This window comes from Carcharhinus amblyrhynchos, chromosome 17, assembly GCF_965287045.1.
Source record: "Carcharhinus amblyrhynchos chromosome 17, sCarAmb.v2.hapA, whole genome shotgun sequence".
NCBI lineage: Eukaryota > Metazoa > Chordata > Chondrichthyes > Carcharhiniformes > Carcharhinidae > Carcharhinus > Carcharhinus amblyrhynchos.
Genome location: NC_137340.1, coordinates 27,168,752 through 27,710,379, shown reverse-complemented (window position 1 = coordinate 27,710,379; position 541,628 = coordinate 27,168,752). Strand labels below are relative to the sequence as shown.

The 541,628-nt window shown below is 42.1% G+C and overlaps 3 protein-coding genes across 13 annotated transcripts; 1 reads left to right on the top strand and 2 right to left on the bottom strand.

Moving 5' to 3' along the window:
* Nucleotides 1-9,937: 9,937 nt before the first annotated feature.
* hpdl (4-hydroxyphenylpyruvate dioxygenase-like) lies at nucleotides 9,938-25,428 on the bottom strand. The gene is made up of 5 exons (XM_080205666.1): nucleotides 24,823-25,428; nucleotides 22,098-22,264; nucleotides 19,983-20,134; nucleotides 16,497-16,630; nucleotides 9,938-14,830 (listed from the first exon to the last, which is right to left on the bottom strand). Exons 1-5 carry the CDS (start codon nucleotides 25,425-25,427, stop codon nucleotides 14,632-14,634), a joined length of 1,257 nt encoding a protein of 418 aa, XP_080061792.1. The 5' UTR covers nucleotide 25,428; the 3' UTR covers nucleotides 9,938-14,631.
* A 20,809-nt stretch (nucleotides 25,429-46,237) lies between these two features.
* LOC145354397 (ubiquitin thioesterase ZRANB1) lies at nucleotides 46,238-123,731 on the top strand. Of its 5 annotated transcripts, none has more exons than XM_080205665.1 (11): nucleotides 46,238-46,433; nucleotides 51,653-52,512; nucleotides 77,546-77,661; nucleotides 77,779-77,835; nucleotides 80,778-80,931; nucleotides 103,237-103,308; nucleotides 104,672-104,870; nucleotides 108,363-108,483; nucleotides 117,272-117,401; nucleotides 121,156-121,385; nucleotides 122,202-123,731. In XM_080205665.1, exons 2-11 carry the CDS (start codon nucleotides 51,696-51,698, stop codon nucleotides 122,418-122,420), a joined length of 2,115 nt encoding a protein of 704 aa, XP_080061791.1. In that variant the 5' UTR covers nucleotides 46,238-46,433; nucleotides 51,653-51,695; the 3' UTR covers nucleotides 122,421-123,731. The 5 variants fall into 5 exon arrangements, with proteins under 5 accessions (XP_080061791.1, XP_080061787.1, XP_080061786.1 ...); XM_080205661.1 differs by lacking the exon at nucleotides 77,779-77,835 and adding an exon at nucleotides 50,209-50,363 and having other exon boundaries at nucleotides 77,546-77,733; XM_080205660.1 differs by lacking the exon at nucleotides 77,779-77,835 and having other exon boundaries at nucleotides 77,546-77,733.
* A 20,440-nt stretch (nucleotides 123,732-144,171) lies between these two features.
* Nucleotides 144,172-460,407, bottom strand: ctbp2a (C-terminal binding protein 2a). 7 transcript variants are annotated; one of them, XM_080205655.1, is made up of 11 exons: nucleotides 459,959-460,407; nucleotides 323,718-323,886; nucleotides 314,731-314,808; nucleotides 211,689-211,843; nucleotides 203,990-204,134; nucleotides 186,121-186,327; nucleotides 170,450-170,664; nucleotides 162,219-162,349; nucleotides 154,090-154,217; nucleotides 153,280-153,397; nucleotides 144,172-146,065 (listed from the first exon to the last, which is right to left on the bottom strand). In XM_080205655.1, exons 2-11 carry the CDS (start codon nucleotides 323,773-323,775, stop codon nucleotides 145,885-145,887), a joined length of 1,416 nt encoding a protein of 471 aa, XP_080061781.1. In that variant the 5' UTR covers nucleotides 323,776-323,886; nucleotides 459,959-460,407; the 3' UTR covers nucleotides 144,172-145,884. The 7 variants fall into 7 exon arrangements, with proteins under 7 accessions (XP_080061781.1, XP_080061782.1, XP_080061783.1 ...); XM_080205656.1 differs by having other exon boundaries at nucleotides 460,121-460,407; XM_080205657.1 differs by lacking the exon at nucleotides 314,731-314,808.
* Between the last annotated feature and the right edge of the window lie 81,221 nt (nucleotides 460,408-541,628).

Below are 541,628 nucleotides of genomic sequence, written 5' to 3'. Positions count from 1 at the left end.
ACGTTAGCTAATGTGCGCAATCCTGTGCTCAGGAATTTCCCCCATGCATCTGTGTGTGCACGTGCACATGCGTCTATCTATAAAGAGAGAGACAGCGTAAAGCAAATCCATTTCAAAATAAAAGCTAACTCCCCAAACAGATTTTGTGAATCTGATACTGCAGTAAATTTCTAATCCAAATTTACCTAACTTTATTCAAAAGTTTTTTTTGAGGAAGGAGGTACTTGGTGTGGAAAATATATTTTGTTCCAACTGTCTGCAATCTGTTGTACAATACTAGTTTTATCCTTCATATCATTTTTCTTGGGTAACGAATTTGATTTGGGTGTGCATTGCAACTGAATGATTTGGTTTTATAAAGATTTCAATTTGACTGGCTAACTAACATGAAAGGAAAATGTACTTGTGGCTCACTGACTTTTCTTCGATGAATGCTACAATTTTCATACAATGATAACAGCACAAAATTTACATTTCCCATGTATGTAAATACCGCTCTTACCGTCAAATGATAGAATATGTGAGGCACAAGTTTGCACAAAAGTTGAGCCTCAAACTTACTACTGTTTGCTAAATTAAAATTCAAGTGGCATTTGTATGTGGTAATTCTAGAAAGCTTTTGCAGGTACATTTGAAATTGGTCAATATAAATTATGTCTTAATCAAAATTAATATAAGTGTAGCTGTTAAAGATAAACTGCTATCAGCAGTAACATGATAAACTGGAATAAAATTAACTTGAGCTTTAGTGTCACACTTCATTTCAGAAGAAAATAATTAACTTTTGAGGTCGTAAAAATGCATCTAGTTTCTTTGGTACTAAAATACTTAATTTCAGAATAAAAATAAACATTGCATAATCTAATCCATCCTGCATAAATATTTCTTCCACAATTTGTAAATTCAGAAACGGGACATATTTGTGGTTGCCAAAGTGTTACAGGGGCCATTATAGTGGAATTTTTGGAGTGCTGTCATGGATTGGTTAATATTCCCAGCTCGGAATATAGTGGAAGGGTGTAATGCTCTTACTGTACACACAAAGGAAAATACATCCCTTTACCAGCACTGTCATCTCTTGTCTCCTTACAAGCAGCAAATTTCAATGAAAGCTGACCATTAGTGGTTCCTTAATTTAGTTTTCAGTAAATTTATTGTCTGTAATTTCAGAAATTTTAACAGCTACTGTTGCTCTCAATATTGCATAGGACTTGGTTGAATTCCTATTGTTTTCACCAGTTTATACTGCCTGGGAGGGTGGTGGAGGCCAAAAATCTTACAACCTTTGAAAGGTATTTGGATGCACACTTGAAGCATCATAACATTCAAGAATATAGGACAAGTGCTGGAAAATGGGATTAGTGCAACTTTAGTGATAATCGTTAGTGCAGACTCAATGGGCCAAAGGGCTTTTCTGTGCTGCATGACTCTATGACCTTGTGTCATGGGGCCTTAAAATTTTAAATTCCTATATGGAGTTGTTTCTCTGCGCCGCCGCCGCCTCCTCCTCCTCCTCCTCCTCCTCCTCCTCCTCCCCCCCCCCCCCCCCCCCCCGCCCCCACCCCCGTAAAACTATTTAACCCTCTATAGCTTAGGAAGAAATGTCTTATGTGGACAATGACTAAAACACTCTGATCTTGACCTAAGCTGCAGAAACAAAATTAGATGATGAATATAATGATTACTGAGTGTGGGATTTATATACACTCTCTTCCATCTGTATTTGCTGAATTTTGAATCCATTAATACTGACAACAGATTTTTTGAAACAGCATAATGGCTGCTGTATTTTTTTTGAAAGTGGCACTGACTAATTGTGGTGTCAGCTGTTTCACAAAGCTTATTCTGTACTGAATATTGAAGCTACAATTGCAATAATGTTTTGTGGTATTCATAAATTGTGTCTGTAGTAAGAATGAAACCCAGTGAAGTTTTTGGTAATAAAATCAAAGGTGTTTCATGTCTAGGATCCATGTACCACTCACTGACCACTTTCTGCTGACGATAGACTTCCCAAGCGTTTCCTCACCAAATTGCACAAACCACTCTCAACAGAGCGAATGATAGATTTGGTCCTCAAGGAGGATCATTCTCTGAAATTTGGAATGTTCACATGCTAGCAGTTAATTTAAGCCCATAAAATTGTTCAGAGGGCGAAACTGTATACTTGAGTCATCATTTACTAGTTTTCCTAATGGCACAGCATCACAACATGGATGAAGACAGTGGTGGCATTATATCCTAGTGACAATCTCACCAGAGAGGGAAAGTTTTCGATGATGTGCTCGACATAGTTTTAAATACCAGTGTTGGTATTTAGTCAAATGTACTTAGATTCAGAATTAGGAAGTATTCACTGGCAGTTTAGAAAGTTGCAGTGAACAATCCTTAGCATTGCACTGTCTCTTGTATTCGGAGTCAGCAATTTAGTGCTAAATGGAAATGTGGAAAGTATGAAGATGCAGTAATTTTTTTTATAATATGCATATGCACAAAATATTGTATAGTCTGTAAAATAAGTGGCAAAGGAAACAGCTTAATGGATATTATCTTCCCTGCCCTTGGAAATTATTAAGCTATTGAAAATAAAAAAAAATGAAATGCCACTTAGCCAGTGATATTCTGTTTTTATCCTGAATGTTATCCCTATTTGCTGTCTTTTATGTTCTGTTTATACTGAATGATCTCTTGTCTGCCTTGGATTAGTATTTCACATTAAAATTGTAGTCCATTGTAAACTGCACCAGAATTTGCTGACGCTGCATCATCCAATCCAAAGGCTAATTGCAGTTTCACTGAATCTAATTTTTCTAAAATTTTATTACCATCTTTCAGAGAGTCTGTATGAATTGTGATTTTTCTTCTCCCCCATTGGAAAGGAAGAGATGATACTAACACAGGCTTGAGGTCAAAAATCTGAGCACAACTGATTTGGATGAGTAAATGCCATGTGAACATGCTATCGTTGTACACAGATCACCTCAAATATTTTTATTTAAGGCATGTAATTGCAAACATGGTTCTCTTCACTTGAACTAGTAATTTGCATGCAAAATTTATAACGTGTTGCTAACTGGACAGAAATACTCCAGAAGAGTGAAATAACAGTGACTTCAGTGGGTGATTTGGAAGTTGCAAAAAGTTTAGTTGAATAGATAAGTTTTGAGAAGGTACAACCTGGACAGCAGAATGTTCTACCATTGATAGAGATGAAACAGGATGAGGTAATGCAAAGATTTTGACATCTTTTGAAATCAGGTAAGGTTTGGTCTGTGAGGAAATGATGGTCGTTTGTAAATTGCTAGTACTCTTAAAGCAATACTGTTAAATCACTTTTGTGACATTCTGTTCTGGGCCGATATCACATCTGCCATAAGGGAAAGTCTCTGGGAGCTGATGCGTTCAACCTGAAATATTCAACTATGGAGGAGCTCAGCTGGTTAGGCAGTGCACTAGCCCACTACTGTTTATTCTGCAATTAGGGCATTGTTTTAATCTTGGGCACAATGCTTTAATGACCCATCTATCTATTGAAGTGAAATGTCCATCTGTGACAGCATAACTGTAGGGAGACTCCTCAACTCAGTTCGGAAGTACTGCTCTCTTGGGAGTATCCTTTCCAACAACACCAGGTTAGGTGATGAATTTGCCCATCATTGCACAAGTGGGAGAATTCTGCACACTACCCATAGCCTTTGAGGGGAATATGAAGTTTGTCACAACAAAAATCAAAGTCTAACAGGCAGTGGTTGTCATGTCACTTCTCATTGGTTATGAATCATGGACAACCCACTAATGCATCAACAGTAATGGTAGAGTGTGTCTATTGCTTGAAGATCTATCTGCAACATCAAGTGGCAGGAGAAAATGTCTAAAACTGAAGCTCTTGCCAGGTGCTGCATTGTTGGTGTCGAGTATGCTCAGAGCTCAATTTTTTCTCCTCACCTCAGTCCTAAAAGGTTTACCCCGTATCCTTAGACTACAACCAGCAAGAGCATCCATCCTGGCTAGCGCTGTTAGAATTTAAGGTTAAAAGGCACTGCCTACCATTTGGAAAATGATACATTAATTGCTATTCTTTATTTCCTGTTGTCCACCAGTTTTCTATCAATCTCAGTACACCACCCACAATCCCATGTGGTTTAATTGTGCATGCTAATCTCTCGTGGGATTTTGTCAAAAGTCCTCTGAAAGTTCAAATAAACCGCATTCGCTGGCCTGTTCTCTAGTTGGCTCTGCAACATATTGGTTTGGATACGTTTTACATGGTGTACACTTAACTTGACAGGACCTACTCATGCTCAGTTTATTCACATTCAAACTTTTGAAAGCCCTACACTTAGGGATATCTTGCTAGTATCCCCATAGAGCATGGAATTTCTCCAGGAATCAAGTAGACCTTTCCCCCTTTGTTTCAGGAAACTGAATGAATTTCTAAAGCCAGAAGTTCAAGTGAAAGATGATGGGGTGGCAGTACTGCTAAATGAGTGCTTCAATTTTTCACACAGGAGTGTGATGATGGGAATAAATTTGATATTGAAGAAAAATTATGCTGGTGAAACTATAAATGTGGAAGACGATGGGCCCCAATTGCATCTGACATAGAATTTTGAAGTAATAAAAGATGTTAGCTGTGATATTTTAAATTTTCTTGACTATAGAAATTATTTTGAGGACCTGGAGGATTTCTGTTTAGCATAAAAGGATAGATGCTGAGATGAACTGGGTTACTGAAGACGAGGTGACCTTAGAGGTGAACTTCCAGGTGTCAAGCTATCGGAGAAAATTAATGTTTAGAAAGATGTAGGTTCACCAAAAATGTCTCCTATCAATTTTTATAATAAAAGTAAATCTGAAAATTCCTCAAGGTAATATATGTTCTTATAACAGTGGATTTTGTGTATTTGTTTTTAAAGTGGTCTTGTTAAGAAGATGCTTGCGATGAAAGGGAACATGATGGCATGGATAAGAAAATTACTGAAAATTAGGAAACAGCTGTGGTTAACAAGACATTTAAGGAGATGTTTCATAACACATCAAAAGCACATCAGAAAATGAATAAGAAAAGGATGCATCATTGAAATTAAAGATCATATCAAATTGAAAGAAAACATGTACAACTCCACAAAGATTAATGACAGGTTAGTAGATTTGCTGGAATATTTTAAAGCAAAGAATAACTTAAATAAAGGAAGGAGAAAATAGAGTACTAGAAAAATGTAGCTAGAAATATTAAATAAAGTAACAATTTCTATTGGTTTTATAAAGGAAATGAGCAACTAAAATGAGTGCCAGTCCCCTGGGGCATTAATGAAAAAAGGAAAGGGCAGATGCATTGAACAGATATTTGTGCCCATCTTCACTGTTGAACACAAATAATATAATTGTAAATCAAGACATGAATGGGAGAGAGAAACTTAAAACAATTATAATCACCAGGAAAAGGGTTTGGAGGAAGTTAACTGAACTAAAGGCTGACAAGTCCTAATGGATTTCATCCCAGGCCCTTAAAATAAGTGGCTGCTGAGATAGTGGATGCATTGGTTTTATAATTTTCCAAAATCCCCTAGTTGCTGGATAGGTCCTATCAGATTGGAAATTGTGATTGTAACTCTATTCAAGAGGGTGTCAAAGTGGAAATATGTCAGTTACCCTAACATCTGTCACAAGGAAAATGTGAGAACCTGTTATTAAGGTACTTAGAAAATCTTAATGCAATCAGACAGAGTCAGTGGTTTTGTGAAAGGGGAAAAATACATTTCATTCATTTATTAGAGTTCTTTGAAGAGATAACAAGGGGGTAGTGTGGAATCTGTTGCTATCTTATCAAAGACATATAATCAGTGCTACATCAAAGGTTACCATATAAAATAAGAGCTTGAGGTGTCAGTGGTAATATTAGCATGATGGGGGATTGGTTAGTTAACAGGAAAGAGAGAGAAGAGATAGAGGGGTCATTTTTGGCCTTGAAAGATGTAACCAGTGGAGTTTCACAGGGATCAGTGCTGGGACCTCAACTACTTAAAATCTATATTAAGGAGTTGGATGAAAGGGCTGAATATATGGGTGCTAAATTTGCTAATGACACAAACGTAAGTAGGGGAGTAAATCATGAAGACACAAGGGGTCTGCAAAGGGATATAGATAGGTTAAGTTTTTTCCAGGAGGCCTCAATGGCATCCAGTTCCACCATTGTTCACCATTCCTGGGAGCAAATGTTTTCCTCACCAGAGAGAACCTCCTGCGGAGAGGCCATAAAGGCAAGTGAGCCCGGGTGATTGAGTGCCAGGCTCACTAAACACATGCAAATCAGAATTTCAATATATTTAAATAAATTGCTCAACCTGTCACACAGTTCCAGCTAGAGGCTTACCTCACTAGAAATACAGCTCATAAAATCACGAGAGCAGGGAAATCAGGTGTGATCCTGATTTCTTGGCTCTCACATGATTTTACTGGCTCTGTCTACCCATCAATGGTAAGGGCAAGCCAGTAAAATTACACATAGACTGTCTATATCTGTTCTCAAAGAATCTTGCAGACTGATCATGTCAGAGCTCAGGAATATCTTAGGAAAGCATGCAGCCCAATGCTACAATGGTATCCTCGGGGTTATTGATTCACATGGGCTTTGTAACCAGGTGGAAATGCTAATTAGCTAACACTTAGACTCCCAAATCAAAATTAAAGATATTTTGACGTATTGCCATTTATCAAACCCAACATTCCTGAAACATCCCTGTGAAAGTTGGAGATTAATTGTCAACCAAGTTATTATAAATACCCTTGCAGCCTTTTCCCACCAGAACAACCTATGTTTCCCCTTTTGCCTTTAATAGCAAAACCACCCAGGCTGTCAGCAGGATTCAGAGGTCCCATGACTCTCTTCATTACTACATTCTGCCTTAAACAAAATGTTCTAAATATAAGTTTATAAACTTTGTATTTGTGACACCTCACTGCAAAAGATGAAAAATCATCTCATAAGTCATGAGTTTTCAAAAACACTATCCAAAATTCTACACATTTGAGCAACCCACTTACTATACACAATACCTTTATCAATCTGTTCCTTTCGATCCCACTCAAGTACACAATCCACATCAACCCATCACCATTAATCACCCATAACAGGCTTTAAAGTATACTTCAAATGCTTCTTTAAAACTCTTTTGCTTGTATATAATGATTTGCTTCACTTTGTTAGACCATCACCCTGCACACTTTGCTGTCTGTGTGGTTTTCCATTAATTATCCTTGATTGAAAGATGGTGCAAATGGTTCAGTTTGGGTAACTGTCAAGAACCACACTTGCTTGCTGACAATTCCTGTGATTTTCAAATTCCATTAGGTTTAAGCTGTACATAAAAATGAATTCCAGTCACAAATCTTCTCGTGGCTTAGTATCTTTTTGTATTTCTTTAAAATCTGGACATTACATTGTCAACAGACTTTTAAATTCTTTTTGTGTGCCTTTTCTATCATTGTCAACCTATACCGCCACTTCAATGATTTGTGCACATATACCCCCAGGTCTTTCTGTTCCAGTAACATTGAGAATTCTAACCTTTATTTTGTATCACCTCTCCTTGTTGTTCTGACCAAAATGTATCACTTCATACTCTTCTGTATTAAATTTCATCTGCAATGTGTTTTCCACTAGCCTGTCCTCTTGACGTCTATCACTATTGTCCTCACAGTTCACAATAAAAGTTTTGTGTATCTGCAAAATTGTGCCCTGCACACCCATCTATCATGTGGCATTTTACTAAACACTTTCTGGAAGTTCACCGCATTGCCCTCATGAACCTGTTAGTTAATCAAAGAAAAACCTCAATCAAGTTAGTGAAATAAGATTAGCCTTTAACAAATCTGAACTGGCTTTCCTTTATTAATCCACATTTATCAAAATTATTAATTTTGTTCCACCTTATTTCTGATAGATTTCCCACTGCCAAGGTTAAACTAGAATTGATCTATAATTGCTGGATATATTCTTACCAACCCTCCTGAAAAAGGGTGTAATATTTGCAATTGTCCAATGTTTTGATACCACCCCCATATCCAAGGATTGGAAGTTACAACAAGTGCCTCCACAATTTCCATCCTTACTTCCCTCAGTATCCAAGATTGCCATCTACTCTATCCTGGCAACTTTTTAACTTTTAGGTACACTGAGCCTAATATCTAATTTTTGACCCATCCAGTATCATGAGTTTCTCTTTCATTATGACTTTGATAGCATCGTCTAGAAAACTTTTAGATTCCCATTTATGTTTACTGCCAGCCTTTTCTCATACTCACATGTTGCTTCTTATTTCCTTTTGCACTTACCCCTGAACTATCTTCAGCCTGGCTCCCACTTGATTTCCCTGACGTCTGTTATACGTACCTTTCTTTTGCTTTATTTTACTCTCTCACCATCACGGGCCCTGGTTTTGGTTGCACTACCTTTCCTCCTCATGGGAACATACCTGAACCATCCATCTGAAGGCTGCCCTTTGCTGCTTTACATTTTTCCTGGTTGGGCTGGAAACGTACTATTAAAATGAACACAATTCAGAGACTCTTCCACCATGCTGCCTTTCACATTACCAACCCAAACTATATTAGGATAATTAAATTTCCCTTAATTGCTATTTAGAGTTTTTTAATCTTTCTGAAAATGTGTTTATATCTTTCCCACTTTTTGGGGGGGCCTGTAGAATATACCCAATAATGCAATATAACTTCTATTGAACATTGGTCTCTTTACTTGAGAAAGGATATATTGGCATTGGAGTGGGTGCAGAGGAGATTCACATGGTTGATTCCAGAGTTGAGGGGGTTGGCTTATGAGGAGAGACTGAGTGAACGGGCACTATACTCATTGGAATTATGAATGAGGGGAGATCTTATAGAAACATATAGGATTATGAAGAGAATAGTTAAGATAGGAGGGGGGTTGTTTCCTCTAGCAAGTGAAATTAGAACTAGGGGGCATGGTCTCAAAATAAGGAGCAGATTTAGTACTGGGTTGAAGAGGTACTTCTTCACCCAAAAGATTGTGAATCTATGGAATTCCCTGCCCAGTGACGCAGTTGAGACTATCTTATTGAATGTTTTGAAGGCAAAGATAGATTTTTGAACAGTAATTAAGGGTTATGATGAGCAGGTGGGTTAAGTGGAGCTGTGTCCACAAAAAGATCAGTGTGAAGTTGTACGAATGAAGTGGTGGCATGATGGGAAAATTGGTTAAGTATTTGGTACAAAGTAAGGAAAGCTGATCAAGCTATTCCAAAATGCCAGACCCCTGTAAGACTTAAGGAAAACTGACTCTGCATAACCTAAGACATGAATAAGACCAGAGAAGGTCAAGACCTGATAAGGCTGACTCCACATAATGTAGGGCTATATGAGTATGACAAGATAAGGTCAGGGATGAAGGAGTCATTGACCTTCCTCTGTTCTATCAAAGAACAAGATAAAGGTATGACTAATGAGACAAAGAGTTCTAGGAAGGTTGAAAGTTTTTAAGGAAATTGTTTTTAGGAAGAGCACACATCTCCAAAAGAACAAGGTATTATTTATTCACATGAGAACAAAAAAGTAGGACCCAATGTCAGGATTAGTGTGTTCCTACAGAAAACTGAAGATCCTACCAAGTAAATAATACCACTGCTGTATTCTATTACTCAAATTACCATCATCCTATCTTATCTCCAGAGGTCCGATATGCACGTTTCGGCAAGAGGATTCTACAGTATTTTTACATAACATGATTGTCCAGGTGTTTGGGAGAACCATGCTTACTCACCTTCTGGTTGGAAAGATACACAAATCGAAATGAGTTTGGAAGACAAAATAAGTACCCAGTCACAGAAATCAGTATATCATAAATATAAATTGGCATTTTAGCATTGACAACGATTAGTAATTACACCTCAGTGAAAAGTAAGAGCAGCAATATGAATCCTTTATTTATTCACAATTATTGGTATTGCACATCAATTATTGACTAGTTTCCTAAAGAGAATATCTGAAATCACAATCCTCACTCAATTTTGTCTATAAGTGTTTTCTATTATATTGAATCAATTAATTTGAAATATTTTCTTGAACTGAATAAATTCATCAAATTCCAGGCAGCAGATGATTGATATACCTTTTATAAATTAGGAAAAAGTATAAAAATAAATAATTGTCAGCATTGACGTATTCATTTAAGGTGCCACCAGCTGATGGAACATGAAACACACAAAAGACTGTAATATGGCACAGTGAAACCCTGATTTTACGTGCCCCGATTTAGCGCGAATTCAGATATAATGCAATGAATCATTGGACCCTTTTGTTTGATCTTTCCGGGGAACTGAAAAGTTTTCGGTGAGTTAATTTCATGTTTTCTTGAACATGAAGGAAGTTTGCCACTTAGGTGTAGAGAATTGCTAGGAAAAGGGCCTAGGGCCAGTCTTTTCATCCCGCCAATCCATTGTGGAAGATGTGCGTGAGGCAGAGAAGTTGTCTGAATGCAGCAAAGAGCTACATCAGTGGCACACTGCTGACACCGAATGCCCAACGTATGAGCGTCTGATAGACGCCAAGATCGTCCATAAGCGTACCGGTTCTCAAGCCATAAGATGATAATGAAGAGCCTCCACCCCCTAAAGTGTCAGAAGCCATTGAACATCTCGAGGTAGCCTCCATTGGCTGGAGAACCAGAGGTGGACCACAAAAATCCTCCAACTCAGAAGCATTCTAGATTTCGCTCACAGCCAGCAAAATGCTATGTTCAAGCAAGGAATACGCAATCACTTTTTTAAGAAATAAACTGTTGTTTTGTTTATTAAAAAGCTTTACTAAAAATCAATTTGTTTTAATTTCTACTGTAACAACAATAATTTATTTGCCGAATTCTTTAATTAAAAGGTAATTTACTTGCCAGATGGTAAATGCACAAAAACGGGTCAAATAGGGGTGTTTTAGGATGTTAGGTCAACATTGGGCCAGTTTGAACACAGATTTTTTTGATCCCTGATTTAGCGCGACCCTGCTTTTTCACGATAACATTTTATGGACCCCAACCACAGCGTTATAACAGGGCCACACTATTTGGAACTATTCAGTTTCCCCGGAAACCATAGCAAACAAAGAAATGGTTAACATTCTCATGTTTCCGAGCTACCTCAAAGCAAACTATTACTCCAACATACTGCACGGTTATAACAGTAGCAAAATTTACAAGTTAACAATTTTGAACTTTTAAGCAGTAAATATACATAAAAAGCAAATTCTGTTGCTGTGTGTTACAAATATGTATTAAAGATTAAGGCAAAGGTCTTTTACCTAGATTCTCTATTATTGTGTTGCTCAGGTAGTGGCTTATGGTGATTTTCAAGTACAGGGAACTTTCAGAAATCATAGAAGCCCTACAGTTACAGGAGGCCACCATTTGGCCCATTGAGTCTGCACCAACAACAATTCCACCCAGGCCCTATCCCCATTACCCCACATATTTACCTGGCTAATCCCTCTAACTTATGCATCTCAGGACACTAAGGGACAATTTAGCATGGCCAATCAACCTAACCTTCACATCTTTGAAATCTGGGAAGAAACCCATGCCTCACAAACCTGGTGGAGTTTTTTGAGGAGGTGACGAAAACAGTTGACGAGGATACAGCCATGGATGTCATCTATATGGATTTTAGTAAAGCATTTGACAAAGTGCCTCATGGCAGGCTGGTGCAAAAGGTTAAATCTCATGGGATAAAAGGAGGTGGCTAGATGGGTAGAGAACTGGCTTGGCCACAGAAGACAGAGGGTAGTAGTGGAAGGGTCTTTTTCCAGCTGGAGGTCTGTGACCAGTGGTGTTCCACAGGACTCTGTACTGGGACATCTGCTATTTGTGATATATATCAATGATTTGGAAGGTGTAACCGGTGTGATCAGTAAGTTTGTGGATGACATGAAGATGGCTGGACTTGCAGATAGCAATGAATATTGTCAGAGAATACAGCAGGATATAGATAGGCTGGAAAATTGGGTGGAGTACAGCCTGCAATTTTCCTACTTAGTGGTTTGCTATACATGCATGTTTATTTTCTATTGTTAATCTTCTCTGAAGGTCAACATTTCTCTCAATTCTCCCTACCAAACTGAGTTAACCTCACATTTCCCCTCATTATCTTCCATTTGCCGCCACCTTGCCCTTTTACTTAACCCATCTATTGCCCTTCGTTAAAACAGATAGGTTTTGAATGAGTCAAAATCACCTCCAGTTAAATTTGGGCCTTTTGTATCCTCCTCACAGTTTACTTTCCCACCTCCCTTCATTGCCAGCAAATTTGGATACTTAACATTAGATCCTTCATCAAAGTCATTGATTAGCTCAAGTATATGTACAAGAACTGCCCACAAAATGGCTGCTTTTTGATTTCCTTTTCCAACAATTGTGAAATTGGAATTACACTGTAATAGAAATTGGACATACTTTTCCCAGGTTCTTGACAAGCCAGACAGTGGATGTAGGGTGTGATTAACAAAGCAAATTATCAAAAGGAGCGTACAGTACAAAAACAAGGGAGTTGCATTAAATCTGTATGCAACACCAGTCTGGCCCGAGCTGGAGTATTGCGTCTAGTTCTGGGTACATTTTAGGAGGGATGTAAATGCATTAAAGAATACCGAAAAGATTCACAGGACTTCATAGAAATATAGAATCCCTGCAGTGCAGGAGGCAGCAATTTGGCCCATCAAGCCTGCACAGACTCTCCAACAGAGCCTACCAAGGCCCTATCCCCATATATTTACCCCATTAATCCCTCTAACCTAATCATCCAAGGACACTGAGGGACAATTTAACATGGCCAATCCACCTAATCTGCACATCTTTGGACAGTGGGAGGAAACTGGAGCACCTGGAAAAAAAACTCCACAGTCACCCAAGGCTGGAATTGAACTCTGGTCCCTGATGTTGTGATGCTGCAGTGCTAACCACTGTGCCACGAAAGCATGAACAGAAAGTGGAAAGATTTGATAACGGTATGAGAATAGATAGGGAAAAACTTCTTGCATTGGTGGAAAGAGAAACATGCCGTCGAAGCTTTATCTTGCACAAAAAAATTTTCACAGGTTAGGATCTGAAATATACTGCTTTAGTGTGGTGGAGGGTCTAGTAAGGCTTTGAAAAGAGAGCTGGATCATTATCTGGATTGCAAAAAACTTCAGGGCTAATGGCAAAAGGCTGCATATTACCAGGCAAATTGCTTCTTCAGTGGGCCAGCGCAGATGTGGTGGGCTGAATGGCCTCCTTTTGTGCTGTAGCTTAACTATATTTTACATGTCTCTATCGGGCATGTTTTCAGTGGGTGCACCATGTAAAATAGGATGGGCCCCAATCCCACCATTTCCCTGCCCACCCCTGACTCAACTCCATATTATGGAAAATGGGCAGGCATCAAAATCAGCAGTCCACCTGTCATATTTAAACGATCCATCAAGGGTCAACTGGGGTAGCTAACATGTGAATTGGGCCTGATAATACCTGCAAACAGGTGTGGGCAGCCTAGCAGGGCTGGGAAGGCCATTCTTCTTAAAAAACCTGGGGGGTGGGAGTGGGAAGAGAAGGTGGTGAGAGGATGGACAACAACCCCCACTAATATAGTGCCCTCTTCTCCAAACAAGGCAGTGGCTTGGGCATCCAGCAGCAATCACATTGAAGCAATCCAGTAAATTAAAGGCAATTAAAACATTTTTTTAATTTAAGATTTCAGGTAGCAAAATAAATTATGATTGTTTTTGCTTCTGTCTTAATCCAAAATATAAACTAACTTGTAAAAAAAAAAGGCTTTTATAAAATGACTTAAAAAAAATCCCTGGAGAAATTCGACATTCCACAATTATACCATGAGTGTTTTACAGGGCCACTGAGGATGCTTAGCCGCATTTATGAAGTTAGTGCACTGTCAAGATCAAGTGCAACTTTTTCACAGGTTTAGCAAGACTAAAGGACTAATGGTGGAAATTCTTATGACTTCACTGTATTCCACTGGGAACTTCAACACAAAACCTGTTGGGAGAAGGGTAGAATCACTAACAGCAACCTCAGGATTTCCACAGTATTCTGTGCATGCACAGACTCCAGAAGTTGCTGTTTGTTTCAATGGAATAATGATCACGAACACTGACTGTTGCACCATTATTACTTCAAACTCCGGGCCACTGTATCTCACCGCACTGGGTTGGGGGCGGCGTAAATACAATGCCTGAAAATGTAACTCTGAGTATAGGATTTTCTGGCAGGAACCAGACAAATGCAAATAACTGAATAGCATGATTTAAAATCTGACTGGATCCAAGCTAAAAACCAGTTCAAATGATTCACACTTTAAAAACTGATTCCCCCAGTCACCCTGGTTCAAGCACTGGTGGAAGAGCAACTAGGGAACTCTTGCATTCTGCCAAGTTTAGAAAAAATACTTGAATCCAGCTAAGTATATTCACGTGGCCCAGGAAAACTTCACAATTTCGTCCTTAGTGGTTAAATACCTGTCAATAGTGCATTTATATTTTTCAGTGCAGGATAGCTAGAAGAAACCCAGGAACAGAAGACAGCAGGGGAGTCATTGGACAAGATGGCACACACAATCTTCAGCTATTCACATCATGAGTAAACCCATTCCTAGCTGATATTTTCTTCTTTTCCTTTTGGTCCATGCAAGCCTGGACAGATTTCCACAGTGCACGGATGTTTCCTGCTCCAAATCCTGAGGCATTCTTTCGTTCAATAAGTTCAAGGAAAAGTGTCTCTTCAGAAAAGATTGGCTTTGTGAACATTTGCATTAGATACCTAGAACAAAGCAAATGTTTTGGTTGTAAAGATACACTGAAAACTAAATTTAATTAAGTTTTTTATTATGGAACAAGATTTTCTATAAAACAAAGCAAACTAAATTTTGCTTCCCACAATGCAGAGCAGCATAGGTCTGGGTATGTAATCAGATAGAAAGTAGTACAGGAGCAACTTATGGAGGAAGCGCAGAGATTAGGGCTGCAATCATAAAACAAATACTAGGAATAAGCTCCAGATGTGGCCAGTTGCACTAATACTGTTGGTGCAGGCCTGATGAGCCAAATAGCCTCCTTCGGTGCTGTAGCAATTCTATGATTGGGCAGGAAAACTGAACTGCAGCTCAGGAACATCTACATGATCAAGTGAGTACCAAACATTGCGTGAGCTGGGATTTCAAACTTAGAAATAATTATACATTCATTTTAAAATTTAAATAAATCCTTAGATGGCAAAAATTAGCAACCCAAAAAAGGGGAAGCCACGCTGCCCTCAAAATGGTATCATATTTTATCAGTGTGACGTTCTTCTGAAGAGAATATTTTAGAAGTTGCATACTTACTTTAAGGTTAAAAAAACTTTAATACCCAACTTCTCCACAGTGAGGGAAAAAATATTATAGTACTGTAGCCAGTACCGAGCTACTTCTGAGTCACCCGTGGCTGTGCGATACTCGTGACTTGATTATAAATTAAGTTATAAATTATAAAATGAGAAAAGGCTGACAGTGTCAAAACACAACAGGATGAAAGTACACACTTTTTAATCAGATGGATCAGAAACTATCTGGTCTCTGCGCATCAATATAGTCCATTTCTATGAAGTTAACAAATGATAAATTGAACTCCCATCCCAGATCACAAGATAAAAGTGTAAAACTTTATATTTTTCAGACAAGTGGTGAAAGGACAACAGCTTGCAAATGTATTATGTGTCAATGTGTGAAATGTAGATTTTGTGCAACATGTTGTCAAAATTCCAACTTCTGCTATGACAATCACTTATATTTTGATAACATCTTTAACGTAATAACATGCATCAAGATGCTTCACCATTACAAACAAAAATCAAGTTGTTTAAGGAAATATTAGGTCAGATGATCAAAATATTTTGTTAAAGAAGTACATCTTAAGGAGCATCTTATATCAAGAGGGAAAGACAGACAGCAGGAGAGGTATAGGAAGGGAGCTCAAGAGATTAGGGTCAGGCAACTAAGTGTATGGTCATCAGTGATGGAGAAACAAAAGTAAGAGATGCACAAGAGACCAGGTTGGAGAACAGCAGAAATCTTGAAAGGTTTGACAGCTGGGTGAGGTTACACAAAGAGAGACAAGGCCAAGGATAGATTTAAAAGCAAGAATATGAATTTTTAACATAGTGGTACTGTCCACGTGAGGAACTAAGGGGGAGGTCAGTCTTTCAGGAAGGCATTGAGCAGAGGCCAAAGATGTTCTCATGCCATTCCTTCACCCTCCTGAGGTCAGCAGTCTTGAGTGCGTTTAGGAGGTTACTCACATTTGGTTTCTGGCCCGAGATAAAAATTAAAAAGCATTCTTTAAAAAAAAAGTTACCTTAAAAACTGCCTTCAATGCTTCTTGTAATTACACATACTTACTGTTCAATTGACTAGAATGTTTCCCACAACTTTGATTCACAGAAAACAAACCTTTTAGATGGTCCCTGACACTTGGTTTCTTCTTTACAATGCACATCATCTACCTCAGAATCCAGAAGTATGCCATAGTGTGAAAGCAACTCTGGGTCTTGTCCTGCTTTCATGATCTCCTGCCATTTCTCTCTCTGTGGAAAACAAAGGACGGAAAAATTGTGCTGAAAATAAAACAAATTTGGACTCACAAAGTATAGATATCAGAAAAATATAAAAATATTGAGAATGGGGCCAAAAAACAGTTTGCAATTAACTATTTGTGTGTTTAAAAGTGAGGTGGAAAAGGATGTTTTTCTTTGGGCATCAAGAAAACTAGTTTCTGACTTGAATGTTCTCAGAAGTTAGAAACTAACAATCTGCCCGAAATGTTCAGTATTTATAGCAACCACTGGTCACTTGTTCATTGCTAAGGAAACTGTAAAAATGATTAAGTACAACATTGTAAAGAAATCTAAAAAAGGACAGAAATAAATCCAATATTAGATCACAGGAACATTCGTATGACCCCATTATTTTATACTTGCCTTCGTTTGGGATACAGATATTTATGACCGATAGTGTTGCTGGTCAGTGGTTATGAATGTTATAGGTCTGTATAATCAGGAGCGTGAAGTGCCTCATATTTCATACCAGATTCCACCTATTGTAAAATAATTAATGTCCAGGCACTGCCTTATGTAACCATGTTCTCTGCCTGTATTTGATATTGGCAACATAATCAGTGAATCAGTATGAGTACACCAAATTACAGACAGTACACTTCACATATGCTTGTAGTTTGACTGTACTAAATGTTGCCACTCTAGATTGCAAAGGCAAATTTTCACCAGGATTTTATGGTCAACAGCAAAGGAACAACACTCACTGTTCATCATCCTAGCAGCTGCTCTCAAATGTTTTGAAAGCTTTTGAATAGAAATGTGCGCTATTTGGAGATCACTTTCAGCACTGTATCCTCTGTGGTGAGACACAGCAGGATAATTATCAGTGTGACTCTTCATCTAACCAGACTGAGGAATTCTCAGACACACAGCCCAAACTGAACTCTGTACCAAGTGAGCAGCTTTTGAGTCAATTAAAATCTTGCTGTCTAGTATAAATTTGGATATTTAACTCATTGTGAAATCATGTTTTGAAAAGGGAAAGAAAGAGGGAATTGAGGGACGAAAGGAAGAAAATTTTAAAGAAGTTTATTTAAATGATCAAAAATAAATAAATTGAAGGAATTTTTTTTTCTGGCGAATTTACTAGGAGGCTAGTGAATAAGTGGAGCAATGTCACTGTTGCTGCTGGCCAGAGTGATCACAGAGCTCTCTCTGGCTTCTTCTGGGTTAATATTGGAGAGTTTGCAGTATCTGCTAGTTTACTGCACATCTAGAACAGATGACTGATACAACGGCTGTTGGCAATACAACAATAGAGGTGCATGTTATGTTTAAGCTGGTGGTCCACAAACTAAGATGCAACAAATTCTTAATCACAGCAACCATGGGTTTCACTCAACTTTCTACTGCTTTGCCAAATTATGAGTAAATTATGATTAAATAATTATGAAATGAAACAAGCTTTTTAAAGTTAGGTTTTCATCCTTAATGTTTGCCGATATTGAAACTACAGAGGTATGGCAACCAAACTATACGCAGTTATGAAAAACCCACAGCTACATTTATGATCCAAGATGATACAAGAGTTGAAAGAAGTTGAGTACCCTTGCTTTTCATCCGATTGGTTATTCTTTATAAGCAACAAAATAATATTTACAATTTTAGCATTCATACAGGAATGACTGATACCAATAAGCATCCACTAACTAACTATAATAAACTATTCAGCAACATCCTAACATTTACCAGTTACTTTTAGGGGCAGTCTCTTCAACTCTATTTTTAATCAGTGTATTATTAAATGACTCACAAAACAATGTTTCCAATGTTAGTCATAAGCCAAACGTTGATTCTGAATTCAGGTCGGCTGATTGCTTTCTTGATTAGTGCCCAAAAAGACTAACAGGGAATGTGAAGATTTACGAGACTAATACCCAGAATGGAAGAGTTGTCTTATGAGGAAAGGTTTAGCAGGCTAGGCTTGTATCTGTGAGTTTAAAAGAGTAAGAGGCGACTCTATTGAAACCTACAAGGTAATGAAGGTTCTTGATAGGGTGGATATGGAGAGGATATTTCCTCTTTTGGGAGAATCTAGAACTAGGAGTCCCTGTTGCAAAATAAGGGGTTGCCTATTTAAAAGAGATAAGGAGAAATTATTTTCTCTCAACAGGTAGTGAATCTTAGGAACTCTCTTCCTTAAAAGGCATGGAAGCAGAGTCTTTGAATATTTTGAAGGTAGAGCTAGATAGATTCCTGACATACAACAGGTGAAAGATTATCAGGGGTAGGCGGAATGTGGAATTGAAGTTGCAAAATGATCCGCCATGATCTTAATGAATGGCAGAGTGGGTTTGAGATAGCGAGTGGCCAACTTCTGCTCTTAATTCGCACGTTCATAATACTCATATTTGCATGGAGTATTTTCTGTACTTTAACAATTTTGTTTCTTTTGGGAAAATACAAAGGTGAAAAACAGAGTGACTTTTTTGACTATGCATGTTTTACTTCTTTGGTTACTGCTCTTCTATGAAACTGGTGTGAAATATCAAGCTTCTGTATCTTCGAAACACTAGTAATATTGTATAGAGAGGAAACTGTTATTGCAGTTAGGTCGTCCTAATAGAATTACAGCATTATGCAGTCAGAAGGAAGAAAGCCTAAAGAACGTGTAGCTCCATCAGGGCACACCATGAGAAAAGGCAAGCACCATTTAACTACGACTGTGGATAGTGAATGGTGGGTATGGTGTATTGTGCCAGGCGATGCTCTCGGTAATCACCTGATGAAGTGAAACAATAGCTTATAACAATTGAACAAAAAACTAGATGCCTCGTGTCTGATAAATTCATGTTAGTATTTCAACCTTTGGTGATAGAGAGGCACAGTAAAGTTTTATACTGGACAGAGGCAAAGGTAATAAAGTATGTTTAGCTGCACTGTGTAAAGCACACCGTGCTAAAATGAAAGCATGTGGCTAAAACAGTTTAACGAAAGCTATATCACTGACTTGCCACTGATATCAGCTGACAATGCTGAACCAAAGTTCGATATTGAAAAAAATACTACTTCTATAAATGCAATGATCATACTTTTTTTTTAAGTAAATCATGGGTAATAGTGTGATCAGTTGGAAATACTTATTAAAAAGTTAATCTTTCTAGGCAGTTAGTACAAACCCTATTATTGCTTGACCATCCTATCAAGTCAATATGAAATCACAAATGTAATCTTGAACATTAAAGGAAAGGGTAATTAGCTACTTTAATGCCACTCAAAATTAATTTTAGGCAGGGCTATTTTTCATCATTGCTTTTTGATCTAATTGCAAGTTAATTCAATTCCTGAGAAGATCAGCAAAATTGTTGAACTAGTACTGTACCTCAGTGTAATACCCAGAAGGGGGGTAGAAAAACTGAACTCCAGCATCTGTAAGAGACTTGCAAGTCGAAACTATGTCAGTTGTGTACAATCCTACATGCTGAATCCCAGCTCCATGGTGCTGCTCCAAAAATGTGTCAATTTGGTTTTTACCTAAAAAGACAAAAACACAGTAAAAGAGATCAAATAACTTATTTTTCGGTTTCTTTCACAGATCTGCGCTGTAGCATAAAAAGGGATGGCTGTGAGCAGAGCTAAACTTGCACTAACTGTTAATCTTATAACTTTCCATTTAGAATTTTAATTCAACTAAAAAGATCAAGGAACACACAAACACAACAATTCACGGTCTTCGCTGGATGCACAGTTATTTAAGGCAGTATACACAGTGATAGGAATCTATCGTAGTTTGATACCACGTAAAAAGAGAAAGGCTTGGATTTTTATACACTATTTCACTCACACATATAGCCTAGTAAGTTGTATCCAATGATTTATGGTGATTAATAAGTCAAATTGTTTATTTAGAGTATTGTGGGAACACTGCAAATAATAATTGAGTGCAAAACCAAAAATATCACAATGAAGCTAAATCAGTGGTCTTGATTACAATTAGCTTAACCACGTAGTCAATTTTATCTTGCCTACTAAAATCCCAGGGCAGAGGAAGAAGAGGTCTAAGATGACCTAGATAGGTAGAAGGAACTGTATGCAGCAGTAACGGGAAGCATAACGGGCTTGTGATTTTGCAATGAGATCAAGCAATTGAGAATAGTGAGCATACAAAGGTCTGAGAAATGTGATAACATCACAAGGGGTAGTTATGGTCAGAGTATTGCTATCGGGCATGTCACACTGAGGCAAGGAGGAATTGAAGATTCATGCTGCGTTTGGACGCACTTGGGTTGAAATGGCTGGGCGTGGAAATCTATGGTCTCAGATTCCCTAGTGAGGGGTACTTCCACATATTTATCACAAGGATGGATGAGTGCAAATTGAAACAATAACGGTGTGAATTACGGGGAGAAGAAGAAAAGTGAACGATATGCATGCTCAGACTGGAAGTCTGTACCTAGCAACAGGAATTTTTTGATACATTCCCTCAGTAAAAAGCTGCAATTTCTTTATACTCCTAACCACTGTAATGATCTCTAATTTGAGAACTGTTTTGTATCTATTGAATACTACAGTATAGTGGTTACGGTAGCAATGCAGTAGTCATGAAATCAAATCCCATCACAGCAAGTTTTGAAAGCAAGTTCAGTTAATCAAACAACATCATAAAGATCATAAGACATAGGAGCAGAAGTAGGCCATTCAGCCCATTAAGTCTGCTCTGCCATTTAATGAGATTGTGACTGATCTGATAATCCTCAACTCTATTTTCTCGTCTTATCCCCATAACCCTCGATTCCCTTAAAGATTAAAAATCTATCTCAGCCTTGAACATACTCTGCAGTGAAGAATTCCAGACTCACTATCCTCAGAAGAAATTCCTCCTCTGATACCACAGCTCTGAGTGCTCTCCAGTTCCTATTCTTTTGTCCAGTCCCACGTTCTGCCCTGGTACTGAAGTCCTTCATGTAGAACCTTTTCAAAAGAGTACGGAAAATCCAACTGGACCAGTTTATAGGGTGTTCCTACATTACATCATCTTGAAGCAAAATGGATCTTTCTGACCTAAAGTCATGTTAATTTTTTAAAAACTGTTAACAGCAGCTTGCTCTCTCAAAATTATTTCCCTTACTCATGTTAGAATAATAGATCGGTGGTTCCTGAATTAAATTTGTGCACCTTTTTAAATATGGAGACTTGAGTTGAAAATCACATGGAATTTCACCGGTGTCCATTAGTGTCGATGCTCATATAGGGAAAGAAAAGTTAAATATCAATAAACTAAAACCAAAGTGATTGAATTATGTCCAGATGATTAATTTAGGGCATTCAATGATGAGATCGAAAATCAGCCTGGAAAGGAATTAGCATTGCAAGAAACATCTGAATTTTTCTTCACCTTCAAACGCAATGTTGGTGCACAACTTTTTAAAACAATAACCGCGAGTATGCAAGGCCTGTGAAGATTACACTGGTACCAATGCTGTAAGTGATACTGTACCTAGATTGGGTAAGGACTCAGCCAACACAAATTTGCAGTTTACTTTCTTATCTTCAATCGTAGGCATGGACATGGCAACCTCACTGCATTTCCAGTACTCCATAGCAGCCAAGCGCATTCCCTGGTTATTTCCTTCAACGATGTAACCATCATCTAGATCTTCACTTCTGAGAGTTGAAAAGATGTGACATCATCACATTTCAAATTATTCCAATCATAACGTTCTTGATACTTGAGAATTTTTTGATTGGCCAAGCTAAATTGCCCCTTAGTGTCAAGGGGTCAAGCTGGGTAAACACGTGAGGTTATGGGGTAAGGCCTGGTGGCATTGTGAGTGCAGAATCGATGGGCTGAATGGCGTTCTTCTGCACTGTTGGATAGCTATGATTCAAAGCTCCAAATAGCTCCACTGATTGTAAAATTACATTCTCTAACACATATAACTTATATAATATAAAATGCTTATCACACTTGGAAAGAAAATAAATAAAGACTAGGTAATGGAATGGACTTTAGAACACAATTAAAGACAGGCAAACAATTCCAACAAACTAAATCCAACAAAACAAACTAAGAAATTACTGAACAATGAGAATTACTGTTAAGGCCTCAGTTACAATTTGTGTAGCACACTGTACTTGTGGCAGAATAGTTTCTGTAATGGACTTCAGCTGCCAGTGCTACGGAACTGCCCCATTTACACTTGCAGACTAGATTCCAAAGCACCGGTTGTAACATTAAAATAACTATGTTGACAAGCTTTCAAAGCCATGACTATAACTGTTTGCTGGGCATTGCCCTTCTGCAAGGTGAAGAACATAGGTGGCCTGCAGGCTGGGGTGCCAATCAAGCAGGCAGCTTTGTGCTGGACCATGTTGAGCTTTTTGAGTGCTGTTAGAGCTTTACTCATCCCGACAAGAGGACAGCATTCCATCGCACTCTTGACTTGTGCATGGCAGATGGAGCACAGGCTTTGGAAAATCAGATGGTGAATTACTCACTGTAGGATTCCTAGGTTCTCCTTTCGCAGACTATGAAGACTTTAATCCTCCAAGCCTCTCTTGTCCCAACTTCCTTTTTTTAACCTGTTCTTGAAACCACAGTATTTATAGAGTGGAGGATTCAGCAATGGTAATGTCACTGAATGTTAAAGGGTGGAGGTCTTTCTTTTTGGAGATGGTCATTCCCTAGCACTTGTGTGGTGCGAACATTACCTGCCACTTCTCAATCCAAGCCTAGACATTATCCAGTTTTTTTTGCATTTGGTCACACATAGCTTCAGTATCTAATGAGTCACAAACGGTGCTGAACATTGTGCAAACATCCCCACTTCTGGCTTTGATGAAGCAGTGAAAGATGATTGGTCCCAGGACACCATTCTGAGGAATTCTTTAGTGATATAGTCTTAGCGATTTAATTCGTCAGGACCGTGGTCAGCACGGTCTACCGTGGTTAGCACTGCTGCCTCATAGCGCCAGGGACCCGGATTCGATTCCCGGCTTAGAACACTGTGTGGAGTTTGCACATTCCCCCCATATCTGTGTGCGTTTCCTCCGGGTGCTCTGGTTTCCTTCCACAGTCCAAAGATGTGCGGGTTCGGTGAATTGGCCATGCTAAATTGTCTCTTAGGGTCAGAGAGACTAGCCGGGTAAATGCAAGAGGTTATGGGGATAAGATTGTGGTCAGTGCAGGCTTGACTCCTTCTGCACTGTAGCATTCTATGATCCAGTTACAGTTTAAATGGAGCCAGTCCCAACAGAAAAGCTTCCACAGACCATGACCCAAGTCAGGAATCGAACTTAGGTCTTGGCACTGTGAGGTAGCAGTGCTAACCATTGTACCACCTACGAAATGTATGATTTCAGCTATGACTGTCGCAACATATTCTGCAGCCACTCCTTTCCTTATCTCCTATGTACTCTATGAACGGTATGTTTTGTCTGTATAACAAGAAACAATACTTTTCACTGTGTCCCAATAGGTGTGGTAATAATAAATTCAACTAAATCAACTCAACCAGTAAGACTGGCAGGGCTAAGAGCTCTTTGGATAGTGTGCTAGTTGGCTATATCAGGTTAAGTTATCTGTATTCGTTGCCCAGTACGTGAGAGGAGATTTCATAAAACAGAATCCTATAGTGCAGGAGGCCATTCGGCCCATTCAGTCTGCACCAGTCACAATCCCACCCAGGCCCTAAGCCTGTAACCCCCATGCATTTAACCTGCTAATCCCCCTATCAGGGGGACATGAAGGGGCAACGTAGCATGGCCAACGCACCTGACCAGCACATCTTTGGACTGTGGGAGGAAACCCAATAGACTTAATGGGGAGAACATACAAACTCCACACAGTCAGTGACCGAAGGTTGGGAACTGAACCTGGGTTCCTGGCACAATGAGGCAGCATTGCCTGTACCAGGCAGCACTGTACCATCTACCAACTGTAGGTGATTTCAGTCTCGTGATTTCAGCTATGACTGTAATACTATATTCTGCACCTTCTCCTTTCCTTCTCCCCTACGTACTCTATGAACAGTATTTTTGTCCGTAATGCAAGAAACAATACTTTTCACTACCTCCCAATCGGTGTGGTAATAATAACTTAAATCAATTCTGAACCAATAAGACTGGAGGGGCTAACAGCTCCTCACTGGATAGATTTGGCTATATGGGGCCAGGTTCTCTGTATGGTGAGGAGGTTTCCAACCGCTCCCGCTCTCACTTACCGGTTGATGAGGAAGCGTTGGAAGCCGAAACAGCGGCGGTACCAGTCCATGATGCCGGCGCTTTGCCGCCGGGGACACGCGTAGGTGATGTGATCGAAGTGAGTGATGGCCCCGGGCCCGCCGGCGGCTTCCTGCTCGGGCGGCGGCGGAGGCCCGAAACCTGGCAGGAATTCGCCGCGGTAGCCGCCCCGCTGGACCAGAGTGTGGGACACGTTGCCCACCACCGAGCGCACCACCGAGTAGCGGACCCAGCCCAGCTCATCCTCCACCGGCCGCGGCGGCACCAGCACCCGGCAGCCCAGCCGCTCCAGCAGCAGCGCCGCCCGCTCCACGTCCTTCACCTGGAAGGAGACGTTGCAGGCGCTGTCCACCCCCGGGCCCGGCACCACATCGTACAGCAGGCCCCCGGTCTCGGGATCGCCTCCCCGGCTCTCGTTCACCATGAAGACGGCAGAGCCCCTCCTCAGCACCAGCTGCCGGGCTCGCTCCGTCACCCGCTGGCCGTACAGCTGGAAGCGGAAGCGCTGCATGAGATCGCGGGCCAGACGCTCGCTGTCGCCCACGTGAAGGGCGATGTGGGTCAACCGCTGCACCGGGACCGCCATGGCGGATAGCGGGCATGGGAGAGAGGGCCGGTGCGGGGAAATGGGCGGGGAGAGGCGGAGGGGGCGGGGAAATGGGCGGGGAGAGGCGGAGGGGGCGGGGAAATGGGCGGGGAGAGGCGGAGGGGGCGGGGAAATGGGCGGGGAGAGGCGGGGGGGCGGGTTGGTTGGTTGAGGGGTCGTGGCGTGGGTGAGGACTGGGGCGCGAGGAGAAAAGGCGGAGGAATGGGCGGGGCGAACGGGAGAGCAAATGAGGCAGAGGGGGCGGAGCCTGGTGGAGAGGGGGCGTGGCTGACAGAAAAGGGGCGAGGCTTAGCAGGAGCCAGCTGGAAGTCATGTCGTACCCCCAGTTGTGAGGCGCTATGTTTGAAGGATATTAAAGAGGTAGGCGAGTTATATAGGCCGGTTAGCTTAACTTCTGTAATGCTTGAATCTATCATCAAGGAAGAAATAGTGAGACATCTGGATATAAATTGTCACAAGACATGAAAGGCAGGTCTAATTTGGTGGAATTCTTTGAGAACATTACATGTGCATTGGACAGTGGGGAACCTGTGGATGTGGTGTACCTGGATTTCCAGCAGGCATTTGACAAGGTGCCACCTCAAAGACTGCTACATAAGATAAAGAAGCACTGTAATGTGCTAGCATGTGTTATGGGTAATGTGTTAGCATGGATAGAGGATTGGTTAACTAACAGAAAACAAAAAGACTGGGGATAAATGGGTGTTTTTCTGGTTGGCGATCAGTGACTATTGGTGTGCCTCAGGGATCAGTGTTGGGACTGCAATTGTTTACGATTTACATAGATGATTTGGAGTTGGGGACCAAGTGTAGTGTGTCAAAATTCACAAATGACACTAAAGATGGGTGACAGAGCAAAATGTGCAGAGGACGCTGAAAGTCTGCAAAGGGATCTAGGTAGTCTAAGTGAGTGGGTGAGGGTCCAGAAGATGGAGTACAATGTTGGTAAATGTGAGGTCATCCATTTTGGTAGGAATAACAGTAAAATGGACTGTTATTTAAATGGTCAAAAATTGCAGCATGCTGCTGTGCAGAGGAACCTGGGTGTCCTTGTGCAAGAATCACAAGGAGTTGGTTTGCAGGTGCAGCAGGTAATTAAGGCAGCAAATGGAATTTTGTCCTTCATTGCTAGAGGGATGGAGTTTAAAAACAGTGAGGTTATGTTGCAGCTGTATAAGATGCTGGTGAGGCCACACGTGGAGTACTGTGTACAGTTTTGGCCTCTTTACTTGAGAAAGGATATACTGGCATTGGAGAGGGTGCAGAGGAGATTCACTAGGTTGATTCTGGAGTTGAGAGGGTTGGCTTATGAGGAGAGACTGAGTAGACTGGAGCTATACTCATTGGAATTCAGAAGAATGAGGGGAGATCTTATAAAAACATATAAGATTATGAAGGGAATGGATAAGGTAGAAATAGGGAAGTTGTTTCCACTGGTGGATGAAACTAGAACTAGGGGGCATGGCCTCAAAATAAGGGGGAGCAGATTTAGGACTGAATTGAGGAGGAACAACATCTTCACACGAAGGGTTGTGAATCTGGTATTTCCTGCCCAGTGAAACAGTTGAGGCCAACTCATTGAGTGCTTTTAAGGTAAGGATAGATAGTTTTTTGAACAGTAAGGGAATTAGGCGTTATGATGACTAGGCAGGTAAGTGGAGCTGAGTCCACAAAAAAGACCAACCATGGCCTTATTGAATGGCAAAGCAGACTCGAGGAGCCAGATGGCCTACTCCTACTCCTAGTTCTTATGTTCTTAAACCACAACAAAAGTGCTTCAAAGCAACATAATTATAATGAAATAATGAGCACCAATAAATGGTACCCATAAGCCTGTTTCAAGAAATTAGTTTTTGACAAAAGTTCTTACTGAGGAGAGGGAGTGAGAATTTTAAATTGGAATCTGCCATATTGGGGCCTAGGTAACTGCAGAGATTCAATCCCAGAATTATCTCAGTGCAGAAGGAACCTGCAGACCGAATGGTCAAACGAGAATGTGATGGCACAGCTACCTAAAGGTCGTGTGGAGTGGAACGCATAAAGCGGTTACACCAGGAACGTGGACTGTGCACATGTGATGTTTGTAGTTGTGAGTTTAGCAATAAACAACCATAGTTGAAAGTCACTGAGTAAAGGAACCCACAACTTCCTGAATGATGTCAGTAGCTGGCAGCCTGGCACAAGGACTTTGCTTCATTGACACTTTTGTGAAAGACAAATGAATCGCAGATAATTTTGAGAAGCTGCAGAAGGAGTGCCCTATTTACTGCATTGCTGCAGTCTCAGGCAAGTCAAAGAAGGTACAGGCTTTTACCTCGCAGGCCCAAAGGCCCTTGAAAAATTTGAGTCATTAGCCTTCCAGACAAAGGTGGAAAAGAACATCCTGAGATAATCCTGAAACAGTTTGAGAGCATTTGCCTCCTGGTTAAAAACCTAATCCTTCACAGACATGTATTCAGTATCACAAACCAGAAAGCAGATGAGTCAATATGATCCTACATGCAATCCCTGAAAATATTGGCAGAGAAACGTGTGTTCGGAACTCTCACTGAAGATTTGATCAGGGATCAAGTAGTTTGTGGAATATATAATGATTCAGTCCACAAGCAATTGCTGTGAGAAAAAAATTACAAGTACCCATCAACATCTGTGTGTTAAAATACAATATGAGAAACAAAGCCGTGATTTTAGGTGGAAATCAAGGTATTTACAGTATAGAGGATGTCCTGCTCCAATTCAGTGGCCAGCACCCACCAAACAGAACAATTTGTTTTGCACATGGCAAAAGATGCAACAAATGTGAGAAATGGAACCACTTTGCTAAATGCCGCAAATCTGAACCACAGTAGCCCTCCTCTGTCATCAGCAATACGATTGCGGCTCAATCCTCCAGAGGTAGGGACATCAGGAAGGTGAATGAATTGGAATTTAACCAAAACAGTAAAGCTACAGGGTCTCCCGTAATACTCTACTGTGATAGCATTGACAACGAGGAAAGAGTGAAATTTTCGAAATTAATACAAATGCATGACTTAAAGTCAAGATTGATATTGTAGTGAAGGACAATGTACTATCCAGCTAAAGGTTACGGGAATTAGACCTGAATGCAGTACCAGATTCCAGTACCTGGATACATCTCATCACTTATGGCAGACAGACTATCCACACTGAAGGTATAGCAACCGCCAACTGCACAGAGGAAAATTTTGAGTTCCATATAATTGGCCAGAATGTAAAGCTTCTGATAGGGCGTTGGATCAGCATTGCAGTTGGACTCAATTATCATCTCGTCAGGCTTTGATTCCTGAATTTGATGAGAGGACAGCATCTTTATTGTCATATGTCTTCCCTATGATTTGCCTGGTCTTTAGTGGGTAAGATTTTTCTGGGGACATCATCAGCCAAGAACACCCCCTTACCATGTTTGTAAATGACACTGAGATTGTAATGCTGTAGCTTTAGCATCTTGTGTTGCAGCCGTGCAGACCTAGTGTTAAGAAATCCGCTGATGTTAGACTCAAAACCCAGAAGAGTAAACAGTTCCTAACAATGATTTTTTTAAAAATTTGGTATAATATGAGGACAGATATGCAAACCACAGAGAGAAAGGTCCCGTCTTGTTGCAACCATTTCAATAAAAGATGGTTTAGGTAAAATAGACTACTAGCCACGGTACAAAACAAAGGTACACTTAACTATAATAATGGGAACACATACACAAACACACACATGCTATATTTTGGAATTAACTCTGTTCCCATCTATCTACTTCCCTGAGTTCTGAGAAACATCCCTTGCCCTAAAACAATCATCCCATACTGTATAACACTATGAACTAAATCCAGCAAATCATTACTGCCCTCAAATTATCTTTCCATTTCAGAAACCTTCTTCAGTTTAGCATAGTGTTTCTCAGGGTTTTTCAAATCAGCCTAGAATTCTGTGGTCTGGGCGAGTTCCACTTTCTAGCTGGTCTTGGAATGATTACAATTGTTTTCCAGTTGCCTCTCTTCTTTCTCCCTTCCACCTCTCCCATCGGTACAGATCTACGCAGTTACTGAGATACCATATTTCACTTTTGGTTTCCTCCTATCTAAACAACTTGCACATACGTGTGAACTGTATCTTTGTATTTCCACTTTTATCTCTTCTGCAGCTTTAACACCTGAGGTTCTATACTTCTAATGTTCCCCACTTCACTTAGGTACATATGTATTACCTTGCTTCTAAGCTAATTAACATATCAAACCTCTTCATACAACTGCGTTCTTATCAATTCATCTTTCATTTCATTCTTTAAACTTTATTTTATCCAAACTTCTTTTATTGTATCCCACTCTTAAATCTTTACTTTATTTCAGCTCTTGACAGGAGTGTGGAGATGAATTTTTAAGGTACTTACAAGTTGATAATCTATTTCAACAGTTGCAGGATGGCCAATTAAGAAGTCATGAAATTTCTGACTGGCGAAAGCTAATGCAAGAAACTCCGTTTCGATTTGTGCATAATGGGCCTCAGTGTCAATGAAGATACTTGAAACAAAGGCTATAGGTCTGCAGACTGTGCCAAGCCCATGCTGGGAGGAGCATGCTAATATAAGTACAGGTTCTTCAAAGCCACAGTACTGCAGCACTGATGGGGCTGTGAGTACCTTTTTGAGTCTGTGGAAGATTACTGTGTGATGCTCTTAACAGCACCATTTGACATCCTGGTGAAGAAGTTGACAACAAGGTCCAATGATCTCATTATAACACAGGGTGAACTTGTCATACTAAAAAAGCATTGTAAGGTGTGCTTGTCTGCTGGAATGGTCATCCATCCTATAGCCATTGTCTTGTCTGGATTGGGCTTTACGCTAGTGTCTGTGACACATAAATCACTGGGTTGACTCTGAATCTGCATTTTGCAGGGTTAAGCTTCAACTGTATGGTCCTCATTCTGTCATGGGCGAGACGAGGATGTGCACCATGTTCTTGCAGAGTACGATTCAACTCTGGGATGTCATCACAATGATCTTGCATGGTTGGCCTGCAAAGAATTGAGCCATGCATTGCTGGAAGACCCCGTTGCCGTAGGACATATGAAGAAAATGATATCTGCCTACCTGAGTCAGGAATGTAGTTAGCTTCAACGATTCCTTATCTAATGGGTTCTGCCGGAACCTGCATTTTGCATCAAGAATGCTGAACACCTTCAAATTTGGTATGTCTGCCATCACCAGTTCTACTATCTTCATAGGGCAATGAGGTCTAAGCAGCGCCTTGTTCGGGTCCCCTGGGGTCAATTGTATCCTGACCATCCCATCATTCTTTACTACAGCAACCATTGTTGAAACCCATTCTGTGACCTTGTCTGTAGGAATTATGACACCTGGTGATGTAAGCTGATGCAGCTCATTATTAACTTTCTGTTTCATGGCTCCTGGGACTATTCTCAGAGCACAGACTGTTGGTAGTACTGATGTGTCTAAGTGGGGAACAATAGAAGTACAGAACATCGGGTGTTAAAACTGCAGAAGAGATAAAAGTGGAGGCACAAAGATACAGATCGCACGTAAAAAGCAAAAATCTAAAGTCAGGTGTTTAGATAGGAGGAGACCAAAAGGGAAATATGGTTTCTCAATAACTGTGTAGATCTGTAAAGGCAGGAGAGGTGGAAAGGAGAAAGAAGAAAAGCAACTGGAAAACAGTTAGAATCATTGCCAGGACCAGCTAGAAAATAGAACTCCCCAGACCACAGAATTCCAGGCTGATCTGAAAAACCCAGAGAAACACTATGCTAAATTGAAGAAAGTCTCGTCTGGTATACAGCTGATAATTTACCAGTGATATCGCAGTTGAAAAGTTCTTTGTATACTGTCATCTCTGGGATTTGCTGTTGTAGAGCATACACTTCTGGAACAAGTTGAATGAACCCCAATATAATGTTTCCCAAAGGCTGGTAGTGGACTTAACTTCCAGTCAATTACATGAATCTGGAAACTGCCCTGTGTGCAGTGGAGAATGGCTACAAAGAACAAAGAAGAAAGAAAATTACAGCACAGGAACAGGTCCTCCAAGCCTGCACTGACCATGCTGCTTGACTTAACTAAAACTCCCTACCCTTCTGGGGATCATATCCCTCTATTCCCATCCTATTCATGTATTTGTCAAGATGCCCCTTAAAAGTCACTACCGTATCCGCTTCCACTACCTCCCCCGACAACAAGTTCCAGGCACCCACTACTCTCTGTGTAAAAAAAATCTGCCTCATACATCTTTAAACATTGCCTCATGCACCTTAAACTTGTGTTCCTTAGTAACTGACTCTTCCACCCTAGGAAATAGCTTCTGACTATCCACTCTGTCCATGACTCTCATAATGTTGTAGATGTCTATCAGATCACCCTTCAACCTCTGTTGTTCCAGTGAAAACAAACCAAGTTTCACCAACCTCTCTTTGTAGCTAATGCCCTCTATACCAGGCAACATCCTCATAAATCTTTGCTGTACCCTCTCCAAAGCCTCGACATCCTTTTGTTAGTGTGGTGACCAGAATTGAAAACTATATTCCAAATGCAGCCTAACTAAGGTTCCATAAAGCTGCAACATGACTTGCCAGTTTTTAAACTCAATGCCCTGGCCAATGAAGGCAAGCATGCCGCATGTGCCTTCTTGACTTTCTTCTCCACCTGCATTGCCACTTTCAGTGACCTGTGTATGCTTTCGGTGTGGAGGATTTGTCTGCCATAAACCACAAGGTGCACTTGGATGCTGGGGTCTGATGCTGCATATGAGTCTAGATCCTGTTACAGTTGGCTGGGTAATACATTTCACCTTGCTCCAGTGTTAACCTTTACCTTTAATCTTGCGTTACTGCCAATTATGTTGAGGGTGGGAAAGATATCACCCTTTTCTGTGGTAGTGTCAGCACTCTCGCTGTGGAGTATTGTTGGAGGATCTGTTGCTTCACAGCTTTGACTGTGCTCCAATTCATTCACCTTACTGACGTTCTTACCTGTTGAGAACCAACCCATTGTCACATTGCTGATAGCAGGGGAGGGCTACTGTGGCTTCAATCTGCAGCATGGCAAAGTGATTACATTTCCCATATTTGTTGCATCTTTTCCCATATACAAAGCAAGCTGTTTTGTTTGGAGGGTGCTGACCACTGTAGTTGGAGCAGTGTGTCCTCTGTACTGTGAATACTTCTATTTCCCATCTAAAATCTCATATTTTTTCTGATTGTTTAAAATACAGACATTAATGGCTGCTTGTAACGTCAGAGGCTGTCTCACAGCAGCTGCTTGCAGACAAAGTCACTATGAATTCCATAAACTATTTGATCCCTGAAAGTTCCAAACGCTTTATATTGTGATCTTTTCCCTCCATCTTAGACCCCTTTTAAAAAAATTCCATACATGTATAGTCCCTATGCAAATGCTCCTCTCCCACACCACACCATCTGTCTTTTGTTCTTAATGTTGCTACTGTACTTTATATTGCACCTCTCACAGCTACATTCTAATATCCAACACATTCTCCCTCTCCTCATTCTGACAAAGAGCCAAAAGGACTCAAAGCGTTTACTCTGCATCCTCTCCCTATAAATGCCGAAAGAAGTCTCACAACACCTGGTTAAAGTCCAACAGGTTTATTTGGTAGCAAAAGCCACTAGCTTTCGGAGCGCTGCCCCTTCGTCAGGTGAATGGGAGATCTATTCACAAACAGGGCAAATAAAGACACAAACTCAATTTACAGAATAATGGTTGGAATATGAATCTTTATAGGTAATCAAGTGTTAAAGGTTCAGACAGTGTGAGTGGAGAGAGCGTTAAGCACAGATTAAAGAGATTGTCTCCAGACAGGACAGTTTGTGAGATTTTGTAAGCCCAGGCAAGTTGTGAGGGTTACAGATAGACAGTTGTCTAATAGGAGGCAGAGAGTTGGTATCAATGGGTGCTATTCTGATTGGCGGTTGGTAACTAGTGGAGTGCCGCAGGGATCGGTGCTGGGGCCTCAGCTATTTACCATTTATATAGATGATCTGGAGGAGGGGGCTGAGTGTAGAGTGACGAAATTTGCTGATGACACGAAGATGAGTGGAAAAGCAAATTGTGCAGAGGGTGTGGAAAGTCTGCAGAGGGATCTAGATAGGCTAAGCGAGTGGGCGAGGACCTGGCAGATGGAGTACAATGTTAGCAAGTGTGAGGTTATCCACTTTGGCAGGAATAATAGTAGGAGGGATTACTATTTAAAGGGCGAAAAGCTGCAGCATGCTACGGTGCAGAGGGACCTGGGTGTCCTTGTGCATGAGTCGCAAAAACCCAGTCTGCAGGTGCAGCAGGTGATCAAGAAGGTGAATGGGATGCTGGCCTTTCTAGCGAGGGGGATAGAATATAAAAGCAGGGAGGTCTCTCCTGTACAGGGCACTGGTGAGGCCGCAGCTGGAGTACTGTGTGCAGTTTTGATCGCCGCACTTGCGCAAGGATATTTTGGCCTTGGAGGGAGTGCAGAGGAGGTTCACTAGGCTGATACCGGAGATGAGAGGGTTGGACTATGAAGAGAGACTAAATAGACTGGGTCTGTACTCGTTGGAGTTTAGAAGGATGAGGGGGGATCTTATAGAGACGTATAAGATAATGAAAGGGATGGATAGGGTAGAAGTAGAGAGATTCTTCTCGCTCAGAAAGGACAGCAGGGTTAGAGGGCACATCCTCAAGATAAGGAGGGGGGGTGAGTTTAGAACAGAGTTGAGGAGGAACTTCTTCACTCAAAGGGTGGTGAATCTCTGGAATTCTCTGCCCGTTGAAGTGGTGGAGGCTACCTCGCTAAACATATTTAAGACACGGGTTTTTAGGTTTTTGGTAGACAAGGGAATTAAGGGTTATGGGGAGAAAGCGGGAAAGTGGAACTGAGCCACTTCAGATCAGCCATGATCTTATTGAATGGTGGGGCAGGCTCGAAGGGCTAGATGGCCTACTCCTGCTCCTACTTCTGCTCCTACTAATGTTCTTATGTTCTTATGTGACATGAACCCAAAATCCTAGTTGAAGCCGATCTCATGTTGCGGAACTTGATTATCAATCTCTGCTCCTATAAATACTGCCAGACCTGCTGATTTTTTCCAGCATCCTCTGTTCTTGTTTCACATTCCAGTATACACGGTATTTTGCTTATTCTTACTTTTATATTCAATTCACCTTGTGATAGAGGATTGCATCCTATTGGCCTTCTTGATTACATGCTGCATCTGCATACTAACATATTGTGACTCATGCACTAGAACACCTAGATCCCTCTGCACCTTGGTGTTCCGTAGTCATTCTCCATTTAAATAATACTCTGCTGTTTTATTCTTCCCATCAAAGTAAACAGCTTCACGTTGTTCCACATTATACTCCAACTCTGACACCCTCATTTCCATCTTTGCTGCCCACATTCCCATTAAAACCATTACACCCTGACCATTTTTTTTGATATAACCCTCATCACTCTGAAGGACAAAGACTTGTACAGTTAAAGTGGGCAACCATTATAGTCATTCACCACCAGATCTGACTAAATCACATAAATCACTATCAGATCCTGCTGTCATCTGCAAAAACTACTTATTGTTCCATGATCATCTTGAAGTTCAAAGACAATACCCAGTTTATTTTCCCTACTGCATCTAGTCTTTTCAAAACCCTCTCCTTTATCTCCTTCATTTTTAACTTTCAAAAACAAATATGAGGAGTTCACGGATTTCTTTATCATCAAAATTGAGACCATCTGATCAGCTGCTTCTAACACTTAGCCCCTTTCCTGTCGTATCTTGAACCAAACATTTTCATTGGCTTTGCCCAATCTTAGTACTGAATTTCTACAATTCTCTAGTTTTTCTCTTATCAGCTTCATGCCCTCGCTTCGTGTCCATGAGACCCATTTCCTGCTCTCTTGCCACTATTCCCACTAAACTACTGATCTTCCAGCTTCCTCTCCTGGCTCCCATGTTGGTTGACATTTTCAACTATTTTCTGTCCTCAGCTTCTTGCCTGTCTGCCGTTAGTTCTGTCACCTAAAATAGAAGAATCTTTAACACTTCCTCCTTTGCAACAACCATCCCATTTCTAACTTCCTTTTCCTCTTCAAAGTCTTTGGTTTTGTAGTTACCGACCAAATTCAAGATGCAAATCTTTCCAATTGCATTTATGTTCCTGCCATAGTACTTAAATGGCTTTTATTAAAGTCATAAATTACATCCCATATGACTATGACAAAGGAAAGCTACCCCTCCCCATTTTTCTCAACCAGCCTGTAGACTTTGGAATAGTTGAGCACAACATCTTCCTCCACCTGCTCACCATTGCCTTTCAGCTGAGTGGGACTGTACTCAGCCGGTCTCATCCTTAACTATCCAATCATAGCCAGAGAATCAGCCCAATGACTTCTCATCCCGTTCCCTGACCTTAGCCCCCTCCTGTTCCTCTGTTACATATTGTCCATGGTAGCATCATCGAAAAACAACATGTAAGCTGATGACACCCAGTTTTACCTTACCACCACCACTCTTAACCCCCCCACAATCTCTCAGTCAAAAGACTGCTTGTGTAATATTTGACCTCAAGATGAGCTTTGTAAGACCAGCTATTTGCAACTCAGTAATATCTCTCAATTTTTGCCTCTGTCTCAGATCTTCTACTGCTGAAGTCTTCATCTGTGCCCTTGTTACCTCCAAACTTGATGTTCCGATGTCCCCATATTCTATCCATCATAAACTTTAAGCAATCCGAAACTCTGCTGTCATGTGTCCTAACTCATGTCAACTCCTATTTACTATCACCCCAGTGCTCATGGCCTGTATTGGCACCCAGTCAAACAATGTCTTCATTAAAAATTTCTCATCTTTGTTTTCAAATCCCTCGCGGGCCTCGCACTCTCTGTCTCTGTAGTCTCCTCCAGGTCTCAACTCTCTAAGGTTTGTTCACTTAGTTTCAGAACAGACAGCTGTATTTACCAATGAAAGAGTGTTGGGCCAGGGTTTTATGTGGTGATGGTGGTCCTGCTGTGGGACCTTCATGGATAGTTTCAGCTAGTATGGAAATGAACCTGAGCTGGTGACGTCACTCCACATCATGAACTGGCCAATGTTTAGATCAGTTCCTTCACAAAATTTATTCCACCAAATTTCCCAACAGTCCAAACTCACCCTCACAGTTGACATGCTATATTGCAGTGACCACGATCAACCATCTTTCTTCATCCTGTGCCTGCTCTGGAAACCACAACTCAATTTTAAGTTGGCCATGGCTTCTGCCTGTGTAAGGGTGGATGCCCTACAAGAGCTGCTGGGCAATCAAAGGGTGGCAAATCTCCAGACCCAGCAGTGCCATTGGGTCCGGTGACTACTACTGGAACTACAGCCAGTCCCAGATCAACAGTTGTGGAACAGACCGGAATTCGGCTAAGTAGGGTTGGGACTAATAAGGCAGATCCCGTTGAGTGTGGGAAAGGGGGGTGGGGTGGTGGGATGGTGGCAGGGGAGGGTGGGGGGGGGGGTGGTGGGTGGCATGGGTCACTCAGAAGCAGGCATGCTCTTTGCCACTTGGGGAGGGAGGGAGAGGCTCCATTGGCCCAAAGATGCCTGATTAGGAGGGACCTATCCTACCATCAAGGACACAAGGAGGCTGCCAGTTTTACTGGTTGGCCTCCACAAGTAGCAAAGTGCCCATCTGCCACTTAAAGGCCTCTGTTTACCTAAGGGTGGGTGGATGGCCCACCACATACCCTGCCATTAATCAAATACTAATTGAAGTGGGAAGTTGATAGGGAGTCATCCTCTCCATTCCACCTGATTGTATGCACTCCTGCCTCCCAGGGTTGGAGGGGAATCATAAAATTCCAGCTTGAAGAATGTGCAGTGGGATTGCAACTGTTTTTGGTCTAAATAGATAGTCATAATTATAGGTAAAGTCACCATAGTACCAGATGACCGTAGGCTGCTCTCCCCCTCAAAGGGGACTAGTGGTGATTTCACCTGAAGATCACCAAACCTCAGGCAAAAAACAAGTTTGAGAAGGTAGGACCTTCATGAATAACTTCAGCTAGTAGAGAAATTGAACCTGAGCTGTATGATGTCACTTTCACATCATGAACTAGCTGTCCAGCCAAGTGAGCTAATTCAATTATTGCATTAAGTCAGTCACAAAATCTATTCCGTCAAACTTCCCAACAGTCCAAACCCGCCTTCACAGTTGACATGCTATGTTGCAGTGATCACGATTAACCATCTTTCCTCATCCTTTCTGAACTGTCTGCAGCTTATGGCATGGTAGATCACATCATTCTTAAAGACTATCCTCCACTGTCCAGCTAGGTGAGACTGCATTTACATAGTTCCATTTTTATTTATTTAGTAATGGCCAGACAATCTCCGGCAATGCCCTCTCTTCCTGCTCCTGCACTGTTACCTCTGAAGTCTTGCAGGGATATATCCTCAGGCCCTTCATATTTCTCATCTACATAACATTGTGCAACATTGTGCAAACATCCACAGTGAGGTACCCATCTCTAGCTCACAGTCACCTCTCTTGATCCCTCTGCTGTCTCTGATTTGTTGTACTACTTATCCAACATTCAATACTAGATGAAGAGAAATTCCCTACAACTAAAAATTGGGAAGTCTGAACTATTTGTTTTCAGTCCCAATCACAAATTCTGTAGCCTATTCACAGCCCCCATCCCTCCAATTCCGCCCTTCTCTGAACCTCATTTGTTCATCTCTAATTCTTTCCTTCCATGTCTCAACTTCTCTTACTCGATTTCTGGGATAAGCTATCAACAAGTGTTTATTATAAGCTCACTAACTCCCACAGCTACCTCAACTACACTTCCTCACACCCTGCTTCCTGTATGGACTCTGTTCTGTTCTGATGATGCAACCTGCCGATACCACTTCCCTTTTCCTCAACAGAAGATTCTTCTTTCCACCCGACTTCCAACTGTTACTGTAAAGGTCCTTGACTGCATGCAACCCATTTCCTGCATTTCTGCTCTGGCCCCTTCCCAGAACCTAATGGGATTTAAATTGAATAAATATGGAATTAAAAAGCTAGTCTTGGTAACAGTGATACAAAACCATTGTCAATTGTCATAAGAACCCATCTAGTTCACTTAAGTTCTTTAGGAAAGGAAATCTGCCATCCTTACCTGGTCTGACCTACATGTGACTCCAAACCCACAACAATTTTGTTTACTCTTGATTGCCTTCTGAAATGGCCCAGCAAGCAGTTGTATCAAAACTGTTACAATGTCTGCAAAAAAGGAATGAAAACAGACTGATCATCTGGTATTAGCGTAGGCATCAGAAATGATAATAGTAAGTAAACTAAGTAAAGTTGTCTTTACCGACATCTAGGGGCTTGAGTCAAAAATGTGAGTACCATTTTATAGAGGAGTCCAGCAGCAGCCTGATGTATTCATATTCAGAAAATCATACCTTATAGACAAAGTTCCAGACACAACCATCACAATCCCAGGGCATGCCCTGTCTAGTGACAGGACAAACCCAGCAGAGGTAGTAGCATAGTGATACAAAGTCAGGAGAGAGCTTGCCCTAGGAGTTCTCAACATTGACTCTGGATCCCATGGAATCTTGTACCAAGCCAGACATGAGCAAGGAAACCTTCTGCTGATTATCACCTACTGCCCCCTTCAACTGATGAATTAGTAATTCTCCATGTAGAACACCACCTAAGGGCACAAAATATACTCTTGGAGGACTTAAATGTTCACTACCATGAATGGCTTGGCTGCAAAATTACTAAATAAACTAGCCGAGAGCTAAAAGACATGGCTATTAGACTGGGTCTGCAGCAGGAGCCTACAAGAGGGAATAAATTTGACCTTGTTCTCATCAATCTACCTGCCACAGATGCATCTGTCCATGAAAGAATTGGTAGGAGTGCCTCATCCTTGTGGAAACAAAGTCCAATCTTCACATTGATAATACCCTCTATCACACCACCAAGACAGGGGATCGACTCTCATTCAACGAACAGTGCAGGAGGGCTTGCCAGGAGCTGCACCAGACATACATAAAAATGAGGTGCCAGCCTAGTGAAGCTACAATGCAGGGCTGCTTTCAAGCCTAACAACGAAAGCAGCATGCAATACATTGAGTTAAGCGATCCGATGACGAATGGATCAGACCTAAGATCAGCAGTCCTGCCAAATCCAGATGTGAATGGCGGTGGATAGAACAACCAAGAGAAGATGGCAGCACCAATATTGAGGACCCCAGCACATCAGACTAAGGTAATTTGTAACAACCTTCAGCCGGAGATGACAAGTGAATGTTCCACTCTGGCCTCCTGCTGAGATCCCTAACATCAAAGATACCAGTCTTCAGCCAACTTGGTTCACTCCACATGACATCAAGAAACAACTGAAGATACAGGATATGGCACAGGCTACAGGCCATAATAATATTCCACAAATAGTACTGAAGACTTGTGTTCCAGAACTAACTGCACCCATGGTCAGCTACAACTCTTGCAACCACCCAGCAATGCTGAAAACTGCCCAGGTACTCCCTGTTCACCACAAACAGGACAAATCTAATCCAGCCAATTTCCACTCTAACAGTCTATTTTTGATCATCAGCAGTATGGATAATGTTGTCAACAGTGCTGTCAAGCAGCACTTGTTCAGTAATAACCTGCTTATTGATGCTCAGTTTTGGTGCCACTCAGCTCCTGACCTCTTTACAACCTTTGCCTAAAAATGGACAAAAGAATTGAACTCGAGATGAGGTGTCTTTAACATTAAGGTGAGGTATCCTTAACATAAAAGCATTTAATGTAGCATGGCATCAAGAAGCCCTAACAAAACTGGAGTCAATGGAAATCGGGGGAAACTCTCCACTCTTTGATGTCACACAAAGGAAGCTGGTTATAGTTTTAGAGATCAATCATCTCAGTTCCAGGACACCACTGCAGGAGTTCCTCAAGGTCGTGTCCTAGAACCAACCATCTACAGCTGCTTCATCAATGATCTCTCTCCATCACAGAGTCAGAAGTGGGGATGTTTGCTGAAGATTGCACAATTTTTAGTACCATTTACAACTCCTCAGATAATGAAGCAATCTGTATCCTTATGCAGCAAGACCTGAACAGCTTTCAGGCTTGGGCTGACAAGTGAAAGTAACATTTGTGCCACACTAGTGCTAGACAATGACCGTGTCCAACAAGAGAGAATCTAACCATTGCACTTTGACATTCAATGGCACTACCATCACTGAATTCCCCACTATCAACATCCTGGGGGTTACCATTGACAAGAAATTAAAATGGACTAGCCATATAAATACTTTGGCTACCAGAACAGGCCAAGGGCTGGGAATTTTGTGCTCACCCTTTGACTCCCTAAAGCATGTTCACCATTTACAGCACAGTGGTTAGCATTACTGCCTCACAGCTCCAGGGACCTGGGTGTGGTTCCTGGCTTGGGTCATTGTTTGTGTGGAGTTTGCATATTCTCCCCGTGTCTCCGTGGGTTTCCTCTGGATGCTCCGGTTTCCTCCCAGAGTCCAAAGATGTGCAGATTAGGTTGATTGGCCATGCTAAATTGACCCTTAATATCTCGGGATTTGTAGGTTGGAGGAGTTAGTAGGGTAAACGTGGGCTTGGGGATAGGGCCTGAGTGGGATTGTTTTTGGTGCAGACTTAATGGGCTGAATGGCCTCCTTCTGCACTATAGGATTCCGAGATTCTATGCATTACAAAGCAGAAGTCGGAGGTGTGATGGAAAACTCTCCATTGCTTGGATGAATACAGCTCCAGTTTGATGCTATCAGCGACAAAGCAACCTGCTTGATTAGAGTACAATCCACTACTTTCGATACCCTCTCCCTCTATCACCGATGCAGAGTGGCAACAGTGTCTACTATCTATCTACAAGTTGCTCTGTAAATGGTCACCAAAACTCCTTCAACAGCACCTTCCAAACCCACATCTTCTACCTAGAAGGACAGGGCAGCGGATGTATGGGAACAGCACCACCTGCAGATTCTCCTCAAGGCCATAGACCATCCTAACTTGAAAAATTATCACTGTTCCTTCATTGTCACTGGATCAAAATCCTGAAACCATCTCTGTAAGAACACTGTAGGTGTGACTACACCATGTGGATTGCAGCTCAAGAAGGCTGCACACCACTACTTACTGAAGGGCAATAGGGATGGACAATAAATGCTGGCTTAACCAGTGATACCTGCATCCTATGAAAGATTTTCAAAAATCACCCTCAACTCCTTGTCTCCCTTCCCCTGGCACCTTTAACCACAGAATTTGCATGTAATACTTGCCCTTTTACTATCTATCTCCACCCTGCTCTAGTCCCTGAATGTCCATTCCAAGTGAAACAGTGATTTGCATGTACTTTTTCCTATTTGGTATACTGTATTTGCTGCACACAGCATGTCTGCTCTATATTGGGGAGAGAAAATTCAGATGAGTTGAGTAGTTTCCATTCAGTCCACAAGCATGACCCTTCTGATGACCTGCTATTTTAATTCTCCCCCTTGTTCTCACACTGACATCTATCTTTGCCCTATTCAGTGTTCCAGTGAATTTGAAGACATGCTTAAGGAACAGCACCATATCTTTCCATTGTGCACTAAAACCTCTTGGACTCAACATGAGTTCTGACTGTAATCTCTGATTCCCATTATGTTTGCACATTTCAGTTTTAATCTTGTTTCTTTTGGTTTTACTTTTGGATGGCAGCTGTTTTTATTCTGTCATTCACACATCCTCTGGACCTATCTTTTGTTTCTTTATTTGTCCCAATACCACTCTCTGGCTCTGCCCTACTCACTCTTTTGTCATTTAACATTGCTTGTCTTCTGCCCTGCCACAGACCTTCCTTTTTGCTACTTTTCTATCCTCCTCCTTTCACTTGTACTTACACAGCAATTTTCAAGGCTGCTCGATGTCTCGGAGCACTTTTTGGCCAATGAAATATTTCTGTACTGTAATGAATGTTGTGACGTAGAAAATGTGGCAACTAATTTGTGCACACCAACAACAATGTGATAATGATCCTTTTTGTGACGTTGATGGATAGAGTGGTTCAGACATCAGGGATAACTCTTTTTTTGAAATAGTGCCAGGGGATATGACTGTTTGGGTTAACATCTCATCAAAAGTTGGCCTCCCCGATGATGCAGCACTCCCTCAGTACTGCACTGGAATGCCAGCTCTGATACAATATATCATCAATTCTTTTCAGTGGTTGATTTGAGATGCTTCTTCAAAAACTGTTTGGATCCTACACAACAGTAAAATCTAACTTACATTGATTGTGAACTTGTAGACTGGAATATCCTTACAATAAGTTTAAATTTTGTGTTAGTATTTTTCAATTTCAGATTAAACCATTTCTGCACAAAGGTACGGGCTAAAAAGTAAAGTTTATTTATTAGTCACAAGTAAGGCTTACATCAACACTGCAGTGAAGCCACTGCAAAATTCCCCTAGTTACCACACTCCAGCGCCTGTTTGGGTCAATGCAGCTAACGAGCACATCTTTCGGAATGTGGGAGAAAACCAGAGCACCTGGAGGAAACCCACACAGACACAGTGAGAACGTGCAAATTCCATACAGACAGTGATCCAAGCCAGGGATCAAACCCAGTTTCCTGGTGCTGTGAAACAGCAGTGCTAACCACTGTGCCACCCCAGTAAAGCAATAACTTTGCATTTTTGATTGCCTGATTAATGAGAAAAATGTCCCTTAGGAGCCAGGTAAGAAAAAAAAACAAAAGATAATAGTAATAAAAATAGCTGATGAGAATAGTTAGCAGAGATGATAGAAAGCTTAGCCAAATGATGACTTTGAGGAAGTTTTATTTTTAATTATCATGTGTTTGGAACAGCGTGTGATCAAATATCTAGGATCATCTCCAACCAGAGGGTGGCAATGCTGATGCTAAAGCTTAAACTGATTGCGTGTGCATTTCGTCAATGTTAGCTTAGCCTCCAATGTCAGATTCCAACTACATGTCAGCTGTGACTCAGCTGGTGGCATGTTAGCCTCTAAATCACAAGGTTCAAAGTCTGACGTAGTGTTTAAGCACAAAATCAAGGCTGACATTACAGTGCAGGACAGATGAACAGAGGGTCTTCAGGAAGCCTAGTGGAGGACATATCCCTATCTACATCAATGGTGATGTAGTGGAAATGGTTGAGGGCTTCAAGTTTCTCTGTCCAAATACATACAACCTGTCTTGGTCCCTCCACCCTGACACTATTGTTAAGGAAGCCCACCCATGCCTCTACTTTTTCAGGAGGCTAAGGAAATTTGGCATGTCCGCTATGACCTTCACCAATGTTGACAGATGCACCATAGAAAGCGTCCTTTCTGGATGTATCACAGTTTGGTATGGCTCCTGCTCTGATTGCAAGAAACTACAAAGGGTTGTGGATATGGCCCAATCCATCACGCAAAGCAGCCTCCCATTCATTGATTACGTCTACATTTCCCATTGCCTTGGAAAAGCAGCTAGCATTATCAAGGACCCCACACACCCTGACCGTACTCTCACCTTTCATCAGGAAAGGGTACAGGACTCTGGGGTCACGTACCAACTGACTGAAGAACAGCTTCTTTCCTGCTACCATCAGGCTTTTGAACTGACCTACTATATATTAAGCTAATCTTTCTGTATTGGGGGGCATGGTGACACAGCGGTTAGCATTGCTGCCTCACAACGCTAGATACCTGGGTTTGGTTCCCAACTTGGGTCACAGTCTGTGTAGAGTCTGCAAGTTCTCCCCATGTCTGCATGGGTTTTCTCTGGGTGCTCCAGTTTCCTCTCACAGTCTGAAAGATATGCTTGTTAGGTGCATTTCCATGCTAAGTTCTCCCTTGGTGTACCGAAACAGGTGCTAGAATACGGTGACTGAGGGATTTTCACAGTAACTTCATGACACTAGCCCACTTGTGACACTGATAAGTTAACCTTTGCTGTGACTGTAATACTATATTTTGCGCCCACTTCTTTCCTTCTCCCCTTTGTACTCTACGAATGGTGTGTTTTGTCTTTACAGCACACAAGAAACAATACTTCTCGCTGTATTCCAATACATGTGACAATAATAAATCAAAACAAATTAAGATCCACAGCAATGTTGTTGACTGTTAAATACCCTCTGAAATGCTACTCAGTTCAAGGGCAATTAGTAATGGACTTTAAATGCCGGCCCACTCAGTGATAATGTGGAAATGCCGACGTTGGACTGAGGTAAACACAATAAGAAATCTTACAACACCAGGTTAAAGTCCAACAGGTTTATTTGGTAGCAAAAGCTTTCAGAGTGCTGGCTGCCCCTTTGTCAGGTGATTGGGAGTTCTAATCACAAATAAGGCATATAAAGATACAAACTCAATTTTGCAGAATAATGATTGGAATGCAATTCTTTACAGCTAATCAAGTCTTACCTTTTATTGTCTACTTTTAAGACATGATTAGCTGTAAAGAATTGCATTCCAATCATTATTCTGTAAATTGAGTTTGTGTCTTTATACACCCTGTTTGTGATTAGAACTCCCAATCACCTGATGAAGGAGCAGCCAGTGCTCTGAAAGCTAGTGGCTTTTGCTACCAAATAAACCTGTTGGACTTTAACCTGGTGTTGTAAGACTTCTTACCCGGTCGGTGATAGCCAGATCTCATAATAAAAAAAAACACCAGGGCTAATGATCCTGCACCTGCTTTGGAATTGCATCCTATATTTTTGGGCGGCTCAGTAGCATAGTGGTTAGCACTGCTGCTTCACAGCTCCAGAGACCTGGGTTTGAATCCTGGCTTGGGCACTGTCTGTTTGGGTCGCCTGATTTCCTCCCACAGTCCAAAGATTTGTGGGTTAGGTTGATTGGCTATGCTAAAAATTGCCCTTCAGAGTCGTGAGATGGGTAGGTTAGAGGGATTAGCAAGTAAATAAGTAGGGGATATGCGTGTAGGGTCTGGGAGGGATTGTGGTCGGTGCAAATTCGATGGGCCTAATGGCCTCCTTCTGCGCTGTAGGATTTCTATTCTATTTTGTATTGCATCTCCACCTCCTACCTACCGAACTGGATCGCATGAATTACAAGCTGAGTGAGTTTTTTTTAAGGCGTATTAAAGTTTAATAGTATTGGAGCTTTTGAGCATTCCCCTGGTGACACGTGCGCTCTTCTGACACTCTGGGTCGGCTGAGCATGACTCCCTCGGCCCGAACCGTGTGACGTAACCACCGGCCAATCAGAGGGCAGGGGCGGGGAGGACTTCACGTGACTGCCTCCTCTCCTCCCCGCTCTCCCCTTTCTCGGCGACGCGCGTTGACGTCACAGCCTGGTGACTCGGGGTGACGTTGGTTCCACAACACCAAGGTCGGCGGCGGCGGCGGCGCTCGGAGTGGCGGCCAATCCGCGGAGCCGGCGCGAGGTGCGGTGTGACGTCGGCAAATATCCCAGCAAACTTTTGTTGTCCCTGCCGCCGCCGCCATTAGAGTCGAACGGAGGAGCCTGAGGGGGGAAAAAGAGAGAGAAAGGAAAAAAAATGTCTTAAAATTAAGAAAAAGGAGGCGGTTCGGGGAGGGAGGGGGGGTGGGAGGGGAGACGGGTGGAAACTGGAGGTCGTCGCCAGTCGGACGGGGGTGAGGTGCGGTGGGAGTGAGCAGGAGAGGGGAGGGGAGAAAGGAGGAGGAGGAGAGAGATTTTTAAAATTTGACCCGGCCACTATGTAAGGGGGAGCGGGGGGCAAGAGTGGCGGCGGGGAAGGGGGGCGGGTGGGAGGCAGGCAGGAGTCAGATCGGCGGTGAGGGCAGTGTGCGAGGGGAAGGAAAGAAGGTCTGTTTGGTGTGCTGCCCCTCTGGACACTAAAGTAAACATAATGAGCGAGCAGCCACGGCGGCGGCGGAGTGGAGGTGCAGCAGCCCCAGCGCCGCTGTGTGAGAGGCCGGTGCCCGAGATCTGGAATTAGGTAACTGCTGCTCGTTGGTAAACTAGAGAGAGAGAAAGTGAGGCAGGGGAAAAAAACAATCCTGCAGCTCCAAACCGCGCTCTTGATTTACCCAGCGCGACGTGACAGCAGTCTGACCGCAGCCCGGCTGGGATCTGCTTCAGGTCTGCTTCCAAGGGGTGATAAAGTTAGTGTTTTGTTTATATATGTGCACATTGGTTTCAGCTGCTTTGGAGGGAAGGAGATGGAGAGAGAGAGATGAAACTGTGTGCTGACCTGCTGTGCGGGATTAGCTTCAATCTAAACAAAGCCTAAAGGTCTTAATGGCAAGAGTTCTTCAAAAGTTTGTCGCCATCAGTCACTGTCGATGCACTTGTCAGGGGAAAGTTAGTCCTGGGATTGCAATTTTTTAGTTGCATGTGAAGGGGTGTTCAGGAAATTCTGGTTTTTATGTATCGCGGATTTTTCAGAAAAATGAACTGTGACGATGTTGTAGCAGACTCTGGATAATCATTCAAACTTAGTGGTTTAAAAAAAACAATGGATGTTGCGGTACAGAAATAAACATACCTAGCTTGGCCTGGCTTTTCCCATCTCAGGGGTTCTGCTTCCAATTGCATTTGCTCCACTTAATAATGCCACGTTTGTGGTGATTTTCTTACCTCGAATGAACAACTCGAGTGTTTGCAAACAGGCCACTGTACGAGCAAAGAATCACCATTCATTGCGCCCTTGTTACTGAAACCCATATTTTTTTACGATACAATTAGCGTGGCCGAATACAAGGAAAAGTGAAATGTACGATTTTGAAGCAATTTTGGCTCTTTTTGCACTGTGACTAACGTTCCAGTTTAGCATCAGTTCTGCAAACATTTTTAAATTGAGTCTTTCTCGATTTCAGTTTATTGCTGACTACTTTGTTTACAGTTGTAGTCTAGTGGGAGGCTTTTATCTAGAACCGGTGGGTCGTTAGACAAATTTACGATGTCTTTTGACGTTTGTTGAACCGTATTCTAGTAAACCCTCTTGGCGCCCTCGCCTCTCTCCCCAAATCCAGAGTTGCAGTTCAGTTGATCAAAATGTGCTGAAATCGAGAGTGGCAGCAGTCGGCTTTTAATTCCGATTATCTGATTTTGAGTCTAAGTTCTCAGTTTGCATATTAATACAATTTAATAGTAAAATGCAGTTCAGATGTGGACTGATTGTTTAATAGTAAATTAGACAGAACTTGTTGGTGTTCACTTCTATCTTTAGAAAACTTGATTTGACCTAGGGGCTGAGGTTGTGTAGCCAGAAGATGATGTAATTTTATTCTTGGACAAAGATTGTAAGTGCTGCTTTGCTTCCATTTTCATTAGCAGTGAATAAGATATATTCAGCTTCTTGGTGATAATGGTAGTTTCTTCATTCTGTTTTCTATTAGAGCTCCACTTGAATATCAGGCTGTGAAACTTGTATCCCCCTTGTAACATTCATTATTAAACTCTGTAGATTGTGTAATAGGAGATGTAATGTTTTGAGGTGAATTTCGGAACTACTGTTTGCTTTGAAAGATCTAGTGCTGGTTTCAGCTTCCAATTTAATCAAAACGTTTGTTTCAGATTTATATGCTGTAACCTAGGATTCCATGTAAAAGGGTTGATCTAGGATATTTCATCATGGATTGTGTATGTAGCATGTTCTGTGTGTAGTGATTGTGCTGGATTGAAATTTCCTTTATGGGATTGAGCTGTCTAGTCAAGGCAGACCCTAAATTGATTTTTAAACTTTTGTTGAGTTAGCTGAATAGTGATGCTACAATTGTTTTCCATAGCACTAGATCAGGGAGGGAGAAATGAATGGTTGGAATCCTGCTGATTAGTATTGTGACTCCCGTTGGAAATTGCATGAGTGTGAATGAGGATGAGAATGGCCTTTCTATCTACTGTTCCTGGTTCCAAAGTAATTATCCAACCCTTCCAATTGCTGTCATTCTCCCATTATTATTCTCTATTTTTCTCTGCACCTATTTTCTTCAATTTAAGACATTTTAAAGTTTCCTGAAAATGAGTCATGCAAGATGTTGTAATGTACATAGAAGGTTTTTGCGTATTAGTTTTGATCATCATGCAACTTTTGACATTTTAAAAACAAAGGGTATGTAACAATTTACAGATAGTATTTCAAAACTTGCTTTGGCCATTGAGTGAAACAATACTTAACATTGACCTGAAGGATCAACATGCAATGTTCAAACAAATCTTTGAGCTTTGATCTGTTTAAGGATTCTTTGCAATTAAATTTCTAACTGCCCTGTAAAAAGCACTTAAATCAAACACAAAGTAACAATTATCCTTCTGTTGGAGATACTTTTCACATGTTTACAACCTATGGTGGTGTAATTTTATAGAAATAGCTTTGGCTAATGTAGTGCAGAATTTTGAAATCTGTGGTTCTAAAGAAAAGTTACTCCATAACATTTTACATGTAACTTGAAATATGAAAGCATGTATCAATGGGAAAACATGTCAGTCAGCTTTTAGTTTTATTTTTGCTCACAAATACAAGTGCTATTTTCATATACATGTAGTGGATCTCTGTTTTCCACTGGTTATGCTGAATCTCTCAAATGATAAAACAGTGATCAACTCAAAAGTCAAATCTGCAAATATATGCCTTATACTACTTCATTTTTGAGGAATCTGGATGTATATAAAAATATCTTTTTAAAAGTTAGTTCCTTTGGATCGAACTGTGTTCTCAAGCAGATCCATTTTTATAGTTACCTGGAAAGTAATTGCTGGTGTAACCATTATTTTGGGGTTGTGTTTTACTTGTAGGCTAAGGGTGCTAAGTTATCTGCATTGGATATGATGTTTACTGTGGTTTCTGTAGACTGCAACATCACTAATGCATGTACAGTTGAAGAATTAGAAGACACTTAATCTTTAGAACGTAGTAAAAATGATCACAGTGCTGAAAAACAGACAGCATTTGTAAATATATTGGGAGCCCTCTGTACAGTGATGTGTTGTAGTGTAGAACTACAGTATGCTGGTCTCTTGTCCCCTCAGATTTTTGTTTCAATAGGATTTGTCCAGTGAAGTACTAATTCATTAAATTAGGAAGGCTTGTAATGTGGTCTTAACTGTAGTACGGTCTTGAGACGTGAATCCCGTGGACGTGTTATAGTAGGGTTCCAGTGTACAAAAGTAGCGCAATGTTTCCAGAAATGGAAACAGAAATTTTTAAATTCCAAAGGAGGATGTACAGCTGTAAAACTAGGCCACTGTTCCTGCATGATTCATTGAAAGATCAGCCTTGCAGTTTTATTTCTAAAATGCACAGCTGACTTCCACTGTCGTACTTCGAATTACCTGTGCTTAAGATCAAAATAAACGAAAAATACCTCAGACATTTGTGTTTGCAACCCAGGTATATGACTCTAATGCAGCTAAATTTTGAATTAAATTCCTTTTACAGATCATTGCAGGCCATAACTTATTACTGAAGCAGAGTTGTCGTTAACTTACAAAACAGAACTGGATAATTATTTCAAAAGGGAAGATTTTGCGTGGCTATGGGGAAAAGAGTAGGGAGGGGAATAATTGGCTGAATGACCTCCTGTGTTTGTATGATTTGATTATTCATTTGGTTTGCCCCTAGTGAACAAGCAGTCCATAAATTAGCACAAAAATTGACTCTGCTGTTAAGGTTAACCTTAGACCGATGGTCATTCTTGGAAATGTTGGGCATTCTTGGTTCTTAATTTTAATGGAAATTTTCCAGTGCTCTTTTTTTAATTGTTCATTCTCAGGATATGGGCGCCATTGGAAAGGCTGGCATCTTCCCATCCCTAGTTGTCTTGAAGGTGGGGTTGAACCACTTTCTTGAACCGAGAGATGTTCTAGGCCATTTCAGCGTCCAGTTAAGAGTTGGTATGGAGCTGGAATCACATGTAGGCCAGACCAGGTAAGGAGGGCAGGTTTCCTTCCTCCAAAGGACATGGTTAACCAGCGGGTTTTTAATGGCAAGCTTAATGGTCACTTTTTCTGGGGGCTGATACCAGATTTTGAAAACTGATTTCAAATTCTTAAAGCTGGCATGCTAATATAATCCAGATTATATGACCGTTTATTAAATTATAATATTTATGTAAATGGTAAAAAAGGATAAGTCGCAGCTCCCCTGAAAAATTAATACATATTTTCAATATCATCCAAACAGCTTTTTGTATGCAAGAGAATCTTGTTATAAACAAATTTAATGTGGGAGTAAGAATAGATGTCCTGCCTGATTCCGAACAAATAGATTTTATAATGGATTCTGGGTTGCTTTTCAGAGCTTGTGTTTGAAGAATGGAACATGCTGGGTTTAATTGGAGATAGCTTGTACCAGAGCACACACTAATTCTTAAAGTATGTCCCTGTAAATATCTCGTATAACGTAGCGGAGTATATGAATTTTTTGTGTGAGGACTGCACAAATGAGCAAATTTGCAAGTGATTTCCCCCCTGCAACCCAAACCCAAGTTCCTAGTTTGAGAAACCAAACGCATACTATGTTGTGGTCATATCGATTGTCTGGTACCAATTAAGTTAATACCTTGGGACGAAAATTAAATAATAGTTGCTTTGGCGCAATTGTCCAGAATTATAGCTATGGCATTGTCCTAATCCATGCAATAATAACAAAAGAAAATCCTTTCCTTAATTACGGTTAGCTTATTCCACACTAACATAAGCCGATTTAACCCCAATACTTTTGTAGTGTTGATTATTGCTAATCCTTAGTTTTTCAAGTTTTAATTAATTTTGGTTAGAAACGTCAAAAAGCTGTCTAGGTTTGAATGGTGTATCCAGAAGGTGTAAGTTTAATTCATCACATTTTCATTTAATTACTAATGGTTGAATTGTAAAAATTATGTAGTGGAAGAGGCTTCTTTTAAGGTAGCTCCACTACAATATAGACGCGGGCTAACTAGATTTGGTGGTTTATGTTCCATTTGATAACTTACTGATTTTAAATACAAATTTTATTATTGAATTGACTTATTTTGGCTTTGTGGGAAGTCTAGAGTATTCTGGACTTTAATAACATCCAGTATTCCCTGACTTAAAAAAAATCCTTCTTTCAAATGCATTTCTTATGGGACTATTACATAAAATAACAGTCATTTATAATGCTTGCATTTAATATGTTCTGCTAAAATGGGTTGCAGGAAAATTCCTGGATTTGATAAACTTGATTTTGTTTTGCAGACTCCAATCCAACATTGAAGACTGGTGCTGGGTGTGAGCAACGATGACTGAATATGGAATAAAGTGGGCTTGTGAATACTGCACATATGAAAACTGGCCCTCTGCAATTAAATGCACCATGTGTCGTGCACCAAGACCTAATGGCACTATAATTACAGAAGATCCAATTAGGGGCAGCTCGAGTGATTTGAATCAAGACTGGGATACCACAAGTATAGAGGGTAGCAGCAGCCCTCTGATTTGTCCAGACTCTAGTGCTAGACCAAGGGTTAAATCAACTTACAATTCAGAAAGTGCAAGCAAGTGGTCGTGCCACATGTGTACTTACCTGAATTGGCCAAGAGCAATAAGATGCACTCAATGTTTGTCCCAACGTCGGACTAGAAGTCCCACGGAGTCCCCCCAGTCATCTGGTTGTATTTCAAGACCAGTTCAGGCTTCTCAGGACCCATGTGAAGAATATAATGACAGAAACAGATTGAACACAAAAGCACTGCATTGGACATGCACAGCTTGCACATATGAGAACTGTCCCAAGTCTCGAAAATGTGTGGTCTGTGACTATCCTAGACCTAATAATTTGGAAGCAATTGAATTTGCAGAGCCAGAGGAAGCTTCATCATTGATAAATGAGCAGGACAGGGCTCGATGGAGGAGCAGTGGCAGTGGTGGCAATAGCCAAAGGAGATCCCCTCCCATACCTAAACGTGAATCTGCGATGAAAATGGACTTTCAGAGAATTGAGCTGGCACCTGGAGCTGTGGGCAGTAAAGAAGAACTGGAAGTGGATTTCAAAAGGCTTAAACAAATAAAGAACAGAATGAAAAGATCAGATTGGCTCTTTCTCAATGCTTGCGTTGGTAGGTCTTTATTAATTTAAATCTTTTGCTTAAAATCTAATTTTCTCAAAAATACAGTTGATATTCACTAAGTCACTATTATGTGCAGAATTCTTTGTGACATAATATTGGGGAAATGAGGATATGAAGATGCTGCATTTATTTAAAGTCTGTTTAAAGGGACTTGGATTATAAAAATTTTGTTGTATATCATTGCCTATTGTGTGCTTGATTTCGGCTATCCACCATGTCCATTTTGTATTTTATAACTTGTTAACGCAGCAGGTTGTTTGCAGTTGGAACATCTTTAGTACCAGTTTTCCAAGAAGTGAAGGGAAATATGTGAACTAGCTTGAATACAAAACTCAGATGGGAAGTGAAAAAAGAAATAAGTACAGCATAGAGTACGTGAAGGGATTAGCGGTTAATGAAGAAGTTTCCCTTGGGCATATAAATAGTAAAAGGATGGGAAAAGAAAGAACACAATCAATTAAGGACCAGAAAGCAGTTTGGCCTGGAGAGAGGGGTCAGTAAAAAGTAGCTGAGAGACTGTACGGCCTAAATATTAATACAGTATTTTATAGGCTATCTATACTTGAAAATTGGAGAGTTGCCAGGATCAGTTTGGATGCATCCAAGATACCAAGGGATGACAGTTGGCCATAATTTTTCAGTTGTCCTGCAATGCTAGGATGATGTGGAGATGCTGCTGTTGGACTGGGGTAAACACCAGGTTAAAGTTTAACAGGTTTATTTGGTGGCAAACGCCACTAGCTTTCGAGACTTCTTGCTATGCCAGGATGATGCCAGAAGGCTGAAGAATTGTAAATGTTACAACTTTGTTCAAAAAAGGATGCAAAGGTAAACCCATCATCTACTGGCTCATCAATTTAATCTTTACGGTGGGACAGCTTTTAGAGGTGGCTCAGTGGTTAGCACTGCTGCTTCACAGCACCAGGGACCTGGGTTCGATTCCTGGCTTGGGTCACTGTCTGTGTGGAGTTTGCACGTTCTCCCCATGTCTGTGGGTTTCCTCCAGGTGCTCTGGTTTCCTCCCACGTTGTGAAAGATGTGCTGGTTAGATGCATTGACCTGAACAGATGCCGGACTGTGACCAGTAGGGAAATTTCACAGTAACTTCATTGCAGTGTTAATGTAAGCCTTACTTGTGACTAATAAATAAACTTCATCTTCAAAAAAAATAATAGTTTTGTCCCAAATAAGGATTAATTAAAGACGGCCAACATGGATTTTAAGGACAAATTGTCTTTGTAACAAATTTAAGTTTTTTGACATGCGTTGAGGAGGGTAATTTTGTTGATATGGTACCTTTTAGATGACATTCCACCAAAGTTGAAACCGATGGAATGTAAGTGGCAGTGGCAGTATGGAATTGATTCAGTGAAAGGAAACATTGTGATGAATGATTATTTCTCAGACTGGAGGAACATAAAAGATGGGGTTCTGCGGGGATTGGTAATGCAACCACTGCTTTTCTTAATCTGTATTGATAACTTCGGTGGGTGCAGGGCACAATTTCAAAATTTGCATATGGCACAAAACTTTGAAGTACTATGAACTGAGGAAGATAGTGATAAACTTCAAACGGACAGAGGCTAATGGAATGACTGGACTCATGGCAAATAAATTTAGTGCAAGAAGTGTTTTGGTAGGAAGAATGAAGAGAGATGATCTAAAATGATAGAAAATCTAAATAGGATGCAGGGGCAGAGAGAGTGAGGGATATCAGCACAAATTGTTCAAAGTGGCAGGGCAGTTTGAGAGCGTGGTTAAAAATGCAGATGGAGATAATGAACGTTGTAAATAAAAGCATAAAGTACAAAAGCAAGGAAATTTGTTGAATCTTTACAAAACACTGGTTTGACCTCAGCTGGAGTACTGAGTCCTGTGTTTTCTGTGTTTTAAGCTTTTACGATTTGATCTAGCATTGTTTAAATGATCTTTATGAGGGATAATTCAGTTTTTTTTTAGTTTTTCTTATTTCAATTAAATGTGATTTGTGGAATAATGAAGGGTGGTTCTGTAGAAATTGCATTTCTAGGTTGTGTTGACAAAGGGAATTACTATTTACAATAATAGTCCAGGAACTTGCTAGAAATGGATCAATGCATAGAATTGTATTACATCCTTCTGCAGGTTAACAGTCTGTAAATTATTTATTTTTTTGCTTTTGATATCAGGTAGTAAGAATTTGAAGCCACAATTAAACTAGTGCACAAACCAAAATATTTGATTAATTTAAACTTTCTGCTGATGCATATCTCCGAGGCTGTAAATTTCAAGGTTTTTATGCTACGTATTATTCATTGGTTTACTATACCTCGTCACTCCCTCAATTAGATTGTGTCCCTCTAAATTCAAGTATGCTGTTACCCGCCAGTTTAGTGAATTTATTAAGTTTTGGAATTGAACAGCGAACACTTTGTCACCTGACAAAGGTTGCTGAATATTTCATGTGCTGGCCATGTGATCTCTGCAATTCTGGTGGATGGTAGGATGGAGGAGGTGAAAAGTAAATTCATTAATTCCTCACCTAATGAGGGGATTTACCTTGAACTTGTGTTGCTTGAAAATGATGAAAACAGCATTTGTTCTTGATGAGCAAATGTGACTGCAAGTTATTTGTCTTGAAAATATTTTGAAGTATACAAACATTGTCCAGACTTCAAGCTGAAGCCTTGAAATATAAACTTTACACAAATCAATAGGCAAATGTGGCAATATGTATTTTTAAGAATTCTATACATCTAGTATAATTTTTGATATCAGAAATTTCAATTATGGTGAAAAGTTGACAAATTCAGCTGAATCAACAAATGTGGTGACATGTTAACAGTTGAGAAAGGTTTAGGTAAGGAGCAATATTGTGCAAATGATAGACTTGCAGTCCAGTATCATAAGTTCCACTATAACAGATTACGAAATTGTATTCCAATAAATTTGGTAATCTTGTGGGTTGAATACGTCCCATTCAGAATCCAAATGATTCATTGATGCCCTTGAAAGAAGAGACCACCTCACCTCTACCTTTGTCTGACCTACACACTTTCTTTGTTGCACACAATATGATTGATGCCTGATGCCCTCTAAAATATTGGTCAATGATCCTTCTTTGTCCTTGATCTGTAACTTTGAGGCTGACCACATCATTCTTCCCTAATGCCACTCTTGTCAAGCTGGGTGGGATAGCACTCACTTGGCCCTGTTCTATTTCTCTAATTGTTGCCAGAGTGGCACTTACAATGGCTTCTCTTCCAACTTCTGCACTCGGCTGTCCCCTCAGCTCCTGTGCTTGACCACATCCTGTTTCTCATTCCACATGCCTTCCATGATAACCTCAAAGTACAATGTTAGTTTCCAAATGTACACTGGCAATACTCATGCTGTACTTCAGCACCATCTTTTTCGGTACCTCCACTGTTGCTAAATTGCAGATTGTTTTTCCAATATCTAATAATTTCTAATAGCCATCTGCTAACCATATCACTAAGACCTCTAACTGCCCAACTTCGTTACTGCCTTGGCTCATCTGCTGAAGTACTCATTTGTCTTTATTACATGATTGCTTGGCTATTCCTGTCCACTTCTGGCTGCACACTTTCGTTTCACGCTCTGTAAAGTCAGGCAGCAGAGTTTTGGATGACTTTGTCCTTGCGTGCACCGAGTCCCATTTGCCTGTGACCCTTCTGCTTACTGACCTATATTGGCTCTCAATCAAGCAGTGCCTCAACTTTAAAAATTCTCATATTTATTTTCAAATCCCAGCATGCTTTCTGGCTCCCTTACTGTAATTTCCTTCAGCTTCCTCTGATGTTTCTCCACTTACCTGACACATTCCTAACATTAATTGCACTATGATTGGTGATCATGTCCTGTGCTGTCTGGAGCAGATGGTCGAACTCCCTACTGAAACCCTTCTAACCTCTATCTCCTTTTCGCTTTATGATTGACTGCATTGACTAAACATTTGGTCATCGGGTCTCCTGTCATCCTCTGTAGTCAGTGTCAGCAATTATGCTTTATAATGCTTTTCTGAAGTACTTTGGGGTAGCATCAAAGTTAAAAGTTTATTGATTAGTCACAAGGCTTACATTAACATTAAAGGTGCTCTGTAAGTAATGTTTTTGTAAAAAGAGTTGGTACTTATGGCAACTTGCTTGCTATCTGGGACCTGCTAGGGACGGATGATGAATATTGCTTTACCACTCATGCCCACATCCAGAAAATGCAGAACATTTCACAACCATTTTCTCCAAGGCACACACCACTCTGACTTGGAATTATATCGTTGTTCCTTCACTGATGTGTCAAAAGCCCAGAACTCCCTTCCCTTCAGCATTGTGGGTGTGTCTGCACTAGACAGATTTCAGTGGTTTAACACCACCATCACCTCAAGGGCTATTTTTATATTAGCACAGCAGAATTAAAGTTTCCGGGTAGACAGTGCATAACACAATTTTTAAATAGCATTGATATATTTAAACATTCTGGATGCCTCAACTGGTTACTTGAGGAACGCTTTAGCAATGGAAAATGAGGGCAACTTTGCCAAATGGTTGAATAGTATTACAATTGGTCATTGTCTGAATTAAGAAGGGGAATCACTATCAAGCCACCCACCCATTCCCCTGTGTGTAGTTTGGGTACCAAAGACGGTACTAGGATCTGATGTCATTGTCATTGTCCTGAGGTTGCATGGCCTGCCAATACTTGCTAAGTAGGCTAGCAGGCAATAACTATTTGGGCAAGGTGGCTGACAGCATGAGGAAAGATTTGATGCTTTCAGGAAAGGGGGGCAAAAAAGATGAAGTCTAGCAAGACAGATCTTAATCCACTGTTTTCTGCAGTGAGAACCCTTGCCTGCTACATCCATATGTCTTGGAATAATTATTTCTCCTGCACCGTCCAGTGCTTCGATGTCTCGTGTTCAAGGTCAATTATCCAAAACTGCATTGAGATACAGAATTTCAAATATGATTCATCAAGGAGTTATTCTGGGTTAAAGTGATTTAATTTGCTTGTAATCTGATGCGCTCAAAATACATCACTAAATAATGGCAGCTTCACTTTGTACACATACATTGAGTGACTTAAATAATTGAACATCTAAATTTTCTCCACTTTCATCTTTGACAAAAAAAATATATTTTCTGTGTTGGTAAGCTTTACATTGCATTAAATGTGAATTTTTACATTTCCCATATTAAAAATGAAATCTGTGTTCTTCAGCAAATTTCTTATCATCCACATCATGCTCTTCTAGTCTAAGTATATTTGACAGCTTTTAAATTTAAAATCTCGTAAGGACAAAGGTTAACTTTTGAATTAGTTCCTGGGACATTGTTCTGTGGGTATTTACATCAAACATTATTATTTGGTCAGTGCTTAGATCTAGGAGTGCTGAGAATACCTGGCAATATTAAAAGGAAAGTGGTTTTGCATTATTTTGGGATGCTCATTGCTGGGGTTAGGCTGTAATGCATGGGCGCACAGTTTTAGTACACCTGAGTAATGCAAAAGTGAATGGGACCTAAAGATCTAGGCCCGATTAGACCATCTGGCATCACCCAGTGTATTTCTGTTCATCACTTCCCCTAACCTATCTGCAATCCAGCTTGTATCCTCTGGGACCCCATCATCACTCCTTTTCTTGTAGGCTATAGTTCTTTCTCATTCTTGCCATAAAATGTAAGAATTAACTTTTTGCCTAAAATGAATGGACAGCAGATTACAGATTAGGGGAGTAAAATTTGTGCTTCCGGGTCAGAATTAAGATTTTTGGCCTCATAGATGGTGAGAAGAAATGTTTTAAAATAACTTCTTAAGTGTGTTTAAGGCAGAATGTCTTTATGCATATTTATTTTTAAGAAACTATTGCTTCACCTTTCCTCTCCTTCCCCATTTCTGTTTTGTAATCATTCCTGTTTTAAATTGGCATTGCAGTCTCCAAGTTTCTGCCAAAACTATTTTTTTAACTTCCTCCTAAAGGTCTTAGTTTGACCTGCACGTCCATATTGGATGATAAGCCCAGAAATCCGAGGACATTAATGGACTGGAACAATATATTGCTGAATCTGTTAAAGTTTTCTTTAAAGTTAAGGTTTAAACTACGTCAATATTTGCATGTTCTCTTGTCCTTTCTTTCCTGTGTTCGCAAAATTTGTGCCTAACCCAACAAAAATTTGGTAAAATTGTATTTGTATTGTAAAACACAGTTTTCTAATCTGTGCATTCTAGAATTGCAGCACACGTTCATGGCAGCCCTTTCACATGTATAGTCTGTATTATTGGACAACCACAGTAAGAAGTTATGCTGCAGTGTCATTGACTGTTGGACCCCAGAGCATTAGTAGCCAATGTACATTAAGTGAATTCCACAACATTGGAGCACATTACAAAATAAATACATCAGCAGCCTTGTAATAATTTGCTGCAATTTAAGATTTCACTATTAATCAGCATACCTTCCTAATGGAAAGAAAAAGACTGTACAGGCCATCAATGGTGAACCATAGTGCTGTTGTGATTCTGAGATTGAACACCTGACCTGGAGTAATAATAATGATGCATGGTAAAGGGGAAATGTTCATTTTTTTTGTTACCTGAAGAATTTTTGTGCAAAGCAACCCTGGTAAATCTGTGGAAGCAGCAGTGACACTTCTGTTTTTCTTAATCATTTGCTGAAGCCAAGCCATTCAGCTAGGTGGGGCAACCTGAGCCTCTAAACCATTTTGGGTGAACAAACATTTAACTTCTTGAACAGCTCTAAACATTGTCACTGATTTTGTAAACAAAGTATTTTTAATACTTTTACTGTCAGACAAAATGTCCTGAACGTGCTGTCCCAAATGTTTGGAATTTTCTATTAAGATTCTTTCTTAATTATCTGGTCATGGCTCTGCTACTTAAAAAGTAAAGTTTATTTGTTAGTTACAAGTAGGCTTACGTTCACATAATAATGAGGTTACTATGAAAATCCCGTAATTGCCGTACTCTGGTGCCTGCTTGAGTACATTGAGGGAGAATTTAGCATGGCAAATGCACCTAACCTGCATATCTTTGGACTGTGGGAAGGAACTGGAGCACCTGGAGGAAACCCACATAAGGAGAATGCAAACTGCACACAAACAGTGATCCCAAGCTAGGAATCAAACCCAGGTCCCTGGTGCTGTGAGGCAGCTGTGCCACCATGCAATAAAAAGAGAAAATGCTCTTCAGAGCAATAACTTTTCAGTAACACTGGAGAAGTTAGAAATGTAGGTTTTAAGCAGGTGAAAAATGAGCAAAAGAGAAGATAGGAAATGTTAAATGACCAAAGAGTAAGTGGTGCAGTGCTGAAGAAGTGTGTTTATGGGACAAGAAGTAAAGAAAGAAAAGATGTCTGGAAGAGGTACGCATAGCAGAATAACGATCGGATGCTGTCTAAAATTAAAAATGAGAGAGGGACCAAGACAACAGAATTAAACAAAATGGGAGCACAGGTTATGGTCTGAATCTATTGAGTCTGATGGCTGTCAGATATCTCATTGAAATGAGATGCTGCTCTTTGAGATTCTATTGACTTTTAAGGTTACACTGCAGCTATTGAGGGCACAGATCAGCATTAGAGCAAGGTGGAAAATAAAAATGGCTGGCCACCAGAACCTCAGGCTGATGCTTGTGGGTTGTGTGTTCTGCAAAGGAGTTTCTGGGAGTCGGTGGCCAAGTGGTATTGTCACCTGTCTAATAATCTAGAGACCAAGATTTGAATCTCACCACAGATGGTGAAATTTGAATCCAAGAAAATATGGAATTAGAAGTCTAATGATGACCACGGAAACATTGTCATTTTTAAAAAAATTCCCGTCTGGTTCACTAATGCCCTTCAGAGAAAGGAATGTGTCATCCTTTCCTGATCAGACCTACATGTGACTCCAGATCCACAGCAATATGGTTGACTCTTAAAGCACCCTTTGAAATGGCCTAGCAAGCCACTTGGTTCAAAGGCAGTTAGGGATGGGCAGCAAATGCTGGCCCAGTCAGTGATGCCCACATGCTATGAATGAATAAAGAAAGTCATCCAATGTGTGTTGGATCTTTATGTGGAGAAAGACTTCATTGTGAGCAGCAAATGTAGCATTTAAATTGAAACCAGTGTTTGTAAATTGCTGTTTCACCTGAAAAGAGCATTTGGAGTTTTAAATGGTGAGGAGAGGGAAAGTCTGGTTTTCCATCTGCATGCATGGGAATGGACCAAGATGTTGAAAAGGGAAAGACCCCTTTGGAATAGGAGAGGGGGGAACTGGTTTAGTGATGGCATCAAGCTGGAAATGGTGGAGGATGGTGGGGTGGAACGTGAGGGCAAGAACCCTATTGTGCCCTCAGGAGAGAGCTGAAGGGGTGAGAGCAGAAATGCAGGAATTGGATGAGGCACAGTCAAAGGCCCTATCAGCCTGCAGTGGTAGGGACTGAGGGTACATCTTCAGTTGAGGACAAAGTAATATCAATCAGAAGCACTGATGTGGAAAAGTGTATAATCTTTGGCAGATATGACAGACTGAAGAACTGGGAGAATGGAATAGAGCCCTTGCAGGAAACTGAGGTGTAGTCAAGGAAGGTAACTGTGTGTCAGTGGGCTTATGATGAATACTTGTTGTTTGTTTCCATTTCTGGGGATAAGCTGAGAAATCAAGGAAGCAAATGGAAGAATCTGAGCTGAACCATGTGAAAATGGAGAAAGGGTGGAAATAGGAAGAAAATTTGACAGTTTCCAGTTCAGGGTGAAAGCAAGAGCACCAATACATTCATCAATGTACTGGAAAAAGATAATAAACCCGTTAGGGCTATTCTTTGCAACCCACAAAAAGATAGGCATAGCTAAGACCCATGGGTATTCTAGCAAAACTGTTTATTTGGGGAAAATGAGTTGAATAAAAGGAAAAGTTGCGCAATTTGATAATGCATTCAGCCAAGTGGAGGAGGGTGATGCTGATGGATGGATGGATGGAGTTTCCATTTAAGGAAGAAGTGGATAGTCCCAAAACCATCCTCATGGGAATGAGGGGTGGAAAGAGATTGGAACTTAGGTATCAGGATGTTGGTAGGGAAAACTGGACAATGGGAGAAAAATATTGAAATAGGGAGAAATCAGTTCAGTTGGTCAGGACAGCCTGAAATGGTAGGTCTACCATGACATCCTTACTTGTTGATCTTGAGAGGATCTTGGCAAAGAGGTGGAAGCAAGCTGTTGAGAATTTGAGGGGCTCAGGTTGGAAGCTGTGGAGGAAAGAGTTCCAGAAGTGATGAGGTCATTGGCAGTCCTGGATGGTATGACTTGATGTTTGCTGGTGTGGTCGTGTTCCAGGAGAAGGTAGAAGGGAGTTGGTGTTTAGTCCCTCTTAAGTAGAGGTTTAGTGTTTAGCAGATAATGGCAGCTACACGCTTGTCAGCAGTTTTTATATTATGGGAGAATGAGTGCAGCATGTTCTAAGGGAGACAGCTTTGAGTACCTGGTTTTTATTGTGCAGATTCCAAAACTTAAAGTTTTCAACTAAAAAAAATACTTTTTCCAAAGGTACAGATGGTCTCTTTGTAATTGCAAACTTTTGATCAGTTAATAGGCACTGTTTGCCATTACAGAATCCCAAATGCTATGTTAGATTTTATATCTTGTGCATTAATTCACTTCTGAAAGCATGGTCTTTCATTGGCACCAAATCCAGTGAACTGATAACAGGCTATATTTAAGATAGTAATCAGGGATTGATAAGGCAGTAATACTACAAAGTTCCGCAATGAAATATTTCGGCAATAAAATCTATTATCTGAAGGTTTATTACCTTGCCATGTAGGGAAAATCCTATTCTTTTCTGACAGCTATGCTGATTTGTAACAGGTTTCAGTGAGTCATTCTGTTTACTATAATGAAATATTGAGTAAACGATGAGCACTTCTGAAAAATGTATAACAACTGCCAAACTTTAATGATGCCAAGTTTAAAATTCATTTGTTAGATTTATAGGGCAATAATTGTTAAGACAGCTACCATATTTTGTTACTGTGCAGGTCAAGCATTCCCAGTAATGTACTATTTTTTCATTTCGATAGACTACAGTTGATGGGTACAATAAATTTAAGCTGTGTCCCCAAAATAGCATTTTAGATGAACAAAATTGAATTTTTTTAGTGATAGCTGAATTTCATAGTATCCACTTAGCGGATTTTGCTCTTGTGTATGTAGTCTTGGTTTTGTTTGTTCATTCTCGCTTCAGAATGTTCTGTTTTCAACAATCTTTTCATTAACATTAATGCAGCATGTGATTTGCCTGATTGCACAAAGGAGCTCTTCAGTCTAGATGCATCCATAATGAGTTGAATAAATTTGTATAGAATCCATTGTTAGTGGCATCTGTGGAGTACAGTGTGTCTCTACGAACAGTCTTATAACCATAGTATTTCTGATGCAAGATACTTAAGGCATGACTGAGTGCCTGTTTTAATTTCAAAATTAAAAAGCTGTCCCATACACTTAGGTAAGATAAGTTGGCAAGCACATTTTGTTGTTTGCTCCACTCTTTGATATTGCATTCATCTATGCTTGCTCTTATCTCAGAAACAGTACTCTTGTGCAAGTAAAACTGATGTTCTATGTTCAGCATTCCCTTACATGTGGCAGATTTCAAAATTACGTTCTTAACATGTGACACTTCTAAAATTTTTCAAGGAAAGTATGACATTTTTCCAAGGTTGTTTAGACAGTGCGTAGAGGAGAATACATTAAAGGACATGTGATTTTACTCTTATTGGGGACTATGTACTTTAGGATAATTTAATAAGTACAAGTTTACTGAAGCTCGAGGATAAATAAGGTCACTGCCCTTGGCTGACAGTAGGAGGGCTTTTTTGGTTTCTGATTGTCTTTGGGATTGTTGGAATTGCAGCATGCTAAGTAACTTGCTTTAGAATAAAAGTGATAATTGTAATGTTCTGTGTTAGCTTTCCACTGACTTGCGGAAGATGTGTATGTTGATGAGCAATGAAGATATAGTTGGTCATGAAGTAAGCAATTCAAGGACTCTGAAGTTGTGTTTTAGCAATTGACAAAACCAGAGTGGTAAAATAAAACTTCACTACAGTTCTTTGGATTGTGGTTTTGCATATGTGTAATGCCAATGAAAAATGGTCTGGATATTATATTTCATGTATTCAGGTTTGTTATTTTTATGCAAGTTGCTCGTGCACTGGATAACACCTTTTGCCTGCAATTGAAAGCAGAAATTTATTCCAAGATTATAAGCAGATGGTGGTTGAGTAGGGCCCCATGATTGTTGGCATACCATGGCAAACACACTTGGTCAACACACAAGTTCTTAGACCTGATCAGAGCTGGAACCATTTTCTTTGCAGGGTGATTTGCTAGTGATATTGAGGAAGATTTATGTTAACTTGACAGCGGTAGCAACCAGTAGGTAACATTGGAGGGAATTAGGAAAGACAGATTTCACTAGCATTGGAAAAAGGGTTTAGATGGCATTCGAGGAAGGGGGAATGTAATAATGCTTAAATTAAGGTTAATGTGCATGTATGTGACTGTGTGGAGTGTGATAAGTAAGGTGGATGAGCTGCAGGCACAAATAGCCACGTGCGATGATGATGATGTGATAATGGAGACCTGGCTCAAAGAAAGGTAGGATAAGTTGCTAAATATTCTCGGATTCAAGATATTCAGGATTGATGAGGAAGGAAAGAAGGGTGGAGGGATAGCAAGATTAAGGGGATTATTATAATGCTAGAGGGACCAAGGACAAAATTTTTTAGTTTGGGTGGGTGAGGGGATTGTTGGATCTGGCCTTTTGGAATGGGGTGGATCAAGTGTCAGTAGGGGAATATTTAGTGGACACTGATCATGGTATCAGAAGATTTAGGTTGGCCATGGGAAAGGACAGAGATACATTTGGAATTAGAGTAATTAATTGTGGAGGGCAGCTTCAGTGGGAGAGGGGATCTGGCCCAGGTAATGCAAGATTAGCAAGCAAAACTAAAATTGAACAATGAGCTGCCTTTTAAGAGGAGATTATTTGTGTACGGTCATCTTAGATTCCCAGAAGGCGAACAGGGAGGACGAACAAATCCAAGACTTGCTGGGTGATAGACTATAAAGAGGCAGAAAAGATTCTATTGGGAGAAGAGAAGTTAGGAAGGAATTTGATAGAAATGTTCAAAATCAAGGTTGCTGCTGCTACTGTCCTTCGCTGTTTTTCCTGAGCAGTTTGTTTCTTTGAACATTAAGTGCCTAATCCAGCTGTTCCGTGAGCTAGTCGTCTGTTATTCCCATAATATTGTGATTCCACATGGCTATCCTGCGCCAGCAGCTCGCCAACCTTATTTACCACATTCCGCACGTGCATGATAATAGATATTGGGTAAATAATACAATTAAAAACTGTGCTCAACATAGAAAGTTCTGGGGGGGAGAGGTGTAAAAACAAATAACAGAAGCAAAAAGAGAGTCAGAGAGGGTTGGCAGTTAACACAGGAAGAAATCACAAAGTCATCTTTAGATACAAATAATAAAGCCAATTAGGAATGAAGGAATTTATGAAAAGAAACAATGTTGTTGAGGTGCTAAATGATTACTTTGCATCTGTTTTAACAAAGGAAGATGGTGCCACAGTCAGGGTGAAAGAGAAGGTATTTGAGAAACTTGATGGGCAAAACACTGATCATGATATGAGATAGGGCAGCACTATGGCACAGTGGTTAGCACTGCTGCCTCGGTGCCAGGGACCCGGGTTTGATTCCTGGATTGGGTTACTGTGGAATCTGCATATTCTCCCTGTGTTTGTGTGGGTTTCCTCTGGGTGCTTTTGGTTTCCCCCCCACAGTCCAAAAATATGCAGGTTAGGTAGATTGGCCATGCTAAATTACCCCTTAGTGTCAGGGCACTAGTAGGGTAAATGCATGGAGTTATGGGGATAGGACCTGGGTCGGATTGTGGTCAGCGCAGACTCGATGGGCTGAATGGTCTCCTGCATTGTAGAGTTCTCTAATTCTATAAGCAGGCTGTGCTTAAAGCTGATAAGACATCAGGAATGGATGAGATGCATCCATAGATACTCAGGAAATAAAGGTAGGAATTGCGAAGAAACCGCCATAAATTCCCGATTATCTTATGGGGGTATTGCTGGAGACTTGCAAACACCATTCCCTTCAAGTAAAGGGTATAAAATAAGCCCAGCAACTTCAGCCCAGTTAATTTAACTGTAGTGGTAGGGAAGCCAGCACAGATTGTTAGGTGCAAGTTGTTTCTAATTAATTCAGTTGAATTTTTTGGGGATGGACAAAGTTCATTGGTTTACATGGCCTTCCGAAAATCATTTGATAATGTGTCACAAGTTTGTCAGCAAAGTTAGAGCACGCAAATTAAATGGAACTGCAGCAGCATTGCTGCAGAATTGGCTGAGTGACAGGAAACAGTCGTGAATAGTTTTCAGTTTGGAGGAAGGTGTATATAGTGGGGTTTGCCAGGCTCAGTGTTTGGATCTCTGCTTTTCTTGATAGATGTAGCTAAATAGCTGATACCTTAAACCTATGCCCTTAAATTTTAGTTAAGAGATGAGAGGTACACAAAAGTCCAGAGGGACATTTTTTTCAGTGATGAGTGTCTGGGACCAGCTGCAAGAAGTAGTAGTAGAGGCGGGTACAATTTTGTCTTTTAAAAAGCATTCAGACAGTTACATGGATAAGATTGGTATAGAGGGATATGGGCCAAACGTGAGCAATTGGGACTAGCTTAATGGTTTAAAAACTGGGTGGCATGGACAAGTTGGGCCCAAGGGCCTGTTTCTATGCTGTAAGCCTATATGACTCTATATTAATGACCTAGGTTTGGGAGTACAGGGCATACTTCAAAATTTGCGGATAACACAAAACTTAGTTTTATGAACTGTGAGGACAGTGTTAATCTTCAAAAGGACATATCTGGTGAAATGGGTGGACAAGGGTTAGATAAAATTTAATGCAGTGAAATGATTTATTTTGGTAGGAAGAGAAAGGTAATGTAAAATTGTGCATCATGTTGGATTTGGCTCTCCACATGCAGAGTTTGAAGATTTTATCAATTTTACAGTAAAGTTGTTATCTGCATGGTTCCACCAGTTTGCAGACTACTAAGGAGGCATGGACGATGTAATTATCAGAGTTCACTATATCTTGCAGAATATTGCCTCGGAAGGTGGGATCCATGTGAGACAGTGCAGCAGTGGACTAAAAACATGCCATGAATGCCCAGAAGCAATCATTGCTTCTGGGTATTCATAGAATGGATCCTGCAAAGAAGGCCAGTCACCCTGTCTTGCCTATGTTGTCTCTGCCAGAGCAAATCATCGATTTGCATTCTGCCACTTTTCCCATAGATGTGCAAATTTTTCTCTCCAGATAAAATTCCAATTCTCTTTTGAAAACCATTCAAAGTCACAGTAATTAGCACTGCTGCCTCACAGCACCAGGGACCCAGGTACAATTCCCAGCTTGGGTCACTGTCTGTGTGGAGTTTGCAAATTCTCCCTGTATCTGTGTGGATTTCCTCCGGGTGCTCCAACTTACTCCCACAGTCCAAAAATTTGCGGGTTAGATGGATTGGCCATGCTAAACTGCCCCTTAGTGTCAAGGGGGATTAGCTAGGGTAAATTCATGTTATGGGGATAGGGCCTGGGTGGGATTGTGGTCCATGCAGACTCAATGGGCCGAATGTCCACCTTCTGCACTGTATGATTCTGGTGATTAAACCTGCCTACGTCACAATTTCAAACAGTTTATTCCGGATCCTTGCCACTTGTATGTCAAAAAAAAGTTTTTCATGTCACCATTGCTTACATAAGAACATAAGGAATAGGAGCAGGAATAGGCCATCTAGCCCTTCGAGCCTGCGCCGCTGTTCAATAAGAGCATGGCTGATCTGAAGTGGATCAGTTCCACTTTCCTGCCTGCTCCCCATAACTCTTAGTTCCCTTGTTGATCAGAAGTCTATCTACCCATGACTTAAACATATTCGATGAGGTATTCTCCACCACTTCAGTGGGCAGAGAATTCCAGAGATTCACCACCCTCTGAGTGAAGAAGTTCCTCCCCAACTGTGTTCTAAGCTGCCACCCCTCTTATTTTGAGGCTGTGCCCTCTAGTTGCTTCCTTTGCCAATCACCTTAAATTGGTTCCAAAACCTTCCACCAATGGAAGCAGTTTCTCTTTATCTACTCTGTCCAGACCTTGACCACTTCCATCAGATCCCTTCTCAACCTTTTGTTCTTCAAGGAAAATAGCCTTAATCTCTCCAAACAAGTTCAGCACACCCTGGAATCACTCTCGTGAATTGCCTCAGCGCCTTCTCAAATGCTTTCGTAACATTCCTAAAGTGTGGTGCTCAAAAGTGGACGCACAAGCCCGGTTCAGGCCATTTAGTCAAGACTACTATAACTTTTTTGCCTTTGTACTATATGCCCCTATCAATAAAGCCTAAGATCTGTATGTTTTAACCTGCTCTAATCCTGACTTGACGTCTTTAGGTCTCTTTGCTCCTGTACTCCTTGTTAGAATCAGGAGTTGCTTCTCTAGTCCACTGCTACATGGTCTCTGATTCCACACGAGGTCACATTTTGCCAAAACTAGCAAATTCTGATAATATTCTGAATTAGCTGTCCTAATCTGTCCCCCGACAATGTTAGATGTTTTGTTTGCTAATTACTCTGGTGAGTTTCAGGGTTTCATATCCCCATGACTCCTTGGTAGTATTGCAAACTATGTAAATAACTTTACTGTAAAACTGATTAGTTCCAATGTAGGATTTAACATTTCTATATTTGTTCTTTTGTAATCAGTGTTTCAGTGAGCCAATTGTCCATGTTCTCTAATGTTTGCAGTGGATTCCTGTGATGATTACTTTGTTGATCTTTTATCTTGCTACCGCTAATCTAGAAAAATAGATGTTGTGGCAACTCTGTAAGGAGGTACTGTACTAAATGGTCTTAGCCCTGTTTGAAGAAACTGGCTTTTTGGAAATATGGAAAAATAAGTAAAGCCATGATGAACAAGTGAAAATTAACTCTTCCAGTCGTAAACTTTTTATGTAAATTCTGATACAAGAATTTAATCTTGTAGGTTTTCAGTGGGCAGTGAAATAGAAGGCCAGAACTTGCATCATCAACTTTGCAGTTTACTGAGAGGCCGCAAGATTGAATATGATCAAACCAATGTATTATAGATCTGAAGCATTGTTGTGACAACTTTGCCAAAGGCATACACTATAATGGCACTGGAAGCCTAGTTACAATGAATAGCATTGCATGAAAGGGGAAAAAAGATTATAATTTGGTAAATAGCTGAGAGATTTGTGCCCAGTTGCAGCTAAACTTTGCTCCATTAAAGATGGTACCTTTGATATGGCAAAGGGCAAGCGTACAAGCTCTTAAAACATTACCCTACAGGAAAAACACTAAACTTGTCCAACTGTGCAACATAAACCAATGAACCCGAGGAGTGAAGGCACAGAAATAGTAGAACACCTTCAATGGAGATGGTAAAGTTCAGTTTCCCAATTGTGTTTCCTCTATTGAGGTAGAACTTGGAGGCTGGCTTCACCCAATCACTGGAGCAGTCTAAATTCGCCAGCCTCGTTCTTCTCCATGTTCACCTGCCTACCCACAAAGATTGAAAATGAACTTTGCCATCCTGCCTGTTACTTTTCTCCCTTGCTGCAGTAAAATGGGATTGAGCTCAATTCTTTTTCCTTTCCATCCAGGCAGAAATTCAATGCTTCTTAACACCCATTGTAAAGTTTGCAGGCTGAACCTACCCCTTCTGTTGTGGGCCAAGTTTTGGAAAGAATTATAAGGGATAGGATTTATAATCATCATAATAAATTGATTAGGGATAGTCAGCACGGTTTTGTGAAGGGTCGGTCGTGCCTCACAAACCTTAGAGTTTTTTGAAAAGGTGACCAAAGAGGTGGCTAAGGGTAAGGCAGTTGACATGGTGTATATGGATTTTAGCAAAGCGTTTGATAAGGTTCCCCATGGTAGGCTACTGCAGAAAATGCCGATGCATGGGATTGAGGGTGATTTAACAGTTTGGATCAGGAATTGGCTAGCTGATAGAAGACAGAGGGTGGTGGTTGGTGGGAAATATTCAACCTGGAGTTCAGTTACAAGTGGTGTACCTCGAGGATCTGTTTTGGGGCCACTGCTGTTTGTCATTTTTATAAATGACCTAGATGAGGGTGTAGAAGGATGATTAGTAAATTTGCTGACGACACCAAAGTCGGAGGAGTTGTAAACAGTGAGGATGGATGTTACGGTTTGCAGAGGGACATAGATAAGCTGCAGAGCTGGGCCGAGAGGTGGCAAATGGAGTTTAATATGGAAAAGTGTGAGGTGATTCACTTTGCTAAGAGTGACAGGAGTACAGAATATAGGGCTAATGGAAGTACTCTTAGTAGTGCTGACGAGCATAGAGATCTTGGGGTACGTGTGCGTAGCTTCCTGAAAGTTGGCACCCAGGTTGATAAGGTTGTTAAGGCGGCGTATGGTGTGTTAGCTTTTATTGGTAGAGGGATTGAATTTCGGAGCCGTGAGGTCATGTTACAACTGTACAAAACTCTGGTGCGGCTGCACTTGGAGTATTGCGTACAGTTCTGGTCGCCGCATTATAAGAAAGATGTGGAGGCATTGGAAAGGGTGCAGACGAGGTTTACCAGGATGTTGCTTGGTATGGTGGGAAGGTCTTGTGAGGAAAGGCTGAGCGACTTGAAGTTATTTTCATTAGAGAGAAGAAGGTTATGAGGTGACCTAATTGAGAAATAAAAGATGATCAAAGGATTGGATAGGGTGGACAGTGAGAGCCTTTTTCCTTGGATGGTGATGGCTAACACGAGGGGACATAGCTTTAAATTAAGGGGTGGTAGTTATAGAACGGATGTCAGACGTAGGTTCTTTACTCAGAGGGTAGTAAGGGCGTGGAATGCCCTGCCGGCAGCAGTTATGGACTTACCAACTTTAAGGGTGTTCAAATGGTCAGTGGACAGGCATATGGATAACATTGGAATAGTTTAGGTTAGAGGGTCATTAGATTGGTTCCACTGGTCGGCGCAACATCGAGGGCCAAAGGGCCTGTACTGCGCTGTTATGTTCTATGTTCAATGCCACAATCCCCTGCTGAGACTTCTTATTTGAATGAAAAAAATGAAGCAAATTTTTCATGTTCCTCATTTCCCTCTTCCATTCCCCGTTGTCTCTCCCAGTACAGCGTCTGCTAGAGTTAAAAGCTGTTGCTCTAATAGAACACGGAAAACTGTTTTGTACAAGTATTTATTTTATTTTGAGAGAAAACAGGTACAATTCAAAGTGATTAATGTTACTGACTTTGTCTGCCACTGCATTTTACCCCCTCCAAAAAAGGCTATGCTTTAAAATAATTAATTCTTTGTTTTAGTTGATTACCTAAAATTAGCGCAAAACATTATTGCATGTTTATAACATCACTTAAATAATCAGTGAGTATCATATGTTCTATATGCTTTTCATCATACTGAGAATGCAAGCTAGAAATGTAATTGTTGAGAGCAATTCTTTGACGCTGTTAAAACTTACATTAGGTGAACTGGTCTCAAACACCATGTATGTTAGGAATTCTTATCTGTGGGACGAATAAATAATTTCATACGTCACATCATGGCATAGTCCATTAAAGATAAATTTAGGATGAAGGTACAGATGTATCTGCTTTATTTGTATATAATGTGTGTGTATATGTGTATACTATATTTGTGAAATTTGCAATAAGTGTCACTTCTTAAAAAAAACTTTTAATTGTTTCTGTTAAGTGTAATGTCAGATGAACTGTTTATTATTAGGTGGTGGACGTATTGGTGATAGAAATAGCTGGAGTAGAGTGATATCTGGCATAATGCATTGGCCAGGCAGTATTTAGATGGTTATGTGGAACGTCTCTGATAGGGATGGGAACAAGAGACTGGCATTGGCAGCCATTTGCAATCTTTAAAAAAAACTTTGTGTGGCATGAAATCTAAGTGCCATAAATTATAGGATGTTTGAAATTACTTGCCTTCACCATTGTTAATTATAGTTATGACTTGAAATTGACATTGATGTGTTAAATTGCTTTTAGCTTTCCAGAAGGAAGACTAGTTCAGGTGAAGCTTTTTAAAAAAAATTGCAAGGTGACTTTAGCTGTTGCCAAAGGAGCAGAACAAGAGATCCACATGCAATTTACATTGCTTACAATCCAGAATTTTTTTGGAAAGTTGGATGAGGTTTTAATTGTGTGTATTTTATGAAAATCAGAAATCCTGTCTCTTGTGATAAATGCTTGTGGTACAGCTGAAGTTCATTTGCCAATATACTAAGTTCACGAGTGCTTGTACAAGGGCATTCAGTGGATTTGAAGTTTGAACTGATTCCTGTGCATTGAATCCTTTCAAGTGCAAATATTCAGTTTGTGTACATACTATCCCATTTTATGTACCTTTTTAATTTTATGGAGCAAAGCATTTTTTGCCTTGGTACAGTTTGTTTTGGAAAATTGCCATTTTGGGCAAAAATGACTACAGTTATATACTGCTACTTTCAAAATGAGAGAATTCGTTTTCCGGAAGCTTTGCAACAGATGGCTTGAGACAATTAAGCCATTTGAACTACAGAATAATTAAATTTCTGAATGTGGTTAAGCTGTAATGAGTACAAGTTTTCAAAGAAGGATGGTGGAGTAGTTCTGTTTTTCTGTGATATCTGAGAAATAGAGGAGGTGTGTTCATAGATACCAGATAGCTCCCAGTGTGCTACTCTTGACTAAAATATGTTTCAAATGGAGCAAAGATAATTAATTTTAGGGGCTCGTTGCAGATTTCCAGGTTTATGAAATGCTAAGTACAAATAATTGGCAAATTAATGGGATAGGTTAACCAACATAATGAGAACAGAGGAATTAATAGACCCTTTGTTAGAGGGCATACAGCTGAAGGGTTAGCTCATTTGTACTCAGGTGCTAATTGGCCTGTTAAGTGTTTCCAGTATTTTCCATTTTTGTTCCTTACAGAAAAATAGTGGCACGGTGATTAGCAACTGCTGCCTCACAGCGCCAGGGGCCTGGGTTCAATCCCTAGGTTGGGACACTGTGCAGAGTCTGCACGTTTTCCCCATGTCTGCATGAGTTTCCTCCGGGTTCTCTGGTTTCCTCCCACTGTCTCAAAAGCATGCTGGTTAGGTGCATTGGCCGTTCTAAATTCTCCCTCGGTTGGAGTGTCTCATTAGGGGAATTAAGTGCCTACTTGTGGCACTAATAAATAAACTTCTAAACTTGGTGTTTGATTTTAATAGCCCAGCCAGAGTGTCAGCAAACTGAGACGTGCTTTTTTTAAAATTCATCCTTCAATTCTTGCACCAAATCCCTTGTGTATTGTGCTTAACTAGTAGGCTTTCTACTTTGCTGTTTATGAGAATATTATCATGCAGACAATTTCCAACTTTACTTCCAATAATTAGTCTGTTATAATGTATTTAGGTGCTGTCTTTGTCACATTCGCCTCATTGACTGGGTCCTCCCTGATGTTCAATTCCCTCACTGATTGTAATGCTTCACAACTCCTTCATTCACTCTCTCTACTCTGGGCTCATACAATCTTTTGCTAGAACTTAGAACATTACAGTGCAGCACAGGCCCTTCGTCCCTCGATGGTTCCACTGGTCGGCGCAACAATCTTATGACCCTCTAACCTATCCATATGCCTATCCACTGACCATTTGAACGCCCTTAAAGTTGGCTGCAGGCAGGGCATTCCATGCCCTTACTACCCTCTGAGTAAAGAACCTACCTCTGACATCCATCCTATAATTACCACACCTTAATTTAAAGCTGTGTCCCCTCGTGTTAGCCGTTACCATCCGAGGAAAAAGGCTCTCACTATCCACCCTATCTAACCCTCTGATCATCTTGTATGTCTCAATTAGATCACCTCTTAACCACCTTCTTTCTAATGAAAACAACCTCAAGTCCCTCGGCCTTTCCTCATAAGGCCTTCCCACCATACCAGGCAGCACCCTGGTAAACCTCGTCTGCACCCTTTCCAATGCCTCCACATCCTCCTTATAATGCGGCGACCAGAACTGTACGCAATACTCCAAGTGCAGCTGCACCAGAGTTTTGTACAGTTGCAACATGACCTCACGGCTCCGAAATTCAATCCCTCTACCAATAAAAGCTAACACACTGTATGCCTTCTTAACAACCTTATCAACCTGGGTGCCAACTTTCAGGGATCTATGCACATGTACACCGAGATCTCTCTGCTTGTCGTCACTATCAAGAGTCCTTCCATTAGCCCTATATTCTGTACTCCTGTTAGTCTTACCAGGAGTGAGAGTACTTTGTCCTTTAGCTCGCCTAGAAGAACATCTTTAGAATTTTTTATTGAAGTTTTTAAAGTTCTGTTTGGGTTCTACAATGAGTCCTGGATATTTGGAAATAAGAGAACACTGGAAATACTCATGTAACTGGGTAACATTAGAGATGTAATGTGTTTTTAAGCATGCACTGACAGGAAAAGAACAAACAGGTGGGTCTGTGATGGGTGGAGGTAGGACAGATCAGATGATGCAAGGCAAAAGAAGATAGTAATGGGGCAGATAAAGTGTAAAGGATGTGTTAATTTTGATCATTTGATGGTCATGATACTCAGGTGGCATGATGTGTTTTTCAGGTTATCAGGGTTCCTTATTACCAATAGTGTGCACCTATGTGTTGTAACTTCTGACTACACTGAACCATGAAGATCAAATACATTATGTTGACCAACTCTGGGTCTAAAACACTGAGTATTCAGAACTAAATTTGCTTGATTGAACCTTGCGTTAAAACAACACCTGAACTTGCCTATTTTTCTTATTTTTTTTCATTGAGTTAAGGTATTTTTTTCTGACCTGGGGGTCTGTAGCATTTGTCTTTATGTCGCAGATGTCCGTGAAGAGCACAGGTTGTATTCAGTTTCTTGCTATGTGTTATGTTTGTTAATGAGGAAATTATGTTTCTCATATTTATATTGTTTCCAGTTTTTGTGTGTGAATCTTGTAGTTTTGCACTCTTTCTTGGCCCTAGTATCTATTTGTTCTGGCATCTGGTTCTAGTATGGCTGAATTACTCTGTTTATGGCCACCTTTTGTTTATCTTGCAGTCTGTGATCAGCGTAGCCTGGGATCTGTCGTTTCACTCCCCCTTTTTTGTCTTCCTTTCTTTGACATTCTTGGCAACCCATTGTATGCTGTGCGAGCCTCAGGATCTATCTCTACTTAGTCAATCAGTGACCTAGCTGGAACAATTACTGTTAATTATTAATTATTTCCCTTTCCCATAAGTGTTTTTCAGTTTAAAACTTGAAAAGATCCCATGAAGTTTCAACAAAAGGCATCTCATAAATGCTTATCAAATATCTTTTGAAAAACGTTTGTCAAATTTCCAATTTTTGGAAATTTAATCAAGAGGGTAAATTTAGATTCATTAAAATGAGGAATGAGTGATTGTTTTGTTAAGAACCCTGCAGATGTTACCTGAGAGAGTCTCAAAACCTCACTTGTTAACTTGAAGCACTGGTTCTTAGTGGTGTATGTTTATTTGGAATAATGTGAAGAATGCTGTACAACCCAGTGAAGAACCAATCCAGTCATGGTGTAAACAATTAATTTGGAATCACCTCTTGTAATTCTTTCAGTCTCTTTTGAACTAAACACATCTGTCTCTTTTCCTTTCTGTCTCCTCTTCATTCAACTTGCTAAAGATAGTATAAAATAACCTGATCTCAATTGTCCCATCCTATGCTCGCAACTCCTCCCTTTTGTGTCTTACTTTGAGCCTGTGATCTTGCCAGTACACAATCAGGAAAACCCTGAGATTGTCTGTTTGCAATTTCTCTGTAGCTGGATTTTCTATTGGCTGTTTAATCACAGTAGGCATTGCTGCAATCTGTGATCCTGCTATATCATTCCCTGGAATTAACTGAATCCCTGGAATGGATAATGTTTCTACCATTCCTACAACCACTTCTCCCATCTTCAAGCTACTCAAGTTCATTTTTATCAAAGGAATTTTTCTTGTTCCACCACAAATGCTGCTGACCAGAACCTCTTTCTTCAATATGTCTTCTGGACAACAAATATATCTATCCCACAACATTAGGGATTGACCATGCCTGTGTCTCAAAGTTTTGATGCTTTCCCCCATCCTTGTCTGTCCACGTTGAAATACTTTGGCGCACGTTCATAAACACAGCTATGCCCTTGTATCATTTGTGCACATATTTTCATTCCTATTGTTTGCATTTTTTCCTGTGTATAAATCCCACCTGCTTGCCCTGTTCTCCAAACTCTGATTTCATAGTTTCCTTAAGATTTATAACTCCAACCGTCTTTCTGTTTAATGTCCAGCATACTGACTTGATGTGGCTCAGTTTATTACAATGAAACTTTCCTCATATCTCTTATTCCCTCAGCACTATCTTTTTTATTTTGAGGTGAGGTCTCCTTGGAACGTTCAACCATTTCTTCTCTTGCTTGAGAGTTGTTTCCCATACCTTCCCATTTTCTATCTTTCTCAGATTTAAGAGCGTTAAAACAAAGTCTTTGACCAATGAACTAAATCATCAGCAAGCTCCACTGCGTGCCTTGCAGTTTTATCTTTGTTACTCCACAGGAGTCCTTATCATTGTAGGTAATGAGTCTTTAAATTCCTCCAACAATTACTTCTCTAAGGCCTTTATGGGTTTCTATTATTTTTAATGTTCTCACCCACCTATCAAAATCACCTTGCTTAACTCTTTCAAGTTCAATACAAGTCTGTCCAGACTGTTTTCTTGTATCTTGAAACTTTTGCCTGTAAGCCTCCAATGCTAACACTTGAGCGCTCAGTATAGCTCCCTTCACTGTCTCCTATTATGCAGACCTTTCCTCTGATAAAGATGTATATTTTTTTATATATAGACAGAATAACGAATGCATCCTGCATGTTTCAGCTAAACAAAATAAGTGATCGCCATTTGCTGGCTCATTCCTCAGGGCAATACCACGACCAATCAGAGTCTAGCTGCCTAGTTTAAATTTTAAAGTTCTATAGTGCCAAACAATTATTTGTAAGATTTTTGTTTGCGATCAGAATATGTCACTTTCAGGCTTAATGTGGAATTGAATAGTGTTATGGTCACTATTTCCAGTGAATCTTTTACTACGACATTGCTAATTAATTCTGCTTCATTACACAGTATTAAATCTAATAGCTTTTATTCATAGTTTGTTCCACTTGCATGCTGATCTGTCATGAAAAAATTCTTCAAGCTCATGCTCTAGACAATTTTTGCCAAGTCTATATGAAGATTCAAGTTTCTTAAAATTACATAACCTTTGTTACAGGTTTCAGTCATTTTTTGTTTAATGCTCTGTCCAGTGACATAACTACAGTTAGGTGGCCTATAAGCTCTTGCTTTTCCAAATTTCCACCCGTACTGATTCTATTTCACGATCTTCAAAGGCCAGATCCTTTCTTTGTAATATCCTTATGTCACTCTTTATTTAAAGGGCTACCCCCCTCCTCTGCAATTATGTCTTACTGAAATATTGTGTACCCTAATGGATTACCTTGGTTTGTTTTGTCTCACTTTTATGCTATGAAATATAAAAATCCTAATCTAACAGTTGTTCTTAAAGGCTACTGGCAGGACTTTGAAAGTAAGCTGTCATAATTGAAACTGGAGTACAGATTTTGTTTGAATATTAAGTAATCAAAGCTGCACTGTACCCATCCATGGCCTTTAATAAATATTAATATGCTTGGCGATTTCCTCTAATTTTGTGATGGTTTAAGTTACATTTTTGAGTGACTTTCTAGTCTACAGTACTCACTCAGTTATGCCCTGAGTTCTAAGTCCTCTGGTTATATGTAAGTTGTTGTTCTACATAACAATGTTGAAATGGATAACTTGAATTGAACATGCTTTTGTGTCCTGCAGGAGTGGTAGAAGGGGATCTGGCTGCAGTAGAAGCTTACAAGTCATCTGGAAGTGACATTGCTCGGCAACTTGTATCAGATGAAGTGCGCTTGTTGAATCGTCCTTCAGCTTTTGATGTAGGTTACACCCTAGTACACCTTGCTATCCGTTTTCAGAGACAGGACATGTTGGCAATTTTGTTGACAGAGGTGAGTTAGCCTAATAGTTCTATTATTTTTTTTATTTCTGTTTAGGAAAACTACGGGTTGATGTCAAATGAGTCCTTGCAGTTTGAGATTAAACCTAATATAGTAAGTACAAAAGAGATTTTTGTAATTCAAAAATAGCGAGGGTACTAGTCAAAATCCTAAGTGGCTGTCTCTATTTAAAACGTTTCACTACACTCAAAATATATATAATATATAGTGCTGTAATGGTAAATGTCACTGGACTAGTAATCCAGAGATGCAGACTAAGGTCCTCAGTTCATGTCCCACACAGCAGCTGATGGGATGTAAATTTAATTAACAAATTTGAAGTTAAAAGCTGGTTTTAGTTATGGTGCTATGAAATGATTTGAATCATTTGAGCTATTCCTCAAAAACACAATCTGGTTCATTAATGCCCTTTAGGGGAGAAAATCTGCTGTCCTCAGATGTTCTAGTCTACAAGTAACTCCAGAACCATTGCACTCTGGTTGACTCCTTAGCACCCTCTGAAAGGACCTAGCAAGTTACTCCTTTGTACATAACCGCTACAGAAAAGTCAAAAAGGAATAAAGCTGAACTGATGACATGCCATTGACTTAGGCGCTGGAAGGTACAACAGCACATCCCATTCTGTCAACTCTGCAATCCTCCTTGTTAAGATCTGTGTGCTTGTGTCAAAATTAGGTGAGCTGTCCCACAGACTAGTCAAACAATAATCTGACGTAGCCATTATCATGGGATCATAGCCAATATCCCAAACATAATTATCACCATCCCTGGATGTGTCCTGTTGCACCTGCAAAGCAGATTCACTAGGTGACGTCACAGTATATATAGTCAGGAAGGACTTGACCTGGAAGCCCTCAACATTGACTCTGCACCCCATGAAATCACAAGGCATCAAGTCAAATGTGGGAAGGAAACCTCCTGATTGCCACCTATGTCCTCCTGCAGCTGATGAATCTGTACTCCTCAATGTTGAACGCCACTTGGGAAAAAACAGGGTGGGAATGATGCACCCTGGGTTAGGGACTTCAATGTCCATCATCAAAAATGGCTTGGTAGCACCTTTGCTGACTGACTTGACCAAGTCCTGAAGGACGTACCTGCCAGTGGCAGGGGGTGAAGGAACCAAAATACCTTGTTCTCATTAGTCTACCTATTGGAGTTATATCTGTCCAGTAACAGTATAGTAAGACTGACTACTGCAGAATCCTTGTGAAGATAAAGTTCCATCTTTACACTGGGTATGCCCTCCATGTTGTATGATACTGCGCTGCAAAATTAGATTCAAAACAGGTCTAGCAGTTCAAAACTGAACACTCATACCTGTCGCAGAATTTTATTCAACTACAATCTGTAACCTCATGGTCTGGCATATTCCTCATTCTACTATTCTCATCAAGCCAAGGATGCCAGATCACAGATGCCACTCGAGCGAATTTGACTCACTCCATGTGACATCAAGAAATGGATGAAGGCAGTGGATAATGGAAAGACTTGTGGGCTATGACAACATCCTTTTAACAGTTATGAAGACTTGTGCTAAAGAACTAGTTGCCCCAATAACAAAGCTGTTCCAGTCCACTGGCATCTACCCACGAATATGGAAAATTGCCCATTTATGTCCTAGCCACAAAAAAAAAGGACAAATTCTGGTCAAATACTGCCTCATCAACTGTCTCTCCCCTAGTTGGAAATCTCCCTATCATAGTAGATGATGGTTGTGGTTGTTGGAGGCCAATCATTTCAGTTCCAGGACATTGCTGCAGAAGTTCCGTAGGGTGGTGTACTAGGCGCAACCACCATCAGCTCCTTCATCATTGATCTTCCCACAATTTAAAAGGCCTGTTGTGAAATTGTTCACTATGCAACACACTAGTTGTAATGCAAATATTAAAGGAGCCCATGTCCATATGCAACAAAATATGGACAACGTTCAGGCAATGACCATTTCTAAGAAGAAAGAACCTATCTATCTGTTTGATATTCAATGCCATTCATTTCCTTCACTGAATTTTCCACCATCAACATCCTGGGGATTACCATTTACCAGAAACTGAATTGAAACAACCTATAGATACTGCAGCTACCGGAGTAAGTCAGAGGCTGGTCGCTCTCCCTCTTGACTCCCCAAAGCCAGTCCACCATCTATAAGGCGTGAGGAGTGTGATGGAGTCCTCTCCAGATTAGTGCTGGTCCAATAGCACTGAATAAGTTCAACACCGTTCAGGACAAAGCAACCCACTTGATTGGTGCCCCGAAACAGCCACTCCCTCTACCGTTGGTACAGTGGTGATGGTGTCTACCATCTACAAAATGCACTGCAGTAACGTTGCAAGCTTCCTTTGATGCACCTTCCAAACCTGCAACCTTTGCTACCTGGAAGAATAAGGGCAGCAGACGAATGGGCACACCACCAACTGCAAGTACCCCTTCAAGCCACATGCCATCCTGACTTGTAACTAGAATTGTTGTTCCTTTACTGTTGCTGGGTTCAAAATCCACAAACTCCTTCCCTAACAGCATTATTGGTGTACTGTCACCAAATAGACCGCAGTCATTTTAAGAAGACAGCTCAACATCTTCTCAAGGGGATGGGTAACAAATTTGGCCTTGCTAGAATATTTTTTTAAATGGGGCTCAGCCAGGGATCTTAATTATGACCAGATTGTATTAGCGCCAACAAGCCCAAAGCATATTTCATTTTACTCTAACAAAGGAAAATCATTTTACTGACCTTTTGAATTTTATTTTCATTGTTTTCCCTTATATGTACCTCTGGAGTGTTTTCATACCAAGATAATGCAGTTGTCTTTATTCTGCATTCAAAGTATTCCTAAAAGGAGCACACCCAGCAATGAAGGTGTAATGTTTTTACTTCCAAAAATGTTAAATATGTCCTCTGTTTAAACTACAAATGTGATTGAAAAAAAGGAAATGTTATTGGAAATTCTTGGATGTATGTATCATTACATTCAGCTTCAATTCTTAGAAATATTCTGTGAATATATTGTACCGTTATTCTGTTTTTTTCACTGTAGGTGTCTCAACAAGCTGCCAAGTGTATACCTGCGATGGTATGCCCAGAGCTTACTGAACAGATACGTCGTGAGATAGCTGCTTCCCTCCATCAACGTAAGGGAGACTTTGCCTGTTACTTCCTCACTGATTTAGTGACATTCACATTACCTGCAGGTACTGTAACTGAAATATGTGGATTTTGATATTGTCATTTTTTAATAAAAAGGAAATTAGAATTGGAGTATGGATGTTTGATGTGCAAAGCATTTATTTGAGCAAATGATTGGCTTTAGATAAGAGGTAAAATGTAATATTTATCATCAGCATTGTCATATAACAGTTTGTTAATGTGGGTAGGAGAATTTATTCCAAATAGGGGTGAGAGTTATCTGGTCAGCTGTTTTTCTTGTCAGCAATTAACATGCTGCAGGAGGAAACTAAGCAAATTTTTTTGTTTTCCTTATTAAATCAACAACATTATGGTACCGTTTTATGTAAAGAACCTCGCAAGAGACAAATTGGGCAGAATAGATCCAAACTGTGGGAGAGATATTAAGAGTGACCTAAAGCTTGGCCAGAGTTGGATTTTGAAAAGGGTCTTTGGAGGACATGGGGAAAGTGGAAGGGTTTACACACTCCAGTTGGTGACAACACTGTTAAAACAGGAATAATTGTTAGAACTACAGAGCAGCATAAATCCATTACATTGAGAGCATTTTCATTGTTCTGTCAGCAGCTGCAAGTACCCCCATAACTGTGATAATTGTTGCACTAACATATTTATATAATATAATGATCCATGCAAGTAAACCAGGCCTTTGAATAAAATATTAAACCTAGGTTCCAGCTACCCCCTTGGGTGGATATCAGAGATGCCATGGCACTATTTTGAAGAACATCTGGCTAGTCCCCCCCAGTGTACTAGCCAATATTTATCCAACATTGGGAAACAGATTAAGTGGTAATTAGCTCATTGCTATTTGTGTGACCTTGCTGTGCACAAAAGGGCTGCCATGTTTACTGTTCTCCTACAATGTCTTCAATTTACCTTGGGGATTGAGACTCTGCCAGATTTTGGATGTTCCTAGATTTTGAATTGAGCAGTTTGAGCTATGGCAATTTAATGGGGTTAAGGGTCACTTGGACCTCCTGGGTAGAGTGGTGCGCAAAACAGTGAAACTCGTAGCTAATCTGGAGCCATATTGCACTAATGCAGTTCCTAGATGAATTTCCAGATGAGTCCTTTCTTAATTTACTCCGTTAAAATTGATGCATGGAACATTATAAAAATATCTTGGTTTTTGAACAGCTTTAGTTTTTAGACAGCTGGATTTGAGCTTTTGAAGTACTTGGAATATTCTTCAGTAATGGAAAGCACTATATGAATGCTCCAATAAGTGTCAATAAAAACCAAAGGTACAACGCTGTCAAGATTCAATCAATGTCAGGCGCAACTTGATCATTTGCAACTTGGTTGTTGCATTATGTTGCTGGTTGAGTTTGGCTGTGTTTGCTTTTGTAGGAACACAACTTCAAACCAAACATTATTGTAGACAGCCCCTTGAAGTGTTTTTGTGATAAATGCTATTGACTATGGATTTTTTTATTCACAATACACATTGGTAGAATGTTTTAAGCTCCTGTGATGACTTGGTGAATTTATTCAGTTAATAACAGCCATACAGAAATGTCTGATTTCCAGTTTTTGAATGAGCTAATCTGAGCTGGAGTGGCTGTCAGTTGTAGATTCAGCACATACAGGATGCATAAAGAAAATTTGCCTTGTATTCTTGCTGTGGTACTCTAGTGCTCTCTTTTTTTCTTCCCCTTTCACTATAATCATACATGTTTGGGTGAGATGGAATCTGCCTGTACTGTGAAGAATTTTCATAATAGGGCAACAGAGAATGAAAGAAACCCATGAACTGTAACAAATGGAGAATGCTGGAAAAACGCAGCAGGTCTGGCAGCATCTATATGGGAGAGAAAACAGTCAACATTTCAAGTTTATTTGGCTCTTCTTCAGCAAAGGAAAGGAAAATCTGTTAGATACTAGACCATAGCTGGAAATGATTGCAACAGAAGTTGAGCAAGCTTAAGGGCTATGGGACAAGAGAGCGGAAAGGAGTGTTTTTGCAAACATGTATGGGGTTTAAAAATAGGGGTTAAGGTGGAGGAGTAAGGTCATGGTCTAAAGTTGTTGAACTTGATGTTGAATCTCGAGGGCTGTAACATGCCAATTGGGAGATGAGATACTCCTTTCCAACTTGTCCTGACCTTAACTAGAGCATTGCAACAGGCCAAGGATGAACATTTGGATGAGGTAATGAGTTAAAATGAAGCAACAGAAAAGTTGAGGCCATACTTGTGGATTGAGTGAATGTGTTCCCAGAATGGTCACCTAGTCTGCATTTAGTCTCCCCACTGTCAGGAGACTGCATTGAGCGCAATGAAAACAGTAAATCAACTTGAAGGAGGTGCAAGTGTAACACTCCTTAACCTGGACGGAGTTTTGGGGCCTTGAGTGGTGAGGGGGTGGGAGAGGTGAGCTAAAGGTATTACGCATTCTCCGATTACGAAGGATGGGGAGCTGGGTGTGATGGAAGGGAGGACTGGGGTGTCATGAAGGGAGCAGCTCCTGTGGGGTGATTGGAGGGGGTTGGTTTTGAGGGAGTAGATGTGCTTCGTGATGGCATTGTGCTGGAGTTAGTAGAAATGATGTGGAGATGTTGATGTTGGACTGGGGTAAACACAGTGAGAAGTCTCACAACGCCAGGTTCAAGTCCAGCAGGTTTATTTGGCATCAAAAGCCACTAACTTTCGGAGCACTGCCTTTCGTCAGATAAGTGGGAGTTCTGTTCATAAACAGGGCATATAAAGACACAAACTCGAATTACAAAATAATGATTAGAATGCGAGTCTTGAGATAATCAAATTTTAAAGGTACAGACGGTGTGAATGGAGAGAGCGTTAAGCACAGGCTAGAGATGTGTATTGTCTCCAGACAGAACAGTCAGTGAGATTTTGCAAGTCCAGACACGTCGTGGGGGTTACAGTTTGTGTGAGATGAACCCAGGATCCCAGTTGAGACTGCCGTCATGTATGTAGAACTTGGCTGTTAGCCTTTGCTCAGCAACTCTGCACTGTCGCGTGTCATGAAGGCCACCTTGGAGAACACTTCCCCGAAGATCGGAGGCCGAATACCCGTGACCGCTGAAGTGTATCCCAACAGGAAGAGAACACTCTTGCCTAGTGATTGTTGAGTGGTGTTCATTCATCCATTGTTGTAGTGTTTGCATGGTCTTCCCAATATACCATGCCTCAGGACATCTTTCCTGCAACATATCAGGTAGACAACGTTGGCTGAGTTGCACGAGTATGTACTGTGTATCTGGTGGGTAATGTTGTCACATGAGATGATGGCATCCGTGTTGATGATCTGGCATGTCTTGCAGAGGTTGCTGTGGCAGGGTTCTGTGGTGTTGTGGTCACTGTTCTCCTGAAGGCTGGGTAGTTTGCTGCGGACAGTGGTCTGATTGAAGTTGTACGGTTGTTTGAAGGCAAGAAGTGGGGATGGCCTTGGTGAGATGTTTGTCTTCATTAATGACATGTTGAAGGCTCCAGAGAAGATGCCATAGCTTCTCCGCTCCAGGGAAGTACTGGATGACAAAGGGAAATCTGTCCACCGTGTCCTGTGTTTGTCTTCTGAGAAAGTTGGAGCAGTTTTTCGCTGTGGCGAACTGTAGTTTGATGAGTCGAGTGCCATATGCATCTTTCAGCGTCTGGAAGTGTCTGTTGTGATCCTCCTCATCTGAGCAGATCCTGTGTATATGGAGGGCTTGTCCGTAGGGAGCAGCTTCTTTAGCGTGTTCAGGGTGGAAGCTGGAGAAGTGGAGCATCGTGAGGTTATCTGTGGGCTTGCAGTACAGTGAAATGCTGAGGTGACTGTCCTTAATGGTGATGCATGCATCCAAGAATAACTGATTCTGGAGAGTAGTCTGTGGTGAGTCTGGTGGAATGAAATTCAGTCGGGATCTTGGGTTCGTGTCACACCATCTGTAACCCCCATGACTTGCCTGGCCTTACAAAATCTCACTCACTCACTGTCCTGTTTGGAGACAATACACATCTCTTTAACCTGTGCTTATCGTTCTCTCCACTCACGTTGTCTGTATCTTTTAAGATTTGATTATCTCTAAAGACTTGCATCCCAATCATTATTTTGTAAATTGAGTTTGTGTCTTTATGTGCCCTGTTTGTGAACGGAACTCCCACTCACCTGACGAAGGGACAGCACTCTGAAAGCAAGTGGCTTTTGCTACCAAATAAGTCTGGACTTTAACCTGGCGTTGTGAGACTTCTTGCTGTGTTCGTAGAAATGACAATGGTATTTTGAGCTTGCAGGCTGGTGGGGTGGAAAAGTAAGAACAAGAGGGACATATCGTGGTTCTGGGAGGGAGGGTAAGGGGTGAGGGCAGAGCTGCCAGAAATGGGTAGAACCCGGTTGAGTACACCATGTCTGCAACGAGCAGCATCTGCCAGATGCACTCAATCATCTGTCTAGGCCCACAATACCTATTCACCTCATGAAGGGCAAAGCAATAGATTCATAAGAACGCCACCTGTAACATTCCCTCCAAGTCACACAGCATTCTGACTTGAAAATATATCATTGCACCATGATTTGGACCCAACAGTAATGGAGTTCCCTACCTAATAGAACTTTTAAGGCAGTAGTTCAAGAAGGGTTTTACTAGCACCTTCTCGGGCTTTGTCTGTGATGCATATGGGAAGAGAATCTGCATAATGATGACCTACCCAACTCCATCATCTTGTAAAGTTTGTTTCACTTCTCTATTCCCTCACGGCTGAATTCTGCCTATAATGGAATTGGGTGAATTCAGACTATAACTAGCTGCTTTAACATGCAAATGATTGAGATTTATATTTGTAACCAATTTTTAAAGAAGTTATCAAACAGAGATTAGGATCTAGTCAGTTTTAATGAAAATGAAGGTTTTGCCATTGGGATTGCTGTCTTGTAAAAATCGGTTGTTTTGTTTTCATTGTGCTCAATGCAACAATTGTCTTTTTTTGAGATATTGGCTTTGAATGTTTATTAATTCATTCACAAAGGATTGGAATTGATATTCTGGCTATTACTCCAAAATTAATTCTGCTGAACTAAGATATAATAATGAAACTTGAGGTTAGATATCCTGATAAACTTAAATGAATCCTCAGTCATCTATTTCTTTCTGTATTTACATATTTGCATACATTTTTGGTCTTTGACTTATTATACAAGTACAATTATACTGAGCTGAGTAATTATACTGGGCCTCGCAGCCTTTCTTTAAATAGGTCATGAAATTAATGGGATCACACAGCAGTGGTTATATAAAATGGTGTTTGAGGCTTGAATTTAGAGCTGTTTGCATAAGCGTATTGAAGCTTTCATCGGCCCTAACGTTACTTGCATCACATTGATGTTTGCATAGATTTCCTTAAGTTAACTGTATATGTATAGTATATATACATATATAGGTGGCTTAAAAATTCAGTTGCATAGCGAATAGGCAAAACAGCCTATTAGAGAATCTCTGTTGGAGTAAGAATTAAGGATTTTTCACCCTCCCCGAGAACAAACAGTATCGAAATTCACTTCTAAGATGTGTATTCTTTCAGTATCTGGTCTTTTGTCCGTTTGGTCTAGCTGTGAAAGCATAAATTTAAATTTGTCTTCCTATAAAATGAAAATAGGATTAATGTTGTTAGAGCTAGGTCAGTGATGTTGAATGGATAAATGAAGAAATTAATGCACAAACCTGACACAAGTAAGTAATATCCATTTCCCTGCAGTGAATAGTATAAATGCACTTAAAAATGGAAGTTATTTAATATAGCACTCAAAGTATTGAATTACTGAAATTTATAGTTACCTTTCAGAACGTATAATGTACAATATAAAATAAATACTGCATGTCAAATAGAATTTTGCCTAGAGACCATTTAGCCCACTGTCTGAGACTTGACCCTTCTACATTTTTAATTGGAAACAATTGAATTGGGAATCCAGCAATTAAGCTTTTGTACTATTGTGGGACTTTAGGTACAGCATTCCAGTAACCTCCCAAATGAGGGAGGACCTGCAGATAAAAGCCAGCAACAAACATTTTAACATTTAAAATGCTCCCTTACAAAACTGATCTATTTATTATGATAGTTACAGTGACTAGACCTGGCTGTTGTATTAGCCCTTAATCTGTTTGATTGAATTAACAAAGATTAGCATTCATACTGTAACAACTAGGGTCAACAGATTGACCGATCCATTGTTGAGGATGAACTAATTCTCACTTAAAGAAGCATGGGTACTAAGAGACAACCAGCTCCGATTTATTATGGTAAATCGTGTCTAACTGACCTGGTTGAGCTCTTTGTTACAGAGCAGTAAATGTATAGATATTCTGTATTGTACCATATAACAGACTTGTTCAAAAAATAGCACATAGTATTAGAGATGGTGGAAGCTTGGAAATATAATTGGCTAGCAGGCAGTGAATATTGGTGAACTGACTTTTTAATTCGAAGTGTGGAATTGAGTCCCATGGACTGGTATTTTCTTGCATGTTAAGTACCTAAACGTGGATGTATGCATAAAAATTGAAATTTGTGAAGGATAGTGTTCAGAAGAGCATGCATGGGGAGGAGATGGCCTGGTGCTATTACCACTCTTCTATTAATCCAGAAGCTCAGCTAATGTTCTGGGACCTGGGTTTAAATCCCACTATGGCAGGTGGTGGAATTTGAAATCAGTAAGAACAGTGTGGAGTTAAGTCTTCTGATGACCATGAAACATTGTCGATTATCAGAAATACACAACAAATCAGCCATGATCTTATTGAATGGCGGGGTGGGCTAGATGGCCTGCTCCTGCTCCTATTTCTTATGTTCTTAAATACCCACCTGGTTCACAAATGCCCTTTTAGGGAAGGAAATCTGCTGTCGTTGTTTGGCCTATACTTGACTCCAGAGCGATGGCAACTAGGGATGGGCAATAAATGTTGGCCAGTCAGCGACATCTTTGTCCCACAAATAAATAAAAAAAGCAAATATAATTTAATGCAGGTAAGTGCAAAGTAATCCGTTTTGGATGGCATAATATGGATATGGTGATGCTATTTTTAGGAGCACAGAAGCAGACGAACCTAAGGGCTGCATATTTGCAGACCTTTGAATTTGGCAGGACAGTTGATAAAGGAAGTTAAGGAAAGCAAATGGAATGTTTGGCTTTATAAATAGGGGCATTAAATACAAAACAAGTCATGTTGAACCTTTGGAAAGCACTGAATAGGTCTTGGTTAGAGTAGAAGGATGTCACTGCATTGGAGAGGGTGCAATCTAAAGGTTAATGGAATATGATGGTATTGGGTGGGAAAGGTTTGATTAGCTTCCACCTCTGAGGTGGGGGAAAGGTTATATGAGAAACCAACATGCAAGTTCAGCAAAAATGTATTTGCAGCCCTGCATCTCACTTCATGGTGATCTTGTTGCAAAGGTAGGAGTTGCCATGATATTGTATTTAAATCCTGTCTCATACGTGACCTTGTTGTTGAGGTGAAGGAGGAAATTAAGGAAAGAGTAAATGTACAGCCAACCTACAAAAGGGCGCAGATCAATAAATTCAAATTACAAGACAAAGAAGGGCCATCCACTCCTGTAGTAGATTTAGTGGATGTACCATCTGAGGTTTTGTAGCTTTGCTCTTCAGTTTATTCTTGTAATCCACTTTTGTTATAAGTTAAAGAATGGACTACTAATGAAGCAAAGTTTTCACTTCAGCAAATGCACTACATGACAAATGATTATACGTTAGCAGTAAGCACAAATTAGCAGAAATGTTTACCATGGCAAGTGCAGTGGAATGATCTGTAGAAGTTGATGCTTGAGTGGCTTTTATAGCATATAGCTGTCCACAGGTTGTTTCTGGTGCAACCTTGGGTTTAATCCATTGCCTGGGTACAGAAGTATTTATGTTGGTGGATTGATAATCCAGAGCATCCAGACTAATGACCTAGAAATTAATTCAAACCCCACAATAACAGTTCGGGAATTTAAAATCAGGAAGAAAAGGCTAGCACGAGTAAGAGTGACCATGTAACTAATGGATTGACATAGATACCCAACTGCTTCACTGATTTTTTTTTAAGGGAAGAAAGAAGGCTATCCTTGCTTCGTCTGGTTTATGTGCGACTCCGGACCCACATCAATGTGGCTGACTCTTAACTGCCCTATGAAATGCCCGAGCAAACCACTTTGTTGTGTTGAAGAAGGTGGCTCATCATCAGCTTCTCATGGGCAATTAGGGATGAGTAATAAATTTGGCCTTGCCAAAGACATCAACATCCTATGAATGAATAAAAAAAAACCCAGTGTATGCTTATGAATCAATGCCAGATTGTTGTGATGAAGACCTCATTCAGTAACTGTCAGTTTTAAATGACTCGTGTGTTAGCAGGAACTGGGTCAAAGCTACTAGGTGTGAGGCCACAACCCAAAAGTGCTCCTAATATGGTACTAAATTGGCAATCTCAATCAGAGGTCCAAAGGGTAGCTGGTATGAGAAGGGAGAAAATGAGACTCTAGGTTTTATTCTGCAGAAGAGCTGTCTTAATCTTGGATAAACACTGGATGAAAAAAAACTAAAGGTCTTTTTTCCACTGCATGCATCCCTGTATATTTTGCAGAGAAATGAGGTGAAGCATAGAGGAGTACTTGAAATGCATTTTCCTGATGTACATTAGTTCTAAATGGGGAGAATGAAGGGTTTAAAATTGTTGAATTTTTTCTTGAGCTATCTGGGGTGATATCACACTAATTTGCCTGTCCCGTGACACATTTTGGAGTCGCACACTGCTACTGAGTATCGAGAGTAAAGCATTTTCTTATTTCAGTATTGAACCAAGTTCTGAATGTCATGTGTCAGGCGCAGTTTTAAGATCTTTTAAATAAAATGAGGTACTGGTCATTTTAATCCTACCAATGGGTTACAACTTAATTTAGCAGATACAGAGAGTACAATGGGCCAGATTAAATAAGAATATTAATCATCAAAATTACAATTAATAAATTCACAAGATATAGGAACAGTATTCGCATTGCTCAGTGATATGTGGTTCTTACTGACATATCTCTTTAAATTTCTGCACAAAGCTATTTATATCATCTTGGATGTTAGTGGAAATATTAATGAATGCCATTGTTCCCATCACTGGCAGCTTTATTTTGCCATTTAATAGGGCAAGACATATGTAAGTGGCATCGTTATGATGCAACCTTTGTTTACTAAATGGAATATGGAAGTAAACCAATCTTCGTCAACATTTGTTTTTAGTTTTAATCTCTAGATAAACAACTAAAAAAGTGTAGGTGACATGGTGTTCGCCTCCAGTCTCAAATGTAATGCTGACTTCATGCTGTTTTTGCTGACTATAGCTGAGTTGCTGTGTAAATGGAGCACTGTTTCTTTATGGAGCAATAGCTGTTACATTAAGGCATTAAATCAATTTTTAAAAATACTAGCATATAAGTTTTAACACAAATTTTACAGCAGCTGTTGTGTTTAAACTAGTTGCTGAAATAGTAAATACAAATCCTGAAAATGGGCACACATTAAAAACGGTGAAATATTATGCTGCTTTTGAAATTGTCCCTTTAGAAAAATGTTTGTCAAGATTTTTTCCCTTGTGTGTGGAAATTCAAATGTAGAAATGATCAGTAACTAGAGATTTTGATTAAAATGCTTGGGAAATTTAGTGTTTGTTCTCCATTCCAGGTCTGTCATATGAGAAGAGGCTGTAACAGTTAGGATTGTATTCATTGCAATTTAGAAAAATGAGGGGGGGGATCTCATAGAAACTTGTAACATTCTAACAGGGTGGATTCAGAAAGAGTGTTTCTGATGGTGGGGAATCCAGAATTAAAGGTCATAGTTTGAGGATAAGGGATAAACCTTTTAGAACCAAGGTGAGGAGAAATTTCTTCAACCAGAGGACGATTGTGTGCAATTCACTATCGCAGAAAGTCGTTCAGGCCAAAACATCATGTGATTTCAAGAAGAAATCAGATAATAGCTCTCAGCCAACAAAACCAAGGGATACGGTGGAGGGAAGGGAGAATCAGGATATTGAATTCGATGATCAACCATTATCATGATAAATGGTGGAGCAGGCTTGAAGAGCTGAATCGCCTACCCCTGCTTTTAGTTTCTGTTTCTATTCGAACGTTTCAATGTAATAAGTAGTGACTGAAGGATAATTTTTGGCGTCTGTCATGGCCACCGAAGACAGCAATAAAGCATTTTCTCCATATAGGATAATATCCTAAAGCATTTTGTAAGACTGCAATAAGACTAAAATTGACAAATTGCTGAACCAAATAAGGAGATATTGGGGTAGATGACTAAAATCTTGTCAAGGTGATAACGGTTTTTAAAATGGTTTATTGAAAAGAATGTTTAAGTAGAAAATTTTAGTTTTGGGTATAGATGACTGAAGGAACCATAGCCAATGTGGGAGTGGTGCTGCACAGTTGGAGGGACTCTAGGATTCTTGGCAGAGCTTAAAAATAGAGATCGAGGTAATGAATGTGAGGATAATTTTAAATTTGAGGCATTGGTCTGGGAGTCAGTATAGATTAAACATTGGTGATGGGTAATAGACTGGGTATGAGTGTCAGTATAGAGGTTAGAAAGATAGGTGGTCGGCATGTTATAGCAATTGATTCTGGAAGCAACGGAAAGCATGGTTGAGGACTTCGGCAATAGATGAACTAAGATAAAAGATGGGTTTTAAAAAATAAGATTGAAGGAAATTGTGCCATCAAAATCTGGAGTTGTTTTGGTTTTCCTTGCTAAACAATATTTCTGTGCAACAGGTGAAACGTGTATGCATGGAAAATAATAAATGGACATTATGTGAATTATGAATTGCCAGGAACATGGAAAGGAGGTGCTAAAATTTATACCAGGAAAACAGTAACTAAGTATAAATAAAAAGAAATCAATTAAGTCACTACTTTAAAATGAATAAATATAAAGGGATCTAAACTGTTCGTAAAGAATAGAATGCAAAGGGTACTAAAAGTTAATAAACAAGACTAATTGTTAATCGAGTTAAGCTTGAGCCATCTACCAAGTATGATTAAATCTTGCAGTTCTATTGTAGTTAGAATTTAATCATTAACAAAGAAATTAAAACTAGAACACAATGCAGTATATATCCAGATGGTACATGCAAGCTTGTGGGCAGTAGGTTCTGGCCCTGATGGCCACGCCTGTAGGAAATATCTCTGGCTTGGAGTTCTTGGATGGAATTTTCCCTGCCCCTCGTGGGACCAGAAAAGTAGTGGGAAGTAATATTGGGAGGGCTCGCTGATGCATTTCTGAAGTTTTCCAGTGGTGGCATATGAAGTGGGAAGAGAGCAGGCAAATTAAATAGATAAAGCCCCAGTTTAGGGGCGATTTTATAGCACTAGCATTCTACCAGAAATGAAGTGGCCTCCCGCTGTTTTGTCAATAATGTTTTGAGTCTGGTGTAAAAGTCTTGGATGTGAATTATTATCATGTTATCCTTACAGCTATAACTGGAAGTTGGAATTTCTTTTGTTTTTATAAGCTATTGGCCTCTACGGGGGTCATAACAATAGTGCAAATCTATGATGCTAGGTGAGAAATAAAGATCAGGAAAAGAAGGCAAAAGATAGTAAGGGCTGCAGAAAGGAATGTGAAAAGAAACTTGAGGGAGTAACGTAGTTTTTAGAATTTTTATTAAAGAAAAGTAGTTGAGAGTAATGTGGAACCTCTAAAGCTGATGCAAGTAATTCAGATGAAAATAAGGAAATGGCAGGCTTGTCAAACAAATACTTTGTCAGCCTTCACAGTAGTTAATGTACCTAATATTCCAGGAAAACAAATGAATCAGCTGCTAGAATTCACTGAAGTTCACATAAGCAAGTGAACAGTATTAGGAGCAAAGACAGTAAGGAATCAATTCTCAAGGACTTGATGGTTACCATCTCAAAGCTTCAAAAGGCGTAGGTGAGGAAATTGCAGATGCCTTAGCTATAATTTTCAAAGCCTCATCGAGAATCCTTTTTAGATTGAAGAACTTGCAAATGTCCTGTCATTATTTTAAAAAGAAGTGAAACTATGAAATTGTAAACCTGTTAGTGGGGAGTTGCTGGATTCAGGGTAGGCCCAACCATCTTCAGCTGCTTCATCAATGACTTTCCCTCTATCATAAGGTCAGAAGGATGTTTGCTGATGATTGCACAATGTTCAGTGTCAATCGTGACTCCTCAGATATTGAAGCAGTCCATGTTCAAATGCAACAAGATCTGACCAATATTCAGGCTTGGGCTGACAAGTGGCAAGTAACATTTGTGCCACACAAATGCCAGGCAATAAGAGACACTTTAACTTCCGCTCCATGACATTCAATGGTGTTACCATCACTGAATCCCCCCCACTGCCAACATCTTTGGGGTTACAATTGACCAGAAACTCAACTGGACTCGCCACATTGGCCTGCTCTTGTAGTCACTGTGTTAGAGGTTTGGAGTACTGTGGCAAGTAACTCCCCTCCTGACTCCCCAAAGCCTGTCCACCATCTACAAGGCACAAGTCAGGATTGTGATGGAATATTCCTCACTTGCCTGGATGGGTGCATTTCCAATGATACTGAAGAACCTTGACGCCATCCTGGACAAAACAACCTGCTTGATTTGCACCACATCTACAAACATCTACTCCTCCCACCATCAGTGCTCAGTATTAGCAGTGTGTACTATCTACAAGATGCACTGCAGCAATTCATCAAAGGTCCTTAGGCAGCACCTTCCAAACGCACAACCACTTCCATCTAGAAGGACAAGGGCAGCAGAGATGTGAGAACACCACCACCTGCAAGTTCCCCTCCAAGCCATTCACTGTCTTGACTTGAAAATATATTGCCATTCCTTTGCAGTCACTGGGTCAAAGTCCTGGAATTCCCTCCTTACTGGCATTGTGGGTCAACCCACAGCACGTGGACTGCAGCAATTCAAGAAAGCGGCTCACCGTCACCTTCTCGAGAGCAACTAGGGATGGGCAATGAATGCTGGCCAGTCAGCGATGCCCATGTCCCATGAATGAATGAAAAAAAAACCTGAGCACTTGGAGAAATTTGAGCTGGTCAGGGAAAGCCCACATGGATTTATAAATGGTATGTCATGCCTAATGAGCCTAGGTGAGTTTTTCAAGGAAATAACTGTAGCAGCAAACTCAGAAATGCTAAGTGCCCACGTATATAGTTTTACATGGGGAGACTTTTGATAAGGTTTGTCATAGATTAGACGATAATTAAAGCTCGTGAATTGATGGTAAACCATTTACTTGGTTAGAGTTGATATCATGGATATGTATGCGAATTGGAAGTTAATGACTAATATACCACAAAATGCTGTACAGTGATGCCAACTATTCAATATTGACAACTTCTATGATGATGGAGAACCATTCATCCAATGCTGCTGCTGATGCAGATATTGGTCGTACAGCAAGTGGTGTAGACCACAACATAAAATTACATAGTGATAAATAAAGTGAAAAGAAAGATTAAATATTTAAATTGTGAAAACTTAAACAGTTGAGATCTAAAATTGTGGTCCTGTTTACATATGCATCCCTAAAATATGATGGGTACTAAAGATTATCAAGTTCTTGAAATCATTACCTTTTTAACAGGAGGGCCTTAGAATGTAAAGCAAAGAAGTTTTCTTGCATTAAGGCCTGAGACTACATCTGGAGTACTGTGTGCATATCTGGATAGTGCACCTTAGGATATATTAGCCTTGGAAGGAGTGCAGTGCAAATTCACCAAATGTTGCCAGAGCTCCAAGGGTTAAATTGAGCGAGTACACAAACTAGGTTTGTATTCCCTGGAACATGGAAGGTTTTGGGTGATTTCATTGAAGTTTTAAGAGTTTTGAAAGGAATTGATGGGGTAGATGTAGAGAAACCTTTTTTGCTGGTCGGGAAAGTCCAGTACAAGAGACGTGACTTGAAAATCAGACAGATTGCTTAGGAGAGAAGTTAAGAAACACCTGATGCAAGGGTGGTAAAATTATTGAAATTGTCCTCTCTCAAAAAACCAGTGGTTGCTAGCTCAATTAATTTTAAATCTGAGGTTGGATTTTTTAAAGAAGATTCAATGCCCTATTCTTATTCCAGTATTCTTGTGCTTGTTTTTCTGGGGAAGTTGATCTCAGATGTGATAAATAAATCTAGCGGTATATCTAATGTTCCTGTTGGTACGCCCTTCCATTAGGAGTATAGTTCTTCAGTGACATCTCTTTTGACATCTGGTCTGTTTCACAAATGACCTTCCTGTGAACCATGCCATAATCCAGAGATGCGCAGCAAAAGAACATTTGGCTGAATTTATAACTTTTGTTAGCTGTTTTCACCAGTTAGTGTGGGAATTGCAAATTCAACATCTATATATAAAAAGGATTTAACCATTTCTGTTAAGTAATTGATGATCCAAACAAGGTTTCTTGTGAGTCGTACATTGGATTTCTGTCTGAAACACAGTTGTTGTTTTCCAAAAGCATAGTTATCGACTGAACATCTGAATACCAGTTGCAAGCTCCATGGGATTCAAAATTATTATTAGGACTTTCAATTTCTAAAATATAACTCTTTGTAACAAAACCGTAGGTTACAGTTGAAGTAGTGTTATATCTACTACTGATTTTATTCCCTGACTGAACTTCCTAGGAGAAACTGCATATTTTGTCTGAAGTCATTACATATATTTTAATACATTTTAAGCTTTTAATAAACACTTTTAAAATTGCACTTGCATTTCTGATTCTTAACTTGTTTCTAAATGCAATGTGTAAACAGAAGATTATATAAATAGAGATTAGGCTCTCATCATAGTAATTTTATTATTCAGTTTACTGTCGTTAGATTAACAACCTTGAGCACATGAATCCTATGAAAAAGCATTATGGAATATTTTGAGCAGATAAGGCCAAGCTGTTGGGTTGCAACGCTGCCCTGATGAGGTCAAATTTCACTTCTTTGCTATCCAACTGGATCATTCAAAAATGACTTGTGAATCATGTCTGAAAATTGGGCTGCTGGCTTAAACTTTAGTGTTACACAAATGTAAAAATTAGGAACATGTGTAGGCCACTCGAGCTCCGCCATTCGATAAGATCATGGCTGATCTGATTGTAACCTCAGCCCCACATTCCAGCCTGCCCCCGATTAACCTTTCGCCCCTTTTTAATAAAAATTCTATGTAGCTCTGCCTTAAAATATTCAGACTCTGCTTCTGCTGCCTGTTGAGGAAGAGAACTTGTGATTCTTCCCTATGCAAGAAGTAAGTTCTCAATCTGTCTTAAATGAGCAACCCCTTATTTTTAAACCGTGATGCTGCATCTACGCTGTCAATAACCCTTCAGGATTTAAAAAGTTTTGATCAAGTTGCCTCTTCGAAATTCAACTGATACAAGCCTAACCTGTCCAACCTTTCCTCGAGGCAATCCACCCATTCCTGGTATTAATCTAGTAAATCTTTGAACTGCAACTAACCCACTTGCATCTTTCCATAAATAAGGGGAGCAATACCGTACAGGGAACACCAGATGTGTCTGTCAATGTCCTGTACAACTGAAGCACAACCTTCCTACTTTTGTTATCAATTCTCTCTCAATCTCTGTAACATTTTATTAGCTTTTCTCATTGTCTGTATTATAAACTGCAGGCAGTTAGGACCTCCATGCTTGATTTACAGCAAAAGTGCAATATCATTACCTAGTGGTTTTTAAAATAGGACCTTATCAGCTCAGGCTTAGCTGCCTGTTTAAATTTAATGAACATCTGATTATTGTTGTACTCTCTCCAAGATGGCAATGCTAGCTATGTTCAGCTCAGCTGAAAAGCATTCATTTTAAAGCAGTCTTAGTAATATCATCTGAAATCAGAATACTTGTGGCATAGAAGGAGGCTGTTTGGTTCATCATGTCCTGCTCGAGCAACTTGGCTAATTCCAACCCCTGCCCTTTCTTCAAGCCTGGCAAATGTTCTTTCTTCAGGTGTTTATCCAACTTCTTGTATCTGTCTCCACCACACTCAGTACATTCCAGATCCTAACCTCATGTCGTTGTTGGTTCATTTGCCAGTCAACATCATCGGATTCTTGACTTTTATGCCAATTGGGGCAATTTCTCTGTCTAAATCGCTCAGGATTTTGAACACTTATCAAATCTCTTAACTTTCTTGAAGGAGAACAACCCCAGCTTCTGCAATCTATTCAAGCAACTGAAGTTTCTCAACCCTAGAACTACTCTTGTAAATCTTAGCTGCACCCTGTCTAAAGCAGAGTTCCCAAATGTTTGGGTAAGTTTGCGAGCTCCAAGACCATTGTGGTGTTTGTGGAGCAAAGGTTCTGTCAGGAAATTCTTGAGACCAGTTCCAAACCCCCTTTACACAACTACCGATTATTTCTTCCCCCCCAGCTCACAGTTCACTTGGAGGGGGATGAATGAACTCTGTATAGGCAGCCTCATTGTCTGCCTTGAGTGTGTCCGATTTTTTTTTTTTTCCCCCATCCAGCTCTGAATCCCACTTATTTGAGAACTTGAGTATTGGTGTAATATCATGCTCCCGGGCAAAAAGGGATTCTGCTTGAAAACTGATTATTACCAGCCTAATTCATTGTGGTTGCTGAAATCATCATTTTCAAATCATTAGGAACATTTCATGTTTCCCAGATCACTTGCTCTTGATTTATGCTGCCATGTTTTCCAGAGATTTAAATTATTACTTTCCTTTTTGCTAGTTTGGGTCACTTCAGAAGAGTCAGTTTATAGAATCTGCGTTTCATTAGCCCCAGTGAGTAAGATGGCATTTTGACATTTCCACAAAATGGTTTCAGATTTCAGAAGTTTTTCATGTATATAATTTGGATCTTAAATATTGTAGATTATTCATCTGCTGTTTGTTTTTACCTTCTTGACTAACTTGCCCTCTTGCACTCTCCAACCCACAATATTTGCCACTGCCCCCTAAAGATTTTCACTTGGGTCACACTGGGAAGAGTATTGGAAAGCACTGTTTTAAAGCTTCAGACCCTTCCTAAAAGTGCCGTGCCCAGACAAAATACTCCAGGTGAAGCCAGACTAAATTTTTATGAAAATTAATTTACATGTGTTTAATTTAATGTATCCAGATCATTAATTTCTGAAGTTAATACAGTACTTATAAATTCCCAGCTTTTCACTTAATCAGCATTCAGATAACGGATCCTTTCATAAAGGATTCTGCAATTATTCTGTCTTCTGTGCTGTATACTTAACGAAATGTTGATTTTCTTATCATGGTTCAGTTGGTAAAAGTAAGCTAAAGTTGTATCATTCAATCTAAAAATTGTGGCAAGCTAATATTAGTCCTGAAGTCAATGGGTGAGGCAAGCAGAATATCTATTTGGCCACCCCATCAGAAACTCGATGCACATGCACTGTGCATTGCAAATGGCCTACGAAGGATAAATATTTGTCCTTTCTGGAACTATCTCTCGATATGTCTCTCAAAAAGAGGTTAAACTTGGGGGCCATGACTTCTGATGGCGTGGCAACTGAGTTGGGTTGCCATTTTGCTCAAAAGTACTTAATTGAGCCAGCAAGCACTGCTTTTTGTGGGAGGACAATTCATTGATTCTACCACCCTGGAAAGCCAGACAATCCCATCTTGCCTGTTCTTCTGACTTGGGTCGGGCGAGATCTGTGCAGTGCATTCCCAGGCCTATCATCGAGGGCTGTAGAATCGTAGGTACATAAACCATGGCACCAGCTGCCATGAACCAGCCAAGTTTGAAGGCCCAGCTAAGTTTAAACATGTTTAAAATGGTAAGTGGGTAGAGTTAGTTTTGTGGGGTTGGAAATACGCCAGCAGTCGGGAATTGGGCCTGGGGGGAGGGTGGAGTTTGCTTGGATTGTTGGGTGGTTTGGGAAGGTCTGTACAATAGTTAGCCAGAAGATGCAAGTGGTTTTAATTCCTCTATTTTTTTTCTAGCTAATTATTGATGTGACACAGCCAACCACCCAAAGTTTGCAATTTAAATCAGGTTTTGGATGCCTCCCAATGCAGGGCAGTTACCTGTCAGCAGTTTTAGCTTCCCAAGCAATTGCCATATAATCCTTTATTGGGAACCTCTGGAGTTTGGAATTCTGGCCCTAGATAGATAATTCAATAGATTATGTGCAGTAGTTGATGTGACAGGTACTGGTTTAAAACAACTTCATTAACATGCTAAAATGATACGCATTTATATGGTGTTTTTCATGACCACTGGACAAACGAAGAACTTTTGAAATGTAGTTGCTGTTGTATTATAGGAAATGCATCAGCCAGTTTGCCCACAGTAGATTCTCTCAGAATCACAGAATATTACAGTGCAGAAGAGACCCTTCAGCCCATTGAGTCAACACCGAAGATAAAAGGTGCTGACCTGCCCACCTAATCCCACTTGCTAGCACTTGGCCCATGGTCTTGAATGTTGTGGCGTGCCACTGCATCCCGCTTCCAACACTGTCCCAGGCAGTGCATTCCAGACTGTCACACTTTCTAGGTAAAGTTTTTCCTCAAATTCCCCCCAAAACACCCCACTTCTCACTTTTTTAATTTGTCCCCTTGTAACTAACTCTTCAACTAGGGGTAACAGCTGCTCCCTTTCCAGTTTGTCCATGCCCCTCAATCTTGAGCACCTCAATCACGTTGCCCCTCAGTCTTCTCTCCTCCAGGGAAAACAACCCAAGCCTATCCAACCTCTTTTTATAGCTTCATAAATTGGCTTAGCAGTAGGAGACAGAGGGTGATGACAGGCAGCATCCTGGTGAATCTCCTCTGCACCCTTTCCAGTGCAACCACATCCTTCCTGTAATGTGGCGACCAGAACTACACACAGTACTCCAGCTGTGGCCTTACCGAAGTTCTATACAACTCCATGATCTTTCTGCTTTTGTAATTTATACTCTGATTTATAAAGGTGAGTGTGCTGTCCGCCTTTTTCACCACTCTATTAACCTGCCTTTCCACCTTCAGAAATCTATGAACAAACATGCCAAGATCTCTTTGTTCTTCAGAACTTCCCATTGTATGTTTCCTTGTCAAATTACTCCTTTCAAATTCCATCTGTCATTTATCTGTCCATTTGACCATTTGTTTATAACATCCTGTAACCCAAGACACTCAATCTCACTGTTAATCACCTGACCAATCTTTGTCATCAGCAGGCTTACTGATCTTATCCCAGCGTAGTTATCTAAGTCATTTATATAAATGACAAACGATAGCGGGTTCAGCACGGATCCCTGTAGTATGCCACTGGTCACTGAAGCAACCATCTGTCATCACCCTCAATCTCCTACTGCTAAGCCAATTATGAATCCATCTTATCAGATCACCTTGTTTCCCATATGCATTTGCCGCCTTAAGTCTCCCATGTGGGACTTTGTCACTTTGCTGAAATCCATTTAAACTACATTAACCACACTACTCTAATTCACACACTTGATTACATGCTCAAAATATTCAATCAAATTTGTTAAGCATGACCTCCATCTGACAAAACCATGTTGACTATCCCTGATCAAATCTTGCCTCTCCAAATGGAGTTAGATTCTCTCCTTCAGAATTTTCTCCAGTAGTTTCCCAACCGCAGCTGTCCGTAGGTCCTTGGCGTGTTCTCTACACCCTTAAATAGTAGGACCACATTAGTTGTTCTCCAGTCCTCTGGCACCACCCCGGTGGCCAGAGAAGAATTAAAAATTTCGATCAGAGCTGCTGCAATTTCCCCCCTCAACTCCCACAACAGCTTGGGACACACCTTGAGATTTGTCCATTTGAAACCACCAATAACCTGTCACTCCCTATCACAATTTACCCTGGAACCTCAGTCTCTCTCCCATGTTCCATAACTACCTCCTCATTCTTGTGGGTGAAGATATTCGTTTAACACCCTACCAATCTCCTCTGCCTCCGCCCATAGATTTCCTCTTGGTCCTTAATGGGCTCTACTTCCCCTATTTACCCTCTTCCCATCTGTCTCTTTGGATTTTCCCTATTTTTACCAACCAAAGCTTTCTCCTATCCTCTCTTTGCTGTCTTAATTGATTTCTTAAACTCCATCCTGCACTTGCTGTACTCCACTACTGCCTCCACAGACTTACTCCCCTTATACTTGTTGAAAGCTTTCTTTTCCTTCTCATTGTATCCTGAATGTCTCTGGTCATCCATGGTTTCTGGGTTTGTTACACCTTCCTATTGCTCTTGAGGAAACATGTTGGGCCTGTACTCTTCCCATTTCATCATTGAACACCCCCTTGTTGCTCTTCTGTAGATTTCCCCACAAGTAACTCATTCCAGTCTACTTGGCCAGATCCTGCCTGCCTTTTTAAAATCTACTGTCCCCCACCTACCCAATCTAAAACATTTTTCAGCAACTTATCAGTTTCTTTGTCCATAACAAATTTGAATTGAACCATGCTGTGGTCGCTACCACCAAAATGCTCCCCCACCAACACATCAACCACCTGTCTTGCTTCATTCCCCAGATTTGGTCCAGCACTGTGCCATCCCTCTACATATTGGCCTAAAAAGTTTTTTCCTGTATACATTTTACATTATATACACTATACACCACTTCTGATTTGTATTAATAAATTTCCATGGCCATAGAAGACAGAGGGTAGTGGTGGAAGGGTGTTCCACAGGAATCAGTGCTGGGACCTCTGCTGTTTGTAATATATATAAATGATTTGGGAGAAAATATAGCTGGTCTGATTAGCAAGTTTGCGGATGATACTAAGCTTGTTGAGTTGTGGATAGTGATGAAGATTGTCAGAGAATACATCAGGATGTAGATAGGCTGGAAAATTGGGCAGAGAACTGGCAGATGAAATTTAATCCAGACAGATGCAAGGTGATGCATTTTGGTAGATGCAATTCAGGTGGGAGTTACAAAATAAGTAGCAGAACCATCAGGAGCATAGAGATCTGGGAGTACAGGTCCACGGATCCTTGAAATTGGTTGCACAGGTGGAAGAGGAGGTGAAGAAAGCACACGGCATGCTTGCCTTCATCCGACGGGGCTTTGAGTATAAAAGTTGGCAAATTATGTTACAGCTCTATAAAACGTTGTTTAGGCCACATTTGGAATACTATGTCCAATCATGGTCACCACGCTACCAGAAGGATGTGGAGGTCTTGGAACAAAGAACAGCACAGCACAGGAAACGGGCCCTACAAGCCCGCACCACCCATTTTAACACTGAGTGCCTTATTCAAGTCTTTCGTTGATCGACGTTTTTGTCTACCTCTAGTGGACTCCATGGTAAAGGGGGTGCAAATTTAAGGAATTATGTGTGCCAGATTAAGGGAGATCCAATTTGGGGACAATTTATTGACACCAATCAGCCTAAAAAGCACGTTTTTGGGATGTGGGAGGAAACCAGAGCACCTGGAGAAAACCCACGCAAGCACGGGGAGAACATGTAAACTCCCACAGACATTGATCCAAGGTGGAGATCAGACCTGGGTCCCTGTAACTGCACAGCAGACAGTGATAGTCACTGAGCTGTCGTGTTGCCCGTCAATTGGTCCAGTTTAAGTGTACACTAACGGATGTGAAGCACTAGGCAACTCTCGAAGCAATATCCAAGAGCAACCCTCGCATGACCCACCGTGTGTATGCCCCTTGTTGGCAAGCAACACGGACTGAACTGCCTGGAGAGAGTACAGAAAAGGTTTACCAGGGTGATGCCCTGGGTATGGAGAATATTAGCTATGAGAAGAGATTAAATATAATGGCATTGTTCTCCCTGGAAAGGTGGAGGCTGAGGGGGTGACCTGATAAAAGTTTATACTACTGAGAAGTATAGATGGGGTGAACAGTTGGAAACTTTTTCCCAGGACAGAAATGACAATTACAAGGGGACACAAAGTCAAGGGGTGAAAGGTTCAATGAAGATGTGTGGGGAAGTTTTTTTTACATGAGGGTTGGTGGGGGGCCTGGAATGCACTGCCATGTGACGTGGTCGAGGCAGTTATGTTAGCCACATTTAAGACTTATCTTGATAGGCATATCAACAAATGTGGAATAGAGAGATGTAAGCGGTTGGCCTAGAGAGGTAGATGTAATTGGTGCAAGCCTGGAGGGCCAAAGGGCTTGTTCCTATGCTGTATTGTTCTCTAGCAATTAATGAGGAATGTACTTTAAGTATTTGACGCGATCTAATGATCATATATATCTGAAATATCAATTCCTTTCTGAATGGGTGGTGAATTTTTGGACTAGGCAGAGTTGGTGAATGAGTGGATTCCATGGTTAGATTGTATGATGCAGTCTGGCTTTTTGTCTCTTGCAGATGTTGAGGACCTGCCACCATCAGTGCAGGAAAAATTGTTTGATGAGGTGCTTGATCGAGATGTACAGAAAGGTAAGCAGCTTATTATGCTTTTTCAATTTTAATTGAATAATAACTTTTCTGATATTAGATGTTATAAATTGTACTGAGCATCTATATATTTTTGCAGTTGAATTGATTTCAGGGCAATATTATTAAAACCTAACAGATGCTACAAGGAAGTGATCTGGGATGGGAGATGGTTCTTTTATCTGTTCCATCAGAGTTCAAATAAAGGGCAGGCAAATAAATAGTCTGTGACTTGAGATTCCTACATGAAATTAATTTGCTAAGTCCCAAATTACAGTTCAAAACAACTTCTAATTTGGCACAAAATCAGTGATATCCTCACCATTGTTATGACTGATAATGATAATGTTGATGCAGCGGGGGAACACTTTTGACAACTCTGCGTTTTGAAGTTTTTAATGGAGCCGCTGGGTTAAAAATGTTTTCCTATCCCCCAGCAAAATCATCTTGCTGAGCTGAAATATTTGCACAAAATTGGTACTGTAGTAAAAGTAAACTACTTGGTTTTTTTCCCCTCCTTTCGTGATATTCTGGGATGGGGGTGATCTCCACATCAAGCATCAAACTGAAGGGAATAAGAAGAAAATTTCTGTTCTATAATTGCCCATAATTGAGGACAGGTTACGAAAATGTGGTTGGTATTCCCTTCTTTTAACACCTTGACCAATCGAAGTGTTAAAAGAAGGGGTTCACGTCATTTTGGAGGTAAACTAGGCCTAGCAAACTTAGTGGGCAAATTTACAGGGCATCTCCAATTTAATCAATGTATCTGGATAGTTAAAAGCAGTTGCTGGTCTCGATCCTATAGCATGAGTGTTATTGACAGTGCATTCTTGCTAATGGGCTTAAGATCATTTTTTTAAAAATTTCCTTCCACGGATAGGGTAGTGAAAAGCTTTTCAAACAAGCCCACCCAAACCCCCCCCCCCCCCCCCCCAAAACCTCTGGCTCACCCCTGTAAAGCTCTGAAGTAAGTTCCTAATCAGATCTGGGAGTTAAGCCAGGTTAATAACATTGACTCAATTGAATTACCTGTTCCATAAGATGTGCAAAAACAATTCATTGTTTCCTATCTCAGTTCCTGTTTGATAATTGTGTGACTTCTACGTGCTGCAGTCTAATTTCCTGTATGATTGGGAACAGACTCTGGAATTTTATAGGTGTGAGCCCACGGTCTCAGAAGATTGAGTATCAGCAGATCGCTTTGTCTAATCAAAGCCATACTTTCGGTATAAAGAGCTGCAGACGTTTGGAACTGCTTTCTTAGATAAATGAACTTAATTTTAGAAGTGTCTTTCTTGTGAAACAAACTTTTCAATAACTTTACATAAGGTTATTGTAATTCTTAACTCCTTTGCTTTTGTAGAATTAGAGGAAGAATCTCCCATTATAAATTGGTCCTTGGAGCTAGGAAGCCGCCTGGATAGTCGACTTTATGCTCTCTGGAACCGCACAGCAGGTGACTGCCTGCTAGACTCGGTGCTACAAGCAACATGGGGTATTTATGACAAAGACTCTGTTCTGCGTAAAGCTCTTCATGACAGCTTGCACGACTGCTCACATTGGTAGGAACTTGCTTTAATTTTCCTCCAAAGAAACTGTAAACCCATTTAGCCTGCAAAATTGTATGCTGCATAATTGTAATTTAACCACAAAAGCAAGTAATAGTTTGAAAGTCAGATATTTCAATCAATTGTTGATCTGCGTGTATATATAATATTGTATTTCTTGGTAGTTATATGCTATCTGAATAAAAAACTACAATTTGGGGCTGTGGGTGGAGGAAGGAAACAGGAGTGCAGTGAAATGACCCAGTGCGATTGTTTTGCTGTTTTCTTTGTGGTACCATTATTGTAGTACCCAAAACTGAATATATAGAACTCCATTCATGTCCATTAAGGAAGGAAACCTTACCTGCTCTAATCTACATACGATTCGAGATCCACAGCAAAGTGGGTTGACTCTTGAGTCTCAAGTGCCCTCTGAAATGGCTACTCAGTCGTATCACACTGCTACAAAGTTGATAAGGAATAAAACTGGTCAGATTACCTGGCATCAACGTAGGCACTGGAAACAACAACGGCAAACCCAACCCTGTCAACCCTCTTTACTAATCTAGGTGCTGGGGCCAAAATTGGGAGAGTTGCCTCTCGGGCTAGTTGAGCAACAGTTTGACATAGTCATACTCATGGAATCCTACCTTACGGATAGTGTTTCAGACGTCACCACCACCACCCTTGAGGATCTCTTGTCCCACCACGTGACAGATCCACCTGAGGTGGTAAGGCAGTGGTACATTTGGGAGGCAGTTAGCCTGGGAATCCTCAACATCAACTCTGGACACAATGAAGTCTCATGGCGCCTGGTGAAACATGAGCAAGGCAACATATGTATTCCACCCTCCCACTATCATCTCCACCAATAACCCTATCCCCAGCCAGGCACTCAGCACTACTCCATGTTAAACACCACTTAAGAGGAAGAAAGGGTGCAGAATTTACTCTGGGTGGGGGGGACATCAAAGTCCATTACCAAGTGGTTTGGTAGCATCACTGCTGACTGAGTATTAAGGACATAGCTGGCGGACTGAACCTGCAGCAGATGGTGAAGTAACCAAGAGGAAGGAAAAACATTTTCACCCTCATCTGCCAGCTGCACCTGTCCATAACCGTATCGGAGAGTGTGACCACTGCACATTCCTTGTGGAGACGTAGTCCCATTGTCTTGTTGAGGATATCCTCCATTGTGTTGTGTGACACTCCCATAGTGAATACTTGTAGCATTATAAATTCAGTGCTACCTAAATCAGTAAAATTTTTCAAATCCATGTGCTGGACTAACAGTTTAAACAGTGTGCTTAAAAAATGAAAAGATTCAAATAAATTTGATTGTTTTCAGTAGTAGTTCTTCTGCCTTTGAGCCAGAACGTTGGGTTGAATCCACCAGAATCTGAGCCCATTGTCCAAATTTATACTTGAGCACCGCACTAAGGGCAGATCTGTCATTTGGATGAGATATTAAACTGGGGTTCCACTTGCCTATTCTGATGGATGCTAAAAATCATGTTTTTTTTATAGTACAATGACTCTGTGTTGTGGCTAGCATTTCTTCCTGAAGCATTTGCACCAGAACTGATTAGCTGCTGCTTCTTTACGTTTGTGGAATATTGTGTGCAAATTGATGCAGATATTGAATCTGTAGGTGTCCATGTGCAGCAAGATCTGCACAGCATTCTGGCTTGGGGTGATAAGTGGCAAATAACATTTTTGCACAAATGCCAGGTAATGACCATCTCCAACAAGAGTGAATCCAATCATCACCCCTTGATATTCAGTGGCATTACCATTGATGAATTCCCTCACCATCAACATCTGGTAGGTTGCCATTGACAGAAACTGAACTGGACTTGTATGAATATTGTGGCTATAAGAACTGGGAATTCTGTGACTTAATTCCCCATCTGCTCCTTGAAAGTTTGTGCATGTTCCCCAAGGCACAAGTCAGGAATGTAATTGTGTACTTCATTTGTCTGGATGAGTTCAACCCCACCAACACTAAGAAGCTTAACATCATCCAGTGCAAAGTAGTTTACCAAGATCAGCCCCCTTTCTACCATCTTAGATATTTGCTCCCTCCGTCATCGATGCACAGTGGCAACGATGTGTACCATGTGCAAGATGCACTTCAGCAATTCACCAAGTCTCCTTTGACATTACTTTCCAAAGCTGCAATGTCTACCACCTAGAAGGACAAAGACATAGATGCATGGGAACACCATCACCTGCAAGTTCCTCTTCATTTTGCACACCATTGTGATTTGGAAGTATAATTACAAATCCTTCATTATCAAAAGATCAAAATCCCAGAACTCCCTTACTAGCAGCCTTGTGTACGTGTACCAGATGGGCTATAGTTCTATAGATATTCTATTAATGAGTATTTGTTTGACTGTTTATGCAGGTTGTAAGTTAACTGAAAAGGGACCATATTGCATGCATGAAAAAAAGTATTAATGTTTTGCCATGAAAGAGGTTTGATGTTGGTAGTTCATGATAAAAGAAGAGTTTATTGATTGCAAATGCAGATTTCCAATGTTATATTCTATTGTGAGAATGTTGTAACTCCTCCTTTAACTTAACTATTAGACACTGGTTTTAAGATTGACATGGATGGTGAAGGACAATGGTCTAATTAGCACACAAAGCTAATGCTTTTGGATTTCTCCTCAAAGTCCCTCCAGATGATTGCCATATGAAAGTTTCCACTTAATACATTTTAAAATCTTCTCTCATATAATACATTCTGTTACTAGTTCACATTTCAAAATCCTGTAGGTGTTTTCCAAAGGCCTGTTTGACTAGAGCTTCTGTCTTACTTTCAGCAGCAAGTCCGTGCTGGTATTTCAGATTAACACTTTCAGGTTTTCACAATTCCGATATCCAGTCAACAAGCAAGACATTTCAAACTTTAGGGTTATTTTTAGAATACTTTTTCTCTAGCTTCCTCACTAATTGATTTTTTTCTCAGTTTTGTCTGGAGACCCTGAACAGAACTCTTTTTTTTTGTTTCCAAGTTTCTTTCTTGTTTCATCATCTTAACTTGTTTGTTTTAGATCTGTAGTACTGGTTGTCTGAAACATTACTCCATTGTAGGGTTTCTCTTGCAGCAAAGCTAAAAGAGCTAGTTCCTCTTTAACTTCCCCACCAGAGCTGAGATTGTTATTTACTGCCTCATTGTCTATCTTCAACTGCCTCTAGCTTTCAGCTGAAACTAAAAGAATAAAGAAAGCCGTTGCCCCCCCTTTCAGAGCTCCGTTACTTGCTAATTAACTATCTTTCTTGATATTGTTGCTCTCTTGTTGCATGGAAACTAATCCCCACACAGACATCCACTTTTGTTCAGCGTGAAATCTAGCCTAAACTCTCTTCTGGGCACAAACATTAGGTTAAACCTACCTAAAACTATACCTTATTTTTAATGTTTATCGTTACAAATATAAATCCCCTAAAACTGGCTTTGGTTTCCTAACAGTGTTAAATCCTCTTTTTCCTCATTAGGTTTTATACACGCTGGAAAGAATGGGAATCTTGGTACTCTCAGAGTTTTGGGTTACATTTCTCACTGCGAGAGGAACAGTGGCAGGAGGATTGGGCATTCATTCTATCCCTTGCAAGTCAGGTAAATAGTTACTTTTTTCTTCCACAAAGATCTTGGAAGTTAGATTTATTTTTGATTGTGTAATTTTGCACTCAATCACTGTCTAAGTTTTTTGAATGGATACTGAATAAAGTAGAGCTCCATGCTTCAACTTAAAATGAGAAGGTCTTTTGGAGCTGCAAGTTTAGAAAACACTCATTTTAATCCTGTCCAGTTGTGAATTATCAAGGGGATGGCTTTTGTAATCTGACTGGAATAGTAAAAATTGATTTTATGCATTTTTTGAATAGAATAGTTATTATAGAACAGAATAACTTTGCAGTGTCTAGGTAAACCTGCACTTATAATTTGTTTTGCCATAAGTGGGTATTTGAGTACTAATGCATTCACTTTGGTAATGATTTTGGGATTGTTCTGCCTCTGTCATAAAACCATGATTTTATGAAGAAGTTGGACATGTTAAGTTTTAACAAGCAGCATGGAACTTATCTTGACAAGCTGGACTCTAGATGTCAGGTCACCTTGTGTTTTCTGTGCGAACACTGCGTTTGAGTCATGTCTGGGCATGTCTCTGCGAAGCCATTTAAATGTGAATTACCTTGCCAGGTGCTGATGATTATCCCTCTTCTATTTCTATTAAAGTGACTCAGAAAAACAATACCCGATAGACTTGCTGATATCCTAGGGTTGGAAATGGAACTAAAGATATTGAAGGCAGTTCATAGCTGGAATGCTGAAGGAGATTTCAAACATTCCCCAAAATGTGTGACAATCAAACTCTATGTGGACAATGGGGACATCAATACCATGGCTACATGGCTGAAATTAGCTTATAGTAAAAAAAAATTATTAATTTGTAAGAGCAGGACAGGCAGCCTAGAGTACAAAGTTTACAGAAGGAAGACATCTCATCCAGGAAAAGAACTGTCAATAAATTCACTCACTGGCTGAGAAATGGGGCAGTTCTTTATCTGTGGGTTACACCTTTACCACAGGAGCTCAACTACAACATCAATGGGTAAACCTAGAAACCTGCCTATTTTGTCTTTTATTAAAATCCATAGGACTCAAGGACTTAAACCATTTCTTCTCTAAAAATCCACCTTGTCCAGTCAGCCGAGAGGTGGAAAAGGGGGTAAATTCTCTTGCATCTCTCATTTGTCCATAAGTATCACCTGTATCTAGGTATTTCTGTGAATTGAGAACAGGAGACATGACTGTAATTTAGAAACCATGAACCCAATGATAGGACAGTTTATACAAATCATAGCCTTCAAAACTGTATATATTGTATATAGTATGGGCTTACCAAGTATTATGTTGATCTTTTCCTACACCCTAGCTATGACTGTAACACTAGATTCTGCACTCTTTGTGTATGATATGCTTTGTATAGCGTGCAAGAAGCAATACTTTTCACTGTATACTAATACATGTGACAATAAGAAATCAAATCAAAATATATATTTAACTATATTTTAAAAAAAGTGGAAGGGCACTATTATTTGGACACTTGGATTTTTTTTGAAGGAAGTCATAAGTTCACCTTGAACTGGGGGCAAGCTTGCCTTTGTTCCAAGAAATTGCCCGACCTGTATTGTACTTGAAGGACTGAGCTGTGTACTTGTTTGTGCTGTAATCACTTTAATTGGTGGGGAACAAACTGGCAAAGGCTAGTGAAATACTAGAAATTACATGAAAGAGGCAGGCTTTATGTTTCAGACCTGTTATTGAAGTCAGTGATTTGGGGAATAAGCAGAAAAGCAAGGCTGCCCTAACACGTCCTCTCCCTGCCTTTCCTGAAATTTGTGTGTGGTTATCAACCTGCAGCCAAACAATCCTCATCTGAGTGTAATTTGTCTGTATTTGGAAATCTGAAAGACAGATAGGAAGAATTGGCCCAGCTCTGAATTTCCTTCCATGCCAAGGCTGTGTTGTAAGAACCTCCAGGCATCTACGAGGCCATTCAGCATGACGTCTTCACATGATGGTGCTCTAGATTGACAGAATCGAAACCCTGCAAACTTTATCCTCCTCGTAAAGCCTGTTTCCCAAACCCCATCTCTTGCAGAGACCTATCTGTCTGTTCTCTTTGTGTATGTGTGCTTTCAAGCCCACACATTGGGGTATTTTTAAAAAATGATAATTATACTTTGAGTACAGTTATTTTGTTATAAGTCAATCATTGAGTTTATTGAAAGAAGCCCGTTAAATTCTGGTCTACAAGCAGCACAGGTAAATGATGTTAATGAGTGAATTAAACTTTTGAACAAATGATGTGACGTGCAGAGTAGTGGACTACATAAACTGCACACTCCCCCCATCCCAGCCATAACACATTGTTTTCATAAACTGCTTAGAACGTTGGCTGATGATTCATAGCATCCTGTATGTAAGGAATGAACAGTGCTATAGGTAGCAGAGGATTACAGTTCATCCAAGGACATTATGAAAACTGTACCGACTCTGAACAACTCTCCAAACAATGGAGCAGTGTTTTATATATTGTAGTTGGCATTTTTGCTGAATGTTATCTCAACATTTTTCAAATTGCTCTTTAATAACATGATTGTTTTAATTCAAAAATCAAAATCTGTGATAAAGTTTACTTTGGGTAAATGAATCATATCAATATATGTTCAATTATTTGCATTTGAAAATAGACTTTCAACATAGATGAAAATTCTGTCAATAGTTTAGGAATTTCAAGTTATAGTGGAAAATAATTTTGTTCTTAAATATTGGAAATTTCTTTTCAAGGCATTCAGTCAACTTTTATTGGTGTTTAGGTTGCTGTGTTTTCTAGTAACTTTGTGGTTTTCAGAGTTTCCAAAAAGGTGCAGTGATTTGTTAATTAAATTGGTTGTGGTATGAAATGGCCCATTTGGACTCAACTTTCACACTAAGTTGATGAATTTTTTAACAATTATTTTACTCTTTTAAAAACCTGATAAATGTGTTTATAATTTAGGCTATAGGCGTTTAGGTTTGTGCCTAGTTTTATGTGTAAGGCACTGAAAACACAAATACAGCCATGGCAATAGGCATGTAATTAACTTTTGGCTTAATATGAAATATCACAAACTGATGAGGTTCAACTTGTACTACAAACAGCTGCTTTTATTTCACTTTATGTTCTGAGGTTTAAGTTGATGACTGAGGCTTTTGGAGCGGACTATGATCCTAGCCGAGATATCCAAGTTGTTAGTAGGATCTGATTAGGGATCAATAATTTTGCTTAAAGTAGATAAGATCAGATTTAAGATACTTCAGTGAAGAAAGCTACAAGGTTCCGCAGGTTTTGAACAAACAAAAATAAACGTTATCCATCTTTGACTCTAATCTGTATGGTTAATATGTGGCTCATGTGAATTAAGCAAACTGGTGGAATTTACCACCTTGTACAGTAAATGATAGATGTGACCAAAACACATTCCACGGATTTCTCAACAATACGCGAGACGTTAGTAACACCGAGTCAACCAGGCGCTCAGAAATTTCATCTTTCTCACGAGAGTTTCCAATCTTAGCCTTTGAAGATCTCGCTGTGGAATTCGCTCTAACTCTGGATTCAACTACAGCCCACCTCGTGGGGTTTCAATGTTATCTCCGTTTCCCTAGATTCCTGAGTTTACTCTCCAGCGCCAACATACAAGCACAATTTCAGCTCTTCAGCCATGCCAAACAATCCCCCTGCTCCTATAGGGGCATCTGTGCCCCAACAGCTTTTCTCAATTACCAAGGCTTCTCATGAAGCCTCTAAATAAAATCTCCCTCCAGCCCTTTCTCTAATTTAGAGCCTACTTCTCTACTTCTCTCTTAACTGTGACGTGTTTCATTCCATCTTTCTCTTACTTTGGATTAGTTTTGGGAACACTTTCTGTCCCATCTTGGGCCCTCTGCCTGTCCCATGTCTTGTCCACTGCCTGGGACACTGTGGCATTCTGCACCTGGTTACAGGACCCAGATTTTTTGCAGTCGTCTTTTCTGTGCAGGCAGGTCTTTTCTGGGCCCAAGGAACATAAAGATGCTGAACTGCACATGTATGGCTTGCTCTTGGCTCCTGTATGCGCAGAAAGTTTGAATTCTGTCACACATTGAAGTTTCAGAGCTTGACACCGAGGTAAGTTGTGTTTTGTAATGAGCGGGGGTGGTGTCATAGTAATGTCACTAGCCTATAATCCAGAGGAAGCAGCTGGAAGCTAAAATTCAATTCATTAGTGAAAAAGCTAGTCAATAGTTGACTACGAAAAATAGAAAACCCACCTGGTTCACTACTGCCCTTTAGGGAAGGAAAATGCTGTTCCTGCACATAACTGTATTACCACTGCAATGTGGTTGACTCTTAATTCACCTCCGAAATGAACTAGCAAACATGGGCTTTTGGATGTGCAGCAAATACTGGCCTTCTCAACGGCACGCACACCCAAGGAAAGGATTATAAAACAGATTAAACATTTTTCTGATTAATGCTTAATATTGCTTCACAGACATCCATATAAGGAGGGAGACTGTAGAATGACTTGAAAACGATGAGAATTTTTATATTAATATTTTTCTGATTAATGCTTCAGCAACCTGACCTAGCAATCAGTTACCAAAATTTGGAGTATTCACTTAGAATATAGACAGAAATATCCAATGAACTGTACTGTAATGCTATTCTCCATAATGGAACTAAGCATTAAACAAAGAAGGATTCTTAATGATTGAACTGTGACTTAACGGGGTAGTTTTAGTATCAATGGATCAGTTGATACTTGAACCGGTTTCCAACCTGCTCAATATCTTCAAACTTTGTGGACATTAACCTTGTGGGCTTTTTCTGTAGGACTTAATAAACTTTCACAACCTAAATAAGAACCCTTTTTTGGTTCTATTGCTCTTTTCCTTTTGCTGTATTGGTATTGGGAATTTTGTATACTTCACCTATTCAAGTAGGAGAAAGATTAATTAACTAAACCTTCATGCTAACTTTTTATTTTTGTTGAGTTCTTTTCATTGCATTGTTCTGGCCATGAAATCAGTACCATAAATTGCTGCATTTTTTCCAGGCTTCAGAAGTGGACTTGTAAGCCAATATCTATATTCGGCATTCTCAAGCTGTTCATTATGCTGTCCTGAATGGCTATTCCCTCTTTTCAATAGCTATTGCTCTGTCTTCACTAATCCTCCTGAGCCAATCATTCCTGCCATACCTCATTCCTCAAACTCCTAGCCTTGTTCCCCTAATCAGAGAGATGGTGGTGGAATGGTAATGTTAGTGGACTAGCAATCCAGAAGCTCAGGCTTAATGCTGTGGGCATGTGGATTATGGCAGCAGCTGCAAATTAAATTCAATTAATAAAATCTGGCATATAAAGCTAGTCTTCCTAATGGTGAAACTTTCATTGTTGGGAGTCATTGTAGGTCAGCCAGAACAGGGGTTATAGGGCACCAGAACTTGATGTGAGTTAAGACGCAGGCAGCAGAATATTGGGTGACCTCCAGTTTGGAGAGTAGAATGAGAGAAACCGTCTAAGTGCATTTGAATAGTGATGTCTTGAGGTAGTGAACGTATAAGTAAGAGTTTCAGCTCTGTTTTATTGATGGATGAATATGAGATTAGATGCTCACTTTGCGGTTTTGACACCAAGTTTGCAAACGGATCATTTGCTGGGAGAGGAATGGTGTTAGTAGCTAGGGGATAGAATTAGAAAAGGAGACTGTGAACAATGGTCTCGATCTCTTCAACATTTTCATTGAATAAATAGAAATTTCTTTCAATCTTGGGTACTGATTTTGCAATAATGGGGGGCTAGCAAGAGGTGATGGTGAGAGAACTGGGTGTTGTCCGTGTACTTGTGAAAACTAGTATTGTCAGGGACAGCGTATGGTTGTGAAATGGGAGAGCACCAAGGATAGGCCTTCAAGGGATACCAGAGGTAATGGTGCAGGAGCAGGAAGAAAAGCCATTGCAAGTGATTCTCTGGCTGCAGTTAGGTAAGAAGCCAGATCATTCCCACCAAACAGGGAGGTGTTGGAAGAGGATGCTAACTGCGTTAAAGGCTGCAGTCAGGCTGAGAAAGGTGGGGGAAAGTTTACCAAAAATGAAAGTTGGATTAAGAGGAGGGAGAAATGGTACAAAGACCAATTCAAAAATTAATTTTTAAAAAATCTCCAATTAATAGCTGAAGGATGTGATTCACATTTGCAGTAGTTAATTTTCGGTGATCATCAGGTTGCCTAGCAATTATTAATAATCATGTAATTAGAGTGCTTGAAATGATAAAGCATTGTGGTGAGTTTAGTCCTTATCTACTATGCAGGTACAGAAATTTCATGCCATTCACTGGTGAAGCAGATGACCAGGCGTGTTTGCAAATCATTACTTAAGTTGTTATAGAATTTGCTCACAAAAACATTGGGTGTCATTAGCATTGCTGTTATGTTAGCAGCAAGTTGTGCTAATAAAGGTCATGCTGCATTTAGGCCAAAGATTATGGAAGATATGATGAGGGATAATTTGTAGTTCCAAGGCACAATTAAGATTTTGTGTAGAATCTAATGGAAACACTGAGGTGAATACAAGATAATCTAATTGAGTGAATATTATTTTAACAAATGATCTGAAAATAAAATTGTGATGACTTTGTACAGTGTTAATTTGAAGGGGCAGATTTGTTTTTATTTTATTTATTCATAAATAGCCTCTTGAAGGACATCCCCAGGATGTCAAGGGTGCCAGGCAAAAGGCAGGGAATTATAGGCCGGTTAGTTTAACGTCTGTTGTGGGTAAAATGTTAGAATCCGTCATCAAGGAGGAAATAGCGAGGCATCTTGAGGGGAATTGCTTGATAGAGCAGACGCAGCATGGTTTCGTTAAGGGAAAGTCGTGTCTGACAAATTTGTTGGAGTTCTATGAGGATGTGTCTAGGGCAGTGGATAGAGAAGAGCTGGTGGATGTGGTCTGTCTTGATTTTCAGAAGGCATTTGACAAGGTACCTCACAAGAGGTTATTGCAGAAGGTAAGGGGGCATGGAGTTGGGGGTAGGGTGTTAGTGTGGATAGAGGATTGGTTGTCAAATAGGAGACAGAGTGGGGGTTAATGGGTGCTATTCAGATTGGCGGTTGGTGACTAGTGGAGTGCCCCAGGGGTCGGTGCTGGGGCCTCAGCTATTTACCATTTATGTAGATGATCTGGAGGAGGGAACTGAGTGTATGGTGTCGAAATTTGCTGATGACACCAAGATTGGTGGAACGGCAAATTGCGAGGAGGGTGTGGAGAGTCTGCAGAAGGATCTAGATAGGCTGGGCGAATGGGCCAGGAAATGGCAAATGGAGTTTAATGTTGGCAAGTGCGAGGTGGTCCACTTTGGCAGGAATAACGGTAGGAAGGACTATTACTTACGGGGCGAAAAACTGCAGCAGGCGATGGTGCAGAGGGCCCTCGGGGTCCTTGTGCATGAGTCGCAAAAACCCAGCCTGCAGGTGCAGCAGGTGGTCAGGAAGGCTAATGGGATGCTGGCCTTCATAGCGAGGGGGATTGAATATAAAAGTAGGGAGGTCTTGCTGCAGCTGTATAGGGCATTGGTGAGGCCGCAGCTGGAGTACTGTGTGCAGTTTTGGTCGCCGTACTTACGCAAGGATATTTTGGCCTTGGAGGGAGTGCATAGGAGGTTTACTAGGCTGATACCGGAGTTGAGGGGGTTGAGCTATGAGGAGAGGCTGAATAAACTAGGCTTGTACTCGTTAGAGTTTCGAAGAATGAGGGGAGATCTCATTGAGACGTATAAGATGATGAATGGGATGGATAGGATAGAGGTGGAGAGGCTCTTCCCGCTCAGAAAGGACAGTAGGACTAGGGGGCACAGCCTCAAGATAAAGGGGGGGCGGTTTAGAACGGAGTTGAGGAGGAACTTCTTCACTCAAAGGGTGGTGAATCTCTGGAATTCTCTGCCCGTTGAAGTGGTGGAGGCTGCCTCGCTAAATATTTTTAAGACGCGGGTTGATGGGTTTTTGATAAGCGAGGGGATTAAGGGTTATGGGGAGAGGGCGGGAATGTGGAACTGAGACACGACAGATCAGCCATGATCTTATTGAATGGCGAGGCAGGCTCGAAGGGCTGGATGGCCTACTCCTCCTCTTATGTTCTTGTGTCTCAGTTGATGCATGGTAATGTGCTTGCTTTACTCACTGACAGACTATAGGAATTTAATATGAATTGTCTTCTATAACTTGCGATGAATAGGTCAGAATGATTCTGACGTTTCATCACCTGGCTGAGTGTCATGTTAAACCACAAATAGTTAAGGGTATCTTGTGCAAGAGGCATCCATTAAGCACAGATAATTCATGACTTAATATTGGTTAGGATCCCAGCAACTGCCATCTGATTTCCAAACAAGACTGTTTATTTTGTGATCTTTCTCCCACCCCAAGTATCTATGTAATACTTCAATATTATTTTAAATAGTTGAAATGAAATCTGGCCTGTTGCCATGTGTTGCTGTCAGTGAAAGGTTTTTCAGTTCAAAACAGGTGTTGATGACAGCTTGGACATTTTGTGCAATTGAAACATGATGACGTGGTCACTAAGGATTAAATGTGTGACATAATCATCACAAAAATAATCCTCAATAGATTACCAAGAAGAAGTGTTTGCTGATAGTGTAAATTTATATTTAGTGTATGTTTGTTGCAGGAGCGCGTTAGATCTATATTTTAATTTAAAGTGGGTATATTGGAAACTATATGCCTTGTCCATCTATTTCAAAAGATAAACCAATTTTTATTTTAAGACAAATTGCATCATGTTGACTTATTTCAGCCTGGAGCCAGTCTAGAGCAGACCCACATCTTTGTTCTAGCTCACATTCTTCGCCGACCAATTATAGTCTATGGAGTGAAGTACTACAAGAGTTTTCGTGGTGAGACTCTAGGGTACACACGATTTCAAGGTAAGGAATTTAAAAATATCAGTCAAGTTGTACAAAACTATTCGGAGAACTGCTTTAAGCATTGTCGTCTTAACTTTAAGTAGAGCAGCTTAGACTGTGTGCTTCAATCCCTAGAGTGGAGTTTGAATTCGTCACCTTCTGATTCAAATTAAATTGAGAGAGACTGATGAAATAATGGTAGATGATTCTTGAGGCTGCAGAAGTAGTAGAGTGGGTCACTACTTAATTTCCCATTCCCATCCACCCACGTGCATAGTATCTGGAAAATTGGCATAACTTGCAGTTAAGTTTTTAAATGGATGGGATTAACTGAAATTTCTGGATTACTAACTGTCTCTTAACAAATGTGGTTTGTGCTGACCTGATGCTAGAGTTTTCAGTGGAAGGTGAGGTTAATGATAGACACAATAATAAATAGGCTTTTATAGTTAAATATCAGCTTCATGATGGAAGATATTAAGTCAGACATTTTTTCAATATTGCAGAGAATATTTTAACTAAATGTCTCGATTGGTAAGAGATAGTTTGGTACTTGAGAGATAAGCTACATTGAACAAATAATATTTGACAGAATTGCTGCAGGCAAAATGTTGGTTTATATGGAATAATGATTTAAGATTAGGACCACTCTGCTAGTATATATTGAATCAAAGCTATGGCAATAGGTTTTAAATTGCCCTGTATAACTGACCAGTCCAAATTCTTGGATTGTCAATTGTTAGTTGGATTCAGAAAAGGATAAAAAGGAGAACTGGGTACAGAGTAATAGGAGAACTGGGTGCAGTGTAACAGTTCTGTTGCAGAACAGTTGATTTACACAGCTTTCCTCTAAAGTAAAACCAATCAGTCTCCATCCCTGGCAATATTATTGTTGCCAACAATTGTGTTTGAGTCCTGAAAAAGCTCCAAATTTAGGGTAACATTAAAATGCTGAGGATGGCAGTACAGGCTCTGCGGCCAAGCTCTTGTTCAGATAGTGACTTGAGGCTACTTTTTGAGAATTAAGCAGTTTCGGCAGTACCTCAACATATAATTTCCCATTATTCACATCCTTCGCTAACTTATAAAGCGAGACAATTCACAGCTCCATAGTAATTTCCAAAGAATATCGTAGATTCGTTTTTAATAAAAGCACAATTATTGTACAAAGTTGACTTAATTAAGTGTTTCTTTGTAATATTGGATAATCTGAATCTTTATTAAAGAATGACAATAAAATCAGACTACTGTAATAGGTTACATTTATATTTAGTGGGGGGGGCAGGGGGAATATGCTGAAGCCTCAATCTACATCAATGATTTAGATGAAGGGAACGAATGTTGTGTGGTAGCTAAATTTGCTAATGAAACCAAGATTGGTCAGAAAGAAAGTTTTTTAAGAGCTGGAGGGTCTGCAACGGAATATAGAGATTGAGTGGGCTAGCATTTGACAGTGGTGATAAGTTGCAGATCTCAGTGGCACAGAGATCTGAGTGTCCTGATACGTGACTCAGAAGTTAGCATACAAGTAAGCAAGTGATTGTAAATGTTGGCATTTATTGCAAGAAGAATGGAATGTAAAAGGAAGGTTGAACAGTTTGAGACTCTTTGAGTTTAGAAGAGTGAGAGGCTATCTTATTGAAACATTCCGAGTGCTCTTGACAAGGTAACAGGGTAGATACTGGAAGGATGTTTCCTCATGAGCATAGGAGCATAAGAAATAGGAGCAGGAGTAGGCCACCTAGCCCTTCGAGCCTGCCCTGCCATTCAATAAGATCATGGTTGATCTGAAGTGGATCAGTTCCACTTTCCTGCTTTCTCCCCAAAACCCTCAATTCCCTTGTCTGTCAAAAACCTATCTACCCGTGACTTAAATATATTTAGTGAGGTAGCCTCCACCACTTCAACAGGCAGAGAATCCCAGAGATTCACCACCCTTTGAGTGAAGAAGTTCCTCCTCTACTCTGTTCTAAATTGCGCCCCCCCCCCCCCCATCTTGAGGCTGTGCCCTCTAGTCCTGCTGTCCTTTCTGAGTGGGAAGATCTATAAGATCCCCCCCTCATCCTTCTAAACTCCAACGAGTACAGACCCAGTCTATTCAGTCTGTCTTCATAGTCTAACCCCCTCATCTCTGATATCAGCCTAGTGAACCTCCTCTGCACTCCCTCCAAGGCCAAAATATCCTTGTGCAAGTGTGGCGACCAAAACTACACACATACTCCAGCTGTGGCCTCACTAGTGCCCTGTTCAGTTGCAGCAAGACCTCCCTGCTTTTATATTCTATCTCCCTCACTATAAAGGCCAGCATCCCATTCGCCTGCTTGATCACCTGCAGACTGGGTTTTTGCAACTCATGCACAAGGACCCCTAGGTCCCTCTGCACCGTAGCATGCTGCAGCTTTTCTCCCTTTTAAATAGTAATCCCTCCTGCTGTTATTTCTGCCAAAGTGGATAACCTCACACTTGCTAACATTGTACTCCATCTGCCAGGTCCTCGCCCACTCGCCCAGCCTATCCCGATCCCTCTGCAGACTTTCCACACCCTCTGCACAATTTGCTCTTCCATTCATCTTTGTGTCATCAGCAAATTTCGTTACGCTACACTCAGCCCCCTCCTCCAGATCATCTATATAAATGGTAAATAGCTGAGGCCCCAGCACCAATCCCTGTGGCACTCCACTAGTCACCAACCGCCAATCAGAATAGCACCCATTGATGCCATTGATGAGAGAGACTAAAAGTTGGGGACGCAGTTTATGAATAAAATGAGATTATTTGTTGAGTGTTGTATGTGGAACTCTGCCCCAGAGATAATTGAATTTATTCAAGGCATCGTTAGGCAGATTTTTGACAAATGAGGGGGTCAAGGGCAATTGGGGGAGCGGGGAGGTGGCAGGCAAGTAAAATCGAGACCACAAACAGATCAACCATGATCTTATTGAATGGCAAAGCAGGCTTGAAGAGCCAAATGGCCTACTCTTATGTTTCCTTCCTCTGCAACTTTTGTACACTTGGATAATTGCTTTGTCTAATGCTTAATTCACGTATAGATCAATATCTGTTACTTTTACTACACAATCAGCAGATGTACATGCAGTTGTTCCATTAATCAAAGTTTTTGAAATGTGTGGTTGGTAGTTTGGATACTATTAATCTCTGTATTAATTCTGTGGAACAAAGATTTCAAGAAAGTTGCTTGTCCAGCATAGAGCTGAACATTTGTCAAACATATAGGTTAGCTCTGAGAACAGATGGGTGCAACTAAATAGGGAAAATTTGCTGAAACTTTGGTTTATTTATCCTGATTATAATCATCTAGTTATACTTGCATCCTTCCCTTCCAGCGCCTCCCTGCCTGTTAAGAATTTGACCTTGTGTCGAGAGAAATGTTTCAGCTATGTAAGTAGGAGTGTTAAAGAGCAGTTAGGCACTTTGCAAAGATGTGTGGGAGATGTTTGGAAATTGAAAATGTTAATTTATTATTCACAAGTTATTTCAAAATGTGTATATTGTGAGAAAGGCAATGATGCACATTTTGATGGAAATATGAAAAGATGACGTACCCTAAAATTCTCCAGGAGATGAGCAAAGGTTTTAGAAGTTGTATAAATACGTGGTTGTAATGAAGAGTAGCAAATGTAATTAGTGATCAAAAAAAGGAGTATGTATGAATGGCATTATAGACAGTTAACCCTATATTTATGATGGGCCTGATTAGATTACTGTTGATATTAAATTTAAGTTCATCTACAAATATGACTCTCATCCTCCACAGGTGTGTACTTGCCTTTGCTATGGGAGCAGAGTTTCTGTTGGAAAAGCCCTATAGCTCTGGGGTATACTAGGGGCCATTTCTCTGCACTGGTCGCTATGGAAAATGTTGGCTATGACAATCGAGGTGCTGGCGCCAACCTAAATACAGATGATGATGTCAACATTACCTTCTTGCCACTGGTGGACAGTGAGAGGAAGCTATTGCACATACACTTCCTTTCGGCTCATGAGGTACATGTAGGTTTAGTGGTGGTTTTAGCATTCCATTGTGCACTACATTCCATTTTTCTTTCAATTTTTGCTAACCCAAATTTAAAATGCTTTAAATAATCCTGAAATTTTAACTCCAGTTTATGCAATTGTTCACTTGTGTTCTGTTACTTTGAGTTGTAAGTATCATAACTGTGTATGGGATTCAGAGAATGTTGATGAATGATCATAAGCTGAAGGTGATTTTAAAATGAGTGACCTCGACAATGTAGGCATAAAATGCATTTAAAATGCATAAACTTTGATGCTGAGAAATGCCAAGTAATTTCTATCTTTCAGGAACAACTTGAATGCAGTGTTAATATACAAGGTTAAATTAAGTCACTGGTTTGCATTGACTGTTTTATTTGAACTTTAATTTTAGTCTTTTATAGCATAACCTATTCCACTTGTATCTTTTATCAATTTTAAATATTTTGGCAACCCTGTTGACTCTATTTTGAAAATAGGAACAACATTTTCATCTCCAAATGAGACATAACTAAAAGTGGGACAAAGATTTTTTTTAAAATCTATTTGAACTATAAAGATTGACCTGGCATTACCAGAACATGATTTTGGCATATGGATAAGTTGCTGTGAAAGAAACCAATTAGTTTGTTTTTGTTTAATATTAGAAGTTTATAAAATTGAGTGAACAGTCAGTAGATATTAAACCTCAAGTTGTTGTATGCGCTATTTTCATGCATTAGATTTAAATTGAGTGATTCACAGCATCATTGACGACTCTTAAGTTATAAATTGATTTAAATAGCTGAACATTTATTTTTTTCACAGATTGGTAACGAGGACCAGCAGGAGAAGCTACTGAGAGAATGGCTTGACTGTTGTGTCACTGAGGGTGGAGTTCTGGTTGCACAGCAAAGGAGCTCTCGTCGGCGCAACCATCCATTGGTTACACAAATGGTGGAGAAATGGTTGGATCGGTATCGGCAGATACGACCATGCACTTCTCTTTCAGATGGTGAAGAAGATGAGGAGGAGGATGATGAATGATGCTAGGTATCTGATGGAGTCATGGGCATTACTTTGCTAAGAAGCCTGCAGATTGGACTCTTCTGGTTTGTCGTGCATCATGGAAAGTTTGGATACCAAATAGAAGTCACGTTTTGAGGTCTGATCTTTGGCAACAAAAAAGGCTGATGTGTTTTGCCATATTGAAATCAGAACTGGCGTGGTTGGACAACAATAAACTATGAATACTAAATTTACTTTAATGTTAAGAGAAAAGCTTTTTTCCCCCCGCCCCCAAATTGTACATCCTTAGCTATAAATGTACTGCATGTGGTTGTGTAAGAACTTGTGTAACAGGGAAAGAACTATACCAGCATCTAAAAATAATTGAATTTATATCAGTTTCCTAGCAAGGGCACTTAAAAGATCTCCTCATTTTAGATTCCGGTTCGTTCCTTTTAGATTTATTTTATTATAGCCATTAACAGTCTTTAGTCAATGTTTTCAAGATACTTGTGCATGTGTTCTTTTGAGAGAGAATTTATGCCAAATTATGTTGCTGAGGGATTGGTGACACATTTGTGCACTAGGGTTTGAAGAGTAAGGGGTGTCATGGTTGGTACAAACCATCATGAGAACAAGTGCATGAGTATTTTCTAAAACGTATTAGAATTGAATACTGTAATGAAGTAAAATCTCTAAGGAACAAAATAGAGATGTTGGGTTGTGTTTGGAAAGTGTTCACCAAAGTATTGTCTTTGTTTCTGATTTTTTTAAAAAAGAAACTGTTACTCTATATAGTATGGAGTAGGCAAATTATTGTTTTCGAGTTTGCAGAGGTCATACACATTCTCCTCTCTTCACTAATGTTAACGACTACAAATCTAGTTTAGACCCTGAACTCTGGCAGCAATTCTATTCTGATAAGCCTATTTATTTAAAGTGACCTGGAGACATGAGGTACTTTTTTCCCCATAAAATTAAGTTCAGAACCAATTGTGTGGATTTTGTTGATTGTTTACTCAACCCCGATGAAGAATTTCATGTTGCACAAATACATACTCTTGCTGTGAAAATGTTGCTGAATGTGCTGTTGACTTTTTTTTGTCTATGCAAATGCTGTGCACCACTGCTAAGCCAAAGGTTTCCACTTAACAAGGTTATTATATTGCAGTTGCATGTGTCTCACTGAAATTTTATAATTCTATTCAGTACACTTTTGAACTTTACAAGAAATACTTTCTCTTGGTAACATTCAAGGCATCTTATGCAAATTGAGTTTTCTATGTAATCCCTAATGTTCAGTACTTGTCACGTCAGCAGCCAGACAAATTAAACTACATTGATGTGAAATATTTAGATGAGTTATTTCATGAAGGAAATTACAATTTTCTGTTTCAGAAGCTATAATTGGAAATATGAGCAAAACATGCATTAGGCACAAAGTAATTCCAAAATTGGGAGTGTGATTTTTAAAGAACTGTTTTATGAGAGTTGTTCAAGGTGCCATCTTGGCTTTGAGTTTAAATTCCTCATTTGGCTTTAAGGTATTAATGCATTATGTAACTCTGAGTTGAGATACACCATGCATTTTTCTCAGGCATGCACTTGACCTCCCTGTTTAATTGTAATGCGTTAAATTCGCTCACATTAAGACCTGTGTACACCTGCAATATCTTCAGGTGATGCATCCATATAAAATTTTAAGCGCAAGACTGGCAAGGATAACTCGATAGTGAATGCAATGTGAGGGAAATGCCATTTAAAGGTATTATTTTATAATTTAAGTACTTTCATTTTTAATATGAAATATAATGTGCATTGGGAAATCACTGAATATTAAAGAAATTCACCTGAATTAGCTTGGGCCGCAAGTGGAATATTTCCATTAATACTCAGTACATGTGGTAAAGGAATACACCCATTTTCAGTATCTGTTCTGTTGTGGAAGAACGAGGCTACAGAAGGCCTCTAGAAATGACCGTTATTTTCAGTGGCTATTTCATCTCATTTGGGCAGGGAATTTATCTGCATATTTATAATTCTGCTTGTGTTATTTATCCTTCAATGAAAAAGGAAATGACCAGCCAGCATGTAAGTGTTGCAAGTGCTGCTGATTTAATTATGCTATCACTCTGCCCTCTCTGCTCAGGAGGTCAGGAAGGAAATGGGAACGTTTAATTGGAAAGTAGGACTTCCAAATTTAACCTCCTCTCTTTAGATAGAAATTACATCTCAAATATGTTGATTAAAGTGATGTGTTCGGGTTTGAGGAGAAAACTACGGTCAGCAATTCACAAAGTAGAACATTGGAATATTAATGAAGCACCAGTGTCAAGTAGTGTCATTGAAGTTGTCTTGACATTCGTTGGATGTGGATATGTAACTAAGGCTGCAGTTTTGTTTTTCTTTGTATCTAAAATTGGGTAAGCTGATCTTGATACTTTTGTTGGGAATTTTATGCACTAAACCCATTATAATGGAAGGACATCAGACATAAGTAAATCTGAGCTATTGAAAGGGGAGATCAGAGCTATCGAATATACTGAGCATCTCTTTGGATCTTGATGGTTGTCTGGCTACATTTGAAAACATTAATATTATAGTTCAAATGTCAAAATAAACAATTTAAAGTTCCAAATAAGATGCTGGTTAAAGTGAAATGTCACCAAATTGAAGCTGAATTTGTAAAGTGGATAATGAATTGTCTAAAAATTAATTTAATGATACATGAATTAGCCTTGAAAATGAGTACATATAACACACAAATGGACAATTTCCTGCCTGTAAGTCTTTTCTGTTGAGGAATATGGTTCAAAAATACATATAGAACTCTTGCAACAAGGAGAGATGCTGTGTGTTAATGTGCAAGAATACATACTGGTGCATTAAAATAGCCAAATGCAAACAATAGAGGGTAAGTTTTAAATATGATGAGCAAAAAATGATTTGATGCAGCAATTGATGAGAGGAAGAATTTGTTTAAGTTGAAATTTAAGTACGTATGTATTTTCTAGCAAGTGATGCTGATAATAAGGGAAATGACATAGAATTTAATATAGTTTTAGTTGGATGGAATAGCTGAAGAGATTCTGTGAAGAGAGATAAATTTGAGGTATGAAACCACTATATTATAATCTCCATCTGGTTCTAGACCAATTATTTGTGTGACTTTTGGGGAAATTTGAATTTGGTTTCTTTTGAGATTTTTAGGGAACAAATTGAGGTGCAAGGAAAAAATAAATGAGTGAGAAGCTAGGAAAGGAAGCAAAATTTACAACGGTCCTAAATATTAAATATTCGTAGAACCTCTACAGTGCAGAAGGGTGCCATTCAGCCCATCAAGTCTGCACTGACGCTCTCTGACAGTGTATTATCCAGGCCCTATCCTGTAACCACACACACTTACCATGGCTAATCCATCTAATTTTTACATCTTGGTATGCTAAGGGACTATATAGCATGGCAGTTCACCTAACCTGCACATCTTTGGACTGTGGGAAGAAACTGGAGACCTGGTGGAAACCCATACAGAGGAAAATGCAGATGCAAGACAGTCACCCAAGGTTGAAATTGAGCCCAAGTCCTTGGCGCTGAGAAGCAGCCGTGCTAACCACTGTGCCATCATGCCGTCCTGGTCAATCTCCCATTTTAGTTTGTTTTTATTTTTTTAACTTGTTTCTCACTTAATGAAAATATATTTAAAAGTCAAAAGGAAAATGCAAATTTAAATTTTAAAAACTGAAAGCTCTTGAAATGCACTTTGGAATGATCTGTAAGCTGTTAAGTTGGTTCACTTTGTTACAAATTCAGATCCACTGAGTTACTATATAGTTTAGAAAAACACTTCCTCTTTTTGTCATTATTTTCCCTATCCTACCATTTTTTTGGCAAAGAGGATTTGTAACTTGTATTTGGGTGCATGCTGTTATAGTGTGGTGCTATTTGAAATCACCTCTTAAGCTAGGCATTTGTACTGCAGGGGGTAGGGAAGAATTGGTGGTAACCTGTTCCCTGACATTACCAGCGGTTTGCTGCTAACACTGACATAATCATATTAAAATAAAATGGTGTAATGTTACTATTTCAAGACTTCTCTGTACCTCATTTAGGTGTATTTTTATCTGCCTATTTGCTGTTGGTTAACAAATGTTTGCTTGTAAACATTTCTAGAGCAAAATGCATGCCATACATTTGACAGTTTCTCAAATGTCAACCAGAGTTAGGTCAAACAGTTGATGTGAATGAATGGAAGAAAACTGTTTGTATCCTGACTGAACTAGCATTTCAAAACCCTTACGTTGGGCCTTGCAGATGGTGAGATGCAAATTTTCCTAGTGATAGCCATCTTTCGATCGCTAATAAACTGAGTAGAAAACATGGTGTAATTCAGTACAGATAGAAGTAGACCGAAAGGCGTCTTGGGGCCCTACAGGAGTTGCACAGTAGGGAAGAACCTTTATTTAACTATATCAACTCCTTTTACATCTGAAAATTCATACTTGCCTTTATTGTATTGCTAAGTAATTTTTTTACATTGGAAAAGCAATCTGAAGAGTAGATTGGAATGTGAATGAAATACATCAGACTGGCAAACAAGTCATTAACAATCTGCAGTTTGAAAGGTGAAAACATTTTGTGAGCAACGCTTGTATGAACTCCAGTGCCTGCATTTGATTACAGTTGCACTGAATGCAATCTCAAATATTTACATTCATTCCTGACTTATACAAGTTGAGCTCATAATAGGTTTTCATCTCCAGGCACCCCTCCTTGTAAAACTTGTTTGAAAGGTACGGTATAAACTCCAGCCACGACACTTCATAAATTAGTAATGCTGTTACATAACTTTTTACATGCACTGTCTGTATGCTAATCAGCAAGCAAGTTTTTCCAGTGAGAAGGGATAGTTTCCTCTTAGCACCAAATTGTAATTTCCACATGATACTGTTCTCCAACTTGGATTATTTCTGTGAATGATGTTTTGTAATGGCTATTGTGCCATAATCTTGCTTCATAAATTCACATGCTGATAACTGCACACTGCTGAGAAGCCATCCTAGACTGAAGGGATATGTTGGCTTAATTAAGTTTAAATACTTAAGCTGTCTGTCACTGACACTGTGCAAGAGCATCCCACCCAGGCCTCCCCTCTGCCCTATCCTTGTGACCCTGTGCATTTACCGTAGCTAATCCACCTACCAACATTCCTTTGGACTAATAACTGGAATCAAAGGATTCTCTTATGAGCGAGGTTAGATTTGTGTCCATTGAAATTAGATCAGACCTGATTGAAGTACATTCTTGAGGAGTCTTGAAGTTGATGTTGAGAGGATATTTTCTCTTGTGCAAGGATTTAGAACTCTGGGTCACTTTTAAAAATAATAATTGCTAAGACAGAAAAGCGGAGAATTTTTTTCCATGTATAATCCATCAGCAGCGGAAGCAGAATGCTGGAATATTTTTAAGGCAGAGATTGGTAGACCCTTAAGCAAGGTGGTGATTCATTAGCGGAGATAGGTGGGAATATGATGTTCGGGTTATCAGATCAGCCTTGATCTTATTAAATGGGAGAGCAGGCTCAAGGATGGAGTGGCCTTTTCCTAATTCATGTGTTTATGATCCTATATATTCCTCCTTTGGGCCTTTGTCTTTCTCTTAATGACTGCTCTGACTTCTCTTATTTCCATCTTTTTTCAGATCTATATTACAATCCTTTTCCATCTCAAGGCATCTCTTGTTTTTCTTGGCTTTGCATTCTTTGTCACACTGAAGGCATAGGTTAGCCGGATGTTGTTCAAAGTCAGTTTTTGCAACCTTCAGCTGAATGAAATCACTAATCCTAAAAGATTGTTTTAGTTCTAGTTATCACCTCGGGGACTTTTGTATCTGAATGCATTTGATTGAATGTTTTGAAAAGTTGTTTTTGTCATCATACCTACCTTTTTTGTTTTTCTCCTCTTCCATCAGGCATCATGTTAAAACATTCCAAGATCTTTTCCTAGTGAAGGGAAAGTTTGTAAAGATGGCCAAAGAGTTTTCTGAAGCAGATCTTGTGGGGGATGATTACATTGGCTGTTGGAAGTTAATGAACTTGATAAAAAGAGACTTTGGGCGTGAACTTGCTGTTCACGCCACGCTGTGGCTGCAGTGAAATTGGAGAATTTGACGCCCAGTCAAATCTCCGTTCACTGCAGCAGATTGGGAAAGTGGATGTTGAGAATTCTGCCTCCCTTAAAGGCTGTTGATTCTGAGCCATTTGAAATTTAATGCACTTTCTTGGGTTGGTATGTGTCCTGAGTGGATATGGGGAGTAGGTGAATATGTGGAATGGAGGTACTGATTGGTTAATATCCAAGAATGGTGGGCTTGAAGGCTGTTGGCTTCCACATTATCAAAAAGAAGCAACTTTTTAATACTTCCAAGATGTCATTGCATAGCTAAGGTGGCTGCAGTGATATTTTTAAACCATATTTGCCTTCATGCAGTCACTTTGTTTCATTACTACCATCTCTAAGCTATAAATTCCATGCATAAAAGTTTCCCAGGGTACTGAGCTGCTCCTGTCTTGCAATAACTTGCTGGAAGTCCGTAGAGATTGTGGGTTAGAAACTAGTTTGTCCTGATATTTAGACCTGGGGGGGTGGGGTTACAACTTGTGATATTCCCGTATCTGTTTATATCAAGGTGAGCAAGGGTCATGTATCCACGTCAGGAATGATTCTGCACATCCAATATTGATCTCTGCTGGTGAGCTTTGTACATTCAAAGAGACCCCAACAGCATTTGTCAACCGCCTGGCACAGATCACTGTAGGCAAGTGCAGGCTGCGTTAAATGTGACAGGATGTTGAATATGTCCATAAATGGGCTTTGTAAGATGACATTTGAAGTATCATTTTGGCTTGTGAAACTGGTGTCCTATGATTTTCACTAATAGTACACAAACTTACTTTGCTACACTCTACTGCTGTGTTTGATCAAAATGTTCTAAAATGTTTCCTCAGTGTTCTTGATAAAATTCAACAAAATTAATTGTCAAACTAAATGTCACTGGCATCTTCTCAGCTTAGTGTTTGCTGCAGATTTCTGCAGCAGTAATCTAGAAATGTTTGGATTTCCTTGTACATAGTTTGCATTATTTCTACAATGTAGCTTTCTCAGCAACAAATTGCAACTCGATTCCAACGCTTCTTACTGACATGACCTGTTTGTATTAAACAAATATCCCCAGAATTTGTTGGAGTGGCCCACTCAGGGCAAGCAACATGTGGGATTATTTCCGCTTCATTCTTTACCACAATTAATTTAGTATGAAAGTTGCTGAAAGTTTGAATTGTTAACGAAGCAACAACTTCAGAGGGACAATCTAGGGAGAGCCTTGGTAAATGACACATAGAAACTACAATTGAAGGAGAAAGGAATAGGGCAAACCAAATGTGTTGGATATAGAGAGAGAAATACAGTAGGAAGAGATTGCATTAAAAGAAACATCCGATGCTGAGATGTTAAATGTGAGCTAATTTGAGCCAAATAACCCAGCAAATTGTAGCAGTTCACTACTGAAACTGTTCCCCGCTCATATTTTAGCATCTATATCAGCCTGGGCCATGAACTCGCCCATTATTTTCCCGGCATACTGAGTCACGGTGACTTAAATCCAACTCACTTTATGTATTTTGATATTTTACCATTAAAAGATTCTGTAGTTTTGTTGTTTTCCTGCAGTGAGTGGTTAAGTTCTGGAATGCACAGTCCCTGTGGTGAGGATAAGTTAAGAAGCATTGGAAAGCAAGGTAGACTTATCTGAAGTGGAAGAAAGTGCAGTTTGAGGAGAAGATGAGACAATAGTGATTAGTTCGTTTGGAAGAGTCAGCGGAGACACAATGGGCCAAATGGCCTCCTGTACATCAATTCAGTTCACTGGGATCCATAGCCCTGAGTTTAATGTCATTGATTCTCAATGTGAGGTTTTAGATTACTGCTTAGAAGGTAAATATCTGAATTTGTTCATGTCCTTAACGAGAAATAGAAATTGTTGCTTATTCCTGTTAACTTTCACTTCAGCTTCTTAAATTGTGACTGAGTGCAGTTTGGGCAACTTACGCACCAGGCTGTTCTTTTGACCCAAACACTTTGGGCCACTCTTCAGTCTTCCAATATCTTCATTTCCTTAACTCATAGACAGCACCTTCCAAACTCACGACCACTTCCATCTAGAAGGACCAGGGCAACAGATACATAGGAACACCAGCACCTGCAAGTTCCCCATCAAATCACTCACCTCCTGACTTGGAAATATATCGCTGCTCCTTTGCAGTCGCTGGGTCAAAATCCTGGAATTCCCTTCCTAATGGCATTGTGGGTCAGTCCAAAGTAGCGATTCAAGAAGGTGGCTCACTATCACCTCAGGGGCAACCAGGGATGGGCAATAAATGCTGGCCAGCCAGTGACGCCCATGTCCCACAAATTAATAAAAATCATCTCCTATTGTCTTAATCATCTATATGAACTGCATTGTTTTTCCCATGTTGGGATTCAATTTGTGCCTGCTGTTTATAAATAGTTTTATGCAGTACAATCAGCATCAGGATATTTGTGAGGTGAAGCAGAGCAAATTTTTAAAATGTTGTCTTTTGCTGTACTAATGATTTATACTTGGTTGCTACAGTATTGTGCAACAGTGAAGGGGAATAGAGGGGAAAGGTTGGGGAAAAATTGTTCAGTACATGCAACAAGTAAAGAGAACCAGTTGAAATGTTAGAAGGTATATGACCTTACAGCTTATTAACACACTGGAGCTGAGTGGGGATTTGGCCATTGGCCAAGTTGTATGGAAATGGGCCAACCAACCAGTTGATCCTGACTGGCACCCAATTTAGAAACATGCTTGAGTGTCTTGTTAATATTTCAGGGTTTGTTTGCTTGATGTTGACTTGTAGTGGTCTAGCTTTAGGGTTTTAACTCTGGAAGTGGATTAAACCAAGCTCTTACCAATTATTGTTTTTTAAAGTTGCCACTTACAAAACTGCAATGCTGAATAAAATGAACTTAGTCTTGCTATTTTTAGATAGTTTTGGAAATCGGTTTGTTTTTGTAAGTCACATACTTCATGGCACACTGCCGGCACACTTGTATTCTGGAAGCCTGCCTCTTTGCTAAACTGCAGGAAAAGAGTATACTGGAAATTGAACTTCTGGTTCGTAAAGATTTTTCAATGAAGGGATTTTCTCTCGGCAGGTGATCTTCAGATTAAACTCCGTATAGTCATTTTGCCATGTCAGCTCTCATCATCTCAGCTGATTTCCATGATGCAACATCAGGTGCTGATCACATGCTGGATTTTGAAAACTTGGCATGAGACATCAGCTGTCCCTATTTAGACGATATGCCAAGAGTTTAAAGAAAAATATGCAATTTTAAGGAGATTTAGGAGAATCTGAAATTCGGGACCAATTTTGAATACTCCTTGCATGGCTATAAAAGTCTCAAACTGGTGTTGCTAACTGTATCAGCCATTGTCATCAGCAGTTGAGCTGGCTTCATTTTGTTTTTGATAAGAGAGGGGATTAAGGGTTATGGGGAGAGGGCGGGAAAGTGGAACTGAGCCACGACAGATCAGCCATGATCTTATTGAATGGCGGGGCAGGCTCGAAGGGCTAGATGGCCTACTCCTGCTCCTATTTCTTATGTTCTTATGTAAAGGCCCTAGGTGAAGCCCAGATTGCATGCTGTTGGAGACAATGGGCTGCTTAATGTAGAAATGGAGTCTAGTGACAGAAATTACTCTTTTTAGCGCAGAACTGGCAAGAGCTTCCCCCTTCCACTGTTCAGCTCCATGAGTAATACAACCAGAAGGGACCCACCAAAAATAAATGTTGAATTACTTTTGAGTTCCACAGAAATAACCTTGATATCGGCCATACTGGACCCTTGGCTATTACATCACCCTGATCTGCTCTTCAAGCCTTAATCTGACTGCATCAGTACATATCTGGCCCCCCTGCATCGATTAACTGATGGGGGCTCTGCATTTTCCACCAGGGCATCATTTAAAAGTCAATCTGTTTCAAAGTTTCTTGGAAAACAAGATAAAACAAGTAACATTACCTCAATAATGAAGCAATAGTTCCATATACACTAATCGCTAATCAAAAAGATGTCTTTCTTAACATTTTAGCTTAACATATTTTATTTACTTTTTAATGAAGGTTTCTTTATGCTTGAAAACTTGTACTGGAATTGATAGCAATACCTAACATTTAGTAATTTGTGTTTGAAGGATTTTATTTGTGTGGGAACAGTAAATTTTATGGCATTTTGAAAGTGTTGTAGCAAACCTTCAAAAGCACATCACAATAATTGGTCTTAACTAGATTATTTTTCTCGACAATATATAGCCAGGTCCGATGGCTTTACTCATTTGTATATCAGTCAAGACTAGCTAATTTTTAGTCACAGTTGTGTTCCTTCAATCAAAAGAGAAAATGCTGGAAACTCTTAGCAGGTCTGACAGCATCTGCAAGGAGAGAAAAGAGCTGATGTTTCAAGTTCAGATATCCTTTGTCATCTGTGTTCTTCTAATGTTCTTGCAATAAATATACTACCAATGTCTGTTTTTGTTTACATTCTATTGTGAAGCTGTAGGTATACAAGAACAGTGTTAGAATAATGTTAATGGCATATAGGTGGAGCAAATAGTTTCAGGGCTATATCTGTGTAGTGAGTCATTGGCTCTGACTCCTCCCAAGTGTTTAAGAGTCGAGCTAGAACTCGTTCAAACACCCTTTATTCTTATTCTTACAGGTTACACCCTGGACACAAAAGTCTGCATTTAATGTTCTGCCTTATCTCTGAGTGACCAATTTACCCTTGTAATGAATCATGCACTGTTGTCAGGAATTTTCAATCAAATGATTATTTAATCTTTAAGTTCAATGAATCATTGAAACATTAGACAATTCTGTGACAGTGGTAAAATGTAGGGAGTGATAAATGTGGTTTATTGCTCATCTAGTTGGATAAAAGACTTCATGTAATTGTCATTACAATTTCTGAGTAAGAGATTTTGGAAGTGACAAGTGAATCTCTCCATATTTTAGGAAGTGCTATTGTCTAAAGATAATATGCCACGATTCAAGTAAGTAAAAATTGGTCTTAAAACCATCATTAGTAAGCTGCACTTTATAGATCTCCTACCTAAAAGCTGTTAGGACGAAAGTTGCAATAAATTTTTAGATTGTATATTAAATTTTAATGAAATGCTGACACCTAGTGGAAGAACTGTTCATAAATTGTAAGAGCAATTTAATTCATGTTACAAAAATATCTAAAATTTCACACTACAATTATCATCTCTGGTATTTACTCCCCATGTTTGGGTAATCTTCTGAAAGACTGAATTTACTTCATGGCCTTGCTGAGAAAGCAACAATTACATTAGAAGTAGGAGCCCTTTTTGAACCTGTTCCTCTACTTTCCAATGTACACAGCCTCCCCAACCCCCATCCCTCCCCATTGATTCTCTTTCTATCATCTACCTCGAATGAACTCAATAACTCAGTCTCCAGTGCCTTCTGCAGGAGAAAGCTCCAGACTGATGAGCCTCTATGCTGATGCAAATCTTTTCCTGTCTTAAAAGCTGACCTTGTAATTTTAAATTGTCCTCTAGTCTGGAATCCCCCACAAATGGAAACATCTGGAATGCATCTTATCACCTTTTTAATTCTTCCAAAAACCAATGGGAACAGGCCCATCTGTTTGGCCTTCATAACTCCTTCATCCTAGGAATGAGTCAGGTGAACCTTCTCTGTACTAATGCAATTGGACTTTTTTTCAAATAAAGATCAAAATTACACACAATTCCAGATACAGGTTGATTGCTGACCTATACCCTTGCAGCAAAATCTGCCTGTTTATATCTTCTATTCCACTTGAAATAAATGCTAGTATCATGTTGTTTGCTGTATTTTTATCAGTATGAGGATCTTGTACTGTGTTAATATGATCCTGAGTACGTGTCATTCACAGTGATGTAAGAGAACACTTGACCTAAACCTAGGTGTCAGTTTAGTGGTGGATAGAGCTGCCCATAGAAGCATGCATGGTGGACAGTTCCTGGCTTGGACTGTTACATACCCATGATTATAGTTTTTAATAGTTAAATACTAATATCTGATATGATGAATACCTTAATGGCAGCAAATTGAACTCAAGCAGACACTGGAAAAGAAAATTAAAATCCTGGAAAACTGAAGGAAATACCAAAGGTGCTGTACTGAAGAAAAATTCAATTGAAAGTACAAAAGGGAATTGACAGAGAAAAGCTCCAAGGAAAGGCTTGGAAGTTGAGGCAGAAATTCCTCATAGCAGCTCCCTTTAAATGCTATGGAATGCTGGCTTCGCTACCTGGCATGTACAGAGTTAGACGATATGAGCTAAACAATATAATTTACTGGGTAAAACAAGTCCTGAAGGAAGTTAAACACTGCAGTGGTCTGAAATTGCCATTTAAGTTGTAGCTTGAGAAATCTGGGCCTGTGGTGGTTGAGAAATTGAGAAAAATAAAATAAAAATTAATCATGTCGGAGTGGGCAGCTTTAAGACCTCATAAAAAGCTGGAATTCTTCCATGACCCCATAGCACTGCACTCAAGCAAAAAGATGACTCAAGAAACCATTCTTGAAAAAAATGTGAACATTGAGCTCATGAATGCCATGTCTGCCAAAACTGGTAAGCATGGCAAAACTGCATTTTTTTGCATTTGTGCATTTTTAAAAACCATTTAAAAAATTCACATTTTTACCCATGGATCAGAAATCCACTCTTGAAATCAATTTAGAGATATACAAGACCCAGATCAATCTGAAAGTTGGGGACAAAGTTATGCATGGTGCCACAGTGATTGGCACTGCTGCCTCAGCTCCACAGACCCAGGTTCAATTCCAGTCTTGGGTCACTGTGTGGAGTTTGTACATTCCTCCTCTGTCTGCATGGGTTTCCTCCGCGTGCTCAGGTTTCCGCCCACAATCCAAAGATGTGTAGGGTAGGTGGATTGGCCATGCTAAATTGTCCCTTAGTGTCCAAAATGTGTGGATTAGGAGATTAGCCATGGTCAATGTCGAGAAGAATCTGGTGAGATACTCTGTCAGAAAGTCGGTGAAAATTCGATGGGCTGAAAGGCCTCCTCTGCACTGTAGAGATTCTGTGGCTTTGGAGAAAGAATGCTGAAGGCTGTGATTACAGTGATCTGACATCTGAACAGACTGGGGTGGGGTGGGTAGATTAGTTGTAGAAGTGATAGACAATGCACTCAGTTGTGCTTCAAGTGAAGGGAGATCTAACACTTCAGAAAGCCATCCAGATTGTCAGGTAATCTGAAATCTGTTAGCAGCACGGGCCCACATTAAAGGGAGAAAAGAAACCATGTTTCACTAGTGTCCAGTTAGTGAAACAGCACAGGAACAGGGACACAGCAGGCCAAGGAAAGCAATACCCTCACCAACCAATTGACTGACCATTCCAGCGTTGTAGAGCAAAGTGCATCCATAGATGTGATCAATATTCAGAATTTCATTCCAATGCTTGTCATGTAACTGGGTAGGACACTTGGGAAGCTGTGTTAAACCAAAGCATGAAAAAGCACAAAATCCCAAGTGGATTAATGAGAATAAGAGAACACATCAAGAAGACACACACAACAGTGCTGCTTAGGTGAGGTCAAAAGTCCTGGGTTTTTGTTATGGAATGTAGACATCTTTGTTAATGGTAAACTGGACATGGCACCAGTGTTATGGTCCTAGCTGACAAAGAACTGTGACTAAAAACTTCTGGCTATGAAGAAGAAACCACTTTATGGGTCCCAGTTATAGGCATGATTCCAGAACCATTAAAGCATGATAGCAAACAAACCTGAGAACTGTTAAATGTCTTTTTCTGTCTGTAACTCTCTTTTTCTCTGCTGAACAAAGACGCCGCGTATCCCCGAATCTCCTCAAAAACAGCAGATGTCAAGACGACCACTGTTGTATAACTGCAAGTCCCTAAGAGCTCCAACAAGAAAAATTCTCTCGACTGCAACTTCAGAACTGTCTTCTATTTTTGCAGGATAGGATTCTCCACTTTTGATGCAGATGTCTGATAACCTTCATTGATCAGACAAGCTAATCATTCAGACGGTTACCCTGACACCTTGATGGAAATCAAGAGCGGAACCCCCAACAAAAGCGTCACTTCCAGCTCTGATGCTAGTTGGAGAGTGAAACAGAGAACAGACAGTGCAATCCCAATCCACTATGACAATCCTACAAGCAGTACTGGAACTGAGTAGCAGCCATCCATTGACAGCCCATCACACAAAGGTAAACTCACTAACAAGTTGCACCTCTGAACACAAGAGCCATCTCCCAATATTGTACGCAGTGAAGGTGCACTAAATTTGTTCCTGGGGTGAGAGGGTTGTCCTATGGTGAGAGGCTGAGTAAATTGGATCTATTTACCTTGCAGTTTAGAACAAGCACAGGGGCACAGTGGTGAGCACTACTGTCTCACAGTGCCAGGGAATTGGGTTCAATTCCAGCCTGAGATCACTGTCTGCATGAAATTTGCATGTTCTCCCTGTGGCTGCTTGGGTTTCCTCTGCATGCTCTGATTTCATCCCTCTCTCCAAAGATGTGTGGATTAGGTATGGTAAATGTGCAGGGGAGGCTGGAGGGAAGTGTCTAGGTGGGATGTTCTTCCAGTCAGTCCAGATTTGATGGGCTGAATGGCCACCTCCTGCACTGTAGAGATTCTATGGTTCTAATAGGATGTGATCTCACTGAGACCTTCCAAATTATGAAGTGGCTGAGAGATTGAATCCGTTGATCCAGGAATCTAAACAGCAGGGAAACAATTTCAAGGGGTGATTATTTAAAGTTTGTTTATTAGTCATAAACAAGGCTTACATTAACACTGCAATGAAGTTACTGTGAAATTCCCCTAGTCACCACAGTCTGGTGCCTGTTCAGGTCAATGCATCCTTACCAGCACATCTTTCAGAATGTGGGAGCAAACCGGAGCACCTGGAGGAAACCCATGCAGACATGGGGAGAATGTGTTAACGCTACACAGACGGTGACGCAAGCTGGAAATCGAACCTGCGTCCCAGGCACTGTGAAGAAGCAGTGCTCACTACTGTGCTATCCCAACTTAGGAGAAATGACTTCACTGAGATTTGAATATTTTTAACCCTGGGATAGAGAGTTTTTTTTTGAGTCTCAGGGAATTGAGGGATTATGGAGAACAGGTAGGAAAGGATTTGCAATCCAAGCTCATCTATGATAATGCTGAATGGTGGAGCAGGTGCAATGGGCCACATGGTCTCCTCCTACCGTTTGTGTTCTATCTAAATCTTACGTCATCTTCACACCTTACTTGCCTATCTTCACATCATCAGCAACTTTAACAGCTATACATTTGGTCCCTTCATCCAGGGTCATTAAATCATTGAATTCCCTGCAGTGCTGAAAGAGGCCATGCAGCCCATCAAGTCTGCACTGACCATAATCCCACCCAGGCCCTAACCCTGTAACCCCATTATTTACCCTGCTAGGCTGCCTGACATTTAAGGGGCAATTTAACATGGCCAATCCACCTAACCCCCACTTCTTTGGTCCAAGGAAGGCCTCTGGAGGAAACCCTTGCAAACTCCACAAAGTGACCCAGGAATTGAAGCCAGGGCCCTGGCACTGTGAGGCAGCAATGCTAACCACTGTGCCACCCCAAATTTAGATTATAAATGCTGCATCAACACTGATCCCTGTGATATTCACTAGTTGCAGCTTGCCAACCAGAAAATTACCCATTTATCTCTACTCTCTGCTTCCTGTCATCATGGATAAAGGATGGGTTAGCTAATATGTCACCCTCTACACAACAACTCTTGACGTGGCACCTTATCAAACATCATGCTTGCTACTTCCTCCAATAATTGCTTGAATATTCATTCCCTTTCACAAAATCATGTAGACCCTAATTAACCTGAAGTTTTCTAATATAACCGCCTTAGTAATGGATTCATGGAATTTTCTGATGGCAGATGTTAAGCTAACTGGCCTATAGTTTCCTATTTTTCCAATCTGCTGGGACCCTCCCAGAATCTAATGAATTTTAGATTATTATACCTCTACTATCTCTGGAGCCATGTGATATTTTAAGACCCTAGGATGGAGGCCATAAATTCTTAGGGACTTGACAGCCTTTAGGGCTAATAGTTTTCCCAGGACCCTTTCCTTAGGCATAGTGATTGTTTTTAAGTTCCTCTGTCTCTTTCATTGTGTGACTTCCAAATAGCTTTTTGAAGTCTTTTATAATGAAACCAGACACACACAATACCTGTTCAATGTTACTGTTAGTTCCTTGCTTTCCATTATTAATTCCTTAGTCTCAGCATCTTTGTGGGAGGGACATTCACTTTAGTTACTCTGGCATCTTTGTGGGAGGGACATTCACTTTAGTTACTCTGTCCCCTTTTAAATATATAGAAACTCTTACTATTCTGTTTGTATCTTTCTAGCAAGCTTTCTCTCGTATTTGGTCTTTATTTGCTCGTTCTTAAAATCTGTCAGATCTACTACCTACCATAACCTTCATGGAATCATATTGTGTTTTTTTTCTTCAATTTGATACTATCCTCAATTTCCATGATGTATCCTTTTCAACGAGTCTTTCAGCAAGATTGATCCTGGAGAGTTATTAAATAGCTCCTGAAGTCTTCCATTACATCTCCACTGTTCAACCTTTCAGCTTAGTTGCTCTCTGTATTTAGCCAGCTGTCTTGATATTGTTATGATTACCTTCATTTTGGTTTAAAACACTAGACTTTAATCCTCATGTAGATAGGGTGAGTCAGAATGGTAAACATGGGCCAAAGTCATCCAGGATCATTGCAATGGTTTCCTTACACATCCATTTCTTTCTGTCCTACACTGTGATTACTGATGGGGTGGGGGTGGTTAAACTACTACACAAGTGACCTCTTATCTTTCTTATATGTACCTGGTACTCTGCAAATAAGGCCAAGTTTTGTTATTTCACTAGCAGTTGGGCACCTCATGACACAGCAAGAGGACACTAGCTCCTGATGACTATCATAATACTTAAACCTGCTGAGTCTGTGGCTGGGTTTTCTCCCCCCAGCCAGTGGCAGGATCCCCCCTGCCCGTAGTGAGCCATTGCCGCCAATGGGATATTTTAGTCCTACCAAAATCTATTGGCTTTTGCATAGCTCGATTGCCCTGCTGCCACGGATCAACTTTGGCGAGACTGTCAGGAAGATCCCACTCTCAGTCAAGGGGCATCAAGCATTGAGCTATAGCAAGAGATACAAGATTAGTGAAAATGAACGGTCTATGTAAACAAATTGGAAATGGAAGAGAGGACATTTTGGCCGATGATGATTGGGTGCTTTCTACTCGCGCAGAGGGTAGCAGGAGATACCAGAGCTTCTAAAATAAAAACCACACTCGTGCTTGGTGCATTTCAGCCAAATCTATGTTCACTACAGCAGGCCCAGAGAATCCCACTGGTGTGAACGGCCGGCGTATTCCAGCCAAGGTGTTTGAAGGTAGGACTGAGAGCCAGGATCGAGATATGGTGGTAAAGGCCACATTTTCCACATAGTGACTTAAGCAGGCAAATGAAAAGTATAGCCCAGCAGGGGCAGGTCATCAGCATGCATGAACCAAGTTTCAATCATTGACAATAATGTTGCGGAAGGCAAGAAAATGCCTTCCTAAGAAAGCAGATATTCTGTAGAAAACAGAGGGGCAGTTCTTGTTGATCCAGTGGCAGTATGTGAGGGAGCAATTGCAGGTAGAGTAACCTGACCTGAAGGAGGGTGGGGAGATTAAGCCTCGAGTGAGTAGAAGATGGAATAGGGTTTGCTGATTATAAAGAACGTAACAGAAGTAGGCCATTCAGCCCATTGCACCTCCACCACCATTCAATACAATCATGGCTGTACAGACATTTCAATGCTTTTTACACCTAATAGCCCCATAACCTTTTACGTTATTGTTAATCAGAAATCTATTAGTCTCTGCTTTAAACATACTCAATGACTAAGCTTCCCTCAGCCCTATGGGGTAGAAAATTCCAAAGATTCATAAACCTCTGTGTTAAGAAATTTCTCTTTCTCGCAATCCTAAGTGGCATCCCCCTTATTTTGAAATTGTGCACCTGGTTCTAGACACCTCACCTGCATCGAGTCCGGCAGTATCTGTAAGAAGAGCTAATGTTTTGAGTCCAGATAACCCTTTGTCAAAAGTGTTCAAAAAGCTCAAAGAAGAGCTAACATTTTGAGTCCCTTTGACAAAGGGTCATTTGGACTCAATACATCAGCTCTTTTCTCGCCTGACAGATGCTGCCAGACCTGCTGAGATTTCCCAGCATTTTCTCTTCTGGTTTCAGATTTCAGCATCTGTAGTAATTTGCTTTTATGAACAAAGCCACCCAGGTCGTAGAGGTTTACAGCATGGAAAAAGAGGCCCTTCAGCCCAACTTGTTCATGCTGTCCATTTTTAAATCCCTAAGCTAGTCCCATTTGGCCCATATCCCTCTATATCCATCTTACCCATGTAACTGTATAAATGCTTTTTAAAAACACAAAATTGTACCCGCCTCTATCTCTGGCAGCTTGTTCCAGACACCACCCTCTGTGAAAAAATTGCCCTTCTGGACTTTTTTGTAACTCTCCCCTCTCACTTTAACCCTATGCCTTTTAGTATTAGACTCCCCTACCTTTGGGAAAAGATATTGACCATCTAGCAGATTTATGCCCTCATTATTTTATAGACCTCTCTAATATCACCCCTCAGCCTTCTACATTTCAGAGAAAAAAGTCCCAATATATCCAGCCTCTCCTTATAACTCAAGCCATCAAGTCCCAGTAGCATCCTAGTAAATCTCTTTTGCACTCTTTTTAGCTTAATAATATCCTTTCTCCAATAGGGTGACCAGAACTGTATGTAGTGTTCCAAGTGTGGCCTTACCAATGTCTTGTACAGCTTCAACAAAATGTCCCAACTCCTGTAGTCAATGTTCTGAGCAATGAAACCAAGCATGCTGAATGACTTCTTCACCACTATCTACCCGTGACTCCATTTTCAAGGAGCTATGAAGTTGTACTCCTAGATCTCTTTGTTCTGTAACTCTCCCCAATGCCCTACCATTAACTGACTAAATCCTGCCCTGGTTCAATCTACCAAAATGCATCACCTTGCATTTATCTAATTTAAACTCCATCTGCCATTCGTCAGCTCACTGACCCAATTGATCAAGATCCCATTACAATCCAAGGTAACCTTCTTCGCTGTCCACTATGCCACCAATCTTGGTGTCATCTGCAAACTTACTAACCATGCCCTCTATATTGTCATCCAAATCATTACTATAAATGACAACTAACAGTAGACCCAGTACCGATCCCTGAGGCACACCATTAGTCAGAGGTCTCCAGTTCGAAAAACAACCCTCTACAACGATCCTCTGGCTTCTGTCATCAAGCCAATTTTATATTTGTTTAGTTACCTCACCCTGGATCCTGTGAGATTTAACCTTATGCACCAACCTAACATGCAGTACCTTGTCAAAGGCTTTGCTAAAGTCCATGTAGACATCATCATCTGCAGTGGCCTCTAACTACTTGGTTACCCATTCAAAAACCTCATTCAACTTTGTGAGACACGATTTTCCACTCATAAAGCCATGCTGACTGTCCCTATGTATAGCTACACTTTCTAATTTCTTACTGTTTAGGAAATACTCTATACATCTGTTCCTTCTACCAAATTGGATTACCTCACATTTTTTCACATTATATTGCACCTGTCATGTTCTTACCCAGTCACTAAGTTTGTCCCAATCCTCCTGTATTCGCTTTACCTCTTCCTCGTAATACACATTCCCACCTATCATCCCCGAACTTAGAAACTTTACATTTTGTCCCACACCCAAATCATTGAAATATATTGCAAACAGCTGGGCTCTAATGCTGATCACCATGGTATCCCACTAACCACAACCTACCGACGCGAGAATGACCCGTTTATTCTACTGTCAGGTTAACCAATTCACAGTAATATGTTCCCTCCTATACCAGGTGCTTTTATTTTGCTAACTGATCTCCGGTGGGGGACTTTTTCAAAAGTCTAAATGTATCATAGAAGCCTAGAAGCCTTACAGTTCAAAAAGAGGCTCTTCAGCCCCATTGAGTCTAAACTGACTCTCCTCAACAGTATCCCACCCATGCCCTCCCTCCATCCTATCTCCATAACCCTGTGCATTTACATTGGCCAATCCACCCAACCTACACATCTTTGGACTGTAGGAGGAAACCCATGCAGACACAGGGAGAATGCAAATTCCACATAGACAGTCACCCAAAGCCAGAATCGATCCCAGGTCCCTGGCACTGAGGGACCGTTGCTAATCACCGTGCTACCTAGAGCATTCAACGCTCCTTAATCAATTTTGGTATTAACATCTCCAAAAAACTCCCAACAAGTTGGTCAAACATGACTTCCCATTCATAAATCCATGTTGGCTAAGGCCAATCTGATCATGATTGCCCAAGTGTCCAAAGAAACAAATGTAAGGGAATAACACCTCAGAAAGCCTTTGAGAGAGTGCGGAGATGGAACTTGAGTGTGGGCTTATCCAATGGAGACTCAAAGATTTCAGTACAGTTGATGATGAGGGACCACACATTTAAAACAATTATGAGGGCTGAGGAGATAATAATAGAGCTTTACGACTCCAGTCGAACATAACAAAGGAAAAGCAGATAATGCTTTGACTCAAGCTATAGACAGCTAGCAAGGCAAATGGATTAGTTCTGAATTTTCTCAGCAATGTCACAATAAGCCAAGTCATCGTCTTCTGCTCTGCAAACTGTAACAGTTCCCAAAACAAGGATAGGCACAATATATTCTAGGTGGTGACTGTGCTAATTGAAAATAGAGAATAAACCAGTAGATGATTCAGGAATGAAGGAAACAGGAGGGATATATTTCTATAGGAGATAAAGGGATCAAGGGATGGGGGGGGGTTAAAAGTGAGGATCAGGATATTGAATTCAATGATCAGCCATGATCAAAATGAATGGTGCAGCGGGCTCGAAGGGCTGAATGGCCTATTCCTGCTTCTAGTTTCTAATGGTTCTTTTCTAATTAATGGGTCCTTTACTGCTAATTTTCAATCAAACAGGCAAAGCCTTATTTAAAAGGGTGGCACATTGGCACAGTGGTTTGCACAGCTGCCTGACAGTGCCAGGGACCCGGGTTCAATTCCTGGCTTGAGTTACCTGTGGATTGTGCACATTCTCCCTGTGTCTGCAATGGGTTTCTTCCAGACGTTCCGGTTTCCTCCCACCGTCCAAAGATGTGCTGTTTATGTGGGTTGACCATGGTAAATTGCCCCTTAATGTCGAGGGTAGGGATAGCTAAGATAAGTGCGTGGGGTTGTGAGGATGGAGCTGGGTGGGATTGTGGTTGGTACTTACTCGATGGGCCGAGTGGCCTTCTTCTGCACTGTAGGATTCTAAAAGGTTGAGTCGCTCTTTTTTAAAACTCAGAAATGAGAAACAAAAGTTTAGAGATACAATATCCTGAAGATGTCATTTGAACTAAGGAAAATGATTCCAGATTTGATAAATATGTAAAAAAAACGTTTTACAAAAGTGACACAAAGAATAGTGAATTACATTCTGTGTAGGTATCGTTTTCAGCAGCATCTACCAGTAAAACACATGCAAACAGAATTTGGAATATTTTTAATTCTTTATATTTTTCACTGTTAACACAAATTGTTGAAGAAGAAATATAGAAATTGAAAGACTGACTTTAAAAAATGATTTTACCTGCAATTGGAAACTGTCACTGCACAGCTACCAAAAAAGTTTCAAGTGAAAAAAGGTTTAACACTAGGTAATGTTAACCCAACATGGCTGCACACAACATCGGAACAACAGAACAGCAAGTTTTATGACACAGTTTAACAAACGGTAATAAAGAGCTTTCTAGATTAAATGATAACACTTTAGCCTAAAAAAAATGTTTTAACAGAGTTTTTCACATACAAATACTCCATTATTGGGTGATGACCCATCTTATAAAGGGGCAGATTGATATCCAGGTATAGTCAGTGTCTCATCCCCCTTTCCACCTCTCAGCAGTGGTCTGCACTTCCATAAATTCACAGAAATCGCCAGACATTTTTGTCTTTGCTGACTTTTTTTAAAAAAAACTTTGTAACCTACATACAAGAAATGATTGCTAGAAGTCTAGAATAAAAATAAAGAGTGGAATCACAATAAACACATACTTAGCAAAGATAAATGTTCGGATCAGGACTTTGCATGGATTATAATAATATTGTGCAATACTAAACTCAACTGAAGTTAGTCATTCACTCGGCAACTGACTATAACTAAAATAAAACACAAAACACTTCTGTTATTTGAAAACAACATTAAGCAAAAATGATGTTTTACAGGAAACTAAAATGCAATATGAGCTGCTGTTTTTAAGTGAAATCAGGCAAATGGATTGATAATATCCAGTGTGTTGAGTATCAAAAAAAAAATAAAATTGATAGTGGAAATACGTAAGCATGACTTAGAGCTCTGCTTGGGTAGTCGTTATACCTGGATCATGAGTTCTATCTAAGAGGAGTGAATGAGAAGGGGTTTGTAACGTTCTACATTTGGGTCTGGTATGCTTTTTACTGGAAGAGAGTCCACTCCAATCAACACCACACCGTAAGGATCATCACTGCTGGCTGTCATATCCCATGTTACAGTTCATTCTTCTTTGCCAGGCTCACTGTGATGCACTTAGCTCTTAAGACCATGATGGACTCAAATGTCCAGACAAAACACATTTAAGATGAGTTCGTATAAAATGCCACATTATGAAGAAAAGAACAGTTTTGAGCATTTAAGAAATGGGAGTCCTGGAGGAACAAATGTTTTGAAGTCAAACTTGCTGACAAACAATACAAAAGAGCTTGTTCCTGAGGATGAAGGGAAATGCTTCAAGCTACCTATTAAAATTCCACACCTAAGGCTACCATTTTCTGTCAATAACACATTTCACTCTCGCTTGTCATCTATCAAACACTTATTTCAAATTATATAAGAAAAATCTACCCAGTAAAGTTTGTGATCAACAGATAAAAGATATGAGGGAACGTGACACACATTTATCAACAGGGACATATCATTGGAAAACACACTTTGTAAAATACTTCTTAGTTTCTGTTGAGTGAAGGGAGTTCTCTTGGGTTTAATGCAGCTTTTATCCCCATCCATGGATAACACTGTAACATCCCAAGCTGGCAGCTGTAAAGAGTACAAATTCTTAGAAGAGTTTCAGGTCTCAAATATCCTATAAATATTCCATTTTTTATAATGATATTTTCAGTGTCTCTTGGTCCCAACCCTACAAGCGGATGAGCTCTGTAATATGCTATTGCTCAGTGGTGTGATCTCTGTCGGCTTCATGTTTTGTGGGCTGATTGGGAGATGGAGTGTGGGAAGGATGCACCACTGCAGGAAGGTTATGGGAGACGGGGACTCCCCCAGGGACCATTCCTTCCATGGAGGTTGGGATTCCTGCAGGTGTGACTCCTACTATACCAGGAGGGTACCTACAAAAGAAGACAGTTTCAATTGAATACAAAACTTACTGATAAATTCTCGCCAATCATGTTTTTTTATTTATCAGCATTCCAGTCAATGAGAAACTGAAAAACACACTTGAATATCTAACAATGAGACATTTGGTACATCTCTACAGACCCTAAAAAGACATGTCAGGCTCCAAAGTGAATTACATTCATGGCAAACAATACTTTAATACCCAAACAGCATTTTAAAAAGGAGCAATACAGCCAGGTAATGCAGTTATGGGTACTGGGTGAGAGGATAGAATGGGATTCGCTGTGATGCCCAGTGTTTGAAAACCCTGATAGCAATACATCTTGCATTGCCAATGAAAGATGGAAACTTGAGTGAACTATTAATGAACTGGCAGTGCCTGTGGAGGGAACCACTGCATGAACCAGCAACTTTAGGACTGGAGGCACAGGGATGGGGTGGGTTGGCAGAGACGGGACACAGAAGCTTCTCACCACTTAATCTAGTAAGTGAAATGCAACTTTTAAAAGATAGGTTTTCCTTACCTTGTAGCATTTTGTCACCAAATGATATCAGCTGCTGGCTGAAATATATGGCAAACTTTAAACATCAATGTAGGAGGGATTTTGTGAAGAGGAGAGGTCACAATAGTTAGACTTATATCAAACGAAAAAGGAGTTTGTTTTCTGCTGGTAGGCATTGTGCACCCTGCCCTTAAGATCGAAAGACACACAACTCCTTTTTTGCTGTCTTTAAGCCAGGAACAGGTAGCCTCCTGCCATCATCCAATGACAAAAAGCCATAAACCATCTCTCCAAAGAGGTTTTGGCGACTACTCTAAAGGTTAAAATTTATTCATTAGTGTCACAAGTAAAGCTTTCATTAACACTGCAATGAAGTTACTGTGAAAATCCCCTAGTCGCCACACTCGGATTCACAGAGGGAGAATTTAGCATGCCAATACACCTAACCAGCATGTTTTTTGGACTGTGGAGAAAACCAGAGCACCCAGAGGAAACCCACACAGAGCATGTGCAGACTCTGCAGAGACAGTGAACCAAGCCAGGAATCGACCTGGGTTCCTGGTATTGTGAGGCAGCAATGCTAACCACTGTGCCACCGTGTTGCCACAAAAGATCTTGTCGAAATAATCTAAATCCAAGCTTTGCATCATACATTTTTGTTGGTGAGGTGGTGCATGTGCCTTCACTGAATGAAAACTCAGTGATTTCAGCAGTTTGAACATGGGGATGGAGGTGAAAAGCCTGGCTACTGGCATCATTATTGAATAAGTCCACTCAGGGAAATTGGAGCAACTTAAAGTTCCTGAAACCCAGGCAGGAGTGCATTGAGGATTTAAAACCTAATACCACTAACAATCCTTGCTAGAATTCTGATTTAACAGCAATGATTTGTGTACAGTTAACAGCCTATATGGGGTTACTCTATCTGCCATTCTAATTGAAGCTTTACAAGAGGATCACAGGATATCACTAACAGTGTTAATTGTTTAGACACCAACAGGAAAAGATCGAATTTCTGGATGATAATTAGTCGAATCATGAAGAATGATGAACGCTTCAACATGGATTGCAGATGTGGTTCCTATATTTAAGAAAGGGAATAGAGATAGCCCAGGAAATTATCAACTGGTGAATCTAACCTCAGTGGTTGGTAAGTTGATGAAAAAGATCCTGAGAGACAGGATTTATGAACATTTAGAGAAGTACAGTATGATCAAAAGTTAAAAGCAGATCGTGCCTTACGAGCCTGGTTGAGTTTTTTGAAAATGTGACTAAACACATGGATGAAGGAAGAGCAGTGGATGTGGTTTATATGGACTTCAGCAAGGCATTCGATAAGGTCCCCCATGCAAGGCTTATTGAGAAAGTGAGGGGGCATGGGATCCAAGGGGACCTTACTTTGTGGATCCAGAACTGGCTTGCCCACAGAAGGCAGAGAGTGGTTGTAGATGGATCTTTTTCTGCATGGAGGTTGGTCACCAGTGGAGTGCCCCAGGGATCTGTTCTGGGACCCTTGCTCTGTGTGATTTTTATAAATGACCTGGATGAGGAAGTGGAGGGATGGATTGGTAAGTTTGCCGATGACACGAAGGTCAGAGGTGTTGTGGATAGTTTGGAGGGATGTCAGAAGTTGCAGCGTGACATAGATAGGATGCAAGACTGGGCAGAGAAGTGACAGATGGATTTCAACCCGGGTAAATGTGTAGTGGTACATTTTCGGAGGTCCAATGGGATGAAGGAATATAATATTAAGGGTAAGACTCTTAGCAGTGTGGAAGATCAGAAGGATCTTGGAGTCCGGGTTCATAGGACTCTCAAATCGGCTTTGCAGGTAGAGGATGTGGTTAAGAAGGCGTATGGTGTACTGGCCTCCATCAATCGAGGAATTGAGTTTAGGAGTCGGGAGATAATGCTGCAGCTGTATAAGACCCTGGTCAGATCCCACTTGTGCTCAGTTCTGGTCGCCTCATTACAGGAAAGATGTGGAAGCCATTGAAAGGGTGCAGGGGAGATTTACAAGGATGTTGCCTGGGTTGGGTGGCATGCCTTATGAAGATAGGTTGAGAGAGCTCGGTCTTTTGTCCTTGGAGAGACGAAGGATGAGAGGGGACCTGATAGAGGTGTATAAGACGTTGAGAGCTATTGGTCGGGTGGATTCTAAGAGGCTTTTTCCCAGGGCTGAAATGACGGCCACAAGAGGACACAGGTTTAAGATGTTGGGGAGTAGGTACAGAGGAGATGTCAGGGGTAATTTTTTCACTCAGAGGGTGGTGGGTGAGTGGAATCGGCTGTCGTCGGTGGCGGTGGAGGCAAATTCAATAGAGTCTTTTAAGAGACTTCTGGATGAGTACATGGGACTTAATAGGATTGAGGGTTATAGGTAAGCCTAGTAGGTAGAGATAAGATTGGTGTAACTTGTGGGCCAAAGGGCCTGTTCGTGCTGTAGTTTTTTTCTATGATTCTATTTCATTTTCAAATACAAATCAGACTAATGTTCTTGAGGGGACAAAGGCTTATTGATTGAAAGCCTCCTTGTTCCTTCTTAGGCCGTTCTGGTGTTTAAAGAACAATTTAGCAATTAGACTTGAATAGCAACAAAGTTAGTTCATCTTTATCAAACCTTGGCAGCTGCAAGATTATCATTGTCGAACAAAATATTCTGGTGAATGAAATATCAGTTATAATTAACGACGATTGCTAATCATTTAGTTAGTGTTGCCCGCTGTTCTTGCCGCTGCTGACAGCCTCTTCCTTTGGTTAAGGGTGGTGAGAGAGTTTGGCATAGGAACTGTCCTCTGGCCATCATCAATAACACTCATTAATTGGATGATTGTAAATGAGTGGTTGTACCAACTTCCCCTAAACTTCCACAATGAAGGACTTAATTGTCTACTATCTAGCAATGCTGACAAGCTCCTCCCAGCCGTGACTGGTGAATGTATCAGGGCTGGACTTTAAACTGAAGCCAGAGGATCAGTCAGCCAGCAGGAGTTACCAAACAACATGTACAATGTTGGTCTTTACTTAGCAAAATTATTAAGCAATTAAAAGGAGGCGATGGCCTAGTGGTATTAGTACTAGGTTATTAATCCAGAAACTCAGCTAATGTTTTGGGGATCTGGGTTTGAATTCCTCCATGGCAGGTGGTGGAATTTGAATTCAATAAAACACATCTGGAATTAGAAGTCTACTGATGATCATGAAATAAGAACATAATAGGAGCAGGAGTAGGCCATCTAGCCCTTCGAGCCTGCCCCGCCATTCAGTAAGATCATGGCTGATCTATCGTGGCTCAGTTCCACATTCCCGCCCTCTCCTCATAACCCTTAATCCCCTCTCTTATCAAAAACCCATCAACCCGCGTCTTAAAAATATTTAGCGAGGCAGCCTCCACCACTTCAACGGGTAGAGAATTCCAGAGATTCACCACCGTTTGAGTGAAGAAGTTCTTCCTCAACTCCGTTCTAAACCGCACCCCCCCCTTTATCTTGAGGCTGTGCCCCCTAGTCCTACTGTCCTTTCTGAGCGGGAAGAGTCTCTCCACCTCTATCCTATCCATCCCATTCATCATCTTATACGTCTCAATGAGATCTCCCCTCATTCTTCTAAACTCTAACGAGTACAAGCCTAGTTTATTCAGCCTCTCCTCATAGCTCAACCCCGTCAACTCCGGCACCAGCCTAGTAAACCTCCTCTGCACTCCCTCCAAGGCCAAAATATCCTTGCGTAAGTACGGCGCCCAAAACTGCACACGGTACTCCAGCTGCGGCCTCACCAATGCCCTATATAGCCGCAGCAAGACCTCCCTACTTTTATATTCAATCCCCCTCGCTATGAAGGCCAGCATCCCATTCGCCTTCCTGACCACCTGCTGCACCTGCAAGCTGGGTTTTTGCGACTCATGCACAAGGACCCCGAGGTCCCTCTGCACTGTCGCCTGCTGCAGTTTTTCGCCACGTCAGTAATAATCCTTCCTACCATTATTCCTACCAAAGTGGACCACCTCACACTTGCCAACATTAAATTCCATTTGCCAGTTCTTGGCCCATTTGCCCAACCTATCTAGATCCTTCTGTAGACTCTCCACACCCTCCGCGCAATTTGCCGTTCCACCAATCTTGGTGTCATCAGCAAATTTCGACACCATACACTCGGTTCCCTCCTCCAGATCATCTATATAAATGGTAAATAGCTGAGGCCCCAGCACCGACCCCAGGGGCACTCCACTAGTCACCAACCGCCAATCCGAATAGCACCCACTGACCCCCATTCTCTGCCTCCTATTTGACAACCAGTCCTCTATCCACGCTAACACCCTACCCCCAACTCCATGTCCCCTGACCTTCTGCAATAACCTCTTGTGAGGTACCTTGTCAAACGCCTTCTGAAAATCCAGAAAGACCACATCCACCGGCTCTCCTCTATCCACCGCCCTAGACACATCCTCATAGAACTCCAGTAAATTTGTCAGACATGACTTCCCCTTAACGAAACCGTGCTGTGTCTGCTCTATCAAGCAATTCCCCTCAAGATGCCTCGCTATTTCCTCCTTGATGACGGATTCTAACATTTTACATACAACAGACGTTAAACTAACCGACCTATAATTCCCTGCCTTTTGCCTGGCACCCTTCTTAAACAACGGTGTAACATTAGCCGTTTTCCAATCATCTGGCACTTCCCCGGAATCCAGCGACGTCTGGAAAATAACCACCAAGGCATCCACTATCACGTCCGCCATTTCTTTCAGAACCCTCGGATGCATTCCATCCGGTCCTGGGGACTTGTCCACAATCAGCCCCTCCAGTCTGTCAAGCACTGCCTCTCTAGTAACAATAATGTCATTGAAACCTTCCATCTCTAACACCCGGCAAATTATTCACGTCCTCCTCCGTGAAGACCGAAACAAAAATCATTGTCAATTGTCAGAAAAACCCATCTGGTTCACTAATGTCCTTTAGGGGAGGAAATCTGCTGTCCTTACCCAGTCTGGCCTACATGTGACGCCAGAGCCAAAGCAATGTGATTGACTCTCAACTGCCCTCGGGCAACTAGGGATGGACAATAAATGCTGTCCAGCCAGCGACGCCCATGTCCCAAGAATTAATAAAAAATAGGCTTAAACTTCTTGTAACACTGTTCTCAAGTGTTAGTTAAAAATCCACTGTGATAAATGTCAAAGTCATAACTAGAATATTCTAAGAACACTGCATTGTCACCTGTGGAATAAAGTTACAATATTAAGCAGAGCAGTTAAAATCTTTACTAGTCAGCAGGGCATTTGTTTGTCAAAAGAAGAGAGAATTTCTTCAGTCCACTGTGCTGAATATTGACAGTGTGGCACTGGGGTCACACAATGTCATCATTGTTCACAACCTCAGACCATCCTACTGTGGATGGAGAAAGAACAGCTGCAACAATAATTTAACAACAATATTGGCAATAGTGGCTTTGAGTTGTTTATTCACTGTGCTGGGATTACTTGGGGTCAATGGCCTGGAATTTGCCAAAGGACAGAAAGCATCAGATTCAACAGCTTGTCCTTGGCAGGGATGAGTTTTAGACAGAGTTTTGCAGCCAGTATTCCTTACCTGGGCATTAGAATGTAAATAATATGCACTTATGGGGCCTAGAAAGATCAAATCTGAAGTGACCACTGCCACTGTTTTGCCTGCATTTGATTGGCCTAATCCAATGATGTAATTGGGATTTTGGATTGATTCATTGGCTGGAAGACAGAGAATCTTCCAGAAGCGAGTGGAGAGTTGTGGCTAAAGAGACGTGAGTTTGGCAGCGATAACTCAAAGAGACCAACCATCGCAAGAAGACTTGTACCCTGAAGGATGCTTCAGAGAAGGAGATAGATTCTAGATTTGAGGATATTTCTTTGCCAAGGTTTTCCTAAACTCGGTAGTATGTATTTTCAGTTAAATAGTCAAAGTTGATGTTTAGATAAAGTTGATGTTCAGTTTTAGAGTTAAAGTTCAGTTTTAGAGTTAAAGTTCAGTTTTAGAGTTAAAGTTCAGTTTTAGAGTTAAAGTTCAGTTAAAGAGTTGCAACTGTTTATGTTTGAGTTGGTACTAGAAGTGTTAAATTAAAAAATAATTGAATTAATGTCCTTGTTTGTCTTATTAAACTGGAAAGCTTGGAAAATATTTAAATTAAGGCTCTATAACACTACCGAATGGGTAGACAGGCCTCAATCATAAATACCTCACCCCAAAGATGGCATCGCCAACAGAAATGGCGTCTCTAACTCAAAGACAAGTGTGTTACTGTTTCGCTAAGACTGACACTGGAGGAAGAATTAGCTTTCTGCCATAAGAGCAGCTACAACAAATGCTAATGATGAGAACCATTATCAAAAAGTCTGAGCTCAGATCCTGAGTATGAGGCAGTCCCAAGATCTCCTAACCCAGTCACAAAGTGAGATGCTTCACAGTACTAATGCTGTTCAGAAAAAAAATACAAGCAGCTAGACCTAGACGCCCCCAGCCTAGTGTTAGGTGTCAATGTAAAATGTTTGCTGTAGAGTATCTGCACCCAAAAATGGAATGTTTTAAAAGCCGATAAAGGACGGCAAGGAAGCTGGGCACTCGGAAGTAAATTAAAATGATTAAAAATTAAATTAGCTGCATCTAGTAGGAGATTGGATCTGATTTTATTTTTCCCTCAAATACACAAATAAATAATCCTCTTACCTGTAGGTGGCCCCATTGAGCTCTGGGTGGACAGCTTGCTGGTCCATCGTTGGCCAGGCTGCTGTTGTAACAAAGTAATCCTTATTTACACAGTTTCTTAAGCTGTCTGGAATTCGGCCTGGGGGGCGCAGGGAAGCAAAGACAAAGGAAGGGCAAGGATATCAGAATGACCAAGATACAACCATGTGTATTCATGTCAAACATAACCAATTTACTAATAATTTAAGTGTAAACATTCACTCCCTCTGCCACCAATGCACAATGTTAGCAGTGTGTACTCTCTACTAGATACACTGCAGCATCTTGTTAAGACTCCTTCAGCAGCACTTTCCAAACCTGTGGCCTCCACCACTGGAATAACAAGAACAGCTGGTACATGGGAACATCTGCAACCTGACTTGGAAATGTTTCTTGCACTGTCACTGGGTCAAAATCCTGGAATTCTCTCCCTAACGGCACTATGGGTGTACCTACACCACACGGGCTGCAGTGGTTCAAGGAGGCAGCTCACCACCACCTTCCCAAGGGCAGTTAGGGATGGAACTAAATACTACTCTTGTCAGCAAAGATTACGTAGTGCGAACAAATCCACTGTTTTACTCCTAAATTGTCATACCTATACTGCGACTAAAATAATGATAATTCTAAATATGCTTTAAATATTAAATTATAATCTTTTGAGTGCATTGATGAAAATATTTACTTATATTCAGTGGTACACCTTTTCATAATTACACATTGATAAGCATCATTATTGTTAAAGTTTCTCAAATTGCACCTAAATTACATCTCACTGTCAGATGGTCTCACCTGTAATAGCTCTACGAATCTCAGTGGCAGCTGCTTCTCTCATCTCTAGGGACGCCTGCTCACTGTACCAGGATGTGTGTGGTGTGCAGATCAAGTTGGGAGCATCTTTCAACGGGCCTTGTGTAAAACTGCACAGGAATAAAAACATCAACTTTTATTCATTCTGACTACACTCTGCACGTGAAACAAGCCAGTGAGACAAAGCAGTGAACAATACAAGCTGATATGGCAAACGCACCTAACCAGAATGATCAAAGTTGTCTACATTGTTGCTGGACACCTGGGGTTTGCTCAGGTCAAGTATGGTGTTAAAAGCAGCAGTCTCTGCTTGTTGTCATGGCCAGCAGCATTAACACAATGCTCAATCCTCTCGCAGACTCTACTTGTAGGAAGTAACATTTAATCTTGTTGCATTCTTTGGTTGGAGTGCGCTACAGAAGGCAAGCGGCCCCAATACCCATAATACAATGAGATGCCTAAATTACTGTATCAAAACATGCATTAATCGCATGTCACATTATATAAGATTACATAGGATATACATCACAGAAACAAGCCATTCAGCCCAACTAGTCACCATGCTCACCCTGTGTATGCTCGACCCAAGTCTCTTCCTATCTAAATCTATCACTGTAACCCTCCATTTTATTCTGCCTCATATGCTAGTCTAGCTTCCACTTAAACACATCTATACTATTTGCTTCAATCACTTGTCAGGGGTAGCAAGTTCCTCAGTCATGCCAATCTTTGGTTAAATCGCCATCAAACGATTGTTTAACTATCCTTATAGAGATCGATAACTTTTTTAGAAGAATTGAATCCTTATGACGCCAACAGAAATAAACCGATGGACAAGATCTCACTTTTTAAAAAAACTTTATTATATCAAAGTCTAAAATCAACTTGGTTCAAACATTTATTCACAGACAACTGATACAACAAACTAAAGAAGAGGGGACGTTCCACATAAACTAAGTAACGAAACCAAAATATTTTTATGCTACTGCACGCTTCTGACATACGTGTCCCATTAAAGGAACATCTCAAGGTCACCCTCAGCTCTCCTGCAGAGGGCAGCACTCTGCACCACGTCCTAGTGCCCTTCAACAAATGGTTCACCTCATCTTAGTCTTCCGGACCAATTCCATCACCTCGATGACTCCCTCTGCCTGAAATCCTCAAGGATTCCAACTTCCTTGTTTTCTTTTGTTTGAACAGAAACTGAACTCTTGAAATCATCTAGTTTGGTCTTTAGCAGTTTTCCCTACTTCTTGAAAGCGGCAGTGTCCTGTCCCTCTACACCTAGGCAGCAGTTTTTCTTCACTACTCTGGGAGCGGCGAAAGGTGCGATTCTATTAGAATCTTGTGGAAACCTGAGGGGCAGCACAGCCGCACAGTGGTTAGCACTGTTGCCTCACAGTGCCAGGCGCCCTGGTTCAATTCCAGCCTCGGGTGACTGTGTGTGTGGAATTTGCACATTCTCCCCGTGTCTGCTTCGGTTTCCTCTGGGTGCTCCAATGTCCTCCCAAAGATGATTGGCCATGCTAAATTGTCCTTAGTGTTAGGGGACAAGTAGGGTAAATAGTGGCGTTATGGAGATAGAGCGTGGGTGGAATTGTTGTCAGTATAGGCTCGATAGGCCAAATGGCCTCGTTCTGCACAGTAGTGATTCTATGATACATAACAAAATATGCATACATTTCTAATAGTGATACCTGTACATGCGGTGACTATTTTCCCATCGAAATATAGAAATTACTTAGTGGAAAAACTTATTAAATGGCACACTTCAGTCTCAATATTCTTTGTCACAAATCAGCTTGAAGTTGGAACTTTTCTCGTAGTGATGGTCATTCTGTGTCTGCCTGTAACATGGATAACTGTCCATTCCTCTTGTTTGAAAGCTTTGTATGATTGACTGTTTTATAAGGAAAGCACAATACAGTGAACGTACTGTCAAGGCTTGGTGACTGAATAATAACACTATAAACCTGAGGTACTACAGCACGCAGTTATACCTTTTCACAAAATCGATTGAAAATTGAAAGAAGGTTAGCAATTCGCACAGCTCACTTGCAATAGGGCAGAGAACTTGCACTATGGAAGGAGCAAAATGTGTGCAAATTCATCAGGATTAAGGAAATGCACTGCTTCAGTGTGAAAACCCAGCTAAAGAAATAAAGCTGCGGGCACCAGAACTAGAGAGTGTTATGGATGCAATGTCTAACAGGGAGAAGCTCCATTACTGCCTTAAAATCACAGGTAAAGTTAACTGGCAATGGCTCCCCTGGCTGGCACGCTTGTTAAATACATCCTCATAATAGGATGGTGAGTCAGACTGGAAAACTTTTTTCAAAATTCTCTTGTGCGATATGGGCATAGCTGGTTAGGCCATCATTTATTGCCCATCTGCATTCTTGAGTGCTGCTCTTTTTGGTTCTAAGTTTAAATGTTTATTTTATTAATATCACAAATAGACTTCCATTAACACTGCAATGAAGTTAATGTGAAAATATAGATAAAGAAAGTTAAAATTGGAGAAAATTTGTCAAATTTGAGGAAGTGGTTGTGTGCTGCCTTCCTGAATCTCTGGAGTTGATGTGGTGTAGGTACACCCACAGTGCTGTTAGGGTGAGTGTTCCAGGATTTTGTCCCACTATTAAATTCAAACCAGGCCTGTGCTGGGCTAGAGGCAGGAGAAAGAAAAACGAGTTTTTCTAAAACCTTTAGCCACTTACAAAAGCTGACATATATACGTACACAGGTTTAAGGCCATCATTAAGATCCATATGTACAATATAGAAACAGTTGTCTCTTGTTAACAGTATAATGTAATTTAAGAGCAAGTCTATCTGAGCACTACTACTAGCCACTTTAAGATGAGCACAGGGACATCTGAGGTGACATGAAACTATAGCTAAGTGTTGCAGGAAGCTGAAGTGCCATAGTAATAAGACTTATTTATTACAAACATTCACAAGGAAGGATCTTTCTTAATCTGAAACATAACGCTCATTTTTTTTGGAAACTGTTCATTCAGTTTGCCAATATGAGTGTACAGTTCTACCACAAGTGTAAATCTAAATCTCATTTACCATTTATAATATGATAAAAATCTTACATCCATATACACTGCCTATCCAAATAAAAAAACCTCAGTTTTATCACATGTAGTCAGGTTCTAAAGATCAATCCTATCCAATTTTAACTTTCTTTATCTATATTTTCACATTAACTTCATTGCAGTGTTAATGGACGCCTATTTGTGATATTAATAAACATTTAAACTTAGAACCAAAAAGAGCAGCACTTAAGAATGCCAACAGAATACTCCTGAACCCAAAGTTTTTCTTCATGGCTTTGTCCCTCGTCCATCTCTGTAACCCTTTATAAATAGAACAAATGCCTCTCCAATAGGATGAATATTTACAATTACCAGGGGAACAATATATGCACACTTTAAGAAGGTACAACATTTTTAATCCAGAAATAGATGGACAAGACGAATAGTACTTTCGTAACAATTCTGGATTTGCAATACTGTAAGAATTGATTAAGAAAGTACAACATTTAGATTAAAATGTTTCAAGTATCATCTCTATATTACATATTTTGATTAACTGGATTTCTATCACCACTTCTTCCTCATATTCATTGCTCCCATAAAATCCTACAGTGCAGAAGGAGGTCATTCGGCCCATCAAATCTGTACCGACGCACCCAGGCCCTATTCCCACAACCCCACATACTTATCCTGTTAGCCCCCCCACCGACACTAGGATCAATTTAACATGGCCAATCAACCTAACCCACACATCTTTGGACTGTGGGAGGAAACCAAAGCACCAGGAGGAAACCCACGCAGATACAGGGAGAACGTGCAAACTCCACATAGTGACCTGAAGCCAAAATTGAACCCGAGTCCCTGGCACTGTGAGGCAGCAGTGCTAACCACTGTGCCACTGTGTCGGTCCCACAACCCCCCTCCTGCTTTTATTTCTCCAAAAGGATTTTGCTCCCTCCTCCATTCAAATAGCTCATTCCCTCCTTCCCACCAAAAGGTTACTCTCTCTCCTCACACCTAAGGGTGTCTTTCCTTTTCTCTCAAACAGGATGTCACTCCATTTGTCAACATACAACATTACATTTTCTCCCTCTCTCCTTCCCTCAACGTGTTCTCTTTTTCTTCCATCCTTGTTAATAAAGTTTCTCTTATGGTCTCCCTGAAAACTACATTCCAACAGTACGTTACCAAGTAAAGGTCACTAGCCTAAATAAACCAGATAGGGATCCACATTTCACATCAAGGTACTGTCCAATTCTTCTCCTGAATGCTGGGTGGTTGCGGGACTGGTTTCTCCTGTATATCTCCAGCACTGAGCCCAGACCACACCAAGCATTTGGTGCTTGTGCTAACCGCCTACGTTGGAAATGGCTTTGGAAAAAACTGTAAGATTGCTTGGCCTAGGAATTTTATCACATTTTGTGCATTTTGCAAATATAAAACAGATACCTAAGGGACCAATATAGCAAGTGACATTTGCACGCTCAATCCACGCTCTAAGTATTCCACCTATTATGTTGGTTAAGCAGATCAGCACCCAGGTCACCTGAAACTGGCTTTTGGTCCTTTTTACAGTAACTTCATTGCAGTGTTAATGTAAACCTACTTGTGACACTAATAAATAAATTTCAATTTAAACAATATATGCACATTAGAGGCTTGATATTTGTTTGGGGTCCTTTTGCTAAATGAATTTATGAGTGTTCATACTGCGGTTAGGTTCTTCAGACCCTCAATATTGAGGGAGAGAAAAAACATGCATTTATATAGCACCTTCCACAACTTCAATACATCACAACGTACTTTATAGCCAGTTTAGTATTTTCAAAATCTAACAAGGGATTTCAAAAATGGGTGGGTTAGGATTTGGGTGGGAGGTTAGAAAGTTAGAAAGCCAAAACATCACCCAATTCACCCATTTCTGGCATTAACAGAGATAGGACAAGGGGTGGACTATTGCAGGAGATGGGGAGGTTATTTATTATTTTGCCTTCCTTTTGACAAAGGTTCTCTTTTTAAGCACCTTTAAGGTGCCTGGATTTGCTAGGCCTCAGGAAACCTGTCAAATTGGAGCAAAGAGACAGAATCCTTGAGTTTGGTGCCTTTAGTTGTGGGTCACGAAGAACTTCCTTTAACAAACAACCCAGTTACCACCCACCTCTCCCACAATCTGTCAGCTTACGACACCCACCATGTCCAGATACCCTCCGACCCACTCAGCCACCAACTGCTTCCTCGCCTAAACTCACCCAACCACAATTGGTCCCCCCTCTTTCATTCAACATCACATTTATTCTCCCCTCCACAATCTCCACCAAACCTGCCTACTCGCAGCCCAGCCTTTCTACAGTCTTGTGCTGTAGAATTTCCCATCTGGCCAGCGGTCAGTTAGCCAGGCCGCCCGCTTAGCTGGCCAGGCTGCCCGCTCAGACGGTCAGGCCGCCCACTTGGCCGATCAGGCTGGCTGTGGGTGGGAAACCTACAGAACAAAAAAACATGACTTCAAGACTTCCAGGTTTCCCGTTGCCGATGCAGCGCAACCCCCGCTCCTCCATGCGCTAACACCTAGCCCATAATCACTGCTGTCGTTCAGTACATAGTAAAAAGAGCAAGCACCTTTCCAGCTTGTTGTTGTGTTTAGAAAACATAAGCCTATTTTGGGGGTTTTAGTTGTGTGGCTTTCTGCAACTAGGTGAGTCTTCTGCAACCTTAACCTCACTATTTCGGCATAGACATGACTAACTTACCACTGTTTTAGTAACCTGAGAGGTGAACAAGTTTCTGTATCTGCACGGTCATGTGATTCAACCGAGGCGTGAAATAGGTTTCTGCAGGTCGCCAGACTGATGCTGAACTGTGGTGAGACACCAGGTTTCTTCCAGGTTAGTTGAGCTCATTCACTGAGCCTCTTCAGATGGGCAATGCAGGTCAGCATGCATTGAAACAGTCCACAACGAAGGGCTGTCACAACATGCATACAGTAAAAAAGTTAATTTCCTTCATGTTTGCTCTGCTCCCCGGTGAACAGAATTCTGTAAATTGACAAAATGATTTGTGCTCGGTTTTCTGGAACATCCTTGATGTATATGAAGTGATATTTAGGTATCACTGAAGCTGCGGGGATAGGTCAGAATACAACACAAAACTGATTTGATTATGTTATAGTGCAGATTATACCTTAAAACCTTGATTAGATTTGTAGTACAAAATGTCAGAAAAAGAGAGAAAATACTGCTGGAGGCTCACACAATCAATCTGTATGAACCAATAAGGGCTGACTGACCTCACAGCTTCACTTTCAGGTGAAGTTAGTCATCGCTATCACCTCTGGCATAATATAAAAAACATGGCTGGAAACTGATAATGGGATGATGGTGCAGATGGATTGTATCATTCCTGGCCAAGATTCAATGCTGCTGCAATCAGTGGAATTGAATATTTTACAAATATTTGTTTGATGACACAGAATTTGACTATTGCTAAAAAGACATGCTGTCAAAGCTGTTCGTCCTGCATTTATCAGGACAGATACAAAATGCCAAATCTCAAAGGAGCAACAATATATACAGCATAAAAAAGGGTGCTGATTGGTTGGCAAGTTGACTGTGATTGGTCCATGCTTTGCCTTGGAAAATGCGCCAGGTGACTATTGTCTCCCAAGCTTTTGTTTCATTCAAAAAAAAGGCTCAATGCCTGGACATATTCCCTTTGCCTGCAGAAGATAGGTTTGTATATATTTAAGTAGTTGCATGTTTGCTTTAAGAGCCAGTCACATGATTTGATGGTGATGTCATTTGGGGTGTTTCACAGGCTGATGTTTAGTTTCAGAGTCTGTTCTGTGGAGGCAACATCTCTTTCAATAAACCTGTTGTGTGTTACACTGAATCTACATGTGCAAACCAGATCTTTTTCTTTTTGTTTAAAACCCACAACCCCTAACATAGTTAGGGCATTACAAGGTTCCTGCACATGAGTACGTGTAGCTTTTAGCAAGCATAATGAGCCACATTGCAAGCCAGACTGATAATCTTACATTGATTGTTGGTCTAATTCTTAGCACACTCAGAAATATTCAACAAGGGCTGTCCAACATGGAATCACATCGAACATTATATTCTGAGTTTTGCAAGCATGAGCTGGTTAAGTATGGCCAGACACACACTGTCTATTGAGAACAGCCAAAGACACATACTTTGATATGATCCACCTGTCCTTGGGATATATGGCCCACATGTTAGGTACTGCACAGCATTGAAATTCATATACACAACTCATTTGCATGGTAGCTAGAATGGCTTTTTGCCTTGACTGCAGCACCCAGTTAGTGGAAAGTGTTGCTTCTATATAGGAGCAATCCCATGCTTGCAAAAGTTTAGATTCTCCCAACATTTACACTATCAATCCACCCTGCCCCCTTTTAGAACCTTACACGTTTCAACAAGACCAGCATTTATTCTTCAAAACACCAGTAAATATATTCCTACCCTGCTCAACCTTTCCTCATAAGACAACATTCTCATCCCAGGAATCAGCCTCATGAACATTCTCTCAACCGCTTCAAGTGCAAGTATATCCCTCCTGAGGAAAGGAGACCAAAACTGTATACAGTACTCGAGGTGTGGTCTTACTGATGTCCTGTACAATGTAACAAGACTTCCCTGGTTTTATACTCAAGCCCCCTTTCAATAAAGGCCAACATTCCATTTGCTTACATCCTAAATCTTTGGGATTCGTGTATAAGGAAGCCCAGATCCCTCTGCACAGCAGCCAGACTATACTATAAACTACAAGAGCAAAACACCAATGTAGCTCATCTGTGCCACTAGGCTGGTTCACCGTGTATAATCCATTTGCTCGTTACCATTTTTTAAAAATGTCATATCGATCACTTCTGTTTTTTTTGCAGACTTTGCCTGTTGCCACCATGATGTAATTTTTACAAGCACCTCAGGATCTCACGTTAGTGCAGGGCTCCTTAGGATTACAGTTCCTGATACCCTCTGAGGCACTGTCATACTGTACCTTCTGGATGAATATCCTCAGATCTGAGTTTGTTAAATCTTACCTGAAGGGCTCACTCTCGTGAACATCTAGGGCAGCGCCTCGTATTCTTCCCTCTTTCAGACCCTGAGCTAAAGCCTTCTCGTCGACCAATCCTCCTCGAGCGGTGTTCACCAAAAATGCTCCCTGCCTCATCTGGGAATCAAGCAGGAAAGAAAGAGTTCAGTCCAAAGGGCTGAATCGCACTATTTTCTACAGAGTATCTGCAGATACTCTGCGCTAAACATAATATCTCCCAGGACAAGTTCAACAATGCCATGAAGATTGTCTAACAATGCTAAAATAAAGAAGTCAATTGAACCACAGTTTAGTACAAAAAGAAACCAAGACCCCACAGGAGGAATGTTTCAGACAGGTGACTTTAGCAGAAGATTCTGTCATATTTGATGTAAGGCTGTCCTTATGCTTTAACTTCATACGCTCAATTAAAATAGCTGCCTAAGTTTAGCTCATTGTGCAACAAAGTCATTGTAGGAGAATCTCACTATGCAGCAACCCTACCCAACCTCAGCCGGTTTAAATTACAGACACTGCTTTGTTCTCGCTCTGAACATTGTGCTACTGCAGTCACTTTGGAGTGAGCTTTCAGATCAGACTGACTAACAAAGTGGACTTGGTTTCATACAAACAGAAGTACTGAGCAAAAATCCCATCAAATGCTAGACTTACGATAGTTCCTGTCTTACCTATTGTGAAACTGATTGAAACTATAACTCAAGAAACAAGTCAGCTCCGTGAAGTTAAACTAATTCAATGTATAGTGCTGCACGCTCAATGGAAGGAGGAGGAGGAAGAGGCAGGGCATCTTTCTCACTGCCTGATAACTCTTGCTAGAAAACTGATATGCAGATGGGATCAAAGTGTTTGTGCAGGCTGGCTATGTCCAATTCAGTAAAAAGTCTGACAACACCAGGTTTTAGTCCAACCGATTTATTTGATAATAGACTCACAAGCTTTCGGGGTTAGCCCCTTCGTCAGGTGAATGGAGAGTTCTGGTCTCAGACAGAGCATATAAAGCACAGACAGTTTAGAGATTACTGATTAGAATGCGAATCCTTACACCTAACCTGCTGTTCAAGACCTGAAGTGGCCGACAATGTGAGTGGAAGGAGCGCTGATCATAGGTATGTCCAATTACCATCTGAGCAATTAAACTATATGCAGCACTAGTTACTATCATCTGGAGGAAAATATGGATAACATGAGACAAAGAAAGTAATAATCCGTTGTTGCTTAAATTGCTTAAAGAAATGCGGCTACATGTCAGAAGCAAATCATCAGATGGGAGATATGCTAAGGCTGGGGTTAAGTGCGAGACAAACATAACTCATTCTGAAATGGTATATACAAAACAACATTGCTATTTATGAATAACATAGCCAGAACTTTGGAGTGGCAACAACTACAACAGTGATCAACAAGTTGGCAACCAGGATTTATAAAGTTTTGAATCCCTTCTTAATCAGTGCAGTATAGATACCATCTAGAATCTGTGCACTGTCTCCATCATTCTAATGAAACAAGCCCACAGCAGCACATTTTTCTTAATATCACAGCATTTTATGCTTTATGAATGCTTTATGCATACAACTGGTCGCTTTATTTAAGCAAGGATTTACTTGCAGTGGAGACAGTTCAGAGAACGTTTACTACGTTGAATTTAGAGGAACAAAAAGTAACCTGATTGCAGTATCTAGAACCTGGAGACACTAGCTGAAATGCTTCAATGTTGCTGCCAGCGAGAATGGAGAATTTGGGGCTCAGCCAAATCTCCATTCACAGCAACGGGACTGGACAATCACAGCCACAGGCGAGATTGGAGAATCCTCATTTCAAAATATGGGGTCTCCATCATTTAAGACTGAGGTAAGGAGAAATTTAATCTCTCTGAGGTTTGTTAATCTTTGATATCATCTATTCCAGAGAACAAGGCAGACAGAATCACTGAGTAGTGCGCATGCGTGAGAGAGGTCTGGTACGGGTAGGGAAGTGGAGTTACAGCTATAATAAGATTAGCCATGATTTAATTGAGTAGTGGAGCAGGCTCAAGGGGCCAAATGGCCTACTCTTGCTTCTAACTCTTACATAAGAAATAGGAGCAGGAGTAGGCCATCTAGCCCTTCGAGCCTGCCCCGCCATTCAATAAGATCATGGCTGATCTGTCGTGGCTCAGTTCTACATTCCCGCCCTCTCCCCATAACCCTTAATCCCCTCGCTTATCAAAAACCCATCAACCCGCGTCTTAAAAATGTTTAGCGAGGTAGCCTCCACCACTTCAACGGGCAGAGAATTCCAGAGATTCACCACCCTTTGAGTGAAGAAGTTCTTCCTCAACTCCGTTCTAACTAGGGATAGAGTGGATAGTGATAGCCTTTTTCCTCTGATGGAGAAATCTAGCACGAGGGGGCATGGCTTTAAATTAAGGGTGGGTAGTTATAGGACAGATGTCGGGGTAGGTTCTTTACCCAGAGGGTGGTGAGGGATTGGAATGCCCTGCCTGCTGCAGTTGTAAATGCGCCTAGTTTGGGGGCGTTTAAGAGATCCGTGGATAGGTTTATGGACGAAAAGGGATTGGTTTAGGTTAGTGGGTCATTGTTTTGTAACTGGTCGGCGCAACATCGTGGGCCGAAGGGCCTGTTCTGCGCTGTAATGTTCTATGTTAAACCGCCCCCCCCCTTTATCTTGAGGCTGTGCCCCCTAGTCCTACTGTCCTTTCTGAGCGGGAAGAGTCTCTCCACCTCTATCCTATCCATCCCATTCATCATCTTATACGTCTCAATGAGATCTCCCCTCATTCTTCTAAACTCTAACGAGTACAAGTCTAATTTATTCAGCCTCTCCTCATAGCTCAACCCCCTCAACTGCGGCATCAGCCTAGTAAACCTCCTCTGCACTCCCTCCAAGGCCAAAATATCCTTGTGTAAGTACGGCGACCAAAACTGCACACAGTACTCCAGCTGCGGTCTCACCAATGCCCTATACAGCTGCAGCAAGACCTCCCTACTTTTATATTCAATCCCCCTCGCTATGAAGGCCAGCATCCCATTCGCCTTCCTGACCACCTGCTGCACCTGCAAGCTGGGTTTTTGCGACTCATGCACAAGGACCCCGAGGTCCCTCTGCACCGTCGCCTGCTGCAGTTTTTCGCCACGTAAGTAATAATCCTTCCTACCATTATTCCTACCAAGGTGGACCACCTCACACTTGCCAACATTAAATTCCATTTGCCATTTCCTGGCCCATTTGCCCAGCCTATCTAGATCCTTCTGTAGACTCTCCACACCCTCTGCACAATTTGCCATTCCACCAATCTTGGTGTCATCAGCAAATTTCGACACCATACACTCGGTTCCCTCCTCCAGATCATCTATATAAATGGTAAATAGCTGAGGCCCCAGCACCGACCCCTGGGGCACTCCACTAGTCACCAACCGCCAATCCGAATAGCACCCATTGACCCCCACTCTCTGCCTCCTATTTGACAACCAATCCTCTATCCACGCTAACACCCTACCCCCAACTCCATGTCCCCTTACCTTCTGCAATAACCTCTTGTGAGGTACCTTGTCAAACGCCTTCTGAAAATCAAGAAAGACCACATCCAACGGCTCTCCTCTATCCACCGCCCTAGGCACATCCTCATACAACTCCAGTAAATTTGTCAGACACGACTTCCCCTTAACGAAACCGTGCTGCGTCTGCTCTATCAAGCAATTCCCCTCAAGATGCCTCGCTATTTCCTCCTTAATGACGGATTCTAACATTTTACCTACAACAGACGTTAAACTAACCGGCCTATAATTCCCTGCCTTTTGCCTGGCACCCTTCTTAAACAACGGCGTAACATTAGCCGTTTTCCCATCTTCCGGCACTTCCCCGGAATCCAGCGACGTCTGGAAAATAACCACCAAGGCATCCACTATCACCTCCGCCATTTCTTTCAGAAACGTCCTCACGTTCTCATAATAAATATGCTCTCTTGCTATTTCGTTTTTCGTCTATTCAAATACAGCAGCCATTAAAAAAAATTATCAGAAGGTCATAAAAATAAAGGACAACAGAAACTCTAAGGGATGCAAAATGACATGTGCACGCACATACTGCTGGCTCTGTAAATAATTTATCTCCCCCCGATCATTATTTTGAAAGGTGTTTCTCTCCTTGGTTCCCAACCCATTGTCTGGCATGCAGATTGCGGAGTTTGAATGTCATTCTCAAACTCGGGCAGTCAAAATGCCTGATTTGCTGATCTGACCTCCAGCCCTGAAGCCAAGCATCAGTCTGACAGCCTCCTGTACTAGCAATGATCCAATCAGGATTAGAAACTTGTCACTCCGTTATTGCCATGTTCTTCCACATCAAACTGGAGCACAGATACCACGATATACTCAAACATTGGGCTTCCCACCCAACATTGCTAACAATGTCAGCTGTGACTCACTTATTGCAGTCAGATTGCTGAATGACAAGGATCAAAACCCACTCCGGGGCTTGAGTACGCAAATCAAGGTTGATACTCCAAAACATTACTAAGGGACTACTGCGTTGTTGGAGGGGCTGTCTTTTGGATGGGATGTTAGTTAACCTGAGGCCCCATCTGCCTGCTCGCGTGGATGTAACAGATCCCATGGTATTACTTCGAAGAAGAGCGGGGGAGTTATGCTCGATGCCTTGGCCAATATTTATCCTTCAACCAAAATTACAAGAACAGGTTATCTGCAGATCAATACATTGCTGGTTGTGGAAGTTTGCTGTGTGAAAATTGGCTGCTGTGTTTCCTACATGATAACAGTGAGTACATTTCAAAAATGTTTCATTGGCTATAAAGTGCTTTGAGACATCTGGCAGTCACGAAAAGAAAGCACTTCATAAACTGAGGGTGGAAGTTTTACATTTTTCTGCAGAGTATTGTAGTTGGTGGAGTAGTGACAAGGGGCAGAGCCAAGGGGCAGAGCCAGGGAATGCCTGGGCATGGCCCTCTCCCCAAGTGATGCACTCAGCTGAGCTTCTCCAGCTCCGACATGTTTACACCACAGAAGACCAACTGAAATTCACACTGGCGTATCCTCATGCCAACATGAGTGCATAACGTAAGGGATGGGGGAATATTTCAGCATATTCCATGCATCCATGGAACATGCTGCAATCATGCTCAGAGCAGGCACATGAGAAAGATTTGACAGTCAAAAGACTGTGACACCAGGAGGTCCCCTCATACAGATGCTGTTTTGGATTTACAACTGAATATTATTGAAGTAAAGGAACATTTATAACACAGCCACATCAAATTCAGAGAAACCACATGTGAAAGCTGAAGCAAAATCTTCAGCAGAGAAGGTACAACATTGCAGTTTTTAAAGTGATGTGGAACTATATACTTGAAAGAATCAATGCTGTCAGCAAATTGCTGCAAAATGTTGATACAACTCCACTGACTGCTTCAAAATTGTTAGCCTCAGTTAGAAGTTTTATTATAGAAGTCCAAAATGACTAAATTTCAATGGAAGTAAACATTAACATGGAATACAGATCCCTCTGATGATGAGAATCGTAGAAGACGCAGGAAGTTATTTTTTTGCTGAAATAAGGGACAATGAAATCACTTTAAAAGGGATCGAGAAGATCGTCATGGAGGCTGTCAGTGTTATTTGTGACATGATAATTGTGCAATTGCAGAGTAGAAGTGAATCTCTAAAACTGTTGAATTATTTTCCGTGCTTTTTGGCAGAAACTTGGATGAGATTGCTGCTGTGGTTAAAAAAAAAACTGAATTCTATTGGGAGAACATAGACACAAATCTTTATGAAGATGAAACAAATCATTAATTTCATCAATAATGATGAGCTCTATATTTTGAGATCACCAACTGATTTATGCAGACTTGTATGTGATGGTTTGTGGATGATCTTTCCAAATGTAGAAACCATTCTGAAAATATTTTAACAGTACTTGTCACAAATGTTTCCAGTGAAAGTTCTCATGTTTTAGAAAGTGTTAAAAATGATCTGTGAAGTATGATGAGTCAGGAATGTTGGACAAATTGGTAATACTGCTCTTTGAAATGCTGCATCTTTATAAGATTTTACCTATGGTGGTGTCATTGATGATTATGTGAAGAAAATAGCAGAAGTTGTTATCTAAATTGCCATGTCAGCAAGGGATGAAGCAAGAAATTCTTTAAAATATGTCCCATTTCCATATTCTGTTTAAATTCTGTTGTTCAAATCAGACCATGATTTGCTGTTCTGATATCACGGCTGTCACATGTAGACGGTTATAACCAGCGAGTAACTGCTATCCCCTATCGCTCTTAATACTGGCCTTCAGAAAGTCTCTTTTGGACAAAGAATGGAATCCTGCCAGACAGTTGCCAGCAAAGCCACTGATATTGGACTTGGACTCACTGGATTCCACTTGATGGAATATTTGCTCCTGCACTGGACTTTTTCTGGCTCATTCTGTCTTGCATTGTCCTGTGCTGCAGTCATATCATTGACTGATTTCTCCATCTCGCTGCTCAAAGGCCAGTTCCAGGTTTGTTCGCCTCAAGACACAAAAATCACAATACTGACCAGCTCCACCATCATGCCGAGAACAGGTAGACTTGTTTTCATAAGTTAAAAAGCAGTAAAGCAGTTAAGCAGTGATTTGTCATTTGGGTATTTTTTACAGCTTGCATTGTGAATTTGAATTATTCAGTTACAGGCTTGCTTTCATCAGTTACAAAGCACTGTAACAGTCAGCACTGATTTGTGTACTTGTATACTTGTACTTTTTTGGGTTCCTGAAGCTTGTATTATAGATGTGAATTCATAATTTACAAGCTTGCTTTCTTAAGTTAAAAAATATTAAAGCAGTGATTTGTGCACTTGTCTGTATATTTTTGTGTGTTGCATTGAACTGATTTTGGACATAGTCAGGAGGGCAATGATGACACCTGGGTGCAGGGCTTGATGCCATTTGAGGTGGGGCTTGACATCACTGGTGGGCGTAGCTTGACATGACCAGGGATGGAGCACTATGTTACTGGAGGAGTGAGGCATGACATCATGGCAGAGATCTTGGCCTGGAAGCAGAGCATGAGCCCCTCCAAAAGGGAAAGTCCATCTCTGCCGTTATGGGAACAGGGACAATCGCAACAGGGCGTTCCACGGATACACAATGCGATTTGGACCTCTTGCGAGATTTTGTGTTCCCATCGGCATTCCTGCCTGACGCAAGCGGGAGTGTAAAATCCCGGCCTACAGTCTTTGTTCTTATACATCAAACATCAAAAACGGTACAACAGAGTAATTGTAAAACATCAGCATCAGTATTTCCTTTTGCACGTCCTGGGTTACACTCATGTTTCGGCCACTGATTGGTGGAAAAGACCAGAGGCAGGGCAAGGGGTATCAGCACCACCAGTTTTAGCTGCGATCATTGTGTATGTCGAATAGGGGATCCTACCTTACCCCTATTGATATTGCATTATATGTCAATTAGAAACAGAATTAAACAATCAAGGAACACTGAAATACACAGGGTCATAAAGCACTGAAACAGACTCTTTGACCCAACCGGTCCATGCCAATCATGGTGCCCTCCCAGCTAGTCCCAACTGCCCATTTCAGCCCATATCTCTCTAATCCTTTCCCATCCTTATATCTATCCAAATGCTTTATAAATGTTGCTATTGTACCTGCCTCAACCACTTTCTCTGCATGTAGAAGCTGCCCTTCAGGTTCCTTTCCAATCATTCCCCTCTCACTTAAACCTATGCTCTCTAGTTTTCAATTCCACTACCCTGGGGAAAAGACTATGTATTCATTCTATCTATGCCCCTCATGATTTTATACGCATCAATAAGTCCCTGGAATCATAGAATCCCTACAGTGCAGAAGGAGGCCATGCAGCCCATCAAGTCTGCATTGACAACAATCCTGCCCAGGACATATCCCTGCAATCTTACATATTTACACTGCCAATCCCTCTAACCTACGCATCCTGGATTTAGCATGGCCAATGCACCTAACCCACAGATCTTTGGACTGTGGGAGGAGACTAGAGCACACGGAAGAACCTACGTAGACACAGGGAGAACATTCAAACTCTACATAGACAGTCATCAAGCTCAGGTCCCTGGAGCTGTGAGGCAGCAACGCTAACCACTGTGCCATTGTGCCACCCCAAAATCCAAGTCACCCCTCATTCTCCTACGTTCCAAGTAAGTGTTCTGACTAACAATGTTTTTACCTGTTTGATGGTGAAGTCATTAATAAGATGGTGGTTGTGTTCATTCAGGTTGCAGTGCAATGACACACAGTCACTCTGGTACAGCAGATCCTGCAGGGTATAAACTCGCTGAACGCCTAGTGACCTCTCAATACCATCAGGCAAATATGGATCGTAAAATATTATATTAAACCCAAAGATTTTGGCTCGAACAGCAACAGCTTGGCCGACGCGACCTGTAAAAGACAAGGCGAGCATGGTTTTAGAGTTTAGAGTTTCAGTAAACATGAGCAACAATATCAACCGAGAATATCACCGATTGATGTAACCAAAGTAGTATTTCAGGACAAAATAAACAACAACTTACATGAATGCAGCTCCACTAACATAGTAAAAACAAGGCAAGGCACTGCAGAGGAGGGTTATTAGGCAAAGTGTTACACTAAGCCATGTAAGGAGATGTTAGGGTGGGTGATCGAAAGCTTAATGGATTTTATGGAGAAAGAAGAGGCAGAGTGTTTTTCAGAGGGATAATAACATCCTTATTTAGTGTACAAGTAATCTTGTTCAAGTGTGAACTACCAGTTGTTCCTATCACACAATAAGTGCAGAAACATCCATATTGTGGGAGAATTGCCAACAACATGTTAGACTCTCAGTTTCTTGGCTCAGAGAGCCAAGATGATTGCTGGTCTTAACTAATACTTAAAAGTGTTCCTGCGGGGAGCAGGCTTTGATATATTCCCAGATACTTTGTCTTGATTAAGAACAGAAAATTGGTGATTCTTCCAGTTCTCTTGGCCAATCAATGAAAGAATGGCATTAGCAGAGTTCTTGGAGATGCCTGCAGCTTTCATCTATCTATGTGGCTAATACAGCGCGACAGGAAAACGGGAATACAGAAAATAATGAAAAATTAAGTTCAAAAGAAGATAGATGTCTGAGAAATGGAGTCTATTAGCACCCAAACTTTGGTTGCTACATGTGCCCATTGAGATCGAAAACATCTGGGGTATGGACATACACTGTGGGGCAATTTGCACCAAATGCCATATTGATGATGCTTGATTTGATTTATGTCACGTATATTAGTATGTAAAGTATTGTTTCTTGCACACTATACAGACAAAGCATACCATACATAGAGAAGGAAAGGAGAGAGTGTAGAATGTTGTGTTACAGTCATAGCTAGGGTGTAGAGAAAGGTCAACTTAATGTGAAGTAGACCCATTCAAAAGTGTGATGGCAGCAAAGAAGATGCTCTTGAGTTGGTAGGTTCGGGTCCTCAGACTTTTGTATCTTTTGCCCGAGGGAAGAAGATAGAAGACAGAATGTCCGGAGTGCGTGAGGTCCTTTATTATGCTGGCTGCTTTTTCAAGGCAGCGGGAAGTGCAGACAGCGTCAAGGGGTGGGAGTTGGTTTAACTGATGGACTGGGCTTCATTCACGACCTTTTGTAGTTTCTTGTGGTCTTGGACAGAGCAGTAGCCATACCAAGCTGAGCTGCAACCAGAAAGAATGCTTTCCATGGTGCACCTGTAAAAGCTGGTGAGAGTCATAGTGGACATGTCAAATTTCTTTAGCCTCCTGAGGTGTTGGTGGGCTTCCTTAATGATAGCATTGGCGTGGAGGGAGTAAGACAAGTTGTTGGTGACCTGGACACTTAAAACTTTGAAGCTCTTCACCATTTCTACTTCATCCCCATTGATGTAGCCCTCCACTATGCTTCCTGAAGTTGATGACTATCTCCTTCATATTGTTGACGTTGAGGGAGAGATTACTGTCGTCACACCAGTTCACCAGATACTCTATGTCTTCCCTGTACTCCATCTTGTCATTGTTTGAGATCCGACCCACTACAGTGCTGTCATCAGCAAACTTGAAAATCCAGTTGGAGGAGAATTTGGCCACACAGTCATAGATGTATAAGGAGTGTAGTAAGGAGCTGAGGACACAGTCTTGTGGGGCACTGGTGTTGAGGATGATCGTGGAGGAGGTGTTGTTGCCCATCCTTATTGATTGTGGTCTGTGGGTTAGGAAGTTCAGGATCTAGTCACAGAAGGAGGAGCCCAACCATATGTCACGGAGTTTGGAGATTAGTTTCATGGGAATAATGGTGTTGAAGGCTGAGATGTAGTCAATAAATAGCTGACATAGGTGTCTTTATTATCCAGGTATTCCAGGGTTGAGTCCTTGCTGCCCAAAGAGGCATTGTGTAACATGCTGGGGGGCGGATTAGTGAATTAATGCACACATTAGGCCACAGCTGTGATGGCACTGCCTGACCTTTCAACTGTAGCACTCAAACATTGCACGGCTGCTACTTGTGCCATGGTGGAAAGTGTGATGTTGGCCTTCAGATGTTGCTAAACGGTTGGCTTTCAATGTGTGTGCATGAAGTTGGTCGCCATTTCAGTGCTGGAAAGGATGGATTCCCAGTTCCCTGAAAGTCCCTGTACCAAGTTGTTGCTTAACTCTTCCATGCTCCTTGACATTAACTTCAGGTCTCTCAATGCACTATGCATTTTCTTGTGTCGCCCTATCAGCATTTTTCTTCTGCCTGCTGCCGCTCTGAAGTCCAAGTTCTCCAAGTGGAACATGTGACTTGACTCTCCAGTGAACTGGCACCTTTACTACCCTGGCCCCTACTCTGGGTGCACTCATGCCCAGTATCTCACTCTGTAAAGATTACACCTTTAATCTATCCTCTAAATTTTGCTGCCATATTGGCATATCTGAATTGGAGGCTGTGAGTGTAAAATTAAATCTCAGTGCTGTCTTGACCATCCCTGCCTTACAGGCACTCCTCCATTGCCGGGCCAGGTTGCATTTCTAGGGCATTTGAAAGGAGAAAGGCCTGGATAGGGTTATGGTACAGGGATGTGGGAAATGCAGAAGGTGAATGCTTACACCAGCTGCAGCCTGTAAATCAGAGAGTGCCGGGTGAGAGGTAGCGGGATGTGAGGAGGAGGATTAAATACGAGGGTACCATCTTCAATGGTTTCATCCACGCTGCTAGCCACAGCCTCAGTGTGAGGGTGAGAGTCTCAATAAAGAACAGCATCATCTTTTCCGGGGGAGTTATGATATGCAGAAATGCCTGTACCCCTCTGGTTAGCTTCTGCTACCCCTAGTTGTGCACTGTCAAGTCTTCGAGTACGTCAGTGAGCATTGGTGCAATCTGTCTGGCTGGTGTGGCTGTCATAGTTGAATAGCTGGTAGTGTATGCAAGCTGTGAGATGTGGATGTGAGGTTTGCAGTGATTCTAAATGTGTGAGTGTGTGACGAGTCAGTTATCAATCCTGGTGAACAGAAATAGTTGGTAGGTGAGTGATAACAATGTGGTGACTTGTGCAATGTGTGAGGCAATAGATAGAATAGGACATTTGAAGACCTTGACTATACAGGTGAGGTCATTGACCATCTTGTGGCACAGAATCCAGATCCTCCTGGCTTGATGCCTGGTATTGACCTCCATTATCTTCTTCCACAGTCTTTCCAACATTTCTCTGGAGGGACCCTGCCTCCCTGTGGATTACAGAACATCTCTCCTTCTTTCCACCTTCTTCACCAAGACCTTTAGTGCACTGTCGAAGCTCACTCTCTCTCACATTGAGCCATTCTTCACGGTTTTGCAGGTTTCCGATTCAGATTGTACCAGCACCTGCTCCAGCACCTGCCTCTTACAAGGTAAAGGTGAGCTTTCAGCAATGCTGACAAGATTTAGGGCCCCCTGCTGAGGAGTGCTGCCATTGAGAATGGTGGGATGAGTGCTCATTGCATGCTGAAATTATCCTATTCGACAGGGGGCGAAAAATTGGCGTGATTTCTACATGATATCCAATAAACGTGGATTAATATCACAAAACACATAGCTGATTCTTTGGAGGGTATTCAACTTAGCCCCCTATATTGTTCTCTACATCAATACTTGAAAACAAAATAAATTGAAGACAAAACAGATGATAAAGTTGGACACTTCTCAATAGTTGCTGGGCAGAATGTCCATTTGCAGACAGTTATACTTGGTTCATTAAACAGTTTATGGAAGTATGAAAGAATTTGATCATAACACAACTCAGCTTTCTCCCCGAACGGTGAAAGGCATGGATTTAGCTAAAGAATAATGGCAATAACTCTCGATAAGCTGCAACGCACATCTTTCTGGTTTGAGTCATGTATATAACATATCAAGAAATGCCTTTTGAAGAATAAAATACTTCAAAGTGACCTGAAGTAGTTGGCATTCAGGTGATTGCCCGCCTGGCCCATAGCTATCATCTTACAGCTGCAATCCAGCACTGTGCTTTCATCTACAATACAAACCCTCAAAATCCGACACTAAGTCCTTAATTTAAGTCACTATAAGCCTCAGGAGACATTGCCCATTTAATGCCAGCACTTCAAGGTCATGTTTTAATACTATAATATAGGTGTGACCACTTCATCACCTGCTCAGGATAGAGGTGAAGGGTGCACTAAAAGGTTTCCATCCAATATCGGCATCATATTTCCAACAAACAATTAACATTTTATCTTGCTCCACAAGAACATTTTTCCAATTTCACAAAATAAGTTGTTGACAATAACATCATTTGTAACTTGTTGTCATGGCAGTTTCTGGTTAAATGGGTTTTTAATTGGGCATGACGAGGACAACTGTCACCGCGGGAGCTGAGGGCCCTGACACATATTTAATGAAGACTTTCTGATAAAGAAGAACAGCTGCAGTGTAATCACTAGGTCATTAGACACAATGTCATTCTCCTCAATATCCCATGGACAAGCCAGTGACCCAGCTCCCAACTACAGTTTAAAGATTTGTACGTTTCCTTCCAAAAATACACATTTAGTGTAAGAATTTGGTTTTAGCATCAGAATGTTTACAGGTTTTCCAAAAGGGACAAATGGAAAATTACATAATTTACCTTGCAACTCTGTAAAAGATTTTGCAGTATAGATTTTCCTTCATGCCAGTGATAATCTGTCTGTTGTAAATGGGGTACTGTCAGCATTGGAGGAGGTCTTGTGGCGCAGTGGGCAGCGACCCTGCCTCTGAGGCAGCAGCTCCGGGTTCAAGTCCCATCCCGGGACTTGATGGCCAAAAGATGCAGCCAAACAGGTTGATTATCAACCTGCAAAACCTTCCCACACACCGACGGCTGGCGTTAAGAGTGGGAGAGACTCCTGGTCAGCCATGCGATGGAAAGAACGTTGCAGCTCCTACCACCAGTATCCACAGCTCCTCACTATAACATGCAGTGAATGTCGCCAAAGTCATTTGGACTTCCTGAGTGATCAATAACATATCATTACCATCGTTAAAGTGGCACTGATCACAAAATCCAGGTTTTAGAGTCCAGGTGGAGGTTGGAATTCCAGCCTGGTCATCTCGATTACTGCTACGTGTGATGTTAATCCTCCTCTTTTCCTAAAGATGGTGACTTTTCTATGTGAAATAGGTTTAATAAAAGCCAAAGATATTCTGGGACCGTAACCATAGATGAACTCATTCAGCAAATACTGGCAGGCAATTTGATGATCATCGCAACTGGGTCCTGCAATGTCTGTTTATCTGACAGACTTGTACATCAAACAGGATCAGAAAACTTGGTTGACAGTCACCTCCTCGCATGCAGCTGATTATTAGGGGCCGCTTCCTGGCATTTTATCAGAAGTGGGTGGGGCCCTCTGCCACTCAGGGAAACGCTCAGCTAAATTCAGGCAGCCTCCCAGTGGGCTCAGGGGATTACAATCCCTTAGCAGCAACTGCTGTCCCTGTGCTGCCTGCCCTCATCAAACCCCATCACCACCCTTGCCCATGCCTGCCTGACTGGACCCATCATACCTAGACCCTATTTATCTGGTTGCCAAGGAAATGTCTCTGGACGTTATCTAAATGGACTTCCAGAAGACATCTGGTAAAATAAAGTTTTTTGTTAAAGTTTATTTATTAGCCACAAGTAAGGTTTATATTAACACTGCAATGAAGTTACTGTGAAATTCCCCTAGTCACCACATTCCAGAGCCTGTTCAGGTCAATGCACCTAACCAGCATGTCTTTTAGTCTGTGCGAGGAAATCGGAGCACCTGGAGGAAACCCACACAAACACAGGGAGAACATGCAAATTCCACACAGATGGTGTCCCAAGCCCAGAATCGTACACAGGTCCCTGATGCTGTGAGGCAGCAGTTCTAACCACTGTGCCACCAGAAAATCCCTCATAAGAGACTGTTAGCTGAAGTTGAACCCCATGGAATTATGGCAAATTATTGACCTGGTGAGGAAATTGGCTGAGCGGCAATAGAGAGTAAGCGATAACGTCAATTGGTAGGACATAACTGACTAAGGATCTGTGTTGGAGCCCCAATTATTAACATGTTTCTTAATGACTAAAGATAATGGGATAGGAAATCTCACATTCAGGTCTGTTGATGACACAAAGACAAAGTGTGCATGGAAGTGGAACATTTCTATAGCGTATTGATCTTTCAGGAATCACTGCAGGCGGGAAAGGTCCCAAAGGACTGGAAAGTAGCTAATGTAACGCCACTATTTAAGAAGGGAGGGAGGTGGCAGATGGGAAATTATAGGTCGGTTAGCTTGATTTCAGTCATTGACAAGATTTTAGAGTCCATTATTGAAGATGAGATCACAGAGTACTTGGAGGTACATGATAAAGTAGTACTGAGTCAGCACGGCTTTGTCAAGGGGAGGTCATGTTTGACAAATTTGTTAGAGTTTTTTGAGGAGGTAACAAGAAAGTTAGATAAAGGAGAATCAGTGGACATGATTTATTTAGATTTCCAGAAGATCTTTGACAAGGTGCTTCATAGGAGACTGTTAAATAAGTGCCCGTGGTGTTAAGGGTAAGATCTTGGCATGGATAGAGGATTGGCTGCCTGGCTGAAGGCAGGGAGTGGGAATAAAGGGGTCTTTTTCAGGATGGCAACCGGTGATGAGAGGTGTGCCTCAGGGGTCAGTGCTGGGACCACAACTTTTCACAATATATTAATGATTTGGAGGAAGGAACTGAAAGCACTGTTGCTAAGTTTGCAGATGATACAAAGATATGTAGAGGAACAGGTAGTATTGAGAATGTGGGGGGAGGGGGGGGAGGGGTGTGTGTTGCAGAAGGACTTGTACAGGTTAGGACAGCAGGCACAGAAGTGGCAGATGGAATACAATGCGAAAAAGTGTGCACTTTAGAAAGAGGAATGGAGGCATAGACTATTTTCTAAATGGGAAAATGCTTAGGAAGTCAGAAACACAAAGGGACTTGGGAGTCATTGTTCAAGATTCTCTTAAGGTTAAAGTGCAGGTTCAGTCGGCAGTTAGAATGGCAAATGCAATGTTAGCATTCATGTCGAGACGGCTAGAATATACGAGCAGAGATGTACTTCTGAGGTTGTATCAGACTCTGGTCAGACCCCATTTGGAGTATTGTGAGCAGTTTTGGGCCCCATATCTAAGGAAGGATGTGCTGGCCTTAGAGAGGGTTCAGAGCAGTTCACAAGAATGATTCCTGGAATGAAGAGTTTGTCGTATAAGGAACAGTTGAGGACTCTGGGTCTGTACTCGTTGGAGCTTAGGAGGATGAGGGGGGGATCTTATTGAAACTTACAGGATACTGTGAGGCCTGGATAGAGTGGATGTGAAGAAGATGTTTCCACCAGTAGGAAAAACTAGAACCAGAGGACACAACCTCAGGCTAAAGAGACGATCCTTTAAATCGAAGATGAGGAGGAATTTCTTCAGCTAGAGAGTGGTGAATCTATGGAACTCTTTGCTGCAGAAGGCTGTGGAGACCAGGTCATTGAATTCGTTAAGACAGAGATAGTTAGCTTCTTGATTAATAAGGGGATTTGGAGGCAAATATGGCATTATTCACTTTGGTTCCAAAAAGGATTGAACAGGGGCATTTTTGGAATGGTGAAAACCTAGAAACAGTGGAGGGCCAAAGAAACTAGGTACATAGGTCATTAAAATGTCATGGATAGATCTGGAAAATAATTAAAAAGGCTAATGGCCATTTTACCTGGAGAAGTAATAGTCATGCTTCAGCTACATTCAGCCATGATTGGACCATACTGGATCACTGCAAGCAATTTTGGCACTACTCCTTAAAAAGGATATACTGGTGTTGGAGAGAATGAAGCCTAGATTTACCAGAATATCAAGTCTCCAAGGATTGAATAATGAGAAAAGACTACACAAACTGGAGTTTATTCCCTGGAATTTAGAAGGTCAAGGGATGATTTAATCAAAGTTTCCAAGATGTTGAGGTGGATAGATAGGTCAAATTGAGAAGAACTATTTCAGCTGGATGGGGGTCTGGATCCAGTTGGCATAGTCTAAACATGAAAACCAGATTATCTGAATGCAGAGGGTGGTAGGCTCGGAGCTCTATTCCACAAACAGCAATTGTTGCTCACTCAACTGTTGATTTTGAAACAGTGAGTGATAGATTTTTGTTAATCAAAGGTATCAAGGGATATGAGGCAAAGGCAGGGAGATGGAGTTATGTGCGAATATGCAATGTTTTTATTGTATAACTGGGCAGCTCTGAGAGGTTAAAGTGCTTGCTCCTGTTCCCATGTTCCTTAAAGCAAAGGCTGACGCCAACTGAAACATCCCTAACACCGAGCTGGCTGAGATCAGATAACTCAGAACAGATGGGAGGTTGATCTTAGGATCTTTGTGGTCTGAGCAGCTTAGATTTCCCTGGATAACGTCAGCAAATGATTCACGTCATTGTGGTTAGTGTTATGAACATATTTTCATCCATGATTAAATGTGCAATAATTGATTTGATTTATTGTCACATGTATTAGTGTACAGTGAGAAGTACTGTTTCTTGCGCGCTATACAAAGTATACAGTTCATAGAGAAGGAGAGGCGAGGGTGCAGGATGTAGTGTTTCAGTCATAGCTAGGGTGTAGAAAAAGATCAACTTAACGTGTGGTAAGACCATTCAAAAGTCTGATTGCAGCAGCGAAGAAGCTGTTCTTGAGTCAGTCGGTATGAGTCCTCAGACTTTTGTACCATTTTCCTGAAGGAAGAACATTAAAAAAAGAATGTCCGGGGTGCATGGGATCCTTGATTATGCTGGCTGCTTTTCCAAGGCAGCGGGAAGTGTAGGCAATGTCAATGAATGGGAGGCTGGGAGTACTCAACATACGCTTATTTTGCAACCTTTCAGAATGGTTAACCTCATTATTGGAAAACTGGTGGGATTATCTAGATAATTAATTATCAAAATGATTAGTCAGCAAAATTCTAATCTGTTTTTCCTGCTAGACTCTTCTTCCACAGAACTCCTGAACATTATTTTGTGTTTGGGGATGACCAAAGTGATACATTTCTAGCAAAAGATGGCAGAGAAACCACAAATCAGAACTGCTACACTGGCTTTTACTCACCTTTTCATTCAATCTAAGTGAACATTGAACCTGGATTCCAATGACTTGGTCAGGCACTTTATAACCAATGTTCTCTATTAGCTGCGTGGCTGCACAATGGTGTAGCAATTCAGAACATGCCGCACAGTGTAGCAAACATGGGCACGGCAGCACAACCAATCTTCCCTTTAAGATACCGCCCGTGCTCCAATCTTAAAAGCGACTGTCCAGTATGATAATCAGACTGCGTACGAGTTAGAAAATATAGAGGGAAAAATTATCTATATCTATATAGCACCTTTAGCATGGTAAGTCATCCAAAGGCACCTCCCGGGAAGGAAATCAGACAAAAAAATTCCCAAGCACAGTGCAACACAAATTCACAGTCAACATTGGAGCTGAGTATTCAGAATGTGCGATGTGTTGTGTCTGTTTGTCAGTTCACAGCTTTCTGATGTTTTCTTGCTGAGAAAATACTGATGAAAAGCAACTTCAGCAACGTCTTACTGGCCAGTGCGCTAAGTGACACTAAGGTCCTTCTCTGGATGAGGTTGCAGTCCTATGCAATCTCCCTTCCAGTTATTGTAATTAAAGGAGAATAGTCAAAGGAAAATATTATTTTCATCCAATGAAATACCATTGACTGTACTGTTAAAATAAAGGTCTACCAAAAGATATTTAAAAGGGATTAGAAATGATTTGAATGACAGCTCCCTCATGTTTTCCTCTAATTGCAGATAAACTGAAAGCTCACTCACCCTTGCGATAAATTCAGATAATTCCACTAAAGAAAACTATTGAAGCAGAATAACTTTGCTTCGTTTCCTGTTTTGAGATGAGGAAGTCAATATCTGGGCAATCTTCTGCCTCTGAATTTTGTTACATTGTCCTTGCCCGTATTTATATAAATAAAGTTTGTTATCAGAAGCAGCTACAACAAACCATGTGTTCCTTAGGAAGTCAAGGAAGTGAACTTCCTCTACACCTTTGACAGGAAAGCAGACAAAAATCACTTGATCAGGCTCTCAAAAACACCTGAGTGATCAACACAGCATTTTCCGCTTTGCTGAATCTGGTTAAAGAAGGACTGGACAGCACTTGATGAAAATGCAAAGCTCATACCAATCTCTCATGTTTTAATTACACAAAACCTTACAGAGGTCATTCATTAGCAAACCTTAACAGCTGAGAAGCAGCTGCGTATTTTGAGCAAATTGCTTTTAGGTGGTTAGTTTGTTTTGGGATACAATCAAACTGGCACCCAGGCAGGAAGAAAACAAGGCTTAACATGGTATACATGATATACAGTCCATATTTGATCTTAGCCCTGCTGCCTCACAGCACCAGGGACCCTAGCTTGATTCCTGGCTTGAATTACTATCCGTGCGGAATCTGCATGTTCTCCGGGTGCTCTGGTTTCCTTCCACAGTCCAAAAGATGTGCTGGTTAGGTACACTGGCCATGCTAAATTCTCTCTCAGTATACCTGAACAGGCGCCAGAGTGGGGCAACTAGGGGATTTTCACAATAACTTCATTGCAATGTTAATGTAAGCCTACTTAATCAGAGGTACAGGTAAAAAAGATGGAGCAACAGGCATAAATAGGTCATATTTTATACAGGAAATGACAGGAAAGCAGATATTAATTACACACCCATTTGAATGGATGGACCAGAACACAGGGACTATTACACTCTTATGATACCATGTGTAGCACTGCCTGTGAGGGCTATTCCTCCCTAGTAATGATTCACTGTAGCTTGGACCCGATAACTGGACTTACTACCCCCCAGGGTGACAGGCTGATGCCAAATTACTTCAATCATTTGTCTTTCCTCTGCTCTCCCCACTCCCCCAGACTGGCAACAAATCCCAAATGTGAGACTACATTAAACTTCAATCCATTAAAGAGTAAAATAGAACCACAACATTTACTTTTGGCAATTCTATTAGATCAGAGCTATCAATGCTTTCAATCAGCAGCAACATTTTCTGCAGTACATGTAAGATAGGTTTTTAGAAAGTGAGCATTAACTTTGATTCGTGATCATTATTTTAATGAAATTTGTTTTCAAATATATTTGCAATTAGTGCTAAAGCACAACCATCAACAATGTGCACAATTCGCAACTCCTCAGATACTGAAGCAGTCTGTATCCAACTGCACAAAGACCTGGACAATATCCAGACTTGGGTTGGCAAGTAGCATGTAAGATTTGTGCCACACAAGTGCCAGGCAATGACCATCTCCAACAAGAGAAAATCTTACCATCGCCCCTTGACATTCAATGGCATTACCATCACTGAATCCCCCAAGTATCAACATCCTGCGGGTCACCATTGAGCAGAAACTGAACTGGATTAGCCATATAAATACTGCGGCTACAGGAGCAGGTCATAACCCAGGAATCCTGGGTGAATAACTCACCTCCTGATTCCCCAAAGCCTATCCATCATCTACAAGGAACGAGTCAAGAGTGTGGTGGAATGCTCTCAATTTGCCTGAATGAGTGCAGCTCCCAACAACACTCAAGAAGCTTGACACCATCCAGGATAAAGCTGACAGTTTGATTGGTACCCCATTCACAAACATTCACTTCCTCCACCACCAACACACAGGAGCAACAGTGTGCACCATTTTCAAGCTGCACTACAGGAACTCACCAAGCATCCTCAGACAGCATCTTCCTAACTGATAACCACTACCATCTAGAAGGACAAGGGCAGCTGATAAATGGGGACACTACCATCAGGAAGTTCCCCTCCAAGTCACTCCCACCCTGACATGAAATATATTGCCATTCCTGCACTGTCACTGAGTCAAAATCCCAGAACTTCCTCCCTAACAGCACCGTGGATGTACCTACACTGCAGGGACTGCAGCGGTTCAAGGAGGCAACTCATACACCATCTCAAGGGCAATTAGGGATGGTAGTAAATGTTGACCTTGCGAGTGAAGCTCAGATCCTTAGAATGAATTCAAACAAAAACAGCTATTGCAGTTCTGAACATGCTGACAACATTTAGGCTTGGACTGATAAGTGGTTAGGAGTATTCATGCCACACAAATGCCAGGAGATGACCATCTCCAACAATGGTGGTAGAGTGGTTAGCACTGCTACTTCACAGCACCAGTGACCTGGGCTCAATTCCAACCTCAGGTGATTGTCTGGGTGGAGTTTGCACATTCTCCCAGTGGGTTTCCACCGAGTGCTCCGGTTTCCTCCCACAGTCCAAAGATGTGCAAATTAGGTGAAACGGCCATGCGAAATTGCTACTTAGTGTCCCAAGATGTGTAGGTCACATGGATTAGCCATGGTAAATGTGTGGGGCTACAGGGATACGACAGGGGGGAGGGCCTGGGTAAGATACTCAGTCAGAGAGGCAGTGCAGACTTGATAGGCCAAACGGTCTCTTCAGATTGTATGATTCAATGACGAACAGAGAATCTAACCATCTCCCCTTGACATTCAGAAACATTACCTTCGCTGAATTCCCCACACTGTCAACATCCCGGAGGCTACCATTGATCATAAACTGAACTGCAGCAACCATATAAATATTGTGACTGCACGAGCCGTGTAGAGAGTAACTCTTCTCCTAACTTCCCAGAGCTTGTTTGTCATCTAAAAGGTGCAGGTCAGAAGTGTGATGGAATACTCTCCTCTTGCTTGGATGAGTTTAAGATTTAAGTTAAGGGGCAGGTGACTTAGTGGGCATTTGAGGAAAGATTTGATGGTTCATGTAACCACAGTATTTATATGGCTCCTCCAGCTCAATTTTCACCCAGTGGACGGTGGGAATCTGGAATTCACTACCTGACAAGGTGCTAGAGGCAGGAACCTTCATAACATTTAAGAAGCATTTAGATAAGCACTTGAAACATTGCAGCATAAAAGACCAAATGGAAAACGTGATTCGAATAGATAGGTGCTTGATAGCTGGCGCAGACATGATGGACCAAAGGGCCTGTTTCTGTGCCCTAAAACTCTATGACCCTGAGTTCAGCTTCCACAACATTCAAGAAGGTCAAAAACATCCAGGGCAAAGCTGTCTGCTTGACTGGCACCCCATCCACCATCTTCAACATTCACTCCCTCCACAATGCACAGTGACAGCAGTGTGTACCATCTACAAGATGCACTGCAGCAACTCAAGAAGGCTCCTTTGACAGCACCTTCCAAACCCCTGTAGCGTCCATCATGTGGAAGGACAGCACTCTCCCCATCCCCCCAAATTACAAACCACCCCAGCCTGGAACAATATCATTGTTCTTTCACTGTGGATGAGTCAAAATCCTATTACTTCCTACCTAACAGCACTGTTAAGTGGTGCTTCAAGAAGCTCACCATCACCATCACTAGGCAATTAGGGATGGGCATAAATGCATTTTTAAAAAAATATATATGACATTAAATGCAATGATGCTACAATTGCATCCTAGGATGCAGCATAATGGAACAATGCTGACTGCTGATAAACTCAGGTGAATTTCAACCCAGTGGGTCACCTTATGGCGTTTGGGTAACAACAAAAACTTATGTTATGTTCATGTAGCACCTTTCAAGTAAAAATGCTCCTGTGCATTACAAGAGCATTAGAAAATAAGGTATCATACTCAGCTACACAAGGAGATATTTGGCCATATATTAGGCCAGGCAAAGATTTGGTGAATGAGGTATGTTTTAAGGAGTGTCTTAATGGATGGAAATTAGATAATATAGTTTAAAGTTTATTTATTAGTGTCACAAGTAGACTTACATTAACACTACAATGAAGTTACTGTGAAAATCCCCTAGTCGGCAAACTCTGGTGTCTGTTTGGGTACACTGAGGGAGGATTTAGCATGGCCCATGCACCTAACCAGCATGTCTTGCGAACTGTGGGAGGAGACTGGAGCACCCAGAGAAATCCCACACAGACACAGGGAGAACGTGCAGACTCTGCACAGACAGCGATCCAAGCCAGGAATCGAACCCACGTCCCTGGTGCTGTGAGGCAGCAGTGCTAACCAGTGTGCCACCATGCTGCCCATTTGGAGGAAGTTCCAGAGCTTGGAGCCTAGGCCATCAATGGTAGAGCAATTATAATTAAGGATACACAGCAAGAGGCCAGAATTAGATGAGTGCAGGTATCTTGGGAGGGTTCTGGGGTTGGAGCAGATTATACACATAGGGAGGTGCCAGACCATGGAGGGGTTTGGCAACAAGTCTGATAATTTGTCTAAGATGTTGTATGCCCAGGTGCATGTGTAGGTCAGAGGGCGCAGCAGGCGATTGGGTAACAGGATTTGATGCGAATTAAGGCACAGGCAGCAGTTTTAGATTACAAATGTAGAATGTAGCCTAGTGTGCACTGGAATAGTCAAGTCTGGAGGAAACAAAGGTGTGGATGAGGATTTCAACAGCAGATGAGTTGAGATGGGGGCAAAGTTGATCTATGTTACATGAGGCAAAAATGGGTGATCTTAATAATGGTGTGAATATGAGGTCAGAAACTCATTTTGTAATCAAATGTGATGCCAAAGTTGCGACCAGACTGAACATTTAAAGAATTACCTGGTAGCCTGAGCTCATACAGTTGACTACAATTGTATGTTGCAAGTGTCAAGGACACATGCCCAAAGTCAGTGGGTTCTTTGTTTAAATACACATACTGAGTTATACACAAACTGGTTGGCACCGCTGCCTCACAGCACCACGGACTCAGGTTCTATTCCCTGCTTGGGTCACTGTCTGTGTGGACTGTGCACATTCTCCGCATGGGTTTCCTCCCACAGTCCAAAGACGTGTGGGTTAGGTGGATTGTGTGTCAGGGGGACTAGCTGGGGGAAATGCATGGAGTGATGGGGATAGGACAGGGTGGGATTGTGGTCGGTGCAGACTCAATGGGTTGGGTGGCCTCCTTCTGCACTGTAGGTTTCTATGATTGTATTAATTCCAATAAAATCTTTGGAATCTGACCGTAACTCTTGTGGCTTCCAGGTCAAGCTCACCAGGATCGGAGATAGCACAGAAGTCACTGTAAACTCTTTGGAATTTTGTTGCAGCCCAAGGAGTGCACTTGGATGCTCCTTGTTACTTCAAGTGAAAACATGACCACAGAACTTAAATACAACCATCTAAACTAAGGCTCAGAAAGCTGTCAAATTATATTGCCAGTTTCCTAATTATAATGAAAAGCACCCAGGTATGATTTTTACCTGTTTACTCTGGATTATGAAGATTTTCAAGTTATTAATTTGTGTCAACTTCACATTGCATTTCAGCCTGTCGCACACACACTGCTTACCAAAGCCGATGAGTCCTAGAGTCTCCCCTCGGATTCTGGCTGCTCCTGATGCCACTTCTCGGATCTGCTCGACACTCTGTACTCGGGTTCCCTCGCGCAGGGCCTGGTACAGCCAAGTGTTCCGCCGGTATAAGTTAAGAATGTGACAGAGGGTGGAATCAGCTGTCTCCTCCACAGCTGCTGCTGGGATGTTACACACTGCAATCCCTGCACAAGAGGAAGAAAAACATATCAGGACAGGGAAAAGAAAGGAAAGCTGAAACCAAAACCCAGTGAAAGGCATTTCTTTAATCCATTCTCGCTTTCATTAAAAGGGGTTTAGCACGTATGGAGCATCAATAAGAGTAAACATCAGCAGTGTTTATTGGTCAAAAAATAGCAATGAGAAAATCCAGTAGCCCCAGCTCTCCAGAGAAAGTAAACAGGTAATTTATTCATTGATTCTGTTTTCATTTTTAGATACTTTATCTTTGTTTAATTTTCCTAATATATTAGAACGACATTCCCAGAAAATTCCTTCAGCTCTTCATTAATGTTTTCTACAATTTAAGGAATGCATATACTTCTCTCCATTCTTTGCCAGAAGGTGTGACTTTTACTGAGCTATGGTTTCATGTGCACTATTGTTCTACATCACCCAGGTGACTGTTCTTCATACTGAGCATGGACACAGCTCCCAAGCTCCAGACAGGCTGTTCAACTGAGATAATTGCACTCACTCAGTAACAATACTGCTCGTTTCTACACTATTAGCATGGGAAATAATTTTCCCTATCATTAGCATAAAAACACTGTCAAGTGCCTATTGGTGCGCTGCTTGAGATCAACTTACTTGGGTCAGTCTGTGGACTAGATTTTGGGCTGGGCTGTATGGTTTATTTTGGTATTGATGGTACCTTTACCCACTAAGCCATCAGAGAAGCAATGCAACTCCTTATCTGAGTACTGGGAGATGACATGACAATTAGCCCACCACTGGTAGTCATGCCTCCAGCCAGTTAGATCCCACCCTCTGAAAATCTCTCTCTAAAGATCTTTGCTATTCCACCACTCTTCTTAAACTCACTCCTTTCACAAAGCTTTTGCTCATTTCCTTAACCCCTATTTCTTTGGCTTGATGTCTTTATTTTTCATGCCTTAGTGAAGGCCCTGGGATGCTTTTCCATATTTAAGGTGCTATACAAGTGCATGTTGCTGGTGTTGTCAAAAATTAGGCGTGAATGATGTGCACTTGGGCAAACTACCAACTGGTATCATTCATCTGCGGAGCTGTATTCAAGTAAGAAGTCAATGTAAGGTATGGGAAAGGAAACAGAATATGGAATCACTTGTGCAGGCAATACCCAAACTGAAAATAGGGATTTTTTTTTTCAAGCTGTCAAGAAAAGATCACCTATTTTACTGGCTATATCAGTACAGTAAAGTTTCAGAATTTACAAGCGTGGTGTCACACATAAAGTCAATTATGAGCTCAACTGTACATAACTGTTCATAGAACCCTTACAGTGAGAAGGAGGCCATTTGGCCCATCAAGTCTGCACTGACTCATTGACAGAGTATCCTACCCAGGTCATATTCCCATAACACCACAAATTTACCCCAAAATCACAGAATCACTGCAAATCAGCCCATTGAGCCTGCACTGACAATAATCCCACCCAAGCCCAATCCCCGTAACCCCACGTATTAATCCTGCTAATCCCCGACACTAAGCGGCAATCTAGCACTGCCAATCCAGCTAACCCACACATCTCTGGAATGTGGGAGGAACCCGGAGCACCTGGAGGAGACCCACGCAGACACGGGGAGAACCAGCAAACTCCAAACAGACGGTGACCTGAGCCTGGAATTGAACCTGGGTCCCTGGCACTGTGAGGCAGTAGTTCTAACCCACTGAGCCACCATGCTGTCCTATTCTTGCGTTTTGTAACACAGTGAGACGTTGCCAGCTTCTCCCTTAATCAAAAAAACTTCTTCAGTCAGAGTCTGTGGCCACTGCATAAGGTCTTTTCCCCTTTAAAGATGTGAAAAAATTGGTTAGGGAGTGAGCTTGCGATACTCTAGCATACCACCAAAAAAGCTGCTTTGTGACAAACAAGGACCACCATCAGGACCAAGGAAATAGAGGGAAAATTACCTGTACATTCCCTACCGTAGCCTTTCATTATTCCTCCCTGCATGGACATTTTAATACTGGGGACAGACTTCCTCAGGCTGGGCTGGGCAGATGGAGAACTTACTCTTAGAACCATGACTGCCCTCGAATCAGTAACCTAGAGTGACTAGTCTTTCCCCCTTTGGCCTGCAGGAGAGCTGGGCACCACTTCAGGACACAAGCTCGCCCATAATCCCACGTGCTGACACCACATGCTGCAAGGAGTTGAAAGAGTCAACAAACGACATGCCTACGCTGTCAGGACACATAAATGTGCTGAAAACAAAATGAACAATTGCAGATGCTTATTGTATTAGTTACCACATGTAAAATGCACCCACTGAGAGTATTGTTCAGTAAGTGGTGAGTTCTGTGTCAATATTTAAAAGCCGCAACCCTGTTAATTCTATATTTGTTGTCAGGGCAGAATGTAATAATAACGGAAATGCAATACAGTCTCACATTGACTCCAGTCTCCCTGCTAGTCTGAGAAACCATTACTATCCATCACTGTCACTTGAAAGCAGAACTGGCAGGCTGATGCTTGCAGCTGTAGCTGCAGTTTGTAACTAACAGCGCTAAGTGGTAAATGCTTCGACCTCCGAAGAAACGGCATTCCTAAGGGGATATTTACACTCTTCCAATCTGTCAGATTCCGTGTACATCTGTCGTATGTGTGTAAAACTGGAGTATAGCAGAGCTGCAGAGGTCAGTCCCATACAGTTAAGCAATAGAAAACACTCTCCTCTAGATTAGTTATAGACTATATTGAAGGCAAGAGGAAGGCAGTGAGGGAATACCATGGCTACGACTGTAACAGTGATTCAATGCTCTGTTTAACAGGCTTCAATGCTCATAGGTCCGGTTCCCAAGACTGGTTTCCTGGTCCAATAGCCCATCTTTCCCCCACCCGACAGGATCAGGCCAATACTTGGCAGAGAATGGACCCCACGTACCAAGAAACTTGCATAAGGAGTCAGTAATAATTTGCATGTTTTACTCACCTTATAAATTTGCGCATGGGATTGAGCTGCTGTCAAAGACACGTCTACATAGAGCAGACTGCATGTGGCCCACAACAAGTAGAAATGGTCCCATGGAAAAAAGTAGTAAGTATAGTTTCAAGCTAAGAGTTTGATAAGTGGACTGAATAACTGTGCTACAGCAAGGGAAATGAATCGTAATGCAGACTTGGTGCGAGAACAGTGGAATCCTATATAGTAGGAGGAGCCCACTCAGCCCATTGAGTCTGCACTGACCACAATCTCACGCTATTCTCATACATTTGGGGTTCACGAGGCATCGATTGGAGCTGCAGGAATTCGGGTGCATTAAGCCCTGCCCAAAGGCTTCTACAGTGCAATTCGGAATCGCTAATATTTTTGCAGGCAGAGTGCGTAAAAGTCAGATCTGAAACACTCCCAATTTCAAGTCCGCCCACCACTTAGAATTAAAATGGCAAAATAGGGCCCATCATCATCAGAAATACAACGTGTATATATTTAATTGGATCAAATTAAATCCTTGAGACCAGCAAAGATTTCAGAGCAACGGCTAGCTTTTGGAGCCGTTTCATGGAACAAAAATGTCCAGGGCTGCAGCTGACGCCCAAGATCACTCGGAGACAACCAAGTGACCTCAATGTCAAAATTACCAGCATCCAGCAATTCATCATCAGACAGTGGCAAAAACATGACTACCAATGATGTCACATTGGCAACATGTGTGAAGCATCCATGAACTTCGATAATCAAACTATGGTTCAAAAGATTCACACACTGTTCTATGAAAACCACTGGCCATGAGAGGACAAGGTTCACAGTGGTACTGGCCTATGTGGCCAATGGAACAAAATTAAAGCCAATGGTAATTTTCAAATACTAAAATAGTTTGAAGTTTATTTGTTAGTGTCACGAGTAGGCTTGCATTAACACTGCAATGAAATTATTGTGAAAATCCCCTAGTCTCCACACTCGTGCATCTGTTCAGTACACCCGAGAGAGAATTTAGCATGACCAATGCACCTAACCAGCATGTCTTTGGAATGTGGGAGGAAAGCAGAGCACCCGGAGGGAACCCACACAGACACTGGAAGAACACGCAGACTCCACATAGACAGTGACCGGAGCCAGGAATTGAATCCAATCCCTGGCGCTATGAGACAGAAATGCTAACCACTGTGCTACCACGTTGCCCAATGATGCTGAGATCAAGTTTACTCCAGGCCACCCATTTGATCTGTCTCGCATGATTCTCATGGTTATAATGCCATTTGCGCAGGGTCGGAAAATCAAGCCCTTTGATTGACTGAGAATAAGGCAAAGGAGAACAAAGTAAAAGATAGGAAATAAAAACGTAACCAAATACAAGAGAACAACCGCGTTAACCCTGTAGGCATATCTCTCAATCTTTCAGTGGATAATGAGTCATTGCGACTAGATAAGTCAAAATTCACAATATGTGCTCAACTAGCTGATGCTGAATCAGGACTTGTGGCTTAACTGTAACCTTTTTTGATTTGGTTTGATTTATTATTGTCGTATGTATTAGTATACACTGAAAAGTATTGTTTCTCGTGAGCTATACCGACAAAGCATGCTGTTCATAGAGAAGGAAGGAGAGAGTACAGAATATAGTGTTACAGTCATAGCTAGGGTGGAGAGAAAGATCAACTTAACAATCAACCTTGTGCCAGTAAGAGAAAATAAAGTTCTCATTCCAATAGTCCTTATCGGGACTGCCCTATAACCTGCTGGAGCTCCCCAAAGATGAAAAATGATCATTGGGTTCAGGTATTGTAGAGCTAGTTGTATCCTTACTGGAATCATTAAGGAATGTGGGAGAGATATTGAATTTTTATTTGTAAAGGTTGAAGTAAAAATGCAAAAAAACCCAACAGAGGGGCAGAATAATTGCGTTTAATGTTTCAATGTATCTGTCAGCCTCTCTGTATGTTTACTTGATGGACAAATTAAAATACTAAACATTAATGAAAGGGATAATGTTTAAATAAACGTCAATATAGCCTTCAAGTACAATCTATTAGCAAGTGGCGGGGTGGAGTGGGGGGCACATCTACAATGAAAATACTACCATTAACAATATGGGATGGTAAAAGGATCACTGCAGTTAATTGCACTAAAGTCAATATCTGACAATTGATTATTTCCACTAAGTGAACAGAAGAACAGAAACTGGAAGCCACAATTCTTTTCTGAACCAATAAACAGAGAACTGGGGTGCTGCATTGTATTAGAAAATACAAGTATGAATGAGGCTGACTGCTTCGTAAGTCAGGAGAACAGGAGGTGAGCCGACAAGGGCTGGAGCAGGGGGTTGCACAGGTTAAGGGATCGGCCTGAAAGGAAGCAAAGTAAAAGCACCACATTTAACACAGAGTGGAAGCGATTTCTTTTTACCTAGAGGGTGGTTTGTTTCATTCATTCGTGGGATGTGGGCTAGTCATGATGTGGAGATGCCAATGCTGAACTGGGATAAACATAGTAAGAAGTCTCACAACGCCAGGTTTAACCTGGTGCTGTGAGACTTCACTGGCTAGGCCAGCATTTACTGCCCATCCCTAACTGAAGGTGGCAGTGAGCTGCCTTCTTAAATTGCTGCAGTTCATGTGGCGTAGGTAGATCCACAGTGCTGTTACGAAGGGAATTCCAGGATTTTGACCCAGTGACAGTGAAGGAACAGAACAACAATATATTTCCAAGTCAGGATGGTGAGTGGTTTGAAGGGAACATCCAGGTAGTGGTGTTCCCATGTATCTGCTGCCTTTGTCCTTCTAGATAGTAATCGTGGTGGGTTTGGAAGGTGTTATCTAAGGAGATTTGGTGAGTTCCCGCTGTGCACGTTGTAGATGGTATGTGCTGCTGCCATTGTATCTCACAGTGCTCGTGAGTGTGAAGATCTGTGGATGAGATGTCAATCAAGCGGCCTATTTTGTCCTGGATGGTGTCAAGCTTCTTGAGTGTTGCTGGAGCTCTTTCACCCAGGAAAGTAGGAAGGATTCCATCACACTCCTGACTTGTGCACTAGATTATGGACAGGCTTTGAGAAGTCAAGAGGTGAACTACTCAGCACGTGATTCCTAGCTTCTGACCTGCACTTGTAGACAAGGCATTTATATGGCCAATCCAGTTCAGTTTCTGGTTCATGTTAATAATTGGAGAAGAGACCATGCCAACATTTAAGAATAGATTACATGGGTGTATGAAGGCCAAGAGGATAAAAGGGTAAGGTTAGATACATAGTTTAAGAGTATTGCTCACAAGGAGGATAAAGGCTAACTGTTTGGACAGCTTGTAAATTGGATTGAAGAGATGGGTTTTAAGGAGAGTATTAGAGAGGCAGAGGGAGATGGATAAGTGGCGTGTGAAGATTCCAGACTATGTGGTCTAAGTGGCTTAAGGAACAACGACCAATGTTAGAGTGAAGGATGTAATGTACAAGAGTGCAAAATCACATGAAAAGTTTATTAGAACATAGAAAACCTACAGCACAAACAGGCCCTTCAGCCCACAAGTTGCGCTGATGATATCCATACCTACTAGGCTTACCTATAACCCTCAATTCTATTAAGTTCCATGTACTCATCCAGAAATCTCTTGAAAGACCCTATCGAATTTGCCTCCACCACCTCCAACGGCAGCTGATTCCACTCACCCACCACCCTCTGAGTGAAAAACTTACCCCAATATCTCCTCCGTACCTACTCCCCAGCACCTTAAATCTGTGTACTCTCGTAGCAACCATTCCAGCCATTATTTGTTATTCATTCATGGGAAGTGGGCACCGCTGGCTAAGCTAGCATTTATTGCCCATCCCTAACTATCTTTGATAGGCCATTTCCAATCAACCACATTGCTGTGGATCTGGAGTCACATATAGGCCAGACCAGGTAAGGACGGCAGATTTCCTTCCCTAAAGGACATTAGTGAACCAGATGGCTTTTTACGACAATTGACAATGGTTTCGTGGTCACCATTATACTTTATAATTTTCACTATCAGCCATTGTGGGATTACCCTGGGTCTCTGGATTACTACTCCAACGACAATACCACTACACCAGTGTCTCACCTGTTGGAGAAAGGTGAGAGGGAAGAGATTGTTGGGCTGGAGGTGATTAGTTAGGGGCAGTGAGGATCTCAGCAAGACACTAGCAGTAATGAGTTGCGGTAGGGACCAATGGTAGCACTAGTGAGGTGAGGGGGTCAGTGAGGTTCAATATTGAGAGGAACTAATGAAAAAAACAAGATTGAAATAAGCAACAGCTATGAATCTGCAATGTAGCCAAAACGCACAAGTGAATGGATGGAGGGAACTCAGGTTACAGAGCCATCATGGAGATTGGAAGAGTTTTGTTCTCGTTGTAATATTAGCTGTAAACCTCCGAAGGCTTTATTTTCTATGTTTCTAATCGCATATTTCCAGTCTGGGTCATATGACAAACAGCTAGTAATTCAGTGATTTGACAACCTACAAAAAAATGCAGCATGTGAATCAGGTCCTTCTTTCAAAATTCCCTCCATTGTCTATCTGCTCCATTCTGCCAAGCTTTATGGCTGTTTTTTTCCATACAGCCTCCAAACTGATGGAAGACTGTAACTTGTTAAAACGGTGGCCTTTTTAAAATGCAAAAGTGTGTGAAATCAGAGAGTCTGTTCTCCTATCCAAGACTACTACTCTTTCTGCTGATCTAACAGTGGATGTCATGCTAAAATCTTGCAATCAATGTTCCTCCCACAAATTTCCAAAGCGACTACAATAATAAGATTTAAGCTTTCATGGCCAGGGCATTTGCCATCTTTTAGTTTAGCTTATTCATCTCTCCAGTACTTTTGCTTTACTAATATTAATTACTCCAAGGTTTCACCCCCATCTAACCCTCAGTTCTCCATAATTTCTTATATGTTCTACTGCAAAAGCAGACTCAAAATATTTGTTTAAGATCTCTGCCATCGCCTTGTTACTTTATAATTTCTCTCATCTCTGCCTCAAACGAATATACACACACACACACACACACACGAACACATACAACACACACACACAATGCTACTCTCTCCCTCTTGACATATTTTCAGAAGTTCCAGAAACCTGTTTTATATTTCTTGATAACTTATTCATTCTAATTTCTCCCACTTCATCAACTTCTTGTTTATCCTTTGCTATTTTTGAAGCCCTCCTAATCCTTAGGTTTAATATTTTTTTGGACATCACAAACTCCGGTCTTTAAGCTAATAATAGCCTTATCTATTTTTAACTTATCTATTTTTTTTTCTTTATTCTTGAATAGGATATGGACATCGCTGGCAAAGCCAGCATTTGTTGGTGTCCCTGATTTCCCTTAAACTGAGTGGTTTTCTAGGCCATAGAGGACAGTTAAGCATCAACCACACTGCTGTGGATCTGGAGTCATGCATAGTGCAGACTAGGTTTCCATCACTAGAGTGAACCAGTTGGTGTTTTACAATAATTGATGTTAGTTTCATGGACACTATTACTGAGACTAGCTTTACATTCCAAATTAATTGACTTTAACCCCCGGTGGGATTGAAATCCATGGTCTTCTGGATTACTAGCTCAGTGGCATTAACACTAGCCACCATGTCCCCTTATCTAGTTGACAATGGACTATACCACTTTTCCAACGGAGTTTTTATTCCTTAAGGGAATTCATATTTGTTGAGAATTTTATCTTTTTAAACATCTTTGCCATTTATACTTTTTTAAATTCAGTTTCTCAAATACCTCAGTCAACTTTTCAGATTTAACCAGATTTGCCTTAAACCTGAAATTAACTTGCAGCATAGCAAGGGTTAATGTAGGACTGGAGAACAGTCCTGCCCACAGTATGAGACACATGACAGTCGACAGTAGAGACAGTTGTATGGAGAAAGTCAAGAAGTCAGTTGAGGTGAGCTCTTAGTTTGAGCTATACTTTGTATATTAGTAAATAGAAATTATAAATGACCAATTCACTACTGTTCAACCTTACAAGGCTCTGAATGCCTTTGTGAGACCTAATGAATAAATCCGTAAAACAAAACTTCTATCACATTCTTACTCTTCCCTCAAGGATGTTTTACGATAAGATTACTAATAAAACAAGTCTTATCACACCATGCTAGATCAAAACCAGCCTGATTCCTGACTGGTTCCTCCATATATAGTAATAGAAAGCCATCTAGAATACATTCAATGAACACATCCTCCAAGTCTCTTTTGCCAATTGGGTTTGTCCAGTCTATATGAAGATTAAAGTCCCTAGAATTATTGCATTACCCTTTTACATGCTCCTCTAATATCCTGATTTATACTCTGTCAAACACTATTTCATTTGGCTGGCCTACAAACTACTCCCATCAGTGTTTTCTGCCCTGTGTTATTGCTTTACTCCACCTATATTAATTCCATATTTTGATTTTCTGGACTAAGAGGTTTTCTCCCTACACATTCTTTATCATCAGGGCTACACCAACAACTTCTCCATTTTGCATACCCTTTGTGAAATTCAAGCACCCTAGAATATTTACTTCCTGACTTTGCTCACCCTAGAACCACATATAATAAACATTTACTAGATCTAGCTCATTCACCTCTATTTATGCCATTCTTGTTATGTCTGTTTCGTGTACCCAGATATAGCACTTTTAACTTTTTATTATTTTTCCTGACATGGTCTTTGTCATTGATGCCCTATGTATTTTTATTGAGCCCCATGGCCCTCTTTTGACACTGTCCACTCAATGTTATCCAAAGCACTATTCAGCTCCACAGTCTCCAATTTTTTCTTCAGAACCAGAAATTTATCCTTGTCTGAACCCTCCCCTCCCCATTATCGTTTTAAAGCTCTATCTACAGCCATGGTTATTTAATTTGACAGGACACTGGACCCAGCTCCCTTCAAGTGAAGTTCATCCCAACAGAACTGCTCCCACTTACCCAGTACTGATGGCGATGTCACATGAACCCTTTCTCCATTACCATTCTTTCAGCCACACATTTAAATCTCAAATTTGTTTGTCCTTGTGCCAATTTGTGCATGGATCAAAAGGAATCTGGAGATTATTTTGAGGGTCTGCTTATTAATGTGGATGCTAGCTCCTAAATGTCTCCAACCTGACCTTACTGCTGGTTCTATCTTTGTCGTTAGTTCCCCACATGGACCACAACAACAGGCTCCTCCCCTCCTTCATCAAGTTCTTTTCCAATCAATTATACATTGTTTTGTTTCCTAAATAAATAAAATCAAAATGTGTCCTGTTCAGAACCTTACACCTGCATTCCTTTCCTGTCTACAAAACCACACACATATACAACAAACATTAATTAAGATGAATATCTAATTTGTGGTGGTGCTAGATGAAGAAACTGCTTCAAATATTGCCACATGAACTAAAAGGTAAGGCTTGTGACATCCCAGCACTCCTTTAGTATTGCAGTGGTGTGCCAACTTATTGCGCTCAAATCCTGGAGTGGGGCTTGGAGCCACAGAGGAAAGTGTGTGACTAATTGAGCCAAGCAGGTAGTTTTTATGAATAATATCAGTTCTGGGAGGATGCATCTGATGTTGACGGTGAGCCTAAAGCGCAACAGCAGTTTATCTGTTGAACAACAGAAGAACATTTATAGAAGCAAGATGTCATGTGAATGAAATCATAGCACCCTGCAATGGTTACAGCACCATTTGGCCTGTCGTATCTCTGTTTGGCTTCCCTTACCCCTTAGCCCAGCAAATTTTCTATTTTCCCGTTTGAAAATCCCGATTGTATCTCTGATGATTAGTCATCCAGAGGTGAAACATTGGCTCTGTTCTCTTCTCACAGATGCTATCAAACTTGCTGCGATTTCCCAGCACTTTTGTTTCAGATTCCAGCGTCTGCAGTATTTTGCTTTTATCTGATTTTGCTGCAGGCAGATACATTCTCAATCTGAACCACTTGCTGTTTAGAAAAGCGTTTCCTCATGTCACCATTGGTTCTTGCGCCAATCACCTTAAAGCGCAGTTGTTTATTTCTTGATCCTTCCACCAACAGGACCAATTTCCTTATCAACTATTTCTGGACCCATCATGATTATCAACATGTCTACCAAATCTCCTCTGAACCTTCTCTTCTCTAAGAACAACCCCAGCTTCTGCAAGCTGCCCATGTATCTGATATCTCTCAACCCTGGAAATATTCTCATAAATCTTCGCTGCAACCTCCCTAAAGTTTTCACATCCTTCTTAAAGTGTGGTGCCCGGAATTGGTTACAATGCTCCAGTTGAGGCCCAACCAAGAGTTTATCGAAGATCACCATAAGTTCTTTGCTTTAGTATTCAATGCCACTATTAATAAAGCCCAGGATCCTGTTATCTTTTTAACCACTTCCGCAATCTGCTCTGTCACCTCAACAATTTACTTCTCAGGTCTCACCATTCCTGCATCCTCTTTAGAACTGTATATTTTATTTCACATTGTCTCTCTTCATTTTCCCTATCAAAATCTATTACTTCACACTTTCCTGCATTAAATTCATCTGCCATTTGTCTGTTTATTGCACACAAGCCAGGTCTTCCCAAAGTCTATCGCTACATAAGAACATAAGAAGTAGGAGCAGGAGTAGGCCATCTAGCCCCTTGAGCCTGGCCCACCATTCAATAAGATCATGGCTGATCTGATAGTGGTTCAGTTCCGCACCCATCTGCTCCCCATAACCCTTAATTCCCTTATTGCTCAGAAATCTATCTACCTGTGACTTAAAGATATTCAATGAGGTAGCCTCCACCGCTTCAATGGGCAGAGAATTCCAGAGATTCGCTACCATCTAAGAAGTTCCTCCTCAACTCTGTTCTAAACTGACTCCCCCTTATTTTGAGGCTGCGTCCTCTAGTTCTTGTTTCCTTTCTAAGTGGAAAGAATTTCTCTACCTCTACCCTATCTAGCCCCTTCATTATCTTGTATGTCTCTATAAGATCACCCCTTAGCCTTCTAAACTCCAATGAGTACAGGCCCAATCTACCCTCCTCACAGTTCACAATACTTCAGGTTTTGTGCAAATATTGAAATAGGAACCTGCCTACCCAAGTCAAGGCCATTGCTGTAAGAAAATCAGTGGTCTCAGTAAAGACTCCTGGGGAACTCCAAGTATATACACTCCTACAGTCAGGAAAACAATTGTGCACCACTCCTTTTTGCCTCCTGTCACCCAGCCAACCTCATATCCATGCTGTCTTGTCCCTTTTATTCCACGGGATTGAACCCTGTTGGCAAGTCTATTACACGGCACTTTATCAAATGTCCTTTGGACACCATATATGCCACATCAACTGCATTATAATCTCATCAACCATCCCTGTTATCGCATCATAAAACTCAACCAAGAATTGGGGTAAAAGGATTTACAGACAAGTAGCCATGCTAATATTTGTAATATTATGTGCCCATCAAGCTAACAGTTAGTAAGCAGTCATTCACAATTTTGTTCATTACCACACTGCCTTACTAATGCATAAATAGTAGCTCTGATGAATTAATAAGTTGATGGGGCAAACAGATTATTTAATTCAAGGCTCTATGTTGAAGGGAATGTATGTATTAGAAGAACAGAAATTCCACTTTACAAAAAAAGATGGACAACCAAAATTATTGAAGACACTGGCAGAAGTATGTATCTGTTGCATTTTTGCAGTGAGGACATCGCTGCATCTTCAATCATGAGCTTTTCATATAAAAAGCATTCAGTGTGAGGAAAAACCTTCCAAATTCTCCTCTTGCCTATCATACAGGTGACAGCAAACTCACCGCTCCGTTAATATTTACAAATCTGCAAATCTAATTTCTTTATGACAACAGCTTATGCTATTCCTAGAATCATGGTACCTTCCTAGTCTGTCGATGGAGACAGCACAGTCCCTTAATAGGAATAAATGCAAGATTTCAATTCCAGGAAATGTATGTTACCAATTAACGTGCTGCACTACATAGCAAACATATTAAGAAAAATATTTAGGTAATAACCAGCTAAAGTGCATCTTTACATTTCAAAATGTATCCCTTTACAAGAATATCAGACATTACAACAGGGCTCTTTGTTCAGATTTAATCTGGCATACACTTAAATCAGCATCTTGTAAGCATCAACAACTGTCTGGGCTGTTTCTAACAGAGAGTACAGTTTATTAAACGGCACATTGCCAATTCGCTCTGGTGACCTTTAATTTGGCACAAGTCTTCTTTACAAATAGTAATCCAGACTAAATAACTACATGCTTCCAGGAGTTAGATTTTTAAAAGGTATTTGTACAAAACTACATTTTTTGATCAAAAAATTGCTTCTGGTCAACTGTGGAGAACAAGAACTCTTATTTCCAGCAGAACTTTCAAATCCTGTGACCTTGCTCCACGCCAGAGTCCAATAGTGAATTAACAAATGTCACACAGGGAGCTTTTCGCGACTCCTTGACCTGGGTTTAACTGACAACCAGCAGCCATCCCATTCCTTGCACTTCTTATGGAGGCGTTTTTTCTGCATTGTAACTTGTTGGAAAATATTTCGGTTGTCTACTTTTCGAAAGAGGGACACGGATATGTAAAGGCACAATGAGGATATTGCTTATAATCAGCAGCAAATAGTTCTGTCAGATTGTTTCACTAATAGTTTTTTGCAGGCCATCATTGGCACATGGCTTTTACAGTAGTGGTCTCAGAATAAAGCCAAAATTGCTTTGACTCTGCAACTCTTGTAACTGTGACAAATTGAGACTGTCAGGGTTTTAACTAATTTGTAGGTAGAACTTTTCATAGAATACATACAGCTCAGTAAAGCCTGCACTGACAGTAATACCACTCAGGCCCTATCCCTGTAACCACACCACCCTCCTCCCCGCCCCCCACCCCACACATATTTATCCTGCTGGTCCCCCGAGGGCTAAGGGTCATTTGGAGGGCCGAAGGGCTTGTTTCCTGTGCTGTGTTGTTCCTTGTTTGTTCTTTGTTAGCATGGCCAATGCACCTAACCTGCATATCTTTGGACTGTGGGAGCAACCAGAGGGAACCCATGCAGACACGGTGAGAACATGCAGACTCCACACAGACAGGAACCCAAGCCAGGAATTGAACCTGGGTCCCTGGTGCTAACCACTGTATCACCGTTTAGAATTATACTTCTAAAAAAGGCAAAACTGGATGTAAGCTGTCAGCCATGGCTTAGAAGAAAAACAACTTTCAGGTTACTGGTATCTTTTTAAAAAAGGTTCATTGCTGAGTTTTGCTAAGATATGACTGATTTGACACACTGACTGAATGCAGAGCAGGAGGTCTGAACTCATTCAGTGGATGCCAGCAGCCTATCTAAACCTGAAATAGGTCTGAGCAATACGGAGTGGCAACTGGAGTGATTTTCTCTCCACTCCGCGTAGCCCAGGAGCCCTCAGGCCATTCCTCCCACCATTTTGGCTGTTACTAACTCAGCACAGGCTGACGGCCACATGGCTCATTTCATTCCAGATAATGCAATCACCAGTCATTCCATTGAAGATTTTTGCAACGGAGGCAACACAACTGAAGTGCTTGAGAACCAGGGAGTGTCATCACAGCACAACACCTTGTTACTTTTACACCTACAGGTCTTGATTGGAACCAAACTATTAATTTGTACTTGTCTATCCAAAAGAATTAGGAGAAGCAGCCAAAAATCACACACCAAGAGATGGATCTTGAAGAAGTTATACTGCTGTGAGGGAGTCATGGATGGACAGTCCATGATGGTGACAGTAGATCTGCCACTAATGGTGAGGTGAAGGATTTGATATTTATAACGGGAGACCAGCAAAAGGAACATTGCAGGTGGTTTTGGAGGTGACATGGAAGTGTTTAAGCAGCAATGGGGCTGGATAGTAAGAAATAACAGACAAGTGGATACATGTTTGCGTAAACAGCTTGATGTGTGTGCAGTATTGCACCCTCCCAATCACTGTCAGTTTTAATTGGTTTCCTCTATTGATGCAAAACTATTCAATTTCACAGGGTGGCATTCTTACCATCTCTATGAAAAGAGTTCCTGTGTGAAGCTTTAATACTCTTGAAATTCTCATGCTTAGCGGAAAACAAATAAAATCTGTTGTGAAGCCAGTTAACATGCAGTTTTGTTAACAACTCAACTATTTTCAAAACAGAACAAACCGTATCCTTTGATCCTATTTTATTGTACGGAAATGAAGAGATTCTTTAAATATATAAAAAGGAAGAGAGAGGCAGAAGTGAACATAGGCCCCTTAGAGGATGAGACTGGGAAAATAATAATGAGGAAGCAGGAAATGGCAGATAGAGTTAAATAAATATTTTGCGTCAGTCTTCATGATGGAATGCTAAATAATCAAGAGGCAAAAGTGGGGGAGGAAATAAATACAATAACTATCATTAGAGAAAAAGTACCGGGAAACTAATGGGGCTAAAGGCCGATAGGTCCCCTGGACCTGAAGAGTTGCATCCGAAGATATTAAAGGAAGCAGCTGCAGAAATAGTGAACACACTGGTAGTAAGAGTCCTTAAGTTCTTGAAAAGTCCCAAAGGACCGAAAGACTGCCATTGTAACAGCCTTATTCATAGAATCACGGAATCCCTACAGTGCAGAAGGAGGCCATTTGGCCCACTGAACTTGTATTGACAACAGTCCCACCCAGGCCCTCTTTCCATAACCCCACATATTTACCCTTCTAATCCTCCTGACCCTAACATGGCCAATCATACTAACCTGCACATCTTGGAGTGTGGGAGGAAACCAGAGCACCCGGAGGAAACCCACACAGATATGGGCAGAACATGCACATAGACAGTGACCCAAGGCCGAAATTGAACCTGGGTCCCTGGCGCTGTGAGGCAGCAGTACTAACTACTGTGCCATCACTCAGTCAGGGTGGGAGACAAAAACAGGTAACGATAGACCAGTTAGCTTACCTTCTGTCATTAGGAAAATGTTAGAGTCCATTATAAAGGATGTAATAGCAGATTATTTAGAAGTACATAATACACTCAAGCAGAGATAGTGTGGCTTCATGAAGTGGAAATTGGGCTTGACAAATTAGATTTTTTGAGGTGGTAATGAGCAGAATAGATAAAAGGGAACCTGTAGACGCAATATACTTGGATTTCCAAAATGTACTCGCTAAGGTACCACACAAAAGACAATCCCCTATCTGTGCTAATATACTACCCCCAGTTCTATGGCCCATGTTATATATATTAGCATGGAGAGAGGATTGGATAACTGATAGAAGTCAGAGAGTTGAGATAAGAGGGGCATCTTCAGGATGGTAATTTGTGACCAGTGGAGAGACAGAGAGGTCAGTGCTGGGGCCACAATTATTTACGATATATATTAATGACTTGGATGACGCAAGCGAATGTACGAATGCCAAGGATGGTACAAAAAAAATAGGTGGGAAGGCAAGTGGTAAGAATGACGCAAGGTGTCTGCAGAGGGACAGACAGATGAATTGAATGGGCAAAAAATTGGCAGATGGAATACAATGTCAAAAAGTGTGAAGCTTTGCACTTCGGTGGGAGGAATAAAGGAACTAAGTATTACTTAAATGGAGAAAGACTGCAGAAAGCTGCAGCACAGAGGGATTTTGCAGTCCTCGTATATAAATCATAAAAAGTTAGCATGCAAGTTAAGCAAGTAATGGGAAGGCAAATGGAATGCTGGTGTTTATTTCAAAGGAAATGGAGTATAAAAATGGGGAAATCTTGCCAAAACTATACAAGATTAGTTAGACCACACGTGGAATATTATGAACTGTTTTGTTCCTCTTATTTAAGGACAGATATACTGACATTGGAGACAGTGCAGAAAAGGTTCACTAAGTTGATCCTGGGTATGGAGAGTTTTTTTTCAGGTTTAGTCAGCTGAACATTTACTCATTAGAGTTTAGAAGAATGAGAGTGACCTTATTGAGACATATGGGATTTACAGGGATTTGACAGGGCAGATGTTGAGACGCTGTTTTGCATTGTGGGAGAGTCTATGACCAGAGGGCATAATCTTAGGATCACCCACTTAAGACAGAGACGAGGATGAATTTCTTCTCTCATAAGATAGTGAATCTGTGGAATTCTTTACTGCAGACTGTAGAGGCTGGGTCATCAACTATGTTCAAGGTTGAGACAGATTTTTAATCAGTAAGGGAATCAAGAGTTATGGGGATAAGGCAGGAAAGTTGAGATGAGGATTATTGTATCAGATCAATCATGATCTCGCTGAATGATGGAGCAGACTCAATGGGCCAAATGGCCTATTTCTGCTCCTGCGGAATTTATTTGCCACTCTCTGCTCTACTCTCGTTTTTGATTGGCAAGCAAGTCAAATGGGGGGCAACTAGGAAAGTGGAGTTGAGGTCGTAATTAATAATTGATCTTACTGAATGGCAGAGCAAGCTCGAAGGGCCGAATGGCCTACATCTTCTCCTAAATTCTCAAATTCCATTGTTCCTAGCCCAACATGTCCCAGGAATACGATAGCATATTTCCATTAACTGTGTTTGTACCTAATTCACACACAGCATTTCGGTTTCTCCTTTAGGAAATTACAAAAGCACTTCCGTGCTGACGCAACTGCATCTGTTCCATTGCTGACTTAAACATCACTGTGCAAATCAGATTTCACAAATAAGCTTAAAGAAGATATCCACTGAAGGCAATGCTTGGACTCAACGTACCGAGCTCTCCTGCAGTCTTAACGTCAATGTTGTCATAGCCACTGCCTATCCGTACAATTATTCGCAGAGCTTTGAACTTCTCCAGGTCTTCCCTGGTCAGGGTGATATTGTGATACATTAGTGCCCCCACTGCTTCATTTAGAACCTACAGAGAAAGAGAAATTGTTATTCAATTTCAGCAAGTAAATAGGAGAAAGTCATTTCATTGATAACCTCCGTCTATACAAGTACTTGACTGGTGCCTCACACAGAACGCTTATAAACAGGTATTATTTGAAGTTTCAAAGCACCAGGAATCAGGTTATACAATAAGTTTATTGCATTTACTTGCGAGCATGCAACATCTGTCCAATCCCAATAATCTGGACTCAACTCCTCAGGCGCTTTCCAGCAGCAAAACTCCCAAGGTGGGATTTTATGTAAAATGGAGAATTCCGTTCTGCGAACCTCACCCGCCCTAATCGTGGCAGTAAAATTCCTGTACCCGACTCCAATTCCCCTCCAGTCAATGCAGATTTAATTAAATAGATTTTCCTGTCATGCTCAGTGAAGGCATGTCACATTCACAATTTCAAACACGGACTCTGTTTGGATGGAAGCTTCTGGAAATGTCATTTTATTTCAAACATGATCACAAACTAGGTAGCTGGTGGCTGACTATGATCTTTTGCCAATTCAGCACGGCAATTAAACTTCCAGAAAATTTCTAATTGAATCGCAAGACCACTGACAGGCCTTCTCCAGGAATCAAGACCCCCGAGAGCTGCTGGCTTCTTGTGCTCAGCAACGCCACAGGAAGGCCACTGCTGCTGCAGGAAGGGCAGGCATTGGAATTCCAGCTTACAGGCATGTCATGGGGAGAGCTAGGAAGGAAGGGGCGTTTCAGGGGATGAGGGATGCCAGAGGTTCGGCAGCAAGGGCAGGGGACCCTCAGTATCCTCCCTTCCTAATGTCCAAGCCCTTGATATCAGGCACTGGGTGCCTTTGATCAAAGGAAACCTCCCAAGGTGACAAGCTGACTGCAGTGTTACCTGTAGTGCATGCCGCAGAGTGTCAGGCTCCCCAATGGCATACCAATGGCAGTGGAATGAGGCTCTTAAATGGTTAGTAATTGATCACTTAAAGATCTCAAATGGCAGTGGTGCAGGATAGTCAACTATGACTTTCCCACCCAGAGGGAAGGCAGCAGAATTCAGTACACCACCATCCCACTTCAGTAAATGCTTGTTCCCCTCTAAGCTTATCATCAGCAAGAATACAAGATTCCAGCCTCTAGTGGTCAACTGCAAGAAACCAATTATCCAAAGGTGGGTGTGAAGAGCCAAAATCTATCTCCACGGTTTAGTAAATGGCATTTGGCTTTAAGCCATTCTGGGTGGACATGAGTTGGTCATGTGATCAAAACTGGCTTCTGATACCAACATTATTACCTGAAGATGGAGAGACACCCATAGTGGGCGGGATTTTCCAGCTGTGCTTGCCCCGTCTGAGGTCAATGGACCTTTGCAGGGTCCGTTCCCACCTGCAACGATTCCTGTGGCAGGTGGGACAGGAAAATTCTGCCCAAGCAGTCTGCAAAGATTACAACGGCAAAATATTACCTGCCGCTTTTTCAAACTTGGAGAGTTCAAGATCTTAAAAAGCCTCCCAGTCTGATTCCTAAATCCAAGATCACCTGTAAAGGCATTTTACCCCCGAGTACAAAAAACCTAAATGCTTAACTTATTGACCTGCTGAACCTATATCTCTTTCAGGGATTCCTGCAATTACTCCGTTACCTGACTCCAGCTATTTGAACTCATCTAAACTCAATTCAAGAGTGGAGAAGGTGCCTTGCTTTATGGGGCCTGTAATACAATGAACAAAACACTTCAACTCTGAACTTTTCTTTATTAACACCTTGTAAAAGTGTCCTGTATGTGTCCACTCTGAGCAACAGACGTAGCATTTCACCTTTTGAGGTGAATGCGCAAATAAATGATCCTCTTTATTTAAATTCACAAAAGTTTGCCGATGTTATTTAAACTGCGCAACACTCCAGATCTAAGACACTCTAAAATTGACACATTTCAGATAGTAAGGGAATGGGTACAAGAGTTACAGCTCTCTCCTGACCCATTTACACTCCCTGAATGGCACATATCATAGAATCTTTACAGTGCAAAAGGAGACCATTCACCCATCGAGTCTGCACCAGCTCTCTGATATCATCTCACCCAGGCCATATACCTGTAATCTTGCACGTTCACCATGGCTAATCCATTTAACCGATACATCTTTGGACACTAAGGGTCAATTTAGCATGGCCAATCCATCTAAGCTACTCATCTTTGGAGCGTGGGAGGAAATCGGAGAACCCGGAGGAAACCCACGCAGTCACGGGGAGAACGTGCAAACTCCACACAGACAGACGACTGAGGCTAGAATTGAACCCGATTCTCTAGCACTGTGAAGCAGCAGTGCTAACCACTGTGCCACCCAAATGATGAACTTATGTACACAACATTTTCAAAGAAACATTGTGTGAGAAGGTGGTGGGCTGTTCCAAAGCAGAGAATAATATTAATGCCCAGCTAAGCTGGGTCTCTGCCCGTTTTCTTGGAAGAAAATTACACTTATTAATAAACTATAAAAACAGAACAGACGGCAAAAATAATGAACTGTGGGTTTTTTTCTACAAATAGTAAACCAAAAATGAAACATTTGTGTCAGAGATTTGGCTGACATTTTCCTCATGATGCTAAGACTAATAAAAGTTTTGTCATGAGTTAACAAAAGAAAGTAATTTTGTTAGTGAAATGGATTGAAATTTGTGCTATTAATTTAGGAAAAAGAGGCAGGAAACAAAGGTTTGATGAAGCTTCTGAAATTCTTGCTTAAAGGAAGTTGTGATCGACTGTGATATTTTCGTGGCTTCATCAGGTAGCTTACTTTCGTCAAACGTCACTATCAGTCGTGTAAAATGAGCTTGCACTCTCTACAAGCTGAAGTTTGACCTGAAAGGTACAACATCGGCAATGTATTGTCACCCAGAGCCGAACAGAAACACTTCCCATTGTAGCTAATTCACCTAATTGACAATACATTGTTCCTCTTCCGAGAAAGAGGGAATTAGCAGAGGAATAAGCACACAGTGAGTGAGTCAGCTTATAAACTATGGGCCAGATTTATTAAAAAGTAATAACTGGACACTAGCTGGCAATCAATACTGCCAATTTCACTTGATTACAGAATGTTTCACTCCTCAGGTACAAGAATAAGCAAACACCTGATATTTTGCCAACTCTCTTAGCAATACTACACCTAAACATGTAAGACATACGTGAGGTTAGTTCACCAGCAAAGAACATCTCCACTGACAGAGAAGAAATGAATGCAGCTGGAAAAGGAGTCAATTCTCCCTCTGACACTGGAAACTGGAATACAGGGTCTGAAACAGTGTCTTCCAAGCTCATGATGCACTCTTCAGGAGGTCAATTGGTGAATTGGGCCAGCACATGGCAAATGAAACTTAATGCACTTAAAGTGTAAAGCAATGAAAAGAAAAATGTGGAAAGGCAACATAAATGGTATAATTTTACAGAAGGTGCCGGAGCAGAGATCTAGGCTTTGCATATACGGCGGGGCAGAACCAGTTAAGGCGGCTTTTAAATCAAGGGTTTTATAAATAACCTACAAGGGAATTATGTTAAACCTTTACAAATCACTTTGAATGGGGGTTGCTTAGCTCAGTTGGCTGGATGACTGGTTTGTGATGCGGAGCGATGCCAACAGCATGGGTTCAATTACCATATCTGCCAAAGTTAACCATGTGGTGATCCTCAGGTTAAATCACCTGCAGTGGTCATCTGGGACTTTTAGCTTACACATCGCCAGTCAGGCCTCAGCTGGAATGTTGTATCCAATTCTGAGTGCTCCACTTCAAAAAGAATATCAGACAGTTAATGAGGGTGCAGAGGAGATTTACAAGAATGGTATGAAGAACGAGTGAGTTTAGTTATGTGGAGGTATGAAAGAAGGTGGAATTGTTCTCTTTGTGGCAAGGGGGATTAAGGGGAGATTTAAATGAGGCACTAAAAATTATGGAGCGTTTTGATCAAGTAGGTAAAGTTAGTGCTAGCAGTAACATCAGTAACAAAAGGACACAGATTGCAGGTAACTGGGGAGATGAGGAGCATCTTTGCTTTATCTGTGAGATTTTATGATCTGAACTTTATTGACTGAAAGGGTGGCGGAAGATTCAATAGCAACCTTCAAAAAGGAACTGGATAGATACTTGAAAACGAAAATAAATGCAAGGTTACCAGGAAGAAATGTGGGACTAATTGAATAGCTTTTTTAAAGAGCCAAATGACCCCATTCTATGCTGTATCATTCTATGTTTTTAAGTTTCCTGATGTCAATTGGGCCCAAATTCATTCACACCTGACTCTAAACATCTTTATCGCAACTGACTCGCTTCAGAACAACTGAGCAAGTTACTACTGACTCCTGCCTGTGAGTCATTCATCTTCACATACTTCTCGAACAGTCTGTGTCACTCAAGTGCACTTTCTCCATTTAAGAATGACTAAATTCTGAGCTGTAAGCCCGTCATGTGAGTCATTTTAAATAGACAAGGGGGAAGTTATCTCTAAGTTTTAAGATGTCTTCTCTCTTTGCCCTGCTGCACCCTTCCCGTGCATGGGCTGCTAATTTTTCCGTGTTCACCATCAGTTGCTCCAGGGTTGGCCGCTGGTCACTTGCCTTATTAAAAACCCAATGGGGGAAGCATGAGAGGCGAATGACAGACAATTCTTCACTTTCAATTCAGATCGTCCCTGAAGAGAATAATGGCTTTATTGAAACAAATTCATGGCTCGCTTCAGAAGATTCCAGACTGCATGTTTCAAAAAGTAATCACAAAGGACCCAAAATTCCATCATCATGAGATCCCAATCCAAGTCTAAATTGAGACTGATCGTCTAAATATCCAGGTGAATACAGGCTGCACAAATCTAAGCTGCAATAACTCAGGCGTGTTAGGTGCAGGGGAAGAACAGAGGGAGAAAATTGCTGCGAAGAGGTTACACCCCAGAAGTGTCCTAAATGTCACAGGGTAAGGAGGTGAGACTTTCTCATCCAGTCAAAGCTGGTTTCAGACATTATCTGGAGTTCAACCCTGCAGGTTTGAGGTGAAGTGCAGCAAACTTAACTTAATCATCTCATTTAAAGGCTTCAGTTAAATCATGTGGGCCATAATTTTCTAGAGGTTGTGGCCTTGCACACTCCCAGCTGAAAAGCCAGGGGACAGCACACCTCTGTTTGACAGGGAGGCCCCACAGTGACTTAATGGTGAACAAGCCATTAACTAATTTGAGGAGAGACCTTCACTGATGTCCCCTCCCCCCACAATTTGGGAGGAAATCCAACCCCTGAGAGCTGATAGCCAATTAAATGGCCAGCAGTTCTCTATGCCCAGTGGCATCATTAGGAGTGTTGGCCACTGCTGGGACATGATGTGGAGATGCCGGCATTGGACTGGGGTTAACACAGTAAGAAGTCTCACAACACCTGGTTAAAGTCCAACAAGTTTATCTGGTAGAAACTTTGGCTACCAAATAAACCTGTTGGACTTTAACCTGGTGTTGTGAGACTTCTTACACTGCTGGGACTACAGGAAATCCCTCCCTCCCCCCAACACAACCCTCGGAGTCTTGCCAAGGTCAAGGTGACAGACCACGATGAGGGAAGGGGCCAGGTCCATCAGGCTGGGGACAGGCGATTACCTCAGGAATGTCTCCATTGGCACATGGTGTCCAAACAAGAGGGAAACCATCCCACCCCTACCAACCTACAATAAAGCTGCCAGGTTCCTCCTGGTGACCTCGACAGAGAAGGGCATCTTTCTCTGTGGGCCATTAATTGAGTACCTAAGGGTCCCAATTTGTCTACAGGAGAATCACCCAATATCTCCTCCTGTGGCAGGTAAAATTCCTGGGATGAGTAACATTCTGGCCATGTTGTTTTAGGGTTTCATGGCAAAAATTCCCAGATGACACATTTTATCCTCAGTATCCTGTAGTTTAAATACGCGCATCACTTAGGGGAGTGAGCACCATGATCCAATACTAGTGTACCTGACCTGACTTCAAATTCCACCCAGCTGCACTCTGGAGTTACACCACTCTCACCTTAAAGGGACTGAGGAATTTCAGGCTCTGTTGTCAATAGATTAACTGAAACAGTGCTCTGCTGAACCTATTACTATGATCGAAGTACCTGGTCACCACCTGTGTCTTCAATCAACACAAAACTGAATACATAATGTGCACTTTAGCTAATCATTCTGCAGCAAATCTACCTGCGAAACAGACCTAATTGACAACAGAAAGCGGCATAAGCACAACTTGCTCCAAACTTGGCTTTGTGGAACATATTTAAATTAGTGTAGTGGATTTTTTTAAATTCGCATTAAAGGTTGTTCTTTTTATCACGTCGTCTGCGCTCCTTTCAAATGTGTGCAACTCCTACCAAACAGCAGAACAAAATTCCGGTATTATTTTCCAGCAATCGGAAGTCAACGTGACCACAATTTATCAAACCCCTACAAAACAAAACCTCGGCACACAAAGAATATTTCTATCACCGTGTCAAATATTTTGCAAAATAGAAGCCTCCTTGCAACAAACAAGCCCCCTGCTTTTTTTGAGAATTGAGCCAATTGTAAAGCAGCAACATCTACTTTCATGGATCTATTTAAGACATATTCTTAAATCAAATCAAATCAGATCATTTCCATAACCCAGACTCGTCACAAAGATCCTTCTTTAAGAGTTGAACCGAACGCACCTCCCCCCACACCCACCCATCAAAGAGATATTTGTAACTAACTAATCAACAACTGTGAGCATGTTTAATGATTTTTTTTTCAAACTGTAATACATATGCCACCGTATGGCCAGTAAAATGACTGAGGGAGACCGACTGTAGTCGATATTATGCAGAGCGTGAATTGTTGAATAATCTGTTGCAGAATTTTTCAGAATAACGTTATTTCTTCCATTCTAAAACACGGCCTACACTGCAGGTATAAGAACCTCTAGCAGAAAGAGAGAGAGAGAGAGAGAGAGACGGTGAAAGGGTTAAATGGAAACAACCCAAGTCATGAAATATTAAAGAGTGCTGGTTACCAACAGCAACTGATACACATACGTACCAATCTGGCAGGTGCTGGCGTAGGGGTGAGATCTGAAGCCAAAAGATTTACTTCAGAAATAAAGCTCAAAAGCTCAGCATGCTAGAAGGACCATGTTGGTATTTTCCAGCAGATTTATCTCTGGGTGCGTCAGCCTGATTCTTGCTCCAGTTTGCCAATCTGGCCTAAACTACATCCATGGCTCTGTGCTTCAGCTGAGAATTTGTGGTGTTAAGCTTACTGGGTGTGCGCCTTATTAATTAAGCCTTGCTTTCTAGCTGGGATTTTTAAAAAAAACTGTTCTTAGAAGATGAACGCTAGTGCAGGAATCAATGAATCAATGACTATTGCTAAATCCGTGAGAAGCAAAGGTTACTCAAACATTGCTCAGTCTGACAACAACCACAAGCGGATTCTTTTTTGGCGGGGGGGGGGGGAGGAAGGAGGGATGTGGGAGATGATGCTGGAAAGGACAAACCGGGACTGTTTTACCTTCTTTTTGAGGTTGAAACTGAATACTACCTTTTCATGAATCTCCTGAGTAGATTGTGCGTCACAGAAAGCAACAGTTGCCATGTCCTTGAGGATTGGCATCTCCACGGTACAGTCTCTGCCATCTAGCAGTGCCACCAGAGGGCGTGGGTGCATTGGTCCATTCATAATTTGTGGACGGATACCTGCAAAGGGAAGAAATGAACGTGAACGGTTATTAAAGGCCTGATCCAGACTGGGATGAGCATGGTGTCAGCAGCAAACTGAAATGCAGCCAAATAAACCAACAGTTTCAAAAACAAAAAAAAAACAAGGCGAAACAAATTGAAACAAGTGCAGGAAATCTGCACTAGTGATGGGCATTCTAACCAAAGCAGTGGTTTGTATATTCCTTTTAAACAGGATTGTGAAATGCAAATCAATAAAAATCCCGGAATTCCTCGCGACAAAAGTGGAATGTCATTTTAATCAAACGGCCTTGACGACAATACATTTCTTTACAGAAATGCACAGTGACTATTCCAGTTCTATATATATATATATATACTCTACATTCTCAACATGAAAGGCGAGGTGTGAGCATTCGTGGTGCAGGCATTTTTGTCATATGATTCAGCACACAGCATATTTTTGTTTTAAAAACCCCATGGAACCAGCATGACAGCACTCGTATCCACCCGCCCTGCCATTCTGGCTCCTGGGCCACTTTCCACTCAGATTCCCCTGATCACAATTTCACCCTTCACCGGGAGGTGAAGGAGGAAAATACTCATACAGGATAAGAGCAGGGGAGCCAGGCCAACTGGATTCCCCTTCGAAAGAGCCAATGCACAATCGATGGGCCGAATGGCTTCCTTCCGAGCTGCACTCATTTGTGATTCTCAGGTCCACTAATTCGGTTGTTCTGGTCGGGGGGAGGACAGTGGATCCTTGGTAAAGTCCACAAAGCTGCACTTTAGGATAGTTACCTACACTGGGGAGAGGGCTCCTTTTCCCTATGTCTAACTTGCATCCTTTTAGAACGCATGTCGTATATATTTAACCTTGGACAGCAGCAGTCGGGAGAGGCAATAGTCATGTGGTATTATCGCTAGACTTTCAGTCCAGAAGCTCAGCTAATGTTCTGGGGACCCGAGTTCGAATCCTGCCATGGCAGGTGGTCTAGTCTGAATTTAATAAAAAATATCTGGAATTAAGGATCTACCTGGTGACTGTGAAACCATTGTCCGTTGTCAGAAAAAACCATCTGGTTCACTCATGTCCTTTAGGAAAGGAAATCTGCCATCCTTCACCTGGTCTGGCCTACAGGTGACTCCGGAGCTACCAAAATGTGGTTGACTTTCAATTGTCAACGGGCAACTAGGGATGGACAGTAAATGCTGGCCAGCCAGCGAAGCCCATGGCCCATAAATGAATAAAAAAAAGTCTCAAGGCAGAGAATCACATATGTACAGAAGAATATCAGATTATTTGTATTTCCTTGCTCGGGCTACTTGTACTGATGGCTGCAATCAGCTGATCGAAGAAGAATCAAATCAATTTTTAAAATATGCACATGTAATTCCTGAAAGAATATTTTAAATTTTAGATCTTTCAGGTGGCAAAGTGAACACAGCGAGCTCATACTGGCTGTGAACTGATGCTGTACAAGGTTTCAATCATAACCATTGCTGCAGCGGGACCAAATGTTGAGCTAATCTGAGATTTCGCACTGGAACCTGACCGTGACTGAATGCTGATTCCCTCCCTACTCCATCCCACTGCAAGGTGAAAATGTAATTTTTTCTTTTGGAAGAGAAAAAGATTCCAAATTCCTGCTCTGGACAAGCACAGCCAAAGGTTTAACTTCATTCATATCATGGTGCTAACACTAACAGGGATGCAATTTGCACTTCAGTCTGTCGAAGCACTGATTTATGAGGAGAGCAAAATGCTCATGCAAATAATGGGCCAGTTGGAAATTTTCTCATTTTTTGCACATAGAATCCCTACCGTGCAGAAAAGGCCATTCAACCTATCGACTCTGTACCAACTCTCTGACGCAGCATCTTACCCAGGCCCGCTCCCACACCATATCCCCGTAAACTCACATTTACCATGGCTAATCCATTGAGCCTACGCATCCTGGGATGCCAAAGGGCAATTTAGTATAGCCAATCCATCTAACTGCGGGAGGAAACAGGAGCACCTGGGGAGGGAACCCTTGCAGATGTGCGGAGAATGTACAAACTTCACATGGCCACCCAAGACTGGAACTAAACCCAGATCCCTGGAGCTGTGAGACAGCAGCACTGATTACTGTGCTGCCCCAATACATGTTTGCAGTCCAGACTTGAAATGTAACTGGACAGCACATTTGGACAGCTCAATTGTATTAAGGTGTTGGACAGTAGAAGAGTTTTGGGATGGGTTTAGTGCAAAATCCAGTAAGAACAGGAGCCTCAGGTCAAGTTTACTTTGAGGTTTGTCAATACCTGCATAAGTCCTGCGCATCGGGAGCTGATGGCACTAAGCTCGATATAAAATCAGCTTAGAGGCGGTACACAACATTAACTTAAATTAGATTAAGTTTGATCTTTTACTACAGGTTATTGATAAGAATACCCTGAATAAGTCTGGAGACAGCACTCAGCACTGTTTCACACCATTAAATATTCATGAAGACATCTCAATAAATTTCCAGTTAGGTTTCACATCAGGAATGGTATCGGGGGTAGGGTGGGGTGGGTGGAATGTATTCCCATAACATTGGGCCAGAGAGGAAATAATTTATTGTGAAGTATGTATAAAGAGACTGTAGGCATTTGGAAGTCATGTGAAATTTAAGAGGGCGAATAATCCACCCTGACTGTGTACCACACATACTTCAAGTTAGGTGAGTACCACTCATTCTCTGATGTGGGTGAGGGGGAGACAAAATGCAGTGGGGGACCTGCACAGAAGTGAATGAACATGACCTGAATGTTGCAGTATTGGTAAGTGCGTCCATGGGGCAAAATACATTTCTATCAGCAGCCCTGAGCAAATAAAATGATCCCTAAATGCAGACCGGGTAGTATCTGATCCAAAACCGTAACTGCAAACAAAGGAGAAATCAGACACCAGTGAACCAAATCCAATAGAGCTCGACACGGTGCGGTTTCTCCTCCGTTAGCAGAACTACATGCTGTGCCTTTTCATCACCCCCCCCCCAATTCTGGCTGCACCAGCATGGCTTGAAAAGAAACCTCATCACAGGTTTAAGACATCGAAGCAACATCTTAACAATCCACAAATGTGATGTTTCACCCATAACTACTATATTAGCAAATCTAAAAGCAAGGCTGGGGAGATGTTTACATTTTTTAATGCAGTTCCTAATCATATTGCAGCGAGAGCCTGTGCACTAGGTCAGATAAAATATCTGACCAGAAAATATTAAATATACGAGGCTGATCAGACATGCTGCACAGACACAGAATTTCTAAGTCAGCACAAAAAGACCTGAACTTCAGTGTGCACTGCAAGGTTCTGTTTTAACCTCCACAAATGTGCTGAGTGGTGACTTCCCAGCGCTATCAGAGGCAGTATTCTCCTATGATCTTAAATCTTTCAACCACAAAAATTAGAAAATAGTAATGATCAGAACATCATTTGCATGGGCGTCTCTTGGATGAATTGTTGGGAAATTGCTATTGTGTAAATTATAAAGTTGATCACTATATAGGGCATGTTAAGACATCAGAACACAGTGATAAAGTCCAAGGTTAGCAAATACCGTCATGTCCCCTGTAGTCACTAGCTTTGACCTAGCAAATAGAGCAAAGTTACGAGTCCCCCTTTGACTGCTGAACAGAGATACTCAGGACTCTTATCCAATGCAGCTCTCCTCTGAAACACAATACTTCATCTGGTAACCTGACATAACACATCCAACAAGGGAAGGTAAGCTCAAATATTATGCGAGTCCTGAAGCTATTGGACATTTCTGCCCAGAACTGTGTGTGAATAGCACTGGGAAATTAAGGAGTTAATAATCAATTATTTGCCAATAGGAAGAATGAAAACCACTAAACATCACACTGGCCCAAGTGAACAAAATGCGATTCAGTTGCACTCCCAACACACTGCAGTGCTCCTTTCAAACAACTTCAGCTCCCAGAAGATGAGGAGCTGGCAAGAGGAGTGCAGAAACAGCAGGTTTGCAGAACATCTGCTACTGCTATCGTCCCTATCCAAACATTCAGTCACACTGCATCTACGCTAATTATTTAAAAACCTGCCCCTGCACATGTCATTTTTCTTCATCATGCTAAACACCATTTTAACTTATGAATGACTGTAGCAGCTGCAATCAAGATTGGCAATGAAAATACATTGCATGAAGGCATTATTAATTTAGTAAATATAGCACTTGTGCCATGTCAACATTGCGGATTATTCAGATCAGTGAAAATCAATTCTATTAATCTTAAATGTTATTTCCAACCCAAAACATTCCAAATTCTTTCAAAGAGCGAAAGCTGCTCCAAGTGAAGGTGAAAGGTTAACTTACCATAAAGTTATTTCTAGAGACACTGCATACTTGTCAATGCTTCTTAATCACTGTATTGACACTACCTCTGAGTGTGCTTGGAATCTGCCATTTTGTAAAGGGCAGTCTAGCAAAATCCTTGACCTTTCTTCTGAGTCTACTGGCAAACTCTAACAGCACATATAATTTTAGTTAACGCTTAAAAGTCACTGCTTAATTCTCAAAATATTTCTGTTTAATGCCCTTGTTGTTTGTACAGCTCATTTACAAGGCCCCAGGCAGTGTGATACAGGTATTTTATTAACATGCAAAACGAGAAGTGGAGGTTAATGCTGTTCAGCTGGATCAGGATTGGGAGGGAGGGCAAAAAGGTGTTGTCCACACAGAATGCACTGTACATGCTTTATCCGGCCACTGAAAAACAGCAAAGTAGAAATTCTTGAAACTTCACCACTCCCTCAGCGGGAAAGTTTATCTTGATTTGAACTCCCTGCCATTTCTGATCACTGGCATAAGCAAGGACTGTTTTAAAGGGCCATCCTTTGCGGTAAGGCTCTGCTGTAAGGATTACTTTATCATTCAACATGATTCCAGTGATTGTCCAACCCTGCTCCTGTGTTGCTGCACAGGGGTTTGTCTCGCAAACCAGAAAGGCAAACTTTACTTGCAGCTAAATGACTAAAAATTAAACTCTATTTTTCAGTTTTTCATTTCCAAACAATACTGCTTTATCTTCTGCCGAGACTGCTGAGCACTACAGAGCATAAACTCCAGCGAGTGGACTTAGCCCTCACAGATGCTAATCCATAATAGACATGGCAATAAGGTACTTTGTTAAGCAAACATAATTTTTTTTAACCCCCATATCCTCTCAGAAGAGCATTCAACAGCCTAGGCAGGATGTCCCTAAACTTGTTTGCACTGTAGTTAACAGAATGAGGCGCCAAGCACTTTGCTGTTAGGGGGTCTGATGGATTTTGCTAATAATCTAAAATCTCTTAATGCAGGAGGTACCTGTCACAGGTCATACATCTACTCCCAGCTGAGGAACGAGGGGCAGTGAAGGGAGAGACGGGAAGAAAAAAAGCTTCAGCCCCACTAATAAACACATCAAGTGTGCGCGTAGAGCAGGACTCGAGCCTCCACAAAAGCGAGCCTCAGCAACTGCTTGTAAATCAGCCTGTCCTTATTACATATTCTGATGTGTTTGTTTTGAGAAGCTTGACTCAAAAGGGGACAACACTAATTCTGCAATGTCAGCCTGTAACATTTCAGGCTCCATTCAGATCATTTTTTTAAAAAAAATGTCATAGCCAGACTGCTCCACAAATGTTGAGAAGTTTGTTAAGGCAGGTTAGATGTTGGCATTTCTGGGCTACAGTACGCAACTCAGTAATTTGACGAAAGGACCACTTTCCCTTCAACTGCACATCTTTAGCCACAAATTTAGTTCTTCATTTCAGCTGTTTTATTTGGGGAGCCAGGCTGTATTTTACTCAATGGAGAGCTATGAGCTCTCACTGTCTACAGTACAGAGGACCCCACCTCCCCCTCAATTGAAAAGCTGAACAGCTTGTTGCATGGAGCACACTGTATAAAGTGCCTTTGTTTTAGTGCTGATGCACAAAGACGGCTTGTCCTTGCTCACGTCTCTTGCTCTTTGCCACCCAGTCATATCCTATTCCAATGCCACCCCTGCCAAGTAAATTAGAGATTACTCCTTGCTAAATAGCAGCCTTTGTGTGACTGCAATGTTGCCGGTACGATCTAGCAGGAAAAACAAAAGGGAAGCCATTTCTCTAATTCTCATTAATCTCCACTGCATGCACCACAACAGAGCTTAGATGGTTTAAATGTGTTAAACTGTAGCATATGAAGTGCGTATAAACAGACTAGTGACTCTCGTCAAACACACGCACTCATACACACTCAAATGGAAGGATTAATTCACCAGTACAAACCAAACGTTTTACAGTTTGAAAAGATGGTGCACAATTATTAAACAAAGAGAAAAGAAACAGGAAGTTTTCCTTGCCTGGAAAATGTTGCTTCCACATTCTTCACATTAATACATTAGTAAGATTCACACATGGTAGCAGAGAGGGGAAAAAAAAGGCCTAATTAAAAAAAAACACAACAAGCAGGCACTAAGTGTTCAGGGTCTAGTTCGCAGCCTCCGTCAGTACAACTACAAGGGATGTCTTCGATCAAGCAGTCCCCCTGCCCACAGCTGCAACATCTCGAGACAAATGTCTCTTTGAACACAAATGGAAAGAAAAGGCTTTTGTCCTGAGCTTCGGGGAAAGGTCCAGGCTCCCCTAACACGGATAGAGTCACCTTCACACCACTGTAAACTCCTCACAGCACTCACTCTGGACTATGCTGAAGCTTTTAACTAATCACAATTTATTCCAACCCCTTGAAAAAAAATCATGTGAGCCAGCCTTAAAAAAAACACACACACACTTCACACACACTTAGAAACCAGACACGCTGAATGTTATTTTTAAAATTATTATTTTGATTTGCAGTTTGATTTTCCTTTCACAACGCCTTCTGGTCTTCCTGCATTTCTGTTTATTTTCCTTCTTGTTTTTTTTTGTTTCACACCCCAGCTAATTCCGATTCAGAATGTGAAAGCTTTATGACTCCCTCAGCTCTTTATTTCTGCTTAACTCAACTCCCTGCCTCCAACCTTTCACCAGCCCCCTCTCCAATTGTATTTCCAACATCCAGTCTTTACGTGGCCTATCACCAGAGTGGGAGGAGAAAACAAGGCCTGAGATGTATCTCTAACATCACAGGCAACGCTTCCCCATGGGCAGATGGCTGGACGTGGTCAGTTGTCTCTCTCATTTTTTTTTGTGGCCCGTTCCCCAACCATCCCCCCCCCCTCGCCCCCAAACACCCACCATACCAATCTGAGATAGTCCATAGATCGCAATATTTAAAAAAAATCTAACCCAATTAGTTACACTGACAATCAGATAACCTGGTGTTGTGAGACTTCTTACTATCAGATACTGCAGCAGAGTAATTTTAAAACCCCGATTCCACGCATTTGCTCAGTTTTGATGGTGCACTCCGGGTGCTTAATACAAGCGTAATCGCAACAGCACTGGTTCAACTTCAAAGCTGGGACTGTCCCGGGAAGGTTACAGACACGTAAAGGAGACTGAACCCGCATTTGCTTTAAAGGAGGGAGTTCCCAGACCCGCCTTTGCCCACTCAGGATTAACGCCACTCTCAGGTCGCTCGCCAGGATTCAAGCTCCCAACCTGTTGTCACTCAATGTAAAGTGGAGAATGGACTGGAAATTAGAATCCTACCATGCAGAAGGAGGCCATTCCGCCCATTGAGTCTGCACCAACAACAATCCCACCCAGGTCCTATACCCATGCATTTACCCTAGCAACTCCCCCCCCCTCCCCCAACACTGCATTTACCCCAGCTAGTCCCCCCCCCCCCCCCCCCCCGCACTAAGGGGCAATTTAGCATGGCCAATCAACCATAACAACATTGGGGCTTAAGGCGTCAGTTTTGAGAACAGGTTGCATAACCTCGACTCGTGTTTTCTCACATTCAGTAGTTCGAGGCGTAATAGTGGGCTGTTGGTGAGAAGTTATTTCCTTTGGGGCTGGGAATCCAGAACCAGAAGTCATGACTTTAAACATGAGAGTTGATGCAGTTAAGAATGAAATGATGAAGTACTTTTTCCACACAATGAAAATCTGGAATTCACTCCTTCAAGTAGAGCAGCATGGTAGCACAGTGGTTAGCACTACTGCCTCAAAGCACCAAGGATCCGGGTTCAATTCTGGCCTTAGGTCACTGCCTATGCAGAGTTTGCACGTTCTCCCCGTGTCAGCATGGGTTTCCTCCAGATGCTCCGGTTTCCTCTCACAGTCCAAAGGTGTGCGGGTTTTTGGATTGGCCATAGTAGATTATGGATAGGGAAGGTTTAGAGGGATATGGACCAAACGCAGACAAATGGGGTTAGCTTAAATGGGCATTTTGGTTGGCATGGACCAGTTAGGGCTGAAGGGCCTGCATAGATTCTATGATTAAATTACCCCTTTGTATCCCAGGATCATAGGTTAAGGGGATTCGCGGGCTAAATACATGGGGTTACAGGGATACAGTATGGGTAAGACGCTCTATCAGAGAGTTGGTGCAGACACAATGGGCTGTACTGCAGAGATTCTATGACTCTATAAAGTGGGAGTGGACACTGGGTCAATTCGAATTCCCAAGACAGAAATCAATAGGTAATTTGTTTGTAACAAATCAGGGTGGATAACTCTTGCTGAAGAAGTTAAAGGATAGCCTGGCATGGGGTCCGCAGGAGGCTCGAGAAGGCTGGGTGGAAGGGGTACTGCGCAAACGCAAACACGCACAAAGATCAAGAGCTCAGATTGCGAGACAAACAGCATCCTGGCACCATGCAACCTGGGGCCTGGGATAGTGGGCTGGATGATTCTGTAGGATAAGGGGTGGTCACCCTGGTACCAACATATAAACAGGAAATGGAGTTCAGGTACAGATTGGCACTGATTGACTTAATCAATGGGCTGAATAATTTTGTCCAATTCTTATGTTTGTATTTTTATATTTCTTTCACAAACATACATAACTGTGAAAACAGCTACCAAGCTAAGGTGCAAGCTTCAGAAGCTCTAGACCAGCAGGACAATGTCAAGAGAGCAGAAACATCATTCAAGCAATGATTAGAGTGAGAGAGAGAAAGTGCAGCAATACAAATCGGATCTGCAGAGGCCGGCCTGGCTATGGGTTAAGAGTTTAGACCCTCATTCACACTTTTAACTTCACAAGAATTTGCATTTCTTTCTTCAGATCAGAGGGTAACACAGGGTTACAATAATAATTAAGAGGCATGAACACTGTTGACTTCTGTAATTCCCTCCAGCTATGTTCCTTGCTGATGGGATTTTCTTTGTCATGTTTGAAGTAACTGATGGGTTCCTTCTTACCTTTCTGTGTATCTGTGCACACGTACACACACATAGACAAGTGATTCACTGGGGATTTTTTTTTTATATATATAGGATGTCATACGAGACCAAACACAAGGCTGCCTTTCCCAAAAGAGAACTAAACCCCAGTGGCAAAGTCACTGATTTCAACATGTTGCTCCTTGTTGTAAAGGACAGGCTTCATACGGAAACAGTGAATGCACATTGACATTGCTTACCAAGAATTCTCAACTGGAGAAAAAAAACGATCACTGTAACCCAGTTAACTCCAGTAAGTGAGCACTGGACTAGAGCCAGAAGAACCAGCTGAAACGTATTCGCAGTACTTAAACCAAGAGAAATCTAATAAGCTAAATTACTGTATTATTAATATTTGCTGGCCACTGTTACAAGAATGCAATAAATGGTTCAAAATTCCCCTCATCATTCCTAATTTGAGTAACTTTGGGATAGAAATTGGATTGGGCCCGTTAGCGGGTGTGGGAATTGCCACGTACAGATGCTCAACACTGCTTTCAAGTATTGCAGGCAGCACAGAAACCTTGTTTTGTTTGCTCACCTCAATAGCTCTGGCATGCATTCCAATGTGAAATGCCAGGGGTGGAGGGGGTTGCATACACTCTCTATCACCCAGTGGGGGCAGGAGGGTACCCCACACTCACCAGTTCTCTTCCCTCTCTTCCAGGACAAGATGGCACATAGCAGGGGAGACATGGTGGCACAGTGCTTAGCATTGCTGTCTCACAGCACCAGGAACCCGGGTTTAATTCCGGCTTTGGGTCACTATCTGTGTGGAGTTTGCATATGCTCCCCGTGTTCGTGTGGGATGTGCGGATTAGGTGGACTGGCCATGCTAAATTGCCCTTTAGTGTCAGGGGACTAGCTAGGGTGCATGCAATTATGGGGCTAGGGCCTGGGTGGGATTGTGGTCAGTGCAGACTCGAAGGGCCGATTGGCCTCCTGTAAGGATTCTATGACTCTATGAGGAAGAAGCAGGGAACTACTGGGGACGGGAATGAATGTATCTCCTGCCCTCATTATAGGGTCAGCCATAACTGAGCTCATAACACTTGGCATCACTGAAAACATTGAGTATGATGGTATGTTCCCACCTTTTGCACCACCTCTAATCCCACTTCACACACCAATGATGTGATCACAGAGCTGCTGTCTTCCACCCCCATCCCCACTTCCCTCATTCAAGGCTTTCCCCTTCTGCATTTTTTTTCCTTCAGACATCCAAGATACTTTCAGATGCCTCACGATGAAGGTGCACGCGAGAGCACGTATCTGAATCATTGTCACCTGACATTTGATGCCACCAGCTCAAACACTGGCACTGTGCATCCATTAGAGGGTAATACAGGTTCAGGACTACCATGGTAAATCACAAGGCATAGGTGAGCTGCCACCACGCTCAGCTGGTGAAGTCTGAAGCTGAGCCCTCAAGGTCCAGAGTTACACAAGGTTGTCCTGCAAGGTCATCTGCAAACGCGCCCAGTCAAAGTCAGTCACCTTCTACCAGCCACGGGGTTAGCTCTGTATAGCATTAAGCAGGCAAAGGCACCCACAACAAAAAAAGTGCTGAAAAATCTCAGCAGGTCTGTCAGCATCTGTGGAGAGAGAATAGAGTCAATGTTTTGAATCTGGATGACCATTCAATGGAGGGTTCGACCCCTTTGTGGAAGAGTCATCCAGACTCAGAACGCTAGCTCTGTTCTCTCTCCACTTTCGCAGACAGACCTGCTGAGATTTTCCAGCATTTTCTGTTTTTGTTTCGGATTCCAGCATCTGCAGTATTTTACTTTTATCAAAGGTACCCACAAAACAGGCTCAGAGCGATGCACATGGGCGTACTGATAAGTGTTGTATTATTGGGATTGTTGCTGAATTAAATTGTTATGGAATGACTTTTTTGTGGTGTTGTTTACTTCAGGATAATGCCAAGGGAACACTGATAGTCCACAGCAGAGGAATGGAAAGGTGGGGAATTATGGAGTACGGGAGAAGTGGAGATTAGATTTGAGTGAATCTGGAGCTTGATTAGATGCTGTTGGACTGAGTCTGTCCAGAGCAAAAATAGAGCTCCATTCTTCCAAAATCCTCTTTTTCTTCTTGGAAGTCCACCCAGAAAGTCTGGTGGCAAGGCCCACACGCTCATGAGAATGAGGTTGTGGAGGATATATTATGAATTTGGAAAGAAGCTCTCGCGAGTACTGGAGGACTTCACAAGCCGGCCAGGCAACAGAAACATGGTCTTAGAATTTGAATGGTCTGCTCTATGACATTCCTGGTGGCAGCATGGCCCTCAGTGTATGAGCACTGGCCAGGTGGAGGAGGGGAGACTGTACGTTCCAGGTGGTGTAAAGAAATTCTCTTCAGCCCATCCTTTTGATTCCCTTTCAGAGGGATGGCAGGTGGGGTAATCCTTCATGCAGTCAGATGGATGGGAGTGTTTAAGTGAGGGTATTAACAGGACCTGCAAGGTCTAAAATGGCAACTTGATAACAAATCAGCATTTGGCACTAACAGTCAAGATTCATTCACTCGACAGACCTTCAGGGCAATCTTACATTCTTACAAACCTGTTGTGCTCACACACCATTCCCATCATGGTTTTACACTAATATTTCCTCCTCACTCTCCCCCCCACCCCCGTAACCACTGTTTTCCAGGACTGTCACAGTATACCTTGCGTGGAATTCCCAGTCTAGCAGAACTTGCACCAAAAACTCCAAGTGATCAAATGTCATTGGCTGGCATGTAAAAAGTTGCAGTTGAACGGATGTAGGTAATTTACAAACTTTCCAGTGTGGAAGATTGCCAGCTAATGGAGACACCGCCCTGGGAACACTTATTTCAACTTTCAAAATACAATCACAAATCCCTCAAAGAAGAACAAAGAAAAGAACAAAGAAAATTAGAGCACAGGAACAGGCCCTTCAGCCCTCCAAGCCTGCACCGACCACGCTGCCCGACTTAACTAAAACCCCCTACATTTCTGGGGACCATGTCCCTCTATTCCCATCTCATTCACGTACTTGTCAAGATGCCCCTTAGAAGTCACTACCGTATCCGCTTCCACTACCTTCCTCAGCAATGAATTCTAGACACCCACCACTCTCGGTGTAAAAAATCTGCTTCGTACATCTTTCTTTAAACTTTGCCCTTTGCACCTTAAACCTATGCCCCCCACCCCAGTAACTGACTCTTCCACCCTTGGAAAAAGCTTCTGAATATCCACTCTGTCCATGCCTCTCATAATCTTGTGGACTTCTTTCAGGTCGCGCCTCAACCTCTGTCGTTCCAGTGAGAACAAACCAAGTTTCTCCAACCTCTCCTCATAGCTGATGTCCTCCATATCAGGCAACATTCTGGTAAATCTTTTCTGTACCCTCTCCAAAGCCTCCACACCCTTCTGGTAGTGTGGCGGCCAGAATTGAACACTATATTCCAAGTGCAGCCTAACTAAGATTCTATAAAGCTGCAACATGACTTGCCAATTTTTAAACTCAGTGCCCCAGCCGATGAAGGCAAGCATGCCGTATGCCTTCTTGATTACCTTCTCCACCTGCATTGCCACTTTTAGTGATCTATGTACACCCAGATTCCTTTGCCTATCAATACTCTTACAAGTTCTGCCATTTATTGTATATTTCCTATCTGTATTAGACCTTCCAAAATCCATGACTCCACATTTGTCCAGATTAAACTCCATCTGCCATCTCTCTGCCCAAGTCTCCAACTGATCTATATCCTGCTGTATCCTCTGATGATCCTCATCACTATCTGCAAATCTTCCAACCTTTGTGTCATCCGCAAACTTACTAATCAAACCAGTTACATTTTCCTCCAAATCATTTATGTATATTACAAATAGCAAAGGTCCCAGCACTGATCCCTGAGGAAGCCCACTTGTTACAGCCCTCCATTCAGAAACGCACCCTTCCGCTGCTATCCTCTGTCTTCTTTGACTGAGCCAGTTTTGTATCCACCTTGCCAGCTTACCTCTGATCCCATGTGATTTCACCTTCTGCACCAGTCTGCCATAAGAGACCTTGTCAAAAGTCTTACTGAAGTCCATGTAGACAAAATCCATTGCCCTACCCTCATCAATCATCTTCGTCACTTCCTCGAAAAACTTGATCAAGTTTGTGAGACACAACCTCCCCTTCACAAATCCATGTTGCCTCTCACTAGTACGTCCACTTATTTCCAAGAGGGAATAAATTTTGTCTTGAAGAATCCTCTCCAATAATTTCCCCACCACTGATGTAAGACTTACTGGTCTGTAATTACCTGGATTATTCTTACTACCCTTCTTAAATGAAGGAACAACATTGACTATTCTCCAATCCTCTGGGACCTCCCCTGTAGCCAGTGAGGATACAAACATTTCTCCCAAGGCCCCAGCAGTTTCCTCTCTTAACTCCTTCAGTATTCTAGGGTATATCCCATCAGGCCCTGGGGACTTGTCTACTTTAATGCTTCTCAAGAACCCCAATACCTCCTCCTTTTTGATCTCAACATGACTCAAACTATCTACACACCCTTTCCCAGACTGATCAGCCACCAAGTCCTTCTCTTTGGTGAATACTGACGCAAAATACTCATTTAATACCTCACCCATTTCCTCTGTCTCCACGCATAGATTTCCTCCCTTGTCCTTGAATGGGCCAGCCCTCTCCCTGACTACCCTCTTGCTCTTTATGTATGTATAAAAAGCCATGGGATTTTCCTTAAACCTGTTGGCCAATGCTTTTTCGTGACCCTTTTAGCCCTCCTTACTCCTTGCTTAAGTTTCTTCCTACTTTCCTTGTATTCCACACTTGCTTCGTGTGTTCCCAGCCTCCCAGCTTTGATAAATGTTTCCTTTTTCTTTTTGACTAGGCTCACAATATCTCTCGTTATCCAAGGTTCCCAAAACTTGCCATACTTATCCTTCATCCTTACAGGAATGTGCCAGTCCTGAATCCCTATCAACTTACGCTCGAAAGCCTCCACATGCCAGATGTTGATTTGTTTTCAAACATCTGCCCCCAATCTACATTCTTCAGTCCCTGCCTAATATTGTTGTAATAAGCCTTCCCCAATTTAATAATACTTTCATTCGTATAAATAGGAGTATAGGAACATGGAGACAGGAGTAGACCATTCAGCCCATCAAGCCTGCTCCACTATTCAATATGATCATGGCTAATCATCCACTTCAAAGCTTTTTCCCCGCACCCCATCCCCATTAACCCTTACATCATCAGTGACAATCTGTGTTAAACATACTCACGAATTAAGCTTCCACAGCCATCTGGGAATAAGAATTCAAAAGATTCACATCACTCTGAGGGAAAAAAATACTCAACTTTTTCCTAACTGGCTTCTCCCTTAATTTGAAACTGTGTCCCCAGGTTCTGAATTTCTCAACCGGGGAACGACCATATCTGGATTTACCTAGTCTATTCCTTTAAGAATTTTGTAGGTTTTAATGAGATCACCTCTTCAAAAGTGGAGAGAATTCAGGCCCCGTTTCCCCAATCTCTCTTCATAAGACAGTTCTGCCATCCCCGGAACAAGTCTGGTGAACCTTTGTTGCACTCCCACTATGGCAATAATATCTTGAGGTAAGAAGACCAAAACTGTAAATAATACTCCAGGTGCAGTCTAACCAAGATTCTATACAACTGAAGCAAAACTTCGCCATTCCTGTATTCAAATCCTCTTGCGATAAATGCCAACATATCATTTGCCTTCCTAATTGCTTGCTGCATCTGCACATCAGTGACCTTCAGTGACCTATTGACGAGGATACCCAGATTCCTTTGTGTACATCTACACTCTCTGGTTTCTTATCATTTAAGAAATACTTTGCATATCTGTTCCTCCTATCAGACTGGATAACTTCACATTTTTCCACATCTGCCATATTCCTGCCCACTCAGTCTGTCCAAATCCTCTTGAAGCCACTTTGCATCTTCCTTACAACACACATTCTCACCCCACCTTGTGTCATCTGTGAAATTGGAGATATTACATTTAGACTCCACATCCAAATCATTGATACATATTGTGAACTGCCATGGCCAGAGTACTGATCCCTGTTGTACCCCACTAATCACAGTCTGCCAATGTGGGAATGATCTGTTTATTACTACTTTCTGTTTTCTGCCTTTTAACTAATCCTTAGTTCATGCTACTACATTGCCTCCTATCTCGTGTGTTTTAACTTTGCTAGCCAACATCCTGGGAACTTAATCAAAAGCCTTCTAAAAAATACATGTATGCAACTCCCCATTTGCCAATTCTCATAATAATGTCCTTAAAATACTCCAACAGGTACATCAAACAGGATTTCCCATTCAGAGATTGATCTTAACTACACCCAATCAGATACTATTATAACAAGTGTCCGTTTATCACATTCTTTATAATAGATTTTCCAACTATTGATGCAAGGCCAACAGGTCTGTATTTCCCCATTTTCTCTCTCGCTCCCTTCTTTAGTTTAGAGTGGCATTTCCTACCTTCCAATCTGCAGGCATTATTCTGTAGAATTTCAGAAGATGATAAGTAACTCATCTACTATCTCCATAGCTATTTCCTTCAACACTCTGGGATGCAAGTCACCAGGTCCTGGGGCCTCATCAACCTTCAGTTCCATTAATTTCTCCAATACAATCTTATTAATACAAATTTCCTTCAATTCCTCATTCTCCCAAGCTCTTGGATCTCTAATTCTAGGAGATTTCTTATATCTTCCTCAGTGGAGACAAACACAAAGCAATCATTTAGCTTCTCTGCCATTTCTCTATTCTCCATTATAAATTCTCCTGACTCTGTCTGTAATGGACCCACATTTATTTTAGCCAAATGTTTCCTATAGAAGCTTTTAAGGTTTTTGCTAGTTTGCATTCATATTCTATTCTCTTTTTACAAGTTTCTTGGTCCTCCTTTGATGTAGTCCAAAATCCTCCTGATCCTCAGGTTTATTGCTATTTCTGGCAACATTAAAGGTCTTTTCTTCTAATCTTACACATTCCTTAACTTCATTGTTAGCCATGATTGACTGACTTTTCTTTTTGGATTTTTGCGCCTTGAAGGAATGCATTGTTGTTGTAAACTATGCAATAATTCTTTAAAGACTATCCATCGTCTGTGTACCATCATGTGCTGTTAATATATTTTTCCAATACACCTGAACCGTTTTTCTCCTCGTACCTTTAGAACCTCACTTTCAATCAATGTAAAATTCTATCACATTGTGGTCATTCATCCCTAAAGTATTTTTTCAATGGGATTATTAATTACCTTTTTCTCATTGCATAATATGAGATCCAAAATAGCATCTTCTCTCATCAGTTCCTTAACATACTGTTCCAGAAACCCATCCCTAACACATACCACAGACTCTTCCTCCACAGCAATAGTGCTTGATGCTGTGGTTTAATGCTTAATGCTACAATGCAGCAGGAGGCCATTTGACCCATCGAGTCTGCATTGACTTTCCAACAGAGCATTCCACCCCAGGCCCTGTCCCTATAGTCCTTTGTATTGACCCCACTAATCCCCCTAACCTACACGTGTTGGGACACAAAGGGACAATTTAGCATGGCCAATCAACCTAATCCACACATTTCTGGACTGTGGGAGGAAACCCACGCAGACATGAGTAGAATGTACAAACACCACACAGTCACCCAAGGTCAAAATTGAACCTGAGTCCCTGGTGGTGTGAGGCAGCAGTGCTAACATTGTGCTGCCCTTATTATGCTTACTAGGTTTGCCCTGTCTATGTACAGATTGAAGTCATCAACGATTACTGTACTATCAACACTATATGCCTCTTTAATCACATGATTAATACCTTGTCTTACATTACCACTACTGTTTGGGGACCAGCTGCTACCAATGTTTGCTCTCCCTTGCCATTTCTTAGCTGCACCCAAACAGATTCCACATTTTGTTCTCCCGATCTGAGATCCTCCCTTACTAATGTACTGATCTCATCCCTTATTATCAGGTGGCAACACCACCTCCTTTTCCTTTTTCCTCACAGGAATGAGAAGCCAGTAAGTCAACAAATACAAAAATGCAGAGAACGCTTACATTAGATGGACAGTAATCCCAATAATTCCACTGAGCTCCTAGGGTGCCCTCTTTGCAGTTTAAAAACCCATAACATCAGAGGGTTTACCCAAAATCAAGTTTAAATAACCTGGGTTCCGAATTATGAACACATGGACTAATAGTATATCATTGTGCCATGGATGCTAGAAATATTATGCTAATTTGCTAAAATACCACACCACCAGTAAAAGCTGTATGATGACACTCCTAGTTATAAACACTTCTTGTTCTGCAATGCCCCATATTATTTCCTGTTTGAAGGGACTTTAAAGCTCATTGTCTGCATTATGCCAGCAAACCTGAACTTATCCATTCTTGTGCTACATTCTCCAGTTAAATATTACATTATATTCAGAGAGCGTTTGAACCGGGGAATTCCATAAAAATGACAACTATCAGGTCAATTCTCATATCGTAAAGCCAATTTGTATTTCCATTTGTTTTATCTCATTGGAATCCACATGCTGGAGTTACTGTGCTTCTTTAAAGTTAGAAACAGAGGAAATTCTCTCCATTATCAATGATCAGGGTGTTTAAAGGATTGTGACAAAGCAGGCCATGGATTTTGGGATACATCAAAGGAGGACCAAGAAACTTACAAAAAGAGAATAGGATATTAATGCAAAGTAGCAAAAGCTGTAAAATAGGCCAGGTTATTGTCACAGCCTTTCTGACATTCTACACTTCCACAAAGAAGAGAACTGACCCTATACAACCATGTTTTTCATTAGTTATATTATACCTATAAACTGTGACAAATTTCAAAAGCACATGTAGCATCAGACTTGAAGAAATTAAACGAAGTGACAATATTTCAGAATATGGCGTGGACGTATTGAAGGTACACAGCACGTTAGGAAAAAAAAATCACAAAAAACAGACTGCCACCTTATGTTGGCCCACGGAGCTGCTAAAATATATGAAAAATTAATACACAAAATGTGACCATGTTAACAGTTGTTAGATAATGTAAAGACTAAACTGTACTCTGCAGGTTGGGTCCACATGTGCAGCCTCAGTAGGTGGTGTTTGGAAGGATATTTCTGTGTGTTCCCCGCCAGCTGGCCTACTCAATGTATGAAAAATACCAACATGGTTTTGGCCTCCGTCTGTGAAAAGATTGTCACACTCGCAAAGATTTGGCTGGTACTGATTCACTAACAAGGAGTCAAACCAGTTTATTGCATTGCAATATGTAGCACAGTACTGCAAAGTTTAGACCATTTTTTTTCACTGTCACTTCTGTTTGAATTAATAAAAAGGCCCATTCAACAAATTATACATTTGAAGAAGAAGCCACCAAACAGTGGCTTTTCTAGTGGTGCCACATACTGCGGTGGTGGCTGGACCATTAATTCTTTAACATGGTGAGCAGAAGCAAAGGTATGGCCTTCTCACTATGAGTTAAAACCAATACACTGGCAGAATGTCATTACATAGCATGCTGACTGAATAAAACTGAGATTACACTGGTTAGGCAAATCACTGCATCGTCTTGAACCAGTCACTCTGGTTGACTGCTACCATTGGCCCAATTACTTGGCAAATGACGCACTGAAACAAAGTGCTTGTCACCTCGTTTAGACTTTAGTTGGCCAACACGCGGATTTTTTGACTACCTTTGTCAGTGGCAATATTTGCTGCAAAAGAGGTGACAAGTGGATGAATAAACCTGATGTGAAAACTCGTATGTTGATGCTGAGGAGAGAAAGTACGTTGTCTCTTCAGCCAGCCATTTTAATATCTTCACACAAATGTGTGAAGAAGTGCAGTCTGCTTCTATCAAGTTGCATTTCTTTGGCTCACCAGTATCTCAGGGATGACATAAATGACAAATGATTAAACTTACAGCTCTTCCACAGGGAAAAAAACATGAACAGAAGCATTGTAATCTTTGAACTCCTGCCATTCGGGTGGACTGAAGCTTAAGGAATACTTCATAAAGTCAAAATATTTGCACTTCTGAGAAATGTTGGGTGGGATGCACATTTATATTTGTAAGTCGTCAGGCATCTAAATTCTGATTTAGTCACGCCGTGTGGGCAGACATAATGGAAAAGCAATGGGAAAGGAAGCAAGATGTGAGTAATTTATTGATGACCACTGTTGTGCCTCTTTTCTCAGTAGTAAGGACTTGGAACGGAGCACTGCGCTACGCTGTGAAACCATAATGGAAGGGGGAAATAGTCTATAAATGATTCTGGGTACCTCTCACTGCCTGAGGGAAAAAATCTGGGAGCTCAGCACAAAGAGTGCTAGCCTGCCAATGTCACATTACACAGGCACCGGTTTCCCCAGCATTGCTGTTACTGAACAAGCAAATTCCTCACAGTACGTATTCAAATTTGGCCTGATTGATCTGACGCTGGCTTGCAGCTTCACTCACACCTCTATTGTCAGATCTGTCCTAGCAGCGCAAGAAGCATTGTGTTACAAGAAATAGCAGAGCTTCATTCTCATTCAGTTACACAGGCAGCAATTGTTTGTTACTCTCACCTCAGTAATTAGAGGCTGCTCTCATTTTACATCCAAAACTTGTACCGCAATGTCCATTGAGTGGGAGTGCTAGGTTTTCCACCCATCCATAATTAATGGGCAGGAAAACAAACCCAGTTATGGTCAGAGATTGTACAAAGTGAAGCAATTAAATAGATCAGGACGATTAGAATCAGCACTCTATATAAACCTATTCGCAAGTGGCTAGTTTAAGGTTTATTTATTAGTGTCACAAGTAGACTTAAATTAACCCTGAAATGAAGTTACTGTGAAAATCCCTTAATAACTACACTCCAGCACCTATTCAGGTGCACTGAAGGGGAATTTGGCCAACGCACCTAACCAGCACATAATTTGGACTGTGAGAAGAAACCGGAGCACCCACAGGAAACCCATGCAGGCACAGGGAGAACGTGCAGACTCTGCACAGTCAGTGACCCAAGCTGGGAATTGAATCTAGGTCCCTGGCACTGTGAGGCCAATGATGTGGAGATGCCAGCATTGGACTGGGGTAAAGTAAGAAGTCTCACAATACTATCTTGTGCTACCAAATAAACCTGTTGGACTTTAACCTGGTGTTGTCAGACTTCTTGCTGTGAGGTAGCAGTGTTAACTATTGTACCACCATGCTGCCTACAGCTAGTTGATGCAGGTAGAGCAATGATAAAAGTGTGTGTCATAGTGAAAGATGCAAGCATCTTGAAAGCATGACTTCAGAATTCAGATGGCCTCAATCCAAGTTCATACCTCTGCCGAGTATTTAAACAACATACCATGCAAATTGTGGAACTTGAAGCCAAAGTTAATTTTACAACTTTTCTTTAACCAAAAATGAAATCACATTAACAAAACATGCAGGCTTACAACCCAATCAAGCAATTATTCTCAACATCAAAGTTATTTGGCTAGAGTAACATGACAAAGTCCTAAGATCTGGGTATAGCAGATGCTATGTGTTTCTGACATGGCAGGTTAAGTTGCCTGAATGTTAGATAAATCAGACCTATCACAGGGTGGTTCAACAGCAAAAAGTGACAAATGATATCATCCATGTAAACAGGATACTGTAAAATGCTGTTATATTACAGGTCATTCACAGCAGTACGATGCGAACCTTGACACATTTGTGTAAGTAATACTTCTGGCTATAATGTTATAGTCTGCTTATATTTTCCCCTCTTATTACATATTCTCTATTTTCCTTACTGCTTGCTCTCATGTACAATTTCATCATGTCAGTTGCCCGGTTTAAGAGTGTTGACGAATTGTACGACACTTTGCAATATCACAAAAAGCCCACATCTGTCCTCCGCCCACTGCTCACAATGTTATTTGCCAGTGGATGATGTCAGGAGACATCTTGCTGGTTTTCCCTTTGCTAATCCATCAGCACCTAAAGTGCTGGCCAAATGTCCTTCATGAATGTTCTTGCTTTTGCATAAGATATGGTATCGTGTGAATTTGACACTGGACAAACAGCCCAGAAATTATGAGTTCAGATCCCACAATGGAATAGTGCACAAATTCAACCAATTTACCAGTAACATCTTCAACAAAAGAAAAGCCATTATTCCTCTTCAGTCTGGCTTACACGTGACTCCAGTATCATATTGTTCATGCCCTCAGAATCAACTTTGATTGTTTTAAATGAAAAAAATATATTTTGATCTAAATGGATCCATTTGACTGGTTTGTCGCACTTTGCACCCTTCATCAATTAACTCAGGATCTCATTCATTCGCCTACACTGCTCACCTATCCTCCTCCTGTGGCTCAATGTTTAATTTTGTTTGGTAACTCTCTTGTGAAATACCATAAGGGGTTTTAGCATGATGCTATTTAAATGCAAGAATGCGATGGGATAAAATAAAAGCCTTGTGTATTTTTTTTAAAGATTCATTGTATGAAGACCATGTTTTCAGGAGCAGGTGTGAAAATGCCAACAGCATGGTGTCAGCTAGTCCAAAGATGTGCAGGTTAGCTTGATTGGCCACGGTAATTTGCCCCATAGTGTCAGAGGGACTAGCCGGGTAAATACGTGGGTTCAAAGGGGTAAGGCCTGGGTGGGGATTGTGGTCAGTGCAGACTCGATGGGCTGAATGTCCTCCTTCTGCACTGTAGGGATTCTATGATATCATCTGCACACAGTGTCTTCTACAGCATGTAATGATCCAGTGTAATGCTCAGATCCCTGCAAGAACATGCTAATTCAGCAACTGGCTCTGGAAACACAGGCAAGGTCAGGAGCACAGTCATTCAAACATTTACCAGCTGCACATTTACCTGTCTAAATATGAACCACCAACACCATATGTGGACATTGCCACTGTGCAAAAGTGAAGATTCTAAATGTCAAATGAAAAGTAGTAAAACATTTATGTTGGTCTGGTTGTCTGAGTTTGACAGCCTTCAATAAAACTAACCAAATTTTTGTCCAAAATGGAACAGCTCTATCTGCAATACTAATAAAAGTAGTTCTCACTTGAGGGACAAAGTTAACAAATAGGTGAATCAAAAGTTAATCTTCTGAAATTCTGGCTTTGGTGCATTATCAAAATTAATGATTCAGGAGATTAGCTGTTACTAGGTACAATGGTAAGTCAATGGAAGCTGTTAGATCGAGCAACAATCAGTGCACTAGTTCACTGATTGCACTGATCCGGTTTGAGCAAAGGTTTGAATGGTTCACTGGTAGCATCAAACGATGAGGGGGCTAGGAAGTTTACCTCGCCTAATCTAGTAAACTCATTTTTCTTGCAAAGGCAGGTCTATATAAGATTTAATCCATTTAATCCTTACATGTGCCAGTGTAAATACTAGAGCGCTTAAAGACGGAAGCTGCCTCCCACGGCAAAAGATGGGAGGTTGTGTTCCACAAAGCTCAGAGTTGGGGACAATGTTCTTCAGAATTTACATGATCAATCTGGACTTCAGAATTGGAAATGGGTTACAACAGAGAGAAGAAGAGAGAGAAAAAGGAGAGAAAAAAAGAGAGAAAAGGAGAGAGAGAAAAAGAGAGAGAGGAAAGACAGAGAAGAGAGAGATAAAGAGAGAGACAAAAAGAGAGAAAAAAGAGTGAAAAAGAGAGAGTGAGAAAGTGTGAGTGAGAGAGAGAAAGAAAGGTAAATGTGGTTAATATGAAGTAAAAATGCAACAAATTACAGGTAGACAATTAAATTGCAGAATAGCTTACAGTTGGCAAGTGAATTTTAATGTATGAGATAATGCATTTTGTGGGAAGGCTAAGGAGGGTGACTTGTTACTTGGATAATAGCAGTCTCAGTGGGGTAGCAGAGCACTTGATGTCAGAGCCACATTATGGAGTTAGTGCAAATGGGGAAATCCTGATTTGCTGGCTCTATTGTCAGCTGTGTTTTCAGATGCTGAAGCCCTGAGCTCTGTAATTGCCTCCCTAATCCTCTCTCCATCTCTATCCTCTTGGTCAAAAACTTGAAGAGCAAGGTTTTGGTTGTCTGCCCTAATATCATTTATGTGGTTTGGCAGCAAATTTTCAGAAATTCATTAAAATGCAATAACACTTCTGTGCAGTGCCTTGGACTGTTTTATTACATTAAAGGTACTACATATATGCAAGTTGTTGCTGGAGAAGAATCTGGTTCTGCCTTCTTTTCCTGAGACCACCAGCCCTTTCTTCCTCAGATCACAACACCGACTACTCGTCCACAACAAAGTCAAAAACTGTCTAGGTCAAATATTCAAGAGTCATCAGCTATTCTTGCCTAATGGCTGATTTTTTTTGTGATATTTATTCAGTCAGTGACTATGGGATATGACATCTATGCTTTTATCAAAATGTTTTGTCCTGAGATGTCGTCACAGAAAATTCAACCTCCTCCCCACCCCCCCTCACTGTAAACTCAAATCTTCATTGCTTGCTCATGTGTCAGGCGGGCTGTTGCTGTTTGTTGAAAGATAATTTTTAAAATCCTTATCTTGAGGTAGAGCCATGCTTCCAAAGCTTTGGATTACTCCCTGCTAATTGCAAAATGCAGTCTCTCATCAAACAACAAGGTCACTTTTAGAACAGATTACATTGCATTCATGCCAAATGAAAGTCAGCTCCGAAACAGCCAAGTTCCCTTTATTCTCAAGCATGGCATTCGATTTCAAACACTGGCTAATGCGTCTATACCATTTTCTTTTAAATTACAAATGGTGTTAAAATAGTAAATGTTGCATTACTTAGAGTGGATCTCTGTATTAAATTTGAAATTGCATTTTTATTACAAATTGAAAGCTTGCCTTGGCATTGCTGAAAGTTGACCAATGCCAGACAGGTGCAGATGGCACAGAAGCATCTTAACTGCCCCACTGGCATGGCTTCCCAACATAATGTCACTAATATATTTTGCCGTTCATCAATAAATGAAACAGAAGAATAGTTTAGTACTGTGTTGTGAAACAATACTTTGTAAAAAATGACTAATGACTATGTATTTACCTGCTGAAAACCACTATTTGAATTTTAAAAAAATACAAAAGCCACAATCCAATGAACTGAAATCACAGTATGAAGTTTCACAACACCAGATTAAAGTCCAACAGGTTTATTTGGTATCACGAGCTTTCAAGTGCTGCTCCTTCATCAGCAGCACTTTAACTTGGTGCTGTGAGATTTCTTACTGTGCCCACCCAAGTCCAATGCCGGCATTTCCACATCATCGAAAGCGTAGTCAAAGATGGTTGAATATTGCATCACCACACCTTCTACATTCCACAGCCAACGAAAAGAAGACAACCAGCCTGCAAAGTCTCTTCAGGAATAATTGCCCTGAATGAGTATGAATGGCTGGCATCTCCTATTCCATTAGCAAAGCATCCCAACAATCACTTGTATACTCAACAGGGTGTGGAAAAAACAGTGGACAGAATCAATTGGACAATGGGAATCTGGCTATGGAAGGAATGTGCCCAAATATAATCTAATAATGTAAGATCGGCAACTGGAATCCACTAGCCATGACCATATTTGGGTCACTGAGCAGTTGGAGAGAGAGGGGGTTATGTGATCAGCCAGCTAACTCTTTGTATGTTTAAGCACCTGTTTTCTCTGCAGGCCACAGTACAAGCAAATGAGACACTGAAGACGCAAAATCCTGAGTGCGTTCTCTTTCACTCTCCATCCAACTTGCAAGTTTTGAACCGTGTTGAGGATTGAGTATAAATCCGTGGGGATTGAATATAAAAGTAGGAGGTCTTGCTGCAGCTGTATAGGGCACAGGTGAGGCCGCAGCTGGAGTACTGTGTGCAGTTTTGGTCGCCGCACTTACGCAACGATATTTTGGCCTTGGAGGGAGTGCAGAGGAGGTTTACTAGGCTGATTCCGGAGTTGAGGGGGTTGAGCTATGAGGAGAGGCTGAATAAACGAGGCTTGTACTCGTTAGAGTTTAGAAGAATGAGGGGAGATCTCATTGAGACGTATAAGATGTTGAATGAGATGGATAGGATAGAGGTGGAGAGGCTCTTCCCGCTCAGAAAGGACAGTAGGACGAGAGGGCACAGCCTCAGGATAAAGGGGGGGCGGTTTAGAACGGAGTTGAGGAGGAACTTCTTCACTCAAAGGGTGGTGAATCTCTGGAATTCTCTGCCCGTTGAAGTGGTGGAAGCTGCCTCGCTCAATATTTTAAAGACGCGGGTTGATAGGTTTTTGATAGGCAAGGGGATTAAGGGTTATGGGGAGAGGGCGGGAATGTGGAACTGAGCCACGACAGTTCAGCATGATCTTATTGAATGGCGGGGCAGGCTTGAGGGGCTAGTTGGCCTACTCCTGCTCCTATTTCTTATGTTCTTATGTGTCTGCTGTCGGACCATCCTTGTGACATAGACAGAGATTTTAAAAAAGAACCTCAACCCAACAGTTGCTGAGCAATAAATTAACCATCGACACCTTCACCACCTCTACACTGAGCCCAATAGGATCAGCCAACCCTTCAGACCATGTAACCTTTTCCTTTATTGGACTTTAAATTGCTTAATCTATCCTCCCACTCTGTAATCTATTTGTGCATGAACTTTGAGTGCGTGTGTGCATGGAAGTTGAAGCTTTTTTCATTATTTTACTTAGACCAGGTTAAGTACAATAAAAACTATCCTAATTTCTTTTAAAAAAAAATTCACATCTGTGTGTCTTTTACAATCACAACACATAAACAGTTCAACACTCACTGAATTGACAAGCACAGCATTCTAATAAAAGGCCCACATCTGTCAAATGAAGGTGGGGAAAGAGGGGAGCCCTTCCACCTGCCCACTCCTGATTAATATGAGTAGCATTGAGCAGCTATCAAGCTCAATCTTTAGGGCACTGGACCCATCAGTGTCAAACCTAATTGACAGAATGCCAAACATCACCCATAAGACGGGTAAACATTTCAAACTGACATGAAATACTTCAGTGTGGATTCCATGTCTTCAGTTTCGGTGCCCTTTCTCAGGAAAATGGTTATTGGGGAGATGGGGTGCAATTGGAGTAGATGGATCTTGTGTTCCGGGGCATGGCTGCTAAAAGGAGGTGGGCCCACTGTCCCTCGGATGCGCTGTCTGGGGCAGCTGGGTGCAGAGGTGGGTTGCTTAAAAGGCCCATTCAATACTGTAGGACGTTGTTCCACTTGAAATAAAAGCAATAAACTAGAAAGCAGTCCTTAGCAGCTACACACTCCCATGCCCCATTCTGCCAAACTATGCCAACTCATGCTGCTTACCCACCTCTCTGCCCCTTATATTCTCCATGTCAATCTAAGGCCCCTTCATTCCACTCATCCAGTATACATTTTGCAGAACTAATGAAACCCTATCATAACAATGGCATGTGTGAAAATGATTTTTAAAAAGTCATTCATTCATAATCCAACTGCTTTTATTACAGCCCTATAAAAGTGCCAATCAATTAGACCTTTAAAGTATCAATAGCAGAATCTGCAAGCATTTTCCACCTCCTTACCTTGTGTAAAAAAAAGTCTTATTGTGTATTTTTGGCTGAAAGCCCAGACATCCATTAGTCTGTTGAAATAGCCACGCCCAAGGGAAGGCATTGTTTGCTTGATAGCCTGTTCGGTTAGATCTATTTCTCAATTGCCCAATGTTTATTTACAGAAGGTATGTGGATGATTGAGTATGGATGTGTCTCACATTGATACTGGGGGCATGAGAGGCCATGGTGAGATGGAGCAGGAGCATAGTTTGGCATGGATGGTATGAGGGGCCACAGTGGACATGGGTAAGACCTTTATAATTTTCACAAGGTTCCCTCATCCAAACAATGGTTAACAGCCCTTGAGGAGCTGTGAACCACAAATCTGTGAAAAACTGGCCCAAGTCTATGAAAACTGTAAGTGGACTAGGAAATGTGGGCTGGTGATCCATTCCAGCCTACACCCTCATCCCGCCCCAATGAAAACTGGGGGCATCAGGAATCCTGGAATTCGGCCCTAGCCACCATTTCTAAAAGGTTCATGTTTATCTTCCCAACTCAGTGAAAATCCAGCCCCATATTTTTATTTCCTTTTGTCTCAGAGGTTAACCTTTAAACTAACATGCCCGATGTCTTTGTATAGATCCTGACTAATACTTTGAATCCTAGGCCCTCACTTATCACTGCAGCTCCAATTGAGAAGTCACTCCTTTCGGAGGGAATTGAGGAACTAGCAAGGCAAGCACTATCCTGTGGAAGTACAGCACATCCTGTTAGTAAGTCCAGGAACAGCACTAATCGCTGCCAAGGAAAATATAATGGCTCACTCTCAGGCTAAAGGGGAATAGAATATAAAATAGAAGAATAATATAAGAATGGTAAACTCAACGATGAGAAGGCAGTGTGTACAAGTGAAAGATCAACTAATGTTGAGTTAATGGTTACATCAGAAATTTTCTAAGCATATCACATAATGGATGCTGGAAATGTTCATTTTAATAGTGCCAACCATACAAAAGGTCCAAGGATATGTTCATTGCTTGAAATCTTAAGTGAGGTCTTTATTAGCTTGAATAAATATCTCCAAGCATCAGCAATGACCTAGGAAAATTGTAGGAGCGATTGAATTGGTTTAAAAACAAGTTGCATAATCCCAAATTTTCTTATGCTGTATCTAACAGATATCAGATTTGAGAGAAGGAACTATAGAAAGCACAGCAAGTGAAAATAAGAGAAGCTGGAGAAAAGAGGATGAGGCAAAGAACAAAAATAAGACAAACGGGAAGGTAGAAAGGAGTAGTCAAACAAATAGAAAAAGCAACACGGGAGAGACCAAACACCAGGGAAAATAAAATCAAGGCCTTGAAGTCATACTAAGAAAATGTTTCTGAGCAAATGCTTCACATGCTGATAAGGACATAAGAATAAAAGATTTAATAGACCACCCAGCCCATTGAGCCTGCTCTGCAATTCAATACCCTCATAGCTGATCTTTAACTTCAACTCCGCCTTCATGTCTGCTCTCTATGTCCCTTATTCCCTTGAAAGTAGTAGTGGAAGGCTCCTTTTCCAATTGGAGGTCTGTCACCAGTGGCGTGCCGCAGGGCTCGGAACTAGGACCTCTTCTATTTGTGGTATATATTAATGACTTGGAAGAGGGGGTAGGTGGTGTGATCAGCAAATTTGCTGATGACACTAAGATGGTTGGATTGGCGGGTACTGAGGAGCAGTGCCTGGCAATGCAACAGGACATAGACAGGCTGGTAGATTGGGCAGATAGATGGCAAATGGAATTTAATCCGGAGAAATGCGAGGTGATGCACTTTGGCCGGAATAATGTGGAGGGGAGTTATACGATAAAAGGTAGAACTATCCAGAGTATAGATACGCAGAGAGACCTGGGGGTGCAAGTGCACAGGTCCCTGAAGGTGTCGGTGCAGGTGCAGAATGTGATGAGGAAAGCGTATGGTATGTTAGCCTTCATAGGAAGAGGTATAGAATATAAGAGTAGGAGTCTGATGTTGCAGTTGTATAGAACGTTGGTTAGGCCTCACTTGGAGTACTGCGTCCAGTTCTGGTCGCCGTACTACCGGAAGGATGTAGAGATCCTGGAGAGAGTGCAGAGGAGATTTACCAGGATGCTGCCTGGTATGGAAGGGCTGTCTTACGAGGAAAGATTGAACGAACTTGGGCTGTTTTCCCTTGAGAGACGTCGGCTGAGGGGGGATCTAATAGAGGTTTATAAGATTATGAAGGGGATAGATAGAGTAAATGGTGGTAAGCTTTTTCCGCTATTAGAAATGGATAGAACGAGGGGTCACGGGCTTAGGGTGAGGGGGGCTAGGTATAAGACAAATATTAGAGGGCAGTTTTTCACGCAAAGGGTAGTGGGGGAGTGGAATGCACTACCAAGTAAGGTGGTGGAAGCAGGCACGCTAGGGTTGTTTAAGAGTCACTTAGACAGCCACATGAGCAGGCTACATATAGGGGGATATAGTAGGCCTTACTAAACATTGTAGGCTTGGGATTACGTTTTTGCCTCAGGGATGTTACAGTCTTTGCCTGTTTAATAATGAATTTTTTTGTCTCCACAGGCATTTAAGTCCAGCAAGGGGCATGCATGCGGCAGGTTGTAGTGGGCTGCTCTTGGACGTTGCTTCGGGAGTTGCCTATTGCTTCATGTCGTTAGTGTGCTTAAACTGGACCATCTCGAGGGCAACATGACAGCTCAGAGACTATCTCTGTTGCTGTGCGGACACATGGATTTGGGCCTGTGTCTGTGGGAGTTTGCACGTTCTCCCCGTGGTTGCGTGGGTTTCCTCTGGGTGCTCCGGTTTCCTCCCACATCCCAAAGATGTGCTTTTAGGCTGATTGATTGGGTACTAAATTGTCCCCAAATTGGACCTCCCTGATCCTCACACATTAGGCCTAGACTAAAATCATGAATAGGTCACTGAGACAGTGGGACGGCGGCGTGGGCTCGTTGGGCCGAAGGGCCTGTTTCCCATGCTGTGTTGTTCTTTGTTCTTTGAAAGACCAATAATTGGTCTATCTCAGCCTTAAACAGATACAAGGATGGAACATCCATAACCCACAGAAGTAGAGAAATCCAAATTACAACCCTTTGAGTGGAGAAATTTCTCTTCACCTCACTCCTAAATGACCAGCCTATCCTAGGACTGTGGCTTCATGCTTTAGAATTCCCAGACAGCGGAAACATCCCCTCAGCGCCTTCCTTCTCAAGCTCCTTCAGAATCTTGTATGTTTTGAAGAAATCACCTCTCATTCTTCTAAATTCCAGAGACAGAGACCCAGTTTAGTCAGCTCCTGATCATAGGATAAATCTTCTCCTCCCAATTGAGTGAACCTTGACTGTAAATGCAAGTATATCCTTCCCTAAAAACTGAGACAAAACTGTGCAGTATTCCATGTGTGCCCTCACTGAAGCCCTATTAAATTGTGGCAAAATTTCCCTATTCTTGTACTCCAACCCCCTTGCAAAAAGGGACGACATGCCATTTGCCTTCTTAATTATTAGCTGTACCTATATGCTAACTTTGTGTTTCTTGTAATGAGTACACTCAAGTCCTGCTGCACATCAACAGTTATAAATTTCATACCTTTTAAAAACATTCTGCTTTTCTATTCTTGTGACCAAAATGAACAACCTCACACTTACTCACATGAAGCACCAAAAATGTTGCTTTTCTCCATCTTAATATAAACATTATGCGGCCATCACCTCTGAAAGTAGCTAATACAGAGCTTTACGCAACATATTAAATAGACATTTTTAAGTTTGAAATCATTTCCAAAGTTTAATGTTTATTTATTACTGCCTAGTAGGCTTACATTAACACAAACAATGAAGTTACTGTAAAAATCCCCTAATCACCACACTCCGATGTCTGTTCGGGTACACCGAGGGAGAATTTAGTACAGCCAATGCAGCTAACCAGCATGTCTTTCGTGCTGTGGGAAGAAACTGGAGCACCCAGAGGAAACCGAGTGCCCACAACCTCTGCACTTCTCTGCTATTCTGCGCATGTGCATACACCCAAAGTTGCTGTCATTTTCAATGGAGAATAGAGGTGAACACTGCAGCTGCTCAATCTCTCTCCAAATTCACGGGAAGTCAAATGCCTGTTTAAGGCAGGTACTCTGTATTCTCCAAAGTTGTCAGCTACCAAAAATTGGCAGCCAATGAACTTTGGAAGTGGAATGTGGGGGCGGGGAGATGCCTGGAAATTGGACCATCTATCACCCATTTGTGCTTCAAGAAATGGCACACTAGGGACCAATTCCTACACCTGAATCAAAATCTCTCATTCCAATTTTTCTTGTGTTGTTTTTGTCAATTTTATGTAAAAATCAGACACATCCCAGCTGCTCTCCAAATAAATCCCCTCTCAACAGGAAATACAGCCCTCTCTATCTATTGCAATTTAATGTCCTTTTTAATGTTCACATCACAGTTTGATGACACTCCACGTTTTACACTGAGTGCATTATTTTCTTACCTTGTTAGGTCAATTCCTTTTTCTCTTTTGGGTCAGGGGTTGCTGGGGGGGGGGGGCGGTGGGGGACAAGGAGGGAGAATAAGATCCATGTCATTTTCCCTTCACCCCGATGGTGGGGTTGAGACAAGACACCAGATAACGTGGTGTGCTTATTCCAAACAAGACCACAGTCCTTTCACAGAGAACCGTCAAAGTATTCACTGGGGGGTTTGAGTGACCTGTTCCCCCGCTCACCCTGCGAAACCAGGCAGCTGGTTCACGGGACCATCTCCTTTCGCGTTATCACCTCACAAATGAATTGCAAATGTAAGAAATTATTTTTCCTCCCTCAAAAAGAGAGAACAAACAGGCTTTTGTTTACAGAAAGATAACATCTGTGTGCGCGCTGACAATGTACTCTCCCCCCCCCCCCGCCCCATAACCCACCCAAACTGAAAGGCATACAGAAGGCAGAGAACGCTTACAGACTTTTATTAGTCAAACGTGCGGCTGACAAATTGTGAAATAAAACTCCAAAATCAATAAGGTCAATCAGGCTGTTTGATTTCTACATTTGCAAACACTCATTTTCGATTCTTCACTACCCATTTAAGTCTTTCTTTGGATAAACATTCAGCAAACACAACACAGAAATCACTCTTTGCATTCACATACAAACCCTTAAAATATATTTAGACGTCTGTCCTGTGAATGCTGTTTGACTAGTCATTAACTTGTTTATTTTAAATGTGTTATTTCCCCCTGTTAAATCGCAGAAGTAAATCATACAGACCCATTAAACATTTATATGTTAATGCTGCAAACAGTAATTTCCAGGCTGATATTAAATAGGAAGAATTATCCGAGATGTGCACGTCTAAATTTAGACATTTCATTGCACCGCCACACGCGGTCCTATTAATAATGATACAGTGCGGAATCTGTCAGAAATTAATAAATAGGTGGATTTTGGGGGATGTTGACAGTTACAAAGGAACAATTGTAAACTCTGATCGGGGAAGAGCTGGAGTGTAATGAACTGCACACATCAGGCTTAAGCGTGGCACTGAGAAAGCTTGCAACCTTTAAAAAAAACCGTAAACCCTTTAATAGACTGCCAGCTCAAATTAATAATTTAATTTCATACGTGGCTCAAAGAGGCATGAATGTATTTCCAATCATGGTCCAGGAGAACTGCGCTGTGCATCAATAAGGCACTCCTTATTGAGAAAATGCAAACAAAACGCCTGGAGTGGGTTCGCACATCAACTATTCCATCAAGAGAGGGCTGCAGCTCTGAAAGCAATACTCAGCTGGGCCAGTCACAGAGTCCTAGGGCCAGATTATTTCATTTTTTTTGCCATTGCTCACAATGCAATTCAGCAAAACTGAAAAATACTTCATTCTGTCTTGAATGGAATAATTTTGCACCTGGGCATTTCTGAAGGAATGTAGTCAAGTAGTTTGGGGGCAGTAACTCAGGCCCACTTTATGCACCTCCCCCACACCACAATGTAATATTTTCTGACCATTCTGACTGTGTTAAGAGCAACAACAGAAATGAAGCATCAAAGCACAAACTAATTGCTATTTGTATTCTAATGTGCCCGCCTCTTCACTAAAGTCAGCAACTCATGTTAAACTTTGGCCTTGATGGGTGCCAGCAATGTCCCAATAAGGTTTAACCATGCTGCATAAATGTATCTCAACTTTTGGGTTCGAGGGAGCATCCAGGATAAATCGAAAAGCCATCCTCCGCAAATTCCAAATCAACCAGCAGTCCCCAGTCAGTGTGCCGCACAATATCCCATTTGCTAACAGTGCTTGCCATGCTAACTTCACTGGCTCCAATTTCCAATGCAATAACTTTAAGGGCCTTGCCTGGAAATCTTCAACACTCTACATGGTTCTACCCCACACTATCCCACATCCTCCAGTCCTATCCTCAATCCTTGTTCTCCTGTGCATCCATCTTGCCTCATCCACTGACAGCTGAGTCTTCAGCTCGTCTTCTGGAACTTTCTAACTCAACAACTTTGGTTTGCTTCCTTCCTCACCAACTTCAAAAACCTGATCAAAAAATAATCTTTTTGGCTTGTGCCTCTCAGATTTTCTTCCACCCGCAGTTCAGCTGGTCTCTCTTAGCTTGGGCTACCTCTCTGTGCAGCATACCATTGGAAAATGACCATTTTCCATCCGGTGCAGATGCCCAAGTGAGTGAAACCTTTGCTTGATCAGTGCTAGTTTACTTGGGTATACTTGCCCTCGAAATGCCTGCCTCATTGGTGACTTCCTCTTTCCATGTGATGTCAAGGGTGTGTTGTACCCACCAGATATGGTAGTTATTGAGCTTTTTTACGTGGCAGGTGTAAGATGTCCAGGCCTTGCTGCCATACAGCAATGTGCTGAGGATATAGGCCTTGTAGTTAAACTCCTTGGTGCTGCAGGTCAGTGTGCTGTTTTTCCATACTCGGTTTGATGATTGGTCAATGTTAAGGTGGCTGCCTTTCCAATGTGGGTGCAACTGCTCTTAATCAAGTTGTCTGCCACCGCAGATTCAAGGTAGCAGAATTTGCTGACCGCTTCCAGTGGTGTCATGTTGAGTGTGATCACAGGCATGGGAGATAACAACTTGTCCATACCAACGGTTTCCTTGACACTGATGGTGAGAGAGTCAATTTAAAGTTGTTATCTACTATATTATGTGATGAAGTACGCAGATGTGTGTATTTCTTAACTCGGAATGATTGAGTTAATTTTAAATTATCCCATGGCAAAAGTTTGTATTTGAAAAGGAAAAGAATAGTTTAATTTCCCATACCCTCTTCCCTGGAGGTTAATTAAAAAAAACATATCATACACACACAAAATTAGTTACAGATGAAGATAAAACTATAATTATAAAAATAGAATATAACTCAAGTCACTTTCGATGCAGACCTTTTGTTTCGTAATTGCGTTACTATGTTGTCTGAAGGCTTTGAAATTGCAGATATCTCAGCAGGTGTGAAGGATCTTAAAGTTGAATTGCTTAAGGCTGGTTTCTCAGGTAAGCCTGAAAACTGGAAAAAATAGAGGAGAGTGTGTCCTGGTTTCTCTTTCAAGATACTGCAATGTGGCACTTCAGCTGTCCAGCTGATTGCAACAGTGTATGACTTTTCATGAAGGACCTCTCGCTGATAATTTTGTCTCTCTCTCTCAAGTCAGTTTGAACTTCTGTTAACATCTGTTAGCAGGGTTCAAAGATGGCCACTGTATCACATCAGTGTTGAAATATAGTCCAAGAAAGGTATTGGCATAATTTCATTACACAATTGGATTCTTCACTGCCTATGGTTTCAGTACACCAAAACCTTTTATTTCTTCTCCACTTCGGTAGCAATGATAGGAAGACAGATTATTACTTGAATGGGTGTAAACTGAGAGAGATGGATACTCAGTGAGACCTTGGTATCCTTGTGCATCAGTTGCTGAAAGTTTGTGCGCAGGTACAGCAGGCAGTAAAAGTGGCAAATGGCATGTTGGCCTTCATAGAGAGAGAATTTGAGTATAGGAATAGGGATGCTTTGCTGTAATGGTATAGAGCTGTTGGTGAGGCCACACCTGGAGTATTGTATGAAGTTTTGGTGTCCTTATCTGAGGAAGGATGTCCTTGCTATAGAGGGAGTACAGCGAATGTTTATCAGGCTGATTCCTAGGTTGGCAGGTCTGTCAAATGAGGAGAGACTATGTTAGTTAAGATTATATTCACTAGAGTTTAGGAGAGTGAGAGGGGATCTCATCGGAACTTATAAAGTTTTAACAGACTTAGAGAGGATAGATTCAGAAAGAATGTTCCCAATGGTGGGGGAGTCCAGAACTAGGGGTCATAATTTGATGACAAGGGGTAAACCTTTTAGAACTGAAGTGAGGAGAAATTTCTTCACCCAAAGGATGGTGAATGTGTGGAATTCACTACCACAGAAAATAGTTGAGGTCAAAGGAGTCAAGGGATATTGAGGGAAGGGGGGATCAAGATATTGTATTTGATAATCTACCATGATCATAATGTACAGCGGAGCAAGCTGGAAGGGCCGAATGGCCTACTCCCACTTCTAGTTTCTGTATGAAGGCAAATCTGCATTTTAACAATGAAAGTGCCACTGGAGTTTTGTTTATCTCCTGGTCTGACAAACATTGGCCGGAATTCTACCATCTCACCCGCCCCATAATCAGCGTGGGCGAGGGTCCGACAACGGAAATCTCCGCTGGCCTCAGGTGTGAATTTCCGGTCTCGCCTGAGTGAGGTTGTAAAATCCCTTCCATTGAATCAAAACCAGAAAACATATCTTCGCCCTGTTTGGAAGGTAAGCTACTTTCCCAGAAGCCATCTTGATTTTAAGTGCAGTTTTTAAAAAATCAAGTGAGGCCAGAGAATTTGGCGCTCGACGAAATCTCTAGTCACTGCAGTGGGATCAGGAAATCCCACTGGTGTGAATGGCTAGAAAACTCTCCCCCGTAGTTTTGATTTTAAAAGGGTCACAATATAACTGTGTCAGTACCATCGTGACAGAGAACATAACACAGGCATGGGATGACAATACGTGGGTCTTTGGAGCAGGGCTTCCGTCTGAGCAACAGCGCAGCATTATCAGAGTACAGAAGCTCTCCAATCAGGGAAGGAGAGCCTTTGTCTTGGCTTTCAGACTCGATTGGTGACCAATGATCACTACCAAAAAAAATGTGAAGGTTGGGTCAGGAGAGGGTTGACTCTGCTTCTCTATCACCCTGTATGACTGAATAGTTTATTAGCATTCACTGCACAGGAATAAAATGATCACTATTGTGAAGTAATGAAGGGCTATTGGGATCAATGGAAGCAGATCCCAGGAAGAGAGTGTCAATGCATTGGGAAGAATGCAACAAAAATATTTATGCGCAAAAGCTAAATCAATAAGCGTAAACCAAATGTCTTCAATCAGACTGTAATTCTAGCAACGAAACCTTTTTATTACTAGTGCTATGTATAAGGTGGAATTTTCACGCAATTTGTCAGAGTGTCAGGCTTTGACTAAAACCTGTGAGTATCTCTCCAGATGCACAGTCAAGTTTTCACACCAGATTTTCAGCCACTCTGACAAAAACAGTCTGGTGCGTGGTTCACTCTGGTGGGGCAGGGCCTGGTCGAGCCGGCAATGCCAACTCCACAGAGAGTGTTAACCTTAACGGGCACCCAGATCAGAGCTGAAGATAAACACCCCACCTACCCCCCCCTCACATGAAAGCACTAGGGGCATTCTATCCACTCATCCCCAACCCACAGCACGATCATCGGAGGCTCTCAAAATCCCCTCCATACATTGCAGAATAACCACTGCTGCAGTACTGCCTCCACATCTCTCCCCCCCTCCTACCCCCCCCAACATGCCTGCAAGCTCCCCCATCAATGGCCACATCACCCCCCCCCCCCCACACACACAATCCCCATCACAGCCAAGACCCTTCTTCAATGCTAATCTGTGTCAAGGGGTAGTGGCTAGCGCAGCGCCCAGGCATGTCCCTCTTCCCCTATGGGGGGCTATATTTAACATTACCCCACCCCTATGTTCCACTCGACTGATTCACATTTTTAAATATCTGATGTAAACTTCACTGATATTGTGATATTCGGTGAGGGGGGAATCATTAACGAGATTAAAAACATAAAAACGCTGTAATGAAGTTCTCACTCCTTGTGGGTGCGAAACTTGTGAAATCACCAGAGAGAAGCGCTGAAAATTGGGAAAAACAACCTCGTTGTCGAGAAGCGTTTCCCAATTCCCACCTGATATTCTTGCTGACAGCTGACACGGGCTAAAAATGGCCCCAGTGTTGCTGCTACTGCACCATTTCTCTGCAGGTAGTCCCTACAAATATTGTTACTTGGGATTCTTCACACAGTCTATCCATTTCACACACTGCACTGGCACAGCACTGGTTAAATTATTTTACTTGACTTTAAGCTCGAGGTTTCTTGTGATATAACAAGTAACTGAAACATTCTGCCAAGTTAAAAAAACATTCTGGCAAAAAAAGAGGTGGATTGTTAGACAGCCCAAGCGAGGTTTCACATTCCACCTTCTTTCAAATGTGAGCTCACAATCCGATGTATATCACTGAAATCTCAAATTACTGCAATCTTCATACACTGCGCACACAGGAATTCATCAAATAACAGCAGCCCTCCTGGAAAATAGTTTTTCAAAACATGGCAGAGGATGTCACTGGAAAATACACAAGAAGGGTAGATGTCAGTGACAGAATGTGGGAATCTCCCTGCCAAAAGGAATTAGCGGAAACTGGAAAGATCTGAGCAGCCTCAAATGACACCTGACCTATATAAGTGAGTGCTTGGAGGAAGCAATGTGCAGATATGTTAGGGATATGTGGCAACTCGCAAAAAAGGAGCAGGAAACGTATGCACACACTTTGGGAATCTCTTCCACGTCTTTTTTTCTCTAGGTGGGTGGGGAAGTAACTCAGCACATTCACGACAAGTACAGCAGACGTGTCTATATATATTCCTCATCAATCCAGTGCACAAGTCCACCACGAATGACAAGAACATAGGTGCTTATTGCCTATCAAATAAATGGGCCAGACTTCTGCTAAAACAACGGACAGAAAATTTTGTGGGAATGTTTTATGCACACAGCATAACTTCAGGGCCTTAATGTCAATATGGCAGGTGTAATTGTTCGCGTGGTTCAATTTGGCAGTGGCTACCCAACATGACACACATAGCAACTCTGTTTCATTGGTGATAAAGTCACAGGTACAAATCTGGGCCATGTGCTTGTCAGATAGAGACAAGAAATGTGGCCTGTGCTTTCATTCAATGACTGCAAGCTCCACGATTTTAAATACACAATTTGAAGGAGCGACAGAAACACTGGATGATCTGTAAATTAGATATTCTACTGAATAACTGGCGTATCTCATTCAACACAAGAGGGACATTCCCCAGTTGCAGCTTTTAGTGAAGAATCCTCACAGACGCAATATATGATATACAGACAGTAGTTCCACAGGACACTTCAACACAATGGGCGGGATTTTATTGCCTCGCTTGTCCTGAAACCGTTAAATCCCACCCGAGGTAAATGGACCTTCCCAATGTCCGGCCCTCACCCTCTCCAATTCGGGTGGGGCAGTAAAATTCTGGCCAATACCTTTAACCATAAACCTCATTTCTGTACCTTCCAGTAACATAACAAATCTGCTGATCAAGCCAAGGCCCTTTTTAAACACAGAAGTCAGAAAATCTGTCAATACCCACGTGGTCAGACCTCCTTGTAGGAGCTGTTTTGTCAGAATGGAGGCGAAAAACATTTAAGGAGGTGGTTGGTCATGGAGAAAAAGTAGACAAGGGCTCTCTTTATTCCTTATGTTTCCAAGGTTACAAAAACTAACTTATTACAGTACCTTTACATTGCCAGTCTGTTCCAGACTCGTACACGTACCATCCTCTAAAAATGATACAAAGCTCTGAGCTGACGAGAAAGGGTGAAATGTGAATGAGTCTAGTAATTAAGACAGTGGTGATCTTTAAAGGACCAAACAAACATAGTTAGTTATTTGAAATGTGTCTTAACTAAGCTCTGAAACACTGGCCTTTTAGCAATCCAGTTAAGACAGGCAACACGAGTGCTCCTGGCAGTCAGTGGTTATCACAGCTTCTTCGCACGCGGAGCAAACCCTTATCCCCTTGCGGCTCTGTTCACAACACTGATCAACCACAGGAAGAAACCAAAGAACTCATGCTGTACTTTTAGTCTCTTCTTTTATGAATAAATCTTCTGAGGGCCATACCGGGAATCGTAGAAAAAAAAGTTATAGTACAAGAATTTTGGCCACTTTCCTAATAAGAACATAAGAAATAGGAGCAGGAGTAGGCCATCTAGCCCTTCGAGCCTGCCCCGCCATTCAATAAGATCATGGCTGATCTGTCGTGGCTCAGTTCCACATTCCCGCCCTCTCCCCATAACCCTTAATCCCCTCTCTTATCAAAAACCCATCAACCCGCGTCTTAAAAATATTTAGCGAGGCAGCCTCCACCACTTCAACGGGCAGAGAATTCCAGAGATTCACCACCCTTTGAGTGAAGAAGTTCTTCCTCAACTCCGTTCTAAACCGCCCCCCCCCCTTTATCTTGAGGCTGTGCCCCCTAGTCCTACTGTCCTTTCTGAGCAGGAAGAGTCTCTCCACCTCTATCCTATCCATCCCATTCATCATCTTATATGTCTCAATGAGATCTCCCCTCATTCTTCTAAACTCTAACTAGTACAAGCCTAGTTTATTCAGCCTCTCCTCATAGCTCAACCCCCTCAACTCTGGTATCAGCCTAGTAAACCTCCTATGCACTCCCTCCAAGGCCAAAATATCCTTGCGTAAGTACGGCGACCAAAACTGCACACAGTACTCCAGCTGCAGCCTCACCAATGCCCTATACAGCTGCAGCAAGACCTCCCTACTTTTATATTCAATCCCCCTCGCTATGAAGGCCAGCATCCCATTCGCCTTCCTGACCACCTGCTGCACCTGCAGGCTGGGTTTTTGCGACCTTTGCTTAATAATTAACATGCATTTTCACAAAGAATGTTACGACTATTTCACTTCTTTCTGTCTCTTACTCACTGCACACCAGTAAGTCTTTGGCTCAGTGATAGCAGTCTCACCTTAGAGTGAGAAGATATAGAGTTCAAATCCCACTGAAGATCGTCCTGGGGAGTGAAGCCTGGAGTTCTGGCTCCCATCCAGGGAAGTAAACATATTTGGTGGCCTTGGCACTGCCTGCCAACTCCACCTACCCCCCGCCACCGCCACCACCACCACCCCTTATTATGTGGATTGTGGAAGCCCATAAAAACCTCTCACCATTTCAGAGTAACCAACTCATTGGCTGCTGTATATTTGATTACGGTGATGGAAGGAGTGTTCATGACTCAACAGGCCAGACAAGTAATCAGTCTGCAAATCCTTCCGCTATTTCACACCATTCTCCAAAGTAAAACAGTGAAGATATGGAAACAAATACGTTCTTCATTCTAGGCACCTAAACAATTAACAGGTAATGCCGCAATAACATAATTCTGGAGGGTAATATGGTCATTAAGTATTTGGTAATGAGTACCAAAGAAATAAGTGCGCCAACAAAAAAATGTAATTACTATTATTACCAATCTGAAGTTCTCATCCACTGTTTTCTACTGAAGTTCTCAATATTCTGGCAGCAATCCTATAGATTTCAGTTCCTCCGCTTGCTGGTTTTAAAATTGTTAGGCCTCACTGCTTCTCCTTATGAACTTCTCAGTGGGCTAGTGTTGAGCTAAAGGGTCCAGTGCACAAAAAAGCAAACAGACACAGTGAAGGTTTCAGGTTGTGATTGCCTCAACCTGCTTTGCGCCTGAAGGCTACAACCCATATTGAGCAAAATCTTGAAAGACTCTAGCGCTTCTCTGGTACTGGAACCACTTGGTCATTCTTCACTTTTTTTGAGCCCACACAATTCATATTAATCGGCTATTTGACACCGGCTATCCAGGCTCTCACAAACAGCAGTCACTTGAAGAGATACCAGAGAGAGTTGTCTGTGCCCGTCGAGTTGTGCTGTTACATGAAGCACAACCTTCAGGAGAAGAGGGAAAAAAGAGAAAGTTTGTGGGGGGGAGGAACGCATGGGGAAGCAAAGGTGTTCTAAAAGGCAGTAATAATTACTGATCATCTGAGAAGCTACTCAAAACGCACACTCCAGTTAGATGAGCTACAAGCTGTTACTAAAGGCTGACCCAGTGTTTACGCACAACTAAGTCCTAGCAATAAGCATTTTTTAAAAAAATTCCAGTGGTAAATAATGTAGGTTATCCATCTTGCATAACTAATTAGTTGACCCAGAAGTGTGCCTATTGGTAAATTGTTCTAAGTTTGGCAATACAATGTGGAAAATCCATTTACATCTGCAATGTTTGTACAATGTTTTGATTTAGAAACTGCAGACAGCTTTCTAGTTTCTTGTAGATTAACATTTCCCTGCGGAAATCTGTCCTAAAACCTATGAAATAATCCCTTCCTCCCACATGATCCACAGCGCTACAGAATATTGCTTGAAATATAAGCTTTGTAATAATATATGCAGACTTGCTGGGGAGGCACCAGTTCGAGGGATTCCTTACCTACCAGGGTCTCACATAGCTTTCTTAATTGCGTATCCGATCAAATAATCTCACCTGGTGACCTAGTTCAACCGCACATTCCTACTGCTGCTACTTGCACCAAAGTCTGGGTTAGTACATGTGCAGCTCAATCTCCAAGTGGAAAACTCATCTGTCACCTTGGCAGCAAGTAATATTCAGCAATGCACGGCTGTTTGGATTTACTGAGCAGAAAGCCAATGTTATGATTTAACACACCTCGAACTAAAAATAATGTTCCACATGCTCCAATATTGAAGGTTCTTGTTACTCGACCTCTGTCCAAATCTGTAGTGAGTCAATGCCTCCAAGCCGTAATATGTGGTGCACCTTCTCCCCCATTAAATATCAAGCTTCTCAAGTTTTGCAGTTTCAGTTTGGGAATATATTGTACATTGCTGCTTCAGTGCACATACTGCTGCAGTTCATAAAGTCGCATCAGCTATAGCGTTCTTCGATTTTCACTGTGATACAAATGAAGAGCTGCATTTTCACGTAGTGTGTGCATGCGTGTGTTGGGGAGGTGTGTGTGGGGGGTATGGATGAGTGTGTGTGTCAGCAGTGTGTGTGTGTATGCGTACATGCATGCGTGTGCGGGGGTGCCTGTATGGGGGGTAGAGAGGATGTTTGTTTGTGTGTGTGTGTGTGTGGGGGGGGGGGGGGAGGTGGCCGTGCGTGCGTGGGGAGGGGCTGTGAGTGCACGCAAGGGGGGAACGTGCATACGGGGTGGGTGGGGAGGGCCATTCGCATGGAGGGGCATGTGCGTGTGTGGGGATGTGTGTGTGTGTGTATATATGTGTGTGTGTGCGCGTGTATGTGGGTGGGGCATGTGTGGTGGGGGAGCAGGTGTGTGTGGGTGTGGCACGGTGTGGGTGGGTTGTGTGTGTGTGCATGTGTGGTGTATGTATGTGGTGTCAGGTGTGTGTATGTGGGGTGGCATCTGTGTAGTGTGGGAGGGGTGTGTGGTGTGGTGGGGCCGTGTGTCTGTGAGAGTTTGTGTGTGTGTGGGGTGTGGGGGGGTAGGTGTGTGTATGTGTGGTTGGGGGGCATGTGTATGGTGTGAGGGGGCATATGTGGGGTGTAAGGGGGTGAGTGTGGTGTGGGAGGCATGTGTGTGGTGTGGGGGGTGTGAGTGATGTGGGAGGGTGTGTACATGTGTGAGGATGGTGTGGGGGGAGTGTGTGCGCACGCGCGTGTGTGTATATATATGTGTGTGTGTATATATATATATATATATATATGTGTGTGTGTGTGCATGCACACGTGTACAGACAGCACACTGCTCTCAGATTTCCAATTAAATTTTAACTGACTGGAATGAAATAAGGTATTTTCCAGCCATTAAAATACAAATGTGCCGCAGCTGGCTATTAAAGATTGGTCTTACTTTAAAGAACTACCTTTTGGAGCTTCCTGGTAGTTCGATGGGTAAGCATTCTATCTGATGTGGGATTAGGATAAACAACCAAGGATGGTCAATCACTGACCAGTGCAGAATTAGCTGAAGAGATGATGGAGAATGTACAATTTCTCACTGCAGTCACTGGCTAATGATCTGAAGGCAAGATACCAGGTTCCTGTTCCTAATCATTATCCGGTGACCTGACTGGAAACTTTCCTGCTGTGTGAAGGCAGGATCAGGTTGAGCTGTAATGCCACCCAACAGTCAAATCTGACGCCAACACCCATTCTCTTGGCACACATTCAGAGAATGGCCAGCTGATTGAGGTATGGAGTGGCAAAGCATGCAGCAGTGAAATATTTAATCTGTTCTTCATGCTGCAGGAATTATGAAACTTCAAAAGTTCCTTTATAACCCTTCCCCTTCCAGTATTAATTACAAACTTTTGGCAAAATACCACTTATGGTTCTGTTGTCTGAGATACTACAAAGACTACAACAAGCTTCGCTGGACTAATGTCACAACTTGAGAAACACAGTGTTATCCGGATTTTTACAAGAATTCTCGTTAATGACTCTTTTCCCTCGCCAACAGCTATTTTTAAAATCCAGTGAACAATAAGTTTCAACTGTCAAGCACTCACACATGGACCCACCCTTTCCCAAGAGCATGCTTGAATAACCTTTAACCCCCTTCCATCTGGAACACTGAAGGATTTGCACTGTTTCAACGTGATTTGAGCAGCTGTTTTTGACAGCCTGGATGGAGAAGAATGAAAAATAAGAGAAGTTTTAACAGGCGGCCATGATAAAGGCTGCAATGCTATTTATAAATTGCCCTAACTAAAGATAAATGGAATTTAAACTTAATTTACAGTTTTCAACAAAAAAATTATTCGTCTCCTACATCACACTTATGGCAGCCACAGTAATCCAATTCTGTGGTGCTTAACAGTGACACATTAACCAAGATGGCCAACCCTGGCCTTCAGCTTTGAGCTAACCAAGGACAGACAATAAAAGGTCAGACATCTGATGTCTGGTCGGGTGGAGGAAGTTCTCTGGCATGTTGGAGTGTGGGGGAGGGAGGTGTTGGCCTGGGTCGTAACAATAGTTATCCAGGAGTTAAATGAGGTTTTAATTCTTTTAACTTTTTCTAAATAGTTTCTGGGTAACTATTGGTGCAAACCTATCAGAATCACCTGAACAGCATTTCCGGATGGTTCCCAGTGCCTGACAGTTGCCCTGGAGAAGATTGTGTGATGTTCCGAGATGGAGTCCCCAGCGCATCTTTGGGGTACCCCTCCAAATCCAACTTTGGGCAGCTCAAAATTTACATCCCAATGTTGTATGCATTACACTAAAGTGCTCTTTAGACCTTTTGTGAGGACAATTGTTAAATAATTTAAGGTCATTAATAAAACTAAGGAATTTGAAGTTACTTAAAGGCTCAGAAGAACCATTTTGACATCATTGTTTAAAACGTTGCTTCCCCATCTAGCAGACTGGCAGAGAGTGAAACCCAAGCCCCACCATCCACCACAGCCTTATCTTTGATTCCCTCAACATGCAACTCCGCCAAAGTACCCAAGCAATGTTGCCAATAATACTCCTTCATACACTGCATAAAGGATACCTTATTTTTAGAAGTTCTTCAAATGGTATCCTTTCATTTTTCTTGCAAAGAAATAGCAGGTTCGTCCAAATAACAAAAACCACATTTAAAGGATTGACTTAGGTTCAAATTCCAGCAGTAGGCTTGGTGGCATCTTAATATATTTTTCTATTTATATCTGCATGAAGTCAAACTGGACCCAAAAATACTTCCAGTGACCTAATCCAAGCTTCAAATGTCCATTGTGGTTAAACACTACACCTAGTATCAAGATACCAAAGTGGTCAAACCTATTCCACAAGTCTAGATCAGGTGATTGAATCTGAACTTTCTGGTACGAGTGGCATGCATGTTTGAAATCTTGATAGACAGTCTGATCATAGAATCATCGAGGATAGAGGGAGGTCGATCGACCCATTACCCATGCCAACTCTTTGAAAGAGCTATTCACCCCCCACCTCCACCAAATTAGTCCCACACCCTTGCTCTTTCCCCTTAGCCCTGCAACGTTTTCCTCCTTCAAAGCTTTGTCTAATTCTGTTGTGTACTGTAAAGCAATCTATGACGTGCTGTGATGTCAACAGAGGCACTCCCAGGTTTTTAATTTCTCTTCCGTGTTAGATTTCAATCTGCCAACATCTTGTAGAAAAACTGCATTAGTTTGTTTAAATAACCCGTGGTGTGGCAACTCTGAAATCCTTTATCCTTAATGTGAAATCAGTCACAACTAATTAATTTTTGAAGGAAATGACTGAATCTGCTTCCCCATCCTTTCAAGCAATGTCTTCAGATCATAACTCACTGCACAGTAAAGTTCTCATCTTCCCTCCTTTTGTAAATAATTATAACTATGTATCGTTTAATAACCAACCCTCAAGCCCATGGACACAATTTTTTCCTACACATTCAATGAAAACCCCTCATAATTTTGAGAATATGCTACTGTCAGGAAAACACTTGCAGCTACCTCCATCTTTCCACATATCTGCAGTCCCTTATTGCTTCTTACCATCTTTGTAAATCTCTTCTCCACCCTCTCCAAGGCCTTGATATTCTGGCAGGGGCTCAGAGTTGGCCACAATTCTCCACTTGAGTGCTAACCAGTGAGTGAGAAAAGTTTAGCATCCCTTCCTTGCCTTTGTACTCCATGCCTGTTTAATGTGAATAGTTACTAATCTAAGGTCTCAGTATGCTTTCATAGCCTTGTCAACTTGTCCAATTAAATTAACATTCTCAGGTTAAATCATGTACTTCAGCCCCTGTGGAGCCCACTTAGCGTGGAAGGCCTCAGTGAATATCATGTGCTCTCTTTCCAGGGACACCTGGGTGTAGATGCAACCACAGATCTGGGACAAGTAGTCGGGTTAAATGACTCCCTCAACTGCTTACTGCCTTGACCTGTCGACGGCTGTCTTGGCCAGGCCCAGGAGTAGGCTAACAGGAAGGCCCTCCAATCATGTCGCCCACCGCTCCTCCGCACCAGCTGGCCAAAGATCAGGAACATGGGGCTGAAGAGCAACCCCTTTGATAATGGAACATAGGCTGTGATCTCACACATCATACATAAACATGCATTCCTCAAGGGCTGCAGAAATTAAAAACAGCCTGAGAGTTCATGATCTAACCTTGTCTCCTACTGCATGAAACTCCTGCACACCACACCCTCCATGACAAATTCCAATCCTCATACGCAGTACCATCCTACCGGGGTCACTGTCTACTGTAGACAGAAGGTCATGGACAGTGTCTCTTGACTCTTTTGAATAAATGAGAAACAATGAATAAATAATCAAATGATTATCCCCTGAAGACAGCACATCCGACAATGCAGCACTCCTTCAGTACCGCACTTGAATGTCTGCTGTGATTTTGTGCTCAAGTCCCTGGCATGGGGTTTAAACTTGCCCATCTCCCTCTTCTGACACAGAAGCGGGAATGCAACTCTTGGAGCCGCATCTCTCGCAGTATAATGCTGTTTTCATAGATAACATGTCAGTGAAAGACTGAAAATTTAACGTCTATGCAATTTCAACCCCAAAAGGCCCCTTTCGCATTAACTCATTGCTTCACTATGAATTTGTTTGCTTGCTTTTCTTCTCTTAATGGCAAAAGATGGTATTTTAACAGTTTAGTCATGCAAATCGTGGAATGTGTTACTGACAATAGAATTTGCTAAAGACAATTGAATTGATGGAATTTTCTTATTGAATTACTCAATGCTAATAAAAAGCTACTGATAATCAGGTAAACTGATTTTGTTTACGCTAGACACTAGTCGTTAAGGTTTCTGGCTTCACATATTCTCCAAATGTTGGGAGAGTCCAGAAATGGCCAACATCCTAAGGCATGTTCATAGAATAATAAAATCATAGAACCCCTACAGTGCAAAAGGAGGCCATTCAGCCCATCAAGTCTGCACTGACCACAATCCCACCCAAGCCCTATTCCCGTAACCCCATTTATTTACCCTGCTAATTCCCTGACACTTGGGTCAATTTAGCATGGCCAAACAATCTAACCCGCACATCTTTGGATTGTGGAAGGAAACTGAAGCACCCGTAGGAAACCCACGCAGACACAGGGACAATGTGCAAACACCACACAGACAGTGACCTGAGGCAAGATTTGAACCCGGGTCCCAGGCGCTGTGAGGCAGCAATGCTAACCACTGAGCCACCGTGCTGCTCTTCAGCCCCATTCAGATTACAAAATGAACTGGCGCAAGACTAACAAGGTACAAACAGGCTACAAACAACTTCCCGAGGTGTGATTTATCAATTAGAATTGATCTGGCGTTATTCATTTTAGTAAGTAGTAGATGTAATTAAACAGATAGGAGGGTTTCTGGCATCCTCAATCTGAAAAAAATCTGCATTAGTTTAGGGGACATGCTTGCAGAGTGGTACTGTCACTGGACTAGAATGCAGATATACAGAGTAATGCCCTCCGGACCCGGGTTCGATTCCTACCACAGCAGATGGTGAAAAATGAATTCAATAAAAGCAAAAATCTGGGTTTAACAGTCTAAAGATGACCATGGAACCATTGTCAATTGTCATAAAAACCCATCTGGTTCACTACTGTCCCTGAGGGAAGGAATCTGGCACCTTACTTGGTCTGGCCTACAAGTAACTCCAGGTCCACAGCACTGGGATCGACTCTCAAATGCCCTCAGTTAAGATGCCCACATCGCAGGAATGAACTAAAAAAGGTTTGGCTTTATCACAGGGTTACTTCGTAATCCATATCAACAGACCTGAAGCATTATTTTACAAGGTTGCACCCAGGTTTAAATTACAATCACGAGGTCAAGAACAAGTACCATAAATAGATTTGTAATGCCAGGACCACTCCAAATAATTTTTCTTCAATCAATACAAATTAAAACGCATTAAGTCCATTTATGTGTCATGTCATTTGCTTAGAAGACAAGTTTTAACCCATATATGATCTTGCTGTTATTGTCTGACTACAGTCATTTAAAGCATACTGCCCCTGCTTCAGAAAAGACATCAAATTCTCCATAAAAACACAGCAGCAGTCATCGTAAAGAATGGTGCATTTACCGTACAATGACTGCACTGCAGAATAGTCCAAAATGGCTTAATGTTTCTCACAGGAAATGTTATTATAAAGGATTGCCATTATATTTTTCCTGGAGAGAGGGCGAGCACCATATTATTTTCAAAAAATAGTTTTTTGAGGCATAGTAAGTTGAAGTATATTAAAAAAAACAAAGACAGAGAGCTAGTACCATTTTAAGAAAAATAAAACTAAAATTGCCTTCTGTAAGTTAAGTGATTTATTAAAAAAATCTGCGTGGCAGGGTTGTACTTGTTTTATCTTGAGCTGCCTGGTGAATAGAAGCATGCCATAATTGTTCATCCCCCTGTAGAAAGGTATTCAGAATGGCATACTACCAATTGAATGAAGAAGTCGTCTAAATGGCATGGCCCCCTCAAGCCCACATACCTACCAATATCATTCAAAATCCTATGTCTGTGAAATATATTTAAATTCAGGGTGTTGTTAACTATGTATTGAAGCTTCAATATCGCTGATTGGATCTTGCTCACCACATGATGCCATGGTCCAATCAGTTCCTTACACAGGTCTTATCTAACAAAGCCGTTCCCATAAGAACAGATTAGGCAGCCTAGTTATTTGTAATCTTTGCATTTTATGCCAAATAGTGAGCAATGTAGCAGTCAACCTTCCTGTCATTGATTCTTAGATAATATCCTCATCATCCCACTCACCTGGCTTCCAAATACCTTGCTCCAACAACTGTCAGCTTCTCCATCACTGCCCTAAGAACCTTCATCTTAATTTGATATTTTTCCCTCCCTCAACAAATTGAAGCCTCTTGACAAAGTCTATGTTCCTGCTGTGGGCCTTTCTCCACAGTTATGTTTGCTGCACACTTGGATATAATTAAGAGCATTAACCACAGGGATTGTGAAGTTTAAAGGCTGATCTTTCCTAGATTATCTCAGTTCTTATATTGGCATGGAGAATAAAATTACCTTTAAAAAAACCTTGTATGAGCTGCAAACAAGTGCTCAGGCTCACAGGCGCGGTTCCATGTAAAGATTAAACTGAACTTGAGTGCAAGTTGGTCCACATACTAAATCGGTGAGGTGACAGTGGCAGTTTCAAATCAATTAGTTCAACCCACTTTATAATCATACGACATTCTTCTCAATGACGAGTGATGGAAGAAAAGAGATAGTCATCCCCAACAATGACAGCAGTTGAAAATGTTCTATTTTTGAAAGCATACCACATAACATTCTTAGATACTGTTGAATATATAATAGATGCATGTGTAAAAATAGCTCTTTCAGAAGCCAAGTCAACAACAACGAGCATTGATTTTTTTTGTGGGACCTGGATGTCGCTGGCTGGCCAGCACTTATTGCCCATATCACATTTACCTGGGAAAAATATTACAAGTTGTTTTGTAAAATGTAGAATCATAGAATCCTACAGTTCAGAAAGAGACCCTTTGGCCCATTGAGTCTGCACCAAGCAGAATCCCACCCAGGCTCTACCCCCATATCCCTATATATTATACCCACTAATGCCTCGAACCAACATCCCTGGACACTAAGGGGCAATTTCTTAGCATGGTCAATCAACCTAACCTGCACATCTTTGGACTGTGGGAGGAAACCGGAGTACCCACAGGAAACCCACGAAGACACAAGGAGAATGTGCAAACTCCACATGGACAGTGACCCGAGCCGGGAATTGAACCCAGGACCCTGGAGCTGTGAAGCAGCAGTGCTAACCACTGTGCTACAGTGCTGCCCTGTAATTAGACAAAGATCAGCGATAAGTGAAAGCAAGAGATAATAGGATGGGTTTTGGAGGCTAAAGTGGGTAGATTTTAGGAAAGCTCTTAGGAGGACAAGAGAGAGATGGAGAAGTAATGGGAAGTGTCATGCTGTGTTGGTCCAACTCAAGATTTTGGCAGGGGAGGCAACTAAATTAGTGACTTGGTCTTGATCTTCTCAATGTTTAAGTGGATGAATCTGCAGCTCATCCAGGACTGGTATTGGTTAATCTGACAATAAAAGGTGTTGAAGTTGTGATGAGATGTGGTGGAAAATTAGAGCTTAGTGTATATATGGTACCTAACCTACAGCTTCAAAATTAACATGTATTTTTACATTTCAATAGTTAAAAAACATTAACAAATATTTACATCTCAACTTTGCATCTGTTTTTAAATTTTCATTCAATTTTTTACTTCTTTAGTATTTTGCCATTCTGTACGCCACTGATCTGGCATTATTCAACTTGGCTATAGGACCACGGAGAGAGGTGAGGCAATAGACTCCTCACCAAATCTCACACACTGATGGCTGGCCACCACTGAAAAAGCAATCGGAAAGAAAGACTCCGAGAAATTATCCCTTAATCTAAATCAGTGTAACTGATTCAGCGCAGACCATGAATTGAACCTGGCATTTCCCTCTGGTCACTTCGACTCAAACTGTTCTCACTGCTTGTTATATTTTCACAATAATGTATCATGATCCAATTTTTATTGCAAACAAAGTTATCAAGAGTTAAGAAATTCCACTCCAAACAACCAGCTGTTCTTTATATTCATTCATGCATACTCACGGGAGATATCTCTTTTTTAAAACTATGCATTGCACAATACACACACATTTCCTAGAAGGCTTAAGTATTTAAAAACAAAACAGAAGGTTCAGTCATTTCTATTTGCTACTTTTATTATTTGGGTTGGATGGATTAGCAGTTCATTCTTCTTGTTTTTGAACACGGGTGTGTTTTATGTATCATATTACCAGTTTGACTAATAATTTTGATGATGGGTTAATGTTCTGCATGAATAACTGCATACATCAAAAATCCAAAAGCAATTTTCTGCAGGTCCTTCCTCAGCTAAACCTTTCAGCAACTAAAATGAGTCCATAATCTTTCTCTGATTATGGTCAAACCCTCTCGTTACCTAGCAACACACAATTAAGGAATATGTTTTCAAATCCACTTTGCAATCAGGCCATTATCAGATAAAATTACTAGAGCAACAAATGTCAAGCTTATGCAAATGAGTTTGTTGCGCAGATAGAATTTTTTTTCTAAACTTTAGAATACAAACAATCTGACATTAGCAGACTTCCCACCTCTTCCACCTATCAAGGACAAACACAGTCACAAATGATTAGATTAATAAAACACCAAATAAGAAGAAAATAAATTATGACCTACAGTGACAAGATGCAATAGAAATGTATGAATGCTTGTGTGTGTACGTCGGACCTTAGTGGGGTATGGAAGCGGGATAGAAAACACAAAATATGCCCAAGGAAATTCATTAAATGATAGTGGAAAAGCTTTAGAATGGAATAGGTGGAATGGAAGGAAGATGATGTTGGCCATATCCAATTATTCATATGACTTAACTGTGAGCGAGTTACACAGCTAATGAATGAAATAATTTCCATCCCTCACTCAAAAACAACCAAACCAGTGTTGCAGTTGCTAACAACTCACCCTATTCTACTTGTATGCCATTTTTTCACAATGGCCCAGAATCCACTGACGCAGGACATCTCAAAGGTCCCGTTGACGTGAGACACCAGCCCAATTTCCTGTGGTGAGTTTAATTGTATCTGCAGTACAAATCCAGCATTTTCTGACATTCCTGGGGAGGCTGAAGACGTGAGATAATGGCAGGGGAGGTAATTAAATTGGTGACAAGATTTTGGTCTTCTCAATGTTTAGTGAGTGAGGTATATGAGTAGGGGGCTGACCACATCTCAGGCCTGGCTGCAACAATTATAGTTGCTACTGTCTTTGTGAGGCAAAAATGTGGAATAGCACACACTGGCCAGAAATTTGTGGCAATTTGCAACTCATGGTGATCTCTCCCCCATTGCAAATTATTAAGTTTCTATTGGCACACAAATAAAATTGTGTGCTGTGATCCTGTGGTTAATTTTCCAGCAAATTTTGGACAGCTGCACTTGAAGCACACATGGTGCAGCAGGCAAAAGTGGCTGTTACTTTGGTCATTTGTTGCAGGCCGTTTTTAGCTTTCTGAATGGTTTAAAGATAAACTGGGGTTTATTTAAGTTTCATCAAGAACTTTGCATTTTCACATGTAGAGGTATAAGTTATAAAGATAAACAAAAATGTGTACGGTAATATTTAAAGAACATTTCAAGCCAGCAGGATGTGACCTTGCCGTAGATATTTTCTTTTTGGTATTCACTTCTATTATAAACTTGGCTAATGTGTACTTCAACAGCAAGTGCGGTGTACCTGCTGTGATTGTATTATGATGAAACATTGTGACCAAGATAGAAATGCAGTTGTGGTTTCTCTTGGGCCATTCTGGTGCATCTTCAGATCATTAGATGTAACCGTAGGAACATTCAGAATCAGGTGAGTTGTTAGCACATGTTTATTACTGTCCTTCATTGAATCTGATGTAAGTGTTCTGGTTTGGTGGCAAATCCAACTAGCTTGTAAGTAGTTAGTTATCTGATGAATAAATCTTTACCAGCTATAACAGAATTATTATATCTTCAACAGAAATTCATTAAGTAATTTGGAAGTAGTAATGTACTAGTGAGTGAGGTATGATCACATCACAGGACTGGCTGCAACAATTTTAGTTCAAAAGCACATTGTGTGTTTGCAACTTCAATGAATTTTAATGAGTATTTCTATAGGGCAAGAAAACAGTTATGATGTTATTTTGTCTGTGCAATTTCAAACCATTGGCAACATGATCTCAAATGTTTGCTTATATTTCACCACACTTTCTTGTAAAGAGAGACTATTTTTTGAGGCTGCCAAATACCTCGCAAATATTAAAGATGTTTTAGCTCTCTTTGTTTTGTAGGGAGCAATACTTGCCACAATACAAGACAAAATTTTTATATGTAGAATGTATGCACCCTAGGTATCACTAGGAAAGTGGAGCAGACTGGGTTCTTTGAAATGGAAAGGACTTGATGGAGGTCTTCTTTGCTATTCATTCATGGGACATGGGCATTGCTGGCTGGTCAGCATTTATTGCCAATCCTTAGTTGCCCTTGTTCAGAGGACAGTTGAGAGTCAACCACAACAACAGTGCTGTGGCTCTGGAGTTACATTTAGGCCAGACTAGGTAAGGATGGCAGATATCCTCCCCCAAAGGACATTAGTGAACCAGATGGGTTTTTCCGAAAATAAACAATGACTTCATGGTTATCAGTAGATCCTTAATTCCAGATGTTTTCTTTTCATTGAATTCAAATTCCACCATCTGTTGTAACGGGATTTGAACCAAGGTCCCCAGAACATTAGCTGAGGTCATTAAAATAATGAAGGGGCTGAATAGATTTTCCACACCAATTATACTTATGGATGAGCCCAGAACAAGGGAGCACATATATAAAATACTGTAGATACTGGAAACCTGAAAGAAAAACAAAAATTGCTGGGGACACAGAACCAGTGTGTAGAGAAAAACAGAGTTAACCTTTCAGAGCCAAGACCTTTAATCACAGACTTGAAAAATTGACTCTGTTTCTTTCTCCAGGGATGCTGCCAGACCTGTTAAGTATTTCCAGAATTTTAGTTCACGTAGCATAAATGTAAGATAGTCATGAACAGATCAAATGCAGAATTCTGAAGGACTTTCTCCACACAGTGAATGGTGAATACGTAGAACTCGTTACTACGTGGAGTGCTTGAAGAATGTATGTGATACACTTACTGAGAAGGTGCCAGAGGGATCTGGGAAATTGGATATGTAAACTGCGAGGGGCTTGTGTGGAATGTAAACATACAAACACATAAAATTGGAAGCAGGAGTATGGGACCACCATTTGATGGTGGATCATGGCAGATCTGATTGTGGCCGCCAGTTTATGTTTGTCTAAACACTGTCAAACAGCTATTCTTATGCTGTAGATTTTACATAATCAGACATACCCCGTTAAAACTGCTCTGCACTGCTACTTTATCACAATTAGAACATAATCAGAGGTATATATTCTCAAGCATTCAAAGGAGTGCTCAGGAACATTTTTAGATATTTGCTCGAGCACTGTGAATCTTATGGGTCTGAAGTATTTGCCACTGTATTGCAATTGGAGAGCACGAGATTCATGTTTGATTCATACTCGCCAACTAGATCAATTTTCTGATCTCTGGATCTTATTTCACTCATACCTCATGCATTCTTTTCAGCACACAACTGTGTTTTTTTTTATTGTACTGAAGGCACTTTTGTCCCCATTACATCTTTTTGTAGCTGCAGGTCTCTCCATCACAACAGTTTCTGTTGTGTAATTCCTCTCATCAAATCTCAGTGTGCACATAAAATATAGGATGCTAGTGAGTGCTTGGGGGAAAACCTGTTCCTAGCTGTCTCTTTCAATAATAGTTGCTCTATTATTTCAACTGCAGACATTTGTTTTGTTTCTTTATTCTGCTGCTTTAATAGCTTTGTTTTGTTATCATGTGGCTTTATGTATTTCTAATTTTCCCAATCTATACTTAAGAATGCAGATACACCACTCAAAACCATGTTTTTCATTTGTTGAGGGAATCTTGCAGTTATAGAGTCATTGAGGTTTACAGCATGGAAACAGGCCCTTTGGCCCAACTTGTCCATGCTGCCCAGTTTTTACCATTAAGCCAGTCCCAATTGCTTGTGTTTGGCCCATTTCCCTCTATGTCAATCTTACTCGTGTAACAGTATAAATGCTTTTTAAAAGACAAAATTATACCCACCTCTGTTACTACCTCTGACAACTTCTTCCAGACACTCACCACCCTCTGTGTGAAAACGTTGCCCCTTTGGACCCTTTGTACCTCTCCCCTCTCACCTTAACTCTATGACCTCTAGTTTTAAACTCCCCTAACTTTGGGAAAAGATGTTGACTATCTAGCTGATCTACGCCCCTCATTAATTCATAGCCCATCCCTAAGCCTATTATTCAATAGACCATATTTCATAAGATCATCCCTAAGTTTCCTACGGTCCTGGGAAAAAAGTCCCAGTCTATCCAGCCTCTCCTAATAACTCACACCATCAAGTCCTGGAAGCATCCTAGTAAATCTTTTCTGCATTCTTTCTAATTGCTATGCATATTTGCTGTTAGAACTGTTCCTATGTAACGTTGTGGCCAATATATATCTTTTTGGATGTGCTTTTTTGAGGGTATTTTTCACTCATTGCTTCAAGTTAGCATAGGTTGTTTTTGCAGTTGTTTTCTTTTAGGCTGGAACGATGGTGCAGTGGTTAGTACTGATGCCTCACAGTGCCAGGGACCCGGGTTCAATTCTGGCCTTGGGTGACTGTCTACATGTTCTCCATGTGTCTATGTAGATTTCCTCTGGGTGCTCCGGTTTCATCCAATAGTCCAAAGATGTGTGGGTTAGGTTAATTGGACATGCTAAATTGCCCCTTACAGCCAGGGGGAATTAAGAACAAAGAAAAACACAGCACAGAAACAGGCCCTTCGGCCCTCCAAGCCTGTGCCAATCGTGGTGCCATACTAAACAAAAAAAAACCTTCTGCCCTTAATCAGTCCATATCCCTCTATTTCCTCCCTATTCATGGACACATCCAGATGCTTCTTAAATGTTGTTAATGTGCCTGCTTCCACTACCTCCTCTGGCAGCGTGTTCCAGCACCAACCACACTCTGCATGAAAAATTTCTCTCGCCATCTCCATTTAACCTTCCCCTCTCACCCTGAACCTGTGCCCCTTTTTAATTGACACTTGCACCTTGGGGAAAAAGCTTCTGACTATCCACCCTCTCTATGCCTCTCATAATTTTGTAGACCACAATCAGCCTCCGTCTTCCCAGTGAAAACAATCCTAGTTTATTCAACCTCTCTTCTTAGCCAACACCCTCGAGACCAGGCAACATCTTGGTGAACCTTCTTTGCATTCTCTCCTAAGCTTCCACGTCCTTCTGGTAGTGTGGTGACCAGAACTGCATGCAATACTCCAAATGCGGCCTAACCAAGGTTTTATATAGCTGCAACATGATTTCCCAACTCTTGTACTGATGCCCCGGCTGATGAAGGCAAGCAAGTCATATGCCTTCTTAATCACCTTGGCCACTTGTAATGGTCACTTTCAAGGAACTGTGGACCTTCACGCCCAGATCCCTCTGTACATTAATGTTCCTAAGGGTTCTGCTATTTACAATATAACTCACACCTAAACTTGATCCTCCAAAATGCATCACCTCGCATTTGTCCGGATTAAGCTCCATCTGCCATTTCTGTGCCCAAGTCTCCAATCTATCTATGTCCTGTTATATCCTCTGACAATCCCCGGCACCATCAGCGATTCCAGCTATCTTTGTGTTATCCACAAACTTACTAATCAGGACCACCCCGCTCCCCAACCAACAATTTCCTTCAGATCATTTATATATACTGCAAACAAGACAGTTCCCTGCACTGATCCCTGCGGAACATCACTAGTAACAGATCTGCATTCTGAAAAACACTGTTCCACTGCTACTCACTTCTATAACCAAGCCAGTTCTGTTTCCACCTAGCCAGCCCACCCCAAATCCTGTATGATTTTAGTTTTTGTAGCAGTCTGCTATATGGGATCTTGTCAAACTAAAGTCCATATAAACTACAACCAGAGCCCTTCCCTCATCAATTATCTTTGTCACCTCTTCAAAAAACTTAATCAAGTTGGAGAGATATGACCTTTCCTGTACAAAACCATGCTGCCTGTTACTAACTACTGCGTTTCCTTCCAAATGTGCATATATCTTGTCCCTCAGTACCTTCTCCAAAAACCTCCCCATCATTGATGTCAGGCTCACTGGCCTATAATTTCCTGGATCATCCCTTTTTCTTTCTTATGAAAGAGAACAACATTGGCTATTCTCCAGTCCTCTGGAACCTCGCTTGTGGTCAAAGAGGATGTGAAGATATCTGTTCAGGCCCCAGCTATTTCTTCTTTTTCCTCCCACAGTAACCTGGGATAGATCCCATCTGGCCCCAGGGACTTGTCAACTTAATGCAATTTAGGATACTCAGCACTTCCTCCTTTGATGTACTGACGTTCTCTATAACGTTCACACATCTATCCCTGACCTTATCATCCGTCATGTCCTTCTCTTTGGTGAATATTGATACAAAATACTCATTATGGATCTCATCCATGTCCTACGGCTCCATGCATAACTTCCTTCCATTGTCCTTGAGTGCGCCTACTCTTTCTCTTGCTACTCTCTTGCTCCTAATTTTTGCATAAAAAGTCTTGGGATCCTCCTTAACCTTGTTTGCTAAAGACATTTCATGGCCTTTTTTTAGCCTTCCTACTTCCACGTTTAAGTTCTTTCCTACTTTCACTGTCCTCCTCAAGGCTTCGTCAGTTTTTAGATGTCTAGATTTAGTATATGCTTCTCTTTTCCTTTTGATTAAGCTTACAATTTCCCTTGTCATCCACGGTTCCCAAATCCTGCCATTTGCATTCTTCATTTTTGTGGGACATGCCTGTCCTGCACTTCAATCAACTGGCCTTTAAAAGCATCCCATATGTAAGACATGGATTTGCCCTCAAATAGCTGCTCCCAATCCACATTCCCCAGTTCCTGTCTAATTTGGATGTAACTGGCCCTCACCCAATTAAGCACCTTTACCTGAGGGCCACTTCTGTCCTTACCCATGGCTACCCGAACTCTTAGCATGGGGACAAGGGGATAGGACCAGGTTGGGATTGTTGTAGGTGTAGAATCGATAGGCTGAATGTTCTCCTTCTGCACTGCAACAATTTTACGATTCTGCCTGTTTTTCCTTCATTTTTCTCTTGCCAGCCTTCTCTACTTTATTCTTCCCTTGCCCTAAGCCATCAGTGTTAGCTAACCATCATATTGTTTTCAGTGTGTACGATCCACCTGTGAGTCAAGGATTGGGAGGTTCTTCAATGGTGGGAAAGGGTGGGAGGTGTGATGCTGTAAAATAGCCAAATCTCAGCTTATCCTTACCCAAAGTCCATGGCAAGAACATCATGAGACATGGCTGTCACCGATATATTTTTTACCCATCTCCATACCCCATTGACAATTTGGTCATGAAATGCCTTCTACAAGCATTGCAGTCCACTTGGTGGAGGTATTCCCATGGTGTCGTAGAGTAAGGAGTTCCAGGATTTTGACCCAGCAGCGATGAAAGAATGGCAATACATTTCTGACTCAGGACAGTGCATGACTTGGAGGTGCTGGTGTTCCCGTGCACCTGCTGCCTTTGTCATTCAGAATTGGTAGAGGTTGTGGGTTTGGAAGGTGTTTCCAAAGAAGGCTTGGCAAGTTGCTGAGGTGCATCTTGTAGATGGTAAACAAAGGGCTCCTAAACATTTAGTCAAAAAAAAAGCCACCATGACCTTCCTAAGAAATTTTTCATTAATCTCATGCAAGAAATCAGAATGAGTGGGTCTCCTCTGTTCACATGCAGCATTTTCGATCAGGCCTCTCCCACCAGGTGCTTGAACTTGCTCTGTTTTAGCTTATTGCTCTGGCTTGGAAGAAAGCAGCCATTGAGACCTCTGACTCTACAGCAACAAAAATCTACAACCAACAAATGCATCTCTTGTCACATGAGGCAAGCAAGAAACAAGGGATTAAGGAATCTGGCTCATTCTACTCAACCAGTGACTGCTGATATTCTGGCAATCTCCAAAATAGCCCAGCAGCGGTGGCAATGCCTGAGATCAGAACCTGTCCTGTATTCTGGACACATGATGTGAAGCAAATGATTACAGAGGAGGAGAATCGCACATCAGAAAACAGTGGAAAAGGTCGGAATTCTGCCCAAAGTCACAAAACTCTCATCTCTACCTCTATGAAATGTCATGACTTTTTAATGACTTTGGGCCCTTTTTTGGACATTTCCATTACTCTTTTTATTCCATGACTTTTCACTTTTGTCATGATCCTTGTTATCCAAGGATGTTGCCCGGGTCTTGCTGTGTGGAGACACAGGCAGCTTCAGTACCTGAGAAGTTATCAATGGTTCTGAACATCACAATCATCGGTGAACATCCCCCACTACGGGGACTGTATGATGGAGGGAAGGTCAGCTGAAGATAATTGGAAACCCTGTTTATATGACAACCACCTTGAGCCAGTAATGAATAGTGGAAGCTGAAAGTGGGAAGATTTGTCTTGGATAGCTGAATGTTGTTGAAACTGTGCTCTTTGCAGCAAATGGAAAGTATTGCATTACACTTCTAACTTGTAACTTCTAAATGGTGAAAAGTTAGTTTGGAGAGTTAGAAGGTGAGCTACTTGCCACAGAATACCCAGCCTCCAACCTGCTCTTGTAGCCACAGTATTCCTGCGGCTGGTCTATTCAGTTCTGTTCAATGGCCATCACTGGGATGTTGATGCTGGGGAGTTAAATGATGGCAATGCCGTTTACTGTTAAGTGGAAGTGGTTACGCTCTGATGTTGAAAACGGTCATTGCCTGACACTTGTGTGATGCAAATGCTTTTTGTCATTTAACAGCCTTGCTATCCAAGGATGTTGCCCAGGTCTTGCTGTGTGGAGACATAGACAGCTTCAGAGTCTGAGGAGTTGTCAATGGTTCTGAACACCACAATCATCAGTGAACATCCCCCACTTCGGGGACCGTATGATGGAGGGAAGGTCAGCTGAAGATAAGTGGGCCTAAGACACTGCCCTGGGGAAAGCTTGCAACAATAGCCTGGGGCTGAGATAATTGACTCCAACTGTAATAGTTTTAATTTTTGCTAGGCATGACTCCAACCAGTGAAGAGTTTTTCACATGTTACCCAACTTCAAATCTGTTAAGATTCCTTCAGTCAAATGTTGTCTTGATTTCAAGGGCAGTCACTATCTCTTCACCTCTAGAATTCAGCTATTTTGTTCATGCTTGGACCAAGGCTGTAATGAGGTCCAATGACAAATGATCTTGGTGGAACCCAAACTGAGCATTGGTGAGCAGTTGGTTGGTGAGTAAATGCTGCTTTAGAGCACTGTCAATTATATCCTCCATCATCACCGAGAATAGATTGATGGTGGCATTGGCTGGATTGGTTTTGTTCTTTTTATGGACAGGATATAACTGGGAAATTTACAAATAGTTGGATAGATGCTAGTGTTGTAGCTGGACTGGAGCACAAACCTTATGCAGTATACCCAGGAGGGTGTCAGGGCCCATAGCCCTTGCTTCATCCAAAGTGCTGAACCATTTCTCAATATCACATAGCGTGAAAAATGCCTACGATAATAGTGAAGAGGAGATATGAGGAGATGCTGGCATTGGACTTGGGGGTGGGCACAGTACTGAGTCCCACAATGGCAGGTTAAAGTCCAACAGGTTTATTTGGTATCACGAGCTTTCGGAGCACAGCTCCTTCATCAAGTCAGTGACCTGCTGAGGTTTGCCAGCATTTTGTATTTACGTTTCAGATTCCAGCATCTGCAGTGTTTTGCTTTTATCAATAGCAGATTGAGTGGGCAAAACCGTGGCAGATGGATTTTAATTCAGATAAGGGTGAGGTCATTCCTTTTCAACCAAAAAGAATATTGATCTATGTAATATTTGAAAGTTGAAAAAGAATGCAGTCTAAAGAGAATTAGGGTTCAAAACAGAGGTCATTAAAACGTAATGGTCAGGTACAAAAGGAATGATCAAAAAGACAAATGGAATGTTGGCCTTTATATCTAGAAGGCTAGAAAGGGAAGGAAGTTCTGCTACATCTATGCAATGAGCTGGTTAGACCACATCTCAGTACTGTACACAGTTTTGAACAACTTAGAAAAGGTATATTGTTCTTGGAAGGAATGCAGCACAGGTTCATCCCAATGTGACCAGGGCCTCCAATGGTTAGATCGTGACGAGAGATTACGATACCTAGCTTTGTATTCCTCAAGATATAGAAGATTACTGGGTGATCTGATCAAGCTTTTTGGGATTTTGAATGGAACTGGTCAGGTGAGAGGTGTCTGCTGTCAGGAGGAAAGTGGGGGAAAGGGGATACTACCTTAAAATCAAAGACAGAATATATAAGGAAATATGGAGCCACGACAAACGAATGACGGTAGGATTCAGATCAGCCATGATTCCAACGAATAATGAAATCGGCCCAAAGGGTTAAATGGCCTACAAGAATTGTTGTTTACAAGACAATTGTCAGAACTAGAAAAGTGTAGCTATGAGGAGAGACGGGATAGATTGGGGTTATTTCCCTTGGAAAAATAGGCCGAAGGGTGTCTTGCTAGGGGTATACAAAATAGAATGGAAGAGATAGAGTGGACAATGTAAAATTGTTTCTCTTTGTGAAGAAATTTAGAATCAGGGCACATAGACCCAAGACAAGCATCAGTAGGTGTAGAGGGGACGTGAGGAAGAACTGGTCATCGGGCTAGTAATCCAACAAACCCAGTTAAAACTCTGGGGACCCAAGTTCAAATCCCCTGTGACTAACAGTGAATTTGAAATCAATTTTTTAAAACTCTAATTAAAAGTCCAGTGATGACCGTGAAACCATTATTGATTACTGTAAAAACCTATCTGGTTCACCAATATTCATTAGGGGAGGAAATTTGGTATCCTTACATGGTCAGGCCTACACGAGACTCCAGACCCACAACAAAGTGATTGACTCTTCAAATGCCCTCTAAAATGGCCTAGTAAGTCACTCCGTTCAAGGACGATTAGAGATGGGCAATAAACGTAGACCCAGCCAGCGATGTCCACATCCAATGAACGAATTTAAAAAAAGAAAAGATAAAATGGAACTGCAATCCAAACCAATTTTCTTTGAAACCTATTGAAAATAAATCACATTGTAACAAAATCACTGAGATAAAGATTTTCAAATTTTAAGAGGTAATCCATGATGATAAATGGATTTAATTTCTTTATCCTTTCACAGGACATAGCATCTCTGGCTAGGCCCATTGCTAATTGCCCTTGAGAAGTTAGTGTTGAGCCACTTTCTTGAACTGCTGCAGTCCACGTGGTATAGGTACTGTCTGGGAGGGAATTCCAGGATTTTAACTCAGCAACAATGAAGAAACAATGACATATTTCCAAGTGAGGATGGAGTGTAACTTGGAGGGGAACTTGAAGGTGGCTGCCTTGTCCTTCTAGGTTGTAGAGGTCATGGGTTTGCAAAGTGCTGCCAATGCTGCTACAGTGCATCTTGTAGACGACGCACTTTGCTGCTACTATGCATCAATGGTGGAGGGAGTGGATGGGGGAACAAATCAAGTGGGCTACTTTGTCCTGTATGTCTGTGAGCTTCAAGTGCTGATGGAGCTGTACTCATCCAGGCAAGTGGAGAGTATTCCATCACCCTCCTGGCTTGTGCCTTGTAGACAGTGAACAGGCTTTGAGGGATAGGGAGATGAGTTACTCCCTGAAGAAGAAGAGAATCTACTACCTCTTCTGTGGGTGTATAGAACAAAGGGTATGACAAAATTAGGACTAGGCTATTCAAGAGCTTGTGAAGAAGTGCTTCCTGACGCCATAGAGCGGTGGAGATTTGAAACGTCCCCAAAAAGTTGTTGAGACTAGTCAAAGCAATACTCTATCTTATGTTGAATGTTAAGGGTATTATGCGATATAAAATAAGTCTGGGCATATAGAGTGGAGGTACAGGTCACCCATGATCTGTATGAGTGGAACTGTCTTGAGAAATCAAATGGCCTCCTCCTCTTCCTAAGATCTTAAGACGGTAAGATATAAAAGCAGAATTAGACCATTCAGCCCATTGGGTTGGCTCTGCCATACAATCGTGACTGATACGTTTCTCAACCCCATTCTCCCGCTTTTTGCCCATAAGCATTGATCCTCTTACCATTCAAGAATTATCTCTGTTTTAAATACATTCAATGGCTTCCACAGTCTTCTGTGGCAAAGAATTCCATAGATTCACCAATCTTTGGCTGAAGAAATCCCTCCTCATCTCAGTTCTAAAGGGTTGTCTCTCCTATGAATGGAAACATGTTCCCCATGTCCACTCTCTCCACGTCTTTCAGTATTCTATAAGTTTCAATGAGATCCCCCCCTTTCATCCTTTTAAACTCCATTGAGTATAGACCCAGAGTCCTCATATGCCTATATTCCTTCTTGATGGAACTCATAATTACAACATTTTTATTGTGGTTCTGATTAAGTTCTCCATGACTGGGAAATTCTTGCTTTAAGTTTATTTATTAGAGACACAAGTAGGTTTACGTCAACACTGCACTGAAGTTATTGTGAAAATCCCCTAGTTGCCACACTCCAGCGCCTGTTTGGGTACACTGAGGGAGAATTTAGCATGGTCAATGAACCTAACCAGCTTGTCTTCGGACTATGGGAGAAAACCGGAGCACCTGGAGGGAACCCATACAAACATGGAGAGAATATGCAGACTCTGCATAGACAGTGACCCAAGCCAGGAATCAAACCCGGATCCTTGGCAGTGTGAGGCAGCAGTGCTAATCACCGTGCCAGTGTGCTGCCCTTGCCACCATGCTTTTTGCTGCTGTTTTAGCAGAAGACAACAATATAAAACGCATATCCACAATGAGTCTATGTCAAGGGACAGGAAATGATTCTACTATCAGATCAAAGATAAACAGATCGATGGGGATGGCGGGGTGGGGGTTGGGGAGAGGAGACAGAACTGGAAATTTGAAACAGCCAGGAAATGAGATGAAAACGATGGCAACAAGCAGAGTCTGAACTTGAGAATGAAATCTTCCTCCTATACCATAACTACGAGTTCAACATTACTTGGTTTTACAATTCATCAGGAAGTTGAAAGAAAACACCCTCAAAACAAAGGCTCGACCCTCCTAGGAAACTTTTTATAGCTTATTATATTATGGAGTTTCATAAATCACATTATAAAAGTTTCAGTTAATTTTTCTCAAACATTTTGGTTCTTTAAAGCCTCCACCCTTCAGATAAGGGGATTTGCTCCATCAACTGGAGAATGTACAGCAGGTGACTTCCTGGCATACACAAAGGGTTAGTGCATTCATGGTCACTCCCAACCAGTTTGATTGCTAAGTTGATAGGAGCCCAAGGACAAATGGTTCCATTGATGCAAACTGCCAGGAACGTTCGATACTGAAGTCAGCTCAGGAATCAGGACTTTGTGGATAAAATTAAAATAAAATAAATGAACTACTGGACACATGAACATGAACTTTGATAGTAGGTGCTCTCCGATTGTTCTAAATGACTCATTTAATTTAATTCAGCTAAAGCACAGTTATCCACAACAGATATCAATAATGCAATCGAAGGTCAATTCAATCTCCAAATAAGTCTCTAAGCATAAACGAGGGTTTGAGGTAAGAGAAGAGAGATTTTGTTTTTGCAAGAAATATTGGGGTCAACTTTAGCCAGTAGAAACTGAAAGGTTAAAAAATTCATGGGACATGGGTGTTGCTGGCTGGCCAGCATTTATTGCCCATCCGTAGTTGTCTGAGGGCAATTGAGAGTCAACCACGATGCTGTGGTTCTGGAGTCAATGTAGGCCAGACCGGGTAACAATGGCAGATTTCATTCCCTAAAGGACATCAGTGAACCAGATGGCTTTTTCTGACAATCAACAATGGCTCCATGGTCACCAATACATTCTTAATTCCAGATTTTTTTTATTGAATTCAAAATCCACAATTTGCGGTGCCAGGATTCGAACCCAGGTCCCCAGAACATTAGTTGAATTTTTAGATTAACAGTCTAGTGATAATACCACTAGACCATCAGCTCCCCACTTATCTGCACCAGCCAGGCTGCCTGATATTGCGATCCCAGGGCACAAATTTTTCCACTCGCTGCCCACTGGCCAACTGCTAAAGGTTGCCTCACTGCCTTCAAGGTTGAGAGCGAGTCCAATGGGCAGGTTGCATGTGGGACCTGCCAGCACACTTCCTCCCTGAAGTTTTAACAGCGGTGCGGGGGACCCACCTGGCTATTACTATTTGGCTGATTAAATCATACAGTCGTCAATGGCAAGAGACCCCTGACGGAGGCACAGTGGTTAGCATTTCTGCCTCTCAGTGCCAGGGACCTGGGTTTGATTCTTGGCTTAGGTCACTGTCTGTGAGGAGTCTGCACGTTCTCCCCGTGTCTACATGGGTTTCCTTCGGGTGCTCCGGTTTCCTCCTACAGCCTGAACGATGTGCTGGTTAGGTGCATTGACCTGAATAGGTGACTGGGGGAATTTCATAATAGCTTCATTGCAGTGATCATGTAAGACATACTTGTGACTCATAAATACACTTTTACTTTAAAAACATTGTTCAAAGATTGACAGTAATGGAATCGTCAATGCACTTCATTCTACCAATGGAACCAGCTGCCAGCAGCGATCACAACTCAGAAATATTGGCGTTTTCACATGTTACATTGCAAATGTTTCGGCTTGTAAACACAAACTGATTTTCTGACCCAGCTGAAGTAATTGCTCAGAGTACATTTACAGAGTGCAACAAACTGATTCTTCACAGCACACTAATTCAACTGGGAGGTGAGTTGGAAAGTTCTCTCATTAACATAAAACAACATATGGACATTGCAAGCACTGCCAAAGTGCTCTTAAAAAAATACCTTGCTGGATTACCTTCCATCCTTCAGAGATAATTAACTCTGTTTAACTTCCACAGTCAATTTCACAGTTGTTCTTCCCTATCCTTGGGCTTTGCAATTTATTTCCCACTTTGGATCGAACAGCAGTAAGAAACCCATTGAGTTATTGAGGACATTTGGCTCAAACGTCGAAACTGAAGGTAAAATCATATAGCGGGGGCTGAAACAAACTCAGAGAGTAAACCTGGATTTGCGTCCTCCAGGTGGGAATCGTGACTCAGGACATTTCTCACTTCCTGGCCGGCGATGCCCATTCACAATTTTTTCACTGTGGGTGCAGGGGAAGGGCTGCAGTCGGGACCATCACCTCTGAAAGTATGCCTGAAGCAGGCACAGACACCAAGGCTGGCAGACCTCACGAGCCCGTTAAATAGCAGAAGTCTGGGGGGGAGGAGAGAGAGAGAGAAGCGCACAAAACAGTGGGAGTTCAGAGAGAAAGAGAGCACATAAAATAGCGAGAGTTTAGAGAGAGAGAGGGGGACAGCTCACAAAGCAATGGGTGCTTGAAGGAGAGAGATGCCATAAAGCAGTGGGAATTCAAGTTAGAGAGCCCACAAAGCAGCAGAGAAAGACAGCTCATAATTTAGCGAGAGTTGCAGGAGAGAGAGAGAGAGCGCAAGCTCATAAAGCAGTGGGAGCTCAGAGGGAGAGAGCGCTTAGAGCAGCGTAGAGTTCAGACAGAGAGGGAGCCAGGACTGCACAGATAAAATCTAAAATTGACATCCCAGAAGCTTGTAAGTTGGTTAGTTGGTAATTATAGGCACTTCCAGACTCAGCAGAGGGGACGATTGGTAAGTGACAGGTAGGTTATGTATACCATTCTGTAGTAAACGCTTTACAAAAAGTTCAAGGTATGTCAGCACAGCTCAGCCATGTGGAATATGCATTCTGCAGGATGTGGGAAATCATGCAGGCGCAACGTGCCTTCAAAGACCTCACCTGCAGGAAGTGTCACCAACTGCAGAAAGATGAGCTCCGGGTTGCAGAACTCAAGTGATGGCTGGAGTCCCTGGTGGGCATCTACAAGGCTGAGGATTTTGTGGATGGTACATTTAGAGAGGTGGTCACAACTCAGTTATGAAGTACATAGGCAAAGAGGAAATGCAGAAATCCCCAGTGGCTTTCTTGCTCTCTAACCACTTTTCCATTTTGGAGATTGGTCAATGAGATGGTTCCTCAGGACAATGTAGCAAGAACCAGGCTTGTGGCAACACAGCTGTCTCAGCTGCATAGGAGGGGAGGGGGAAAGAGTGGAAGAATTATAGTGGTGCGGATTCCACAGTTAGGGGAGTAGACAGGCTAGACATCAGTAGATGTGACTGCAGAATGGCATGTTGCCTCCCTGGTGCCAGGGTCAAGAGGTAACAGAGCAGCAGCAGGAGGACATTCTTTTGGGGGCAGGTACAGAGTCAGAGTTTATGGTCCACATTGGAACCAATGACATAGGTATCAAAGGGGATGAGGTACTGAAAGTAGATTTGAGAGAATTAGGAAGGGAATTAAAAAAGCAGGACCTCGAGAACAGTAAAGAAGTGTGAACTGATAAGGAGGATGTATCACAGAATAGTATCAAGGTAAACACAGTAATTGGAGTGTTTGATAGAATTAGAGTAAGTTCTAGTAAGTTATTAGATGCAGTCACAGTAGAGGGGAATGTAAAAAAGCCTAAATCAGGGTTAATCTGCATGTATGCGAATACATAGAGAGTGGTTAATAAGATTGATGAACTACAGGTACAAGTTGACAAATGGAATTGTGATATTGCTATAAGAGAGCTGGCTCAATAAAGGATAGGATTTGGTGTTAGATGTTGAAGACAGACAGGAATGAGGGGTTTGGTATGGTGTGGCACTATTGATTAAAACTGACTTTACAGTATTGGAGAGGATGCTTCAGAGGGGTCAAGGGTGGAATCTCTCTGGCTGGAGGGAAGGAATTAAAAATAACACTGACAAGTGTAGCATATAGACCACACATAGACCACCAACTAGTGAAAGGGATTTTGTGACATTAGTGTATCTTTAAGAATTTTTTAAAAATCCTTTTCTCTGCAGCTCTCCCAGCCTCAGCTTATGTCATTGTTGCCGGGTTGGCTGAAGAAGCCCTTTCATTGCTCCTTAATTGGCTTAAATGAGGTTTGTTTATTTTCACTTTGGGCTCTTTTATGACCCTGCATTGTCAGGAGGAGGTTTGGTTGGCAGGTCATGGGTTCTGGACAGTTTTTTCCTTCCTGGGAAATTTAAAGTTTCATTTTCTGTTTTGCCTGGCGAAACAGTTTCAGAAGGGACATCAAGCTCAAAAGAAGTGTCTTTCTCTCTCTCTCCCTGGTTTTGGAAATTCTACTGGTTAGTTGTAAGCAAGGCTTCACATCTTCCTGGAATAGAGAATCTGCTGTTGGTGGCTTAACCAGAGTCTCTCCCTGGTGTTCTGGGAAGCTGTTCTGACTCCAAGTATGTCTGTGTTTGCCTCAAGAGAACAGCACCAAAGGACTCAGTTCCAGTCCCAGGGTTTTTGTCTATGGGAAGCTTTTGTTTGATTGGAACATTTTAGATATATTTGTTAAGGGTTATACATTTTCTTGATTGTTTTGTTTATAATTGATTAATGTTATTGCTAATTTTCTTTCCATACATGTTAACTATATTCTTAAATAAACTTTGATAAAAGCTTCCTAGCAGGTCATTCAAATCATACCTGAGGTGAAACATATCATGCCTATCCTAGCCAAATTCAAAGTGCAAAATATATGATCCAAGCAGGCTTCAAAAAACACTGTGGAGTTTCTAACCTGAACCATAACAATGTTGAGAAATAAATTTGTAAAATAATTACAAAGAGGTGCAAGAATTATACAGAAATCATAATGAGGGACCTCAATTATCCAAATATAGACTGGGATAGGAATATGCAAAGGATCAAGAGGGGCGAGAATTCCTGGAGTGTGTTCAGATAATTTTCTGCAACAGTATTTTTCTATTCCAGCGAGAGGGCAGGCATTGTTGGACCTAACTCTGGGGAATGAGATGGACTGAGTGTCTCCTACATGCTTTCCTGCTGATGTTTGACCCAATGATCAATGTATCATATTGTTTAGGTTGGCCATGGAAAAGGACAAGGAACAGTCCAGAGCAGGAATAATTAATTCAGGAAAAGCCAACTTCAATGGGATGAAAATGCATCTAAGTTGAGTGAGTTGGAATCAAATGTTGGCTGAAAAGACAGCGGCTGAACAATGTGCCCCTTCAAAGAATAAGTAATCCAGGCAATGACGAGGTATGTTCCCTTGAAGGAGAAAGGGAGAATACATAAATCCAGAGCTCCCTGGATGACGAGAGAGATAGAAGTGAAGATCAAAAGAAGATGTGCGTGTATGACAGATGTCAGGTAGAAAATACAATGGAGAATCAGGCTGAGTATAGAAGGACCAGAAGGGAAGTGACAAAACTAGTGGGAAAAGCAAGGAGACAGCGTGAAAAGAGACTGGCAGCTAACATAAAGGGAATCCCAAGGTTTTCTACAAGCATAGAAATAACAATAGGTAGCTAAAACAAAAAGTAGGTCCAATTGGGGATTAACAAAAAAGGTGACTTGAACGTACAGGCAAGAGAAATAGCTGAGATATTACATGAGTACTTTGCACCTGTCTTTACAAAGGAAGAAGATGTTATCCAGACTGAGGTGAGAGAAGAAGCAATTGGTGCACTGTAAGAATTTACAATTGAGGTGGTGTTGTTGGAAGGGCTATCCTTACTTAAAGCTGATAAGACACCAGGACCAGATGAGATGCATCCAAAGGTAATGAGGGAAATGGGAGTAGAAACAGCAGAGTATTAGTAATAATCTTCCTGTGCTCCTTAGACACTGGGGTGGCGCTGGGGACTGGAGAATTGTGAATGTTCCACCCTTGTTCAAAAGGGGTGAAAAGATAAAGCCGGCAACTACAGACTAATCAGTCTGACTTTAGCAGTGGGGAAGTTTTGCAAACTATAGATCGGGGCAAAATCAATGGTCACTTAGATAAGTGCAAGATCATTTTCAAAAGCCGGCATGGATTAATTAAGAGAAAAGCACGTTGAACAAACTTGGAGTTTTTATTGAGGGGCTAACAGTGAAAGCTAATAAAGGCAACGTTGTCGATGAGGTATATATGGATTTTCAACAGGTATCTGATTCGTGCCACACAACAGACTTGTAAGTTAAGTTCTACCTCGTAGAATAAACGGGAAAGTAGCACTTGGACAAGAAATTGGCCGAGTTACTGGAAACAGAAAGTTGTTTATGGCTGCTTTTCAGATTGGTGGAAGGTTTATAATGGAGTTTCAGTGTTGGGACCCTGATATACATTAATGATCTAGACTTGTTCAGGACAAAATTTCAAAATTTGTGTGCAACATGAAGATTGGAAACATTGTCAACTGTGATAAAGTTCATGTTGGTGAACTGGCAGGTAAGTGGCAGATGAAGTTCAAGACAGAGAAGTATGAAATAATCCATTTTGGAAGGAAGACTATGAAGAGACAAAATAAAATGCTGTCCAATTACTCGAGTAAGCTCCAATGAAGTAAAGCAACTTCATGGGTGGGATTTTCCAGCCACGTTTGCCCCGAGACTGGAAAATCCCACCCAAGTTCAATGGACCTTTGCACGGTCCATGTCCCGTCCACTACAATTCCCGCGGCGGGCAGGACAGGAAAATTCTGCCCTATGTCTACTCCCAAAAAAAAGCTGACACAACCAGATAATTCCGCATCTTCCTTATTTCTTAAGTAATTTTCATAATGCTAAATGGCATAGAAAATAGTTTTTGATAACTTCAAAAAAAGTTAGACAAACTTATCTATATATCCATTCAAAATGATTGATATGAATTGATGATGCAGTCATGTATATTTATGACTTATTTATCAAGTACACCCCAAAATAACAATTCTTTTTCATTACCAGAACACACTGAAAATACCTTATTGCTCGAAATTAACATAATGGGAGGAATCCAATTGGTTTATAACTATTTTTCAGCTTTGAGATTGACTACCATGAGTGCATTTGCTAAATGATTCCCGATCAGCTGTGGTCCATCTTTTTAATTAGACCCAATGTTATAAAGTTAAAGTTTATTTGTTAGTCACAAGTAAAGCTTACATTAACACTGCAATGAAGTTAGTGTGAAATTCTCCTAATCGCCACACTCTGGCGCCTGTTTGGGTCAATGCACCTAACAAGCACATCTTTTAGACTGTGGGAGAAAACCAGAGCACCCAGAGGAAACCCACACAGACAGTGGGAGAATGTGCAAACTCCACACAGACAGTGACCTGACCTTGGAATCGAACTCGGGTTCCTGGCTCTGTGAGGCAGCAGTGCTAACCACTCTGCCACCATGCCGCCCCAGAGAGTCATTTGGAAGGTCTTACTGACACGTTCATACATACTTCCAAGATTAAAAGAGAATCATCATCAAGTTTTAGCTCTGTGAGCTGATAGCTGCAAAGATCTAAATTCTATGCAATATGGAATCAGGAGATCAAAAGAAATGTAAGTCAATCAACCTGTGACATCAAAAGGGAATATTTTGTAAGTAAAGCTTTTCCTAGATCAATACAACTTCTCTCTCCATGCGTATAGGCTGGAAAGCTGCAGTGATAGGAATACACACTGCCGCTTCCAAAAGTCAGCAGTTTTATTAGTTCCAGCACAATTCAACATCCTTCTTGGTCCTCAATCTCATACGAGGACACTGGATGATACTGTGTAATTCCTGACTGCCATTTTATTCAAGTCTCAATCCTGAAGTGCCCTTTATGCTATGGATTTGCCTGTTGATGTGAATTCTCCAGCTATCTGTTACCATAGTTAACCAATATCATTACAACTCCTACAGTGCAGAAGGGGGCCATTCACTCCACTGCACTGACTTGCCAAAAAATGCATTTTACCCAGGCCTATCCCTGTAACCCAGTGCATTCACCACGACCAATCCACCTAACCTGCACATCTTTGGACTGTGGGAGGAAACCAGAGCATCCAGAGGAAACCCACACAGATATGGGGAGAATGTGCAGACTCCACACAGACAATGACCCAAGTGAAACTGAACCAGGATCCCTTGCGCTGCGGCAGCTGTGCTAACCACTGTGCCACTGTGTCATTGCTTCTAGTTTTATGAAAAATCAGTCGAAATAGAGTTTATGAAAAAAAAACTTGTATTACATCCTTGAAATCGTTTCTGTCCTCTGAATTGCATTCCTGTTTTAAAAAACTACCTATAATGATGGAAATAATAAAAGTTCTGGGTTTATGCCAAAGTGTCAGTATCACTACCAAGTGTCAGTTTACTTACTAGATAATATTCATCTGAAAGGTTTAGGTATTGCAATTCCGTCACTTCATAATTATGGAGATGTAATCTGCTTTTGCTGAACAGGAAACTGTAATACAGTAACTTAAAAATTGCATATTGGATACTCATAAGGGTGTGGCTGGAAGTACACTCAATTATGTCTAAGATTATTTTGGGAAGCATTTGTATGGAACTAAGTGGAATAATTGTGGGAAACTGAAGCTCAGAAAACTGCTGCACAGTCACAAAAATATTGGCCAGGGTTCTCCAGCCTTGTCTGCCCCACCATCTCTGCCAGCAAGAATGAAGAATTTGGCGCTCAACCAAATCTCCTTTCACAGCCGTGAAACCAGATAGTTCCAGCCACGGGCAAGATCAGAGAATACCAGCTATTATTTTGGTAATAACGCAAGTCCAAAGATGATGAGATTAGGTTGATTGGCCATGCTAAATTGACCCTAGTGTCAGGGAGATCAGCAGGGTAAATGTGGGGTTACAGGAATAGTGCCTGGGTGGGATTGTAGTTGGTGCAGACTTGATGGGCGGAATGGCCTCCTTCTGTACTGTAGGGATTCTATAAGGAGGTGTGATCCATAATGCCAGGACGTGCTTGTGCAGTATTATATGGTGTTCACATTTGTGTTTGATACCATTTCTTTATTTGAATTCCAATTCTCCAAATGGAGAACACCTCTGGCAGGAAGTTTCAGCCCTGGACAGAGTAACAACCAGCTAACTCTTCAAAGCATGATTGGCAGCGACAGCTAGTTCGCTGCCACTTTTCAGTGGATTTAGCTCAGTTGGCTGGACGGCTGGTTAGTGATGCAGAGTGAGGCCAACAGTACGGTTCACTTCCTGTACCGGCTGAGGTTATTCATTAAGGCCCTGCCTTCTCAACCTTGCCCCTTGTCTGAGGTGTGGTAATCCTCAGGTTAAATCGCCACCAGTCAGCTCTCCCCATCAAAAGAGAGAGCAGCCTGTAGTTATCTGGGACTCTGGCGACTCTACCTTTATTTCAGATCTAAATAGTGTCAGCTGTATTGGAGTTGACTGTTTTGATGTTCATTTTCAATTGACAAAATAGTTAAAATGGACTGTATCTATATATTAGATCAGGGAGTCAAACTCTTTCACTTCAATTAGCTTACCTAGAATCAATTACTTGCCATATTGCTTATTTAACACTTTAACCTGAAATGGTATAAATTTGGTGTTCTGATTAACATCTTTGATGACGACTTCCAAATAACTGCACACAAAACAGAAATTGATATGCTTACACAGATTACTTGTCTCTATTTGGCAGTTTTAGTTCACTGGTTAACACTTCGGAGTTCAATTCCTACCTGTGCTATTTTATCACCATTGTTACCCCTGGATTAAGACAGACCTGGCAGGAATTTAACACAAGTCCATTAACCAGTGCATAAAAATAGCTGAGAGAGAGAGGATTAAATGTATTACTGTTCTGTTTGATGTCCCTATTCATTATTTTTGTTCATACTGCACTGAATATATCTTTTTATTATGCATTTTATTCAAAAATACAATTTGAAACACAACTTTCAATCCTTTCTAATTAAGGATTTTTCTAAATGTTGACTTTATCACTGATCGTTACATTAACTCCCTTCTGTCATTCTGCAATTCTGAAGCATAGGGATCTATAACTACAACATAGTAATTTCGTAGATTACACAATAAAAGAATACGAGCAGTACTATTGGCGTTCTATTGCCTGTCTTGTACAGAATGACAGGTATCAAAAGACAATAGCAGTCTTTAGGTACGACAGAGTCGTCATATAGAATATAAATCTATATTGTACAAAAAAACCCTTGTAATTAGGATGATCACTAATTCCACACAGATCCAATAATATTGTGACTAGAACAACGTTCCTTTCTCGTGTCCTGGTTACAAGCAAATTAATTAACGGTAAGGCAACCAACTTAATGCTACTATGATCTGCATAATATCTTTGATCAACTAAGCATCTCCAGGGAAAACATTTCAGATAATTGGGAGTTTAGACATCAGAATGCAAAGAGATTTTCAATCCATTAATAATTAAAAATGTTGTGTACCAAAAACAGCAGAGCAAAAATAATACAATACAAGTTTATAAAGTGCAAAGAGTGGTTGCAGCCAACCTCTATGGGGCATTTTTAGAGTCTGTTCACAAGGGACAATTGTAGTTAAGGCCGTTCAAATAGTACCCTCATGCACACATATTATACACAAGAGTTAAAATGTAAAAAATGCATTACTTGGTTCAGGTGACGCCATTGTGGAGACAATGATTGGTGGTCCTGTACGTCTGGTCACTTTCTGGTTGGCGGTATTTGCCGATCTGTAAGCTGAGCTTGTAGGTACCAGTGTAGATTCCATTTGTCCTCCTGGTTTCCGAAGAATCTGAGGACTACAGTGAGGGCTGTGTAACGGAGAATGAGCCATGCTGCGCTCCCTTGTCATTAGTTCTATGGGTACAGTATAGGTGGTATTGTAGGCAGTTTTGGGGCCTGGATTTGGAGCGGCTGGCATGGCATTCATTGCTATCCCGGACTGAGAAGTATAGCTAGGCCCTGATCGCAGATTCTGAAGCCCGATGGGATTACTGTAGCCTGAGAAGCTTGGAAAATGAGTCCCTAGTCTCCCAGGCCCAGGAGAACCATAAGTAGCAGTTTCTAGGAGATGTTGGGATGGGGCACTAGATGGGCGGCGGTTCACTTCAGGAAGCCTGGGTGACATTGGTTGCAATGCCATTGGTAGTTGCTGAACAGCAGAACTATCCATTGTGGAGACCACTCCTGGCTGGACTCCATAGTCATTACGCATTAGTTCACTTCTGTGGCTGAAGCTGTTTGAACGCGTCCTCGTACGAGCACTGGTGTTCTGCAGCTCCTGCCGTAACTGCAGGTCCGCTTTGCAACTCTGGACAAGCCTCAACAGCAGCCGGGCCTGACTCAGATTCGGAGCAACAGTCTTAATATCGTTTTCTTCTAACATGGCGAGGAAGTTTGTTGAATCGAAACCTTGTTGCAGTAAGGCAGCAATTGTGCTTTCAGATAAACCCTCTGAACGCAACAGTGCCAGAAATTCAGACTTGCTCTCATGCCCAGGAATTCCTGCAGCGAGATGGCCACGCGCTGCCATCGCGTTGTCATAACCATCATACAGTGGCTTTGAAATCAAACCATCTCTGTGTGCGCTGTAGTCAGGCATCATTCTTGTTGCCATTCCTTGTCTCGGAGCATGGCTCAAAGTGCCAGGAGACATCATTCTATCCAAAGCGTTCTCACATCGAGATCCGGTGGCAGGATCCACAACTAAACATGTCGGGGCAACTTGTCGAGCACCTGTGGAATCCAGTGGCCGACCAGTGGCGTCACTGTACATTTGCTTATTAGTGAGAGACGGTGGCTCTGCTCCGTAACGAGGGAGAGATGTTTCAGCAGCATACCTAGCAGGAGAAGGATCACGACTACGTATTTTCTGTCCATCGAGAATCAGCTTACCAGAAGGATCATGGTACATACGGTTTACCTCAGGTCGGGGAGGATGTCTTCCTTGTGAGTGGTCCCATGAGATCCTTCCTCCGGACATCCCATAATTCTGTGGTGATCTATTAAGCATATGATCCCTATAAAACCGGGACTCTTCAGAGGGCCTAATACCCATAGCAGGCTCCGGATAGTAATCCTGAGGAGGCACAGAGCTACGTCCAGACATTGCGGCCTGCTTCTCGTAGGAGTGGGAGAATTCTGGCACAGAGCTTTTCCTCACAGGTCTGCGATCATACCGACGGGGGTAACCTTGGTCAATCCCTGAGTCTGGGTAAACGTAACATTCGTAATTATGTTCATTTCCCTCTGCAAAGTTGTTGCCGTGCCCTCTGACGCAGTGTGGGTTGTCGCCAACAATTTCTCCACAGTAGTTCAATGAGTTTCTTCTGGGAGGCCTCTGGTACTCGTAAACACTGTCGTTGTCCCAGTTGTCTTCGTACCATCCACTAGAGTCCCAGCTCTGAGAGCGGCCAACAGTTGTATGCTTGCTAGGGACAGGCATTGGAATAAAATGACTTCAGCTTAGTTAAAGAGGCGGGACCTCTGGTTACAAAAACATGAAACAAAGCAGGTTGGTTTCACCTGAGCCCCCACAGGGACTGCAGAACTAAGCAACTGGAGGTTTCTATTACAAAGTACTGCCTGAATTATTAATCCAGAGAAACATCAGTAGAAACAAAACACAACGCACCTTGTTATCAATTCTCATTTCACAACGACTGAATGAAAGGTCCTCTTTGTGTGTCTGCTTGCAGATGGAAAGGGTAGCTTCCTTTAATCCACACATTTATCCTTTCTTGTTTGGGACACTGCTTGTGTGGGCAACCGGTATGGCAGGGCGCAGGGATTAAGTACTAAATTAAACCAGTAAAGCCTTTGCTCTTTGTGACATCAATCAAGCTCATTCGGAGACCGTACATTACTCATGTGCTTGATCGGACCACTGAGCAATTTGCTGCAAAATTATCTAAGTGGTTTTTTGGATTTTTTAAGGAAGTGTATTTATAAGTGGAAGACCTCTGTGTTGTCTGGTTGTTGGGGGTGAGGGGGGGGGCGCGGAGAAATTGGAAAGGGAAAAAAACCCTCCTGAAAATCCCTGACTGTCAGCACAATTCAAATCCATCTTGATGAGATACTAATCCAGCGAATACAGCTGCAAACAAATTGCATGCGAGTGGGAATGTTGACAAAATAGAAATTTTAAACTGAATAAGCAAAGAATTAGAACTAAAAGGATCTTTCAGTCAAAACGGTGGCAATGCTCCTGTGCCCTATTGATTTAGTGACGTATCCATGGTATTTATTCTATATGCAAAGTCAAATTTAGCAACCTAAATCATGCTGAGTGAAGATTCAGTGCACATCATTACTATAAGACGTAAATCCTCTCATCATCTCACAAGGGAAAATTGCCAGAACGTAATCTGGAATTTGCAGCATTTAAGAGCACAGCAGAGGTCAACACACTCCAGGGAAGAAACAAAAGGGACAGAATTCACTCTACTAGGGCACAAACGGACATGGTGAGCAAAGCACTGGTTAGCTAAGTTGACGTGATCAATAGATTCATTTTTAAATTGAAAAATAACCACAATGTTCACCCATTTACAAATGTGAGTTCAGCTCTCTTGTCAGTGGTGATCATTATTATATTTTGTTTTATAACCATTTACAAAATATGTTGATGCTTTTATTTTGTCGTTAATGACCTACCAATGACCCATCTCTGTTCCAGCCTCCCATTGCCAGGTACAACTCAGATCCACTCTGACCCTAAAGGAACCCTGCTTCACACCCCTCTGAACCCTCACATCTCCTCTCATGACAGTTGTCACTAACTGACCATTCGACAATATGCAATTTGGGTTCAAGACCCAGTGCTGAGTTGTCATCGGCGCAACCCATCACGTAATGTGCAGCTGCATTGGTGCCACATTCCTGACAAAGCAGATATGCCACAACACTGTGAGGCCTGAATAGTGCTGACAATGTTGTGTGCATGACAGCCCCTGCTGAAGTTCCATCATCTCACTCCGCACGAAGGTTAGCATCAGACACATTTAACTAAACATTAAAACTGCTGAGCAAATGGTTTCTTTGTGTCGACAAAGGGCAATTAAGAGAAACCATAAAGGCTCAGTCAAATGATCAGCTGGCAATATCAGCATTGACCCTGGTGTTTCCAGCCCGTCACTTAGCATTACAGCAAAACACCTAAACCTATTAACTTCACTGGGTAAGATTGCTTCCCTAATTTACTGTCGATACCAACTGAGTACTACTAACTATGCTGTACTTGTTAGAAAAATGCTTAACTGTCACACTGGAGGCCATCAAGACGTTAAGCTGGTAAACCTCTCATTGATCACAAAAGATAATCTAAGATGGGGCTACATCACAAATAACATACGGAAATTATTATCTGAAAGATCATGGAAGTAATGTTTTCGAAATAAATTTTAAAAATTGTAAATTGCATGGCACTATACCGTGGGAGTACAAATTAAACCTAGTAAGTTAGTGTTAATGAAGATAAAGGAATAATATACATTTAAAAGACCTATTAATTAAGATGTCAGAGTCTGTTTAATTGGTGCAGTATTTATTTTCTTTGACAAAATGCTTTGGCTGAACAGTGAGAAAATATCAGGATCGATATATTGTAGAGAGTGGAAGACACATTGCTTTACTAAGAAAAAGGATTGTTCCAAGTACCTCAAGAAGAATTAATGTGAGACGAGCCCAATCCTACTGACAATAGAAACAATCATACATGGTCAAGAAAGTATCAAAATGTGGACAAATATGCAGGGGTTAAATTACCATTAATTGTTAATTTGAATAATATACTTACAGCTTTGCTGAATTAAAATGTCTCTTTCCATTTCAGCCAGACCGCCAGTTCAATAGCCAGAAACTAATGGAACAGTCAGGATTGCTGGCATTTGATCCAGAATATCTGACTCTGTCTAGTTCTTTTTTCCTGGACTATTGCCACTGATGGAAATTTCTATGATTCTCTGTTGTGGAAATTAAACCCTGCTTACGTACAGTGGCCTAGAGTTTGACAGCTGCACACCCAAATAGTAGCAAATCTAAATGAATCAATGAACACAACTGAGGAAAATGTAGATGTTTCCTGCAGGATGTAACAATAAGGAAAACAGAGCCACAACTGGCACAGACCAAGGTAGACACGCTGACAAAAAGTATTACTTTAAAAGGAATTACTAACAGAAGTTCAAACATTGGCCAGCAGTTAAGATGTTCTGTTGTAAGCGGTTAAGAGTCCCAGAGGTGGTGAACACTCAAATCCACTAACCACAGAAATGACAGATTATATCTGTTCTCAGCCAGATTAATGGATGGGACATTTCATATCTGGAAAAAAAAAGCTAACATTACATTTGCATTCTCCCATTATGACTATACCTCTGATTGCGATAGTCTTAATTTCTCAAAATTTCCTAGATTCGCAGAACATTCCATTACACTGGAAAATAGCAAATGTATATTATACAAAGAAGGAGACAGAAAGCAGAAAACTACAGGCCAAGTAGCCTAACATCTGTCATCGGGAAAATGTTGGAAGGCATTATTAAAGAAGTTAAAGCAGGACACTTGGAAAAATTCAAGACAATCAGGCAGGGTCAACATGGTTTTGTGAAAGGGAAATCATGTTTAACTAATTTATTGGAGTTCTTTGAGAGATTCACATGTGCTGTGGACAAAGGGAAATTGGTGGATGTAGTGTACTTAGATTTCCAGCAGCATTTGATAAGATGTCACATCAAAGATTATTGTGGACAATAAAAGGCTCGTGGTATGGGGGTAACATGTTGGCATGGATAGAGGATTGGCTGGCTAACAGGAAACATAGTACAGAATTTTACACTCCCCCAAGGCAGTTTCAGAGGCAGGTGGAGAATGTAAAGTTGAATGGATGGGATTTCCCCCAGTAATCGTCCCACCCAAACCCAATTTCACAGCTGGATAGGCAGGGCCTCGGGCAGGAATCCCACCCTTTCACCACTCTCCCGCCTACACTCAATTTTTAGGTTGACAGCAGTGGGTGTGTGTAGGGTGAGAAACTGACAAAGGTGTTTTCCCTATCTCAGGTGGAAAAGGTTGCGGGGGGGGGTGGGGGGGGGGCACCTCAATGTGAAGACTGCCTTGGAGTTGGGGTTGCCTTCCTCCCTAGGAGTTGGAACTCTGGGACCACTTCCTTCCCTAGCCCATTCCCCCAACACTCGCTCACCATTCTTAAAGTCCAGAGAGTTGGCAGGTTGTGATGAGTGGTGTGCTACAGGAATCAGTGCTGTACAATTTGCATAAATTATTTGGATGAAAGGATTGAGCATATGGTTGCTAAATTTGCTGATGACACAAAGATGGGTGGGAAAGTAAATTGTAAACAGGATGTAAGGAGGCTGCAAAGGGACAGAGATAGGTTACAGTTGTGGGTGAAAATCTGGCAAATTGCAATATAATGTGGGTGAAAGTGAAATTATTCATTTTAACAGGAAGAATAAAACTGAAGCTTATTACCTAAATGGTGAGAGATTGCAGAATTCTGAGGTGCAGAGGGATCTGGGTGTCCCAGTACATGAATCACAAAAGGCCAACATACAGGCATAGCAAGTAATTAGGAAAGTTAATAGAACATTATCATTTGTATTCAGTGCCCTTCACAATAAACGTAGGGAGGTTCTACAGGGCAATGGTGAAACCAAATGAGGAGTATTGTATACATTATTGGTCTCCTTAATTATGGAAAGACGTAACTGCATTAGAAGCAATTCAGAGAAGGTTTACTGGGTGAATAACAGGAATGGGCGGGTTGTCTTTTGGTGAATGGTTGGACAGTTGACTTATATCCAGTTGAATTTAGAAGGGGCAAATTGATCAAAACCTTTAAAATCCTGCGGAATATTGACAGGGTGAGTGTGGAGAGGATCACAGAATCCACAGTGCAGAAGAAGGTCAATAGGCCCTTCGAGTCTACACCACTAACCCCACATGTTTACCCTGCTAATCTCTCTGACACTAAGAGTCAATTTAGCGTGGCCAATCAACCTATCCCGCACATCTTTGGACTGTGGGAGGAAACCAGAGCACCCGGAGGAAACCCATGCAGACGTGGGGAGAATGTGAAAACGCCACACAAATAGTGACCCAAGGCCAGAATTGAACCCGGGTCTCTGGCATTGTGAGGCAGCAGTGCTAACCACTGTGCCGCCCAATATTTCCCATTGTGGGAGAATCTAGAACTGGAGGTCACTTCTTAAAAGTAAGGGGTGGCTCATTTAAGACGGAGATGAGGAGAATTTTATTTCCTCACAGAGGGCTGAAAGTCTTTGGAACTCTCTTCCTCTAAAGGCAGTGGAAATAGAGTCTTCGAATATTTTTAAGGAAGAGCTAGATAGATTCTTGATTAACAAAGGGGTGAAAGGATATTGGGGATGGGCAGGGACGTGTTGTAGAGGTTAAATCAGATCAGCCATGATCTTATTGAATGACAGAGCAGGCTTAAAGCATTGAGTGGCCTTCTCCTACTTCTAATTTGGATGTTCACATGATCCATGGAACAACTTTAATGTTTGTTTAGAAGGGGTTGCAGTTCATTTGGATGCTTTCGCAGTTGAAAGGAGAATTCATGAGGTGAGCTGAGGTAATTAATGATTGAAAAGTAAGTGGAGAAAACATACACATTGAATGAGAATGACAATTGCATATCTTACTTAAAATAAGTACATGGGCATAGCAACAAAGTAGCCACAGATCATTAACATGCCAGATCCACCTAAACCTAAGACCCTGCTGTTAAAAATAAACTTAAGGATCAGGTAGTAGATTAGTGTGATTTATTTTCAATCTGTCAATACTTGTTAATGTTAATTTAAAAATGTCCAACAGAGGCATCCACCATGTCTGCTGTGTCAGACCCTGCCAAGATACATCTCAGATATGTGCTGGGAATTTTTGCTGTGCTAATTAATTGACTGCATTTAACAGTTGGCCAAATGTACATGTGACGGTCTTCTGGGACTTTGACTTATTGGGACTATCAAACAACCAAAAATAAAATTCCGTGACCAAAAGACAAACTGCCATCATTAAAGGATCGCAAATAAAACAAATGCATTGATTGCACACAGTACTGAACTCTTGTGGGTGACTTCGTAGCAATGTAAAACCAACCAGACATGCTATATGTTCTACGATAGGAATACCATCAGTTATGAATTTGCCATATTGGTGCACAGATGGGCTGCGATGTAACCCTGCTCTACATTAAACCAGCACAGAGAGGCAATCAGCAGAACAACGTATAGAGCATAATACATTAGCAGGGACTGAAGGAATGGCAGGCACAGGGTTTTTACATCTGTAAGAGCTAATTCCCTGGGGCAATGTTGCACACTTCATAATTCCACAAGCCCAAATTTTAAACAAAAATTTGAATGCAAGATAAATATTGGGCCAGACAAAATAAGGAAATCCTGTCACTTTAATCAAGTCCTCTATCCGCACCAGTTCTGCCCCAGTCAGCTTTTTCATTAAGAATGTTTGTCTTTGCAAATGTTTCTGCAGAGGCGACAGCACAACACTGAAAAGCCATCCGCTGAGAAGCTAATGAATAATTGTATGCCATGGACGATGATTCACTTTGCTACATGCCGGCAGTACTTTGCCATTTACTGAGCACGCATCTGCATTAACTAAACTTGCAATGCTCAGTGGGTGCTGCATCAAATCAGCTGCTTTTAATGATTAGTTCATATCTGTTTTCACACCTTCCTACTATTGATCCCTCCTGGGTGCAAAACAAAAAAAAAATCAGATTTCTCGAGTATTGGAGTATTTGTATGAGAAAGAGACTTGGTAAAGACATGGAAATGGAATTACTCTCAAATGGCTTTTGTTCAGCTTGGAGTAAAGATTCCTCTGGGTACCAAACTCGTCTTTTATTGATGCTTGGTGTGTGGAAGCTGCAGGCAATGCCACATTCCCAGTTGCCTTGAGAAAGTGGTGGTGATGAACCTTCAGAGGGCAATGGTCTGAATGTATGACTTAAGTTACAAGGAGGCCAGAACCTTGAGGGCATTTGTTTGCGTTCTCTAAAGGAGATTGATGAACCAGATGGGTTTCTTAGCCGCTTCTTCTCTAACAGTGGTATTTTTATTTCTAATTCGGTCCAAGTTCTCAGCCTGCCATGGTAGAGTTTGAACTCACGTGCTCTAGATTATTAGGGTAGGCCTCTAGTTTACTGGTGCAGTAGCATTCACACAATCTTGCTCAGATGTGACTATGCTCTAAATGTATGAATGGCCAATCTCCCTTACTGGAATGTCCAGGTGTCGATGTATAATAAATCAGCAATTTGATGTGGAGTTGCCAGCACTGGACTGGGGTGGGCATAGTAAGAAGTCTCATAACAAGAAAACAACATTTTCACAGTTTAAGAGAATGCCTCTTTGAACCTTTTTGCTTTAGGGACACTGGGCAGAACAAAACTGGGAAGAATTCAACCTGTGCCAATGGGAAAACTCACCGAATATTCAGCCTCCTGAACAATTAATTTTCCCAAGTGGTTCACACTGTGCTTTTGCCTCTGATTTGCTCAACTCAGGAAAACCTAACCTCTGCAATCAGCTCCTTTTAAATGCCTCCCCAGCTCTTGTTCCTGTCCAGTCAGGGCAAAGCTGCCAGGAAGGCAGCACCATGTTTCAAACTTCTGGATGGTGTCAAATGGAGGCATGGCATCCTCTATGCGTGATCAGCCAGATGGCCAGCAAGCAAGGTCACCAACCCTGCCAGGGAGGCTATGGTCACAACAGAGAGAGTGTCAGCTTGCTCCATAAGAGGACAGAGCTACAGGGCCAAAAGTGGGGTGACAAGATGGCACAGTGGCTAGCATTGCTGCCTCACAGCTCTAGGGACTTGTGATCAATTCCCGGCCTCGAGTCACTGCCTGTATGGAGCTTGCACATTCTCCCCATGTCTGCAAGGGTTTCCTCAGGGTGCTCCGGTTTCCTGCCAAAGATGTGCAGATTAGATTGACTGGCCATGAAAAATTGCCTCTTAATATCAGGGGGTTAGAAGGGTAAACAAGTTGTGGGAATAGGGACTGGATGGGATTGTGGTTGGTGCAAACTCAATGGACTGAATGGCCTTCTTCTGCACTGTAGGGATTCTATGCAGATGAGTGACCTTCATTGTGCAGCCAGGGTAAGTCTGCCTCCTCACTTCCTTCACCCATACAGATCCTCCACAATATCATGTTATGGTGCCATGTTCCACTAACCCCTGGATAAACTTGGCACTTCATCCCTGTGCAGAGTGAGAATGGCAGAGCAATGTCTCTCCCACACTGACAATCCAGCAAAGCCGTGCCATGCCTGGCACAGGCCCTCCAAACTCTCCCACTCAATCTCCCATCCATGGAAGGTTCACCCCACCCCCGCCATACCAACATCAGTGCTCAGTCCTCTCATATCTGCCAGTATTCTCCAGTTATGAGGATGCCAAGGGCTGAAAATGTGTGAGAGTCTGTGCACCTGTCAGTAGGTGGAAAACAACACCAGGTCCCTTGACCTTGGAGAAGGCATTAGCAGCTGAGATGTGTCATTCAGCCACTCTGTGGCCCTAGATCACCCTATTCATTGGCAGGCCACGTTCAAGCCTCTGTCAACAGCAGTCAGACATTTCATAGAGGATAAGAGGACCACTTCTCTGTCCTCACTGCAAGTCATCATCATTTGCTCTCCTGCAGCATCCAGCCCATTGCTTTAACACCCAGCCCATGAATGTCATCACCATCAGGATCACCTCTCGTAGGCACCATGGTAATGAACAGATATAAGACCCCCATGCTGGGAGAGGTCTTCTCACCCTAGTTCTGGTCGTTGCCAAACTGAGGGCATTCCTTGCCCTGTACCCGTGCATGTCCTGGCCATCACCAGAGGTCCTTCCTCATCCTCCACTGCGGGTCACCCCTCGCCGCCCTCCTCGACATCCTCCTTGTCATGGGGAAATCTGGCACTCCTCCATCTCTCCCTGGTCCAACTGCTCGTGTGTCTCCGCGTTAGCGTGTGCACAGTGCAGCCAATCACCATGATGAGTGATTGGCTGTACTCTGGGGGCTGTATTGGAGGGCTGCCCCAAACGGTCCAGGCACTGGAACCGCACCTTCAGCAATTCTGCTGCTTGCTCCACCAGCGCGTACACTGACACATCAGTCTCATTGGAGTGAGTCTCAGTGGGTGCTTGGGGCCTTTGCACTGGCATCATCAGCCACCTCCTGAGTGAATATCCTTTGTCCCAAAGAGCCATCCCTTCAGCCACTGTTCACCCTCAAAAATGGCTGGGATCTGCGAGCAACCCAAGCAGTAACGATCATGGATGCTCCCCAGGAAATGGACACTACCTGAAAGATGAGCATTGCAGATCTGGACGTTGAGGGAGTGGTATCCCTTGTGGTTTGCAACTGGCACTCCATGCCGCCTGGGAGATCACACAGTCACATGGTGCAGTCGATGACACCCTGCACCTGGGGCATGCCTGCTATGTGGGCAAAGCCCATGCCCCTGGCATTTTGGTTCACCTGGCCTGGCTCAAGTCGATGTACATGTGGGCCTTCTTAATTAGTGCAAATGTGATGTCCGTGAATGTAAGCCTACTTGTGACTAATAAATAAACTTTAACTTCTCCCTTATGCATTTGTGCACATCTGACAGGGAGATGCCGCACAGCTCAGCAATGCAGCCCTGAAAGGAGCTGAAAAGATCAGAGCAACAGTGACTTTCAGGGCCACAGGCAATGAGTGATCTCCCAGTCCATGTGGTGTCACCCTTACATCACCTGGCTCAGTGGGTCCACCGTTTCCCAGGACATATTCAGTCTTCTCCAGCACTGGACTTCTGACATCTGGAGATAGGAAGTTCAGTGGTGGTAGACCCATGGCCAGTAGTGTCTCCTCTGAGGCTTTGCCACCTGTGGTTCTGCTCCCAGAAGATCAGTGGGCCCAGCCTCCCAGTTGCACATCTGGATCCCCTGCATCCTCTTTTAATTTGATTTATTGTCACATGCATACAGTGAAAAGTATTGTTTCTTGCGTGCTATACAGACAGAGCATACCATTCATAGAGACGGAAAGGAGATAGTGCAGAATATAGTGTTACAGTCATAGGATGTAGAGAAAGATCAACTTAATGTAAGTTAAGTCCCATTCAAAAGTCTGACGGCTGCAGGGAAGTATCAGTTGGTACATGTCCTCAGGCTTTTGTATGTTTTTCCAATGGAAGATGGAAGAGAGCATGTCCGGGGTGCATGGGGTCCTTAATTATGCTGGCTGCTTTGCCGAGGCAGTGGAAAAGTATATACAGACTCTACTTACGGGAGGCTGGTTTGCTTGATGGATTGGGCTACATTCATAACCTTTTGTAGTTTCTTGTGGTCTTGGACAGAGCAAGAGCCATACTAAACTGTGATACAATCAGAAAGAATGCTTTCTATGGTGCATGTGTAAAAGTTGGTGAGAGTCATAGCTGACATGCCAAATCTCCTTAGTCTTCTGAGAAAGTAGAGGTGTTGATGGGCTGTCTTAACAATGGTGTCAGCATGGGGGACATGGACAGGTTGTTGGTGATCTGGACACCCAAAGATTTTAAGCTCTCAAACCTTTTTACTTCATCTCCCTTGATGTTCTCCTTTACGCTTCCTGAAGTCAATGACAATTTCCTTCGTTTTGTTGACATTGAGGGAGAGATTATTGTCGTTGCACCAGTTCACCAAATTCTCTATCTCATTCCTGTAGTCCATCTCGTCACTGTTTGAGATCTCTGGTGCCCCCTTTGCAATTGGCATTCTGGAAGGCGATGGAGGTGAGATCGCCAGGCTCTTGTTTTGATAAAGGTGTTGTAAATTCCGCTGGACTGATGTCACGCCAGTGCTCAATGAATATTCGGGGGGGTGGGGGGTGTCCCAGCAGGAGGACTTGCTAATAAGATGCTAAATTAGGTTCCTGACATTCTGTGGAGGGATTCCAGATCGCACATATCGTCACAGACATCAAGGGATTCCAGGCCAGTGAGGGGCCCTGGAAAGTTCGGAATTGTGATCTTGGTAGTGAGAATCATGTTTCCTGATTTTTGCCATTTTTTGTGCCCATGTCACTGTTCTTGCTGACGGCTAAGGCAGACTGAAAATCACCACCATTAGTTTCCAAACTTTACCTCAGTTGTCATGTTTGAAACCAGTTTGGTGAATTAGCTTAGGGTATTGCGAGTGTTTCCATACACAATCTCTTTCATTCTTGCATTTCTTAGCTCCGTTCTAAATTACAGCCTGGAAACTTTGAATAACATTGTGCTACACTAATTTCAAAGTGTGCTCGTAGTTAGTGTTTCTCATGAGTTAAGTTTTCACAAGTGAATTTTTGGCTTACACTACTTCTGCTCGTCAGTTATCCCATGCAATAGCTCAAAATAGATTCAACTTGTAAGGATCCCCAGTTGTAATTTGCTGTAATTTTGTAGTATTGGAAATGTAGAGGCAGAAATTAATTTCTAGGGTACACTACCTCGGTGGTTACATTACTGGTCTAGCAATTTAGGACGGTCAGATCTAATAACGCAGTAAATGGGAGTTCAAATTCTACTGAGGCACAACAGTCTGCATTTAATTTAAATCTCAAAATAAAAAGTGGATGTCAGTAAAACTGACCATAATAAAGCTGTTGGATTGGTAATAAAGCCCAACTGGTTCACTAAAGTGCTTTAGGAAGGAAACATACTGCTCTTATCTGACGGATCTGTCTGTCTGTGAGGCCAGCTTCACACCAACATGACTTCTGTAATGGCCCTGAGAAGTGGCCTAACAAGCATCAAAACGATGGACCACTTCCTTAGGGAACTGGAAAAGAGCAATACCAGCCTTGCCAGCAATACCTATATTCAGAGAGTGCATGTTAACAACACTGTGACCGTAAAATAATAACAAGAAAAATAATAGTCTCCTCAGTGTACCCAAACAGGTGCCGGAGTGTGGTGATTAGGGGATTTTCACAGTAACTTCATTGCAATGTTAATGTAAACCTACTTGTGACACTAATAAATAAACTTTAAAATAAAACTAATGTTGAAGTAATACTCAGCCATCTGAATGTGAGCTCCCAGTTTGTGTTTGACTCCTTCAGGTTTTAAGGCAGAGGATGATTTTCTCGGATATTTTCTCGACAAAATTCTTCCTTTTTCTCATGAAGATGATAGGGCATGTTGGGAAAGAGTTTCAAAGCGTGCCTGCACCATCTCCCACATAATTCACTCAGGTTTTCAATCACATGGCTTCAACACCATACGTTAGCAGGTAATCTCACAACAGAAGGCCACTATGGCTGAATCTGATCTTATCCCAAAATTAAATCCATAAATCCATTTTTTTTTCCTGCTGGAGTCATTTGAACATATTAATTAGGAGCCATTCAGCCTCTCGGGACTGCTCCGTCAATCAATAAGATCTGCTGGTGGCCTCAATTCCACTTGCCTTCCTGCTCCTTAAGACTCCCGCCTTAATCAAGAATCTCTCTAACTGAGCCTTAAAAATATTAATTGACATGGCAAAACATCCTTTCAGTATCCACCTTGTCAAGACCCTGCAGGATCTTTTATAAGATCAATAAGATCCCCTCTTAATCTTCTAAACTTCAATGGATACAGGCCCAACCTGTCCAATCTTTCCTCCTTGGATAACCCCCTTATTCCAGGAATCAGTCAAGTGAACCTTCTCATAAGAACATAAGAAATAGGAGCAGGAGTAGGCCATCTAGCCCTTCGAGCCTGCCCCGCCATTCAATAAGATCATGGCTGATCTGTTGTGGCTCAGTTCCACTTTCCCGCCCTCTCCCCATAACCCTTAATCCCCTCTCTTATCAAGAACCCATCAACCTGCTTCTTAAAAATATTTAGCGAGGCAGCCTCCACCACTTCAACGGGCAGAGAATTCCAGAGATTCACCACCCTTTGAGTGAAGAAGTTCCTCCTCAACTCCGTTCTAAACCGCCTCCCCTTTATCTTGAGGCTGTGCCCCCTAGTCCTACTGTCTTTTTTGAGCGGGAAGAGTCTCTCCACCTCTATCCTATCCATCCCATTCATCATCTTATACGTCTCAATGAGATCTCCCCTCATTCTTCTAAACTCTATAACGAGTACAAGCCTAGTTTATTCAGCCTCTCCTCATAGCTCAATCCCCTCAACTCCGGTATCAGCCTAGTAAACCTCCTCTGCACTCCCTCCAGGGCCAAAATATCCTTGCGCAGGTGCGGCGCCCAAAACTGCACACAGTACTCCAGCTGCGGCCTCACCAATGCCCTATACAGCTGCAGCAAGACCTCCCTACTTTTATATTCAATCCCCCTCGCTATGAAGGCCAGCATCCCATTCGCCTTCCTGACCACCTGCTGCACCTGCAAGCTGGGTTTTTGCGACTCATGCACAAGGACCCCGAGGTCCCTCTGCACCGTCGCCTGCTGCAGTTTTTCGCCACGTAAGTAATCTCTGAACAGCTTCAAATGCAATTATATCCTTTCTTAAATAAGGAGACCAAAACTTTACAGGGGACACCAAATATGGTATCACCAGAACCCTGCAAAACTCCTTCTTTTATATTTCATTCCCCTTGCAATTAACAACACCATTGCTGGAAAATCTCAGCAGGTCTGGCTGCATCTGTAGGAGGAGAAAAGAGTCTAGTTGACCCTTTGTCAAAGCTGGCCCTTTGCTTTTCTAATTACTTGCTGTGCCTGCAAACATTCTGTGATTTATATACCAGGATGCCCAGGACACACTGTATCACAAAGTTCTACAATTTCTGTCCATATAAATATATGGTGTTTCCTGCCAAAGTAGGCAAGTTTATATTTTTCCATATATACTCCAACTGCCAAATTGTTGCCAATTACTTAATCTGTCTATACCCATTTGCAGCCTCCTCACGTTCTTGTCACACTTACTTTCCAACATTTAGTAATTCCAACATTTAAATTTAGTAACCGTACATTCAGTCCCACGAGTTACTTACGCAGACTGGAAACAATTGAGGTTCCAACACTGATACCTTTGGCATTCCACTCATTAAGCCTACAACAATTTCATGTTGGCTCACCAATCCTCTATCCAGCCTACTTTGTTACCCCCAACACGTTTCCCATCTCCCCACCCCCCCCCGCCCATACCATGTAATCTTAGCTTGTGTAATAACCTTTTATGTGGCACTTTGTCAAATGTCTTCTGGAACTCTAAGTATACCACATTCACAGGTTCACCTTTATCTACGTTGCTTGTTACTTTCTCAAAGAACTCTAATAAATTAGTCAAACACAATTTCTCTTTCACAAAACCATGTTGACTCTGCCTGATTGCATTGAAAGGTTCCAAGTGTCCTGCTATAAGTGTCCTGATTTTCCCTATGTCAGACGTTAAGCTAACTGGCCTACACTTTCATACTTTCTATTTCACTTCATTCTTGAGTAGAGGAGTTGCATTCACTGTTTTTTCAGTCTGATAGGACCTTTCCAGACTCTGGGAATTTTGAAAAATTAAAATCAGTGCATCTACTATCTCAACAGCTTCTTTCAAAGCCCAAGGATGAAGGGTATTTAGGCCTGTGCACTTGTCAGTTTTTAGCAGTCATAATTTTCCTCAGTATCCTTTTCCCCTGGTGATTGAAGTTGTTTTAAGTTTCTGCTGCCCCTTCACCTCTACAGTGAGACAGGTGCAGAATATCTGTTCAATTCATTCAGTCACCATTTCCTTACTTTCCATGATGAGTTCCCCAGACTTATTCTATGGGGGATGAACAATCACTTTACTCACTTATTTCCTTCTTAAATACCTGTCGAAACTTTTACAGAAGCAAGAAACCCAGCCAATTCAACCTCCCCCTACTTTAGCCTCGAACATTCAGAGTAATTATGAAACTCTCAGCGCAATCCCCAACACAGACTAAAGGTTCCAACCATAGGATTCAGTTGCACATCAGTTGAAGTATTTACTCACAGAGACTCTGCGGGTGTATTTTCTTCTCGTCCATGTTCAGTTAAGTTTTCTCGTTGTAAGTTCTGAATGGCATTAATGGCCAACTTTTGTCACAAAAGCCTGGATTCTACAGTCTTTGCTGCAAGCAGGTTTGCGTCAAAAGTAAATTCACTGGCCATCAAGAATAAAATCCTCAAGCTCATAACTTCAAAGGGTTAGCCACAGCAGAGTCATGGAGGAAAAAGTGAATATTCCAGTTCGAAACATCTGGAATGTAGGATTAAACAGAATATTTAATTGCTCGTCGGCAAGGTAAAAACTCCTCTGCATTGCAAACTAATTGGTTAGAATTGGACTTGGGACCCTTAGGTTTGTTAACCTTCAAAATGCTTGCCCAACATTTATTGTGCTCCATCAGTAGGTTCTTGTTTATTTAACAGGGTGAGGTTAGTACAAGCACAGTACAATTCTGTCCAATTAAACATTTTTATCTTTTTGTTGACTGTAACCTCTTGAACTCAAATCTTCCCTTTTCACTTTGGTAGCAGGTTAGCATCAACTGTAGGATCGATTTGAAAAAAAAATCGATTCCCACCAAGGATATCTGTTCCTTACAATCTGGAAAGGCTGGAGCTCAGCCCCGCCTTGTACTATGCTGTCAGGGTTATGATTGAATATCACACGTTTGTCACTGGTGACGTGTTATTCTTCAGGGAACTAGTTATAAATAAAAAGAGGAACAAATTTATATAGTGCCTTTCACACCCTTGGAATATCTCAAATGCTTCCAAATCATGAGTTACGTGAGAATAGTGTTCACTTCTAAGTCAATGAATTACATTAGAATAGTGCTGACTCTGATTATGTAGGCAAGTGCAACAGTCAACCTGTGTACAGAATTCACAAACATTAACGAGGTAAATAGTTGCTTTGGTGTTTTTAGAAGAACTTCCTGCTCTTCTTCCAACAGTCTTATATGTCTTCGTAACAGTATTCCAACAATCTTATATGTCACCCTAAATGGCCACCAGGTCTCCCTCTCATCAACACAGATAGTGCTGACACTGCACAAAGTGCATGCATTACACAATTCAGAATCTACATTCGATGATCTCAAATGGGATAACCAACTATGTGGAATGCAAGTGGAAGACTTCACATGCTATGTCTTTTGAAGCATCACAATGTATCTCAAACTGATTTATTCAGTCTGTTTAATTGTTAGTAAGATCCAGTATTGAATACACAGCACCTGTTCAGAATACTGGACCTACCAAACAGTATGTGACCAGAAGTTCAATAAATTAGCACTCTCTTCTCCTGCCCAGTCTACCTCAGACAAGGTTGAAGACTAAGGTGTCTCAAAAGTTTGAGCAAAACGTGAAGCTAGCTGTTTCACGCTGTTACTATGCAGTAGCAACACAAGTGGTATTCTCTACTAACAGGAATCTGCTGTCGAGCCAAACAGATGTGCTGTCGATCACACAAATGTCTAATGTGGTAGATGAATTTTAGTGACAGTGTGATGCCAAGTATGTAGGCCATACGTCCTAAAGACTGGTGGATTGTATCAAATGACATATCCCTTTGGTTGTTCAGAATAGACAAAATACTGCATAGCGGCACAGTGGTTAGCACTATGGCCTCACAGCGTCAGGCACCTGGGTTTGATTCCCAGCTTGGGTCACTGTCCATGCGGAGTTTGTACATTCTCCCATATGTAGGTTTGCTCCAGTTTCCTTCCACAGTCTGAAAGATATACTGGTTAGGTGGATTGACCATGCTGAATTCTCCCTCAGTGTACCCGAACAGGTGCCAGAGCGTGGCAACTAGGGGATTTTCATAGTAACTTCATTGCAGTGTTAATGGATAATTAATTAATAAACTTTACTTTTTTATCCAAGCAGCCCATGTTTGCAAAACTCAAAAACATAGAATCCAACATAAAATCTGAATCCACGACTGGACAACACTTGTTAAACGACCCCGAATGTGATAAGAATTACACTGAAAGTCAAATTATCAGTTGGCCTTGCAGCAGTGCTCGCTTGCAGATGTTAGAAACCCCATTTATTCACACACAGGGACCCATCCTCTGCAGACAAAAGGAACACATTTACACATTGCATCTTTTTCAACTAAACAAAATCTTGAGGGAACAACCATTCCCTGGTATATTCCTCATGGCAACACCTTCACCAGAGTCCATCTGCCTAGTTTGAATTTGAGTAGTTTGACAGTTAACTGTTCCCTGCTGCATTTGTCATGGCTGCACCTCTACCAATCAGCACTCTCTTTTCATACAACATAAATCGTTGTTCTCGTTACTGTTGGTAATCTTACATTCTGTTCCAATGAGCGCAAGTTTCAAAGCTTAGACAGCATGTCTCTTTTTCCAGCAATACTCAAGTTCTGTACTACCTAAAACTGTTATAAACATTGTGATTACTGAATATTCCAACGTAATGCATAAGCCTTGCCATCATTTGTTTGTCCACAACCTGGGCACCCCTCAAGCAATCCATCACTACAGCTCACCATGTTCTGAACTCTGAGAATGATGTCTGTGCCGAGTGTTGCTGCTGGTGTTATTGACCTGATGTGAGATGATAGATGCTGAGTCCTCATAGGAGTTAAGCAGACTCTGTGAGTAGCAAAGAACATTGTAGATGTGTGAAGTTCTCCACTGTGGTCTGAACAATGGAAAACCAAAGGCTTCCCTGGAAGCTTGAAGAATGATGAGGTGTGCACATCCAATCGTTCGCTGTTCAAATATAATTTTAAACTACCATTCAAATGAAGGCTGCAAGTGAGGAGGCAATGGGAAAGTTGGCCTTGACTGCAAGAGGGATTGAGACCAAAGAGGTGTGTGTGTAGCTGACTGCAGCCTTGAAGAGATCTCATGTGGAAGATGGTTTGACCTGCTCGTCTCCCTATCAAATGTAACAGTAGACCTCGCAGAAAGGGACTGTGACTAAATTCACTGGACACCAGACACTTTGGTCTTATCTTATGACGAGACAGTAAGTACAATGGGCCTGTGTGCTGGACTGTGCAGAGGATGGAGAGACTATCTACATGGAGCATCAAGAGCTCTTATAGGGCTCACGCAGGGAAGATGTTTAATTTGACTGGGATGTCCAGAATTCTGCAAAAGAAATTTGGTTGTAGCACGTAAAAATGTTGTATTATTGCACCTTGCAGGGTTTTCTATGTGCTTGTTTCAAAACAATAGAACAACCCTGCTGCTATTTTTCAAATCTAGGTAATATCATTCTTTCTACTTAGTTTCTCAGTCAATAGAAAATTCACCAGCAGTTCTGCAGCTGGAAGTTGGTATGTTGCATTGAGTACATATGTGCAATGCTCTGCTATCCTCTCCACCCCACACTCTCTGGTTAGGATAGCAAGAGACACAACAGGAGCATCCTCACTTGCACCGCTGCACAAATTTGATGTCAGTGTTGCAGAAATGCATCTTGATGATAGAGTCATAGAATTTTACAGCATGGAAACAAGCCCTTCCATCCAACTTGTCCATGCCGTTCAGTTTTTACCACCAAGCTGCTTCCAATTTCCTGTATTTGGCCCATATAATACAGATATAGCTTTAAGATTGGAGGTTCTTTAAGAAGGCTTAAAGATAGGCCAAGTTGTACCAACTGTGTTTCACCTGATTTACACTGATGACTGGAAGCTGGAAATTTTTATCTCATTTATTATTGCAGGAAAATGTTTAAGGGAACCGTACAGTTAAAACCGCACAGTTTTTAAAAATACCACCCATGATTGAATGGCGGAGCAGACTCGATGGGCTGAGTGGCCTAATTCTGTTCCGATGTCTTATGGTCTAATACGGAAAACTCATTCATCCAGGGTTTCCTGATTTCAAAACAGCCCCCACGTGAAATGTAGCTCCAAGCTAAGGTCTCATCCTCTGTTTGCCAAAAATAAAACTTGGGACCATTTAACTTTCAACTATTCATACAAATGTATAAAAGCAACAGAACATTATAACAGAAGCTTCATTAGAAGGTAAACATTTACACGTTGAAGGAAAGGGAAAACATCTACACAATACTGTTGCATAGTATAGAAAACTAAACATATATAAAATGGGATATAGGATACTGTACGTAGGCATGAATTATGCTCTGGTTAAGGACTAGTTAAGCAGCATTAGGTGAAATGAGTTAATCTTGAATCTGATTGACACACCAGAAGGAAACAGAAAGATTTTACCAGGAGGTTAAGAGGGAAAAAAAGTCTCAAAAGCTCCTTAAACTATTGCCATAACTCAGCTTCTCACATTGTAGCCCCAGTGTGTTTCTGGATGGTTTTAGTTCCTGAGAATTATTCCACTGGGCATTGAATTTCATCACCCTGTTGCTGTACAGAAACATCACATAATTACTGACAAAACTATGTTATTATCCACAGGCTGCTTCTGCTTTTCAGATTCAGTCTTAATCATGATTAAACACTTATTAATGGAACCTAGGTTAAGCAGCCACCTGTCTTTTGCAGGCAATGGTTGTTAGAACAGAAGATAAAGCTCCAAGGATTTTACAATGTACAGTGCCCTGTCTTCCACAAAATACAGTAATTTCAAGATGTACAATACCCTGTAAGACATAGTATTCTACTGTATCCTACTAGATCCAATTTTATATAATACATATGCATATACATTTCTCTATTCTATGCAGCATTCCGCAGTACATACCTTACGACATACAGAATATAGCTTACACTATACTTTCATCTTGTGGTATATAGTATGTACAATATATAAACTGGTAAGCTTTTGTCTGGGTATTTTGATTGACGCCACTCATGAGAACACCGATAAGAAAATGCCAACAGACCTACTAAGTCTGATGCTTTCCACAAACCATGCAAATCCAAATGAAACATAAATTGACATAGATCCTTGGGTCTTGGTTGACTTTGTGTGTCAAATTGTTATCGCCCTCTATCTTTCAAATAAACAATTTACCCAGATACAAACTTTATTTTAAACATACATTCTTAAATTTTGTCCCATAAATGATCCTGGAATCAGAATCCCCTGCTGAAAGTGCACAAGTGAAAGCTAACAGTGTAACAGCTAATAGCGTAACAGCGTTGTAACTTGAAATGAGTCAACACGTTCTCCCCGTGTCTGTGTGGCTTTCCTCCCACAGTCCAAAAGATGTTTAGGCGCATTGGTCTGCTAAATTCTCCCTTAGTGTACCTGAACAGGCACCAGAGTGTGGCAACTAGGTGATTTTCACAGTAACTTCATTGCAGTATTAATGTAGGTCTACTTGTGATACTAATAATAGAACAATGCTATTATATTTCACTTCGCCCTCAGGGTATGAGCAACACTGGCAAAGACATTACAAGTTGCAAACCCCACGGATTATGTGTATAATTCTAATGGTGCGTAGCTTTATTGAAGCATTCAGGGTGCAACATGACCTATGTGTATAATTAGCAAAGAATTTTGCACTCTGCATTGAAACTACTGAAATATATGTAATGTTCACAATCTGAACTGAAGCACCGCAGTGTGAATTTTGATCTCAGAAGAAAATATAAATATCATTGTACTTTATTGTTATAATAATTGGACATTTTTTGTAGTGTGCCTTTCAGATTTTATATGAATAAAGTATATTTTTGCAAAAAAGCCATTACAAGTTGCCTTTATAAGGTGGTGATGGGTTTTCTTTTTAGACCTCTAAATAGTCTCAAAGTGGAGTTAGGAGTCAGGCTGGAAGTTGGGAAGGAAAGGGATAATGATAATTCAGTCACTGAAGCTTCTACAAGCAATAGGTATCTTACCAAGATTAGACAACAAACTTATCACAACTCAGATGTGGTTGGGGCCAAACAAGTGACTGGGAATGTCCAGGTGCCTGTGCTTCTGGACTACCAGCAGAGCTTTGAGAGGCGATTGACATTTGAAGGGCTGAACTCTTTGAACATCCATTCAGATTGGTTGCCAGAGCTGAGCAAGTTTCATTGGAAACGAAGGGTATACAAGATGGAATTTCCACTTTTCTGTCCTTTGTTGAGTTTCCTTAGTACTTCTTCTATTAATCATTGTAATAGGCATCGTAGAAATATTTTAACTTCTAGTATGTTGCTAGATGTCCCTGCAAGATACGAAAGGCTATTTCCAACAGAGGGAGTCATTATAGAATTTAACAATGTATGGTTACACTAGGTAGCCATAGAAAGATATTAGTTTATCAGCTCACATCCAAATTTTCCTCAGAACATAGGAGATATAATCCATCTCTCCAGATATTGTTATCAGCGCTGAAGAAGAATTTCACCAGGAACAGAGGACACTGAAGTGTACAACATCATACCCTCAGGGGAAGGGGAGGCAACCAGTTCATCCAGTCAGTTCAAAGGCATAAAGTTTATCCAAGTTTTGGAAACATGGCTAACTACTGAAATTGGACAGCATCTGAAAACCGGCGTAAGGATCACAATTCTGCACCGGAGGCTTTGGAAAAACAGGCACAGGTGAGGAGATGTGTTATTATTCCACAAGGGGGCCAGAGGAGGCTCTCCAGGCAAAGCAATGAGCCCATATAGCCATGGTGATCATTGCCAAGAGTGCAGGCCCCAGTGATGGGCCAAATGGCCACCTTCTGCACTGTAGGATTCTATGATCTGCTCGATCACATTTCATGCAGCAGCATGGTCATGGTCACCATCACAACTGCGGGCAATGCCATCCACGCCCTGCTGTGAGGTTTGACTTGCAGCAAGTGGAAGATTTCACTGAGCACCTCCTTGATGAGAGAGAGACACCTGATCCACGTTTCCTCGCTGAGGTTCCAGGGAAGGAAATAGTTCCCTGAATGCCCTCCTCCCTTTGGTAGCGGCTTTTCCTATACTGTGTACTCCTGCTCATTCTCTCTCTCCCATGCTGCAGGAGTGCATTCCATGCAACTCCATGTCCATGGACTAGTGGATTGCAAAGAGTCCTTGAAGTTAGAACAAAGTTGTATGGCGCATGCCCACACCACTCCATGTAGACTTCAGCAACTTTAAGCAATTCTGAAATCACCAAATCCGAAAGTAATTAACAATCCTTTTAAATAGCAGTGGTGTAGACTTTTCCTGCTGCTCAATACATGGTCAGCTGCACAAGACTCAGACAGAGCTTCAGCAGGAGTACTGAACTTCAAAATGGCAGCACTGGTGTCAAGGTGGCCTTGTGTGCTAACTGATGCCATGATCAGCCTATACTTATACTTCCAGCACCCAAATGCCTTCGCCAAAGTGACGTCTAGTGCAGATTGTACCAAAAATACACAAGGGCCTTGGATCCATTTTGGAGGTCAAACAGCACTTGTAGCACTAAAAGAAAAGGTGCTACAGAGCCGAATTTTTGGACAATAGACTTCAATCTATTTAACAGAGTGGACACAATATAAACATTCAGATTTCTAAGGAATCAAATCAAAAATTAATCCCTCCAGTTTATTTCAATCTCACATCTTGATCTTGACTGTAAATTTATAATCAGTGGGTAGTTAAGGCTGACTTGTTGTGACATAATGGAGTTGACCTTGTAAAGTATTTTAGTTTATCAATTAAACGTATCTACCAATTATTTGTGTACTTAAATATTTTAGTGCTGCTAAGACTTTAACGCTAATAAGTAATTGCTAGTTCATCTTCTTTCTTCTTTCATTGGAACAAAAGGGTTAATTAATTCACTCAATACCTGTGAAACTCCCATCAGGATCTGCAACAGTGTAAACGCTAATATGCAAACAGATTGATGCTGAACAGTTCAGAGAGCCAATTAACTCCAGGGCATTGACTAGGTGGTTAAACCCCAGACAGTTCCTTGACAAGTTGTTAACATGAAAGAGTTAAGAATATATCTGGTGCCCTTAATGAATTATTCTTGTCAAGAGTTTTACACACTCCCATGATGATCTTGGGTAGGGAATTCTAGGATTTTGAACATCAGTGATGAAAGAATAGTGATAAATGTTCATTTTTGCCTTTGTGCATGGCTTTCAGGTGATAGCATTCCTATGGTGTTTTCAGATACCATTCACTAAAGCATTCCAGACCTGAAATATCATGCAAAAACCTCTACAATGTAGGGTAATTTCCTAAGTATCACCACTCCAGTCTCCAGTACTGATGTTTCTGAGTTCCGAACATAATGTCAAAAGTCTTATCAGTGGGAGAGGGCTTAAGATGAGTCCCATTCTAGTTTTCTCTTAATATTATGAGTATTAATCTCAGCATGATCACATACATCTAGCTCGTCTCCCTGACCTATATCATTACATATAGTGAGCTGTAGAAATAAACCCTTGTAGCTCATCTAACATATCGCTCAGGGAAGGAGTAGTTTACACATCTGAGGAACTCCCATTCTCTTTTCTTTATAAATAAATAATTAAAATCCCCTTGAACAATAACTTGGTAATCCTAACTCATTTGTTTATTCTCTCTGCTTCTTCCATTTCCTTCCTACAATTTTCTGATCTGTAATACACCCCAGCTAATGTAGCAAGAACTTCTTAAAATCTTTGAATTCCAACAATGTTGACTCTGTACTCCTTCCATCTTGGCACTGACAAGAACATAAGAACATAAGAAATAGGAGCAAGAGTAGGCCATCTAGCCCTTCGAGCCTGCCCCGCCATCCAATAAGATCATGGCTGATCTGTCGTGGCTCAGTTCCACATTCCCGCCCTCTCCCCATAACCCTTAATCCCCTCGCTTATCAAAAACCCATCAACCCGTGATTCTCCCCTGTATTAATATTGCTATTTCACACTCTTATCTTCCCTTTCCTAACAATCTCATATAAACTATGAGCTAACATGTCCTCGACAGTACCTCAGAAATGCTCTAGAATAAAAGCAAAATACTGCGGATGCTGGAGGTCTGCAAGAAAGACAAAGGACGGAATTTTCTGGCCTCATTCACCCCAAGACCGGAAAATCCTGCCTGAGGTGAACAGGCCTTTGCATGGATCGCCTCTGCCCGCTATGCTTCCTCTGGCAGGCAGGATGGGAAAATTTCACCCGAAGTGCTGGAAAAGCTCAGCAGGTGTGGCAGCAAAGAAGCTGGACTTGAAGCGTTAACTGTTTCTCTCACAACCCATGCTGCGCAGAATTCTCCAGTCCCACGTGCCACTGGGACCATCTGGTCCCATTGAAAGGCAATGGGGTTTGGGCCTGTCAATCAAATGCCAGCCACTTCCAGAACTGCTGAATTTTTCCAGTACTTCTTGTTTTTATCTCATTTGTGTTCTCTGGTTCAGAATGGCACTGCTTCCGCCAGATCAATGTATGGTGTTCAGTGGTCAACATTTCAAAGGGGAGACTCTCCAGAGCCCCAGTCAAGTCCACAAGGTAATTTGGGAACAGCAAATATTGGAAAATTGAGCCATTGAGGAATAACCAATCACATTTGCAGATAATGTTGCATTTCAACTCATGTAATCCTGCAATATGCGCTTCGCCGAATGATTGGCCTGCTGCAAGTGAACAAAGATCCAGGAAAATCTCCCCTTGAATGCTCATGAGTATATGGCTAGATGTATTCTCACTGTAATTTTACATTTAAATTCACTCAGGTTAATGAGTGAAATCCAACTTTCCATTGGACAGTAGTTACGTCACACACAATGTTAAGTCTAAGGAATGGAAGATTCCTTGCTTCAGGGGTGCACTATCTGCTGCCTTTAGGGCCAGACATGAGTTAAATGCAACATTGGTGCTGCTGTAAAGCAGAAACCATTAAGCAACACCGCAAAGGGAATAGTATAAAGGCACTGTATCTCAAACAGGTTTTGAGCAGCCTCTCGGACGAAAGCTATGCTTTCAATCTACACTTATTTTGAAATGGAAATAGAATGAACGTACTTGAATGGGTTCCTGGCTTCCTTTGCACCCAAATGTTCGTTAGGGTGACCCCTTAACAGTGCCTTCAGGATGAGGTCCATGTGATTTTTAAATAGAATAACGCAGAGGAATTTGACACTTTACAAGCTTTTTTGCATTGTCAAAATTCAACTTTAACTTTAAGCACAACAGGTAAAATAAGATAATGTCTTATATATTAAATGAAAAATCAATGGCACTAATGTATTGGAGTTGTCGTGAATACAAATCCAGAAAAAGTTATAGTACCATCACAAATAAAAGCCAATAATAACGTCATTACCCCAATAGTATGGTTGAATGGTTGAAACATTTGCTTCAGATGGCTAAAGCTTAATTAATTCAGGCTTCACAGAGTCCAAACTTCAACACTGAAATTTGGACTAGAATTCAGTTCCAACTCCCTGATTTTCTACAGATTTGAATTTTTGTTGCTTGTTCCCATGGATTATTTATCTCTTTAAAGTGTTAGCTTCAAACAGGTTCCTTTTTTAAAACTGTGATGCATTTATTAAGTTGCAGACGCAACCATATATTCAATACTAATAATTAACACATTTTGAAAATAGGCTACAAAGTGCACAGATGTGGTCATCAATATTCACTTAATTTACTTTGAGCAAGATCTGTTCCTGAACAACAAAAAGCAAAGGAAAAGCTGCAGAAACCGGAAAATCAGAACAAAAAACAGAACACGCCGAAACACCCAGCAGGTCAGGAGAGAACAGATCCGTTAATTTTTTTGTTTTAATGTGTCCGTTCAGAGGACACGGGCATCACTGAAAAGGCCAGCATTTATTGCCTGTCCCTAACTGTCCTTGAGTGATGGTGACGAGATGCCTTCTTAAATGGCTACAGTCCATGTGGTGTTGATACATCCACACCCGTGTAGGGGGGGAGCATTTTAGATGCAGACTGATTACAGTACTTTGTCTTCAGATATTGCTTGGCACTTTTTCTACTACCTTTATTAATACATTTCTTACAAACAAATGTAACATTGCCATACACAATTAAGTCACTATTCAATTAGAAATATACTGGAAGGCAATAGGATGTCTAGTATTTTTTTAAAGTTATAAATCATGATATTGGATAATTTGCCAATATATGAATTATGCAACACTCTACACTTTGTATTTCTTCATTATTTATACACTTTTCTATACATCATAACTTATTTGCATATCCTCACTGTGTCAATTTCAATAATTCCATAAATGTCATATTGTAAAAATATTTTTTAAGTTGTTAAAATAATGCACTAGTGGAATGACTCCTAAATGCAGAGAGTACCCATCTGTCCACAAGTAAGGGATGGTCAATTGGCACAAAGCTCCATGATCTTAAGGTTCAGCTGCATGACAATGCTCGTTACTGGAGTTACTGCAAGTTATTAGTCTTTACATCCAACGAGTGAATTGACAACCAGAGTGAATTTTGTATAAATATTGAATGCTGGAAGGAATAACACCACAAAGCATTTGATTCTCAAACATTATACACCCACCTTCACAAATGTAAGATTTCAACAGACATTTTCAAACATAAATGTTTTCAAAATATTGTGAAAAATTAGACATTTTCAAATGCACAATTAATGCATTCATAAAATCTGCACAATGTTTAATAATCTGCACATCCTAAGCCCATTCATAGTATTTTTGCATATTCAAAGCCCACAATCACTAGATTCTCTCAGTTTATTTTCCAAATGTTCGTGAAGCTAATGTCAGATTGTAAAATATTCAGATCTTTTTGGTCATAAATGCAACAAGGTCCTGCTGCCCACTTTGCCGCCAAACTGCAAGTCATGAAAATGAATGAAAATTTACATGGGCTGCAGTATTTCAAAACTTTAGCTACCATGGAAAAGCTGGTCAACCAAAAGTACACACCCACACTCCCTTCGTTAGTTAACACCACCTCCACACTCTGCAGCATCTCCATTAAACAGTAGAAAACTACAAATACTGACAACCTCAGAATAATCATATTCTAAAGGGAGCAATTTCACACTTTAAAAACCGTGGCTTGTTATGCCTTTTTTTTGGAAAGCAGACAACCTAATATTGAGATTTCTACTGATTGGAGGAGAGCTGTTTTTAAATGCAAGCTTCAGATGTTTTGGATCAGATGTACATTTCTTATTAAATTCGTGTTTTATTTTGAAAGCCAACACAGTGTCAGGTGTGTGCATGGTACACAGTAACCGTGAGCTCCTCTCATTTCACAAAAAGGGATATTGTGTTCTTGCCTCTGACCTTCCTCAGTCTGAAACGTGAGTACATACCTCTCCTTGCTGCTGCTTTGCCTGCCAGACTGCCGCGTTCCTCTGTAGGCCGCTGTTGGTTTCCCCACCAAGCCCCCGCTTTAAAAAATAACAAGAACATAAAGGCTCCTACAGTTTGACAATAGATGCTTTTTCAATGTAATTAAGGGCAAGGGGAAGTAGTGTTTCTTTAAAACTGTTGAATTTTTAGATTGTAATACTAACACACACACACACACAAACATGGACACAGTAACACACACACACACACACACACACACACACGTAGTATTCTTGCATGCAGCAGTTGTAACTTCTATAAAGCACCAACACTTTCTCTTAAGTGATCTTCACTGCAGTACATTCAGGCAGGCACTCAGTTTGGCTCAAGAGAATATCACATAACAAGAATGTGAAAGCACATTATGGCAATTAAAATTCAAGTAACAAAAGCATGTTTATTCAAATGATGAGCTTTTAAACAAATCATGTTTGAACATTTTACTTTTCTGTCACAATTGTTAAAAGTGGTTATTAAAAGCAGGTTAACCATGCCATTAAAAAGTACAAACAAAGCACTGGGGTTCATTTCATTAGAGCAGTATTCAAGCACAGAGAAGCTGTATTAAACTTACACAGAATCTCAGTTAAACCAAAAAGTGTGTGGTGCGCAAACGAGTATATAAACGCTGGAGAAAGGTTGTACCAGAACTGAGAGGGCACAATTATCAACGAAGACTGAATAGGCCAGGGTTCTTTTTGTTGGGAAAAAGACTGAGAGGTGGCCTGATAGCAATCTTTAAAACTTCTGAATGGGATTGAATAGTGCAGATATAGGGAAGACGCTTCCATTTAAGAGGGGGCTCAAAACTAAGATAATCGATGAATAAAATAAACCCAATAAGGAATTCAAAAAAACCCTATTCACTCAGTGGTCAAAATGTGAAACTTGCTACTAATTGGAGTGGCTGAGTTTAATAGCATTGATGCATTTGATGGGAAACTAGATATGTACAAGTACGAAAGGAACAGAAGGATATGTTGACAGGGTGAGAAGTAAATAGATTGGAAAGAGACTTGGGTGAGGTATAAACACTGACATAAAGTGATTGGGCTGCATAGGCTGTTTCTTGTTTCTGTGCTGCAAATTCTAAGCATCGTTATAGAAATAGGATGTACAGTGCCTGATTAGCTGAAAAAAAACTTTACTAATAACCAGTTAACTCTCCGTGCAAATCTATGTGAGGAATGCCAATTGACACCGTGCAGGCACGCATGAGTTTGCAATCAGAACCAAGTGTCTCAGGGGCCTAATGGGAAAGCATTATATTTGAGATAGTCTGGGCTGAACATTACATGGAGGTGACAAAGAGTTTAGAGGCAAGCCCACCTCCTCTGTTGGGCCAAGCTGATTTTACAGCCATTGGGCCATTCAGTGGCTTAAAGAGAGAAACTTCCGCAAAGCAGCTGGGAGCAAATCCCTGTCTCCAAGAAGTGCTGGCCAGTCAGGTAACCAGCAGTTCTCAAACCCCAACAGTGCCACTGGAAGCACTGGCCACAGCTGGGGCTGCAGCTAGTCTCTATCAATGACTGTCAATGAGGCCAGAAGATAAGTTGGCATCTTTGGCTGGGAACAGTCATACAGGCCCCAGTGAGCAAGAAACAGGGGAGGGATGTGTGTGTGTGTGTGTGTGTGTGTGTGTGTGTGTGTACGCGCATCAGGGGTTGGGGGCTCTATCCAATGAGCCTGAAAACCATTAATAAGCCTTAAAGATCTCAATGGGCCCAAGAGTGGGTAGTGCCCATCCCCACCCCACCAACGCTCATAAAATGCCGCAGAGGTGGGTAGAGAACAGGCAGGGCGCTGCTGCCGTTGTCTTCCCCTTCCCAAAATCCCTACTGTCAGTCAACTCCAGTGAGGCAGGGGGGCTAAAATTGCAACAGATCTTTTATGAAACAGAAAATGACCAGCAGACCCTTCCTCTTTTCAGAGATCAAGCCCACCGATAAGCCTCACCTTAATTTCTTCTCGCCCCAGAATCGCATCTGCCTGTCTCTGGAACTCTTTTAAACTGGTGGTTTCAGTGCCTCCCCCGCTATCTGCTACACAACTCCACAGGATAAAAGAGGATCTGATTAAGTTTCCCGCTTGCTTCTAACCTCCTAATATTTAATTTATGTATCCTTCACCACACTGAACAATTTGCTTCAATCAATTTTGGCAATTCCCTCCTGAGAATTGATATTATTCCCCTTAGGACTCCACCCCCCCCTCAAAGTGCTTTATAGTCAAGGGATTATTTTTGAAGTGCAGTCACTTATGTAAATATATACGTAGCCCACCCACAGCTTTATAAAAATATATATTTTTTGTTCTTTCTTTAGCTAAGCCTGTTGCTGCAAAGTGACTGTCCAAGATCATAGAATCCTTACAGTGCAGGAGGAGGCTATTCAGTCCATCGGGTCTACACCGACTCTCCGAAAGAGCATCTTATCTAGGCGCCCTCCCCCAAGCCCCCACCATAATCCTGCGCATTTACTATGGCTAATCCACCCAACATACATACCTTGGGACGCTAAGGGGTATTTAGCATGGCCAATCCACCTAACTTGCCCATCTTTGCACTTGAAGATGGTGATGCACATCTGAACTCAGGGGCTGGGTGCAGACTCTATCAATGAACTGGAACATCACTCACAACAACACAAGTTTGAACAGTGTTGAAAAAGCTCCCAGCCTGTTTACTGCCCCAGTCAAAAACAGTAGAAGCCTAGCTGTGAGTTTCGGGTTACAACAAGATAATAAAAAAGGCTGCAATGATGTAGTTCCTTTTAAGGCCTCACAACACCCAAGGTGCTTTACAGCCACCTAATTACTTCCGAAATGTTGCCACTACAGTTGCGTAACTTTTTCCTGTGTCCCATTCTCTCCTGATAAATTCTGGGGCAGTCACAGAAACATCAAGCAGCCTCTCTTATTTCATTCCAAATGGCTGTCCTACAGGTCCAAATCGAGGAACAAAGTATCCGCCAGCTATTTCACTGCAGTAGGTATATCACAGCCAATTCCAATGCTGTTATCACTCAATACCTGGATGTTCAGGGTTCAATTCCAGGGGCTTTCTAGTTGCTATGGCAGAGATAAATCACTGCACCAGCTCCACACCAACATTTTTAAATTCTCATCCTTGCTTTCAAATCCTGTCCCTCCCCATGTCTGTAACCTTCTCCAGTCATGTATTTTGCTGCTTAGGCCCTCAGTTCCAGAATTTCCACCTTAAGCACATAAGACTAGGAGCAAGAGTAGGCCATCTGGCCCCTCGAGCTTGCTCCACCATTCAGAAAATCTTCTCTTTTCCTTCCTTTAAGAATCTCCTTAGGAACTACTCTCTTTGATCAAGCTTTTAGACCCCAATCCCAATGTCTCCTCACGTAGCCTGACATCAAGTTCAGTATGAAAATATTCCTGTGAACTGCTTTGGGACGAAGCACTAGTATTATAGAAACTATTAGCATAGTCAATCAATCCAGCACTGTGTACATACTGAAGCAAATCAGCTGGGATACTGGGACATGGCAAAGCAGCAATTACAGTTTTGAAATAACTGTACCAAAAAAATAATAAAACAACTGTAACACTCATTATAAAGTGAACGTTAGGGACTGCAGCCACCTGACTGCCTATCCAGATGGCAAAGTATAATAAAAAATATACTGCTTGATGATTAATTGTCTCCAGTCTCTTTTCACCAATTGCCAACAGCACTCATGATCAGTATACTTTACAATGAAAGAGCAACACAGAATATTAAAATCAATCTTCAATGGTATATTTGTTAAACATCTCAAACTGTTCTCGAAACAATGAATCCAGATATTATAGGGTGAAATTGTTGGGAGAATTAGTCTATCACTGGTGGCACAGACCTAAATTAATATACGTAGTTAAAATGGTGCAATTGCTTTAAATACCCAGTTAATACATGTACCTCAATCACATTAATTCAGAACTATCACATTGATGGCCTTCCTAATTCTGACTAATTACCCTTCCCCAATGATTTCATGAGCGACAAATGTGCAAAGAAAGAAATAAAATCAGAGGAAAAGAACAAAAATTAAATGCAATAATAACTTTTTGAAACTGAGTTTCAAAGAGATAGCAACTGAAAGGCCTCTGTAATTAGTGGGAGTCTGGCAGAGATCAAGGATTGGGTTTCTGCTGTGAAACAGTTCCTGGTGTCTATGCATCTGAGGTCAGTTCAGTTACTTCCTGGACAGGTGCAACTTAATTGGGGCAAATGACTGCTTCAGCTTTGGATACCGACCTTAGCAGCAGATGTGCTTTGCTCAAGAAATTTTCATCCCTAACTTTCAACAAAAATATAAGCACAGTTGGTAACAGAGTGCAACAAACTTCAAATACAACCACAAGGTGCAATAAAGCCATTTTCTCAAAGCAAGTAATGTGCAGTCAACATCGAAGAAATACTTGCATTTATATAGCACCTTATCATGCTTCTGAAATCTCCCAAGAGACAATGAATTACTTCGAAATATAGAGGCCAAATACAGCTAACTGTGAAAACAGCAGCAACAGGAGTGATCAATATGCCAGGACACGGGATCTTTTAGCTGAAACCTAGACAAAAAGGAGCAGGCAGATGGAATACATCATTTCATCTGAAAGACATCATAGCTCCAGAGATGCAACACTCCCTTCCTACTGCACCAAAATATCTGCTTAAATTACACACTCAAGTTCTCGGGTGGAGCTTGAACCCATAACCTCCTGACTCAGAGGCGAGATCTAACATCTGATAGCAGCTGATTTTAACACTACCCACCCAGAAAAAACCAGAGATAAAAATCAGGGAGAGCAGAATATTAAGGGTGGGGGTTACTCAGTGCTCCTTATGTAATGGGGGTGCGCTGGGGGAGTGCATGGGCAGGTGGTAGGTTGGGCCCCAGTTTTATATTGTGCGCTTTGCCACTGAAAACATGTCCAGCAGGAAGTAACCCACCAACACTCTCCATCAATACCACTATCTTCTATTTCAGTCTGCTTCAGCGCAGACAGCAGGCACATACAGCAACCTGGCTGCCATCCTCAGGCCCAGTTTAACTTTGGGGTAAGCAGTGAGACTAATAGGCCTTTCACACCAAGAACAGGAATAGAATCCAGGTCCAGAGTAGGCCAAACCAGGGAAGGTTTGCATTGTCCTTGTGCTCCTCAGGGCCCAACGAAGAAAAGTGAAAGCCCGGGGCCCCAGCCTCCCCTATCTCAAGGTCTCCAGAAATTCCATCCCATCAGCGTTCATTGTTGCCAGTTGTAAGCTACCTCCCATCGGAAATCCCCCTTCTGCCAGCTAACTGGCCATTCGGACTAGCAGCCTGCACAAGAGACCTGGGAGTTAAAACAGCTGGGTTGGATGCTACTGAGATCTGTGGGGCACTGGCCTCTTTGTCCATCTCACCTACCCCCCTCCACCCATTTAATTCTATCTCCCAGTTAAAATCAGGGCTTTAATATATTTTGCATGAATTTCTCAATTTTACATTTTAACAACAATGCTTCTTGTGTACCTTGAACTGTTTGCCTCTTCCCTACAGTAACAAGTCTCACAACACCAGGTTCAAGACCAGCAGGCTAATTTGGTATTTTGAGCTTTTGGAGTGCTGCTCCTTCATCAGGTGAGTCTCTAACCTGGAGTTGTGAGACTCCTGACTGTGCCCACCCCTGTCCAACGCAGGAGTCTCCACATCAAGTCTTCCCTATAGGACTGCTGAATCACTTGGCCAACACAAAGAAGTGGGAGAAGGTAATCTATTCCTAGACCCTACCTGACAGAAGGCAAGTGCCTCAAAACCACTGTGGGTGTGTCACCTTTTGTATGAGGAAGCACACTGACACCATGAGACTGAAAATTCAATGCATAATTGCAGAGCAAGAGGGGAGAGGTGATTTGATACAACTTCATTACATGTGTGTTTAAATTGTAATGTAACAAGCTAATCCTCAATCAGATTTGACTTCATTACCAGCTGTCTAAATGGACAGAGGTGCTGCAGGTATCTCTGCCCCAGGTTCAAGCTGCACAACTTGCTGTAATGTGGTTAAGTGAACTGGTTCCCCTTTAAGAGGAAATGACAAATTAAAGCTTGCAGCTGGAAATAATCTCCAGTCGTAATCAAATCCACAAGCGTGGAATTTTTACTGCCATTCCTGTTCCCTCATTCCAGTTATTCACAAATCTGTAGCTATCAGATCTGATGAAAAACATCTGACAGAAAGGCAAATTTCAAAAAGCCTAGTGTCTGCTTATTTGTTCTCTTTTAAGTTGGCTTCAAAGCCACATTTATAAAACAACAAAGCACGATTACCCTCAAATGTAGATGAAACTTACTTTAACATATCATGGGCAAGAGGGACTCTTAAGCTGCTTTAAATATTTTTGATACAAAAGCAAAGAACAAATGAAAGACATGCCATGGGAACGCTGCCTTTCTTTCACATCTTGCCACACAGCAGCATTGTTTTCCCCCACAACAATCACTGGGAAGGAAGGGCCTTTGCCAAACTACAAATGAGTTATGGCTGTAATGTGTATAATACGATTAAATAGAACATGTTCAGCAGTTTGTCTGGGAATTACATTTCTGGGGTACAGTTTCGTGGGTGTAAGTTGCCTGCCAGCACCTCACCCAAATTCTCGCCTTTTATTCTTGAACCCTATCGAGTGTTAACGGGTTACTTGACCAGAAGGAGAGTCACAGTCAAGCCCGGTGCACTCCTCCAGTCATTGTCCATGCAGTGCACTTGCCAGCAGGGGCCACTGCACAACAATGGGAGCAGAAAGCCTGGCTGCTGATTCCTCCTATTCTTGCCCTCAAGACTTTGCAGCCAACTGTTCTAATCCTACTGCCCATCTTAACAAAGAATGGGGGAGTGAAGCTGGGACATGGTGCTTCTGTGTGATGGTGCACAAAGCCACTGAGCAGTTCTTATTTTTCTGGTCAAGAAGCTATACAGGAATGGATTCAAATGGCTAAAAGAATTTAGCCCAGAGGGGGAAATCACAAGCTTAACCTTAGAATCAGAGGCCCTGCTAAATCAAACCAAAAAGGATGTGAAATAGCATGAATGCAAAATAGGGTTACATAAATCATGATTGATTAATGCCAAAGACTTGCATGAAGTGCATTGTAGTTGTTGCATACTTAAGTGAAAGTCCAGACTTACTCATTAACTGCCCACTGGGAGATCTGTCTGTCACAATTAAACAAAGAAAGCTAATATCTACAAATGTCTTGATGGAGCAAACATTACTGGAGGCTTCTAAATTACTTTATACAGGCATGAATACAACATGGAAGTGCTTTAGGAGACCAGATAATAATATTTCCTTAACATTGGGGGCACATATTCCTATGTAGTCGTTGAGTGGGTGATTGTGATCTTTCATTAGTGGCTATTCAGAGGCAGAACTAATTTACACATCTATATACCTGTCTCTGGGCTATTGCCTATCCTGATTAACTTCTACTTGTCTCAAATGCAGTCGAAATAAGGTCAGATGTGGACACGCAGAACACTCAGGTCAAGCTGATTCTTTTTGCCATCGTATCACAATTGAACCATCTTCCACGTAATAATCTGGAACGTGTAGACTCATGAAATTGGCTCAAGTTACGGAACATAATATTGGAATAGCTGGCTGGAAGAGATACAACTATAGATACATCTGTCCAGATTCTACAGGAATCTTACTCATTCCCATTGCTCTAATCGACAGAAGTAGAATATCTACTGTAGGTAGAGTCTGTTATAACCAAATAAAGTTCAAAGCCTATGGAGAATTTCATAGACTGTTTTATGCAGCTAAAAATACTGTTCATTGAAATTGGAAAGTTTACTTTTATTCAACATGAATAAAGATGCCAAAGTTTTCATGGGCTGGCACTTGCTAACTCAGTCCACAACGGATGGTCATGTTAATATTGTATCTATTACCAGAAATGCCCAGCTTTACCCTTTGCCTATTCCACTCAATCATCACTTGGGGTGTGTTGAATACTATTATTGAGCCAAAAGGGGTAAACATTCTCTCAACTTCAATAGGGATGTAAAACAAGCTAGGTCAGGTCAGCTGCCCCATTATACACTTCACCCATTATTTGCCCCCTCACCATTTTACTCTCCATCTTATTTGGAAAGGAAAATCAGGGGTCTGTATATTGGGTGGTCTATTTAACTCATCTTACACCCCAATTTCTCGGCCTATTTCTCTGCCCAAGCACTTCTACATCACTGCTCCTAGTAAGTTATACTGTGGCTGTAGACATTCCACAGTATGGGGTTTGGAAAGTCCATGCAAACCAGAAACTTCCTGTAGAGGTTGAGGCAACTGCATTATGTTAATAGGGCATTGTTATCCCCACATTTAAAGTGCAGCACTAAAAGAGCTTGCATTTATCTGGCACTTTTTAGATGCTCAGAATGTCCCAAAGGAATGCATAGCCAACTTACTTTGCACTGTAATACGTGTTGCTGTGCACACAACAGCCAATTTTCAAGATGCAAGTTAACAAACAATAGGTTAATGTGCTTTGGTCATGCTGATCGAGGGAGGAATGTTGGCCAGGAAGCCTGGAAAACACTCCTGCTTTCTCCAAATAGATCTTTTACATTTGTTTGAATATACACCAGGATGCAATTTAACATCTCATCCAAATGGTAGCACCTCCATTAATGAAGAATTCACTCAATGCCGCTGAGATGTTGTGTACTCTTGTACCTGATGTGAAGCCTCATGACCATCATTGAGCCAGCCTGACACTGCTATTATGGTGGAAACATATAGAACATAGGATCTAACCGAGTTTTAAATCGTTCTTCAGCTGAAATTTAGGAAAGCTGCCTGGCCAGTTTCATCAGGCAACCTAACATTCTTGGGATTCTTCAATGATCACCCGCTAAAGACACAATGACCGTACAATCTGCTTACCTTCACAAATGCGATCCAATCGTTGCCGCTTCACTTTGTGCTTGTCCATCAGAGACATCAGCAGAGTTAATGAATGAATTCCTTTCAATATAACAAGCAAACAGGGATTGAGGTGTTCACAATTCAGGTGAATCCACAGGAGCTGAAGTGCATAACTCTAATCCAAATCCTGAAAAGAAAGGTGAAGACACAAGAGTAGTCAGTGAAACTGGAACTACACAGGTACTTATCCTAGAACTTACATCAACATGGTGAAAAAGGACAATTGTGTTTTTGTCAGGAAATCCCAATACCCCATAAAAAAAGATTACAATTCCAACATAAACACAAAGCATAATTTATATCAAAAATCTTTTCACCGTTATATCCTATCACTGAACATCATCCTGAATGTGAAAGGCTCTTAAACAGCACAGTGATGATTTCTCACTTGCTTATGCAATAAAACACTGATTGGGAAAGCAGCATTTCCAGTCATTTAAAGGTTAACCAATCTATTCAGTGTGCAACAAAGCCTTGTGTCTCTTATACACAAAGCCAAGACAACAATAGTTCTCAGCTAGAACACTGGCCAAGTCAAGGTCAGAAGCCCTCCTCATATCTTGTGACCTTTTCTGCTACCATAATAATTACATGTCCATGAGACTCTGTGAGACCTTCATTAATAAGCAGCTCAATGGCTCAAGTAGATGCCCAAGAAACCAGTCTGCCATCTGTACTCGCGGCCAATCCACCATCACTGCAATGAGGGTCAGGGGTTAGAACTTATATTGATTTTGATGCAAAGCTGGAGGTAAATATGTAACTAAATCCCATGCGTGCCTCCCTTGTGATGCATTTATTAACTATTCAAGTGATGCACTGACACATTGCAAGAGTAGAACTCAGACTCAATTCAGCTGCACTACATACCACAACATATCATTGCATCGTGCTGTCACGACAACAATTGGATGTTGTAAGCTCAGACCAATCAGTACAGATGGGTATTTTGACTGATGGATAGACAAACAATAACCTCCATCGCTCGGGAGAATGTGGAACTCATACGTTGATTAAGACCAGAGGCCCATGTAGAAGATATCGCTGTGACTGTTTTGTGGGACAGAAGTTAAAACAAGATCGCCGAAATTAGAGCTGGAAGTTGAATGATCAGTCACAAATATTTATCATTATTCATTGTTTTTCTCTTCCGTTATTCTCAAAAGTGTTTATGTCGACGTTTATAAAGTAACAACTCAGGATTCACTCAGCCTCTGACACTATCTGTGACAGTGATCACACACAGGACTGGCACAAATTATCACAAGAAACCTGACCAATTCGCAATATTCTCAAAGCAGGTTCCTGCCATTATTTGAAAAAACTCCAATGATAAAAGAAGTGGACTTTAAAGAATTTTTTGAAAGGTCTGTTGGTGTATAGCAAATAATGTAATTAACAATAATCAACATACTGGGTCATTGGAGGGGGTCTGAGAGGCAATGCTGAACACAACTGCCTAACATATGGCTTCAATTTTCCTTGGTTTAAGATAACAGAACAAAAAGAAACCACTTCTGGTTAAAAAAAAGTTGTTGCTACCAGACTGAATAACATGCTCTCAGCCGTGTTAGGAGCTGGGGAAGATCATGCTGCAGTATTGCAGACTTTCGAATCTGACTTTCACAGAGTATTCTACTGGACTTCATCTACGTTTTAAAAGGACACACAAAATAATTATTTTAAATACTTGTGGTGATAATCACATCACTACTGGATCACCGATCCTGCTTTTACAAATTCCTGCATTCAAAGTTTAAAATTTATTTATTAGTGTCACAAGCAGGCTTATATTAACACTGCAATGAAGTTACTGTGAAAATCCGCTAGTTGCCACACTCCTAGGCGTCTATTTGGGTACATCAACGGCCAATGCACCTAACCATCTTTCAGAATGTGGGGGGAAACCGGAGCACCTGGAGGACTCAGACGCAAACACGAGGAGAACGTGCAGACTCCGCACAGACAATGTCCCAAGCTGGGAATCGAACCCCAAGTCCCTGACGCTGTGAGGCAGCAAAGCTAACCACTGTATCACCATGCTGCCCCACAGTCACAAAATCTGCTGAAAATGAGAACACAGTTTGCAACTTTCAGAAGACTCTCCATTCAGAGAAAGCAGATTTTTTTTTAAAGTAGCATGCTCAGTGAGAAAAGCTAATAGATTTAAGTAATTTGATGAATACATTTAGTAAGATCAAATCAGCATTGCTATCCACTTGCCAATGTAAAAAGACACAAAGAATTTTAAAACAGATCTATTGATTCAGTCCACTGTGCCTTTGCTGAATCCCAAAAGGGTTTTCTACTCTGTACAGCTATCCTGACCTTTTCATTTTCCAAAATGTTTATCTACTTCCTTTTTAATAGCAATTGTGAATTCCTCTTCAACCACTGCTTCTTGTAGAACACTTCCTGTCCTAGTTTACTGTGTAAAAGAAATTCTGTTAATCAGTGCCTTTATTTTTGGCAATGATCTTAAATTTATGCCTCCCAGTCTTTTTTTAATTCTTTTATGGGACGTGAGCGCTGCTGGCTTGTCCAACATTTATTACCCATCGCTAATTGCCCTTGAGAAGGTGGTCGTGAGCTGCCTTCTTGAAATACTGCAGACCATTTTTTTAGAAATTACATTTACAGGATGTGGGTGTCGCTGGCCAGGCGAGCATTTATTGCCCATCCCTAGTTGACTTTCAGAAGGTGGTGGTGAGCTGACTTTTTGAAGTGCTGCAGTTTCGGTGACGTACATATACCCGCAGTGCTATTAGGAAGTGTATGGGTGCTGATTAAGTGGGTTACTTTGTTGGATAGATGTTTTCCCTGGTTGGGGCATTGAGAACAAGGGAAAATTGTCTCAGGATAAGGGGCACACCATTTAGGACTGCAATCAGGAGAAATTTCTTCAGATCATCGTGAATCTTTGAAATTCTCTATCTCAGAGGACTGTGGAAGCTCAGTTATTGAGTTTGAGATCGATAGGTTTCTGGACACTAATGGCATCAAGGGATAGTGAGTAGCACAGGAAAATGGCACGGAGAGAGATGATTGGCCATCAAGTTGAATAGTGGAGCAGGCTCCAAATGGCCTACATCTGTTCCAATGCTTCTATGTCCTGGATGGTTTTGAGCTTCTTGAGTGTTGTTGAAGCTGCACTCATTCAGGCAAGTGGAGAGTATTCATCACACTCCTGACTTGGCATTGTAGATGGTGAACAAGCTTTGAAGAGTTAGGAGGAGAGTTACTCAACACAGGATTCCTAACCTCTGACCACTCTGGGAGCCATGATATTTATATGGCTATCCCAGTGCAGTTTCTGCTCAATGGTAACCCCAAGGATGCTGATAGCTGGGGGATTCAGCAATGGTAATGTCATTGAATGTCAAAGGGCGATGGTTAGATTCTCTCTTGTCGGAGATGGTCACTGCCTGGTACTTAAATGGAAAGTAACAGTCCTGCCACACACAGGCCTAAGCCTGAATGTTATCCAGGTCTTGCTGCATTTGGACAAGGACTGCTTCAGTAACTGAGCTGTTTTGAATGACGCTGAACATTGTTTTCAGCAATCATTCCCATTTCGGAGATTATGATGGAGGAAAGGTCACTGATGAAGCAGCCGAAGATGGTTGAGCCGAGGACACTATCCTGAAGAACTTGTGCAATGACATCCTACATCTGACTAGCCTCTAACAAGTAAACCAACTTCCTTTCTGCTAGGTATGACTTCAATTACTGGAGAGGTTCCCCCGATTCCCATTGCTATCACTTTTACCAGAGTTTCTTGATGCCACATTCAGTCAAATGCTGCCTTGAGGTCAAGGATACTCTCAAAGGTCCTGAGTTCAGCTCCTTTATCCATGTTTGAACCAAGTCTGTACTGAAGTTAAGAGTTGAGTGACGGAACGCAAACTCAGTAGGTTATTGCTGTGTCAGTGCTGCAGGGTAGCACTTCCAATAACACGTGCCACCAATTTGTTGATGATTGAGAATAGGCTGAAAGGGCAATAATTGGCCAGATTGGAATTGTCTTTTTTTTTGTGGACAAGACATACCTGAGTGGAGGTTTCCTTACCCATCTATGACTTGATGCCATGAGATTTCAAAATGTCTGTCAGTCAAGGGGGTGATTTTCCAGCCCCACCTGACGCATGCGCAAATCCTGTTACGGCCGAAAACTTCAGTGGGAGGGCCATAACGGGGTTTGTGATGGGGAGATTTCAGATTGAGATCTTCCCCACCTGCCAGCTGGCAATGCCATCACGTTCTTGCCCAGTAACGGCGTGAACCTGATTACCATTTAAATCGGCTTATGTTGCCTGTTCCGGGAATATTAGATGTTCCCACCCACCAACATGATGTAACTCTGGCGGGAATCTCTAGTGGTCTTCAAAAATGGAGACCAGGCATGGTGACCATGCCAGGGACTCGGAGGCCAGTGTAGTCCAAAGAGTCAGGGTCATAGCTGGACAGTACTCTGACACTGTCCCATATGGCAGTGGCAAACTGACAGTGCTATCTTGGGTTAACAGTATGCCGGCAATGGGGGTAGAAGATGGGGGCAGTGGGAGAACATCTTTAACAATGATTTGATATTGGGGCACACTTTAGAAAGGGCCTCCCGATCTCAGAGGAACAGACTTTCTGGCATCTTTAAGCCTGGTCCCTCTCCCTCCCCTTGTAAATAAATTACAAACTGTTGGAAGATCATGATCAGGATCACACTGCCTGAACGGCGGAAATCACAATAGGTTTCCCGACCGAGATGATATTTTGTCTTTTTTTTGGAAAATTTCACCAAATGTTAAGATCTCCCAGGATAACTATTTCCTGACTGGATACCTCTGTGCCACTGCCTCTGGTGGTGTCTGGAACATTGGCTCTAAGGTATGATTTGGTGAATATGATTATCTCAGGCTAGTTTCTGGAACAGCTCTCCCAATTTTGGCACAAGCCCTCAGATGTTAGTAAGGAGGACTTGGCAGGGTTATTAGGGTGTGCCTATCATCAGTTTTTGTGCTAACGTTGTTGCCCAGGTGATCTGTCTGATTTTATTCCAATAGAAATCCTTTCTCGCTTACCAAAACTTCTTCTAATTTTAAATATCTTTACCAGATCTCCTCGTAACCTCCTTTGTTTTATATAAATTTAATTCTATATCGCAATGTATGAAAAGACCAGATAGACATTGGAAATAAATGCTATCAGTCTAATTACTTAACCCATATTAATTAAGCCAAAACCAGTTTGCTGTTCCAACTGATTGGATCATTATATGCTATTGTAATACTGTAGTGCACGCACTTTTATATTCATAATATATTCATAATATTTCTTACACCCAAGTAATCTGAAGCATTATTAACATGCTGGTCTATAATATTACACTGCATTAATGGCCAGGGAAATGGGAGGGCATACTGAATTATGGCACAGAACTTGTTCTAGAACTGTTTCATTGGTATTTAACATCTTTAACATGCTGGAGAAGACAGGTTTCCTGCTAATTCGGAATATAGACATCTGTCAAGGGAGATGAACAAGAGGGTTCTCACTTAACTGCTGGAACAATTAAAGCAATGATCTTTCAGAAGAGGACAGTAATACCCTTCAGTCTTGAACTGCTTAAACTTTTTTGTTAATGCCGAATATTACAACATTGAAGTGGAGAAATGTGCAGAACCTAGTTTCTTTGCTGCAGTTACCGTGAATGAAGTCAGCCATGATTTACTGAATGGCAAGTGTGAGTCAGGAGTAGGCTAAGTGGCCTATTCCTGACTCCTACGTTCATTTTCAATTTTCGGTTCAATTAATTTGCTTTCTGTCAGTCTTCTGCCAAGCTTGTTCTTAAGTCAGCATTTTAAACTTGTAGATTTAGTTTGGGAGCCCTCACCCCCAAGCCTGCTAATAACATAAATATGTTCAAAACTTTCTCCTGTTCATATGTGTCAATGGTTTTCAATTATGTATCTCTATTGAAATATGTTTATTTGCAGGGCAGGAAGTACGTTGCTGTGAAATATTTTACTGTGGGGATAGTGATATCCCTTGCGGTATGTGAAGGGATTGGCTGCTGACTCAGAGAACCAAAGAAATGCTTCCTTAAGGATGTCTTAATAAAGACTGTCATGATTTAACACCAACACACTTTTCTGTCATAACATCAATGAATCATCAACCTTGTTCCCCCCATCTCCCCCATAATTATTGGGCATAATTTTCCTTTTATCATCCAGATATAGCTTTTAATTTCCTCTCAGTCCTGTAAGTTCTTCCCCACTTTCTTTCGCGCATTTGCAAATACGCACAACTTTAATCATTGCTTTCTTGGAGGTCGGATGTGCTGCAACTTATAGTAACAATACTGAGTCACTCATTAACTGTCATAACAGGAATACGACTGCTATAAATAGGGTACAGTACATTAATTTAACATTGAACATGTTGTGAAAACGTGACTGCTCGTTGAGTCAGCAAGGAGAAATTGCAAAAGCTTGCATCACAAGAGGCCTTTTAGATTATTGTCGATAACAAGAGGGAACAAAAAAAACACCTTCTACACTGGCAAAAAACAATGCACTAATAATAAGGGTTCTTAGAATCAGAGAATCCCTACAGAGCAGAAGGAGGCCAGTCAACCCATCAAGTTTGCATTGACTTTCTGACAGAATATTTTACCCAGGCCCTCTTCCTCGCAACCCCTCACATTTACCATGGCTAATCTATCCAACATAAAGGTCTTGGGACACGAAAGGGCAATTTTACCATAGCCAATCCTCCTAACCCGCACATCTTTTAAGTGTGGGAGGCAACCAGAGTACCTGAAAGAAACCAATGCAGACACTGGGAGAACATGCAAACTCCACACAGATAGACACTCAAGGTTGGAATTGAACCTGGGTCCCTAGCACTGTGAGGCAGCAGTACTAACCACTATGCCACCATCTTGTTCTTTGCATAGGTCTGAAGGGTGTGTGTGTGTGCATACTAATGTGCCCCCACACTACGCATGAAATGATATATCTGCAACATGCTGTCATATTTGAAGAAAAATACCAAAGTAAGGAAATAAGATCACTCACGGTGCTATGTATGCACATGCCTAATTATTGGAGGAGTTAACTAAAGGGTGCGAGTCCCTTCAACTATGGAGCTTGAAGCATGTGGTTCACTAAACAAACATCTCAGCTCAATCTGGGCTTTTATTTCCACTCACTTTTGTTTCAAGTTTAAATTTCATCAAACCCAAGCTTTGGAAATGATTAGGTAAACCATGATTACTATCCACAGCTGCAGCACCGGTGGTTAGCACTGCTGCCTCACAGGGCCAGGGACCCAGGTTCGATTCCCAGCTTGACTCACTGTCTGTGCGGAGTTTGCACATTCTCCCTGTGTCTGCATGGATTTCCTCAAGGTACTCCAGTTTTCTCCAACAGTCCAAAGATGCACGGGTTAGGTTCATTGGCCATGCTAAATTGCTGCTGAGTGTCAGGGAGGCTAGCTAGGGTAAATGCATGGGGTTATGGGGATAGAGCCTAGGTGGGATTGTAGTCAGTACAGACTTGATAGGCTGAATGACCATCTTCTGCACCATAGGGTTTCCATAATTACTAACAGTGCAGAAAGAGGCTATTTGGCTTATTGAGTCTGCACCAACAACAATCCTATCCATGCCCTATCCCCATAATCCCTCTAACATACACATCCCAGGACACCAAGGGACAATTTAGCATGGCCAATGTAACTAACCATCACATCTTTGGACTGTGGGAGGAAACCAGAGCACCTGGAAGAAACTCACACAAACACGGAGAGAATGTGCAAATGCCACACAGACAGTGACCCAACCCAGGTGGTCCCTGGAGTTGTGAGGCAGCAGTGCTAACCACTACGCCACCCCAGATTCTATGATTCTATAGATGCAATACATGGAGAATATTGATTTAAACTTTCTATATGACCCAAAAAAGGATCCATACTGTGCACTTGCGCTCTACAAAAATAGACATTTTGACCACCTTCTGTTATGAGTGATAGAACGGGAGGATATGAGTAATTTGATTTGATTTATAATTGTCACATATATTGGAGATAGAATGAAAAGTATGGTTCTTGCATGTTACACAGGCAAAACATACAGTTCATAGAATACATAGGCAGAAGGAAAAGAGAGGGCATTGCATATGGCATTATAGTCAGTGTTACAGTCAGGTAAGGTTCACGTGTGGGTGATTCTCGAGATCTTCTGAGGATCTGCTTGCTGTTCTGCAGGATTTGTATCTCTGATTTACTCAACAAGTTGTTCTCAGATGTGTCCATGGTGTCAGTGCCCTATTCTAGTTACACCCTGCGTGTTTAGGAGTATTTCTAGTCATTTACTTGCAGGCTTGTTCTGCTAAAGGGGTATGGCTTCTGTGCACATGCCACTTTAGGAGGGTGAACTCTAATAGCAGCTATTGATCTCTGTGACCAAATACCACTACTCAATCTCAGAGATCTTAGAATTGCTCCTCCGTGGCTTTGCTGAATGCATTTCCAAGCACCTATGAATCACATACCTTATACTGTGCATTTAACAGAATTGGTGTGGAAGGTGGCCATTTGGCCTGTCGTGTCTGCACATGTTCTTCAAATGAGCATCATGGCTTAGTGCCATTCCCCTGCCTTTTCCCTGTACCTCTGCACAACACCATACTATCAACATCAACTGGGAGCTTTCATGATGAATGCTCCAGTTCAGTTTGCCAGCAGATGTTACTAACATTACCTACCGCTCACTGGCAGCCTGCCGTCCTTATTACAGGACAGTTGAACCCACAATTAAAGCCAGATTCAGATTGCATCATCTCATGCAATGAACCAATAACAACTTGTTCAACTCTTCACATTCCTGGAGTAACCACCACTTGCTCAGTTAAAGTTACAAAGCAACCCAGTAAGGCCCCTGCCAGGGTGGACCTTGCTCAGCAAGAGCGAGCCCTCATTTCCATTTTCACTCTTGATCAATGAATCCTGAATATGGCAAACTTTAACCCATCATTAATAACTCCTGCTGACTATGAACTTTGATCTGAGCAAGGTTCTAAAGCGAACCCAGTGAAATCGAAGTCAGACATTTAAGGCATTAGCTGTGAGATTGTCCTACTTGGGCAACAGAACACTATTATCAAGGCCCAGTAGCACAGTGGTTAGCACTGCTGCCTCTCAGTGCTAAGGGACTCAGGTTTGATTCCCAGCTTGGGTCACTATCTGTGTGGAGTCTGCATGTTCTCCTGGCATGGATTTCCTCTGGATGCTCCCACAGTCGGAAAGACGTGCTAATTAGGTGCATTGGCCATGCTAATTTCTCCCTCAGTGTACCCGAACAGGCGCCGGAGTGTGGTGATTAGGGGATTTTCACAGTAACTTCATTGCAGTGTTAATGTAAGCCTACTTGTGACATTAATAAATAAACTTTAAAACTGATTAAGAAGCAGATGCTTTCTGTACAAATGGAAATCTGTGCAAAACGCAGAAAACGCTGCTGCAGCCTTTTCTCTAACTGGGAAGGGAGAAAAAGAAATTAAATAAGCTGTAAGCAAGTTCAACAATACAGCTCTACGCTTTTCAATCAATCTAGATGTTGCAAAATAACATCAATGCCATTATAAGGCTTCTATGTTGGCTGAGCATCTCATTAATATTCTGACTTCTGAGTGTTCCTACACAACACACGTCAATGGTGCTGGACTTAGTGGAGAACTCATTGCAGGTTTACAACTGATAAAGTGATAAATTGTACTGGAAGTCCAATTTCCTTGTGTTCATTCAGTACAAAGGCTGGATTTGCCCTCATTCTTATTACTAATTGAAAGATTCCCTCCATTCAGTACATTACACAATGATAAAACATAAAATCTGGCCAGGAAAGACAAAAGCTTTCAAAACTGCAGAACCAGAACATTTGCATGCACTTTTAGATAAAGAAGTAATTAGTACTCGAGGAGATAAGGGTCGTTTCAGTTTAAATGTTTTATTTTAGGCACAAGATAATGATCTTGAGACCTGGTAATTACATCATAATTCTCATATCCCCACCATGCAGTGAGTGTTTTCTTAGTAGGTCATGTTCGAGGCTCTCTTAATGGCACTTCACACATTCTTATAAATAAATATCTCATAAATGCTCTGTGCTTAGCAAACTCACAGGATTTTATTGGAGCCCATAATCTTGTTTTTAAGAGTCATTTGAAAGATATCCCTTAAAGAGGATCTGTTGTCTGTTTTAAATTACTCCATAATGACTGAGTCGCTCCAGTCAGCTGGCTGATACATGTGAGCGGTCTACTTTCAACTCTGGCACCTCAGTTCAAACTCAACACAGATGAATCTCTGCCTCTATCCATCTCTCTCTCTCCCTCTGACAGCTGCGAGAAGTCATAAGTAATAATGAGTTTAATGAATTCTGGTCCTATCCAGGACAATGAGATTTTAGCACTAATTCACCAGTCTCAAGATTGAAAGCAATGTAAAATGGAAATGTCTTGCTGATGCTGTGGACACTTCTCAATGGGTTTCTGCATGAATTCGGAGACTGATGTGTTTCACACTAATTTACATTTCATTTGACCCAAGAAGCCTTCACTCTTTCACCGCCTGTAAGAGGAAAACTTCTGCACTTTCCGTTATTTGTGTGTATGATAGCTATTTGTTTTTGTTGAAATGATATTGAAACAGGTTACTACAGTTGAGCTCAAGACCGTACTTACAATGAGTTCTTGCCAACATAATTATTTAATTAGTTAATATTACTGTGTAAAATCAATAAACCTGAAATGGGAACTCCACATCATTCATCAAAACTAGCTTATCTGATTGCTTTCCCTATCAGAATCAGAACAACATCTTAGAATACACAGAGACAGGAAAGGATCAAGAAATAACTTTTTAAAAAAGTACACAATAGGCTTTGTTTTAAAACTTTATGCATGAGGGATGGGGAGAGAGAAACTACAAATGTGAAGTTTTCTTTTAGTGCTCTATAGTGTCTGTTTTACTCCAAAGATTGATTTACCATGCTGCCTTAGCCAAATGTTCAGAACTTGAGAGGAGCCCAAATATAAAACAATTAGAAATTATGTGCACATTAAACCAGGAGAGGCCTCGAGAGGCAGCCAGGAATGAAGCCTGCACTCGTATAATGACCCAACAGCAAGCTGCTTCAGGTGCCAAGCCTGATTTGCGGACCTGTCTGTCTCATGCATGATGGAACAAGACAGGACAGTTCCAAGATAGACACAAATTTCTAACTGTTACAACAGTGTTATCTTCCACATACTCTCATCAGCAAGTCATAAAATTGTGTAATAAAAGTGGCCCATTTGAATGTGTCAAAACAGTGACCAGGCTGGGATTTTTTTTTCCCAAATTCAGTCTGGCTGGATGTTGGTTCTGAGCAAACATGACCAGTTTGTACTGGAACTGCTGATGGCTGGGCGGGGTCAATGTTTCAAAAACCAGCCACACAAAAAAAACCCAGCCCATTGACACCAATATAAAAACAGCTAAATAATGGGACAATCACGCCAGACACAGGCTATTTTCAAGACCCCTAAATGGCCTCCACATGAAGGAACATCTGGCTACTAATTTCTGTCTAGACACTTGTGATTGTAATACCCCCTTCCTACCTACATCAAAGAGGGGCTGCTACATTTGCCATATTTAAACACCCTGAAGCTTCTGAACAATTGTTCATTTGAGACTATTTCCATAAAATAGCCCAGGCCATTTGTTGGACATAAATTAATTATTTTCTCATTTTATTACAATAGTTTTCTTAATTACCAGACCCTTATACTCTTCATGTAGAAACTACTTATTAAACTCGGCTGCTCGGGGTAACTCTGCTCAGGAATCTTCAATCTACCCCAATAAACAAACTCCCACTCCAGCCAATGCCACAAACACACAATCTGGTGAGCTGGAACTGTAACCCCACACATTAGCCAGTTAAGTTCCTTTTATATTATTCTGGAGCAGGTCCATTCAGTTCAGTTTTATCAGCTCAATAAATAACTTGCTGCTGACACAGTGCCAGTCCAAAGTGTTGCATTAAAATTCACCAAAGCCCACTTTGCAAAGCGGAATGAACATTGAAACCAATTCACTATCGGGGCTACACCGAGCTGGATCCAGCTGTACCAGCAGTGTGTGTCCTCACGTGCCCAACTCTCTTCCTTACTTCCCAAGGGAAGGCAAGTGACTCCTGACATGGGTCCAATGAAGGATCACATTCCAAGCTAGTTAGAATTTCAGTAAAGGTAGGTCTGTGCATTTTTTAAAAAAAAAGCTGTACCCCACCAATTGTGAAAAGCACTGAGTAATACAAGAATAAGGGACTCTTACACCAATGCTTATTCAGATGTGATCCTGGGACACTTTTTTTCTCACCCTCACCACCGCTCCCCCCCCACACACCCTTCGCCAACTACCCAAATGACAGATTAGCAGGACTACAAAAATGAACTGTGTCAACATTATTACCTCTAGAATCAAGCAGCAGACAGAACAGCGTACAAAACAAGCAGTTGGCTCGCTAGCACTGCTGTCCAAGAATCTGAGTTAAAACAAGGTCAATATAAAAGATTAGATGGTGACAACAAATTTATTACTGGCGGGGTTGTTGGTTGGAACAATTTGAGGTGATGGATTGAGTGTATCACAACAAAACGAGTATTGTTAGAACATTAAAACGTACTGGCCGAAGCGCGATCTCCCCTACAGCGACAATTCTGAAATGTTAACCTTTTCATACACCTATTAACCCATTGTTTGTCCCAGCATTTTATTTTTATTGCAGGGTTTCAAGCATTCTCGGCTTCTCCTCTCCTTTCAACTGTTAAAATGTAACATCAGGGCTCGAAGGAACAGAATCAAAAGCCACTGTGTGTTTTCCAGTCCCACCTCCCACCCCCAGTAAGGCTGCAATTTTCCTGCAGCTCCGCAGGAGGTAGGAAATGTGCCAAAACCCTGCCGACAGCTCCAACACCTATTCACATCACTCTCCTGGCAAGCCGACTGTTGTAAAATTAATTCTGAGTGGAATTAATTTTTGGAGGGGCGAGATCATCACTGAGCTTGTGCTCCACACAAAATAATGCAGGACCTTGAGTATAGTGTCCCAAATCGAACAAATTATTGGATGCAATTATCTTGTGTGCGCCTTGGAAAAAGGTTACTTGTGAGAGGCACAGCCTTTTGCAATGCCTGGCTACGCTCAACTCCTTACCAGAACTTTTAAATGGGAGCCACAAGGTAATAAAAAGCCTGCTGAAATTTAAAAGCGGAATCCGAATGCAGAATCTGATAGCTGGTTATGAAGGGTGTATAAAAATACCCTGCAACGAGTGTGAGTGATAGGTCAGCGAGGGAAGAGGGTGTAGGAATCGGATCCAGACTGACAAACACACTTTCCAGCAGCAGTAACAGTCAAGGTACTGAAGCCCCGGCAGTTTTTAACTCCCTAAGCTCAGGGATCCGAAAGCTAATTAAGGGGCCTCTGTGGTTGAGGCTGGTTAATTCAGCATGGAGAAGAGACCAACGTGGGGCTACACCGATTAGTAGCGCTTAATATTACACCGTTAAGATTTAAAACCAATCCTGGATTTGGCTAAAAGTGTGAAGGAAAAACACACTTACTAATTTTCAATTAATTATTTATCATGAAGCCCTTGGTTAACAATACATCAGACAGTGAGTCTGAATATTTAAGGAACTCTTTTCAGAGACATTCTGCACTGGGGTCTCTGGTGCTGTAAAACTGGTTCCGGCTTACAAATTTCATCTGTGAACAAGTGGAACCAGACCTGCACTTCCATTCGCACCAGGACTGATAGTCCAGCAACAGTTAGAGTAATATTTTAATCAGTCCACTTTCAGCTATTGGCACGGTGGCACAGTAGTCAGCACTTCTGCCTCACAGCGCCAGGGACCCGGATTCGATTCCCAGTTTGGGTCACTGTGTGTGTGGAGCTTGTACATTGTCTGCATGGGTTTCCTCCAGATACTCTGGTTTCCTCCCACAGTCCAAAGATGTGCAGGTTAGGTGGATTGGCCATGCTAAATTGTCCCTTAGTGCCAGGGGGACTAGCAGGGTAAATGTGTGGGGCTATGGTGATTGTAATCCCCTCAGTGGGATTATGGTTGGTGCAAACTCGATGGGCCAAGTGGCCTCCAACTGCACTGCAGGATTCTGTGATTCTATGAACTAGAGTTCACAACCTGAAAGTCAGAAAGGTATAGTGTAAAAATAGGAAGAGATTGCAAAATGCAAAAAAAGGGTTAAAAAGCATTTCATATCCTTGTATATCTACATATTTTGTTTATATTGGCACAAATTCACTTGTCTAACACCAGCAAAGAGACAGAGCCAAGGGGTGTATTGGCATAATGACTAGACACTAATAATTTAATCAGGAATATTTATTGCAGATATTTAAATATTAATATCAACTTCATGCCAAGATTTCTCATGTAAATAGGACAAGTCATTCAATTCCTGTTTGACGTACCTTCATATTTCCAACATTCAAACCGCAGAAATACTTGAAGTTAACATTGTCATGTGGAGTGATGTATATCATTTCCCTTCCACATAATGGACCAAAAACAAGAGCCCAACTAACAGAAAGTGCACCCATGCAGGGAGGTGAAAACTCATTGTCCGGGGGATGTGGCGACGTTTCTCAAAGACACCAAATTTCCCTCCTTCTTCATCACCAAAGGGGAAATGCTTCTTCCATCATCCCTCACCTTATGGAGTGCACGCATTTACACACATATGTCTGTGCATTTTTGTGAAAGTGTCCCATAACTAATTGGAAGAAATTACAATAAACAGAAGAAAGGACACCTAATGCTGCGCTATCTGTACCTATAGTAAATGAATAAATAAAATCATCCTCTCCCTCTACATTTTTTGTCCCAGATTTAACTGAAACCTTCTTTCCAAACTTTGTAAATTTGATTCAGCATAACCGCTATGATAAATGGTAAACTGCAGATCTTAAATACAGCCCGGAGGAACAATTTTACACATGCTGTACAGTATATCTCTAACACACAACAAAGACAAGGCTTTTAAGTGTGAAATGTCGTTACGGAAAATATCTAAGCATTTGCTTCTGGGGCTTGAAATTCAGATAGGACTGGAAACGATTCTCTGGTTCCAGTACAAAGCGAGGAATGAGAAAATTCTCCTCACGACCTTCAGTATAATTAAAAACTCCCAGGAAAAGCACTGGTATTACTCAAATCACATTCAGCCATAATTTAACGAGAATCAGGTAACGTGCTGCAAAACACAGATAAAATGTTCCACAGAAACAAAAACACACAGTTAAAATGTCTACTGGGGATGCTGCTGCAGATATTTTCATGTTGATTTGACTTATTGTCACATGTATTAGTGAAAAGTATTGTTTCTTGCACACTGTACAGACAAAGCATACTGTTCACAGAGGAGGAGAGGGTGCAGGATGTAGCGTTATAGTCATAGCTAGGGTGTAGAGTTTTAAAAACATAGAACGGGAGTAAAGATAGAATTAGAGGGTATGCAGGGCACAGCTCGCAATAAATCACCATGCTCCAGTGTCATCTTGGATCCAATTTCAAATTGAGATGACTTGACTGTATAATATGACAATGAGGATCACTGTAAAACCAGTGCCAGTAGAGATCCAAATTTTATACTGTTTGTTCTTAGTCTCACTAATCCGTGTTGCATTTGAACATAAGCAGAAAGAAATGCAAATTGAGGGGAGGTGCGCTCTCTGCTGATGCAAAAGGCCTAGGGTAGGAAGTTAATGTCCTTCCCCGAACCTAGTTTGGTGGCAAAGGGAACGTTTAATTGGGTGGGGGTGGCAGGGGGGAACGAGGACCGTGCTGTCATGTTTTTGCCTCAATTAGGTCTGTGGGGCAGCGCTGATACTCATCAAATCACGCACCTCACAGGACACTCGCAAAGCAAACCCTGTCAGAGTTGTTCTGGGGGAGTTGGGGGACAGGGGTCTCATTGTCAGGGCATTCAGTGTCAGTTCGAGGGATTAGCATTTGGGAGGGCGGGGGGGTGCTGCTGCTGACAGGTACCCACTGCCCTGGCTGCCAAATGCCCTCTCCTCTGACCCACTCCTGTCATCTCTCACCTGTGGCCTGGGTCCCTTGATGATATCCCAGGCCTCGGGTGGGTGCATCGCCCGTAGCAGCCACTGCCACGTTGGCATTGCACAGCCACCAGTCTCTGACTGGCCAACAGTTGTCAGCAGTAATTGTGGAGTGGGATGGGGAGTGGGGGGGGGGGGGGGGGGGGGGGGGGTGGGGGGATGGTGTGTTTGGGTGTTGGGTTAGTGGGGGGGGGGGATTCCCATTCCACCCCAAGGTGGCAAGGTCTGCCGCTGCCCAGTTAAGTTGCTGACTAGCAATTATCCCAACAATGTTCTTGAAAGTGGTGGCCCTTAATTAGACAGAGAAGCTGTTTCCATGATTATTAAGGGGGCGAGTCACTAGCAGTTCCAACAAGTAACCTTTTCCCTTGGGATCAGAAAACTATATCCTGCCCACAGCATGAAAACTCAGTCCTGAATTTCAAGCACTGAATTATAATAGCATCAAGAAATGCATTATGTTGACAATGAAAGAAATGACCTTCAAGTTGAATCTCTGAAGTACTTCCAGCTAAGCAGACAATTGTAAACCTTTCACCAAACACCATTAAAACAAGTCCTCAAACTCCTCATTTCATTCGCAGAAAATGGGCAGTTTGCTCCAAATCTGAAATAAATTCCTGCTTTCTGTCTGCTTATCATTTTACCATGGCTATTTATATTTGATTCTTTAAATACCATCAGACACTGCAGTGCCACATCGTGAATACACTGCAGTTCTGTACAGCAGGATTCTCAATCTTATATGACTCCTGAGACATGGACTGTGATGTTCTCCCCCACAAAAACCTAAGGGCAGAGTCTTACCGACTCACCATGACGCCTGACTGGCCGCTAGGCCACCGATCATAGCCACCTGATCGGTAACTATCTTACTTGATCAGTCGGTAAGATCGGGCGAGAGGCGAAAAATCGGGTTCGCACTCAATTTCTCACCTCTCTGATCTTGCCAGTCCCTTTCTGCCGGTGAAATCAGTATCACTCCTGAGATGGCACTGCCATGGTATCAGGTGAGCATCGCCAGGATGCCACTGCCAGATGGGCACTTCCTAGCCATGCCCATAACCACTCAGGGCTTCAATGGTTTCCAAACCCCCACCCCCCCCACCCCCGAGCATTGCCACCGTGCCAGGTCTCTATTAGTGGAGAGCAGAAGTGATTCCCGCCAGCCTTGCACTGTGCCCAAAGGTCAGAAGATCCCTGGAGTGGGAGAATCCGGCTTGGAATGTCTATGCCTATTTAAATGATCCTTTAAATATGCTAATCAGCCTCACAAGCAGGTCCGGTTTGCTCCGCTCAAAAGGGACTGGTAGGCAAAACTCATTTTTAGGCCTGCACGCTATTTTCAGGGATCGGTGCGAACTGTGCCGGGCAAGGCAAGGTAGGAAAATCACCTTCGAGATCTTAAAATGAGCCACCATTTAACATATTGTAGAAAAACAAAATTTGGATTAATCTTTATTCATCCGAAATAACATTGTTTTTTTTCAGAAAAGTTTGCCAACATAGCACAGCAAACTTTCAATAATTGTCGACCAACTGGGTCTGTGCTGCCATGGAAACTGGGTCAAACTAAATGGCAAGAAGAAAGCTGGAGTAGATACAAAAATGGTAAGACTGGCAGGAATTCAGAAGCACTTCTCTAATTTTATTATAAAAAAAATACCTTTCGGAACAATTGCCGTTGAAGATTACTCTCAGCGCAATAGTATTGTATGCTACTTCCAGCAACTCACACTTGTCATTCAACACACACAGTAGATAACTGGGCAGTTTCCTCAACTGCAAAAGATGTTGACATTGTGCAGCTTCAAGGTTTTGTGTACATATGACTATCAAGAGAAGAGCTGTCTAAATGACGTATAATGGAACAAACCTGTTTTTTTTTCATCAAGCACTCCTAAATACTGTGGTTTAAATACGGAATAAATGAGGCAAGTTTCCTCTTGGGTGAAGGCCCAGACAGCCATTTTCTTGCCGCTGAAGTCAATGGAAAGGAAAAAGCAGTCTGGTGTAATCTGCCGATTCATTATTCCACTCCCCACCTCCCCCACCAACTCTCTTGAAGAGTGATGTTCAAAGATCATTCCATCTCCATTAAAACTGAAAAGTGAGCAGGTTTCAGGTGTATTAGATACCATAGGTAAGGGTGCCATGGTGGCACTGTGAATTGCCTCACAGTGAAAAGGACCCAGGTTTGATTCCAGCCTCAGGTCACCGCCTGTGCGGAGTTTGCACGTTCTCCCAGTGTCTGCGTAGGTTTCGTCTGGGGGCTCTGGTTTTCTCCCAGAGGTGTGCGGGTTAGGTGGATTGGCCAGGCCAAAAAAATTGCCCTTAATATCAGGGGGATCAACAGGACAAATACATGGGGTTATGGGGATAGGGCCCTGGGTGGGATTGTTGTCTGTGCAGGCTTAAATGGATAAATGGCTTCCTTCTGCACTTTAGGGATTCTATGATCAGCCTAAAGCCACTTGCTAGCCTCCCTGGCACAAATACAGCCTTTCAAACTTTGACCAGCAAGAATGAGTGCAAACTGCAGCAGCCTGCAGCATTAAAGGTGGAAGCAGGAGGAGACTTCCTGCTCTTCCCGGCTCCAAATTAACCCCAGAAAAGCAATCTGTCGGTTTGTTCTGCTGTCTCCAGCAGCCTGGAAAACCTTTCTGAATGAATTTTCCGTGAATAGGTGCAGGAAGACATTGAAATGTGGGCTACGCTCATTTCAACACTGCTTACAAAGCACTGCAGCATTTAGCTGTGGTTAACGTACATTATTGAGTAACAAGATGCTGCACTCAAAGTTGTTGCTGCACCCATTCTCCACATGTAAATGGAAGCATCAGTAGGCCCCATGTTTTTAATCCAACCCTAATCATTTTTTTATGGTTGAAGTTAGAAAGTACCCATATTTCCAGAGAACTACAATTCCCCTCTAACTGAGCTAAAGGCCCCTGCAGCTGTCAAACAAAGTGGGACTTTTATACTTACGTCAAGTACAAATCCAGATTCGACAGGTATAACAATATTGTTTCCAACTACTGCCGCACCGAGTCAAAGAAAGAAACGAAAGTGGCTCAGCACCAGCCACTATAGATATCCTCGACACATTTAATCGGCTGTCAGCTACACTTGCTGCTTTAACGAGTTGAAGGGAAGAAGATGCCAGAAGTGGCTTATTTGTTATTTAGTCAGATCAGTGAACTTGTCAATAAATGCTGCAACCTCATTCAGAATAGTTAACAGAAAATGGCTGCGAGTGTCGATAAGCTGCTTGCCGATTCTATCTGTGGCAGACGCTCATTGTTAGATTATTTTTGCCCTTACCAGATGTTGGGAGAACTGCAGAATCACTTTCCATTTGTACATCTGCCAATATAAACTGACACGAGTTTGAGCAACATCAACTGTGCTTCGTAAAAGATATCGGGGACTTGCGTATTATGGAACATTTTCAAGCTGTTCCACAAGGAAATCGTGATCAAATTGATTTAAACAGAATCAAAAGGGTGCTGGAATGATGAAGACAGCATTGTTTCATTCCAGGACTCATTGTAACCGAGTTACTCCATAAAACTCAAAGTACAATCTGTGCCTCTTTGAACTGGCCATTCAACTCTTTTTCTCACCAATGTTACGGTTACCAAGGCTGCAACAAGTTCCCTGGGTGCCAGCAGTACACCAGTAACTCATCCAAATAATTATTCTTCATGTCTAGATAATGAGGAAATTGGCAGGCTGCTCGGAGTTGAGGCTCTTGTGACCCAGGAGGCCACTTGGGAGTATCACAGCAGGCACTGGCTGTTTTGGGGAGAGACACTGGAGGGGGAATCTGAACAATCAGCTAAACCAGCCTTGGCCTGGGACAAAGGCAGGACCTTTCCTTATGTGTGTGTGGCACAACAGTGCCACACCAAGACAGACCAGGTGACAGTGAGATGGGGAATGGGGCCCTCGTTTCACCCAATCTTTTAGATGGTAGTTACTGCCTCCGGGTTCTCTTTTCACCCACTGTGTGGTGTACGGGACTATGGGCAACACGACTTACTTCAGAGAGATTCTAGTAACAGAAGTTCTCACATCGTTAAGAATAAACACTGCACAGGAGGAGCAAACAGCAAGAACAGAATGATGGAGCAAACTTTATAAATTTAGTAAGACATGGAGGGAAAAACACAAATGTCCCAATAGTTTGGGACATTTAAGGGGAAGAGATGGCCTGGTGGTACTATTGCTTACCTATTAATCCAGAAACTCAGCCAACATTCTGGGAATCTGGGTTCAAATTGTCGATTGTTGGAAAAACCTATCTAGTTTACTAGGGGGCACAGCCTCAAGATAAAGGGGGGGGCGGTTTAGAACGGAGTTGAGGAGGAACTTCTTCACTCAAAGGGTGGTGAATCTCTGGAATTCTCTGCCCGTTGAAGTGGTGGAGGCTGCCTCACTAAATATTTTTAAGGCGCGGGTTGATGGGTTTTTGATAAGCGAGGGGATTAAGGGTTATGGGGAGAGGGTGGGAATGTGGAACTGAGCCACGACAGATCAGCCATGATCTTATTGAATGGCGGGCCAGGCTTGAAGGGCTAGATGGCCTACTCCTGCTCCTATTTCTTATGTTCTTATGTAGTTCACTAATGTTCTTTAGGGAAGGAAATCTGCCGTACTTACCTGGTCTGGCCTATATGACTCCAGAGCCACAGCAATGTGGTTGACTCTCAACTGTCCTCAGGCGACTAAAGATTGGCAATAAATGCCGGCCAGACTTCGACGTCCATGACCCACGAATGAAAAAAAAAGTTCAAGGGAAATTTAATAGATTGAATCAATGGGCAGTGGCATCAAATCAATCTTAATCAGAATTGATAATGATGGCAGATACAGGTACAGATAAAAATAAGAATTAAATGTACTCAGTTCATGATAGCTGAACCCTGGCGATGCAAATTTCAGAACCTCAAGCTACATTCACTACATCCAGCAAGTGCAATACATTGATGAACAAGTATTAAAATATGTTTTGGCTGCACAATGCTGTTTGTAACTGGAACCCTGAAGGGTAATGAAGTAAGATAGAAAATTATGTCAAGTGGCACATTACAAATTTAGAACATGCCTCCTCCAAGGATACAAGAAATAGAATTTTTGTGGAGGGGGGGAACACAAGGCAACTAGAGCATTTTTTTCTCATTCTGGACAAAAGGGCATGACGTACTGGACCAGGAAAACAATGAATGTTGCACCATAACAATATATCAGTACCTGTACACTCTTCCTGATTATACCACAACAAATACTTGGAAAGAGGAAAGAATTAGGTTTGAGGTTTAGGGTGCACCACAAATATAGTTACTTCAGAAAATATGCAGCCATTATTATTGCTGTGAAAGATATGGAACAAGGTGCCACTTAGAATGGGACCATCTTCCTTTTTCATCTCCCCTGTCGCTCTACAAAATTGACCTCAATGCCTTTGCCACAATTCCTCTTACATGCCTTCAATGCCTCCATATTTGAATACACCAACCCTGGCCTCCCATTTTCCAACTTGTGAAAAGGTCTGCTGCACATAACCTGGCTCACCAAACCCATTAACACTTCAAATTTAAAAAGCCTGTCCTCATCTTTATATTCCTCCATGGTCTCACCTCATCCAAATCCCACAATTTACACCAGTCCCACGTCCACCCCAGGCAACAACCTGGTGAACCTCCTCTATCTCCCTCTCATGCTATCATATCCTTCTAATAGAGGTAACCAGAACAAATTCACAGTACTCCAGCTGCAGCCTAACCAATTCTATGTACAACTCCACTATTAATCCTTGCTCTTGTACGCTATGCCACGACTGATAAAAGCAAGTCACCTAAACTCCAATGGATACAAGTTTAGCCTGTCCAACCTTTCCTCTCGAGACAACCCACTCATTCCAGGTATTATTTTGGTAAACCTTTTCTGAGTTGTTTCTAACACATATACATCCTTCCTTAAGTAAGGTGTCCAACATTCCAAACATGATCTCACTAGTATCCTGTACAACTTAAGCACAACGTCTCTACTTTTGTATTCAACTCTCCTCACAATAAACGGTAACATTCTATTAGCTTTCCTAATTACTTGCTGTACCTGCATACGAGCCTTTTGCATTTCATGCACTAGGACACCCAGATCCCTCATTGCAGCCTTAGAATGATTCCTTGTAAACACAGACAGTTTTTGAGTCTCAATTTGTTTAATAGTGCAGTCCTGTTTGGATGAAATTACAATAAATTGGAATCAGTCCTCAATTCAACCACAGCTTTGGAAACATGTTCTGCCAGTATGAATACAGTGATACTCACAGCTTACTCCAGAAGCAGAACACAGGCTCACGTTTGGAACAGCCTTTTAAGAACATAAGAACATAAGAAATAGGAGCAGGAGTAGGCCATCTAGCCCTTCGAGCCTGCCCCGCCATTCAATAAGATCATGGCTGATCTGTCGTGTCTCAGTTCCACATTCCCGCCCTCTCCCCATAACTTTTAATCCCCTCGCTTATCAAAAACCCATCAACCCGCGTCTTAAAAATATTTAGCGAGGCAGCCTCCACCACTTCAACGGGCAGAGAATTCCAGAGATTCACCACCCTTTGAATGAAGAAGTTCCTCCTCAACTCCGTTCTAAACCGCGCCCCCTTTATCTTGAGGCTGTGCCCCCTTGTCCTACTATCCTTTCTGAGCAGGAAGAGTCTCTCCATCTCTATCCTATCCATCCCATTCATCATCTTATATGTCTCAATGAGATCTCCCCTCATTCTTCTAAACTCTAACGAGTACAAGCCTAGTTTATTCAGCCTCTCCTCATAACTCAACCCCCTCAACTCTGGCATCAGCCTAGTAAACCTCCTCTGCACTCCCTCCAAGGCCAAAATATCCTTGCGTAAGTGCGGCGACCAAAACTGCACACAGTACTCCAGCTGCGGCCTCACCAGTGCCCTGTACAGCTGCAGCAAGACCTCCCTACTTTTATATTCAATCCCCCTCGCTATGAAGGCCAGCATCCCATTAACCTTCCTGACCACCTGCAGGCTGGGTTTTTGCGACTCATGCACAAGGACCCCGAGGTCCCTCTGCACCGTCGCCTGCTGCAGTTTTTCGCCACGTAAGTAATAGTCCTTCCTACCATTATTCCTACCAAAGTGGACCACCTCACACTCGCCAACATTAAATTCCATTTGCCAGTTCCTGGCCCATTCGCCCAGCCTATCTAGATCCTTCTGCAGACTCTCCACACCCTCCGCACAATTTGCCGTTCCACCAATCTTGGTGTCATCAGCAAATTTCGACACCATACACTCGGTTCTCTCCTCCAGATCATCTATATAAATGGTAAATAGCTGAGGCCCCAGCACCGACCCCTGGGGCACTCCACTAGTCACCAACCGTCAATCCGAATAGCACCCATTGACCCCCACTCTCTGCCTCCTATTTGACAGCCAATCCTCTATCCACGCTAACACCCTACCCCCAACTCCATGTCCCTCGACCTTCTGCAATAACCTCTTGTGAGGTACCTTGTTAAACGCCTTCTGAAAATCAAGAAAGACCACATCCACCGGCTCTCCTCTATCCACCGCCCTAGACACATCCTCATAGAACTCCAATAAATTTGTCAGACACGACTTCCCCTTAACGAAACCGTGCTGCGTCTGCTCTATCAAGCAATTCCCCTCAAGATGCCTCGCTATTTCCTCCTTGATGACGGATTCTAACATTTTACCTACAACAGACGTTAAACTAACCGGCCTATAATTCCCTGCCTTTTGCCTGCCACCCTTCTTAAACAACGGCGTAACATTAGATGTTTTCCAATCTTCCGGCACTTCCCTGGAATCCAGCGACGTTTGGAAAATAACCACCAAGGCATCCACTATCACCTCCGCCATTTCTTTCAGAACCCTTGGATGCATTCCATCTGGTCCTGGGGACTTGTCCACAATCAGTCCCTCCAGTCTGTCGAGCACCGCCTCTCTAGTAACAATAATGTCATTGAGACCCTCCAGTCCTACCACCTTTCCATCGCTAACACCCGGCAAATTATTCACGTGCTCCTCCACGAAGACCGAAACAAAAAAGTTATTCAAGACCTCAGTCATTTCCCCATCCCCTACCACTAAGTCCCCCCTCTCATCCTCTAAGGGTCCAACGTTCACCCCAGCCAGCCTCTTCCTTTTTATATATTTATAAAAACTCTTGCTATCCTTTTTTATCCTTTATATGTACCATGTGTAGGGATCCGTTATCAGAGAAGCATATTTGTTTCTAGCCTACATTACTTTTTCTCACGTTTTAACAGGAAATCACTCATTTCAACTGCTCAGAAGACCAGTCAGTCAAATCAACCGCCAGATAAAACTTCAATACAGTCCAGATACTATCCTAATATCTCCCAGCTGATCTCCAACTGGCTGACAAATTTTTGCAAGACTAGATCTAACCATAGCCATCTCACACCATGCCTGATACAGTGATGTGCACAAGTAGACCTTATCATATTAGAACTGCTAGCCTCTAAAATATTAGCTAGAATTCTGACTGAGCATTACACGTGAGAATATCTCTGAAACTGAACTGGACTAGCCATATAAATACTACGGCTATCAGAGCAGAGTTAAGAATCCTGCAGCGGGTAACTCACCTCCTGACCCCCTAAAGCATGTCCACCACCTACAAGGCATAAATCAGGTGTGTGATGGAACACTCTCCACTTGCCTGGATATGTGTAGCTCCAACAACACTCAAGAAGCCCAACGCGATCCACGACAAAGCAGCCCACTTGATTGCTGTCCTTCCACAAACATTCAAGCCCTCCACCACCGACGAACAGTGGCAGCCATGTGCACCACATACACAATGCACTGCAAGAACTCACCAAGGTTCCTTCAGCAGCACCTTCCAAACCCATGACCATGACATTCTGGAAGGACAAGAGCAGCAGATACCTGGGAATGCCACCACATTGAAGTTCTCCTCCAAGCCACTCATCATCCGGACTTGGTAAAATATCACCATTCCTTCAAGAAGGCAGCTCACCACCACCTTCTCACAGGCAATTAGAGATGGGCAATGAATTCTGGCCTTATTGGTGAAGCCCACATCCCTTGCATGAATAAAACAAATGAAAATAGTCTAGCTGAACAGTAGCAAACTAAAATGTTTTTCCATGGCTCAAAGGCTTGGACTTAGTCAACAGTGAAGCAAAGGGGCTTGCCGCTGACTTTGAAGAAAGCTGCCCAAAATGTTGTACCGACCTCTATGGTGTAGATTTCCCTTTTCCCAGTATCACACAGAATCTGGTGTTAATTCAAAAGGATCTCAAGGTATCCAGTGACAGTGATGTGATCAAGCAGCCAATCATAATGAAGTATTCTCACAGACAGCAAAACAAGAGGTAAAATACACTGTTTATCTTTGATTTTTATTTCTACTATAGCAAGCAAAACACAAATGATTGGAACATTCAAATGGGATTAAAGCAGAAGCTGAAAAATGATTAACAAACTTATTCTTTAAAAAAAAGGCAGAAATTTATTATAAACATTCTATAAGTATAAAATTAGATTTTCAGGACCCGAGAGCTTTTTCAGCAGTTATCCCCCATTAAAAGCCCAGTTACATTTCTCTCCCTACACCTCAAGCTCGTCTGCAAATGGAGCCAGCCTGAACTCCAGCCATTCACACTCGTACTCCATGCCCAGGTGCTCAAACTCCACCTCCTGTTGTAACATGTTGCATCATTATTGTCGCCATCTCTCTTGCTATTTCTCTCTTCTCCCTTTGCTGTGTATCCCTCATATTTTTCTTCCCAGCTACACTCTCCATCTGGTCCTCTAGATAGTGAGGCTAATTTCTTACTTCCCTTGCTCACGGCACCAACCATCTGGCCTAATTACTCTGCATTTACTTAACCATGTATATTTGTGTCCAAATTCATCTTCCTCTATTTATTTATTTTTTCTCTTTTCATTCATGCCTGGGTCCTTGCATTAAATTGAACTGTGACTATATTTATTGCCTTCTTCCGCATTTCATATTTTTTCTTTCACTCGTTTTCTTATTACAGCCTTTCTCCCTTTTACAATTCCCTTGGCTCTCAGGCTGCCACCTACTACAACAAGCAAGTTAACACCCAACCCATCCAACTTCATCAGCTACTCCATTATATCACAATGCTTTGTATTCCATATAAAGTTGGTTTATTATTGTCACAAGTTTACATTAACAATGCAATGAAGTTACTGTGAAAATCCCCTAGTTGCCACACTCTGGTGCCTGTTTGGGTACACTGAGGAAGAATTTAGCAAGGTCAATGCACCTAACCAGCACGCGTTTTCGGACTGTGGGAGGAAACCAGAGCAGCCGGAGGAAGCACACTGAGGGAGAATTTAGCACTGTCATTGGAAATAGGATTTATGCACAAGGACTCCCAAATTCCTCTGTGCTGCAACTTTCATTTAAGCTCCTTTATTCTTCCTACCAAAATGCACAACTACACATTTTCTACATTGTATTCCATCTGTCACATTTTTGCCCACTCACTTAACCTTTCTATATCTTTCTGCAGACTCTTTGAGTGGAATTTTCCAGTTGTGTTCACCCCAAGGCCAGAAAATCCTGTCTGAGGTCAATGGATCTTTGCATGGTCCTGCCTGCTACAGTTCCGGGGGGGCGGGAGAAGGAGGAGGAGGAGGAGATAATTACATCTTTTGTGTTATCCTCACCACTTGCCTTCCCACCTATTTTTTGCAACATCTGCGAACTTGGCAATGGTACATTCCAGTAAATGACAAACTCTAAGACTCACTAGCTTATGTACATTACAAAAATATCCATTTGGAGTGTATTTCTAGTCCATCACACTTTGAACGACATAAACACACGTTTATATTACACTTCAGAGTACAAAGAAATAACGAAGCTTCCAGCAAAAAACCAAAGATTGAAATAAATTTGAATGCTCTGGGCTAATAAAAAAAATCTTAAGTTCTTCACTCTACTTCAAACTCTTTATCCATTTATTAGCACAACCCATAGAATCCCTACTGTGGAGAAGGAGGCCATTTGGCCAGTCAAGTCTGCACTGACTCTCCGAATGTACATCTTACCCAGGTCCACCTTCACCCCTGCCCTATCCCCGCAACCCCATGCATTTACCATCGCTAATTCACCTAACACTTGGGACACAAAGGGACAATTTAGTATGACCAGTCCACCTAACCTGCACAGCTTTGGACTGTGGGAGGAAACCGGAGCACCCGGAGGAAATCCACAGTCAGGGGGAGAACGTGTAAACTCCACACTGACAGTCACCCAAGCCGGGAATCAAAACCGGGTCCCTAGTGCTAACCACTGTGCCACCATGCCTGCTATTTGCCCAAAGATGCAATCTTGTGCTGGTAATTAATTCCACGGGCATTGCCAACCCTCAGTTACCTCACCCATAGAATCATTCTGAAGTAATGATCTAGAGAATATGACTTCAAATCCCAACATGCAACATTTGAGAATTGAAATCTATTCTTAAAAATCTGGAATGCACTGCCTGGGAGTGTGGCGGAGGCAGGTTCAACCGAGGCATTGAAGAGGGAATTGGATTGTTATCTGAAAAGGAAAAATGTGCAGGACTAAGGGGAGAAAACTAGGTAAATTGTTCCTACGGAGAATCAATACAGACGTGATGGGCTGAAGGGCCTGCTTCTGTGCTGTAGCAATTCTGTGATTATGTGGGCAAAGAACACAGAATGCTGGAACCAGCTTCTCAACTGATACCTTTACACGATTACTCAGTGTTCCCTCATCAGTAGCCGGGCTGTGCAGAGACACAACTACATTTTTCCAGACAATACCTTACATTTTACGTGATTTGACGTTCGTGTCCACAAAATAAGCACTAATTTGACTTACCTGAAGCAGCACCATTGATTTTCTCGTTGGTGTACATATAAAGATATTACGCTGAGCGTGCACTTTATCTTTCACATTTCAGGTTTTGTACTTCCTGTGTCAGACCTCAGGCATCACACTTGATATGTGCATCATGTTTTCCACATGACTGACTCAAATTCCATATTCATAAAATTGCCCTTAAATCACAAATGATAGTGAATTTAAATCAAACACCAGGAACGTGGGTGGATATCCTTCCAATTAACAACTACTCAGGTCAAACAAACCCGGAAAAATTCACCACAAAAGGAAAAAGGGCAATGATGCAAATTGCTTCAGCGAGTTACAATTATAATATCTGGATTTGCTGGTTTAAAGTAGGGGCCTTAAAGGCAGAAACCCATTTTTTTTTATTCATTCATTCATGGGACATGGGTGTCGCTGACTGGCCAGCATTTATTGTCCACCCCTAGTTGCCTTTGGAGGGCAGTTGGGAGTCAACCACATTGCTATGGCTCTGGAGACTCAGGAGTTAAGGACGGCAGATTTCCTTCCCTAAAGGACATTAGTTAACCGGATGGGTTTTTCCGACAATCGACAATGGTTTCGTGGTCATCAGTAGATTCTTAATTCCAGATATATTTTATTGAATTCAAATTCTACTAGTGGGATTCAAACCCAGGTCCCCAGAACATTAGCCGAGTTTCTGGATTAATTGTCTAGCGATAATACCACTACGCCATTGGCTCCATCCTTCTGATCCAAGGATGTGTATAGATCTGTCAGTCCATATTAGGTTCACTACATAACGCTGCCTTTCATACCAGCTTCCCGTGAGAATTTCCTGTCACACTTCTATCACGTTACTTCCATCATACCTGTCAATCTAAATTAAAATGTACCTGGCACATTAGCTTTTGTTACAAAAGGACTGGAAGAGTAAAGAAATCTTACTACAATTATACAGGGCAATTGAGAGGCTACACCTGGATATTGCTTGCACATTTGGTCTCCTTAAAAGAAACATAAGCTTGCCATAGAGGAAGCACAATAAAGTTTCGCTATTAGATTGATGCTGGGATGAAAGGATTGTCCTTGTACAAGAGATTGAGTGTATTGGGCAAATAATCCCCTGAGTTTAGAACAAAAAAAGGTGATCTAATTGAAACACATAAAATTCTTAAGCAGCTTAACAGGGTAAATTCTGAGAAAATATCTCCTCTTGCTGGGCCATATAGAACAGGGGCCTAGAGCCTCAGGATAAGGGTTAACCATTTAAAACCGGGATGCAGAGAAAATTCTTCACTTGAAGGACTGCAAACATTTGAAATTCTCTACCTCAGAGTGCTGTGGATGCTCAGTCGTTAAGCAAGCATGTAAAGGGCGACATGGTGACACATGGCTAGCATGCTGCCTCATGGCACCAGAGACCCGGGTTTGATTCTCGGCTTGGGTCACTGTATGTCCAGAGTCCACACACTCTCCCCGTATCTGCGTCGGTTTCCTCCCACTGTCCAAACATATGCAGGTTAGGTGGATTGGCCATGCTAAATTCCCCCTTAGTTGTGAGGGGGACCAGCTGGGGTAAATACATGAGGTTATGGTGATAGGGCCTGGGTGGGATTGTGGTCGATGCAGACTTAATGGGCTGAATGGTCTCCTTCTGCACTGGAGGGATTCTATTAAAAAGTTTTGAGTACTAAAGGAATGAAGGGATATGGGGATAGCGGAGAGCTAGAGCTGAAGTGAGTCAGACATGGCTGCACTGAATGGGAGCACAGGCTCTAAGGGCCGAGTGACCAACACTAGCTACTATTTCTAAAGTTCTTATACGCTTGACCTCCACAATAGAAGACGGTGTTGTATGTTTATCTCCAAGAACTTTAGCTTCATTCTTAAGATATTCCCAACAGCCTTTCCCAGCCTCTAGGTTCCGGCTCCTTCATTGACAATACCTTCCTCAGCCTGGTACAACACAACATCTGACTGTATGCATGGGCGAGCCTTCATTTAAAGTATATCCTCACCAGCATAGGTCACAGATTCTGGAGCTAGGTGCCAGGGTAATCCTTTTCTAAACATCAGGGGAGTGAAAAAAAAAGTACTTCCTTCACCCATTCCCCCCGCCCTCAAACACCAACTCTCCGCAGATGTAACTTTTCATCTTCCCTCTCCTTATAATGCTTCCCACCTCCTATACTCAGCCTATGACACTATAGCTTCCCTCACTTCCTCCTCATCTAAAGTGCATATAGTGCAGAAGAGGCCCTTTGGCCCATCGAGCCTGCACCAACACGTGAGAAACATCCGACCTCCTATCAAATCCCATTTACCTGCACTTAGTCCATAGCCTTGAATGTTATGACTTGCCAAGTGCTCAACCAGGTACTTTTTAAAGGCCATCTGCGTCTACCAACCCCTCCCAGGCAGCACTTTCCAGACCGCCATCACCCACTGGGTAAAAAAGATTTCCCTCACGTCCTCACCAAACCTCCTGCCCTTTATGACTGACCCTTCAACTCAGGGGAACGGCTGCTCCCTACCTACTCTGTCCGTGCTCCTCATGATCTTGTACACTTCGATCAGGTCGCCCCTCAGTCTTCTCTGCTCCAGTGGAAATAACCCAAGCCTATTCAACCTCTCTTCACCACCCCCCTCCCATTTTTTTCTCTCTACACCCATCTTTACAGTAAAACTCCCATTTCTATCTTTGTCTCTCAATTTTTTTTTGAAACAGTCATTATAATCACTCCCATTTGTCTGCCAGCACTATGCCAATCCTTTCAAATCTAGGCAACTTCTGCTCCTCCTCCTCCACCTCCCAAATTCACTTTCCCACTCCCACAGGATGCTTTCCATTCCTCCCAAACACCAGGACCTCCTATCAGTTGTACAACAAATTCCCAACTTCTCCCAGACTCTAACTGCTCCACAAGTTTCCCACATTCCATTAAACCATAAGATATGGGAGCAGAATTAGGTCATTCGGCCCATTGAGTCTGCTCCACCATTCAATCATGGCTGATCTGAATCTGATTCCCATTCTCTTGCCTTCTCTCAGTAACAATTGATCCTCATATTGATCAAGAACCTGTGTCTTACAGACACTCAATGGCCTGGCCTCAATGACAGCCCTTTGTAGCAACGAGTTCTACAGATTCACCACCCTATGGTTGAAGAAATTCCTCCTCATCTCAGTTTTAAACGAGTGTCCCTTCACTCTGAGGTTGTGCCTCAAGTTCTAGTCTCTCTTACCAGTGGAAACATCCTCTCCATGTCCACCCTATCTAGGCCTCTCAGTATTCTGCAAGTTTCAATTAGATCCCCCCTCATCCTTCTAAACTCCATTGAGTAAAGACCCAGACTCCTCAACTGTTCCTTATATGACAAACTCTTCATGCCTGAGAACATTTTTGTGAACCTCCTCTGGATGCAGAATACTACCAAAAGCACAACAATTGTCAACAGCTCAAAAATGCAGAGAGGGAAACCAGGACATTTTAAAATGCCTGTTAAGTGAATACTGATTCTTTTCCAATGCTTATTAGATTAATCCTCAAACTGTTCAACACTTTGACGGATGCTAGTGTTTCCAATTCCTGTATTATGGCTTCAGTGCTACAAATTCCTGTTCAAAGAACCCATTGTTAATGTACTCTCATGCACTACAAACAGTCAGATTGAAGAAATAGTGACCCAATGCATACTGTTTAACTTTCTTTTTTATTGTTAGCGGTTGTATATTGTTCAGCAACTCAAAATTCAACCTTGGTCAACAAGGTGGGGTTTGAAGAAAGCGCAGCACTGTTTGTGTGAGACAATGAGGGGAAAAGGAGAATGTCTCCTTCCTCGGAAACAAGACTGGCAGCTCCTCAACAAAGGAAAGCAACAATTTAGAATGATGACGCGAGTGCAACACCATCGCTTTCAGAATTGCCTGTGAACCTTAGCAACACACCATAGCAACAAGGCATGTTAAGACTCCATCGCAGGGTTCTACTGGGTACCACTTCACTTTGATCGAATCAAATGTCCGGACAAAAAAAAGGGGTAACTATAGAACAGGACTTCTGAGAAAGACTAGCATCATTATCATATTGTAGAACTGCTGTTGGATGAATAGGTGTGCTACATGACTGATGCCACTATCACACAACTCAAGGAGCAGTAGAACACTACACTCACAATCTCTTGCATGTTTACATGGCAGCATACCAGTAGCAGGCAATATTCTCGATATCCCATGTGCTGCGAGTCAGCAGAATTGACTAGCAGCATTTGATTTGACAAAGTCACTTTTTTTTCCCCCGCTGGCAGATGCTGCTCTCTGTTGCTATGCCAGTTCAGACACAGTGGGGGAGTGCTCAGCATGCTGTAAAGGAGCAAGTTCTACCCCAAGTTCAAAATTAAGTGTCAGAATTGGAAGTGAATCATAGAATCATAGCTGTACATGCCGCTGTGACCAGCTCATCAGCTCCACTGTCTGTGCTGGATTGTGAAGCTCTTTCAATGTTGGAAGGAGAATGGATGCAGATCTTGATATGACACAAAAGTGAATCTGGCTCTCACCACATGTACAAACATCAAACAGTGCAAATTATTAGTTTCCAACTGAAAGGGTCACCCACCTCCTTGAAAGACTTAGGGTGGCAGAGATCAGCTGTCCTGCTAGCAGTCTATCAGAAATGTAGTAATAATTATACTGGCGAAATTTTCAATCAAAACATCCTTTGAGAATTGAAGAAAGAAGAATATACTCATCTCGTCATTAAATGAAGTCTACCAGATGCAGGAATGCAGTTTCCATAGTCATCCATTGGGGGGCATTTCAATCTAAAATTCATCTCCAGTTCCACTGCATCAACCTCCACAATGACAGCCATCTGAGATATATCAAGCTGTGCTATGTCAAAAAATGGATCTGCTCTGTGTCAGGGACTAATCTTTTAATTAAGAATACAACGCGAAGTAACAATTATTAATGCATACATACAAAGGAAACAAGTATAACTGGTGAGAAACTACAAGTGATTATGTTTTTCCCAATTAAACCTTCAAACCATCCTGCAGCAGAATGATGTCGGAACATTTTGACATATTAGCATATGCTCTTATATTCCGCTCCATGAGTCAAACTCCGCTCTGAATACATGACAGCCACTACATTTCCTTCTGTTGTAATGTGCTCTGTGGCCACTTAACGGCTGCTAGCATTGCTCTAAACTAACTTGCTTCACACAGCTCTGGGTACAGGGACAACTTCCAGCAGGGACTGAGACTGAGAAAGTGTCACTCGCGTGTGGCGATGTTCATCACTTCTTAATGAGGGCCCACTGTCATTTAGCATCTATGTCAGCTAACACCTCATCCCACTTGCCCTTTCCCCTCTGCCCTCTGCATTGCACTCACCCCATGGTTCACATTGTAATGTATTAAGGACCCAATTATTCACCAACAGAACACAAGGAAAGCAAAATACACACCAAGTCCCTTCACCAAAAATGCATATGTTAACAAAATTCAGTAAAATGTTTCTTGAAGAGTCCCACTGAAGTGTTTTGCAAACAGTATCAGCAGAATCCAAAACTAGTTTAAGGTTTATTTATTAGTGTCACAAGTAGGCTTACATTAACACTGCAATGAAGTTACTGTGAAAATCCCCTAGTCACCACACCCTGGCGCCTATTCAGGCACACTGACGGAGAATTTGGCATGGTCAGTGCACTCTAACCAGCACGTCTTTCGGACTGAGGGAGGAAACCACAGCACCCGGAGGAAACCCACACAGACACGGGGAGAACTCCCCCCAGACAGTGACCCAAGCCAGGAATCAAACCCAGGCCCCTGGCACTGTGAGGCAGCAATGCTAACCACTGTGACACCTGCATATAGACACAAAATGAGATTGAAGGAATTTGGAATGAACCAAAGTTAGAAAAAAATTACAAAAATCACAAGAAGTCTATTCCAAAAATACTTCACTCTGCATACCTTTCTCCAGTCTCACTTTGAATTTACAGAAATTGAACAAATGAATTAACAGTCTACAAAAAAGTTTCTGCATTTTAAAAACTTGATCACTCTACCAGCCTATGGAATCCAAAACAGTTCCTCATTTAGTCTTACCATGTGTAAAAGAGATTATAGATTTAGAAACTTGGCTGGAAAATTGGGTATTAGTTTTTTTTTTGAAGTTGAACATTTAAAATTAAACATCCAAAGATATTATACAACATGGGGCAAAGACAGATACACGGACTTAGATCATAGATCCATTTTGATCTCATTTGAGGAACAGGCTCGAGGGGCTAGATGCCCTGCTCCTGTTCCTAATGCCTGTGCCCAATGTGATAACTGAGACAATCTCTTATTCTATTTAATCCCATTAATTCCCTCAGTTAATTGTTCTTGGAACAGTATGTTTCCATAATTTGTCTGAATGCCAGTCTATACTATAATTCCTGTGACACACTGGGCTGGATTTTTGAACAGGTCAGAGGTGAAGAGGCATGCAATTGTCTCCTCTGGCCTCCATGCTGGTTTCCTGCCACAATCCTGACCCCGAGGCATTTTCAATGAGATGGTCTCTGGGTCAGATCAGCTGGCTACCCAAGCCTGGCAGATAGGCAATTCAGACTCAGTAATGTAAATCACCGGGCTTTCCAAGGCCCCATAACTCAATCAATAGTGATATCCAGTCAGCAATGTGGTTAGCTCATGTCAGCCTGGATCATATATGTCCAGGCTAACGGGGTGGGCAAGTGAATGGATCACTCAGGAACCTCTTTTTTTGACCCATATTGGCTGCTGGCCATTCCGCTGACAGGTTGTCCATCTATCATCACGGCTAGGCAGCTGTGGCCTTTTTAGATTAGAAACAATCTTCAGGAGATGCTTCCATTTTGAGGTGCTCTCTCTCTGTCTCCATTACAAATCTACAGCTTCCACCTTGGCTGATGGGGCTGCTGCCATGACAGTGCCAGAGGGCCTTTCAGCTCTGGGAGCCCCGAACTTGACAACAAACCCTTTCCCTGCTGTTTATTGGTCTAAGCCTTTGGAAATCTCAGAGGGCCTATCTGGAATACACTGGGTTCCCCATCCAGAATGGCAAATCCCGACCACCATTACTGTACTTAGTAACATAACTGATAACAGTCAGTGCGAGAAGGAGTTGAAGTGTTACCAACTGACACAGGTACAAATATATCATCGAAGAATCATAATCATAAAATCCCTAACGTGCAGGAGGCCATTTGGCCCATCAAGCCTGCACCAACAACAATCCCACCCTGGCCCTATCCCCATGTAATTACCCTGTTAATCCCCCTGACACTAAGGGGCAACTTAGCATGGTCAGTAAACCTAATCATTACATCTTTGGACTGTAGGAGGAAACCAGAACAGCTGGAGGAAACCCACACAGATACAGGGAGAATGTGCAAACTCCACACAGACAGTGACCCAAGCCAGGAAGTGAACTGGGGTCCCTGGCGCGATGAGGCAGCAGTGCTAACCACAGTGCCACCGTGCTGCTCCAAAAATTAAAGCAAGTACTAAATTAAATATATGAACAAGATAATATGCTTCCTTAATTGCTGACTTCAGGCCTCCCTAGCAGGAATTAACAACAAATGACCAGCGAACATTGATATTCTCAAGCTCTGTCAGGTCCAGTTACTTCTACATCATGTTATACCTTGCCCATGGCTGCCCCGAACCAATGATGGAAGGAGATAACTGCAGCTTACACGGCACTGTTCACTTGTATTGTGCACTGAGTGAGACGAGCTTTTCCAAGTAGTTTTCCATGTACAGCTGCAGTGCCAGACTGACAGTTGTGGAGCAGGTGCTCCAAAGATCAGGCTGCTGCAACACAAGATCTGCTATATAAGCAGACCATTACGCATGTGGGAGTGTGTCCCATTGTTGCAAAATATCAGTTAAACTATCGCTGGGGTGTTAATTACATGAACTAAAGGCTGTAAAAGCTTCCGCAAACCAGTCCGTAACATTCCTTTTTAAATAATTGATCAGCATCTGGATTGGCAGCGTCATATGATGTCAAACCTTACTCCAGCATTCAGTGAAAACTAAATAGAAATCCTAATTTTAAACTTGAGGCACCAATCAGGAGGCTCCCCAGGGCATAGCCAGCGTGATGCCCAGTCTATTTTTCTTTTATCCCCGACTCTCATTTCAATATGACGAATGAGCTGACCATCGTGTGGGGAATCAGGTACCCCGGGCACGCTTTAAGTAAGCAGTTTCCAACGGGCCTTCTGAGGCCTATTTAAAACAAGAATGCAACTCTTAAATTGCCCGAAGACTGATATTGTTCATATATTGCTGCACGGACGGGAATCTGAGAAATGTGGGAACCTTACCTCCTGGTTTTCGGATGACTCCTTGGAGGTTCTCTGGAAAAGGTCAGCGCATGGTACCCAGAGGAAAATGAAAAGGGAAATAAGAATACTGGTCTGAATTGGTCTTTTATACTTTCAAATGGAATACCAGTAAACCGGGAGGAATAAGAATATTGGACCAAATTGTTTGTCTTTCCTTCTGGGACGTGTAGAAACATTTTCTATGCTCACCATCCAACAGGGTTAGACAGAACCAGATGACAGAATTAGTACAGCAACATCACCCCCAGGCCTGGCTTTAGTGTAGGAAGAGATTCCATAACCTCGATAATTAAAATTTTAAATACCACCCACAAATGTACTTGTTCAACGACTTCCTTCAGTAGCATCTTCCAAACTGTGATGGGTGGCATGGCACGGTGGCACAGTGGTTAGCACTGCCGCCTCACAGCGCCAGGGACCCGGGTTCAATTCTCAGCTTGGTCACTGTTTGTGTGGAGTTTGCACATTCTCCCCGTGTCTGTGTGGGTGCGAGGTAGGTTGATTGGCTGTGCTAAAGTGCCCCTTAGTGTCGGGGGGTTAGTAGGGTAAATAAGTAGGCTTATAGGTGTAGGTTATTGGATGGGATTGTTGTCGGTGCAGATTCGCTGGGCCGAATGGCCTCTTTCTGCACTGTAGGGATTCTACGGGTGACCGCTATCGCCTGGGAGGACTAGGGCAGCACACACAAGGGGGCCACTGGGTCAAAATCTTGGAGCTCCCTCCTAGCAGCACTAACAATGGAACTATACCAGGGGGACTGCAGCTGTTAAAGAAGTTGGCTCATCACCACCTTCCCAAGGGCAATTAGGGATGGGCAATAAATGCTGGGATTCTGCTACAACTCACCATCTGGGTAGCTCTCTCAACACTGGAAGCACCCCCTCCCACCGCCTCTGTCACATTCTTCCAAACACAATCAGGAGGAGTCCAAAGGTGAGCAGGTTAGGTGGATTAGCCACGATTTAAAGAATGCCTCTTAGTGTCCCAATGTGCAGGTTCGATGGATTAGCCATGGGAAACGTGTAGGGTTATGAGGATAGGGGCTGGATAAGATACTCTGTCAAACAGAGTCAGTGCAGACTCGATCGGCTGAATGGCCTCCTTCTGCACTGGAGGGATTCCACGATTCTATGACGTCCTGCAACCTGTTTTTCATTCCCCAAATACACTCAGCTCATCCTTCCCCTCTTCAGACCTCACATTAGTAGCATTCACTTCTCACACCCTAGCATTCGCAGAATCCTCCCAGGACTCCTTCCTCACCTGACATTCCACACGCTTGGTTTGCAATCATCACCTCCCGATTTTCATCAGCCTTGCTTGTTCTTCAGCAAATTGTTAATACTTTCACATTTTCAAGAGAAAAAAGAATGCCACACATTCGTCAGCTCCCAACACTTGAGCGGAGAAGCTATGACATCTTCTCCGGAGCCTTCAACACATCATTAATGAAGACAAACATCTCGCCAAAGCCATCTCCACACACCTACTACTTGCCTTCAAACAACCCCTGCAACCTCAAACAGACCATTGTCCGCAGCAAACTACCCAGCCTTCAGGAGAACAGTGACCACAACATCATATAACCCTGTCACAGCAACCTCTGCAAGACATGCCAGATCATCAACATGGATGCTATTATCTCATGTAAGAACACCATCCACCATACACTTGTGACTCGGCCAATGTTGTCTACCTGATACACTGCAGGAAAGGATGTCCCGAGGCATGGTACTTTGGCGAGACCATGCAGACGCTATGATAACGGATGAATGGACACATCTTGACCATCACCAGGTAGGGGGACACTTCAGCAGTCATGGGCATTCAGCTTCTGATCTTCGGGTAAGCGTTCTCCAAGGCGGCCTTCACGACACACGACAGCGCAGAATCGCTGAGCAGAAACGGATAGCCAAGTTCCGCACACGAGTCCTGCCTCAACTGGGATCTTGGGTTCATGTCACACTATCTGTAACCCCCATGGCTTGCCTGGGTTTGCAAAATCTCACTAATTGCCCTGGCTGGAGACAATACAAACCTCTTTAACCTGTGCTTAACCCTCTCTCCACTCGCATTGTCTGCATCTGTAAAGGCTTGATTACCTGTAAAGACTCACATTCCAACCATTATCTTGTAAATGAGTTTGTGTCTATATATGCCCTGTTTGTGAAACAAATCCTGTACTCACGTAATGAAGGAGCAGCGCTCCGAAAACTCGTGCTACCAAATAAACCTGTTGGACTTTAACCTGGTGTTGTGAGACTACTTACTGTGCTTATCTCTTAGCAGGAGCCAAGGCCTCATGAGGAAGACACCTTGGAGAAGGTTTGCATAAACCTACACGATTCTAGTTGTCACTGAACACTGGAATGCACTGTCTGCGAGTGTGGGGGAAGGGAGGCAGATGTAATTGTGGCTTTCAAAAAAGAATTGGATAATTATCTTAACAGAAATAATCTGCAGAGCTATGAGTAAAAGGTGGGGGGAGGGGGGTGGGACTAGCCCACTGTTCTTGTGGAGAACCAACACAGATGCAATGGGCCAAATGGCCTAGGAGTTCTTGGTGGCCAAAATGGGAATCCTGGAGACCTGTATGAAGATTTCTGACTGCTATTTGAACAGGATAATGATGCATGCTGAAGCCCCACTCAAGAACTTGGTGGTCAAGGAAGGTGCATTCATAATGCAGCCAAACGGGTTGAATATCAACTTGTAAATTCTTCCAACACATGCCAACAGCAGGAGGTAATTGTGGGAGATAGTCCTGATCAGTCAGGTGATGAAAAGAAATTGGAGCCTCCTCCATCGTGAACCATAGCCCGAGGCTACAAAATGCATGAAAAAGTGGATGTTGCTACAGCAACCTGGGTTCCTCGAGGGTGGGTGCGGGAGTGGCCCAGTTGGCTAGATGGTCGGTGTGGAAGGGACTGGTGCCAACAACAAGGAGTTTGATCCCGAGCCTGGATGGGGTGGATTCAGGACCTGCCTCTTTGCCCGACCCACGTTGGAGGTGGCGGTTCTGTGGATCAGACTTGGCTTCAGGCAGAGAACTTAAGTTGAAGATTGATGGCAGGGGCCGGGGAGAGAGGAATGTAAAAAGGAGAATTCCTTCATATAATAAAAAAAGGAACAGGCAATAGGAGGGCACAGAAATAATTTAATGACCCAGAAATCAACCTAAATTATTCCACTCAATAACTTACCTAAAACCGTTCCCCGACCCCACAGCAAGTAGTTCAGGAACTTTACTCCATTTCACGTCATTATTGTCACCAACAGAAGTCCTCCAAACTTCAACTGTCTGCAGGAGCAAAATCTTACTAATTGCCTAACACGCCACCTGTGTTCAGTTGCTATGGCATTAGGAAAATATTTGCTTGTGCAAATCTTCACATTCAGCACTTTCATCATTTTTGGCAGACACCAGTAAAAGGAAACAATAATTATTAAAGTAATTAAAATTAATAATGTGCAGCATGCCATTTTAAAATGCCCAGCAAGGGGTAGCAACACAAATAGAGACAAAAATAGTTAGCATCTGAACAGAGTTTGCACAAGTAACAAGATCCAAATAGGTTACATTTACGTATTTAATAAATCCTTCCCTTCATATAATCCCTCCCAAACTGCTCCAGATAGTTTGTGGATAAAGACCAGCTTAGAAAAAAGCAAAGATCAGCTTTCTATATGAAAAAAATATAAAGTATTTAAATATAAGGAACCCCAAATCAAAGATAACAGGGAGATCAGGATCTGATGCAAATTGTCAAATACTTCCACATTCTCGGCAACAGAGGAAAAAAACTAGAATGCCACACATTTGAGACAAATGTTTTTGGATGGTACAAGACTACAGTTCCTGTTTTACAGAGCTGTTTTACAAGTACTGTCAAGTACTCGTCGACCCCTGAGATTTGAACCTGACTGACCTCCGAGGTCTCTTCAACTGGCGTATAAACCGGCTGGAGGAAAAGATGTCAGGCCCCTCTTGTGTGTCACGTTCCTGGTCAGACACAAATAGCAGCCGCGGCAACACAAGGTATAAATCCACAGCCCGACTTTCATTTCCTGTTAACAGTGCTGGGACTTTCACAGGAAACCATAATATAAAACAAGCAAATGTACGAATCAGTATTTCCTTGTTGGAAAACAAGATGGTGACGGTGCTAATCAAACAAAAAAAAAGTGCAATTAAAATGACAGCTGTATTCGCAACTGAACGAAAAAGAAACTTCTGAAAACCAACCCAAACTCCTGAAGGGGTTAAAGGGAAAGCAGGAGCCACTACACGTTTAAAGAGATTCGTGTGTCCTGAGCATCACGCTCCTGCCTGGATATTGCTTCTACATATCAGACACAACAGATGGATTAAGTAGCAAATGATTAAGGAGATGTGTAGCCCGTGAGGGTTTTACCCAGAGTGGGTGAGCACCGTTCTGTCTTTGTTAAAATGAAACCTCAAAATGCTGAAACCGTACCGTGACTGCTTGATTTTAAGTCTGTTTTTAGCACACTGCAGAACAGGGTGACATTAACATTTCCCAAATCCCTGGGAACATAATTACACGGATTGGCACAGCTCACCTCAAAACGTTACAAACCACCAACTACTTGGAACAAAGAGAAAAATTAATTTGCAGCTTTTAAACGGAGAATGTTTGAAATTCAGGAACACCAGTTAAACAGGTAGCCTTGGAAAAGAAAAATGGAATGAAGCATGTTACTGCATGAATCGCCCAGGCTATTATAGTTAAAAATTCCCTAGTGCTGCAATTTATTCAGACTTTTAAGTTAATTCTGGATTAAGGGACTGGTATGGGCACAACTGTGGGCAGTTTTATCTTACTGATAAACAGCATTCAGGGAAGCCATAAGACATTAGGCAGAGGGGTTGTGAAACAGAGCATGTGTAATCAATTCCACTGGGGTACATGATTAATCCTTCAGTAGTCACACCTAATAGCCCAAGAGCTACTGTCTTACCCACAACATGGCCAAATTGGGTTCAATTTTACTAATTGTTTGAGCATCAGCTCTGTGGCAACACTGATCAAAGTGCTATGCACTGAACGATGCACAGAACGCAAATCGATTTACAAATGATCAGAATACTCATTTTTCACATCCCAAATTTGACATTAATGATCGTGCAAATGCACATTTCATTTATGCCATGTTACAGTGAGTAAATCCCTTCCGAAGTTGATCAAAATCTTCCGGGATTTTTTTTTGTCGCAATCTAAGTCTAACAATAGGATTTAAACAGGAAGACATTCAGGTTTTAACCTTGGGGTCACTTGAGCCATGAAATTCAATAATCCCATCTGGTGGGTCAGGATTCAGTGCATGAGAACCTCCCACAACGAAGGAGATTCTATGACGCAACATTCAGCTGCCTTGGTCATAAGAACATACAAATTAGAAGTAGCTCTAGACCACTCTACTCCGACATTCAATCTCATGGCTGATCTGATTGTAACATCACTCCCACATTTCTGCCTATCCCTAATAACTTTCACACCCCTTGCTTATTATTAACCTATCTAGCTGCACCTTAAAAATATTCAAAGCCTCTGCTTCCACCACCTTTTCAGGAAGAGAGTCCCCGGGACTTTCTGAAAGACCCTTAGTTCTAAATTTTTCCAAAAGAGGAAACATCCTCTCCACATCGATCCTGTCAATACCCCTCAGGCTCTTAAAGATTTCATAAGAACATAAGAAATAGGAGCAGGAGTAGGCCATCTAGCCCTTTGAGCCTGCCCCGCCATTCAATAAGATCATGGCTGATCTGTCGTGACTCAGTTCCACATTCCCGCCCTCTCCCCATTACCCTTAATCCCCTCGCTCATCAAAAACCCATCAACCCGCGTCTTAAAAATATTTAGCGAGGCAGCTTCCACCACTTCAACAGTAAGAGAATTCCAGAGATTCACCACCCTTTGAGTGAAGAAGTTCCTCCTCAACTCCGTTCTAAACCGCGCCCCCTTTATCTTGAGGCTATGCCCCCTAGTCCTACTGTCCTTTCTGAGCAGGAAGAGTCTCTTCACCTCTATCCCATCCATCCCATTTATCATCTTATATGTCTCAATGAGATCTCCCCTCATTCTTCTAAACTCTAATGAGTACAAGCCTAGTTTATTCAGCATCTCCTCATAGCTCAACCCCCTCAACTCCAGTATCAGCCTAGTAAACCTCCTCTGCACTCCCTCCAAGGCCAAAATATCCTTGCGCAGGTGCGGCGCCCAAAACTGCACACAGTACTCCAGCTGCGGCCTCACCAATGCCCTATACAGCTGCAGCAAGACCTCCCTACTTTTATATTCAATCCCCCTCGCTATGAAGGCCAGCATCCCATTCGCCTTCCTGACCACCCTTCAATCAAGTCGCCTCTTAATCTTTTAAACTCTAATGGACACAAACTAACCTCTCCAACCTTTTCTTATAAGACAACCCTCCATTCCTGATACCAGTTCACTAAACTTTCTTTGAACTTCTTCTAACGCATTTACAGTTTTCCTCAAATAAGAAGACCAATACTGTACACGGTACTCCAGATGTGGTCTCACCAATGACCTGTACAACTGAAGCATAACATCCCTATTTTTGTATTCAATTCCCCCCACACAAAAAAACTACATTCTATTAGCTTTCCTCATTGCTAACTATACCTGTATACTAGCCTTTTGCGATTCATACACCAGAACACCCAGATCTCACGGAATGTCAGAGCTCTGCAAGCTCTAACCATGTAGATAATAACGTTTTTATTCTTCATGCCAAAATGGAGAATTTCACATTTGCCCACATTATATTCCATTTGCCAGATTTTTACACACAATACAAGCTATGTCCCTTTGTGTCTCCTTTGTGTCCTCTTCATAATTTACTTCCCTACCTATCTTTGCGTCGTCAGCAAATTTAGCAACGTTATCTTCAGTCCTTTTATATAAGTTGTAAAAAGTTGGGGCCTTAGTACTAATCCCTGTAGCACACTACTCATTGCATCCTGTCAAACAAAAAAGATCCATTTACGTTGAATCTTTACTTCCCATTAGTGACCCAATCTTCTATCCTTGCCAATATGATACATCATGCACCATGAGCTTCTATTTGCCACAATAACCTTTGATGTGGCACCTTATTAAATGCCTTCTGCAAATCTAAGTACAGTACATCCACCAGTTCCCCATTATCAATAACTGAGCTGCTTATAGAATTGGTAAAAATTGCTCATCTCTACGAATAGTTGGGGGCAATCTAGGATACCACCAAAAATAGTGTTTTTTTTTGTACATTTCTTGTACACATAGAAATGTGTACAAGATTCATAGGCACAAGGGTGGAGATGGTGAGACAGAGCAGGATTTTTCAAATGGCTCTGTTTACCGCCTTACCACTAACCCCACCCTCCCCCCCACCCCCGCCACCACCACCACCTTGTAGAGTCAGCAGGGAATGTATACCCCCACCCACAGTATTTATTAATTAATTGGCTAGAGATGGGATTTTTGACCCCCTCCTGAGGCAGAAGTGCTGCCTCAGAGAGTTGCCATTTAATCTAACAGAAAGGAAGGCCCAGGCGGTGGGAGGGATACAATGGGGTTTTAGGTGGGGATAAGGGGTTGGTGACGGAGAGACCAAGAAGGGAATATGGGGGAGGCAGCACCGGCAATGGGCATACAGGGTGGGGGGTGGGGGTGCTGACGTGAAGATGTTATGCCCCCCTCCCACCACCACTGTCCCGCCCAATCTAAATCCATGTGGGGTGATCTGCCACGCTTCTTCTCTACCCCAAACAACTCCTACTGACCTCAAAGGAGATATGGCTGGGTCAGGCAGGTGAGCTTGGAACTCACCAGTGCATCATCAAATTGAGGACAAGTGCAGGGGAGTGGGGTAGCAGTGGGAAGACCACGCTGGAGATTTCATGTGTCCCCCTCGTCCCCCCACCACTGCTTCACAAGCACCTCCTTCAATCTTGTCTCTTGCATTCACTGCTCCCAATGTGGTCTACGCTACATCGGAGAGACCAAACATAGACTGGGTGACCACTTTGCTGAACACCTTCGGTCCGTCCGCAAGCAGGACCCAGACCTTCCTGTCACTTGCCACTTCAACACACCACTCTGCTCTCCTGTCCAAATGTCCATGCTTGGCCTTTTGCAGTGCTCGAGTGAACCCCAGCGCAAACTGGAGGAACAGCACCTCATCTTCCGATTGGGCACTTTACAGCCTTCCAGACTGAACATTGAGTTCAATCACTTCAGAGCATGAACTCCACCTCCACCTCATTTCTATTTACGTCATTCCATTTCATTTAATCTCATTCTCCATTTTATCATCCTTTTGCACTTCCATTTTTCAACTTCTCCATTTCAGCTCTCCTTTCCTCACCCTCCCTCCTTTCATTCCTCGGGTATCCCTTTGACAATCTGCACCTCTGTTCTGCTATTCTCACATTCTGATCATTTAACAGACACTCTGAGCACCTATACCCTCATTTACATTCACGTTATCCAATTCTACACCACCTTCTACTCCAATTGTATAAATCTCTGCTGATTCTCTTTGCTCTTAGCTCTGACACAGGTTCATCTAAACGTTGGCTCTATTCTCTCCCCACACATACCGTCAGACCTGCTGAGATTTTCCAGCATTTTCTGTTTTTGTTTCAGATTCCAGCACCTGCAGTATTTTGTTTTTATCTTTTTGCTTTGACCTTAAAATTCTGCCTGTTACCACGCAGGTGAGTAGTTCCAGAATGTACTGCATGTTCTACCACCATCAAGTTTCCCCACCTTTACACAAGCCTCCTTATTACAATACAATAACAAAGTGCACAACCACTAAAAGGAAGCAACGATTAGAAGAGGTGGCCACGTTACAGAGATCGGCTCGTGCCGTGCTAGTAAAAAAAAGTTTATAAAAAAAAATAGTGACAACGAGGAAGACAGGAAAACAAGCCATGTCCCCTTCAGCTACAAAAGAAACTGTTAACAGCTCCTTTCCAGAAGAGTCCGAGGATGTGTGGGCTAGGTGGCTTGGCCAAGCTACATTGTCCCTTAGTGTCAGGGGGACTAGCTAGAGTAAATGCATGGGGTTATGGGAGTGGGATTGTGGTCAGTGCAGACTCAATGGGCCGAATGGCATCCTTCTGCACTGTAGGATTCTATTATTCTAAGAGTTTGCTGTCTTGGCCTCATCCTGAGCAAACAAGGTTACTTTTTTTAAAAAAAGGGAGCCTGTTCCGATTTTTACAGAGAGAGGGACTCTTGCCAAAAAGACAATATCTGACAATTCTTTCAGCCAGTCTGTGTACTTAGTAACACACAGTGGCTCATCGCCAGCTGTGTGAAAGTGTGTGGAGGGCCACTAAGAGTCTCATAAACAGGAATCACACATTTATTGCCAACTATACTATCCAGGTCTTGGGGTATCCCCGGATAATGAAGGGTTTTACTTGACAGTTCAAGAAAGGTGGAAAGCAAGTCAAAGACCTTTTCCCACCAGATGGTGGCCCCCGCCCCTCTGTCCTGCAGAGTCTGACGGCTATAAATGACGCCACCCTTCGGAAACAGATGTCACGTTACACACTGCTGCACTGAGCCGCGCAATAAGACTGGATTTCAGGGAGGTTTGAGGTTTATTCCCGACTACTTCATTCAGGCTGCAGGGCTTCCCCTCTGACAAGCCACTAGGCTATCGAGAGTTAAGTCAGCGTATCAGCCCGCCACGAGCAAGAACCGAAGCAATCTCCGGCAGGAGAAAACCACAGTGTCCCCTTCAAGATATTAATACAGGATCAGCTCACTGTGCTTGCCAAAGAACTGCAGACATGTGACTACAAGACCAACAGTAAGCAGCTTGTTTATCTGACTTCCAGCCAGAAGTACTCTCAAACTATAAATAGGCTGGATCAGTCTCAACGCTCCGAGTTTAACTGAACTGAAAAGGTAATAAAGCCTAAAATGATCGATCGAAGACGCCTTCACAAATATAACCACCTAACTTCTTAAAAGCACATTCACACTCGAAAGGTAAACTTTCATTACTCGTAAGAATCTGACTAAAAGTTCCAGAGTGTGTTCCTTTCCCAATGTCCTGAAGGACATTTCGGATCTGGATAAAATCACAAAACCACTCCTGCAGGACTTGGGCAGTGCATGTGGCCAGGATTTTCTGGTCCAGAACACAATGGATATTTGACTGGTCTATCAAATTTTCCATCCTATCCGCAAATGTTCCCTGGCTGGAAAACACCGGAAAATCCTGGTGTCTGTGTACGTGTCTGTATGTGTGTCTGCATTGTGCACTAGGTAGGTATACACAATATCTCATGAACCTCAATAGCTGCTAACAGGAAACATTTTTTAATTTTCCACAACCAGTTGGGTAACGTTCATAGAATGTCTACAGTCCAGAAGGAGGCCATTCGGCCCCTTGAGCCTGCACCAACAACAATCCCACCCAGGCCCTATCCCCATAACCCCACACATTTACCCTGCTAATCCCCCTGACACTAAGGGCAATTTTATTTGGCAAGGACAATCAACCTAACCTGGACGTCTTTGGAGCGTGGGAGGAAACTGGAGTACCTGGAGGAAACCCATGCAGACACGGGGAGAACGTGCAAACTCCACAAAGGGCAGTGACCCAAGCCAGGAATCAACCTGGGTCCCTAGTGCTGTGAGGCAGTAGTGTTAACCACTGTGCCATGATATCACTCTGAGCCAAACATAGCTTCAATATGCAAATAAGGCATCCCGGTATGCACTGCAATGCACCCTTTGTTGTCCATGTCACAGAAATAACTTACAGAATCACAGAATTGTTACAGCACAGAAGGAGGCCAATTGGCCCATTGTGTGGTTGGCCTATTATATCTGCACCAGTTCTCTGAATAAGCAATTCATTTAGTGTCATTCTCCTGATCTTTCGGGTCAAACCAAGTAAACAAACTTAAATTACATTCGGACAAAGAAAAAGGGGGCAGCTCCCCAAAAGGAGGGGGAACGGCCCGAACAGAAACAAAAGGTACAAAGGAAACTTAAGACACGTCAAATCAAAATGTGATTATCGGGGACTGCTGGTTGGAGTCATACCTGCACGAAGGATGATGATTGTGGTGGTTGGAAATCAATCATCTCGGTTCCAAGACTCCTGGATTTTCTCAGGGTAGTGTCTTAGGCCCAACTACCTTCAGCCAACTACTTTCATTAATGATCTCCCTTCCATCATAAGGTCAGAAGTGCGAATGTTTGCTGCTGCTTACACAATGTTTAGTACCATTTGCAACACCCAAGATGCTAAAATGGTCCATGTCCAAACACAGCAAGATCTGGACAATGTCCAGGCTTGGGCTGAGAAGTATCAAGTAATATTCAAATCACACAAGTGCCAGGCAATGACTAACTGCAAAAGAGAGAATCTAACCATCGCCCTTTAACATTTAATGGCATTACTGTTGCTGAATTCCCCACTGTCAACATAGTGGGGATTATTGTTGACCAGAAACAGAACTGGACTAGTCATATAAATAGAGTGGTTGTAGGAGCAGGTCAAAGGCTAGGAATCCTATGGCGAGTAACTTATCTTTTGTCACGCAAAGACTGTCGACTATCTACAAAGCACAAGTCAAGAGTGTAATGGAATATTCTCCCCTAGCCTCGATCAGTGCAGCTCCAATAACACTCAAGAAGTTTGACACCATTCAGGATAAAGCAGCCTGCTTGAATGGCAATCATCACAAACATTCACTCCTTCCACCACTGACGCACAGTGGCAGCAACGTGCACCATCTACAAGATGCACCGCCGAAATTTACCAAAGTTCCTTAGACAGTATCTTCCAAATCCACTACCATTACCATCAGATGGAGAAGGGCAGCAGACACATGAGAACACTACCACCTGGAGGTTCCCCTCCAAGCCACTCACCATCCTGACTTTGAAATATATTGCTGTTCTTTCACTGTTACTGGGTCAAAATCCTGGAACTCCCTCCTAACAACACTGTCGGGGTACCTTCACCACGTGGAGTGCAGTGGTTCAAGAAGGCAGCTCACTACCATCTTCTCAAGAATAATTAGAAATAGGCAATAAATGCTGAACTAGCCAGTGACACTCACATCCCATGAATGAATAAAATAAAACTGTCCAGTCCTCTCACGATCTTGAATACTTCTAGCAAATCTCCCTTCAAGCCTTTTCTCCAAAGATAGCAGTCCTAGCTTTTCCAATCTCTCTTTGTAGTTGAAGTTCCTCATCTCCAAAACCATTCCTGTGAACTTTTCCTGAAAACTCTCTTAACACTTTCATATCCTTCCCGAAGGACAGGACTCAGAACTGGACATAATACTCTCACTGAGGATCACAGAATCCCTACAACGCAGGACTTGTACTCGTTAGAGTTTAGATGAATGAGGGGAGATCTCATTGAGACATATAAGATGATGAATGGGATGGATAGGATAGAGGTGGAGAGACTCTTCCCACTCAGAAAGGTCAGTAGGACTAGGGGGCACAGCCTCAAGATAAAGGGGGGGCGGTTTAGAACGGAGTTGAGGAGGAACTTCTTCACTCAAAGGGTGGTGAATCTCTGGAATTCTCTGCCCGTTGAAGTGGTGGAGGCTACCTCGTTAAATATTTTTAAGACACGGGTTGATGGGTTTTTGATAAGAGAGGGGATTAAGGGTTATGGGGAGAGGGCGGGAATGTGGAACTGAGCCACGACAGATCAGCCATGATCTTATTGAATGGCGGGGCAGGCTCGAAGGGCTAGATGGCCTACTCCTGCTCCTATTTCTTATGTTCTTATGTAAGCGGCCATTCGGCCCATTGAATCTGCACCGGCAACAAAATTCCCGTATTCCCACATACTTACCTCGCTAATCCCTCTAACCTATGCATCCCGGGACACTGAGGGGCAATTTAGCATGGCCAACACGCCTCACCAGCACATCTTTGGACTGAATGAATTAATATCTCCCACAGGTTTAACATAACCTCCATGCCTCGATTAGTAAAGCATAGGATCTGCATGCTTCATTAACCACTCTCTCAACCTGTCCTGCCACCTTCAATGGCTTACATACATGTATACCCAGATCCCTCTGCTCTTTCATTCCCCTTTAGAATAGTGCCTTTTATTTTACATCGTCTCTCCATGTTCAACACTGTGCAATATTTATTGGGTATACACAAGTTTTTGAACACACACACACCCCGTGATTGTAAATGATAAACATTGCAAATTGACATTTATTTTGACTTTACGTCCTCCATAATAATTCCTAATATAAAGTGTAAAATCTTTTAATGTCGTATCATAGGGGGAGGTGAAGGCCCAGTGACACTATTATTATCACTAGACTGTTAATCCAGAAACTCAGTTAATAGAATGGTCTGGGGACCCAGATTCGAATCCCGCCACAGCAGATGGTGGACTTAGAATTCAATTAAAAAAAATCCGGAATTAAGAATCTACTGATGACCACAAAACCATTATCAATTGTCAGAAAAACCCACCTGGTTCACAAATGTCCTTTAGGGAAGGAAATCTACCATCCTTACCTGGCCTGGCCTATATGTGACTCCAGAGCCACAGCAATATGCTTGACTTTCAACTGCCCTCTGAAATGGTCTAGCAAGCCCCTCAGCTCAAGAGCGACTAGGAATGGGCAATAAATGCTGGCCAGCCAGCAACACCCACGTCCCACAAATGGATAAAATATAAATATATATTTATCAAATTCCATGGTGTCACACCAATTCCAGAAGTCACCTTGAGTCAAATCCTATGACTATTGAGGGGCTTTAGATTCTTTAGTAGAGAGGGAAATCTGGGTATGGTTGAAGGAGAATGTGGAAGGAAAGAAACAGAAAGTTAGAAAGAACACTTAGAGTCTCTCAAAAGATGGGCCTGGCTGGGAAATCATTCTTCCATTGATTCTAGACATCAGTGATTAGCAACACTTGTCACTAAGAGCATTCCTTCAGACAAAATAGCTCCTATAATAACACAGCAGCCGTCATCATAAAAGTAGAGTTTCTAACTTTGGCAGAGGGGTGAACTATTGTAGCCCGAGACTGTTTGCTGCTTTTACTTTTGTTTCTCTCACCAATCCTCTGTTCTCTCCTGAAAGCACTGATCCTTTGCTCAATGACGGATCCAAGATGCTCCTTTCACTGCAGTCGTTCAAGGGAGTCACCATTAGCCATGACCAAGTCTTGACAACAAAGCTCAGCATGTTGTACGGCCACAGGGGGGCACACGTACACCCACACACATGAACACTTCTAGCCTGGGTTCACTGGACAACAATCAGCAGTCAGAATGGTGATCAAATTTCCTCCTCTTTAACGTGGGACACTGAAGCTGATCTTATGGCCCTTGCCTCAAGCCTAGGTGAGGTCAGCTCACAATACAGAGCAAGGATTGAACCTGAAATTTCCTCTGTGGGGGTGTTCAGTGCCTCAGGGAAGACTCATACAGTTTTCATTACCTGGACATTGTACTTCTTTTCTCTTCAGCAAAGTGGGTTACGCCTGCTGACCTCTGAGTTAATGTGAGTGCCAGCTAAACAATTAGAGCCATCTGAGCTTCCATATTTGGTTAGCCGTGGCAGTGCATGAGGGTGCTCCAACTGGATTGGGATCCAAGGCTCCGAAAGGAGTGAGAAACCAAGTAGCTTCTCAACCCTGGTTGACCAGTCAGCCACTCTAGCAGCTGATGCCACGAGTGTACTGGGTGAAGAGGTGATGGGTGCGTTTGTGATGCTCCCAGTGCTCGGACCAGCCCGCTAACGCTCACGCCAAAGTCCTCAGGTGAAAAATATCACCCTATCAGCAGGACTGTAGTCTGGCGGAACATACTGCTTACTTTCCATTTTCGCACTCTCTAGCTATCAGCAGCATTGTTATCTGGCACGGCAAAGAACAGTTATTGTGCAGCTTTATCCGAGCTACCAGCATCAAACTGTACTGTTGCTGGGAAGCTCCAAGTCAAGATTAATCATAGAAACCCTACAGTGTAGAAAGAGGCCATTCGGCCCATAGAGTCTGCACTGACCACAATCCCACCACCCAGGCCCTACCCCCATATTCCTACATATTTTACCCACTAATCCCTCTAACCTACGCATCTCAGGCCACTAGGAGGCAATTTGAGCATGGCCAATCAATCTAACCCGCACATCTTTGGACTGTGGGAGGAAATTGGTGCACTCGGAGGAAACCCACGCAGACATGAGGAGAATGTGCAAACTGCACACAGACAGTGACCCAAGCAGGGAATCGAACCTAGGTCCCTGGAACTGTGAAGCAGCAGTGCTAACCACTGTGCTACCGTGCCGTCAGTGGGTGGTAGAAGAGCAAAGGTGTCGGTAAATGACTGTGAAGAAAGCAACAAAAGCAGGATGAATAGGGGATTTTAAGAACATCAATAATAATTGAGGTAAGATCAGTGTAAAAGCACATAGAGGGTGGAGAATTCTTAAAATGTACACAGGAGAACTGCTTTAAGTCAGTATGAAGCAAACACATCAAGAGAAGTGGTAGTTAAAAACAAAGAACAAAGAACAACCCAGCACGGGAAACAGGCCCTTCGGCCCAACAAGCCCGCGCCGCCGCATCACCCTACACCTATTCTACCCTGCGTATCTAGGGAATGAATCTGGTTAGGTGGAAGGGGTGTCAGAGAAAGTTGTAGCGATCAAAATTCAGTTAGATTTAGCCCCTGGACTATTCCAATATACTCCTGGCTGGTCTCCCACATTCTACCCTTTGTAAACTTGAGGCCATCCAAAATCTGACTGCCCGTGTCTTGCAGCAGGTCCCATTCCCCAATCACCCCTGTAGCTCACTGACCTTCATTGACTCCAGGTCAAGCAAAGTCATGATTTTAAAATTCTCTTCCTTGTTTTCAGGTCTCTCCATGGCCTCACCCATCCCTTTCTCTGTAATCTCCTCGCTGCCTACAATCCTGAGATATCTGCGCTCCTCTAATTTTGGATACTTGTGCACTCCCAATTATAATTCCTCTACAACTGGTGGCTGTGCCTTCAGCCGTCCAGGCCCCAAACTCTGAAATACCCTCCCTACAACATCTCTGCCTCCCTCACTTGCTCACGTTCCTCCTCAAGACACTTTAAGCCCAGGTCTTTGACCAAGCTTTTGGTTATCTGACACAACATCTCCTTATGTGGCTTGATGGGCCATACTTTGTTTCATCACGCTCCTGTGAAGTGACTCGTGATGTTTCATTTTGTTAAAGGTAGTATATAAATATAAGCTACTGTTGTTGTCATTTAAGAGTGGCGATGTAAAAGGATAAAAATAAACCAAGAGTAGAAGTTTCAAATTGGGGAACGGCCAATTTTACAAGGCTGGGGTGTGATTTGGCATAAGTGGAATGGAAACAGCTACTTGAAGGCCAATCAGTGTCACAGCAGTGGGAGACATTCAGAGAAGAGATAAGAGAGGTTTTGGAACAAATACATTCCCACAAAGCAAAAAGGATGAACTCACAAATCTAGCTACTTGCCCCACCCCATCCCACCCCAGATGCCAAAACGAATAGCGAGTTGGATAAGGCAAAAAAAAAACTTCAGTCAAATGACTGAAGTTCAGTACTGAAGAAAGCCTAGAGGAGCATAGAAAGTGCAGGGGTGGAATTTAAAAAGGAAATTTGGAAAGCAAAGAGAGGGCATGAAAAAATATTGGCAAGTAGTATCAAAGAAACGCCACAGATGTTTTATAAATACATAAAGAACAAGATGATAACTAAGGAATGATTCAGTCCAAAAAGTAACTTGTGTATGGAGGAATGCAACAAGCACAGTTGCTAAACTACGTCTGTTTTCACAAAAGAGAGGGATGAAGCAGACATGGTGGTTGAGTGTTAAACGCTGGATGGGATAAACACATTTTTAAAAATTCATTCGTGGGACGTGGGTGTCGCTGGCTGGGCCAGTATTTCTTCCCCTTGATTTGAGTGGCTTGCTAGGCCATGTCAGAGGCCATTTAACCACACTGGAGTCACAGGGAGGCCAGAAGAGGTAAAGACATTGGTGAACCAGTTGGATCTTCTGACAATGGTCACTTTAATTATTGAATTTAAATCTCACCATTGACATGGCAGGATTTGAACCGTGGTCCCCAGAGCATTGCCCTAAGTTTCTGGATTACTGGTGCAACAACAATACTACCATGCCGTCACCTCCCCAAAATATCTGATAAAGCAGCAGGTTACTCTCTGCAGCAACGTGGAAAACACTTGTCGAATATTTTTCACCCATGTACAGCTTTAATGGGCAGCAGAGTGGCACAGTGGCTAGCACTGCAGCCTCACAGTGCCAAGGACCCAGGTTCAATTCTGGTCTTGGGTCACTGTCTGTATGGAGTTTACACTTTCCCCCCTGTGTCTTCATGGGTTTCCTTTGGGTGCTCCGGTTTCCTCCCACAGTCCAAAGACGCATGGGTTAGGTTGATTGGCCACATTAAGTTGACCCTAGTGTTAGGGGATTAGCAGGATAAATGTGTGGGGTTACGGGAATAGAGCCTGGGTGGGATTGTAGTCAGTATAGAGTTAATGGGCCAAATGGCCTCCTTCTGTTCTGTGTGGATTCTATGATTTTATGATGATGATGGATGGACTATTAAGATGTTTAGCATCCTTAAAACTGGATACATCACTGGGCCCACATCAAGCTGTATCTCAGTATACCAAATGGCAATTCATAGAATCCCTACAGTACAGAAGGGAGCCTTTCGGCACATCAAGACTGTACCCTCCACAATCCCACCCAGGCCCTATTCCTGTAACCCCACACATTTACCCTGCTAATCCCCCTATACTTGGGTCAATTTAGCATGGCCAATCCACCTAACCCACACATCTTTGGATTGTGGGAGGAAACCAGAGCACGCGGAGGAAACCCACACAGACATGGGGAGAATGTGCAAACTCCACACAGTGACCCAAGCCAGAACTGAACCTGGATCCCTGACGCTGTGAGGCAGCAATTCTAACCACTGTGCCACCATGCCACCCATTCACTCCATACTCAATCAATCCTTTGTCGAAAGAAATTTGAGTGTGGATTGCGGGGAGTCAGGGCTGTTTTCAGCTCCTTAGAGTTTTATTATTTTGCCTAGTACAAAACATGCCATTAAACTAAGCCATGTGTTGAGGTTAGAGTTTGGGTTATACACTAATGTAGGTGATAGTTCAGAAGTGAAGGCAAGTTGAAAGGTCTCATTAAAAATAAGATGAGTATTTAATTCCTAAGTCCATTACGATATTTCCCTAACAGTAAATCTTCCAGCAGAATGAACTAGATTAAGCGCATGATTATCTCATTATATAATTCCATTAAAATATTTTTAAATGGCTGAATTTAAAGACCCAAAGACAATTTATACCTGCAGAAGATTCAGAAAAATGTGCTCAACAGGTGACTCAATTTTCAAGACTAAAAGCAAATATAGTCTTAATTGCAATTACAATGTTCACAGCACGTACAGAAACTAAATCAAGCGAAGTTGGAATGTCCTTTATTTTTGTCCAGGAACTTAAAAAAAAACTGAAAAGTTCATATATTTGTCTCCTATTGTATCTGTGTAAAAACACGTGATCAGTTCAATATTTGCATGGAGTTTGTCTTGTTCATTCTGCTTAATGTAGAGCCATTAGAATAGGATTGAATTTGGTAAAGAGAGTTACGTTGGTTTCCTGGTATAAATGAGATATTAGAAGCTTCAATTTGAATAAACTTAAGAATTACAGAGTCACAACAAGAGCCAAAACAGCAAACATAAATATATGATGCCGTGCATTGCTGGCCGCCATTTTGTTCTGGAAGTTGACAAGCTGAGCCAGTAGTCCACCCGAACATACCAGAACAAAGTGCTTCTTAAATCCTCAACCTTCCAAGTCCGCAGCCATAAACTTATCATAAAGCTGAGTTGTCTTAATGTTATTCCAAATTCTAATCTGCAATGTACACAGGACGAATTTGCATCACTAACCCATGACAGAAAGGCAATAACCAACAATTAAAACATTTGTCTCATTAATTGCTTGCGGGAGCTTGCCGTGCGCAAACTGGCTGCCACATTTGCTACATAATACCAGTCACTACACTTGAATAATTTTTCACTAGCTGTGAAAAGCCTGGGACATCCTAAGGTTATCAAAGGCACAACACAAAAACAAGACCTTCGTTTTAAGGTATAAACTTCATTACACTTGTGAATTCTCTCATCTCATCTGGGTCCACCTCTGGGAGCGGGGAAATGCCTAGGTAGTTTATTCCTACACTACCCCAATCTTGGTTAGCCTGTAATCATTCGCCTGTCCCCCAGAATCAAGAACACCATGGTTGGAGCTGGTTAACTAGGAAAGCGTTGCCTGAAAATAAAACTGTTTGCCTCTTACATTTCCAGTTGATTCCCAGTGGGGCTTTGTATGTTTTGTCCCATTATAATCTCCATGACATTTCAAATTGCTATTCGATTTAAATATGAATACAGCTGAATTCTGACAAGCACATAGTTTAAGTAATTTGCCAAGAAATGTTCATCCCTGGACCAGGATCTGCTGAGTTCAGGTATAAATCTATCCTGACTCCACTGCAAGGCCCCGATTTAAAATTAATCTTCAGAATACATTTTACCGTATCAGCACTGCCCACTCTTTTTAACAGAAAGGAGAAAATTATAGGCTGCCACCTGCTAATAGTAGATTAAATTAATTACAGGTTAAATATGTATCACTGATACCTTTTAGTGATGACCAATAATTTTATTTCTCAATGAACCCCGATCCATTTCAATGCCCAATTTTATAAGGTTATGTTCTATCTAACATGGCATCATCAACCTTTAAACGAGAGGCTGGGGGGAGGGGGTGGATGTAGAAATGGATTTCACTGACATATCGCAGCGATGGCCATTTCCAGGTATTCCCTGCACTGCCGCTTGGTTAACACACAAAGTTTGGACAGAGTCAGAAAAAAAAACTGTTGGGCAGAAAAAAAATGTCACAGTCAAGGAAGAGATGATAGGGTGATCCCCCTCACCCCCCCCCCCCCCCCACCCCACTGCCCTTTTCCACCTCTCAACTGACTGAAGACAGATGCGTTTAAAAGAAGTGTTTTAACCATCAAGTGCTGTGCCTGTTAAAAATAGACAATGAAAGATTTTAAAAATGGATAAATAGCTAGTACTCAACCCCCAAAATATATTCACAGCAGCATCAACTTGCATAACCACACGTACATAACATGTACACACACACACACACACACACACACACACACACACACACACACACACACACACACACACACACACACACACACACACAAAGAGAAGGTGATTACAAAACAGATAACATGCACTTAGGGCTTATAAGTCTAAAAAGCGACAAATACACTTGCTTCTTTCAAGATGAGATCTTGAAACTCTGTAGGCTGCGATAACTTTTGATCCCTGAAAGAGTAAGAAGTTGGAGGTTGATGAAGACAGATTCGTGCTGGTTTATTGCCTTGTAGTAGCAGGTTTCTTTGGCTTCACTCCAGTTAAGATGCAGTCGAACCCAGCAGTAAGGAGCTTGTTTGGTAGTTCAGGTCAGTAGATAAAGACCAGCCCAAATTATCTGCCTCTTGGTGGGTTTTCGGCAGGATCCCGTTCACTTGTTGGTCTGGAATTCTTCATGCTTGCTCCTCCCAAAATGTGTCTTATTAAATGTCCTTTATCAGATAGCTGGTTTCTGTCATGTGACCACTGTATCTAGTTTTTCTCATTATCCTCATAAATGGTGTTCCCACCTCAGTCATTGACATGCAATCAGTGTTCGCGTTTCACCCATCTACACATCCTTTTGTTAGAACAGGATTCTTCTTGTAACCATTCTTTGGAATTTCACTTCGAAACTTGCAAGTCCATTGTGAACTAATGTTTGCAATTATTTGAAGGCAGCCACTAATCAAACAAGTGAGATCTGTTATATTTTGATACCTCCTCAACATAATGTCCCGAGAGATCATTTGCATTTTAATGTCTTGTCCAGACATAGAACTACAAGGCTCTGGAAGCTATGTATATTGATGGGAAAGAAAAAGTCACCTGATCTCTCAACGCCATTCTCAAGGGCTGACACTTTCAGTGTGTCCCTCCTCCATTTTATTTCAAGATAAATTGAAATAATTAATTGAAATAAAATTTCAATTAAATTTGAGACTCCTTGTTGCATGAGCATGATGGAAAGTACAAGCTTATCCAATCATTTCTTTCACATCCATCCCTACTTGATGACCTGTTGTACCACTGCTGTCTTTATGGAGTAAACAACCAAACAAGAAGATCACTTCAGTCACTTTCATATTTGTGTCCATCACCCTCACACAGATGTTAATTCATGCTAAGGGACATTACAAGTGCCAACTGACCTCTGATAACGCACTCAAATGGATTACACTTCATCCATCAATCTAGAGAATCCAAAGGCTGTTCCATGGCTTGAAGCACAGCAAAGACTGGGTAGCACTGATATGATAAAATGTTTTCTGAAGATTAATTTTAAAGCTGGGTCCTAAACTGACAATATAATCACAGGAACTAAGCAAGAGGAGATACCTGGAGAGAAATTTGTTGAGGGCCATAATCCAAAGTGTGCCAATAGCGATAGTGGGCAGTCGATTTTACACTGCACCTGATTTTAAAGTCAACAAAAATTAAAATTGCTTAGGATGTAACTCTGCCTGTCGATCCTCTATCAGCCTATTCTGAAGTACTTGGCTTCCTGCCAAGCAATGCAGCAACTCAATGAACAAATATATCCAACCAAAGGAACTGACTGTGGATTCATACTGGGCTGCAGAGGGTCAAACAATCCCGGGAGTGGGGCCTACCGCACTTAGTGCCGACAGATTCCCCTTCATAATCTGGTTCCCACCCAGTGAAGGCAGGAACCAGATTAGCATATTTAAAAATCTATTTAAATATGCTTAGTCAATTACAAGCCGGATTCTCCTTGCTTCCGGGTATCTGACTCTTCGGGGCAACAGGGGCCCAACATGATTCACTACTGGTCTCCACAAGCGGAGACCAGGCACAATGGCCGTACTGGGTGGGGAGCTTGGAGGCCATTAAAACCTCTGTGTGGTCAGGGAAATGGCTGGACAGTGCACTGGTACTGCCAATCAAGTTGGTACTGCCAGGGTGTCATTGACAGGGTGCCAGGTTGGCAGTGCCAAGGGGGAGTGGGGGGGGGGGGCGCTCCTGTAGGAAGGGATCCCAGGTGGGGGCTTCTGAAGTGGGGGGAACATTCGGCAACCCCATAGAAGGACGTTACTCACTTGGTAGAGGGGATGCTGGTAGCAGCAAGTGAGGGGAGCTGGATGCCAGGGAGTGGGGGAAAGCAGGGTGTGTGTAGGGTTGACTGGAGATTGGGGCAACCTTTAAAAACAGCACCCCAATCTCTGGGGAACTGGTCTTGCCAATGTCTATAGGTCCTCACTCCAAAAAAAATTCAAAGTCTGAAATCCTCCAATTCACCTATGACTGGGATTCTCCAGGCCCGCTGCAGTGAATGGAGTTTTGGCTAAGCGCCAAGTTCTCCATTCTCACTGGCAGCAGTGGTGGGGCAGACGAGATGGGAGAATAGCTCAATAACTCAAAATCCCAGTGACATAATTAAAAATGGCCAGATCCCTCGATCAGGTACAGAGTGCTTTTAAACAAGAGGCCTTCCCTGGGGTTTGCTTACTGTGCTCCCCTGATGATGAGACCCCACCCTGCCCTCCCCTCCCTTGCCTGTTGCTGGGTTAATACTAACAACAGTGGGATGAAGGCCTGAGCTGAGCACCACTTCAGGGTCTCTGATGGCGGGGCAGGACAGCTGTCCACAGCACTTCCTGCCACTCCTTAGTGAGAGTGAATGCTGGATGGTGGGGTGGGGGCGTCCCTACTCACCACTCTCCCACACCATTAAATGCTCCCCATACGATCATCAAACAGGAGAGAGTATTAAATTTCACCCATCGTATGGAAAGACGTATGGCTTTTGGCACATTTCAACATTTATATGATTGTTAATCCCTAGACAAATGAATACTCCATCATGCGCACAGTTTGACCTACCATTAAATGTCAGCCCCTGTGCTGTGACAGTTTACCTAGTTCACGGTTTACATGAACAGGAGTTGGCAGACACCACTGAGCCAGAAGGGACTGGATCTCCAGCATCTGTTAGTGCATTATTATGTAGGTAACTGGATGAAAAATGGGTCAGTTTGACCATTTAATCTGCAAATTTAAGTGGGGACAGGTGTGTGCCTGAGCTTGCTTTCAGTCAGCAATGACGGAACAAAAAAATGACCTGTTCTAACATTGATTTTTCTAACGTTTACATTGGGATTGTCAGGATAATACCAACAGTATTACTGTCTGATTAAGTGATTATATTGAGAGTTAAAAACTCCAATTATTTCTCCACTGTAATAACTGCACATGATGCAGACACCAGTGTCTACGTTCCTCCAGACAATGACTTATAATCACCATGGACATCACCCACTCCAGAAAACAAATCCACACCACTGCTGTGGAAGGGAAGTTCTTTGCAGAAACTGCAAATGCAACTATTACCTATAATGAATGAGAATAGCCAACGCTACAGAGAAAATTACATTTCAGTTTCATTCTTATCTGCAAGTCATTAACTTGTGATAAATGAATTATTGCAACTATTGCTGGAATTAATGCTATTCATAAAGTAACTCTAAATAGTTTAGAGTGAGGCTGTAATGATTAAAGAGTTCAATGTTTCTATCAAATATTCTCTAAAAACTCATTAAATGTAAACTACTTCACCCTCTGTAAGTGTATAAAACTGTCTTCTCCTTCAGTAATTTATTACGCCATAAGACAGCTCATGGCCTAAACTATTACATGCTTCCAATTAGCTGCTTGCAGCTTTTCTCTGAAAATTTAATGAGATAACACCATATAAAGCTGCTGACTTAAGATACTATGCGTAGCTTCAGTCCCAATACAAACGCTCAGCAAAACACTCCTCAGCTTTCTCTCGCACTGTGACTTTTGTATTTAAAAAAAGAATTACCTCCACACACGACGCCTCTGGTTCAAATGAAAGTCTTTCCCTATAAGGAGGTCGTGATGTTTTCAAGAAGCTCAAAGTCAAGAGGGAAACCAAAAATAAAAAAAAACGATGGTTTTACAAAGGAACACTTGTTAATAAGGGTTTGCTGATTGCATTGCAAGCGGGTCATTCACCCCACAACCCAAAGCCTGTAGTCATTTCACAATTTACTTCATTATGAGTTTCATCAAATTTTAATAAGGATATTAGAATCCAACTCACCAGTACACTATTGTGATATTTCAGTGAGTCCCACAGAGACAGTACTCCCAAATGAATGGTTAAAAATCATTATTTTACTTGAGGTCTCGCTAACAGCCAAAGGCCCAGGACTCCCTCCGATTATGGAGTTCTCTCAAAAATTAATTAAATCACTTTAAGCATCGTTGTCGCTTATTTTAATTCCTTTTCTCTTTGCGTCTACCGACATAACTGAGGTTTTGCAGTACTGGCAACGCATTTTTATTTGAAGGCTCAACAGTGGATGTGGTTCACAGTGATGGCAACGCCAAACGTTGTGGCCCTTTTAGGCACAAAGTACAGGAAGCAATATTTGTTTTGCACTTCATATCAAACCTCGTAAGATTTTGTTTATTTAAGACAGCTCAACAACATAGTTAAAAAAAATAAATAAGCCGTTTCTTTAGAAAAACTAAATCCACATGAGAGGAATTAAATTGATGATGCAAACTCATTCCAGACTTTCTGGCACAGCCGGCAAAAATAGTTACTTCAGCGACAAGCAACAGATGGGACCATCATCGCGTTTGACGCATGAGGCAAGATTTTAACTTGTTCAAAACATGCATCGAGTTAAAACGAAGTCCCTGGATTTTGTGACACACAATTCAAAAGGTTACATGTTACCAGAACACAAAGCAAACAATGGCAAAGCGTTGGCGATGGTCGAGGCCACAGCACGTGTAGCTCTGCAGTGTTGCAGCATGGCTGGCTTGTGTGATCAGGTTACGCTATCATTTTCAGGCAATAGTCAGCATTCACAAACAATTCATGTAAAATATTTTTCCACACGAGCTGGCCATTTGAAACAAAACTTCACAAAACAATAATTCTTCTCACAGGCCACGTTCACCCAAAGTAATGAATCCAACGTTTTGCGTGGCCACTACCACCATGCTAATTATGATAGGTTCATCTTAAAACCGGTCATCCAAGATCCGCTGTGGGCCATCAGCAACGTCAGAATTGTATTCAACCACCTCATGGCCTAGCATTTTCTTCTCTTTACTATTACAATAAAGCCAAGGGATCGACCCTGGTTCAATGAAGATTACAGGAGAGCATGCCAGGGCAGTACCAACCACACCTAAAAATGAGCTGCCAACTTAATCAAGTGACAACACTATATGACTTGCATGCGGAGACAGCATGAGATATGCTACTGGGGGCTGAGAGGTAGAGCAGGTGGCCTTCTCCTAGGCTTCAGCTAATAGCAGGCCTACCAATTCTCCTACATGCAGAACCATCCTCACCATCGGATCTAAAGATTTAATACAGGGCTGTTTTTACTTATAGAATCAGAAATCCTACTGTGCCGAAGGAGGCCATTCGCCCCGTCAGGTCTGCACCACTAACAATCCCACCCAGGTCCTATCCCCGCAACCCCACATATTTACCTCACTAATTCCTCTAAACCTATGCATCCCGGGACACCAAGTGGCAATTTTAGCATAGCCAATCAACCTGACCCGCAGATCCTTGGACTGTGGGAGGAAACTGGAGCACCCGGAGGAAACCCATGTAGACATGGGGAGAATGTGCAGATGCCACACAGACAGTGACCCAAGCTGGGAATCGAACCCAGGCCTCTGAAGCTGTGAAGCAGCAGTGCTAACCACTGTGCTACTGTGCCACCAACACCCCCCAAAAAAACCTTGAAGAATACAGTGAGAAACTGGTCTCAGCAGTGTTTTCTTACTTTCACTCACTCTCTGCAAAAGGAAATAAGAAGAAAAGCGATAGCAGCATTAACACCTACTAGCAGTTAGTACAGAGACAAAAATAACCACTTCAGCTCATACAATACAGTTAACATAAAATAACTTGACAAAACACTTCAGAAACTGGCTGCTGAGTGGGGAAGTCGTGGGGGGAAGGGGGAGCAGCTAAAGACTTAGTTTGAGCATTTTCAAAAGAGGGAAAGACAGAACGAAGGCTTTAGCACCACGGTTGGGGCAAAGGAAATAGATCAGAATCAGAGAAATGGTGCCAGGTTTTTGGGATGATTGAAATTTGAATGGTATTACATCAAGCCATCAGAATTGGTTCTAACATTAAAATGCTCACCACTTTGGTAGGGTTTCAAATCAGCGTTTTTATACTCTAATCGATGGCCAGTTTTCCTGGTGCAAATCGTCAGCCTTCTGGCAGGTGGCTAGCTGAGGACACTTGTCACTGGGATTACTCTGAAGATAACTTTGGTGCTCCCAGCATCCGCATTGAAATCAGTAATCGGAAAGGCTTCCAGCCACTCTGTTACTTCCACATGGCAATAACTGGGTATGTGGCTGAAACTTGTTGGTCTTCCAGACGGAGCGCTGCAGACTGGCACATTTTAAAGCCCAGGACCACATGTTAAGGAACGCACTAAAGCTTGGGGCAGCTGCCGCAGAGGCGCAACGGGGAAGGTCACTGTCTAAGACCTTTCAACCACAGTGAACTGGGGGCAGCAGAATCCTTTGGGCCGAATGACCCCATTAATGTATACAGTGAATATTACACATATCTCAGTTGTACTGAAGCACCTCGGAGTGCAAATTTTTCAAAGTAGACAATCTTTAACATAACTTTACAACATTTGTAAGATCATTGTAAAATGTCTGAAGTGTTTCCTTTATTATATTGAAGCATCTCAAAATGTTTCATTTTACAATGAAAAATTGTAAAATAAAATTTTACATAAAAAAACCTGAGTCTTATTGTTTTTTGTGTGATGGCCATTTCGGGATGATTGTCATCTTAGAATCCATACAGTGTAGAAGGAGGCCATTTGGCCCATCAAGCCTGCACTGACCACAATCCCACCCAGGCCCTTTCCCCTGAGCCCCACGTATTGACCTTGCTAATCCCCCTGATACTAAGTGACAAATTAGCATGGCCAATCAATTTAACCCGCACATCTTTGGACTGTGGAAGGAAACTGGAGCACCCGGAGGAAACCCACGCAGAAACGAGAACGCGCACAGACAGTGACCTGAGGCCAGATTTGAACCTGGGTCCCTGGTGCTGTGAGGCAGCAGTGCTAATCACTGAGTCACCCATGTTGTGATGTTCTCACAGATTTATAAATAAAGTATATTTTTGAAAAAAAAGATAACTGGGGATGTGGCTAACCCATGACTAAAACTGTCTCAACTATCCTTTTCCCCTTTTGGGGGCAATGTTGGCTGGTGTTCCTCAAAAGACATTCCAGGGAGCTCTAAGATGACACTCCCCCACCACCCCGAATATCTCGCCCTTCACTGTGGAGGAGCAAACGGTCTCTGCTCCTGCACCATCCCATAACAGCACGACAAGGGATCAGCACCTCTTCACATGAGGAAGCCTGCAGGTATCGACTCACACCGTAACAACTCTGCGAAGCCATGTGTTTGGGAGGCCTAGTTCACCTGGAGTTTAAAGTTCTATAACGGTACACATTCCACAAAGCTACACTGCAGTCAAGCGGCACTCCAGGACAGCCAATTCATGGGTGCTTCAGCTGCATAACTTTCAGAATGTTTTCTAGTCTGCAAGTATTTGCGTCATGTGGAATAGTAATAAGTGCTTCCTGGGCCTTGAGATTTCCAGCAGCCAATTACAAATACAAATAGATGAAAGTCATTTAAATAAGTTAACCCACTGGTTAGTTATCCACAGTCCATCTGTCCCCACCCCCCCCCCCTTACTTACAAAAGCCACGATTATTAGCTGGGCTACCACAACCTTGTCCTTCAATTAACAGAATGTCCTCTTTGCAAGGAATACAGAATAGTCTGTAGCCAGGACATCTATTAATATTTATCCAATTACAATAAACAATCCATTGCAAAGTTTGTGGTAACACCAGCAAAAGCAGGAAATGCCTGCTCGCCCTATCTCATTAAAAGGCCATAATGAATAATCCATTAGAATTTTGCTTGCAATACAGGGCAGAAAACTAATTATCTCAAGGTCAGGTATTCCATAATAAATATTCCCCCACTTTCATGAGATGTTTTGACACGCTGCCTTCCGCGCACATTTAGAAATCTTCTCCACCCACCACAATATGTGAGAATCAAAATTACATTCGAGACACCAGCCACCGTCAGGCCCTCAACAATAAAAATTGAGCTTTGCTGTAAAGTGCAGAAGAACGATTCTGCAAGCCAACACAGATTAACGTGGCATCAATTTAACAAAAAAAAGCCCAAAATCAATATCTGAACACAGGACTACGTGTTTCCAACAGTAGCTAAACACTTGTGTTCAATTTTAAGCCTTCTTAACAAAATATTTCAATAATCACCAAAAGAAATATAACATGGAGCAATTTGATGGAAAGGTGTATTCAAACAACACAGCTATTCACTGATAATATTGACAGATGCCGAAGCAAAACAATAGGGTGTCAAAATAAACATTAAATTCAACACAAGAAATATCTGTAGATTAAGGCTTTACTTTCAATATTTTAGCTATTTGTAATAGCTACAACTTGTGAAGAAGGACTCCCACAAGCAAGGGTACATACAATAAAAAGTAAACAGAAAGCAATATCAGTTTACATCCAGACAGCGATTCTGCACCAACAAACTCAAGAGCAAGCGCACTACTATCAAATACCTGAAGCAAGAATTAAACACTCAATAGTAATGTCTCACGAACTGAGACCCTCCCCACCCCCCGCCCCTGCCCCCTCTGTCCCAGCCCCCCCCGCCCTTCCACCAGCACCTTAACCCAAGGAGAACCATAAGAGACAGTGCCCAGCTCTGGCCAGCTGAGAATACAGCACCAAACTTGAGCCAGCCCTGGGCAAGATTTCACGAGGCTTGCTTAACCTTAGGACAATTCAAATTAGAAATATATCCCACAAAGGGTTAACAATGAAACAAAGAAAATACAAACAATAAAATGTTGCTGCAATGAGATGTGTGGGTTGGGCTGAATGGCCATGTTAAATCGCTCCTTTATGTCAGATGGAAAAGGGTAAATACATGTGATTATGGAGATGAAGCCTGGGTGGGATTGTTGTCGGTGCAGGCTTGATGGGCCAAATGGCCTCCTCTGCATCATAGGGATTATATAAAAATCAACAATTTGATTTGATTTTGATTTGATTTATTATTGTCACGTATTAGTATACAGTGAAAAGTATTTTCTCTTGTGCGGTATACAGACAAAGCATACAGCTCATAGAGAAGGAAACAAGAGCAATGAAACAAATGTTTAACCTTTGAAGATACTTTGCTAAATTCTCCCTCACTGTATGCAAAAAGGTGCCGGAGTGTGGTGACTCGGGGATTTTTACAGTAACTTCATTGCAGTACTTGTGACATTAACAAATAAACTTTGAAGAAGTTACTTTCTGGGTCACAATCAAACAATTGCTTCCCCGATTCTACCCACAATAAATATCCTTAAATCAAATTCCTTTAATCTTATGCTAACTTTCAGCCTGGAATGTAACAAAGAGTCATTCCCCCCACCCCACCCCCACCCCACCACTTCCCCAAAAGATGTATATTTCTTAATCTCTTCAGCAAAGCTGTGTTCTCAGGGGTTAAACAGAGGTTAAGGTCTCAATCGCGGCTTCATTTTACAACACAGGTTACAGCAAGTCAATGAACTGGTTACCAAATGCTGCCTAATTTCAGCAACATTAGCTCGTTCAGTTTATGAGCTTTCTACAGCCCACAACTGAGAATAGCTGAGAGAACAAAATAAGAAAAGTTCTTCTAAATAAATCGTGCTTCATTAGCAAACCACTTTATTGATTCAAAAATCTGTAAAATGCAGCATGTCAGAGCTTAAAATAAAATTTCCTTCCGGGGAAAAAGTTCTTTAATATTGAAGAAATATTCAAAATTGCTTTCAAATACATATATAAATCTGAGTTATTTTATCAGGTTCCATTCAAGAATTGAAATCTGATTACCCCTGACCCAGGGGCTGTACAGTGGCACAGTGGTTAGTGCTGCTGCCTGACTGCACCAGGCTGGTTCGATGCCCGGCTGTGCAGGGTCTACACGTTTTTCCCATGTCTGCATGGGTTTTGTCCAGGTGCTCCAGTTTTCTCCCACAGTCCAAAAGATGTGCTGGTTAGATGCACTGGCCATGCTAAATTCTCCCTCTGTGTACTGAACAGACACTGGAGTGTGGCGACTAGGGTATTCTCACACTAACTTCATTGCAATGTTAATGTAAGTCTACTTGTGACACTAATAAATAAACGAAACAGGGGTTAAGTAGCGGAATTTGGACTACATAGCATTCTGGGAAGCAATCCAAGGCCAGCTGCACCAGGACTTCCAAAAACTGTGGGTCATAGCCCTCCAGTGGGGTCACAAGACAAGATTTTTGGGGTCGTGAGCTCTGAGATAGCAATGACTGCTGTGGATCTGGGATTGAATTCTAGCAGCTGTGAGGTCCCTGCAAATCCTCACGTTGTTCTCTAGCACTAGGCGTGGCCTAACAGACAGATCTTTGAGATTTAATTTATACTGCAAAATAAAAGCCCGTGAAAAGTAGATGATTACTATCTTTTTTTAAAACGTCCTGCAGTTTAAACAACTGCCATCACGCTGAAACTCTCTAATTAGCGACTGAAGCTTAACCTAGCCCTGTATTTACCCCTCCCCCAACAACAAACATTCAGGAATTAAGGTTAATCCCAACTCTCGGGGGTCAGGCATTAAAATGGGGTCACACCAGGCAAAGGTTTACCTAATCTTTACACCATCCAATGCAAAGCAAACTTTCTTTTAAAAAGTTAGACCACCTTCAATGCGTTCATTATTATTAAGTGGACTAAGGGGCATAAAGAGTCACAAGGTAATCTTGAATACTTCAATAGTGGGAGCTGTTTATTGAAGATGTGCACTCGTTCACTGTCAGGTCCAAGACTACCCAATAGGGTCCCACACTGGGTACAGCAAATAGCCCAGGGCTCACCTGATCCATACTCTTAAAGGGGCAGTTCACACCCCAAAGCCCAATGTACAATATGCAGCATATTAATTATAAAGAGAAAATGTTCACAATATTCAGGAGATGCTGCCAGACCTGCTAAGGTGTCAAATCCAAAATGTTGGGTGGAATCTCGTGCCCTGGACTCTGTGGCAAGTTTAATGGGAGGGATGAGGCATTTAATCAGGCAGAGCGACAGTTGGGGGCCTCACCACCTTCCCAACTCCACCCCGATTAAGCCCAATTGCCAATTGAGGCCCATAAGTAGGCAGTCAATGCCCAGTTAAGGGTTTCATCCCAACACCACTGGTATTAACCCAGCTGATGCGAGGGAGGGCTTGATCAAAGGCACTGGCTACCTTACTGAGGAACTTGGCATTGGGGAAATTGGGGGTGCAGGGTCTATGATGTGGTGCAAGCCACCACGCTCCCTTGCTCATTTTGGCAACCCCATTCCACATGCCCTGTGTTCCCATGCTCCCCTGACCCCTCCCCACCATCATTCACCTGTACTTGTGTCCCTCCTTGATCCCAGGCCCCAGTGACACTGCCATGTACAGAAGATCTGGCCTACAGTTCTCAGAGGACAGGATCATGGAGCCCTAGCCAGTGGCCAAGATCCCCCACTGCCTCCCTAAAAGTTCTGCCCCTCATCACTGTTTTTCTCTCTCCATTTGGGCTGATGATCTTTCTAAGTATTTCCAGCATTTCCTCCTTTTTATTTCAGCCAAATTCTCTTCCCGAAAAAGCAGTGGAGATTAAGTTACTGAAGTTATTCAAGGTTGAGTTGGATAGATATTAAAAGAAAAGGAAGTCATGGATTATGGGAGGTGAGGTGGGGTGGGGAGGGCAATAGAAGGTAAGTGGAGTTAAGACCATAGCCAGAACAGCCATGGTCTTAGTGAATGACACAGCAGACTCAGAAGGCCCACTCCTGCTCCTAATATAATTGTTCCTACACATTAGTTTCAACTGTCCCAGTATTTTGCTCTTATTTAAGACTTTCATTCTGGACTTAAGGGAATCATATTTTGAACATCTCTGGGTAAAGTTCTGTGCACCTACACAAGTGCTTACATCAGATCCCCGTTTGCTTATACAGAGAAGACCAGGGATTTGACAACGTAAATCAGTAGCACTGACTTCCCATAGCCCCAGGTCAAGAGGTCGCATGTCCATAGTCCTGACCTGGATAAAAGGAGGTGGGACCAAAAACAACTGGCCAACGAGCAGGATGACCGCAATTTCAGTGTCAATTCTGGCCCTCGGTCATTGTCACAAGGATGGGTGAGAGTGAGAGACAGCAGGCTCTGGAATCCATCCGTTCCTGTGACAATTAACAGGGGCTCCGCTTCATTGACAGCTCGTCCCAGATGCGTATTTCTAATTTTCACAGAGCCAGCCGAACTTTAGCAGCTTGCAGGTTTTACATTGACTGCTCAGCCATGTGAACCATATACTGGAGGCAAGAAAAGTTGAAAAGGTCAGTGAAATGGTTTTGTCTCCTGTAGAATGAATGTATCTATGTTCATTATGGCCCGTTTTGACAGTGCTATGATTAAGTGATGTAATCACCCCTTAAACAATTTGTCTACCAGATTGTTGTTTCTGCCAACTGACAAGCTGTCCAGTAAAAGATCAACTTTGTAAATGTGGACAAGTCTCAAGGTGATAAAAAGGTAAAGTACAGTTCAAAGTAATGAAAGGGTAACCTGATGTAACAACATGGAAATGTTTAATCTCATCCTGTTGCTTTTAGGTATTCATATTAGACATTTGTTGAGACAGCATTCTGAAGTCTGTTTGTTTACTAAGAGAGCTTTATGGGCTACTTAATGGTCCCCAACTGTTCTAATAATGATTGCAAGTTCTGTTCATGAAGTGGATAATGGGTGAGGAAGTGAAGGCATGGCGGGGAGGGGGAACACACAGGATGAAGGGGTGTGGTTAAAGCGGTTCAACTGTGTGTAAATGAACTGCTTATTGGCTCAGAAACATCAGTCATGGCTTTCTGGCAATAGAGGTGGCCTTTTAACTTGCCCATTCTGAACTCAGACCACACCCACTCCCACTTCACCTGCCTGGCCATCTCCAGGTCACTTCGGGTCTGAGCACCCCAGAGGATTACAGTTGCCAATGGGAAAATGGGATCATTACAGTAGCATTAGTCCCTCCTCCAACATGAAAATCCAGCCCTAAGAGTCAACATCAAACATGCTTTATAGCAGTTGGGCAAAGAAGTTCCACAACAAACGAATCCTTGCATGTTACACAATATAGACACTGTAAGTAGCAAACCGCTGATTTAGTGATCCATCCTGACATGTGACTAAAGCATCTAACTCAACAAGACTTAATGCTCCAATTGTTACCATGGTGATTGCCATTTGCAGTGGCTTACCTAGACCAAATGAAATTCATTCAAGTGTTACACAAACAAAAAGCTGTTTGATTTTTCATTAATTCTTAAAGTCAAGGACAGTGAAAGTTCAAACCTTGTGTCAATTAACCCCGATTCTGATGTCAGCTGATCAGTTACAAAATATTCAGACAAATTATAAAGAGAGTTTCACATTAATATTAATCAGTGCGGGAACGTGAAGTCCACCAACTAACACATGCAGTCGTGGCCAGCAATGACGTAATTCGTTTTGAAAGCATTCGAGCCTCACTCATAAAGTTGTGCTGCGCCAATCTCCCCACGTACATGCAATCCTGCTTCTGCAAATTCATTGCTCTACTCATTGTGCTAAGCTTTTGATCTATTCACATTGTCTTGTTTGCTAACTTAACCACAGAACATTTAAAACTTTCATATTACCAATTCTGCACTCAAAACTCAAATTCACCTTATCAAAACAGTACAGGATTTGAGAAGACAGTCTTGAAAAATTGGGGGTTTTTGCTAAGAGGATATCAAGTGTGATTTTTTAAAATTTCGACATAGCTGATGGAAATAGACTGCTTCTAGTGGGCAAGAAGGCTAGAATGCAGGGTGATCGATACACAGTGAGAAGGGTAGCACAGTGGTTAGCACTGTTGCCTCACAGCACCAGGGACCCAGGTTCGATTCTCGGCTTAGGTCACTGTGCATAGTCTGCACTTTCTCCCCATGTCTGCGTGGGTTTCCTCTGGGTGCTCCGGTTTCCTCCCACGGTCCAAAAGATGCACTGGTTAAATGCATTAGCCATGCTAAATTCTCTCTCAATGTAGCCAAACAGGTACCTGAGTGTGACAACAAGGGGATCTTCACAGTAACTTCATTGCACTGTTAATGCAAGTCTACTTGTGACTTTGATAAATAAATTTTTAAACTTTAACATTTAGGACAGGTAACAGGAGACTTTATTTATCCCCGGCTTTGCAAGTCTATGAACTGCACTGGCAGAGTTAGTGATTGAGGCAGAGACCGTGTCAACATTTAAGAATAGGTTAGGTAAGTGGTTGAGAAAAAGAAAGATGTAATTAAGTGGGCGGGGAGGGGGATATGGTATTAGGTCCACTGCAATGGTAACATTAGCAGGGACAGAGTGAGCTGTGAGGCCTGTTGTTGTGCGCTGACCTAAATCGTTCCATTTTTTTCTTAAATTAATATTGTCAGATTTGTTGCTGCACCATCTTAAAATTTTTCTAAGCTCGCAAGTGATCACATCATAAAGTACAGTAGGGCAATGACACTATATAATGAAATTGATATATATATGAATATTTCTCTATTTGTGAAAAACATTAAACCAACAAGCAAGGATTCAGACGTTGATGAAAATATGACATATTTCATTTATTCTGGACTATTTTGCAAAATTTGCTTTCAAAAGCTGAATTTTGAAAACACTAGGAATGATCAGCATTGGCTCAGTGCCCTGGATCTAACACGCTTTTATGTGCAATGACCTCATTCATCCAGCTTCTGCCTCTTCGTCAGTCCCTGATTTGGACAGAATAAAGACACTACCCAACTCAGTCTGCACTTGACTGACTCACAGCAGGAGATTCGATTAAGCTGTTCAACTCACTTTTGTATTGGTCTGCTCATACTTAGTTCTTTGCAAATTACACAGTGATAGAAGCTTACAGAATAGTGCACGAATTAGTTAGGAAAAACATATAGAACCATAGAATCTCTACAGTGCAGAAGGAGGCCATTTGGCCCATTGAGTCTGCACTGACTCTCTGAAAGAGCATCTTATCCAGGCCCACACCCACAGCCCTATGTTTATAATGCATTTACCATAGTTAATCCATCTAACCTACACAGCTTGGGACACTAAGGAACAATCTACCATGCCCAATCCACCTAAGCTACACATCTTTGGACTGCAGGAGGAAAGCATAGCTTGATGCTATCTTTACTGGATATGAAGTGCTTAAATCCAAGGTATCAGACTTTTGAGACAACAGCACAACTAATGCTCTTTCCAAAATTGTTGCAGTGATATATATTAAAAAGTTCTGTCAAAAAGGTAGTATGTTCATTCATTGAGTCATGCAGAGCGGAAGAGGCACTTCGGCCCATTGGGTCTGCACTGACACATGAGAAACTACTGACCTCCCACCTAATCCCATTTACCAGCATTCAGCTCATGATTTTGAATGTTATGCTGTGCCAAGTGCTCATCCAGGTAAGAGGTGACAATCCAAAGTTATTCCACAAACCTCAATTGTTACTATTGGCTAAAATACAATGAACTGGATTTTCCAGCCCCACCCAACACAAATCATCCTGCCCCACCAAAAGTCAATGGACCTTTGGCCTATCCACCATGTCCTCTACGGTGGGATCCATCACAGCAGGACCAGAAAATCCTGACCAATAACTTTACTGCACTCACCACCTGGTATTTTTCTTGCAGACACTGGAATAGCCCCTCCACGATTATTCCCTCTGTTTGCATTTATACTATTTGGTGGGATACAAACATCAAATGGGAATTGCGTATATACTTGAAAAGTAAAGCCTTGGAGAGCAGTCGGGACAGAGCAGAGGAGACGAACAATAGAGTGCTCGTTCCGAGAGCCAGCACAATCATCCTGGGCTGAATAGTGTCCCTTTGTGCTTTATTGCACCATCATTCTCTGATTCACTTTCCCATCCCGCCCGCCACAGCAACTGTAGCGGGCGGGGATGGGCGTGGCGGGAAAGTCCTGCCCTATGACTGTGCAAAACGAACACAAGCATTGGAATCATCTAACTCGGGATCGCACAACATTTACTGAAATATGGTTACCAATGCTTTGACCATGCTGCAGGATATGGATAGCTGCGAAGGAAAATGAATTCCATCTTCCAGACTACCATTCAGATTTGGAATGGGGAGGGCGCCCAACCAGGAAAAACAATGGGCTCCATGTGCTTTTTAAAACAGTTCAGTTGTCTTCAACACTTTTTTTTAAAGACTGAGCACCTTTCATTCTCAGAATTGCGGGTCCCTACTGCAGCATGGGCAATTTGCTTCTACAACATGCATATTTAAATCTCAGCCAAAGGAGGTATAAATAAAGCAGTCAAATAAAACAAGTTTAGTGTGACACTAGTTTGGGCAGGTCGGTAACATTGTGAGCAGCCTGGAGTCTGCCGAGGCTTGTCCAGAACCAGAACAATGCTGGGATCTCCCAGTGAATTCTCACAGTATTTTCATTGCAGTGTGAATCTAAGCCTTATTTGTGACAATAAATAAACTTTAAAAACACTTTACTTTTTGAACCAGTCCAAAGGTGCACGGGTTAGAGTGATTGGCCATGCTAAAATTGCCCCTTAGTGTTCTGAGATGCGTAGGTTAGAGGGATTAGTGGGTAAATATGTAGGGATATGGGGGTAGGGCCTGGGTGGGATTGTGGTCGGTGCAGACTCATTGGGCCAAATGGCCTCTTTCTGCACTGTAGAATTTCTATGATTCTCTTCTATGATAACTGTCAGAAGCAACAAGCAGGAATGAACAGATATTAAGAATCAAAAAGATTTGCATTTATATACCACTTTTTATAATCACCAGATATCTCCAAGTACTTCACAGTCAATGGAGTAATTTTGATGTCTAGTCATTGTTGTCAGGTAGGAAACACAGCAGCCAGTTTGTGCATAGCCGACTCCCACAGACAGCACCGTGATGTAAATTGAGGGATAAATACTGGCCAGGACACAAGAGATAACTTCACTGCAATTCTCTGTGCTAGAGTCACGAGGGGCACAACTGCGTCCAAAAAAAATTCTAAGGGCATGACTTTACCAGAAAGATTCTCAGCACTGTAAAAGTCTGAAAACTGGAGTGAATCACTTTTTTTCAGTGAGTTTGGCACTACAATCTTCCTACGCTCTGTCAACTTTTTGGACATGATGTGGAGATGTTGGCATCGGACTGGGGTAAATATTTTTTGGACAGCAGGGAGATTTGAACCAGTAATGGGGAATGGACACAGTTTCAGAGCATTTGGGTGCAACTGTGCATAGTGCCCCAATCTCCCAGTGAACTGGGACTCCACTAACCAACCAAAACCCACCCCACAGACATCAGACCCCATCCCCCCTACCAACATGGGCAGGAATGTAACCCCCACCACCTCCCACAGCAACCCAGCACGAGACAGCTGAACCTTCCTGTCATCCCGCATCATCAATGTAACATCACTCCCATACCCTCAGCAATATGGATCACCAGCACGTGACATTGGAACTTTCCTGATGAGCTCCCCATGAACACCCCCACACCCCACAACCCCTCCCGCACGCTCCCCACTTTGCTGATCACCCCTCAACTGCCGATCACCTCCCTTACATAATCCTCTCTCTGCAGAGCCCCCCCCATGCCAATCACCCCCCCCCCACCCATCCCCATAGAGCTCCCTCCTTGACGATCTTCCCCCTTTAATAACAACCTTTATAGCACCTCCCCCACTCAGACCCCACCTCCTATGTACTAGCCCTGGATATGGATATGGTGCCTAGTAGGCATTTCCTGACTGGCACAGCCTAGCCATGCCTCCAACCATCTCAGAGCTTCAATGGCCTCTGATCCACCCAGCATGGCCACCAGGCCCAGTGTCCCCTGGGGGACCATGCATGTTTCTCGTTGGCAACACCTCTCCCCACAAGGAGGGGGTGGGGGGGTAGCATTCGTGTGGCAGGATACATTAATGTCACGTTAATCATCCTTTTCTGGGCGCAAGCCAATCCCGCTGGCAAAACAGGGCTGGGAAAATAGCATGTCGTACCAAGGATTTTGGCCTTGCACACCAACTTTCCAGCTTGCCACGCCAATCCACCAACATAGCAAGTTGGTAAGATCACACCCAAGATCTCTTGACTTCCACCCAGACAGATAGGTGAGGCCCTCTCCAGCCCTGCACCAGAGTGTCAGCCTTGATTTCTGTGCTCAGCCACAGCATTCCCAGCTCAGGGCAGCATGGTGGCACAGTGGTTAGCACTGCTACCTCACAGCACCAGGGAACTGGGTTCGATTCCTGGTTTGGGTCACTGTCTGTGCAGAGTCTGCACATTCTCCCCGTGTCTCCGTGGGTTTCCTCCAGGTGCTCTGGTTTCCTCCCACGGTCTGAAAGACGTGCTGGTTCAGTGCACTGGCCCTGCTAAATTCTCCCTCAGTGTACCCAAAAAGGTGCCAGAGTGTGGTGGCTAGGGGATTTTCACAGTAACTTCATTGCAGTGTTAATGTAAGCCTGCTTCTGACACTAATAATTAAACTTTAAACTTTCATGGTTGGACTTCTGGATCAAAGTGCAGCGCTCACTGAACCCTAGGTCACAGCTGTACCCCAGGGTGGCCCAGTGCTCGAATTCATAGAATAATCCCAACAGGGACTGAATGAGGCTCACACTCACTCCTGCCGCTTCTGTGACATTAGTATTTGTAGCAAATTAGCCTCTTCAATTTTTTATTCACAATAATTATGAACGCAATAACAAATTATTCTTCAACCACGTTCGGTGATGATTAAAAATTAGTCATTTTTATTACTTCAATTTCGTTGGCTTTAATGAAAAGGTGTAAAATGAAGATGAATGCTCATTTAAAATGAGTTCCTCAGTAGGCACAACCTCAGCCCTCCAAAAGTGAAAGATGGTAACTTGGCTCCGTGACATTTATTCACCTTTCAGCTGCTAAATAAGAAATTACGGTATCTCCCCAACTTTAATACCACAAACACCCATGCACCTTACAAATCACCAGAGAAAAGAGAACATTTAACATTATAATTTTGTAAGCTGCACCTCACATCATCAAATATCAACCCATCCATGTTTAGAATATAAATTGTTTGTGTATGATTCAACATTAAGACCAATAACTGTGCCTTCCTGGTGCCCCCATCCAATGAATACCAGTTATGTTCCATTAAACATACAAGCCAGAATTCTACCATCCCATCTGCTATGGAATTCTAGCGGGCAGGAGAGGTGGAGAGGGGGACCTCGTAAAGGTGAAGTCGGGCGGTAATCTCTGGTTTTCAGGTGAACGAGGCCAGAGAATCCCGCCCACATTCTTTTAAAAAAAAGACAATAGATTAAGTTTGAAAGTTCTGATTATATTACTATAGTACTGAAATCCCACGTGTTAAACAAAGTCAGCTGAAAACTTTAAAAATACCGCCAGACCAGGCATGTACAGAATCTCCTGAAGGTACACTTTCCGTAAAGATTAAAAACCATGCCACTGTGTGTGACATTGGCAATGAAGGGGTTAACTGCTTTTGCTTCCTTTAAACGATGCAAAATCAATTTATCTGTAAAGATTATCTATATATATCTCTGTGCATCACTTACATAAAAGTCAATATGTATCAATGACACGCAAAATGCTCACTAACCAGATGTTAAAGCATGTCAGAAAAATGATTTTGAAAGAATGGAACTTTTGCATTATCTGGTGCAAGGATACAGATTGAACATCCACATACATCAGCACATTTGCAACAAATGTGGAAAACATTTCCTTAAGAATTATAGACCCTAGGAATTCAGATGAGTAATGTAACAGAAATCAAGCCATAGGGTAGAAAAACAAACAGAAGCTGGTTGATTTTGTTTTAATCATTTGTGGGACATGGGTATCGCTGGCATTTATTGCCCATCCCTAGTTGCCCTTGGAGGGCAGTTGAGAGTCAGCCACATTGCTGTGGCTCTGGAGTCATCTGTAGGCCAGACCAGGTGAGGACGGCAGATTTCCTTCCCTAAAGGACATTACTGAATCAGATGGGTTTTCCCGACATCAACAATAGTTTCATCGCTATCAGCAGATTCTTAATTCCAGATTTTTTAAAAATTCAAATTTCATCATCTCCTGTGGCGGGATTCAAACCCAGAACATTAGCTGAGTTTCTGTATTAATAGTCTAACAATAATACCACTAGGCCAAATGCCTCCCTTCTTTGTCATTTGCTACATATTCTTAGCAAAACTAAGTTTTGGTTGGTTAACTCACCAAGAATCCTTAGGCAGCACTTTCCAAACCCACAATCACAATCATCCAGAAAGATAAAAGCAGTAGACTCATTTGAACACTACCACCTGAAAGATCCCCTTCAAGTCACACACCATCCTGACTTGAAAAAATATCACCGCTCTTCCACTGTTGCTGGGTCAAAAGCCTGGGACTCCCTCCCTAACACCACTGTGGGTGTGCGTACACCACATGGACTGCAGCAGTTCAAGGAGACAGCTCGCAGCCACCTTCTCAAAAGTAGTTAGGGTTGTACAACTGGCCTCGACATAACATGTACCTGAGATACAAGCCCAAAGTATGCACGGCAGAAACGGCGCATGCAGAGGTTAAAATGGCAGCCAGCTTGAAGCATTTGCATTTGCACGACAAAGCTCACCCTCGTGCAGAATACATTCCCTCACAACTTTAACTGGGACGTCACTCACGCTTCAATATGATATTAACTTAAAACTGAAGGTGGCCCAATCCCTGCTCTCCTAAACCTGCAGGTGAAACCTGACGGGAGACAGGAGAAGGCCAGCAGAGGTCTAAGTTAAAATAAGAGGGAAATGGTGGCGAATCCTCCCAATGTCCTGACCAACGTTCCACCCAACTACCAACACCTAAACAGATGATCTGATCATGAATTCATTATTATTAGGAGGAACTTGTTAAAAAACAAATTTGATGTTTACTAAACAGTTGCTGCATTTCACAAGAAATTCATGGCTGCAGAATGCTGTTAGGGTGTAACAGAAACATAGGAAAAGGAGTAGGCTAGTTAGCCCCTCGAGCTTGTTCCACCATTCACTGAGATCATAGTTGGACTGAATCCCAAATTCACATCCCCACCTTTGCCCTACATCATTTAAACTTTGCTTAACAAAACTCCATCAATCTCAGATTTAAAACTAACAACTGTTTTAGCACATGAGTTAATATCTGTGGAAGAAAGCTCCAAACTTCCACTATTACTTACGTGTAGAACTGTTTCCTAATTTCACTCCTAAAGATCGGGCTCCAATTTTAGAAAATGCCCCTCAGGTGCTATGCAAATGTTAACTTCTTTCTTCAGTACAAAAGTGGCTGACGGTTTTAAAATACAAGACTGCAGAAATCCAGAGAAAACAGAAATGGGAAGAATAATCAATGCTACCTCAGTGGCACCTCCTCAAAGCCTAACAGGCTACTGCGTATTCCATTGTCTGGGAGTGAGGAAATGTGTTTCAGGCTTACGTTCTCATCTGCGACAAACCTCAGTCCCACAGGCAAATTCAAACAAAGCTATCTCCCTCAACAGCTCAAAAACTGATTTGCTGTTCCTTGGCATCTTTTTTGATTCTTGATGGCAAAATGCATGAAATGCTAATTTTTTTTGTTGTCGTAGGCAAGTGGTACTCAAATACAGAAAATACAGAAGGATAGAAAGTTTAGATAATGTACAGTATCTGGCCGTTCAAACCAAACGCAAACTAAAATCAAGGGGCATGCCACAGAAACATTAAAAAGAATGAAATCATGAAGTTAAAGGCTCCGTTCAGTCCTCCCTTTCAAAGATAGATTACTGAACCAGAGTTAATCACCTAATTCCAGAAAAAAACAGCACTTGGTGTCACCGCTCCTGAGCTAAAGAAGGAAACAGAAAATAATGCCAACCTGAATGCTTTCCAGCACCCCCTCACTGGAAGATATACCTGTGCAGACCTTGGGCAAGGGCTGGACCAAGTGAGGCTATAATGGCTCAGAAGAATAAGTTTCTCGCACACTGGGTAGAACTTGGACCTCTCAGCATCTGTTTTACAGATGTTTAATGGAGACCCAATTTTCCAGATCGCCTCCTGTGCCCAAGAATAGTTTGAATAATGTCTCAATCACAATTGTGTCAGGATCCTAGTTCCCGAATGGGCACTGAACTCATGGATGTAAATGAGGAGGCAAAACTGCCCTGCATTAAGCAGGATAGAAACTGCATTCGTCAGCAGCCGCCAGTGCGAGGTGATTTTATTTAATGAAGTTAAGGTGTATTCTTGTGGAGCCAGGAGGAGCAGCACTATTCCTCACACCTCCAGAGTCAGCCGATGAGAAGGGCCACTCCTGTTCCCCTTCTATGGTGCCCCCCTCCCGCTCCCATTCCACTGAGAATTTTACTGAGGCCCTTTGGAGATGTTAGGGGTAAGATTTTCACTCAGAGGGTGGTGAGTGAATGGAATCGGCTGCCGTCGGTGGTGGTGGAGGCGAACTTGCTGGGGTCTTTTAAAAGACTTCTGGATGAGTGTATGGGATCTAATGGGATTGGGGGTTATAGATTGGTCTATGGCTTAGTAGGTATAGAAGTGATCGGTGCAACTAATGGGCCGAAGGGCCTGTTTGTGCTGTTCCATGTTCTATGTTTACCAGTGGTGCAGGAGGCCTGAAATTCATGGCAGCAGAAGGGACCAGCAGCTTGACAAGATAATTTAGGCGAGGCCAGAGACTTAATTTTAGGCTATTCTCGGGCCTCCTGGTCCTGGCATTCTTTGTAGCTGCATTGTTGCCTTCAGGCCTAAAGTTGCATCATTGATCAGAAATGGCCACCTAAGTAAGATAAAGGAAAGCAGCTAATGCCCATGGACCTGCAAGCATACTTAGAAAGTGGGGAAAAGGCTCAAATATACAGCAAGCTGTCACAAGGTTAGATGGGGCCTTTTACATCAAGAATTGGGGTTCACATCTCTCCAGATTGCAGCAATAAAGTCTTTATTATCTGCAATGATCTTGCAAATTGGGTTTGGATCCAGTGGGTATAGTCCTTCAATAGAAATTGGCCATCTGTTTGGATAAGTTATGGGTCGACTACTATAGAAATATAGTCACTGGCGTACAGAACTTTTGCATTGCTGAGAAAAAAGAGACACGCTATCAGAACTTTTCATCTTGCATTCATCAGGATAGCTCACAACTGTGATGGGAGAACAGTTTTCACCCATGCGGTATAAATTAGTGTTCACCCTTTACAGTTGATAATTTCTTGCGCGCAATCCTGGTGAGTGCAAGATGAAAAGTTTTGATTGCATGTCTCTTTTCTCAGCAACACAGAAATACAGGTCTCCTTCCGTGGTTTGGGATGACGCACAAGGTGAGTAGATGGAGCTTTATGCCAGAACTGTGCTTTAGCTAAGCTCCAGCTGCTGACACCGGGCGGGGTAGCTTGAAATAGCAGAGTTCCATCTCCCTAGAGCACCGTGATCTCTCACATACAAAAAGTGGCTTCGTTTTTCAAGAAGATCCATATTGTTACTCCCGCACTGAACATTACTAATGAGCTACTTAACCAACACACCAGACCTTTAAGTTTTCACAAGCACATTTTTTTTAAACCATTTTTCCTTGAATTATGTCAGACTTCTAAAGTGAGAGAGCAGAAAGCGCTACCTGACTGAAAGACAAACAAAGCCAACTCAATATGTGCACACACAAAGGGTTCAGCAGCATTATCATTCCAAATTAGACACTATCCTTCACAATGATCCACTATGTGCTCTTCCCTGATAAAAATTCTGCTTTTGTAACTCAGAGTAAATTATAACATTGCTCCTAGCTGTATAAAAAAAGCAGGAACCTCATTATGCTTCATTAGAACTGAATGCCCACACTCCTCAGTGAAAATTTACAATGGTAAAATGTACACTAAAGTGAATGGGAGACATAAGAGGGGGAGAATTGGCTCAGGCTATTTTAACACCATAATTTCATCTCAGGAAAGTTACCAAAATAAGTAGTGATAATTAGCAATTTGAGGATGTGAAGGCTTTAGAGAAGGTGCGAAAGGTTTTACAAGAAACTTACCAGAAATGAGGGACTTTAGCAATGAGGGTAGTTAGAGAAGCTGGGGTTATTCTCCTTAAAGAGGAAGTTGAAAGGAAGTTTGAAAGAGGTGTCCAGACAAAGGAGATAGGGAGAATTTTTTTTAAGTTTATTTACTCATGTCCCAAGTAGGCTTTCATTAACATTGCAATGAAGTTACTGTGAAAATCCCCAAGTCGCCACACTTTGGCACTTCTTCGGGTACTCTGAGGGAGAACTGAGTACGGCCAATGCACCTAACCAGCACGTCTTTCAGATTGTGGGAAGAAACCGGAGCAACCAGAGGAAAGCCACGCAAACATGGGGAGTGTAAACTCCACACAGATAGTGACCCAAGACAGAAATCGAACCAGGGTCCCTGACGCCGAGAGGCAGCAGTGCTAACCACTGTACCACCCATTGTTCCCAATGGTGGAGTGATGGAGAACCAAGGGCCTTGAGAAAAGAACCAAATGATGACATGAAGTAAAGCTTCTACACAGCAAGTGGTTAGGATCTAGAATGCACTGCCTGAGAGTGCAATGGAGGCAGATTCAGCTTTCAAAAGGGAATTGGATAAGCATCTGAAGAGAAGACAACTTGCAGGGCTTTCGCAAAAGAGCAGCACCAGCCAAACTGCTCCTACAGGGGGCTGGCAATGGTATAACGGGTCAAATGGCCCCTTTCTGCACTAACTATTCCATGATTCAAACAAAGAAATGCTTCAATTCAAAATATTTTTACTCTTTTTCTCCAATAGCACATCAGATTTAGCAGCATGCTTCATTCTCAGACTCCAATCATCTGCAAAAGTTGCAGGCTGTTGTCAGCACATTCTTTAAAACCATTCTATCCTTGTTGTGCTTCCTCCACCCATTCTTTTCTCCTCCTTCAGTTTAAGATCTTGCTGGCACTTGTCCGGTCTTTGTTGGCACCATTCAGCTGGTGGGAGGATGGGACGTAAGACAGGACTCCTACCAGCAGTCTATTTCACAGCAAAACAAAGGCTGGTATTTTCCAACCCTGCCGTGCGGTGAAGTCCACTAACTTTCAGTGGGACCGGAAGATCACGGTGGCCAGCAGGACTGAAAAATTCCAGTCAAGGTCAGCGGACAAGAGTTTAGCAAGTATAGCAAGCGTCTCCGCAAAATACAGCAAACAACTCGTGACTGGAGCATCTCCCAATAAAAGCAGGATAACTGCCCCAGCAAAATGCAGTGATGATTGGAGGATAGATACATAGGGTGGGGTTTTACAGCCTCACTCGAGCAAGACCAGAAATTCCCATCTGAGGTCAACAGGTATTTCCGTTGTCCGTCCCTCATCCACTCCATTCCGTGGTGGGTTGGGTGGTAGAATTCCAACGATGATACAAAGTTAGCACAAATGATGCGCATAAAATCAGTGCCAGTTCCCCACAACAGTGATTGACAATGGATTTACCGATTATTTCCATTCTGGAAGGGGACAATGGTATCAGGAAATGCAGCCACGAATAGAATCTCATAGAATCCCCACCGGGCAGAAGGAAGCCATTCAGCCCTTCGGGTCTGCAGCGACAATCCCACGCAGGCTCTATCCCCATAACCCCACATATTTACCCCGCTAATTCCTCTAACCTACACATCCTGGGACATAAGGGACAATTTAACATAGCCAATCTACCTAACCTGCACATCTTTGAACTGTGGGAGGAAACCCACGCAGACACAGGGAGAATGTGCAAACTCTACACAGACAGCAACCCAAGCCAGGAATCGAACCCAGGTCCCTGGCGCTGTGAGACAGCAGTGCTGATCACTGTGCCACTCAGTATGAATATTAGTATGAAACGAGCTACACACATGAAAATTTCCTTTTTAATAAGTGGGTTAAAACTTTTACCAAAACAATAAAGAGATGCATACAAACAAGCTACTTTCAAGCTAATACTTGTGCAACACAATCATAGGTGTTCACACATGAACAGAAGCTCATAGGGGCAATCAAAGCCTGATTTTGAATAAAGAACTAATGAACTCATAATCAGTTATCATCATTGACCTGCTAAACTCTTAAGTTGCATTGTCATCTTTCAAGCATACTTAGCAAATATAGCGCCTCAAAAGTTCTTGCTGGCCACGCTTTATTTCTATTTATTTATTGACACAAGTAGGAGTAGGAGGAAGACTGTGGGAGGGAATCGGAGCGCCTGGAGGAAACCCAAGCAGACACAGAGAAAACATGCAGACTCCACACAGTGACTCAAGTTGGGTATCAAATCTGGGTCCCTGGTGCAGTGAGGCAGCAGTGCTAACCACTCTGCCACTGTGCTCTTGCATTAGAGTACTTGGACAATTGGAGTTTTCAAATCTGAGAACAGAGACTCAGCCATGGAATCACTGCAGCGTGGAAGGACATCATGATGTCCACGTTGGATCTCTCTGGAGAGTACTCCAGTCAGGCCTACTTCTCAACTCCATGTTCATAACCCTCAGGTTTATTTCCTGTAAAGTAAATCTCCTCTGCATCCTCTTGAGGACTTTCACAAACTTGCTAAAATGCAAGGGATCAGACCTTTTGTTAGGTAAAGGTAGCAAAGATGGATAAATGGAGTTGAAGTGAAAGTCAGCAACAATCTGAATGACAGAATAGGCTTGAGCGATACTGCCTATGCCCATTTCTAATGCTGCAATGATGTGTGTTTCATCAATTTACCTCAGCTGTGAAGCCCAATTCTGTAGATAGGATCAAGCCTCAATTGAGACAATTCCACTGAAAAAATGAAGTTCTAACGATTCAATTTAATGAGGTAGTTTCGCAGGAATTATAGTTCACATCTGAAAGCCCTAAAAATGTATCTGCATGTGTGAAATGATATCGGTCAGCAGCTGAAAATAATGTTACCAGATTGAATGAGAATCGGTTATGTGCTTGGAGTATAGGAAGTACAACTGTGCAGCTGGTTCTTGCCATATTTAACCTAGGGGTACTTGCTGCTGGCAGTGTGAGAAGCAGACTTGTCTAATTCGTCATCATTGACATCACTTGGTGCTGACAGTCAACATTTTCCCAACTGGAAATAAATTAAACAGCTTACCTGTTACAACTCTGGAACATTAACAAAAGGAACATGTCTGACTTGAAATGAACACAGTAAAAAAGTCTGACAACACCAGGTTTTAGTCCAACCGATTTATTTGATAGTAAACGCACAAGCTTTCGGGGACTAACCCGAAAGCTTGTGCGTTTACTATCAAATAAATCGGTTGGACTAAAACCTGGTGTTGTCAGACTTTTTACTGTGTTTACCCCAGTCCAACGCCGGCACATCCACATCTTGAAATGAACATACAAAGATATGAATTAAGAGTAGGAGTTCAGCACCCCAAGCCTGCTCTGCCATTCAACAAGATCATAGTTGACCCAGTTGTGGCCACAGCTCCACACTCTGCTTGTTCCTGGATAACCTTTGACTCACTTAGAGAATCTATCTACATCTACATGATGGCACAGTGGTTAGCACTGCTGCCTCACAGTGCCAGGGACCTGGGTTCAATTACCGGCTTGTGTCACTATCTGTGTGGGGTCTGCACGTTCTCCCTGTATCTGCGTGGGTTTCCTCCCACAGCCTGAAAGACATGTTGGTTAGGTGCATTGGCAATGCTAAATTCTCCCTCAGTGTATCCAAACAGGGGCCAGAGTGTGGCAACTAGTGGATCTTCACAGTAACGTCATTGTAGTGTTCATGTAAGCCTACCTGTGACATCAATAAATAAACTTTAAGCCTTAAAATTATTCAATGACCCTGCCTCCAGCACTCTCCAGAGAAGAGAGATTCAAAGATTCATGATCTTCTGAGAGAAAAATATTCTTCTCATCTTCCTTCCAAATGGGAGATCCCTTATTTTTAAACTGTGTCCCCCCTAGTTCTCAAATCCCCCACATGGGGGAACACCCTGCCAACTTCCACTCTGTCAAGTTCCCACAGCATCTTGCAAGTTTCAAAAAGATTATGTCTCAATCTTCTAAACTCCAACTGATACAGGCCCAATCAATCCAATTTTGCATCATAAGGTCCCATCCCAGGTATCAGTCAAATATGGGTCAGCTTTCAATTAATCGCGGGATTTCACAGAATCATAGAAATTTACATTGCAGAAGAGGGCCACTCAATCCATCTTGTCCGTTCCAGACGGTAAAAAGCATTCAACCTAACCCCACTTTCCCACTCTTGACCTGTTGCTCTGTAGGTTAACATAGAACACTACAGCACAAACAGGCCCTTCGGCCCACAAGTTGCGCCTATCACATCTATACCTACCAAGCCTTAGAACTATCTGTAACTTCCAATGCCATGAGATCCCATATACTCATCCAGAAGTCTCAAAAGACCCCAGCGAGTTCACCTCTACCACCACCTCAAGCTTGAGGTTATGGCACCTCAAGCGGTTATTCAGATTTTTTTTGTAAATGCAACAATGATTTCTGTCTCTCTCACCTTTTCAGACAGTGAGTTCCAGACTCCAACATCCCACGGGGGAAACAATTTCACAATTTGCCTCTATGCCTTCTATCAATTACTTAAAATCTATGCCTGGTTATGGTCCTCTCTGCTAATGGAAATAGATCCTCTATCCACTCTACTTGGACCTGTCATAATTTTATTTACCTCGATTACATCTCTCCTTTGCCTCCTCTGTTCCAAAGAAAACAACCCCAGCTTATCCAATCTTTTCTCCTTACTTAGGTTCTGCTATAAAAACAGACTAACCAACAGGTGTCAACATCTGTTGAACAGAAATTGGCTTGACGCTGTCACCCACCCCAACTGGAATCTGGTGAACAAGCTGTGAATTACAAATTGTCGATAAAGGAAAGTGGCCATAGGTAGTTTCCCCATCCCCTGGCAACTGGATGGGATTAGCGAATTGGTGCAACGTACTCTCATCTTTTCGTGCCTGAGCTTGAATTCGGCCTATACAGAACAGAATGAAAGCCTTCTTTGCACTGGAAGCCTGCATGAAGTTATCTTAGGGAAAGTTTTGACAGCTCGTACCAGGCAAGGCACCAATGGTCTGATTCAATGGTAATATAAATCTATCCATTACTCAGACAAATTAGCAATCACACTTAAGAAGGTTATACAAGGTGATTGGTATTGGAAATGGTAAATTTACAATCATGCCAGAGGAACTTTCAATCTGAAGCCAGAATTAAAGCACATTGTTGGCTCAATATAGAGAACCTTAGGCTGACTGACAGCTCACAACTTAAAGTACGACTCAGGTACTGCTGCATTGTCAAAGGTGCTGTCCTTTTGATGCAACAGCTTGACTGTAGCTGCTTGGTCAGGTGAAAGCAGAAGAAAAATCCCACGGTTCAGTTCAAAGAGTTGAGAATTCTGGTTTGCAAGCCAACATTCCTCCCTTAATTGCCACCATCAAAAAAATATATACATCATGTAATCATTTACAGTCAATGGGACCTGCTCTGGACAACATGACTGCCATGCTTGTTTATGTAAGAAACACAGACCACACAACAAAAATAATTCACTGATTGCAAAGTGCTTTGGTGCATCCTGGGGATATGAAAGACACTCTCTAAATGCAAGTTCTTCTCATCCGGCTGCGCTAAGTTTGACCTGGGAGTACTTGGCACTGTGTTTAAAGTAGAAATTTTCCCCGAGACTAAAATCCTTCACTTTGATGAATCAAGAAAGAGCTCCAGTTTCCGGTGGTTATTTCTTTCCCACAGTAGAACATATGGGGGAAGATTTTCTCTGAGAAAATGTGACATTTTGAAACTGCATCACAGATTTGTTATACACATGTGTAGAGAAGAAATCTTTCCCCCTGGAATCTGCTAATCTCTCTTAAAATGACGTACTTAAAAACAGAAGTCATTCTAGCAGCAGAATTGTGCTTGTTTAATGAAAAGGTTTGCTTGCTCCCTGTAGCTAGGTTCTGCCCAAAATTATTCTGCCGATTCTTTTAATGAGTTTCAGTTTCCAAACCCCTCGAACAGGGCATCCCCTCTAAAACTAGCGCCAGGTAGCCTGAGCCATGAACTTCAGGACTGGCTAGAAGCAAGTAGTGAGTTGTACCAGAACAAATTGTGATCTTTCTCCTTTATGCTTAACAATAAATAGAAAGCCTTTCTCAAAAGAAGAATGAGGAGGTGAAGTTAGATCCTGGGAAGGGAAGGTGAAGATTCTCCACTCATGATCACTAGCTGGCAGCCTTGGCAGTATTGAAGAGGGGTGGGCAAGGTGATGAAATGGTCCATGGTTACAAATAAATTATTCCTACTTCCTGTGGTTGTAATATGTAGAATAAGAATTTAGATAACAAAGGATGAGGCCATTCGGCAAGAATCATTTCAAAGACAAAAGGCCAGGCAGGAAGAGAAAAAAAGAGATAATCTCTCTTGTTTGCTGTCACCATACCCTCAAAACTGACTGTGCTTCTGACAGATACAGACACAAACACTGCAAGGGCAAAGGGTGGGATTGGAATGAAAACAGGTTCCCGCTCCCAATGATTTTTCTGTCACAGGTTATGTCATCTTTCTGTCACCTCTCCCATCGCAAAATTCCAGAAATACCTTAATGTTTCTACAACAATTACAAAGTAGTTCTATCTTTTGTTAATTAGCTATGGAATCCTTTATTGCTGATGGTGGTCAGTTATTGTGAACTGCTATTGCAAGCAGGAAAGAAATAAAGATTTACATAGAAATTAGAAGCAGGAGGAAGCCATTCAGCCCTTCAAGCCTGCTCCGCTATTCATTTTGATCATGGCTGATCATCAAATTCAATATCCTGGTTCCTCCCCCGCACCTTTTCCCCATATCCCTTGATCCCTTTAGAACTTACATAATCCCTTTCTGACCTCAGACTGTCTCAGGGTGTTTTACAGCCAATAAGTGCTTTAAAATGTATAGTCGCTGTTGTAATGTTCCTGAAGCCCATGCAATTGTTTGATGGTTCACATTTTATTGGGATGGGTACCTCATCTGGCAGGTATAAGTCTGTACCTGAGATGAAAAAAAATCAAGTCATCCCATTCAACAGCAAACATCCAAGGTGAGTGACATCCTGGATTAGTGGCCTTGATTGATAGCGGTATCTGGGTGAAGGCTTGAGTGAAGCCTGGGAGAGAGGCAGGATCAATGATTGTCATCCTTTTGACAGGCAGATTTTTCATTGTGGACTTATGTTAGCTGCTTGGGTTAAACTCTGCAGTCAGTGTGAACCCAGCAGGGATACTGAGGTAACATTTCACAACATAAGAAATAAATGATGATCTGTTTCAAAGATAGATTTTAGATTGAGAGGGAAGTGGAGGAGAAACGTCACTGTTGCATTGATGTTTTAAGGAAAATCAAATATTTACAGTATTTACAACTTTGGCTATTTATAATCAGTTCTTCTATTTCTCAACTTAATGTTAAACAAATGTGTTCTTTGGTTTATGGATTGAGCCCTAGTCTTATCGAGTTATCCAGCTATTGAAGACGAGATGACAGATGATTCATTCCAGCTAGCCCAGATTATAGTGACAAGGATTCCCTATTCAATCGCTGAATGGTGCCACACTGACCTAAGTCATTGCACAGATGAAGACACAGTTCACTTCATAAGGAACAAGGATCCACTTTTGGAAATGGCCACTGACACTGGAGTCAAGTGTCGTATCTAATATAAAAGATGGAACAGTGAACCTTCCACATAACCTGTCAGTTTTGGTGATGTGTCCATTCATCAAACTTTCTAAATTCTAGGTCTCGTCAGGGTCTCCCTTGATGGTATAAATAAGCTGGACTCATGATTATTGTCACCTTGTGGACTAACTGATCCACAAATAAATAAATTCAAATGAGAATTGCATCACAACCCAATAAACTTTAGAATTCAATCATTTCGCCCCTCCGTCCCAAAACAATCAAATGAAACATTTGTCTCCTTGTGGATTGTAGGGAATGAACCATCTGTATTCTCGTCTTCAATAGCTGGATAACTCGATAAGACCTGCGCCCAATCTATAAACCAAAGGGCACATTTATTTAACATTAAGTTGAGAAATAAAAGAACCGATTATAAGTAGCAAAAGTTGTACTTTGGGTCTGCTTATAATTTGCGAATGGTCCAACATTTATACCTGGAGTTACGAATGGGCCTCCCTCAGGCATCCGAGCTCAAAGTCCCAAGTCCAATCTTGTTGAAGTTTGGCTTAGGTTTCCATGGACTGGGTCACAGTAACCTCCCAAACTGAATAGAACGCAGGAGGCTGCCACAGAAGGAAAATAATGGGAATGATGCCCCTGAACAATAAATATAAATAAATACAGGCAGTGTCTCCAATTTTGTTTTATCATTCTGCAAATTCTCAGTCTTATCGCTCGGCATACAATAATGACATTAGGAATTTAGGAAGTTAACAAGCCTTTTGGCTAAGATCAAGCATAGTGTCAACATGCTGTGCTTGGTTGAAGTCATTAGGTTACATTTTAGCTTTATTCAAAGCAACTTTTAAAAGCGGCATCTCAGCCTTTTAGCTAAGGTGCAAATGAGATCAAGCCTTGGAGGAGCTATGCCTACTCCAATCAGCTTGGGTCATGTAGATCAAGCCCAAGACAGGAGGTGAGAGCGCTGTCTTGTCAGCTTGGATCGGGAATGTCTCAACTTGTTGAGACTCTGAATTGGACTTGATTTGATCGAATTGGAATAAAAACAAAAAAAAAGTTCAACTTGAGATTTAAAAAAACAGATAAGTAACAGGATTGGCAGGCATCTAGAGAAATTGAAGTGCAATTGCCATATCAGAAATATTGTTTTACCAGAGATCCGTGGGTCTATACAAATGATGGGCCAAGTGCTGGAAAATGGGATTAAAATAGTTAGGTGGTTTGTCTTTGACTGGTGCAGACATGATGGGCTGAAAGGCCTTTTTCTGTGCTGTATACCTCTGACTCTATAACTTCTAAAGGCTAGGAATTTGAGAGGTGTAAACAGCCAGATCACAGGGTGGAATATTAGAGATACTAAACAGTTTAACTGCTAGCACGCTCATTGGGTAAGGAGGCTAGTTTTCAACTCAACCATCAGACGGGCCAGCTCTATCTCATCTTTAGACAGGCCACCTCCATCCACATTCAGAGCCACAGAGGACGGGTTCATCTAACATTTAGAGCCACGGAAGATTGCAGTTATTCTCCTCTAAAAGTCATCATTTTGTGCTTTCGCTGAAGCAGGAAAAGGCATTTTCCCAGACTTGGTCATCTAAGCTGTATTAGAATCATTATCATAGAATCTCTTTAGTGCAGGAGGAGACATTCGGCCCATCAAGTCAGTATCACCAACAATCTCACCCAGGCTCTATCTCCATAACTCCACAAATTTACCCTACTAGGCCCCCTGACATTTAGAGGCAATTTAGCACGGCCAATCAACCTAACCTGACTTTACCCAGGCCCTATCCCCATAATCCCGCATTTTCACCATGGCTAATTCATCCACAAAACTCTGGTGCGGCCGCACTTGGAGTATTGTGCACAGTTCTGGTCGCCGCATCATAAGAAGGATGTGGAAGCATTGGAAAGGGTGCACAGCAGATTTACCAGGATGTTGCCTAGTATGGTGAGAAGGTCTTGTGAGGAAAGGCTGAGGGACTTGAGGCTGTTTTCGTCAGAGAGAAGGTTAAGAGGTGACTTAATAGAGGCATATAAGATGATCAGAGGATTAGATAGGATGGACAGTGAGAACCTTTTTCCTTGGATGGAGATGGCTAGCACAAGGGGACATAGTTTTAAACTGAGCGGTGATAGATATAGGACAGATGTCAGACGTAGATTCTTTACTCAGAGAGTAGTAAGGGCGTGGAATGCCCTGCCTGCAACAGTAGTGGATTCACCAACATTAAGGGCATTTAAATGATAATTGGATAAGCATATGGACGATATTGGAATAGTGTAAGTTAGATGGGCTTTAGATTGGTTTCACAGGTTGGTGCGTTGTAATGTTTTATGTTCTACGTTATAACCTATACATCTTTGGACACTAAGGGTGAATTTAGCATGACTAATCCACCTAATGTGCACATCCTTGAACTGTGGGAGAAAACCAAAGCACCCGAAGGAAACCCACACAGACTTGGGGAGAACATACAGCCTCTACACAGACAGTGATTCAAGGCCAGAACTGAACCCGAGTCCCTGATATTGTGTGGTTGCTATGAGCTGGATTGGACTTTTAGAGTTATTAAACTGGATGCTGTTTGGGAAAAGAATATCTCGGTGAGTTCGGGGAATGTGGGGCATATTTTAGGAACAAGAGATAATTTTAGATAAAACGGTGTGATTAGGTATTCATATACTTTAATGTCATATTAGTCTTTCTTGTTGTGTGCTTTTAGTTTCTTTTACTTTAATAAATACTCTTTATTAATTGTTTACACAAGGACTGGACGGGTCTCTCACTTGGCCCTAATCATCCTCACATTCTTCCAAATAAATGTACACCACAAAGAACCAGTGTATCAGTTATCCTTCAGGATTTTGAGACACTCTTGCACGTAACATCAGCAGGGTTCTTAACTGGAACAAACAAGATTTTAGTTTATTAGCATCTAATCGCTGCACAATCTTGATGGGTTTGCAAGGAAATAACATTTTTAATGAGTTGACTCTTGATTTTTACAGGTCAGTTGCCTCAATGTTCAGTAATCTAAACAGCAGATCTGCAATAAAACCAGCAGAATTTATGACGATTGCTGGATTGGGTCAAGAATTTTAAAGGTAAATGGTACAAAAAGGGGTCACTACAATTTGATTGCATAGAACACTTTTACCATCTCAATTTGAAATCACTATGTCAGTGAGCAGAGTTACAGCAAGCGGCACAGAATACTTTACGTCGTTTTAAACGCTCACATCAATCCCATCCCACTACAATGTTGGCAAGTGCGAGGTGGTCCACTTTGGTAGGACTAATGGTAGGAAGGATTATTCCTTACGTGGAGAAAAACTGCAGCAGGCGACGGTGCAGAGGGACCTCGGGGTCCTTGTGCATGAGTCACAAAAACCCAGCCTGCAGGTGCAGCAGGTGGTCAGGAAGGCGAATGGGATGCTGGCCTTCATAGCGAGGGGGATTGAATATAAAAGTAGGGAGGTCTTGCTGCGGCTATATAGGGCATTGGTGAGGCCGCAGCTGGAGTACTGTGTGCAGTTTTGGGCGCCGTACTTACGCAAGGATATTTTGGCCTTGGAGGGAGTGCAGAGGAGGTTTACTAGGCTGATACCGGAGTTGAGGGGGTTGAGCTATGAGGAGAGGCTGAATAAACTAGGCTTGTACTCGTTAGAGTTTAGAAGAATGAGGGGAGATCTCATTGAGACGTATAAGATGATGAATGGGATGGATAGGATAGAGGTGGAGAGACTCTTCCCGCTCAGAAAGGACAGCAGGACTAGGGGGCACAGCCTCAAGATAAAGGGGGGGCGGTTTAGAACGGAGTTGAGGAAGAACTTCTTCACTCAAAGGGTGGTGAATCTCTGGAATTCTCTGCCCGTTGAAGTGGTGGAGGCTGCCTCGCTAAATATTTTTAAGACGCGGGTTGATAGGTTTTTGATAAGAGAGGGGATTAAGGGTTATGGGGAGAGGGCGGGAATGTGGAACTGAGCCACGACAGATCAGCCATGATCTTATTGAATGGCGGGGCAGGCTCGAAGGGCCAGATGGCCTACTCCTGCTCCTATTTCTTATGTTATGTTCTTATGTACAGGAGGACCAACCCAATAGCAAACTGAACTTTGAGACACAAGTTTGTGCTGCCCTTACAAATAAACTTCAAACTAGAAAACGCTCATGGGCAGAATTCTCGCATTGTGAGACTAAGTGTGGTGGTAGGCATTTCCACCTTTCCCACTGGCCAGAATGGTAGGATCCCTTGTCTATTCTTCATTCGGAACCTCACTAATTACGCACAGGTGAGTTCCCCTCCGAGTCGCCTGGTGGGCCGGCAGCTGGTTTGTCCGCCTGCCATCAGTTGCTGGTTCGGTGTCACCATATGTAAACACTAGTCCAGCACACTCATAAGAACATAAGAACATAAGAAATAGGAGCAGGAGTAGGCCATCTAGCCCTTCGAGCCTGCCCCGCCATTCAATAAGATCATGGCTGATCTGTCGTGGCTCAGTTCCACTTTCCCGCCCTCTCCCCATAACCCTTAATCCCCTCTCTTATCAAGAACCCATCAACCTGCTTCTTAAAAATATTTAGCGAGGCAGCCTCCACCACTTCAACGGGCAGAGAATTCCAGAGATTCACCACCCTTTGAGTGAAGAAGTTCCTCCTCAACTCCGTTCTAAACCGCCTCCCCTTTATCTTGAGGCTGTGCCCCCTAGTCCTACTGTCTTTTTTGAGCGGGAAGAGTCTCTCCACCTCTATCCTATCCATCCCATTCATCATCTTATACGTCTCAATGAGATCTCCCCTCATTCTTCTAAACTCTAACGAGTACAAGCCTAGTTTATTCAGCCTCTCCTCATAGCTCAATCCCCTCAACTCCGGTATCAGCCTAGTAAACCTCCTCTGCACTCCCTCCAGGGCCAAAATATCCTTGCGCAGGTGCGGCGCCCAAAACTGCACACAGTACTCCAGCTGCGGCCTCACCAATGCCCTATACAGCTGCAGCAAGACCTCCCTACTTTTATATTCAATCCCCCTCGCTATGAAGGCCAGCATCCCATTTGCCTTCCTGACCACCTGCTGCACCTGCAAGCTGGGTTTTTGCGACTCATGCACAAGGACCCCGAGGTCCCTCTGCACCGTCGCCTGCTGCAGTTTTTCGCCACGTAAGTAATAGTCCTTCCTACCATTCTTCCTACCAAAGTGGACCACCTCACACTTGCCAACATTAAATTCCATTTGCCATTTCCTGGCCCATTCGCCCAGCCTATCTAGATCCTTCTGCAGACTCTCCACACCCTCCGCACAATTTGCCTTTCCCCCAATCTTGGTGTCATCAGCAAATTTCGACACCCTGCACTCGGTTCCCTCCTCCAGATCATCTATATAAATGGTAAATAGCTGAGGCCCCAGCACCGACCCCTGGGGCACCCCACTAGTCACCAACCGCCAATCCGAATAGCACCCATTGACCCCCACTCTCATGCCTTCTTGGACTGCAACAATTCAAGAAGACAGCTCACCAACACCTTCTCAAGCATAACTAGGGATGGCCAATTAATGCTGGCCAGCCAGCGACACCCACACCCCATGAATGAATCAATCAGATCACTCTCTCCAGCCCACCTTTCTTCACCAGACTGTGCAGGATGTCAGCAACCCAGAGGGAAAAGAGTGCCAGCCTCAAGAAGTCTGTTCCTCGCTTTAACCACCCTCTTCCTGAGCCCTTCACCTGCGAGATGCTCATACCCAACTTGAGACCTCGATCCACTGCATCTCTAGTCATTGTTTACTGGAAAGAGGTACACAATGTGATATCCCTTTGACCCCCACCCCCCTCACCCCCCCTGTTTGTGAGTTCTTCATACAGCCTCGTCAGGGTCCAGCTTTGCACCCTCAGTCTTCCCTCTAGCTTCCATTGTTTGACCTCATCATCAACCTCCTTGACCCTCTATCTAAACTCCAAATTGGTCAATGTTTCCTCAAATTGGTCAATGGTTCCCAGGAACCAGTCCAGGAGACCTTCTCTGAACTGCTTCAAACGCAAGTATATTGCTTCTTAAGCAAACTGCACATGGTACTCTAGATTGGGTATTGCCACTTTTATCCTCCAAGCTCCCAGCAATAAAGGCCAATACAAGGACTCATCAGCATGGTTCATTTATAAATACAGATAGAAGTTAAAGACTCTGTAATTTGCGTGTTTTCACTAGGTCTTATAACACACCAATTTACAGCCGTTTATGCAGTGCAAATTAAAACTCAGATTAATTAGATATCATTTCAATCTCAAAATTGCCTCTTGCCTGAATTTACTCCCTTTTGAGTTGCTTTTCATAACCATTTTATATTCAGACTTCCTGTGTGTTCAAGATATTTGAAGAAGGAATCCGACATCAGGGAAACATTCCCCTCTGCAAAAGAGTTTACAATTATACCATTTGGTTTAAAAAAAACAGCGCAAACCATTTATTTTCAAATCTCAAGTGCTAATTTGGAAGAAAGAGCTAATTAATAGCAATGATACAGAGTTCCAAGGCGTCAGCTACCATTACTACTGGCACCACCATATCCCACTACCCAACAAACACAAAAGCACTTATGAAGAGACACAACCCAGAAGAGAGACACAGAATGGATTAGTTTGAAACATTTCATATCCTTTCATGTGTCTTACTCTCAGACAATTAACTCCTTTTCTCCTGATGGAAAGAAAAGTTAAAAAAATACACATTTGCACTCAACCTGCAAACCGTATTCTGCACCAGTGTTGCTCAAAGCTTTATACAATTTACAGTTTACAAATTGTTCAACATAAATTAGAATCTCTACAGTGCAGGAGGCCAGTCAGCCTGTAGAGTCTGAACCGACCACAATCCCACCCAGGCCCTATCCTCATAACCCCATGCATTTACCCTAGCTAGTCCCCCAGACACTCAGGGGCAATTTAGCATGGCCAATCCATTTAACCTGCACATCTGTGGACATGATTCCATATCCATAATCAACAACTATGGATAAGGTGACCCGGAATGCACACGGAAGCAAATTCGAATTCCCTACTTTTCCAAACAAAATGAATTGTTGAAAGAGAAGTCCGGAAACTCCCCATAAGACCCGAGAATTTACAGCAGCAGAGGTCATCATGGCGATGCCCTGTACACCTTTTGATGGGCCTGAAAGGTGTCCAACTCATCCCCTATGGTACAGGAAGTAAGCAGACTTGGTCCAAATATTACCAGCAGCTTAGGAAAACCAATGCGCTGAATGTTGAACATATTGAAGATAGTAATGTTCTCTGAGGATACCACTTTCTAAGAATGCTTTCCAAAGATGTCAGTTGTCTTGTTTCTTGAGTCCGTGGGCTGGGAAACATTAGTCGGGGTGGTTTCTCGGTCCTGACCATCACTATCCCCCAGAGGAAACAGCCACCCAGTGCGATTTCCAAAGAGGTTCATCTTTGATTGTCACAAAGACAGGTTTCCTGTCTAATTAATGGGTGGCAAGCAGGCTTGCATGCCAGAGAGCTAATCAGAGGCCTCTTAGCTTCAGGGGGGTGAAATGCGTTGGGGGATTAGAAGGGTAAAAATGTGGGTTACGAGGTTAGGGCCTGAGCGGGATTGGTGTTGGTGCAGGCTCGATGGGGCAAATGGCCTCCTTCTGTACTGTAGGGATTCTATAATCAGCTTGTGAGGAACTGCAGTAAGGGGTAAGTAATTGCGAAGGCACTTCAAACTGCAGGTGCCCTATCACCAACTTTTTAAAAACTTTAAACAAAGAACAGAAGATGTGTGCTGGCCACAGTTGTGGTAGGGAAGAGGAAGGGGTACCCCCTCCGCAGGGCATCCAAACTCTGGCAGGCAGGCAAGGAGGGCCTGCTGTAGTGTTAGCTGCTTGGCTGCCACTGGGTGACTGCCCCCAGGTAGTTAAACCGCTCTCCAGAGCTTTGGAAAACTAGAAGCCAACCAGAAACTTCCTTTAAGTGCACTTAACAATACTCCGAGCAAGTGTAATTGACTGCCCGCCCCAGGCTGGCCCCAAACCCACAACGGTAAAAATGGTTGGCACTGGGAATGGGAAACTGTATGCGGTTCAAAAATACTGGTGCCAGTATTTTTGAACCGCATACATCTCTGTCCCCAGCTTCAGCACAGCCCAAAAATTGAGCTCCATGTGTCAGCCTTAATTCAGTGAATAGCTCATTCACCTGAGTCTCCAGATTCAAGTTCCACTCCCAGGACCTGAGTGCTGACATCAAGTCTGACACTTTAGCATAGTTCCGAGGGAGTGCTGCACTGTCAGAGGTGCTGTCTTTCAGATGCAATGTTAAACTGAGGCCCCATCTGGCCCCTTGATGCAAAAAAAATCACATGGCACAAGAAAAGCAGCGTTCTGGCCAATATTCAACCCCAAATCAACTCCCACCCCTCCCGTCGAAACATCTGGTCATTACCACATTGCTGTTCGTGGGAGCTTGCTGTGTCCAAACTGCTTTACTGTGTTTCCTACATTGCAATGTAGAGTTGCTGGCGTTGGACTGGGGTAAACACAGAAAGAAGTCTCACAACACAGTGATCACACCTCAAAAGTACTTCAATGGTGGAAAGTGCTTTGAAACATCCTGTGGTTATGAAAGGTGTTATACAAACAAGTTTCTATTTCCAATTAGTGGAACGTAATGGGACATCTCCGGTGAGTTATTTATAGGTTAACCATCCATTCAACTAGAATTCTGTGCCAGGGACACAGGAGTGTCAACACCATCTGACTATCGTGCATCGCTTGTGCCCACTTCCACACAACACCTTCAGCACAGGCAGCAAGGAGCTCTTGTGCTATCTTAGTGAAACTAATCTCTAACTTCCACCCAAAATGAAATGACTAAAATGCCAACCCATCAATGGTAACCTCGCTCAAGACGTTCACCTAGATCGATGCAGATCGAAAATAACAAACAGAAATAAAATGCCCCGTGGCAATGTACTGTCTTCAGGTCAATTTGTTTCCAATTTTTCAGAGAGGCTCACAGAGCCCAACATCAGAAGTCATCCGTTGCACAAGCGTTATATTCACACGGTCCAATAATGCCTACAAGAGGGCAGTAAGGGAACCACATTGGTTCCGTGGTGGTGGAGACATTATTTTCTCTCTGCTCCTGAGCCACTGGCATCAGCATAATGATTTTTTTCCCTCCATGACTCATTTCCAAAGGCTTGTTTTTCAACACGCCAGAGCTTCACTTAGAGTCAGCAGCAGCGAATTGTTCCGGAGGCTGAAGTGCTCAGCCTTGAATCCGTTGCATCACATTGCTCCTTACACCGTGTTGTGTGAGGTGAAACGGTGTGAGCTGAGCCTCGCTGGGGCTGGTGTGTTCCAGATTGTTTTACAACTCCAATTGTTCATTCTGAGCCTGACCCTGGGATCCTGCAGTGCTTGCAGTCTGTGTGGTCCGACTGGCATCACTGTGTGCGCATGAGGACTCAAAGCTTCAGCAGTCTGCTCAAAGAGGGGACGCTTGAACTGAAGCTCACAGAAGCTCCCATGGCTTTTGTTTTTGATTCACACGATGATCTTTGCAAACCATCAGTCAAAGCACAGGTCGATCGCTGCTTACGTAACTGCTCCATCTTTTCAGGTTTTAACACCTTTATTCACAGTGCTGCTTACTGCACAGCTCAGCATGTGAAAGTCTGTGGTGTTGAAAACTGTCATTGTTTGAACTATTCCAAATACTTGCTAATTGTTACAATCTCAACTGCAGATCTCAGAGAAGGCTGACTATATCATTCTGTTGTAGCAATCCCTAGGTAACACTCAACTGCTGCTGAATTAAATGCACACCCGTCGCAGCACACAACACTTCAATACCTCTTGCTCCTTGGGTTTTCCACCAGTCAACATGTTGTTTAAAACACAATTAGTTGCTTCATTTTGCCTTGGTGTCCAAAGTTCCTGCTGTGATTAAGTGGAGGATCCAAGCAAAAGGAAGTCTCTGTCATAAGAACATAAGAAATAGGAGCAGGAGTAGGCCATCTAGCCCTTCGAGCCTGCCCCGCCATTCAATAAGATCATGGCTGATCTGAAGTGGATCAGTTCCACTTACCCACTTTCTCCCCATAACCCTTAATTCCCCTGTCTATCAGAAACCTATCTATCCGTGACTTAAATACATTCAGCGAGGTAGCCTCCACCACTTCAACAGGCAGAGAATTCCAGAGATTCACCACCCTTTGCATGAAGAAGTTCCGCCTCAACTCCGATCTAAACTGCACCGCCCCCACCCCGCCCCCCTTATCTTGAGGCTGTGCCCCCTAGTCCTGCTATCCTTTCTAAGCGGGAAGAATCTCTTTACCTCTAGCCTATCTAGCCCCTTCATTATCTTATATGCCTCTATAAGATTCCCCCTCAGCCTTCACACTCCAACGAGTACAGACCCAGTCTATTTAGTCTCTCTTCACAGGCTAACCCCCTCATCTCCGGTATCAGCCTAGTGAACCTCCTCTGCACTCCCTCCAAGGCCAATATATCCTTCCTCAAGTGCGGTGACCAAAACTGCACACAGTACTCCAGCTGTGGCCTCACCAGTGCCCTGTACAGTTGCAGCAAGACCTCCCAGCTTTTATATTCTATCCCCCTCGCTATAAAGACCAGCATCTCATTTGCCTTCTTGATCACCTGCTGCACCTGCAGACTGGGTTTTTGCGATTCGTGCACAAGGACCCTCAGGTCCCTCTGCACCGTAGCATGCTGCAGCTTTTCACCTTTTAAATAATAATCCCTCCTACTAATATTTCTACCAAAATGGATAACCTCACACTTGCTAACATTATGCCCCATCTGCCAGGTCCTCGCCCACATGCTCAGCCTATCCAGATTTCTCTGCAGACTTTCCACACCCTCCATGCAATTTGCTTTTCCACTCATCTTCATGTCATCAGCAAATTTCATCACCCTACACTCAGCCCCCTCCTCCAGGTCATCTACATAAATGGTAAACAGTTGAGGCCCCAGCACCGATCCCTGCGGCACTCCACTAGTTACCAACCGCCAATCAGAATAGCACCCATTGATACCAACCCTCTGCTTCCTATATCCACGTTCCAATCCTCTATCCATGTTAACACCTTACCCCCAACTCCGTGCACCCTAACCTTCTGCTAGCAAAGGGTTATGGCGAAAGTTGGCTCTTGCTGTACAATAGACTCTCTGCCGCCTTTATGTTTGGGGTGAATTAGTTAGAACCAGGAGGAGCGCCAGGTTTGTAAATCCCCACACATCAGTCACAGATGGCGGTTGTGTACCCTCTGCAACAATAAAGTCTGGAATCCCCTTTGACCTTTAGACGACACATTGCCACGAGTGCTTTCTCTTTTTTTTAGTTTATTTATTAGTGTCACAAGTAAGCCTTACATTAACACTGCAATGAAGTTACTGTGAAATTCCCCTAGTTGCCATACTCCGGCGCCTGTTCAGGTCAATGCACTTAACCAGCACGTCTTTCAGGCTGTGGGAGGAAACCGGAGTACCCAGAGGAAACCCACGCAGACACGGGGAGAAAATGAATGGAACCCAGGTCCCTGGCATTGAGGCAACAGTGCTAACCACTGTGCCAAATACCGCTCTGAGTGCTATTTGAGTGCTCTGACTGCTATTTTTGGTGCCCCTCCAAAGAACTCTCTTCTGAGGAACCGTGGATGTGGTTTTTTAAACTGGAAGTTAAGACGTTAGCTCAGACACTTAGATGTGCCCAGCTTGCTCAGTGGATAGAACATGAAACTCTTAATCTCAGGGTCATTTGTTTGAGCCCCACATTGAGCGCCATTGTTTCAGCACAGTGGTTAGCACTGCTGCCTCACTGCGCCAGGGACCCAGGTTCGATTCCCGGCTTGGCTCACTGTCTGTGCGGAGTCTGCACGTGCTCCCCGTGTCTGCGTGGGTTTCCGCCCACATTCCGAAAGACATACTGGCCATTCTCCCTCAGTGTAACCCGAACAGTCGCTGGAGTGTGGTGACTAGAGGATTTTCACAGTAATTTCATTGCAGTGTTAACGTAAGCCTACTTGTGACACTAATAAATAAACTTCAACTTTAAAAAGGCAATTTACTGCGGATGCTGGAATCTGAAACAAAAACAGAAAATGCTGGAAAATCTCAGCAGGTCTGACAGCATCTGTGGAGAGAGAATAGAGCTAGCATTTCAAGTCTGGATGACCCTTTGTCAGATTTCAGACACTTAACTGGCTAATGAGTGCCAGGCCTCCCAGCTTGCCTCTGATAAAGCTCAACCGCAGGCTCTCCTGCCACTGCAGCAAGTTCCATCGGTTTTCTTGGGCGCATACAATTTTTGTTCAAATTCCAACTCGAGCAGAACGATAAATGCCTCCAGGCATTTGTTTTCTGTTACAAGACCTAGTCAAATTTCAGACAAAAATTCCTACTTGATTAAAATGAAGCTGAAGTCACTTTAACAGCAGCAGGACCAGTTTTGAATTTTGAACAGCGCTGGGAATGCCACTCTTCACTTCTGTCTTTCCTCTCAAGGTCATTTTCTAAAATTTGTTTCTCCTTCCCCTCTTTTTGGTCTCACTCTCTTCCGGGAATGCAGTTGTCCCCCGGACACATACTGGGGGGTGAGACGGTCTCCTGTACAGTCTCAGTCCATGTCGCTATGAAGATGCAGCCGCAAGAGTTTCAAGACAGAGTTCCAAACTGACTTGATCGCCAATACTCCCTTCCCTCAAAAGTACCTAAGCTGCACAAAAAAGTTCACACAATGCCAAGGGTTTTTCCTGGTTACAGTAAGCTGTGACTTGTAAAGCCAAGGGAACACACACATCCTTTTAAAAAGGAATACTCAAAAGGAATGAATAAATATCCCTACAATGCAGAAGGAGGCCATTTGGCCCATCGAGTCTGACTGATGCTCCGAAAGACCATCCTACCAAGACCCATTCCCATAACCCAGCGCATTTACCATGGCTAATCATAAAATCCCTCCAGTACAAAATCCCTACAGTGCAGAAGAGGCCATTCAGCCCATCAGGTCTGCACCAACTTTCCGAAAGAGCATCTTACTCAGGTGCACCCATCCCTACCTTATCCCCATAACCTCGTGCATTTACTATAGCCAATCTACCTGACCTACACATCTTGACAATTTACCACAGCTAATCTGCCTAACCTACACATCTACATGGCCACATGGACTATTTAACACAGCAAAACTGTACAAAAGTATTTACACCCACTGTCACTACTGTACTGAAAAATGAAACCAGCATAATTTGATATAAACTGCAGTTTATTTCTTTTCACTTAATTCCTGCTGAGTCACTTAGAAGTTATTATTTAAAATGTCAAGTGCAGGAAAGGCCCTATGGCTCAATAGATACATGTGTTTCTGATCCACACAATCCTCCTAACTCCCTCTAACCCTATCGACATATTAGCCCATAACTTCCTTACTCCCCAGCACTGGATTTGGGGATGGGGGATGTCCCCAATGATCCCTTGAAGGGTTTGCTCGGCAATTGTCCAGAAGTGCTAGCTAACTTCCCCTGAGTTCACACAGTGTTGCACCATGCTGTGGCCTCTGGAGATTCTTTCACTGCAGGCCTAAAGCAGCTCCAGCCTGTGGAGACTTGGCTGGAGCTTTGCAGAGTGGGCAAGTGCAAGTTAAACTGTTGTAATTCCAGCAGGCCAGGTCTTTATACTGCTGGGTGAAAGTTATGGACCAACCTTGCCTATTCCTTTTTCTTTCAAGTGTTTATCTAGCTTTCCCTTACATATATCTATACTATTTGCCTGAATACCTTCAGGTGGTAGAGTGTGCTACATCCGAGTCACTATTTGGGTGAAGACATTTCTTCACCGCACACAATGATCAGCCACACACAATGATCAGATGAACAAACGTTCTGAGATTTATACTGGTTCAGTGTTAGTGGCCGAATTATTTTTTGGTCTGCCATTTTGATGGGAAATATAAATTTTAAAGCCCCTCATGCCTATGTTTTACTTGCAAGCAGAAATAAGTGAAGTCAATTATATTTTTTAATTCCAATTTTTTGTGGGTGTCTGAACAGTCAGACTTTCTCTGGAACATTGAACGTGGTAGCAGTGTTGGTCAAATGGAACAAAACTGATTTTGATTTCAATTTGAATGTGATTGTTTTGGATTTGCATATCCAATCCACAGAGTTTCACAAGTTCCCAGCCTGGTCATGTGGCTACCCAGTACAAGGGATTTAAAGAAAAACAAACTCTTCAGACAATTTAATACAAAAATTAATTATCCATATCGCAGATATTAACAGCAATGGCACAGTGGTCAACACTGCTGCCTCACAGTGCCAGGGACCCGGGTTTGATTTCTGGCTTGGGTCACTGTCTTCGGGAAGCTTGCTCCCGTGTCTGCGTGGGTTTCTTCCAGGTGCTCCAGTTTCCTCTCACAGTCTGAAAGACGTGCTGGCTAAGTACATTGGCCATGCTAAATTCTCCCTCAGTGTGCCCGAACAGGTGCGGGTGTGCGGTGGCTAGGGGATTTTCACAGTAACTTCATTGCAGTGTTAATGTGAGCCGACAGATTTTACAGCGTATACTGGTTATAACAAGTCATAGTCAAGATGTTTAGCTTCCAAATTTGCTCAGATATTAATGAACACCCTCCTAATCCCATCTACTGGTACAGAAGCTCATTAATAACAGAGATCATCTCCACAATATTCCTTCACAAGTGAAGGAGGACACAAGGTGGCACTGTATTAGGGAGTTAATGTCAGTTAGACACCAGAGGGTACCAACAACACAGGACTCAAAGCAGCAGAACAAACGGCTGCTCAACTGAAAGTAAACATTTCTATCCCTGCAGTCACTAGCATGTGTAGTTCAGAATCATCAGTGATACAGCCTTAGAAATCTACATTTCCCAAACCACTAAATACAGTAATTTGCCTGCATACTAAGTGATTACAGGACCAAAGTAATTCATTGGCCCTGTGGATATAAAAGATGCTGTCTCGCCGTCATTCATCTCTTCCCCAATTTAAAATAAACCTGAAAAACTCCAATCAATGCTGTTGAAAATTTCATTTACTTGCCAACTTCAGACTGATCGGAGGAGGAGGATTTGGCTGTTTATTTCCGGATTTATTTGTACAGATTGTGCTAATTGGCAGGGTATGGGATCTAAGGAAGTGCGCAGGCAGCAGCACCCTGAGCAGTTTCTGTCACTGACACAAAGAAAGGAACATTCAAGGTCAGGAGGCAGCAGAGAAAAGAGCAACAAAATCCGCTTTACACATGTATTCATTTCGGTGTGGGCAAAACCGGCATTTATCGTCCATCCTTAGCTGTCCCTTGAGAAGGTGAGGGCGTGCCTGCTCCTTGAAGGGCTGCAGACCACATGGTCAAGGTACTCCCACAATGCTGTCAAGTTGAAAATTCCAGGATTTTGACCTAGCAACGGTGAAGGAATGGTGATATACCTCGAATGGTGTACAACATGGCGGTGATGGCATTCTGAAGTACCAGATTGTGCTATGTTGGGAGGAGCACAATGGGCTTCAGAAGTGATGCCAAAGATCAAACTAAGACCTCTTGTCAGGCACGGGGTTTGACTTTTTTTTAAATTTGTTCATGGGATTTGGGCATCAATGGCTGGGCCAGCATTTATTGCTCCTCCCTGAGGGCATCTTTGAGAGTCAACCACATTGTTGTGGGTCTGGAATCACATGTAGGCCAGACCAGTTAAGGACGACAGATTTCCTTCGCTAAAGGACATTAGTGAACCAGAAGGTTTTTACGACAACCGACAATGGTTTCATGGTCATCAGCAGACTTCTAATTCCAGATTTTTTAAAATTTCAAATTTCACCATCTTCTGTGGTGGGATTTGAACCTGGGTCCCCAGATCTTCACCCTCAGTCTCTGGATTACTAGACCAGTGATAATACCATATGCCACTGCCTCCCCATTATTACGACTAGGTGAGGAGGACTGAACTGTACCTATCCACCCAATTCAGTCTCCACAGTTGGTCACAACTTTTTTTTAAAAACGAGAATGTGCCTTTTCCCAAACCAACTGTATTTAACTGTTTATGCAGTGAGCAATGGGGAGCCAATCAAACAAGGTTTTCTTGAAATAGGGGAACAGTAAATTTATTAACCGCTAAACATAAGAAAAAATAATAAAAAATGTGATGTTACACACACAGGTATCAGAAATAAGGTAAGTTAGTGTCCAATAAAAAAAAAGTTAAGAGAATATTTGGTTAAGCATTCTTTGCTAGTCCTTGTGGCACAGATTGTTAAACGGTGTGGCTGATTTGGATTAGCTGCCTTCAGGAACGTGGTCAGATGTAGAAGGGTTTGCGATTATTTCGCAATACCAGTTCACTGGTGGATCTCTAGTAATGTTGACTACCGAATCATTTAATACAGAGAGAGCTTTGAGCCTGTCTGTTCTAAAACAAAGAACAAAGAAAATTACAGCCCTTCGGCCCTCCAAGCCTGCACTGACCATGCTGCCTGTCTGAATGAAAACCCCCCTGCTCTTCCAGGTTGCTGAAATCTTTCTTGCAATCTCTGAAGTGGCTGCTGATGCCTGTTATACTTCTCCCATTGTGTGTTTCCAAGGGGTTATATGAATGTGTCTGTCTGTGGCAGCTGTTGCTTCAATATCCAGCGCCTTGCATTTTAATACCTCTTCCTCAGTGATGTGTTTCGATGGATCCTATATGTTTTGACACTCTTCTGAGGGTGTCTTGTTTGCTTTCTCACCTCCACCTTGGAAGGTGGTCTTACATATATAAGGAGTTTGTTCTGTCTCACTTCAAGTTGCAAAATTTCCAGTCAATTAAAAATTGAAACATCATTTTTTTAAAATTATTGATGATTTATTTCTAAAAGGAAGGGTTGTGGAAATTTGGGCTCATCAGCTTGAATCATATTAGTTTGGAGTGCAGAGATCATTTAGCCTGCTGTGCTGGCTCGAGTATCCTAGAGCATTCGAAAATTAATTCTAATTCCCCACACTCTCTCCAACAACTTGAACCAATTACTTCATCAATGACCTTCCCTCCATCATAAGGTCAGAAGTGGGGATGTTCACTGATGATTGCACAATGTTCAACACCATTTGTAACTCCTCAGATACTGAAGCAGTCCATGTCCAAATGCAGCAAGACCTGGACAATATCCAGCCTTAGGCTAACAAATGCCAAATAAGATTTGTACCTCACAAGGACCTGGCAATGGCCAAAACCAATAAGAGAGAATCTAATCATCGCCCCTTGATTTCAGTGACTTTACCATAGCTAATACCTCACTATCCTACGACCAGAAACTGAACTGGACCAGCCACATAAATACTGGGGCTCCAAGAACAGGCAAGAGACTGGGAATTCTGCACCTCCTAACTCCTCAATCTGTCCACCAACTACAACGTACAGGTCAGGATTATGATTGAATACTCACTAATTGCCTTGAGGAATACAGCTCCAACAACACTCAAAAAGCCTGATACCGCTCAGGACAAAGCAGTCCATTTGTCTGGCATCCCAGCCACCACCTTAAACATTCATTCCCTCCAACATGTACAGACAATGACAGCCACGTGTATGAGTTGCACTGCCGCAACTTACCAAGGCTCCTTCGAAGGCACCTTCCTAACTCGCAACCTCTACTATCCTGAAGGATAGGGGCAGCAGATGGATGGAAGCACTCACCACCTAAAAGTTCCCCTCCAAGTCACACACCATTATGATTTGGAACTAAGGGCGGCACGGTGGCACAGCGGTTAGCATTGCTGCCTCACAGCACCTGGGTTCGATTCCGAGCTCGGATCATTGTCTGTGTGGAGTTTGCACATTCTCCCCATGTTTGCGTGGGTTTCCTTCCAGTGCTCTTGTTTCCTCCCACTGTCTGAAAGACGTACTGGTTAGGTGCATTGACCCAAACAGGCACCAGAGTGTGGCGACTAGGGGAATTTCACAGTAACTTCATTCCAGTGTTAATGTAAGCCTAATAAACTTAATCACCATTCCCTCACTGTCACTGGGTCAAAATCCTGGAACTCCCCTAACAGCACAATCTACGTTACATGAACTGCAGCAATTCAAGATGGCAGCTCACAACCACCTTCTCAACAGCAAATAGAGACGGGTACTAAAAGCTGGGCCAACCATCAACACCCGCACCCTGTGAGGGAAAATTAAAAATCCTTCCTTGTTTTAATATTTATCCAATTTTCCCTTACAAGATGTAATGATTGTTAATCGAATCCAAGCTATTTAGTGAACTCAAAACCAAAGACAAAGAGTTCTGTTTACTAAGAGAGTTTATTGACTTTGCTCAGTCTCATATCTCTCCAACTCTCAATGTCCCAGCTGTCCTCTATTTATATGCGATCCGTGTATTTAATTAAACAGTGCCCTTCACCTGTGCATCTTGACAATATAATTAACATACCATCACCAGATTTCCCTTTCTGTAAACAATAAACTTTATAACACATTCAAATAATTTCACAACAGAGCGAAAAAAGAAAAATGGTTTTCCACATTTCACATAACCGATTGTAATGCAAGACCTCCCTCTTCTAGCGCTTCCAATAATTTCTTCAAGCAAATATTCCGTTTTGTAAAAACCAGACTGATAATAGGTGACTTAATCATAGAATCCCTCCATTCAGAAGGAGGCCATTTGGCTCATCGAGTCTGCACCGACCAGAATCCACCCAGGTCCCATCTCCCCAACGCCTCATGTTTATCCTGCTAGTTCCCCTGACACTATGGGACAATTTACAACAACCAATCCACCTAGCCCACACATCTTTGGACTGTGGGAGGAAACCAGAGCACCCGGCGGAAACCCACACTGACTCAGGAAGAATGTGCAAACTTCACACAGTCACCCGAAGCCAGAATTGAACCCAGGTCCCCAGAGCTGTGAGGCAGCAGTGTTAACCACTGTGCCACCATCTTAGAGGTCTCTTTCCTTTATCATGTTTACTGTATGCTAGCAAGGCCAATTCTTAATCTTTTCTCAGTCATACTCTTTGTTGAATGTGCGTTACCCCACAGAGAATGGTTATCCACAGAGCTTTTCCTAGAATGTATTATGATTTCCTTCAAATGTTTGTTAAGTATAATCTACCAGAAACAGTGTTACTGCAGCTCAGGTACTTTTAACTTCCCTTTTTATTTTCTTCACTTTCCAGGCCAACGGGCACCATTTCTTAAGTTCTTTCCCTCAATGATGTGATAAACCCTGCTGTATTAGAATATTCATCCAGGGGATTGGTTGGCATCTGAAGCATTGCTAAAAACAACTATTTTCATATCGTCCAGATCATCGAAGGCTGGAAACTTGAGTGTGCATTTCTCGGAATTTAACGTTTTATTTGTTGTCAGAGTTCCTCAACTGTGACATGTTTCACCATGGTACTCAGTTCCAAAACTAGCATCATATCTATTCTGAGCGTACAACAGTTCGACTGCCCACTCAAACTTCTTAATTGGCCCATTTCTTCCCTGGATAAAGGATTTTCCTTTTGTTCAGACCTGATCCCACTTACTGGAATGCGACTAACATTTTCTAAATAAGTTTGATGATTTAAAGTCAAGCCTGATGTATTCTGCTTAATATCTAACCCTATATATTTAAAGGTCCCTGAAAACTGACTTCCAACCTGAAACTCTTTCTTTATTTTATCTATCACCCAATGCTCAAATTCTGTAGAACCTCTCCACAGAAAATCATCAATATGCATCATAAAGATACCTGCCAGTTCTACTGTGGGACCAACTGAACATTGCTAGGTCTGCTTTTAGCAGAATACAGTCATTTGCAGCAGGACAGATCAAATTGAGAAACACCATACCTTCGATCATAGAATTACAGCAGTGCAGAAGGTGGCCATTCAGCCCATCAAATCTGCACCAACTCTCCGACAGAGTATCTTACCCAGGCCCACCACTATGCCTCTTCCCATGGCCAATCCACCTAACCCGGAGATCTTCGGGTTGCAGGAGGAAACCCATGCAGACACGCGGAGAATGTGCAAACTCCACACAGACAGTGACCCACGGCAGGAATAGAACCTGGGTCCTTGGCGCTGTAAGGCAGCAATGCGCCATTCAACCCATATACACACTTGTTCAATTTCCAGTTTCCCTTGTCTATCACCTTCGAAATTTCTCACTCTGCAAAAGTGCAGCTTTTATATCAATCGGTTTACATCAATATGTTGCTAAAAGAAATAAGAAAATCTTCAAGCACTTTTCCGACCTAGGAGAGTCCACTCTGACATCTGTATCACCAAATCTCTCTTCAAAGTTTTGAGGTGCATGTCTAACATTCACCTTATATGTGCTCTCAGGAAGTACCTGTTTGGTGCACATGTACCTGTGTGATAAAGCTGGCTGACCACTGCCTGGTGTTTCATTGTATCTACTAAATTCTTTCCAAGCTTTTACCTCTTTCAGTTTGATGTCCTTTATCGGCTCGTCTCCTAATTTGTTAAAAGATAGCCATTCGAAACAAATTCTTTGTATGGTCTGCCCACAATGTGGAGATGCCAGCATTGGACTGGGGTAGGCACAGTAAGAAGTCCAACAGGTTTATTTGGCAGCACAAGCTTTCAGAACCTCAAGCTCCTTCTTCAGGTGAGCGAGGACATGTGTTCACAAACAGGGCATATAAAGACACAAACTCAATTTACAATATAACGGTTGGGATGCGAGGTAATCCCACGCAGGGCAGAAGTCAGCTAACAGCTCAGTTGGTCAGCTAAGATTTTCTGAAGCATCCCACCAATTCATGCATGATTTCTTTCACAAACCCCATTACTAAAGGCACTTTCTGCTGCTGTGCTCATAGCTACAGTATTCATATTTTCACATACAGTTTTAAATTCATCATTGATAAACCCCCATAACCCACAGTTGGCTCTTTTAGTGCAGAAAAATCTATTGACCTTGATCATGAATATGCTCAGCAGCTAAGCATCCACAACTCCGACTGCAACTACAGCGCATCAACATATTCACCAGTTCACAGCACAAATCTACTCTTTTGTGAGTATCCCAAACTGCTACGAAAACAATTACCTCCTCCAACATACTAAACACACCGAGTTAGTTGCACAGAAATGCTGGTCTCCATATACCTGAGCAGTCTCTGACAGAACTGCACAGACCTACAGAAGGCTTGAGATGTGATAACAGGCGATCAGCACAGAGAAGTCATTTCAACATTGCTTTCTCGAAACCCAACTCATGTCAGCTAGGAGTTTAAAAATTGTCTATAACTGCACACCCTTGACCAGATAGTTTATGTTAAGAATAAAGCATCCCCTGCATCCTCTGCACTCTTGAACCACTTGCCTTTTGCACTGAGGGATACCATGCTTTGCAGATGAAAACTGCACTATATTATTCACTTTCTTCAGTGTTGTGGTGATGGCTTCAATCGTGCCCTCCAGTCATTTGACTGAGACCCATTTCCCCCTTTCAACTGAGCACGAGTTTCCTTTGACTGGCTTTCAACAAGCCTTTAACAAGACAAAATGTTCTTTTTTGTTGGTTTGACAATTTCCAAGAATATGATTTTAAAGTGGGAGGAAGAGCCACATTTACCCACATTTGTTCAAATAGCTGTTCTTGGTCTTGAATCCCTCTATTATGCTTCAATCTTCTCAGCTGCAGAAAAAAGGCCTCAACTTCTCAAATTGCTCTTCATAACTAACTCCTTTTATTCCTTTTAAAATCTATCGTAAATCCTTGCTGTGTCTTTTCCATTGTTTTTATATCCTACTATGGATAAAACTTGTACAATACATCAGTAAAGTCAACATGACCCTCTTATTTCTGTACCATAAGCCGGTGAACATTATGATGGACTCAATAGTACCGAGATAGTCCCTTGCTGCTTTCTCTTGGGCTCCCACCTCTGTTTGTTCACACTGTTGCCAGAACCAACATTCAGATGAAAATATGACCCTAACAGAGTAATATCTCTGTACTGTATCTGTATTTGTTCAAACAGAGTTCAAATACAGCCCTAATCTCTTATTTTCAGAACGCTCTTACTTCTAGGCTTTGACAAGCACTGGCTGCATCAAGGCTGTATCAAATATTTCCACAACTGACAGAGGAAAACAAAGTCAAGTGAGTTACAGGAAGTGTCACCAAACGAAATACCTAAAACATCTCAAATCCCCCCCCATCATCAGTTTATTTACAATAGTCAGTTTAATTTTACTGAGGTTCTTTTTGACATAGGACACAGACAGGGTTTTTTGCATTCCACGTTAATACTTGTTTTTTTTTGAAACAAAATAAAACTCACACGTTTGAAGATGCTTGAACCTCAATGACACATAGTACCCTGGAATCGCAGGGTTAGGAGGGCACCACTGCTTCTAAAACTGATGCTCTGAAAGCAGACACTGGGAAGTGTGAGGGAGGTCCACAGTGACATTCTTCAAAGTGTCCTCCCATTCTGACTGGAAGCTCAAGCCACTTTGCCAGACTATTTCCGTGTGACAGTTCTGTATGTAGACAATCCTGGTTATAACCCCAAATTACACCAATCCACAGTACAGCCACACCAGCCTCTGCTGAATCGCAATGGCAATCAATGTCAATTCAGAACAGAAATGTGAAAGACTGAATGGAAACTTGAGGAACAGAAATCTCTGGACAGGGAGATTAAAAGTTGGCTTGAACTATTACATAGGTTTTGCAACATCGAATAGAGGAATCATGGAAACCCTACGTGCAGAAGGAAGCCACTCAGCTCATCAAGCTTGACCGGACTACAATCCCACCCAGCCCTCTCCCTGTAACCCCAAGAATTTACTTTGCTAATCACCCTGACAGTAAAGAACAATTTAGCATGGCCAATCAACCTAACCCGCACACCATCTTTGGCATATGGGAGCAAACCAGAGCGTCCGGAGGAAACCCATGCAGACACAGGGAGAGGGTGTAAACTTGAGGCTGGAATTGAACCTGGGCCCTGGTGCTGTGAGGCAACAGTTTTAACCACTGTGCCACTCTCAACATCTATCAGATCAGAATCATTGGGAAACTTTTGAGAGAGAGATTCAAGTATTAAAATTCTGATACTAAAATTATGGAAACAAGTTGAGATTTTCAGGTGAAGAAGCGCATTAGCACCTGCACAACTCAACCTACCCAACCGGCATAAGCCATACTGTTCCGAAGCACATGAATTAATATGAGGCAATATGAGTAGTTACGCGACCAGCTGATTACTTTAGTCTGAGTGCTGTGGAAATATTGTGTATAAGAGAAGATGCTCATATTTAATCTACACTAGTTTGAATTGCCAAGGCATTTAATGGTATCGTAATATGGTCCACACATAATTAAACCATAACTGCAGTTTCCTGTTTTAGTGCAGTCTAAAAGGGACATTAGATTTATCTACTTAGAATGGTATAATCTTGTTCCTTCAGCTGATAAAACATCTGAATGGCCGGCACAAATCAACTAATCATCCCACAATCCAAACATCATCATCTGCATCCAAATCCACTGATGAACTAATTAACCTCTGGCCTCTAATAACATAATTAAGTCAACAAGGCATATAAAGATAGCTTGTCCAGTTTTAAATCATTGCCATTGATAAACACACATACGGCAGCTAAAATTATTATTAAATGGACAAAGAGTACAGCTAATGAAATCTACTGGGTTCACCTCCAGTTAACACACAACCTCTCAGCTTAATTAAGCATTTATATCCTGATCAGCGTGACAGCCATTTTAGTTATTGGAACTTATTTGCCATTATGAGTAACCTATCATTCTAGGCAATCAGGTTACTGAAAAAAAGCAGCCAACTTCCTCAGAATCAAAAGTTCCCACAAAGGGCCTATGCCACATATTTAGTGAGAAGCTACCACTTAATACTTAAACCTGAGCCACGAGGTCACCACTGCAAGTGAAAGATCCACCTACACAATGAGGAAGACGGTTATTAGCAATCCTACAATATGATTAATTTCTGATAATGTATTAATTGAAATAACAGGAAATGTTAGTGTGAGGCATCTTGTGAGTCACTGGGCAAAACTGGAAAGAAATACAAGTTAGCATTTGAAATGTGAATCAAACTGCAAGATCAAATGATATCATTACAATGAATAGACATATTTTGCTTACCTGTATTTCTTTGAAAAAGAGCTGAATAAATAGGTACAGGGCAGATTAACAACTAAAGCAATCCAAGGTTACCATGCCAACTGTTAGAACCTTTAAACTTGTTGGTCTTTAACTAACTCCAAAGTGTTACTTGACAGAATAAACTACATCTGTCTTTTCTCTTTAAACTTTGAAGTGTGGCTCACACTGTATTTTTAACTGGTTGGCACATCGTGCGTCACGGAACAAGAATGGAATAGAACAGTTTATGACTAGTCCTTCAGTGACAGTTTTCAGGAAAAGACCAGAGAAAAAGGCACAATTTTTAATACTGACAATTTATATCTTCCTTGGTTCAGAGTAAGATTTACAGTTTAATGCTCTTGGCAGACAGCTCTGCATGATGGAAGCTGGTAACAGGAATTCACACAGAGGTCAGTCATTCAAATTGAGGCTCAAGCAATTTTCCATCCAAATATTTTAATGGCTGGAAATTGGATGGGATGCTGGCCTTCATAGCGAGGGGGATTGAATATAAAAGTAGGGAAGTCTTGCTGCAGCTGTATAGGGCATTGGTGAGGCCGCAACTGGAGTACTGTGTGCATTTTTGGGCGCCGCACCTGCGCAAAGATATTTTGGCCTTGGAAAGAGTGCAGAGGAGGTTTACTAGGCTGATACCGGAGTTGAGAGGGTTGAGCTATGAGGAGAGGCTGAATAAACTGGGCTTGTACTCGTTAGAGTTTAGAAGAATGAGAGGAGATCTCATTGAGACGTATAAGATGATGAATGGGATGGATAGGATAGAGGTGGAAAGACTCTTCCCGCTCAAAAAAGACAACAGGACTAGGGGGCACAGCCTCAAGATAAAAGGGGGGCGGTTTAGAACGGAGTTGAGGAGGAACTTCTTCACTCAAAGGGTGGTGAATCTTTGGAATTCTCTGCCCGTTGAAGTGGTGGAGGCTGCCTCGCTAAATATTTTTAAGACGCGGGTTGATGGGTTTTTGATAGGAGAGGGGATTAAGGGTTATGGGGAGAGGGCGGGAAAGTGGAACTGAGCCACGACAGATCAGCCATGATCTTATTGAATGGCGGGGCAGGCTCGAAGGCCTACTCCTGCTCCTATTTCTTATGTTCTTATGTTCTCCCGAATTCTCGATACTTACTCTGCAGTAAGAGTGCCAAATATAGAATTCACCTTCACCTTCAAGAAAATGTACCTTAAGTCCATTGTGCAGGTTTTCGACTACACAATTCAGAGATAATCAGCAGGAGTGCAAAGATAGGTCATTTATTGCTCTGTAGCCCCCTCAAAAAAGTCATATCCTAGTAACCTGCACAAACTTACATCAGCACACACACACACACGTATAGACACAGGTACACACACACACACAAACACATAGACACAGACACATTTTACGTTCTTTCAACATCAGCAGATAGCAACCACTCATTCCCAGTTTGAGTCACAAGTGAGTTCATTGTGAGAAGTCAAACACCATTTTCAAAAGGAAATGAAAAGGAAAGATGCAATTCTATATATGTTGAACAATAATGAAAGATGAACTCGAGGCAATGCTGGAATTCCCTACTGATTATTCAACTGTGATACACAATTTGTGGACTCATACCAGCATATGTAGACCAAAAGCTTCACACTGTATCAGCAACTGTATTCACCCTTCTCGCATCACTGAAAGCCTCAAGACATTTAATGATGTTGAAGGCATTATACAAATTATTACTATTAATTATCTGATGTGTATATTTTTATTTGTGTCTTTTTGATACAACAATCAATGCACTTTGTAGCCACTGTAAGATTGTTATCAATATCTGCAGTGTGTACCGTTTATTTCCCCCGTATTTTGTGTCACTTAGCCTACTTGAGCAAGAGGATCTGTCAGGATGTGCCTGGCTCCAAAGCTCTGCAAATACTCTTCTACAGCCTGCTATTAGTAGGCGTGAGAATGTAGCCTGTGGCAACTGTCCTTTCCAATCTTCTCCCTTTGCTAAGAAGGATCTCTGTTCAATGCCTACCAACAACAAAGAATCACAGACACACATCCCCATCCAGGAATGCTGTGGTGCCCAGCAACAGTCACTTTATCGGGCTGCTAGCATGTCAGTTAAATAAACAAAGAAAAATTACTAGCTAAAAATAACTAGCAGAAGTCGGTGCCTTTCTGAGAACTCAGGAAATAATTTTTCTAAAGGCTGAAGGGTTAACACACTCACCACGGTTAGAGAAGTTGGTTCATGAAGATAAATTGGTTATATTGGACTAAAGAGGAAGCAAAATATACAAAATCAAGTAGTTAGGTTCTGAATTTTCCAAGTCTCATGGAGGCAGAGTTGGTGGTGGTGGTGGAGGAGTGGGAGGGAATTTGAACGTGGATGCAAAAATTTTAAATTAGAGGTAATATTTGTCAGTCTTTGGGGAGGGGAGGGGGAAGGGAAAATCAGGGGACAGTGTCTGTATGGCTCCCCAGTGCATTCGCTCCTCCAGGGAGTTTTCAATTGGGCCAGCAGCGAGGGAGCCATCCGCTGTCCTCAATAGGACATTGAACACAGAGGCAGCAAGTTAGGCAGCCGTCTCTTGGAAGGTTGCACCAGGAGGTCCAGAGGACATGGGTGGTTTTGGAACACATATGGGCCTGAAGCCAGGAACCCACGTCCATAAAAAAACCCAGCCATAAAAATCTGCTTCATTGTTAAAACACTATCAGCTATCTATATGTTATTCTTGGCCATGGCCAGACACTTTGCCCACTGACAAACATTACCCTTAATTTAAAATTTTCACCTGTGTTCAAATCCCTGACACCCACCCCCAAACACAGCCTCACCTTCCCTACTTTTATAATCTCTTCCAGCCCTACCAACCTCAAAACTCTGCATTTTTCCAACTCTGGCTACCTTCCTCACCCTCAACACCTTCCTCACTTTAACTGACAAACATTTCTTACATTTCCTTAGACAATCCAGGATTTAAGCCAAGACAATCCCTTCCCTAGATTGCTCCCCCCTCCCAGGTATTCCTCCCTAAAAACTTACCTCTTTGACCATGCTTTTAGTCATCCCTCCTAAAAATGCAGTGGCACAACTATATCTTCATTAAAATGAGTAACTTAGGGATCCAGGGTAAGGCCCTGCGGACCCAGGTTCAAACCCCACCATGGCTAATAGTGGATTTTTAAAAAAATCAATGGAAATCTGGAATTAATAATGATCATGAAATTATTAGTGAACCATCTGGTTCGCTAATGTCCTTTAGAGAAGGAAATCTGCCAAATTTACCTGGTCTGGCCTATATGTAATTCCAGACCAACTGCAATGTGGTTGACTCTTAAATAGCCAAGAAAGCCATCAGCTGTACTCACCATTACACGTGGAACAAAAAGGAATGAAACCGGACAGATCATCCAGCATCAACCTAGGCACCGGAAAAGACAATGGCAAACCCACATTCTGCACAGTCCTCCTAACAACTGGGGGGAAATTGGGAGAACTGTCTCACGGACTATAATAAGGACATAATCTTTAGGCCATACCGTTTTGGCCTTGGAGGGAGTGCAAAGGAGGTTTACTAGGCTGATACCGGAGTTGAGGGGGTTGAACTATGAGGAGAGGCTGAATAAACTAGGCTTGTACTCGTTAGAGTTTAGAAGAATGAGGGGAGATCTCATTGAGACATATAAGATGATGAATGGGATAGATAGGATAGAGGTGGAGAGGCTCTTCCCACTCAGAAAGGACAGTAGGACTAGAGGGCACAGCCTCAAGATAAGGGGGGGTGCGGTTTAGAACGGAGTTGAGGAGGAACTTCTCCACTCAAAGGGTGGTGAATCTCTGGAATTCTCTGCCCGTTGAAGTGGTGGAGGCTACCTCGCTAAATATTTTTAAGACGCGGGTTGATGGGTTTTTGATAAGAGAGGGGATTAAGGGTTATGGGGAGAGGGTGGGAAAGTGGAACTGAGCCACGACAGGTCAGCCATGATCTTATTGAATGGCGGGGCAGGCTCGAAGGGCTAGATGGCCTACTCCTGCTCCTATTTCTTATGTTCTTATCTACAAGATGCACAGCAGGAACTCACCAGGGTTCCTTAGGCAGCACATTCCAAACTCACGACCACTACCAGGCAGCAGGACAAGAGCAGCAGATACCCAGGAACACCGCCACCTCCAAGTCGTTCTGACTTGGAAATATCTCACTGTTCCTTCACTGTCACTGGGTCAAAGTCCTGAAGCACCATTGCTAACAGCACCTTGGGTATACCTACACTTCAGAGACTGCAGCGATTCAAGAAGACAACTCACCACCATCTTCCCAAAGGTAATTAGGGAGGGACAATAAATGCTGACCTAGCCAGTGACACCCACATCCTGTAAATTAATCTTTTTTTAAAAAAAAACCTCCTTCTTTGGCTCACCATCAATATTCTGTCTGCTTGCACTCCTTTCAACGTGTCCCCACATTAAAGGCACAAGTTATAACTGATGGACATTTTGAATTAATCTCTTACAAAGCTGAATGGCTTTGTAAACAATAACTTCTAAAACTAGTGAGTTGGCATGAGCTTTATAAAGTTATGTGCAACAGCATAACAGAGCAGCAGTTGTGCAGTCATGCTTAACAGGAGCTGAGGCACAGCACAATGTAAAACATTTTTATGTTAAGAGTCGAAGCTGATACATTTACACAAACAGCCCGTGTGTAAAAATGACTCCAATAATAACTAACAGAACCTGTATACGGTACTGTAATTCAGTGGGATTGTGAACACATCGTTGCTGCCAGCAATCTTAGGGAAATATTAACTCTCAAATGAACTCCAGAGTAACACAGTCAGTTCCTGTTATATGCACAAATTGTTTCCATAAAAATTGTTCTCACTTATCAGCAGTGCTGGCGTCATACTTTCCAAATGGAGTTAACTTTTATTCACTCACGGTCAAATATCGGGTAAACTCTGGTTAATATATATAAACATTAACCAATCATTTTGCTTTGGATGTTTACACAGTCCTCCAGGATGCGTAGTTACTGTTTTCTGCTGTGGGTTATAGGTAACGCAATTGTCCCGATTGCTGAGATGTGTGGTGTACTTCTGAGACAAGAGGTCTCCCTCAGGATCATGATTCACTCCCACTAATCCTGCTGAACTCTCGTAGTCTCAATGACTAAACTGATCACAGGAAAAGGTCAAAAATGGACCCTGAATTACAACAAGAATTTTCATGTTGCACAATTTCTCACACTTTCGATTTTCATGAAGGGTTCTCCACTTTGTCAAGTTTCGTAGTATTAATTCTGAAACTTACAGTGATTCATTGTAGACTGTTGGAAGCTCTTACAAGGGCTTGTATCAATAGGCTCTGAGCAATGAAAGCGTTTTATTCCCCCCTATTTAATAATCAAGGAAACTACAATACTCAAAATCCATTGTCCCATTGATCTCTGCCCCTACCCTCATAGAATCATCAATATCCTGGGGGTTACCATTGACCAAAATTTGACTCGTCATACAAATACTGTGACTACAAGAGCTGGTCAGAGGCTGGGAATCCTGTGGAAAGTAACTCACCTCCTGACTCCCCCAAAGCCAGTCCGCCATCTACAAAGCTCAAGTCAGGAGTGTGATGGAATACTTTCCACTTTCCTGGGTGAGTGCTGCTCCAATAACATTCGAGAAGTTCAACATCATCCAGGACGAAAGCAGCCTGCTTGATTGGCGTCCCGTCCACATTCACCCTCCACCACCACAGCATATACCATCTGCTAGACGCACTGTAACAACTTGCCAAGCCTCCTTCAGCAACACCTTCCAAACTACCTAAAATAACAAGGGCATCAGACTCTTGGGAACAGTACCAAATCCAAATCCTCCCCCAAAATCACACACCATCCTGACCTGGAACTATATCACCATTCCTTCACTTGGTCAGTTAAAAACCTGGAATTCCCTCTCTAACAGCACCGTAGGTGCACCTACACCACATGGATTGCAGCAGCTTAAGAAGGCAGCTTTCCACCACCTTCTCAAGGACAACTAGGATAAGCAATAAATGCTGGCCTAGCCAGCAACACATATTCCATCAAATACTTTTTTTTAAAGTTACTGTCGGTTACTTATTTGGACAAAGTGTCACAAGTGGAATCATTAAAACACACAAACAGCATGGCAGAAGTGAGTCCGTTTCTCTTGTGGCATTTTTCCTCTACAGACAATGATCAATTTCCTTGATGGAAACTACAAAAAGACAACAAGCACAAAGAAAATACGCCGGCTTTAGAATTTTCAGCTTGAAGCTACATATTTGACGAGACATTTAGGTGGCATTTCCCCGTCATCTGTAATACATGGTGGAAATGAACACAATTCCTGCTCACAGTCTCACAGTCCTCAGCTGGTCCCATTCAATTTTATTACAACTGTCTGTTTATTGAATCGTCAGGCTTGAATGAGTCACATTCCAGACTTCATACACTGGCATGTCTGGCTACGCAGAAGGTGCAATTTGGGCTCTAAATATGTTCAAAATGTGTAATCTTCACAGAAAAGAATACTCACTCATTGCAATAAAAGCAGACAGTGCGTATTATCTAGTTAACAGCAGCAAACAGAATAGGTGCATTTAGAAGGCAGGTTGAGATTTTTAATTTCTATTGAATTCACAGAGATAGTCAATTAAATGAAATCAATAAGTACAATAAACCCTTTGCAACACAATATTGACGATGCATTTTTGCAAAGATTGCCACAACGGCTTAAGGACTAAATTCAATGCTGGCATTCACGGCTGGCTCAGCCTTTGAAAAGAGGTGCAAAAGTGAAATATCAATGATGCCACACACTCAATTGTCACTGCAGCAGACAAAAAAAAGTGCATATTTCTACTCTTGACCTATTGAGGATATGAGGCATATCCTGCACACTGGAACATAAGTGCTTACACATTACTCATGTCTAAAAACAGTACAGAATAATCGTCGATATGTCATAGTTGATTTCCTGAAGCATGACTGGCTAAAGAGTAAAGATAAATGCACCCAGATCTCACGCTTAAAGGAAGTTATTTCTTCACAAACTGATGCTGAATAATAGTGTTGACCAACAGCAATAGTCATCAAAAGATGCGAGGTAGTGGACTATAGGTTAGCAGGAAAAGTACCACACATCACTCCTGCTGGCGATACGCCTGTCAGAATGAAGCTGGGAGCACTTTCAAATGCTCCCAGATTTTGCCTCTCTCCTGGAGAGATCCCACTAATTACATTTCCCTAAGACAAACAGACAAAACATTCTAAATAACATTCCACACAAGCTTGTATGAATGAGTGAATTGGGGATTATTTAGACAAGGTGAAACGACCATTAATGTTACACGCACCTTTTTTTGTGGCAGTGTGGAATACAGCCACTCTTTTTGCAACGAAGACTGCAGCACAAGATACACCACTGTGTTTAAATCTACAAAGCCACACAATTTCCAGATTCTATATTGTGCTCAAAATGATTCTGGGCAGCCACCCTGCCATGTCATGATTTGCGGAAGTGGAGGTGGCCTGCCATCCAACGGTGGTGGGATCTTCTAGTCCCGCCGCCGCCAGCGGGTTTTCATAGAAACATAGAAGATAGGAGCTGCAGAAGGCCATCTGGCTGTTGAGCCTGCTCCGCCATTCATTACAATCGTGGCTGATTGTACAACTCAACAACCTAACCCTGCTTTCTCCCCATAATTTTTGATCCCATTTGCTCCAAGTGCTATATCTAGCCGCCTCTTGAATACATTCAATGGCATCAACTACTTCCTGTGGTAAAGAATTCCAACAGGCTCACCACACTTTAGGTGAAGAAATGACTCCTCACCTCCGTCCTAAATGGTCCACTCTGAATCCTCAGACTGTGCCAGCATTTGCATCCTCTGGGGAACCTGCAGTGGGGGCTGCCATCAGTGGAGCTAGAAAATCCCACTGATGAAAACAGACTGACAATTTTAGCCTGAAACTTTACTGTTCCCCTAGTTGGCTATCAGAAGAAAATACTTTTGTCCAATTAAAAGCCGTGTCCACTGAGATAAAAAAGATGTATTAATCTCTCCTAGTTTTGTCTGAATCAAGACACATCTATCTTTTTTCTCAGGGCTTTATTTCTAATAAACTTAAAGTAGATCAGACCACCCCCCCCCACAAAAAAAATCAGAAATTATCAAAGTTAAATGTAGTAGCACATTGGCACTTTCATTTCCCAGAATGGTGCCTTCTGCTGTCCTATCTGTCTGATCAGTAATGAATTTGATGATTGTGGATTACATCGGCAATGAAGAAATGGTAACCCATCTTAAAAGGCAAACCATAGAAAAGTTACAGCACAGGAGACCATTCAACCCATCTTGTCCATGCCAACCTGAGGACACCCAAGTGCCCTTTCTAATTCCACCTTATGGCACTTAAGGTGCAAATTTTGTTTTATTCATTCATGGGGCATGAATGTCGCTGGCTGGTCATTGCCCATTCCCAGCTCCCCTTGGACAGCAGTTGAGAGTCAGCCACATTGCTTAATTTTCTTAATTCCAGATATTTTTATTGAATTCAAATTCCACAATCTGCCATGGTGGGATTTGATCCTGGGTCTCCAGAACATTAGCTGAGTTTCTGGATTGATAGCCTATCAATATTACCACTAGGCCATCGGCTTCCCCCAAGTACCCAAGTACTTTTTTAAAGGGTTTAGGGTCTCTGCCTCTACCACCAACTTGGGCAGTGAATTCCAGACACCCACACACTTTGTGTAAAAAGGTTCACAAGTGATTACAGGAACAAGATTCTGCTGTTATTGTAGATCCACCTCATGTCCCCTCTATACCTACTACTCCATGTCTTGAATCTATGTCCACAGGTTCTAGCATTGTCTGCCAAGGGAAACAATTTTATCCCGTTTACTATATCTCTTCCCCTCATAATTTTGTGCACCTCTATCAAGTCACCTGTTAACGTGTTTCCAAAGCCTTCTCAATGGATAATGCTTCAACACAAACAAACCGATGGATAGTTAATACTCGTGATCAATAATTAAATATATTGCAAAAAAAGAACAAAAAAATCAATACATTTGTTTCAAATTGTTTTGCATTCCACTCCTCCTCTTTTGAAGGCAATGGTTCTTAGTTGGGTATAGCTCTGTAAACCACCAACAGTCCTCTATTACCAATCCACACAGTCATTATTTGTGTGTGTTAGCCATGACAAGTGGCTGCAAAGCTATTATTGTCTTCCTCAACATACACATACTTCTCTGAACATTCCAGCTATGGTCATGAATAGCAGAAAGCTTTGCTGACTGCAAGTTTAGAAGTTTGATGTGCAGTACCTCAATTTAACTGTTGCTCACCACAAATCAGGAATCTGACCTGGCACCTTCTGGCCCCGTAACAGGGTTAAACTGGGAAATGAAACTGAAGCGTATTCATGAGAAACATTGAAATCTGCATCGATCAGCTAGGATCCAGTTTGAACAGAGTTAGATTGCCCCACTAGGACTGCTACAATTGACCATTATAAAAGGAGGCAAAAAGCTGCCAGGGCTCCAATTTCTGACTGATATCCAGTGACTCTGGTTGGAGGTGCATGTCTATGAACTTCAGACAAAAATGGCATCAGGCTTTGACCTGATCTTACTTGTGATTTCATGATTTATAATCAAGGATCACCGATGAATAACGGCCATATGAACACGGTGCAGAGGAGACAGCAATGGCAGGGTGGGGTGAAGGGTACGAGAGAACGTTGTCCTCACAACTATAACCTGAACCCCTCCCCATTCCTGTTCCACCCAAACACAACTTGTTTCAGTAATGTCTAACAGTGAAATTGGCTGCTTCAAGGTCTGTAAATCAATAAAATACCTTGTGGAAATTCATTATTAGTGCCCAAAGCAGCAGACTGAACAATAAGCACAATCTTTATTTCCACACAAGGTAACTGATGGATCTTTGTATTAAGTCAGCTTTTTGTACTGAGTCACCAAGTTAAAGGTTCACACTGACTCCATGAGTCACTGATAAATCAAATTCTTTGTGGTGCTGGCACAATCCTATAAACAGTCATGTCTTAATCTCCCATTTAGGAATTATTTAAGACGGAAGCCTTCAACCTCTCATAAGGCAAGACCTCACACAACAGAGTAATTTCAGATTTCCTTTGTAAAGGTTGTCTCCAGTGACAAAAGCATCCGCTATACAAACAATCCAATATTGCTGCTCCAGGGACCAACAAAATCTCCTTGGAAAAGGTTTCACTGGGTGCTCTTGATGAAGGAAGTGCCACAGGCTACAAAGGTAAACAGCTGCCGATCTGTCAGCCCATCTGTATAAAGCCAGCAGTAATCTTTTTCACAATGGATGTGCTTTATAGACCTCCCCGCAGTGTCAGGGAAATTCTGAGTCAGAAGTACAACATGACAGCTATGGTTTTGTGCTACCTCTCTCTAAGTGCAAAACCTACCCATGACCATGGTCCTGTTGTTGCAGCCCCACCATGCAATGTGACATAAACAGAACAGGTTCAGCAGCAAGAGAAATAACAATCACACGACCACTTGCATTGGAATAAAAATGGGTTAGAACACTCTAGTAGAAGAAGAGTGCAATCCCTACAGTGCAGAAGGAGACCATTCAGCCCATCGAGTCTGCACTAACAACAATCCCAGTTAGGGCCTATCCCCGTAAGCCCACATATTTACCCTGCTAATACCTTTAACCTATGCATCCCGGGACACCAAGGGGCAATTTAGCATGGCCAATGCACCTAACCCACACATGTTTGGACTGTGGGAGGAAACTGAAGCACCCGGAAGAAACCCATGCAGACACAGGGAGAACGTGCAAACTCCACACAGGCAGTGACCCAAGCTGGGAATCGAACTTTGGATCTGTGAGGAATGCTAACCACGGTGCCACTTATTCAGTCAACAGCTCACATTAAGATCCTTAAATTAAAAATTGTTGAAACTTGTGCCAAATTATCTTGACTAGTTTACTATTCAGGTAATAAATTATGCCTTCCATTTCTACCTCTGAAGCTGATCGTAAGTGAACTTGTTTAGAATTCATGGGTCATCTGGTTAAATTCACTGGGAATAAAAACCACATTCCATAAATAGTTCAAACATACCCTTTATACATCACTACAAACGTGTTTTTTAAATCTGTGTTATTTTCAGGATAGCAACATTGTTTTAGTAAAACACAAAAGTAATTGGGAGGCTGTCACTTTAAGCACAAGTCTGCACTAATCATAGAATCCCTACAGTACAGAAGAAAGCCATTCGGCCCATCGAGTCTGCATTGACCACAATCCCACCCATCCCCATAACCCCATGCATTTACCCTAGCTGGTCTCCTTGACACTAAGGGGCAATTTAGCATGGCCAATCCACCTAACCTGCACATCTCTGGACAAAATAAACTTAATCTGCCAGTTTGCTCATTCTGCTGCAGAACAAAAATGGGACAGGCATTTACATAGTACTGGTAATAGCCTGAGTCATTTTGGGTGAAAACAGCTTTCTCTCTTGCTCCTTCTCCACAAAACCTTCCAAGTTCCAGTCCTCCTTATAACTTACAGATTTAAAGAGATCTGTGCCATTGTCCTGAACTTGTTCTGTTTATGCTGTGTTGCATGGTGGGATTGGCAACAACAGGACCATAGACATGGATAAAGTTTATTTATTAGTGTCACAAGTATGTTTACATTAACACTGCAATGAAGTTACTGTCAAAGTCACCTAGTCGCCACACCCCGGCGCTTGTTTGGGTACACTGAGGGAGAATTTAGCAGGGCCAATGCGCCTAACCAGCACGTCTTTCGGACTGTGGGAGAAAACCCGAGACCCCAGAGGCAACCCATGCAGACACGGGGAGAACATGCAGATTCTGCACGGATAGTGATTTAAGCCAGGAATCGAACTCGGGTCCCTGGCGCTGTGAGTCAGCAGTGCTAACCACTGTGGATTTGCTCAAAAGTTAATGGCCCCTCAGATTTGTTAGACACAACTCAAATAATTCAAATTAGTTTATACATTGGATAAGTACCTTAACTGAAGATTTTCAAGCTCCACTTGTCAAATGATCACTTATTAGTGTTTTAAGTGGAAAATAAATACCATTGAGCATTGTTAAATTCAGTCTCTCTCTCTCTCATCAAAAGAGACACATCACTTTTGGCCAACAAGAATAAATCAATACTTAACACACCCATATGACATTCTTACACACAGCAGCAGTAGTAACCCATTTCAGATAATACATAAAGTGCATGGTATCAGTCATAAGAATGTCATGCAAATATGTTAAGCATTTATCTGCCAATATCATTAACTGTAATTTCCAGGTTATAATGTGCAAATAATAAAAGTGAATAACATGCCGTCTTATCATTAATACACAGATTAATCTTACGCCCCCTGTTATTTAGTCCCCTTTCTTAAACGTGGACAATTTTGTTTTAATCAGAAGTAAGTTGTGTTTTTAAGTTTTGATGTAATGATGATGATCACATTCGCCAAGGATGTCTTGGTCCTCTCATTACACACGAGCTGTCTTTCCCTTCTCCCTTCACCCGATGGTAGATCAGCTGCCTAAAGGTCTCTCAGGTGAAGTTAAAGAATTCCATGTAAGCAGGTGCTTTGGTACCAGGAAGTCTTTTTCACAATGAGTCGCTGCTAGTTTGAATCATACGTATCAAACTCAACAGCATTTATAAATACAATCTCATCTTTCCACAGAGTACACATGTTCCACAAGACATGGAGTGGTGACGGACCCTCTGAAACTGTAACAGGGCAATGGAATGGACTACATTGGGAAACCACCCTGGGTTAAGTGGTGGAAATGTGGCAATGTAGATATTGAGGAGTTTGATTATCTTTAAGAGATCGAAGCTGCCCTTCATATATTCAGTCAGTGAGACCCAGCCTACGATTAAATAGGTGGTGCAGGAAGAATTGCACACGGCCTATGGAAACAATGGGTTTGATAAAGTGAATGCCCTTTTTCCATTCCTACTTATAATGACTTTTAATCGGACTTAAGTCTTGGAATACTGCAGAGTTAACAAGTAATTATGAAGAATAATTAGCTCTGGCAGTGAATGGTTACTGCACCAGCAACACATTTCATATTATGCTGGAGTGAGATAACATTTTTTGGTGACAGCAGAATACTTGAACACCTGATTGGTTTCACAATACACCACAAAATGTTGGACATACAGCATACAGCTGCAGGCAACAATCAAACAGTGCAGTCTTTGTTTGGCCCGAGAAAATAAATAACTAAAAACAGTGGAAAATGAGTTGATTGTACTTGCATCAATCACGGAAGTGTATCTGTATGGGGTTACTGTAACTTTTCTAAGTTCATTCATCATTATATTACTGCAAATCTCATTGCAATCCATTCAAACTTAACAAGCCAACAAAACAAAAACAACCCCATAGAAATTCCTTGTACAATGCTTTCATTATCCCAGCAGCCCTTCCTCTGAACCACGTGGAATTTACACATCAAAATTAATTAATTGCAAATCCCTCAAATAAACCGTTACTTTTCTTCACTATCAACATCAATCCCTGAATGGCTATATTGAAAATACTGGCTAGCAATGGGGCTAGCAACCTCCAATCAGTTTGTCAGAATGGAAAGCTTATAGAAAGTGCCTTCTGGATCAAGTGGTCACTTGGGGGTGGCACAGTGGTTAGCATTGCTGCCTCACAGTGCCAGGGACCCAGGTTTGATCCTGGCTTGGATCTATTCATACAACAGTGGGGCTCCTGTTTCAAAGATTCCTGACAATGTGAAGGAGGGCATTCAGCCCATCAAGTCTGCACCAACTCTCTGAAAGAGCATCTTATCCAGGCCCACCTTCCCAACCTCTCCCCATAACCTCACACATTTCCCATGGCTGACCCACCTAACCTACACATCTTTGGACTGTGGGAAGTAAACTGGGACACCCGGAGGAAACCCATGCAGACAGGGGGAGATGGTGCAAACTCCACACAGACAGTTACGCAAGGCTGGAGTTGAACCCAGGTTCCTGGTGCAGTGAGGCAGCAGTGCTAACCATTGTGCTACTGTCCTCAGCTGGATGTAAAAGATGTCACAGCACTCTCTGTGAAAGTAAAGAGGAATTCCCCCTGTTCTCCGGATCAACATGTATCCCTCAACCATCATAATCAATAAAACAGATAATCTGGACAGTTTGTTTCATGGTCACTTGTGGAACGTTGCTGTTTGCAAAATGGCTACCACGGTCCCTATATTAGCAGCATGACAGCACTTCAAAAATGCTTCCCTGGCTGTTACTAGGACACAATGAGGTTATTAAAGCCCAGATGAAGAGGTTTACCATCTCTAAGAAATGTCTCCTCAAAGGACATCAACTGCAAATTGACAACCCACTTGAAGATCTGTCTGAATAATGAGAACAAATGTCTTCCCCATCACCATGTGGGGCACACGAGACAAAGTGGAAGCAACGTTACACCAATTCCAGAGGACACTGGGATTCCAACTCTCCCTTTGTTTAAATGGAGGAAACAGGTTTCATTTAACAACTGCACTGAAGACTGCCAGAAAGGCTTGACAAAACATTTTGCACTTCCTTGCAGTTCATCTTTTAATACCAGCATGTTTATAAAAGTATTGTTGTGTTCAAGACTTCAGTTAAGCGGCAATTTAAAAATGAACAGCCACACAATTAATAGCATCAGAGTTCAATTAGTACAATGGAAAGTGAGTCACTCAGACACTATTTATAATCATAAATCTGCAAGTGGAGAACTCTAAATAATCCACATTCTTTAAAAACAGGATTCCTGACAGTGTGACATGACCAGCTCCATATTCAAATCTGCAGCAGCGATGCTACATTGATTCGATCACCAGGTTGGCTTGTCGAGTGGTCTTAAATGCAATTTACTCTGCAACATCATAATGAAAGGCCATCAACCTGAAACATTAACGGTTTCCCGCTTCACAGATGCTACTTGACCTGCTGGGTGTTTCCAGCAGTTTCAGGTTTGACTTAAAATTTTCAGCATCCAAGGTATTTTGCTGTGGTAACTTTCAATGCAATTGGTTTCCATATTAGTGGGCAAAATGGCAAAAAAAAATTCATTAAAAAGCATACATGTGCCAATTTGCCAATACTGTTTCTGTTTTTGAGCACTCACACATTAATCTTGTTATTACTTATTCCAGATTCATTTTAAAATTAAACAGCAATTTCTTTTTCCTACAGTGCAGAAGGAGGCCTTTCAGCCCATCACGTCTGCACTTTACCAGGCCCTATCCCGTAACCACACATATTTACCCCACTAATTCCCCCTAACCTAAGGGACAGTTTAGCATGGTCAATCCACTTAAACTGCACATCTTTGGACTGTGGGAGGAAACCGGCGCACCCGGAGGAAACTCACGCAGACAGGGGGAGAATGTGCAAACTCCATGCAGAAAGTTACCCAAGGCCAGAATTGAACCCAGGCCCATGGCGCTGTGAGGCAGCAGTGCTAACCACTGTGCCGCCACTGTGCAATTTGCATTTCTCTAGCACCCTTCACAAAGAAAGCGATATATCAAACATAAGGAATCTTGGGCAGTGAAGTGAGTGGAGTCGAAATACACTTTGTTTCGGAGATAGCAGAAGTTGACACTGGAGATGTTGGACGAGGGGGTGCAACAGATGTAGCAAGAAAACTGAAGTGAAGAGCAGCTCTGTGATATGGCTGACCTGACAGAATGACAAAATTCCAACTCAGGAAATCAAGCCTCAAATACTGCTTACATGTGCAGTTAGCAAACTCAATGTCTGTTTACAACCAGGGTTCTTGCTGCAGTGCTAGTTCATCTTCCGGAGAAAGAAACTAGCAGGATTAGTTAAGCTTCACAGCAGCTTTGTCCAGCTGATCATGATAAGACTGCGGGAAGAGTGCTGCCACCCCTTCTGTTAAAAGAACAACTCCAGTGGTGGGAGGCAACAGGGAGGGGGTCTTGGACTGATTTCCGACCAAGATAAATATAAATGGAAAAAGCAAAATGTCCAAAGTTCCACTTTCATCACCTTCAATTCGCTCTTAGTCCTGTTATACACAATTACTTTCCTGCGCTTAATTTTTCTTTTTATAGAGCCATATTAAAACCCAGAGCAGATTAGCACAAGGCAACCCATTTCTTCCACTTTCTTTTTATATCCAACAAATTATACTATTGGTTCTTCTCATAATAAAGACCATGACAACTCATTAGTCTGACACACAAGCCCCTATCAAGAGAAGCAGTATGTTACAAGAGGGTGTCACCACTCCAGTGGGTATCGGCCCAGTATTCAGACAGAAGAGTACAACTTATTCTGTTTGAGGTGTAAAAAGAGATACAGGTTGTTTAAATGCTGACGTACCCTGAATATAGTGGTAATACAAACGGAGTTTCAGGAGAAGCAGCAAACACTTTGCCCAAAATAAGTATCGACCACCTGCACTGCACTGCATTGAATATTTACAGTTCAGGAAAGGCCATTCAGCCCATCAATTCTGCACCGACCCTCTGACAGAGTATCTTACCCAGGCCTTCTCACCACCCCCCCGCACCCTATCCCCATAATCCCACACATTTTACCATGGCTAATCCCATTTAACCTACACATCCTGGGATACTAAAGGGTAATCTTACCACAATTTTACAATACACCCAACCCACACATCTTCAGACTGTGGGACGAAACCAGAGCACCCAGAGGAAACCCATGCAGACACGGGGAGAACATGCAAACTCCACACAGACAGACAGTCACCCACAGCTGGAATTGAACCCAGGACCCTGGTGCTATGAGGCAGCAGTGCTAATCACTGTACCACCATAGCACTTTGTGCAGTCCCTTTTTTCTCACATCGAGGCACCAAATTATTTTTCCTGATCACACAGGCTACACTTTTCAACTGTTACGACATCACCAGAGCAGCCACTGTCAAAACAAAGTCAACTTTCCGAATAGTAAGATGTCCGGGTTTAATGTGCAAAGAGCACATCTGCTGCAAAACCGGGGCAGATTTCTATCTTAATAAAATCTCCAAAAAACGAATGAAGCAGCTAAAAATGCATCCACTTAAATCAGAAACACACACACACACACAACACACACACCTTCAGGCCTGCCCCAGTGCAGTGCAGAACAAGCTTAGTGCTGAAACTGAATTTCTGAAGTATGACTGGAAATAGCAGTGAGATTCATCTGATTATTTTCACAACACTTCAAATTCAAAGACTGAAACTTAACCACAGAATTTCGATCAAGTGGAATGAGCAATCCCATCCTGCTGGCACAATAAATGTTTAAAATATATATTCATATCAACAGTCCTTTCACTTGGTTGTGGATAAAGATCACTGCAGCAATAAAGCACAAAGACTAAAAGGTCACCAGGTTGAACTGCCCGTTTCACTGGCCATTGCTAAGGCAGCAGGAGTGGTTTTACAATTTTGGGGAGTGCCATTTGAATTAGTGAAGTCCAAGATTCCCATCACTGGTCATTACCCGCCATCACTGGTGGGAAGCTGGCATTGGGGTAAACTGTGATGCCCTGCCTGGTTGCACAGCCCAGCTGCACTCACTATCCTGATTCGGATGGAGACTACTAGTGGATTCTGTTAACTGTAATTGAGCTGAAGCTTTTGGAAAATAGATGGTGAGAGAGCATTCACAGAATTTCATTTACAGCAATTCATTTGTTAGGTCTCTGGGACCTTCATCCTCATGAATAAATCAGACAGTTTCTGCCACAGGTGCATACAGGAAACTCAGAAGAATCACCACCTTCTTCCATCCACAGAGGGACACATGAACACAAGTGGGCCGTAAACGGAGTCAGTGGATTCAACATACTTAGATTCTCAGAAAACTTTTGATAAAGTCCCCCACCGGAGGCTGCTTTGCAAACTTCAAGCACGTGGGACAGAAGGTAATACAGTGTTGAGGATTGGTTAACGGTTAGAAAACCAAGAGTAGTAATAAACGGGTCAGTCTCACATTAGCAGGCTCTGATCGGGGTACAACAAGCATCAGTACTCTGGCCCCAGCTGTTCACAATATGTATCAATGAATTGGATGTGGGGACCAAACGCAATATTTCCAAATTCGCAGATGACACAAAACTTGGCGGAAATGCGTGGAGTGAAGAAGGTGCAAAAAGTGGCTTCAACAGGATGTGGACAGATTTAGCGAGTGGGCAAGAGCATGGCAGAAAATTGTGAGATTACCCACCTTGGTAGGAGGAATGGATGTGCAAAGTATTTCTTAAATGGTAAAAGATTTGAAATTGTAGATTTACAAAGAGACCTGGGTGTCCTCACCAATAAGTTATTGCTTGCTACACCTGCATGTTCGCTTTCCATAGAGGGAGTTTAACAAAGGTTTACCAGACTCATTCCTGGAATGACCTATGAAGGGAGATTGGGTCTGTATTTTCCAGGTTTTTGAAGAATGAGAGGTGATCTAATTGAAACCTACAAATATTTAAAGGGGTAGACAGAGTAAATGCAGATAAGATGTTTCCACAGGGTTGTCAACAACCAAGGGACACAATTTCGAAATAAGTGTGAAGCCATTTAGGACCAAGATGGGAGAAATGATTTTACTCAACAGAATGCATGAATCTATGGAATTCCCTACCCCAGAGGGCAGTGGAAGCCCAATTGATGACTATGTTTAAAGCAGAGATTGATAGATTTCTAAATACCAATGACATAAAAGGACATTCGGATAGCGTGGGTAAAAGGCATTGGAGTGGATAATCAACTATGCTCATATTGAATGGAGGAGCAGGCTTGATGGGCTGAATGGCCTACCCCTGCTCCTAACCTTAAAACAGCAGCTCTTTCCCAGAGTTATTCGATCTGTACATCAAATCCATTTACCCACCTTTTCTCCATTTATCTTGATACCCTTCACTAACAAAGCCAATCAATCTCAGTCTTGGAATTTTCAATTAATTAAACATCCATACTCTTTTCGAAATGAGTTCCAGATTCCCCCAATCCATTCTGTAAAAAAAGTGCTGCCAGATTTCATTCCAGCTAGTCAACTACTAATTTCATTTTGTTATGGTTCCCTCAACAAAGAAAATACCGTACGCACAGGGAAATTACCATATTAAAATTTCAATAGATCATCTCTCAACTTCTTAAACTCTGGGCAACATCACAACCCCAACCCTTCAGGCAAATCTTTGGGGTTGTGATCCCCAAGGCAAACCCTCCTTCCAACCCTCACACTTTTTCCTCTGATGGTGGGCATGGCCAAATGGATAAATATGAGGCCTGATTCCTACTGCAAAAGAAAAAAGCTTTTAAAAAGAACCCCGCAGCTTAAACACTGCCCAACATGTTCAACCTCATTCTAACCAGCCATCCACCACACAGTTCGGCGACTGAGGCCTTCACCCTGCCCAACAACTCTCAGAACATCCACCCCCCCCCCACCAAAAAGAAATTCACTCCGCTGTCACACAAAGCCTGGGGTAATCCCTAACGTCACTCCACTGAATCTGTATACCTTCCTTCCTGAGGTACAGGGTCCAAAATTGCACACACAGTTCAGTTGGGATCTGAGCATTGCTCTGTGCCCCTGAATCTTCATTTCCAGTTCCATTAGTCCAATTGATTGCAATATCTGTTCGATTGGTACCTAAATCCTTTTGCTCCCAGTCACTCATCAGTAAGGAAAATATTTGATTTATTTTTTAATTTTTTTACTCCATTTTTAAAGTTGCAAAGCCAATGCTCAGAATGGACTGGGCAAACCCAGATCCATTCCATGCTTGCTCCAAAAACCAAATTCAAAAACCAACTGAATCCAGTTCAAGGTCCCCACAAAAGAGACAAACAAGGTTCAAGCTGCCAAGATGAGGCATTGCATCTCACCTTGGGCTTGATCTGATGTTTGATCTTAGCCAAAAGGCCGAGAAGTGATGTCCTCAAATTTAAAGTGAATGGCTTCGTAGTTCGTAACATTGCACTCCATTTGCCATAGTAATTTATGTTCACGTCCACACAATTTTCTGCACCTATAAGTTAGAGCTGTCTGTCAACTCCCTATTCCTTCATCCAGGTCAATTTCAGTACTGAAAATCTGTGGGACACACACAGGATTCTGTGAATCACCACTTGCTAACTCCCGGCAATCCTACTGTCACTCTGGTCTGTTTCTGACCTCACAACTAATTGCCAACCCACTTAGCATGCTGGATTTCTTCCTGGAATAGGCTGACACATTTTTCTGGAAGTTTGGGAAGGGGGAAGAGGTTTCTGTGAGTGTGCTAGTCGTTGCCAGGGTGACCCACACAGAAAAGGAGCATGAAAATCACGATCAGGAAGTGTGACCTGTGCATCCTTCTAAATGCCCATACTGAGTTAGTATTGGCGCACTCACCCACTATGTCTGTGGACTTCTTGTCTTTTTCAATGGATTTAATGGGGATTTAAAATGTAACTTTGTTTTGATTTGAAGAATATATTGTACATGATTGACCATTACAGCACATGTGAAAGCCCTATTAATCTCACTAATATATCACCAAAACAATTTCTGGAATCAAACAGCTTTGAAATTTCCTGAATCAATCTCTATTGAGCTGAATGGTTGGGTCACTGTAGAAGTCAAACTCTGAAGCCATTTCATCTTAATTATGTAGCAGCAAATTTAGAGTCAGATGCAAATCTGTGAAAGTAACCAATAATTCTATTACTAATTCCAATTCTTCACCTTGCCTCGTTCAACGGGAAGAAAATTTAAAAGATTACATTTTACATTATTTCACATCAAAATTTAATCATCCACCAAATGTATAATCTGGCAAAGTATCTACTGTCTGGATAACGCTAACTGTTACACACTGTCCATCCTACAAAAATATCTGCACTGACACACTTTGCAAACAAAAATACAATGCCAAGTTCAGGCCCAAATCCTGCATGGGTTAAACGTCACTTATTAACCTTCCATACTGTATTCATCTTGTTTTATTTGTTAAGTAATAACCCAATCAAAATCAATTCATTCAAAAGGAAATGGGGTATGGAATAAATACATTATTCAACAGGTATTATTTGCTCTGACCATACATGACCCTGGATTACTATCTGACACTACTCTCAGCCTGTCAAATATGAAGCCCTGGCAGGATAAAATAGTGCTTCTCACCAATAGTGAAATCTGAATACAAACAAGTAATTTGCAAAGAAAGGGAATATAAATCCTGCTGTTACTATATGAAACTTGGGAAAAGGGAAACACGCACAAAGCTGTCATCAAAAAGCCCGATTTGTTACTGTTCCTATGTTTAAATTTCATAATTGTATCATACAACGATAAACTTTATAAAATGAATGACCTTATGCTAGTCACTCACAATCACTACGGTTTATGTAGAAAGACATTCAGTGTCATGTGTTCTTTCAGTAAGAAAAGATCTGAAAATTCTGAATGTCAAAATGGTCGACTTTAAAACTGTAAACACCTCTTCAAAGCAATCTAAAAATCAATGGGTGTTTTCGTAAAAGCTCTATCCCAATGATGCCAAGAGGAAAGTTACCGAGCTGACTGCTTTAAACAACTTTTAAGATGACATTGTTACACTTTGTAGAGTTATAGAGACTGGGGTAAGAAAAGGGGCCGGGGGGGAGCAGAGTATGGTCATGGGGAGGGGGCAGAGTTTGGTCGGAGGGGGGAGCAGAGTACATTTGTGGAGGGGGAGCAGAGTATGGTAGTGGCGCGGTGGGGGGGGAAGCAGAGTATGGTGATGACGGGGTGGGGGGGAAAGCACAGTATGGTCATGGTGGGGGGGGGAGCAGAGTATGGCTGGGGGGGAGCGTAGCAGAGAACACAGCAGGGAGTGGGGCTGAGGCCAGGTTCATAGACTGAAAGATCTCAAACATTAACCAAAATGAGGAAAGCAGAAATGAGGGTTTCTGAAGTGTGACTGGAGCTCTGCTGATGCTGCCCACCACAGCCTGGTCTCAATATACCAGCTAGCAGCCATGTGGCTCCCAGCCTCTCCCACATTAGACCACAATCTCGATAAACCCCACACCAACTCTTAAAGTAAACGAGCAACACCTCAGCACCCAGCATCCTCCATCTCTGGTGGTGGTGATGGAGCGGGTGCAAAATACAACAGGCTCTAAAGGTGAGCTAGGCCCTGGATACAGCCAAATGGGCACTGTCCAAGGGATGACAGGAGTGTGAGGTGAGGTTAAGGTGGGGTGGGAGTAGTGGGCACTGTTTAGGCACTGGGGGCAATGGGAACTGGGGGGTAATGGGCATTAGAGGGAGTGGGGGTGATGGGCAGTAGGGTACAATGGACACTGGGGGGCAAAAGGTATTTGGGTGGGCAATGCATACTTGGGCAGGCAATGGGCACTTGTGGGCAATGGGCACCTGGGGACAATGGGTGGGAGCAACAGGCACTTTGGGGCAACAAGCACTTGGGGCATCAGGCACTGGAGGCAACAGACACGAGGGGCAATGGGCACTGGGTGCTAGGATGCAGTGGGCGCTGGGGGGCAGTGGGCAGGGCAGTGGGAGGGGGGCAGTGGGCAGTGGGAGGGGGGCAGTGGGCAGTGGGAGGGGGGCAATGGGCACTGGGAGGGGGGCAGTGGGTGCTGGGGGGGTCAGTGGACACTGGGGGGGGTCAGTGGGTGCTGGGAAGGAGGGCAGTGGGCGCTGGGAAGGAGGGCAGTGGGCGCTGGGAAGGAGGGCAGTGGGCGCTGGGAAGGGGGGCAGTGGGAGGGGGCAGTGGGAGGGGGGCAGTGGGAGGGGGGCAGTGGGAGGGGGGACAGTGGGCAGTGGGAGGGGGGCAGTGGGAGGGGGGCAGTGGGAGGGGGGACAGTGGGCAGTGGGCGGTGGGCGGGGGTAGTGGGCAGTGGGAGGGGGGTAGTGGGTAGTGGGGGGGCAGTAGGGGGGGCAGTGGGCAGTGGGAGGGGGGCAGTGGGTATTGGGGGGGCAGTGGGAGGGGGGCAGTGGGCAGTGGGCGGTGGGCGGGGGTAGTGGGCAGTGGGAGGGGGGTAGTGGGTAGTGGGGGGGCAGTGGGGGGGGCAGTGGGCAGTGGGAGGGGGGCAGTGGGCGCTCTGAGCCGGGCGCAGCGAGGGGAAGCCGGCGCTGCCGCTGTCCGAAGCGGGCTCGGTACCTGTGTGATCGCCGCCAAGTTAGAGCCGCCTGTCCCTGGGCACCAGCGCCACTCTCAGCATCTCCATCAGTCGCTGTCCTCCCGCTCGGTGCCCATCGCCAGCCGGTCCTCACCCCCAGAAAAAAAAAACCAAATAAATAAAAACTTAATCCTCCAACTAACAGCCTGTAAGATCCGAGCGGCGGAGCGGAGCCGATCCCCGGGGCAGCGGCTCCTCCGGGCGGGCAGAGGGGGAGAGATCCCGGCGGCTGGGCGGCTCAGATCCCGGGCGCTCCGCCTCTGGAGCTCCTGCCGGCTGCAAGCGGCTCCTGTCCCCTTTGCTTCTCCCCTTCTCTCTGCAGGAGGAGCCCCCCGGAGCGGATGGAGTTGTGTGTGTGTGTGTATATGTGTGTGTGCAGAGAGAAGGGACAGAGCCGGGCTCGCCTCGCCTGCGATGGTGCGGGGCTCCGCGGGCAGGCGGGGCTGCTCCAAACCAATGACACAGCCCCACATGGACAGCCGCGCCTCCAGCTCTCACTCACTCACCCAGTCCACACACTCACTACACAGCCTGACAGCGGCCACACCACCAGCTCAGCCCTACCCTCACACTCAGCACAACACACAGCAACACCCGCCTACAAACCTCAACTTTCCAACTGCACCATCTCAATGTACCCAACAATATAAACCCACTTGCAGCAACTTCACCATCTCAATGTCTCCAACAATATATATACCCACTTACAACAACTACACCATCTCAATTTACCCAACAATATAAACTCATTTACAGCAACTACACCATCACAATGTGTCCAACAATATAAACCCACTTACAGCAACTGCACCATCTCAATGTGTCCAAGAATATCTACTCATTTACAGCAACTGTACCATCTCAAAGTATTTAACAATATATACCCACTTACAGCAACTGCACCATCTCAATGTGTCCAACAATATATATCCACTCCTACTTACAGCTATGCAATACAATATCTTGCCTTCTTTTTCTGTTGTTTTGTTATTTTCAGTCCATTGTCAACATCCCTTGCAAAGTGAGGTGGCTGGACTTTTGCTCTTGCTTTTATGTTGTTTAATGCAGACAGTAGTGAAGAAAGTGCCTACGTTCTTTTGATCAGTTTCAGTAAAGTAAAATAGCGCAACTATTCGTCAAGAGTTGACTTCTGCTAAATAAATGTTTAATTAAACATACACAAAACACCCCCAAGCAAAGCTGCAAACTTCAGTCAACATTTAATTTTATCTAATTGAATATTGATAAATAAGAAAACCCCAAAGAAACCAAGTTACAGGCTTGGGTTACTCTTTTATAAAAAGTGTTCACCCTCAAGCTGAGCTGCAAATAAAATTTCAGCCTGAATTTGACAGGACGTTTCCCATTTCTGACTAGGTTGCTATCTGTTGTGTTGGTTTCCTGGTTTGAATTTTGGAGGTTCCTGAGATTAGGAACAGTCTGTTCTCATTGTAGTTCTTTCACTGGCGGTTTTCAGATTTAATCCACCCACGTCATGACAGCATTTAGCAAATATTTGAATGCATGTAGGTCAAACTGCAATAAGCATTGGTGTCAGGAACATCACGTTTCTCAACAGGCCAATTACCCTTTCAATCTTCCTATCCAGCATGTGGCGTCATTTCAGACATCAGAAGTGTAAAAAGGAAGAGAAAGTCAAGTCATTTCCTCTGACTTTGATAACTTGACATCTCCCCCACAGGCAGAGTACGGGGATTTACAAGCAACCACCAAACTTCAACAACTCTTGGCTAACATTGAGATGTGCCTATTTAGATCACTTCCGCAGAGGGACAGTAGCTTGTAAGGAGGGGAATATCCAGTTTACTAACTAAATTTCATACCATGTTTCATCACCTACTTTCTACAAAGAACTACATAAAAGATCAATGCCAGCCATTACATTTTATGATGGTGGACCAAAGATAATTTGAAGCTTCTAAAAATCCCTTAATTTTCAAATGCTGGTTTGGGCCACTTTTTTATTTAGTAAATAACTATCAATAATTCTATTTCTTGCACCTTTGAAATGAATGACTTTCAGTTTGAATGGAATTTACTAATATCAGTTTGAAATCCCTATTGCCAAAAAATAGACTATCTCGTTAATTCGTACATGTATTCCATATGAATAAATATTACTAACATTAATTTAGTACTTATTTTACACTCAGTTCTTTTTAACCCTGGAACAGTTTATGGCATGTAGAGAGGAATTGTTTTGACAAAATTTAACCTGATACCGATGTATAAGATTGTATGTGACAGACTTTTGCTGCTTTTCTGGCACAAGTATGAAAGCATTGGAATTCCTCCAACTGTCATGAGACAGCAGGAGAACAATGGAAGTTCTTCTAAAACGTCTTCACTTACTGTGGGGTTGTCACAAAAACATTTTTTTTATGCCTTACCAGCCACTTGGGATCAATAGTCCTCCATAATCAGTTGGCAGAAAGCGGGACGAGGGATGCAATTATTCCCATCCCTCTCAGCACTGTTCCACAAAGTGCCCCTTCTATTGATAAAAAAAGATAAAATTCTCTTAGCAGAGCCAAGTGAATACAGGTAACAAGCAGGGTGAGGTCTCACAGTCACGTCCTCCCGTCTGGGACAACTGATGGGTCAGTCAAGCCGTCAAAAATTACCTTTCAATTACTGAAATCTAAAGCAGCAGCCTGTTTACTGAAGGTTAGGCCACTTAATTATAAACTGCTGGCTTGTTGATTTTAGCAATATAAATTAACCAGAAACTGACAGGGACGTTGAGTGTGGAATGTAAAATCCTGAGTTTAACTTTATAAACAAGTGTCAACAAATGCCAATAAATTCCCATCAAATCTGCAAAAATAACATCTGGGTTTCAACTTCCGAGAAATTTTTATTACTGCGCTATTGCACAATCCACTCACTACTACGGTACTTGAGTATTGCTGAAAAAAGAGACATGCCGTCAAACACCCATACCAATTAGAATCAACTTGTCAACAATCAACATTTTTTTCTCATGCAGTATAAATTGTTGCTCCCTTTAAAATTTGGTATTCTTGCATCTGTCCTGATGAGTCCGAGCCAAAGCGATTCGACAGCATGTCTCCTTTTTCTGCAATTCTGTATTTCACTCAGTATAAGATAGATTCGCTGTAAAGTGACGGAACAGTATTTCCCTCATTGAGTCTCAAACAGAGCAGTACTGGATTTTTTTTTACATATTTGTTGTTGAATTTTCCTCAAGGTTACGACTCTGCAGCTTGGCAAAGGAAATTCCTAATTTGTGATGTGCACTCTTTGAAGAAGATTCCCCTGGTAGATGTCATTGCAACAATAACTTACATTTATATAGATCAGTGTAGTAAAATATCAAAGGTGCTTAACAGGGATATAATTAAACAATAATTAACAAAAGGCAAAGTTGACAATGCAGATTTGCACACCTCCACAAAGGAACTTTCGAAACACAGACCCCTCAAGTTTGTGTCTTTTTATTAGCTGCAAAGGAGGAACATTTCAGATGAGTATTTTCTCAACCTTTAATTTTCACAAAAAAGTAAGTAAAAAGTAACAAGGTAGAAATAGCAAGCAGTGTTACAACTATTTCTCCCTGTTCCTAGGACCTCTGCCCCTCTAAAATGCATTAATAATTAGTAAAAGGTGAGAAGAGGACCAATTTTTACTTGTTAATATGTTACATAAGCTATTCTTGACCATACGCAGTATTTTGGAGCTGTGATATCAAATACAAGGATTTTAATGCAGGGTCAGACCTGATGCTAGATAGTTTAACCAGAAATATGATTTTCAAGTGACTGAAATGACTAGCTTAACTAATACACTGCCCAAGATCGTGGTGTAACTATTGTCAGGTATATCACAATGCAGCAAAAGCAGGATGAAGTTGAGTTAATCCAGGCGTAGAGAGAATATAGAACATGCAAAATTCACAACTCAGGGAGTGGGTTTATTGTAACAGCTACCTGACTGGCAATAGGGCCTTAAGGCCTGGAGAGAGGCTGTGACTACAACGTGCCATCTGGGCTATGAAAACCTGCCATGATAACCATCTGTGACCAGTAGCAGTGAAGGTCAACACTGCTCTCAACCTTTAGGCCACATTTATCTTCCAAAGACCCACAGAATCATCAGGACAAGCAACCCCTTCATTTAAATGGCTTCTGACCATCCGGGATCCAAAAATCCTTGGGGCATGATCCTGGTGGTTGTGCCAGCATTGTATCAATTGTTATCCTCCAACGCTGGATACTGCTTTAATTTGTGACAGGGTACCTTTATTTTCATGGGGGTCAGCAGGTGAAATCCCATCTCTCCTGCTCCTTACAAACAGAGGAGAAGGTTCTAACTTAGCAGTGGGGATGGCAGGGAGGGGGTGAGGAAAATTGTCCATGCCCAACCTTGTTTCCATCAATTCTCTATGTAAGGAGCCTAACTGTTTTTTTTTTAACCTTCTTCAGCATCCTAGATTACTTCTCCAAGGTTGAACCTTCCCACTCCCCAGACTCCCACCCTAATCAGGCTACTTTTCATCTTCTGAGGGCTCGATGCTTTGGCCCACAGGGTACTCAAGCCACCAGAACTGCACCAGGTCCTGACCAACCCACCACCCCGATTCCATGATGTTTGCCTTCTTAGAAGCAACTCTCAATTCCTTCCAACACAAAAGAGAAGATTCTGGAAAGGCACAATCAGTCTCTGTCATTTCTGCTAAGTTCCATCAGAGTTATGGTAGGAACCTGTCAAAATATCCCTGGACATTTGGTGCCTTGACATTTTTTTTCTGTGTTAAAAAATTAAAATTGAATTGATTTTGTTACATTTTTCTATTTTGTTATTGTCTGGATACATTGCCAACTAACAGGTTGGAAGAATAGAAAGCCTGTTACCCACAGCTGTGATGGACCAGCATCAGTGCCAACACTGTGCTTTATTTGAGCTTATAGTGAGTGTATCACATTCAGAAATCTGCAAGACCACAAGGTGATACCAAAATGCCACTAATATAAATGCCAACCAGCTGTTCCTATGCTACTGCACACATGCCATTGCTGGAGGGCATGTCCTTATGTTGACCATTGACCTAACTGAGTATAGAACAATAGATGATTGTGAAGCCTTAGAATGTTTTCCTGATGGTAACCTGCGGTCATTCTGAAATTGAGTTGAAGCCAGTCATGAATTCACGTTGGAGTTTATCCCCCTGTAGGTCACTTTAACATCAATAGAAGTGAGCGATCTCCCATTCTGCATAAGACCTACACACCTGAGCCCTGTACTTCAGATATCATTGTTATTGCAATGGTAGACTTCAATACAAGCCAAACCAATGTATGGAAACAGTTGACAGTTCATTACAAGGTCTATTTCTAACATCCCATTACAAATTACGTCCATTGTATGAACCCTATGAAACTTATGAAGGATGCTTAGTGTGCTAGAATGCCAACTCAACTATATGTGGTCCCTCATCAGTCCTTTTCACTGCTAGCCTTTTACCACCAGCTCTCAGTGTCCATCCTGCCTGTTCAGCATTACTATCATCTCTCCCCATTGTGTTTGTGACTGTGCTAATGCCTGCTTCAAGTAGGGGGTTGATGGTCAATGCTCAAATGACTGATACTTTTCATTCCTTCTTGCCAGTCACTGCACTGTCCTTATTCTGTGAGTACATGAACTTATTAACTTGCTTGGATATTATGTTGTCATTGCACCCACTATTATGTGCTTATGCTCAATGTGCATAGAGATGTTGACGAAACACATGTAAGTCATAGAACATATTACCGTGATATGCATTGAGGTGGTTACAGATCTCCTTAATTTCCAAAACCTTCTATTTTACCTCTCAAATAACACAACTTTTATTTACTTGCTATGCACTTTTCTTATGTGCTAGATTTATATTGAACTGGATATTCTTGAAAATTGAGACAAGGTAATTTGCTTGACTTCTACTATTTTCTTTGTGACATTATTACTCATATTTCCATCAGTTCAATGCTGCAAGCATCTTTAATACCTACTATTTTCCTTCATGTCTATAAAGCAACATTTGTTCACTGTGAGCTCCTGGCACACAATAAGGAGCATAAATTAGGAAATCATGTGTACTGCCTATGATTTTCCAACCATTAAAATTAACAAGGACTGAAAATCATGGGATGCATGCCCTTAGTTTCCTGATTGAGACTTGCAGTGGGAATGAGTTGTTGTGCACGACCATGCATTTGAAAAATCAGCCTTTATGTGTCCAATTCTTTTACTTTATAGTAGTGTATTTTTATGGTCCTCTTTTCTGCATTCATTTTTTATTCTGGTCTTCCTCCTATATCCCTCATGATAGTAGAGTTAACTCTCTGAGTGACAAATTGCCATGCTTGTTGCCTCTGCAGTGTATTTGGAGGCTGTCATCTCTCCCAACAAATCTATTTGTGATGCTCTATTACAGAACACAATGGCCAGTGAATCGGGCTTTACAATGTTGAGCCATTATCCTCAAATATCTTGTGTTCCACCAGTGCTTTAGAAAGTGTGGATTGATTCTGCTAAGATGCTTACTTGCTACCTCGAGAAGTATTAACACTTTTTTTTGCTAACGTATTACGAACAACAGTTATTCCTTCTTATCATTTCAGTGCACTCATCCCTATGCATTGTAGGCCTGAAGCTTGCACCCTTCCAAATCTCGATCACTACCTCTTCACCTCTCGATTTGTTTCTCCATTAGTGAGCAATCTTTCAGACATTATCTTCTAATTCTTTGGAACTATTTCCAAAAAATCATTTGAGATTGCTAGCTCTCAACTTTCCTTCAAAGGCTCCTATAATCCAATTTCTTACCTGGATTTTGCTTTCACCTTTTAATTTTCTGCACTCTTGCCTAACATCCCAGTTTGTATGAATTGGATCGCACCCACGAAGTAGCATTTAAATATGTGTAGCCTGTTCATATTCTAGCGCTTAGAATTCACAGGACCTTCGGGCACAGTGTGATAATGTTGAGAATCATTACTAGTATCCACTAGGGAAGATCTGGCGCAATGGTCATGCCAGGGGGCTTGAAGCCACTGAAGCCCCCGGGTGGTCTGAGGCATGGCTAGATGGTGCACATCAGGCAGTGCCCACCTAGTCGTGCCCACCTGCACACTGGCAGTGCCTAACTGACACCCAGCGGTGCCTGGCAGTAGCCACAACAGCCTAGCAGTACTGGTTCAGTACCACCACTGTGCCAGTTGGGTACTGCCAGTGTGCCAGGGTTTCTAGTTGTGCTGAGGGAATGGGACATGAGTGAGGGCCATGATGGAGTTGGGGGGCGGGAAGGCTGTGCGGAGGGAGTCTGATGGTGGGGGGAGTGGGCGGAGGGGTCATGCAGGGTTGGATTGTGAAGGCAATCTCGATTTGGGAGGCATGTCTTTGTCTTGCTAGAGGTAATTCTGTGGATTGGGCAAGGAGGGCCCGTCGGGAGGAACCCAATGTTGGCGCACCATGTTGGGGAGGGGATGGGGGAACATGTTGCTGATGAGCTGGTGTACCCTGATGTCTGTGGGTGAGGGTCTGTGGGTTCCTCAGTGCACTGTGAGATTGGGACACCCCTGCAAATCAGTGCCTGAGAGTTCAGAAGCCAGGCTTGCCAATGTGTTTAGCTCCCCACCCCCTCAGTACCAACATTGAACTCCCAATTCTCCAAAAAAGTGACTTAGTGTGGGAGAATTGCGGTGTGGAGCGTGGCTGAGAGACCGCTGCAGATCATTCCATTATTCCCATTGTTATGACACTTCAAAATGTTTGGAGAATGCTGCCCAAGATTTCAAGTCACTTAGACATCATGGGTTATCCAGTCACCTTCTTTAAACATAAAAAAAATTATGTCAATTTAGTTGGTGCATTTTCCAATGTCAGGACATCTCAAAGCTCCTTACAGACAATGAAGAACTTTCTGAAGTTTAAGTATGTATCTACACAGAAAGGTCTTGTACACAGCAACATGATGAGGATCAAATAATCAATATGTTGGTAGGTGACAAAATGAGAAGGGTGTAAATGTAAAGTCGCAGTTCCTCTTACCCAGGGCATTACTTACTGACTAGGCTCACCAATGAGGAGCTATGAGGAATGCTATTTAAACTAATCATCTGAGGCTGCCAGGAAGCTGGAGAATCCAAACTGAGCATAAGCGCCTTGGGGAGAGGAGGAGAAAAGTTTGGACAAAGAAAGAAACAAAGAAAAGCATCATTATGATACTTCTTTAAAAAACTTGAAGGAAGCCTGTTTTATCAAAAACAAAGTTTCTGGACAGTTTCCATTGCCATAGTCAAAGTAAGATGTTTGTCAAACACTGAACTGAGTAATTAAAATGGAACAAAGGCACAAAACCATTTTTTAAAGTTTATTTATTGGTGTCACAAGTAGGCTTACATTTACACTACAATGAAGTTATTGTGAAAATCCCCTAGACACCTTACTCGGTGCCTGTTCGGGTACACTGAAGGAAAAGTTAGCAGGGTCAATGTACCTAACCTGCACACCTTTCAGACTATGGGAGGAAATCGGAGCACCCGGAGGAAACACATGGAGACACTGGGAGGATGTGCAGACTCCGCACAGACAGTGACCCAAGCCGGGAATTGAACCCAGATCTCTGCCACCGTGCCACCCCATTAAAATCAAGCCTGGGTTTTTCAATTTCAAACCTTCAAAAAATGGGAATGGAATGGAAATCCAACAGTGGAATGTTCTGTTAGGTGGACGTATGCATTTCTCTGGACTCAGATGCATCAATGACAAAAAATCATCCCTCATCCTTCAGGTTAATGCATGAATAGATTAAACAAAATACTGATTCCTACTGTGGCATTTGCTTCATTTCCAAAAAGCACAGGTTCCCTCAAAAAGTTACTTCCTGCATTCTACTTCAGCAGTCAGCAAACACAAGAATGAGAGTTATTTACATCCACACAAAGCACAGAACAATTTGACTCATTTTTAAGGTCATTTTCATTGAGTAAAAACAAAATTACTCACTTCCACGAGGTGTTAAAGATTTTACTTTCCGTTTCTAAACATAGTTTCACAGAAAAGCAGACAACTTAGCAAGAGGTGTACTCATCACCTGTAATGGGTAAAGGGGTCAAGTGAGAAACTGCTAGGTTAGGGAAGTAAATGAACAATTAAAAGTGTGGTGTAGGATCCTTGGAACACTGGGATGGGAATGGGTTTAATAATGGGCCAATACTGTACTAAACAGACAAGGAACTAATATCCCTGTGCAGAAGTCATTGAGTGTTGTGGGAGAGGGGGATAGCAAAAGACAAAAGTAGACAACTTGGGAAGGAAAGTATGCAGGTAATAAAGAGAAAGTTTGATAGATGTTAAGCAAGATGGGGAAAAGAAATCAGACTGTGGGAAGATAAAGGAAAACTGCCAAGTCACATTGAATCTAAACTAAACTGAACAAAATAAATAAAATTGAGAAGGCAGAGTTATTAATTAAAATATAACATCCTGAAAAAGCAGCCAGAACCTGGGTGGACCACAGCAAGAATTAGTAACTAAAAATTACTGGATATAAAATACTTAGGAAGGATAGTGAAAGGAGAAAGGGAGGACAATAATTGTGCTAATTAGAGATGTGACCCAATATCAAAGCAAATGAACACAAGGAATTTGAACAGAGAAGTGGTGTAAAGAGAATCCCTTTAAATTGCACTGAAGAATAGCAAGTAGTCACATTACTTGAAGTATGTTACAGCTTGCTGAGCGTTTGGAAGAAATTAAGGATGAACTATGTAGGTAATTTAGCAAGAATTTTACTCATAATGGAATTAACTGTAGGAGATTTCAGTTATCAAAAATAGACTGGAATTGGGAAAATAGAATGGAGAAAAAGAAAGTTGAAAGTAACTGCACTTGAGTGAACAAAGCAAAATGTAAGAAAGGCAAAAAAATGTGATCCTAGTGGAAGAAAAGAATGGCAAATAGAACCATAAATCAAGAATGGAAACTATGTAAATAGTATATGGAAACAAATTTTTTGACCAAAAACTATTCATAGGCAAGATAATAAAAATGAATGCCAGGATAAATACAGCTTAGCAAAGCTACAGTAAGTGAGATTAAATGGCTGAGAAAAAATGAGCAGAAGCCATAAAAAGGAAATAAAATGGCTTACCATAGGCACTTTAGTGGAGGGTAGTCAAAGTGGGAATGGGCCACTAAGTGATTAAGGAAGCTAGCTTGTGGTGAAGTGTGAGGAAGTAGCAGAGATACAAAATGAGTATGTCATCTGATTGTTAAAAGAAGAGGTTGATTTTGTAGAACCACCAGAGATAGGCGTTGAACTGTCAGTGGAGGTTATTATTAAAAGAATCTAGTACTAAAGAAGTCATTCAAGCTTAAGAGAGACCAATCACTGAGTCCCAGTGTGATCTGATGGAAGGTAACGAATAGGTAGTGGAGGCACTCACTATGATCTTTAAACATTCTGCTTATAGAAAAATTACACAAGAGGACTGGATGATGGTAAATGTACACACTTCTTTAAAAAGGGGTGCCAGATAAAACAAAATTATGGCAGAGTAAGTCTTAATTTCAGAGTTGGTAAATTATAACAGCTTATACTATTGGATGAACTTATTCTGAACCTTGAGAAATCTAAATTAGACAACATGGATTAAAAGACTGCAGTTGACCAATTATATAGAATGATTCTGAGAAATAACAGAAAGGAAGGTAAGAGGAAAAGCAGTGTTTGTGGCATATACAAATGTTCAAAAAGCTTTTGATTATGTAACAGACCTAGGTGTTACTGAATATAAATACTGAAAGGCCTGGGTAGAGTGGACGTGGAGATGACGTTTTCACTAGTAAGAGAAACTAGGATCAGAGGGCACAGCCTCAGAGTAAAAGGGACAACCCTTTAGAACCAAAATGAGGAGGAATTTCTTCAGCCACAGGGTGATGAATCGATGGAATTCATTGCCACAGAAGGCTGCGGAGGCCAAGTCATTGCATGTATTTAAGACAAAGGTAGATAGGCTCTTGATTATTGAGGGGATCAAAGGTTGTGGGGAAAAGGTAGGAGAATGGGGTTGAGAAACGTAACAACCATCAGCGAATGGTGGAGCAGACATGATGGGCCAAATGGCCTCATTCTTCTCCTATAACTTATGGTCTAATAGTCCATGAATGCACAGAGAAAGAAAAATGTTTGGAGACCAAAGGCAAAGAGCAGAGGAAAAGATCATTTTCTCCACCTGGAGTGGTATGGTGAGTGGCATCCTACAGGGATCTGCACTGGGGTTGCTCTTATTGATTTGAAATTAGGACAGGGTGGGGGGAAAATATTGAAATTTGCTGATCGCATCCAATAGAGAGCAAATTGTGATGGGAATTTTGAAATTTTGGAGGAGGTGATTGATAAGCTAACAGAACGGGCAGCTGGGTGGAAGAGGCAGCCTAATGTGAAAAAAAGAATGGGATTTTATGGCCTCGCTCAGGTGAGACCGGAAATTCCTGCCCGAGATTTCCATTGTCCAACTCCCATACGCTCTGATTCCATGGCAGATGAAGTGGTAGAGTTCCGGTCTGTGATGCATCTTGGAAATAAGAATAGAACAAGGAAACAAACTTTAAAATGGTGCAGAGGACCAGAAGGATTTCAAAGAAAATTTGTTCAGGTCATGAGAAAGTTTCAGATTTTAGGTGTAAGGTCATAAAAATATAGCTAACATCCTCATTTCTCAGAAAGCAGATTGGGGAAATCAATACATGATATAGCAGGAACAGATTCTAATTCTTCTGTTCTGGGACAGGATTGCTCCCATGGTCAAATAGTTTGCTAACACTTACTGTCATGGCACACAAATGTAAAACCTTCAGGGCATTCGCAGCTTGGAGAAGGAACTGCCTGCTTCATTAATCTGTAACTGTGATTTGTAAAAGCAATGATGATGGGTCAAGGAAAAAAAAGAAACTCAAGGACATGAAGTCATAGGAAGAATAAGAGAATATTGGAAGTACTCAGTAGATCAGCAACTGCTGAAAGAGAACAAGGTTAATGGACCAGATTTTCAACTGCCAACTGGGTTCGGAGCCAGGTGTGGGAGTGATTTAAGAATGGTGGATCCAAAGGGTCTCTCTACAATTCAACATCTCTGGGTACCATCTCCAGTTTTCCAAAGTTTCCTGAGAATTCAGCGGCACAGTTGGGGTTTCCGTGGAGTTTGGGGAGGTGGTCGGGAGGAGGTATGGTTAGTGGGGCAGGGTGTACACGGAGATGGGAGTCCCTTGGGTATCGGACGGAGTAGTTGAAAGGTCTCGTAAGGGGTCAATGGGAATCCTGGTAGGGGATTGGAGAAGGCTAGCAGAATAATTATCCAGACGTTAGAAGTGGTTTTAATTCTTCTACCTTTTTCTTGGTAACTATCACTGTAAGACAGTCAGAATGATCCAAAGTTTGTAGTTTATATTATACTTTTGGGTAGTTCCCATTGCACAGTAATTGTGCAATGGAAGTTTAAAGTTCCCAGGCAATTGCCACGTGACCTTTACCTGATAACTTCCAGGTGATGGGGAGGAGGCTCCCCAGTCCATTTTTGGGGTACTCCCAAGTGATGATACCCTGAAGTTCGGAAGCTTCAGGCCAATGAAGACCTTTGGTCAGCTATTGGAAAACGAGTAAAGGTGTAACAGGTTTTAAACTAAAGTATTCAGGCAGGGAAAGGGGGTGGGGGAATGGAGATGAGAAAGGGAAGATCTGCAATAAAGTAGAAGGCAGGCGAGATTAAATGACAAAAAGAACGATAATGCAAGGCAAAGAAAATAATAATGGCACAAGAAACGAAACAAAAGATGGGTCTCGAGGAGGTGGAAATGGCAATAACAGAATCATCACCAAAAGCTGCTGTTCAAACTATGAGGCTAGAGATTACAAACTAAAAATGATGAACTCAATATTGAGTCTGGATAGCTGTGAAGTGTCTCATTGGAAGATGAGGTGCTGTTCCATAAGCTTACATGGAAGTTTATTCAACGAGTATAGAAGGCAGATGTCATAGTGACATCTTCCTTGCATACCGTTCTGCAAGGAAGTGTTCTGCAAAGTGATCACCCAAAATTCATTTGGTCTTCTCTCCTCAATGCAGAGAAGGCTGAATTGTGAGCAGCAAACACAATTCACTAAATTGAAAGAAGTAGGAGTAAATTATTAAGAAAAAAGCAAATTACTGCAGATGCTGGAATTGGAAAGAAAAACAGAAAATGCTGAAAATCTTCAGCTGGTCGAACAGCATCTGTGGGAAAAAAACAGAGCCAACGTTTTGAGTCTGGATGACTCTTTGTCAGAGCTGAAGACATTTGGAAATAGGATGAGGTTTATATTATTGTGGTGAGGGGAAGACGGAGGCTATGGGGATGGAGGGCCAGTGATATGTGCAGGCAAGGGAGCATAAGAACATAAGAAATAGGAGCAGGAGTAGGCCATCCAGCCCTCTGAGCCTGCCCCACCATTCAATAAGATCATGGCTGATCTGAAGTGGATCAGTTCCACTTTCCCACTTTCTCCCCATAACCCTTAATTCCCTTGTCTGTCAGAAATCTATCTACCCGTGACTTAAATATATTCAGTGAGGTAGCCTCCACCACTTCAATGGGCAGAGAACTCCAGAGATTCACCACTCTTTGAGTGAAGAAGTTCCTCCACAACTCTGTTCTAAACTGCTCCTCCCCACCCTTATTCTGAGGCTGTGCCCTCTGGTCCTGCGATTGACTAAGATACAATGGACAAAAAGACAAAGGAAGCAGGATGGTACGTTGAGGTGTCAAGCGGGGGGAAGATCTGGATTATAGCTGCGAATGGACCAAAGGTATTCTGAGACTAATCGCAGACTGGGTGACCGTTTTGCCAAACACATTTGGCCCCCACAGCTATCCCAGTACCCTCTTCCCCCACCCCACCTCACCCCATCCCCACAGTAGTATAATCTCCCTGTCCCTGAGAGAGAGAGACCCACACCCTGTCCCTGAGAGAGAAACCCACACCCTGTCCCTGAGACAGAGACCCACACCCTGTCCCTGAGACAGAGAGAGACCCGCACCTTGTCCCTGAGAGAGAGGGACCCACACCCTGTCCCTGAGAGAGAAACCCACACCCTGTCCCTGAGACAGAGACCCACACCCTGTCCCTGAGAGAGAGAGACCCGCACCCTGTCCCTGAGACAGAGAGAGACCCACACCCTGTCCCTGAGAGAGAGAGACCCGCACCCTGTCCCTGAGACAGAGAGAGACCCACACCCTGTCCCTGAGAGAGAGGGACCCATACCCTGTCCCTGAGACAGAGAGAGACCTGCACCCTGTCCCTGAGAGAGAGAGACCCACACCCTGTCCCTGAGAGAGAGACCCACACCCTGTCCCTGAGAGAGAGAGACCTGCACCCTGTCCCTGAGACAGAGAGAGGGACCCACACCCTGTCCCTGAGACAGAGAGACCCACACCCTGTCCCTGAGACAGAGAGACCCACACCCTGTCCCTGAGACAGAGAGAGACCCGCACCCTGTCTCCAAGAGACAGAGAGACCCACACCTTGTCCCCGAGAGAGAGAGAGGGAGAGAGACCCACACCCTGTCCCTGAGAGAGAGAGAGAGACAGACCCACACCCTGTCCCTGAGAGAGAGAGAGAGAGAGAGACCCACACCCTATCCCTGAGAGAGAGAGAGAGATCTGCATCCTGTCCCCGGCCAACGTAAATCAAGAAGGCAGTTGTTTGTATGGAATAATCCTTTTTGAGTGATGATGATTAATGGTAGCTGTGAGTCTTCAACCACCCTCACCTCTAGATAACCTTGTCAAAGATCAATTTTGGTAAATTTCTGATCACCAGCAAGGCCACGAAACAGGTCTTTGATAACAAACAACAGGTACTGATCCAGACATAGCCCAGGGTTCACAGTCTCTTCAGAATCCCCACATAGCTCCACTAAGCCATCAATCTTCCTGACAGGAGCAATAGGCGTGGCCCACTCACCCCATGGAGTCTCATAGTTTCAGGTTAAACATGGTCAAAGAAACCTCTTCCTGGTTACCATGGACTGTCCACCTTCAGCTGATGGATCAGTATTCCTCCATGTTGAACACTTCTTGGAGGAAACACTGAGGGTGGCAAATGTAGTCTGGGTGGGGCAATTGTGATGCCCACCACCAAGAGTGGCTCTGCAGCTGCACTACTGATCGAGCTGTTCGAGTCCTAAGGGATATAACTTCCAGACTGGGTCTGTGGCAGGTGGTGAAGGAGCCAACAAGAAGGAAACACATACTTGACCTCATCCTTACCAATCTGCCGGCTGCAGATGACAGTATCGGTAAGAGTGATCACCACATAGTCCTTTTGGAGACAAAATCCCATCTTCACATTGAGAATAACTCCATCGTGCTGTGTGACACTATCACCAAGCTAAATGGGACAGACTTCGAATCGATCTAGCAACTCAAGACTGGGTATCCATGAGGCACTGTGGGCCACCAACAGCAGCGGGGCTGTATTCCAGCACAATCTGCAACCTCCTGGCCCGGCATACCCCCCACTCAACCGTTACCATCAAACCAGGGGATCAACCTCGTTCAATGGAGACTGCAGGAAGGTATGCTGGGAGCAACACCAGGCAGATCTAAAAATGAGGTGTCAACTTGGTGAAGTGACCAAACAGAACTACTTGCAAGCCAAATGAAAAAAAAACAGCAAGTGATAGACAGAGCAAAGCGATCCCACCACCAACAGATCAGATCTAAGCTCTGCAGTCCTTCCATCCACTCGAGAATGGTGGTGGACAATTAAACAACCCATTGGAAGAGGAGGTTCCACAAATATCCCCACCCTCAATGATGGAGGAGCCCAGCAGATCAGTGCAGAAGATAAAGCTGAAGAACCGCAGCAATCTTCAGCTAGAAGTGCTGAGTGGATAATCCATCTTGGCCTCCTCCAGTGGCCCCCAGCATCTCAGATGCCAGTCTCCAGTTCGATTCACTCCCTATGATAGCAAGAAACAGCTGAAGGCACTGGGAACCGCAAAGGCAACGGGCCCTGATAACATTCCAGCAATAGCACTGAAGACTTGTACTCCAGAACTTGTCGCTCCCCTAACCAAGCTCTTCCAGTACAGTTAATGCGGAAAAGTGTGAGGTAATTCACTTTGGCAGGAATAACGGATGTGTAGAGTATAGGGCTAATGGTAGGACTCTGAATAGTATGAGTGTGGATGAACAGAGGGATCTAGGTGTATGTGTACATAGATCCCTGAAAGTTGGGAATCAAGTAGATAGGGTTGTTCGGAAGGCATACAGTGTCTTGGCGTTTATTGGTAGGGGGATTGAATTTAGGAGCTGCAGCGTCATGTTGCAACTGTACAAAACTCTGGTGCGGCCGCACTTGGAGTATTGTGTGCAGTTCTGGTCCCCACATTATAGGAAAGATATGGAGGCTTTGGAGAGGGTGCAGAGGAGGTTTACCAGGATGTTGCCTGGTATGGAGGGGAGGTCCTATGAGGAGAGACTGAGGGATTTGAGGTTGTTTTCGTTAGAAGGCGGCTACGAGGGGACCTTATTGAAACATATAAGATGATTAGAGGTTTAGATAGGGTGGACAGTGATAGCCTTTTTCCTCGGATGGAGAAAGCTAGCACGAGGGGGCATAGCTTTAAATTAAGGGGTGGTAGTTATAGGACGGATGTCAGGGGTAGGTTCTTTACCCAGAGGGTGGTGAGGGATTGGAATGCCCTGCCTGCTGCAGTTGTAAATGCGCCTAGTTTGGGGGCGTTTAAGAGATCCGTGGATAGGTTTATGGATGGAAAGGGTTTGGTTTAGGTTAGAGGGTCATTGTTTTTTAACTGGTCGGCGCAACATCGTGGGCCGAAGGGCCTGTTCTGTGCTGTAATGTTCTATGTTCTATATTCTATTGTCTTCAGCTCTGAGGAGGTGTCCTCTGGACTCGAAACGTTGGCTCTATTCTTTCTCCACAGATGCTGTCAGACCTCCTGAGATTTTCCAGCAATTTTTTTTTGTGAAAGTAAATTATTATTTCATCTGAAAGGAGATTCACTCAACACATTAAAAAGAGAAATATACCTGATTCAATAGGAACAAAGTGGCCCTATGCTTTCAAGCATCAGAGCAGGAGAAGTACAAAGGCAGAGCTAAAGAGGTTGAATGCTCATTTTTAATTTCTACATGTTGTGGTGATGCTCGGTCAAGGATAACTCTCTTCTGGCATTCATTAATTTTGACCTGTGTTCCTCTCTTCCCAAATCACTGAACAGATCAGCATTCTATGAGAAACTGTAAAGTCTTTGTTACCATTTTTATTTAGATTCTATTACATCATATTCATTAAGTTACCAATGCTGAAAAAAGCAAAGAGATGGCCTGAAGATGATTGGAAATTATGGAAAAAAACTTGCTTCATGTATTGAATTTGTTTGAACAATTGTCCCAATTTCTTGAAGCTTTGTCTGGATCATTGTCCTCAGTGCTATTAATTCCAAAATCATGTTGAACTTTCATTTTGTGATTGCTGTGGCAGAAAGAGCCAGGGCTTCCATTTCCTGTATGTTATTTGGGTTACCAATGTGAGCTGCCCCTAATGGCTTCCCTGATGCACTGAGTCCACAGGAGATTTTTTAAGTTTTAAGTTCAATAATTAACATCACAACTAGGCTTACATTGACACTGCGATGACATTACTGTGAAAAATCCCCTAGTGATTACACTCTGGCACCTGTTTGGATACAGGGAGAATTTAGCTTGGCCAATGCTATTAACCAGCAAGTCTTTCGGATTGTGGGAGGAAATGGGAGAACTTGGAGGAAACCCATGAAGACATGAGGGGAACATGCAGACTCTGCACAGACTGTGACCCAAGTCAGAAATCGAACGCAGGTCTCTGGCACTGTGAGGCAGCAGTGCCCACCAATATACCACCATGGAGTTGTGTATTACATTTACCAATTTAGACTCCGAACCATTTTGGTACTCTTAATTCATATTTTGTTAATTAATGTTCCTCTTTAATATTATATTCTGTTTTTACACCATTTTAATACTTTATAGAACAAACTAATTTAGACTTGGCTCCTATACTCTCAGTTTTGCTCCCTTTACATTAAGAATAGCCAGAGTAATTCATTGTGTTCAAGCCTTGGATATACAGGATGAAACCATCCTCTTTCCTGCATTATCTTTCCTCAGTGTTCAATACATCATTACTTTCTATCCATGATTATCCCCTGTCCCTGCCGTTTCTATTCTGAGTTCTCGGTTGTATTGACAGAACTATTCACTACCAAACAATGCATACCATTTTGTCCTTGTACCTTAATTAGGCATCACATAGAACAGTGTACCTTGTCTTTGCCTTCTCACACGGTGGATAATATTGTGACTTGGAAAGGGTGCAGCTAAAGAAAGCTGCAAGATTGAATCCCAGTTTAAATTATCTTAGTTACCCAGATGGGCTTAGGAAGTAGGGTCTGTGTGCTTTAGAGAAATGTAGACTCAGGAGGCTTGACTGGTGTCTATCAAATAATGAATGGACTGGTTTGTGTCTACTTGTGTCACGAACCAGTCCAATGTGCAAGTGATATAAGGGCAGAACTAGGTTAACTATTAAGTGATTCTGTTCTCAGAGAATAGTAAAACTGTGGAATAGGTTGTGAGCTTCTGTGGTGAAAGCTGATTTGTCAAATTCCCTCAAGAGAAAGCTGGACATTTTCTGTCTGGGGTGGAAATCACCTTGTATCAGAGACTGTATCAGCTACTATTGTTTCTCTTCCTGCACTTAGTGGTGCACAAGGCAGACATTAATCTGTTTCCATACTGAGGGTTTTTCCTGGAATAGGTTGCCAACCTGTCGCTTATATCTTGAGGGGCGCCACTCTGCATCAAACATGGCTGACCAGGAGTCTTTCCCAGTCTTAGTGCCTGGAAGGATTTTTGCAGGTTGATACTCAACCTGATGGCTGAGTTATGAAGGCAGCTTCCTTTGGCCATCAAGTGCAGGGGTGGGTCCTGGAGCTCCTGGCTCAGAGGCAGGGCACTATCCACAGCACCACAAGACCACCATTGTACAAGAGATAGATAGAAATCAGGAGCAATGTGATCTCCTGGAATATTTTGATCATCTAAATGTCACAGAGAAGATTACTTTAGATTTTCTTTCCCTAATTGGCCTGGGCTTTTGCCCAGCATTTTACCTCTCCAAAGAGATTACATGGTATTGGGTGGTCATAGAGTGTCTATGTTGCAATTCATAAGGTATCATAATGATTTGGGACAAACTAAGTAGAACAGTTAGTCTTTCCCTGCAGATTCATACATTTGTATGTGCTACATTAGTTTTCCCTATTGGTGTAACATTCTTCATTTTAGACACCTTACTTTTGATGCTCATAGTATTCATGTGCACGCATCCTATTGTAGATTAATTCCTATAGTCTGTTATGGACATCTGGTTACAACATAAATCTCCAAGTTGCTGTGTTAAACCCCACTGTTAGAAACAATGCAATTATTGTTCTTTGATCAGTCTCACCAAGGATTAATTTCTTCCTTGCCTTCCACAGTAAATTATCTAGTTAAAATAATTTTTATTATAAGCCTCATTAGGTTATATTTTCTGGTTGTCATGGCTGATTAATCAAATAGACACACCTGCACAGTTGGAGGTAGAAGATGAGGAGAGGATTGATGTACTCCAGCAGCAGACTGGGGGGCGGGGCAGCACTGTCTGTTCTCACTCCTCATGCCATTGTCTGGTCCATGGATCATCAGTGCTTCTAATAAAGCAGCAAGTTACTCCCTGCAACAGTGTAGAAAACATTTGTAGAATATTCTCCACCCATGTACAACTTTAATGGGTGGTATGGTGGCACAGTGGTTAACACTGCTGCCTCACAGTGCTGGGGCCGCTCGTTCAATTCCAGCTTTGGGTGACTGTGTCTGAGTGGGTTTCCTCCGGTGCTCTGATTTCATCCCACAGTCCAAAGGTGTGCAGGTTAGGTAGGTTGGCCATGTGAAATTGCCCCTTAGTGTCCCAAGATGTGTAGGTTGGGGGGATTGATGGGGTAAGTGCATGGGCTTATGGGGATAGGGCCTGGGTAGGATGATCTGTTGGAGAGTTGGTGCAGACTCAATGGGCTGAATGGTCTCCTTCTGCACTGTAGGGATTATATGATTAACAAAAACTTTCATGGTTTGCTGGATAATATTATTCAATTTTGTTAAATGCCAGGTTTTGCCACAATCAAATCCCAGACCAGAATGGATGCTAGAATTGGCCAATAGAAAAGTGGGCAGGGATTCATCTTGACTGATCTCTGCTCATGATGCATAATGGCATATGGCGAGGCAATTGCCTAATGGTATTATCACAAGATGATTGACCAGACACTCAGCTAATGTACTGGGGACCTGGGTTTGAATCCCGCCACGGCAGATGGTGGCATCTGAATTCAATTTTTTTAAAAATCTAGAATTAAAACCATGAAACCATCGTCGATTGTCAGAAAAACTCACCTGGTTCACTAATGTCCTTTAAGGAAGAAAATCTGCCATATTTAACTGGTCTGGCCTCCAAGTGAGTCCAGAGCCACACAATGTGGTTGACTCTCAACTGCTCTCCAAGGGCAATTAAGGATGGGCAATATATGCTGGCCAGCCAGTGACACCCATGTTCCATGGATAAATAAAAAAAGTGGAATCATCCAGTTCCACCTGCAATGTTCTATGGATGCATATTTGATTTAATGTTTTCTTACCAGGAATATATGCATTACTTGTGTTAAGTGGTTGATGAGGGGGTGCCGTGTTCCAGATTGATGTCATTCAGTCTCGGAACATTGGTTCTATTCTCTCTCCACAGATGCTGTCAGACCTGCTGAGGTTTTTCAGCATTTTCTGTTTTTGTTTCAGATTCCAGCATCTGCAGCATTTTACTTTTATCAGACCATGTGACAGTTGCGCACGATAAGATGTATCAGTCAGAGTGTATGACCAGCACATGGCATGACGATGCTCAGGGGCAAAGGAGTGAAGTGTTTCTCGATAGGCTAACAACTCTCCAATTTGTCATGACGGATCAGAAGATATTCAATGCCAGAGAGGAGGCCAAGACAGTAGGAGGAGTAGCTGAGCCAAGAGTGTCATGCCTTTGGAGCAGGAGGCTTTGGAAATTGTTGCAGAGCAGGGGGGATTGGTTGGTTGCAGACAGCGAGGCTGGAGTAGCCAGATAGCTTATTGTTGATACATTGGCACATTAGAGGCACAGGTGAAACAAGTCCTGGTAGACTGAGCTGCTTCTTAATGTCTTTCTTGTTGTCTCCACTGCAGTTTGTTGCCACAGGCTGATGACAAAGATGATGGTGCAAACAGACAACTCCACCTCTGATGAAGGTGAAGAACACTCTGAGGATGCACTGTCAACTGCCTCTCCCTCATCCTCCACCAGTGCACTTACACTCAAATAGTTTTCCATGTATGTAGAATTGGGTGGGGATTTACTGATGAACATGTCACAGACACATGCCAAGAATTGTTGGAGGCTGTGTCAGTTGAGGTCTCTAACAGTCAGAGGATGATTGGGGATCAGAACCATTCTGAGCCTAGGCTAATGATGAGCCTCTGGTCTCAGCCACAATAGGCCAATTGGAAATGCAGAGGTAGGTAGGAAAAATCTGGTAGAGTTACCAGAGATTGTGTGGAACCTTGCAAGGATAATAGAGAAGTTCATTTACCCCTTGACGTCTGCCTTGGCTCCAGCATGTGAATGTTTGGATTGTCCATGGAGATGTTGGTGGCTCCCCTGGAGAGCCAAACCTATCATACAACTGTCTCTCCAGCTGTCCTTTCTCCTTTGGTGCAGGGAGGTGCCATTGCGCACCAAGAGGGAGGTGGAGCACCAGCTAAGCAGCAAGGGCATATTCTGTCAAGATATTCCCAGGGTAAGCAGTCACTTCTCATCTCTTCTGCCCAAAGCCTCTAGTAGGTGAGGCTGAGGAGGGTGCATCATTGGAAGGGTTCCGCTATAAACCAGGCCCCTCAGGCCTTGGACCACCAGAGGACGTTCTCAAGGTCGCTGCACACAATCGGAATGTTTTGCACATTTCCTTTTCATGTGCAAAATATTTATCCCAGGACAAGATATGCTGAGTATTTCCGGTATTTTCTGTTATCTGTTACTTCAGATTTCCAACAACCACAGTGCCTTGCTTGAGTACTTGCTGGCTACCTTGTCGTCCTTCTCTCAGTGTGTGTTGCTAGTTCACTAAACCATTTGCTGCTGTTAATTTCATAGCCAACGTATTTTTGACGATCTCATCAATTTGGATCGGGGAAGGAACACAGGGTCATGGTTTTGCTTTGCTGTTACTTTTATGCGTAGATCTCAGAATAAATGAAAAATAAGCAAGTCTGGAAAATAGATCAATTTAAATGCATTTTACTTTTTGAGGAAGTGCAGAGCAGAATGTGAAGGTTGAATTCAAAGTGATTTTATTCTGATACTCTTGTGTAAGCCTGGCAGGCATGATGTCAATGACAGGAGCTTGGGGTGGGGGGGAAGGGGAGACGATGAGGGGAGGTACTGGGGTCAAACATCTATTTTTTTAAGTGACCCTAGAGTTCAGATTTTAGATTCTTCTCTATTATCTTTGCCTGCAAGACCAAATAATTGCAGGGAAATGCCATTTCAGACAAAATAAAACAGACCATTGCTGGAAATTTTCCTTTCAAAATAACTTTGAAATTTTGATGCAAAGCTATCATAAAATCATAGAAGTAAGGCAAATGAGTGAAGAGACAATCCTGTTAGCAACAGACATCATAAGGTCACCAGTTGGAGCGAAACTTCCTTGAACCTTTTAACCAGGTTGCAAAACATAACCGAACTCTCGGCCGAGCCTTAACTTGCCCCTACAGGTTTAGCCTGCTTAAATCCGCCATGGGAGCCCTGACATAATACTCTTTGTCTCCGACTTGTAGAGTATAGTGCCTGGGTACCAGCAGCAATACGATTATTAAATTAATAATTGATTAATCTGGCTGTCAAGTGAATTTATTGCACCACGTATCTTTGTGGAAATCTTGGGATTAAGCATTTTACATAATGAACCTGGTGAAACCACATCATTTATATCATTAAAAAAAGACTAATGGATGTGGGATTAAAGCAGACCAAATTTTGACTTGCCCCTCTAATTCTATTATTAATTACATCTTACAATTAATTAATTAATTAATTACGATTGGTTCACCTCCTGGTGAAAAGGAACAGGGAATGTCAGTTTTGGTTAAAAACCAGTACAATTATTCGCAATTTGTTTTCTCCAAAATCAATTCATTCAAGTGTCTCGGGCATCTGGTATTTTGAATTCAGCTTTGCTTATCAGTAATGTCACTACTTCCCGAGTTTTATGTTTGATTTCTTTTTCAGCAAACCTGATTAGTTCTCATTTTGACTAAATTTTAAACAGCTATCTTCTTACTGTGAAGTCCGGAGTCATTTTTGCATTCATCTTAAATGTTGCGGTTACAAGGACCTGTTTTACACAGTTGAAAACATACAGCGCAATTATTAGTTGCACTTGACTTTAATTGCTAGTCAAAATTTATTAAGGAGTCGATGCCCAGCTTAAAGGGTTATGTCAATCATTCAGGCTGTAACAGGATTACTGAATGTTGCATATGGTTCAAATAATTGCTTTTTGTTGACATTCAATAAAATTATAGTTCAATATTTCATAATCATTTAAAGCACTACTTCACTAGGTTAATTATTTGCCAAAACCTGATAGATTAAAGGGACATTTTGCCAGAATTGAACTCCAATAATTATTTCGCTCCCAGATATGATGCTACAATCACTTTCTAGTTTCCAATTTTTATTTGTTATTTACCAGCTGCCATGGACACAATTTTTCCAAGAACTTTCTAGGTGTCATAACAGTGAGAATAGTGGAGTTGGGGCGGCACCATGGCACAGTGGTTAGCACTACTGCCTCACAGCGCCAGGGTCCCAGGTTCTATTCTGGCCTTGGGTGACTGTCTGTATGGAGTTTGCATCTTCTCCCCGTGTCTGCGTGGGTTTCTTCCAGGTGCTCTGCTTTCCTCCCACAGTCCAAAGATGTGCGGGTTAGGTTGACTGGCTATGCTAAATTGACCCTAGTGTCAGAGGGATTAGCAGGGTAAATGTGCAGGATTACTGGGATGGGACCTGGGTGGAATTGTGGTTGGTGCAGACTTGATGGGCTGAATGGCATTCTTCTCTGGTGAAGGGATTCGAAGATTCTTATTGGTGTCGATTTCTTTGGTGTGCTCTGCACTGCAACCCACCCACACTTAATGCACTAAATGAGCTTCCACATGAAACATACCGTTATGGTGTCTCCTTGTGCATGACTTGCCTGATGTAGCTGCAGCTGTGTGCCGTTAACAAGAGGGAGTTGGATTTAAATGTGCCCGCTGCACCCATAGCCAGTCACGCCAGGAAGATGGGAGCATGCTGACCAACCCCACGGTTTATGGAGGGAGAGCTCAGACAGCTGCTTGACACCATGAAGGAGAGGTGGGTCATCCTGTATCCCTGGGAGAGAGGACAAACTAGGAGCAGGGACTCCAAAGTGGCATGGGAAGCAGCAACTATGGGAGTCAGTGCCTGTGGCCTGACACTGAGAACTGACGCACAATGCTGGAAGAAGGTGAATGACTTCATTCGGGCTACAAAGGTGAGTGTCCATCCATCTCATCCTAGCATCTGTCCTGTCCGGCACACCTGGAATGTCTACCTTGACCCACTCCCTGAGACCCCATGCCATCCAGAAATGGTAGCCATGGGTGGTATACTCCAAGGCATGGCAGGATCGCTAAGGAGCATGCTTGAAACACAGTGGGTTCTTCCGGGGTGCAGGACTCCAAAGTTTAGCCCAGTTAGAGGGCCATCAATGAGGGTTCGCACACCCGCTGCAGATGCTGTTGGGCCCTCAGGGCAGGTAAAAAAGGTGATGCAGAGGCTCCTGGAGCTTAGTTCATGGAGTGTCCCAGGAGCCCCTGGGTGCCCTGAGGGAGAAGGAAGTGCTGGAGGCCATGGCGGGGCCTTCCAACTAGGATGTTGCCCCACTGCAGTGCCAGATTGTGGAGGGCACAGCAAACCACCATGATGCAGGCAACCCTCTGGGGGCTGTACTGCAGAGCCCTGCCAGAGTGGTCAAGGCATCTCGAGCAGGCTGATTCTCCACACAATGATAGATGGGGTGCAGTGTGGGCTGCAATGGGTCTCCATCTCGTCTCAGGGCTCCGCACTGGTGTCATCAATCCTGATCTCAGCGGGTTGCCCTTGACCCCCATGAGCCATCCCAGCAAGCTGGTGTGCTCCTGGAAGAGCCTGGGGATATCTGAACACTCCATAGACCCTCAATGGGTAGCGTGCATACACCTCCAGGATGTTAGTGAGATGGTCACACGTGATTTGGATATTCAGGGAGTGGAACCCATTGTGAGTTATAAAGGCATTCCCTGATTCCAGGGGGCCTGCAGGCTGCATATAACTTCCTACACCCGCAGCATTGTGGTGATGTTGGTGAAGCCTGCAGCTTGGACATCTTGTTGGGCCTGGCCTGATTTAAAATGCATGTACTGGCTGGCCCAGGTATCCATGACCTCCTGAAAGCTGTGGGCTGATGACTGTGAGATGCCTCACAGGACCCCACTCAAGACCTGGAAAGACTCATTGGCATAGAAGTTCAGGGATGCCGTCACCTTCACTGCCATCGAGTGTGAGTGTCTTCCTCCCCCGTGAGGTGCCAGGTCTGTAAGGACATGGCACAGGTGCTGCAATGTCTCTGTGCTCAGGTGGAGCCTTCATTGGCACATGGCGTTCGGCAGCTCATGGTGGGACATGCGGGTCCTGAATATTTGGCGTCTCCTCCTCTGCCAGCTCTTGCTCTCCCCCCACTGCAGGCTTCCTTTCAGGCTGATGTGTTGCTACCCAGACCAGCAACATTCCCCTGATGTCCTGGTGAGACATCCGGCCTGGATTGGCCTTGACACAGGCAGTGACATCTGCTGACCCCCAACACAGCCCAAGCCCTCCCTAGCCTCTGGCCCCATGGTGGCTCCCCACCCCACCCTGCACCATGGTCGTGCTGGAGCCACCGTCTTGCACCCTGAAGGTTGATGCTAAGCGGAACCCTCCTCCTCACTCACCCTCACAACTGTTGCGCTGGAAGTCACTTTAAAGGACCAGTAGTGATCCACACCCTGTAGTTAATTTGATTTGATTTAATTTGATTTATTATTGTCACATGCCCTCCTTTACACTTCCTGAAGTCAATGACTATCCCCTTCGTTTTGTTGACTTTGAGGGGGAGATTATTGTTGTCTCACCAGTTCACCAGATGCTCTCTCTCTCTTTCCTGCACTCCGTCTCATCATTGTTTGAGATTCAACTCAATATGGTCATGTTATCAGCAAACTTGAAACCCAAGTTGGAAGGGAATTTGGCCACACAGTCATAGGTGTGTAAGGAGTATAGTAGGGGGCTGAGGACGCAGCCTTGAGGGACACCGGTGTTCAGCATGATCATGGAGGAGATGTTGTCGCCAATCCTTACTGATTGCAGTCTGTGGGTCTGGAAGGTTAGGATCTAGTCACAGAGGGAGGAGTGAAGCCCCAGGCCACAGAGTTTGGAGATGAGTGTCTTAGGAATAATGATGTTGAAGGTTCAGCTGTACACGATAAATAGGAGCCTGACATAGGTGTCTTTGTTATCTAGATGTTCCAGGATTGAGTGCAGGGCCAGAGACAAGGTGCCTGCTATGGACTTGTTGCAGCGAAAGGCAAGCTGTAGTGGATCCAGGCAATCTGGGAAGCCAAAATTGATTCATGCCATGACTAACTTTTTGAAACATTCCATAATGATGGATGTCAGAGCCACCGGGTAATAGCCATTTAAGGCAAGCTGCCTGGCTTTTCTTTGATACCAGGATGATGGTTGTCTTCTTGGAGCAGGGAGGGACACCAGGTTGTTGTAAAGAGAGGTTGATGATGTCCATGAATAGTCCTGAGTGCCTCATCTGGGCCAGTCACTTTCCACGGGCTGACCTTCAAGAAAGCTGCTCTGACATTTGTGGTGATGATCTTGGATGTAGGTTTGTTTGAGGCTTCCAGGGTGGAGACTGTGCTCTCACTGACCTCTTGCTCAAAATAGGCATAGAATGCATTCAGCTCATCAGGGAGGGGTGCATTGATGCTGGTGATTTTACATGCCTTCATCTTGTAGCCTGTTAGGTCTTGCAGATCTTGCCATAGTTAATGGGGATCCACGTGGCTAGCCTGAGATGCCAGCTTGGTCCAGTACTGCTTTAGCATCTTTGATGGATCTCCTTAGATCATATCTGACTTTCATATAGACCTCAGGGTCACCTGACTTGAATGTCTCAGACCTAGACTTCAGCAAGCAGTGGATATCCTTGTTCATCCATAGTTCCTGATTAGGAAATGCACAGATTTGCTTCTTTGGCACACAGGTTTCGAATGAAATCAGTTACTTTAGTGGCGTACTGGCTCAGACTGGTTGCAGAGTTTTTAAATACTGACCAGACGTGTAGGTTAGGTGTATTGGCCACGCTAAGTTACCCCTTAGTGATCAAAGATGTGTGGCTTAGGTTGATTGGTCATGCTAAATTTCCCTTAGTGTCAGGGGAATTAGCAGGGTAAATATGTGGGGTTACAGTCCTGGATGGGATTGTTGTCGGTACAGGCTTGATAGGCTGAAAGGCCTCAGTCTGCACTGTAGGGATTCTATTACCAGTCTAATGAGTCTAAGCAGTCCCATAGGAGTTCATCTGATTCCTTAGACCAACATTGTACAAATTACTTTGATGGATTCTCCTGTTTCAATTTTTGCTTGTAAGCGACAGCAGAAGTACAGCCTTGTGGTCTGATTTGCCAAAGTGTGGCGGGCGATATAGTGGTAGGCATGTTTGATATTTGTGTAGCAGTGGTCTAGGATGTTTGGAACATGGAACAGGAGATGTGTTGGAGGTATCTTGGTAGGACACTCTTGAGCTTGGCCTGATTGAAGTCCCCAGCCATGATGAAAAAGGCCTCGGGAAACTTTGTCTCAAGGCTATTTGTAGTGGTGTATATTTCATCGACTGCAGACTTCACATCCATGTAGGGTGGGATGTAAACTGCTGTCAGGATAACTGAGTTGAACTCCCATGGAAGGTAGTTGGGGCAGCATTTTAGCGTCTGGTATTCCAGGTCCAGGGAGCAGAAACTCACAGTGTTGCTACGTCTAGGGATCACAAGGTGTTGATTAGGTGGCGGACTCCACTTCCCTGAGCCTTGTCTGAGGCTGCTGCACGGTCCATTTGGTGGATTGAGAAGCCCTGTGGTTGTCTGGTGAAGCAGGACTCAGCCATGTCTCCAGTTCTCTGTGGTGCCATGTCGGAGGGGTGGGTGAATTCCAGGAGTGGGAGAGGGGCCAATTGCCGAACTCACTAATGAAATTGAAATGCAGTCAACCTCATGCTAATTAATCAGGCTTACCCATTCTGGGTGAGAATGGGCACGAATCATTTTGCACCATTAGAAAGGGGCGGGAGAATTGAAACTGGTGCTAGGCATGTAACGGATTTTTAGGCTCACACGCAATTTTGCGGCATTGCCGCATTCCACTAACGGTGTGGCGAGTTCAGAGCATGGATCCCCAAGTCTCGCTGCAGCATTTTATGAAACAGTGATTTCAGTAGCGGCAATCGAGATGCAACAAGTGGTAGCAGCTTCCACATCCTGGCGGGGAAGGATTGTTATACTTGTTCACTGTCAAGCGATTCCTGATGGAAACTGCAGTCATGAAGATCACAAAGACAATTCATTTTTCAAAAAACTGAGAACGCTACTGTTTTTTTGTTCACGTCGCCAAACTTGGGGGAAGCAGTTTAGTCAGTGGTGATGAAAAACTAGCAGCGCTGATTATCCACAGTAATTATTCTTTAATGTTTCTCAAACAGCTAAGGTGCCACTTAACCAGCGTGAAATGGTTCAATTGTAGCAGAGAGGATGCAATACAAGTAGACAAAATATTGTTTTAGCACCAAGCAAGCTCTCATGGTCTTTATAATGATGTATTGTTGGTGCATTTTCAGTGAAATCAGTCCCCAAACATACATTCAAAAATTAAAACATGTGGCATGTTTGGTTAACAGGGTATCAATGACCAGAAAAGGTCTTGACGACAGAGAGGGAAAATGACACACTCCAATGAATATCAAAGTAAGGTGTAAATATTCCTGTAAAATAATAACATAGGACATGTAGCAACACGAGGAAAAATTGTTAGTTGCAAAAAATGTATGCCCAAAACAAAATCTAGACAAAGAAATGTCAACAGAAGCAATTAAAGAATTAGCAATAAGAATACCAGGGAAAGACAAATGATATTGTTCATGGTATGATTGGAGGTAAAGCAACTGCAGGAGGCAATTCTCCTGGACTGACTTTCAGCTTTCCAGTTGAATGTAAAACTGGCATTGACTGCCCATTACAGAAATAGCCTGAACTTCACCCACACAACACCAGTTGAAACTATAATCCATTGTGTTTCAATCTCCACTGCAAAATTAACTTTGAAGGTACAATTGACAGATAATGGCAGTGTTCAGGATGAGCCGCGTAATGGATCTGAAACCACCAATGGCTGATCAAGATGAACAAATAGTGAGGGAGACAGTGGGAAGTGCAGAGTCCATGGAGTTGGAGGACAATGCAGAACTTGCACCACGTATCATGTTGTTTATACATTCCATGTCCTTCATGACATTTGACACAGTGGGGAGAATTTTCCCATCCTGCCCACCACAGGGATCATTGCGGGCGGGCGGGAGAGGAGGGGGGAACGACCATGCAAAGGTCAGTTGACCTCAGGTGGGATTTCCCATTTTTTTCCCACAGAGTTGTTGCCCAAGCACTTAAACGAATGTGTGACAATAGGCTTCCAAATGGATACATGTTTAATTATAATGATCCAGCTGGTCTCTTTACCAATCAACATTAACACATTACTCCATGCAGCTAAAACCAAAGAACAACTTCCATCACAGCACCAAGTATTATCATTTAGCACAAACACACTTTGGAAGATTACATTGAAGTTGAGGACAAAAGAAAAGATGAAGCTCAGAGCATCATTGTGAAGAGTAGGAAGTGATAGTGGCTGATAAGGGAACACATGGTAAGTAAACTGTATATAACAGCGGGGGACCTCAGTTACATAGTCCACTGGCATCTTTGACAGATGCTGCTGTCATTACGAGATTACAGTTATGGTCAGCCTTGAGAAATGACTGAAAGCCATCATAACACTGAAATTCCGAGACATAGAAACAAAAGGAGGCCATTCAGCCCTTTGAGTCTACTCATTTTGATCATGGCTGATTATCGAATTCAATGTCTTGATCCTGCCTTCTCCGCATATCCCTTGATTCCTTTAGCCCCAAGAGCTATATCTAATTTCTGCAAAGATTATCCCTGTTATCATGGTCAGGAGATAGAGTGAAGGCATTCGGCCCATTTCCATCCAATAGATCCCCATGTTGCATCATTTCCACTGCGTTCCACTGAACCCAGAGCTTTGATATATATTCTCAATGCAACATTCACCAGAATGACATAAAACAATGGCGTTTTGGCTGGTTACACTTTTGATGAAACCTGCTCTAACAATCCACGAACAGTATTTGGCAATGAGATTACTCAGTCATGGCAGTAACCGAAACAGAAAGTTAGCTCTGACTTTACCCACGCTAATCTGGTTTTTGACTAGGTTCTTTCAGTGGTGCACAAACCATCCTTTTAGTATTATCACGGCCAATGCCCAAGCAGAAAATGGATTTGTCCCAGTGCAGATTACTGATGCAGACAATGGAGCTGTGCACTGCACAGACTAAAGGTAAAAATAGTCATCACTGCAACAGTCTGTGTGCAGTGATGTTAACTGTAGGCTTTACACTATTGGTCAGTGGCAGCCCCTGTCTGGATACAAGTAATTTGTGCATTGCCTGATTCAGTTTCTCATTAATATGCAAATGAAGAAACATGGTTGTTAGGTTAGAAGAAAGCTGTCATGTTTAGTGTGACAGGTTTAATAGATGTGTTTGGACTGTGTATTCACACTGTTTTGAGGAGGCTGCCTTATCTTTGTTTAGGCAGTAAATCAAAAATGTAAACATCACTTAATTAACATCTGTCAGTGGTTTGATGCTTCAGCTTTTATGCATGAACGAACCCCCCTAAGGTGTACAGTGTAGTATTTCCAAAGTTACTGTGTTCTGTTTATTCCTTCTGCATTTCTAATACCTTCGGATGTTAATTGTACATTAATTTATTCTGTATAAAGTGTGTAGGTTATTGCAAGCCTACAATTGATATTTTCACTCAATATTTCAAGGGTGTTGCCTGTCTGTTACAAGTGTGATTTCTCCGCTCTGATTTTATTGTTGCACTTTTTCATTGATGCCACAAACAGTAAAACAGCCAGAAATACAGTAACAGGGGAATTAAATGTGTAAAAGACAAGATGACGAATAAGGCCAAATTCAACACATCGGAACTCTAAGGGGGCAGCTGCACTCAGGCAAGGCAGATTCGGTGATTAAACTCACTGGGAATGCAGGACAAATTATAGTGTGCCCAAAATACATGATTTTAACCATTGGAATGGATGAGTAGAAAACCATCGACTGTAGACTCATGCATCCCATCAGCATCGTGTCTCTGCAGGAACTCAGAACTGCAGATTGAGTTCGAGATAGTCAGTAAATCTGAAGCCATGCTGCAAATATTTCTGATCTTACCCCCCACTGGTTTGGGAGGTCACTGAATTTATCCTAGAGTGAAATGAAAATTGAAATACATTAAATTACTAAATTATTCAAACAGAAATTAAAGGAGGAACTGGCATTTATTTTTCTCCTGTCACACATCCCAAAGTGCTTCTCAGTCAAAGGAGTGCTTTTGAAATGTGGTCGCTGTATAGATCTAAAATATAGCAGCCAGTTTGCCCACAGCTAGCTCGCACAAACAGTTATGCGAGCATGACCGGGTAATCTGTTTTTAAGGATGTTGATTGAGGGGTAAGTACTGGCTCCGACCTTGGAGAGAACTCTTCTGCTTTTCTTTTAAAATAATGCCACATACAGACTCCTTTCCACCTAATACAATCAGAGGGGAGAGCAGCCTATGGTTATCTGAGACTATGGTGACTTAACCTTTACCTGCTTTTTCAAAACCACACTGAAGTGGTGGCCTAGGTTTAGTGCTCAACTTTCTGACTAAGAGGAGTTATTAACTAAGTTAATAGTGGACACAGTGGGTCTTCTGACAGCCTTGCTTAATGAACAATAGAGGAAAATAAGTTTCAACAACGATGGACGGAAATACCACGCAGATCCATTTGTCTCCTTATGCCCATGAACTGGAAGCAATAATATTTTCATTGAAATGCTTTGTGCAGGGAACTGCACTATTTCAGGTCTGTCAATCAATTTTCTATCTAGAAATGATCTCAGTTATTTAGTTGATCTGTAGGATAAGCTTTCAGATAGAAGAGGCTGCTCTTCAGTTTTTGATAGGTTTATCAATGTGGAGAAGGTTAAATAGTGGAATTGGAACATTTTCTATTTCTAGCACCTGATGAGAGAGACCAAAGTTCCCGTTACTCTGCTCCAAAAATATATCTGAACAAAAACCCAATGTATTATTTTTATTTTCTTCAGTAGGCATTCTGAGTGATGGAGTCAATTTACTACGTCAGTGGTACTACTGACTAGTGGTAAATTAGTGCTGATTTTGTGCTGTGGGACATGACCACTATGAACTGGATTGAGATTGTACAATGGACTTCATATGCCAGAGGAGATAGTTATCCAATCAGCCTGGTCTGTATTTAAACCCAAGTTGTGGAGATGCCAGCGTTGGACTGGGATAAACACAGTAAGAAGTCTCACAACACCAGATTAAAGTCCAACAGGTTTATTTGGTAGCAAACACCACTAGCTTTCAGGGCTCTGCCCCTTCGTCAGGTGAGTGGGGAGTCGGTTATATTCTTGGATACATGCATCTTCATTAAGGATGGTTACCTCAGCACTTCACTGTACCTCAAGCCCACGGATAACCTCACAATGCTCCATTTCTCCAGTTTCCACCCTAAACACGTTAAAGAAGCCATCCCCTATGGATAAGCCCTCCATAGACACGGGATCTGCTCACAAGAGGAGATTCGCAACAGACACTTCCAGACGCTAAAAGATGCCCTCATAAGAACAGGATATGGCGCTCGACTCATCGATCGACTGTTCCAACGTGCTGTAGCGAAAAACCGCACCGACCTCCTCAGAAGACAAACATGCGACATGGTGGACAGAGTACCTTTTGTCGTCCAGTACTTCCCCGGAGCAGAGAAGCTATGACATCTTCTCCAGAGTCTTCAACATGTTATTAATGAAGATGAACATCTTGCCAAGGCCATCCCCTCACCCCCACTTCTTGCCTTCAAACAACCACACAACCTCCAAGGGACCATTATCCGCAGCAAACTACCCAGCCTTCAGGAGAACAATGACCACAACACCACACAACCCTGCCACAGCAACCTCTGCAAGACATGCCGGATCATCGACACAGATGCCATCATCTCAGGTGAGAACATCATCCACCAGGTACATGGTATGTACTCTTGCAACTTGGCCAATGTTGTCTACCTGATATGCTGCAGGAAAGGATGTCCCGAGGCATGGTATACTGGGGACACCATGCAGACGCTATGACAACGGATGAATGAACACAGCTCGACAATCACCAGGCAAGACTGTTCTCTTCCTGTTGGGGAACACTTCAGCAATCACCGGCATTCGGCCTCTGATCTTCGGGTAAGCGTTCTCCAAGGTGGCCTTCATGACATACAACAGCGCAGAGTCGCTGAGCAGAGACTGATAGCCAAGTTCCGCACACATAAGGATGGCCTCAACCGGGATCTTGGGTTCATGTCACACTATCTGTAACCCCCATGGCTTGCCTGGACTTGCAAAATCTCACTTACTGTCCTGTCTGGAGACAATACACATCTCTTTAACCTATGCTTAATGGTATCTCCACTCACATTCTCTGCACCTTTATGACTTGATTAGCTGTAAAGACTTGCATTCTAATCAGTATTCCGTAAAATGAGTGTGTGTCTTTTTATGCCCTGTTTGTGATCAGAACTCTCCACTCACCTGACGCAGGGGCAGAGGCCCGAAAGCTAGTGGCGTCTGCTATCAAATAAACCTGTTGGACTTTAACCTGGTGTTGTGAGACTTCTTATTGTTTAAACCCAAGTCCCAGGTATGAAATTTGGCTGGAATTCTGTCCCATTCCATTGAAGTGTTGAGGGAACATTAACAATGCCAGTTTCTTTATGCACTTTATTTGGTGACATAGAAATCCCTTTTGGAATACTGGATTCATTATTGAGCACTGCCCATTAGAAAGGTTATATTATTCTTGGAAGGAATGTTGTGTAGGTCAACAGAATAACATCAGGGCTCTGGTGTTAAATTATTAGCAGAGCTGACATGAACCAGGCTTGGAATGTAGAAAGTTAAGGTGTGATTTGCTTCTGGTTTTTAGGATCTTGAAAGGAATTGACTGGTTAGGTAGCAAGAAACTTTTTCCACTAGTTAGGCAGTCTACGGCATAACCTTCAAATCAGAGCCAGGTTGTTCAGGAGAGAACTTAGGAAACACTTTGTCATGCAAAGGCTGGTTGAAGCATAGAACTCCCTCCCATAAAAAAGCAATAGATGCTAGTTCAATTGATAAGCCTAATTCTGAGATCGATATGTTGATGCTAACAAAGGGTTTGAAACAATATGGAGCCACGACTACTTCCACGTAGAAGGAGAAGGGCAGCAGACACGAGAGAACATCACCACCTGCAAGTTCCCCTCCAACCTATTCACCATCCTGACTTGGAAATACATCACCGTTCCTTCGCAGTCGCTGGATCAAAATGTTGAAATTCCCTCCCTAATGGCATCGTGGGTCAAACCACAGCACATGGACTGCAGCGATTCAAGAAGGCAGCTCACCACCACCTTCTCAAGGGCAACCAGGGATGGGCAATAAATGCTGGCCAGCCAGCAACACCCATGTCCCATGAATGAATATATAAAAAAAAGAGTTAGGATGCAGATCAGCCACAATCTCACTGAATGACAGATAGGCTCAAGGGGCAGAAATCAATATCAAAATATAAACATTTTATTCTAGTCTAAATGAGGTATAGAAAAATGTCATACATACACATTTACCATGTATAACATAATATTTCAGACAGCAATTTCTAGGATTTATTTGTCTATTTCATCTAAAATTTTGTTTTGACGAGTTAGTAAACGCACGGTGAGAGACTGCCCTGATCAGTGGAGACGAGGTTGACAGCCTGGCCAACAACGCAAGATATGCCATGGAACCATTTTACAAGTATGAGTGATCAACAGTACCTTACAGTCAATGTTCATGTTATATTCCAGTGAAATGTTCTGTGTGAACTATTCAAATAGCTGCTAACTTCTCCATGGACACCAGTGGTATTTTTTGATACACTTCCAGTTCATCAGATAGTTTAGGTTTCAGGTTTTACTTTGAATATTTTGTGTCTGTTATATCAATGGTCCCATTGTTCCTGTCTCCTCACACCCTGTGCCCCTCCTCCCCGCCAATGACATGTAGAAAGACCATTAAGTGCTACTGGTGTGGCTTCTGTATTCAATTATTACTCCACTGGAGTCATTTTATTTTCGGCGTAGTAAGTAAACTTTGGTCTGGAATGAAAGTAGCAACGCTGGCCATTGAAGAAATAAAGGAGAACTGATGATAGCTTGACATTGATTTTTACTTCAGGAGTGAGTTATATAGGGCTTTCTCAAATCTGAAAAAGAAATCAATATCACGCAGGATATCTGCTTCATGAACATGTGACTTCAGAATACAAAACTATGCAATGTTGAATGATGTATGTCAAGAATAGTAATTTGTATGCAAATCATCATCAGTATTTGCAATGCCAGCTTGTGTGATGTAAAGTTATGTTGGTCACTGTTGAATCACAGGATAAATATTCAATCAAATCTCCGCCTCGGCTCAGTTGCTGCAAAGGTGGAGAAAGTGGATAAGGTAATGGAAGAAATTCAGGGAGTGCAGTAAGCAGCATGCAAACTGTGGGCTGCCTGCTCATTTTTTTATTTTTGTTTAAGGGGATGAGGTAACATAGTGGTATTGTTGCTGCACTAGTAATCCAGAGATCCAGGGCAATGCTCTGGGGACCCAGGTTCGAATCCCACCACGGCAGATGGTGAAATTTAAATTCAATAAAAAATCTGGAATTAGGAGTCTAAAGATGACCATGAAAGCATTGTCAATTGTGGTAAAAACCCATCTGGTTCATGAACGCCCTTGAGGGAAGGAAATCTGCTGTCCTTCCCCAGTCTGGCCTATATGTGACTCGAGAACCATGGCAATGACTTTAAATGCCCTCTGAGATGGGCTAGCAAGCCACTCAGTTCAAGGGGCAATTAGGGATGGGCAATAAATGCTGGCCCAGCCAGCGATGCCCACACCCCATGAATAATAAAGGGATAAAGTTCATGGGAAGTGGGATTCACTGGCAGGGCAGCAGTTATTACACATCCCCAAAAGGCATTTAAAAAGTCAACCACATTGATTTTGATTTGATTTGATTTATTATTGTCACATATATTAGTATACAGTGAAAAGTATTGTCTCTTGAACCCGGTACTGACAAAGCATACTGTTTATAGAGAAGGAAATGAGAGACTGCAGAATGTAGTGTACGGTCATAGCTAGGGTGCTGAGAAAGATCAACTTAATGCGAGATAGGTCCATTCAAAACTGACTCAAGAGCAGCTTCTTCCTTGCTGCTATCAGACTTTTGAATGGACCTATCTCGTATTAAGCTGTTCTTGAGTCAGTTGATATGTGATCCCTGACTTTTGTACCTTTTTCCCGATGGAAGAAGGTGGAAGAGACTATGTCTGGGGTGCATGGGGTTCTGAATTATACTGGCTGCTTTTCTAAGGCTGCGGGAAATGTAGATAGACTCAAAGGATGCGAGGCTGGTTTGCTAGATGGAGTGAGCTTCATTCACGACCCTTGTAGTTTTTTGCAGTCTTCTCAGAGCAGTAGCCCTACCAAGCTTTGATACAACCAGAAAGAATGCTTTCTATGGTGCATCTGTACAAGTTGGTGAGAGCTGTAGCGGACATGCCAAATTTCCTGAGCCTTCTGCAAACATAGCAGCTTTGGTGGGCTTTCTTAACTATAGTGTCAGCATGAAGGGACCAGGACAGTTTGTTGATGATCTGCACACCTAGAAACTTGAAGCCCTCGACCACTTCCACTTCATTCTCTTTGATGAAGACAGGGGCATGTCCTCTACTACCCTTCTTGAAGTCAATGACCATCTCTTTTATTTTGTTGACATTGAGGTAGAGATTATTGTTGTGGGTCTGGTCGGCCAGACCAGGTAAGGGTGGCAGATTTCCTTCCCTAAAGGACGTTAGTATGGCATAGTGACTCAGTGGTTAGCAGTGCTGCCTCACAGCACCAGGGACACAGGTTTGATTCCTGGATTGACTCTCTGTCTGTGGGGAGTTTGCACATTTTTCCCACATCTGTGTGAGTTTCCTCTGGGTAATCCGGTTTCCTCCCACAGTTCAAAGATGTGCGGGTCGGGTGGATTGGCCATGCTAAATTCTCCCTCAGTGTACCGGAGTAGGCGCTGGAATGTGGTGATGAGGAGATTTTCACAGTAACTTCATTGCAGTGTTAATGTAAGCCTATTTGTGACACTAATAAAACAAATTAGAAACTTTAAAAATGGGCTGAAAAGCAGCAAGTCGAGAGTAATGGTCAATGGATTTTTTTTGGGCTGAAGAAAGGTTTGTAGCGGTGTTCCCCAAGGATTGTTTTTAAGACCCTTGCTTTTCCTGATATATGTTAATGATCTGGATCTCCATGTGCCAGGGACAATTCCAAATTTTACAGATGATACAGAACTTGGAAATATTGTAAACTGTGAAGAGGATTGTGTAGAACTTCAAAAGGATAAAGACAAGTTGGCGGAGTGGGGAAGTAGGTGGCAGATAAAATTCAATGTGGGAAGTGTGAGGTGGTGCATTTTGATAGGAAGAACATGGGATGGTAATATAAACAGGAGGTAAAATTCCAAAAGAGGGGTGCAGGAACAGAGGGAACTGGGTGTATATATGCATAGAAATCTTAGAAACCCTACAGTACAGGAGGAAGCCACTTGGCCCATCGAGTCTGCATGAACAACAATCCCACTCCTGTAACCCCACATATTTACCCTGCTAATTCCTCTAACTAATGCATCTTGGGACACTAAGGGACAACTTAACATGGCCAATCAACCTAACCCGCAATCTTTGGACATTGAAGGTGGCAGGACAGGTGGAGAGATCAGCTAAAGCAAACAGTACTCAGTGTTTTATTAATAGGGGCATAAAGTACAAGAGCAAAAAGGCTATGCTGAACTAATACAAGACACTAGCTAGACCTCAACTGGAATATTGTGTACAGATCTGGACATCACACTATAGAAATGCTGTGAACACAATGGAAATTGAGCAGAAGAGGTTTCCAAGAATGATTCCACGGTTGAGAAATTTCAGTTATGAGGATAGATTGGAGAGGTTGGAGCTGCTGTCCTTGGAGAGAAGAGGCTAAAAGGAGATAGAGATGTTGAAAATCATAGGAGTGGGGGGGCGGGTGTGAGGTGGTGGGGGAGCTGGATAGAGTAGAGAGGGTGAAACTGTTGCCCCTCATAAAAGAAGTAAGAATGAGATTTAAAGTGATTTGCAGAAGAAACAAATAGGATGTGCGAAAAATCTGCTTCACTGAGTGGTTTGGGTCTGGAATGTAGTGCCTGAAAGAGTGGTGGAGACAGGTTCAATCAAGACATTCAAGAGGGCATTAGATGGTTATTTGAATGGAAACAATGTGCAGGGGTACAGGGAAAAGGCAGGGGAATGGCACTGATTCATGATGCTTGTTTGGAGGGCTGGTGCAGTCATGATGGGCCAAATGGCCTCCATCTGAGTCCAAACAATTCTGTGATTCTTCCAAACCCATGACCACTACCACCCAGAAGGACAAGGGAAGAGGACACTTGGGAACTCCATTATTTGGACGCGTCCATCCAAGCCACACATCCTCCTGACTTGAAAGCATATTGCCATTCCTTCACTGTCACTGAGTCAAATTCCTAACAGCACTGTGGGAATAGCTCCACCACATGGACAGCAGTGTTTCAAGAAGCCAGCTCATCACCAGCTTCCCAAGGGCAATTAGGGATTGACAATAACCAGTGAAGCTCCCGTTCCCAAGGATGAAAAAGAATCCACTACAAACTGGAGTGTGCCATTACTGTTGGATATATAGATAAACAGTAGTGTGACCTGGTGACTTTAATATAGAATTGGTGTGTATACTGGATTTTATTATTCAGTATGTACTGTCACATTCATTCTGCCCTTTTTGTTGGTAATGAACTGAAAACACTAGTGACAGGGCTGAACAATGGCGCAATGGTTAGCACTGCTGCCTCACAGTGGCAGAGACCCAAGGTCAATCCTGACCTTGGGTCACTGTCTGTGTGGAGTTTGCACATTCTCCCCGTGTCTGCGTGGATTCCCTCCAGGTGCTCCGGTTTCCTCCCACAGTCCAAAGATGTGCAGGTTAGGTTGATTGGCCATGCTAAAACTGCCCCTTAGTGTCGGGGGACTAGCAGGGTAAATAGTGGCATTGTGGCGATGGGGCCTGAGTGGGAATGTTGTTGGTGCAGACTTGATGGGCTGAATGGCCTCCTTCTGCACTGTAGGGATTCTATCTATCTATGACAATGGCACAAATATGAACTGACAAACATACTTTGTAAGAAAAATATATGCGTGAACAGAATAGCGTTTGCTCAGTTAAATCCATCAATTTTCTTTCACTTTTTGTTCCACGTGAAACAGTACACATGCAACTTTGATGCTGTTCTAGACAAAGCTCATTAACTCATTTTCATACTAGCTGTTTCTAAGCCTCTGAGCAGCGATGATTTAACAAAGGCCTTGCTTTATGACTGTTTCAATCTGATTTCACTAGCTCAACATCATGAATCCAGAGGACACGGCTTCGAGCTGAAAGCTGTCAGAGCAGCAATTAAAGCCTTCATAGTTAAAGGAGGCACATATGTGGGTTATAGGATCCTCAAGGAATAGCTACAACTTGTACGTATGATATGATCTCAAATAGCTCCATGTACTGCTAATGCTGAGATACAAACTAGTGTATGCAGGTTCACTTAGAATCCTTGCAGTGCAGAAGGAGACCATTTGGTCCATCAAGTCTACACCAACTCTCCAAAAGAGCATTCCACCACTCCCCTCTCCCCATAACCCCATTTACCATGGCTAATTCACCTAACCTGCACATCTTTAGACATTAAGGGGCAACTTAGCATGAACAATCGTTGGAGTATGGGAGGAAACCAGAGCACTGAGAGGAAACCCACGCAGACACCGGGAGAATGTGCAGACTCCGCATAGGCAGTGACCCAAGCTGGGAATCGAATCCAATTCCTTGGCGCTCTGAGGCAGCAGTGCTAACCACTGTGCCACCATGCTGCCCTTTAGTGAACTGGTGCAACAACAATGTTCTCTTCCTCAATGTCAGTAACATAAAGGAGATAGCCATCGTCTTCATGGAGCGTTGTGGAGGACATGTCCCTGACTACATCAATGGGGATGGATGAATTGAAAATAGTCAACAACTTCAAGTTGGTGTCCTGAAAACCTGGGAGGGTTGGGACAGAGGTTATATGGAGAACAGACTTCATAATTGTTGCAGTAAACATCTAGATGATGAAATCAGCAGCCAATTTTTGACTGTGTCAGATCTCTTTCTGCTGAAGTTCACAGAATGATAATCCAAATTCTCTTCAGAAACTTTTCTCTCACCCAACTATTATTTTTCCAATTCCAATTCTCTTCCCACAACCTGTGGTGCATTAAGGCAAGCTTTCATCTGTTTCCATAGCTAGTAACTCCCGAAACAGGCCCACTAGTCTGTCACTAGGGGCTTATAGCTTGAGGGACACCATTCCATATCGAGCGTGGCTGACCAAGAGTCTCTCCCGCTCGTACTGCCAGCCAAGGAGACATACATACATTTCAGGAAATTGAAAGTGGATAAGGTTCTTGAGGAATACAAAGATATTCCTCAAGAAAGAGCTTAAACAGGGACTTAGAAAGGCTAGAAGAGGCCATGAAATGTCCTTAGCAGGCAGAATTAAGGATAATCCCAAGGCTTTTTATACGCATATAAGGGGGAAGAGGGTAGCTAAGGAAAAGGCAGGTCCACTCCAAGACAGCGGAGGGAATTTGTGTCTGGAGCCAGATGAAATGGGTGAAGTCCTTAGCGAGTACTTTGCATCAGTATTCACAAAGGAGAAGGATGTAGTGGATGGTGAATGTAGAAAAGAGGATGTTGACATTCTAGGACATGCTGAGATTAAAAGGGAGGAGGTATTTGAGGTTTTGAAAAACATTAAGAAGGACAAGTTCCCAGGGCCAGATAGGGTCTATCCCAAAATACTGAGAGAGGCGAGGGAAGAAATTGCTGAGGCCTTGTTCAAAATCTTTGTATCCTCTTTAGCCACGGGCAAGATACCAGAGGATTGGAGAGTAGGTAACATTGTTCTTCTGTTTAGGAAGGGCAGGAGAGATAATCCAGAAAATTATAGGCCTGTGATCCTTACATCAATGGTGGGGAAATTATTGGAGAAGATTCTTAGGGACAGGATGTGCTCACATCTGGAAAAGGATAGGCTATCAGTGATAGTAGCATGGTTTTGTGAAGGGGAAGTCGTATATCACCAACTTGATTGCATTCTTTGAAGACGTGACAAGAAAAATTGATTAGGGCAGGGCAGTGGATGCTGTACATATGGTGTTCAGTAAAGCCTTCAATAACGTTCCTCATGGCAGGCTAATACAGAAGGCAAAGTCATGTGGGATCTGAAGTGAACTAGTAAGGTGGATATAAAACTGGCTTGGGCATAGAAAGCAGGTAGTAACAGTGGAAGAGTACTTTTCTAACTGGAGGTCTGTGACAAGCAATGTTCCACATGGATCAGTGCTGTGGCCTCTGTTGTTTGTAATACATACATATAAATGATTTTGGGGAAAATGTAGGTGGTCTGATTAGTAAATTTGCAGATGTTACAAAAATTGGGAGGGAGTGCATAGTGAGGAGGGTTGACACAGGATGCAGCAGGATATAAATCGGCTGGAGACCTGGGCTCAAAGATGATAGATGGAATTTAACCAGGACAAAAGTGAGGTGATGCAATTTGGAAGGTCTACAGCAAAAGGAAAGCATACAGTAAATGGTAGAGCCTTATAAATATTAGCATATGGAGGGATCTAGGCATGCAGATCCACACTTCCCTGAAGGTGGCAACTCAGGTGGATAAGGTGGTTAAGAAGCCTTCATTGTTCGGGTCATTGTGTATAAGAATTGGAAAATCATGTTGCAGCTGTATAAGACTTTGATTAGGCCACATTTGGTGTATTATGTACAATTTTGGTCACTACGCTACTGGAAGGATGTTAATGCCTTAGAAAGGGTGCAGAAGAGATTTACCAGGATGTTGACAGATTTGGAGGTTATGGACTATGAAGAAAGGTTGAATAAGCTTGAATCATTTTCATTGGAGTGTCGGAGGATGAGGGAATACCTGATAGAGGTTATGACAGGCTTGACATAGTGGATAGTCAGAGCCTTTTTCGCAGGGTTAAAGGGTCAATTACTCAGGTGCCTGTGTTGAAAGTGAGAGGGGGAAAGTTTGAAAGATATGTAAAGAGCAAGTTTTTCACTCAGAGGGTGGTGAATGCCTGGAACGTGCTGGAAGAGGTGGTGGTGGAAGCAGCTTCTATAACAACATTCAAGAGGCATCTGGATAGATATATAAACAGGCAGGGAATGAAGGGGTATGGAGCACATAGAGGCAAGAAAATATTAGATTAGAGAGGCATCTGTGTCGGCACAGACTTGGTGGGGTGAAGGGCCTGTTCCTGCACTGTATTGTTCTTTGTTGGCTTGATGAAAGGATTGGCAGATTGACAACTCAACCTGTTTGACTGCATTATGAACGCACCTTCCCGGGCCATCAATCTTTGGGTGGGACTTGAACCTGGAGCTTCAGGCTCAGAGGCAGGGACACTATCTGCTACTTCTATTGCTTTTAATTGGGTTGAAGTTTAAAATCTTAGCAATGCTTTCCAAGTCAGTAGAAAAATAAAAACTGGCACAAAACATCAACATGTTGGTTCATCCCAAGCTGTCTCTCGGTTGCTTTGAAGTTTTTGAGTTGTCTTTTCGCAAGACTTTCCAACTGCCAAATGCCTTTCTTTCAGACTGCTTCAACTCTTCTGATTCAAATGAATTGCCTCTTATTTCATAGAGTATAATTACTAGGTCATTCTCGATTTTGAATATCTGACCTCTTGAACTCAAAAAGAAACAGCCAATTAAATATGAACCGAATCAATCATGAAGTCTGTATTCATTTGAAAACCAAATGTTCCTCTTCCTCTCTATCATGTTACTAGGGAAACTATATGAGCAAACTTCACAATGTTGCAATAGATAGGCTTGGTGCCAGACTTTGAATTTAGTTGGCTGCTAATGTCCCTGTACACAACAATTGCATTTTAAACAGGCAGCCACCAAATCAGTTCAAAACTTATACATAAATGCACAGTTTTGTCAGTGAGGCATGTTTTAAAAAAGAGGATTGTGAGCAAAGTGTTTAGGGCAATAGTCACCTGATGTAAGTGTGAAGATGCAGGTGTAAGGAATTTATGTACACAGCAGATTTGTTTAATACTGGGACCACTTGATGATTAACTGTGATATGGCAAGATGAAAGAAGAAACTGCATTTTGGCTGATTGTCTAACAAACAGTTTTGACACTGCTAGTAAAGAAACTTCCCCCCATTCCCCTCACATCTTAGCCAAATTACACAAATTGAATCCCATGCAAAATTCTGCCATAGCTCAGGTCAACGCATATCCACATAAAGTGGGCATAATGAAGTGGGAAATTTGTCTCATCTACTTGGACTATTGCTTAAAAATAATTTGCTGAACTTGTTTAACTGAATTTTTTCCTTGCACCAAGGATTTCATATCGAGCACCAGATGTGTTTCCCCCCTCTCTGTGACAAAGCAACTTCAGAGTGGGCAGCAGCTCTTTAAGAGCATGTTAGTCCATCCCCTGGTCTGAGTGCATTTGCAGCACATCACATATTGACCATTGGCTCTGGTGTGCCTCCTGCAGTCCACATTATTGACCCTTTAATAGATGGCCACTTTACTTTGGACTTTTACATTACTGTGTGGAATAGTCACCAGAATACATTACTTAAAGTGTTACAAAGATATATTGGTGCCATTTTACCATCTATGGTATTGTTCCTATTGAGACAGCACAAAACAGTACAGGGTGCAGCAGTGCCGAGAGTTATTGGGCAAGTTTGAATACGAGAAGAAAGTGAGAAAGACTATATTAAGCAGATAATTAGAAAGATTAATATCCCATTGGCTTCAGAGTAAAGATTGTTTTCTGCTTGAATTATGCCAACTATCACTTTCCCACAAATAGAGCAGCTAGACTCAGAAATTTATTCAGGAAACTGCTCTACCCATTACCCAGTCACCACCAATAATTTACAACAGACAACATTCCTGATGCACAAAGCACCTGTCCAAATACTCCTGACATTCAGAATCTTGTGGACTACGGAGGAAGGTTTTAAATTGTTGAATTGCAAATTTGAGTGAGCAGAAAACTTTTAAGAATAATTTTGCTTCCTTGTTTTATTCCACTCTTCCTTCTCTGCCCATTCTATCAGACTGAACAAAATGCACAATCCTTGGTCCAAAAAATTGGCAAAGATGAGGGGCATGCTCCACCCACCCCAAGTCCATAACCTCCACCCCCCACAAAGCTTCCACCCAAAGAAAATGCTGGGATTGCGCTAAAGCAGAAAATATAGTCACTGTATCATGGAATCCCTACAGTGCAGAAGGAGGCCATTTGGCCCCTCAAGTATGTACCGACCACAATCCCACCCAGACCCTATTCCCTTAGCCCTCATTTACTCTGCTGATCTCCCAGAGACTAGGGTCAATTTGTCATGGCCAATCAACCTAACTTGCACATCTTTGGATTGTGGGAGGAAACTGGAGCATCTGGAGGAAACCTATGCAGACATGGGCAGAAAGTGCAAACTCCACACAGACAGGGACCTGAGGCTGGAATTCTCACAATGTAAATTAGGGAGAGAATTAGTCGTGACATTCTCGTAATCAAGTAACCTGCTGGCTTTCATTATCAAGTTTCTAACAAATGAAAATCACTGGAACAAGGTACCAGGGCAAACCACCACCTATCGAGCTGTACCCAAGCATGAGCGCTACAATCTTCAGGAAAGAGAAATGGAAAAAAAATCCAAATGCTGTATCAACAAACAAACATTAATTGCATTTAAAACTAAAAACAGAAATGTATAAATGCCACTGTTCTTTTTTAAATTCAACTTGTTTGTGTATAATGGATAAATTATGGGGTCTTTCTCATCAATAAGTTTGGCAAATAAATACAAAATAAGTTATCTGTAAACAATAAACACATTGTAACATTGTAGCTTAAAACATTATAGTACAATCCATTTCACTGGGTTATGTTGGTAAGCTATTATCAGAGACATTCAGTTAAACGCCTTTTTATAAAATATTGTCATAACATAATAGTGCAACATTGGTGCCTAGCTTACAGAAACTGCTGTATTTAGTTTGTGTATAATACAGTTTAACAAAGAACATCACTACAAGGTCAACAGATCTCAAGCAGCTGCTCCAATGATGTAACAAAAGCATTACATGTTGGGATAAACCATCAATTACTTCAATGCTATAACAAAGTCAAGCTAAAGTAATACATTTTGTATTACTTCAAATTTAAGTATCATTGTATATGTCAGATGCCAAAGTTTGATATGCATAACATATAGAGAAAACTTTTCATTGAGTCATAGACTCCCTACAGTGCAGAAGAATGCCATTCAGCCCATCGAGTCTATACTGGCCACAATTCCACCCAGGTCCGATCCCTGTAACCCTACATATTTACCCTTGCCCATCCCCCTGACACTAAGGGACAATTTAGCGTGGCCAATCCACCTAATCCGCACATCTTTGGACTGTGGAAGGAAACTGGAAACCCATGCAGACATGGGAAGAAAATACAAACTCCACATAGACAGGCATCCGAGGCTGGAATTGAACCCTGGTCCCCGGTGCTGTGAGAGAACAGTACTAACCACAATGTCATCACGCTGCCCCAAGGTGTTCACCAGTTTAGAGAAAACACAACTTGTTTACTTACAGGTTAAAACTATATGGAGGCTTGCAGCATCATCGCTGCAATCAGCTCCCAAGATGCCTGAACACAGAAGCCCGTGCTTACCAGGATGATCTCACATCCTGCGCACCGAGTATGACCTTACCAATGTCTTGTGCAACTTCAACAAGACGTCCCAACTTCTGTATTCAATGTCTGACCAATGAAACCAAGCATGCTGAATGCCTTCTTCACCACTCTGTCCATCTGTGACTCCACTTTCAAGGAGCTATGAGTCTGTATTCCTAGATCTTTGTTCTACAACTCTCCCCAGTGCCCTACCATTAACTGAGTAAGTCCTGCCCTGGTTCGATTTATCAAAATGCATCTCCTCACATTTGTCTAAATTAAACTCCATCTGCCATTCGTCAGCCCACTGGCCCAATTGACCAAGATCCTATTGCAATCGGAGATAACCTTCTTCACTGTCCACTATGCCACCAATCTTGGTGTCATCTGCAAACTTACTAACCATGCCCCATAAATTCTCATTCAAATCATTAATATAAATGACAAATAATAGGGAACAGGTGCTTCTTCAGGCACAGGCAGTTTAATTCTGTCTGTTTCTATGGAGACATCAGTTGTGCCTGTCACCTGACAATGGGGTACTTCAGTGCTGAAACAGTCAGCAACATTTCCTGATGGCAATGTACTTCCTAATGGCAAAACTGGCGCTGGGACATCTCTCTTTTCTCAAATGGGGGATTGTGGTAAGTGCAGACTCTATGGGTTGAATGACCTCCTTCTGCACTGTAGGGATTCTACGAACTAGGAACAGTTGTATGTACCAGCATGCAATCCTGGCAAGTTATTCCAAAAGAGCACTTTAAAAAGGGCCAACCTCTATTGTGGAATGGAGGGCTGCGATGTCACCGAAGGGTTCCGATTCAATGGCCCATCAGGATTCCTGCCAGTAGTTAGCAGGCCTGGTGAATCCTGGCCCAAGTGTTTTATGCAACCCTCTTTTAGTTTCACTTTTACTTTTCAAGAGCGCACACAAAGCTTTGCTGTTGATGTGTCTTCAAGTTTAATACCATTATAAATGTTCCCATGTGCCTGTCTCAATAAATGAACGCACAAAGTGTTTACACAATCCTTTATGAGTGATTGGCCTTTCTATCATGATAGAAACATGGCAAAATGAAATGTTGATTGCAGATAATAAGGTGAGATTACAGTATATACTTGAGAAAGTAAATAAGACAAGAAGTAAATAAGAAAATAAATAGTAAAAAGGTACGGTCAATGGTAACCATAAAGAAAACTGAATTTCCAAAACAACCAAGGAAAATGGATCAGTTAGGTAAAATTGTTTCTGGTAGTATCATTAGATGGCCAAAGTAACAGAAAAAATAAATAGAGGATGCCCATGACATCAGAAACACTTAACAACATAAAGGTGTTATCTGTGAAACTGAATTAGGCTGTGAGGGAAGGTAAAAGACCTAAGTGTTATTTGTGTTCAGCAGCATTATATAGGTGTGCAAATTATACCTCGAATGATCAAGCAAAACTGGACGCATTTACATTGCAGCACTGCAGAACAATGCTGCAAAATAGTTGTCCAAGAAGAATAACTATAGAGAGAGCCTTTGAAGCAGAACAAGAAAGGAGATTATGATGAGCAAAATAACATAATATGGACGGGACACGCAGGAGGCACAGGGAAAATGTTGTAGTTATTACTGTCTGGAAACATTGATTGAAAAATATGCAAAGGCAGAATCATAGCAATAGGAGAAGGCCACTCAGCCTCCCCATACTTAACTAACCATTCAGTTAGATCATGGCTAATTTGTATTTTAACTCCAATGAACTAACCTCTGCTCCATATCCCATGATAGCCTTGCTTGACAAAATTCTGCCAACGTCAGTCTGATTATTATTTACCCTAATGCAGGGCTACAAATACCATTTGTAGTCCTGGACTGGCTTCTCAGGTGAGATCAGATTATTCAGCAGACTGAGAGCTGAGCCTCGGACCTTCCTGCTCTGTAAGGATGAAAACAACAAGTCTTATTTTACACAGTTAACATCTGGGAAGTTGTAAGACTGTCCCATCAAAGAAGAAACAGGTTTAGCAATCTGTGCTTCTAGTGAGAGGATCATTTATCAACACTGGATATTGGGTCCATGCTGCCCATGTCTTTCTTACCATGGGCAGTGTATTCCCAGATTTACAACAATCCTGCCAGCAGACTAGGCTTCAAGCCAGCAGCATAGGCTGACAAAACGATCCCTCTTCAGTTATCAAACCGCACATTCTTTTGCAGCAAAATAAAATGTTTTTGTGAAATATTAATTAGACTAGCAAGATATCCTTCCGTGTGGATATTTTTCAAAACTCTCCATGGCCTCACTCCTCTCTTTCTTGTTAACTCCTGCAGTCCTACAGTCATTAAAGATCTCTGCCCTCCCAAATGGAGACACTGCCTTCAGCTGCCTGGGTCCTAAGCTCTGGATTTCTCTCTCCGAGCCACGGCATCTTTCTATAATTCTATGATCTTGCTACCTCTGATTCCTTCTTTTTGACAACTCTTAACACCTGGCTCTTTGACCAAGCTTCTCTCCTAATGTGACCTTGTGGTTGTTCAGTGTCAGATTCTGGTTGATAAAGCTGCTATGAGGCGCTTTGAAACGGTGTACAGCATTAAAAGCACGACAACAAATACAAGCTGTTGTTTGGAGAGGATGCATTTGCCTCACTTAGCTTTTTATGCACTGAAATGTATTCCTGTGTGCTAAAGGAATATATCCCATCCATTATTACTGGTTGATTACTGAGCAATCGCTTCCTAGTCTTCCCTTTCCCTGTGACTCTTGTCATTTTCTATTACTTCTGACATTATTTGAGGATATGGATCAGTTGACAAAATTCAAAATGTGTAGTAGGCATGCCTGATGGAATCCCATAAGATCATGTCATTTCATATCAACACATACAGCATAATCTGGCAGAAAACAAGGAGGAAAGATGCCGGGAGGATATTAAGAACTAACATGATGATTTTCAGAATGTTAGGCATGCAGGGCATGCAGCTCAGTCTGATCCAATTAAAGTAACACAATCCTTCCTCAAAGTGAAACAAAAAGTAAATCAATTTGCCAACATACAATGCAGGATTAATATTCTGTTCTGATGTAAAATAGCAGCGCCACATGTACACCAGCATTGCTAACTGTCCTTCAGAAACTGGCATCTTCATTCTTCAGGGAATGTTCAAGTGTGAAGGTTAGTTAAATCTGGGATTCTCACTCAGCTGTCCTAATTGAAAGTCCACTGCTCGAGCTTGCGGTTACCAGCGTCCCTCCTGACAACCTTACTTTTAAAAGCAGCAGCTCCGGATATTTAGCAGCAGCTTTGAGAGTTCTCGGCTAGAAGCAAGACTTTCTGCAGGACATAAACTTGTATCCTTAATTAAGCAACTGCTCACAAAATTATAAGGATACACAGCTTTGACATGTATGATTTTTGAGAACGTGGTTTTGTTGGCAGATTATTAACTTCAGGGAAAAGGGAGGTTATTGCAAGAGGAATTTCAAATTATTAAATTCAGTTGGGGAGGAGAGTGGCGGTGGGGGAGGTGGTTGAATTTTCTGGTCTCGACAACAGCAGGCACTGTCATGGGTAGCATGAGAAAATTCGAAGAGCTGTTGATTCTTAATCTTTCACCAAATTTTCCCGTCCTGCCCGTGATGATGCCCGCTGGCATTGGGATCAGAAAATCCCGCCCTTGAGGGGGAACTTTCCCATCCCGTCTGCCACCAGAATGGTAGCAGGCGGAGTGCAGACCGTGTAGAGGTCCGTTGACCTCAGGCGGGATTTTCCAGTTTTGAGCGCGCGTGGCCAGAAAATCCTGGCTGTCGTCTTAATTCCCAACTGTTTGGTTCCTGGAAAATTGCCACATTTTATAACAACAACAATTTCAACCAATAAAGTCCTTTTGATGTAGTAGAACATCTCAAGGTGCTTCACAGGAGGATTATTATAGACTCAGCGCCTGGGACCCGGGTTCCATTCCTGCCTTGGGTAACTGTCTGTGTGGAGTTTACATGCTCTTCTTGTGTCTGTGTGGGTTTCCTCCGGGTGCTCTGGTTTCCTCCCACATGCCAACAGTGTGCAAATTAAATTGATTGGCCATGCTAAATTGCCCCTCAGGGTGACTAGCAGGGGAAATACATGGAGTTATAGGGATAGGGTTTGGGTGGGATTGTTGTTGGTACAGGCTTGATGGGCTGAATGGCCTCTTCTGCACTGTAGGGATTCTATGATTATGAAAGAGAATGTAACAGCAAGCCACAGAAAGAGGTAACAAGCAGTGAGACAATGAGGCAATGGAAAGTGTGAGAGATAGAGTGATGATGTAAAGTCATCAGCGTAAATATGGGAACTGATATATTTGCAGATGTCACTGAGGGGCAGCATGTGGAAGAAAATTAGGAGAGGGCCAGGGAGACATTCTTGGGAGACATCAGACGTGGTATATCATCTGGAAGAGAAGACATTTCAGCTCGTACACTGGTTATGATTGGATAGATAAGAATGGAGCCGGATGAGCTGGACAACAGTGGACAGGAGCTGGACAAGGATAGCACAGTCAACTCCATCAAAGGCTACAGACAGGTCTTGAAGGACAAGGAGGTCCAGTTTACCTTTATCACAGTGACATGGGATATCATTTGTGACTTTTAAAACATCTGCTTTGGCGTCAGTTGGGGAATTTACATGGAGGGGGAAAGTAAGGGAGAATGAGAAGGCGGTGAATTCCGAAGGATGACAGCATGATGAATTGAAAATGTAGTTAAAAACACCACCAAGGAAGAAAAGTTGGTCAGTGCAGAGTTTGAGAGAGGAAAGCACTGAAAATACCTTGGTGAGAAAATGTTTATGGTACTTGGGTGTTGCAGCCCACAATTCTTTCCAGCAGAAGCATATTATCCTGTCAATTCGCTGTGTGTGTTACCTCTCAGTAATTGAGGTTACATTAAGAATTCTGACTGATTCATGTTATGGAATTGGTAACACAGTAAATGTTTGTGAACATGTTTCTGTATGGCTCTAACACTGGCTAAATAAACATATAACCAGTTCATTACCCTCGGAAGGGAAAAAACAGAGGGGTCAGTCACCATGACCTTTTTGAAATAACATGTGCACTGTAGTAACTCTTTTATTAATTGGGAAATTATATCACATAATGTCTGTCTTTCTTTAGCATGGCATCCTGAGACAGCTATTGTAGATTGCTAAATCGAACATGTTAGCTTGTAAGAAACAATACTTTTTCTTCCAATTTTTAAAACTATTGCAAAGTAATTTAATAAAACACGATTTAAAGTGAACCACTGGCATACAGAGCATTAAAGTCTGGGCATAATGGGATAATTTGGACAGTTTAACTATTTCCAATATAAATTTAAAACAGCATTAAATAGTTACAGCCAGGAAATTAAAATCACCAGTTCAGCTAATTATTTCCAATCCAATTAATTCAAGTAATTCTGTACGTTACAATATCTCAAAATTCTGGCGTCAGTGGTTTGTCAATGTGGGATCATGTTTTATTATCAGCAACAAATTTAAAGCGCTTTACTTTTATCTTTACCTGTGTGTTAGCCTTTCCAATAAAAATATCAAATCATTATGAAGCAATTTTTCAGCTTTTCTAGTCATTCCAATGTTGCAAAGGAGAATATTAGCTTTGTATTGTGTTACCATTTGCAGTCTGAGTGGACACTTCAAGAAAGGTCACAAAGATTAAGTTACCTTCTAATGAATATATGAACGAAAGTAGAACTGAAAAGATGAAAGAGTATCGTGTGTAACATGAGATTCCAACAGGAATCACAAAAAAAAGGATGGCCAGCATTTGCTTGGTCCAATATGCATATGAAATAGGAGTGCCTAAATGGCTAAGAAAGGAAGATATTGGATAAGGAAGTAGTTGAAAATCAGAGAATTCTTAAGTTAGTCAAAATGACAACATAAAATAGGTGTCTTGTAGTTCAAAAATATATTAATAACTATTGCTTGCATTACTAAATGAGGTCAAATGAATCTTAAATATCAACAATAGCCAGCATTCTTTTATTAAAAGTGCATTCTGTTCTTAGTTTAAGGCCATATTCAAAATTAATGAATACTTAAAAAAAAGGAATTTTTTTTTAAATGACAGTGTTTAAATTATTTTTGCAGAGACTATTTGTGGAATTTATCCATGATCAGCTGCTGAATTTCAAGGGAATGCATTATCCAAAGGATCATCCACAAAATTCTGCTTCGAATATGATTGGACATCAGTGATGACAGAACTGGTTGCAGGTTCCACAAGTTTTAACATTGGGTTTTAAGGGACAAATCAAGAGTCATGGTGACATCCCAGAGCTGGAGTAAAATCAGTGCTTGCCAATCAGTCTGTTGAATAGATTAACCATATATGCAACCTATTCTGACAACTGTGTGCAATGAAACTGCATTACATTATATAGCACTTTCTTATTACTGTCTACCTGGGTGCTATCAGACTGCAGAGTCTAGTTTGGCTTTGAATGATGTAATGAACTAAACAAATGTCTGTTTCTTTTGTGCTTTAGATTTGCTGATATCTGAGGATGATGCTTTCTTACCAGCTTGTGTGCTGTTGAGAAATGGCCTTATGGAGGCTTCTTCAACAAATAGGCAGTTGTTGCATGGATTGCCAGCACAGTGACATAGATAGAATGCCTTGTCTTCAGTTGTGATATATTTTCCCCTAACTGGCTCATAACATTAGCCTTGTTTTCCTTCTTAGGTTAGAGACAGGTTTTAGGTACAATAGTAAGGAAATGGATATCATGGAAGAACTACCTGTTGGGACCACAAGGAACGTTCTGTATGAATAGGAATTTTGGCAACTTGAACTGCAGGATTATGGAATAGAACTATTCTAGGAGACAGAGGACCAAAAATTAATGTGCTTTCTTTAAGAGTAGTGAACACAATGAATTAATCATGGGATTTCAAAACTTATTCAAAAAATTATTATTGGCAAGTCTGTCACAGAAGGCTATACAAACAAACACTAATATTATTTCTTGTTCAGGGCTAACTGAAAACAGTATTAAAATTTGCTTAGAATCAGGATTCCAAGGATGTGTTGACTTTAACATTCAAAGTATTGAAGTGCCCAATTATTTTTTCAATCAATTTAATAGCTTTACGTGATTGACGTGTTTGCTTCTGTCAAATGTTTCTTTTTATTGTGCGCTATTTTAAGTTTGGATACATTTAAATCACCAGCATAGTCTTTTGCATTGCAGCAATTAAAAAAACTTTAAAAATCAGCATAAATGCTTAGCTTCAAAAGATGAGAGACGGAGAAAAAACAGGTGGGGAAACATATTTAAATATGTCAGCTATTATTCAATACAGCATAAATTGAAATAATATACTTGCAAGTCCTTCAAAGCATATGTAAATATTCTTGGTCAATAACAGCTCGCTTTTCATAAATTCAACACTCCCCTTTGATGTTCCAAACTCTGCCAAAAATCTAACTGCAATTTAATGCATCAGATTATACATACTCTAATCTCTATTAAGTAAACATGTCATCCTCATCTCTGCTGAGACAATAGTCTTCTGCTTCAAAGTACTTGGGTGAAGGGATCTGGGAAAAAAAACCCAGCAGGTTCTCAAAACACGGTGTCTGCTGAAAGTTGGGTGGCTAAGGAAGGTGTGCACCACAAGAGGTGAACTAATCAGATATTAGAGATGCATTAGGCTGAGTTCCGAATTCTGTTTCTTTATTTCCTCCAGCACATTATTAGAACAAATGGGGCGAATGAGGCCCTGCGAGAAAGTAGATGCACTTGTGGACACAATTGAATGTTTTGTAATATCATTCCACACAAATGTCACAGCTCATTTCTTCGATGACCAACCTGAGTACTTCAAGCCCTTTTCCTTACTGTGCCAGTGTATTGTCAGCAGACGTGAATTAAGTTGAGTGCTATTGTTGGCGTATTGTCCTGTCACATTGTCATTGAAACATCATTCCGGGTAACTGGCTGAAGATAGATCACCATGGACAAAGGTGTTTGAAGTCAATAAATACTGTAATGCAAATAAAATTAATTAATGGGTAATTAAGGGCAGGTGGGCAATTTTCCAATACGCGAGAGGGAGTAAATCAATATTTGGCAGCATTCACTCTTGAATAATTGGCTATGCTGGGAGATTTGGGCACTATAGAAAGCTTTTCTTGCAAAAGAAATGTAAAGGGAAATGGTCTATATCTCCTAGTATAGACCAAGAGCATAGATTGGAAAGTTGCACAGCCCAAACAAATTCCCAATGGTTTGTGCAAGGCAGAAAATCACCCGATGGTGTTGACAGACTTGGCAGAAGATCAGTGAAATCTCAAATTTCCACCACAAATACAATGTCATGCCAAATGGAAAATAAGCAGGAACTCAACCAAAAACTGATCTCCCTTCACTGCACAGAAACTGCTTCTGAATTAAGATCAAAGGCGCAACTGGCAGGGTTAAAAAAGTAAAATACTTCTTTGTCTCAGGAATAATCACTGCTGTACAAAACAAAATAAATTCTGACCCTCATACATTGTACACTGTGGCTAATATTGACAATGGAATGCTATATTCCATTAAAACTTTCCCAAAATTACATCTCAAAATTAGGATTTTCTTTCTTATCTTTGATAGTCTTAAAGAGTCATAGTTTTTGAAATAATCGTTTACACTTCAATCTGTGCTATATAGTGAGGCTGTCAACAAGATAAATTAAATGAGAATCTCTTATGAAAAACCTACTGTTAGTAATGGATATTTCAACTTTTGAGGGATGAATTAATTTAGCAACTTAGAATGTATTAGCATATTTACTGTCGCATGATAATATTGTAGTCTAGCAAATTACCCTTGTGAATGTTATGAAGAAAAATGAAGGACAAAACAGGCCAGAACAGCCCTATATAGCTGAATGACGTGAAATTACTTATTATTGTATTAGCAAAATTATTATTATAAATATTGGAAATGAAGATGACAAAAAAGCCACATGTAAGCCATTTCTGCAATACATTATTTACTGTTTCCTGCCCCTGACATTCTTGGTGATTTGATACTACTCTATGATTTTGATAATTACACTGCCAGGGCAAATTATTTTTTAAATGCTATCCCTGAACTGAATATCAAAGAAGGAAGTGGGCCTGGTCTATTGTTTGCCAGGAACCTAAAATTCTGAGATCTCTGTTGAAAGATGTGCTCTGTCAGGATAATGAAGGACTGTAATATCTTAGCTGGCATCAACATGGAAATAATGCTGGGATCTGACAGATCAGATGCTAAAGGCAGAACCAATCTATTTGATATTCACATGGCTTTTGCTCATGAAAAATAGTGTCTCCTCTCGTAAAACAGTAAAACGAGTTATTAATGAAACTGCTCTATTTATTTGAAAAACACACTGACACTTTTATTTATTCGATCTTTTGGGCTGACCCAGAAAACATTGCAAAAAAATAGAAAAGTACCTCAAAAGCCTATTGTTCCTCCCTCTCACAGCCGGTAACCTTATCTGTTTCCATACTGATAACTATCTGAGTTGTCCAGAAAATATGGACCATTTGGCTTCAGTGAGATATAAGTGTATCTTTTCGGTAGAATTTACACACATTTCACTGTTTAGAAATAATGAAAGGAAAGCTGGATTCAGCAACAATGTACTTGTGCTTTGGTGATTTAGAGTAAAGGAATTGATTTTGCCATAAATTATTCAATTATAAAGAGCAATTATTTTAGTAAATAAAGCATAATAAAGTAATGGTTATGTGACAAAGGATACAAAGTATAGAACTCTGGGTGGCAGTGATCCAGTTTCATTGTTGAATTAGACAAAGACCATTCCTGCTTTCCTTCATTTTTGATTTCAATAGGGTTGGCAGGTTGTACCAACTATTTACTGGCATTTGAGTTCAGCTGTTGAAAATCTCCAATCTTTTGTAATTCTTAGTAAGTGAACTTCCTTTCTTTCTGCATGAACACTTTATCAGTAGTGTCAGATGAAATACAAGCTGTTAACTGCCAAAGGAGAGTGAAACAGTGCAAGAAGGCAAGCAACATCAAAGGATTATAAACAGGATTAGTTAAACAGTGATAAGTGCCCTGGCTAATGTTGAATTGAGCCATACAGGCCTGAAAGATCACAGATGCTAATACTTGGATTTTGATGAAAAGGGAATCTTGATTGGATTCTGTGGTGTTTGTCCCTTTAAGGGCAACAGAGAAGCAGAGGGTTAGCTGGCTTGAGGGGCTAATTGTGACTGAGAGTGGGTAATCACCCAGGGGGTGGAGCCCTCTCTTAGGCAGAAGACGTCTAGAAGGCAAGTAGTAGATATGTAGATACTGGGGCAGTTGGTGGGCTGCTCTAGGGCGGCTCAGTGATGGGTTGGGGGGGTGGGGAGGAGGAGGAGGGCCTTAACCTCTGTACAGTTTTTCCTTAATAATAAATACACTTTTATTTCTGACAACGTCTGTGCATGTGCATCATTAATACTGGTTATTTTCATTATCCAGCACCTCTTGTTAAAAATATTAGGACAACTTTAGCTGTAGTAAAGGATGTGCAGGGAAAAGTGCCCAAGGTACACAACTGTCAGCAGCGTGACATCCAGGCGATTTTAACTCTCAAGGAGGAAATAGCGAGGCATCTTGAGGGGAATTGCTTGATAGAGCAGGCGCAGCACGGTTTCGTTAAGGGGAAGCCGTGTCTGACAAATTTATTGGAGTTCTATGAGGATGTGTCTAGGGTGGTGGATAGAGGAGAGCCGGTGGATGTGGTCTTTCTTGATTTTCAGAAGGCGTTTGACAAGGTACCTCACAAGAGGTTATTACAGAAGGTCAGGGGACATGGAGTTGGGGGTAGGGTGTTAGCGTGGATAGAGGATTGGCTGTCAAATAGGAGGCAGAGAGTGGGGGTCAATGGGTGCTATTCGGATTGGCGGATAGTGACTAGTGGAGTGCCCCAGGGGTCGGTGCTGGGGCCTCAGCTATTTACCATTTATATAGATGATCTGGAGGAGGGAACCGAGTGTATGGTGTCGAAATTTGCTGATGATACCAAGATTGGTGGAACGGCAAATTGCGCGGAGGGTGTGGAGAGTCTGCAGAAGGATCTAGATAGGCTGGGCGAATGGGCCAGGAAATGGCAAATGGAATTTAATGTTGGTAAGTGCGAGGTGGTCCACTTTGGTAGGAATAATGGTAGGAAGGACTATTACTTATGTGGCGAAAAACTGCAGCAGGCGACGGTGCAGAGGGCCCTCGGGGTCCTTGTGCATGAGTCGCAAAAACCCAGCTTGCAGGTGCAGCAGGTGGTCAGGAAGGCTAATGGGATGATGGCCTTCGTAGCGAGGGGGATTGAATATAAAAGTAGGGAGGTCTTGCTGCGGCTGTATAGGGCATTGGTGAGGCCGCAGCTGGAGTACTGTGTGCAGTTTTGGTCGCCCTACTTACGCAAGGATATTTTGGCCTTGGAGGGAATGCAGAGGAGGTTTACTAGGCTGATACCGGAGTTGAGGGGGTTGAGCTATGAGGAGAGGCTGAATAAACTAGGCTTGTACTCGTTAGAGTTTAGAAGAATGAGGGGAGATCTCATTGAGACGTATAAGATGATGAATGGGATGGATAAGATAGAGGTGGAGAGACTCTTCCCGCTCAGAAAGGACAGTAGGATGAGGGGGCACAGCCTCAAGGTAAAGGGGGGGCGGTTTAGAACGGAGTTGAGGAGGAACTTCTTCACTCAAAGGGTGGTGAATCTCTGGAATTCTCTGCCCGTTGAAGTGGTGGAGGCTGCCTCGCTAAATATTTTTAAGACGCGGGTTGATGGGTTTTTGATAAGCAAGGGGATTAAGGGTTATGGGGAGAGGGCGGGAATGTGGAACTGAGCCATGATCTTACTGAATGGCGGGGCAGGCTCGAAGGGCCAGATGGCCTACTCCTGCTCCTGTTTCTTATGTTCTTATGTTCTTATCTCGGGGCAAGTAGCATCAGATTAGTAAGCATCAGAGGGAGTTCAAGTTGCAGGAGGCAGAAGAAAGTAAGTTTGGGAGAGGTTTTCATGGGAGGAAGGGCATGGGTGGATTGTGGGGCTGTTTTTCCTTGTGGGGTCTGAAGAAATCCTCCTATTCCATTGCTCCCCAAGAGATGTAAAAAGAATCATAACCTTAATTCTGGCCCTGGATCCTCTTTTCGCTGACTTCGCAAAGCAGGAAAGTAGCAGCAGTGCCCCTGTATGGCTAGTGTCCATACTGAAGTCTGAGTCTTGTAGTATCAGCATATCCAAAATCTGCATACTTCCCGCCTTTGTTACCTTCCCAGAAGAGCAGATTAAAATGGAAGGTGGTAGGGCACTGACAAAGAAATCATCCAGTTTTAACTGCCGACCCTCTCAATCTCCTTTAGTGTGTGTATATTGGTTGAGGGTAAAATTGAACTTCAAGCTTTTACCCTTCATGGCCATATGACATGATGTCTATTTGGCCAACATTCTTCTTTGCGATGATTAAAGAGCGGCAATGTAAAAATGAGAGAGCAAAACTTAATTAACTAAGATCAAAAGAAACATGTCTGAGAATATTAGCAGCAATCAACAGAATCCCCAAGTTCTCAGACTTCTCTGTTAAGATTTACTTATTTGGTCCAGAGCAAAGAACAAGCAAAGGAATGGTCCTAGCACCATGGATGGTGATGCCCTTGATAGTCAGTGGCTTCACCACCAACTATTGTTGGGCAACACAATGCCAGAATAAGTTAACTAACCTCATCAGGTCAGTCAAGGTGAGAGAAAATATTCAGATTTTGTCATAATGCAATGTAAGAAGGATGTTCACATTTCTAATCACCTTGGCACTAAATCAGGGTCACACTAAATCACTAAACCAGAAAGCTCAAAAAAAGGGTCCATCCGTCATATCGAGTCATATCTGATTTCGCGCTAAATCAGGGTGCGTAAAATCAGGGTTCCACTGTAGCTCTTGGGGCTAAAGGGATCAAATAATATGGAGAGAAGGGAGGGGATCAGGATATTGAATTCACTAATCAGGGATGATCAAAATGAATGGCGGAGCAGGCTTGAAGGGCTAAATGGTTTACTCCTACTTCTAATTTCACATTTCTAGGCAGCATTTGAACACCAGCTGCAACTTAGCAGAAATGCTGAGGACGTAAGATGAGGTCCTTTACCGCTGACTTTCTGTTGCCTGTAACAATGTCCTCATTCCTGATCTAACATGAAATCAAATGGTTAAAAGCTCTCATTACATGGAATTGCTTTTTTTTGCACCTAACATCACTCAGTCAAAGAATTCCTCCTGATGCTGGGGCTGATTTCCATATGATAAGTGGGAAGCTTTAATTCTGCGTGCTTTTTGCAGAAGGAGATATTGGCCTTAACTAAAACAGCTGGAAGTGAAGGAACCTTCCATTGCCATCTCCAGCGAAAGACACAAATGTCAGAAGCATTGGCCCTTCTGAGCAGGCAACCAGGAGTTGCACTAGGAAATGAAGATATAGCTACCATGTCGTTCACCCAGTCTTGCTTACCCTTTTTGCTGCCTCTTCAATATATTACAGATGGAAGCAAAGAGAAGGAAGAAAGATCAGTCTGGTTTCTCTGTATTTGGCTGCTTATCTTAGCTTTTCCTCTCAAGCACTTTGGCCATTGAGGCAAATCGAGCCTGAGGCAGTAGCATGTTGTGTCAGAATGTGAATGGTCTGCAGGAGCTGCGGGTGTAAAATAAAAAGACAGTTGTTGGTGGTCAGGAGAAATCGGCCTTCATTCGAGGAACTTCGACATCAAAATCTCAGCCCTAACGTTTAGAGGAAGGATGCCTGTAGAGCATCATAAATATATATACAAGTACTGAAACAGTGGCCCAGAGTGTGCTGCTGATGGTGGGTCAGCTGCATTGTTGATACCATCATGGACCTGTATTCAACACTGCATTGGATAGGATATGAAGAAATTCACTGAGATTTTAGTGTTTCTGCAGTTCTTTACTACTGTGATCAATAGCACATTTCAGAATTGATGTGAACTCTAACCACTGAAGACAGTACCAAATTTAATTAAGTACAGACATTTTTGTTTCTCAGCCATAGCTACCTACTTGGCTTAAAGCAGTTCTAGATTTTAAAAACTGAAGCAGTCAGCAAGTTCATGGAACTCTTACTATTCTCCATGATTAAGAATCTAACCAGTGACGTACTTGTTCCAGCAGTAGTGGAGGTCCACTTTCTATATTAGTCGTAGAAACTTCAGTCGGATCCACCAGTACTTGCCGGGTGAAAATATAACAGATTCTGCATTGAAAATGATTATGTAAATTGTGAGGTTACAATAGTGTTTAGTCTATACTCTTTCCCTGTTTCCTTCCACTTGACCTTTTTTGTTAGCGAGGTTGTCTGGAGTGCCGGACATGGTTGGATATGTTATATATGTATATATATAAAAAACGAATCTATGTGCAACTCACAAAGAAATCAGGCAATTCACAGACATTGAGCCACTAAATGGAATTGTTAAGCATTCAGTTACCTAGAGCTAGGCTCATCATCCTGACAATGTGTTCTCGGCAGTGGTTGCACTGGCCTGCATTTTCATCAATGCATTTAATATTTTACATAAAATGACAACCATTTTAACTGTTTGTTGAATTCTAATGTATCATTTCATTACACCATGGGCAGGCAGTCTTGCAATTGACTGCATATGGCTGAATCTCATCGCAAATTGCTGCATGTGGTTACATTGGTTGTGATATTGCCTCAGAGATGGGGACAAAACATTGTATTGCCTCCTCTGCGGGAACACAGTATAAAATGCATGACAATTTGTGTGCACTGCACAAAGCCAAAATTATTGCCCCCAACTTTCCCCAGGGAGACCTCCCAGCAGGTCAGATTCAAGTACCAAACCAAGCCTTTAACGCAAACCTATAAAGTAAATAAACCTGCTCCCATGTTTAGTTCAACTTTTGCCTTGACTTCAAAGGGGCCAAAGCAGTTCATTAGTTTATCTGCGCTTCTCAATTATACCAAGCCACGCTGCATTGAAACAGATCTCACATCTGCTGTAACACAGGAGAGAACTTTAACATGAATGAGTGTATGGGAATGATTGCGGGTGGCTGGTTAAATCAGGCAAAATTCCAAGAATGTCGAATCTGTTCCAACCTGCTGACTTTTATATTTAATTGCAGCATGTTAGGCCATGTGCATGACACCCCTTTGAGAGAGTCGAGTTGTCAGCTGAGATTTGTTAACTGCTCAATTAGTGCAATACTGACATGGGTTTAAGCTTTGGTCCATGGTTTCCTGGGATTCCTGGAACTCACCAGTGAAAGCCAGGTGAGAACTCAGCACCTGTTGAGGTGAGGGTTTGGAGCCATAGGGAAATAAGTACCCAGTGCTCACAGATGCTTTCTTCCTTGTTTACATGAAAAGTTTGTTCACTGTGCCAGTGCTGAGAGGTCACTTCACACACTTGGTTTACTTGTTAGAAGTTTTGGATATCTGATCCACACTTCAGAGATCTGAAGTACCGAATATCCAACAGAGCAGCAATTGCTGCAGCAGCAGCAACAACGCCAATGGCAACATCACCAGCAGCACCAGCTGGCCGAGACTGCAGCTCCAAGGAGCAAGGAGTTCAGCAGGGAGGTGTAGCCAGCAGAAAGCCTTACCTGGCACACAGGGTCTACAAGCAGAAGATACATTTCTGTGGCATATCGGAACAGAAGGTGCAGGATGTCACATCAAGTGGTGGCAGATATTTGCAACCTCCTGCAGAAAGACCTGCTGCCAAGTGGGCCTGGTGGTCAGGCTTTACCAATGACTATCAAAATTACCATTGCCCCAACAAATTTTTTGCAATCCAAAGATGTGCGAATTAGGTTGATTGGCAAGGCTAATTTGAATCTAATGTCAGGGGGATTTGCAGGGAAAATGTGCAGGACTATGGGAATAGGGCCTGGGCGGGATTGTGGTTGGTGCAGACTCGATGGGCTGAATGGCCTCCTTCTGTGCTGTAGGGAATCTAAGATAGGTGACTGATGGTTTCTTTGCCAGTTTTGGAAATTATGTGAGCTTTGCTTGCAATGACACCAGTTAGAATAATCTGTGGCTTTGCCTGGCTTTCCTCTAATTCTGAGGTGAGAAGGAGATGGAAGGTATTGCTGCAAAAGTATCATCAGCAGCGTGTATTGCTACCTCGGATGGCCTCAGTACTGCATTGTTTACTTGTTCCTCAAGAACACCCATTTAAAGTCCTCATAGACTATCATAGAATCCTACAGTGCAGGAGGAAGCCATTTAGCCCATTGAGTCTGCATTGACCACAATCCCACCCATGCCCAATCCCCACAACTCCATGTATTTACCCAAGCTAGTCCTCATGTCGAAACAAACACTTTTCCTCCCGACTAATGCCCACCCCCTCACCCGAATCACCCCCGCAAAGAACTCCTGCAAAGAACAAGTCCCATTTTCACAGGCTCCGCGCCCCACAACCCTGCCAATGCTTGACGTCAATTCATCCATTCACCATCATTGTAACTGAAGATGCCACTTGCCAGCCAACATGGGAAAGTGATAGAAAAGAATAACTGTATGTGAAATGGACCTAACCAAAGTCATAAACAAACTTGTCTGTAACTGACCACTGTGCCTTGCCCTCTCTGCAACCTTTGGCATGGTCAGCCACACCACAGTCTCCTTCAATGTTCCTTTTCCTTGGTGCTCAATGGATCTGTTCCCTCTTTAGTGCCACTCTTATCTGCTCACAAAGAGAGCATCCCCAGAAATGACTTACTTAGTTTCCCTGCAGTTATTTCCAGAGTGCTTTGAAGAACTATCCTTCCTCTCCCATTCTCTTCCTCATCCTGCCAGCCTTCAATACCATCACCAGATAGGATATCAGTTTTGACTGGAAATATTCAGCAGATCAAGCAGCAAATACAGAAAGAGAAACAGGGTTGAAATTTCAGATCAATGATCTGTTGTCAGAAAAGTGAAATGTTGGGGATCTAAGCAAGAAAAGGTGAGAAAAAGAACCAAAGGGAAAGACTTGCGGCACAAAAATGGACACATCAACCATGACAATTTCTAGCAATCAAACTTTCATGCTGACTAACTTTTCATTATGTGATACTTCATAAAAAAAACCAAAGAACAGAACCAGTTGGAGAAACTCTGACTTTATATTGTAATGGATCATGGAATTATACTTTATCATTAACCTGGTTGAATTGACTTGCAAAGAAATATACCCGCCTCAAACCAGTATTCAATTCTGTTTCTTTAAGTATATTATGTAGCACATAAACAGATACATCAAGCATGACCAAAAGAAAGGAAGAGAATGATCCATTTAACATTTAATTTATTGATGGTACTTTTTTCCAGGAATTCCTTTACAGAGAAGAGGGAATGAGAAGCTTGACGTATGAAAAATGTCTAAGAACTCTGGGTCTGTACTTGATGGAGTTTAGAAGGATGAGGGGGGATCTCATTGAAACTTACTGAATAATAAAAGATGTGGATAGAATGGGCATGGGGGAGATGTTTCCATTAGGAGGAGCGACTAGGATCCGAGGGCGCAGCCTCAGAAAAAAGAGATCACCTTTTAGAACTTAGATGAGGAGGAATTTCTTGGTGAATCTATGGAATTTGTTGCTGCAGGAGATTGTGGAGGCCAGGTCATTGAGTATTTTTAAGACAGAGATAGGTTCTGGATTGGTAAGGGGATCAAAAGTTATGGGGAAAAAGCAGAAGAATGGGGTTGAGAAATTTATCAGCAATGATTGAATGGCAGGACAGACCTGATGGGCCGAATGGCCTAATTCTGTTCCTATACTTTATGGTTGTACGGAAATTTGTAAATTGAACCACAGCAGATCACTCTTAAATACCCATGGCAGCTGGTTACAAAATGGGACAAGACTATCTGCTCGGCTGTTACAAGACTGCAAAATGGAAATGCTGTAGGTTTTATAAGAACATAAGAACATAAGAAATAGGAGCAGGAGTAGGCCATCTAGCCCTTTGAGCCTGCCCCGCCATTCAATAAGATCATGGCTGATCTGTCGTGGCTCAGTTCCACATTCCCACCCTCTCCCCATAACCCTTAATCCCCTCTCTTATCAAAAACCCATCAACCCGCGTCTTAAAAATATTTAGCGAGGTAGCCTCCACCACTTCAACGGGCAGAGAATTCCAGAGATTCACCACCCTTTGAGTGAAGAAGTTCTTCCTCAACTCCGTTCTAAACCGCCCCCCCTTTATCTTGAGGCTGTGCTCCCTAGTCCTACTGTCCTTTCTGAGCAGGAAGAGTCTCTCCACCTCTATCCTATCCATCCTATCCCAGGGACTTTGTACTCAGCAACCCATCATTTGTCTATTTTGATTCAGGCTATTTTCTTTTACCTGGGGCAGAGTAGGTGTGTTACAATTGACCTCAATGTTTCTGGACTGAGAAGAAAGATCGTCATCCAGAGCATCTGCTTCTGGTCTCCACTGAGTGCTTCAGCTGCTAGGAATTGGGCATGAGGACATGACGTGGAGACCAGATTTGCTCAGCTGAAATCCTCTCTACAGGAAAGTGGTTTGGCAGCATTCACTTTCTAGACTTGTACTGAAAAAATGACTGCTTGCCTGGCGAGTAGAGGGCAGTCAGCTTTTTCAGGCGATATGGAGAATATTTAAGCGAAAAGTGGATGAGCTCCACACTCAACTGCTCTTATGTACTTGGGCGGCATGGTGTCAAGGTGGTTAGCCTCACAGCACCAGGGACCCGTATTCAATCCCGGCTTAGGGTCACTATCAGTGTGGAATTTGCACATTCTCCCCGTGTCTACGTGCATTTCCTCTGGGTGTTCTGGTTTCCTCCCATGCTCCAAAGATGTGTGGGTTAGGTGGATTGGCCATGGTAAATTGACCTTAGTGTCAGGCAGATTAGCAGGGTAAATATGTGGCATTAAAGGAATAGGGCCTAGATGGGATTGTGGTCAGTGCAGACTTTATGGGCCAGATGGCCACCTTCTGCACTGTAGGGATTCTATGAACTCTACACAAAGACTCAACATCCAAAAGAGAGTATGCAGGCTGACTCCAACAGGTCTTGCCATCTCTGTCAACCTTCTTTATAAGAGAAGATAAAATAATTCCATTCTTTACATCTTCAGACACTGTCTGAGCTTCAAATCATTAACCTGAACTCCACCAAGGTGGACCCAACCATCACCATACCTGATGCCTTTAAGGTTCAGACAATTGAGTATGCCAGCCACACTGATCCCTAAAGCAACGTTTCCCAGGCTGGAGACCAGAGCACCTCAGGATTGGGAATCTCTGCTGCAGCTCCCAACCCTAGTGCCTTCCCTGACAAGGGCCTCTTTACATTTAGCACTGGGGTGTCCCAGAGAGGAAAATTAATTTTGGTTTCACAGCATGTCTTAAAATATTTTTCACGAGAAACACTTTTAAAAATGTTGAGAGAAAAGTGCATGCTTTTGCTGTTCCTATAATGTCACCCAAGTGTCTTTTAGAAATAAGTCATACAATTAGGAGGCATTTTTGGTTAGGAGCCTATAATAAAAAAAAACAGCTTTGCATAAAGTACAGAAATAGGAATCCAAACTTAGTGACTCAATTCTGGTCTGAGGGCCTTAGGTGTCTTGAATTAACTACACTCGAACGCTTTGTAGTGACACCACAGCATTTATGATCTGTGACGCAGTGACCAGATGTTTTATTTTTATGAAGTAACTAACAGCAAATGTGAAGATACACTTGTTGCTATCATTGTATTTAAAAGTGAATCTTCGAGTTAAAATCAAACTCAGTGCTGTCTCAAGTCACATTGTCATTTGGGTTTTTATCTGGGGGAGAACTAAGTCAGGAAGTGTATTTTAGCTGGGACACTGAGGAAAGAGCAGCTAAAACGTTTCATCCTCTTAGCTGAATTCATTGTGTCTCGAAGTGTGAAAATGTTAAAAATATCTCTGCAGTTCTTGGACCACACATGCGGTTTCCAATTCAATGCAAGATGCAACCAATTAATAACTTTAGCATTTCGGGTAATGTGGACAGAAATTCTTGCTGCAAACTCAGAATTGTCAACTAGACTGGGAAATGCCTCAAACTTTCTTTCTTTGTTGCATCCAAGAAATTTGTTAAATTACCCATTCGCAAATTGGAAACTTATATTGCCAGATCACAAAAACAAATTCAAATCTCGTGTTGGGAATTCAGCATCTTGAACAGCACTAATGTCCCACATGTCCTGTTGTTAGTAGTTTGTATTACACTCAAAGCTGACTGTGGCAGTGATTGTTTTTGTTGAAATGGATTCCTGTGACATTTATATATCCTTGGGGCCTTTCCAGGCTTTGCCTCCTAAACTCCAGCTCTTAGTTTGAGAGAGTCCACACTGATTCAAGGAAAACAACTGGAGATACACTGTTTCACAATATAACAAATGAGTGACTGATCCACAGCCCCATCTACTCTTCCTAAATCAGTTACACTGTACACTACAAAACTACCATGGAGGCATTGGCAGCAACATACATAACTTGAAGGGAATTATTCTAACTTAGACTAATCACATACATAAATGCACTGGATCGTCAATAAGCTAGATCATTATTATGTCTCAGTACACTTCCATATCAGATAGTAATCATCTGTATTATGCATAACAAGAGGTGAAAGAAAAAGACTTCAAATGCCAGCAGTTGAAAACAGAAGATGTGTCACCATTTTGACATCAGGCCCTTCATTCGAATACCTTCACTTGACAAAAGGTCTCTCCCTGAGATCCTCAAATAAGAATATAAGAAATAGGAGCAGGAGTAGGCAATGCACTCCCTCAAGCCTGCTCCGCCATTCAATATGACCATGGCTGATCTCATCTCAGCCTCATTCCACCTTCCTGCCTGCTCCCCATAATCTTTCATCCCACTATTGATTAAAAACTAATCAATCTCCTCCTTAAATTTGCTTAGTATTGTGCCATTTACTGCACTCTGGGGTAGAGAATTCCACAGATTCATGACCCTTTGAGTGAAGCAATTCCTCCTCATTTCTGTTTTCGATCTGTCACCCCTTAGCCTAAAATTATGACCTCTCATTCTAGAATGCCGAACAAGAGGAACCATCCTCTCTACGTCTACCTTCTCCAATGAGTTTAGGTCTAATCTGCTTACTCTCTCTTCATAAAACAAGTCTTTCATCCCTGGAATCAATCTAGTGAACCTTCTCTGAACCATCTTCAACTCATTTACATCTTTTCTCAAGTAAGGGGACCAAAACTATGCTCAATATTCCAGATGCAGTCTCACCAATGTCTTACACAGTTGCAATAGCACTTCCCTACTTTTATACTCTATTCCATTGGCAATGAATGCCAAATTCCATTTACCTTCTTTATTACCTGCTGCACTTGCATCCTAAATTTCTGTGATTGATGCATGAGGACACCCAGGTCCTTCTGAAGTTAATTTTGAAGTTCGTGTTTGAAGATTTGGTTGGAGGCCTTTTTATTCCTCCAGCCAAAATGGATAACTTTGCACATCCATCTGCCAGATCTTGGCCCGTTCACCTAACCTATCCGTATCCATTTATAAATTCCTTATTTCCTCTTTGCAACTTCTTTTCCCACCTATTTTGGTGTTGTCTGCAAATTTGGCTGTAGAACATTTTACCCCTGCATCCAAAACATTAATATAGATTGTAAATACTTTGGGCCCAAGATCGGAGCCCTCTTGCTCACCACTAGTCATAGCTTGCCAACCAGAAAAAGACCATTTAACCCCATTGTCTGCTTTCTGTTGGTTAGCCAATCCTCTACCAAAGCTAATACATTACCTCCGACCCGTGGGATTTTACCGGTGTATTATTAATCTTTTTTCTTGTCTTTTGTGATGCTGGTTTCAAGGTTCTAAAGATTTATGTCACATTCATTTCAGGAACACACAGGGTCACATAGAAAAAAACCCAATATTGTGGAAGTCACCAACAATCAAACAATCCCTTTCTATTAAGGCACTCATTTATGAGGGATAGAAATCAATCAATCACATTATGAAGACATTGATCTGCTGAGCAACCAGATCACTGAGTTATTCTTGTTAAAGCACTTTTTGACTACTCACTGTTGCTATGTGAAGCACAGTCAATTCCAGGTTGATCATTTTAGAAATTAGATTTGGGCCGTAACTCTCTGTATTAAGCACAAAAAAGGTGTTTCTTCCATGTTCTACCTTTAGACCTTTAAAGATAAAAGTTACAAAATAGCATCAGAAAAATGTACTGGCTGTCTGATAACTCAGCGGGTAAATGGTACGTTCTTCAGCAATATAGACGAGGAAAACTTCACAAAAAACCTCACAACTATCTTAAACAAATCAAGCCATCACCACTGGTAACTGTTGGTGCAGTAATTAATATCTTGCAATCAGCTGCTCTTGCACACCTTGTGTTACATAAATGAATGTCTAATTTGTACAAGCTGATTAATTATTTGTGGACAAAACAATTTTCTTTTTATGAGCACTGCACATAAAAATTTGAAGCAAAGGGACTTGGGAGAAGACATGATTTTCTGCCCCTCTGTGCTGGTTGAGTAGCGTAGTGGGGTGTGGTGGCTAAAAATGGGAATCGTGCCCAGCATCAGGGTGGTGATGTTCTTCCTAGGCCATTTCTAGGTGTGAGGCTGATTTGAATTTTCATTCCTTCGTTTTAATGTTATTAGTGAGCCTGGGATGCAATAGTCTGTACTCACCTAGCTTTCCAACCTCAGTGATGAGGACCCCCATCGATGAGGGTCACAGTTGGTCCCTACCAATGGGAACTAAATGCAATGGCCTCATCGGTGGGACCAGAGGCCATTGAGGCCCCCCAAGTGTTTGAGGTCAGGGGAGCAGTGTCAGGTACTGGGTGGTGCAGAAGGAGTGGGGTCTGAGGGGGCGGTTCCAGATGGGGCAGAACGAGACAGTGAGGACAGGGAGGTCGGTAGGAGGAGGGCGAAGGGAGAAACTCTGCAATGGGGATGGGGGATGATGGTGTGACCACCAATCGGGAGTCGTTGACAGATTTCCCATATAGAATTGTGCGCAGCATTTGGGAGGTCAGGGTGAATGCCTAGATGTCTGCAGCCGGCTTTCCCAGCAAGCTTAGGCTCTGCCACCCCCTATCAATGTGAAACTTCCCACTGTCAAAAAAATTGACCGAGGAAAAATTGTGTGAGGTAGCTCGCTTAAAAAAACAGACCGTCTTTTGTGACACTTAGAAGTTATTTGGGAAAATTCCGCCTATTGGTTTAAAAAAACACTTGCAATTACATATCTTCTCATCAAAGCATCTCCAAATACTTTAGTTAATTTTTATTAACATGCAGAGTATAAATGGCTAGAGTTAAGCAGGCTAACATGGCTATTATTCTGTACTATCATTAGCAAGGAGATGAATCAGCAATCCATCGTTCTCATTCCACTGCTAGTTGAGGGAAAAATATTGGTCAGGGATACGCTTTATGTTTAATAATGCTGTGGATCCTATCCACTGAACTCAACCTTATCATAGAGATGGCTCCTCCAACAGTATGTACTCCTTGTGTGCTGATTAAAATGGCACACTAAATTCTGCTCTTAAATCTTGGCATGAGAATGAAATCCACAATACTCAGAGATGACCATCTGAATAAAGCTGAACAACTGAGAAAATAAAGCAGTCCTGGATTAGTTTTATTGATGGATCTGACTACTACCATAATTGAAGACTCATAATTGAAGACTCATTGAGACATATAAGATGATGAATGGGATGGATAGGATAGAGGTGGAGAGACTCTTCCTGCTCAGAAAGGACAGTAGGACCAGGGGGCATAGCCTCAAGATAAAGGGGGGGCGGTTTAGAACGGAGTTGAGGAGGAACTTCTTCACTCAAAGGGTGGTGAATCTCTGGAATTCTCTGCCCGTTGAGGTGGTGGAGGCTGCCTCGCTAAATATTTTTAAGACGCGGGTTGATGGGTTTTTGATAAGCGAGGGGATTAAGGGTTATGGGGAGAGGGCGGGAATGTGGAACTGAGCCACAACAGATCAGCCATGATCTTATTGAATGGCGGGGCAGGCTCGAAGGGCCAGATGGCCTACTCCTGCTCCTATTTCTTATGTTCTTATATTCTTATGTTCTTATCAAAATGGATAATAATGAACTACCAAGAACAGTTAGCTAGAATATAGTGCAGAATGCCATCAACTGCATGGCTCACAAACCTCAGATCAGCAAACTGGCTGTGGTTGCTGGTGGAGGTCTATCTCAGCTTGCCCCATGCTTGATGTGGAGTGATGCCCCTCAAGCTATACAAACAATTATCTCCCTGTAATGGAGATGGATACCTATGGTTCTTCATGAGTAATGGCTAATCACCATGAACCCATAAATTACACTCAACCTTTCTGCTAACCATGGACACCTCTCTCAGATATGTGTTGCATTGTTGAGGAGGATACCTACTACATCTGTGCCATTTTACCTGACAACAGAAATTGAAGATTAATCTGTAGATATTTAATGTGACTTTAATTCATACTTCCTTAACTGGGAATGATTTATACTCAGGAACTTAAGAAATATCAATTTGCAAAGCTATAGGGATACATCAGAGCAATAGAACTGATTGGATTGCACTACAGAAATCCAAGATGGACTTAATGGGCTGAGTAGCCTCCTTCTGTGTCTTAATGATACTGTAGACCGGATTTTCAATCCAGAGTCAGAAATTTAGCTGCCAGGTCAGTTTATGACTCTGGACCTGCGCAAGTTCACATTAATGACGTGATGCAGCTTTTAAATTCAGATCAGCTAAATGACCTGGGATGAGGAGCAGTCTGAGAGTGTGGCTTAAATACAGAGGAGGTGGGAGATTATCATCCCGGCCCCTGTCAAAAGAAATGCTGCCCTTCCCAAGGAACATAATGGGCATGGTTGGAGGTGGCAGAGGAGAGCAGTTATAGTATCACAGGAAGATCTGAGTCCAGTGCTGCAAGAAGTTCAATGACCTAATTAAGATCAGAAGGTAAATGGCAAGTGGTACTTGGGTGACAGGTCTCTAAATCTGTAGACAGAAACATGCACATGGGTTCAGCAGGCTGAGTACTCATTGTGTGTCCAAATATCCAATTGCATCACTGAGATGTCAGCCAGACTCACAATTGGGATGCAACTAAGTCGAGCCCATCACTGAAGAGCATAAATCATGCCATTTGTGGCTATGGAGGAGACAGCGTGGGTGCCATCATGGTGCTGAAACTCAAACCAGGACAGGTGTCGGATCTCTCGGTGGGAGAGCATCTCGGAGATCATAATTCTATCTCCTTCACGATAGCATTGGAAAGAGATAGGATCAGGCAGGCTAGGAAGGTGTTTATCTGGAGTAAGGGGAAATATGAAGACATCAGACAGATAATTGGATGAGTAAACTGGAAGGAGGTGTTCTTGGGGAAAAGTACTGAAGGAAGGTGGCAGATTTTCAAGGAATGTTTGACTGGAGCTCTGCACGACAACGTTCCGATGAGACAAGGAGGTTTTGGTAGGTTGCAGGAACCATGGTGCACGAAGGTTGTGATGAACCTAGTCAGGACGAAAGGAAAGGCGTACAAAAGATTCAGAGAGCTAGGGGACTTTAAGGATCTAGAGGAGTATAAGGCTTGTAGAAAGGAGCTTAAAAAGGAAATTAGGAGAGTCGGAAGGGGTCACGAGAAGGCCTTGGCAGGTAAGATTAAGGAGAATCCTAAGGCGTTCTACAAATATGTGAAGAGTAAAAGGATGAGAAGAGAAGGGATAGGACCTATAAAAGGTGAAGGGGGAAAAGTCTGTGTTGAACCGGAAGAAGTGGCTGAGGTGCTTAATGAGTACTTTGCCTTGGTATTCACGGTGGAAAGTGATCTGGGAGGTTGTACTACAGGTTTGTGACAGACTGAAAAGATTGAGTATGTGGACGTTAAGAAAGAGAATGTGTTGGAACTTTTAAATTCTATCAAGATAGACAAGTCACCGGGACCAGATGGGATGTACCCCAGGTTACTGTGGGAACTGAGGGAAATGATTGCAGAACCCCTGGCGATGATCTTTGCATCATCAATGGAGACGGAAGAGGTTCTGGAGGATTGGAGGATTGCTATGTTCAAGAAAGGGAACAGGGCTAGCCCGGGAAATTACCGACCAGTGAGTCTGACCTCAGTGGTTGGTAAGTTGATGGAGAGGATTCTGAGGGACAAGATTTATGAGCATTTAGAGAAGTTTAGAATGATCAGAAATAGTCAGCACAGCTTTGTCAAGGGCAGGCCGTGCCTTACGAGCCTAGTTGAGTTCTTTGAAAATGTGACTGAACACACTGACGAAGGAAGAGCGGTAGACGTGGTTTACGTGGACTTCAGCAAGGCGTTTGATAAGGTCCCCCATGCAAGACTTCTTGAGGAGGTGAGAGGGCATGGTATCCAAGGGGCTTTGGCCTTGTGGATCCAGAACTGACTTGCCTGCAGAAGGCAGAGAGTGGTTATGGATGGGTCTTTTTCTGCATGGAGTACGGTCACCAGTGGAGTGCCCCAGGGATCTGTTCTAGGACCCTTGCTGTTTGTCATTTTCATAAATGACCTGGATGAGGAAGTGGAGGGATGGGTTAGTAAGTTCGCCGACGATATGAAGGTTGGTGGTGTTGTGGATAGTCTGGAGGGATGTCACAAGTTGCAGCGTGACATAGATAGGATGCAAGACTGGGAGGAGAAGTGGCAGATGGACTTCAACACGGATAAATGTGTGGTGGTCCATTTTGGCAGGACCAATGGGATGAAGGAGTACAATATCAAGGGTAGGAGTCTTAGCTGTGTTGAGGAGCAGAAGGATCTTGGGGTCCAGGTCCATAGGACGCTCAAATCGGCCTCGCAGGTGGAGGATGTGGTCAAGAAGGTGTATGGTGTACTGGCTTTCATTAATTGAGGGATTGAGTTTAGGTGTCAGGAGGTAATGCTGCAACTTTATAAGACCCTTGTCAGACCCCACTTGGAGTACTGTGCGCAGTTCTGGTCACCTCACTACAGGAAGGATGTGGAGGCTATTGAGACATAAGAACATAACATAAGAAATAGGAGCAGGAGTAGGCCATCTAGCCCTTCGAGCCTGCCCCGCCATTCAATAAGATCATGGCTGATCTGTCATGGCTCAGTTCCACATTCCCGCCCTCTCCCTATAACCCTTAATCCCCTCTCTTATCAAAAACCCATCAACCCACGTCTTAAAAATATTTAGCGAGGTAGCCTCCACCACTTCAACAGGCAGAGAATTCCAGAGATTCACTACCCTTTGAGTGAAGAAGTTCCTCCTCAACTCCGTTCTAAACGGCCCCCCTTCATCTTGAGGCTGTGCCCCCTAGTCCTACTGTCCTTTCTGAGCAGGAAGAGTCTCTCCACCTCTATCCTATCCATCCCATTCATCATCTTGTACGTCTCAATGAGATCTCCCCTCATTCTTCTAAACTCTAACGAGTACAAGCCTAGTTTATTCGGCCTCTCCTCATAGCTCATCCCCCTCAACTCCGGCATCAGCCTCCTCTGCACTCCCTCCAAGGCCAAAATATCCTTGCGTAAGTACGGCGCCCAAAACTGCACACAGTACTCCAGCTGCGGCCTCACCAATGCCCTACACAGCCGCAGCAAGACCTCCCTACTTTTATATTCAATCCCCCTCGCTATGAAGGCCAGCATCCCATTCGCCTTCCTGACCACCTGCTGCACCTGCAAGCTGGGTTTTTGCGACTCATGCACAAGGACCCCGAGGTCCCTCTGCACCGTCGCCTGCTGCAGTTTTTCGCCACGTAAGTAATAATCCTTCCTACCATTATTCCTACCAAAGTGGACCACCTCGCACTTGCCAACATTAAATTCCATTTGCCAGTTGCTGGCCCATTTGCCCAGCCTATCTAGATCCTTCTGCAGACTCTCCACACCCTCCGCACAATTTGCCGTTCCACCAGTCTTGGTGTCATCAGCAAATTTCAACACCATACACTCGGTTCCCTCCTCCAGATCATCTATATAAATGGTAAATAGCTGAGGCCCCAGCACCGACCCCTGGGGCACTCCACTAGTCACCAACCGCCAATCCGAATAGCACCCATTGACCCCCACTCTCTGCCTCCTATTTGACAGCCAATCCTCTATCCACGCTAACACCCTACCCCCAACTCCATGTCCCCTGACCTTCTGCAATAACCTCTTGTGAGGTACCTTGTCAAACGCCTTCTGAAAATCAAGAAAGACCACATCCACCGGCTCTCCTCTATCCACCGCCCTAGACACATCCTCATAGAACTCCAGTAAATTTGTCAGACACGACTTCCCCTTAACGCAACCGTGCTGCGTCTGCCCTATCAAGCAATTCCCCTCAAGATGCCTCGCTATTTCCTCCTTGATGACGGATTCTAACATTTTACCTACAACAGACGTTAAACTAACCGGCCTATAATTCCCTGCCTTTTGCCTGGCACTCTTCTTAAACAACGGTGTAACATTAGCCATTTTCCAATCTTCCGGCACTTCCCCGGAATCCAGCGACGTCTGGAAAATAACCACCAAGGGACAGTGCAGAGGAGATTTACAAGGATGTTGCCTGGATTGGGAGGCATGCCTTATGAAGATAGGTTGAGGGAGCTAGGTTTCTTCTCCCTGGAGAGACAAAGGTTGAGAGGTGACCTGATAGAGGTTTATAAAATGTTGAGAGGAATAGATAAGGTGGATTCTCAGAGGCTATCTCCTGGAGAGGATACAGGTTTAAGGTGCTAGGGAGTAGGTACAGAGGAGATGTTAGGGGTAAGTTTTTCACTCAGAGGGTGGTGAGTGAGTGGAATCGGCTGCCGTCAGTGGTGGTAGAGGTGAACTCACTGGGGTCTTTTAAAAGACTTCTGGATGAGTATGTGGGATTTAATGGGATTGGGATTTACAGATAGTTCTATGGCTTGGTAGGTATGGATGTGATCGGCGCAACTTGTGAACCGAAAGGCCCTGTTTGTGCTGTAGTGTTCTATGTTCTGTGAAGCTGAGATACTGCAGTGTCCCTGGATAACTCTATCCACAGCTGATGGAATGGAGGAGACTTCTGAGGCTCTTTGACCATTGTCAGCCAAGGTATTGGTTGTGCTGATTAACCTGCTTGAGTTGTCCAAATCCTCATCGACACCTTCTTCTTCTAGTCTTCCTACAGGGCCTGCAGCTTAGGCCATGTAAAGAAGGCCAATGCAGACCTCCTTGGTGAGGCATGGGAGAGGAGACACCAGAAAACCAACACCATGATATCACACTGCCATACCAACCACCAGCACAGACACTCTTACCTCAGCAGACAAACTCTAGATTAGAGAAGTAGCAGTGGGCCGGTCAGGGGAGGAGAATGAAGGAGGGCCAGCTGTGAGCAGTCTCCCTCAGAGGATGGAGTACAGAGGTAGCCAGGCTTTTCAGGACAAAGATGCTGGGCCTCAGATGTCAGACAAAGAAAGTCTTTCTGGAGTATCAGAGGCAGGTGAATTGCCAAATGTTGGACGTCCCTGAAACATTACAGAGTTATGGACTGATAACTGAGGAGTATATATAGAATCATAGAACCCTACAGTGCAGAAAGAGGCCCTTCGGCCCATCGAGTCTGCACCGAACACAATCCCACCCAGGCCCTACCCCCATATCCCTACGCATTGTACCCACTAATCCCTCTAACCTACGCATCCCTGGATGCTAAGGGGCAATTTCTTAGCATGGCCAATCAACCTAACCTGCATATCTTTGAACTATGGGAGGAAACCGGAGTACTCGGAGGAAACCCACGCAGACACGAAGAGAATGTGTAAACTCCACACAGACAGTGACCTGAGCTGGGAATTGAACCGAGGACCCTGGAGATGTGAAGCAGCAGTGCTAACCACTGTGCTACCGTGCCACCCCTTATATAGCAGTGCATTCGCTCCCTCATGGTTCAGGGATTTAAGTGCTGTTATTTTTTATGTTTCTAAATTAAAAGATAGAACCTCAATGGCTACAATATCTGGATTATTACCTCAGCCACATTAAAACTGACATAGGACACACAAAATTAGAGAAATGAACACATGGCTGAAAGATTGGTGTGGGAGAAGTGGGTTCCATTCATGTGATACTAGCACCAGGAGAAATTGGGGTCTGTAACATTGGGATGGTCTACACCAGAACCATGCTGGGGTCGGTGTTCTTCTGAGCCACATAACTAGGAAGTAGAGAGGATTTTAAACTAAATAGCAGTGTTAAGGGATCAAATTTGGGAAGATTTGTTAAATCAAATAGTGAAGAAAAGACAAGAGAGAAAGATATTAATTTGGGAAATAATAAACGGACTGTGACAGGAGGAACAGAGAGTACAAAGAGTACGGATCTAAGAGTAAACCAGCAGATAAGGCTAGAGGTTACAAAAATAATAAAAGAACAAAACTCAAGGTTTTGTATCTGAACTCATATAGCATTCAAAACAAAAGACGAACTGAGAATACAAATAGCAATTAATAAGTACAATCTGATAACCATTACTGAGACATGGCTGCAGGATGACAAAGATTGGGACCTGAATATTGACAGTTAGGAAAGACAGAAAGCTGGGAATAGGTGAAGGGGTGGTTCTGTTACCTAATGATGGTTATAGCACATGAGAGAGGGGTGATCCAAGATCAGGAAACCAGGATGTAGATAAACGCAAAATACTGTGGATGTTGGAATCTGAAACAAAAACAGAAAAATGCTAATAGCATCTGTGGAGAGAGAGTAGAGCCAATATTTCAAGTTTAGGTGTAGAAATGTTTTAGGTAGAGTTGAGTATTGATAAAAGCAAGAAATCACTTGTGGGAGTGGGGTACAGGCCCCCTAACAGTAACCACGAGGTATAAACAATAAATAGCTTATCAGAAAGACAAGCAATAATCCTGGGGGCAGGGGGAGTTAATTGCCGTAAACTGGGAAAAAAATCAGATAAATTTAAACATTGTAAAATTTATTTATTAGTGTTGCTAGTAGGTTTACGTCAACACTGCAGTGAAGTTAGTGCGAAAACCCACACTCCGGGTACACTGAGGGAGAATTTAGCATGGCCAATGCACCTAACCAGCACGTCTTTTGGATTTTGGGAGGAAATCAGAGCACACAGAGGAAACCCACATAGGCACTGGAGAACGTGAAGACTCCACTGAACTGAATAAAAATGTTTTCAGAGCAGGAAGAACTTTGCTCAATAAATGTGTATGAAATAATTCCAGGAATACAAACTGCATTTTTTGTTTTTTCCTTCCACAGCTGAGGATTTAATTCCGAATTTCATTTGACTGACGTTCCTGTCCTGAGCTAACTACTATTGCCAGCACAGTATTAAAATAAGTTAAGTAGTAGAGAGACGTTGGTGTTCGGGAGGTAACAGTATTGCTGGTCGTAACAATTATCTGGTTCAGCTGAAAATCAGATCAAAATATGAAAGTATCCTTTGTACATCCCCTGTCTGTTGTGCATAGTAATGGCAGTATTTGCAAGGAGTGTATTTGGTGGTCATTGTTAACATACCACATCACAATCTCTATTCAAACATGCTTAAAATGTTACATTTTGCCAGTTTGATCATGGGAAAAAAACATTGCTTTAAAAATGTATCTGTCTGCATAACCTTTTTCCTTTTTTCTGCAGCCTCTGCTCGATTAAATGTCAGTAATGACAGATAGCGGTCGATTAACTGAAAGGGCAGGTTTTTACTTTAATAAAAAATGAAGTCTGTTGAACTGTTTGACAGTATATCATAAAGATAAGAATGTGTACAAAATATTCGCTGCTTGGTTCTGTCTAATATTATTGCATCATTAATTATTTTTATTACAGTACAGACAGAGACTGCCTACTGCAGAGGACAGTAATGTATTCAGATGCTGTAAACCATTTTACTATTGATGCTTGAAGGGACTGCAGTTTTATACGTTTTTTTCCCCAGCTTTAAGATAGTCTTCCAATTCCCAAATGGCAAGATATACACAAACTGTAGAAATTACTGTTCATTCTCATCAAAGAAAGGAAAGCTCGCTTTTCTGTGGCCTTTCATGACCTCCCAAAGCACTTTACAGTCAATGGAGCGCTTTTAAGGTGTCATCTCAATTGTCATAGTGGGATTGCCATCAAGGTGAAGAATGACAGTCTTGGAGGAGTTGAACATTTTACCCTTTTGTAATCATTGGCAACATCAAACACTTCCAGGTCACTTACATTACTGTTTAGATGAAACTTGGAGACCCCACATGCTGCCCATAAGATACAATGTGACCCCATGTACACAGGTGTACCGAACCTGCAATGGCATTTCAACCTCCCATCCTTACCTGGCTTCCGGGCTGTCAGAACGAATTGTCCAATTAGTGCCAAGTTATGGGCAGCTTTATGTCGGGACTTGACCACCGTTGTGAGAACTAATTTGAAGCTTCTCAAACGCTTTTCATTTTGGAGAATTAATAACTCTCCCAGAAAGGGCGCACTTGGTTTATTCCCTGGAAGAATGAAAATCTAAACCCAAGGTTTGAACAGATATTACTTCAGAAATGCTGCTTTTAAAGCATTGTATTTTAATTTAAATCCCTGACAAGAGCCTTTCTGTTTTTTAGTTGACAGTCATGTTGCTCAAATCAATCAAAGACAGGCTATCAAAATGATTCACATCTGGCTGTTATTGACAATACTGCAGTTGCCAATTGCAGTATTTTTCGGGTTTTTATTCACTGGTGCAATGCAATGAGCATTATTCAACAAAAATAAATGTATATTTACTATTGAAGCTTGAAAGAACTGCTGTAAAAGCAGGCAGTTTATTCAATCACACCAATGTGTTGATGGTGTCTGCAACTTTGAACAAATATTTTATTTTTGGGACACAAATCTGAATATCTGCAGTGGATACAGTCAGAGTATTGATGGAGCTCCTCAGTGGAGCTCTGTCTCCTTCCCATATGGCTTGAGCTGAAGACTATCTGTTTCTTGTGGCCAGTATACATGTTAATTCCACAAACTCTGATGATGCCTTCATTTGTTACATGGGTGGAAAAAAGTCTCGCATCTGCGCACACATCTGCTATGCTCCAAATGTCACACTTTGCATGCCACACTTCAAAATGTCAGAAACATTTTTAACAACAAGAAACATTGACAGCTTTTTTCAAACCTATTCGTGGTCCCTTTTACTGGTACCAGCTCAAAGTGATTTACTTTTGAGGAAAAAGCATATGCTGATCAGCATGGGAATTGTGCTAATTGAGGTAGTTGGAATGAGGACTCAAACACTCATTTTTGAGATGTGTTTTCAGGCCCTTTTTGAAATCAGGGAGGTGCAGATTGCTGGAATATTGGAATTAAACTGGTGGCCACTATTGGCAAAGTCAATATAATGGGAGAGTGGATGGAAAAAGTAAAAGCCTGATGTTAGAGCTGTGGAGCATCTGTGGTCCCCTGCAGAAGTAAGTAAATATGATTCTTCTTTGCAATTGCGGATTCTGTAAAAAGAGGGCCTCTTTGATTTTGGGAGTGTGTGTGGGGCCAGACATTCTCTTAACTGGGCAGAGACGTTGAAATGCCTGACACCTTGAGATAGTGGTGTCCCTGGATTATCCTTTACAATCAAGATGCCTCTCCCATAACACCAGGTACTCCAGTGGGATTAGCAAGGGAGGACATTGGCATGTTGCCTGGGGATACCTATAGAAGTGGTGGGCAACCTGCAGCCCGGAGACAACTTACAGTCCATCTGGGTTTTGAGTGTGGCCCATGAGACATTTTGTTGACCATTGCAGCGTTACCACATCCCACTGATATCTGTTTGCGTAGTTTTTTTTCTTACCATTATGACTGAAGTGATGTGGACATAAAGCAAAGGCATGTGAAATGAGGGGTATGCTGATTGCATATAATAGTGACTATGAGAGCCGTACGCTCCCACATCCAAAGTGTAAATGTTTATTTTACTTTTACCATTTGAATTTGATAGAACTATTAATATATGAATATTAAGCATTTTGCATAACACAGTATGCAATACTCAATGTGTGAAAATGTATTTAATCTCATTCATGGGGTCATGGTTAAGGGATAAACCGAATTTCAATCTTACGGCCCACTGAGATGAATGAGGGTCACTCATGCAGCCCTCGCACTAGCCTTGGTTGCCCATCACTGGCCTACAGGGTTTTTACAGCTCACAGATCCTATTTAAATGAATCCTAAGGTCTAACATTAGCTGCATCTTTGGTCCACCAATGGAGTTGCAGAGATCATTATTTTCAACCAGCTTAATCTGACTCAGGTAGTTACTTCAAGGTATTATACCAGCACCATGCACAAGATAGGCTACAGGAAAGGCATGATCTTCGTGAGTACTGACTGTTTCCTCTGCCCTATATTTTCCCCAGCACATAACTGCTGCTGTCACTGATATATCATAATATAATGATATACACTGGTAACTTAATACCATAACTGTTGTATTACCTATCAAACTACATCTCCACCCAGATGTGTTAAATTCTTTAAAAACAAACTGTTACAAGGGACTCCATCTCCCACAGTGTCCTTGATTCTTCGAGAAGATATCTCAGAAACACATGGATGCGCCTCTGCTCCCTGGAGGACACCATCGCCAATGAAATGGGACAATAGCATTCCAGGATTACTGGTCATTGGGGTGTGATCATCAGGATCACTGAACTGTAAAAACTGTGGAAATCTTTTAAGGAAAAGTTGATGCAAGAGTGAAGATGAATAGGCACCAACACTTGAGCTCTCGAACTGGAAGAGGATGGATTAGGATTCGCTCAGGAATCTTATGCTCCCCTGCAATGCACTGGAGAATGATCCGAG

Coding starts and splice junctions, on each gene's coding strand:
- hpdl (XM_080205666.1), bottom strand. CDS start 25,427: ATGGCGGTCCCGGTGCAGCGGTTGACCCACATCGCCCTTCACGTGGGC. Junction 22,265..24,822: donor CAACGCTTCCTCATCAACCG/GTAAGTGAGAGC, acceptor TTCAACTCTCAG/AAGTGAAGATCTAGATGATG. Junction 14,831..16,496: donor TGTCAGGGACCATCTAAAAG/GTTTGTTTTCTG, acceptor GCTTTGTTCTAG/GTATCTAATGCAAATGTTCA.
- LOC145354397 (XM_080205660.1), top strand. CDS start 51,696: ATGACTGAATATGGAATAAAGTGGGCTTGTGAATACTGCACATATGAA. Junction 77,734..80,777: donor TGGCAATTTTGTTGACAGAG/GTGAGTTAGCCT, acceptor TTTTCACTGTAG/GTGTCTCAACAAGCTGCCAA. Junction 117,402..121,155: donor AGGGTACACACGATTTCAAG/GTAAGGAATTTA, acceptor CATCCTCCACAG/GTGTGTACTTGCCTTTGCTA.
- ctbp2a (XM_080205653.1), bottom strand. CDS start 287,978: ATGCCTGTCCCTAGCAAGCATACAACTGTTGGCCGCTCTCAGAGCTGG. Junction 170,665..186,120: donor TCTAGGACTCATCGGCTTTG/GTAAGCAGTGTG, acceptor TGTCTTTTACAG/GTCGCGTCGGCCAAGCTGTT. Junction 162,350..170,449: donor ATGACTTCACCATCAAACAG/GTAAAAACATTG, acceptor CTTGATTCCCAG/ATGAGGCAGGGAGCATTTTT.